The sequence below is a fragment of the Pristiophorus japonicus genome, chromosome 12, assembly GCF_044704955.1.
Source record: "Pristiophorus japonicus isolate sPriJap1 chromosome 12, sPriJap1.hap1, whole genome shotgun sequence".
Taxonomy (NCBI): Eukaryota; Metazoa; Chordata; class Chondrichthyes; family Pristiophoridae; genus Pristiophorus; species Pristiophorus japonicus.
Genome location: NC_091988.1, coordinates 69,186,008 through 69,663,548, shown reverse-complemented (window position 1 = coordinate 69,663,548; position 477,541 = coordinate 69,186,008). Strand labels below are relative to the sequence as shown.

Genomic DNA, 477,541 nt, shown 5'->3' with positions numbered 1-477,541 from the left:
AGTCAGAATCAGGGGAAGTCATAACGGGGAACAAAGAAATGGCGGACCAATTGAACAAGTACTTTGGTTCGGTATTCACTAAGGAGGACACAAACAACCATCCGGATATAAATGGGGTCAGAAGGATCTAGTAAGGAGGAGGAACCGAGGGAAATCCTTATTAGTCGGGAAATTGTGTTGGGGAAATTGATGGGATTGAAGGCCGATAAATCCCCAGGGCCTGATGGACTGCATCCCAGAGTATTTAAGGAGGTGGCCTTGGAAATAGCGGATGCATTGACAGTCATTTTCCAACATTCCATTGACTCTGGATCAGTTCCTATCGAGTGGAGGGTAGCCAATGTAACCCCACTTTTAAAAAAAGGAGGGAGAGAGAAAACAGGGAATTATAGACCGGTCAGCCTGACATCGGTAGTGGGTAAAATGATGGAATCAATTATTAAGGATGTCATAGCAGCGCATTTGGAAAGAGGTGACATGATAGGTCCAAGTCAGCATGAATTTGTGAAAGGGAAATCATGCTTGACAAATCTTCTGGAATTTTTTGAGGATGTTTCCAGTAGAGTGGACAAGGGAGAACCAGTTGATGTGGTATATTTGGACTTTCAGAAGGCTTTCGACAAGGTCCCACACAAGAGATTAATTTGCAAAGTTAAAGCACATGGGATTGGGGGTAGTGTGCTGACATGGATTGAGAACTGGTTGTCAGACAGGAAGCAAAGAGTAGGAGTAAATGGGGACTTTTCAGAATGGCAGGCAGTGACTAGTGGGGTACCGCAAGGTTCTGTGCTGGGGCCCCAGCTGTTTACACTGTACATTAATGATTTAGACGAGGGGATTAAATGTAGTATCTCCAAATTTGCGGATGACACTAAGTTGGGTGGCAGTGTGAGCTGCAAGGAGGATGCTAAGAGGCTGCAGAGCGACTTGGATAGGTTAGGTGAGTGGGCAAGTGCATGGCAGATGAAGTATAATGTGGATAAATGTGAGGTTATCCACTTTGGTGGTAAAAACAGAGAGACAGACTATTATCTGAATGGTGACAGATTAGGAAAAGGGAAGGTGCAACGAGACCTGGGTGTCATGGTACATCAGTCATTGAAGGTTGGCATGCAGGTACAGCAGGCGGTTAAGAAAGCAAATGGCATGTTGGCCTTCATAGCAAGGGGATTTGAGTACAGGGGCAGGGAGGTGTTGCTACAGTTGTTCAGGGCCTTGGTGAGGCCATACCTGGAGTATTGTGTACAGTTTTGGTCTCCTAACCTGAGGAAGGACATTCTTGCTATTGAGGGAGTGCAGCGAAGGTTCACCAGACTGATTCCTGGGATGGCGGGACTGACCTATCAAGAAAGACTGGATCAACTGGGCTTGTATTCACTGGAGTTCAGAAGAATGAGAGGGGACCTCATAGAAACGTTTAAAATTCTGATGGGTTTAGACAGGTTAGATGCAGGAAGAATGTTCCCAATGTTGGGGAAGTCCAGAACCAGGGGTCACAGTCTAAGGATAAGGGGTGAGTAATTTAGGACCGAGATGAGGAGAAACTTCTTCACCCAGAGAGTGGTGAACCTATGGAATTCTCTACCACAGAAAGTTGTTGAGGCTAATTCACTATATTTATTCAAAAAGGAGTTAGATGAAGTCCTTACTACTAGGGGGATCAAGGGGTATGGCGAGAAAGCAGGAATGGGGTACTGAAGTTGCATGTTCAGCCATGAACTCATTGAATGGCGGTGCAGGCTATAAGGGCCGAATGGCCTACTCCTGCACCTATTTTCTATGTTTCTATGTTAACCCAGGCCTCCCATCGGCTTCGGATCACCTGGCTTCGCCTTTTTCAAGACAGCCGCAACAAAGACATTATGATGAGAAAGTTTACAATTACAAGAGTGTGCGAGCAAATCCGCATCCATGGAGGAACTTCTACATTCAACTCAGTTTCCTTTGGACACCACTCGAGCAGATGTACCCCGGTTTGGTTTAAAATGACCAACACGACCGCGTAATGCACCCCCTGGAATCGAACCTTCCCGGTTGTGACTAAAGCTAAACCATTCCCTGGGCCTGGGGTAGTGGCTAGACACCTAACTTCTGTCGCCTATACCGGTGGGGCTGTGGGCAGGGGCTTCCTCTTGTGGGTGACAAGCTCCGTGGAATTTATTGTGTTGTGAGTGTCTGGAATCACGCAGGAGTCCATATCCGATCCCATCTGATTCCAACCCTAGCGCCCTGCCATTGCCTCGAAAAGGCAATTGACACACCCGCTGGGCAGATCCGCTCCAGCCTCCACATACACACGTAAATTCCCTGTTCCTCCTTCCACCACTTGTCCCAGCACACTTCCACCCCGCCCCCGTGTCCCCGTGATCTGTCAGTACGTATCGTTCCCTAGTCTCTCCCAGTCCGCTGTCTGGTTCCCTGTGTTCTGACTCAATTTCCTGAGCCACCACCACCGTCCCAGGGGAATGTGTCCCTTGCACTTCTCGCATACGCTCTTGCCCTCAGTCACCCCAAACCGTGTGGCTGTGACCTTCAGCCTGGGACACGGTATGGGAGCCTCTCCGTATGTGAAACCGGTGTGGCTGGAGTATTTCGTCGAATTCGACCCCAGACACCCTGGCCTCGTAGAAGTAGGCTGCCATTCCGTCCGTGTCCCCTGTCCTACCCTCTGTGTCACGATGTTCCCCCCAGTACAGCCGTAGAGGAAGGACAACTCGGTGTCCCCACTCCTGCTGTGCCCTGTTCCGGCCAGTATCCAAATCAGGCTCAGTCTCAGGGCTGTCTCCATTCTGTCCTCGGCTTCCTGCAAAACAAAACTAACAAGTACCTTGCTGTGAGAGGGTCTACCTCCACAGGTCTGGCTTCATTACAACTAACCAAAACACTTTAAAAGAAAACTATGTACAATATCACCCATGACGCCGGGTGGCCCCGCTAGGGCACCTCTTGCCTGGGCCTTTTACAGTTCCTGGTCAGTGTGTAAGGAGGCGTCCACGGCGCCCTTGGCTGTGGGATCTTGCTGCTCCTTCTTACAGCCCCCACCACGGGGTCCTCGCTGTCCCAAACTATGGGAGCAAGACCCGTGTCCACCATGCTGTTTACAGAGCCTTGGTGTTTCTTTCCTCTCCTTACCTTCCCCCGGGTTAAACAACTTACACTGGTTCACCTGGAACCACTTTGTGCACCTTGGAAGTTTAACCGCGTAAACCATGGGGCTTGCCTTATCCACGATACTGTAAGGTCCCATATACAGTGGCTCCAATGTCCCTACACGTAGTTTCAGACCATCACCTGGTCCCCTACCTTCCACTCGTGCGTTCTCTGGGGCTCAAGCATTAACCGATTACTCCGGTGCTGCTTCCCCATGTTACTGGCTGCCTGTCAATGAATCTGCTCCAACCTCCCGTACAGATTCTTGACAAACTTATCCCAGTTACTTCTCTCACTTGACCTTCGGTGAGAACCGGTACCAGAACATAAGTGGGCGTGCGTAATGAGCTCATGCGGGGAGTACCCTGTGCTCCTGGGGAGGCTGGCTCGGACCCCCATCAAAACTAACGGCAGGACCTCATCCCACCTTTTCGGGGACGGCCCTGTTTCCTTCCGCAGCCTTTCTTTGATGGTCTGATTAAGTTGCTGCACAACCTCCGATGACTGTGGGTTGTGAGCCATATGATATTTACCCTCTATCCCCAGAACCTTCAAGTGGCCTGCACGACTTGCACTGTGAAGTGGCCCCCTTGGTCGGACACCACGATCTGTGGCGAATACTTCCCTGACCAAAATCCTTGCCGTCGCCATGCCGTGGCTGATCAGCAAGGGAAGGTTTCCACCCACTTGGAGAACACATCTACTTGGACCAAACAGTACTTGTAACCCCCCTTTGTGGTGGGCAATGGCCCGATGTAATCGACCTGTACCGACTGCCATGGTCCCCCTACCCTTCTCGTGTGCCCCATGGGAACCTTCCGCCGTTACGGATCGAGGTTGATCGCCGTGCACACCAGACAGTCTGCACAAAAATCGCGGACTTCCTCCCTCAGTTGCGGCCACTACCCGGCCTGTTCTACCCTTTGCCAGGTAGTCTCTGGCCCTGGGTGAGCCGCTCCTGGTCCCCCGTGGGCCAACAGGAGGAATTCCCTCTGGTGCCTCTCAGGAACTATCCACCAATCCCCCTTGAAGAGCATCCCCTCCTTTACGGTGATGTCCGCTACCCTGAACGGACCTTCTACTTTCTCACTCTTAACCAGCTTCTCCAGGATGACCTTGAGGACGGGATCCTGTGCCTGGACTTGCCTCAAGTCCGGGGCCAATGCTACCCCTGCACTCCCTGGTGTCCCCCCTTTGTCCCGAATCATTGCTACTGGGCTGGACCCATATGGATCCCAAAAAACTCTATCCCTGGCTCCTTCCTTTGCTAACTCATCTGCCCTTTGGTTGCCTTCCTCTCTGGGCTCTGTCTTAGAGTGAGCCTTTACTTTGTGCATGTAATGACATCTCGGTGTCCCCGTGGCCTCTAAGACCTTTCTCAGCAACGGCGCTGTTGCTAAGGGCTTCCCGTCTGAGGATGTGAAACCGCGACGAGCCCAGATGGCCAAGTACTCAGTACATGAAATGCATGTAAACATGGAATCTGAGCAGATGGTGTATGGGGCCGGGAACTCGTCGGCATGGGTAACGATGTACACCACTGCCAACAGTTCGGCGAGCTGGGTGCTCAGGGTGCTCGGGAGTTTAATGGCCCTTGCTATCCCAGTCGTAGGGTCATAAATCCCGCACATGGTGAAACGCTCCTCATTCTAGACCCGTAGATCTCGTGGGTGTAACCCGGCCCGGAATCATACGTACATGTCCCATACCCCTTGCACCGTACACTTGTGGGCCGTCCCTGGCTAGATCATGTTGGCGGCCTGTAAAAATCATGTCTTCAGCATGTTCCTTTGTTACTGGCTGTTTCCTCAATAAGGCTCCGACAAGTCTGTGTGGTCGAAGAGCTTCCTTTGTGTCTTGAACAACGACCAATCTTGTTGATCTCTCATTGATAACATGACAAAGGGCCCCGTCCATCAACCATCTTCCTGCCATTACAGCCATTGATTCCTGCCCATCTGATGTGTATTCCTGTGGGACAAGTTTGGACCTGTCCCACACCAGGCTGCCTGCCCTTGTGCAGTAACAGCCAAATCAAAGCAATGTCCAAAACTTTGTCCAAATGTTTATGCTTTTGCTGTCGATGTTCTCGTCGAATTCTTACAACTGTCAGAGGGGCAGTACTGAGGGAGTGCTGCACTGTCGAAGGGGCAGTACTGAGGGAGCGCTGCACTGTTGGAGGGGCAGTACTGGGGGAGTGCTGCACTGTTGGAGGGGCAGTACTGAGAGAGTGCTGCACTGTTGGAGGGGCAGTACTGAGAGAGTGCTGCACTGTTGGAGGGGCTGTGCTGAGGGAGCGGCGCACTGCTGGAGGGGTAGTGCTGAGGGAGTGCTGCACTGTCGGAGGGGCTCTGCTGAGGTAGCGGCGCACTGTCGGAGGGGCAGTACTGTAAGATATCGCCCATTGACAGATGTTAGAAGTTAGAATTAAGAAGCTTATTTTACACGTCTTTAATTAATGAATAACCTTTATGTTTGTAACTTCCTTTATATGCATTGAATGTATATAAAACTCGCTTATAAATTATAGAAAATTGACAAAGGCTGAGAAGCAAAGCATCATGATAAATTGAGCCATTATTATGTTAACCATTTTTGTAACTGCTGATGCAGCTTCCTTTAGAACTAGAATGAACAAGGCCAAAGTGATTAATCAATAAGATAAAGGTATGCAGCATGTACCATTTCTCATCATAATTTTGTTAAGCCAAGCTCAGTCTAATTCTGTGTGACATGGTCTGTATAATTGTTCTCAGTGAAGTGATTCCTGCCACAGAGAGGGAGGGGCGATAGAGATAACATAGAAGGTCAAAAGCAGTGGACTCAATATGATCTATTGTAAGGCTGAAATAGCTTTCACAATATTTGAATGGGAGGAAAAGGATATAAAGTAACAGCTCTTCTAACAGGAGGGCAGTGCGAATAAAGACAAACGGAGATAAGGGGTCGGCACTGATACGTCCTTACTATACAGTATAAATGCACACGAGGCCCATGCTTGAGAGAAGGTCAGTCTGTGACCTGTCCTTTATTCCTTAGCACTCAAGTGATGAAGGTGGGTGGAGCTTCCCCTTTTGTACCTGAAGGTCCAGGTTAGGAGTGTCTCCCACCTCGTGGTCAGTGTTCTCACAGTGTACAACTTAGGTCAGATTATACATGGGTTACAATGCTGGTTGAATACATGACATCACCTCCCCCCCAAAGTCTTATTGGGATCACAGGTTGAGTCTCTCTGGTGGTTTACGATCTCTTGTAGAGCGCCTGAGTTGGGGCTCTGGTTGTTGGGCGCTGGCCTGAGTGTCTGCTGTTTGCGGTGCCTCAGGCCTATCCAGACTGCCCACAGTGACTGGGCTCTCCTCTCTTTGGTTCTGGTGTTCGGTCACCTGTGGTGGAGTGAACTCTACATCGTGTTCTTCCTCTGCTTCCTCTATGGGGTTGCTGAACCTCCTTTTTGTTTGGTCCACGTGTTTGCAGCAGATTTGTCCATTGGTAAGTTTAACTACCAGAATCCTATTTCCCTCTTTGGCAATCACAGTGCCTGCGAGCCATTTGGGCCCTGCAGCGTAGTTGAGGACAAAAACAGGATCATTTACATCAATACATCGCACCCTCGCATTCCTGTCATGGTAGTCATATTGTGGCTGGCGCCTGCTCTCGACAATTTCTTTCATGATGGGGAGTATAAGGGATAGCTGGGTTTTGAGCAACCTTTTCATTAGCAGCTCTGCGGGTGGAACCCCTGTGAGCTAGTGTGGTCGGGATCTGTAGGCCAACAGGAGGCGTGATAAGCGGGTTTGTAGGGAACCCCCTTGGATTCTGAGCATCCCCTGTTTGATTATCTGCACTGCTCATTCTGCCTGGCCGTTTGAGGCCGGCTTGAACGGTGCCGTTCTGACATGGTTAATTCCATTGTCTGCCATGAAGTCCTGGAATTCAATGCTTGTGAAGCACGGGCCATTGTCGCTGACCAAGATGTCCGGTAGACCGTGGGCGGCGAACATTGCCCGTAAACTTTCTACCGTGGCAGAGGATGTGCTTGAATTTAAAATGTCACACTCAATCCATTTGGAGTAGGCGTTTACTACAACCAAAAACATTTTTCCCATGAAAGGACCTGTGCAGTCCACATGGATGCGTGACCATGGCTTGGCAGGTCATGGCCAGGGGCTAAGGGGGGGTTCCCTGGGCGCCTTGCCCAGCTGGGCACACGTGTTGCACCTGCGAACACAAAGTTCCAGATCTGCGTCTATCCCTGGCCACCAAACGTGTGACCTGGCAATTGCCTTCATAATGACAATGCCCGGGTGCTCATTGTGAAGTTCTCTGATGAACACCTCTCTGCCCATCTGGGGCATGACTACGCGGTTTCCCCACAGTAGGCAATCGGCCTGAATCGAGAGTTCATCCCTGAGCCTGTGAAATGGTTTAAATTCCTCAGGACATGCCCTATACGTGGCTGCCCAGTCCCCATGCAGGACTCATTTCTAGACTAGAGACAATAGCGGGTCTCTATTTGTCCAGACTTTAATCTGACGGGCTGTCACGGGTGAGCCTTCACTTCTGAAAGCTTCAACAGCCATGACCATCTCAGCAGCTTGCTCGGTAGACCCCTCAGTGGTGACTAGTGGGAGCCTGCTGAGTGCATCGGCGCAGTTTTCAGTGCCCGGTCTGTACCGAATTGTATAGTCATAGGCAGCTAACGTGAGTGCCCACCTCTGTATGCGGGCCGATGCGTTTGCATTTATGGCCTTGTTGTCGGCCAAAAGGGACGTTAGGGGTTTGTGATTTGTCTCCAGCTCAAATTTCCTGCCAAACAGGTACTGGTGCATTTTCTTTACAGCATATACACATGCGAGCGCCTCCTTTTCTATATCCTGTAACCCCTTTCTGCCTGGGACAGATTCCTGGAGGCATAAGCTACCGGCTGTAACTGACCCTTGACATTGACATGCTGCAACATACACCGGACGTTAACACAAGTTTCTTACATGGGTCGTATAGTGTTAACAGAGTGTTGGAACATAACAAATTGCGTGCTCTATTAAAAGCCCTTTCCTGGCTGTCCCCTCAGACCCATGCGCGACCTTTCCGTAGGAGCATGTGTAGCGGTTCTAGCAGCGTGCTCAATTTGGGAAGAAAGTTCCCAAAGTAGTTTAGGAGCCCCAGGAACGAACGCAGCTCCGTCGTGTTACGGGGTCTGGGTGCTCTCTAGATCACTTCTGTCTTGGACGCAGTAGGGCTGATCCCGTCTGCTGCTGTCCTCATCCCCAGAAATTCTACCTCTGGAGCTAGGAAGACGCACTTCGCCTTTTTCAGTCGCAGCCCTACCCGGTCCAGTCTGCGTAGCACCTCCTCCAGATTGTGGAGGTGTTCTTCAGTATCGTAACCCGTGATGAGGATGTCGTCCTGTAAAACCACCATCCCTGGAATCAACTTGAGGAGGCTTTCCATATTTCGTTGGAAGATCGCGGCAGCCGAGCGAATCCCGAACGGACATCTGTTGTACTCAAACAACCCCTTGAGTGTCGTGATGGTGGTCAGCTTCTTCGACTCACTCACCAGGTCCTGGGTCATGTAAGCTGAGGAAAAAGTTTGCCACCGGATAGCGTCGCAAAGAGGTCCTCCGCTCTCAGTAGCGGGTACTGGTCTTGGAGTGACACCCGATTGATGGTGGCCTTGTAATCACCACATATCCTGACCGACCCATCCGCCTTGAGCACCGGCACGATTGGGCTCGCCCAGTCACTGAATTCGACTGGCGAGATGATGCCTTCCCTCAGCAGGCGGTCCAATTCGCCTTCTATCTTTTCCCGCATCACGTACGGCACCGCTCTGGCCTTGTGGTGTACTGGCCTGGTGTCCGGGTTTATCTGAATCACTACCTTGGCCCTCATGAAAGTGCCGATGCCGGGTTGAAATAATGAGTCAAATTTGTCCAGGATCTGTGAGCATGATACTCGCTGCACAGAGAAAATTGCATTGACATCGCCCCATTTCCAGTTCATGACAGCAAGCCAACTCCTCCCCAGTAGTGCGGGACCGTCCCCTGGGACAATCCAGAGTGGCAACCTGTTCTCCGAATCTTTGTGGGTCACGACTACCGTGGCGCTGCCTAGCACCGGAATGATCTCCTTTGTGTAAGTCCATAGCTGTGCGTCAATCGCCGATAATTTTGGCCTCCTGTCCTTAGATGCCCACAACTTTTCGAACTGTTTGATACCCATCAGGGACTGGCTGGCCCCCGTGTCTAGCTCCATTGATACTGGGATGCCATTGAGGAGCACTTTCATCATTATCGGTGGCGTCCTGGTGTATGAACTGTATACGTGCTCCACATGAACTCGCTGAACTTCAACTTCCAGCGATTTCCCCCAGCATTCACTTCTGCAATTTCTGCAGGTATTTTGCTCATCTCGGCAAACTCCGGCTGAGTGTGTGCCTCCACGCCTCCAACATGAGCTTTTGTTTGAAACAAAAGGTCCCTTGCCAGTCGATTGTCCCTGACTGCCCCTGTGACTGTCCTTGAATGCGCCATTAACAGGTGTTGATGGCCCCATTACTGGCCGCATTGTCCCTTGCAATGGCGTGAATCGATGTTCAGCTTGCCATTGTCTCTGTCAAACTCCCCCTCTGGGTTCGACTGCATGTTGGGGCATGCCCGATTGCCCTTGTCTGCCTGGAGAACTGTGTGCTGCTTTAACAATGTTGAATCTCTGTCCCAACCATTCCTTAACACAGTACCTCTCGTCTGTTCTGCTAGTGGCCATGCTCGCGTGGTTTAAATCCCAGTTTCTCATTGCCATTGATACGTCCTTACTATACAGTATAAATGCACACGAGGCCCATGCTTGAGAGAAGGTCAGTCTGTGACCTGTCCTTTATTCCTTAGCACTCAAGCGATGAAGGTGGGTGGAGCTTCCCCTTTTATACCTGAAGGCCCAGGTTAGGAGTGCCTCCCACCTAGTGGTCATTGTTCTCACAGTGTACAACTTAGGTCAGATTATACATGGGTTGCAATGCTGGTTGAATACATGACAGGCACCATGGTCTCTTGAGAGGACGTGATCGAGAATCAGGCTGTGACTATCATTTGCTAAGTATTACTTTTTGTAACAGAAAGTAATTTACTTGATAAATCTCTGTTGTTTTTACTCAATATACCTGTATTAAAAGCATTTGTTGTAATCTGAACAAGAGTCTCCTAGTTTGAATTAAATAAGCCCTGAGAATAGTTGAATTGCTATAAATCAGCTGCCACTATGATTGAAATTATGTTTACACGGAACCAGAGTTTGTAATTTGTCCGTATCAATTTTAAAACCAGCCGAGATTTGCCCTTCTATTTGAGCCCAGTAAGTCGCAATATTAACTTTCCTGGGACCACTTTCCCCAAAGTTTTAAACGGTCCAATATTCCACTAGCTGCATGCAACAAATTAATTACTGTCTGAAATGTCAATGGTTTCTTGCAGCTCCCAGTTTCTGCTTCAAGGTTCAAACAGAAAGAAACAGAGAGCAGACAGCCAAGTGTAAAACACTGACACTCAACTCGCTTCAAACTCCGATTTCAGGTTTTCGATGGGACTTACCAAGAAACACCCGTGTCCTTGCTCCCTGGGAGTTTGCAAACACTGCTGTCCGCCCTGTGTGCAGGTGTGTGTGTGCCCACCGAATGACTCCGCTCTCGGAAAGGGGAGAGAGACTGAGACAGAATTGTGTCTTGGGGAATCTGGAGCAGAGGATTGGTTTGGCATCGAATCAGAACCATTCCACAGGGCAAAGGGAGAGTCAGATAATGTTCAATGTCAGTGTGCCAGCTAGCCAGTGATGACAGTAACTGGATTATATTTTCATAAAAATGACCTCTCCCTGCAGTTCAGTATTGGAACTTCTGCCTTGCTGTCAAGATCATTGTTTTATAGTTTACAGAAAATTGTGGGTTTCAGTCCCACTCCAGAGACTTGAGCATAAAAACCAGGCTGACACTCCCAGTGCAGTACTGAGGGAGCGCTGCACTGTCGGAGGGGCAGTACTGAGGGAGCGCTGCGCTGTCGGAGGGGCAGTACTGAGGGAGCGCTGCACTGTCGGAGGAGCAGTACTGTGGGAGCGCTGCACTGTCGGAGGCTCAGTACTGAGGGAGCACTGCACTTTCGGAGGGGCAGTACTGAGGGAGCGGCGCATCATCGGAGGAGCAGTACTGAGGGAGTGCTGCACGTTCGGAGGGGCAGTACTGAGGGAGCGGCGCATCATCGGAGGGGCAGTACTGAGGGAGTGCTGCACTGTCGGAGGGGCAGTACTGAGGGAGCAGCGCATCATCAGAGGGGCAGTACTGAGGGAGTGCTGCACTGTCGGAGAGGCAGTACTGAGGGAGTGCTGCACTGTCGGAGGGGCAGTACTGAGGGAGCAGCGCATCATCGGAGGGGCAGTACTGAGGAAGTGCTGCACTGTCGGAGGGGCAGTACTGAGGGAGTGCTGCACTGTCGGAGGTGCCGCCTTTCCGAAGAGACATTAAACCGAGGCCCCGTCTGCTCTCGCAGGTGGGCGGAAATGATCCCATGGCACTATTTCGAAGATGAGCAGGGCAGTTCTCCCCAATGTCCTGGCCAATATTTATCCCTCAATCAACATAACAAAAAAACACATTATCCGGTCATTACCACATTGCTGTTTGTGAGAGCCTGCTGTACGCAAATTGGTTGCTGCATATCTACATTACAACAGTGACTACACTTCAAAATGTAATTCATTGGCTGTGAAGCGCTTTGAGATCGTGAAAGGCGTAATATAAATGCAAGGTTTTCTTTCTTTCTTTTCCGGGCTGGAGTCTCAATCGCCTGGAGCATGGGTTGAAGACTCGATGCTGCACTTTCTGTCCCCGACTCACGATCTCTCGATATTCCCACCCCCCATTTTAATTTTAGGGGCATTATGTTTCCTGAAACTAAACCAACAGTTATAAGAACATAAGAAATAGGAGCAGGTGTCGGCCATTTGGCCCCTCGAGCCGGCTCCGCCATTTAATAAGATCATGGCTGATCGGATCATGGACTCAGCTTCACTTCCCTACCCGCTCCCCATAACCCTTTACTCTATCTCTGCCTTAAATATATTCAATGACCCAGCCTACACAGTTCTCTGGGGCAGAGAATTCCACAGATTTACAATCCCCTGAGAGAAGAAATTCTTCCTCATCTCAGTTTTAAATGGGCGGCACCTTATTCTGAGACTATGTCCCCTAGTTTTAGTTTCCCCTATGAGTGGAAATATCTTCCCTGCGTCCACCTTGTCGAGCCCCCTAATTTTCTTCTAAGTTTCGATAAGATCACCTCTCATTCTTCTGAACTCCAATGAGTATAGGCCCAACCTACTCAACCTATCCTCATAAATCGACCCCTTCACCTCAGGAATCAACCCAGTGAACTTTCTCTGAACTGCCTCCAATGCAAGTATATCCTTCCTTAAATACGGAGACCAAAACTGTACACAGTACTCTAGGTGTGGCCTCACCAATACCCTGTACAGTTGTTGCAGGACTTCTCTGCTTTTATACTCTATCCCCCTTGCAATAAAAGGCCAACGTTCCATTTGCCTTCCTGATTACTTGCTGTACCTGCATTCTAACCTTTTGTGTTTCATGCACAAGGACCCCCAGGTCCCTCTGTACTGCAGCACTTTGCAATTTTTCTCCATTTAAATTATAATTTGCTTTTCTATTTTTTCTGCCAAAGTGGATAACCTCACATTTTCCCACATTATACTCCATCTGCCAAATTGTTGCCCACTCACTTAGTCTGTCTATATCCCTTTGCAGATTTTTTGTGTCCTCCTCACAATTTGCTTTCCCACCCATATTTGTATCAACAGCAAACTTGGCTACATTATACTCGGTCCCTTCATCCAAGTCATTAATATAGATTGTAAATAGTTGAGGCCCTAGCACCGATCCCTGCGGCATCCCACTTGTCACTGTTTGCCAACCTGAAAATGACCTATCTATCCCGACTCTCTGTTCTCTGTTAGTTAGCCAATCCTCTATCCATGCTAATATATTACCCCAACCCCATGAACTTTTATCTTCTGCAGTAACCTTTTATCCTTATCGAATGTTTTCTGAAAATCCAAATACATCACACTGTAAGAATCAGTGGAAACATCGACAGACTTCAAAACATTTTGGACTTTAAGTTTTGGATTTTGCTTTTCCATATTTTCTGTTACTGCAGAAGAACAGACAGCATGACTTGGGACAGGTCCAGACAAGTTCCACAGGAATACACATCAGGGGGATGGGGATGCATCAATGGCTGAAAGCGCAGGAAGATGGCTGGTGGGACCCTTTGTCATGTAATGGGAATCCATCAGTGAGAGATCAGGTAAACTGGTCAGTGCTCAAACCATTGAAATGACTGAGAGCCCCGGAGCGCGGGAACTCAGGACAAAGGAAGCCATTTGGCCACCCAGACTGGTTGGATCATTAATCCCCAGAAGAGCCCAGTAACACAGGCACAGGCCGAAGATGTGAGTCATTGCTTTTCAGTTGGTCTGCCTCAGGCAAAGGACTAGTTTTTGGCACGGGAAATTTAGAAGCATTTTCAGGTATACGAGAAACGGCAGTTGCAGCCATTTCTCTCTCTCTCCTCTTCTACGTTTGCTTACTTCATTCAACCCACACAAGAACCGAGCACGCCGTCTGAGACGGAGCGAAGAAACCACCATCTATGAGCAAAGAGAGCCTCGCTCGTCGGGAGAAGCAGCAAGTAAGCCAGAGGGGTAACTGGTGAGCATTATCCCAGCCCACGCATTTTTAAGACCACTGCATAGTGTGAAGGGGTGTCGTGTGTCCCAACCAAGCCTTAGGGGTTTAGTGGGGAGGTTTCTGTGCGGATCATAGATGTAGGCACAATCTGTTGGACAGACTCGGTGGTGCCCTACTGAGCCAAGCAGGGGTGTTTTAGTCATGGGTACTTAGCGATAGGGCCCTGTTCAGATGAGCCAGTGTTGTGTGTTGTACTGTGTTTGTTTGTTTTACACCACCAGGGTGTGTTTTACTGGGTGCAGGTGTGTGCTTTAACTTGAATAAAAGCAATGTGATGGTTGAGGCCGAAAGCTGTCTATAACTATGTATTTCTGTTCACCACTATAATTCCGGTGTCTAGAACTGTTGTAAGGGGGGTGATTCGAAACCAAGGCAAAACCACTTGCAGAATCTGGTGACCACGAAGGGACATCGGTATTTGAGTGAAGATCTCAAGGTCAAGAGATCGGCAATGGGGATAGGATTTCCTCGTACGTATTCGGAAAAGTTAATGTAGCACAGCAGTGGGTGTTAGACCTGTTGCGGGCTCAGAGTCCTGAGGACAAAGCCGCTGAGGGGAGTAAGGAGCACAAAAAGGCAAAAGAAAAGGCCATTTGTCTCCTGTGTCCAGCTGCTCAGAGAGCAGGTCGGTAAGCTTAAGGCAGAGCTCCAAGAGTCAGAGGAGCAGTCAGCCGCAAGGGCCTCGGTGGGGAACAGATTAGTGGATGAGTTACACGTGGAGAGGCAGGAAAGGCGCACTCAGGAGGAACCCTCCCGTAACACCGGGGAGTACCTGCAATGCCAGGTCACCGAAGCTAAGCTCAACGAGCAGGCTGTACTGGAGGAGAACGCCCGCTTAACGGGTAAAGTTGATGGGCTAGAGGGGCAACTGAGAGATATTAAGACAGCTTACAGAGTAGCTAGCAGTAGGGGGTTTGAGAGTGGGAATCATGGGCTCTGCCAAGGAAAAATCCAAAGTTTGACTCAAGCTCTAGCCAAAGCCAAAGGCATGGTTTGCTTGTTGGCCCCGGGGGAAGCTCGGGCGGACTGAGAAGAGGAAGGAGGAGATAGTGAGGATTGGGGGCAGAGTAGGGATGTCAACCACTGCTTGAAGCGCCAAAGGGACCGATGTGTCCCATTAGGCAGCAGAAGTTCAGCCCGCTCGTAGACGGCATGGGTCAGGGCGCGCAGCAAAGTGATTTTGTGGTTCCATTCACCACCCACCAGCTGCAGAATATGATCTCGGCGGTGCCCAAGTTAAAGAAAGAAGGGAACCCCTCAGTTCACTTCATCGAGGTGGACCAGGTTGGGGGTATTAACAGGTGTAGTGAGGCCGAGGCTCACTAACTGTTGCTGTTTTCCCTGAGACCAATCGGGGATAGGGGACCACGGCCTTCTTTAAGGAGGAAATTCTGAGAGCCATGGGTCACACCGAGGGTAGTCCATTCTCTAGGGTAGGGAGGACACTGCTATTGGCAGGGGAAGTACCTCAGGCATTCGCGGTCAGGCTCTGGCCCGTCTACGAAATGGCCACGGGTGGGGTGCTTGACAGAGCACAGTTGCAGGAGGGGCCGAGAACCCATTGGCTCAGGACCCTCATGGCAAACAGTTTGCCATGAATACGGGTAAAAGCAGAGGATGGTTTGACTCCGAGGACCTCGCGTGCTCCATCACATGAGCCTTGTTGTGTCCTTACATGCTCTAGTAATGACTCCACGAGGCAGTGTGTTGTACTTGAACTGTAGTGACCTTAGTCCCTGCAGTCTGGTGGTGGCGCAGTGCCCAGTGCTGGCAGTGGGAACCTGGTTGCCTGCTCTTGGGGCTGTTGCCATGGTCCCTAGTGTCGGGCCAGTTCACAGATGCCTGTGACCTCCCTGTCCTTTCTTTGTGCCCTGGGTCATTGCTGCACAGGAGACTGCTGACTCACTGGCCTGGGCGTTGTTTGGTTTGGGATCCTGGCTGGTCCCAGTCCCCTTTGGGCGAACTGTGGTGGGTGACCCTTCGTTTATGGGTATGGCCTTGGTGGTGATGGGGTCTGGGGACTGCACCTTAGCACAGTCTGCTCCTTCAGGCTCGTGGCAGTTGGTGCCATCAGGTGCCTGAGAGGTGGAGCCGATCAGAGACAGGGTATCGATACCGGTGCCGTTGCCCTGCTCGGGTCGCTTGCTCTGCAGCTCGTGTGTGTTGGCTGCTTGTGACCAACTCCATGGTGCATGACTCTGGTCCCCAGGAAGCAGGCTACAGTCTTGGGTAGCTCGCTGGACTTGTGTGCTCTGGATGGATGTCTGCCCACTGCATTGGCTGCATGCAGTTGAAATCCTGCATCGCACAACTTTTCATTACTTATGATGGGCACTCTGGGTCAGATCGCGATCGCGTGACTTTTCCTCGCTGGTTGCATGTACACAGTTCAGATTATCAGTTACACATTTTACATGATCAATTACACATTTTGTCTCTGACTTACAGTTACTATTACATTGCTTGAATGTGTGGAACTGTCCCTTTAATTGTAGTGGGTTGCAGGCCTCCTTTAAGAGAGCCTTGCTATCTTTACCCCAATCCTCTTCTCCGTTTGGTGCCACGTGTTGCTCCATCAGTGCCGCACCTCGTGGTCTGGCTGTGGCCATCTTTTTCTTCAGCGCCTCACTTCATGGTTTGGGCACCATCTTTCCTCCATCCACGATGTTGACTGCGGTGATCCTCTTCTCCCCGGGTTCTGCCTCCAAAGCTGGGAAGTCGCCTCTCGATCCAATTTTCTTCCTCCGGAGTCCCGCCACTGGAGCCTGGAAGGTGCTTTCGGGTCGTCTCAGTTGTGCTGAGTGGTCTGTGCCTCGGGTGCTGTGCTGGTCTGCTCTCCGGTGCCGGGTCCACCCTCAGATGAGGGCTTGCTTTGCTTCTGAGCACAGAGGATGTCGATCGCTGGAGGGGTGAAGTCTTCTCACTTCCAATGGATCTTCTCCATCCACCTTCTGCCGAGCAGCGTTGGTCCATCACCTGCAACAATCCACAGAGGTAACTTGTGCACCGCACCATCATGGAGTACCTTTACATTCGCGCTACCAACCATTGGGATGATTTCATTGGTGTAGGTGCGCAGCTTTGCTTGAACCGGGACCAACTGGGGTCGTTCAGCTTGATTGTCCCATAGCCTCTCAGTCTTGATTCATCACTGACTGGCTCGCCCCCGTGTCCACTTCCATGAAGACAGGAACACCATCTATCTCGACTTCCATCTTCAGCGGGGAACACCCGGTGATGCAGGTGAACATGCTGTGTACCTCCCCATGGGGCTGAGCTGCCTCTCTGCCTATCGATTTATAATCTGTGCTGAATTCCTGGCCATCTGCAAACTCTTCATTGACACAGTGAGTCATGTTTCTCTTACACATTCACTGGAGGTGGCCCTTTGTGCTGCAGCCTTTGCATACATAGTCTTTAAAACGGCACTGGTGAGCCCTGTGATTCCCTCCACAATGCCAGCATGGTGCTACTCGATTAGCCCCCCTCGGCAGACTCTGAGTTAAGGGATTCGTGGGCCTGTTCTCTCTTCCCTGAGAGGGTTCGTGTTCTACAGTCCAGCCTCTAAACAGCACAACTCTGTGCATAGTACCTGCCGGGTTTGAGTCCTGAGGGTGAGTCATCTGCCTAGAGCCGCAGGTCAAGGTCATGAATGCCTGGCTCACGGAGATGGCCTTCTGCAGTGTGACTGTGGTTTCCGCCGACAGAAGCTTATGAAGAAGGCCCTCATGGCCAATTCCAATGACAAAAATGTCCCGCAGCGCTTCGTTGAGGTGGGTGCCGAACTCGCACGGTGCCACCAGCCTCCTGAGGTCTGCAGCATACTTCACGACTTCCTGGCCTTCAGGCCATCGGTGGGTATAGAACCGGTGTCTGGCTGTGAGGATGCTCTCCTTGGGCTTGAGTTGCTCCTGGATCAGGGTTACGAGCTCCTTGTATGTCTTGGTCATTGTCTTCGCTGGTGCCAGCAAGTCCCTGACGAGGCCATAGACAGTGGGCCCACAACTGGTTAGCAAGATAGCTCTGCGTTTATCAGCCAGTGTGGCGGGTCATCTCCTGCCTGGTCGTTCGCTGTGAAAAAATGTTTGAGCCTCTCCACAAAGGCGTCCCAATCATCACCATCGGCGAATTGCTGCAATGTATCAAGGGTAGCCATTTTCGCGTGAAAGTTCGTAATCTTGTCGCCAATCGTTGTGTCTTTAGATGCTCTCGTAATGACGCCACGAGGCAGTGTGTCGTACTTGAACTGTAGTGACCTTAGTCCTTTATTTGTTAACTCCAGAGTGAGGATCACATCTGGTGGCCTGCCTTTTATAGTCGGCCAGGCACACCTGTACAGGTAACCTACAAGTCTCCCACTGCAGTGCCCTCTGGTGGCACACCTTGTGATAGTACCAACAGTAGCCATGTAGGATACATGACAAGCCTGGCTTTCAAAACCGGCTCAGAGGAGAAGGTCAAACCAAGTAAGGGCAAGGTACATGAAATGAAGGCCAGTGTGGCTAGTAAAAGGGAATGGCGTCAGGAAGGGGTTAGCGCAGGGAAGGCTAGGACGTGTTTCGGCTGTGGGAAGATGGGACACTGGAGGAGAGACAGCCCGGCCCCGAGGAGGGGGCAAGGTAAAGGGGATTCTCCAGTGCCTAAGAGGCGAAGGAACAGACCGGGGAACAATTTGATGTGCTGGTGGCCACCCTTCGGACAGTTTTTGTGCCAGAGCAGGGAAGGGTAGATGCTGCCGTGAGCAGGGAAATCTCGACCGTTCCTTGACTTGCACGCACCCAGCCTGAGTACCTGTGTTCGCTCACGTACGATGAGTGGAGTAGACCATGCGTGAGGATGGGGGTGGAGAAGGTTGCGGGGAAATACTTGGTGGACACCGGAGCTTCGAGCTCCATACGAGTAACCCGACCGATTCACCCTGGTCCAGCAAGGTTCCAAGCAGTCTCGTGGGGTTCACCGGGAAGGAGCAGGCGGGGGCGATGTCCAGGCCATTAGCCATAGATTTATGATCCCTCCACACCAGGTGGGAATGCGTCCTAATAAAGTGGAAACAGCCAGGGTCAGGAGTCCTAGGGTCGACTTTATGTTCGCCCACAGAATTATAGTGGATTTGATCAAGTGCGCTACTCAGTGCCGAGCTTGCGACCAACATCTCGCCGTAGGCAACTCGGCTCATGTAGCAGTGCCTGGTCTCCAGTCGTCTCAGGCCCCCTTGCCACTGGACCAAGACCTTGCTCAGCTAAGCCCATGTGGTGGTCGGTGTGCAACGACCACCCCACGTTAAAAGAACTCACGTACAGGCATCTTCCACTCATTTAATATGAAGTTCGGGACCTGGAACGTCAGAACCCTAATGGACAACCCCAACAGTGACAGGCCGGAGCGCCGCACCGCCATAGTTGCCCGGGCACTTAGACTCTTTGACGTCGACATCGCCGCCCTAAGTGAGACCCGGTGGGTAGGGGAAGGCCAGCTCAAGGAACATGGTGGAGGTTATACCTTTTTCTGGAAAGGAAAACCAGAGGAAGAATGCCGCCTTCATGGAGTCGGCTTCGCTGTCAAAAATGAACTGTTCGGCCGCCTCAAAGACTCCCCCTGTGGGGTTAACGAACGCCTGATGACCCTCGCCTTACCCTATCCCGGAACCAATGCGCCACAGTCTTCAGAGCGTGCGCCCCAACACTCGATGCAACGGATGAGGGTAAAGAGGGTTTTTATTCCAACCTCGAGACATCCCTGTCCCGTGTCCCCAAGGACGACAAATTGATCCTCCTAGAAGACTTTAATGCCAGGGTCGGCAAATATACAGTCCTCTGGGGAGGCATGATTGGCAGAGAGGGGGCAGGGAAATCCAACTCCAACGGCACCCTACTCCTGACAAAATGTCTAGAACACAAACTCCTCATCACAAACACACTGTTCCGCCAGAGGTACAAATACAAGGCATCACGGCAACACCCTCGCTCCAAACACTGGCACCTGCTCGACTATGTCAACGTCCGAGCCAAGGATCGCAAGGATGTGCACATCATCCGTGCCATGACGGGAGCTGATGACTGCTGGACGCACCATCGCCTAATCCGATCCATCATCAATATTAACATAGCCCCAAAGCAGAGGTGACAGCAGAAGCAGAGCTGTAAAAAAATTAATGCCGGGGCACTTAAAGACCCAGCTAAGAGAATCTATACAGCCTCACAGCCAATCTGGCGTGCCTTGATGACCCTGAGATGCTCAATGCCCACAGCGCTTGGTCTTTCCTCCAGGCCTCCATAACCAGTGCTTGTGAAAAGACACTTGGTTACTCAACTAGAAAACACCAGGACTGGTTTGATGAAAACGAGCAGGAGATCCAAGAACGAATAGATCGTAAGCACAGAGCATTTTTGAGCCTCAAGCAACGACCAAACTTGGGAGCTACAAAGCAACGTTACAGATGGCTCAAGGCTGAGGTCCAACAAAACACCCAGGACCGAAAGAACAGAGTGGACGGAGTGATACAACAACTAGCCGACAGCCATGACATACGAGGATTCTTCACTGCAGTCAAGGCCACCTACGGTCCAAACTCCCAAGACCCCACCCCACTTCTGACAAAGAACGGGGAAACACTCATCAAGGACACCGAGGCTGTCAGGGCCCGCTGGAAGGAGCACTATGAAGATCTCCTCAATCGAGACTCTGCCTTTGACTCGAATGTTCTCAACTCCATCCCGCAGCATGCAACCCGCCACCACCAACGCTGCAAGAGGTAGGCAAAGCCATCAAACGGCTCAAGAATAACAAGGTTACGGGTGCGGATGGAATTCTTGCTGAGGCGCTAAAGTATGGCGGAGAGGCGCTGCTGGCACGGATACATGACCTCATCTCTCTCATTTGGAGGGAGGAGAGCATGCCGGGAGATCTCAGAGATGGAGTGATCGTATCCATTTTTAAAAAGGGGAAAAAATACAACTGTGGCATCTAGAGAGGAATCTCCCTGCTATCAGCCACTGGGAAGGTTGTCGCTAGTGTAGTGTATGTAGGCACCTTTAGTAATGACTCCACGAGGCAGGGTATGATACATAAACTGTGTAGACCTGTAGTCCTTTATTTGCAGCTCCTGAGTGAGGACAACAAGCTGTGAGTTCTTTTTTATACTGGGTTACCTGCAGTGTGCAGGTAACCCGTAGGTCTCCAGCAGCAGCACCCTCTGGTGTACAGGTAAGGTGTGTACAGTATAAGGGTACATTCAGTGCGGCATAATAGTGTTACAGACATCACACAGTAAACAGGCATGCATACACAACAATACTCCCCCCCCTCCTCTGCTAAGCATTTTTCATATCCTTCTTGTCATGCCCAGGGGAGGTGATCAGTGGTGGGCTATGGAGGTTGTGGTGAGGGTTGTGCAGTTGCCAGGTGTGACCCCTGTGCTTGAGGCTGGCCTCGTACATTTTCCCTCCCTCACACACAAATCAAGTAGGTGTCACTGTTGTGGGGTGGTGGGCAGGGCCACAAGACTGGGTGGGCTCCTTATCCACCAATGGTGGCCAGGGGTTGTGGGGCTGGTCTGGTGTAGGTAGCCATTGGTGGTGGCTGGGCTGCCCATTGACCACTGTCCCTGTAGTGGGTCTGCTCCCGCTGCCTGTGTGTGTGTCCTGCAAGGGGCATCACATTCGTTCCAAAGGTCCAGGCTACATGGTCAGGTAACTTGCTGGACCTGGGGGTCTCCCACAGGGTGATTCCATTGGCATCAGCATGGTCCCTGTAGGACCCAATGTCCTTTGGCAGTGTCCTACCGGGATACATGACACCTTGGCTCTGATCACACATAGTCGAGCCTACATTATACATTCTAGCATTTGCATCACTTTTGGGTGTCCTGGTTTCAACAGACATGCTTACATTAGGCATTTCACATTCTCTATCATTATTGTTAAGCATAATAAACTTGTTCTTAACCTTACTGACACCTGCATTCATCTCATTAGTCACATTAGTTAAACCAGCATCACAATTCATTGTTACATTGCATACATTTTCATCCTTGCACCTTTTAATCGCATCTTTAGCTTTAAAGTCCATGTACTCAAATAGTTGAAACTTCCCCTTTAAATTTCTTTGGTTACCTTTGTTTAAGGGAGCCTTCAAATTCGATTGGTCACTCGGTGTCACGTGATCCTTCTCCATGCTCACTCGTGGCATGGCGGCGGCCATTTTGATTACAAGGTTTTCTCCTCGTGGTGCTGCAGCCATTAACTACAGGTGGGCTTTTCTTCCACAGGGCCACTTGCCTGATGTGGACCCGGTTCATCCAATTCCTGCCCAGCAGCGTGGGACCGTCGCCGGCTACAATCCACAGGGAGAGTTTGTTCAACACGCCACCCTGGGAGACCTGGACATCTACGCTGCCAACGATTTGGATTTTATTTTTGGTATAGGTGAGCAGCTTTGCCTGGAGAGGAGATAGTTTTGGTCAAGTGACAGGATTCATCCAAATTTTTTCAAAGGTCATTTGGCTCATCACAGACTGGCTCGCCCCTGTGTCGCTCTCCATAGAAACTGGGACCCCATCGATGTCTACTTTCATCGTCCACGGAGAACTTTCGGTGGAGCAAGTATGAGTTCCATACTTTTCTTCCAGGGGTTGATTAACTTCGCCTTCATCTGTGTCGGAGCCCCGGTGATCAGCCAACTCATCAGAGACGCGGTGAGTAAAGCTTTTTCTGCACATCCTTTGAAGGTGCCTTTTCTCTTTGCATGCATAGTCTTTGTAGCGGCAGTGATGGGTCCTGTGGTTTCCTCCACAGCGCCAGCACGGGGCTAGCCAGTTTGCCCCATGTGGCAGACTCAGGGTTGCGGGACTCGGGGCAGCATTTCTGCCTTTAGAAGTATCAATGCAGTGCACTGCTCGCGTCGGTTTAGAGTCCCTTAGTGCTTCATTTAGGTGGTCACCAAAGTCGCATGGTGCAGCCAGTCTCCTTAAGTGTTCCAATCTTTCTACAAAAGCATCCCAATCTTCCCCATCGGTAAATTGCTGAAAGATGCTGAGCTTCGACATGCTGAGCGTGTGGTTCGTGACCTCGTATTCCCGTCGCCAGTTGTAGTGTATGTAGGCACCTTTAGTAATGACTCCACGAGGCAGGGTATGATACTTAAACTGTGTAGACCTGTAGTCCTTTATTTGCAGCTCCTGAATGAAGACAACAAGCTGTGAGTTCCTTTTTATACTGGGTTACCTGCAGTGTGCAGGTAACCCTTAGGTCTCCAGCAGCAACACCCTCTGGTGTACAGGTAAGGTGTGTACAGTATAAGGATACATTCAGTGTGGCATAATAGTGTTGCAGACATCACACAGTAAACAGGCATGCATATACAACATCTAGAGTCCTCCTCAACTGTCTTCTCCCTGTGGCCGAAGAGCTCCTCCCGGAGTCACAGTGTGAATTTCATCCCCTACGGGGAACAATGGACATGATCTTTGCAGCTCGACAACGGCAGGAAAAATGCAGGGAGCAGCGCCAGCCCTTATACATGGTCTTTTTCGATCTTACAAAGGCCTTTGACACTGTCGACTATGAGGGCTTATGGAACATCCTCCTCCATTTTGGGTGCCCCCAAATGCTTGTTAACATCCTTGGCCTGCTCTATGATGACATGCAGGCTGTGATCCTTACCAGTGGATCCGTTACAGACCCAATCCACGTCCGAACCATGGTCAAACAGGGCTGTGTCATCGCTCCAACTCTCTTCTCAATCTTCCTCGCTGCTATGCTCCACCTCACTGTCAGCAAGCTCCCCGCCGGAGCGGAACTAAACTACAGAACAAGTAGGAAGCTGTTTAACCGACGCCGCCTCCAGGCCAGGTCCAAGATCACCCAAACCTCTTTCATTCAGCTACAGTACGCAGGCGACGCCTGCGTCTGCGCATATTCTGAGGCTGAACTCCAGGATATAGTCGATGTATTCACCAAGGCATATGAAAGCATGGGCCTTACGCTTAACATCCATAAGACAAAGGTCCTCCACCAGCCTGTCCTCGCTGCACAGCACTGCCCCCTAGTCATCAAGATTCATGGCGGGCTCTTGACAACATGGACCACTTCCCTTACCTCGGGAGACTCTTGTCAATAAAGGCAAACATTGATGTGGAGATTCAACATCGCCTCCAGTGCACCAGTGCAGTCTTCGGCCACCTGAGGAAAAGAGTGTTCGAAGACCAAGCCCTCAAACCTACCACCAAACTCATGGTCTACAGGGCTGTAGTAATTCCCGCCCTCCTGTATGGATCAGAGGCATGGACGACTTACGGAAGACACATCAAGTTGCTGGAGATATATCACCAATGATGTCTCTGCAAGATCCTACAAATCCCCTGGGAGGACAGAAGCATCAACATCAGTGTTCTCGCCCAGGCTAACATCCCCAATATTGAAGTACTAACCACATTGGATCAGCTTCGCTGGGCAGGTCACTTAATTCGCATGCCAGACACGAGACTCCCTAAGCAACTGCTATATGCGGAGCTCCTTCATGGCAAACGAGCCAAAGGTGGACAGCGGAAACGTTACAAGGCCACCATCAAAGCCTCCCTGGTGAAGTGCGACATCACCACTGACGCCTGGGAGACCCTGGCCGAAGAACGCCCTAGGTGGAGAAATTGCATCTGGGAGGGCGTTGAGCTCTTCGAATCTCAACACTGCGAGCGTGAAGAGGTCAGGCGCAGGCAGCGGAAGGAGCGTGTGGTAAATCAGTGCCACCCCCCACCTCTTCCCCCGCCGAATATCTGTCCCACCTGTGACAGGGTCTGTGGCTCTCGTGTTGGACTGTTCAGCCACCAAAGAACTCACTTTAGGAGTGGAAGCCAGTCTTCCTCGATTCCGAGGGACTACCTATGACGATGAGTGGATTTGAGGAATCACTGCCTTTGGGGAGCAGTGGGTTCCGATAAGGAGAATGATGTTGTAGTGATCCCAAGGAAAGGGGAAGGAAAAGGCAACATGTGTACCATAAAGCTGAATATGGACGATTTGCTTTTGTTATCCGATGAGGGGGAGGAGCATGGTCCGCTGCTGGCCGAGCTGCTGGAGCTACTGAAAGAGACAGGGTTAAAGGTCAATCCTAACAAAGCTCAGATCGGTCATAGAGAAGTCAAATTCCTTGGGCTGACCAATAGGGCTGGGGAAAGGGCGAAAGTCAAGGCCAAACGGAAGGCAGTACAGGAGTTCCCAGCCCCCAAGACCGTGACGGGGATGAGATCCTTCCTGGGGTTCATGAGATACTGCAGGGATCTTATTGAGGATTACACCGCCAAGGCAGCCCCTCTGCTTCGGCTCCTCCGCAAGGGAGTCATATGGGAGTGGGATGAGGACTACACAGCAGCGATTAATCGCCTCAAGGGAGACCTGCAGACGGCACCCGCATTAGTGGCTATTAATAGTGAGGAGGATTTCTTTTTGGAAGTAGCAGCTAGCGGGGACAGTTTGAGCGCGGTGCTGCTCCAGTAGCGGCACAGCAAGCTGCGACCCGTATGTACACATCAAGAGTCCTGATGGATGTTGAACGGGGATATTCCAATTGCAAGAGGCATCTTCTAGCCACGCATTGGGCCATAAAGCACTCACAGCTCTTTACGGGGTCGTCCCTGACTGTTCTACTAACCCATCATACCCCCACTCAGATGTTATTAGATAGAGGGATAAAGGATGGCACGGTGAGCAGTGCTTGTAATGCCCGCTGGACTTTATTGCTCTCTCAAATGCATCAGAGAGTGCAAGGCTTGAATGAGCTCAAGTTGGTTCCCAACATGATCTACCCAGGGACGGCCCACAAGTGTACGGTGGAAGGGGTATGGGACATGTACGTAGGATTCCAGGCCGGGTTACACCCACGAGATCTACGTCGATGGGTCTAGTTCGGTAGTGAACGGGGAGCGTTTCACCATGTGCGGGATTTATGACCCTACGGCTGGGATAGCAAGGGCCATTAAACTCCCGAGGACCCTGAGCGCCCAGCTCGCCGAACTGTTGGCAGTGGTGTACATCGTTACCCATGCCGACGAGTTCCCGGCCCCATACACCATCTGCTCGGATTCCATGTTTACATGCATTTCATATACTGAGTACTTGGCCATCTGGGCTCGTCGCGGTTTCACATCCTCAGACGGGAAGCCCTTAGCAACAGCACTGTTGCTGAGAAAGGTCTTAGAGGCCACGAGGACCTCGGGGTGTCATTACATTAACAAAGTACTCTAAGACATTGCACTCTAAGACAGAGCCCAAAGCGAAAGGCAACCAAAGGGCAGACGAGTTAGCAAAGGAGAGAGCCAGGGATAGAGTTTTTTGGGATCCATACGGATTCAGCCCAGTAGCAATGATCCGGGACAAAGGGGGCACACCAGGGAGTGCAGGGGTAGCATTGGCCCCGGACTTGAGGCAAGTGCAGGCACAGGATCCCGCCCTCAAGGTCATCCTGGCGCAGCTGTCTAAGGGTGAGAAGGTAGAAGGTCCGTTCGGGGTTGCGGGCATCACAGTAAAGGAGGGGATGGTCTTTAAGGGGGATTGGTGGATAATTCCCAAGGTGCACCAGAGGGAATTCCTCCAGTTGGCCCACTGGAGCCCAGGAGTGGGACACCCAGGGCCGGAGACTACCTGACAAAGGGTGGCCGCAACTGAGGGAGGATGTCGGCGATTTTTGCGCGGACTGTCTGGTGTGCGCGGTGAACAACACCGATCTGCAATGTAGGAAGGTTCCCATGGGGCAAACGAGAAGGGTAGAGTCACCATGGCAGTCGGTACAGGTCGATTACATCGGGCCATTGCCCACCACAAAGGGAGGTTACAAGTACTGTTTGGTCCTAGTAGACATGTTCGCCAAGTGGGTGAAACCTTCCCTTGCCGATCAGCCACGGCGTTGACGATGGCAAGGATTTTGGTAAGGGAAATATTCTCCAGGTGGGGACTGCCACAGATCGTGGTGTCCGACCAAGGGGGCCACTTCACGGGGCAGGTCATGCAGGCCGCTTGAAGGTTCTGGGGATAGAGGGTAAATATCATGTGGCTCACAACCCACAGTCATCGGAGGTTGTGGGGCAACTTAATCAGACCATCAAAGAAAGGCTGCGGAAGGAAACAGGGCCGTCCCCGAAAAGATGGGATGAGGTCCTGCCGTTAGTTTTGATGGGGGTCCGAGCCAGCCTCCCCAGGAGCACAGGGTACTCCCCGCATGAGCTCATTACGCACGCCCACTTATGTTCTGGCACCAGTTCTCACCGAAGGTCAATTGGGAGAAGTAACTGGGATAAGTTTGTCAAGAATCTGTACGGGAGGTTGAAGCAGATTCATTGACAGGCAGCCAGTAACATGGGGAAGCAGCACCGGAGTAATCGGTTAATGCTCGAGCCCCAGAGAACGCACGAGTGGAAGGTAGGGGACCAGGTGATGGTCCGAAACTACGTGTAGGGACATTGGAGCCACTGTATATGGGACCTTACAATATCGTGGATAAGGCAAGCCCCATGGTTTACGCGGTTAAACTTCCAAGGCGCACAAAGTGGTTCCAGGTGAACCAGTGTAAGTTGTTTAACCCGGGGGAAGGTAAGGAGAGGAAAGAAACACCAAGGCTCTGTAAACAGCATGGTGAACACGGGTCTTCCTCCCATAGTTTGGGACAGCGAGGACCCCGTGGTGGGGGCTGTAAGAAGGAGCAGCAAGATCCCATGGCCAAGGGCGCCGTGGACGCCTCCTTACACACTGACCAGGAACTGTAAAAGGCCCAGGCAAGAGGTGCCCTAGCGGGGCCACCCGGCGTCACGGGTGATACTGTACATAGTTTTCTTTTAAAGTGTTTTGGTTAGTTGTAATGAAGCCAGACCTGTGGAGGTAGACCCTCTCACAGCAAGGTACTTGTTAGTTTTGTTTTGCAGGAAGCCGAAGACGGAATGGAGACAGCCCTGAGACTGAGCCTGATTTGGATACTGGCCGGAACGGGGCACAGCAGGAGTGGGGACACCGAGTTATCCTTCCTCTACGGCTGTACTGGGGGGAACGGACTCATCGTGACACAGGGGGGTAGGACAGGGGACACGGACGGGATGGCAGCCTACTTCCACGAGGCCAGGGTGTCTGGGGTCGAATGCGACGAAATACTCCAGCCACACCGGGTTCACATACGGGGAGGCTCCCATACCGTGTCCCAGGCTGAAGGTCACAGCCACACGGTTTGGGGTGACTGAGGGCAAGAGCGTATGCGAGAAGTGCAAGGGACACATTCCCCTGGGACGGTGGTGGTGGCTCAGGAAATTGAGTCAGAACACAGGGAACCAGACAGCGGACTGGGGGAGACTAGGGAACGATACGTACTGACAGATCACGGGGACACGGGGGCGGGGTGGATGTGTGCTGGGACAAGTGGTGGAAGGAGGAACAGGGAATTTATGTGTGTATGTGGGAGTCGGAACGGATCTGCCCAGCGGGTGTGTCGATTGCCTTTTCGAGGCAATGGTTGGATGCTAAGGATGGGATCAAATGGGATTGGAGTATAGAAACATAGAAAGTAGGTGCAGGAGTAGACCATTCGGCCCTTCGAGCCTTCATCGCCATTCAATATGTTCATGGCTGATCATGCAACTTCTGTACCCCATTCCTGCTTTCTCTCCATACTCCTTGATCCCTTTAGCTGTAAAGGCCATATCTAACTCCCTTTTGAATATGTCTAACGAACTGGCCTCAACAACTTTCTCTGGTAGAGAATTCCACAGGTTCACAATTCTCTAAGTGAAGAAGTTTCTCCTCATCGCAGTCCTAAATGGCTTACCCCTTATCCTTAGACTGTGACCCCTGATTCTGGATTTCCCCAACATTGGGAACATTCTTCCTGCATCTAACCTGTCCAATCCCATCAGAATTTTATATGTTTCTATGAGATCCCCTCTCATTCTTCTAAATTCCAGTGAATATAAGCCTAATCGATCCAGTCTTTCTTCATATGTCAGTTGTGCCATCCCGGGAAGCAGTCTGGAGAACCTTAGCTGCACTGCCTCTATAGCAAGAATGTCCTTCCTCAGATTAAGAGACCAAAACTGCACACAATACTCGAGGTGTGGTCTCACCAAGGCCTTGTACAACTGCAATAAGACCTCCTTGCTCCTATACTCAAATCCCCTCGCTATGAAGGCCAGCATGCCATTTGCCTTCTTTACTGCCTGCTGTACCTGCATGCCTACCTTCAGTGACTGATGTACCATGACACCCAGGTCTCGTTGCACCTCCCCTTTTACTAATTTGTCACCATTCAGATAATAATCTGCCTTCCTGTTTTTGCAATCAAAGTGGATAACCTCACACTTATCCACATTATACTGCATCTGCCATGCATTTGCCCATACATCTAACCTGTCCAAGTCCCCCTGCAGCCTCCTAGCATCCTCCTCACAGCTCGCAGTGCCACCCAGCTTAGTATCATCTGCAAACTTGGAGATATTACATTCAATTCCTTCGTCTAAATCATTAATGTATATTATAAATAGCTGGGGTCCCAGCACTGAACCCTGCGGTACCTCACTAGTCACTGCCTGTCATTCTGAAAAGGATCCGTTTATTCCCACTCTTTGCTTCCGTCTGCCAACCAGTTCTGTATCTACGTCAATACATTACCCCCAATTTCATATGCCTTAATTTTGCAAACTAACCTCTTGTGTGGGACCTTGTCAAAAGCCTTTTGAAAGTCCAAATACACCACATCCACTGGTTCTCCCTTATCCACTCTATTAGTTACATCCTCAAAAAATTCTAGAAGATTTGTCAAGCATGATTTCCCTTTCATAAATCCATGCTGACTTGGACCGATCTTGTCACTGCTTTCCAAATGTGCTGCTATTTCATCTTTAATAATTGATTCCAACATTTTCCCCACTACCGACGTCAAGCTAACTGGTCTGTAATTCCCTGTTTTCTCTCTCCCTCCTTTTTTAAAACGTGGGGTTATATTAGCTACCCTCCAATCCATAGGAACTGAACCAGAGTCTATAGAATGTTGGAAAATGACTACCAATGCATCCACTATTTCTCGGGCCACTTCCTTAAGTACTCTGGGGTGCAGACTATCAGGCCCTGGGGACTTATCAGTCTTCAGTCCCTTCAATTTCCCTAACAGCATTTCCTGACTAATAAGGATTTCCCTCAGATTCCCCTTCTCACTAGACTCTCGGTCCCCTAGAATTTTCAGGAGGTTATTCATGTCTTCCTTAGTAAGACAGAACCAAAGTATTTGTTCAATTGGTCTGCCATTTCCTTGTTCCGCACTATGAATTCCCCTGATTCTGACTACAAGGGACCTACATTAGTCTTCACTAATCTTTTTCTCTTCACATATCTATAGAAGCTTTTGCAGTCAGTTTTTATGTTTCCTGCAAGCTTACTCTCATATTCTATTTTCCCCCTCCTAATTAAACCTTTAGTCTTCCTCTGCTGAATTCTAAATTTCTCCCAGTCCTCAGGTTTGCTGCTTTTTCTGGCCAATTTATATGCCTCTTCCTTGGATTTAATACTTTCCCTAATTTCCCTTGTTAGCCACGGTTGAGCCACCTTCCCTTTTGTATTCTTACGCCACACAGGGATGTACGTTGTAGTTCATCCATGTGATATTTAAATGTCTGCCATTGCCTATCCACCATCAACCCTTTAAGTATCATTCTCCAGTCTATCCTAGTCAATTCACATCTCATACCGTCAAAGTTTCCTTTCTTTAAGTTCAGGACCCTAGTCTCTGAATTAACTGTGTCACTCTCCATTTTAATGAAGAATTGTACCATATTATGGTCACTCTTCCCCAAGGGGCCCTGCATGATCAGATTGCTAATTAATCCTCTCTCATTAGAAAAGACCCAGTCTAGGATGGTCTGCTCTCTAATTGGTTCCTCGACATATTGGTCTAGAAAACCATCTTTTATGCACTTCAGGAAATCTTCCTCCATAGAATTGCTACCAGTTTGGTTAGCCCAATCAATATGCAGATTAAAGTCACCCATGATAATTGCTGTACCCTTATTGCACGCATCCCTAATTTCCTGTTTGATGCCATCACCAACCTCCCTACTACTGTTTGCTGGTCTGTACACAACCCCCACTAACGTTTTCTGCCCTTTGGTGTTTCGTAGCTCTACCCATATAGATTCTATATCATCCACGCTAATGTTCTTCCTTACTATTGCATTAATCTCTTCTTTAACCAGCAATGCTACCCCACCTCCTTTTCCTTCCTGAATATTAAATACCCCTGGATGTTCCCAGTCTTGGTTACCCTGGAGCCATGTCTCCGTAATCCAAATTACATCATATCCGTTATCAGCTATCTGCGCAGTCAATTCATCCAGCTTATTACGAATGCTCCTCGCATTGAGACTCAGTCTTCAGTATGGACTCCTGCATGATTCCAGACCCTCACAACACAATAAATTCCACGGAGCTTGTCACACACAAGAGGAAGCCCCTGCCCACAGCCCCACCGGTATAGGCGACAGAAGTTAGGTGTCCAGCCACCACCCCAGGCCCAGGGAATGGTTTCGTTTTAGTCACGACCGGGAAGGTTCTATTCCAGGGGTGCATTACGCGGTCGTGTTGGTCATTTTAAACCTAACCGTGGTACATCTGCCCGAGTGGTGTCCAAAGGAAACTGAGTTGAATGTAGAAGTTCCTCCATGGATGCGGATTTGCTCGCACACTCTTGTAATTGTAAACTTTCTCATCATAATGTCTTTGTTGCGGCTGTCTTGAAAAAGGCGAAGCCAGGTGATCCGAAGTCGATGGAGGCCTGGGTTCAAGGTTGAACCTGAATGTTTTTCTCTATAAATATGTTGTACCAATGTGTTTGTGTTGAATTTTAAGGGATGTATTTGGGGTGTTTAACAATAAAGTATATAGGTTTGGTTGGAGGCCACGATGTGTTTTCACCAGCGGACGTTTGATATTCCAGAAGGATTCTTGAAATATCAAAGGGGGGAACTGTAAGAATTCGATGAGAACATTGACAGCAAAAGCATAACTTTTGGACTTAAAGTTTTGGACATTGCTTTGATTTGGCTGTTACTGCACAGGGCAGGCAGCCTGGTGTGGGACAGGTCCAAACACATGTCCCACAGGAATACACATCAGATGGGCAGGAATCAATGGCTGTAATGGCAGGAAGATGGTTGATGGATGGGGCCCTTTGTCATGTTATCAATGAGAGATCAACAAGATTGGTCATTGTTCAAGACACAAAGGAAGCTCTTCGACCACACAGACTTGTCGGAGCCTTATCGAGGAAGCAGCCCAGTAACAAAGGAACAGGCTGAAGACATGTTTTTTTTAATTGTACTGCCTCAGGCAAAGGACAGTTGAACTTTTGCCACGAGAAGAAGCATTTTGCAGGTATAAGAGTGGCAGGTTTCGGCTGCCATCTTTCTCTCTCTTTCCCCTCTTCTACGCCTGCTTGCATCGTTCAACACACAAGGACTGAGCATTCCGTCCGGGATGGAGAGAAGAAACACCATCTACGAGCAAAGAGTGCCTCGCTATTTTGACTGGGAAGCTGACCTTGAGACTGGACTTGAATACCACAGATTGGTACAGAACCAGAAGATACGCCTCGTTGGGAGAAGCAGTGAGTAAGCCAGAGGGGTAATTAGTGAGCATTTATTCCAGCCCACGCATCTTTAAGACCACCGCATAATGTGAAGGGGAGTCGTGTGTCCCAACCAAGCCTTAGGGGAATAGTGGGGAGGTTTTTGCACAGATCGTAAGCATACACACAATTCTGTTGGACAGATTCGGTGGTGCATTTTTGAATCCGAGCAGGGGTGTTTTAGTCGTGGGCTCTTTGCGTTAGGGGCTTGTTCAGACGGGCCAGTGTTGTGTGTTGTACTGTGTCTGTTTGCTTTACACCACCAGGGTGCGTTTTACTGGGTGCATGTGTGTGCTTTAACTTGACTAAAAGCATTGTGACTGTTGAGACCGAAAGATTTGGCTATAAGTGTATTATGTTCACCACTATAATTCCGGTGTCTAGAACTGTTGTAAGGGGGTTGAGTCGAAACCACCAAGGGAAACCACTTACACAGTGCAGCGCTCCCTCAATACCACCCCCCGAAAGTGCAGCGCTCCCTCAGTACTGCCTCTCCGAAAGTTCAGCGTCCCTCAGTACTGCCGCTCCGACAGCGCAGTACTCCCTCAGTACCACCCCTCCGACAGTGCGGCGTTCCCTCAGTACTGCCCCTCCGACAGTGCGCCGCTCCCTCCGTACTGGCCCTCTGACAGTGCGGCGCTCCCTCAGTACTGCCCCTCCGACAGTGCAGCGCTCCCTCAGTACTGCCCCTCCGACAGTGTGGTGCTCCCTCAGTACTGCCCCTCCGACAGTGCGCGCTCCCTCATTACTGCCCCTCCGACAGTGCAGCGCTCTCTCAGTACCACCCCTCCAACAATGCGGCATTCCCTCAGTACCATCCCTCCTGTTATGTATTGAATAAAGAGTCAGACCAGACACTGCAAGCTCAAAGTAAGTGTGACTGTAGTCCTTTATTACAGATCTCAGAGTGCCTCTCCAGCCTGTGAGGCCTCCTTATAATCAGGTGCTCCCAAGGGATTGTGGGCTCCTCTGGGACTCCAGGGGATAAGCCCTCTGGTGGTTAGACATGGTAATTACAGGTTTACATACATAACAATACTCCCCCCCAAAGTCAAAAGTGTAACTATTTACAATGTGACTTGAACTGGAGCCTTCCTTTCCCTGGTTGATCATCTCGATGCAAATGCTGGTGTGAGTCATTTGTTGGGCCTTTGCTGGAGTGCTGCGCAGCTGGCCTTGCTGGGCTGCTGGGGGTGGTGAGTCTTTCTGGGCTGCTGCGGGTGAAGTGTTCTGCTTTGTGGTCAACCGCTGGGTCGGTTGCCACTTTGTGTGTTGGAGGGTTGAAAAAGGTAGGGTCTAATGTGGGTTGCTCTGGATAGTCCGTAAATCTGATTTTGGTTTGGTCCAAGTGTTTTCTGCAGTTGAGTCCATTTGCGAGTTTGACCACAAATTCCCTACTCCCCTCTTTGGCCAAAATAATGCCAGCATTCCACTTGGGACCTTATCCATAGTTCAACACAAATACAGGATTATTTAATTCGATTTCGCGTGACACATTTGAGTGATCAAGATATGTATTCCGTTGAAGCCGCCTGCTCTCTACCTGTTCGTGTATATCAGGGTGGACTAACGAGAGCCTTGTCTTAAGTGCCCTGTTCATTAGCAGTTCAGCGGGAGGGTTCCCCGGTTGTGTTCAACCCTCCAACACACAAAGTGGCAACCGACCCAGCGGTTGACCACGAGGCAGAACACATCACCCGCAACAGCCCAGAAAGACTCACCACCCCCAGCAACCCAGCAAGTGGGGTCTTGTGCGGTAACTGAGCAGGACTCGGGATAAGCAAGTCTGCAGTGAGCCTTCAGTTACCCTTTTCAAGCTCTGCTTGATTGTTTGATCTGCTTGTTCTGCCTGACCGTTGGACGCTGGTTTAAACGGGGCAGACGTGACATGTTTGACCCCATTGTGGGTCATGAACTTGAATTCGGCACTGGTAAAGCACGGCCCATTGTCACTTACAAGGACATCAGGCAGACCGTGCATGGTAAACATGGCCCGCAGACTTTCAATGGTGGCAGCGGACGTGCTTGCCGACATTATCACACATTCAATCCATTTGGAGTACGCATCTACAACTACTAGGAACATTTTTCCCAAGAATGGGCCTGCATAGGCGACATGAACCCTAGACCACGGTTTGGAGGGCCAGGACCATAAACTTAGTGGCGCCTCCCTGGGTGCATTGCTTAACTGGGAACATGTATTACATTTGTGCACACAAAACTCGAAGTCTGCATCGATACCGGGCCACCACACGTGGGATCTGGCTATCGCTTTCATCATTACAATGCCTGGGTGGGTGCTGTGGAGATTACTAATGAAAATGTCCCTGCCCTTTTCTGGCACAACTACTTGATTATCTGATAGGAGGCATTCTGCCTGTATAGACGTTTCATCTTTGCGCCGCTGGTACGGCTTTATTTCTTCCTGCATCTCTAATGGGACACTAGACCAACTCCCGTGGAGCATACAGATTTTTACTAAGGACAGTAAGGGTCCTGGCTCGTCCAGGTTCTAATCTGTCGGGCGGTAACAGGTGATTGCTCACTCTCGAATGCTTCCATTACCATAACTAAATCGGCGGGCTGTGCCATCTCCACCCCTGTGGTGGGCAATAGCAGCCTACTGAGAGCATCGGCACAGTTTTCTGTGCCTAGCCTGTGGCAGATGGCGTAGTTGTATGCGGACAACGTGAGCGCCTATCTCTGGATGCGGGCCGATGCATTCATATTTATCCCCTTATTTTCAGAAAAGAGGGATATAAGTTGCTTATGGTCGGTTTCCAACTCAAATTTGAGCCCGAACAGATATTGATGCATTTTCTTTACCCTGTAAACACACGCTAACGCTTCTTTTTCAATCATGCTGTAGGCCCTCTCAGCCTTAGACAGACTTCTGGATGCATAAGCATCTGGTTGCAATTTCTCAGATTCATTAGCTTGTTGCAATACACACCCGACCCCTTACGACGACGCATCACATGCTAGTACCAAACGCTTACATGGATCGTACAACACAAGCAATTTGTTTGAACATAACAGCTTCCTAGCTTTCTCAAAGGCATTTTCTTGGCTTTTACCCCATACCCATTCATCTCCTTTACGCAGTAAAGAGTGCAGGGGTTCCATCAATGTGCTAAGACCCAGAAAGAAGTTATCAAAATAGTTCAGCAGTCCTAGAAATGACCACAGCTCTGTCACATTCTGTGGTCTCGGTGCTTTCTTGATTGCCTCTGTCTTCGAATCGGTGGGCCTGGTGCCGTCTGCCATGAGTCTTCTCCCCACTTCAGGCGCCAGGAAAACACACCGAATGTTTTAGCCTGAGCCCCACATGATTAAGCCGACTAAGAATCTCCTCCAGGTTCTGCAGGTGCTCGACAGTGTCCCGACCTGTAACCAAGATATCTTCCTGGAAGACCACGGTGCGCGGGACTGACCTCAGTAAGCTTTCCATGTTCCTCTGGAATATCGCCGCGGCCGTTCGAATCCCAAACAGTCATCTGTTGTAAATGACGAGACCTTTGTGCGCGTTGATGCAGGTGAGGCCTTTCGAAGATTCCTCCAGCTTCTGCGTCATGTAGGCCGAGGTCAAGTTCAGCTTCGTGAACGTGCTCCCCCCTGCCTGCGTCGCAAATAGGTTGTCTGCCTTTGGTAGCGGGTATTGATCCTGCAGCGAGAAACGATTGATAGTTACTTTGTAATCACCACAGATTCTGATGGTGCCATCTCCCTTGAGGACTGGAACAATTGGACTGGCCCACTCGTTGAATTGATCAGCGAAATGATGCCCTCTTGTTGCAGCCTGTCCAGCTTGATCTTCACCTTCTCTCTCATCATGTACGGTACCGCTCTCGCCTTGTGATGGATGGGTCGCGCCCCCGGAATCAAATGGATCTGCACTTTTGCTCCTTGGAACTTCCTGATGCCTGGTTCGAAAAGCGAGGGGAACTTGCTTAGGATCTGGGCACATGAGGTGTCGTCGAAAGTTCCAGCTTATCTTTCCCAGCCAGCTCCTGTCGAACAGCGTGGGGCCATCACCCGGTACCACCCAGAGTGGTAAATCGTGCACCGCTCCATCGTAGGAGACCATTACGGTAGCACTGCCAATTACGGGAATCAGTTCCTTTGTGTACGTTCTAAGTTTGGTATGAAAGGGAGTCAGGACTGGCCTTGAAGCTTTATTGCACCACAAGTTATCAAGTCTTTTTGCTCATTATGGACTAGCTTGCGCCCGTGTCCAGCTCCATGGACACCGTGAGTCCATTTAATTCAACTTTCAGCATTATCGGGTGACACTTTGTGGTAAATGTGTGCACCTCGGTCTGAGGCTCTGGTTCGTCATGATCCACCCTGGATCTGTCCTCCTCTGCAACATGGTAGTTTGCAGGATTAGCAGGGCCTGCACATGCGTTGGAGATGTCCCATTGTTCCACAGCCCTTGTAAACGTATCCTTTGAAGCGGCATGAATGGAAACGATGATCACCCCCGCAGCGCCAACAAGGTGTTAATGGCCTTGTATTCACCACCTTTGATGGCGGACTCTGAGTCATCTGTGGACGTGCAGCTACAGGTGTGTAAGTCCTGCTATGTACATTTCGAATTGAAAACAATGTTACTTTGTTCACAGTATTTGCAGCAGCACTAGTGTGCTGGGAAATTTGTTTGGTATTGTCACTAGTGGAGATAAACGCCTGGGCTATCGCTATGGCTTTACTCAAGGTTGGGGTCTCTACAGTAAAACGTTTGCGAAGTATTACTTCATGGCCAATGTCAGGTACAAAGAAGTCCCTGAGCATGTGCTCCAAGTGTCCTTCAAATTCGCAATGTCCTGCAAGGCGCTTTAGCTCGGCGACGTAGATCGGCACTTCCTGGCCTTCAGACCTCTTGTACGTGTAGAACCGATACCTCGCCATCAGAACGCTTTCCTCCGGGTTTAGATGCTCCCGGACCAGTGTGCACAACTCATCGTACGACTTGTCTGTGGGTTTCTCTGGAGCGAGCACGTTTTTCATGATGCCATACATTGATACCCCGCAAACGGTGAGGAGGATCGCCCTTCGTTTGGCAGCGTTCGCTTCTCCTTCCAGCTCATTGGCCCCGAAGTATTGGTCAAGTCGCTCCACGAAGGTTTCCTAATCATCTCCCTCCGAAAGTTTCTCCAGGATGCCCACAGATCTCTGCATTGTTGCGCTGGGGTTCGTCATCTGTATCTCGTCGCCAGTTGTTATGTCTTGAATAAAGGGTCAGACTAGACACGGCAGGCTCAAAGTAAGTGTGACCGTAGTGCTTTATTACAGATATCAGAGTGCCTCTCCAGCCTGAGAGGCCTCCTTATATACAGGTGCTCCCAAGGGATTGTGGGATCCATTGGGATGCCAGGGAATAAGCCCTCTGGTGGTTAGACATGGTAATTACAGGTTTACATACATAACACCTCCGACAGTGCGGTGCTCCCTCAGTACTGCACCGGGATGTCAGCCTGGATTTTGTGCTCAAGTCTCTGGAGTGGGACTGGAACCCACAATCTTCTGTAAACTATAAACCAATGATCTTGACAGCAAGGTAGAAGTTCCAATACTGAACTGCAGGGAGAGATAATTTTTATGAAAATACAATCCAGTTACTGTCATCACTGGCTCGCTGGCACACTGACATTGAACATTATCTGACTCTCCCTTTGCCCTGATTCGATGCCAAACCAATCCTCTGCTCCTGATTCCCCAAGACCCAATCCAGCCTCATTCTCTCTCCCCTTTCCGAGAGCGGAGCCATTCGGTGGGTACACACACACTCGCACACAGGGTGGACAGCAGTGTTTGCAAACTCCCAGGGAGCAAGGACACGGGTGTTTCTTGGTAAGTCCCATCGAAAACCTGAAATCGGAGTTTGGAGCGAGTTGAGTGTCAGTGTTTTACACTTGGCTCTCTGTCTCTTTCTGTTTGAACCTTTAAGCAGAAACTGGAAGCTGCAAGAAATCATTGACATTTCGGGCAGTAATTAATATGTTGCATGCAGCTAGTGGAATATTGGACCGTTTAAAACTTTGGGGAAAGTGGTCCCGGGACAGTTAATATTGCGACTTACTGGGCTCAAACAGAAGGGCAAATCTCGGCTGGTTTTAAAGTTGATACGGACAAATTACAAACTCTGATTCCGTGTAAACATAATTTCAATCATAGTGGCAGCTGATTTAAGCCGGAGCGGCCTCTCCACCTTCTCTATATTTCGATCTGAAGCGGCCCATTTACTAAATCTAGGGACTCTTGTCCCTTGTGCCTTCCTGGAATATTGATGCAAACTTTGTGCGGGTTTCAGGAAGTGGCGGAACTTTCACTCTGACTGAGATCGATGGCCACCCCTGCCAGTGATCATGCTGAACCAGCTCACACTGACTCTCCTGGGATTGGCTCCACTTCAGGAAACTCCAGTTTGACAGAAAGTCGGGGTTTTTGCTTCTTTGGCCGTGTTACACAAACTTTGCAAAGGTTCAGTTTGTTATCAAAAGTTTTTTTTAAAGTTCATTTCACGTCTTGGTTTGAAGTCAATCCTCCCGTTCCGACCTCATTTGAAAATAATCTGTTGCTGTTTATAAATTTAAGTGAGAGTTCCAGTGACTTATCGGTGACTTTTGACCTTCCATAGACTTTATGGGGCAATCGGTCCAGGATGGGAGCAGTGCTGAATCTCACATTCGAATAGTGTTAATTGGCAACCCATCCTCCACCTTCAACATTCACTCCCTCCACCACCGGCGCACTGTGGCTGCAGTGTGTACCATCTACAAGATGCACTGCAGCAACTCGCCAAGGCTTCTTCGACAGATTTGGCAACTCCCAAACCTGCGACCTCTACCGCCTAGAAGGTCAAGGGCAGCAGGCGAATGGGAACACCACCACCTCCACGTTCCCCTCCCAAGTCACACACCATCCTGACTTGGAAATATATCGCCGTTCCTTCATTGTCGCTGGGTCAGAATCCTGGAACTCCCTCCCTAACAGCACTGTGGGAGCACCTTCACCACACGGACTGCAGCGGTTCAAGAAGGCGGCTCACCACCACCTTCTCGAGGGAAATTAGGGATGGGCAACAAAACCTGGTCTTGCCAGTGACACCCACATCCCCAGAATGAATGAAAAAAAAAATCTGCTTTTTACCCTCTCTATCGCCTCAACATCCATCTTTTAATATGGAACCTCAAACTGCACACAGTCCTCCAATACAGGGTCTTATTACTATTACACCACTTCAACTAGACTTTTATATTTTATACTTTTGTGTATGGAGAAAGAGTCAGACTGAACACTATGAGCTCAAAATAAAGTGTGACCTTAGTCTTTTTTTGCAGGTCTCCAGAGTGCCTCTCCAGCCTGTGAGGCTTCCTTAAATACCTGTGCTCCTTGGGACTCCAGGGGATGAGCCCTCTGGTGGCTATATAGAGTACATATATAACCACACCCCCCGCAAAGTCAATAGTATAACTATTTTACAATGTGAGTCGATCTGGGGCCCTTCCTGCCCTGGTTGATCATCTCAGTGTGAAAGCTGGTGTGGTTGAATCATTTGTTGGGCCCTCGCTGGGCTGCTGTGCAGCTGGCCTTGCTGGGCTGCCTGGTGTGTTGGGCCCTGCAGGGCTGCTGTAGATGGTGGGTTCTGCTTCGTGGTCAACCGTGGTGCCGGTTGCCACTGATGTGTATGTTGGGGGATCAAAAAAGGTAGGATCCAAGGTGGGTTGCTCAGGATAGTCCGTGAATCTGAGTTTGATTTGGTCCAAGTGTTTCCGGTGAATGAGTCCATTTGAAAGTTTGACCCGAAACACCCTGCTCCCCTCTTTGGCCATGACAGTGCTGGGAAGCCACTTGGGCCCTTGTCCATAATTTAATACAAATACAAGATCATTGATTTCAATCTCGCGTAACACATTTGCGCTATCATGGTATGCACTTTGTTGAAGCTGCTGCTCTCTACCTGTTCATGTAGATCAGGGTGAACTAATGAGAGCCTTGTCTTAAGTGCTCTTTTCATGAGCAGTTCAGCAGGTGGGATCCCAGTGAGTGAGTGGGGTCTCGTGCGGTAGCTAAGCAGGATTCGGGATAGGCGAGTCTGCAGTGAGCCTTTAGTTACCCTCTTCAAGCCTTGCTTGATGGTTTGCACTGCTCTCTCTGCCTGACCATTGGACGCTGGTTTAAACAGGGCAGATGTGACATGTTCGATCCCATTACGGGTCATGAATTCTTTGAACTCAGCACTGGTAAAACATGGCCTGTTGTTGCTCACCAGGACATCGGGTAGGCCGTGTGTGGCAAACATGGCCCGCAGGCTTTCAGTAGTGGAAGCGGACGTGCTAGTCGACATTATCTCACATTCAATCCACTTGGAGTAGGCGTCTACAACCACAAGGAACATTTTACCCAAGAAGCATAGTCGACGTGTACCCTAGACCACGGTTTGGAGGGCCAAGACCATAAATTTAGCAGCGCCTCCCTGGGTACATTGCTTAACTGCGAGCATTTATTACATCTGTGAACGCAGGTCTCTAAGTCCGCATTGATACCGGGCCACCACACGTGGGATCTGGCTATCACTTTCATCATTACGATGCCTGGGTGAGTACTGTGGAGGTCACTGATGAAGGTGTTTCTGCCCTTTTTGGAGACCACTACATGATTGCCCCACAGAAGGCAATCTGCCTGTATAGACATTTCATCTTTGCGCCGCTGGAACGGCTTTATTTATTCCTGCATTTCCACTGGGACACTGGACCAGCTCCCGTGAAACACACAGCTTTTGACAAGAGATAATAAGGGGTCCTGGCTTGTCCAGGTTTTGATCTGCCGGGCAGTGACGGGTGATTGCTCACTCTCAAATGCTTCCATAACCATGGCTAGATCTGTGGGCTGCGCCAATTCCATCCCCGTGGTGGGCAATGGCAGCCTACTGAGAGCATCAGCGCAGTTTTCTGTGCCTGGCCTGTGGCGGATGGCGTAGTTGTATGCGGACTACGTGAGCGCCCATCTCTGGATGCGGGCCGATGCGTTGGTATTTATCCCTATACTCTCGGCGAACTGGAATAAAAGTGGCTTATGGTCAGTTTCCAATTCAAATTTTAGCCCAAACAAGTATTGATGCATTTTCTTTACCCCATAGACACACGCTAACCCTTCTTTTTCAATCATGCTGTAGGCTCTCTCAGCCTTAGACAGACTCCTGGATGCATAAACAACCGGTTGCAGTTTCCCGAAATCATTAGCTTGTTGAAATACACACCCGACGTCATATGACGACGCATCACAAGCTGGTACCAAATGCTTACATGGATCATACAACACAAGCAATTTGTTTGAGCATAACAATTTTCTCGCTTTTACAAAGGCATTTTCTTGGCTTTTGCCCCAAACCCATTCATCCCCTTTTCGTAGTGAGACATGCAGTGGTTCTAACAGTGTACTGAGACCCGGTAAGAAGTTACCAAAGTAGTTCAGGAGTCCCAGAAACGACCGCAGCTCCGTCATGTACTGTGGCATTCTCGATTGCCTCCGTCTTCGCGTTGGTGGGCCTGATGCCGTCCGCCGCAATCCCCTTCCCAGGAACTCCACTTCAGGTGCCAAGAAAACGCACTTCGAGCGTTTTAACCTGAGCCCCATGTGGTTGAATCGACTAAGAACGTCCTCCAGGTTCTGCAGATGCTCGACTGTGTTCCAACCTGTGACCAAGACGTCGTCCTGGAAGACCATGTGTGCGGCACCGACTTCAGTAAACTTTCCATGTTTCTCTGGAATATCGCCGCCACTGATCGGATTCCAAACGGGCATTTGCTATAAATAAAAAGACCTTTGTGCGTGTTGTGCAGGTGAGGGCCTTCGATGATTCCTCCAGCTCCTGCATCATGTAGATTGAAGTCAGATCCAGCTTCGTGAACATCTTTCCACCCGCCAGCGTTGCAAAGAGGTCGTTGGCCTTTGGTAGTGGGTATTGGTCTTGCAGGGAGAAACGATTGATAGTTACTTTGTAATCGCCACAGATTCTGACAGTGCCATCTCCCTTCAGGACTGAGACGATAGGGCTGGCCCACTCGTTGAACTCGATTGGGGAAAAGATGCCCTCTTTTTGCAGCCGGTCCAGCTCGATCTCTACCCTTTCTCTCATCATGTACGGTACTGCTCTCGCCTTGTGATGGATGGGCCGCGCCCCCGGAATTAGGTAGATCCGAGGAATTTCCCAATGCCTGGTGCGAACAGTGAAGGAAATTTGTTTAAGACCTGGGCACACGATGTTGTCAGCGGGCGATAGTGCGCGGACATCGTCCCAGTTCCAGCGTATCTTTCCCAGCCAGCTCCTGCCGAGTAGCATGGGACCATCACCCGGTACCACCCAGAGTGATAGCTTGTAGAACGCTCCATCCTAGGAGACCTTTACGGTAGTACTGCCGATTACAGGAATCAGTTCTTTCGTGTAAGTTCTTAGTTTCGTGCGAACTGGAGTTAAGACTGCACCACAACCTTTCAAAAGTCTTTTTGCCCACGATGGACTGGCTTGCGCCCATGTCCAGCTCCATTGACACCGGGAGTCCATTTAGTTCAACATTCAGCATTATCGGGGGACAATTCATGGTGAATGTTTGCACCCCATGTACCTCTGCCTCCTCTATCTGAGGCTCTGGTTTGTCGTGATCCTCCGTGGATCTGTCCTCCTCTGCAACATGGTGGTTTGCAGGTTTAACAGGCTCTGCAGCTCGCCTGCACACTCATTGGAGGTGTCCCATTGTTCCACAGCCGTTGCAAACGTATCCTTTGAATCAGCATGAATGGAAACGATGATCACCCCCGCAGCGCCAACAAGGTGTTAATGGCCTTGCATTCATCACCCTTGATGGTGGACTCTGAGATATCTGCGGACGTCTAGCTACAGGTATGTGTGACCTGCCCTGTACATTACGATTCGAAAACAACATCACTTTGTTCATAGTATTTGTAGCAGCACTTGTATGCTGAGAGATTTGCTTCATATTTTCACTGGTGGCAATGAATGCCTGGGCTATCGCTATGACCTTACTCAAGGTTGGGGTCTCTACAGTCAAAAGTTTGCGACGTATGGTTTCGTAGCCAATGCCAACTACGAAAAAGTCTCTGAGCATGTGCTCCAAATGTCCTTCAAATTCGCAATGTCCTGAAAGGCATCTTAGCTCGGTGACATAACTCACCACTTCCTGGCCTTCAGACCTTTTGTAGGTGTAGAACCGGTACCTCACCATCAGAACGCTTTCCTTCGGGTTCAAATGCTCTCGGACCAGTGTGCACAAATCGTCGTATGATTTCTCTGTGGGTTTCGCTGGAGTGAGCAAATTCTTAATGAGGCCATACGTTGGTGCCCTACAGACGGTAAGGAGGATCGCCCTTTGTTTGGCAGCGCTCTCTTCCCCATCTAGCTCGTTGGCCACGAAGTATTGGTCGAGTCGCTCCACAAAACTTTCCCAATCATCTCCCTCCGAGAATTTCTCCAGGATGCCCACTGTTCTCTGCATCTTTGGGTTCGCTATCTGTATCTCATCGCCAGTTGTTGTGTATGGAGAAAGAGTCAGACTGAACACTGTGAGCTCAAAGTAAAGTGTGACCTTGGTCTTTTATTGCAGGTATCCAGAGTGCCTCTCCAACCTGTGAAGCCTCCTTAAATACCTGTGCTCCCAAGGGATTATGGGACTCCAGGGGATGAGCCCTCTGGTGGCTGGACAGAGTAACTAGAAGTATACATATGTAACATATACCTCTTGCTATGAAATGTAAAATGGGGTTTCATTTCAGCAGATTGCGAAGCTCAGCAGATTTGAAGCTTAGATGGAACAACAATATTTTGCATTTATATAGCGCCTTTAACATCGTAAAATGTCCCAAGGTGCTTCACAAGAGTGATAATCAAACAAAATTGGACACTGAGCCACATAAGATGATATTAGGACAGATGACCAAAAGCATAGCCAAAGAGGTCGGTTTGAAGGAGCATCTTAAAGGAGAAGAGAGAGGTGGAGAGGTTTACGGAGAGAGTTCTAAAGCCACTAGAATAAAAGAGGAAATAAGCAAGGAGGGAAGTAGCATAGAGATAGAGCCAGACGTTGAAGACTCGGATGAGCAATGGTTGTCTATCAGGTGAGCAGGCTTGTTCCTGAACCCTGTCCAGGACTATGAGAGAAGTTCTGCAAGAGCCTCACTGATTCAAACCTGGGATGAGCCTGGGTTTTGTGGGGTTAGGAGATGGTGTGGAGGAATGACGTGTTCCCTTGTCGTGCTGCTGTTGGAGTTTCAGATGTTTGCTTCGTGTTGGCAGGTCTGTGCTCGCTGGTGAGGCAGGATGAAGATCGCTGTGATTGGACAGAGCCTCTTCGGCCAAGAGGTGTACAAGGAACTCAAAAAGGCGGGACACGAGATTGTCGGAATATTCACAATCCCAGACAAAGACGGCAAAGAGGATCTTCTGGGTGGGTACATTCACTTGGGGGGGGTGAGGAGGTGGGTGGGTGGGGGGGGGCGGTGTGGTCTCTGGGGGAGGGGGGTGTGTCTCTGGGGGTGTGGTCTCTGGGGGGTGTGGTCTCTGGGGGTGTGTGGTCTCTGGGGATTGGGGTCTCTGGGGGCGTGGTCTCTGGGGGAGGGTGTCTCTGGGGGTGTGTGTCTCTGAGGGGGGGTGTCTCTGGGGGTGTGGTCTCTGGGGGGTGTGGTCTCTGGGGGTTGTGGTCTCTGGGGGGGGTGTGGTCTCTGGGGATTGGGATCTCTGGGGGTGTGGTCTCTGGGGGGGTGGTCTCTGGGGGTGTGTGTCTCTGGGGATTGGGGTCTCTGGGGGGGTGTCTCTGGGGATGGGGTCTCTGGGAGTGCGTGTCTCTGGGGGGGGGGTAGTCTCTGGGGGTGTGTGTCTCTGGGGGGGGTCTCTGGGGGTGTGTGTCTCTGGGGTTAGTCGTCTCTGGGGGTGTGGTCTCAGGGGGGGTCTCTGGGAGGGTGTGGTCTGTGGGGATCTCTGGGGGGGTTTGTCTTTGGGGGGGTTTCTGGGGGGTTCGTCTCTGGGGGGGGTCTCTGGGGTTAGTGGTCTCTGCGGGTGTGGTCTCTGGGGGTGTCGTCTCGGAGACGTGGTCTCTGGTGGTTGGGATCTCTGGGGGTGTGTGTGTCTCTGGAGGTGTGTGTCTCTAGGAGGGTCTCCGGGGGCGGTGTGGTCTCTGGGGGTGTGTGTCTCTAGGGGGGGTCTCTGAGGGGGGTGTGGTCTCTGGGGGTGCGTGTGATCTCTCGGGGTTGGTCTTTGGGGGTTCGGGGGGTGGTTACGGTCTCTTGCTCGGTAAGGTTTGTCTAAGGTATCATGGACATTGAACTTTAAGAAGCCAATTACCCTAACAATATATCTATGATAAGATGGTGCCAAGGTTCGAAGAGCATTAGCGAGTGCCAGGGCAGTGGGTGGTACAGGCGCTTGGCATATTGCCCTTTCTACCTGCACCTTGGTTTACGTTCAGCCAGACATGGGATGTGGGTTTCTGTTTGTGCCGGTAAGGGTTCGACATGAAATGAGTCTGTGGGAGTCTCAGTCCTGTCCTGACATGGGCTGGGCAGGTCGCCCCGTGCAATGAAAGAGGAACTTTCATTGATATCGCACTTTAAATGACCTCAGGACGTCACAAAGTGCTTCACAACCAATGAAATACTTTTTGAAGTGATGTCACTGTTGTAATGTCAGAAACGCGGCAGCCAATTTGCACACAACAAGAACCCAAGTACAGCAATGTGATAATGACCAGTTAATCTGTCTTTTAGTGATGGGAGTTGAGGGATAAATATTGACCCTGGACACCGTAAAGAACTCCCCTGCTCTTCTTCGAAATAGTGGCCGTGGGATCTTTTACGTCCGCCTGAGAGGGCAGACGTGGGCTCGGTTTAATGTCTCCTCCGAAAGACAGCATCTCCAACTTGTGTCGGCTCAGACATTCTCCTGCGTGTCTGACAGCGAGTGTCGATGGCAGTTATCCCTCTCTTAGCCCATCCATGACTTCAAACAATCAGTCTCACCACCTCTGCCACTGGGCCATATCCCACTCCCTCCACCGTGGCTGCAGTGTGTACCATCTATAAGATGCACTGCAACAACTCGCCAAGGTTTCTTTGGCAGCACCTTCCAATCCCGTTACCTCTACCACCTAGAAGGACAAGGGCAGTAGGTGTATGGGAACACCACCACCTCCACGTTCCCCTCCAAGTCACACATCATCCTGACTTGGAAATATATCGGCCATTCCTTCATCGTCATTGGGTCAAAATCCTGGGTCAAAATCCCTCCCTAACAGCACTGTGGGAGCACCTTCACCACACGGACTGCAGCGGTTCAAGAAGGCAGCTCACCACCACCTTCTCAAGGGGCAATTAGGGATGGGCAATAAATGCTGGCCTTGACATCGACGCCAACATCCTGAGAATAAATAAACACTTGAACAGGCTGGGGCTCTTTTCTCTAGGAAAGGCCAGCCTAAGGGGTGAGCTGACAGAGATCTGTAAAGTATGAAAGGGTTCGATAGGGTTGACGTAGAGAAGATGTTTCCAATTGTAGGGAGAGACCATAACTAGGGGCCATCAATATAAGATGGTCCCTAATTAATCCAATCAGGAATTCAGTGGAAACTTCTTTGCCCAGAGAATGGTGAGAATGTAGAACTCGCTGCCACAGGGAGTGGTTGAGGCGAATAGCAGAGAAACATAGAAACATAGAAAATAGGTGCAGGAGTAAGCCATTCGGCACTTCGAGCCTGCACCACCATTCAATAAGATCATGGCTGATCATTCACCTCAGTACCCCTTTCCTACTTTCTCTCCATACTCCTTGATCCCTTTAGCCGTAGGGGCCATATCTAACTCCCTCTTCAATATATCCAATGAACTGGCATCAACAACTCTCTGCGGTAGAGAATTCCACAGGTTAACAACTCTCTGAGTGAAGAAGTTTCTCCTCATCTCAGTCCTAAATGGCTTGTCCCTTATCCTTAGACTGTGACCCCTGGTTCTGGACTTCCCCAACATCAGGAACATTCTTCCTGCATCTTACCTGTCCAGTCCTGTCAGAATTGTGTATGTTTCTATGAGATCACCTCTCATCCTTCTAAACTCCAGTAAATACAGGCCCAGTCGATCCAGTCTCTCCTCATATGTCAGTCCTGCCATCCCGGGAATCAGTCTGGTGAACCTTCACTGCACTCCCTCAATAGCAAGAACGTCCTTCCTCAGATTAGGAGACCAAAACTGAACACAATATTCCAGGTGAGGCCTCACCAAGGCCCTGTACAACTGCAGTAAGACCTCCCTGCTCCTATACTCAAATCCCCTAGCTATGAAGGCTAACATGCCATTGCCTTCACCGCCTGCTGTACCTGCATGCCAACTTTCAATGACTGATGTACCATGACACCCAGGTCTTGTTGCACCTTCCCTTTTCCTAATCTGCCGCCATTCAGATAATATTCTGCCTTCGTATTTTTGCCACCAAAGTGGATAACCTCACATTTATCCACATTATTCTGCATCTGCCATGCATTTGCCCACTCACCTCACCTGTCCAAGTCACCCTGCAGCCTCTTAGCATCCTCCTCACAGCTCACACCGCCACCCAGTTTAGTGTCATCTGCAAACTTGGAGATATTACACTCAATTCCTTCATCTAAATCATTGATGTATATTGTAAATAGCTGGGTCCCAGCAATGTGCCCTGCGGCACCCCACTAGTCACTGCCTGCCATTCTGAAAAGGATCCATTTATTCCGACTCTCAGCTTCTTGTCTGCCAACCAGTTCTCTATCCACATCAGTACATTACCCCCAATACCATGAGCTTTAATTTTGCACACTCATCTCTTGTGTGGGACCTTGTCAAAAGTCTTTTGAAAGTCCAAATACACCACATCTACTGGTTCTCCCTTGTCCTCTCTACTAATTACATCCTCTAAAAATTCTAAAAGATTTGTCAAGAATGATTTCCCTTTCATAAGTCCATGCTGACTTGGACTGATCCTGTCACTGCTCTCCAAATGTGCTTTCCAATTTCATCTTTAAAAATTGATTCCAACATTTTCCCCACTACTGATGTCAGGCTAACCGGTCTATAATTCCCTGTTTTCTCTCTCCCTCCCTTTTTAAAAAATGGTGTTACATTAGCTACCCTCCAGTCCATAGGAACTGATCCAGAAAATGACCACCAATGCATCCACTATTTCTAGCGCCACTTCCTTAAGTACTCTGGGATGCATACTATCAGGCCCCGGGGATTTATCGGCCATCAATCCCATCAATTTCCCTAACAAAATTTCCCACCTAATAAGGATTTCCTTCAGTTCCTCCTACTCACTAGACCCTCGGTCACCTTGTATTTCCGAAAGGTTATTTGTGTCTTCCTTCGTGAAGACAGAACTAAAGTGTTTGTTCAACCGGTCTGCCATTTCTTTGTTTCTCATTATAAATTCACCTGATTCTGACTGCAAGGGAACTATGTTTGTCTTCACTAAACTTTTCCTCTTCACATATCTATAGAAGCTTTTGCAGTCAGTTTTTATGTTCCCAGCAAGCTTCCTCTCATACTCTATTTTCCCCTTCCTAATTAAACCCTTTGTCCTTCTCTGCTGAATTATAAATTTCTCCCAGTCCTCAGGTTTGCTGCTTTTTCTGGCCAATTTATATGCCTCTTCCTTGGATTTAACACTATCCTTAATTTCCCTTGTTAGCCACGGTTTGAGCCGCCTTCCCCGTTTTATTTTTACTCTGGACAGGGATGTACAATTGTTGAAGTTCATCCATGTGATCTTTAAATGTTTGCCATTGCCTATCCACCGTCAACCCTTTAAGTGTCATTTGCCAGTCTATTCTAGCCAATTCATGTCTCATACCATCGAAGTTACCTTTCCTTAAGTTCATAACCCTAGTCTCTGAATTAACTGTGTCATTTTCCATCTTAATAAAGAATTCTACCATATTATGGTTACTCTTCCCCAAGGGCCTGGCACAACAAGATTGTTAATTAGTCCTTTCTCATTACACATCACGCAGTCTAGGATGGCCAGCCCTCTAGTAGCAGGGATGCATTTAAGGGGAAGCTGGATAAACACATGAGTGAGAAAGGAATAGAAGGATATGTTAATTAGGTGAGATGAAGAGGGGGGAAGGAGACTCGAGTGGGGCATAAACACCGGCACGGAGCAGTTGGGCCGAATGGCCTGTTTCTGTGCTGTACGATCTATCTACCACACCAGGGGGCGGTGTTTCTCCATGTGCTCCAAGGGAGTTGCGTGCCAGGTAGAAATCGCCACAACCGGCCTGTGGCTGAGGATGAGCCCTGCCTCGAATAACCTCTGCGACATTTCCCCATCAGCTGCGGAAGGAGCGAAGGATGGCACCCGCGTGTTCAAGTACGCCCGCTGGCGCGTGAAAGGGAAGGCGATCGCGGAGGTGGTGAGCGAGTACTCGAGCCTTGGAGCGGAGCTGAACGTGATGCCTTTCTGCTCCCAGTTCATTCCGATGGAAGTGATTGACTTCCCCAAGCACGGGTCCATCGCCTACCATCCGTCGCTGCTGCCTAGGCACAGGGGAGCCTCGGCGATCAACTGGTAAGTGCAACCCGGAATATTAGGGGAGTGAACCTTTAAGGTAAACCTTTATAAATCGCTGGTTAGGCCCCAGTTGGCGTATTGTGTCCAATTCTGGGCACCGCATTGTAGGAAGGATGTGAATGTCTTCGGCAGGGTGCAGGAGATTTACGAGAATGGTCCCAGGGATGAGGGACTTCAGTTATGTAGAGAGACTGGAGAAGCTGGGGTTGTTCTCCTTAGAGCAGAGAAGGTTAAGGGGAGATTTAATCGAGGTGTTCAAAAACATGAGGGGTCTGGACAGAGTAAATAAGGAGACACTGTTTCCAGTGGCAGGAGGGTCGGTAACCAGATCACAGATTTAAGATAATTGGCAAAAGGACCAGAGGGGAGATGAGGTGATATTTATTTTACGCAGCGAGTTGTTGTGATCGGGAATGCGGTGCCTGAAAGGGCGGTGGGAGCAGATTCAATGGTAACTTTCAAAAGAGAATTGGATACATACTTAAAATCTTACAGCACAGAAGGAGGCCATTCGGCCCATCGAGCCTGTGCCGGCTCTGTGAAAGAGTGATCCAATCAGTCCCACTCCCCCCGCTCTTTCCCCACAGCCCTGTGAATTTTCCATTTCAAGTATATGAACTTCACACTTACACTCACACACACACTCTCTCACACATTCACACTCACACACCCGACACACACTCACACTCACGCACACACACACTCTCTCACACACACTCACACTCACACTCACACACACACACTCACATTCATACTCACACACACATACTCACGCACACACCCTACATACATGTTTTTCAGGCTTGATCATCGGATAGTGATCAGGACTGGGAGTTCCGGAGGATTTTATCTCTCTGGAACCCAGAGGCAAAAATACAATTGTAGTGTCCCTACTGTCACAGACAGGGGATCAGACTGGGGGACCCTCCGGATCTGTAGGATTACAACTAGTAAGCAAAAATAGTTTGTTACATTGTCTTGGTCGCCCTTTATTGCAAAGGAGTTGGAGTGTAAGAGTAAGGAAGTCTCGCTACAATTGTACATCATAGGCAGTCCCTCGGAATCGAGGAAGACTTGCTTCCACTCCTGAAGTGAGTTCTTTGGTGGCTGAACAGTCCAATACGAGAGCCACAGACTCTGTTACAGGTTGGACAGATAGTGGTTGAGGGAAGGGTTGGGTGGGACAGGTTTACTGCACGCACCTTCCGCTGCCTGCGCTTGACCTCTTCACGCTCTCGACGCTGAGTTTCGAAGAGCTCAACGCCCTCCCTGATGCACTTTCTCCACTTAGGACAGTCTTCAGCCAGGGACTCCCAGGTGTCAGTGGTGATGTCGCACTTTATCAGGGAGGCTTCGAGGGTGTCCTTGTAGCGTTTCCGCTGTCCTCCTTTGGCTCGTTTGCCGTGAAGGAGCTCCGCATAGAACACTTGCTGAGGGAGTCTCGTGTCTGGCATGCGAACTATGTGGCCTGCCCAGCGAAGCTGATCGAGTGTGGTCAGTGCTTCAATGCTGGGGATGTTAGCCTGGACGAGGACACTGATGTTTGTGCGCCTGTCCTCCCAGGGGATTTGTAGGATCTTATGGAGACATCGTTGGTGATATATCTCCAGCGACTTGAGGTGCCTTCTGTACATCATCCATGCCTCAGATCCATACAGAAGGGAAGGTATTACTACAGCCCTGTAGACCACGAGCTTGGTGGTAGATTTGAGGGCCTAGGCTTCGAAGACTCTTTTCCTCAGCTGAAGGCTGCACTAGCGCACTAGAGGTGGTGTTGAATCTCGTCGTTGATGTCTGCCCTTGTTGATAATAGGTTCCCGAGATATGGGAAGTGGTCCACGTTGTCCAGGGCCACGCCATGAATCTTGATGACTGGGAGGCAGTGCTGTGCGGCGAGGACAGGCTGGTGGAGGACCTTTGTCTTACAGATGTTAAGCGTAAGGCACATGCCCCTCAGAATCTTATATGTTCCAATGAGATCACCTCTCATTCTTCTAAACTCCAGAGAATATGGGCCCAATCTGCACAATCTCTCCTCATATGTCTGCCCTCTCATCCCAGGATCAATTTAGTGATTTGGTGAGACCACACCTGGAGTATTGTGCACAGTTTTGGTCTCCTTATCTCAGGAAGGATATACTCGCCTTGGAGGGAGTGCAACGAAGGTTCACTCGATTGATTCCTGTGATGAGAGGGCTGACCTATGAGGAGAGATTGTGTAGATTGGGCCCATATTCTCTGGAGTTTAGAAGAATGAGATGTGATCTCTTTGAAACATATAAGATTCTGAGGGGCACTGACAGGGTAGATGCTGAGAGGTTGTTTCCTCTGGCTGGAGAGTCTAGAACTAGGGGTCACAGTCTCAGTACAAGGGATCGGCCATTTAAGACAGAGATGAGGAGAGATTTCTTCACTCAGAGGGTGGTGAATCTTTGGAATTCTCTGCACCAGAGGGGTATGGATGCTGAATCGTTGAGTATATTCAAGGCTGTGATCGATAGGTTTTTGGACTCTCGAGGAATCAAGGGATATATAGATATTGGGTGGGAAAGTGGAGTTGAGGTCGATGATCAGCCGTGATCTCATTGAATGGTGGAGCAGGTTCGAGGGGCCGAATGGCCAACTCCTGCTCCTAATTCTTCTGTTCTTACATCTGATTTACTTGTTTTTCCCCAGGACTCTGATACACGGAGATAAGAAAGGAGGATTCAGTATTATCTGGGCAGACGATGGGTTGGACACAGGCCCTATTCTCATGCAGAAGGCGTGTGAAGTGCTTCCCGATGATACCATCAATACCTTGTACAAGCGCTTTCTCTTCCCGGAAGGAATAACAGGCATGGTACGGCTCATGTGAAGCCCAGAGTCACACGATGCAGCCGCGATACTCGTCGTTAGCGCAATGTTATCCGAGGGACAGAGAGAGACAGAGATACACTGAGAGAGACACACAGGCAGATTGATAGATGCACTGAGAGACAGGCAGATTGATAGGTACACTGAGAGACATACAGGCAGATTGATAGATACACTGAGAGACAGGCAGATTGATAGATACACTGAGAGACAGGCAGATTGATAGATACACTGAGAGACACATAGGCAGATTGACAGATACACTGAGAGACAGGCAGATTGATAGATACACTGAGAGACACACAGGCAGATTGATAGATACACTGAGAGACAGGCAGATTGATAGATACACTGAGAGACACACAGGCAGATTGATAGATACACTGAGAGACAGGCAGATTGATATATACACTGAGAGACAGGCAGATTGATAGATACACTGAGAGACACACAGGCAGATTGATAGATACACTGAGAGACACACAGGCAGATTGATAGATACACTGAGAGACAGGCAGATTGATCGATACACTGAGAGACAGGCAGATTGATAGATACACTGAGAGACTGAGGTCTGTTGTAATGTAAGAAACGCAGCTGCCAATTGTCACACAGCATGCTCCCACAACAGCAATGTGACGATGACAACAAAATCTGTTTTTAATGACGTTGGTTGAGGGATAATTATTGGCCCAGGACACCAGGGAGAACTCCCCTACTCTTCTTTGAAATAGTGTCATGGGATCTTTTACACCCACCTGAGAGAGCAGACGGGACCTCGGCTTAACGTCTCATCCGACCGACAGTGCATCACTCCCTCAGTACTGCCCCTCCTACAGTGCAGCACTCCCTCAGTACTGTGCCTCCAACAGTGCAGCACTCCCTCAGTACTGCCCCTCCTACAGTGCAGCACTCCCTCAGTACTGTGCCTCCAACAATGCAGCACTCCCTCAGTACTGCCCCTCCGGCAGTGTGGCTCTCCCTCAGCACTGCCCCTCCTACAGTGCAGCGCTCCCTCAGTACTGCCCCTCCTACAGTGCAGCACTCCCTCAGTACTGCCCCTCCTACAGTGCAGCGCTCCCTCAGTACTGCCCCTCCTACAGTGCAGCACTCCCTCAGTACTGCCCCTCCGACAGTGCGGCACTCCCTCAGTACTGCCCCTCCAAGAATGCACCTCTCCCTCAGTACTGCACTGGGAGTGTCAGCCTGGATTATGCTCTCAAGTCTTGTCGCGTTTGAAAGAGAGAAACACGAAACAGCTGCTAAGATTCTAGACTTGGGTAAGGCCGACTTCAACGGGATGAGGCAGAGATGGCCCACAGTAAACTGGGTAAATCTGTTCATGGGTAAATCGGCAGAAGATCAGTGGGAGATGTTCAAAAATAATTGAATGTGATACAGAGCCAGTTCATAGCCCTGAGGGGCAAGAGCTCAACTTGCTGAATAAAACAGCCATGGACAACGGAAGAGGTGAGGGACAGCATGAAACTAACACACACACACACACACGCAAAAACTAGCACCGATCCTGGCCAATGGGAGAGATGCAAGGAACAACGAAGGGGCACAAAACAGAGAGTAAGAGTTACACAATGGGAGCATGAAAAGAAACTCGCAAGGGATGTCAGAATCAGCACAAAGAAGTTTTACAGTTACATTCGGATACAGAGGGTGGTCAGGAGCGATGCTGGCCCCTTAATTACTGAAAGTAGTGATATTGTCACTGACAATGGGGAAATGGTGGACATGTTGAATAATTACTTTGCGTCGGTATTTACAGTAGACGAGGAGGAAAGCATGCCGAACATCCCAAAGAAACTAATACTGAATCAGGGACAGGGACTCGATAAAATGAACATAAGCAAATTAACAGTAATGAAGAAAGTAATGGCACTAAAGAGTGACAAATCCCCAGGACCAGATGATCTCCATTCCAGGGTTTAAAGGAAGTGGGTGAGCTTCTTCAACTTAGGCGGTCCCTCGTATTGAGGATGACTTGCTTCCACACCAAAAAGCGATGAGTTCACAGGTGTTTCAATGAGGGACCTGACACTCCATGTCCCGAACTGCATATTGAAGGGTGGAAGATGGCAGTGCGTGGATTTTTTTAATGTGTGGTGGCCGTTGCACACCAGCCACCACACGGGCTTGACAGAGCTCGGTCTTGGTCCAGTGGCAAGGATTAACCAAGACACTGGAGACTAGCCCTGCTGCACGGAGCTATTGTGTACACATTTTGAGTGTGGGCTGGCCCGTGCTGCCCCAGGCCCTCGCCTCTCCTGGGCCCCGATCACGTCAGTCTGCAATCTTTCACCACTCCTTCGCCCCGACCTCACCGCTCCTCTGCTGCTTGCTGCCTCTCCTGCTGAACCTGCCCACGCTCCAATCAGTGACCTTGATTTTGCTGACACCCAATCCAGTCCACCTTCTCCAAGTCGTTGCTCTCGTGCACCAGTTCGGTGAACACATTGCAAGTGAACATAATAACATAAGAAATAGGAGCAGGAGTAGGCCATTTGGTCCCTCGAGCCTGCTCCGCCATTTAATAAGATCATGGCTGATCTGATCATGGACTCAGCTCCACTTCCCTGCCCTCTCCCCATAACCCTTTATTCCCTTATTGCTCAAAAACCTGTCCATCTCCGCTTTAAATATATTCAATGACCCAGCCTCCACAGCTCTCTGGGCAGAGAATTCCACAGAATTACAACCCTCAGAAAGAAGAAATTCCTTCTCATCTCAGTTTTAAATGGGCAACTCCTTATTCTGAAACTATGCTCCCTAGTTCTAGACTTCCCCATGAGTAGAGACATCCTCTGCAACTACCTTGTCGAGCCCGCTCATTATCTTATATGTTTCAATAAGATTCTTCTGAACTCCAATGAGTACAGACCCAACCTACTCAACCTATCCTTATAAGTCAACCCCCTCATCTCAGGAATCAACCTAGTGAACCTTCTCTGAACAGCCTCCAATGCAAGTATATCCTTCCTTAAATACAGAGACCAAAACTGCACACAGTACTCCAGGTGTGGCCTCACCAATACCCTGTATAGTTGTAGCAGGACCTCTCTGCTTTTATACTCCATCCCCCTTGCAATAAAGGCCATGATTCCATTTGCCTTCCTGATTACTTTCTGTACCTACATACTAAGTTTTTGTGTTTCGTGCACAAAGAACCCCAGGTCTCTGTACTGCAGCATTTTGTAATTTTTCTCCATTTAAATTATAATTTGCTTTTATATGTTTTCTGCCAAAGTGGATAACCTCACACTTTCCCACATTCTACTCCATCTGCCAAATGTTTGCCCACTCACTTAGCCTGTTTGAATCCCTTTGCAGATTTTTTGTGTCCTACTCACAACTTGCTTCCCACTCATCTTTGTATCATCGGCAAACCTGACTACATTACACTCGGTCCCCTCATCCCAGTCTTTAATATAGATTGTAAATAGTTGAAGCCCCAGCACCGATCCCTGCCGTAACTATAATCTTTCAAAGTTCTCTCGATTCAGGAACCGTTCCTTTCGATGGGAATATTGCGCATGTCTCTCCACTATTTAAGAATGGTGAGAGAGGGAAACCAGGGAATTATCGACCAGTTAGCCTAACATCTATAGTGGGGACATTGCTAGAGTCTATCATTAAGGATACGGTGACTGAACACCTCGAAAATGTTCAGCTGATCAGAGAGAGCAGCAGGGATTTGTGAAAAGTCGGTCATGCCCGACAATCCTGATTGAATTTTTTAAGGAGGTGACAAAAGTAGTGGACAGGGAATATCTATGGATGTTGGACTTTCAGAAGACAATGAATAAAGTCCCTCATCAGAGCTTGTTAAAGATAGAAGTTAGAAGCCCACAGAATTGAGGGCAAATTATTGACCTTGTTATGAAATTGCCTGAGCGGCAGGAGACAGCGAGTAGGGACAATGGGCAGGTACTCACATTGGCAGGATTGGACCTAAAAAGGATAGAACGGGGTACTTTCTAAATGGTGAAAGGCTAAAAACAGTGGAGATATAAAGCGACTTGGGGGTCCGGGTACATCGATCATTAAAATGTCACGAACAGGTACAGAAAATAATCAAAAAGCTAATGGGATGCTGGCCTTTATATCCCCAGAGGATATAAAGGCCAGCTGTACAAAGCCTTGGTTAGACCACACCTTGAGCACTGTGAGCTGCTCTGGGCACCATACCTTAGGAAGGATATATTGGCCTTGGAGGGAGTGTGGCTTGGGTTTACCAGAATGATACCTGGACTCCAAGTTACGAGGAGAGATTACACAAACTAGTCTTGTAATCCCTGGAATTTAGAAGGTTAGGGGCTGATTTGATTGCAGTTTTCAGGATATTAAGGGGAACAGATAGGGTAAATAGACAGAAACTATTTCCGCTGGTTGGAGATTCTAGGACTGGGGGGCATAGTCTAAAAATTAGAGTCAGACCTTTCAGGAGTGAAGTTAGGAAACATTTCTACACACAAAGGGTAGTAGAAGTTTGGAACTCTCTTCCACAAACAGCAACTGATGTTACCTCAATTGTTAATTTTAAATCGGAGATTGCTAACTTTTTATTAACCAACGGTATTAAGGGATATGGACCAAAGGCGGGTGTATGGAGTTAGGTCGCAGATCAGCCATGATCTCATTGAATGGCGGAATAGGCTTGAGGGGCTGAATGGCCTCCTCCTGATCCTATATTCCTTTGTCCTTCTGACTCAGAGGCGAGAGTGCAACCCACTGAGCCAGGCAGACACCTAGGGTTGACCTTGGCTGTCCTGAGACAGAGGGTATCAGCAGTAGTCCGATAGTTGGCATGGACAATATGTAACCTGTGTTTGACTGGCTCACAGGTGGAATCTGTGCAGCTCATCGCCGCTGGGAAAGCCACAAGAATCACACAGCCAACAGACGGAGTCACGTACGAGGGAATTCAGAAGAAAGAAAATGCAAAGGTAATGAATCCTTTTTAGTTAGAAACTGTTAAAGTCCAATTGTGTTATTTTCCCTTGTTTTCTTTTGTGTTGGAAAAACTGCTAGCGCTGAAATCATTCGAGAAAACTGGCTGGGAAGGGTTACTGAGTGACAGTGTGAGGGAGCTGGATTAAAATCAGTAGAGATACAGTCAGTAACACAGCACGCTGGAGAGAGGGGTTACTGAGTGACAGTATGAGGGAGCTGGATTAAAATCAGTAGAGATACAGTCAGTGACAGCGCGTTGGGGGAGAGGGATTACTGAGTGACAGTATGAGGGAGCTGGATTAAAATCAGTCGAGATATATTCAGTAACACAGGGCGCTGGGGGCGAGGTGTTACTGAGTGACTGTGAGGGAGCTGGATTAACATCAGTAGAGATACAATCAGTAACACAGTGTGCTGGGGGAGAGGGGTTACTGAGTGACAGTGTGAGGGAGTTGGATTAACATCAATAGAGATACAGTCAGTAACACAGAGCGCTGGGGGAGAGGGGTTACTGAGTCACAGTGTGAGGGAACTGGATTAACATCAGTGGAGATGCAGTCAGTGACACAACAACCTGTATTTATATAGCGCCTTTAATGTAGTGAAACATGCCAAGGCGCTTCACAGGAGTGTTATGAGATAAAAATTTTGACACTGAGCCATGTTATGTATGGAGAAAGAGCCAGACTGAACCCTGTGAGCTCAAAGTAAAGTGTGACCGTAGTCTTTCATTGCAGGTCTCCAGAGTGTCTCTCCAACCTGTCAGGCTTCGTTAAATACCTATGCTCCCAAGGGATTATGGGATCCCTTGGGACTCCAAGCGATGAGCCCTCTGGTGGCTGTACAGAGTAAATGCAAGTATACATATATAACAACACTCCCCGCCAAAGTCAATAGTGTAACTATTTACAATGTGAGTCGACCTGGGGCCCTTCTTGCCCTGGTTGATCATCTAGGTGTGAAAGCTGGTATTGTTGAATCATTTGTTGGGCCCTCGCTCGGTTGCTGTGCAGCTGGCCTTGCTGGGCTGCCTGGTGTGTTGGGTCCTGCTGGGCTGCTGTGGATGATAGGTTCTGCTTCGTGGTCAACTGTGGTGCTGGTTGCTACCCTTGTGTAAGTTGGGGGATCAAAAAATGTAGGGTCCAAGGTGGGTTGCTCAGGATAGTCCATGAATCTGAGTTTGATTTGGTCCAAGTGTTTCCAGTGAATGAGTCCATTTGAAAGTTTGACCTGAAACATCCTACTCCCGCCTTTGGTCACGACAGTGCCGGGAAGCCACTTGGGCCCTTGTCCATAATTCAACACAAATACAGGATCATTGATTTCAATCTCGTGTGACACATTTGCGTTATCAGGGTATGCACTTTGTTGAAGCCACCTGCTCTCTACCTGTTCATGTAGATCAGGGTGAACTAACGAGAGCCTTGCCTTAAATGCTCTTTTCATGAGCAGTTCAGCAGGTGGGATCCCAGTGAGTGAGTGGGGTCTCGTGCGGAGCTAAGCAGGACTCGGGATAGGCGAGTCTGCAGTGAGCCTTCCGTTATTCTCTTCAAGCCTTGCTTGATGGTTTGCACTGTTCTCTCTGCCTGACCATTGGACGCTGGTTTAAATGGGACAGATGTGACATGTTTGATCCCGTTACGGGTCATGAATTCTTTGAACTAAGCACTGGTAAAACATGGCCCGTTGTCGCTCACCAGGACATCGGGTAGGCCGTGAGTGGCAAACATGGCCCGCAGGCTTTCAGTGGTAGCAGCGGACGTGCTAGCCGACATTATCTCACATTCAATCCACTTGAAGTACGCGTCTACAACCACAAGGAACATTTTACCCAAGAACGGGCCTGCATAGTCGACGTGTACCCTAGACCATGGTTTGGAGGGCCAAGACCATAAACTTAGCAGCGCCTCCCTGGGTACATTGCTTAACTGCGAGCATGTATTACATCTGTGAACGCAAGACTCTAAGTCCGCATCGATTCCGGGCCACCACACGTGGGATCTGGCTATTGCTTTCATCATTACTATAAAGTCCTGTCCCCTCAGTACAGATTCACATGAGGCATGTAGTGAAGTCAAGGTCACTCTGGATCTGCACCTTTATTTCACAGCTCTGGAATGCTGCACTTGCCTGAGACCTGTCCTTATATACCTGTCTCTTGCAAGTGCACCCCTGGTGGTAAGGTATGCTGGTGGTTACAGGTGATATCTAGTTACAGTCATGTGTCGCATGTTAGGATACAGTTATATATATAATAATGTAAGATACATGACATCACCCTCTCCCAAGATCTTATTGTCTTTATAGGTTCAGTCTCTCAGGTGGTCTATGCTCTCACGTGGAGCATCTGAGTTGTGGTTCAGTTGTTTGCCTTGGTGTCTGTTTTTCTTTGGGTGTGGTTGCTGGTATCTCGCCTGGGCTGTCTGTTTCGATTGGTGTGATTGTTGTTGACTCGCCTGGGCTATCTGTTGGGATTGCCCTTTCCTCAGGTTGTTCCCTCTGTCTGTCCACCAGGTGTGGTGCGAGTTCCACATTGTAGTCTGCCTCTGGTTCCGCAGTGTTGTTGGTATATCTGCTTTTGACTTGGTCTACATGCCTCTGGCAGGTTTGGCCATTGTCCATTTGTACTACCAGTAGCCTGTTTCCTTCCTTGCCCGTTACTGTCCCTGCAAGCCATTTGGGACCCCTGCCATAGTTTCGTACAAACACTTTGTCCCCTATCTCATTCCATCTCCCCCTCGAATTTCTGTCATGGTACTCAGTCAGCTTACGGCACTTTGCCTCAATGATTTCATGCATGTCTGGGAGGATTAATGAGAGCCTTGTTTTTAAAGTCCTTTTCATCAACAGTTGCATGGGGCGGGGGGATCCCTGTCAATGAATGCGGATGAGATCTGTATGCCAGCAGCAGTCGCGACAGGCGACCCTGCAGCATGGGACCTTGGATTTTAAGCATGTCTTGTTTAATGATTTGCACTGTTCTCTCCGCCTGGCCGTTGGAGGCCGGCTTGAACGGTGCCGTCTTGACGTGATTTATGCCGTGGTCAATTATAAAATCTTGGAATTCTGCGCTGGTGAAGCACGGACCATTGTCACTGACCAATGTGACAGGGATTCCGTGCGTTGCAAACATGGTTGCGAGGCTCTCCACAGTGGTGGAGGTTGTGCTTGAGTTTAAAATGGTGCATTCGATCCATTTTGAAAATGCATCTACAACTACGAGGAACATTTTGCCCATGAATGGGCCCGCATAGTCTACGTGCACCCGCGATCACGGTTTGGTAGGCCAGGGCCAGGGGCTCAGTGGAACCTCCCTGGCGGCATTGCTGAGTTGGGCACAAATGGTGCACCTTCGGACACAGAGCTCCAAGTCCGCGTCAATACCAGGCCACCAGACGTGGGATCTGGCTATGGCCTTCGTGAGAACGATCCCCGGGTGCTCGCGGTGGAGCTCCCGGACAAATGCCTCTCTGCCTCGCAGAGGCATGACTACTCGGCTGCCCCACATCAGGCAGTCCGCTTGTAGTGATAGCTCATGCATGCGCCTGTGAAAAGGTTTGAATTCCTCGGGGCAGCCATCGCGAGCCTCTGCCCAGTCACCAGTTAGGACACATCTTTTTACTAAGGATAACGTGGGGTCGCTGGCCGTCCAGGCTTTGATTTGGCGAGCCGTCATGGGTGAAGCTGTGGACTCAAAGGCATTGATTGCCATGACTATCTCACAGTCCTGTTCGTCAGACCCTTCTGTGGTCGCCAGGGGTAGCCTGCTGAGCGCGTCGGCACAGTTGTCTGTGCCTGGTCTGTGCCTTATGGTATAGTCGTAGGACGCCAGCATGAGTGCCCACCTTTGAATTCGTGCCGAGGCATTGCCGTTTATTGCCTTGCTCTTGGATAGGAGGGATGTGAGGGGATTGTGGTCGGTTTCTAATGCGATCTTGGCCCCGAAAAGATATTGGTGCATCTTTTTGACACCGTACACGCATGCGAGCGCCTCCTTCTCTACCATTCCGTATCCGCGCTCCGCCCGCTAAAGTGACCTGGAGGCATAAGCTATGGGTTGTAATTTGCCCGCACTATTGGCATGTTGTAAAACGCACCCGACCCCATACGCTGACGCATCGCATGTGAGAACGAGCTTTTTACCTGGGTCAAAGAAAGTCAAAACACTGTTGGAACACAGAAGGTTGCGTCCCTTATTGAAGGCGCGTTCCTGGGCATCCCCCCAAAACCAATCGCACCCCATCCTGAGTAGCACGTGGAGAGGCTCCAGCAGCATGCTTAAGTTCTGCATAAAGTTCCCAAAGTAATTGAGTAGCCCGAGAAAGGCGCGCAGATCTGAGACATTCCGGGGCCTGGGTGCCAGGCGAATTGCTTCTGTTTTGGACTCTCTTGGGCGGATTCCATCAGCGGCAATCTTTCTGCCCAAAAATTCAACCTCGGGTGCGAGAAACAGGCACTTGGATTTCTTAACTCGTAGGCCACCCGATCCAACCGCTTTAGTACTTCCTCCAAATTACGGAGATGGGAGTCGGTGTCCCTGCCCGTGATAAGTATGTCATCTTGAAATACAACCGTCCCCGGGATGGACTTGAGCAGACTCTCCATGTTGCGCTGGAATATGGCAGCTGCCGACCTGATGCCGAATGGGCATCGATTGTACATGAAAAGGCCTCGATGTGTGTTGATGGTGGTGAGTAGCTTAGATTCTTCGGTCAATTCTTGCGTCATATACGCAGATGTGAGGTCTAGTTTTGAGAAAAGTTTACCTCCAGCCAATGTGGCAAATAACTCCTCCGCTCTGGGCAGCGGGTACTGGTCCTGTAGGGAGACTCTGTTTATGGTAGATTTGTAGTCCCCACAGATTCGTACGAATCCATCAGGCTTCATGACTGGGACGATGGGACTTGCCCAGTCGCTAAATTTCACAGGTGATATAATGCCTTCCCACAGAAGCCTGTCTAGTTCGTGTTCAATCTTTTCCCTCATCACATAGGGTACAGCTCTGGCCTTGTGATGGACTGGTCTAGCATCCTGTGTGATGTAGATTTTGACTTTGGCCCCTTTGAAAGTACCCACACCTGGCTGAAAGAGATGTTCAAATCGCTTAATAACTGTTGAGCAGGAGGTCCATTCCTCTAATGACATGGCATGGACATCATCCCATTTCCAGTGCTGGGGGGGTCTCCGGGGACAATCCACAGGGGAAGTCGGTTCACTGTCCCTTTGTGTGTGATGGAGAGCATGGCGCTGCCGAGGACTGGTACGATTTCTTTGGTATAGGTCCTTAGTTTGGTGTCGACCCTTGTGAGTTTTGGTCTGTCTCTTTTATGCGGCCACAGTTGTTCAAATTGTTGAGCGCCCATGAGAGATTGACTCGCTCCCGTATCCAGCTCCATGTTGACAGGTATCCCGTTGATTAGGACTCTCATCATTATAGGAGGCATCCTGTTGTAGGAGCAGTGGCCATTGATCGTGTTGACCCGCTGAACATCAGTGTCCCGGGTACTGTCCCCACCATCTTCTGTCCGCTTTCCGACCCATCCGATTTGTATACCAGCCGAGCTGCCGTTTTTTTTGCACATGCGGGCCAAATGCCCTGTATATTTACAGTTTCTGCAAACAGCCTGCTGAAATCGATATCCCCTTGACGAGTGCCCACCCCCACACCTCCAGCACAGACCGCTTCCATTGTTCAAAGTGTTTCCAAAGAATGAGCTGATCTCTCTTGAGCTTCTCTCAGTTTGTAGTTGATTGCTCGCATTGTGGGTTGATGAGGTGTGATCGGCCGTTCATGTGGCCCTTGATGGCTTCTGGCGCCATTGCCTGTTGTGTCTGTGCCACACTTTTGTCTGTGTGTGGAGTAGCAGCTTGTTTCATGCTGTGAACTCCTTGTTCTGATATTTCATTAGTTGTCATACCTGCATTGTAAATCAACCTCGTTTCTTCTTCCCCTACCAAGAATGTCTGTGCAACCAGTGCTGTTGCCCCGAAGGTCAGGTTCTTGGTCTCTATGAGCTTTCTGAATATGCCTGTGTGGCCTATTCCTTCAATGAAAATGTTTCTCAGCATTTCTCTCCTCAGTTTATCGGAGAACTCACATAAACTAGCCAACCTCCGAAGTTCCGCCACGAAGTCGGGTATGCTCTGGCCCACACAGCGTCTGTAGTTGTAGAACCTGTGTCTGGCCATGTGTAGGCTGCTCGCTGGCTTCAGGTGGTCTCTCACCAGTGTGCTCAATTCTTCAAACGACTTGCTTGCTGGTTTCTCGGGTGCCAGCATATCCTTCATTAAAGCATATGTTTTCGAGCCACAGCTGGTCAAGAGATGGGCTCTTCTCTTGTCTGCTTTGTCGTCTCCTAACCAGTCTTTGGTTACAAAGCTTTGCTGGAGCCTTTCTATAAAGTCCTCCCAATTGTCTCCAGCATTGTACTTTTCATCTGATCCGTTGTTCGCCATTCTGTGGATTCTGTAATCCCGTAACTCGTCGCCACTGTAAAGTCCTGTCCCCTCAGTACAGATTCACACGAGGCATGTAGTGAAGTCAAGGTCACTCTGGACCTGCACCTTTATTTCCCAGCTCTGGAATGCTGCACTTGCCTGAGACCTGTCCTTATATACCAGTCTCTTGCAAGTGCACCCCTGGTGGTAAGGTATGCTGATGGTTACAAGTCATATCATATTACAGTCATGTATAGCATGTTAGGATACAGTTATATATATAATAATATAAGATACAACCGCATCGATTCCGGGCCACCACACGTGGGATCTGGCTATTGCTTTCATCATTACAATGCCTGGGTGGGTACTGTGGAGGTCATTGATGAAGGTGTCTCTGCCCTTCTTGGGGACCACTACTCGATTGCCCCACAGAAGGCAGTCTGCCTGTATAGACATTTACGTCGCTGGAATGGCATTTCCAATGGGACACTGGACCAGCTCCCGTGAAGCACACAGCTTTTGACAAGAGATAATAAGGGGTCCTGACTTGTCCAGGTTTTGATCTGCCAGGCAGTGATGGGTGATTGCTCACTCTCAAATGCTTCCATAACCATGGCTAAATCTGTGGGCTGTACCATTTCCATCCCCGTGGTGGGCAATGGCAGCCTACTGAGAGCATCTGCGCAGTTTTCTGTGCCTGGCCTGTGGCGGATGGCGTAGTTGTATGCGGACAACGTGAGCGCCTATCTCTGGATGTGGGCTGATGCGTTGATATTTATCCCTTTACTCTTGGAAAACAGGGATATAAGAGACTTATGGTCAGTTTCCAATTTGAATTTTAGCCCAAACAGGTATTGATGCATTTTCTTTACCCCATAGACACATGCTAATGCTTCTTTCTCAATCATGCTATAGGCTCTCTCAGCCTTAGACAGCATCCTGGAAGAATAAGCAACCGGTTACAGTTTCCCTAAATCGTTAGCTTGTTGCAATACACACCCGACGTCATATGACGATGCATCACATGCTCGTACCAAACTCTTACATGGATCATACAACACAAGCAATTTGTTTGAGCATAACAATTTTCTCGCTTTTACAAAGGCATTTTGCCCCAAACCCATTCGTCCCCTTTCGTAGTAAGACATGCAGTGGTTCCAACAGTGTGCTGAGACCTGGTAAAAAGTTACCAATGTCGTTCAGGAGTCCCAGAAATGACCGCAGCTCTGTCACGTTGTGTGGCCTCGATTGCCTCCATCTTCGCGTTGGTGGGCCTGATGCTGTCTGCCACAATTCTCCTTCCCAAGAATTTCACTTCAGGCACCAGGAAAACACACTTCGAGCATTTTAACCTGAGCCCCATGTGGTTGAGCCGACTAAGAACCTCCTCCAGGTTCAGCAGAGGCTCGGCTGTGTTCCGACCTGTGGCCAAGATGTCATCCTGGAAGACCACGGTGTGCGGGACCGACCTCAGTAAACTTTCCATGTTTCTCTGGAATATCGCCGCCGCTGATCGAATTCCAAACGGGCAGCTGTTATAAATAAAAAGACCTTTGTACGTGTTGATGCAGGTGAGGGCCTTCGATGATTCCTCCAGCTCCTGCGTCATGTCGGCTGAAGTCAGATCCAGCTTCGTGAATGTCTTTCCTCCCGCCAGAGTTGCAAAGAGGTCGTCGGCCTTTGGTCGTGGGTATTGGTCCTGCAGGGAGAAACGATTGATAGTTACTTTGTAATCGGCACAGATTCTGACGGTGCCGTCTCCCTTGAGGACAGGAACGATCGGATTGGCCCACTCGTTGAACTCGATCGGTGAAATGATTCCCTCTCTTTGCAGCCGGTCTTGCTCAATCTCTACCCTTTCTCTCATCATGTACGGTACTGCTCTCGCCTTGTGATGGATGAATCGCACCCCCGGAATCAGGAGGATCTGCACCTTTCCTCCTTGGAATTTCCCGATGCCTGGTTCGAACAGCGAAGGAAATTTGTTTAAGACCTAGCACACAAAGTGTCGTCAGCGGGCGATAGCATTCGGTCATCCCAGTTCCAGCGTATCTTTCCCAGCCAGCTCTTACCGAGCATCATGGGACCATCGCCCGTACTACCCAGAGTGATAGCTTGTGCACTGCTCCATCGTAGGAGACCTTTACGGTAGCAGTGCCGACTACACGAATCAGTTCTTTTGCGTAAGTTCTTAGTCTCGTGCGAACTGGAGTTAAGACTGGCCTTGAGGCCTTGTTGCACCACAATCTTTCGAAAGTCTTTTTGCCCACAATGGACTGGCTCGTGCCCATGTCCAGCTCCATTGACACTGGGAGTCCATTTAGTTCAACATTCAGCATTATCGGGGGACAATTCGTGATGAATGTGTGCACCCCAAATACCACTGCCTCCTCGGTCTGAGGCTCTGGCTCGTCATGGTGCTCCTCTCCAACGTGGTGGTTTGCAGGTTTAAAAGGCTTTGCAGCTCGCCTGTACACTCGTTGGAGGTGTCCCATTGTTCTACAGCCCTTGCAAACATACTCTTTGAATCGCCATGAATGGAAACGATGATCACCCCCACAGCGCCAACAAGGTGTTAATGGCCTTGCATCCATCACCCTTGATGGTGGACTCTGAGTCATCTGCGGACGTGCAGCTGCAGGTATGTGTGACCTGCCCTGTACGTTACGATTTGAAAACAACATCACTGTGTTCACAGTACTTGTAGCAGCACTTGTGTGCTGAGAGATTTGCTTCGTATTGTCACTGGAGGCAATGAACGCCTGAGCTATCGCTATGGCCTTACTCAAGGTTGGGGTCTCTACAGTCAAAAGTTTGCGAAGTATGGTTTTGTGACCAATGCCAAGTACGAAAAAGTCTCTGAGCATGTGCTCCAAATGTCCTTCAAATTCGCAATGTCTTGCAAGACGTCTTAGCTCGACAACATAACTCGCCACTTCCTGGCCTTCAGACCTTTTGTAGGTATAGAACCGGTATCTCGCCATCGAAGCGCTTTCCTTCGGGTTAAAATGCTCTCGGACCAGTGTGCACAAATCGTCGTACGATTTCTCCGTGAGTTTCGTTGGAGTGAGTAGATTCTTCATGAGGCCATACGTTGGTGCCCCACAGACGGTGAGGAGGATCGCCCTTCGTTTGGCAGCGCTCTCTTCCCCATCTAGCTCGTTGGCCACGAAGTATTGGTCGAGTCGCTCCACAAAAATTTCCCAATCAAATCCCTCTGAAAATTTCTCCAGGATGCCCACTGTTCTCTGCATCTTTGGGTTCGCTATCTGTATCTCGTCACCAGTTGTTGTGTATGGAAAAGAGTCAGACTGAACACTGAGCTCAAAGTAAAGTGTGACCTTGGTCTTTTATTGCAGGTCTCCAGAGTGCCTCCCCAACCTCCTTAAATACCTGTGCTCCCAAGGGATTATGAGATCCCTTGGGACTCCAGGGGATGAGTTATCTGGTGGCTGTACAGAGGAAATACAAGTTCACATATATAACAAGCCGGATAAATACAAATTAGTGCATGTGATGAGATAGGTTTTATGGTGTGTTTTGAAGGAGGAAAGAGAGGTAGAGAGGCAGAGAGGTTTAGGCAGGGAGTTCCAGAGTTTGGGGCCTCGACAACAGAAGACACGGTCATCACTGGTTGAGCAATTATGCTCAGGGCTGCTCAAGAGGGCAGAATTAGAGGAGCGCAGACATCTCGGAGGGTTGTGGGGCTGGAGGAGATTATAGAGATAGGGAGGGGCGAGGCCATGTAGAGATTTGAAAATAAAGATGGAAATTTGAAATCGAGGCATTGCTTAACCGGGAGCCAATGTAGGTCAGCGATCAGAGGGGGTGATGGGTGAGCGGGACTCGGTGCAAGTTCGGATACGGGCGGGTGATGGGTGAGTGGGACTCGGTGCAAGTTAGGACACGGGCGGGTGATGGGTGAGTGGGACTCAGTGTGAGTTGGGACACGGGGGGTGATGGGTGAGCGGGACTCAGTGCAAGTGAGGACACAGGGGGTGATTGGTGAGCGGGACTCGGTGCGAGTTGGGACACGGGTGGGTGAGGGCGATTAGCCGCCCTGCGGACAACTGACTCATTCATTGCATTGCTGTTCAGATTAACTGGGATCAACCAGCGGAGGCCATTCACAACTGGATCCGAGGCAACGATAAGGTCCCTGGAGCCTGGTCAGAGGTGAATGGACAAGTAAGTGTTGAGCAGAATAACAGCAATAGTAATAATCCAACTCATGGGTGACCGGGAGCGGGTCGGTGGGCAATGGGAGCGCTGTCCTAGGCTCCCTTGCTCTTTAAGGAGATTGTTACTTACCCATCATTTTAAGAGGGAGGGAATCAAAATGGTTGATGGAGGAAATAAAACCTCTCACTTATCCCCAGGACGTCCCTAAACACTTCACAACCAACCAATTACTTTTGAAGTGTGCTCACTTGTTTTGCCGGCAATCATGGCAGCCAATTTGCACACAGCAAGATCCCACAGGTTCATGAGATTCATCAGCAGATGATCTGCTTTGAGTGATGTTGGTTGAGGCCCCAGGACACCAGGGAGAACTCCCCTGCTCTTCTTCCAATAATGCCCGTGGGACCTTTAACGTCCACCTGGACATTTATACGGGGCCTGAATTTATATGTTTCATCTGAAGGATACAGCAACCTCTGACAGTGCTGCGCTCCCTCAGTGTTAGTCTGGGTTACAGGCTGAAGTGGGGCTTGAACCCACAACCTTCTGATTCACGGGGAGAGTGACACCAACTGACGAGGGAGGCCTGCACCAATCAGCAGTGACGGGTAGTCGGGAGGAGGGATATGCAGCAAAACATGACGTCATCTTTTCACCTTTATTTCAGAAGCTGACATTTTTTGGCTCGACGCTAACGGAGAGCCCCCCTCCCCAGGGGAAGACCCTGGACATTCCTGGTGCTCACACACCCGCCATCGTTGGCAGAAATGGCCTGGTCCTGTTTGGGAATGACGGTAAAATGGTAACAAACCTTTGATGCAAACACTGAATTCTGCGTTATCGGAAACCTCTCTGCTGCATTGTCTGATTAAGGCAAGAGGAACTATAAATGTTACACACCAGGGATAAAATTCATAAGAACATAAGAATTAGGAACAAGAGTAGACCATATGGCCCCTCGGGCCTGCTCTGCCATTCAATCAGATCATGGCTGATCTTTGACCTCAACTTCACTTTCCTGCCCGATCCCCATATCCCTCGATTCCCCTCGTGTCCAGTCTTCAACATGACTCAGCATCCACAGCCCTCTGGGGCAGAGAATTCCAAAGATTCACAACCCTCTGAGTGAAGAAGTTCCTTCTCATCTCAGTCCTAAATGGCCGACCCCTTATCCTGAGACTGTGCCCCCTGGTTCTAGACTCTCCAGTCAGAGGGTATCAACCTCTCAGCATCTACCCTGTCAATCCCCCTCAGAATCTTATGTTTCAATGAGATCACCTCTCATTCTTCTAAACTCCAGAAAGCATAGGCCCAATCTACTCAGTGGAAATCAATAATCGGGCGAGGTGTATAACGGGCGGATGAAATGATATTCCGGGTATTGTGTCCCCGCCCATGTTGCATTTCCCTCCCAATATCATATTGGGGTGATGATTCCTCAAAGCGTGTGCTTTCCTTTCAGGTTTTGGTGAAGAATGTCCAGTTTGAAGACGGCAAAATGATCCCAGCCTCCAAGTACTTCTCTTCCTCTGAAAGTTCTTCTTTGGAGTTGACCGAAGAGGAGAAGAAAGTCAAAGAGGAAGTCAGAGTAAGTGATTCAGGGCTAGAAATTTGCCTCCTTTGCGCCTCCCGTCAGTGCCTCCGGGGGGCGATGACGGGGCGCTATGGGCTCCGCGACCGGGCGCGGCGAAAGTACCGACGCCCGCGGACTTCCCGTCGAGGTTTACGGTGCCGGTAACCCCGAGCTCCCCATCCCCTGCGCCCGGAGATCGTGATGTCATTGTGCTGCACCTCGCCTCGGACCCGAGCTTGGGTTCCGCCCCCTGCAGCATCGCCGGGCGACAACACCGAGGCGTTGCTAGGGAGGCGTTGCTATGGAGGCCGGGCGCTCGGGGAGCGCTGTATAAAGGGCGTGATGGCCGCCATCGATCAGCCCTGCACTCGGCTGATCGTGGGGGCTCGCGGCTGCCGTTGCCAACGAGGGACAGCTTTTCATTGCAGAACCTGCAGCCATGGCCCTTCCCTTTACGGGAGGGAGGGAGACTCCGATCCCGGCAGCGTTGCTCGGGAAATTTTGTAACGTTGTACCGCGACCGCCCCTCCTGCCGGCTTTAGTGCTCCGAGGGAACTGGTTGCGCTTGATTTCCCGCGCGTTCATATTTAGAGTCCCTCAAATGGGGCGCTATGCAGTTTCTCCCCCTAAGTAGCATCATGTCCAACAGGGAATTCAGAGAAACCTCTTTACCCAGAGAGTGGTGAGAATGTGGAACTCGCTGCCACAGGGAGTGGCTGAGGCCAATAGCAGAGATGGATTTAAGGGGAAGCTGGATAAACACATGAGGGAGAAAGGAATAGAAGGATATGTTGATGGGGTGAGATGAAGAGGGGTGGGAGGAGGCTGGTGTGAGCATAAACACCGGCACGGAGCAGTTGGGCCCGGCACGGAGCAGTTGGGCTGACTGGCACGTTTCTTTGCTGTAGATTCTGTGTAATTCTCTGTCCTGGGTGCAACCCCAGCTCAGACTGATGGGCTGCAGCTCTCCATTCCCTGCTGGCTGTCAGGTGCCTGCATGAAATGGCTTTGGCCTCTGCTCAGAGCCTCCTGGTTTTAGGCCCACAGAACAATGTCGTGGCTGAGTCGGCCCAACATTGACAAACTCACTCTAGTGCTGTGCAATGTGGGTATTGGAGAAATGTCACGCTGTTGCAGCAGGGGTTTTCTTCACAGGTTGGTGCTGAGGGATATTGTTTGGACAGCATAGCGAGACATTTACTCTGTATCTAACCCTGTGCTGTTCCTGCCCTGGGAGTGTTTGATGGGACAGTGTAGCATCTAGGGGGTGGTGTGTGGGGTCAGGTTCACCTCCGACCTTCTGAGCGGTTCGAATCGCTCCCACTCCCTGGGTTCTCGACTCTGGATTTATTTGGGGATGTGACAAAGTGCAAGAGACAACTGGTTTGGTGCAAAAGAACTTTGATTTTATTAAAGGCAAGAAAATACAATGTCAAACTTAGAATCACTCAAGTAAAGAACAGTACATCACACATTCAAAGGGATTACAGTGAATAATACACCTCCCACTTCCCAATGCCTAACACTGACTACGTTAAACTCCAGGACAAACAGGGACTATGCTCACCAATACTTTACTGGTAGTTGGCGGTGGTTCGCGATTTCGGGGTTCACTGGATTCTGTAGGTTCTGCTTGCCGTACCCCGAACGTCGTAAAAGACTTCTTACTGCGCAATCTTCAGTTGGGTGGTGTCAGCTGATGCGGTAGGGCGCGTTTTGGATTTATGGGGTAAATACCCACTTTCTTTCGTTAGAAATAGGTTCAAAGTCTCTTTAGGTAATGTTTTCACCTGTTGGTAGTCAAACCTCGGTTGTAGAGTGGAAACTTTCGATTCTTCGGTTTCTGCTTTGCAGAGTTTTGTTTCGAAGTTGGTCAATCGCGGTGTTTTTAATGGTACCATGTTGGCTATTGTTGGTTGCTGCCGCGATGGTGATGTTCTTCCTTCCTTTTCAGTTGCAGGACGTCGAGGCTGAAGAGGCTTGTTAAAACTGCTGCGGTGGTCTCTCTCCTTTCGCCCTCTGATGCATAGCATAGCGTGCCATAGCATTGCATACGCTTTGTTAAAGCAGGGCCCAGTTATACCTGTGCAGCCGTTCTAATCTTCGTGCGAAATCAGCCTGGAGTCTTTGTTTAAAGTTGGCGGGCTTGATATTTCTTTGTCATATTTTGGCAGGCCCATTAAATGTTAACCTGTCTCGGATGTGTCGATCTTCTAAATCTGTTTTCTTGATGGAAATATTAGATTTGGTATTTGCAAAGTCTGTATGTTCTTGGGTTTTCCATGCGGACTGGATGTGCCATTGTTATTATGTACGTGTTGGAATGGTTTTCCAGGTCAGGATGATGGTTAGCTATCTCTGGGTTAATTGTTGCTATGTTAATGTCTGCTAGGGAGAAGGGTTTTCGAGTATCCACAATTCTCCAGACAATTTGCTTTAGCTTCAATACCCCAGACAGCTTCAATACTCAAAACTGGCTTCTTTGAAGGATAGTTCCTTTAGTTCTTAGCCCTGCCAACACAGACCCAATCTGCCTTGTAAAATCCCAAATTCGATTAAAGTTCATAGTTTCTTCCATAGTATCTCAAACTTTCTGGTAGATAGTTCCAAATTAAATTTCCTTTCCAATGAGTCCAAACACTGGGGGGGTGCTCCCACGAATTTTGCAATCTACAATCCCCCCTGTGACACTCTACATACTTGAGTGTCATGCTAAGTGAGCAAAATTCCTGATCTCCCGAGAGTCAACCTTCCCCTTTATTTATCTAACTAAAACTTAAACGTGCATCCCCCCACCCCCCCTTGAAAAGTAATGCAGGTTACAGGCAAATATAGTCATTTCAATTATGTTACAATGATGGAGGGGTCCATCACTCCTCCATCACTCTGTTTTCACAGTAAAGATAAAGGTATATAGTCAAACACATTTTTAAGTAACATTCTTACAACACTCGATCTCTGCGTTTTTACAGCAGGTAAAAATTAAAACAAATCAAACATGGTAATATGATGCCACCCCTCCCTGCGCGATCCCCAAGTTCGGCCAGGGAGCGTACAGCCTTTGGTGCCTGACCTGACGGCCTCTGCATTTCATTTGACAAGTGAGACACCATAAGTAAAGAATAATCGCGAGTTGGCAGATAACTAAAATGTGCGAAGCTATTCTGATCCCGGCTGGAACGTCTATATTTCTGAAAATGTCCCACCAAGGCGGAATTGTGATCTCTAGAATCTTTCTCCCTATCTCGATTGTTTTCTGTTCTAGAGTATAGAAATGTTTTTGTGAGATTACTACAGCTTCCAGCAGAGCAGTAAGATGTTCGGGTAGAGGGGGAATTTCATAGCCAAAGTGTGTAACATAATCCTACAGGTTTGTGATGTTTTCTCTCACAGTGAGGTGGACAGTGGAGTGTTCAGGAATGGGGACAATCCGTTCCTGGACCACTGGAACTGATGCCTCAGGTTTAAAGCAGAAACTGCTGTCACTCACTGGACACCAGAAGTGTCCATGCTGGTAGTGAGGCACACTGGTGGTGACACAATATGTCTCACCCCCTATGTATACTACCTGTGGAGGGACAAGGTCTTGTGTCATTATCTCCATGGTACAGTTAATAGGCTGTGCACTAGCAGCTTTAAAACCACACTGTGGTTTAGAATGGGCACTCAAGTGCTGGGGACACAGTATTATGTGTGCACCCCGGGCCCGGCACCCGGAGATGTCAGTACCTGTAATAGCATGCTCCACTTTATGACATACGCTGGGATCGCTGTGAAATCAATATGTGCACCTCCTTGAATTACCCCAATATTCTCCACCCTGTATACCGGTGCAGGTCGGGCTGTCCCACCCATGACCGGCATCCTTAGTACTATTCCCATGATGGTGTGGTTAGATCTCCAACAATCTACTGGGACAGCTGGAACAGGGTAGGCTTCAGAAGCTAGGCAGAGCTGGTACGGGCTTAGTGAATTACTATATGGGTGGAGGGCTGCGAGGTGCTTGTTACTGATCCAGGAGGGTCTAAACCTTGTTTTAAATCCTCCAGGTTGTTGCGGCCCTCACCCAACAACCATGCCCCATACAGCACGCACACCTCGTTCTGTGCAGCCTGGTCTAAAACATTCCTATCCTCCCGTATGAGTGCATTCACTGTCTGTGCATGTTTTCCCAGCTCAGCCACAATTTCCTTTAAATGGACCGTCATAGCCTGGTCCTCGTGTAGCTCTGAGCCCACTACTGTGTTTTCCTCTTTTAGGATATTTCTCAGTTGGTTCTTTAGACCATTTATCTGGGTTTGTAGTTCTATATCATCTAGGCTATTTATTACAGAGGACCCTGTATTATATGCAGTAAAAATGTCGATCAAGGTTCCCCTTCTAGATCTCCCCGTGCCCATGGTGTCCCTAGTGCGTAGGGTGTATAAATCTGCTTGTCTACATTCCCAAAGTCTTATTCGTAAAATTTCTTGAACATTTCTCTGAGTAGGGCCTGGTATAGCTGCTCTGTTTCCTTCGGGAACCACGCAGGTAAGTGCACCTCGGTGAGGTTTAAGATAACTGAAGCTACTGCGTAGTGTACCCCCTGGTATAACACCTTTTCGATCGGCACCAATACTAATGCGTTCCCCGGTCCCTTGGTGGTGGTAGGACACCTTTCTATTATTGTTCGCACTGGCGGGGTCGTGGGCTGGGGTTTCTTAATGTGTGCTCTAAGTTCGGTGGCGTTAATTGGGAGTGGGGAGTATGGGACCGCACACCCGTGTAGGCTAGAATCCCACCCCATCCCTTCCCCCTCATCTTGCCATTGCCTGGCGAAGGCGATCGATATGCCTGCAGGACAGATCTCCTCTGACCCCCACATGCAGACGTAAATTCCCTGTTCAGACTCCCACCACTTGTTCCAACACACCTTCACTTCTCCCTGTGTCCCCGTGATGGTACGGTACGTGTCATTCCCGAGTCTTTCCCAGTCAGATTCCTGGTCCCCCGTGTCCTTGCTCGGCTTCCTGAGCCACCACCATCTACCCAGGGGAATCTTTCCTTTACAAGTCAAACACACACGTTTTCCCTCCGTAACACTGACCCGCGCAGCAACGACCCGTATCCTGGGGCATGAAATGGAGGCCTCCCATAGGTAAACCCTTCCTGGCTGGAGCAGCGAGTGGAGTTAGACCCCAGCCACCCCGGCCACCTCCCTTCGTGGGTGTAAACGGCGAGCTCTTCCACACCCGGGGTGCCACCCCCGGCGATTACGATCAGTGCTCTCTCTCCTTAACCCCCCTAAGTGAGGGATTCTTCCACGTCTTCTCAGCCGCCGCTGCTCATCCTTATCAGGGCAAGCAGTAACAGGACCCTTCCTGTAGGGGTACATAAAACAGATTATCCAGCCCTGAGAAAAGCTCTCTGGCTTGACAAAAGGTGATCGAGTTCCAATTTGGACTAATTTCTTCTCGGAAAACACAATTAAGTCTTTAATCGACTAGCTATCTTATCCAGTTCCCAAGGGAACGGATGTCTGTTTTTAACTTTGTATCATCTTACTCCTATCATTCTTGCAGTGCTTCTTTCACTGCCTACAAGGTGGGGTCTTTTCCTTCCCCAGTAACTAGTACATATGTCACTATTTAGTCACCGGCTGTCGGCTGAAACTCTTACATTCTATATTCATCTAAACTTTCTTATTCTATTCTACTCATTTCACTCCTTCCATACGTGTGGTTTCTTTTCGGTCGTCGTGACCTGAAATCATTACACGCATAATCTACACTACGCTAGGTTCTTACTAAACTCATATCATGCTATTTCTGTACATCTGCCAACTGTCTCCAGGTGGCCAGGTTAATTCCTGTCTCCCTCTTTTCTTCCCTGGCCTCTGGGTTTCCAGCGGGGCCGGTTGTAAGTCGGCCTGTACCGCAGGACCCGGAGTGTCCTGATTGGAGGTGGATCTGAGTCCCACACTATTGGGGGGAACATCTCCCCTGGTGCTACAGCACACCACTCCTTTGGGGGTGGCTGCCTGGTTCACTTCGTCCCCTGGGGGTTCTGCCTGGTCGAGGGCTGCGGGCTGGGGACTCCCCATTGATGGCTGGCCCACCACTATCTCTTCCGGGGTCCCTCGTCACCCAAGACTACTGGCTGGGGGTCCCTGCTCACAGGCTGGTCCCTGATCTTAGTTACCCCTTTGCGCTGGTCCCTCTCCCGGGGCTGAACCACTTGAATTGGGGTGCTGGTGATCACGGTGTCTTTGGCGTGTCGTGCAGAGAGTGCTTCACAAGGCTCTGGCTGCTGGGGGTGCGTCCGAGTCCCAAATGATTGGGGGGATAGCTCCTCCAGTAACACAGTCCACCGCCCCTCTAGGTGCAGTTTGTGGGTCTGCCACGTCCCCTGTGGGATTTCCACAGTCAGGGGCTGCTGGCTGAGGATCCCTGCCTTTGGTATGGTTCACTGTTTCTGGCTGTCCTTTAAGCTTAGCTACTATCCCAGGGTTGAAAAGTTTGCACTGGTTTATGTGGAACCATTTTGTTCGGCGGGGCATTTTCACGACATAGACCATGGGGCTTGCCTTGTCGACAATGTGGTACGGTCCCATGTATAGTGCCTCAAAAACCCCTACTCGAGCGTAGTTCCTTACCATGACCTGGTCCCCTACCTCCCATTCGTGGTGTTTGCAGGGGTTCGAGCAGCATTCGATTGCTCCGATGCTGTTTTCCCATGTTGTTAGCAGCCTGCCAGTGAATCTGTTTAAGGTGTTCAAACAGGTTCCTGACAAAGCTGTTCCGGATCGCTTCCCGAAGCTGACCTTCCGTGAGTACTGGGGCTACTACATGGGTGGGGGTTCGCATGGCCCTGCCGGTCATGAGCTCGTATGGGGAGTACCCCGTGCTCTTTGACTGGCTGGCCCGGATCCCCATGAGGACCAGTGGTAGGACCTCTACCCACCTCTTGGGTGAGTCCCCTGTCTCTATACGCAACCTTTCTTTTATAGTGCGTTTTAACCCCCCACAGGCCCGGATGACTGCGGGTTGTGGGCGACATGCCATTTCCCTTCGATGCCGAGCACCTTAAGGGTCTCCTGCATCACCTGCCCGGTGAAGTGACTTCCTTGGTCGAACTCCACGTACTGGGGTAGTCCCCATCGGAAGAACACCTCCCTTACTGGGGGCCCAAGTTTCGGGTGGAGTTGCTCCTAGTTTTTTGGAGCAACTAGTTTAGTTTGGAGTATGTTAGAAATTATAATTCTCGGATATTAGTTTGCTCCAGTTCTACTGAGTTAGTTTAAGTTGGCTTTAGGTAAGGTAGTTTTTTTTTCAAAAGGGGATGTGTCCAGACACTCAGGCCTGTTTTGCAAGTTTCAGCAGTGAAAACTTACTACAAACTAACTTAGGCTGGAGTAAGTGCCCACTTTTGTAAGTTCAGAACAACCTTACCTAGAGGTAAGCTCAGTGCAGGCACAGCCGGAGAGGGGGTGGGTGGGAATTAAACACAAAAAGGACTGAAGCATTAAACACATCACTTAAAATGTCCAAAAACCTCTTTTGATGATATCTTGCCTTATATCTGCTGAATGAGGATAATTGCTTCTCTTTTTATAAATAAACAAGTGTAGTCTCCCGGCTGAGGCAGGCACATCAACACCTAATTATGGCTAATTTGATCCTTTGGAAATCATCATACTCCATTAGTCCAACCTATTACTGGAATGACTCACCTCATTTGTAAAACTAATTGTTTGGCATTGTGCCTCCATCAGGGACAGACTGTTCGAGTAATGTGTTGTAAGCCACCCTAACCCACCATTGTCTCCCACACCCCCAGCAGCACTCTTTCCCCCCCCCCCCCTCAACGTCCCAACCCTTCGCTCCGTGTGTCCCTCCTCACTCCTGCACTCCCAACAGCACTCTTCCCCTCCCCGCTCCACCCCCCAGCCCCCAACCCAACCCCTCGCAGCCAGCAGCAGGACCGATCTGTGTGTCTCAGATACTGTAGTGCAATTAGTCGCTGGCTTCCTCAGTCCATGGACACCCATCCCACTGCAGCAGGAGAGATCTCCGAGCCACGACACACCACACCAGCATGCCCCTCGGTCATGGCTAGGTGCGGGAGGCACGCATGACTGAAGGGATGCGGGTGTTCATTAAAGATTGTGTTTGGTATGTTAATGGACCAGGAATCAGTTGTAATGTTAAGTAATGAACTTTATTGATATGCTTACAATGTACTTTACTTTAGTGCAATAATAATAAAACCATTCTTGTCATGATTCTGTCTCAATGTACAATACATTTCATTGGAATCTTTACAATGTACTTTACTGCAATAAAATCATTGTTGTATCAAATTTGATTTGACTCTTTCCGATCACTTAACAACCCCAAACATTTATACAGTTCTAAAGTTAGAAAACGTAGTAAACAATTTCAATCTGTAAACAAAATTACTGAACAACCATAAGATAACTTTAACGCAGTAAATTTAAACAACTTACTAAGATCGCTTAAAAACTCTATGATCACTTATATACTTGTACAGTTACAAAACTTAGTACACAATTTCAATTTGTAAACATTTCCAACAGTGGCATCAAATCTACTACATCAACACCTTGGCAAAGAAAGGCTGCACCCAGCTCTCATCCACATCTCGGTGCATGTGCACTGCCTCATGGGGAGGGGGGTGTAGGGGAAGAGAAGGGGTGGTGGGGGGAAGAGAGGGTGGATAGGGGAAGAGAGAGGGTGGGGGGGGTGGTGAGAGAGGTGGGGGGGTCCCTGCTTGGATCTCTACAGAGGCTGATACTGGGATTGCAGTGGGAGGGGCATTTGATTGGTAGGGAGGTGTGCGCTTATTGCAGCAGCTAACTTTTCGATGGCCTCTGCCAGCATTTGCACTGGCCGTGCCATTCCCGCACTCAGTTCACGTGGCATAACTGCTATTTGCCCACACAGTGCTGTCAACTCATCACCAACCCCTCTGATGGTGCCCTCGAGTGAACGGGTAAGGTCATTGCCCTCCACACCCAATACAATAATGTCAAGCCCATTTGTTGATCTCAGGAGAGTCTACTCAGGTTCTCCTTACTCTCCGCCCGGCTCTGCCTCGTAGCACCCCTCCAGTGCGAGGCGCAGGGTGGGACGGTGAGGGCCTGGGTGTTCCACACTGCATTCCACCACCGCCACCACCACTGGGACCCGTTTCCTCTGACAGTGGGGCCCTGGGTGTTCCACACTGCATTCTACCTCCACCACTGTGACCCTCTACCTCTGAGAATGGGGCCCTGGGTGTTCCATGGATGTGAAACCATGGAACGTCTTACCAGAACTTGCATCACTAAGCGCGGATGGGTACGCGAGGAGACGATGACATGCTGCATCAGAACTTAAAGCACCACGGAAGGATGGGGGGGTTGGATGAAGGAGTGGAATGTTGGAGGAGAATTCATGGTATTCTCTGGGATAGTGAGGCCCTGCACTATGAACTGATCCATATTACGATCGACATTCTTCCCTGAACACATATCCATTCGCCCCTCCTCCCCGTCACCACCTTGGTCTTGATCGCATGCATCCGACTCTTCCTCTAAATCTTCTGGATTGACATCATGTTCTGCAAAATATAACCAAACAGTCAAATGGTTAGCAGCACAGGAGTGGGCAGGATGGGTGACATGGATAGTCTCACACATAGCAGGCTAGGCAGCAGGATGATTTAAAGGGTCATGATGCATTTTCAGGACTTACCCTCTCCCAAGCGTGTGGGCCCAGCTTGTGCATCACTGACTGCCTTTCTCCAGGCACGACTCATCATGGCAGCGACCCTCTGTCCAAGGGTGTCAGTTGGTGCAGATTTGGCGGGCCTCCTCCTGCCTCCTCCTGTTCGTGTTCTTTCCCTTTTGTTGTGAGCCAATTTCTTCTGCAATGATGAAAATATAACTTTTAAGAGAGGGTGCCTTTCTGCCGGGTGGGACATATACAGCTGGTCACATTTAGAATTGCAATTCCATTGAGAAAATGAAGATATTACTTACACTAACGACTTGACCAAGGTCCTGCCATTTCTTTTTACACTAGGCTCCAGATCTCCTGGTATTCACCACTGCGCAGTATTCGTCTGCAACTAGGTCCCAGCGTTTCTTGATTTCTTTGGGTGCCACCTTTGTGCGGCCTCTGTTGCTGGTGTCCAGCTCCTGCCATCTCCCCTCAATGACATGAACTGGTGTCTCGACTTTGTCATGCAAGAAGTTCTTCGTTCTCGCTGCATGTTCTTGCATTGCTGTACAGGTACTGGATTTCCACTCAGTGATTATTAAAAACACAGTCCTTTTCTTGCATGCACTTGTGCAGCACCCCTTTGCACTCCAAGAATCACTTAAGACTTTTCACTCCTTCCCTTCCTGCACCCATAAATCACACAGCTCGCTGTAACAGAGTGCCATGTTTCCCTTTAAATGTCCTTGCTTGCACCTATGTGGCACCTTTGCACAAGAAGCAATAAAATAATGTTCAATCCTTTTCCTACCTGCAACCAAAAATCCCAGCCAGCTTTAAATGCGTACCACTTTAAATGCGTTCTCGCTTTAAATGGCCGATTGCCAAGGTCGAGGCTCCATTGAGCATGCGTGCACGTTGCAACGAAGCCGGCTGTATTTAGACACGCAGGGGCTTAGCCCCGCCCACCTGCAGAGTACTATAGGCTTGCTCCGCCCCAGGAAGACAACGCTGCGCCACGCCATGGTCCAGGAGGACCGGAGAATTGCTGTAATTTATTCCGGCGCACCTTCGAGCCCAGGCAGGTCACGTAAGTCTCGGAGGTGCGCCGTATTCAACAGATGCCGAAACTTGGGCCCTAGGATCCTAGCTGTTCCCAGAGCAGTGGCTGTTCGGCATGGGAAGGCTTCCAACCATTTGGTGAACACATCCACCAACACTAGGCAGTACTTGTAGCCTCCCTGGGCAGTGGGTAGGGGCCCAATGTAATCGACCTGGATCAACTGCCAGGGTCCCTCTACCCTCTTGATATGTCCCATAGGCACCTTCCTTTTCTGGGGGTCAGCGCACACCAGACAGCTGGCGCAGAACTCGCGGATGTGTTCCCTGAGTCCCGGCCACCATCCTGCCTGCTCCACCCGTTGCCAAGTGGTCTCAGGTCCGGGCTGTCCTACTCCTGGACCCTTGTGGGCCAGCTGGAGGAATTCTCTCCGGTGTTGTTGTGGCACTACCCATTGCTCCCCCCTGAACAGCATGCCTTCTCTAATGGCAATAGCTGCAGTGCCATCCGGGCCGTCTACCCTTTCCCCTTTAGCTAGCGTGTTCAGGACAGTTTTGAGGACGAGGTCTTGGGTCTGAACCGTTTTCAGGTCCGGGGGCAATGCTACCCCTGCCCTCCCTCTCGTCCCAATCCTGCCTCTGACTGCTGCCATGGGGCCTGGGTTGTACAGATCCCAGAGCTTGCCTGTGCGGGCACCCTGCTTGGCCAACATGTCAGCCTGCTGGTTTCCCTCGCTATGGGGTTCAGTGGTGGAATGTGCCTTCACTTTATGTATATAGACTTTCCCTTCCTCCTCCATGGCTGTCATGATCTTTTCCAGTAAGGGCTTAATTGCCAGGGGTCTCCCGTCTGCAGATGTGTATCCGCGACGGGACCAGATAGCCAGGTACTCCATACACGAATTGCATGTGAACATACTGTCCGAGCAAATCGTGTATGGGGTGGGGAATTCTTCGGGGTGTGTGACTACGTATACCACCGCTGAAAGTTCAACGTGCTGGGCGCTCATAGTACTGGGGAGTTTAATCACCAGGGCAATGCCTGCCTCTGGGCCATACACTCCACAGCCTGTGAGTCGTTTGTCCACAGATACCGTGCTTGAACTGTCCACATAGATCTCTCGGCCTGTGGGGTGTAACCCGGCCCGAAAGCCTATGTTGATTTCCCATACCCCTTCTACAGAACACCGGTGGGCTGTCCCTGGATAGATCATGTTGGCTGCGAGTCTTGGCTCGCAGAGACCCTTTACCTTTAGGTCCATCTGAGAGAGGTGTAGGATTCAGCGAGCAATGTGGGCACTGCTCACCATCCCGTCCTTGATTCTCCCATCCAGGAGCATTTGGGTGGGCATATGGTGGGTAAGGAGTGTGATGGGGAGCCCCCTGTGAAGATCTTTTCACAGCCCAGTGAGTGGCTAGGAGGTGCCGCTCACAGTTGGAGTATCACTTTTCCACGTCCGTGAGTATCCTGGAGGAGTCGACCACTGGTCTAAGCCGGCCGTGCCGCTCCTGGAGCAGTACTGCGCGCAGACTGTCCCCGCTGGCTGCTACTTCCAGGAAGAACTCTACCCCCATCGATAGCCCCTAGAGCCGACGCGGTCTGCAGGTCTTTCTTGAGCTGGATAAATGCTGCCTCACAACCTTCGTCCCAATCCCACTCCACTCCCTTGTGTAGGAGTCGGAGCAGAGGGGCTGCTATGGCTGCATAACTCTCAATGAAAATCCCTGCAGTACCCGGTCAGTCCTAGAAAAGATCTTACACCTGTTACTGTGCTGGGAGCTGGTAACTTCTGCACTGCTTCCCTTCTAGCTTTGTCAATGGCCCTTTCCCCAGCGCGCACAGCCAGTCCCAAGAATTTTACTTCCTTCTGGCCAATCTGTGCCTTCTTGGGATTTACCTTAAACCCTTCTTCTTTCAGCAGCTCCAACAGTTCAGCCAGCAGTGGGTGAACAGGAGCAGGTCATCCACATACTGTACCAGCTGCTGGGGTCTGCTGAAACTCTTTAAACAGTTGGCCATACATTGGTGAAAAATGCTGGGCTGTTGTGGAAACCCTGAGGGAGGCAGTTCCAAGTGTATTGCTGTCCTTTAAAGGTAAAAGCAAACTTGTACTGATCTTCCCTTCTTAAAGGTATGGACCAGAACCCATTGGAAATATCCAGCACCGTGAAGGTGGTCGCTGAGGCTGGGATACTTCCAATGAGGTCAGCGACAGGTGGGGATGTTACGATTGAGTACTCGATAGTCCACCATGGCTCTCCAGGAGTTGTCCGGTTTCTTAACCGGCCACAATGGAGAGTTCACATGGGTAGCTATTGGTCTTATTACTGCCTGTTTAACCAGCGAACTAAGGCTGTTTCCATGTCTACCTACGCCTCCCTGGGGAAGTTATACTGTTTCTGCGGCCGGGTCATGCGGTCCCCATCTATGCCAACCTCGACCCCGTTTATTCTCCCATAGTCGTGTTTGTGAGTGTCAAAAGCTGCAAGGTATGCCCTCCACTTGGATAATCCATCGAGTGTTACTGACCAGTGATTCAAGGTCGTGACCCTCCTTTGGCTTCATGGTGCACACCGTTCCTTTTCCCCATTTTTCTGGGATAACCACCACCTCACTCTCCTGTCCCGTACATACTGACCCCCAAAGACAGTGGTTTCTTAAATCCACTAGGATCCCGTGGCCTAGAATGAAGTCAGCCCTCAGGATCCCCCTCCCTTCCTGTTCCCACTTCATCAGGACAGAAGTCCACTTGGAGTGTTCCCAAACGAATGAGCCAGCCTGCTCGGCACCTGTGAAACCCACCAAGCTGTAGGGGACCCCGCTAGACAGAGGTGAGGCAGTAGGGTTAGCTGCATAGACGAGGGTGCTTGATGCACCGGTATCCAGCAGATAAGTCCCTTTCACCTTTTCCACTTCCATCTGAACGGTCGGTCTCCCCCACGCATCATACTCGATGGAACACAGGTGAACAGGCTGTGCCTGTCCTAGTCACTGTTTTGCCTGGGATGGAACAGATGGGGTTTCAGTACCGGTGGCGGTGGCCACCCTCCCAGGGCCATCTAGCATTGTTCGGAGCGCAGTCATGAATGTGTCAAACGAGTGGGGAGGGACTGCTTTCTCGGTCTCAGTCCTTTGGGCAGGGGCTGGAGAAATCTTCCCTGCGCTACTCTTCATGGGTTTCTACAATCCTTTCTCCAGTGCCCACTCTTTCTGCACCCAAAGCAGGTACGTTTTGTATCGGAGGGGTTGCCCCCTCGTGATGCCATTCCCTCTTATCCTGACCACGTCTGATTTCATGGACCCTTCCCTTGGGTGGGTGCTCTTCCGTCCCCCTGCCGTTCCGGTAGGCTAGGGTCAGTTGCCTGACCACTCCCTGTTCGGTGGCCTGGGGATTTCTTGGGTCAAACCAGGCCTCAGCCTTTGTTCTTATTCATGGCAAACTGTTTGCCACCAGGCTACGGAGCCAGTGGGTTCTCTCGTCCCGGTTTAGGTGACTCTGGTCGAGGTCCCCTCCACAGGCGCTCTGGTACACAGGCCACAGTCTGTCTGTGAAAGCCTGTGCGGTTTCCCCTGTGAGCTGCACTGTTTTCCCTACTCTGGAGAAGGGACTCCCGTCATTACAGCCCATGGCTTCTAGAATGTCTGCCTGGATGGCGGCACATGTTCTCTGCCCCCTTTGCTCTCGGCAGAAAGGGACTGGTGCAACTTGCCGTCCAGTGAGAGGAGGAGCATCTTTGCTATCTTGGCATCATCACACCCGTTAATATCCCCTGCCTGTTCCACTTCCATAAAGTGAACCGAGGGGGTCTCCCTTTGGAGTGAGCTTTCCCAGGTGACTTATCATAGTCCTAAGCTGTTGGGTAGTGTGGGGAACCACAAACTGACTTTCCAAGGGCCCCCAACCCCAGCACCGGTGGGCGGGCCAAACTTCTGTTGCCGGACCGGGCTCATCCGCCCTGGCTCTGGCTCTTCCTGCTCTGGCTCGTCCACCCCTCCCTGCTGCCAAACCGAGCTGAACCTCGGTGCCACAGGTGGTGGTCCCCTATCCCTATCCGCCCCGCAACTCGTTCGCCCCTCCTGCTGCCGAACCGGTGTAGTCACCGGCGCCACAGGTGTTGGTTGAACAGTTTCCTCCTTCTCTTCCAGGTTTACCTGGGCTGTACCCGGATTTATTAGGCATACCATGCCTTTTGCCTTGGATAGAGCAAGGGTTAACTCTTGATTTATTGCTGGCAGGGACCGTGGTCTCCTGACTCAAACCCATTAGTGCTGGCTACTTTATAAGCTGTCTGTACGTCTCTTAACTTCTCCTCCAGCTCTTTTACTTGAAGGGTGAGGTGAGTATTTTCCTCCCGCAGTATCTTTTCATTATTCCTAATCTCGGTAACCTGACACTGAAAATAGTCCTGACTGTTCTTAAACCTCTCCATTAGCTGTGCCTTTCCATACTTCAGCTTGCGGAGTTCTCCCCATAACCTTTCCCCTCCCATAGCCCTTTCATGTGATGTCTCTGCACATTCCCATAGTTCTGCCTGCAGTGACTTGATGTTCTTATTTAAGGGTTGGGCCTATCGCTGTAGACAGACTAACCAAATTGCCTTTTCTACTGATTCGTTGTGGTCCTTGTTTACTGTCCACTGGGCCGCAGCATCTCCCGGACACTCAGCGCGCAATAGACCAAGCACCCATTCTTTAGTGACATTCACTTTCTTATTCACATAGGAGGAAATCCTCTCTTCCATCTTGGTTCTTTCTTCCAAAACAGCCCTCTCTGCATCAATCCCTGATACAAAAATCCTGCCACGGTAACCATTTCTGTAGGGGGTAGTGTGTGGGGTCAGGTTCACCTCTGACCTTCTGAGCGGTTTGAATCGCTCCCACTCCCTGGGTTCTAGACTCTGGATTTATTTGGGGGATGTGACAAAGTGCAAGAGACAACTGGTTTGGTGCAAAAGAACTTCGATTTTATTAAAGGCAAGAAAATACAATGTCAAACCTATAATCACTCAATTAAAGAACAGTACATCACACATTCAAAGGGGTTACAATGAATAATACACCTCCCACTTCCCAATGCCTAACAATGACTACGTTAAAATCCAGAACAAACAGGGACTAAGCTCACCAATCCTTTACTGGTAGTTGGCGGTGGTTCGCGATTTCGGGGTTCACTGGATTCTGTAGGTTCTGCTTGCCGAACCCCGAACATCGTAAAAGACTTCTTACTGTGCAATCTTCAGTTGGGTGGTGTCAGCTGATGCGGTAGGGCGCGTTTTGGACTTATGGGGTAAATACCCACTTTCTTTCGTTAGAAATAGGTTCAAAGTCTCTTTAGGTAATGTTTTCACCTGTTGGTAGTCAAACCTCGGTTGTAGAGTGGAAACTTTCGATTCTTCGGTTCCTTCCTTGCAGAGTTTTGTTTTGAAGTTGATCAATCACGGTGCTTTTGGTGGTACCATGTTGGATGTGGTCGGTTGCTGCCGCGATGGTGATGTTCTTCCTTCCTTTTCGGTTGCAGGACGTCGAGGCTGAAGAGGCTTGTTAAAACTGCTGTGGTGGTCTCTCTCCTTTCGCCCTCTGATGCATAGCATAGCGTGCCATAGCATTGCATACGCTTTGTTAAAGCAGGGCCCAGTTATACCTGTGCAGCTGTTCTAAGCTTCACGCCAAATCAGCCCTGAGTCTTTGTTTAATTTTGGCAGGCTTGATATTTCTTTGTCATATTTTGGCAGGCCCATTAAATGTGAACCTGTCTCGGATGTGTCGATCTTCTAAATCTGTTTTTTTGATGAAAATATTAGCTTTTGTATTTGCAATGCCTGTCTGTGCTTGGGTTTTCCATGCGGACTGGATGTGCCATTGTTATTATGTATGTGCTGGAATGGTCTTCCAGGTCAGGATGATGGTTAGCTATCACTGGGTTAATTGTTGCTATGTTAATGTCTGCTGGGGAGAAGGGTTTTCGAGTACCCACAATTCTCCAGACAATTTGCTTTAGCATCAATACCCCAGACAGCTTCAATACTCAAACTAGCTTTTTTGAAGGATAGTTCCTTTAGTTCTTAGCCCTGCCCACACAGACCCAATCTGCCTTGTAAAATCCCAAATTCGATTAAAGTTCGTAGTTTCTTCCATGTGCACTTTAGTCTCAAACTTTCTGGTAGATAGTTCCAAATTAAATTTCCTTTCCAATGTGTCCAAACACTGCGGGAGGAGTGGGGGGCTGGAGGTGGGGCACGGGGGGGGGGGGTTGGGGGGAGGGGGTTCTCCCACGAATTTTGCAACTTTACAAGAGGGAGCTTTACTCTGTATCTAACCCGTGCTGTCCCTGCCCCAGGAGTGTTTGATATGGCAGTGTTGATGGAGCTTGACTCTGTATCTAACCCCGTGCTGTAGCTGCCCTGGGTGTGTTTAATGGGACAGTGTAGAGGGAGCTTTACTTTGTAGTGGTAGGGGACAGTATCATTCTGGGGATAGATACAGTTCTCTGCAGCCGAGAGCGTGAGTCCTAAAGGCTGTGTTGCCTGCCCGGTGCCAGGGTTAAGGACATCTCCTTAGGGCTGCAGAGGAACTTGGAGTGTGAGGGGGAAGATCCAGTTGTCATGGTCTACGTGTGTACCAATGACATAGATAGGACAGACAAGAAGGTTCTGCTGAGAGAGTATGAGCAGCTAGGGGCCAAATTAAAAAGCAGAACCACAAAGGTAATAATCTCTGGATTACTACTCGAGCCACAAACAAATTTGCATAGGGTAAATAAGATCAGAGAGTTAAACATGTGGCTCAAAGACTGCTGTGGGAGAAATGGGTTTTGGTTCGTGGGACAGTGGCACCAATACTGGGGTAAGAGGGAGCTGTTCCGTTGGGACGGGCTCCACTGGGATCGTGCTGGGACTAGGGTCCTGGTGAATCAAATAACTAGGGCTGTAGGGCTCAATTTTCCCCAAAGCATTTTTTTGAAGAATTACGTCCGATTTTTTGGGGCCCAAGTACACCAAAAAAAAAGTGTTGTAAGTTTCCCCGGTGCATCTCTTCATTTTAGCGTGGCCTAACCCGAGGGGGGTGGAGTCTTGATCTGCACCAAAAAGATCGGGCTACCATGGTAACCAGGGACACAATGCGAGCTGAGGCTCTAACGTGAAACATACAGCCACCTCTCAACACATTAAAATAATTGAAAAATACATAGCACCAACTTACCTCCAACCCCACCCGAAGGCTGTTCGGGCTTCTCGGTCACCGGTTTCTCTCTCACTCTCTCTCTCTCTCTCTCCGTGAACCGGGGACCGAGAATGGGACCGGACTGTGTGTGTGAACCGGGGACCGAGAATGGGACCGGACTGTGTGTGTGAACCGGGGACTGAGAATGGGACCGGACTGTGTGTGTGAACCGGGGACTGAGAATGGGACCGGACTGTGTGTGTGAACCTGGGACTGAGAATGGGACCGGACTGTGTGTGTGAACCGGGGACTGAGAATGGGACCGGACTGTGTGTGTCAACCGGGGACTGAGAATGGGACCGGACTGTGTGTGTGAACCGGGGACCGAGAATGGGACCGGACTGTGTGTGTGAACCGGGGACCGAGAATAGGACCGGACGGTGTGTGTGAACCTAGGACTGAGAATGGGACCGGACTGTGTGTGTGAACCGGGGACTGAGAATGGGACCGGACTGTGTGTGTGAACCGGGGACTGAGAATGGGACCGGACTGTGTGTGTGAACCGGGGACCGAGAATGGGACCGGACTGTGTGTGTGAACCGGGGACCGAGAATGGGACCGGACTGTGTGTGTGAACCTGGGACTGAGAATGGGACCGGACTGTGTCCGTGAACCGGGGACCGAGAATGGGACCGGACTGTGTCCGTGAACCGGGGACTGAGAATGGGACCGGACTGTGTCCGTGAACCGGGGACTGAGAATGGGACCGGACTGTGTCCGTGAACCGGGGACTGAGAATGGGACCGGACTGTGTGTGTGAACCTGGGACTGAGAATGGGACCGGACTGTGTGTGTGAACCTGGGACTGAGAATGGGACCGGACTGTGTCCGTGAACCGGGGACTGAGAATGGGACCGGACTGTGTGTGTGAACCAGGGACTGAGAATGGGACCGGACTGTGTGTGTGAACCTGGGACTGAGAATGGGACCGGACTGTGTGTGTGAACCTAGGACTGAGAATGGGACCGGACTGTGTGTGTGAACCTGGGACTGAGAATGGGACCGGACTGTGTCCGTGAACCGGGGACTGAGAATGGGACCGGACTGTGTGTGTGAACCTGGGACCGGACAGCCTTTGGACGGGGTTGGAGGTAAATTGCTGCTCTGTGTTTTTCAATTCTTTCCGTGTGTCCAGGCATCTGCTGCGCCACTTTTCTTGCCTCCACCGATTTCCTTAACTCTAGGGAAGGTTTTTCAGGACAGGCCACATACGCTGGCCAAATCAGAACTGGAGTAACTCTCAGCTGGCCAAACTTCTCTAAATGGCCAGAAGTGGCGTAGGTGGCTGGTTACGCCCCCTTTGGCTGAAAAAAAACCGATTAAAAAAATTCAGAACTAACTGAGTTATGCTGGTGCAAATTGATTGGGGAAACGAGGGATTTTTAAGTTAGGCCAGAAAAAGCAGCCTGCTCCAAAAAAAACGGCGCAAATACTGGGGAAAATTGAGCCCATCGAGAGGGCTTTAAACTAATTAATAGGGTGAGGATTCAGCTGAGCGAAAATTTTAAAAGTCAAATGACAAGGAGAAGGCAATAGATCTGGGTAGCACTGGGGGAAATGAAAACCAAAGTGTGACAGGAAGGGACAGAGTGTATAAACATAAAGATGAATCAGGAAGTAGGCTCAAAACAGGAAAAAATGGTAAAAAAAACATATTGGAAAGCTCTTTATCTGAATGCACGTAGCATTCATAACAAAATAGGTGAGTTGACGGCACAAATAGATACAAATGGGTTTATCTGATAGCCATTACAGAGATGTGGTTGCAAGGTGGCCATGACTGGGAAGTAAATATTCAGGGGTATTTGACAATTCGGAAGCACTGTTAATAAAGGATGGGATCAGTGCATTAGTGAGAAACGATATTGGCTCAGAAGAACAAGATGTTGAATCAGTTTGAGTGGAGATAAGGAATAATAAGGGGAAAAAGTCAATGGTGGGCGTAGTCTTTCGGCCCCCTAACAGTTGCTACACTGTTGGACGGAGTATAAATCAAGAAATAATGGAGGCTTGTAATCAAAGAACGGCAATAATCATGAGCGATTTTAACCTTCATATTTAAGGAGAGATATACTTGCATTGGAGGCAGTTCAGAGAAGGTTCATGAGGTTGATTCCAGAGATTAGGGGGTTGTCTTAAAGTGAAAGGTTGAGCAGGTTGGGCTGATACATGTTGTAATTCAGAAGAATGAAAGGTGATCTTATTGAAACATATAAGATACTGAGGCTGCCCAACAGGGTCAATGCAGAGAAGGTACTTTCCCTCATGGGGAAATCTAAAACTAGGGGGCATCCATTTAAAACTGAGAGAGTTGTAAATCTGTGGAATACTCTGCCCCAGAGAGATGGGGAGGCTGGGTCATTGAATATATTTAAGGTGGACATAGACAGGAGGCTCAAGGGTTGTGGCGAGTGGACAGGGAGTTGGAGCTGAGCCCAAAATCAGATCAGCCATGATCTTATTGAATGGCAGAGCAGGCTCGAGGAGCCAAATGGCCTACTCCTGCTCCTATTTCTTGTATATTTATGCCCTGGGAGTGTTTGATGGGATAGTGTAGAGGCAGCTTTACTCTGTATCTCATTATCATAAGAGGTCCCTCGAACGAGGATGACTTACTTCCACGAGAGTTCACAAATGTTTCAATGAAGGACCTGATGTTCCAGTCCTGAACTCCAGTTGAGGGGGTGGAAGATGCCTGTGTGTCAATTTTTTTAGCGTGTGGTGACCATTGCACATCAGCCACCACACGGGCTTGACAGAGCTAGGCCTCTATCCAGTGGCAAGGATTAACCAGGACGACTGGAGACCTGCTTTGCTGCACGGACCTAGTCCGCACACACATCGAAGTGTGGACAGGTCCGTGCTGCTCCTGGGCCCTCAGCCCTTCTGGGCCCCGTACCCTCATTCGCCGCACCTTCGGCCACGATGTTCCAGGGCCCGGCGCTCCAGCTCTATTTATAGCCCGACCTGCGGTGGTGTTCTCACACAGGTCGGGGTGGCCCACCCAGTAACCTTACCCCAACCCAGTAACATTTAACCACCCAGTAACATTAGCGCAGCCTAGTAACATTACGCCAACTCTGTAACTTTAACAGAGCTGAGTAACATTAACCCAGCCCTGTAACATTAACCTAGTAAAGTTACCCCAGCCTGTAACATTACCCCTACCCAGTAACATTAAACCAGCCCAGTAACATTAACCCAGTAACATTACCCCAACCCAGTAACATTACCCAAACCTAGTAACATTAACCCAGACCAGTAACATTAATCCAGTAACATTAACCCAGAACAGTGACATTAACCCAGTAACATTACCCCAACCCAGTAACATTAACCTAGACCAGTAACATTAACCCAATAACATTACCCCAACCCAGTAACATTACCCCAGCCCAGTAACATTACCCCAACCCAGTAACATTACCCCAGCCCAGTAATATTATCCCAGTAACATTATCCCAGTAACATTACCTCAGCCCAGTAATATTAACCCAGTAACATTACACCAGCCCAGTAATATTAACCCAGTAATATTATCCCAGTAACATTACCCCAACCGAGTAACATTATCCCAGCCCAGTAACATTATCCCTTTAACATTACACCAGCCCAGCAATATTAACCCAGTAACATTATCCCAGTAACATTACCCCAGCCCAGTAATATTATCCCAGTAACATTACCCCAGCCCAGTAATATTAACCCAGTAACATTATCCCAGTAACATTACCTCAGACCAGTAATATTAACCCAGTAACATTACACCAGCCCAGTAATATTAACCCAGTAATATTATCCCAGTAACATTACCCCAACCCAGAAACATTATCCCAGCCCAGTAACATTATCCGAGTAATATTACCCCAGCCCAATAATATTAAGCCAGTATAATTATCCCAGTAACATTACCCCAGCCCAGTAATATTAACCCAGTAACATTATCCCAGGAACATTACCCCAGCACAGTAATATTAACCCAGTAATATTATCCCAGTAACATTACCCCAACCCAGTCACATTATCCCAGTAACATTACCCCAGCCCAGTAACATTATCCCAGTAACATTAACCCAGTAACATTACCGTTGCCCAGTAACATTACCCCAGTAATATTCCCCCAACCCAGTTACATTACCCAGCCCAGTAACATTACCCCAGCCCAGTAACATTAACCCAGTAACATTACGCCAACCCAGTAACATTAACGCAGTAACATTACCCTAGCCCAATAACATTACCCCAGTAGTATTCCCCCAACCCAGTTACATTACCCCAGCCCAGTAACATTACCCCAGCCCAGTAACATTAACCCAGTAACATTACCCCAACCCAGTAACATTAACCCAGTAACATTACCCCAACCCTGTAACATTACCCCAGTAACATTATCCCAGCCCAGTAACATCAACCCAGTAACATTACTCCAACCCAGTAACATTACCCCAACCCAGTAACATAACCCATACCCAGTAACATTAATCCAGTAACATTACCCAGTAACATTACCCCAACCCGGTAACATTACCCCAGTAACATTACCCCAGCCCAGTAACATTACCCCAACCCAGAAACGTTAACCCAGTAACATTACCCCAACCCAGTAACATTACCCCAACCCAGTAACATTAACCCAGTAACATTACCCCAACCCTGTAACATTATCCTAGCCCAGTAACCTTATCCCAGCCCACTAACATTAACACAGTAACATTACACCAACCCAGTAATATGACCCCAACCCAGCAATATTACCCCAACCCAGTGATAATTAACCTCGTAACATAACCTATACCCAGTAACATTAACCCAGTAACATTACCCAGTAACATTACCCCAACCCGGTAACATTACCCCAGTAACATTACCCCAGCCCAGTAACAATACTCCAACCCAGTAACATTAATCCAGTAACATTACCCCAACCCAGTAACATTACCCCAGCCCAGTAACATTAACCCAGTAACATTACCCCAGCCCAGTAACATTAACCCAGTAACATTACCGCAGCCCAGTAACATTAACCCAGTAACATTACCCCAACCCAGTAACATTACCCCAGCCCAAGTAACATTAACCCAGTAACATTATCCCAGCCCAGTAACATTAACCCATTAACATTACCCCAGATCAGTAACATTAACCCAGTAACATTACCCCAATCCTGTAACATTACCCCTACCTAGTAACATTACCCAGTAACATTACCCCAGTAACATTTCCCCAGCCCAGTAACATTAACCCAGTAACATTACCCCAATCCTGTAACATTACCCCAGTATCATGATCCCAGCCCAGTAACATTACCCCAACCCAGTAACATTACCCCAACCCAGTAACATAACCCATACCCAGTAACATTAACCCAGTAACATTACCCCAACCCAGTAACATTACCCCAACCCAGTAACATAACCCATACCCAGTAACATTAACCCAGTAACATTACCCAGTAACATTACCCCAACCCGGTAACATTACCCCAGTAACATTACCCTAGTCCAGTAACATTACCCCAGCCCAGTAACATTAACCCAGTAACATTACCCCAGCCCAGTAACATTACCCCAGCCCAGTAACATTAACCCAGTAACATTACCCTAGCCCAGTAACATTAACCCAGTAACATTACCCCAACCCAGTGATATTACCCCAACCCAGCAATATTACCCCAACCCAGTAACATTAACCCAGTAACATAATCCATACCCAGTAACATTAACCCAGTAACATTACCCCAACTCTGTAACATTATCCCAGCCCAGTAACCTTATCCCAGCCCAGTAACATTAACACAGTAACATTACACCAACCCAGTAATATGACCCCAACCCAGCAATATTACCCCAACCCAGTGATAATTAACCTCGTAACATAACCCATACCTAGTAACATTAACCCGGTAACATTACCCCAGTAACATTACCCCAACCCTGTAACATTACCCCAGTAACATTATCCCAGCCCAGTAACATCAACCCAGTAACATTACTCCAACCCAGTAACATTACCCCAACCCATTAACATAACCCATACCCAGTAACATTAATCCAGTAACATTACCCAGTAACATTACCCCAACCCGGTAACATTACCCCAGTAACATTACCCCAGCCCAGTAACATTACCCCAACCCAGAAACGTTAACCCAGTAACATTACCCCAACCCAGTAACATTACCCCAACCCAGTAACATTAACCCAGTAACATTACCCCAATCCTGTAACATTACCCCAGTATCATGATCCCAGCCCAGTAACATTACCCCAACCCAGTAACATTACCCCAACCCTGTAACATTACCCCAGTAACATTATCCCAGCCCAGTAACATCAACCCAGTAACATTACTCCAACCCAGTAACATTACCCCAACCCAGTAACATAACCCATACCCAGTAACATTAATCCAGTAACATTACCCAGTAACATTACCCCAACCCGGTAACATTACCCCAGTAACATTACCCCAGCCCAGTAACATTACCCCAACCCAGAAACGTTAACCCAGTAACATTACCCCAACCCAGTAACATTACCCCAACCCAGTAACATTAACCCAGTAACATTACCCCAACCCTGTAACATTATCCTAGCCCAGTAACCTTATCCCAGCCCACTAACATTAACACAGTAACATTACACCAACCCAGTAATATGACCCCAACCCAGCAATATTACCCCAACCCAGTGATAATTAACCTCGTAACATAACCCATACCCAGTAACATTAACCCAGTAACATTACCCAGTAACATTACCCCAACCCGGTAACATTACCCCAGTAACATTACCCCAGCCCAGTAACAATACTCCAACCCAGTAACATTAATCCAGTAACATTACCCCAACCCAGTAACATTACCCCAGCCCAGTAACATTAACCCAGTAACATTACCCCAGCCCAGTAACATTAACCCAGTAACATTACCGCAGCCCAGTAACATTAACCCAGTAACATTACCCCAACCCAGTAACATTACCCCAGCCCAAGTAACATTAACCCAGTAACATTATCCCAGCCCAGTAACATTAACCCATTAACATTACCCCAGATCAGTAACATTAACCCAGTAACATTACCCCAATCCTGTAACATTACCCCTACCTAGTAACATTACCCAGTAACATTACCCCAGTAACATTTCCCCAGCCCAGTAACATTAACCCAGTAACATTACCCCAATCCTGTAACATTACCCCAGTATCATGATCCCAGCCCAGTAACATTACCCCAACCCAGTAACATTACCCCAACCCAGTAACATAACCCATACCCAGTAACATTAACCCAGTAACATTACCCCAACCCAGTAACATTACCCCAACCCAGTAACATAACCCATACCCAGTAACATTAACCCAGTAACATTACCCAGTAACATTACCCCAACCCGGTAACATTACCCCAGTAACATTACCCTAGTCCAGTAACATTACCCCAGCCCAGTAACATTAACCCAGTAACATTACCCCAGCCCAGTAACATTACCCCAGCCCAGTAACATTAACCCAGTAACATTACCCTAGCCCAGTAACATTAACCCAGTAACATTACCCCAACCCAGTGATATTACCCCAACCCAGCAATATTACCCCAACCCAGTAACATTAACCCAGTAACATAATCCATACCCAGTAACATTAACCCAGTAACATTACCCCAACTCTGTAACATTATCCCAGCCCAGTAACCTTATCCCAGCCCAGTAACATTAACACAGTAACATTACACCAACCCAGTAATATGACCCCAACCCAGCAATATTACCCCAACCCAGTGATAATTAACCTCGTAACATAACCCATACCTAGTAACATTAACCTGGTAACATTACCCCAGTAACATTACCCCAACCCTGTAACATTACCCCAGTAACATTATCCCAGCCCAGTAACATCAACCCAGTAACATTACTCCAACCCAGTAACATTACCCCAACCCATTAACATAACCCATACCCAGTAACATTAATCCAGTAACATTACCCAGTAACATTACCCCAACCCGGTAACATTACCCCAGTAACATTACCCCAGCCCAGTAACATTACCCCAACCCAGAAACGTTAACCCAGTAACATTACCCCAACCCAGTAACATTACCCCAACCCAGTAACATTAACCCAGTAACATTACCCCAACCCTGTAACATTATCCTAGCCCAGTAACCTTATCCCAGCCCACTAACATTAACACAGTAACATTACACCAACCCAGTAATATGACCCCAACCCAGCAATATTACCCCAACCCAGTGATAATTAACCTCGTAACATAACCCATACCCAGTAACATTAACCCAGTAACATTACCCAGTAACATTACCCCAACCCGGTAACATTACCCCAGTAACATTACCCCAGCCCAGTAACAATACTCCAACCCAGTAACATTAATCCAGTGACATTACCCCAACCCAGTAACATTACCCCAGCCCAGTAACACTAACCCAGTAACATTACCCCAGCCCAGTAACATTAACCCAGTAACATTACCGCAGCCCAGTAACATTAACCCAGTAACATTACCCCAACCCAGTAACATTACCCCAGCCCAAGTAACATTAACCCAGTAACATTATCCCAGCCCAGTAACATTAACCCATTAACATTACCCCAGATCAGTAACATTAACCCAGTAACATTACCCCAATCCTGTAACATTACCGCTACCTAGTAACATTACCCAGTAACATTACCCCAGTAACATTTCCCCAGCCCAGTAACATTAACCCAGTAACATTACCCCAATCCTGTAACATTACCCCAGTATCATGATCCCAGCCCAGTAACATTACCCCAACCCAGTAACATTACCCCAACCCAGTAACATTACCCCAACCCAGTAACATAACCCATACCCAGTAACATTAACCCAGTAACATTACCCCAACCCAGTAACATTACCCCAACCCAGTAACATAACCCATACCCAGTAACATTAACCCAGTAACATTACCCAGTAACATTACCCCAACCCGGTAACATTACCCCAGTAACATTACCCTAGCCCAGTAACATTACCCCAGCCCAGTAACATTAACCCAGTAACATTACCCCAGCCCAGTAACATTAACCCAGTAACATTACCCCAACCCAGTGATATTACCCCAACCCAGCAATATTACCCCAACCCAGTAACATTAACCCAGTAACATAATCCATACCCAGTAACATTAACCCAGTAACATTACCCCAACTCTGTAACATTATCCCAGCCCAGTAACCTTATCCCAGCCCAGTAACATTAACACAGTAACATTACACCAACCCAGTAATATGACCCCAACCCAGCAATATTACCCCAACCCAGTGATAATTAACCTCGTAACATAACCCATACCTAGTAACATTAACCCAGTAACATTACCCAGTAACATTACCCCAACCCGGTAACATTACCCCAGTAACATTATCCCAGCCCAGTAACATTACTCCAACCCAGTAACATTAACCCAGTAACATTACCCCAACCCAGTAACATTACCCCAGCCCAGTAACATTAACCCAGTAACATTACCCCAGCCCAGTAACATTACCCCAGCCCAGTAACATTAACCCAGCCCAGTAACATTAACCCAGTAACATTACCCCAGCCCAGTAACATTACCCCTACCTAGTAACATTAGCCCAGTAACATTACCCCAGTAACATTTCCCCAGCCCAGTAACATTAACCCAGTAACATTACCCCAATCTTGTCACATTACCCCAGTAAAATTATCCCAGCCCAGTAACATCAACCCAGTAACATTACCCCAACCCAGTAACATTACCCCAACCCAGTAACATTACCCCAACCCAGTAACATAACCCATACCCAGTAACATTAACCCAGTAACATTACCCCAACCAGGTAACATTACCCCAACCCAGTAACATAACCCATACCCAGTAACATTAACCCAGTAACATTACCCAGTAACATTACCCCAACCCGGTAACATTACCCCAGTAACATTACCCCAGCCCAGTAACATTACCCCAACCCAGAAACGTTAACCCAGTAACATTACCCCAACCCAGTAACATTACCCCAACCCAGTAACATTAACCCAGTAACATTACCCCAACCCTGTAACATTATCCTAGCCCAGTAACCTTATCCCAGCCCACTAACATTAACACAGTAACATTACACCAACCCAGTAATATGACCCCAACCCAGCAATATTACCCCAACCCAGTGATAATTAACCTCGTAACATAACCCATACCCAGTAACATTAACCCAGTAACATTACCCAGTAACATTACCCCAACCCGGTAACATTACCCCAGTAACATTACCCCAGCCCAGTAACAATACTCCAACCCAGTAACATTAATCCAGTAACATTACCCCAACCCAGTAACATTACCCCAGCCCAGTAACACTAACCCAGTAACATTACCCCAGCCCAGTAACATTAACCCAGTAACATTACCGCAGCCCAGTAACATTAACCCAGTAACATTACCCCAACCCAGTAACATTACCCCAGCCCAAGTAACATTAACCCAGTAACATTATCCCAGCCCAGTAACATTAACCCATTAACATTACCCCAGATCAGTAACATTAACCCAGTAACATTACCCCAATCCTGTAACATTACCGCTACCTAGTAACATTACCCAGTAACATTACCCCAGTAACATTTCCCCAGCCCAGTAACATTAACCCAGTAACATTACCCCAATCCTGTAACATTACCCCAGTATCATGATCCCAGCCCAGTAACATTACCCCAACCCAGTAACATTACCCCAACCCAGTAACATTACCCCAACCCAGTAACATAACCCATACCCAGTAACATTAACCCAGTAACATTACCCCAGCCCAGTAACATTAACCCAGTAACATTACCCTAGCCCAGTAACATTAACCCAGTAACATTACCCCAACCCAGTGATATTACCCCAACCCAGCAATATTACCCCAACCCAGTAACATTAACCCAGTAACATAATCCATACCCAGTAACATTAACCCAGTAACATTACCCCAACTCTGTAACATTATCCCAGCCCAGTAACCTTATCCCAGCCCAGTAACATTAACACAGTAACATTACACCAACCCAGTAATATGACCCCAACCCAGCAATATTACCCCAACCCAGTGATAATTAACCTCGTAACATAACCCATACCTAGTAACATTAACCCGGTAACATTACCCCAGTAACATTACCCCAACCCTGTAACATTACCCCAGTAACATTATCCCAGCCCAGTAACATCAACCCAGTAACATTACTCCAACCCAGTAACATTACCCCAACCCATTAACATAACCCATACCCAGTAACATTAATCCAGTAACATTACCCAGTAACATTACCCCAACCCGGTAACATTACCCCAGTAACATTACCCCAGCCCAGTAACATTACCCCAACCCAGAAACGTTAACCCAGTAACATTACCCCAACCCAGTAACATTACCCCAACCCAGTAACATTAACCCAGTAACATTACCCCAACCCTGTAACATTATCCTAGCCCAGTAACCTTATCCCAGCCCACTAACATTAACACAGTAACATTACACCAACCCAGTAATATGACCCCAACCCAGCAATATTACCCCAACCCAGTGATAATTAACCTCGTAACATAACCCATACCCAGTAACATTAACCCAGTAACATTACCCAGTAACATTACCCCAACCCGGTAACATTACCCCAGTAACATTACCCCAGCCCAGTAACAATACTCCAACCCAGTAACATTAATCCAGTAACATTACCCCAACCCAGTAACATTACCCCAGCCCAGTAACACTAACCCAGTAACATTACCCCAGCCCAGTAACATTACCCCAGTAACATTACCGCAGCCCAGTAACATTAACCCAGTAACATTACCCCAACCCAGTAACATTACCCCAGCCCAAGTAACATTAACCCAGTAACATTATCCCAGCCCAGTAACATTAACCCATTAACATTACCCCAGATCAGTAACATTAACCCAGTAACATTACCCCAATCCTGTAACATTACCGCTACCTAGTAACATTACCCAGTAACATTACCCCAGTAACATTACCCCAGCCCAGTAACATTAACCCAGTAACATTACCCCAATCCTGTAACATTACCCCAGTATCATGATCCCAGCCCAGTAACATTACCCCAACCCAGTAACATTACCCCAACCCAGTAACATTACCCCAACCCAGTAACATAACCCATACCCAGTAACATTAACCCAGTAACATTACCCCAACCCAGTAACATTACCCCAACCCAGTAACATAACCCATACCCAGTAACATTAACCCAGTAACATTACCCAGTAACATTACCCCAACCCGGTAACATTACCCCAGTAACATTACCCTAGCCCAGTAACATTACCCCAGCCCAGTAACATTAACCCAGTAACATTACCCCAGCCCAGTAACATTAACCCAGTAACATTACCCCAACCCAGTGATATTACCCCAACCCAGCAATATTACCCCAACCCAGTAACATTAACCCAGTAACATAATCCATACCCAGTAACATTAACCCAGTAACATTACCCCAACTCTGTAACATTATCCCAGCCCAGTAACCTTATCCCAGCCCAGTAACATTAACACAGTAACATTACACCAACCCAGTAATATGACCCCAACCCAGCAATATTACCCCAACCCAGTGATAATTAACCTCGTAACATAACCCATACCTAGTAACATTAACCCAGTAACATTACCCAGTAACATTACCCCAACCCGGTAACATTACCCCAGTAACATTATCCCAGCCCAGTAACATTACTCCAACCCAGTAACATTAACCCAGTAACATTACCCCAACCCAGTAACATTACCCCAGCCCAGTAACATTAACCCAGTAACATTACCCCAGCCCAGTAACATTACCCCAGCCCAGTAACATTAACCCAGCCCAGTAACATTAACCCAGTAACATTACCCCAGCCCAGTAACATTACCCCTACCTAGTAACATTAGCCCAGTAACATTACCCCAGTAACATTTCCCCAGCCCAGTAACATTAAGCCAGTAACATTACCCCAATCTTGTCACATTACCCCAGTAAAATTATCCCAGCCCAGTAACATCAACCCAGTAACATTACCCCAACCCAGTAACATTACCCCAACCCAGTAACATTACCCCAACCCAGTAACATAACCCATACCCAGTAACATTAACCCAGTAACATTACCCCAACCAGGTAACATTACCCCAACCCAGTAACATAACCCATACCCAGTAACATTAACCCAGTAACATTACCCAGTAACATTACCCCAACCCGGTAACATTACCCCAGTAACATTACCCCAGCCCAGTAATATTAACCCAGTAACATTACCCCAGCCCAGTAACATTAACCCAGTAACATTACCCCAGCCCAGTAACATTACCCCGACCTAGTAAGATTAGCCCAGTAACATTACCCCAGTAACATTTCCCCAGCCCAGTAACATTAACCCAGTAACATTACCCCACTCCTGTAACATTACCCCAGTAACATTATCCCAGCCCAGTAACATCAACCCAGTAACATTACCCCAACCCAGTAACATTACCCCAACCCAGTAACATAACCCATACCCAGTAACATTAACCCAGTAACATTACCCCAACCCAGTAACATTACCCCAACCCAGTAACATAACCCATACCCAGTAACATTAACCCAGTAACATTACCCAGTTACATTACCCTAACCCGGTAACATTACCACAGTAACATTACCCCAGCCCAGTAACATTACCCCAGCCCAGTAACATTAACCCAGTAACATTACCCCAACCCAGTAACATTAACCCAGTAACATTACCCTAGCCCAGTAACATTAACCCAGTAATATTCCCCCAGCCCAGTTGCATTACCCCAGCCCAGTAACATTACCCCAGCCCAGTAAAATTAACCCAGTAACATTACCCCAACCCAGTTACATGAACCCAGTAACATTACCCTAGCCCAGTATCATTACCCCAGTAATATTCCCCCAGCCCAGTTGCATTACCCCAGCCCAGTAACATTACCCCAGCCCAGTAAAATTAACCCAGTAACATTACCCCAACCCAGTTACATGAACCCAGTAACATTACTCTAGCCCAGTAAAATTAACCCGGTAACATTACCCCAGCCCTGTAACATTACACCAGCCGAGTAACATTACCCCAGTAACATTACCCCAGCCCAGTAACATTAACCCAGTAACATTCCCCCAACCCAGTAACATTATCCCAGCCCAGCAACATTATCCCAGCCCAATAACATTAACACAGTAACATTACCCCAACCCAGTAACATTAACCCAGTAACATTACCCAAGCCCAGTAACGTTAACCCAGTAACATTACCCCAACCCTGTAACATTAGCCCAGCCCTGTAACAGTAACACAACCCAGTAACATTACCCCAGCCCAGTAACATTACCCCAGTAACATTACCCCAGCCCAGTAACATTAACCCAGTAACATGACCCCAACCCTGTAAAATTACCCCAGTAACATTATCCCAGCCCAGTAACATCAACCCAGTAATATTATCCCAACCCAGTAACATTAACCCAGTAACATTACACCAACCCAGTAACATAACCCATACCCAGTAACATTAACCCAGTAACATTACCCAGTAACATTACCCCAACCCGGTAACATTACCCCAGTAACATTACCCCAGCCCAGTAATATTAACCCAGTAACATTACCCCAGCCCAGTAACATTAACCCAGTAACATTACCCCAGCCCAGTAACATTACCCCGACCTAGTAAGATTAGCCCAGTAACATTACCCCAGTAACATTTCCCCAGCCCAGTAACATTAACCCAGTAACATTACCCCACTCCTGTAACATTACCCCAGTAACATTATCCCAGCCCAGTAACATCAACCCAGTAACATTACCCCAACCCAGTAACATTACCCCAACCCAGTAACATAACCCATACCCAGTAACATTAACCCAGTAACATTACCCCAACCCAGTAACATTACCCCAACCCAGTAACATAACCCATACCCAGTAACATTAACCCAGTAACATTACCCAGTTACATTACCCTAACCCGGTAACATTACCACAGTAACATTACCCCAGCCCAGTAACATTACCCCAGCCCAGTAACATTAACCCAGTAACATTACCCCAACCCAGTAACATTAACCCAGTAACATTACCCTAGCCCAGTATCATTAACCCAGTAATATTCCCCCAGCCCAGTTGCATTACCCCAGCCCAGTAACATTACCCCAGCCCAGTAAAATTAACCCAGTAACATTACCCCAACCCAGTTACATGAACCCAGTAACATTACGCTAGCCCAGTATCATTACCCCAGTAATATTCCCCCAGCCCAGTTGCATTACCCCAGCCCAGTAACATTACCCCAGCCCAGTAAAATTAACCCAGTAACATTACCCCAACCCAGTTACATGAACCCAGTAACATTACTCTAGCCCAGTAAAATTAACCCGGAAACATTACCCCAGCCCTGTAACATTACCCCAGCCGAGTAACATTACCCCAGTAACATTACCCCAGCCCAGTAACATTAACCCAGTAACATTCCCCCAACCCAGTAACATTATCCCAGCCCAGCAACATTATCCCAGCCCAATAACATTAACACAGTAACATTACCCCAACCCAGTAACATTAACCCAGTAACATTACCCAAGCCCAGTAACGTTAACCCAGTAACATTACCCCAACCCTGTAACATTAGCCCAGCCCTGTAACAGTAACACAACCCAGTAACATTACCCCAGCCCAGTAACATTACCCCAGTAACATTACCCCAGCCCAGTAACATTAACCCAGTAACATGACCCCAACCCTGTAAAATTACCCCAGTAACATTATCCCAGCCCAGTAACATCAACCCAGTAATATTATCCCAACCCAGTAACATTACCCCAGTAACATTACACCAACCCAGTAACATAACCCATACCCAGTAACATTAACCCAGTAACATTACCCCAACCCAGTAACATTACCCCAACCCAGTAACATAACCCATACCCAGTAACATTAACCCAGTAACATTACCCAGTAACATTACCCCAACCCGGTAACATTACCCCAGTAACATTACCCCAGCCCAGTAATATTAACCCAGTAACATTACCCCAGCCCAGTAACATTAACCCAGTAACATTACCCCAGCCCAGTAACATTACCCCGACCTAGTAAGATTAGCCCAGTAACATTACCCCAGTAACATTTCCCCAGCCCAGTAACATTAACCCAGTAACATTACCCCACTCCTGTAACATTACCCCAGTAACATTATCACAGCCCAGTAACATCAACCCAGTAACATTACCCCAACCCAGTAACATTACCCCAACCCAGTAACATAACCCATACCCAGTAACATTAACCCAGTAACATTACCCCAACCCAGTAACATTACCCCAACCCAGTAACATAACCCATACCCAGTAACATTAACCCAGTAACATTACCCAGTTGCATTACCCTAACCCGGTAACATTACCACAGTAACATTACCCCAGCCCAGTAACATTACCCCAGCCCAGTAACATTAACCCAGTAACATTACCCCAACCCAGTAACATTAACCCAGTAACATTACCCTAGCCCAGTATCATTAACCCAGTAACATTACCCCAATCCTGTAACATTACCCCAGTATCATGATCCCAGCCCAGTAACATTACCCCAACCCAGTAACATTACCCCAACCCAGTAACATTACCCCAACCCAGTAACATAACCCATACCCAGTAACATTAACCCAGTAACATTACCCCAACCCAGTAACATTACCCCAACCCAGTAACATAACCCATACCCAGTAACATTAACCCAGTAACATTACCCAGTTGCATTACCCTAACCCGGTAACATTACCACAGTAACATTACCCCAGCCCAGTAACATTACCCCAGCCCAGTAACATTAACCCAGTAACATTACCCCAACCCAGTAACATTAACCCAGTAACATTACCCTAGCCCAGTAACATTAACCCAGTAACATTACCCCAACCCTGTAACATTATCACAGCCCAGTAACATTACCCCAGCCCAGTAACATTAACACAGTAACATTACCCCAACCCAGTAACATTAACTCAGTAACATTACCCTAGCCCAGTATCATTACCCCAGTAATATTCCCCCAGCCCAGTTGCATTACCCCAGCCCAGTAACATTACCCCAGCCCAGTAAAATTAACCCAGTAACATTACCCCAGCCGAGTAACATTACCCCAGTAACATTACCCCAGCCCAGTAACATTACCCCAGTAACATTCCCCCAACCCAGTAACATTATCCCAGCCCAGCAACATTATCCCAGCCCAATAACATTAACACAGTAACATTACCCCAACCCAGTAACATTAACCCAGTAACATTACCCAAGCCCAGTAACGTTAACCCAGTAACATTACCCCAACCCTGTAACATTACCCCAGCCCTGTAACAGTAACCCAACCCAGTAACATTACCCCAGCCCTGTAACAGTAACCCAACCCAGTAACATTACCCCAGCCCAGTAATATTACCCCAGTAACATTACCCCAGCCCAGTAACATTAACCCAGTAACATGACCCCAACCCTGTAAAATTACCCCAGTAACATTATCCCAGCCCAGTAACATCAACCCAGTAATATTATCCCAACCCAGTAACATTACCCCAGTAACATTACACCAACCCAGTAACATAACCCATACCCAGTAACATTAACCCAGCAACATTACCCAGTAACATTAACCCAACCCGGTAACATTACCCCAGCACTGTAACATTACCCCAGCCCAGTAACATTACCCCAACTCAGTAACATTAACCCAGTAACATTACCCAACCCAGTAACATTACCCCTACAAAGTAACATTACCCCAGTAACATTACCCCAGCCCAGTAACATTAACCAGTAACATTACCCCATCCAGTAACATTAACCCAGTAACATTACCCCAGCCCAGTAACTTTACCCCTACCTAGTAACATTACCCCAGTAACATTATCCCAGTAACATTTCCCCAGCCCAGTAACATTACCCCAGCCCAGTAATATTAACATAGTAACATTATCCCACCGCAGTAACATTACCCCCTAACATTACCCCTGCCCAGTAACATTAATCCAGTAACATTACCCCAGCCCAGTAACATTAACCCAGTAACATTTCCCCAGCCCAGTAACATTAACCGAGTAACATTACATCAGGCCAGTAACATTAACCCAGTAACATTACACCAACTCAGTAACATTAACCCAGTAACATTACCCTAGCCCAGTAACAGTAACCCGATAACATTACCCCATCCCTGTAACATTACCCCAGCCCTGTAACAGTAACCCAACCCAGTAACATTATCCCAGCCCAGTAACATTACCCCAGTAACATTATCCCAGCCCAGTAACATCAACCCAGTAACATTACCCCAGTAACATTACCCAGTAACATTACCCCAATCAGGTAACATTACCCCAGTAACATTAACCCAGTAACATTACCCTAGCCCAGTAACATTAACCCGATAACATTATCCCAGCCCTGTAACATTACCCCAGCCGAGTAACATTAACCCAGTAACATTACCCCAACCCTGTAACATTACCCCAGTAACATTATCCCAGCCCAGTAACATCAACCCAGTAACATTACCCCAGTAACATTACCCAGTAACATTACCCCAACCAGGTAACATTACCCCAGTAACATTACCCCAGCCCAGTAACATTAACCCAACCCAGTAACATTAAGCCAGTAACATTACCCCAACCCAGTAACATAACCCATACCCAGTAACATTAACCCAGTAACATTACCCCAACCCAGTAACATTACCCCAACCCAGTAACATAACCCAAAACCAGTAACATTAACCCAGTAACATTACCCAGTTGCATTACCCTAACCCGGTAACATTACCACAGTAACATTACCCCAGCCCAGTAACATTACCCCAGCCCAGTAACATTAACCCAGTAACATTACCCCAACCCAGTAACATTAACCCAGTAACATTACCCTAGCCCAGTAACATTAACCCAGTAACATTACCCCAACCCTGTAACATTATCCCAGCCCAGTAACATTACCCCAGCCCAGTAACATTAACACAGTAACATTACCCCAACCCAGTAACATTACCCCAGTAACATTACCCCAGCCCAGTAACATTACCCCAGTAACATTCCCCCAACCCAGTAACATTATCCCAGCCCAGCAACATTATCCCAGCCCAATAACATTAACACAGTAACATTACCCCAACCCAGTAACATTAACCCAGTAACATTACCCAAGCCCAGTAACGTTAACCCAGTAACATTACCCCAACCCTGTAACATTACCCCAGCCCTGTAACAGTAACCCAACCCAGTAACATTACCCCAGCCCAGTAATATTACCCCAGTAACATTACCCCAGCCCAGTAACATTAACCCAGTAACATGACCCCAACCCTGTAAAATTACCCCAGTAACATTATCCCAGCCCAGTAACATCAACCCAGTAATATTATCCCAACCCAGTAACATTACCCCAGTAACATTACACCAACCCAGTAACATAACCCATACCCAGTAACATTAACCCAGCAACATTACCCAGTAACATTAACCCAACCCGGTAACATTACCCCAGCACTGTAACATTACCCCAGCCCAGTAACATTACCCCAACTCAGTAACATTAACCCAGTAACATTACCCAACCCAGTAACATTACCCCTACAAAGTAACATTACCCCAGTAACATTACCCCAGCCCAGTAACATTAACCAGTAACATTACCCCATCCAGTAACATTAACCCAGTAACATTACCCCAGCCCAGTAACTTTACCCCTACCTAGTAACATTACCCCAGTAACATTATCCCAGTAACATTTCCCCAGCCCAGTAACATTACCCCAGCCCAGTAATATTAACCCAGTAACATTATCCCACCGCAGTAACATTACCCCCTAACATTACCCCTGCCCAGTAACATTAATCCAGTAACATTACCCCAGCCCAGTAACATTAACCCAGTAACATTTCCCCAGCCCAGTAACATTAACCGAGTAACATTACATCAGGCCAGTAACATTAACCCAGTAACATTACACCAACTCAGTAACATTAACCCAGTAACATTACCCTAGCCCAGTAACAGTAACCCGATAACATTACCCCATCCCTGTAACATTACCCCAGCCCTGTAACAGTAACCCAACCCAGTAACATTATCCCAGCCCAGTAACATTACCCCAGTAACATTATCCCAGCCCAGTAACATCAACCCAGTAACATTACCCCAGTAACATTACCCAGTAACATTACCCCAATCAGGTAACATTACCCCAGTAACATTAACCCAGTAACATTACCCTAGCCCAGTAACATTAACCCGATAACATTATCCCAGCCCTGTAACATTACCCCAGCCCAGTAACATTAACCCAGTAACATTACCCCAACCCTGTAACATTACCCCAGTAACATTATCCCAGCCCAGTAACATCAACCCAGTAACATTACCCCAGTAACATTACCCAGTAACATTACCCCAACCAGGTAACATTACCCCAGTAACATTACCCCAGCCCAGTAACATTAACCCAACCCAGTAACATTAAGCCAGTAACATTACCCCAACCCAGTAACATTACCCCAGCCCAGTAACATTAACCAAGTAACATTACCCCAGCCCAGTAACATTACCCCAGCCCAGTAACATTAACCCAGTAACATTATCCCAACCCAGTAACATTATCCCAACCCAGTAACATTAACCCAGTAACATTACCCAGTAACATTACCCCAACCCGGTAACATTACCCCAGTAACATTACCCCAGCCCAGTAACATTAACCCAGTAACATTACCTCAGCCCAGTAACATTAAGCCAGGTAACATTACCCCAGCCCAGTAACATTACCCCAACCCAGTAACATTAACCCAGCCAAGTAACATTAACCCAGTAACATTATCCCAACCCAGTAACATTACCCCAGTAACATTACTCCAGCCCAGTAACATTACCCCAACCCAGTAACATTACCCCAGCCCAGTAACATTAACCCAGTAACATGACCCCAACCCTGTAAAATTACCCCAGTAACATTATCCCAGCCCAGTAACATCAACCCAGTAATATTATCCCAACCCAGTAACATTACCCCAGTAACATTACACCAACCCAGTAACATAACCCATACCCAGTAACATTAACCCAGTAACATTACCCCAACCCAGTAACATTACCCCAACCCAGTAACATAACCCATACCCAGTAACATTAACCCAGTAACATTACCCAGTAACATTACCCCAACCCGGTAACATTACCCCAGTAACATTACCCCAGCCCAGTAATATTAACCCAGTAACATTACCCCAGCCCAGTAACATTAACCCAGTAACATTACCCCAGCCCAGTAACATTACCCCGACCTAGTAAGATTAGCCCAGTAACATTACCCCAGTAACATTTCCCCAGCCCAGTAACATTAACCCAGTAACATTACCCCACTCCTGTAACATTACCCCAGTAACATTATCACAGCCCAGTAACATCAACCCAGTAACATTACCCCAACCCAGTAACATTACCCCAACCCAGTAACGTAACCCATACCCAGTAACATTAACCCAGTAACATTACCCCAACCCAGTAACATTACCCCAACCCAGTAACATAACCCATACCCAGTAACATTAACCCAGTAACATTACCCAGTTACATTACCCTAACCCGGTAACATTACCACAGTAACATTACCCCAGCCCAGTAACATTACCCCAGCCCAGTAACATTAACCCAGTAACATTACCCCAACCCAGTAACATTAACCCAGTAACATTACCCTAGCCCAGTAACATTAACCCAGTAACATTACCCCAACCCTGTAACATTATCCCAGCCCAGTAACATTACCCCAGCCCAGTAACATTAACACAGTAACATTACCCCAACCCAGTAACATTAACTCAGTAACATTACCCTAGCCCAGTATCATTACCCCAGTAATATTCCCCCAGCCCAGTTGCATTACCCCAGCCCAGTAACATTACCCCAGCCCAGTAAAATTAACCCAGTAACATTACCCCAGCCGAGTAACATTACCCCAGTAACATTACCCCAGCCCAGTAACATTACCCCAGTAACATTCCCCCAACCCAGTAACATTATCCCAGCCCAGCAACATTATCCCAGCCCAATAACATTAACACAGTAACATTACCCCAACCCAGTAACATTAACCCAGTAACATTACCCAAGCCCAGTAACGTTAACCCAGTAACATTACCCCAACCCTGTAACATTACCCCAGCCCTGTAACAGTAACCCAACCCAGTAACATTACCCCAGCCCAGTAATATTACCCCAGTAACATTACCCCAGCCCAGTAACATTAACCCAGTAACATGACCCCAACCCTGTAAAATTACCCCAGTAACATTATCCCAGCCCAGTAACATCAACCCAGTAATATTATCCCAACCCAGTAACATTACCCCAGTAACATTACACCAACCCAGTAACATAACCCATACCCAGTAACATTAACCCAGCAACATTACCCAGTAACATTAACCCAACCCGGTAACATTACCCCAGCACTGTAACATTACCCCAGCCCAGTAACATTACCCCAACTCAGTAACATTAACCCAGTAACATTACCCAACCCAGTAACATTACCCCTACAAAGTAACATTACCCCAGTAACATTACCCCAGCCCAGTAACATTAACCAGTAACATTACCCCATCCAGTAACATTAACCCAGTAACATTACCCCAGCCCAGTAACTTTACCCCTACCTAGTAACATTACCCCAGTAACATTATCCCAGTAACATTTCCCCAGCCCAGTAACATTACCCGAGCCCAGTAATATTAACCCAGTAACATTATCCCACCGCAGTAACATTACCCCCTAACATTACCCCTGCCCAGTAACATTAATCCAGTAACATTACCCCAGCCCAGTAACATTAACCCAGTAACATTTCCCCAGCCCAGTAACATTAACCGAGTAACATTACATCAGGCCAGTAACATTAACCCAGTAACATTACACCAACTCAGTAACATTAACCCAGTAACATTACCCGAGCCCAGTAACAGTAACCCGATAACATTACCCCATCCCTGTAACATTACCCCAGCCCTGTAACAGTAACCCAACCCAGTAACATTATCCCAGCCCAGTAACATTACCCCAGTAACATTATCCCAGCCCAGTAACATCAACCCAGTAACATTACCCCAGTAACATTACCCAGTAACATTACCCCAATCAGGTAACATTACCCCAGTAACATTAACCCAGTAACATTACCCTAGCCCAGTAACATTAACCCGATAACATTATCCCAGCCCTGTAACATTACCCCAGCCCAGTAACATTAACCCAGTAACATTACCCCAACCCTGTAACATTACCCCAGTAACATTATCCCAGCCCAGTAACATCAACCCAGTAACATTACCCCAGTAATATTACCCAGTAACATTACCCCAACCAGGTAACATTACCCCAGTAACATTACCCCAGCCCAGTAACATTAACCCAACCCAGTAACATTAAGCCAGTAACATTACCCCAACCCAGTAACATTACCCCAGCCCAGTAACATTAACCAAGTAACATTACCCCAGCCCAGTAACATTACCCCAGCCCAGTAACATTAACCCAGTAACATTATCCCAACCCAGTAACATTATCCCAACCCAGTAACATTAACCCAGTAACATTACCCAGTAACATTACCCCAACCCGGTAACATTACCCCAGTAACATTACCCCAGCCCAGTAACATTAACCCAGTAACATTACCTCAGCCCAGTAACATTAAGCCAGGTAACATTACCCCAGCCCAGTAACATTACCCCAACCCAGTAACATTAACCCAGCCAAGTAACATTAACCCAGTAACATTATCCCAACCCAGTAACATTACCCCAGTAACATTACTCCAGCCCAGTAACATTACCCCAACCCAGTAACATTACCCCAGCCCAGTAACATTAACCCAGTAACATGACCCCAACCCTGTAAAATTACCCCAGTAACATTATCCCAGCCCAGTAACATCAACCCAGTAATATTATCCCAACCCAGTAACATTACCCCAGTAACATTACACCAACCCAGTAACATAACCCATACCCAGTAACATTAACCCAGTAACATTACCCCAACCCAGTAACATTACCCCAACCCAGTAACATAACCCATACCCAGTAACATTAACCCAGTAACATTACCCAGTAACATTACCCCAACCCGGTAACATTACCCCAGTAACATTACCCCAGCCCAGTAATATTAACCCAGTAACATTACCCCAGCCCAGTAACATTAACCCAGTAACATTACCCCAGCCCAGTAACATTACCCCGACCTAGTAAGATTAGCCCAGTAACATTACCCCAGTAACATTTCCCCAGCCCAGTAACATTAACCCAGTAACATTACCCCACTCCTGTAACATTACCCCAGTAACATTATCACAGCCCAGTAACATCAACCCAGTAACATTACCCCAACCCAGTAACATTACCCCAACCCAGTAACGTAACCCATACCCAGTAACATTAACCCAGTAACATTACCCCAACCCAGTAACATTACCCCAACCCAGTAACATAACCCATACCCAGTAACATTAACCCAGTAACATTACCCAGTTACATTACCCTAACCCGGTAACATTACCACAGTAACATTACCCCAGCCCAGTAACATTACCCCAGCCCAGTAACATTAACCCAGTAACATTACCCCAACCCAGTAACATTAACCCAGTAACATTACCCTAGCCCAGTAACATTAACCCAGTAACATTACCCCAACCCTGTAACATTATCCCAGCCCAGTAACATTACCCCAGCCCAGTAACATTAACACAGTAACATTACCCCAACCCAGTAACATTAACTCAGTAACATTACCCTAGCCCAGTATCATTACCCCAGTAATATTCCCCCAGCCCAGTTGCATTACCCCAGCCCAGTAACATTACCCCAGCCCAGTAAAATTAACCCAGTAACATTACCCCAGCCGAGTAACATTACCCCAGTAACATTACCCCAGCCCAGTAACATTACCCCAGTAACATTCCCCCAACCCAGTAACATTATCCCAGCCCAGCAACATTATCCCAGCCCAATAACATTAACACAGTAACATTACCCCAACCCAGTAACATTAACCCAGTAACATTACCCAAGCCCAGTAACGTTAACCCAGTAACATTACCCCAACCCTGTAACATTACCCCAGCCCTGTAACAGTAACCCAACCCAGTAACATTACCCCAGCCCAGTAATATTACCCCAGTAACATTACCCCAGCCCAGTAACATTAACCCAGTAACATGACCCCAACCCTGTAAAATTACCCCAGTAACATTATCCCAGCCCAGTAACATCAACCCAGTAATATTATCCCAACCCAGTAACATTACCCCAGTAACATTACACCAACCCAGTAACATAACCCATACCCAGTAACATTAACCCAGCAACATTACCCAGTAACATTAACCCAACCCGGTAACATTACCCCAGCACTGTAACATTACCCCAGCCCAGTAACATTACCCCAACTCAGTAACATTAACCCAGTAACATTACCCAACCCAGTAACATTACCCCTACAAAGTAACATTACCCCAGTAACATTACCCCAGCCCAGTAACATTAACCAGTAACATTACCCCATCCAGTAACATTAACCCAGTAACATTACCCCAGCCCAGTAACTTTACCCCTACCTAGTAACATTACCCCAGTAACATTATCCCAGTAACATTTCCCCAGCCCAGTAACATTACCCGAGCCCAGTAATATTAACCCAGTAACATTATCCCACCGCAGTAACATTACCCCCTAACATTACCCCTGCCCAGTAACATTAATCCAGTAACATTACCCCAGCCCAGTAACATTAACCCAGTAACATTTCCCCAGCCCAGTAACATTAACCGAGTAACATTACATCAGGCCAGTAACATTAACCCAGTAACATTACACCAACTCAGTAACATTAACCCAGTAACATTACCCGAGCCCAGTAACAGTAACCCGATAACATTACCCCATCCCTGTAACATTACCCCAGCCCTGTAACAGTAACCCAACCCAGTAACATTATCCCAGCCCAGTAACATTACCCCAGTAACATTATCCCAGCCCAGTAACATCAACCCAGTAACATTACCCCAGTAACATTACCCAGTAACATTACCCCAATCAGGTAACATTACCCCAGTAACATTAACCCAGTAACATTACCCTAGCCCAGTAACATTAACCCGATAACATTATCCCAGCCCTGTAACATTACCCCAGCCCAGTAACATTAACCCAGTAACATTACCCCAACCCTGTAACATTACCCCAGTAACATTATCCCAGCCCAGTAACATCAACCCAGTAACATTACCCCAGTAATATTACCCAGTAACATTACCCCAACCAGGTAACATTACCCCAGTAACATTACCCCAGCCCAGTAACATTAACCCAACCCAGTAACATTAAGCCAGTAACATTACCCCAACCCAGTAACATTACCCCAGCCCAGTAACATTAACCAAGTAACATTACCCCAGCCCAGTAACATTACCCCAGCCCAGTAACATTAACCCAGTAACATTATCCCAACCCAGTAACATTAACCCAACCCAGTAACATTAACCCAGTAACATTACCCAGTAACATTACCCCAACCCGGTAACATTACCCCAGTAACATTACCCCAGCCCAGTAACATTAACCCAGTAACATTACCTCAGCCCAGTAACATTAAGCCAGGTAACATTACCCCAGCCCAGTAACATTACCCCAACCCAGTAACATTAACCCAGCCAAGTAACATTAACCCAGTAACATTATCCCAACCCAGTAACATTACCCCAGTAACATTACTCCAGCCCAGTAACATTACCCCAACCCAGTAACATTACCCCAGCCCAGTAACATTAACCCAGTAACATTACCCCAGCGCAGTAACATTAACCCAGCAACATTACCCCAGCCCCGTAACACTAACCCTGCAAAGTAACTTACCCCAGTAACATTACCCCAGCCCAGCAACATTAACCCAGTAACATTACCGCAGCTCAGCAACATTAACCCAGTATCATTACCCCAGCCCAGTAACATTAACCCAGTAACATTACCCCAGCCCAGTAACATTACTCCTACCTAGTAACATTACCCCAGTAACATTACCACAGTAACATTTCCCCAGCCCAGTAACATTATCCCAACCCAGTAATAATATCCCAACCCAGTTAGATTATCCCAGCCCAGTAACATTACCCCAGTAATATTCCCCCAACCCAGTAATATTAACCCAGTAACATTATCCCAATAACATTACATCAGCCCAGTAATATTAAACCAGTAACATTACACCAGCCCAGTAATAATAACCCAGTAATATTATCCCATTAACATTACCCCAACCCAGTAACATTATCCCAGCCCAGTAATATTATCCCAGTAACATTACCCCAGCCCAGTATTATTAACCCAGTAACATTATCCCAGTAACATAACCTCAGCCCAGTAATATTAACCCAGTAACATTACACAAGCCCAGTAATATTAACCCAGTAATATTATCCCAGTAATATTACCCCAGCCCAGTAATATTAACCCAGTAATATTATCCCAGTAACATTACCCCAACCCAGTAACATTATCCCAGAACTGTAACATTATCCGAGTAACATTACCCCAGCCCAGTAATATTAACCCAGTAATATTATCCCAGTTACATTACCCCCAACCCAGTCACATTATCCCAGTAACATTACCCCAGCCCAGTAACATTATCCCAGTAAGATTATCCCAGTAACATTACCCCAGCCCAGTAACATTATCCCAGTAACCTTAACCCCAACCATGTAACATTACCCCAGCCCAGTTACATTATCCCAGTAACATTATCCCAGTAACATTATCGCAGCCCAGTAACATTATCCCAGCCTAGTAACATTACCCTAGTAACATTCCCCAACCCAGTAACATTATCCCAACTCAGTAACATTACCCCAGCCCAGTAAAATTAACCCAGTAACATTACCCCAACCCAGTAACATTAAACCAGTAACATTACCCGAGCCCAGTAACATTACCCCAGCAATATTTCCCCAACCCAGTTACATTAACCCAGTAACATTACCCCAACCCAGTAACATTAACGCAGTAACATTACCTTCGCCCAGTAACATTAACGCAGTAACATTACCCCAACCCTGTAAAATTACCCCAGCCATGTAACAGAAACCCAGTAACATTACCCCAGCCCAGTAATATTCCCCCAACCCAGTTACATTACCCCAGCCCAGAAACATTACCCCAGCCCTGTAACATTAACCCAGTAACATTACCCCAACCCAGTAACATTAACCCAGTATCATTACCCTAGCCAAGTAATATTAACCCAGTAACATTACCCCAACCCTGTAACATTACCCCAGCCCAGTAACATTAACCCAGTAACATTACCCCAACCCAGTAACATTAACGCAGTAACATTACCTTCGCCCAGTAACATTAACGCAGTAACATTACCCCAACCCTGTAACATTACCCCAGCCATGTAACAGAAACCCAGTAACATTACCTCAGCCCAGTAATATTCCACCAACCCAGTTACATTACCCCAGCCCCGTAACATTAACCCAGCCCTGTAACATTAACCCAGTAACATTACCCCAACCCAGTAACATTAACCCAGTATCATTACCCTAGCCAAGTAATATTAACCCAGTAACATTACCCCAACCCTGTAACATTACCCCAGCCCAGCAACATTAACCCAGTAACATTACCCCAGCCCAGTAACATTAACCCAGTAACATTACCCCAACCCGATAACATTACCCCAGCCCAGTAACATTAACCCAGTAACATTACCCCAGCTCAGTAACATTAACCTAGTAACATTACATCAGCCCAGTAACATTAACCGAGTAACATTACCCCAACTCAGTAACATTAACCCAGTAACATTACCCTAGCCCAGTAACATTAACCCGATAACATTACACCAGCCCTGTAACATTACCCCAGCCCTGTAACAGTAACCCAACCCAGTAACATTACCCCAGCCCAGTAACATTACCCCAGTAACATTACCTCAGCCCAGTAACATTAACCCAGTAACATTACCCCAACTCTGTAACATTACCCCAGTAACATTATCCCAGCCCAGTAACATCAACCCAGTAACATTACCCCAGTAACATTACCCAGTAACATTACCCCAACCAGGTAACATTACCCCAGTAACATTACCCCAGCCCAGTAACATTAACCCAACCCAGTAACATTAACCCAGTAACATTACCCCAACCCAGTAACATTACCCCAGCCTAGTAACATTACCACAGCCCAGTAACATTACCTCAGTAATATTCCCCCAACCCAGTTACATTACCCCAGCCCAGTAACATTAACCCAGTAACATTACCCCAACCCAGTAACATTATCCCAACCCAGTAACATTATCCCAACCCAGTAACATTAACCCAGTAACATTACCCAGTAACATTACCCCAACCAGGTAACAGAAACCCAGTAACATTACCCCAGCCCAGTAATATTCCCCCAACCCAGTTACATTACCCCAGCCCAGTAACATTACCCCAGCCCTGTAACATTAACCCAGTAACATTACCCCAACCCAGTAACATTAACCCAGTATCATTACCCTAGCCAAGTAATATTAACCCAGTAACATTACCCCAACCCTGTAACATTACCCCAGCCCAGTAACATTAACCCAGTAACATTACCCCAACCCAGTAACATTAACGCAGTAACATTACCTTCGACCAGTAACATTAACGCAGTAACATTACCCCAACCCTGTAACATTACCCCAGCCATGTAACAGAAACCCAGTAACATTACCCCAGCCCAGTAATATTCCCCCAACCCAGTTACATTACCCCAGCCCCGTAACATTAACCCAGCCCTGTAACATTAACCCAGTAACATTACCCCAACCCAGTAACATTAACCCAGTATCATTACCCTAGCCAAGTAATATTAACCCAGTAACATTACCCCAACCCTGTAACATTACCCCAGCCCAGTAACATTAACCCAGTAACATTACCCCAGCCCAGTAACATTAACCCAGTAACATTACCCCAACCCGATAACATTACCCCAGCCCAGTAACATTAACCCAGTAACATTACCCCAGCTCAGTAACATTAACCTAGTAACATTACATCAGCCCAGTAACATTAACCGAGTAACATTACCCCAACTCAGTAACATTAACCCAGTAACATTACCCTAGCCCAGTAACATTAACCCAATAACATTACACCAGCCCTGTAACATTACCCCAGCCCTGTAACAGTAACCCAACCCAGTAACATTACCCCAGCCCAGTAACATTACCCCAGTAACATTACCTCAGCCCAGTAACATTAACCCAGTAACATTACCCCAACTCTGTAACATTACCCCAGTAACATTATCCCAGCCCAGTAACATTACCCAGTAACATTACCCCAACCAGGTAACATTACCCCAGTAACATTACCCCAGCCCAGTAACATTAACCCAACCCAGTAACATTAACCCAGTAACATTACCCCAACCCAGTAACATTACCCCAGCCCAGTAACATTACCCCAGCCCAGTAACATTACCTCAGTAATATTCCCCCAACCCAGTTACATTACCCCAGCCCAGTAACATTAACCCAGTAACATTACCCCAACCCAGTAACATTATCCCAACCCAGTAACATTATCCCAACCCAGTAACATTAACCCAGTAACATTACCCAGTAGCATTACCCCAACCAGGTAACATTACCCCAGTAACATTACCCCAGCCCAGTAACATTAACCCAACCCAGTAACATTAACCCAGTAACTTTACCCCAACCCAGTAACATTACCCCAGCCCAGTAACATTACCCCAGCCCAGTAACATTACCTCAGTAACATTACCCCAACCCAGTAACATTACCCCAGCCCAGTAACATTAACCCAGTAACATTACCCCAACCCAGTAACATTATCCCAACCCAGTAACATTATCCCAACCCAGTAACATTAACCCAGTAACATTACCCAATAACATTACCCCAACCTGGTAACATTACCCCAGGAACATTACCCCAGCCCAGTAACATTAACCCAGTAACATTACCCCAGCCCAGTAACATTAACCCAGTAACATTACCCCAGCCCAGTAACATTAACCCAGTAACATTACCCCAGCCCAGTAACATTAACCCAGTAACATTACCCCAGCCCAGTAACATTATCCAACCCAGTAACATTACCCCAGTAACATTACTCCAGCCCAGTAACATTACCCCAACCCAGTAACATTACCCCAGCCCAGTAACATTAACCCAGTAACATTACCCAAACCCGGTAACATTAACCCAGTAACATTACCCTAGCCAAGTAATATTAACCCAGTAACATTATCCCAACCCTGTAACATTACCCCAGCCCTGTAACAGTAACCCAACCCAGTAACATTACCCCAGCCCAGTAACATTAACCCAGTAACATTACCCCAACCCGATAACATTACCCCAGCCCAGTAACATTAACCCAGTAACATTACCCCACCGCAGTAACATTACCCCCTAACATTACCCCTGCCCAGTAACATTAATCCAGTAACATTACCCCAGCCCAGTAACATTAACCCAGTAACATTTCCCCAGCCCAGTAACATTAACCTAGTAACATTACATCAGCCCAGTAACATTAACCCAGTAACATTACTCCAACTCAGTAACATTAACCCAGTAACATTACCCTAGCCCAGTAACATTAACCCGATAACATTACCCCAGCCCTGTAACATTACCCCAGCCCTGTAACAGTAACCCAATCCAGTAACATTATCCCAACCCAGTAACATTACCCCAGTAACATTACCCCAGCCCAGTAACATTAACCCAGTAACATTACCCCAACCCTGTAACATTACCCCAGTAACATTATCCCAGCCCAGTAACAACAACCCAGTAACATTACCCCAGTAACATTACCCAGTAACATTACCCCAACCAGGTAACATTACCCCAGTAACATTACCCCAGCCCAGTAACATTAACCCAACCCAGTAACATTAAACCAGTAACATTACCCCAACCCAGTAACATTACCCCAGCCCAGTAACATTAACCAAGTAACATTACCCCAGCCCAGTAACATTACCCCAGCCCAGTAACATTAACCCAGTACCATTATCGCAACCCAGTAACATTATCCCAACCCAGTAACATTAACCCAGTAACATTACCCAGTAACATTACCCCAACCCGGTAACATTACCCCAGTAACATTACCCCAGCCCAGTAACATTAACCCAGTAACATTATCCCAACCCAGTAACATTTTCCCAACCCAGTAACATTACCCCAGCCCAGTAACATTAACCCAGTAACATTACCCCAGCGCAGTAACATTAACCGAGCAACATTACCCCAGCCCCGTAACATTAACCCTGCAAAGTAACTTACCCCAGTAACATTACCCCAGCCCAGTAACATTAACCCAGTAACATTACCCCAGCCCAGCAACATTAAACCAGTAACATTACCCCAGCCCAGTAACATTAACCCAGTAACATTACCCCAGCCCAGTAACATTACCCCTACCTAGTAACATTACCCGAGTAACATTACCACAGTAACATTTCCCCAGCCCAGTAACATTATCCCAACCCAGTAATAATATCCCAACCCAGTTACATTACCCCAGCCCAGTAACATTACCCCAGTAATATTCCCCCAACCCAGTAATATTAACCCAGTAACATTATCCCAATAACATTACCTCAGCCCAGTAATATTAAACCAGTAACATTACACCAGCCCAGTAATAATAACCCAGTAATATTATCCCATTAACATTACCCCAACCCAGTAACATTATCCCAGCCCAGTAATATTATCCCAGTAACATTACCCCAGCCCAGTAATATTAACCCAGTAACATTATCCCAGTAGCATTACCTCAGCCCAGTAACATTAACCCAGTAACATTTCCCCAGCCCAGTAACATTAACCTAGTAACATTACATCAGCCCAGTAACATTAACCCAGTAACATTACACCAACTCAGTAACATTAACCCAGTAACATTACCCTAGCCCAGTAACATTAACCCGATAACATTCCCCAGCCCTGTAACATTACCCCAGCCCTGTAACAGTAACCCAACCCAGTAACATTATCCCAGCCCAGTAACATTACCCCAGTAACATTACCCCAGCCCAGTAACATTAACCCATTAACATTACCCCAACCCTGTAACATTACCCCAGTAACATTATCCCAGCCCAGTAACATCAACCCAGTAACATTACCCCAGTAACATTATCCAGTAACATTACCCCAACCAGGTAACATTACCCCAGTAATATTACCCCAGCCCAGTAACATTAACCCAGTAACATTACCCAAACCCAGTAACATTACCCCAGCCCAGTAACATTAACCAAGTAACATTACCCCAGCCCAGTAACATTACCCCAGCCCAGTAACATTACCTCAGTAATATTCCCCCAACCCAGTTACATTACCCCAGCCCAGTAACATTAACCCAGTAACATTATCCCAACCCAGTAATATTATCCCAGTAACATTACCCCAGCCCAGTAATATTAACCCAGTAAAATTATCCCAGTAACATTACCTCAGCCCAGTAATATTAACCCAGTAACATTACACAAGCCCAGTAATATTAACCCAGTAATATTATCCCAGTAACATTACCCGAGCCCAGTAATATTAACCCAGTTATATTATCCCAGTAACATTACCCCAACCCAGTAACATTATCCCAGAACTGTAACATTATCCGAGTAACATTACCCCAGCCCAGTAATATTAACCCAGTATAATTATCCCAGTAACATTACCCCAGTCCAGTAATAATAACCCAGTAACATTATCCCAGTAACATTACCCCAGCACAGTAATATTAACCCAGTAATATTATCCCAGTTACATTACCCCCAACCCAGTCACATTATCCCAGTAACATTACCCCAGCCCAGTAACATTATCCCAGTAAGATTATCCCAGTAACATTACCCCAGCCCAGTAACATTATCCCAGTAACCTTAACCCCAACCATGTAACATTACCCCAGCCCAGTTACATTATCCCAGTAACATTATCCCAGTAACATTATCCCAACCCAGTAACATTATCCCAGCCCAGTAACATTAACCCAGTAACATTACCCCAACCCAGTAACATTAAACCAGTAACATTACCCTAGCCCAGTAACATTACCCCAGTAATATTTCCTCAACCCAGTTACATTACCCCAGTCCAGTAACATTACCCCAGCCCAGTAACATTAACCCAGTAACATTACCCCAACCCAGTAACATTAACGCAGTAACATTACCTTCGCCCAGTAACATTAACGCAGTAACATTACCCCAACCCTGTAACATTACCCCAGCCCTGTAACAGAAACCCAATAACATTACCCCAGCCCAGTAACATTACCCCAGCCCAGGAACATTACCTCAGTAATATTGCCCCAACCCATTACATTTCCCCAGCCCAGTAACATTAACCCAGTAACATTACCGCAGGCCAGTAACTTTAACCCAGTAACATTACCCCAACCCGGTAACATTACCCCAGTAACATTACTCCAGCCCAGTAACATTACACCAACCCAGTAACATTACATCCGCCCAGTAACATTAACCCAGTAACATTACACCAACTCAGTAACATTAACCCAGTAACATTACCCCAACCCAGTAACATTAACCCAGCCAAGTAACATTAACCCAGTAACATTATCCCAACCCAGTAACATTACCCCAGTAACATTACTCCAGCCCAGTAACATTACCCCAACCCAGTAACATTACCCCAGTCCAGTAACATTAACCCAGTAACATCAACGCAGCGCAGTAACATTAACCCAGCAACATTACCCCAGCCCCGTAACATTAACCCAGTAACATTACCCCAGCCCAGTAACATTAACCCAGTAACATTACCCCAGCCCAGTAACATTAACCCAGTAACATTACCCCAGCCCAGTAACATTAACCCAGTAACATTACCCCAGCCCAGTAACATTACTCCTATCTAGTAACATTACCCCAGTAACATTACCACAGTAACATTTCCCCAGCCCAGTAACATTATCCCAACCCAGTAATAATATCCCAACCCATTTAGATTATCCCAGCCCAGTAACATTACCCCAGTAATATTCCCCCAACCCAGTAATATTAACCCAGTAACATTATCCCAATAACATTACCTCAGCCCAGTAATATTAAACCAGTAACATTACACAAGCCCAGTAATAATAACCCAGTAATATTATCCCAGTAACATTACCCCAACCCAGTAACATTATCCCAGCCCAGTAATATTATCCCAGTAACATTACCCCAGCCCAGTAATATTAACCCAGTAAAATTATCCCAGTAACATTACCTCAGCCCAGTAATATTAACCCAGTAACATTACACTAGCCCAGTAATATTAACCCAGTAATATTATCCCAGTAACATTACCCCAGCCCAGTAATATTAACCCAGTAATATTATCCCAGTAACATTACCCCAACCCAGTAACATTATCCCAGAACTGTAACATTATCCGAGTAACATTACCCCAGCCCAGTAATATTAACCCAGTATAATTATCCCAGTAACATTACCCCAGCCCAGTAATATTAACCCAGTAACATTATCCCAGTAACATTACCCCAGCACAGTAATATTAACCCAGTAATATTATCCCAGTTACATTACCCCCAACCCAGTCACATTATCACAGTAACATTACCCCAGCCCATTAACATTATCCCAGTAAGATTATCCCAGTAACATTACCCCAGCCCAGTAACATTATCCCAGTAACCTTAACCCCAACCATGTAACATTACCCCAGCCCAGTTACATTATCCCAGTAACATTATCCCAGTAACATTATCCCAGCCCAGTAACATTATCCCAGCCTAGTAACATTACCCTAGTAACATTCCCCCAACCCAGTAACATTATCCCAACCCAGTTACATTACCTCAGCCCAGTAACATTACCACTGTAATATTCCCCCAACCCAGTTACATTAGCCCAGCCCAGTAACATTACCCCAGCCCAGTAACATTAACCCAGTAACATTACCCCAACCCAGTAACATTAAACCAGTAACATTACCCTAGCCCAGTAACATTACCCCAGTAATATTTCCCCAACCCAGTTACATTACCCCAGTCCAGTAACATTACCCCAACCCAGTAACATTAACCCAGTAACATTACCCCAACCCAGTAACATTAACGCAGTAACATTACCTTCGCCCAGTAACATTAACGCATTAACATTACCCCAACCCTGTAACATTACCCCAGCTCTGTAACAGAAACCCAGTAACATTACCCCAGCCCAATAACATTACCCCAGCCCAGGAACATTACCTCAGTAATATTGCCCCAACCCATTACATTTCCCCAGCCCAGTAACATTAACCCAGTAACATTACCGCAGGCCAGTAACTTTAACCCAGTAACATTACCCCAACCCGGTAACATTACCCCAGTAACATTACTCCAGCCCAGTAACATTACACCAACCCAGTAACATTACCCCAGCCCAGTAACATTAACACAGTAACATTACCCCAGCCCAACAACATTAACCCAGTAACATTACCCCAGCCCAGTAACATTAACCCAGTAACATTAACCCAGCCCAGTAACATTACACCTACCTAGTAACATTACCCCAGTAACATTAACCCAGTAACATTTCCCCAACCCGATAACATTACCCCAACCCGGTAACATTAACCCAGCAACATACCCCAGCCCCGTAACATTACTCCTACAAAGTAACATTACCCCAGTAACATTACCCCAGCCCAGTAACATTAACCCAGTAACATTACCCCAGCCCAACAACATTAACCCAGTAACATTACCCCAGCCCAGTAACATTAACCCAGTAATATTAACCCAGCCCAGTAACATTACACCTACCTAGTAACATTACCCCAGTAACATTAACCCAGTAACATTTCCCCAACCCGATAACATTACCTCAGCCCAGTAACATTAACCCAGTAACATTACCCCAGCTCAGTAACATTACCCCCTAACATTATCCCAGCCCAGTAACATTAATCCAGTAACATTACCCCAGCCCAGTAACATTAACCCAGTAACATTACCCCAGCCCAGTAACATTAACCTAGTAACATTACATCAGCCCAGTAACATTAACCCAATAACATTACCCCAACTCAGTAACATTAACCCAGTAACATTACTCCAGCCCAGTAACATTAACCCGATAACATTACCCCAGCCCTGTAACATTACCCCAGTAACATTACCCCAGCCCAGTAACATTACCCCAGCCCAGTAACATTTCCTCAGTAATATTCCCCCAACCCAGTTACATTACCCCAGCCCAGTAACATTAACCCAGTAACATTATCCCAACCCAGTAACATTACCCCAACCCAGTAACATTATCCCAGCCCAGTAATATTATCCCAGTAACATTACCCCAGCCCAGTAATATTAACCCAGTAACATTATCCCAGTAACATTACCTCAGCCCAGTAATATTAACCCAGTAACATTACACAAGCCCAGTAATATTAACCCAGTAATATTATCCCAGTAACATTACCCCAGCCCAGTAATATTAACCCAGTTATATTATCCGAGTAACATTACCCCAACCCAGTAACATTATCCCAGAACTGTAACATTATCCGAGTAACATTACCCCAGCCCAGTAATATTAACCCAGTATAATTATCCCAGTAACATTACCCCAGTCCAGTAATATTAATCCAGTAACATTATCCCAGTAACATTACCCCAGCACAGTAATATTAACCCAGTAATATTATCGCAGTTACATTACCCCCAACCCAGTCACATTATCCCAGTAACATTACCCCAGCCCAGTAACATTATCCCAGTAAGATTATCCCAGTAACATTACCCCAGCCCAGTAACATTATCCCAGTAACCTTAACCCCAACCATGTAACATTACCCCAGCCCAGTTACATTATCCCAGTAACATTATCCCAGTAACATTATCCCAGCCCAGTAACATTATCCCAGCCGAGTAACATTACCCTAGTAACATTCCCCCAACCATTAACATTATCCCAACCCAGTAACATTACCCCAGCCCAGTAACATTAACCCAGTAACATTACCCCAACCCAGTAACATTAAACCAGTAACATTACCCTAGCCCAGTAACATTAACGCAGTAACATTACCCCAAACCTGTAACATTACCCCAGCCCTGTAACAGAAACCCAGTAACATTACCCCAGCCCAGTAACATTACCCCAGCCCAGGAACATTACCTCAGTAGTATTCCCCCAACCCATTACATTTCCCCAGGCAAGTAACATTAACCCAGTAACATTAGCGCAGCCCAGTAACTTTAACCCAGTAACATTACCCCAACCCGGTAACATTACCCCAGTAACATTACTCCAGCCCAGTAACATTACACCAACCCAGTAACATTACCCCAGCCCAGTAACATTAACCCAGTAACATTACCCCACCCCGGTAACATTCACCCAGTAACATTTCCCCAGCCCAGTAACATTAACCTAGTAACATTACATCAGCCCAGTAACATTAACCCAGTAACATTACACCAACTCAGTAACATTAACCCAGTAACATTACCCTAGCCCAGTAACATTAACCTGATAACATTACCCCAGCCGTGTAACATTACCCCAGCCCTGTAACAGTAACCCAACCCAGTAACATTATCCCAGCCCAGTAACATTACCCCAGTAACATTACCCCAGCCCAGTAACATTAACCCATTAACATTACCCCAACCCTGTAACATTACCCCAGTAACATTATCCCAGCCCAGTAACATCAACCCAGTAACATTACCCCAGTAACATTACCCAGTAACATTACCCCAACCAGGTAACATTACCCCAGTAACATTACCTCAGCCCAGTAACATTAACCCAACCCAGTAACATTAACCCAGTAACATTACCCCAACCCAGTAACATTACCCCAGCCCAGTAACATTAACCAAGTAACATTACCCCAGCCCAGTAACATTACCCCAGCCCAGTAACATTACCTCAGTAATATTCCCCCAACCCAGTTACATTAGCCCAGCCCAGCAACATTAACCCAGTAACATTACCCCAGCCCAGTAACATTAACCCAGTAACATTACCCCAGCCCAGTAACATTACTCCTACCTCGTAACATTACCCCAGTAACATTACCACAGTAACATTTCCCCAGCCCAGTAACATTATCCCAACCCAGTAATAATATCCCAACCCAGTTAGATTACCCCAGCCCAGTAACATTACCCCAGTAATATTCCCCCAACCCAGTAATATTAACCCAGTAACATTATCCCAATAACATTACCTCAGCCCAGTAATATTAAACCAGTAACATTACACCAGCCCAGTAATAATAACCCAGTAATATTATCCCAGTAACATTACCCCAACCCAGTAACATTATCCCAGCCCAGTAATATTAACCCAGTAACATTACACAAGCCCAGTAATATTAACCCAGTAATATTATCCCAGTAACATTACCCCAGCCCAGTAATATTAACCCAATAATATTATCCCAGTAACATTACCCCAACCCAGTAACATTATCCCAGAACTGTAACATTATCCGAGTAACATTACCCCAGCCCAGTAATATTAACCCAGTATAATTATCCCAGTAATATTACCCCAGCCCAGTAATATTAACCCAGTAACATTATCCCAGTAACATTACCCCAGCACAGTAATATTAACCCAGTAATATTATCCCAGTTACATTACCCCCAACCCAGTCACATTATCCCAGTAACATTACCCCAGCCCAGTAACATTATCCCAGTAACCTTAACCCCAACCATGTAACATTACCCCAGCCCAGTTACATTATCCCAGTAACATTATCCCAGTAACATTATCCCAGCCCAGTAACATTATCCCAGCCTAGTAACATTACCCTAGTAACATTCCCCCAACCCAGTAACATTATCCCAACCCAGTAATATTATCCCAAACCAGTTACATTACCCCAGCCCAGTAACATTACCACAGTAATATTCCCCCAACCCAGTTACATTACCCCAGCCCAGTAACATTACCCCAGCCCAGTAACATTAACCCAGTAACATTACACCAACCCAGTAACATTAAACCAGTAACATTACCCTAGCCCAGTAACATTACCCCAGTAATATTTCCCCAACCCAGTTACATTACCCCAGTCCAGTAACATTACCCCAGCCCAGTAACATTAACCCAGTAACATTACCCCAACCCAGTAACATTAACGCAGTAACATTACCTTCGCCCAGTAACATTAACGCAGTAACATTACCCCAACCCTGTAACATTACCCCAGCTCTGTAACAGAAACCCAGTAACATTACCCCAGCCCAGTAACATTACCCCAGCCCAGGAACATTACCTCAGTAATATTCCCCCAACCCATTACATTTACCCAGCCCAGTAACATTAACCCAGTAACATTACCGCAGCCCAGTAACTTTAACCCAGTAACATTACCCCAACCCGGTAACATTACCCCAGTAACATTACTCCAGCACAGTAACATTACACCAACCCAGTAACATTACCCCAGCCCAGTAACATTAACCCAGTAACATTACCCCAGCGCGTAACATTAACCCAGCAACATACCCCAGCCCCGTAACATTACTCCTACAAAGTAACATTACCCCAGTAACATTACCCCAGCCCAGTAACATTAACCCAGTAATTTTACCCCAGCCCAACAACATTAACCCAGTAACATTACCCCAGCCCAGTAACATTAACCCAGTAACATTAACCCAGCCCAGTAACATTACCCCTACCTAGTAACATTACCCCAGTAACATTAACCCAGTAACATTTCCCCAACCCGATAACATTACCCCAGCCCAGTAACATTAACCCAGTAGCATTACCCCAGCTCAGTAACATTACCCCCTAACATTACCCCAGCCCAGTAACATTAATCCAGTAACATTACCCCAGCCCAGTAACATTAACCCAGTAACATTACCCCAGCCAGTAACATTAACCTAGTAACATTACATCAGCCCAGTAACATTAACCCAATAACATTACCCCAACTCAGTAACATTAACCCAGTAACATTACCCTAGCCCAGTAACATTAACCCGATAACATTACCCCAGCCCTGTAACATTACCCCAGCCCTGTAACAATAACCCAACCCAGGAACATTACCCCAGCCCAGTAACATTACCCCAGTAACATTACCCCAGCCCTGTAACATTAACCCAGTAACATTACCCCAACCCTGTAACATTACCCCAGTAACATTATCCCAGCCCAGTAACATCAACCCAGTAACATTACCCCGGTAACATTACCCAGGAACATTACCCCAACCAGGTAACATTACCCCAGTAACATTACCCCAGCCCAGTAACATTAACCCAACCCAGTAACATTAACCCAGTAACATTACCCCAACCCAGTAACATTACCCCAGCCCAGTAACATTAACCAAGTAACATTACCCCAGCCCAGTAACATTACCCCAGCCCAGTAACATTATCTCAGTAATATTCCCCCAACCCAGTTACATTACCCCAGCCCAGTAACATTAACCCAGTAACATTACCCCAACCCAGTAACATTACCCCAACCCAGTAACATTATCACAACCCAGTAACATTAACCCAGTAACATTACCCAGTAGCATTACCCCAACCCGATAACATTACCCCAGTAACATTACCCCAGCCCAGTAACTTTACCCCAACCCAGTAACATTAACCCAGCCCAGTAACATTAACCCAGTAACATTATCCCAACCCAGTAACATTACCCCAGTAACATTACTCCAGCCCAGTAACATTACCCCAACACAGTAACATTACCCCAGCCCAGTAACATAAACCCAGTAACATTACCCCAGCGCAGTAACATTAACCCAGCAACATTACCCCAGCCCCGTAACATTACCCCTGCAAAGTAACTTACCCCAGTAACATTACCCCAGCCCAGTAACATTAACCCAGTAACATTAACCCAGCCCAGCAACATTAACCCAGTAACATTACCCCAGCCCAGTAACATTAACCCAGTAACATTACCCCAGCCCAGTAACATTACCCCTACCTAGTAACATTACCCCAGTATCATTACCACAGTAACATTTCCCCAGCCCAGTAACATTATCCCAACCCAGTAATAATATCCCAACCCAGTTACATTACCCCAGCCCAGTAACATTACCCCAGTAATATTCCCCCAACCCAGTAATATTAACCCAGTAACATTATCCCAGTAACATTACCTCAGCCCAGTAATATTAACCCAGTAACATTACACCAGCCCAGTAATAATAACAAAGTAATATTATCCCAGTAACATTAGCCAACCCAGTAACATTATCCCAGCCCAGTAATATTATCCCAGTAACATTACCCCAGCCCAGTAATATTAACCCAGTAACATTATCCCAGTAACATTACCTCAGCCCAGTAATATTAACCCAGTAACATTACACCAGCCCAGTAATATTAACCCAGTAATATTATCCCAGTAACATTACCCCAGCCCAGTAATATTAACCCAGTAATATTATCCCAGTAACATTACCCCAACCCAGTAACATTATCCCAGCCCAGTAACATTATCCGAGTAACATTACTCCAGCCCAGTAATATTAACCCAGAATAATTATTCCAGGAACATTACCCCAGCCCAGTAATATTAACCCAGTAACATTATCCCAGTAACATTACCCCAGCACAGTAATATTAACCCAGTAATATTATCCCAGTTACATTACCCCCAACCCAGTCACATTATCCCAGTAACATTACCCCAGCCCAGTAACATTATCCCAGTAAGATTATCCCAGTAACATTACCCCAGCCCAGTAACATTATCCCAGTAACCTTAACCCCAACCATGTAACATTACCCCAGCCCAGTTACATTATCCTAGTAACATTATCCCAGTAACATTATCCCAGCCCAGTAGCATTACCCTAGTAACATTCCCCCAACCCAGTAACATTATCCCAACCCAGTAATATTATCCCAACCCAGTTACATTACCCCAGCCCAGTAACATTACCACAGTAATATTCCCCCAACCCAGTTACATTACCCCAGCCCAGTAACATTACCCCAGCCCAGTAACATTAACCCAGTAACATTACCCCAACCCAGTAACATTAACCCAGTAACATTACCCTAGCCCAGTAACATTACCCCAGTAATATTTCCACAACCCAGTTACATTACCCCAGTCCAGTAACATTACCCCAGCCCAGTAACATTAACCCAGTAACATTACCCCAGCCCAGTAACATTAACCCAGTAACATTACCCCAGCCCAGTAACATTACTCCTACCTAGTAACATTACCCCAGTAACGTTACCACAGTAACATTTCCCCAGCCCAGTAACATTATCCCAACCCAGTTAGATTACCCCAGCCCAGTAACATTATCCCAGTAATATTCCCCCAACCCAGTAATATTAACCCAGTAACATTATCCCAATAACATTACCTCAGCCCAGTAATATTAAATCAGTAACATTACACCAGCCCAGTAATAATAACCCAGTAATATTATCCCAGTAACATTACCCCAACCCAGTAACATTATCCCAGCCCAGTAATATTATCCCAGTAACATTACCCCAGCCCAGTAATATTAACCCAGTAACATTATCCCAGTAACATTACCTCAGCCCAGTAATATTAACCCAGTAACATTACACAAGCCCAGTAATATTAACCCAGTAATATTATCCCAGTAACATTACCCCAGCCCAGTAATATCAACCCAATAATATTATCCCAGTAACATTACCCCAACCCAGTAACATTATCCCAGAACTGAAACATTATCCGAGTAACATTACCCCAGCCCAGTAATATTAACCCAGTATAATTATCCCAGTAACATTAGCCCAGCCCAGTAATATTAACCCAGTAACATTATCCCAGTAACATTACCCCAGCACAGTAATATTAACCCAGTAATATTATCCCAGTTACATTACCCCCAACCCAGTCACATTATCCCAGTAACATTACCCCAGCCCAGTAACATTATCCCAGTAAGATTATCCTAGTAACATTACCCCAGCCCAGTAACATTATCCCAGTAACCTTAACCCCAACCATGTAACATTACCCCAGCCCAGTTACATTATCCCAGTAACATTATCCCAGTAACATTATCCCAGCCCAGTAACATTATCCCAGCCTAGTAACATTACCCTAGTAACATTCCCCCAACCCAGTAACATTATCCCAGCCCAGTAATATTATCCCAACCCAGTTACATTACCCCAGCCCAGTAACATTACCACAGTAATATTCCCCCAACCCAGTTACATTACCCCAGCCCAGTAACATTACCCCAGCCCAGTAACATTAACCCAGTAACATTACCCCAACCCAGTAACATTAAACCAGTAACATTACCCTAGCCCAGTAACATTACCCCAGTAATATTTCCCCAACACAGTTACATTACCCCAGTCCAGTAACATTACCCCAGCCCAGTAACATTAACCCAGTAACATTACCCCAACCCAGTAACATTAACGCAGTAACATCACCTTCGCCCAGTAACATTAACGCAGTAACATTACCCCAACCCTGTAACATTACCCCAGCTCTGTAACAGAAACCCAGTAACATTACCCCAGCCCAGTAACATTACCCCAGCCCAGGAACATTACCTCAGTAATATTCCCCCAACCCATTACATTTCCCCAGCCCAGTAACATTAACCCAGTAACATTACTGCAGCCCAGTAACTTTAACCCAGTAACATTACCCCAACCCGGTAACATTACCCCAGTAACATTACTCCAGCCCAGTAACATTACACCAACCCAGTAACATTACCCCAGCGCAGTAACATTAACCCAGCAACATACCCCAGCCCCGTAACATTACTCCTACAAAGTAACATTACCCCAGTAACATTACCCCAGCCCAGTAACATTAACCCAGTAACATTACCCCAGCCCAACAACATTAACCCAGTAACATTACCCCAGCCCAGTAACATTAACCCAGTAACATTAACCCAGCCCAGTAACATTACCCCTACCTAGTAACATTACGCCAGTAACATTAACCCAGTAACATTTCCCCAACCCGATAACATTACCCCAGCCCAGTAACATTAACCCAGTAACATTACCCCAGCTCAGTAACATGACCCCCTAACATTACACCAGCCCAGTAACATTAATCCAGTAACATTACCCCAGCCCATTAACATTAACCCAGTAACATTACCCCAGCCCAGTAACATTAACCTAGTAACATTACATCAGCCCAGTAACATTAACCCAATAACATTACCCCAACTCAGTAACATTAACCCAGTAACATTACCCTAGCCCAGTAACATTAACCCGATAACATTACCCCAGCCCTGTAACATTACCCCAGCCCTGTAACAATAACCCAACCCAGGAACATTACCCCAGCCCAGTAACATTACCGCAGTAACATTACCCCAGCCCTGTAACATTAACCCAGTAACATTACCCCAACCCTGTAACATTACCCCAGTAACATTATCCCAGCCCAGTAACATCAACCCAGTAACATTACCCCGGTAACATTACCCAGTAACATTACCCCAACCAGGTAACATTACCCCAGTAACATTACCCCAGCCCAGTAACATTAACCCAACCCAGTAACATTAACCCAGTAACATTACCCCAACCCAGTAACATTAACCCAGCCCAGTAACATTAACCAAGTAACATTACCCCAGCCCAGTAACATTACCCCAGCCCAGTAACATTATCTCAGTAATATTCCCCCAACCCAGTTACATTACCCCAGCCCAGTAACATTAACCCAGTAACATTACCCCAACGCAGTAACATTACGCCAACCCAGTAACATTATCACAACCCAGTAACATTAACCCAGTAACATTACCCAGTAGCCTTACCCCAACCCGGTAACATTACCCCAGTAACATTACCCCAGCCCAGTATCATTAACCCAGTAACATTACCCCAGCCCAGTAACATTACCCCAGTAACATTACCCCAACCCGGTAACATTACCCCGGTAACATTACCCCAGCCCAGTAACATTACCCCAACCCAGTAACATTAACCCAGCCCAGTAACATTAACCCAGTAACATTATCCCAACCCAGTAACATTACCCCAGTAACATTACTCCAGCCCAGTAACATTACCCCAACACAGTAACATTACCCCAGCCCCGTAACATTACCCCTGCAAAGTAACTTACCCCAGTAACATTACCCTAGCCCAGTAACATTAACCCAGTAACATTAACCCAGCCCAGCAACATTAACCCAGTAACATTTCCCCAGCCCAGTAACATTAACCCAGTAACATTACCCCAGCCCAGTAACATTACCCCTACCTAGTAACATTACCCCAGTATCATTACCACAGTAACATTTCCCCAGCCCAGTAACATTATCCCAACCCAGTAATAATATCCCAACCCAGTTACATTACCCCAGCCCAGTAACATTACCCCAGTATTATTCCCCCAACCCAGTAATATTAACCCAGTAACATTATCCCAGTAACATTACCTCAGCCCAGTAATATTAAACCAGTAACATTACACCAGCCCAGTAATAATAACCCAGTAATATTATCCCAGTAACATTACCCCAACCCAGTAACATTATCCCAGCCCAGTAATATTATCCCAGTAACATTACCCCAGCCCAGTAATATTAACCCAGTAACATTACCCCAGTAACATTACCTCAGCCCAGTAATATTAACCCAGTAACATTACACCAGCCCAGTAATATTAACCCAGTAATATTATCCCAGTAACATTACCCCAGCCCAGTAATATTAACCCAGTAATATTATCCCAGTAACATTACCCCAACCCAGTAACATTATCCCAGCCCAGTAACATTATCCGAGTAACATTACTCCAGCCCAGTAATATTAACCCAGAATAATTATTCCAGGAACATTACCCCAGCCCAGTAATATTAACCCAGTAACATTATCCCAGTAACATTACCCCAGCACAGTAATATTAACCCAGTAATATTATCCCAGTTACATTACCCCCAACCCAGTCACATTATCCCAGTAACATTACCCCAGCCCAGTAACATTATCCCAGTAAGATTATCCCAGTAACATTACCCCAGCCCAGTAACATTATCCCAGTAACCTTAACCCCAACCATGTAACATTACCACAGCCCAGTTACATTATCCTAGTAACATTATCCCAGTAACATTATCCCAGCCCAGTAGCATTACCCTAGTAACATTCCCCCAACCCAGTAACATTATCCCAACCCAGTAATATTATCCCAACCCAGTTACATTACCCCAGCCCAGTAACATTACCACAGTAATATTCCCCCAACCCAGTTACATTACCCCAGCCCAGTAACATTACCCCAGCCCAGTAACATTAACCCAGTAACATTACCCCAACCCAGTAACATTAACCCAGTAACATTACCCAAGCCCATTAACATTACCCCAGTAATATTTCCCCAACCCAGTTACATTACCCCAGTCCAGTAACATTACCCCAGCCCAGTAACATTAACCCAGTAACATTACCCCAACCCAGTAACATTAACGCAGTAACATTACCCTCGCCCAGTAACATTAACGGAGTAACATTACCCCAACCCTGTAACATTACCCCAGCCCTGTAACAGAAACCCAGTAACATTACCCCAGCCCAGTAACATTACCCCAGCCCAGGAACATTACCTCAGTAATATTCCCCCAACCCGTTACATTTCCCCAGCCCAGTAACGTTAACCCAGTAACATTACCCCAACCCAGTAACATTACCCCAACCCAGTAACATTACCCCAACCCAGTAACATTAACCCAGTAACATTAGCCAGTAACATTACCCCAACCCAGTAACATTACCCCAATAACATTACCCCAGCCCAGTAACATTAAACCAGGAACATTACCCCAGCCCAGTAACATTAACCCAGTAACATTACCCCAACCCCGTAACATTACCCCTAAAAAGTAACATTACCCCAGTAACATTACCCCAGCCCAGTAACATTACACCAACCCAGTAACATTAAACCAGTAACATTACCCCATTAACATTACTCCAGCCCAGTAACATTACACCAACCCAGTAACATTACCCTAGCCCAGTAACATTAACCCAGTAACGTTACCCCAGCGCAGTAACATTAACCCAGCAACATACCCCAGCCCCGTAACATTACCCCTAAAAAGTAACATTACCCCAGTAACATTACCCCAGCCCAGTAACATTAACCCAGTAACATTACCCCAGCCCAACAACATTAACCCAGTAACATTACCCCAGCCCAGTAACATTACCACAGAAACATTTCCCCAGACCAGTAACATTATCCCAACCCAGTAATAATATCCCAACCTAGTTACATTACCCCAGCCCAGTAACATTACCCCAGTAATATTCCCCCAACCCAGTAATATGAACCCAGTAATCTTTACACCAGCCCAGTAATAATAACCCAGTAATATTATCCCAGTAACATTACCCCAACCCAGTAACATTAGCCCAGCCCAGTAATATTATCCCAGTAACATTACCCCAGCCCAGTAAAATTAAACCAGTAACATTACCTCAGCCCAGTAATATTAACCCAGTAACATTACACCACCATTACACCAGCCAAGTAATATTAATTCAGTAATATTATTCCAGTAACATTACCCCAGCCCAGTAATATTAAGCAAGTAATATTATCCCAGTAACATTACCCCAGCCCAGTAACATTAACCCAGTAACATGACCCCAACCCAGTAACATTAACCCAGTAACATTACCCTAGCCCAGTAACATTACCCCAGTAATATTCCCCCAACCCAGTTACATTACCCCAGCCCAGTAACATTACCCCAGCCCAGTAACATTAACCCAGTAACATTACCACAACACAGTAACATTAACACAGTAACATTACCTAGCCCAGTACCATTAACTCAGTAACATTACCCCAACCCTGTAACATTACCCCAGCCCTGTAACATTAGCCCAGCCCAGTAACATTAACCCAGTAACATTACCCCAGCCCAGTAACATTAACCCAGTAACATTAACCCAGCCCAGTAACATTACCCCTACCTAGTAACATTACCCCAGTAACATTACCCCAGTAACATAACCCCAACCCGATAACATTACCCCAGCCCAGTAACATTAACCCAGTAACATTACCCCAGCTCAGTAACATTACCCCCTAAAATTACCCCAGCCCAGTAACATTAATCCAGTAACATTACCCCAGCCCAGTAACATTAACCCAGTAACATTACCCCAGCCCAGTAACATTAACCCGATAACATTACATCAGCCCTGTAACATTACCCCAGCCCTGTAACAGTAACCCAACCCAGGAACATTACCCCAGCCCAGTAACATTACCCCAGTAACATTACCCCAGCCCAGTAACATTAACCCAGTAACATTACCCCAACCCTGTAACATTACCCCAGTAACATTATCCCAGCCCAGTAACATCAACCCAGTAACATTACCCCAGTAACATTACCCAGTAACATTACCCCAACCAGGTAACATTACCCTAGTAACATTACCCCAGCCCAGTAACATTAACCCAACCCAGTAACATTAACCCAGTAACATTACCCCAACCCAGTAACATTACCCCAGCCCAGTAACATTAACCAAGTAACATTACCCGAGCCCAGTAACATTACCCCAGCCCAGTAACATTACCTCAGTAATATTCCCCCAACCCAGTTACATTACCCCAGCCCAGTAACATTACCCCAGTAATATTCCTCCAACCCAGTAACATTACCCCAACCCAGTAACATTATCCCAACCCAGTAACATTAACCCAGTAATATTACCCCAACCCGGTGACATTACCCCAGTAACATTACCCCAGCCCAGTAACATTAACCCAGTAACATTATCCCAGCCCAGTAACATCAACCCAGTAACATTACCCCAACCCAGTAACATTACCACAACCCAGTAACATAACCCATACCCAGTAACATTAACCCAGCAACATTACCCAGTAACATTACCCCAACCCGGTAACATTACCCCAGTAACATTACCTCAGCCCAGTAACATTACCCCAACCCAGCAACATGAACCCAGTAACATTACCCCAGCCCTGTAACATTACCCCTACAAAATAACATTACACCAGTAACATGGCCCCAGCCCAGTAACATTAACCCAGTAACATTACCCGATCCAGTAACATTAACCCAGTAACATTACCCCAGCCCAGTAATATTACCCCGACCTAGTAACATTACCCCAGTAACATTACCCCAGTAACATTTCCCCAGCCCAGTAACATTATCCCAGTAATATTCCGCCAACCCAGTTATATCACCCCAGCCCAGTAACATTACCCCAGCCCAGTAATATTAACCCAGTTACATTACCCCAACCCAGTAACATTAACCCAGTAACATTACCCTAGCCCAGTAACATTACCCCAGTAATATTCCCCCAAACCAGTTACATTATCCCAACCCAGTTACATTACCCCAGCCCAGTAACATTACCCCAGTAATATTCCCCCAAACCAGTTACATCACCCCAGCCCAGTAACATTACCCCAGCACAGTAATATTTACCCAGTAACATTACCCCAACCCTGTAACATTAACCCAGTAACATTACCCTAGCCCAGTAACATTACCCCAGTAATATTCCCCCAACCCAGTTACATCACCCCAGCCCAGTAACATTACCCCAGCCCAGTAACATTACCCCAGCCCAGTAATATTAACCCATTTACATTACCCCAACCCAGTAACATTAACCCAGTAACATTACCCTAGCCCAGTAACATTACCCCAGTAATATTCCACCAACCCAGTTACATTCCCCCAACCCAGTTACATTACCCCAGCCCAGTAACATTACCCCAGTAATATTCCCCCAACCCAGTTACATCACCCCAGCCCAGTAATATTTACCCAGTAACATTACCCCAACCCTGCAACATTAACCCAGTAACATTACCCCAGCCCAGTAACATTACCCCAGTAATATTCCCCCAACCCAGTTACATTACCCCAGCCCAGTAACATTACCCCAGCCCAGTAACATTAACCCAGTAACATTACCCCAACCCAGTAACATTAACCCAGTAACATTACCCTAGCCCAGTAACATTACCTCAGCCCTGTAACATAAACCCAACCCAGTAACATTACCCAAGCCCAGTAACATTACCCAAGCCCAGTAACATTACCCCAGCCCAGTAACATTACCCCAGCCCAGTAACATTAACCCAGTAAAATTACCCCAACCCTGTAACATTACCACAGTAACATTATCCCAGCCCAGTAACATTAACACAGTAACATTACCCCAACCCAGTAACATTACCCCAACCCAATTATATTACCCCAACCCAGTAACATTAACCGAGTAACATTACCCCAACCCAGTAACATTACCGCAGCCCAGTAACATTAACCCAGTAACATTACCGCAGCCCAGTAACATTAACCCAGTAACATTACCCCAGCCCAGTAATATTAACCCAGTAACATTATCCCAACCCGGTAACATTACCCCAGCCCAGTAACATTAACCCAGTAACATTACCCCAGCGCAGTAACATTAACCCAGCAACATTACCGCAGCCCAGTAACATTACCGCTTCCCAGTAACATTACCCCAGTAACATTACCCCAGCCCAGTAACATTAACCCAGAAACATTACCCCAGCCCAGTAACATTAACCCAGTAAAATTACCCCAACCCTGTAACATTACCACAGTAACATTATCCCAGCCCAGTAACATTAACACAGTAACATTACCCCAACCCAGTAACATTACCCCAACCCAATTATATTACCCCAACCCAGTAACATTAACCGAGTAACATTACCCCAACCCAGTAACATTACCGCAGCCCAGTAACATTAACCCAGTAACATTACCGCAGCCCAGTAACATTAACCCAGTAACATTACCCCAGCCCAGTAATATTAACCCAGTAACATTATCCCAACCCGGTAACATTACCCCAGCCCAGTAACATTAACCCAGTAACATTACCCCAGCGCAGTAACATTAACCCAGCAACATTACCGCAGCCCAGTAACATTACCGCTTCCCAGTAACATTACCCCAGTAACATTACCCCAGCCCAGTAACATTAACCCAGAAACATTACCCCAGCCCAGTAACATTAACCCAGTAACAATACCCCAACCCGGTAACATTACACCAGTAACATTACCCCAGCCCAGTAACATTACCCCAACCCAGTAACATTAACCAAGTAACGTTCCCCCAACCCAGTAACATTAACCCAGTAACATTACCCTAGCCCAGTAACATTAACCCTGTAACATTACCTTAACCCTGTTACATTACCCCAGCGCTGTAACAGTAACCCAACCCAGTAACATTACCCCAGCCCAGTAACATTACCCCAGTAACATTATCCCAACCCAGTAACATTAACGCAGTAACTTTACCCCAACCCTGTAACATTACCCCAGTAACATTATCCCAGCCCAGTAACATCAACCCAGTAACATTACCCCAACCCAGTAACTTTACCCCAAACAAGTAATATAACCCATACCCAGTAACATTAACCCAGTAACATTACCCAGTAACATTACCCCAACCCGGTAATATTACCCCAGTAACATTAACCCAGCCCAGTAACATTAACCCAGTAACATTACCCGATCCAGTAACATTAACCCAGTAACATTACCCCAGCCCAGTAACATTAACCCAGTAACATTACCCCAGCCCAGTAACATTAACCCAGTAACATTACTCCAGCCCAGTAACATTACCCCTACCTAGTAACATTACCCCAGTAACATCACCCCAGTAACATTTCCCCAGCCCAGTAACATTTACAGAGTAACATTACCACAACCCAGTAACATTAACCCAGTAACATTACACCAACTCAGTAACATTAACCCAGTAACATTACCCTAGCCCAGTAACATTACCCCAGTAACATTATCCCAGCCCAGTAACATCAACCCAGCAACATTACCCCAACCCAGTAACATTACGCCGACCCAGTAACATTACCCCAACCAAGTAACATTAACCCAGTAACATTACCCAGTAACATTTCCCCAACCGGTAACATTACCCCAGTAACATTACGCAGCCCAGTAACATTACTCCAACCCAGTAACATTAACCCAGTAACATTACCCCAACCCAGTAACATTACCCCAGCCCAGTTACATTAACCCAGTAACATTACCCCAGCCCAGTACCATTAACCCAATAACATTACCCCAGCCCAGTAACATTAACCCAGTAACAATACCCCAACCCGGTAACATTACCCCAGTAACATTACCCCAGCCCAGTAACATTACCCCAACCCAGTAACATTAACCCAACCCAGTAACATTAACCCAGTAACATTACCTCAGTAACATTACCCCAGCCCAGTAACATTAACCCAGTAACATTACCCGATCCAGTAACATTAACCCAGTAACATTACCCCAGCCCAGTAACATTACCCCGACCTAGTAACATTACCCCAGTAACATTTCCTCAGCCCAGTAACATTATCCCAACCCAGTAATAATATTCCAACCCAGTTACATTACCCCAGCCAAGTAACATTATCCCAGTAATATTCCCCCAACCCAGTTACATCACCCCAGCCCAGTAACATTAACGCTGCCCAGTAATATTAACCCAGTAACATTACCCCAACCCAGTAACATTAACACAGTAACATTACCCCACCGCAGTAACATTAACCCAGTAACATTACCCCAAACCAGTAACATTAACCCAGTAACATTACCCTAGCCCAGTAACATTAACCTGGTAACATTACCCCAGCCCTGTAACATTACCCCAGCCCTGTAACAGTAACCCAACCCAGTAAAATTACCCCAGCCCAGTAACATTACCCCAGCCCGGTAACATTACCCCAGTAACATCACCCCAGCCCAGTAACATTAACCCAGTAACATTACCCCAACCCTGTAACATTACCCCAGTAACATTATTCCAGCCCAGTAACATCAACCCAGTAACATTACCCCAACCCAGTAACATTACCACAACCCAGTAACATTACCGCAACCCAGGAACATAACCCATACCCAGTAACATTAACCCAGTAACATTACCCAGTAACATTACCCCAACCCGGTAACATTACCCCTGTAACATTACCCCAACCCAGTAACATTACCGCAGCCCAGTAACATTAACCCAATAACATTACCCCAGCGCAGTAACATTAACCCAGCAACATTACCGCAGCCCAGTAACATTAACCCAGTAACATTACCTCTACCCAGTAACATTTCCCCGGTAACATTACCCCAGCCCAATAACATTAACCCAGTAACATTACCCCAGCCCAGTAACATTACCCCTACCGAGTAACATTACCCTAGTAACATCAACCCAGTAACATTTCCCCAGCCCAGTAACATTAACCCAGTAACATTACCCCAACCCAGTAACATTAACCCAGTAACATTACACCAACTCAGTAACATTAACCCAGTAACATTACCCTAGCCCAGTAACATTAATCCGGTAACATTAACCCAGCCCTGTAACATTACCCCAGCCCTGTAACACTAACCCAACCCAGTAACATTACCCCAGCCCAGTAACATTACCCCAGCCCAGTAACATTACCCCAGTAACATTACCACAACCCAGTAACATTAACCCAGTAACATTACCCCAGACCAGTAACATTACCCCAACCCGTTAACATTACCCCAGTAACGTTACAACAGCCCAGTAACATTACCCCAACCCAGTAACATTAACCCAGTAACATTACCCCAGCCCAGTAACATTACCCCTACCGAGTAACATTACCCCTTGTAACATCACCCCAGCAACATTTCCCCAGCCCAGTAACTTTAACCCAGTAACATTACCCCAACCCAGTAACATTAATCCAGTAACATTACACCAACTCAGTAACATTAACCCAGTAACATTACCCCAGCCCTGTAACATTACCCCAGTCCTGTAACAGTAACCCAACCCAGTAACATTACCCCAGCCCAGTAACATTACCCCTGTAACATTAAACCAACCCAGTAACATTACCCCAACCCAGTAACATTAACACATACCCAGTAACATTAACCCAGTAACATTACCCAGTAACATTATCGCAACCCGGTAACATTACCCCAGTAACATTACCCCAGCCCAGTAACATTACCCCAACCCAGTAATTATATCCCAACCCAGTTACATTACCCCAGCCCAGTAACATTAACCCAGTAACACTACCCCAACTCAGTATCATTAACCCAGTAACATTACCCTAGCCCAGTAAAATTACCCCAGTAACATTCCCTCAATCCAGTTACATTACCCCAGCCCAGTAACATTACCCCAGCCCAGGAACATTAACCCAGTAACATTACCCCAACCCAGTAACGTTAACTCAGTAACATTACACCAACCCAGTAACATTACACCAACCCAGTAATATTACCCCAACCCAGTAACATAACCCATACCCAGTAACATTAACCCAGTAACATTACCCAGTATCATTACCCCAGTAACATTACCTCAGCCCAGTAACATTACCCCAACCCAGTAACATTAACCCAGTAACATTAACCCAACCGAGTAACATTACGCCAGCCCAGTAACATTAACCCAGTACCATTACCCCAGCCCAGTAACATTAACCCAGTAACATTACCCCAGCCCAGTAACATTAACCCAGTAACATTACCCTAACCCGGAAACATTTCACCAGCCCAGTAACATTAACCCAGTAACATTACCCCTACCGAGTAACATTACCCCAGTAATATCACCCCAGTAACATTTCCCCAGCCCAGTAACATTAACCCAGTAACATTACTCCAACCCAGTAACATTAACCAGTAACATTACACCAACTCAGTAACATTAACCCAGTAACATTACCCAGTAACATTACCGCAACCCGGTAACATTACCCCAGGAACATTACCCCAGCCCAGTAACATTACCCCAACCCAGTAATTATATCCCAACCCAGTTACATTACCCCAGCTCAGTAACATTAACCCAGTAACATTACCCCAACTCAGTAACATTAACCCAGTAACATTACCCTAGCCCAGTAAAATTACCCCAGTAATATTCCCCCAACCCAGTTACATTACCCCAGCCCAGTAACATTACCCCAGCCCAGGAACATTAACCCAGTAACATTACCCCAAACCAGTAACGTTAACCCAGTAACATTACCTTAGCCCAGTAACATTAACCCAGGAGCATTACACCAACCCAGTAACATTACACCAACCCAGTAATATTACCCCAACCCAGTAACATTAACCCAGTAACATAACCCATACCCAGTAACATTAACCCAGTAGCATTACCCAGTATCATTACCCCAGTAACATTACCCCAGCCCAGTAACATTACCCCAACCCAGTAACATTAACCCAGTAACATTACCCCAACCGAGTAAAATTACGCCAGCCCAGTAACATTAACCCAGTACCATTACCCCAGCCCAGTAACATTAACCCAGTAACATTACCCCTACCGAGTAACATTACCCCAGTAACATCACCCCAGTAACATTTCCCCAGCCCAGTAACATTACCCCAGTAACATTACCCCAGCCCAGTAACATTAACCCTTTAACATTACCCCAACCCTGTAACATTACCCCAGTAACATTATCCCAGCCCAGTAACATCAACCCAGCAACATTACCCCAACCCAGTAACATTACCCCAACCCAGTAACATTAACCCAGTAACATTACCCCAACCCAGTAACATTACGCCAGCCCAGTAACATTAACCCAGTACCATTACCCCAGCCCAGTAACATTAACCCAGTAACATTACCCCAGCCCAGTAACATTAACCCAGTAACATTACCCTAACCCGGTAACATTACCCCAGCCCAGTAACATTAACCCAGTAACATTACCCCAGCGCAGTAACATTAAGCCAGCAACATTACCCCAGCCCAGTAACATTCCCCCTACCCAGTAACATTACCCCAGTAACATTACACCAGCCCAGTCACATTAACCCAGTAACATTAACCCAGCCTAGTAACATTAACCCAGTAACATTTCCCCAGCCCAATAACATTAACCCAGTAACATTACCCCGACCTAGTAACATTACGCCAGTAACATTACCGCAGTAACATTTCCTCAGCCCAGTAAGATTAACCCAGTAACATTACCCTAGCCCAGTAAAATTACCCCAGTAACATTCCCTCAATCCAGTTACATTACCCCAGCCCAGTAACATTACCCCAGCCCAGGAACATTAACCCAGTAACATTACCCCAACCCAGTAACGTTAACTCAGTAACATTACACCAACCCAGTAACATTACACCAACCCAGTAATATTACCCCAACCCAGTAACATAACCCATACCCAGTAACATTAACCCAGTAACATTACCCAGTATCATTACCCCAGTAACATTACCTCAGCCCAGTAACATTACCCCAACCCAGTAACATTAACCCAGTAACATTAACCCAACCGAGTAACATTACGCCAGCCCAGTAACATTAACCCAGTACCATTACCCCAGCCCAGTAACATTAACCCAGTAACATTACCCCAGCCCAGTAACATTAACCCAGTAACATTACCCTAACCCGGAAACATTTCACCAGCCCAGTAACATTAACCCAGTAACATTACCCCTACCGAGTAACATTACCCCAGTAACATCACCCCAGTAACATTTCCCCAGCCCAGTAACATTAACCCAGTAACATTACTCCAACCCAGTAACATTAATCCAGTAACATTACACCAACTCAGTAACATTAACCCAGTAACATTACCCCAGCCCTGTAACATTACCCCAGTCCTGTAACAGTAACCCAACCCAGTAACATTACCCCAGCCAAGTAACATTACCCCAGTAACATTACCCCAGCCCTGTAACATTACCCCAGTCCTGTAACAGTAACCCAACCCAGTAACATTAACCGATACCCAGTAACATTAACCCAGTAACATTACCCAGTAACATTACCGCAACCCGGTAACATTACCCCAGGAACATTACACCAGCCCAGTAACATTACCCCAACCCAGTAATTATATCCCAACCCAGTTACATTACCCCAGCTCAGTAACATTAACCCAGTAACATTACCCCAACTCAGTAACATTAACCCAGGAACATTACCCTAGCCCAGTAAAATTACCCCAGTAATATTCCCCCAACCCAGTTACATTACCCCAGCCCAGTAACATTACCCCAGCCCAGGAACATTAACCCAGTAACATTACCCCAAACCAGTAACGTTAACCCAGTAACATTACCTTAGCCCAGTAACATTAACCCAGGAGCATTACACCAACCCAGTAACATTACACCAACCCAGTAATATTACCCCAACCCAGTAACATTAACCCAGTAACATAACCCATACCCAGTAACATTAACCCAGTAGCATTACCCAGTATCATTACCCCAGTAACATTACCCCAGCCCAGTAACATTACCCCAACCCAGTAACATTAACCCAGTAACATTACCCCAACCGAGTAAAATTACGCCAGCCCAGTAACATTATCCCAGTACCATTACCCCAGCCCAGTAACATTAACCCAGTAACATTACCCCTACCGAGTAACATTACCCCAGTAACATTATCCCAGCCCAGTAACATCAACCCAGCAACATTACCCCAACCCAGTAACATTACCCCAACCCAGTAACATTAACCCAGTAACATTACCCCAACCCAGTAACATTACGCCAGCCCAGTAACATTAACCCAGTACCATTACCCCAGCCCAGTAACATTAACCCAGTAACATTACCCCAGCCCAGTAACATTAACCCAGTAACATTACCCTAACCCGGTAACATTACCCCAGCCCAGTAACATTAACCCAGTAACATTACCCCAGCGCAGTAACATTAACCCAGCAACATTACCCCAGCCCAGTAACATTCCCCCTACCCAGTAACATTACCCCAGTAACATTACCCCAGCCCAGTCACATTAACCCAGTAACATTAACCCAGCCTAGTAACATTAACCCAGTAACATTTCCCCAGCCCAATAACATTAACCCAGTAACATTACCCCGACCTAGTAACATTACCCCAGTAACATTACCGCAGTAACATTTCCTCAGCCCAGTAACATTAACCCAGTAACATTACCCCAACTCAGTAACATTAACCCAGTAACATTACCCTAGCCCAGTAACATTAACCCAGTAACATTACCCCAACTCAGTAACATTAACCCAGGAACATTACCCTAGCCCAGTAAAATTACCCCAGTAATATTCCCCCAACCCAGTTACATTACCCCAGCCCAGTAACATTACCCCAGCCCAGGAACATTAACCCAGTAACATTACCCCAAACCAGTAACGTTAACCCAGTAACATTACCTTAGCCCAGTAACATTAACCCAGGAGCATTACACCAACCCAGTAACATTACACCAACCCAGTAATATTACCCCAACCCAGTAACATTAACCCAGTAACATAACCCATACCCAGTAACATTAACCCAGTAGCATTACCCAGTATCATTACCCCAGTAACATTACCCCAGCCCAGTAACATTACCCCAACCCAGTAACATTAACCCAGTAACATTACCCCAACCGAGTAAAATTACGCCAGCCCAGTAACATTATCCCAGTACCATTACCCCAGCCCAGTAACATTAACCCAGTAACATTACCCCTACCGAGTAACATTACCCCAGTAACATTATCCCAGCCCAGTAACATCAACCCAGCAACATTACCCCAACCCAGTAACATTACCCCAACCCAGTAACATTAACCCAGTAACATTACCCCAACCCAGTAACATTACGCCAGCCCAGTAACATTAACCCAGTACCATTACCCCAGCCCAGTAACATTAACCCAGTAACATTACCCCAGCCCAGTAACATTAACCCAGTAACATTACCCTAACCCGGTAACATTACCCCAGCCCAGTAACATTAACCCAGTAACATTACCCCAGCGCAGTAACATTAACCCAGCAACATTACCCCAGCCCAGTAACATTCCCCCTACCCAGTAACATTACCCCAGTAACATTACCCCAGCCCAGTCACATTAACCCAGTAACATTAACCCAGCCTAGTAACATTAACCCAGTAACATTTCCCCAGCCCAATAACATTAACCCAGTAACATTACCCCGACCTAGTAACATTACCCCAGTAACATTACCGCAGTAACATTTCCTCAGCCCAGTAACATTAACCCAGTAACATTACCCCAACTCAGTAACATTAACCCAGTAACATTACCCTAGCCCAGTAACATTAACCCAGTAACATTACCCCAGCCCAGTAACATTACCCCAGTAACATTATCCCAGCCCAGTAATATTAAACCAGTAACATTACCCCAACCCAGTAACATTACCCCAACCCAGTAACATTAACCCATACCCAGTAACATTAACCCAGTAACATTACCCAGTAACATTATCCCAGCCCAGTAACATTACCCCAACCCAGTAATAATATCCCAACCCAGTTACATTACCCCAGCCAAGTATCATTAACCCAGTAACATTCCCCCAACTCAGTAACATTAACCCAGTAACATTACCCTAGCCCAGTAAAATTACCCCAGCATTATTCCCCAACCAGGTTACATTACCCCAGCCCAGTAACATTACCCCAGTAACATTATCCCAGCCCAGTAATATTAACCCAGTAACATTACCCTAACCCTGTAACATTACCCCAGTAACATTACCACAGCCCTGTAACATTACCACAGCACTGTAACATTACCACAGCCCTGTAACAGTACACCAACCCAGTAATATTACCCCAACCCAGTAACATTAACCCAGTAACATAACCCATACCCAGTAATATTAACCCAGTAACATTACCCAGTATCATTACCCCAGTAACATTACCCCAGCCCAGTAACATTACTCCAACCCAGTAACTTTAACCCAGTAACATTACCCCAACCGAGTAACATTACGCCAGCCCAGTAACATTAACCCAGTACCATTACCTCAGCCCAGTAACATTAACCAGTAACATTACCCTAACCCGGTAACATTTCCCCAGCCCAGTAACATTAACCCAGTAACATTACCCCTACCGAGTAACATTACCCCAGTAACATCACCCCAGTAACATTTCCCCAGCCCAGTAACATTATCCCAGTAACATTACCCCAGCCCAGTAACATTAACCCAGTAACATTACTCCAACCCTGTAACATTACCCCAGTAACATTATCCCAGCCCAGTAACATCAACCCAGTAACATTACCCCAACCCTGTAACATTACCCTAGTAACATTATCCCAGCCCAGTAACATCAACCCAGTAACATTACCCCAACCCAGTAACATTACCCCAACCAAGGAACATTATCCCAACCCAGTAACATTAACCCAGTAACATTACACCAACCCAGTAACATTTCGCCAGCCCAGTAACATTAACCCAGTACCACTACCCCAGCCCAGTAACATTAACCCAGTAACATTACCCCAGCACAATAACATTAACCCAGCATCATTACCCCAGCCCAGTAACATTCCCCCTACCCAGTAACATTACCCCAGTAACATTACCCCAGCCCAGTAACATTAACCCAGTAACATTACCCCAGCCCAGTCACAATAACCCAGTAACATTAACCCAGCCCAGTAACATTAACCCAGTAACATTTCCCCAGCCCAGTAACATTAACCCAGTAACATTACCCCTACCTAGTAACATTACCCCAGTAACATTACCCCAGTAACATTTCCCCAGCCCAGTAACATTAACCCAGTAACATTACCCCAACTCAGTAACATTAACCCAGTAACATTGCCCTAGCCCAGTAACATTAACCCAGTAACATTATCCCAGCCCAGTAATATTAACCCAGTAACATTACCCCAACCCAGTAACATTACCCCAACCCAGTAACATTAACCCATACCCAGTAACATTAACCCAGTAACATTACCCCAGTAACATTACCCCAGCCCAGTAACATTACCCCAACCCAGTAATAATATCCCAACCCAGTTACATTACCCCAGCCCAGTAACATTAACCCAGTAACATTCCGCCAACTCAGTAACATTAACCCAGTAACATTACCCTAGCCCAGTAAAATTACCCCAGTAATATTCCCCCAACCCAATTACATTACCCAAGCCCAGTAACATTACCCCAGTAACATTATCCCAGCCCAGTAATATTAATCCAGTAACATTACCCAACCCAGTAACATTACCCCAACCCAGTCACATTAACCCATACCCAGTAACATTAACCCAGTAACATTACCCCAGTAACATTACTCCAGGCCAGTAACATTACCCCAACCCAGTAATAATATCCAAACCCAGTTACATTACCCCAGCCCAGTAACGTTAACCCAGTAACATTACCTTAGCCCAGTAACATTAACCCAGGAGCATTACACCAACCCAGTAACATTACACCAACCCAGTAATATTACCCCAACCCAGTAACATTAACCCAGTAACATAACCCATACCCAGTAACATTAACCCAGTAGCATTACCCAGTATCATTACCCCAGTAACATTACCCCAGCCCAGTAACATTACCCCAACCCAGTAACATTAACCCAGTAACATTACCCCAACCGAGTAAAATTACGCCAGCCCAGTAACATTAACCCAGTACCATTACCCCAGCCCAGTAACATTAACCCAGTAACATTACCCCTACCGAGTAACATTACCCCAGTAACATCACGCCAGTAACATTTCCCCAGCCCAGTAACATTACCCCAGTAACATTACCCCAGCCCAGTAACATTAACCCTTTAACATTACCCCAACCCTGTAACATTACCCCAGTAACATTATCCCAGCCCAGTAACATCAACCCAGCAACATTACCCCAACCCAGTAACATTACCCCAACCCAGTAACATTAACCCAGTAACATTACCCCAACCCAGTAACATTACGCCAGCCCAGTAACATTAACCCAGTACCATTACCCCAGCCCAGTAACATTAACCCAGTAACATTACCCCAGCCCAGTAACATTAACCCAGTAACATTACCCTAACCCGGTAACATTACCCCAGCCCAGTAACATTAACCCAGTAACATTACCCCAGCGCAGTAACATTAACCCAGCAACATTACCCCAGCCCAGTAACATTCCCCCTACCCAGTAACATTACCCCAGTAACATTACCCCAGCCCAGTCACATTAACCCAGTAACATTAACCCAGCCTAGTAACATTAACCCAGTAACATTTCCCCAGCCCAATAACATTAACCCAGTAACATTACCCCGACCTAGTAACATTACCCCAGTAACATTACCCCAGTAACATTATCCCAGCCCAGTAATATTAAACCAGTAACATTACCCCAACCCAGTAACATTACCCCAACCCAGTAACATTAACCCATACCCAGTAACATTAACCCAGTAACATTACCCAGTAACATTATACCAGCCCAGTAACATTACCCCAACCCAGTAATAATATCCCAACCCAGTTACATTACCCCAGCCAAGTATCATTAACCCAGTAACATTCCCCCAACTCAGTAACATTAACCCAGTAACATTACCCTAGCCCAGTAAAATTACCCCAGCAATATTCCCCCAACCAAGTTACATTACCCCAGCCCAGTAACATTACCCCAGTAACATTATCCCAGCCCAGTAATATTAACCCAGTAACATTACCCTAACCCTGTAACATTACCCCAGTAACATTACCACAGCCCTGTAACATTACCACAGCCCTGTAACATTACCACAGCCCTGTAACAGTACACCAACCCAGTAATATTACCCCAACCCAGTAACATTAACCCAGTAACATAACCCATACCCAGTAACATTAACCCAACCCAGTAACTTTAACCCAGTAACATTACCCCAACCGAGTAACATTACGCCAGCCCAGTAACATTAACCCAGTACCATTACCCCAGCCCAGTAACATTAACCAGTAACATTACCCTAACCCGGTAACATTTCCCCAGCCCAGTAACATTAACCCAGTAACATTACCCCTACCGAGTAACATTACCCCAGTAACATCACCCCAGTAACATTTCCCCAGCCCAGTAACATTATCCCAGTAACATTACCCCAACCGAGTAAAATTACGCCAGCCCAGTAACATTAACCCAGTACCATTACCCCAGCCCAGTAACATTAACCCAGTAACATTACCCCTACCGAGTAACATTACCCCAGTAACATCACCCCAGTAACATTTCCCCAGCCCAGTAACATTACCCCAGTAACATTACCCCAGCACAGTAACATTAACCCTTTAACATTACCCCAACCCTGTAACATTACCCCAGTAACATTATCCCAGCCCAGTAACATCAACCCAGCAACATTACCCCAACCCAGTAACATTACCCCAACCCAGTAACATTAACCCAGTAACATTACCCCAACCCAGTAACATTACGCCAGCCCAGTAACATTAACCCAGTACCATTACCCCAGCCCAGTAACATTAACCCAGTAACATTACCCTAACCCGGTAACATTACCCCAGCCCAGTAACATTAACCCAGTAACATTACCCCAGCGCAGTAACATTAACCCAGCAACATTACCCCAGCCCAGTAACATTCCCCCCACCCAGTAACATTACCCCAGTAACATTACCCCAGCCCAGTCACATTAACCCAGTAACATTAACCCAGCCTAGTAACATTAACCCAGTAACATTTCCCCAGCCCAATAACATTAACCCAGTAACATTACCCCGACCTAGTAACATTACCCCAGTAACATTACCGCAGTAACATTTCCTCAGCCCAGTAACATTAACCCAGTAACATTACCCCAACTCAGTAACATTAACCCAGTAACATTACCCTAGCCCAGTAACATTAACCCAGTAACATTACCCCAGCCCAGTAACATTACCCCAGTAACATTATCCCAGCCCAGTAATATTAAACCAGTAACATTACCCCAACCCAGTAACATTACCCCAACCCAGTAACATTAACCCATACCCAGTAACATTAACCCAGTAACATTACCCAGTAACATTATCCCAGCCCAGTAACATTACCCCAACCCAGTAATAATATCCCAACCCAGTTACATTACCCCAGCCAAGTATCATTAACCCAGTAACATCCCCCCAACTCAGTAACATTAACCCAGTAACATTACCCTAGCCCAGTAAAATTACCCCAGCAATATTCCCCCAACCAAGTTACATTACCCCAGCCCAGTAACATTACCCCAGTAACATTATCCCAGCCCAGTAATATTAACCCAGTAACATTACCCTAACCCTGTAACATTACCCCAGTAACATTACCACAGCCCTGTAACATTACCACAGCCCTGTAACATTACCACAGCCCTGTAACAGTACACCAACCCAGTAATATTACCCCAACCCAGTAACATTAACCCAGTAACATAACCCATACCCAGTAACATTAACCCAGTAACATTACCCAGTATCATTACCCCAGTAACATTACCCCAGCCCAGTAACATTACCCCAACCCAGTAACTTTAACCCAGTAACATTACCCCAACCGAGTAACATTACGCCAGCCCAGTAACATTAACCCAGTACCATTACCCCAGCCCAGTAACATTAACCAGTAACATTACCCTAACCCGGTAACATTTCCCCAGCCCAGTAACATTAACCCAGTAACATTACCCCTACCGAGTAACATTACCCCAGTAACATCACCCCAGTAACATTTCCCCAGCCCAGTAACATTATCCCAGTAACATTACCCCAGCCCAGTAACATTAACCCAGTAACATTACTCCAACCCTGTAACATTACCCCAGTAACATTATCCCAGCCCAGTAACATCAACCCAGTAACATTACCCCAACCCTGTAACATTACCCTAGTAACATTATCCCAGCCCAGTAACATCAACCCAGTAACATTACCCCAACCCAGTAACATTACCCCAACCCAGGAACATTATCCCAACCCAGTAACATTAACCCAGTAACATTACCCCAACCCAGTAACATTTCGCCAGCCCAGTAACATTAACCCAGTACCATTACCCCAGCCCAGTAACATTAACCCAGTAACATTACCCCAGCCCAGTAACATTAACCCAATAACATTACCCTAACCCGGTAACATTACCCCAGCCCAGTAACATTAACCCAGTAACATTACCCCAGCACAGTAACATTAACCCAGCAACATTACCCCAGCCCAGTAACATTCCCCCTACCCAGTAACATTACCCCAGTAACATTACCCCAGCCCAGTAACATTAACCCAGTAACATTACCCCAGCCCAGTCACAATAACCCAGTAACATTAACCCAGCCCAGTAACATTAACCCAGTAACATTTCCCCAGCCCAGTAACATTAACCCAGTAACATTACCCCTACCTAGTAACATTACCCCAGTAACATTACCCCAGTAACATTTCCCCAGCCCAGTAACATTAACCCAGTAACATTACCCCAACTCAGTAACATTAACCCAGTAACATTGCCCTAGCCCAGTAACATTAACCCAGTAACATTACCCCAGCCCAGTAACATTACCCCAGTAACATTATCCCAGCCCAGTAATATTAACCCAGTAACATTACCCCAACCCAGTAACATTACCCCAACCCAGTAACATTAACCCATACCCAGTAACATTAACCCAGTAACATTACCCCAGTAACATTACCCCAGCCCAGTAACATTACCCCAACCCAGTAATAATATCCCAACCCAGTTACATTACCCCAGCCCAGTAACATTAACCCAGTAACATTCCCCCAACTCAGTAACATTAACCCAGTAACATTACCGTAGCCCAGTAAAATTACCTCAGTAATATTCCCCCAACCCAATTACATTACCCCAGCCCAGTAACATTACCCCAGTAACATTATCCCAGCCCAGTAATATTAATCCAGTAACATTACCCAACCCAGTAACATTACCCCAACCCAGTCACATTAACCCATACCCAGTAACATTAACCCAGTAACATTACCCCAGTAACATTACTCCAGGCCAGTAACATTACCCCAACCCAGTAATAATATCCAAACCCAGTTACATTACCCCAGCCCAGTAACATTAACCCAGTAACATTACCCAGTATCATTACCCCAGTAACATTACCCCAGCCCAGTAACATTACCCCAACCCAGTAACTTTAACCCAGTAACATTAACCCAACCGAGTAACATTACGCCAGCCCAGTAACATTAACCCAGTACCATTACCCCAGCCCAGTAACATTAACCAGTAACATTACCCTAACCCGGTAACATTTCCCCAGCCCAGTAACATTAACCCAGTAACATTACCCCTACCGAGTAACATTACCCCAGTAACATCACCCCAGTAACTTTTCCCCAGCCCAGTAACATTATCCCAGTAACATTACCCCAGCCCAGTAACATTAACCCAGTAACATTACTCCAACCCTGTAACATTACCCCAGTAACATTATCCCAGCCCAGTAACATCAATCCAGTAACATTACCTCTACCCTGTAACATTACCCCAGTAACATTATCCCAGCCCAGTAACATCAACCCAGTAACATTACCCCAACCCAGTAACATTACCCCAACCCAGGAACATTATCCCAACCCAGTAACATTAACCCAGTAACATTACCCCAACCCAGTAACATTTCGCCAGCCCAGTAACATTAACCCAGTACCATTACCCCAGCCCAGTAACATTAACCCAGTAACATTACCCCAGCCCAGTAACATTAACCCAGTAACATTACCCTAACCCGGTAACATTACCCCAGCCCAGTAACATTAACCCAGTAACATTACCCCAGCACAGTAACATTAACCCAGCAACATTACCCCAGCCCAGTAACATTCCCCCTACCCAGTAACATTACCCCAGTAACATTACCCCAGCCCAGTAACATTAACCCAGTAACATTACCCCAGCCCAGTCACAATAACCCAGTAACATTAACCCAGCCCAGTAACATTAACCCAGTAACATTTCCCCAGCCCAGTAACATTAACCCAGTAACATTACCCCTACCTAGTAACATTACCCCAGTAACATTACCCCAGTAACATTTCCCCAGCCCAGTAACATTAACCCAGTAACATTACCCCAACTCAGTAACATTAACCCAGTAACATTACCCTAGCCCAGTAACATTAACCCAGTAACATTATCCCAGCCCAGTAACATTACCCCAGTAACATTATCCCAGCCCAGTAATATTAACCCAGTAACATTTCCCCAACCCAGTAACATTACCCCAACCCAGTAACATTAACCCATACCCAGTAACATTAACCCAGTAACATTACCCCAGCAACATTACCCCAGCCCAGTAACATTACCCCAACCCAGTAATAATATCCCAACCCAGTTACATTAATCCAGCCCAGTAACATTAACCCAGTAACATTCCCCCAACTCAGTAACATTAACCCAGTAACTTTACGCTAGCCCAGTAAAATTACCTCAGTAATATTCCCCCAACCCAGTTACATTACCCCAGCCCAGTAACGTTACCCCAGTAACATTATCCCAGCCCAGTAATATTAACCCAGTAACATTACCCCAACCCAGTAACATTACCCCAACCCAGTAACATTAACCCATACCCAGTAACATTAACCCAGTAACATTACCCCAGTAACATTACCCCAGCCCAGTAACATTACCCCAACCCAGTAATAATATCCCAACCCAGTTACATTACCCCAGCCCAGTAACATTAACCCAGTAACATTCCCCCAACTCAGTAACATTAACCCAGTAACATTACCCCAGTAACATTACCCCAGCCCAGTAACATTACCCCAACCCAGTAATAATATCCCAACCCAGTTACATTACCCCAGCCCAGTAACATTACCCCAGTAACATTATCCCAGCCCAGTAATATTAATCCAGTAACATTACCCCAACCCAGTAACATTACCCCAACCCAGTCACATTAACCCATACCCAGTAACATTAACCCAGTAACATTACCCCAGTAACATTACTCCAGCCCAGTAACATTACCCCAACCCAGTAATAATATCCCAACCCAGTTACATTACCCCAGTCCAGTAACATTAACCCAGTAACATTACCCCAGCCCAGTCACATTAACCCAGTAACATTAACCCAGCCCAGTAACATTAATCCAGTAACATTTCCCCAGCCCAGTAACATTAACCCAGTAAAATTACCCCTACCTAGTAACATTACCCCAGTAACATTACCCCAGTAACATTTCCCCAGCCCAGTAACATTAACCCAGTCACATTACCCCAACACAATAACATTAACCCAGTAACATTACCCTAGCCAAGTAACATTAACCCAGTAACATTACCCCAGCCCAGTAACATTACCCCAGTAACATTATCCCAGCCCAGTAATATTAACCCAGTAACATTACCCCAACCCAGTAACATTACCCCAACCAAGTAACATTAACCCATACCCAGTAACATTAACCCAGTAACATTACCCCAGTAACATTACCCCAGCCCAGTAACATTACCCCAACCCAGTAATAATATCCCAACCCAGTTACATTACTCCAGCCCAGTAACATTAACCCAGTAACATTCCACCAACTCAGTAATATTAACCCAGTAACTTTACCCTAGCCCAGTAAAATTACCCCAGTAATATTCCCCCAACCCAGTTACATTACCCCAGCCCAGTAACATTACCCCAGTAACATTATCCCAGCCCAGTAACATCAACCCAGCAACATTACCCCAACCCAGTAACATTACCCCAACCCAGTAACATTAACCCAGTAACATTACCCCAACCCAGTAACATTACGCCAGCCCAGTAACATTAACCCAGTACCATTACCCCAGCCCAGTAACATTAACCCAGTAACATTACCCCAGCCCAGTAACATTAACCCAGTATCATTACCCTAACCCGGTAACATTACCCCAGCCCAGTAACATTAACCCAGTAACATTACCCCAGCGCAGTAACATTAACCCAGCAACATTACCCCAGCCCAGTAACATTCCCCCTACCCAGTAACATTACCCCAGTAACATTACCCCAGCCCAGTAACATTAACCCAGTAACATTACCCCAGCCCAGTCACATTAACCCAGTAACATTAACCCAGCCTAGTAACATTAACCCAGTAACATTTCCCCAGCCCAATAACATTAACCCAGTAACATTACCCCGACCTAGTAACATTACCTCAGTAACATTACCGCAGTAACATTTCCTCAGCCCAGTAACATTAACCCAGTAAGATTACCCCAACTCAGTAACATTAACCCAGTAACATTACCCTAGCCCAGTAACATTAACCCAGTAACATTACCCCAGCCCAGTAACATTACCCCAGTAACATTATCCCAGCCCAGTAATATTAACCCAGTAACATTACCCCAACCCAGTAACATTACCCCAACCCAGTAACATTAACCCATACCCAGTAACATTAACCCAGTAACATTACCCAGTAACATTATCCCAGCCCAGTAACATTACCCCAACCCAGTAATAATATCCCAACCCAGTTACATTACCCCAGCCCAGTAACATTAAGCCAGTAACATTCCCCCAACTCAGTAACATTAACCCAGTAACATTACCCTAGCCCAGTAAAATTACCCCAGCAATATTCCCCCAACCCAGTTACATTACCCCAGCCCAATAACATTACCCCAGTAACATTATCCCAGCCCAGTAATATTAACCCAGTAACATTACTCCAACCCTGTAACATTACCCCAGTAACATTACCACAGCCCTGTAACATTACCACAGCCCTGTAACAGTACACCAACCCAGTAATATTACCCCAACCCAGTAACATTAACCCAGTAACATAACCCATACCCAGTAACATTAACCCAGGAACATTACCCTGTATCATTACCCCAGTAACATTACCCCAGTCCAGTAACATTACCCCAACCCAGTAACTTTAACCCAGTAACATTACCCCAACCGAGTAACATTACGCCAGCCCAGTAACATTAACCCAGTACCATTACCCCAGCCCAGTAACATTAACCAGTAACATTACCCTAACCCGGTAACATTTCCCCAGCCCAGTAACATTAACCCAGTAACATTACCCCTACCGAGTAACATTACCCCAGTAACATCACCCCAGTAACATTTCCCCAGCCCAGTAACATTATCCCAGTAACATTACCCCAGCCCAGTAACATTAACCCAGTAACATTACTCCAACCCTGTAACATTACCCCAGTAACATTATCCCAGCCCAGTAACATCAACCCAGTAACATTACCCCAACCCTGTAACATTACCCCAGTAACATTATCGCAGCCCAGTAACATCAACCCAGTAACATTTCCCCAGCCCAGTAACATTAACCCAGTAACATTACCCCTACCTAGTAACATTACCCCAGTAACATTACCCCAGTAACATTTCCCCAGCCCAGTAACATTAACCCAGTAACATTACCCCAACTCAGTAACATTAACCCAGTAACATTACCCTAGCCCAGTAACATTAACCCAGTAACATTACCCCAGCCCAGTAACATTACCCCAGTAACATTATCCCAGCCCAGTAATATTAACCCAGTAACATTTCCCCAACCCAGTAACATTACCCCAACCCAGTAACATTAACCCATACCCAGTAACATTAACCCAGTAACATTACCCCAGTAACATTACCCCAGCCCAGTAACATTACCCCAACCCAGTAATAATATCCCAACCCAGTTACATTAATCCAGCCCAGTAACATTAACCCAGCAAAATTCCCCCAACTCAGTAACATTAACCCAGTAACTTCTACCCTAGCCCAGTAAAATTACCTCAGTAATATTCCCCCAACCCAGTTACATTACCCCAGCCCAGTAACATTATCCCAGTAACATTATCCCAGCCCAGTAATATTAATCCAGTAACATTACCCCAACCCAGTAACATTACCCCAACCCAGTCACATTAACCCATACCCAGTAACATTAACCCAGTAACATTACCCCAGTAACATTACTCCAGCCCAGTAACATTACCCCAACCCAGTGATAATATCCCAACCCAGTTACATTACCCCAGCCCAGTAACATTAACCCAGTAACATTACCCCAGCCCAGTCACATTAACCCAGTAACACTAACCCAGCCCAGTAACATTAATCCAGTAACATTTCCCCAGCCCAGTAACATTAACCCAGTAACATTACCCCTACCTAGTAACATTACCCCAGTAACATTACCCCAGTAACATTTCCCCAGCCCAGTAACATTAACCCAGTAACATTACCCCAACTCAATAACATTAACCCAGTAACATTACCCTAGCCAAGTAACATTAACCCAGTAACATTACCCCAGCCCAGTAACATTACCCCAGTAACATTATCCCAGCCCAGTAATATTAACCCAGTAACATTACCCCAACCCAGTAACATTACCCCAACCCAGTAACATTAACCCAAACCCAGTAACATTAACCCAGTAACATTACCCCAGTAACATTACCCCAGCCCAGTAACATTACCCCAACCCAGTAATAATATCCCAACCCAGTTACATTACTCCAGCCCAGTAACATTAACCCAGTAACATTCCACCAACTCAGTAATATTAACCCAGTAACTTTACCCTAGCCCAGTAAAATTACCCCAGTAATATTCCCCCAACCCAGTTACATTACCCCAGCCCAGTAACATTAACCCAGTAACATTATCCCAGCCCAGTAACATCAACCCAGCAACATTACCCCAACCCAGTAACATTACCCCAACCCAGTAACATTAACCCAGTAACATTACCCCAACCCAGTAACATTACGCCAGCCCAGTAACATTAACCCAGTACCATTACCCCAGCCCAGTAACATTAACCCAGTAACATTTCCCCAGCCCAGTAACATTAACCCAGTAACATTACCCTAAACCGGTATCATTACCCCAGCCCAGTAACATTAACCCAGTAACATTACCCCAGCGCAGTAACATTAACCCATCAACATTACCCCAGCCCAGTAACATTCCCCCTACCCAGTAACATTACCCCAGTAACATTACCCCAGCCCAGTAACATTAACCCAGTAACATTACCCCAGCCCAGTCACATTAACCCAGTAACATTAACCCAGCCTAGTAACATTAACCCAGTAACATTTCCCCAGCCCAATAACATTAACCCAGTAACATTACCCCGACCTAGTAACATTACCCCGGTAACATTACCGCAGTAACATTTCCTCAGCCCAGTAACATTAACCCAGTAAGATTACCCCAACTCAGTAACATTAACCCAGTAACATTACCCTAGCCCAGTAACATTAACCCAGTAACATTACCCCAGCCCAGTAACATTACCCCAGTAACATTATCCCACCCCAGTAATATTAAACCAGTAACATTACCCCAACCCAGTAACATTACCCCAACCCAGTAACATTAACCCATACCCAGTAACATTAACCCAGTAACATTACCCAGTAACATTATCCCAGCCCAGTAACATTACCCCAACCCAGTAATAATATCCCAACCCAGTTACATTACCCCAGCCCAGTAACATTAACCCAGTAACATTCCCCCAACTCAGTAACATTAACCCAGTAACATTACCCTAGCCCAGTAAAATTACCCCAGCAATATTCCCCCAACCCAGTTACATTACCCCAGCCCAATAACATTACCCCAGTAACATTATCCCAGCCCAGTAATATTAACCCAGTAACATTACCCCAACCCTATAACATTACCCCAGTAACATTACCACAGCCCTGTAACATTACCACAGCCCTGTAACAGTACACCAACCCAGTAATATTACCCCAACCCAGTAACATTAACCCAGTAACATAACCCATACCCAGTAACATTAACCCAGTAACATTACCCAGTATCATTACCCCAGTAAAATTACCCCAGCCCAGTAACATTACCCCAACCCAGTAACTTTAACCCAGTAACATTACCCCAACCGAGTAACATTACGCCAGCCCAGTAACATTAACCCAGTACCATTACCCCAGCCCAGTAACATTAACCAGTAACATTACCCTAACCCGGTAACATTTCCCCAGCCCAGTAACATTAACCCAGTAACATTACCCCTACCGAGTAACATTACCCCAGTAACATCACACCAGTAACACTTCCCCAGCCCAGTAACATTATCCCAGTAACATTACCCCAGCCCAGTAACATTAACCCAGTAACATTACTCCAACCCTGTAACATTACCCCAGTAACATTATCCCAGCCCAGTAACATCAACCCAGTAACATTACCCCAACCCTGTAACATTACCCCAGTAACATTATCCCAGCCCAGTAACATCAACCCAGTAACATTACCCCAACCCAGTAACATTACCCCAACCCAGGAACATTATCCCAACCCAGTAACATTAACCCAGTAACATTACCCCAACCCAGTAACATTACGCCAGCCCAGTAACATTAACCCAGTACCATTACCCCAGCCCAGTAACATTAACCCAGTAACATTACCCTAACCCGGTAACATTACCCCAGCCCAGTAACATTAACCCAGTAACATTACCCCAACACAGTAACATTAACCCAGTACCATTACCCCAGCCCAGTAACATTAACCCAGTAACATTACCCCAGCCCAGTAACATTAACCCAGTAACATTACCCCTACCGAGTAACATTACCCCAGTAACATCACCCCAGTAACATTTCCCCAGCCCAGTAACATTACCCCAGTAACATTACCCCAGCCCAGTAACATTAACCCTTTAACATTACCCCAACCCTGTAACATTACCCCAGTAACATTATCCCAGCCCAGTAATATTAACGCAGTAACATTACCCCAACCCAGTAACATTACCCCAACCCAGTAACATTAACCCATACCCAGTAACATTAACCCAGTAACATTACCCCAGTAACATTACCCCAGCCCAGTAACATTACCCCAACCTAGTAATAATATCCCAACCCAGTTACATTACCCCAGCCCAGTAACATTAACCCAGTAACATTCCCCCAACTCAGTAACATTAACCCAGTAACATTACCCCAGCCCAGTAAAATTACCCCAGTAATATTCCCCCAACCCAGTTACATTACCCCAGCCCAGGAACATTAACCCAGTAACATTACCCCAAACCAGTAACGTTAACCCAGTAACATTACCTTAGCCCAGTAACATTAACCCAGTAACATTACACCAACCCAGTAACATTACACCAACCCAGTAATATTACCCCAACCCAGTAACATTAACCCAGTAACATAACCCATACCCAGTAACATTAACCCAGTAACATTACACTGTATCATTACCCCAGTAACATTACCCAGGCCCAGTAACATGACCCCAACCCAGTAACATTAACCCAGTAACATTACCCCAACCGAGTAACATTACGCCAGCCCAGTAACATTAACCCAGTAACATTACCTTAACCCGGTAACATTTCCCCAGCCCAGTAACATTAACCCAGTAACATTACCCCTACCGAGTAACATTACCCCAGTAACATCACCCCAGTAACATTTCCCCAGCCCAGTAACATTACCCCAGTAACATTACCCCAGCCCAGTAACATTAACCCTTTAACATTACCCCAACCCTGTAACATTACCCCAGTAACATTATCCCAGCCCAGTAACATCAACCCAGCAACATTACCCCAACCCAGTAACATTACCCCAACCCAGTAACATTAACCCAGTAACATTACCCTAGCCAAGTAACATTAACCCAGTAACATTACCCCAGCCCAGTAACATTACCCCAGTAACATTATCCCAGCCCAGCAATATTAACCCAGTAACATTACCCCAACCCAGTAACATTACCCCAACCCAGTAACATTAACCCATACCCAGTAACATTAACCCAGTAACATTACCCCAGTAACATTACCCCAGCCCAGTAACATTACCCCAACCCAGTAATAATATCCCAACCCAGTTACATTACTCCAGCCCAGTAACATTAACCCAGTAACATTCCACCAACTCAGTAATATTAACCCAGTAACTTTACCCTAGCCCAGTAACATTAACCCAGTAACATTACCCCTACCGAGTAACATTACCCCAGTAACATCACCCCAGTAACATTTCCCCAGCCCAGTAACATTACCCCAGTAACATTACCCCAAACCCAGTAACATTAACTCTTTAACATTACCCCAACCCTATAACATTATCCCAGTAACATTATCCCAGCCCAGTAACATCAACCCAGCAACATTACTCCAACCCAGTAACATTACCCCAACCCAGTAACATTAACCCAGTAACATTACCCTAGCCAAGTAACATTAACCCAGTAACATTACCCCAGCCCAGTAACATTACCCCAGTAACATTATCCCAGCCCAGTAATATTAACCCAGTAACATTACCCCAACCCAGTAACATTACCCCAACCCAGTAACATTAACCCATACCCAGTAACATTAACCCAGTAACATTACCCCAGTAACATTACCCCAGCCCAGTAACATTACCCCAACCCAGTAATAATATCCCAACCCAGTTACATTACTCCAGCCCAGTAACATTAACCCAGTAACATTCCACCAACTCAGTAATATTAACCCAGTAACTTTACCCTAGCCCAGTAAAATTACCCCAGTAATATTCCCCCAACCCAGTTACATTACCCCAGCCCAGTAACATTACCCCAGTAACATTATCCCAGCCCAGTAACATCAACCCAGCAACATTACCCCAACCCAGTAACATTACCCCAACCCAGTAACATTAACCCAGTAACATTACCCCAACCCAGTAACATTACGCCAGCCCAGTAACATTAACCCATTACCGTTACCCCAGCCCAGTAACATTAACCCAGTAACATTACCCCAGCCCAGTAACATTAACCCAGTAACATTACCCTAACCCGGTAACATTACCCCAGCCCAGTAACATTAACCCAGTAACATTACCCCAACACAGTAACATTAACCCAGCAACATTACCCCAGCCCAGTAACATTCCCCCTACCCAGTAACATTACCCCAGTAACATTACCCCAGCCCAGTAACATTAACCCAGTAACATTACCCCAGCCCAGTCACAATAACCCAGTAACATTAACCCAGCCCAGTAACATTAACCCAGTAACATTTCCCCAGCCCGGGAACATTAACCCAGTAACATTACCCCTACCTAGTAACATTATCCCAGTAACATTACCCCAGCCCAGTAACATTAACCCAGTAACATTACCCCAACTCAGTAACATTAACCCAGTAACATTACCCTAGCCCAGTAACATTAACCCAGTAACATTACCCCAGCCCAGTAACATTACCCCAGTAACATTATCCCAGCCCAGTAATATTAACCCAGTAACATTACCCCAACCCAGTAACATTACCCCAACCCAGTAACATTAACCCATACCCAGTAACATTAACCCAGTAACATTACCCCAGTAACATTACCCCAGCCCAGTAACATTACCCCAACCTAGTAATAATATCCCAACCCAGTTACATTACCCCAGCCCAGTAACATTAACCCAGTAACATTCCCCCAACTCAGTAACATTAACCCAGTAACATTAGCCTAGCCCAGTAAAATTACCCCAGTAATATTCCCCCAACCCAGTTACATTACCCCAGCCCAGTAACATTACCCCAGCCCAGGAACATTAACCCAGTAACATTACCCCAAACCAGTAACGTTAACCCAGTAACATTACCTTAGCCCAGTAACATTAACCCAGTAACATTACACCAACCCAGTAACATTACACCAACACAGTAATATTACCCCAACCCAGTAACATTAACCCAGTAACATAACCCATACCCAGTAACATTAACCCAGTAACATTACACAGTATCATTACCCCAGTAACATTACCCCAGCCCAGTAACATTACCCCAACCCAGTAACATTAACCCAGTAACATTACCCCAACCGAGTAACATTACGCCAGCCCAGTAACATTAACCCAGTACCATTACCCCAGCCCAGTAACATTAACCAGTAACATTACCCTAACCCGGTAACATTTCCCCAGCCCAGTAACATTAACCCAGTAACATTACCCCTACCGAGTAACATTACCCCAGTAACATCACCCCAGTAACATTTCCCCAGCCCAGTAACATTATCCCAGTAACATTACCCCAGCCCAGTAACATTAACCCAGTAACATTACTCCAACCCTGTAACATTACCCCAGTAACATTATCCCAGCCCAGTAACATCAACCCAGTAACATTACCCCAACCCTGTAACATTACCCCAGTAACATTATCCCAGCCCAGTAACATCAACCCAGTAACATTACCCCAACATAGTAACATTACCCCAACCCAGGAACATTATCCCAACCCAGTAACATTAACCCAGTAACATTACCCCAACCCAGTAACATTTCGCCAGCCCAGTAACATTAACCCAGTACCATTACCCCAGCCCAGTAACATTAACCCAGGAACATTACCCCAGCCCAGTAACATTAACCCAGTAACATTACCCTAACCCGGTAACATTACCCCAGCCCAGTCACATTAACCCATACCCAGTAACATTAACCCAGTAACATTACCCCAGTAACATTACTCCAGCCCAGTAACATTCCCCCTACCCAGTAACATTACCCCAGTAACATTACCCCAGCCCAGTAACATTAACCCAGTAACATTACCCCAGCCCAGTCACAATAACCCAGTAACATTAACCCAGCCCAGTAACATTAACCCAGTAACATTTCCCCAGCCCAGTAACATTAACCCAGTAACATTACCCCTACCTAGTAACATTACCCCAGTAACATTACCCCAGTAACATTTCCCCAGCCCAGTAACATTAACCCAGTAACATTACCCCAACTCAGTAACATTAACCCAGTAACATTGCCCTAGCCCAGTAACATTAACCCAGTAACATTACCCCAGCCCAGTAACATTACCCCAGTAACATTATCCCAGCCCAGTAATATTAACCCAGTAACATTACCCCAACCCAGTAACATTACCCCAACCCAGTAACATTAACCCATACCCAGTAACATTAACCCAGTAACATTACCCCAGTAACATTACCCCAGCCCAGTAACATTACCCCAACCCAGTAATAATATCCCAACCCAGTTACATTACCCCAGCCCAGTAACATTAACCCAGTAACATTCCCCCAACTCAGTAACATTAACCCAGTAACATTACCGTAGCCCAGTAAAATTACCTCAGTAATATTCCCCCAACCCAATTACATTACCCCAGCCCAGTAACATTACCCCAGTAACATTATCCCAGCCCAGTAATATTAATCCAGTAACATTACCCAACCCAGTAACATTACCCCAACCCAGTCACATTAACCCATACCCAGTAACATTAACCCAGTAACATTACCCCAGTAACATTACTCCAGGCCAGTAACATTACCCCAACCCAGTAATAATATCCAAACCCAGTTACATTACCCCAGCCCAGTAACATTAACCCAGTAACATTACCCAGTATCATTACCCCAGTAACATTACCCCAGCCCAGTAACATTACCCCAACCCAGTAACTTTAACCCAGTAACATTACCCCAACCGAGTAACATTACGCCAGCCCAGTAACATTAACCCAGTACCATTACCCCAGCCCAGTAACATTAACCAGTAACATTACCCTAACCCGGTAACATTTCCCCAGCCCAGTAACATTAACCCAGTAACATTACCCCTACCGAGTAACATTACCCCAGTAACATCACCCCAGTAACTTTTCCCCAGCCCAGTAACATTATCCCAGTAACATTACCCCAGCCCAGTAACATTAACCCAGTAACATTACTCCAACCCTGTAACATTACCCCAGTAACATTATCCCAGCCCAGTAACATCAATCCAGTAACATTACCTCTACCCTGTAACATTACCCCAGTAACATTATCCCAGCCCAGTAACATCAACCCAGTAACATTACCCCAACCCAGTAACATTACCCCAACCCAGGAACATTATCCCAACCCAGTAACATTAACCCAGTAACATTACCCCAACCCAGTAACATTTCGCCAGCCCAGTAACATTAACCCAGTACCATTACCCCAGCCCAGTAACATTAACCCAGTAACATTACCCCAGCCCAGTAACATTAACCCAGTAACATTACCCTAACCCGGTAACATTACCCCAGCCCAGTAACATTAACCCAGTAACATTAACATAGAAACATAGAAACATAGAAAATAGGTGCAGGAGTAGGCCATTCGGCCCTTCTAGCCTGCACCGCCATTCAATGAGTTCATGGCTGAACATTCAACTTCAGTACCCCATTCCTGCTTTCTCGCCATACCCCTTGATCCCCCTAGCAGTAAGGACCTCATCTAACTCCTTTTTGAATATATTTAGTGAATTGGCCTCAACAACTTTCTGTGGTAGAGAATTCCACAGGTTCACCACTCTCTGGGTGAAGAAGTTCCTCCGCATCTCGGTCCTAAATGGCTTACCCCTTATCCTTAGACTGTGACCCCTGGTTCTGGACTTCCCCAACATTGGGAACATTCTTCCTGCATCTAACCTGTCTAACCCCGTCAGAATTTTATATGTTTCTATGAGGTCCCCTCTCATTCTTCTGAACTCCAGTGAATACAAGCCCAGTTGATCCAGTCTTTCTTGATAGGTCAGTCCCGCCATCCCGGGAATCAGTCTGGTGAACCTTCGCTGCACTCCCTCAATAGCAAGAATGTCCTTCCTCAGGTTAGGAGACCAAAACTGTACACAATACTCCAGGTGTGGCCTCACCAATGCCCTGTACAACTGTAGCAACACCTCCCTGCCCCTGTACTCAAATCCCCTTGCTATGAAGGCCAACATGCCATTTGCTTTCTTAACCGCCTGCTGCACCTGCATGCCAACCTTCAATGACTGATGTACCATGACACCCAGGTCTCTTTGCACCTCCCCTTTTCCTAATCTGTCACCATTCAGATAATAGTCTGTCTCTCTGTTTTTACCACCAAAGTGGATAACCTCACATTTATCCACATTATACTTCATCTGCCATGCATTTGCCCACTCACCTAACCTATCCAAGTCTCTCTGCAGCCTCACAGCATCCTCCTCGCAGCTCACACTGCCACCCAACTTAGTGTCATCCGCAAATTTGGAGATACTACATTTAATCCCCTCATCTAAATCATTAATGTACAGTGTAAACAGCTGGGGCCCCAGCACAGAACCTTGCGGTACCCCACTAGTCACTGCCTGCCATTCTGAAAAGTACCCATTTACTCCTACTCTTTGCTTCCTGTCTGACAACCAGTTCTCAATCCATGTCAGTACACTACCCCCAATCCCATGTGCTCTAACTTTGCACATCAATCTCTTGTGTGGGACCTTGTCGAACGCCTTCTGAAAGTCCAAATATACCACATCAACTGGTTCTCCCTTATCCACTCTACTGGAAACATCCTCAAAAAATTCCAGAAGATTTGTCAAGCATGATTTCCCTTTCACAAATCCATGCTGACTTGGACCTATCATGTCACCTCTTTCCAAATGCACTGCTATGACATCCTTAATAATTGATTCCATCATTTTACCCACTACTGAAGTCAGGCTGACCGGTCTATAATTCCCTGTTTTCTCTCTCCCTCCTTTTTTACCCCAACACAGTAACATTAACCCAGCAACATTACCCCAGCCCAGTAACATTCCCCCTACCCAGTAACATTACCCCAGTAACATTACCCCAGCCCAGTAACATTAACCCAGTAACATTACCCCAGCCCAGTCACAATAACCCAGTAACATTAACCCAGCCCAGTAACATTACCACAGCCCTGTAACAGTACACCAACCCAGTAATATTACCCCAACCCAGTAACATTAACCCAGTAACATAACCCATACCCAGTAACATTAACCCAGTAACATTACCCAGTATCATTACCCCAGTAACATTACCCCAGCCCAGTAACATTACCCCAACCCAGTAACTTTAACCCAGTAACATTACCCCAACCGAGTAACATTACGCCAGCCCAGTAACATTAACCCAGTACCATTACCCCAGCCTAGTAACATTAACCCAGCAACATTACCCCAGCCCAGTAACATTCCCCCTACCCAGTAACATTACCCCAGTAACATTACCCCAGCCCAGTAACATTAACCCAGTAACATTACCCCAACCCTGTAACATTACCCCAGTAACATTACCACAGCCCTGTAACATTACCACAGCCCTGTAACAGTACACCAACCCAGTAATATTACCCCAACCCAGTAACATTAACCCAGTAACATAACCCATACCCAGTAACATTAACCCAGTAACATTACCCAGTATCATTACCCCAGTAACATTACCCCAGCCCAGTAACATTACCCCAACCCAGTAACTTTAACCCAGTAACATTACCCCAACCGAGTAACATTACGCCAGCCCAGTAACATTAACCCAGTACCATTACCCCAGCCCAGTAACATTAACCAGTAACATTACCCTAACCCGGTAACATTTCCCCAGCCCAGTAACATTAACCCAGTAACATTACCCCTACCGAGTAACATTACCCCAGTAACATCACCCCAGTAACATTTCCCCAGCCCAGTAACATTATCCCAGTAACATTACCCCAGCCCAGTAACATTAACCCAGTAACATTACTCCAACCCTGTAACATTACCCCAGTAACATTATCCCAGCCCAGTAACATCAACCCAGGAACATTACCCCAACCCTGTAACATTACCCCAGTAACATTATCCCAGCCCAGTAACATCAACCCAGTAACATTACCCCAACCCAGTAACATTACCCCAACCCAGGAACATTATCCCAACCCAGTAACATTAACCCAGTAACATTACCCCAACCCAGTAACATTTCGCCAGCCCAGTAACATTAACCCAGTACCATTACCCCAGCCCAGTAACATTAACCCAGTAACATTACCCCAGCCCAGTAACATTAACCCAGTAACATTACCCTAACCCGGTAACATTAACCCAGTAACATTACCCAGTATCATTACCCCAGTAACATTACCCCAGCCCAGTAACATTACCCCAACCCAGTAACTTTAACCCAGTAACATTACCCCAACCGAGTAACATTACGCCAGCCCAGTAACATTAACCCAGTACCATTACCCCAGCCTAGTAACATTAACCCAGCAACATTACCCCAGCCCAGTAACATTCCCCCTACCCAGTAACATTACCCCAGTAACATTACCCCAGCCCAGTAACATTAACCCAGTAACATTACCCCAACCCTGTAACATTACCCCAGTAACATTACCACAGCCCTGTAACATTACCACAGCCCTGTAACAGTACACCAACCCAGTAATATTACCCCAACCCAGTAACATTAACCCAGTAACATAACCCATACCCAGTAACATTAACCCAGTAACATTACCCAGTATCATTACCCCAGTAACATTACCCCAGCCCAGTAACATTACCCCAACCCAGTAACTTTAACCCAGTAACATTACCCCAACCGAGTAACATTACGCCAGCCCAGTAACATTAACCCAGTACCATTACCCCAGCCCAGTAACATTAACCAGTAACATTACCCTAACCCGGTAACATTTCCCCAGCCCAGTAACATTAACCCAGTAACATTACCCCTACCGAGTAAAATTACCCCAGTAACATCACCCCAGTAACATTTCCCCAGCCCAGTAACATTATCCCAGTAACATTACCCCAGCCCAGTAACATTAACCCAGTAACATTACTCCAACCCTGTAACATTACCCCAGTAACATTATCCCAGCCCAGTAACATCAACCCAGGAACATTACCCCAACCCTGTAACATTACCCCAGTAACATTATCCCAGCCCAGTAACATCAACCCAGTAACATTACCCCAACCCAGTAACATTACCCCAACCCAGGAACATTATCCCAACCCAGTAACATTAACCCAGTAACATTACCCCAACCCAGTAACATTTCGCCAGCCCAGTAACATTAACCCAGTACCATTACCCCAGCCCAGTAACATTAACCCAGTAACATTACCCCAGCCCAGTAACATTAACCCAGTAACATTACCCTAACCCGGTAACATTAACCCAGTAACATTACCCAGTATCATTACCCCAGTAACATTACCCCAGCCCAGTAACATTACCCCAACCTAGTAACTTTAACCCAGTAACATTACCCCAACCGAGTAACATTACGCCAGCCCAGTAACATTAACCCAGTACCATTACCCCAGCCTAGTAACATTAACCCAGCAACATTACCCCAGCCCAGTAACATTCCCCCTACCCAGTAACATTACCCCAGTAACATTACCCCAGCCCAGTAACATTAACCCAGTAACATTACCCCAACCCTGTAACATTACCCCAGTAACATTACCACAGCCCTGTAACATTACCACAGCCCTGTAACAGTACACCAACCCAGTAATATTACCCCAACCCAGTAACATTAACCCAGTAACATAACCCATACCCAGTAACATTAACCCAGTAACATTACCCAGTATCATTACCCCAGTAACATTACCCCAGCCCAGTAACATTACCCCAACCCAGTAACTTTAACCCAGTAACATTACCCCAACCGAGTAACATTACGCCAGCCCAGTAACATTAACCCAGTACCATTACCCCAGCCCAGTAACATTAACCAGTAACATTACCCTAACCCGGTAACATTTCCCCAGCCCAGTAACATTAACCCAGTAACATTACCCCTACCGAGTAAAATTACCCCAGTAACATCACCCCAGTAACATTTCCCCAGCCCAGTAACATTATCCCAGTAACATTACCCCAGCCCAGTAACATTAACCCAGTAACATTACTCCAACCCTGTAACATTACCCCAGTAACATTATCCCAGCCCAGTAACATCAACCCAGGAACATTACCCCAACCCTGTAACATTACCCCAGTAACATTATCCCAGCCCAGTAACATCAACCCAGTAACATTACCCCAACCCAGTAACATTACCCCAACCCAGGAACATTATCCCAACCCAGTAACATTAACCCAGTAACATTACCCCAACCCAGTAACATTTCGCCAGCCCAGTAACATTAACCCAGTACCATTACCCCAGCCCAGTAACATTAACCCAGTAACATTACCCCAGCCCAGTAACATTAACCCAGTAACATTACCCTAACCCGGTAACATTACCCCAGCCCAGTAACATTAACCCAGTAATATTACCCCAACACAGTAACATTAACCCAGCAACATTACCCCAGCCCAGTAACATTCCCCCTACCCAGCAACATTACCCCAGTAACATTACCCCAGCCCAGTAAAATTAACCCAGTAACATTACCCCAGCCCAGTCACAATAACCCAGTAACATTAACCCAGCCCAGTAACATTAACCCAGTAACATTTCCCCAGCCCGGGAACATTAACCCAGTAACATTACCCCTACCTAGTAACATTACCCCAGTAACATTACCCCAGTAACATTTCCCCAGCCCAGTAACATTAACCCAGTAACATTACCCCAACTCAGTAACATTAAACCAGTAACATTACCCTAGCCCAGTAACATTAACCCAGTAACATTACCCCAGCCCAGTAACATTACCCCAGTAACATTATCCCAGCCCAGTAATATTAACCCAGTAACATTACCCCAACCCAGTAACATTACCCCAACCCAGTAACATTAACCCATACCCAGTAACATTAACCCAGTAACATTACCCCAGTAACATTACCCCAGCCCAGTAACATTACCCCAACCTAGTAATAATATCCCAACCCAGTTACATTACCCCAGCCCAGTAACATTAACCCAGTAACATTCCCCCAACTCAGTAACATTAACCCAGTAACATTAGCCTAGCCCAGTAAAATTACCCCAGTAATATTCCCCCAACCCAGTTACATTACCCCAGCCCAGTAACATTACCCCAGCCCAGGAACATTAACCCAGTAACATTACCCCAAACCAGTAACGTTAACCCAGTAACATTACCTTAGCCCAGTAACATTAACCCAGTAACATTACACCAACCCAGTAACATTACACCAACCCAGTAATATTACCCCAACCCAGTAACATTAACCCAGTAACATAACCCATACCCAGTAACATTAACCCAGTAACATTACACAGTATCATTACCCCAGTAACATTACCCCAGCCCAGTAACATTACCCCAACCCAGTAACATTAACCCAGTAACATTACCCCAACCGAGTAACATTACGCCAGCCCAGTAACATTAACCCAGTACCATTACCCCAGCCCAGTAACATTAACCCAGTAACATTACCTTAACCCGGTAACATTTCCCCAGCCCAGTAACATTAACCCAGTAACATTACCCCTACCGAGTAACATTACCCCAGTAACATCACCCCAGTAACATTTCCCCAGCCCAGTAACATTACCCCAGTAACATTACCCCAGCCCAGTAACATTAACCCTTTAACATTACCCCAACCCTGTAACATTACCCCAGTAACATTATCCCAGCCCAGTAACATCAACCCAGCAACATTACCCCAACCCAGTAACATTACCCCAACCCAGTAACATTAACCCAGTAACATTACCCCAACCCAGTAACATTACGCCAGCCCAGTAACATTAACCCAGTACCATTACCCCAGCCCAGTAACATTAACCCAGTAACATTACCCCAGCCCAGTAACATTAACCCAGTAACATTACCCTAACCCGGTAACATTACCCCAGCCCAGTAACATTAACCCAGTAACATTACCCCAGCGCAGTAACATTAACCCAGCAACATTACCCCAGCCCAGTAACATTCCCCCTACCCAGTAACATTACCCCAGTAACATTACCCCAGCCCAGTAACATTAACCCAGTAACATTACCCCAGCCCAGTCACATTAACCCAGTAACATTAACCCAGCCTAGTAACATTAACCCAGTAACATTTCCCCAGCCCAATAACATTAACCCAGTAACATTACCGCAGTAACATTTCCTCAGCCCAGTAACATTAACCCAGTAACATTACCCCAACTCAGTAACATTAACCCAGTAACATTACCCTAGCCCAGTAACATTAACCCAGTAACATTACCCCAGCCCAGTAACATTACCCCAGTAACATTATCCCAGCCCAGTAATATTAACCCAGTAACATTACCCCAACCCAGTAACATTACCCCAACCCAGTAACATTAACCCATACCCAGTAACATTAACCCAGTAACATTACCCAGTAACATTATCCCAGCCCAGTAACATTACCCCAACCCAGTAATAATATCCCAACCCAGTTACATTACCCCAGCCCAGTATCATTAACCCAGTAACATTCCCCCAACTCAGTAACATTAACCCAGTAACATTACCCTAGCCCAGTAAAATTACCCCAGCAATATTCCCCCAACCCAGTTACATTACCCCAGCCCAGTAACATTACCCCAGTAACATTATCCCAGCCCAGTAAAATTAACCCAGTAACATTACCCTAACCCTGTAACATTACCCCAGTAACATTACCACAGCCCTGTAACATTACCACAGCCCTGTAACATTACCACAGCCCTGTAACAGTACACCAACCCAGTAATATTACCCCAACCCAGTAACATTAACCCAGTAACATAACCCATACCCAGTAACATTAACCCAGTAACATTACCCAGTATCATTACCCCAGTAACATTACCCCAGCCCAGAAACATTACCCCAACCCAGTAACTTTAACCCAGTAACATTACCCCAACCGAGTAACATTACGCCAGCCCAGTAACATTAACCCAGTACCATTACCCCAGCCCAGTAACATTAACCAGTAACATTACCCTAACCCGGTAACATTTCACCAGCCCAGTAACATTAACCCAGTAACATTACCCCTACCGAGTAACATTACCCCAGTAACATCACCCCAGTAACATTTCCCCAGCCCAGTAACATTATCCCAGTAACATTACCCCAGCCCAGTAACATTAACCCAGTAACATTACTCCAACCCTGTAACATTACCCCAGTAATATTATCCCAGCCCAGTAACATCAACCCAGTAACATTACCCCAACCCTGTAACATTATCCCAGTAACATTATCCCAGCCCAGTAACATCAACCCAGTAACATTACCCCAACCCAGTAACATTACCCCAACCCAGGAACATTATCCAAACCCAGTAACATTAACCCAGTAACATTACCCCAACCCAGTAACATTTCGCCAGCCCAGTAACATTAACCCAGTACCATTACCCCAGCCCAGTAACATTAACCCAGTAACATTACCCCAGCCCAGTAACATTAACCCAGTAACATTACCCTAACCCGGTAACATTACCCCAGCCCAGTAACATTAACCCAGTAACATTACCCCAGCACAGTAACATTAACCCAGCAACATTACCCCAGCCCAGTAACATTCCCCCTACCCAGCAACATTACCCCAGTAACATTACCCCAGCCCAGTAACATTAACCCAGTAACATTACCCCAGCCCAGTCACAATAACCCAGTAACATTAACCCAGCCCAGTAACATTAACCCAGTAACATTTCCCCAGCCCAGTAACATTAACCCAGTAACATTACCCCGACCTAGTAACATTACCCCAGTAACATTACCCCAGTAACATTTCCCCAGCCCAGTAACATTAACCCAGTAACATTACCCCAACTCAGTAACATTAACCCAGTAACATTACCCTAGCCCAGTAACATTAACCCAGTAACATTACCCCAGCCCAGTAACATTACCCCAGTAACATTATCCCAGCCCAGTAATATTAACCCAGTAACATTACCCCAACCCAGTAATATTAACCCATACCCAGTAACATTAACCCAGTAACATTACCCCAGTAACATTACCCCAGCCCAGTAACATTACCCCAACCCAGTAATAATATCCCAACCCAGTTACATTACCCCAGCCAAGTAACATTAACCCAGTAACATTCCCCCAACTCAGTAACATTAACCCAGTAACATTACCCTAGCCCAGTAAAATTACCCCAGTAATATTCCCCCAACCCAGTAACATTACCCCAACCCAGTCACATTAACCCATACCCAGTAACATTAACCCAGTAACATTACCCCAGTAACATTACTCCAGCCCAGTAACATTACCACAACCCAGTAATAATATCCAAACCCAGTTACATTACCCCAGCCCAGTAACATTAACCCAGTAACATTACCCAGTATCATTACCCCTGTAACATTACCCCAGCCCAGTAACATTACCCCAACCCAGTAACTTTAACCCAGTAACATTACCCCAACCGAGTAACATTACGCCAGCCCAGTAACATTAACCCAGTACCATTACCCCTGCCCAGTAACATTAACCAGTAACATTACCCTAACCGGTAACATTTCCCCAGCCCAGTAACATTAACCCAGTAACATTACCCCTACCGAGTAACATTACCCCAGTAACATCACCCCAGTAACATTTCCCCAGCCCAGTAACATTATCCCAGTACCATTACCCCAGCCCAGTAACATTAACCCAGTAACATTACTCCAACCCTGTAACATTACCCCAGTAACATTATCCCAGCCCAGTAACATCAACCCAGTAACATTACCCCAACCCTGTAACATTACCCCAGTAACATTATCCCAGCCCAGTAACATCAACCCAGTAACATTACCCCAACCCAGTAACATTACCCCAACCCAGGAACATTATCCCAACCCAGTAACATTAACCCAGTAACATTACCCCAACCCAGTAACATTTCGCCAGCCCAGTAACATTAACCCAGTACCATTACCCCAGCCCAGTAACATTAACCCAGAAACATTACCCCAGCCCAGTAACATTAACCCAGTAACATTACCCTAGCCCAGTAAAATTACCCCAGTAATATTCCCCCAACCCAGTTACATTACCCCAGCCCAGTAACATTACCCCAGTAACATTATCCCAGCCCAGTAATATTAATCCAGTAACATTACCCAACCCAGTAACATTACCCCAACCCAGTCACATTAACCCATACCCAGTAACATTAACCCAGTAACATTACCCCAGTAACATTACTCCAGCCCAGTAACATTACCACAACCCAGTAATAATATCCAAACCCAGTTACATTACCCCAGCCCAGTAACATTAACCCAGTAACATTACCCAGTATCATTACCCCTGTAACATTACCCCAGCCCAGTAACATTACCCCAACCCAGTAACTTTAACCCAGTAACATTACCCCTACCGAGTAACATTACGCCAGCCCAGTAACATTAACCCAGTACCATTACCCCTGCCCAGTAACATTAACCAGTAACATTACCCTAACCCGGTAACATTTCCCCAGCCCAGTAACATTAACCCAGTAACATTACCCCTACCGAGTAACATTACCCCAGTAACATCACCCCAGTAACATTTCCCCAGCCCAGTAACATTATCCCAGTACCATTACCCCAGCCCAGTAACATTAACCCAGTAACATTACTCCAACCCTGTAACATTACCCCAGTAACATTATCCCAGCCCAGTAACATCAACCCAGTAACATTACCCCAACCCTGTAACATTACCCCAGTAACATTATCCCAGCCCAGTAACATCAACCCAGTAACATTACCCCAACCCAGTAACATTACCCCAACCCAGGAACATTATCCCAACCCAGTAACATTAACCCAGTAACATTACCCCAACCCAGTAACATTTCGCCAGCCCAGTAACATTAACCCAGTACCATTACCCCAGCCCAGTAACATTAACCCAGAAACATTACCCCAGCCCAGTAACATTAACCCAGTAACATTACCCTAACCTGGTAACATTACCCCAGCCCAGTAACATTAACCCAGTAACATTACCCCAGCACAGTAACATTAACCCAGCAACATTACCCCAGCCCAGTAACATTCCCCCTACCCAGTAACATTACCCCAGTAACATTACCCCTTCCCAGTAACATTAACCCAGTAACATTACCCCAGCCCAGTCACAATAACCCAGTAACATTAACCCAGCCCAGTAACATTAACCCAGTAACATTTCCCCAGCCCAGTAACATTAACCCAGTAACATTACCCCTACCTAGTAACATTACCCCAGTAACATTACCCCAGTAACATTTCCCCAGCCCAGTAACATTAACCCAGTAACATTACCCCAACTCAGTAACATTAACCCAGTAACTTTACCCTAGCCCAGTAACATTAACCCAGTAACATTACCCCAGCCCAGTAACATTACCCCAGTAACATTATCCCAGCCCAGTAATATTAACCCAGTAACATTACCCCAACCCAGTAACATTACCCCAACCCAGTAACATTAACCCATACCCAGTAACATTAACCCAGTAACATTACCCCAGTAACATTACCCCAGCCCAGTAACATTACCCCAACCCAGTAATAATATCCCAACCCAGTTACATTAATCCAGCCCAGTAACATAAACCCAGTAACATTCCCCCAACTCAGTAACATTAACCCAGTAACTTTACCCTAGCCCAGTAAAATTACCTCAGTAATATTCCCCCAACCCAGTTACATTACCCCAGCCCAGTAACATTACCCCAGTAACATTATCCCAGCCCAGTAATATTAACCCAGTAACATTACCCCAACCCAGTAACATTACCCCAACCCAGTAACATTAACCCATACCCAGTAACATTAACCCAGTAACATTACCCCAGTAACATTACCCCAGCCCAGTAACATTACCCCAACCCAGTAATAATATCCCAACCCAGTTACATTACCCCAGCCCAGTAACATTAACCCAGTAACATTCCCCCAACTCAGTAACATTAACGCAGTAACATTACCCTAGCCCAGTAAAATTACCCCAATAATATTCCCCCAACCCAGTTACATTACCCCAGCCCAGTAACATTACCCCAGTAACATTATCCCAGCCCAGTAATATTAATCCAGTAACATTCCCCCAACCCAGTAACATTACCCAAACCCAGTCACATTAACCCATACCCAGTAACATTAACCCAGTAACATTACCCCAGTAACATTACTCCAGCCCAGTAACATTACCCCAACCCAGTAATAATATCCCAACCCAGTTACATTACCCCAGCCCAGTAACATTAACCCAGTAACATTACCCCAGCCCAGTCACATTAACCCAGTAACATTAACCCAGCCCAGTAACATTAACCCAGTAACATTTCCCCAGCCCAGTAACATTAACCCAGTAACATTACCACTACCTAGTAACATTACCCCAGTAAAATTACCCCAGTAACATTTCCCCAGCCCAGTAACATTAACCCAGTAACATTACCCCAACTCAATAACATTAACCCAGTAACATTATCCCAGCCCAGTAATATTAACCCAGTAACATTACCCCAACCCAGTAACATTACCCCAACCCAGTAACATTAACCCACCCAGTAACATTAACCCAGTAACATTACCCCAGTAACATTACCCCAGCCCAGTAACATTACCCCAACCCAGTAATAATATCCCAACCCAGTTACATTACTCCAGCCCAGTAACATTAACCCAGTAACATTCCACCAACTCAGTAACATTAACCTAGTAACTTTACCCTAGCCCAGTAAAATTACCCCAGTTATAATCCCCCAACCCAGTTACATTACACCAGCCCAGTAACATTACCCCAGTAACATTATCCCAGCCCAGTAACATCAACCCAGCAACATTACCCCAACCCAGTAACATTACCCCAACCCAGTAACATTAACCCAGTAACATTACCCCAACCCAGTAACATTACGCCAGCCCAGTAACATTAACCCAGTACCATTACGCCAGCCCAATAACATTAACCCAGTAACATTACCCCAGCCCAGTAACATTAACCCAGTAACATTACCCTAAACCGGTAACATTACCCCAGCCAAGTAACATTAACCCAGTAACATTACCCCAGCGCAGTAACATTAACCCAGCAACATTACCCCAGCCCAGTAACATTCCCCCTACCCAGTAACATTACCCCAGTAACATTACCCCAGCCCAGTAACATTAACCCAGTAACATTACCCCAGCCCAGTCACATTAACCCAGTAACATTAACCCAGCCTAGTAACATTAACCCAGTAACATTTCCCCAGCCCAATAACATTAACCCAGTAACATTACCCCGACCTAGTAACATTACCCCAGTAACATTACCGCAGTAACATTTCCTCAGCCCAGTAACATTAACCCAGTAACATTACCCCAACTCAGTAACATTAACCCAGTAACATTACCCTAGCCCAGTAACATTAACCCAGTAACATTACCCCAGCCCAGTAACATTACCCCAGTAACATTATCCCAGCCCAGTAATATTAACCCAGTAACATTACCCCAACCCAGTAACATTACCCCAACCCAGTAACATTAACCCATACCCAGTAACATTAACCCAGTAACATTACCCAGTAACATTATCCCAGCCCAGTAACATTACCCCAACCCAGTAATAATATCCCAACCCAGTTACATTACCCCAGCCCAGTAACATTAACCCAGTAACATTCCCCCAACTCAGTAACATTAAACCAGTAACATTACCCTAGCCCAGTAAAATTACCCCAGCAATATTCCCCCAACCCAGTTACATTACCCCAGCCCAGTAACATTATCCCAGTAACATTATCCCAGCCCAGTAATATTAACCCAGTAACATTACCCCAACCCTGTAACATTACCCCAGTAACATTACCACAGCCCTGTAACATTACCACAGCCCTGTAACAGTACACCGACCCAGTAACATTAACCCAGTAACATAACCCATACCCAGTAACATTAACCCAGTAACATTACCCAGTATCATTACCCCAGTAACATTACCCCAGCCCAGTAACATTACCCCAACCCAGTAACTTTAACCCAGTAACATTACCCCAACCGAGTAACATTACGCCAGCCCAGTAACATTAACCCAGTACCATTACCCCAGCCCAGTAACATTAACCAGTAACATTACCCTAACCCGGTAACATTTCCCCAGCCCAGTAACATTAACCCAGTAACATTACCCCTACCGAGTAACATTACCCCAGTAACATCACCCCAGTAACATTTCCCCAGCCCAGTAACATTATCCCAGTAACATTACCCCAGCCCAGTAACATTAACCCAGTAACATTACTCCAACCCTGTAACATTACCCCAGTAACATTATCCCAGCCCAGTAACATCAACCCAGTAACATTACCCCAACCCTGTAACATTATCCCAGTAACATTATCCCAGCCCAGTAACATCAACCCAGTAACATTACCCCAACCCAGTAACATTACCCCAACCCAGGAACATTATCCCAACCCAGTAACATTAACCCAGTAACATTACCCCAACCCAGTAACATTTCGCCAGCCCAGTAACATTAACCCAGTACCATTACCCCAGCCCAGTAACATTAACCCAGTAACATTACCCCAGCCCAGTAACATTAACCCAGTAACATTACCCTAACCCGGTAACATTACCCCAGCCCAGTAACATTAACCCAGTAACATTACCCCAGCACAGTAACATTAACCCAGCAACATTACCCCAGCCCAGTAACATTCCCCCTACCCAGTAACATTACCCCAGTAACATTACCCCAGCCCAGTAACATTAACCCAGTAACATTACCCCAGCCCAGTCACAATAACCCAGTAACATTAACCCAGCCCAGTAACATTAACCCAGTAACATTTCCCCAGCCCAGTAACATTAACACAGTAACATTACCCCAACCTAGTAACATTACCCCAGTAACATTACCCCAGTAACATTTCCCCAGCCCAGTAACATTAACCCAGTAACATTACCCCAACTCAGTAACATTAACCCAGTAACATTACTCTAGCCCAGTAACATTAACCCAGTAACATTACCCCAGCCCAGTAACATTACCCCAGTAACATTATCCCAGCCCAGTAATATTAACCCAGTAACATTACCCCAACCCAGTAACATTACCCCAACCCAGTAACATTAACCCATACCCAGTAACATTAACCCAGTAACATTACCCCAGTAACATTACCCCAGCCCAGTAACATTACCCCAACCCAGTAATAATATCCCAACCCAGTTACATTAATCCAGCCCAGTAACATAAACCCAGTAACATTCCCCCAACTCAGTAACATTAACCCAGTAACATTACCCTAGCCCAGTAAAATTACCCCAGTAATATTCCCCCAACCCAGTTACATTACCCCAGCCCAGTAACATTACCCCAGTAACATTATCCCAGCCCAGTAATATTAATCCAGTAACATTACCCCAACCCAGTAACATTACCCCAACCCAGTCACATTAACCCATACCCAGTAACATTAACCCAGTAACATTACCCCAGTAACATTACTCCAGCCCAGTAACATTACCCCAACCCAGTAATAATATCCCAACCCAGTTACATTACCCCAGCCCAGTAACATTAACCCAGTAACATTACCCAGTATCATTACCCCAGTAACATTACCCCAGCCCAGTAACATTACCCCAACCCAGTAACTTTAACCCAGTAACATTACCCCAACCGAGTAACATTACGCCAGCCCAGTAACATTAACCCAGTACCATTACCCCAGCCCAGTAACATTAACCAGTAACATTACCCGAACCCGGTAACATTTCCCCAGCCCAGTAACATTAACCCAGTAACATTACCCCTACCGAGTAACATTACCCCAGTAACATCACCCCAGTAACATTTCCCCAGCCCAGTAACATTATCCCAGTAACATTACCCCAGCCCAGTAACATTAACCCAGTAACATTACTCCAACCCTGTAACATTACCCCAGTAACATTATCCCAGTCCAGTAACATCAACCCAGTAACATTACCCCAACCCTGTAACATTACCCCAGTAACATTATCCCAGCCCAGTAACATCAACCCAGTAACATTACCCCAACCCAGTAACATTACCCCAACCCAGGAACATTATCCCAACCCAGTAACATTAACCCAGTAACATTACCCCAACCCAGTAACATTTCGCCAGCCCAGTAACATTAACCCAGTACCATTACCCCAGCCCAGTAACATTAACCCAGTAACATTACCCCAGCCCAGTAACATTAACCCAGTAACATTACCCTAACCCGGTAACATTACCCCAGCCCAGTAACATTAACCCAGTAACATTACCCCAGCACAGTAACATTAACCCAGCAACATTACCCCAGCCCAGTAACATTCCCCCTACCCAGTAACATTACCCCAGTAACATTACCCCAGCCCAGTAACATTAACCCAGTAACATTACCCCAGCCCAGTCACAATAACCCAGTAACATTAACCCAGCCCAGTAACATTAACCCAGTAACATTTCCCCAGCCCAGTAACATTAACCCAGTAACATTACCCCTACCTAGTAACATTACCCCAGTAACATTACCCCAGTAACATTTCCCCAGCCCAGTAACATTAACCCAGTAACATTACCCCAACTCAGTAACATTAACCCAGTAACATTACCCTAGCCCAGTAACATTAACCCAGTAACATTACCCCAGCCCAGTAACATTACCCCAGTAACATTATCCCAGCCCAGTAATATTAACCCAGTAACATTACCCCAACCCAGTAACATTACCCCAACCCAGTAACATTAACCCATACCCAGTAACATTAACCCAGTAACATTACCCCAGTAACATTACCCCAGCCCAGTAACATTACCCCAACCCAGTAATAATATCCCAACCCAGTTACATTACCCCAGCCCAGTAACATTAACCCAGTAACATTCCCCCAACTCAGTAACATTAACCCAGTAACATTACCCTAGCCCAGTAAAATTACCCCAGTAATATTCCCCAACCCAGTTACATTACCCCAGCCCAGTAACATTACCCCAGTAACATTATCCCAGCCCAGTAATATTAATCCAGTAACATTACCCCAACCCAGTAACATTAACCCATACCCAGTAACATTAACCCAGTAACATTACCCCAGTAACATTACTCCAGCCCAGTAACATTACCCCAACCCAGTAATAATATCCCAACCCAGTTACATTAATCCAGCCCAGTAACATTAACCCAGTAACATTACCCCTACCTAGTAACATTACCCCAGTAACATTACCCCAGTAACATTTCCCCAGCCCAGTAACATTAACCCAGTAACATTACCCCAACTCAATAACATTAACCCAGTAACATTACCCTAGCCCAGTAACATTAACCCAGTAACATTACCCCAGCCCAGTAACATTACCCCAGTAACATTATCCCAGCCCAGTAATATTAACCCAGTAACATTACCCCAACCCAGTAACATTACCCCAACCCAGTAACATTAAACCATACCCAGTAACATTAACCCAGTAACATTACCCCAGTAACATTACCCCAGCCAAGTAACATTACCCCAACCCAGTAATAATATCCCAACCCAGTTACATTAATCCAGCCCAGTAACATTAACCCAGTAACATTCCCCCAACTCAGTAACATTAACCCAGTAACTTTAACCTAGCCCAGTAAAATTACCCCAGTAATATTCCCCCAACCCAGTTACATTACCCCAGCCCAGTAACATTACCCCAGTAACATTATCCCAGCCCAGTAATATTAACCCAGTAATAATATCCCAACCCAGTTACATTACCCCAGCCCAGTAACATTAACCCAGTAACATTCCCCCAACTCTGTAACATTAACCCAGTAACATTACCCTAGCCTAGTCAAATTACCCCAGTAATATTCCCCCAACCCAGTTACATTACCCCAGCCCAGTAACATTACCCCAGTAACATTATCCCAGCCCAGTAATATGAACCCAGTAACATTACCCCAACCCTGTAACATTACCCCAGCAACATGACCACATCCCTGTAACATTACCACAGCCCTGTAACATTACCACAGCCCTGTAACAGTACCCCGACCCAGTAATATTACCCCAACCCAGTAACACTAACCCAGTAACATAACCCATACCCAGTAACTTTAGCCCAGTAACATTACCCCAGCCCAGTAACATTACGTCAACCCAGTAACATTACCCCAGCCCAATAACATTAACCCAGTAACATTACCCCAGCCCTGTAACATTAACCCAGTAACATTACCCCAGCCCAGTAACATTACCCCTACCCAGTAACATTAACCCAGTAACACAACCCATACCCAGTAACATTAACCCAGAAACATTACCCCAACCCGGTAACATTACACCAGGAACATTACCCCAGCCCAGTAACATTAACCCATTAACATTACCCCAGCCGAGTAACATTAACCCAGTAACATTACCCCAACCCGGTAACATTACCCCAGCCCAGTAACTTTAACCCAGTAACATTTTCCCAGACGAGTAACATTAACCCAGTAACATTACCCCAACACGGTAACATCACCCCAGTAACATTACCCCAACCTAGTAACATTAACCCTGCCCAGTAACATTAACCCAGTAACATTATCCCAACCCAGTAACTTTACCCCAGTAACATTACCCCAGCCCAGTAACATTATCCCAACCCAGTAACATTACCCCAGCCCAGTAACATTAACCCAGTTACATTAACCCGGTAACATTACCCCAGTGCAGCAACATTAACCCAGCAACATTACCCCAGCCCAGTAACATTACGCCTACCCAGTAACATTACCCCAGCCCAGTAACATTAACCCAGTAACATTACCCCAGCCCAGTAACATTAACCCAGTAACATTACCCCAGCCCAGTAACATTAACCCGGTAACATTACCCCAGCCCAGTAACATTACCCCAGCCCAGTAACATTAACCCAGTAACATTACCCCAGCGCAGTAACATTAACCCAGCAACATTACCGCAGCCCAGTAACATTAACCCAGTAACATTACCTCTACCCAGTAACATTTCCCCAGTAACATTACCCCAGCCCAGTAACATTAACCCAGTAACATTACCCCAGCCCAGTAACATTACCCCAACCGAGTAACATTACCCCAGTAACATCACCCCAGTAACATTTCCCCAGCCCAGTAACATTAACCCAGTAACATTACCCCAACTCAGTAACATTAACCCAGTAACATTACCCTAGCCCAGTAACATTAACCCAGTAACATTACACAGCCCAGTAGCATTACCCCAGTAACATTTTCCCAGCCCAGTAATATTAACCCAGTAACATTACCCCAACCCTGTAACATTACCCCAGCAACATTACCACAGCCCTGTAGCATTACCACAGCCCTGTAACATTACGCCAACCCAGTAATATTACCCCAACCCAGTAACATTAACCCAGTAACATAACGCATACCCAGTAACTTTAGCCAATAACATTAGCCCAGCCCAGTAACATTACCCCTACCCAGTAACATTAACCCAGTAACATAACCCATACCCAGTAACATTAACCCAGAAACATTACCCCAACCCGGTAACATTACCCCAGTAACATTACCCCAGCCCAGTAACATTAACCCAGTAACATTACCCCAGCCGAGTAACATTAACCCAGTAACATTACCCCAACCCGGTAACATTACCCCAGTAACATTACCCCAACCCGGTAACCTCACCCCAGTAACATTACCCCAACCCAGTAACATTAACCCAGAACAGTAACATTAACCCAGTAACTTTATCCCAACCCAGTAACATTACCCCAGTAACATTACCCCAGCCCAGTAACATTACCCCAACCCAGTAACATTACCCCAGCCCAGTAACATTAACCCAGTTACATTAACCCGGTAACATTACCCCAGTGCAGTAACATTAACCCAGCAACATTACCCCAGCCCAGTAACATTACCCCTACCCAGTAACATTACCCCAGCCCAGTAACATTAACCCAGTAACATTACCCCAGCCCAGTAACATTAACCCAGTAACATTACCCCAGCCCAGTAACATTACCCCGACCGAGTAACATTACCCCAGTAACATTACCCAGTAACATTACCCCAACCCAGTAACATTACCCCAGTAACATTACCCCAACCAGTAACATTAACCCAGTAACATTACCCCAACTCAGTAACATTAACCCAGTAACATTACCCTAGCCAAGTAACATTAACCCAGTAACATTACCCCAACCCGGTAACATTACCCCAGTAACATTACCCCAACCCGGTAACCTCACCCCAGTAACATTACCCCAACCCAGTAACATTAACCCAGAACAGTAACATTAACCCAGTAACATTATCCCAACCCAGTAACATTACCCCAGTAACCTTACCCCAGCCCAGTAACATTACCCCAACCCAGTAACATTACCCCAGCCCAGTAACATTAACCCAGTTACATTAACCCGGTAACATTACCCCAGTGCAGTAACATTAACCCAGCAACATTACCCCAGCCCAGTAACATTACCCCTACCCAGTAACATTACCCCAGCCCAGTAACATTAACCCAGTAACATTACCCCAGCCCAGTAACATTAACCCAGTAACATTACCCCAGCCCAGTAACATTACCCCGACCGAGTAACATTACCCCATTAACATTACCCAGTAACATTACCCCAACCCAGTAACATTACCCCAGTAACATTACCCCAACCAGTAACATTAACCCAGTAACATTACCCCAACTCAGTAACATTAACCCAGTAACATTACCCGAGCCCAGTAACATTAACCCTGTAACATTACCCCAGCCTTGTAACGTTTCCCCAGCCCAGTAACAGTAACCCAACCCAGTAACATTACCCCAGCCCAGTAACATTACCCCAGTAACATTATCCCAGCCCAGTAATATTAACCCAGTAACATTACCCCAACCCTGTAACATTACCCCAGTAATATTACCCCAACCCAGTAACATTAACCCAGTAACATAACCCATACACAGTAACTTTAACCCAGTAACATTCTCCCAACCCAGTAACATTAACCCAACCCAGTAACATTACCCCAGCCCAGTAACATTACCCCAACCCAGTAACATTACCCCAGCCCAGTAACATTACCCCAGTAACATTATCCCAGTCCAGTAATATTAACCCAGTAACATTACCCCAACCCAGTAACATTAACCCAGTAACATTACCCCAGCCCAGTAACATTAACCCGGTAACATTACCCCAGCCCAGTAACATCAACCCAGTAACATTAACCCAGCCCAGTAACATTAACCCAGTTACATTACCCTAGCCCAGTAACATTACCCCAGTAACATTACCCCAGCCCAGTAACATTAACCCAGTAACATTACCCGATCCAGTAACATTAACCCAGTAACATTACCCCACCCCAGTAATATTACCCCAACCCAGTAACATAACGCTGTAACATAACCCATACCCAGTAACATTAACCCAGTAACATTACCCAGTAACATTACCCCAACCCGGTAACATTACCCCAGTAACATTACCCCAGCCCAGGAACATTACCCCAACCCAGTAACATTAACCGAGTAACCTTACCCCAACCCAGTAACATTACCGCAGCCCAGTAACATTAACCCAGTAACATTACCCCAGCCCAGTAACATTAACCCAGTAACATTACCCCAGCGCAGTAACATTAACCCAGCAACAATACCGCAGCCCAGTAACATTACCCCAGTAACATTACCCCAGCCCAGTAACATTAACCTAGTAACATTAACCCAGTAACATTACCCCAGCCCAGTAACATTAACCCAGTAACATTACCGCAGCCCAGTAACATTAACCCAGTAACATTACCTCTACCCAGTAACATTTCCCCAGTAACATTACCCCAGCCCAGTAACATTAACCCAGTAACATTACCCCAGCCCAGTAACATTACCCCTACCGAGTAACATTACCCCAGTAACATCACCCCAGTAACATTTCCCCAGCCCAGTAACATTACCCCAGTAACATCACCCCAGTAACATTTCCCCAGCCCAGTAACATTACCCCAGTAACATTACCCCAGCCCAGTAACATTAACCCAGTAACATTACCCCAACCCTGTAACATTACCCCAGTAACATTATCCCAGCCCAGTAACATCAACCCAGTAACATTACCCCAACCCAGTAACATTACCCCAACCCAGTAACATTACCCCAACCCAGTAACATTTACCCAGTAACATTACCCCAACCCAGTAACATTAATCCAGTAACATTACCCCAACCCAGTAACATTACCCCAACCCAGTAACATTAACCCATACCCAGTAACATTAACCCAGTAACATTACCCCAGTAACATTACCCCAGCCCAGTAACATTACCCCAAGCCAGTAATAATATCCCAACCCAGTTACATTACCCCAGCCCAGTAACATTAACCCAGTTACATTACCCCAGCCCAGTAACATTACCCCAGTAACATTATCCCAGCCCAGTAATATTAACCCACAAACATTACCCCAGCCCAGTAACATTAACCCAGTTACATTACCCCAGCCCAGTAACATTAACCCAGTAACATTAACCCCAGCCCAGTAACATTAACCCAGTAACACAACCCATACCCAGTAACATTAACCCAGAAACATTACCACAACCCGGTAACATTACACCAGTAACATTACCCCAGCCGAGTAACATTAACCCAGTAACATTACCCCAACCCGGTAACATTACCCCAGTAACATTACCCCAGCCCAGTAACATTAACCCAGTAACATTACCCCAGACGAGTAACATTAACCCAGTAACATTACCCCAACCCGGTAACATCACCCCAGTAACATTACCCCAACCCAGTAACATTAACCCAGCCCAGTAACATTAACCCAGTAACATGATCCCAACCCAGTAACATTACCCCAGTAACATTACTCCAGCCCAGTAACATTACCCCAACCCAGTAACATTACCCCAGCCCAGTAACATTAACCCAGCTACATTAACCCAGCAACATTACCCCAGCCCAGTAACATTACGCCTACCCAGTAACATTACCCCAGCCCAGTAACATTAACCCAGTAACATTACCCCAACCCTGTAACATTACCCCAGTAACATTATCCCAGCCCAGTAACATCAACCCAGTAACATTACCCCAACCCAGTAACATTACCCCAACCCAGTAACATTACCCCAACCCAGTAACATTAACCCAGTAACATTACCCCAACCCAGTAACATTACGCCAGCCCAGTAACATTAACCCAGTACCATTACCCCAGCCCAGTAACATTCACCCATTAACATTACCCCAGCCCAGTAACATTAACCCAGTAACATTACCCTAACCCGGTAACATTACCCCAGCGCAGTAACATTAACCCAGCAACATTACCCCAGCCCAGTAACATTCCCCCTACCCAGCAACATTACCCCAGTAACATTACCCCAGCCCAGTAACATTAACCCAGTAACATTACCCCAGCCCAGTCACATTAACCCAGTAACATTAACCCAGCCCAGTAACATTAACCCAGTAACATTTCCCCAGCCCAGTAACATTAACCCAGTAACATTACCCCTACCTAGTAACATTACCCCAGTAACATTACCCCAGTAACATTTCCCCAGCCCAGTAACATTAATCCAGTAACATTACCCCAACTCAGTAACAGTAACCCAGTAACATTACCCTAGCCCAGTAACATTAACCCAGTAACATTACCCCAGCCCAGTAACATTACCCCAGTAACATTATCCCAGCCCAGTAATATTAACCCAGTAACATTACCCCAACCCAGTAACATTACCCCAACCCAGTAACATTAACCCATACCCAGTAACATTAACCCAGTAACATTACCCCAGTAACATTACCCCAGCCCAGTAACATTACCCCAAGCCAGTAATAATATCCCAACCCAGTTACATTACACCAGCCCAGTAACATTAACCCAGTTGCATTACCCCAGCCCAGTAACATTACCCCAGTAACATTATCCCAGCCCAGTAATATTAACCCACAAACATTACCCCAGCCCAGTAACATTAACCCAGTAACATTACCCCAGCCCAGTAACATTAACCCAGTAACATTAACCCCAGCCCAGTAACATTAACCCAGTAACACAACCCATACCCAGTAACATTAACCCAGAAACATTACCACAACCCGGTAACATTACACCAGTAACATTACCCCAGCCGAGTAACATTAACCCAGTAACATTACCCCAACCCGGTAACATTACCCCAGTAACATTACCCCAGCCCAGTAACATTAACCCAGTAACATTACCCCAGACGAGTAACATTAACCCAGTAACATTACCCCAACCCGGTAACATCACCCCAGTAACATTACCCCAACCCAGTAACATTAACCCAGCCCAGTAACATTAACCCAGTAACATGATCCCAACCCAGTAACATTACTCCAGCCCAGTAACATTACCCCAACCCAGTAACATTACCCCAGCCCAGTAACATTAACCCAGCTACATTAACCCAGCAACATTACCCCAGCCCAGTAACATTACGCCTACCCAGTAACATTACCCCAGCCCAGTAACATTAACCGAGTAACATTACCCCAGCCCAGTAACATTAACCCAGTAACATTACCCCAGCCCAGTAACATTAACCCAGTGACATTACCCCAGCCCAGTAACATTACCCCAGCCCAGTAACATTAACCCAGTAACATTACCCCAGCGCAGTAATATTAACCCAGCAACATTACCGCAGCCCAGTAACATTAACCCAGTAACATTACCTCTACCCAGTAACATTTCCCCAGTAACATTACCCCAGCCCAGTAACATTAACCCAGTAACATTACCCCAGCCCAGTAACATTACCCCTACCGAGTAACATTACCCTAGTAACATCACCCCAGTAACATTTCCCCAGCCCAGTAACATTAACCCAGTAACATTACCCCAACCCAGTAACATTAACCCAGTAACATTACACCAACTCAGTAACATTAACCCAGTAACATTACCCCAGCCCAGTAACATTAACCCGGTAACATTACCCCAGCCCTGTAACATTACTCCAGCCCTGTAACAGTAACCCAGCCCAGTAACATTACCCCAGCCCAGTACCATTTCCCCAGCCCAGTAACATTACCCCAGTAACATTACCCCAGCCCAGTAACATTACCCCTACCGAGTAACATTACCCCAGTAACATCACCCTAGTAACATTTCCCCAGCCCAGTAACATTAACCCAGTAACAGTACCCCAACCCAGTAACATTAATCCAGTAACATTACACCAACTCAGTAACATTAACCCAGTAACATTACCCCAGCCCTGTAACATTACCCCAGTCCTGTAACAGTAACCCAACCCAGTAACATTACCCCAGCCCAGTAACATTACCCCAGTAACATTACCCCAACCCTGTAACATTACCCCAGTAACTTTCTCCCAGCCCAGTAACATCAACCCAGTAACATTACCCCAACCCAGTAACATTACCCCAACCCAGTAACATTACCCCAGTAACATTACCCCAGCCCAGTAACATTACCCCAACCCAGTAATAATACCCAACCCAGTTACATTACCCCAGCCCAGTAACATTAACCCAGTAACATTACCCCAACTCAGTAACATTAACCCAGTAACATTACCCTAGCCCAGTAAAATTACCCCAGTAATATTCCCCCAACCCAGTTACATTACCCCAGCCCAGTAACATTACCCCAGCCCAGGAACATTAACCCAGTAACATTACCCCAACCCAGTAACGTTAACCCAGTAACATTACCTTAGCCCAGTAATATTAACCCAGTAACATTACACCAACCCAGTAACATTACACCAACCCAGTAATATTACCCCAACCCAGTAACACTAACCCAGTAACATAACCCATACCCAGTAACATTAACCCAGTAACATTACCCAGTATAATTACCCCAGTAACATTACCCCAGCCCAGTAACATTACCCCAACCCAGTAACATTAACCGAGTAACATTACCCCTAACCGAGTAACATTAACCCAGTAACATTACCCCAGCCCAGTCACATTAACCCAGTAACATTAACCCAGCCCAGTAACATTCCCCCTACCCAGTAACATTACCCCAGTAACATTACCCCAGCCCAGTAACATTAACCCAGTAACATTACCCCAGCCCAGTCACATTAACGCAGTAACATTAACCCAGCCCAGTAACATTAACCCAGTAACATTACCCCAGCCCAGTAACATTAACCCAGTAACATTACCCCTACCTAGTAACATTAACCCAGTAACATTACCCCAGTAACATTTCCACAGCCCAGTAACATTAACCCAGTAACATTACCCCAACTCAGTAACATTAACCCAGTAACCTTACACTAGCCCAGTAACATTAACCCAGTAACATTACCCCAGCCCAGTAACATTACCCCAGTAACATTATCCCAGCCCAGTAATATTAACCCAATAACATTAGCCCAACCCAGTAACATTACCCCAACCCAGTAACATTACCCCAACCCAGTAATAATATCCCAACCCAGTTACATTACCCCAGCCTAGTAACATTAACCCAGTAACATTCCCCCAACTCAGTAACATTAACCCAGTAACATTACCCTAGCCCAGTAAAATTACCCCAGTAATATTCCACCAACCCAGTTACATCACCCCAGCTCAGTAACATTACCCCAGCCCAGTAACATTAACCCAGTAACATAACCCATACCCAGTAACATTAACCCAGTAACATTACCCAGTAACTTTACCCCAGTAACATTACCCCAGCCCAGTAACATTACCCCAACCCAGTAACATTAACCCAGTAACATTACCCCAACCGAGTAACATTACGCCAGCCCAGTAACATTAACCCAGTAACATTACCCCAGCGCAGTAACATTAAGCCAGTAACATTACCCCAGCCCAGTAACATTAACCTAGTAACATTACCCCAACCGAGTAACATTACGCCAGCCCAGTAACATTAACCCAGTAACATTACCCCAACCCAGTAACATTACCCCAGTAACATTACCCCAGCCCAGTAACATTACCCCAACCCAGTAATAATACCCAACCCAGTTACATTACCCCAGACCAGTAACATTAACCCAGTAACATTACCCCAACTCAGTAACATTAACCCAGTAACCTTACCCTAGCCCAGTAAAATTACCCCAGTAATATTCCCCCAACCCAGTTACATTACCCCAGCCCAGTAACATTACCCCAACCCAGTAACGTTAACCCAGTAACATTACCTTAGCCCAGTAATATTAACCCAGTAACATTACACCAACCCAGTAACATTACACCAACCCAGTAATATTACCCCAACCCAGTAACACTAACCCAGTAACATAACCCATACCCAGTAACATTAACCCAGTAACATTACCCAGTATAATTACCCCAGTAACATTACCCCAGCCCAGTAACATTACCCCAACCCAGTAACATTAACCGAGTAACATTACCCCTAACCGAGTAACATTAACCCAGTAACATTACCCCAGCCCAGTCACATTAACCCAGTAACATTAACCCAGCCCAGTAACATTCCCCCTACCCAGTAACATTACCCCAGTAACATTACCCCAGCCCAGTAACATTAACCCAGTAACATTACCCCAGCCCAGTCACATTAACGCAGTAACATTACCCCAGCCCAGTAACATTACCCCAGTAACATTACCCCAGCCCAGTAACATTAACCCAGTAACATTACCCTAGCCCAGTAAAATTACCCCAGTAATATTCCACCAACCCAGTTACATTACCCCAGCTCAGTAACATTACCCCAGCCCAGTAACATTAACCCAGTAACATAACCCGTACCCAGTAACATTAACCCAGTAACATTACCCAGTAACTTTACCCCAGTAACATTACCCCAGCCCAGTAACATTACCCCAAACCAGTAACATTAACCCAGTAACATTACCCCAACCGAGTAACATTACGCCAGCCCAGTAACATTAACCCAGTAACATTACCCCAGCGCAGTAACATTAACCCAGTAACATTACCCCAGCCCAGTAACATTAACCCAGTAACATTACCCCAACCCGGTAACATTACCCCAGCCCAGTAACATTAACCCAGTAACAGTACCCCAGCGCAGTAACATTAACCCAGCAACATTACCCCAGCCCAGTAACATTCCCCCTACCCAGTAACATTACCCCAGCAACATTACCCCAGCCCAGTAACATTAAACCAGTAACATTACCCCAGCCCAGTCACATTAACCCAGTAACGTTAACCCTGCCCAGTAACATTAACCCAGTAACATTTCCCCAGCCCAGTAACATTAACCCAGTAACATTACCCCAGTAACATTACCCCAGTAACATTTCCCCAGCCCAGTAACATTAACCCAGTAACATTACCCCAACTCAGTAACATTAACCCAGTAACATTACCCAGCCCAGTAGCATTACCCCAGTAACATTATCCCAGCCCAGTAATATTAACCCAGTTACATTACCCCAGCCCAGTAACATTAACCCAGTAACATTCCCCCAACTCAGTAACATTAACCCAGTAACATTACCCCAGCCCAGTAAAATTACCCCAGTAATATTCCCCCAACCCAGTTACATTACCCCAGCCCAGGAACATTAACCCAGTAACATTACCCCAAACCAGTAACGTTAACCCAGTAACATTACCTTAGCCCAGTAACATTAACCCAGTAACATTACACCAACCCAGTAACATTACACCAACCCAGTAATATTACCCCAACCCAGTAACATTAACCCAGTAACATAACCCATACCCAGTAACATTAACCCAGTAACATTACACTGTATCATTACCCCAGTAACATTACCCAGGCCCAGTAACATGACCCCAACCCAGTAACATTAACCCAGTAACATTACCCCAACCGAGTAACATTACGCCAGCCCAGTAACATTAACCCAGTAACATTACCTTAACCCGGTAACATTTCCCCAGCCCAGTAACATTAACCCAGTAACATTACCCCTACCGAGTAACATTACCCCAGTAACATCACCCCAGTAACATTTCCCCAGCCCAGTAACATTACCCCAGTAACATTACCCCAGCCCAGTAACATTAACCCTTTAACATTACCCCAACCCTGTAACATTACCCCAGTAACATTATCCCAGCCCAGTAACATCAACCCAGCAACATTACCCCAACCCAGTAACATTACCCCAACCCAGTAACATTAACCCAGTAACATTACCCTAGCCAAGTAACATTAACCCAGTAACATTACCCCAGCCCAGTAACATTACCCCAGTAACATTATCCCAGCCCAGCAATATTAACCCAGTAACATTACCCCAACCCAGTAACATTACCCCAACCCAGTAACATTAACCCATACCCAGTAACATTAACCCAGTAACATTACCCCAGTAACATTACCCCAGCCCAGTAACATTACCCCAACCCAGTAATAATATCCCAACCCAGTTACATTACTCCAGCCCAGTAACATTAACCCAGTAACATTCCACCAACTCAGTAATATTAACCCAGTAACTTTACCCTAGCCCAGTAACATTAACCCAGTAACATTACCCCTACCGAGTAACATTACCCCAGTAACATCACCCCAGTAACATTTCCCCAGCCCAGTAACATTACCCCAGTAACATTACCCCAAACCCAGTAACATTAACTCTTTAACATTACCCCAACCCTATAACATTATCCCAGTAACATTATCCCAGCCCAGTAACATCAACCCAGCAACATTACTCCAACCCAGTAACATTACCCCAACCCAGTAACATTAACCCAGTAACATTACCCTAGCCAAGTAACATTAACCCAGTAACATTACCCCAGCCCAGTAACATTACCCCAGTAACATTATCCCAGCCCAGTAATATTAACCCAGTAACATTACCCCAACCCAGTAACATTACCCCAACCCAGTAACATTAACCCATACCCAGTAACATTAACCCAGTAACATTACCCCAGTAACATTACCCCAGCCCAGTAACATTACCCCAACCCAGTAATAATATCCCAACCCAGTTACATTACTCCAGCCCAGTAACATTAACCCAGTAACATTCCACCAACTCAGTAATATTAACCCAGTAACTTTACCCTAGCCCAGTAAAATTACCCCAGTAATATTCCCCCAACCCAGTTACATTACCCCAGCCCAGTAACATTACCCCAGTAACATTATCCCAGCCCAGTAACATCAACCCAGCAACATTACCCCAACCCAGTAACATTACCCCAACCCAGTAACATTAACCCAGTAACATTACCCCAACCCAGTAACATTACGCCAGCCCAGTAACATTAACCCATTACCGTTACCCCAGCCCAGTAACATTAACCCAGTAACATTACCCCAGCCCAGTAACATTAACCCAGTAACATTACCCTAACCCGGTAACATTACCCCAGCCCAGTAACATTAACCCAGTAACATTACCCCAACACAGTAACATTAACCCAGCAACATTACCCCAGCCCAGTAACATTCCCCCTACCCAGTAACATTACCCCAGTAACATTACCCCAGCCCAGTAACATTAACCCAGTAACATTACCCCAGCCCAGTCACAATAACCCAGTAACATTAACCCAGCCCAGTAACATTAACCCAGTAACATTTCCCCAGCCCGGGAACATTAACCCAGTAACATTACCCCTACCTAGTAACATTATCCCAGTAACATTACCCCAGCCCAGTAACATTAACCCAGTAACATTACCCCAACTCAGTAACATTAACCCAGTAACATTACCCTAGCCCAGTAACATTAACCCAGTAACATTACCCCAGCCCAGTAACATTACCCCAGTAACATTATCCCAGCCCAGTAATATTAACCCAGTAACATTACCCCAACCCAGTAACATTACCCCAACCCAGTAACATTAACCCATACCCAGTAACATTAACCCAGTAACATTACCCCAGTAACATTACCCCAGCCCAGTAACATTACCCCAACCTAGTAATAATATCCCAACCCAGTTACATTACCCCAGCCCAGTAACATTAACCCAGTAACATTCCCCCAACTCAGTAACATTAACCCAGTAACATTAGCCTAGCCCAGTAAAATTACCCCAGTAATATTCCCCCAACCCAGTTACATTACCCCAGCCCAGTAACATTACCCCAGCCCAGGAACATTAACCCAGTAACATTACCCCAAACCAGTAACGTTAACCCAGTAACATTACCTTAGCCCAGTAACATTAACCCAGTAACATTACACCAACCCAGTAACATTACACCAACACAGTAATATTACCCCAACCCAGTAACATTAACCCAGTAACATAACCCATACCCAGTAACATTAACCCAGTAACATTACACAGTATCATTACCCCAGTAACATTACCCCAGCCCAGTAACATTACCCCAACCCAGTAACATTAACCCAGTAACATTACCCCAACCGAGTAACATTACGCCAGCCCAGTAACATTAACCCAGTACCATTACCCCAGCCCAGTAACATTAACCAGTAACATTACCCTAACCCGGTAACATTTCCCCAGCCCAGTAACATTAACCCAGTAACATTACCCCTACCGAGTAACATTACCCCAGTAACATCACCCCAGTAACATTTCCCCAGCCCAGTAACATTATCCCAGTAACATTACCCCAGCCCAGTAACATTAACCCAGTAACATTACTCCAACCCTGTAACATTACCCCAGTAACATTATCCCAGCCCAGTAACATCAACCCAGTAACATTACCCCAACCCTGTAACATTACCCCAGTAACATTATCCCAGCCCAGTAACATCAACCCAGTAACATTACCCCAACATAGTAACATTACCCCAACCCAGGAACATTATCCCAACCCAGTAACATTAACCCAGTAACATTACCCCAACCCAGTAACATTTCGCCAGCCCAGTAACATTAACCCAGTACCATTACCCCAGCCCAGTAACATTAACCCAGGAACATTACCCCAGCCCAGTAACATTAACCCAGTAACATTACCCTAACCCGGTAACATTACCCCAGCCCAGTCACATTAACCCATACCCAGTAACATTAACCCAGTAACATTACCCCAGTAACATTACTCCAGCCCAGTAACATTCCCCCTACCCAGTAACATTACCCCAGTAACATTACCCCAGCCCAGTAACATTAACCCAGTAACATTACCCCAGCCCAGTCACAATAACCCAGTAACATTAACCCAGCCCAGTAACATTAACCCAGTAACATTTCCCCAGCCCAGTAACATTAACCCAGTAACATTACCCCTACCTAGTAACATTACCCCAGTAACATTACCCCAGTAACATTTCCCCAGCCCAGTAACATTAACCCAGTAACATTACCCCAACTCAGTAACATTAACCCAGTAACATTGCCCTAGCCCAGTAACATTAACCCAGTAACATTACCCCAGCCCAGTAACATTACCCCAGTAACATTATCCCAGCCCAGTAATATTAACCCAGTAACATTACCCCAACCCAGTAACATTACCCCAACCCAGTAACATTAACCCATACCCAGTAACATTAACCCAGTAACATTACCCCAGTAACATTACCCCAGCCCAGTAACATTACCCCAACCCAGTAATAATATCCCAACCCAGTTACATTACCCCAGCCCAGTAACATTAACCCAGTAACATTCCCCCAACTCAGTAACATTAACCCAGTAACATTACCGTAGCCCAGTAAAATTACCTCAGTAATATTCCCCCAACCCAATTACATTACCCCAGCCCAGTAACATTACCCCAGTAACATTATCCCAGCCCAGTAATATTAATCCAGTAACATTACCCAACCCAGTAACATTACCCCAACCCAGTCACATTAACCCATACCCAGTAACATTAACCCAGTAACATTACCCCAGTAACATTACTCCAGGCCAGTAACATTACCCCAACCCAGTAATAATATCCAAACCCAGTTACATTACCCCAGCCCAGTAACATTAACCCAGTAACATTACCCAGTATCATTACCCCAGTAACATTACCCCAGCCCAGTAACATTACCCCAACCCAGTAACTTTAACCCAGTAACATTACCCCAACCGAGTAACATTACGCCAGCCCAGTAACATTAACCCAGTACCATTACCCCAGCCCAGTAACATTAACCAGTAACATTACCCTAACCCGGTAACATTTCCCCAGCCCAGTAACATTAACCCAGTAACATTACCCCTACCGAGTAACATTACCCCAGTAACATCACCCCAGTAACTTTTCCCCAGCCCAGTAACATTATCCCAGTAACATTACCCCAGCCCAGTAACATTAACCCAGTAACATTACTCCAACCCTGTAACATTACCCCAGTAACATTATCCCAGCCCAGTAACATCAATCCAGTAACATTACCTCTACCCTGTAACATTACCCCAGTAACATTATCCCAGCCCAGTAACATCAACCCAGTAACATTACCCCAACCCAGTAACATTACCCCAACCCAGGAACATTATCCCAACCCAGTAACATTAACCCAGTAACATTACCCCAACCCAGTAACATTTCGCCAGCCCAGTAACATTAACCCAGTACCATTACCCCAGCCCAGTAACATTAACCCAGTAACATTACCCCAGCCCAGTAACATTAACCCAGTAACATTACCCTAACCCGGTAACATTACCCCAGCCCAGTAACATTAACCCAGTAACATTAACATAGAAACATAGAAACATAGAAAATAGGTGCAGGAGTAGGCCATTCGGCCCTTCTAGCCTGCACCGCCATTCAATGAGTTCATGGCTGAACATTCAACTTCAGTACCCCATTCCTGCTTTCTCGCCATACCCCTTGATCCCCCTAGCAGTAAGGACCTCATCTAACTCCTTTTTGAATATATTTAGTGAATTGGCCTCAACAACTTTCTGTGGTAGAGAATTCCACAGGTTCACCACTCTCTGGGTGAAGAAGTTCCTCCGCATCTCGGTCCTAAATGGCTTACCCCTTATCCTTAGACTGTGACCCCTGGTTCTGGACTTCCCCAACATTGGGAACATTCTTCCTGCATCTAACCTGTCTAACCCCGTCAGAATTTTATATGTTTCTATGAGGTCCCCTCTCATTCTTCTGAACTCCAGTGAATACAAGCCCAGTTGATCCAGTCTTTCTTGATAGGTCAGTCCCGCCATCCCGGGAATCAGTCTGGTGAACCTTCGCTGCACTCCCTCAATAGCAAGAATGTCCTTCCTCAGGTTAGGAGACCAAAACTGTACACAATACTCCAGGTGTGGCCTCACCAATGCCCTGTACAACTGTAGCAACACCTCCCTGCCCCTGTACTCAAATCCCCTTGCTATGAAGGCCAACATGCCATTTGCTTTCTTAACCGCCTGCTGCACCTGCATGCCAACCTTCAATGACTGATGTACCATGACACCCAGGTCTCTTTGCACCTCCCCTTTTCCTAATCTGTCACCATTCAGATAATAGTCTGTCTCTCTGTTTTTACCACCAAAGTGGATAACCTCACATTTATCCACATTATACTTCATCTGCCATGCATTTGCCCACTCACCTAACCTATCCAAGTCTCTCTGCAGCCTCACAGCATCCTCCTCGCAGCTCACACTGCCACCCAACTTAGTGTCATCCGCAAATTTGGAGATACTACATTTAATCCCCTCATCTAAATCATTAATGTACAGTGTAAACAGCTGGGGCCCCAGCACAGAACCTTGCGGTACCCCACTAGTCACTGCCTGCCATTCTGAAAAGTACCCATTTACTCCTACTCTTTGCTTCCTGTCTGACAACCAGTTCTCAATCCATGTCAGTACACTACCCCCAATCCCATGTGCTCTAACTTTGCACATCAATCTCTTGTGTGGGACCTTGTCGAACGCCTTCTGAAAGTCCAAATATACCACATCAACTGGTTCTCCCTTATCCACTCTACTGGAAACATCCTCAAAAAATTCCAGAAGATTTGTCAAGCATGATTTCCCTTTCACAAATCCATGCTGACTTGGACCTATCATGTCACCTCTTTCCAAATGCACTGCTATGACATCCTTAATAATTGATTCCATCATTTTACCCACTACTGAAGTCAGGCTGACCGGTCTATAATTCCCTGTTTTCTCTCTCCCTCCTTTTTTACCCCAACACAGTAACATTAACCCAGCAACATTACCCCAGCCCAGTAACATTCCCCCTACCCAGTAACATTACCCCAGTAACATTACCCCAGCCCAGTAACATTAACCCAGTAACATTACCCCAGCCCAGTCACAATAACCCAGTAACATTAACCCAGCCCAGTAACATTACCACAGCCCTGTAACAGTACACCAACCCAGTAATATTACCCCAACCCAGTAACATTAACCCAGTAACATAACCCATACCCAGTAACATTAACCCAGTAACATTACCCAGTATCATTACCCCAGTAACATTACCCCAGCCCAGTAACATTACCCCAACCCAGTAACTTTAACCCAGTAACATTACCCCAACCGAGTAACATTACGCCAGCCCAGTAACATTAACCCAGTACCATTACCCCAGCCTAGTAACATTAACCCAGCAACATTACCCCAGCCCAGTAACATTCCCCCTACCCAGTAACATTACCCCAGTAACATTACCCCAGCCCAGTAACATTAACCCAGTAACATTACCCCAACCCTGTAACATTACCCCAGTAACATTACCACAGCCCTGTAACATTACCACAGCCCTGTAACAGTACACCAACCCAGTAATATTACCCCAACCCAGTAACATTAACCCAGTAACATAACCCATACCCAGTAACATTAACCCAGTAACATTACCCAGTATCATTACCCCAGTAACATTACCCCAGCCCAGTAACATTACCCCAACCCAGTAACTTTAACCCAGTAACATTACCCCAACCGAGTAACATTACGCCAGCCCAGTAACATTAACCCAGTACCATTACCCCAGCCCAGTAACATTAACCAGTAACATTACCCTAACCCGGTAACATTTCCCCAGCCCAGTAACATTAACCCAGTAACATTACCCCTACCGAGTAACATTACCCCAGTAACATCACCCCAGTAACATTTCCCCAGCCCAGTAACATTATCCCAGTAACATTACCCCAGCCCAGTAACATTAACCCAGTAACATTACTCCAACCCTGTAACATTACCCCAGTAACATTATCCCAGCCCAGTAACATCAACCCAGGAACATTACCCCAACCCTGTAACATTACCCCAGTAACATTATCCCAGCCCAGTAACATCAACCCAGTAACATTACCCCAACCCAGTAACATTACCCCAACCCAGGAACATTATCCCAACCCAGTAACATTAACCCAGTAACATTACCCCAACCCAGTAACATTTCGCCAGCCCAGTAACATTAACCCAGTACCATTACCCCAGCCCAGTAACATTAACCCAGTAACATTACCCCAGCCCAGTAACATTAACCCAGTAACATTACCCTAACCCGGTAACATTAACCCAGTAACATTACCCAGTATCATTACCCCAGTAACATTACCCCAGCCCAGTAACATTACCCCAACCCAGTAACTTTAACCCAGTAACATTACCCCAACCGAGTAACATTACGCCAGCCCAGTAACATTAACCCAGTACCATTACCCCAGCCTAGTAACATTAACCCAGCAACATTACCCCAGCCCAGTAACATTCCCCCTACCCAGTAACATTACCCCAGTAACATTACCCCAGCCCAGTAACATTAACCCAGTAACATTACCCCAACCCTGTAACATTACCCCAGTAACATTACCACAGCCCTGTAACATTACCACAGCCCTGTAACAGTACACCAACCCAGTAATATTACCCCAACCCAGTAACATTAACCCAGTAACATAACCCATACCCAGTAACATTAACCCAGTAACATTACCCAGTATCATTACCCCAGTAACATTACCCCAGCCCAGTAACATTACCCCAACCCAGTAACTTTAACCCAGTAACATTACCCCAACCGAGTAACATTACGCCAGCCCAGTAACATTAACCCAGTACCATTACCCCAGCCCAGTAACATTAACCAGTAACATTACCCTAACCCGGTAACATTTCCCCAGCCCAGTAACATTAACCCAGTAACATTACCCCTACCGAGTAAAATTACCCCAGTAACATCACCCCAGTAACATTTCCCCAGCCCAGTAACATTATCCCAGTAACATTACCCCAGCCCAGTAACATTAACCCAGTAACATTACTCCAACCCTGTAACATTACCCCAGTAACATTATCCCAGCCCAGTAACATCAACCCAGGAACATTACCCCAACCCTGTAACATTACCCCAGTAACATTATCCCAGCCCAGTAACATCAACCCAGTAACATTACCCCAACCCAGTAACATTACCCCAACCCAGGAACATTATCCCAACCCAGTAACATTAACCCAGTAACATTACCCCAACCCAGTAACATTTCGCCAGCCCAGTAACATTAACCCAGTACCATTACCCCAGCCCAGTAACATTAACCCAGTAACATTACCCCAGCCCAGTAACATTAACCCAGTAACATTACCCTAACCCGGTAACATTAACCCAGTAACATTACCCAGTATCATTACCCCAGTAACATTACCCCAGCCCAGTAACATTACCCCAACCTAGTAACTTTAACCCAGTAACATTACCCCAACCGAGTAACATTACGCCAGCCCAGTAACATTAACCCAGTACCATTACCCCAGCCTAGTAACATTAACCCAGCAACATTACCCCAGCCCAGTAACATTCCCCCTACCCAGTAACATTACCCCAGTAACATTACCCCAGCCCAGTAACATTAACCCAGTAACATTACCCCAACCCTGTAACATTACCCCAGTAACATTACCACAGCCCTGTAACATTACCACAGCCCTGTAACAGTACACCAACCCAGTAATATTACCCCAACCCAGTAACATTAACCCAGTAACATAACCCATACCCAGTAACATTAACCCAGTAACATTACCCAGTATCATTACCCCAGTAACATTACCCCAGCCCAGTAACATTACCCCAACCCAGTAACTTTAACCCAGTAACATTACCCCAACCGAGTAACATTACGCCAGCCCAGTAACATTAACCCAGTACCATTACCCCAGCCCAGTAACATTAACCAGTAACATTACCCTAACCCGGTAACATTTCCCCAGCCCAGTAACATTAACCCAGTAACATTACCCCTACCGAGTAAAATTACCCCAGTAACATCACCCCAGTAACATTTCCCCAGCCCAGTAACATTATCCCAGTAACATTACCCCAGCCCAGTAACATTAACCCAGTAACATTACTCCAACCCTGTAACATTACCCCAGTAACATTATCCCAGCCCAGTAACATCAACCCAGGAACATTACCCCAACCCTGTAACATTACCCCAGTAACATTATCCCAGCCCAGTAACATCAACCCAGTAACATTACCCCAACCCAGTAACATTACCCCAACCCAGGAACATTATCCCAACCCAGTAACATTAACCCAGTAACATTACCCCAACCCAGTAACATTTCGCCAGCCCAGTAACATTAACCCAGTACCATTACCCCAGCCCAGTAACATTAACCCAGTAACATTACCCCAGCCCAGTAACATTAACCCAGTAACATTACCCTAACCCGGTAACATTACCCCAGCCCAGTAACATTAACCCAGTAATATTACCCCAACACAGTAACATTAACCCAGCAACATTACCCCAGCCCAGTAACATTCCCCCTACCCAGCAACATTACCCCAGTAACATTACCCCAGCCCAGTAAAATTAACCCAGTAACATTACCCCAGCCCAGTCACAATAACCCAGTAACATTAACCCAGCCCAGTAACATTAACCCAGTAACATTTCCCCAGCCCGGGAACATTAACCCAGTAACATTACCCCTACCTAGTAACATTACCCCAGTAACATTACCCCAGTAACATTTCCCCAGCCCAGTAACATTAACCCAGTAACATTACCCCAACTCAGTAACATTAAACCAGTAACATTACCCTAGCCCAGTAACATTAACCCAGTAACATTACCCCAGCCCAGTAACATTACCCCAGTAACATTATCCCAGCCCAGTAATATTAACCCAGTAACATTACCCCAACCCAGTAACATTACCCCAACCCAGTAACATTAACCCATACCCAGTAACATTAACCCAGTAACATTACCCCAGTAACATTACCCCAGCCCAGTAACATTACCCCAACCTAGTAATAATATCCCAACCCAGTTACATTACCCCAGCCCAGTAACATTAACCCAGTAACATTCCCCCAACTCAGTAACATTAACCCAGTAACATTAGCCTAGCCCAGTAAAATTACCCCAGTAATATTCCCCCAACCCAGTTACATTACCCCAGCCCAGTAACATTACCCCAGCCCAGGAACATTAACCCAGTAACATTACCCCAAACCAGTAACGTTAACCCAGTAACATTACCTTAGCCCAGTAACATTAACCCAGTAACATTACACCAACCCAGTAACATTACACCAACCCAGTAATATTACCCCAACCCAGTAACATTAACCCAGTAACATAACCCATACCCAGTAACATTAACCCAGTAACATTACACAGTATCATTACCCCAGTAACATTACCCCAGCCCAGTAACATTACCCCAACCCAGTAACATTAACCCAGTAACATTACCCCAACCGAGTAACATTACGCCAGCCCAGTAACATTAACCCAGTACCATTACCCCAGCCCAGTAACATTAACCCAGTAACATTACCTTAACCCGGTAACATTTCCCCAGCCCAGTAACATTAACCCAGTAACATTACCCCTACCGAGTAACATTACCCCAGTAACATCACCCCAGTAACATTTCCCCAGCCCAGTAACATTACCCCAGTAACATTACCCCAGCCCAGTAACATTAACCCTTTAACATTACCCCAACCCTGTAACATTACCCCAGTAACATTATCCCAGCCCAGTAACATCAACCCAGCAACATTACCCCAACCCAGTAACATTACCCCAACCCAGTAACATTAACCCAGTAACATTACCCCAACCCAGTAACATTACGCCAGCCCAGTAACATTAACCCAGTACCATTACCCCAGCCCAGTAACATTAACCCAGTAACATTACCCCAGCCCAGTAACATTAACCCAGTAACATTACCCTAACCCGGTAACATTACCCCAGCCCAGTAACATTAACCCAGTAACATTACCCCAGCGCAGTAACATTAACCCAGCAACATTACCCCAGCCCAGTAACATTCCCCCTACCCAGTAACATTACCCCAGTAACATTACCCCAGCCCAGTAACATTAACCCAGTAACATTACCCCAGCCCAGTCACATTAACCCAGTAACATTAACCCAGCCTAGTAACATTAACCCAGTAACATTTCCCCAGCCCAATAACATTAACCCAGTAACATTACCGCAGTAACATTTCCTCAGCCCAGTAACATTAACCCAGTAACATTACCCCAACTCAGTAACATTAACCCAGTAACATTACCCTAGCCCAGTAACATTAACCCAGTAACATTACCCCAGCCCAGTAACATTACCCCAGTAACATTATCCCAGCCCAGTAATATTAACCCAGTAACATTACCCCAACCCAGTAACATTACCCCAACCCAGTAACATTAACCCATACCCAGTAACATTAACCCAGTAACATTACCCAGTAACATTATCCCAGCCCAGTAACATTACCCCAACCCAGTAATAATATCCCAACCCAGTTACATTACCCCAGCCCAGTATCATTAACCCAGTAACATTCCCCCAACTCAGTAACATTAACCCAGTAACATTACCCTAGCCCAGTAAAATTACCCCAGCAATATTCCCCCAACCCAGTTACATTACCCCAGCCCAGTAACATTACCCCAGTAACATTATCCCAGCCCAGTAAAATTAACCCAGTAACATTACCCTAACCCTGTAACATTACCCCAGTAACATTACCACAGCCCTGTAACATTACCACAGCCCTGTAACATTACCACAGCCCTGTAACAGTACACCAACCCAGTAATATTACCCCAACCCAGTAACATTAACCCAGTAACATAACCCATACCCAGTAACATTAACCCAGTAACATTACCCAGTATCATTACCCCAGTAACATTACCCCAGCCCAGAAACATTACCCCAACCCAGTAACTTTAACCCAGTAACATTACCCCAACCGAGTAACATTACGCCAGCCCAGTAACATTAACCCAGTACCATTACCCCAGCCCAGTAACATTAACCAGTAACATTACCCTAACCCGGTAACATTTCACCAGCCCAGTAACATTAACCCAGTAACATTACCCCTACCGAGTAACATTACCCCAGTAACATCACCCCAGTAACATTTCCCCAGCCCAGTAACATTATCCCAGTAACATTACCCCAGCCCAGTAACATTAACCCAGTAACATTACTCCAACCCTGTAACATTACCCCAGTAATATTATCCCAGCCCAGTAACATCAACCCAGTAACATTACCCCAACCCTGTAACATTATCCCAGTAACATTATCCCAGCCCAGTAACATCAACCCAGTAACATTACCCCAACCCAGTAACATTACCCCAACCCAGGAACATTATCCAAACCCAGTAACATTAACCCAGTAACATTACCCCAACCCAGTAACATTTCGCCAGCCCAGTAACATTAACCCAGTACCATTACCCCAGCCCAGTAACATTAACCCAGTAACATTACCCCAGCCCAGTAACATTAACCCAGTAACATTACCCTAACCCGGTAACATTACCCCAGCCCAGTAACATTAACCCAGTAACATTACCCCAGCACAGTAACATTAACCCAGCAACATTACCCCAGCCCAGTAACATTCCCCCTACCCAGCAACATTACCCCAGTAACATTACCCCAGCCCAGTAACATTAACCCAGTAACATTACCCCAGCCCAGTCACAATAACCCAGTAACATTAACCCAGCCCAGTAACATTAACCCAGTAACATTTCCCCAGCCCAGTAACATTAACCCAGTAACATTACCCCGACCTAGTAACATTACCCCAGTAACATTACCCCAGTAACATTTCCCCAGCCCAGTAACATTAACCCAGTAACATTACCCCAACTCAGTAACATTAACCCAGTAACATTACCCTAGCCCAGTAACATTAACCCAGTAACATTACCCCAGCCCAGTAACATTACCCCAGTAACATTATCCCAGCCCAGTAATATTAACCCAGTAACATTACCCCAACCCAGTAATATTAACCCATACCCAGTAACATTAACCCAGTAACATTACCCCAGTAACATTACCCCAGCCCAGTAACATTACCCCAACCCAGTAATAATATCCCAACCCAGTTACATTACCCCAGCCAAGTAACATTAACCCAGTAACATTCCCCCAACTCAGTAACATTAACCCAGTAACATTACCCTAGCCCAGTAAAATTACCCCAGTAATATTCCCCCAACCCAGTAACATTACCCCAACCCAGTCACATTAACCCATACCCAGTAACATTAACCCAGTAACATTACCCCAGTAACATTACTCCAGCCCAGTAACATTACCACAACCCAGTAATAATATCCAAACCCAGTTACATTACCCCAGCCCAGTAACATTAACCCAGTAACATTACCCAGTATCATTACCCCTGTAACATTACCCCAGCCCAGTAACATTACCCCAACCCAGTAACTTTAACCCAGTAACATTACCCCAACCGAGTAACATTACGCCAGCCCAGTAACATTAACCCAGTACCATTACCCCTGCCCAGTAACATTAACCAGTAACATTACCCTAACCGGTAACATTTCCCCAGCCCAGTAACATTAACCCAGTAACATTACCCCTACCGAGTAACATTACCCCAGTAACATCACCCCAGTAACATTTCCCCAGCCCAGTAACATTATCCCAGTACCATTACCCCAGCCCAGTAACATTAACCCAGTAACATTACTCCAACCCTGTAACATTACCCCAGTAACATTATCCCAGCCCAGTAACATCAACCCAGTAACATTACCCCAACCCTGTAACATTACCCCAGTAACATTATCCCAGCCCAGTAACATCAACCCAGTAACATTACCCCAACCCAGTAACATTACCCCAACCCAGGAACATTATCCCAACCCAGTAACATTAACCCAGTAACATTACCCCAACCCAGTAACATTTCGCCAGCCCAGTAACATTAACCCAGTACCATTACCCCAGCCCAGTAACATTAACCCAGAAACATTACCCCAGCCCAGTAACATTAACCCAGTAACATTACCCTAGCCCAGTAAAATTACCCCAGTAATATTCCCCCAACCCAGTTACATTACCCCAGCCCAGTAACATTACCCCAGTAACATTATCCCAGCCCAGTAATATTAATCCAGTAACATTACCCAACCCAGTAACATTACCCCAACCCAGTCACATTAACCCATACCCAGTAACATTAACCCAGTAACATTACCCCAGTAACATTACTCCAGCCCAGTAACATTACCACAACCCAGTAATAATATCCAAACCCAGTTACATTACCCCAGCCCAGTAACATTAACCCAGTAACATTACCCAGTATCATTACCCCTGTAACATTACCCCAGCCCAGTAACATTACCCCAACCCAGTAACTTTAACCCAGTAACATTACCCCTACCGAGTAACATTACGCCAGCCCAGTAACATTAACCCAGTACCATTACCCCTGCCCAGTAACATTAACCAGTAACATTACCCTAACCCGGTAACATTTCCCCAGCCCAGTAACATTAACCCAGTAACATTACCCCTACCGAGTAACATTACCCCAGTAACATCACCCCAGTAACATTTCCCCAGCCCAGTAACATTATCCCAGTACCATTACCCCAGCCCAGTAACATTAACCCAGTAACATTACTCCAACCCTGTAACATTACCCCAGTAACATTATCCCAGCCCAGTAACATCAACCCAGTAACATTACCCCAACCCTGTAACATTACCCCAGTAACATTATCCCAGCCCAGTAACATCAACCCAGTAACATTACCCCAACCCAGTAACATTACCCCAACCCAGGAACATTATCCCAACCCAGTAACATTAACCCAGTAACATTACCCCAACCCAGTAACATTTCGCCAGCCCAGTAACATTAACCCAGTACCATTACCCCAGCCCAGTAACATTAACCCAGAAACATTACCCCAGCCCAGTAACATTAACCCAGTAACATTACCCTAACCTGGTAACATTACCCCAGCCCAGTAACATTAACCCAGTAACATTACCCCAGCACAGTAACATTAACCCAGCAACATTACCCCAGCCCAGTAACATTCCCCCTACCCAGTAACATTACCCCAGTAACATTACCCCTTCCCAGTAACATTAACCCAGTAACATTACCCCAGCCCAGTCACAATAACCCAGTAACATTAACCCAGCCCAGTAACATTAACCCAGTAACATTTCCCCAGCCCAGTAACATTAACCCAGTAACATTACCCCTACCTAGTAACATTACCCCAGTAACATTACCCCAGTAACATTTCCCCAGCCCAGTAACATTAACCCAGTAACATTACCCCAACTCAGTAACATTAACCCAGTAACTTTACCCTAGCCCAGTAACATTAACCCAGTAACATTACCCCAGCCCAGTAACATTACCCCAGTAACATTATCCCAGCCCAGTAATATTAACCCAGTAACATTACCCCAACCCAGTAACATTACCCCAACCCAGTAACATTAACCCATACCCAGTAACATTAACCCAGTAACATTACCCCAGTAACATTACCCCAGCCCAGTAACATTACCCCAACCCAGTAATAATATCCCAACCCAGTTACATTAATCCAGCCCAGTAACATAAACCCAGTAACATTCCCCCAACTCAGTAACATTAACCCAGTAACTTTACCCTAGCCCAGTAAAATTACCTCAGTAATATTCCCCCAACCCAGTTACATTACCCCAGCCCAGTAACATTACCCCAGTAACATTATCCCAGCCCAGTAATATTAACCCAGTAACATTACCCCAACCCAGTAACATTACCCCAACCCAGTAACATTAACCCATACCCAGTAACATTAACCCAGTAACATTACCCCAGTAACATTACCCCAGCCCAGTAACATTACCCCAACCCAGTAATAATATCCCAACCCAGTTACATTACCCCAGCCCAGTAACATTAACCCAGTAACATTCCCCCAACTCAGTAACATTAACGCAGTAACATTACCCTAGCCCAGTAAAATTACCCCAATAATATTCCCCCAACCCAGTTACATTACCCCAGCCCAGTAACATTACCCCAGTAACATTATCCCAGCCCAGTAATATTAATCCAGTAACATTCCCCCAACCCAGTAACATTACCCAAACCCAGTCACATTAACCCATACCCAGTAACATTAACCCAGTAACATTACCCCAGTAACATTACTCCAGCCCAGTAACATTACCCCAACCCAGTAATAATATCCCAACCCAGTTACATTACCCCAGCCCAGTAACATTAACCCAGTAACATTACCCCAGCCCAGTCACATTAACCCAGTAACATTAACCCAGCCCAGTAACATTAACCCAGTAACATTTCCCCAGCCCAGTAACATTAACCCAGTAACATTACCACTACCTAGTAACATTACCCCAGTAAAATTACCCCAGTAACATTTCCCCAGCCCAGTAACATTAACCCAGTAACATTACCCCAACTCAATAACATTAACCCAGTAACATTATCCCAGCCCAGTAATATTAACCCAGTAACATTACCCCAACCCAGTAACATTACCCCAACCCAGTAACATTAACCCACCCAGTAACATTAACCCAGTAACATTACCCCAGTAACATTACCCCAGCCCAGTAACATTACCCCAACCCAGTAATAATATCCCAACCCAGTTACATTACTCCAGCCCAGTAACATTAACCCAGTAACATTCCACCAACTCAGTAACATTAACCTAGTAACTTTACCCTAGCCCAGTAAAATTACCCCAGTTATAATCCCCCAACCCAGTTACATTACACCAGCCCAGTAACATTACCCCAGTAACATTATCCCAGCCCAGTAACATCAACCCAGCAACATTACCCCAACCCAGTAACATTACCCCAACCCAGTAACATTAACCCAGTAACATTACCCCAACCCAGTAACATTACGCCAGCCCAGTAACATTAACCCAGTACCATTACGCCAGCCCAATAACATTAACCCAGTAACATTACCCCAGCCCAGTAACATTAACCCAGTAACATTACCCTAAACCGGTAACATTACCCCAGCCAAGTAACATTAACCCAGTAACATTACCCCAGCGCAGTAACATTAACCCAGCAACATTACCCCAGCCCAGTAACATTCCCCCTACCCAGTAACATTACCCCAGTAACATTACCCCAGCCCAGTAACATTAACCCAGTAACATTACCCCAGCCCAGTCACATTAACCCAGTAACATTAACCCAGCCTAGTAACATTAACCCAGTAACATTTCCCCAGCCCAATAACATTAACCCAGTAACATTACCCCGACCTAGTAACATTACCCCAGTAACATTACCGCAGTAACATTTCCTCAGCCCAGTAACATTAACCCAGTAACATTACCCCAACTCAGTAACATTAACCCAGTAACATTACCCTAGCCCAGTAACATTAACCCAGTAACATTACCCCAGCCCAGTAACATTACCCCAGTAACATTATCCCAGCCCAGTAATATTAACCCAGTAACATTACCCCAACCCAGTAACATTACCCCAACCCAGTAACATTAACCCATACCCAGTAACATTAACCCAGTAACATTACCCAGTAACATTATCCCAGCCCAGTAACATTACCCCAACCCAGTAATAATATCCCAACCCAGTTACATTACCCCAGCCCAGTAACATTAACCCAGTAACATTCCCCCAACTCAGTAACATTAAACCAGTAACATTACCCTAGCCCAGTAAAATTACCCCAGCAATATTCCCCCAACCCAGTTACATTACCCCAGCCCAGTAACATTATCCCAGTAACATTATCCCAGCCCAGTAATATTAACCCAGTAACATTACCCCAACCCTGTAACATTACCCCAGTAACATTACCACAGCCCTGTAACATTACCACAGCCCTGTAACAGTACACCGACCCAGTAACATTAACCCAGTAACATAACCCATACCCAGTAACATTAACCCAGTAACATTACCCAGTATCATTACCCCAGTAACATTACCCCAGCCCAGTAACATTACCCCAACCCAGTAACTTTAACCCAGTAACATTACCCCAACCGAGTAACATTACGCCAGCCCAGTAACATTAACCCAGTACCATTACCCCAGCCCAGTAACATTAACCAGTAACATTACCCTAACCCGGTAACATTTCCCCAGCCCAGTAACATTAACCCAGTAACATTACCCCTACCGAGTAACATTACCCCAGTAACATCACCCCAGTAACATTTCCCCAGCCCAGTAACATTATCCCAGTAACATTACCCCAGCCCAGTAACATTAACCCAGTAACATTACTCCAACCCTGTAACATTACCCCAGTAACATTATCCCAGCCCAGTAACATCAACCCAGTAACATTACCCCAACCCTGTAACATTATCCCAGTAACATTATCCCAGCCCAGTAACATCAACCCAGTAACATTACCCCAACCCAGTAACATTACCCCAACCCAGGAACATTATCCCAACCCAGTAACATTAACCCAGTAACATTACCCCAACCCAGTAACATTTCGCCAGCCCAGTAACATTAACCCAGTACCATTACCCCAGCCCAGTAACATTAACCCAGTAACATTACCCCAGCCCAGTAACATTAACCCAGTAACATTACCCTAACCCGGTAACATTACCCCAGCCCAGTAACATTAACCCAGTAACATTACCCCAGCACAGTAACATTAACCCAGCAACATTACCCCAGCCCAGTAACATTCCCCCTACCCAGTAACATTACCCCAGTAACATTACCCCAGCCCAGTAACATTAACCCAGTAACATTACCCCAGCCCAGTCACAATAACCCAGTAACATTAACCCAGCCCAGTAACATTAACCCAGTAACATTTCCCCAGCCCAGTAACATTAACACAGTAACATTACCCCAACCTAGTAACATTACCCCAGTAACATTACCCCAGTAACATTTCCCCAGCCCAGTAACATTAACCCAGTAACATTACCCCAACTCAGTAACATTAACCCAGTAACATTACTCTAGCCCAGTAACATTAACCCAGTAACATTACCCCAGCCCAGTAACATTACCCCAGTAACATTATCCCAGCCCAGTAATATTAACCCAGTAACATTACCCCAACCCAGTAACATTACCCCAACCCAGTAACATTAACCCATACCCAGTAACATTAACCCAGTAACATTACCCCAGTAACATTACCCCAGCCCAGTAACATTACCCCAACCCAGTAATAATATCCCAACCCAGTTACATTAATCCAGCCCAGTAACATAAACCCAGTAACATTCCCCCAACTCAGTAACATTAACCCAGTAACATTACCCTAGCCCAGTAAAATTACCCCAGTAATATTCCCCCAACCCAGTTACATTACCCCAGCCCAGTAACATTACCCCAGTAACATTATCCCAGCCCAGTAATATTAATCCAGTAACATTACCCCAACCCAGTAACATTACCCCAACCCAGTCACATTAACCCATACCCAGTAACATTAACCCAGTAACATTACCCCAGTAACATTACTCCAGCCCAGTAACATTACCCCAACCCAGTAATAATATCCCAACCCAGTTACATTACCCCAGCCCAGTAACATTAACCCAGTAACATTACCCAGTATCATTACCCCAGTAACATTACCCCAGCCCAGTAACATTACCCCAACCCAGTAACTTTAACCCAGTAACATTACCCCAACCGAGTAACATTACGCCAGCCCAGTAACATTAACCCAGTACCATTACCCCAGCCCAGTAACATTAACCAGTAACATTACCCGAACCCGGTAACATTTCCCCAGCCCAGTAACATTAACCCAGTAACATTACCCCTACCGAGTAACATTACCCCAGTAACATCACCCCAGTAACATTTCCCCAGCCCAGTAACATTATCCCAGTAACATTACCCCAGCCCAGTAACATTAACCCAGTAACATTACTCCAACCCTGTAACATTACCCCAGTAACATTATCCCAGTCCAGTAACATCAACCCAGTAACATTACCCCAACCCTGTAACATTACCCCAGTAACATTATCCCAGCCCAGTAACATCAACCCAGTAACATTACCCCAACCCAGTAACATTACCCCAACCCAGGAACATTATCCCAACCCAGTAACATTAACCCAGTAACATTACCCCAACCCAGTAACATTTCGCCAGCCCAGTAACATTAACCCAGTACCATTACCCCAGCCCAGTAACATTAACCCAGTAACATTACCCCAGCCCAGTAACATTAACCCAGTAACATTACCCTAACCCGGTAACATTACCCCAGCCCAGTAACATTAACCCAGTAACATTACCCCAGCACAGTAACATTAACCCAGCAACATTACCCCAGCCCAGTAACATTCCCCCTACCCAGTAACATTACCCCAGTAACATTACCCCAGCCCAGTAACATTAACCCAGTAACATTACCCCAGCCCAGTCACAATAACCCAGTAACATTAACCCAGCCCAGTAACATTAACCCAGTAACATTTCCCCAGCCCAGTAACATTAACCCAGTAACATTACCCCTACCTAGTAACATTACCCCAGTAACATTACCCCAGTAACATTTCCCCAGCCCAGTAACATTAACCCAGTAACATTACCCCAACTCAGTAACATTAACCCAGTAACATTACCCTAGCCCAGTAACATTAACCCAGTAACATTACCCCAGCCCAGTAACATTACCCCAGTAACATTATCCCAGCCCAGTAATATTAACCCAGTAACATTACCCCAACCCAGTAACATTACCCCAACCCAGTAACATTAACCCATACCCAGTAACATTAACCCAGTAACATTACCCCAGTAACATTACCCCAGCCCAGTAACATTACCCCAACCCAGTAATAATATCCCAACCCAGTTACATTACCCCAGCCCAGTAACATTAACCCAGTAACATTCCCCCAACTCAGTAACATTAACCCAGTAACATTACCCTAGCCCAGTAAAATTACCCCAGTAATATTCCCCAACCCAGTTACATTACCCCAGCCCAGTAACATTACCCCAGTAACATTATCCCAGCCCAGTAATATTAATCCAGTAACATTACCCCAACCCAGTAACATTAACCCATACCCAGTAACATTAACCCAGTAACATTACCCCAGTAACATTACTCCAGCCCAGTAACATTACCCCAACCCAGTAATAATATCCCAACCCAGTTACATTAATCCAGCCCAGTAACATTAACCCAGTAACATTACCCCTACCTAGTAACATTACCCCAGTAACATTACCCCAGTAACATTTCCCCAGCCCAGTAACATTAACCCAGTAACATTACCCCAACTCAATAACATTAACCCAGTAACATTACCCTAGCCCAGTAACATTAACCCAGTAACATTACCCCAGCCCAGTAACATTACCCCAGTAACATTATCCCAGCCCAGTAATATTAACCCAGTAACATTACCCCAACCCAGTAACATTACCCCAACCCAGTAACATTAAACCATACCCAGTAACATTAACCCAGTAACATTACCCCAGTAACATTACCCCAGCCAAGTAACATTACCCCAACCCAGTAATAATATCCCAACCCAGTTACATTAATCCAGCCCAGTAACATTAACCCAGTAACATTCCCCCAACTCAGTAACATTAACCCAGTAACTTTAACCTAGCCCAGTAAAATTACCCCAGTAATATTCCCCCAACCCAGTTACATTACCCCAGCCCAGTAACATTACCCCAGTAACATTATCCCAGCCCAGTAATATTAACCCAGTAATAATATCCCAACCCAGTTACATTACCCCAGCCCAGTAACATTAACCCAGTAACATTCCCCCAACTCTGTAACATTAACCCAGTAACATTACCCTAGCCTAGTCAAATTACCCCAGTAATATTCCCCCAACCCAGTTACATTACCCCAGCCCAGTAACATTACCCCAGTAACATTATCCCAGCCCAGTAATATGAACCCAGTAACATTACCCCAACCCTGTAACATTACCCCAGCAACATGACCACATCCCTGTAACATTACCACAGCCCTGTAACATTACCACAGCCCTGTAACAGTACCCCGACCCAGTAATATTACCCCAACCCAGTAACACTAACCCAGTAACATAACCCATACCCAGTAACTTTAGCCCAGTAACATTACCCCAGCCCAGTAACATTACGTCAACCCAGTAACATTACCCCAGCCCAATAACATTAACCCAGTAACATTACCCCAGCCCTGTAACATTAACCCAGTAACATTACCCCAGCCCAGTAACATTACCCCTACCCAGTAACATTAACCCAGTAACACAACCCATACCCAGTAACATTAACCCAGAAACATTACCCCAACCCGGTAACATTACACCAGGAACATTACCCCAGCCCAGTAACATTAACCCATTAACATTACCCCAGCCGAGTAACATTAACCCAGTAACATTACCCCAACCCGGTAACATTACCCCAGCCCAGTAACTTTAACCCAGTAACATTTTCCCAGACGAGTAACATTAACCCAGTAACATTACCCCAACACGGTAACATCACCCCAGTAACATTACCCCAACCTAGTAACATTAACCCTGCCCAGTAACATTAACCCAGTAACATTATCCCAACCCAGTAACTTTACCCCAGTAACATTACCCCAGCCCAGTAACATTATCCCAACCCAGTAACATTACCCCAGCCCAGTAACATTAACCCAGTTACATTAACCCGGTAACATTACCCCAGTGCAGCAACATTAACCCAGCAACATTACCCCAGCCCAGTAACATTACGCCTACCCAGTAACATTACCCCAGCCCAGTAACATTAACCCAGTAACATTACCCCAGCCCAGTAACATTAACCCAGTAACATTACCCCAGCCCAGTAACATTAACCCGGTAACATTACCCCAGCCCAGTAACATTACCCCAGCCCAGTAACATTAACCCAGTAACATTACCCCAGCGCAGTAACATTAACCCAGCAACATTACCGCAGCCCAGTAACATTAACCCAGTAACATTACCTCTACCCAGTAACATTTCCCCAGTAACATTACCCCAGCCCAGTAACATTAACCCAGTAACATTACCCCAGCCCAGTAACATTACCCCAACCGAGTAACATTACCCCAGTAACATCACCCCAGTAACATTTCCCCAGCCCAGTAACATTAACCCAGTAACATTACCCCAACTCAGTAACATTAACCCAGTAACATTACCCTAGCCCAGTAACATTAACCCAGTAACATTACACAGCCCAGTAGCATTACCCCAGTAACATTTTCCCAGCCCAGTAATATTAACCCAGTAACATTACCCCAACCCTGTAACATTACCCCAGCAACATTACCACAGCCCTGTAGCATTACCACAGCCCTGTAACATTACGCCAACCCAGTAATATTACCCCAACCCAGTAACATTAACCCAGTAACATAACGCATACCCAGTAACTTTAGCCAATAACATTAGCCCAGCCCAGTAACATTACCCCTACCCAGTAACATTAACCCAGTAACATAACCCATACCCAGTAACATTAACCCAGAAACATTACCCCAACCCGGTAACATTACCCCAGTAACATTACCCCAGCCCAGTAACATTAACCCAGTAACATTACCCCAGCCGAGTAACATTAACCCAGTAACATTACCCCAACCCGGTAACATTACCCCAGTAACATTACCCCAACCCGGTAACCTCACCCCAGTAACATTACCCCAACCCAGTAACATTAACCCAGAACAGTAACATTAACCCAGTAACTTTATCCCAACCCAGTAACATTACCCCAGTAACATTACCCCAGCCCAGTAACATTACCCCAACCCAGTAACATTACCCCAGCCCAGTAACATTAACCCAGTTACATTAACCCGGTAACATTACCCCAGTGCAGTAACATTAACCCAGCAACATTACCCCAGCCCAGTAACATTACCCCTACCCAGTAACATTACCCCAGCCCAGTAACATTAACCCAGTAACATTACCCCAGCCCAGTAACATTAACCCAGTAACATTACCCCAGCCCAGTAACATTACCCCGACCGAGTAACATTACCCCAGTAACATTACCCAGTAACATTACCCCAACCCAGTAACATTACCCCAGTAACATTACCCCAACCAGTAACATTAACCCAGTAACATTACCCCAACTCAGTAACATTAACCCAGTAACATTACCCTAGCCAAGTAACATTAACCCAGTAACATTACCCCAACCCGGTAACATTACCCCAGTAACATTACCCCAACCCGGTAACCTCACCCCAGTAACATTACCCCAACCCAGTAACATTAACCCAGAACAGTAACATTAACCCAGTAACATTATCCCAACCCAGTAACATTACCCCAGTAACCTTACCCCAGCCCAGTAACATTACCCCAACCCAGTAACATTACCCCAGCCCAGTAACATTAACCCAGTTACATTAACCCGGTAACATTACCCCAGTGCAGTAACATTAACCCAGCAACATTACCCCAGCCCAGTAACATTACCCCTACCCAGTAACATTACCCCAGCCCAGTAACATTAACCCAGTAACATTACCCCAGCCCAGTAACATTAACCCAGTAACATTACCCCAGCCCAGTAACATTACCCCGACCGAGTAACATTACCCCATTAACATTACCCAGTAACATTACCCCAACCCAGTAACATTACCCCAGTAACATTACCCCAACCAGTAACATTAACCCAGTAACATTACCCCAACTCAGTAACATTAACCCAGTAACATTACCCGAGCCCAGTAACATTAACCCTGTAACATTACCCCAGCCTTGTAACGTTTCCCCAGCCCAGTAACAGTAACCCAACCCAGTAACATTACCCCAGCCCAGTAACATTACCCCAGTAACATTATCCCAGCCCAGTAATATTAACCCAGTAACATTACCCCAACCCTGTAACATTACCCCAGTAATATTACCCCAACCCAGTAACATTAACCCAGTAACATAACCCATACACAGTAACTTTAACCCAGTAACATTCTCCCAACCCAGTAACATTAACCCAACCCAGTAACATTACCCCAGCCCAGTAACATTACCCCAACCCAGTAACATTACCCCAGCCCAGTAACATTACCCCAGTAACATTATCCCAGTCCAGTAATATTAACCCAGTAACATTACCCCAACCCAGTAACATTAACCCAGTAACATTACCCCAGCCCAGTAACATTAACCCGGTAACATTACCCCAGCCCAGTAACATCAACCCAGTAACATTAACCCAGCCCAGTAACATTAACCCAGTTACATTACCCTAGCCCAGTAACATTACCCCAGTAACATTACCCCAGCCCAGTAACATTAACCCAGTAACATTACCCGATCCAGTAACATTAACCCAGTAACATTACCCCACCCCAGTAATATTACCCCAACCCAGTAACATAACGCTGTAACATAACCCATACCCAGTAACATTAACCCAGTAACATTACCCAGTAACATTACCCCAACCCGGTAACATTACCCCAGTAACATTACCCCAGCCCAGGAACATTACCCCAACCCAGTAACATTAACCGAGTAACCTTACCCCAACCCAGTAACATTACCGCAGCCCAGTAACATTAACCCAGTAACATTACCCCAGCCCAGTAACATTAACCCAGTAACATTACCCCAGCGCAGTAACATTAACCCAGCAACAATACCGCAGCCCAGTAACATTACCCCAGTAACATTACCCCAGCCCAGTAACATTAACCTAGTAACATTAACCCAGTAACATTACCCCAGCCCAGTAACATTAACCCAGTAACATTACCGCAGCCCAGTAACATTAACCCAGTAACATTACCTCTACCCAGTAACATTTCCCCAGTAACATTACCCCAGCCCAGTAACATTAACCCAGTAACATTACCCCAGCCCAGTAACATTACCCCTACCGAGTAACATTACCCCAGTAACATCACCCCAGTAACATTTCCCCAGCCCAGTAACATTACCCCAGTAACATCACCCCAGTAACATTTCCCCAGCCCAGTAACATTACCCCAGTAACATTACCCCAGCCCAGTAACATTAACCCAGTAACATTACCCCAACCCTGTAACATTACCCCAGTAACATTATCCCAGCCCAGTAACATCAACCCAGTAACATTACCCCAACCCAGTAACATTACCCCAACCCAGTAACATTACCCCAACCCAGTAACATTTACCCAGTAACATTACCCCAACCCAGTAACATTAATCCAGTAACATTACCCCAACCCAGTAACATTACCCCAACCCAGTAACATTAACCCATACCCAGTAACATTAACCCAGTAACATTACCCCAGTAACATTACCCCAGCCCAGTAACATTACCCCAAGCCAGTAATAATATCCCAACCCAGTTACATTACCCCAGCCCAGTAACATTAACCCAGTTACATTACCCCAGCCCAGTAACATTACCCCAGTAACATTATCCCAGCCCAGTAATATTAACCCACAAACATTACCCCAGCCCAGTAACATTAACCCAGTTACATTACCCCAGCCCAGTAACATTAACCCAGTAACATTAACCCCAGCCCAGTAACATTAACCCAGTAACACAACCCATACCCAGTAACATTAACCCAGAAACATTACCACAACCCGGTAACATTACACCAGTAACATTACCCCAGCCGAGTAACATTAACCCAGTAACATTACCCCAACCCGGTAACATTACCCCAGTAACATTACCCCAGCCCAGTAACATTAACCCAGTAACATTACCCCAGACGAGTAACATTAACCCAGTAACATTACCCCAACCCGGTAACATCACCCCAGTAACATTACCCCAACCCAGTAACATTAACCCAGCCCAGTAACATTAACCCAGTAACATGATCCCAACCCAGTAACATTACCCCAGTAACATTACTCCAGCCCAGTAACATTACCCCAACCCAGTAACATTACCCCAGCCCAGTAACATTAACCCAGCTACATTAACCCAGCAACATTACCCCAGCCCAGTAACATTACGCCTACCCAGTAACATTACCCCAGCCCAGTAACATTAACCCAGTAACATTACCCCAACCCTGTAACATTACCCCAGTAACATTATCCCAGCCCAGTAACATCAACCCAGTAACATTACCCCAACCCAGTAACATTACCCCAACCCAGTAACATTACCCCAACCCAGTAACATTAACCCAGTAACATTACCCCAACCCAGTAACATTACGCCAGCCCAGTAACATTAACCCAGTACCATTACCCCAGCCCAGTAACATTCACCCATTAACATTACCCCAGCCCAGTAACATTAACCCAGTAACATTACCCTAACCCGGTAACATTACCCCAGCGCAGTAACATTAACCCAGCAACATTACCCCAGCCCAGTAACATTCCCCCTACCCAGCAACATTACCCCAGTAACATTACCCCAGCCCAGTAACATTAACCCAGTAACATTACCCCAGCCCAGTCACATTAACCCAGTAACATTAACCCAGCCCAGTAACATTAACCCAGTAACATTTCCCCAGCCCAGTAACATTAACCCAGTAACATTACCCCTACCTAGTAACATTACCCCAGTAACATTACCCCAGTAACATTTCCCCAGCCCAGTAACATTAATCCAGTAACATTACCCCAACTCAGTAACAGTAACCCAGTAACATTACCCTAGCCCAGTAACATTAACCCAGTAACATTACCCCAGCCCAGTAACATTACCCCAGTAACATTATCCCAGCCCAGTAATATTAACCCAGTAACATTACCCCAACCCAGTAACATTACCCCAACCCAGTAACATTAACCCATACCCAGTAACATTAACCCAGTAACATTACCCCAGTAACATTACCCCAGCCCAGTAACATTACCCCAAGCCAGTAATAATATCCCAACCCAGTTACATTACACCAGCCCAGTAACATTAACCCAGTTGCATTACCCCAGCCCAGTAACATTACCCCAGTAACATTATCCCAGCCCAGTAATATTAACCCACAAACATTACCCCAGCCCAGTAACATTAACCCAGTAACATTACCCCAGCCCAGTAACATTAACCCAGTAACATTAACCCCAGCCCAGTAACATTAACCCAGTAACACAACCCATACCCAGTAACATTAACCCAGAAACATTACCACAACCCGGTAACATTACACCAGTAACATTACCCCAGCCGAGTAACATTAACCCAGTAACATTACCCCAACCCGGTAACATTACCCCAGTAACATTACCCCAGCCCAGTAACATTAACCCAGTAACATTACCCCAGACGAGTAACATTAACCCAGTAACATTACCCCAACCCGGTAACATCACCCCAGTAACATTACCCCAACCCAGTAACATTAACCCAGCCCAGTAACATTAACCCAGTAACATGATCCCAACCCAGTAACATTACTCCAGCCCAGTAACATTACCCCAACCCAGTAACATTACCCCAGCCCAGTAACATTAACCCAGCTACATTAACCCAGCAACATTACCCCAGCCCAGTAACATTACGCCTACCCAGTAACATTACCCCAGCCCAGTAACATTAACCGAGTAACATTACCCCAGCCCAGTAACATTAACCCAGTAACATTACCCCAGCCCAGTAACATTAACCCAGTGACATTACCCCAGCCCAGTAACATTACCCCAGCCCAGTAACATTAACCCAGTAACATTACCCCAGCGCAGTAATATTAACCCAGCAACATTACCGCAGCCCAGTAACATTAACCCAGTAACATTACCTCTACCCAGTAACATTTCCCCAGTAACATTACCCCAGCCCAGTAACATTAACCCAGTAACATTACCCCAGCCCAGTAACATTACCCCTACCGAGTAACATTACCCTAGTAACATCACCCCAGTAACATTTCCCCAGCCCAGTAACATTAACCCAGTAACATTACCCCAACCCAGTAACATTAACCCAGTAACATTACACCAACTCAGTAACATTAACCCAGTAACATTACCCCAGCCCAGTAACATTAACCCGGTAACATTACCCCAGCCCTGTAACATTACTCCAGCCCTGTAACAGTAACCCAGCCCAGTAACATTACCCCAGCCCAGTACCATTTCCCCAGCCCAGTAACATTACCCCAGTAACATTACCCCAGCCCAGTAACATTACCCCTACCGAGTAACATTACCCCAGTAACATCACCCTAGTAACATTTCCCCAGCCCAGTAACATTAACCCAGTAACAGTACCCCAACCCAGTAACATTAATCCAGTAACATTACACCAACTCAGTAACATTAACCCAGTAACATTACCCCAGCCCTGTAACATTACCCCAGTCCTGTAACAGTAACCCAACCCAGTAACATTACCCCAGCCCAGTAACATTACCCCAGTAACATTACCCCAACCCTGTAACATTACCCCAGTAACTTTCTCCCAGCCCAGTAACATCAACCCAGTAACATTACCCCAACCCAGTAACATTACCCCAACCCAGTAACATTACCCCAGTAACATTACCCCAGCCCAGTAACATTACCCCAACCCAGTAATAATACCCAACCCAGTTACATTACCCCAGCCCAGTAACATTAACCCAGTAACATTACCCCAACTCAGTAACATTAACCCAGTAACATTACCCTAGCCCAGTAAAATTACCCCAGTAATATTCCCCCAACCCAGTTACATTACCCCAGCCCAGTAACATTACCCCAGCCCAGGAACATTAACCCAGTAACATTACCCCAACCCAGTAACGTTAACCCAGTAACATTACCTTAGCCCAGTAATATTAACCCAGTAACATTACACCAACCCAGTAACATTACACCAACCCAGTAATATTACCCCAACCCAGTAACACTAACCCAGTAACATAACCCATACCCAGTAACATTAACCCAGTAACATTACCCAGTATAATTACCCCAGTAACATTACCCCAGCCCAGTAACATTACCCCAACCCAGTAACATTAACCGAGTAACATTACCCCTAACCGAGTAACATTAACCCAGTAACATTACCCCAGCCCAGTCACATTAACCCAGTAACATTAACCCAGCCCAGTAACATTCCCCCTACCCAGTAACATTACCCCAGTAACATTACCCCAGCCCAGTAACATTAACCCAGTAACATTACCCCAGCCCAGTCACATTAACGCAGTAACATTAACCCAGCCCAGTAACATTAACCCAGTAACATTACCCCAGCCCAGTAACATTAACCCAGTAACATTACCCCTACCTAGTAACATTAACCCAGTAACATTACCCCAGTAACATTTCCACAGCCCAGTAACATTAACCCAGTAACATTACCCCAACTCAGTAACATTAACCCAGTAACCTTACACTAGCCCAGTAACATTAACCCAGTAACATTACCCCAGCCCAGTAACATTACCCCAGTAACATTATCCCAGCCCAGTAATATTAACCCAATAACATTAGCCCAACCCAGTAACATTACCCCAACCCAGTAACATTACCCCAACCCAGTAATAATATCCCAACCCAGTTACATTACCCCAGCCTAGTAACATTAACCCAGTAACATTCCCCCAACTCAGTAACATTAACCCAGTAACATTACCCTAGCCCAGTAAAATTACCCCAGTAATATTCCACCAACCCAGTTACATCACCCCAGCTCAGTAACATTACCCCAGCCCAGTAACATTAACCCAGTAACATAACCCATACCCAGTAACATTAACCCAGTAACATTACCCAGTAACTTTACCCCAGTAACATTACCCCAGCCCAGTAACATTACCCCAACCCAGTAACATTAACCCAGTAACATTACCCCAACCGAGTAACATTACGCCAGCCCAGTAACATTAACCCAGTAACATTACCCCAGCGCAGTAACATTAAGCCAGTAACATTACCCCAGCCCAGTAACATTAACCTAGTAACATTACCCCAACCGAGTAACATTACGCCAGCCCAGTAACATTAACCCAGTAACATTACCCCAACCCAGTAACATTACCCCAGTAACATTACCCCAGCCCAGTAACATTACCCCAACCCAGTAATAATACCCAACCCAGTTACATTACCCCAGACCAGTAACATTAACCCAGTAACATTACCCCAACTCAGTAACATTAACCCAGTAACCTTACCCTAGCCCAGTAAAATTACCCCAGTAATATTCCCCCAACCCAGTTACATTACCCCAGCCCAGTAACATTACCCCAACCCAGTAACGTTAACCCAGTAACATTACCTTAGCCCAGTAATATTAACCCAGTAACATTACACCAACCCAGTAACATTACACCAACCCAGTAATATTACCCCAACCCAGTAACACTAACCCAGTAACATAACCCATACCCAGTAACATTAACCCAGTAACATTACCCAGTATAATTACCCCAGTAACATTACCCCAGCCCAGTAACATTACCCCAACCCAGTAACATTAACCGAGTAACATTACCCCTAACCGAGTAACATTAACCCAGTAACATTACCCCAGCCCAGTCACATTAACCCAGTAACATTAACCCAGCCCAGTAACATTCCCCCTACCCAGTAACATTACCCCAGTAACATTACCCCAGCCCAGTAACATTAACCCAGTAACATTACCCCAGCCCAGTCACATTAACGCAGTAACATTACCCCAGCCCAGTAACATTACCCCAGTAACATTACCCCAGCCCAGTAACATTAACCCAGTAACATTACCCTAGCCCAGTAAAATTACCCCAGTAATATTCCACCAACCCAGTTACATTACCCCAGCTCAGTAACATTACCCCAGCCCAGTAACATTAACCCAGTAACATAACCCGTACCCAGTAACATTAACCCAGTAACATTACCCAGTAACTTTACCCCAGTAACATTACCCCAGCCCAGTAACATTACCCCAAACCAGTAACATTAACCCAGTAACATTACCCCAACCGAGTAACATTACGCCAGCCCAGTAACATTAACCCAGTAACATTACCCCAGCGCAGTAACATTAACCCAGTAACATTACCCCAGCCCAGTAACATTAACCCAGTAACATTACCCCAACCCGGTAACATTACCCCAGCCCAGTAACATTAACCCAGTAACAGTACCCCAGCGCAGTAACATTAACCCAGCAACATTACCCCAGCCCAGTAACATTCCCCCTACCCAGTAACATTACCCCAGCAACATTACCCCAGCCCAGTAACATTAAACCAGTAACATTACCCCAGCCCAGTCACATTAACCCAGTAACGTTAACCCTGCCCAGTAACATTAACCCAGTAACATTTCCCCAGCCCAGTAACATTAACCCAGTAACATTACCCCAGTAACATTACCCCAGTAACATTTCCCCAGCCCAGTAACATTAACCCAGTAACATTACCCCAACTCAGTAACATTAACCCAGTAACATTACCCTAGCCCAATAACATTAACCCAGTAACATTACCCAGCCCAGTAGCATTACCCCAGTAACATTATCCCAGCCCAGTAATATTAACCCAGTAACATTACCCCAACCCTGTAACATTACCCCAGCAACATTACCACAGCCCTGTAGCATTACCACAGCCCTGTAACATTACGCCAACCCAGTAATATTACCCCAACCCAGTAACATTAACCCAGTAACATAACGCATACCCAGTAACTTTAGCCAATAACATTACCCCAGCCCAGTAATATTACCCCAACCCAGTAACATTAACCCAGTAACATAACCCATACCCAGTAACATTAACCCAGAAACATTACCCCAACCCGTTAACATTACCACAGTAACATTACCCCAGCCCAGTAACATTAACCCAGTAACATTACCCCAGCCGAGTAACATTAACCCAGTAACATTACCCCAACCCGGTAACATTACCCCAGTAACATTACCCCAACCCGGTAACCTCACCCCAGTAACATTACCCCAACCCAGTAACATTAACCCAGAACAGTAACATTCACCCAGTAACATTATCCCAACCCAGTAACATTACCCCAGTAACATTACCCTAGCCCAGTAACATTACCCCAACCCAGTAACATTACCCCAGCCCAGTAACATTAACCCAGTTACATTAACCCGGTAACATTACCCCAGTGCAGTAACATTAACCCAGCAACATTACCCCTACCCAGTAACATTACCCCTACCCAGTAACATTACCCCAGCCCAGTAACATTAACCCAGTAACATTACCCCAGCCCAGTAACATTAACCCAGTAACATTACCCCAGCCCAGTAACATTACCCCGACCGAGTAACATTACCCCAATAACATTACCCCAGTAACATTTCCCCAGCCCAGTAACATTAACCCAGTAACATTACCCAGTAACATTACCCCAACCCAGTAACATTACCCCAGTAACATTACCCCAACCAGTAACATTAACCCAGTAACATTACCCCAACTCAGTAACATTAACCCTGTAACACAACCCATACCCAGTAACATTAACCCAGAAACATTACCACAACCCGGTAACATTACACCAGTAACATTACCCCAGCTGAGTAACATTAACGCAGTAACATTACCCCAACCCGGTAACATTACCCTAGTAACATTACCCCAGCCCAGTAACATTAACCCAGTAACATTACCCCAGACGAGTAACATTAACCCAGTAACATTACCCCAACCCGGTAACATCACCCCAGTAACATTACCCCAACCCAGTAACATTAACCCAGCCCAGTAACATTAACCCAGTAACATGATCCCAACCCAGTAACATTACCCCAGTAACATTACTCCAGCCCAGTAACATTACCCCAACCCAGTAACATTACCCCAGCCCAGTAACATTAACCCAGCTACATTAACCCAGCAACATTACCCCAGCCCAGTAACATTACGCCTACCCAGTAACATTACCCCAGCCCAGTAACATTAACCCAGTAACATTACCCCAGCCCAGTAACATTAACCCAGTAACATTACCCCAGCCCAGTAACATTAACCCAGTGACATTACCCCAGCCCAGTAACATTACCCCAGCCCAGTAACATTAACCCAGTAACATTACCCCAGCGCAGTAATATTAACCCAGCAACATTACCGCAGCCCAGTAACATTAACCCAGTAACATTACCTCTACCCAGTAACATTTCCCCAGTAACATTACCCCAGCCCAGTAACATTAACCCAGTAACATTACCCCAGCCCAGTAACATTACCCCTACCGAGTAACATTACCCTAGTAACATCACCCCAGTAACATTTCCCCAGCCCAGTAACATTAACCCAGTAACATTACCCCAACCCAGTAACATTAACCCAGTAACATTACACCAACTCAGTAACATTAACCCAGTAACATTACCCCAGCCCAGTAACATTAACCCGGTAACATTACCCCAGCCCTGTAACATTACTCCAGCCCTGTAACAGTAACCCAGCCCAGTAACATTACCCCAGCCCAGTACCATTTCCCCAGCCCAGTAACATTACCCCAGTAACATTACCCCAGCCCAGTAACATTACCCCTACCGAGTAACATTACCCCAGTAACATCACCCTAGTAACATTTCCCCAGCCCAGTAACATTAACCCAGTAACAGTACCCCAACCCAGTAACATTAATCCAGTAACATTACACCAACTCAGTAACATTAACCCAGTAACATTACCCCAGCCCTGTAACATTACCTCAGTCCTGTAACAGTAACCCAACCCAGTAACATTACCCCAGCCCAGTAACATTACCCCAGTAACATTACCCCAGCCCAGTAACATTAACCCAGTAACATTACCCCAACCCTGTAACATTACCCCAGTAACTTTCTCCCAGCCCAGTAACATCAACCCAGTAACATTACCCCAACCTAGTAACATTACCCCAACCCAGTAACATTACCCCAACCCAGTAACATTACCCCAGTAACATTACCCCAGCCCAGTAACATTACCCCAACCCAGTAATAATACCCAACCCAGTTACATTACCCCAGCCCAGTAACATTAACCCAGTAACATTACCCCAACTCAGTAACATTAACCCAGTAACATTACCCTAGCCCAGTAAAATTACCCCAGTAATATTCCCCCAACCCAGTTACATTACCCCAGCCCAGTAACATTACCCCAGCCCAGGAACATTAACCCAGTAACATTATCCCAACCCAGTAACGTTAACCCAGTAACATTACCTTAGCCCAGTAATATTAACCCAGTAACATTACACCAACCCAGTAACATTACACCAACCCAGTAATATTACCCCAACCCAGTAACACTAACCCAGTAACATAACCCATACCCAGTAACATTAACCCAGTAACATTACCCAGTATAATTACCCCAGTAACATTACCCCAGCCCAGTAACATTACCCCAACCCAGTAACATTAACCGAGTAACATTACCCCTAACCGAGTAACATTAACCCAGTAACATTACCCCAGCCCAGTCACATTAACCCAGTAACATTAACCCAGCCCAGTAACATTCCCCCTACCCAGTAACATTACCCCAGTAACATTACCCCAGCCCAGTAACATTAACCCAGTAACATTACCCCAGCCCAGTCACATTAACGCAGTAACATTAACCCAGCCCAGTAACATTAACCCAGTAACATTACCCCAGCCCAGTAACATTAACCCAGTAACATTACCCCTACCTAGTAACATTACCCCAGTAACATTACCCCAGTAACATTTCCACAGCCCAGTAACATTAACCCAGTAACATTACCCCAACTCAGTAACATTAACCCAGTAACCTTACCCTAGCCCAGTAACATTAACCCAGTAACATTACCCCAGCCCAGTAACATTACCCCAGTAACATTATCCCAGCCCAGTAATATTAACCCAATAACATTAGCCCAACCCAGTAACATTACCCCAACCCAGTAACATTACCCCAACCCAGTAATAATATCCCAACCCAGTTACATTACCCCAGCCTAGTAACATTAACCCAGTAACATTCCCCCAACTCAGTAACATTAACCCAGTAACATTACCCTAGCCCAGTAAAATTACCCCAGTAATATTCCACCAACCCAGTTACATCACCCCAGCTCAGTAACATTACCCCAGCCCAGTAACATTAACCCAGTAACATAACCCGTACCCAGTAACATTAACCCAGTAACATTACCCAGTAACTTTACCCCAGTAACATTACCCCAGCCCAGTAACATTACCCCAACCCAGTAACATTAACCCAGTAACATTACCCCAACCGAGTAACATTACGCCAGCCCAGTAACATTAACCCAGTAACATTACCCCAGCGCAGTAACATTAAGCCAGTAACATTACCCCAGCCCAGTAACATTAACCTAGTAACATTACCCCAACCGAGTAACATTACGCCAGCCCAGTAACATTAACCCAGTAACATTACCCCAACCCAGTAACATTACCCCAGTAACATTACCCCAGCCCAGTAACATTACCCCAACCCAGTAATAATACCCAACCCAGTTACATTACCCCAGACCAGTAACATTAACCCAGTAACATTACCCCAACTCAGTAACATTAACCCAGTAACCTTACCCTAGCCCAGTAAAATTACCCCAGTAATATTCCCCCAACCCAGTTACATTACCCCAGCCCAGTAACATTACCCCAACCCAGTAACGTTAACCCAGTAACATTACCTTAGCCCAGTAATATTAACCCAGTAACATTACACCAACCCAGTAACATTACACCAACCCAGTAATATTACCCCAACCCAGTAACACTAACCCAGTAACATAACCCATACCCAGTAACATTAACCCAGTAACATTACCCAGTATAATTACCCCAGTAACATTACCCCAGCCCAGTAACATTACCCCAACCCAGTAACATTAACCGAGTAACATTACCCCTAACCGAGTAACATTAACCCAGTAACATTACCCCAGCCCAGTCACATTAACCCAGTAACATTAACCCAGCCCAGTAACATTCCCCCTACCCAGTAACATTACCCCAGTAACATTACCCCAGCCCAGTAACATTAACCCAGTAACATTACCCCAGCCCAGTCACATTAACGCAGTAACATTACCCCAGCCCAGTAACATTACCCCAGTAACATTACCCCAGCCCAGTAACATTAACCCAGTAACATTACCCTAGCCCAGTAAAATTACCCCAGTAATATTCCACCAACCCAGTTACATTACCCCAGCTCAGTAACATTACCCCAGCCCAGTAACATTAACCCAGTAACATAACCCGTACCCAGTAACATTAACCCAGTAACATTACCCAGTAACTTTACCCCAGTAACATTACCCCAGCCCAGTAACATTACCCCAAACCAGTAACATTAACCCAGTAACATTACCCCAACCGAGTAACATTACGCCAGCCCAGTAACATTAACCCAGTAACATTACCCCAGCGCAGTAACATTAACCCAGTAACATTACCCCAGCCCAGTAACATTAACCCAGTAACATTACCCCAACCCGGTAACATTACCCCAGCCCAGTAACATTAACCCAGTAACAGTACCCCAGCGCAGTAACATTAACCCAGCAACATTACCCCAGCCCAGTAACATTCCCCCTACCCAGTAACATTACCCCAGCAACATTACCCCAGCCCAGTAACATTAAACCAGTAACATTACCCCAGCCCAGTCACATTAACCCAGTAACGTTAACCCTGCCCAGTAACATTAACCCAGTAACATTTCCCCAGCCCAGTAACATTAACCCAGTAACATTACCCCAGTAACATTACCCCAGTAACATTTCCCCAGCCCAGTAACATTAACCCAGTAACATTACCCCAACTCAGTAACATTAATCCAGTAACATTACCCTAGCCCAATAACATTAACCCAGTAACATTACCCAGCCCAGTAGCATTACCCCAGTAACATTATCCCAGCCCAGTAATATTAACCCAGTAACATTACCCCAACCCTGTAACATTACCCCAGCAACATTACCACAGCCCTGTAGCATTACCACAGCCCTGTAACATTACGCCAACCCAGTAATATTACCCCAACCCAGTAACATTAACCCAGTAACATAACGCATACCCAGTAACTTTAGCCAATAACATTACCCCAGCCCAGTAATATTACCCCAACCCAGTAACATTAACCCAGTAACATAACCCATACCCAGTAACATTAACCCAGAAACATTACCCCAACCCGTTAACATTACCACAGTAACATTACCCCAGCCCAGTAACATTAACCCAGTAACATTACCCCAGCCGAGTAACATTAACCCAGTAACATTACCCCAACCCGGTAACATTACCCCAGTAACATTACCCCAACCCGGTAACCTCACCCCAGTAACATTACCCCAACCCAGTAACATTAACCCAGAACAGTAACATTCACCCAGTAACATTATCCCAACCCAGTAACATTACCCCAGTAACATTACCCTAGCCCAGTAACATTACCCCAACCCAGTAACATTACCCCAGCCCAGTAACATTAACCCAGTTACATTAACCCGGTAACATTACCCCAGTGCAGTAACATTAACCCAGCAACATTACCCCTACCCAGTAACATTACCCCTACCCAGTAACATTACCCCAGCCCAGTAACATTAACCCAGTAACATTACCCCAGCCCAGTAACATTAACCCAGTAACATTACCCCAGCCCAGTAACATTACCCCGACCGAGTAACATTACCCCAATAACATTACCCCAGTAACATTTCCCCAGCCCAGTAACATTAACCCAGTAACATTACCCAGTAACATTACCCCAACCCAGTAACATTACCCCAGTAACATTACCCCAACCAGTAACATTAACCCAGTAACATTACCCCAACTCAGTAACATTAACCCTGTAACATTACCCCAGCCTTGTAACATTACCCCAGCCCTGTAACAGTAACCCAACCCAGTAACATTACCCCAGCCCAGTAACATTACCCCAGTAACATTATCCCAGCCCAGTAATATTAACCCAGTAACATTACCCCAACTCTGTAACATTACCCCAGTAATATTACCCCAACCCAGTAACATTAACCCAGTAACATAACCCATACCCAGTAACTTTAACCCAGTAACATTCCCCCAACCCAGTAACATTAACCCAACCCAGTAACATTACCCCAGCCCAGTAACATTACCCCAACCCAGTAACATTACTCCAGCCCAGTAACATTAACCGAGTAAAATTACCCCAGCCCAGTAACATTAACCCAGTAACATTACTCCAGCCCAGTAACATTACCCCTACCCAGTAACATTACCCCAGTAACATTACCCCAGTAACATTACCCCAGCCCAGTAACATTAACCCAGTAACATTACCCCAGCCCAGTAACATTACCCCAACCCAGTAACATTAACCCAGTAACATTACCTGGCGTTTGTGAGGCCTATAAAGGCTCAGCGGCAGCGAGAGGCGGCAGCAGTCCGAGAGGCGGGAGTTCCTGGCGTTGGTGAGGCCTATAAAGGCCCAGCGGCAGCGAGAGGCAGCAGCAGTCCAAGAGGCGGGAGTTCCTGGCGTTGGTGAGGCCTATAAAGGCTCAGCGGCAGCGAGAGGCGGCGGCAGTCCGAGAGGCGGGAGTTCCTGGTGTTGGTGAGGCCTATAAAGGCCCAGCGGCAGCGAGAGGCGGCGGCAGTCCGAGAGGCTGGAGTTCCTGGTGTTGGTGAGGCCTATAAAGGCCCAGCGGCAGCGAGAGACATACCGGTGCAGCTGCAGCGGGGAGAGAAGGCAAAAAAGAAGTAGAAAGAAATCAAAAGGTGACGTCACAGCCAAGAGGGTAAGTGATTGGCTGGTGATTGGTGAGTAGTTTTTCTTTTTTCTCTTCTATAACAGTGAGTAAACTTTAGCATTGTTGTTGCCTATCTAAGGGTTAAGTCATGGCAGGACAGCTCGGTCACGTGTTATGCTCCTCCTGTACCATGTGGGAACTCAGGGATGCCTCCAGTGTTCCTGACGACTACGTGTGTGGGAAGTGTATCCACCTCCAGCTCCTGACAGACCGCGTTGCGGAGTTGAAGCTGAGGGTGGATTCACTCTGGAGCATCCACGATGCTGAGAATGACGTGAGTAGCACGTGTAGCGAGTTGGTCGTACCGCAGGGAAAGGGTCCACAGCCAGATAGGGAATGGAAGACCAGCAGGAAGAGCACTGCAAGGAAGGTAGTGCAGGGGTCCCCTGTGGTCATCCCCCTGCAAAACAGATACACTGTTTTGGGTACTGTTGAGAGGGATGACTCATCAGGGGAGGGCAGCAGGAACCAAGTTCATGGCACCGTGGCTGGCTCTGTTGCACAGGAGGGCAGGAGAGCGATAGTGATAGGGGATTCAATTGTAAGGGGAATAGATAGGCGTTTCTGTGGCCGCAACCGAGACTCCAGGATGGTATGTTGCCTCCCTGGTGCAAGGGTCAAGGATGTCTCGGAGCGGGTGCAGGACATTCTAAAAAGGGAGGGAGATCAGCCAGTTGTCGTGGTGCACATTGATACCAACGACATAGGTAAAAAAAGGGATGAGGTCCTACGAAACGAATTTAAGGAGCTAGGAGCTAAATTAAAAAGTAGGACCTCAAAAGTAGTAATCTCGGGATTGCTACCAGTGCCACGTGGTAGTCAGAGTAGGAATCGCAGGATAGCGCAGATGAATACGTGGCTTGAGCAGTGGTGCAGCAGGGAGGGATTCAAATTCCTGGCGCATTGGAACCGGTTCTGGGGGAGGTGGGACCAGTACAAACCGGACGGTCTGTACCTGGGCAGGACCGGAACCAATGTCCTAGGGGGAGTGTTTGCTAGTGCTGTTGGGGAGGAGTTAAACTAATATGGCAGGGGGATGGGAACCAATGCAGGGAGACAGAGGGAAACAAAAAGGAGGCAAAAGCAAAAGTCAGAAAGGAGATGAGGAAAAGTGGAGGGCAGAGAAACCCAAGGCAAAGAACAAAAAGGGCCATTGTACAGCAAAATTCTAAAATGACAAAGGGTGTTAAAAAAACAAGCCTGAAGGCTTTGTGTCTTAATGCAAGGAGTATCCGCAATAAGGTGGATGAATTAACTTTGCAAATAGGTGTTAACAAATATGATGTGATTGGGATTACGAAGACGTGGCTCCAGGATGATCAGGGCTGGGAACTCAACATCCAGGGTTATTCAACATTCAGGAAGGATAGAATAAAAGGAAAAGGAGGTGGGGAAAGGAGGAGATTAAAGCAATAGTTAGGAAGGACATTAGCTTGGATGATGTGGAATCTATATGGGTAGAGCTGCAGAACACCAAAGGGCAAAAAACTTTAGTGGGAGTTGTGTACAGACCTCCAAACAGTAGTAGTGATGTTGGGGAGGGCATCAAACAGGAAATTAGGGGTGCATGCAATAAAGGTGCAGCAGTTATAATGGGTGACTTTAATATGCATATAGATAGGGCTAACCAAACTGGAAGCAATACGGTGGAGGAGGATTTCCTGGAGTGCATAAGGGATGGTTTTTTAGACCAATATGTCGAGGAACCAACTAGGGGGAAGGCCATCTTAGACTGGGTGTTGTGTAATGAGAGAGGATTAATTAGCAATCTCGTTGTGCGAGGCCCCTTGGGGAAGAGTGACCATAATATGGTGGAATTCTGCATTAGGATGGAGAATGAAACAGTAAATTCAGAGACCATGGTCCAGAACTTAAAGAAGGCTAACTTTGAAGGCATGAGGCGTGAATTGGCTAGGATAGATTGGCGAATGATACTTAAGGGGTTGACTGTGGATGGGCAATGGCAGACATTTAGTGACCACATGGATGAACTACAACAATTGTACATTCCTGTCTGGCGTAAAAATAAAAAAGGGAAGGTGGCTCAACCGTGGCTATCAAGGGAAATCAGGATAGTATTCAAGCCAAGGAAGTGGCATACAAATTGGCCAGAAATAGCAGCGAACCCGGGGACTGGGAGAAATTTAGAACTCAGCAGAGGAGGACAAAGGGTTTGATTAGGGCAGGGAAAATGGAGTACGAAAAGAAGCTTGCAGGGAACATTAAGACGGATTGCAAAAGTTTCTATAGATATGTAAAGAGAAAAAGGTTAGGAAAGACAAACGTAGGTCCCCTGCAGTCAGAATCAGGGGAAGTCATAACGGGGAACAAAGAAATGGCGGACCAATTGAACAACTACTTTGGTTCGGTATTCACTAAGGAGGACACAAACAACCTTCCGGATATAAAAGGGGTCGGAGGGTCTAGTAAGGAGGAGGAACTGAGGGAAATCCTTATTAGTCGGGAAATTGTGTTGGGGAAATTGATGGGATTGAAGGCCGATAAATCCCCAGGGCCTGATGGACTGCATCCCAGAATACTTAAGGAGGTGGCCTTGGAAATAGTGGATGCATTGACAGTCATTTTCCAACATTCCATTGACTCTGGATCAGTTCCTATGGAGTGGAGGGTAGCCAATGTAACCCCACTTTTTAAAAAAGGAGGGAGAGAGATAACAGGGAATTATAGACCGGTCAACCTGACATCGGTAGTGGGTAAAATGATGGAATCAATTATTAAGGATGTCATAGCAGTGCATTTGGAAAGAGGTGACATGATAGGTCCAAGTCAGCATGGATTTGTGAAAGGGAAATCATGCTTGACAAATCTTCTGGAATTTTTTGAGGATGGTTCCAGTAGAGTGGACAAGGGAGAACCAGTTGATGTGGTATATTTGGACTTTCAGAAGGCTTTCGACAAGGTCCCACACAAGAGATTAATGTGCAAAGTTAAAGCACATGGGATTGGGGGTAGTGTGCTGACATGGATTGAGAACTGGTTGTCAGACAGTAAGCAAAGAGTAGGAGTAAATGGGGACTTTTCAGAATGGCAGGCAGTGACTAGTGGGGTACCGCAAGGTTCTGTGCTGGGGCCCCAGCTGTTTACACTGTACATTAATGATTTAGACGAGGGGATTAAATGTAGTATCTCCAAATTTGCGGATGACACTAAGTTGGGTGGCAGTGTGAGCTGCGAGGAGGATGCTATGAGGCTGCAGAGCGACTTGGTTAGGTGAGTGGGCAAATGGATGGCAGATGAAGTATAATGTGGATAAATGTGAGGTTATCCACTTTGGTGGTAAAAACAGAGAGACAGACTATTATCTGAATGGTGACAGATTAGGAAAAGGGGAGGTGCAAAGAGGCCTGGGTGTCATGGTACATCAGTCATTGAAGGTTGGCATGCAGGTACCGCAGGCGGTTAAGTAAGCAAATGGCATGTTGGCCTTCATAGCGAGGGGATTTGAGTACAGGGGCAGGGAACTGTTGCTACAGTTGTTCAGGGCCTTGGTGAGGCCACACCTGGAGTATTGTGCACAGTTTTGGTCTCCTAACCTGAGGAAGGACATTCTTGCTATTGAGGGAGTGCAGCGAAGGTTCACCAGACTGAATCCCGGAATGGCGGGACTGACCTATCAAGAAAGATTGGATCAACTGGGCTTGTATTCACTGGAGTTCAGAAGAATGAGAGGGGACCTCATAGAAACGTTTAAAATTCTGACGGGGTTAGACAGGTTAGATGCAGGAAGAATGTTCCCAATGTTGGGGAAGTCCAGAACCAGGGGACACAGTCTAAGGATAAGGGGTGTAAGCCATTTAGGACCGAGATGAGGAGGAACTTCTTCACCCAGAGAGTGGTGAACTTGTGAAATTCTCTACCACAGAAAGTTGTTGAGGCCAATTCACTAAATATATTCAAAAAGGAGTTAGATGAAGTCCTTACTACTAGGGGGATCAAGGGGTATGGCGAGAAAGCAGGAATGGGGTACTGAAGTTGCATGTTCAGCCATGAACTCATTGAATGGCGGTGCAGGCTAGAAGGGCCGAATGGCCGACTCCTGCACCTATTTTCTATGTTTTTATGTTTCTATTACCCCAACCCAGTAACATTACCCCAGCCCAGTAACATAAACCCAGCAAAATTACCCCAGCCCAGTAACATTACCCCAACCCAGTAACATTAACCCAGTAACATTACCCCAGCCCAGTAACATTACCCCAGTAACATTACCCCAGCCCAGTAACATTACCCCAACCCAGTAACATTACCCCAGCCCAGTAACATTACCCCAGTAACATTACCCCAGCCCAGTAATATTAACCCAGCAACATTACCCCAGCCCAGTAACATTACCCCAACCCAGTAACATTAACCCAGTAACATTACCCCAGCCCAGTAACATTAACCCAGTAACATTAATCCAGTAACATTACCCCAGCCCAGTAACATTAACCCAGTAACATTACCCCAGCCCAGTAACATTACCTCAGTAACATTACCCCTACCCAGTAACATTACCCCAGCCCAGTAATATTAACCCAGTAATATCACCCCAACCCAGTAACATTAACCCAGTAACATCACCCCAGCCCAGTAACATTAACCGAGTAACATTAATCCAGTAACATTACCCCAGCCCAGTAACATTAACCCAGTAACATTACCCCAGCCCAGTAACATTACCTCAGTAACATTACCCCTACCCAGTAACATTACCCCAGCCCAGTAATATTAACCCAGTAATATCACCCCAACCCAGTAACATTAACCCAGTAACATCACCCCAGCCCAGTAACATTAACCGAGTAACATTACTCCAGCCCAGTAACATTAACCCAATGACATTACCCCAACCCAGTCACATTACCCCAGCCCAGTAACATTACCCCAACCCAGTAACATTAACCCAGTAACATTACCCCAGCCCAGTAACATTAACCCAGTAACATTAACCCAGTAACATTACCCCAGCCCAGTAACATTAACCCAGTAACATTACCCCAGCCCAGTAACATTACCCCAGTAACATTACACCTACCCAGTAACATTACCCCAATAACATTACCCCAGCCCAGTAATATTAACCCAGTAATATCACCCCAACCCAGTAATATTAACCCAGTAACATTACCCCAGCCCAGTAACATTAACCGAGTAACATTACTCCAGCCCAGTAACATTACTCCAGCCCAGTAACATTAACCCATCCTAATAACATTAACCCAACCCAGTAACATTAACCCAATGACATTACCCCAACCCAGTAACATTACCCCAACCCAGTAACATTACCCCAGACTAGTAACATTACCCCAACCCAGTAACATTATCCCAACCCAGTAACATTACCCCAGACTAGTAACATTACCCCAACCCGGTATCATTAATAAAACCGAGTAACATTAACCTAACCCAGTAACATTAATACAACCCAGTAACATTAACCCAGCATGTTAACATTAAACCAGCCATGGCTAGAGTAGACTGGCAAATGATATTTAAAGGGTTGATGGTGGATAGGCAATGGCAGACATTTAAAGATCACATAGATGAACTGCAACAATTGTACATCCCTGTGTGGCATAAGAATAAAAAAGGGAAGGTGGCTCAACCATGGCTAACAAGGGAAATTAGGGATAGCGTTAAATCCAAGGAAGGGGCATATAAATTGGCCAGAAAAAGCAGCAAATCTGAGGACTGGAAGAAATTTAGAATTCAGCAGAGGAGGACTGAGGGTTTAATTAGGAGGGGGCAAATAGAGTATGAGAGTAAGCTTGCAGGGAACATAAAAACTGACTGCAAAAGCTTCTTTAGATATGTGAAGAGAAAAAGATTAGTGAAGACTATTGTATGTCCCTTGCAGTCAGAATCATGTGAATTCATAATGGGGAACAAGGAAATGGCACACCAATTGAACAAATACTTTGGTTCTGTCTTCACTATCGAAGATGCGAATAAGCTCCCAAAAATAATAGGGGACCGAGGGTCTAGCAAGAAGGAGGAACTGAGGGAACTGAGGGAAATCCTTATTAGTCAGGAAATGGTGTTAACAAAATTAATGGGATTGAAGGCCGATAAATCCCCAGGGCCTGATAGTCAGCATCCCAGAGTACTTAAGGAAGTGGCCCTAGAAATAGTAGATGCATTGGTGGTCATTTTCCAACATTCCTATGGATTTGAGGATAGTTAATGTAAACCAACTTTTTAAAAAATTGGGAGAGAGAAAACAGGGAATTATAGACCGGTTAGCCTGACATCAGTAATGGGAAAAATGCTGGAATCAATTATTAAAGATGTAATAGCAGCGCATTTGGAAAGCAGTGACAGGATCGGTCCAAGTCAGCATGGATTTATGAAAGGGAAATCAGGCTTGACAAATCTTCTAGAATTTTTTGAGGATGTTATTCGTAGAGTGGATAAGGGAGAACCAGTGGATGTGTTGTATTTGGACTTTCAAAAGGCTTTTGACAAGGTCTCACACAAGATTTAGTGTATAAAATTAAAGCACAAGGTATTGGTGGTAATGTACTGACGTGGATAGAGAACTGGTTGGCAGACAGGGAGCAAAGAGTGGGAATAAATGGGTCCTTTTCAGAATGGCAGTCAGTGAATAGTGGGCTACCGCAAGGTTTAGTGCTGGGACCCCAGCTATTTACAATATATATTAATGATTTAGACGAAGGAATTGAATGTAATATCTCCAAGTTTGCAGATGACACTAAGCCGGGTGGCAGTGTGAGCTGTGAGGAGGATGCTAAGAGGTTGCAGGGCGATTTGGACAGGTTAGGTGAGTGGGCAAATGCATGGCAGATGCAGTGGATAAATGTGAGGTTATCCACTCTGGTGGCAAAAGCAGGAAGGCAACTTATTATCTGAATGGTGACAGATTAGTAAAAGGGGAGGTACAACACGACCTGGGTGTCATGGTACATCAGTCATTGAAAATAGGCATGCAGGTACAGCAGGCAGCAAAGAAAGCAAATGGCATGTTGGCCTTCATAGCGAGGGGATTTGAGTATAGGAGCAGGGAGGTCTGACTGCAGTTGTACAGGGCCTTGGTGAGATAACACCTTGAGTATTGTGTTCAGTTTTGGTCTCCTAATCGGAAGAAGGACATTCTTGCTATTGAGGGAGTGCAGCGAAGGTTCACCAGACTGATGCCTGGGATGGCAGGACTGACATTTGAAGAAAGACTAGATCGACTAGGCTTATAGTCACTGGAATTTAGAAGAATGAGAAGGGATCTCATAGAAGCATATAAAATTCTGATGGGATTGGACAGGTTAGATGCAGGAAGAATGTTCCCGATGTTGGGGAAGTCCAGAACCAGGGGTCAGAGTCAAAGGATAAGGGGCAAGCCATATAGGACCGAAATGAGCAGAAACCTTTTCACCCAGAGAATTGTGAAGCTATGGAATTCTCTACCACAGTAAGTTTTTGAGTCCAGTTCGTTGGATATATTCAAAAGGGAGTTAGATGTGGCCCTTACAGCTAAAGGGATCAGGGGGTATGGAGAGGAGGCACGAGTGGGGTACTGAGGTTGCATGATCAGCCATGATCATATTGAATGGCGGTGCAGGCTCGAAGGGCCGAATGGCCAGCTCCTGCACCTATTTTCTATGTTTCTATGGTTCTACTTGTGGGGGAATCTAGAACGAGGAGGTATGGTTTCAGAAAAAGGGATCACCTAATGAATTTCTTCTCTCAGAAGGTCGTATATCTGTGGAATTCTCTGCCCCAGAGAGCTGTGGAGGCTGGGTCATTGAATATATTTAAGGTGGAGATAGACAGATTTTTGAATGATAAGGGAGTGAAGGGTTATGGGGAGTGGGCAGGGAAGTGAAGCTGAGTCCAAGATCAGATCAACCATGATCTGATTAAATCTCAGAGCAGGTTCGAGGGGCCAAATGGCCTACCCCTGCTCCTATTTCTTATGATCTTTCTTATGTTCAGGGAGCGCATTCCAGATCACAGCAACTGACTGAGTCAAACCATATTTTCCGCATCTCCCTTCTGGGTATGTTAAATCTGTGTCTTCTGGTAACCGAATCCAGAGGGCTGTGGATGCTCAGTCGTTGAGTATATTCGATAGATCGATAGAGGTCGATAGATTTTTTAGGAACTAAGGGAATCAAGGGATATGAGGATAGTGCGAGAAGGTGGAGTTGAGATAGAAGATCAGCCATGATCTTTGTTGAATGGTGGAGCAGGCTTGAAGGGCCTAATGGCCTACTCCTGCTCCATTTGTTTTGTTCTTATGTTCTTGATCTTTTGCCCATTACCATAAATTAATCATGTTAATCTACATATAGATTGGGTTAACCAAGCTGGTAGCAATGCGGTGGAGGAGGATTTCCTGGAGTGTATTAGGGATGGCTTTTCAGAACAATACGTCGAGGAACCAACTAGAGAATTGGCCATCCTAGACTGGGTGATGTGCAATGAGAGAAGGCTAATTAGCAATCTTGTTGTGCGAGGCCCCCTGGGGAAAAATGACCATAACATGGTAGAATTCTTTATTAAGATGGAGAGGGACAGTGTTAATTCAGAGACTAGGGTCCTGAACTTAAGGAAAGGTAACTTCAATGGTATGAGACATGAATTGGCTAGGATAGACTGGCAAATTATACTTAAAGGGACTTTTAGGGAAATTGATGCAATTGAAGGCCGATAAATCCCCAGGGCCTGATAGGCTGCATCCCAGAGTACTTAAGGAAGTGGCCCTAGAAATAGTGGATGCATTGGTGATCATTTTCCAACATTCTGTTGACTTTGGATCAGTTCCTATGGACTGGAGGGTAGCTAATGTAACACCACTTTTTAAAAAAGGAGGGAGGGAGAAAACAGAGAATTATAGACCGGTTAGCCTGACATCGATGGTGGGGAAAATGTTGGAATCAATTATTAAAGATGAAATAACAGTGCATTTGGAAAACAGTGACAGGATTGGTCCAAGTCAGCAATGGCAGACATTTATAGATTACATGGATGAACTTCAACAATTGTACATCCCTGTCTGGAGTAAAAATAAAATGGGGAAGGTGGCTCAACCGTGGCTATCAAGGAAAATTAGGGATAGTGTTAAATCCAAGGAAAGGCATATAAATTGGCCAGAAAAAGCAGCAAACCTGAGGACTGGGAGAAATTTAGAATTCAGCAGAGGAGGACAAAGGGTCCAATTAGGAGGGGGGAAATAGAGTATGAGAGGAAGCTTGCAGGGAACATAAAAACTGACTGCAACGCTTCTATAAATATGTGAAGAGAAAAAGATTAGTGAAGACAAATGTAGGTCCCTTGCAGTCAGAATCAGGTGAATTTATAATGGGGAACAAAGAAATGGCAGACCAATTAAACAAATACTTTGGATCTGTCTTCACTGAGGAAGACACAAATAACATTCCGGAAAAACTAGAGGTTCGAGGGTCTAGCGAGAAGGGGGAACTGAAAGAAATCCTTATTAATCAGGAAATTGTGTTAGCGAAATTGATGGGATTGAAGACTGATAAGTCCCCAGAGCCTGATAAGCTGCATCCCAGAGTACTTAAGGAAATGGCCCTAGAAATAGTGGATGCATTGGTGATCATTTTCCAACATTCTATTGACTCTGGATTAGTTCCTATGGACTGGAGGGTAGCTAATGTAACACCACTTTTTAAAAAAGGAGGGCGAGAGAAAATAAGGATTTATAGACCAGTTAGCCTGACATCAGTGGTGGGGAAAATGTTGTAATCAATTATTAAAGATGAAATAGCAGCGCATTTGGAAAGCAGTGACAGGATCGGTCCAAGTCAGCATGGATTTATGAAAGGGAAATCATGCTTGATAAATCTTCTAGAATTTTTTGAGGATGTAACTTTTAGAGTGGACAAGGGAGAACCAGTGGATGTGGTGTATTTGGACTTTCAAAAGGCTTTGACACAAAAGATTGGTGTGCAAAATTAAAGCACATGGTATTGTGGGTAATGTATTGACGTGGATAGAGAACTGGTTGGTAGACAGGAAGCAGAGAGTCGGAATAAACGGGTCCTTTTCAGAATGGCAGGCAGTGCCCAGTGGGGTGCCAAGGGTTCAGTGCTGGGACCCCAGCTATTTACAATATACATCAATGACTTAGATGAAGGAATTGAATGTAATATCTCCAAGTTTGCAGATAAACATTAAGCTGGGTGGCGGTGTGAGCTGTGAGGAGGATGCTAAGAGGCTGCAGGGTGACTTGGACAGGTTAGGTGAGTGGGCAAATGCATGGCAGATGCAGTATAATGTGGATAAATGTGAGGTTATACACTTTGGTGGCAAAAACATGAAGGCAGAATATTATCTGAATGGTGACAGATTAGGAAAAGGGGAGGTGCAACAAGACCTGGGTGTCATGGTACATCAGTCATTGAAGGTTGGCATGCAGGAACAGCAGGCGGCGAAGAAGGCAAATGGCATGTTAGCCTTCATTGCTAGAAGATTTGGGTATAGGAACAGGCAGGTCTTACTGCGGTTGTACAGGTCCTTGGTGAGGCCACACCGGGAATATTGTGTTCAGTTTTGGTCTCCTAATCTGAGGAAGGATGTTCTTGCAATTGAGGGAGTACAGCGAAGGTTCACCAGATTGATTTCCGGGATGGCAGGACTGACATATGAGGAGAGACTGGCTCAACCGGGCTTGTATCCACTGGAGTTTAGAAGATTGAGAGGGGATCTTATAGAAACATATAAAATTCTGATGGGATTGGACAGGTTAGAGGCAGAAAGAATGCTCCCGTTGCTGGGGAGCTCCCGAACCAGGGGTCACAGTCTTAGAATAAGGGGTAAGCCATTTAGGACCGAGATGAGGAGAAACTTCTTCACTCAGCGAGTGTTTTAACCTGTGGAATTCTCTACCGCAGAAAGTTGTTGAGGCCAGTTCGTTGGATATATTCAAAAGGGAGTTCAATGTGGTCCTTACGGCCAAAGGGATCAAGGGGTATGGAGGGAAAGCAGAAAAGGGCTACTGAGGTTGAATGATCAGCCATGATCATATTGGATGGTGGTGCAGCCTCGAAGGGCTGAATGGCCTGCTCCTGCACCTATTTTCTATGTTTCTATGTTTCTATAAATCTGTGTCCAACCCCGTGCTGTACCTGCCCTGGGAGTGTTTGATGGGACGGTGTAGAGGGAGCTTTACTCTGTATCTAACCCGTGCTGTACCTGCCCCGGGAGTGTTTGATGGGACAGTGTAGAGGGAGCTTTACTCTGTATCTAACCCGTGCTGTACCTGCCCCGGGAGTGTTTGATGGGACGGTGTAGAGGGAGCTTTACTCTGTATCTAACCCGTGCTGTACCTGCCCTGGGAGTGTTTGATGGGACAGTGTAGAGGGAGCTTTACTCTGTATCTAACCCGTGCTGTACCTGCCCTGGGAGTGTTTGATGGGACAGTGGAGAGGGAGCTTTACTCTGTATCTAACCCATGCTGTACCTGCCCTGGGAATGTTTGATGGGACAGTGGAGAGGGAGCTTTACTCTGTATCTAACCCGTGCTGCACCTGCCCTGGGAGTGTTTGATGGGACAGTGTAGAGGGAGCTTTACTCTGTATCTAACCAGTGCTGTACCTGCCCTGGGAGTGTTTGACGGGACAGTGTAGAGGGAGCTTTACTCTGTATCTAACCAGTGCTGTATCTGCCCTGGGAGTGTTTGATGGGACAGTGTAGAGGGAGCTTTACTCTGTATCTAACCCCGTGCTCTACCTGCCCTGGAAATGCTTGATGGGAAAGTGTAGAGGGAGCTTTACTCTGTATCTAACTCGTGCTGTACCTGCCCTGGGAGTGTTTGATGGGACAGTGCAGTGCACTGGTTACCTCTCATTCCCAACATTGAAATCCTAATGTCAACAGGCACAAAATTAAGCAAAAGAAGTAAAAATATGTTCGAAGTTCTGCTCAATCAGTGAGAAAATTCTGCTGGTTGATCACTCTGCTGCTGGTTGATGCTGCGTTCTGTATCTCCTCCCAGCCTTTAATGTGTTGTATGTTTTGATTGGACCAGGCTGTCTGGAAGAGCATCCTCTCCAACGTCGCAGAAATTGTGGAATCAACTGATTTTTTCAAGTCAGGAGCAGCTTCGATGGATGTGGTCAGGTAATATTCCTGCCCCAGAGTTACTGCAGGTGTTCGGTGACCTTTGCACTCCTCCAAGACTCAGAGTTGTGGGGAAACAATTTTACAAATGGCTCCTGGTGCAAAACTCCTTTGCCAAAACTGGTGGCCCAATACTAAAATGATACCAGCAATGAGAGGGTCTAACTATCAGGAAACACTGAACCGGCTGGGGCTCTTTTCTCTGGAAGGGAGAAGGCTCAGGGGTGACCTGATGGAGGTCTTTAAGATAATGAAAGGGTTCGATAGGATAGACGTAGAGAAGATCTTTCCACTTGTGGATGAGAGCAGAACTAGGAGCCATCAATATAAGACCATCACCAATTGAGAATTCAGGAGAAACTTCTTTACCCAGAGAGTGGTGAGAATGTGAAACTCGCTGCCACAGGGAGTGGTTGAGGTGAATGGCAGAGATGCATTTAAGGGGAAGCTGGATAAACACACGAGGGAGAAAGGAATAGAAGGACATGGTGATGGGGTGAGGTGAAGAGGGTTGGGAGGAGGCTGATGTGGAGCATAAACACCAGCACGAAACTGATGCGCCGAATGGACTGTTTCTGTGCCATACACTCGATGTAATCACAGCCACCAGCAGCAGTTGTGTTGTTAGATGTTCCTGTCCTGTTCAGTTCTGGTGCATTAAGTAATGTCACCGCGGTTGCATTGAGCAGGGCATGTCGACTTTAAACATAAAGTGCCGCAGTTTGCATTGAAACAAAGCACAGCTGTGCGAACCGGGGTGTGATATATTCACAGAGCACAAGCACACATAGCTTTCTAACATGGCAGGCAGCTCTCTCGGAAGCCTCCGGAACCTGCTGCTTCTATTTAATTCTTAACTCTGTAGTTGCAGTACACAATACGTCCAGATCCACAGTGTGGAGCTACAAACATTACAAGCTTACAGACATTACACTTCTCCCTCCTTAATGAAGAAGTTATTATAACAAACATCATACATAACGTGCATGTTTATACATAACACAGGATATAGACTTATTTTTTCCATATTTACAAATTTAACTTAACCACTTGTTTTCTGTTTCGAAGAGGATACCTTCGCTTTCGAACAGAACCTTCCAAACATGGTGTCGTATTTACACTCATTCGAGGCTCATCCTCAGGAACGTTTTCCTCCATGGAATTTCCTTGATTTTCATTTGAACTCACTCTAACTTCAGACTCTTTGTTTTCCTGACTTGGACTCAGATTTTCATTCTGATTTTCTCCTGGATTTGTTTCCAGTACATTGGATTTAGGATTTGCTACTGGTGTATCAAAACTATATGAGTCAGAAATAATTGAATCATTCCCACCTTCAACTCCTTCCATGTCTGTAGGTAAAATATGATCAATATGAACAAACCTAACGTGTCTATTATCAAACATCTTGACCAAATATGTGCGAGGACCACATATCTTCACCACTCTTCCTAGTAACCACTTTAACCATTTATGATGATGGTTCTTCACTCTCACCTTCTGGTTTAATTTCACACTTCTCTCTTTTACTCTACCTCTATCATGATTCTCTTTCTGTCTTAATTGTATCTCTTCTACGGACTGTGCCAAATTTGGTTTTAACAATGAGAATCTGGTTCATGGCTGTCGTTTTAAAAACAACTCTGCTGATGTTCTACCAATTCTGCTGGTGTTCTGCCAGTAGTTGTGTGAGGAGTATTACATTATGTAATTAGAAAATTAGCCAATTTGTGATCCAATGACAACTGTCGTTTCTTTGGATTTGGATCTAACATTTGTTTTAGGAGAGCACGTTTTACAATTTGTACAGTGCACTCTGCTGCACCATTTGAAGCAGGGTGGTATGGTGGAACTTTGGTATGTTTCACCCCATTTTTGCTCGTGAACTGTGCAACTTCTTCGGAATGAAATTGTGGTCCATTATCTGAAACAATTTCTTCTGGGAGGCCAAATGAAGAAAATAAACTTCACAAAATGTCCAATGTTTTACTTGTTGTTACTTTCTACATTGGAAACACCTCAACCCACTTCAAATGGCTATCAATCACAATGAACAATTGTTGGCCTTCTAACTCAGCCTGGGAGGCCATTTCCATGGCTGTAATGGTACTGGTGGTGGTTGCTTGCTTACCGATTGACATGTCGTACACTGACTCACGATGTACTCTATATCTTTATCAAGACCTGGCCACCATAAGTAACTGTGTGCAAAACTCTTGGCCAAGCACATTCCCAGGTGCTGGGCATGGAGGTCTCCTAATAATTTGGACTTGAATTTATTTGGTATAACCACTCTTGCACCACACATGATACAATCTTTATTGACTGATAATTCATTCCTTCGAATGTAGAATGGATGAATATCTTTGTCTGTTACATGGTTTGGCCATCCATTTGCAATATAATCATACACCTTTGACATCACTGGGTCACGTTTGGTTCCAACAGTTCCAACATTAGCTGCAGCCCGAATACAGAGATGGGCTTTGATTTTGTCAGCATATACATATGATATTGAATACAGACGATCAGCTGATCACAGTAATGCCGATGCTATGTCTACCAATCTCTTTAACTGTGACTGGCAGTTCATTAATGTATGAAAAATAAAACACCTTCTCTATCCGGTGTAACTTGTGATGGGGAAGGCAATCTAGATATTGCATCAGCATTACTGTGATCAGCTGATCGTCCATATTCAATATCATATGTATATGACAAAATCAAAGTCCATCTTTGCATTCGGGCTGCAGCTAATGTTGGAACTGGGGACTTTGGATGAAGGATTGCTGTTAGGGGCTTATGGTCCATAACGATGGTAAACTTATGGCCATACAAGTATTTGTGAAACTTCTTGACCACAAAAATGAATGCCAAAGCTTCCCTTTCGATTTGCACATAATTACTCTCACTGGCATTGAGAGTGCATGAAGCAAAAACAATTGGTCTCTCCTCCCCACTACGTGATACATGAGAGATCACTGCCCCAACTCCATATGGAGAGGCATCACATGTTAGCGTAATCTCCTTAGATATGTTATAGTGAACTAACATGGTGCTCTCTACCAATTTGCTTTTACACTCCTTGAATGCTGTATCGCATTCTTTTGACCACTTCCAATGGACCTGTTTTTTCAATCGTTCATTCAGTGGATGTAATACTGTAGCCAAACTTGGTACAAACTTCCCATAATAGTTCAAAAGACCCAAGAATGAACGAAGTTCAGTGACATTCCTGGGAGTGGGTGCATTTCTGATTGCATCCAGCTTTCCCATGGTTGGATATAAACCATCTTTGTCTACTCTGTACCCTAAGTACTCCACTGAGTTTTGAAATAACTCACACTTACGAGCAGATACTCGTACTCTGTGCTTCTCTAGCCGTTTGAGGACTTCATTCAATATGTTATTATGAATTTGCCTATTTGGTGCTGGAATTAGCATGTCATCTAAATAACATACTACCCCTTCAATACCTTGCAAAATCTGGTTCATCACTCCTTGGAATATGGCAGGGGCAGAAGACACTCCAAACGGTAGCCTATTAAATTGATATGGGCCTAGATGAGTATTTATAGTCAAGCATGACTTGGACTCCTCATCTAGTTCAAGCTGTAAGAAGGCATTCATAAGATCCAGTTTTGAGAAGATCTGACCACCTGTCAGTGTCGTAAACAAATCTTCTATATTTGGCAATGTATTGTGGACATTACCCTCTAGAACCTGGGGTTTACGGTTACCTTATAATCACCACACAATCTTACCTTACCATCGGACTTAGGTACAACAACAATGGGTGTAGCCCAATTACATCGATCTATCTTAGAAATAATGTTCTCAGTCTCTAGTCTTTTGAGTTCTTGCTCAACTTTCTCCTTGAGTGCATATGGTACAGAACGTGGCTTGTAGTAAACCGATCTAGCGTCCTTCTGTACCCTGACACTCACCTTGAATCCTTGGATCGGACTGTCTGTTTCGCAGAACAGCTTCGGATATTTCTTGATAACATCATCTGTTGATGCAAATCTTGCTTCCACACAGAAAATCTCACTCCAATCCAGCTTCCGTGATCTCAACGAATTTCTTCCTAGTAAGGCAGGCTTGTCTCCTTTCACTACTACTCGAGGCAAGTTCTGAAATTGATCCTTGTATTTTACCGGCACAGTGATACGACCTACCACAGGAATTTTCTCTCCCGAGTAGCCTCGCTATCTTGGCTTTCTCCAATGGGAAATCACGCAATTTGTCAAGGTATAGCGACTCCGGTACTACACTCATGGATGCACCCTTGTCGATTTCGATTGGTATCTTGAATCCCGCAACATCTATGTGAATTTTTATACTTTCCGAATCGCTGTCTGTTAACCTCGTGCTTCTGATGACGTGCAACTCTAACATCTCCTCATCCTGTTGTTGTTCTTCCATGCTATGTAGTCTCTGGGGATTTCTACTCACAGCTTTGAACGCTCCACGCATAACTTTGAAAGCTTATCCTTCAGTCGGCATGCCTTCACAAGATGCCCAGTCTTTCTGTAGAAGAAACGCTCTGCCTTCACATATGGACAACTTTGAGCAATGTGTTGTCCCAGGCACCTATAGCACGATTTCGATGCTCTGTTGGAATTTCCAGTTTCTGAGACTTTGGGCCCCTTTTACTTTGAATTTGCAGACCTTTTACCTCGGTTGACTGATGACCGTAATCATTATGAAATTCTCGGGAATATTGATTGGCCATGCCCATCTGTCTGACAAGCAAGCTCAAAAGTCAAGTCATCCATCATCAATAACTTTCTTCTGATCGCATTATTTTTCACCCCACAAAATGATCCCGTAATGCTCAATTTTGAAAGTTTCTGAAATTACAGTGAATAGATAGCTTTTTTAATGCTACAATGTAATCACTGATACTTACATCAGTCTTTTGATTTCGTATACCGAAACGATAGCTTTCAGCAATTTCGAACGATTTGGGGTTATAGTGCCGTTCCAGCTTTGTTAAAATTTCTTTAAACATTGTGATCTTTGGCTCGTCAGGCACAAGCAGATTTACAAGGGTTTCATACAATCCCGGTCCAGCTGCAGATAAAAGATAGCTCGCTTCCGTTCCAATATCGCCTGATTCTGGACTGCATTGTCTGGAACTTCGATTATGTTATTTTCAGTGAAATACATTTCTAGCCGATCCACATACGCTTTAAAACGTTCGCGGTCATGTCTATATTCACCCAAATGTCCCATTACACCTGCGGGTGCTGCCATTTTAATTTCTAGCTGTTCACACAGTCTGCTGTATTTTACCTCGGATTTTGTAGCTTTTTCCAAAGACAGAGAAGCTCCCAAAGTCTCTCTGTTGGCTGGCTGAATCCTTCACCAACAAAATGTCAGCTTTAAATCATCTGAAAAATGCCATCCTCATCACCAAATGTGACATATTCATAGAGCACAAGCACACACAACTTTCGAACATGGCAGGCAGCTCTCTCGGCAGCCTCCGGAACCTGTGGCTTCTGTTTAATTATTAACTCTGTAGTTGCACTACACAATACGTCCACATTCACAATGTGGAACTACAAACATTAGAAGCTTACAGACATTACATGGGGGAAATACACTCTTCAGGTTTAGGAGAGAACCTGGACCATGGGCTCACCATTGTAGGTAGAGTTTGGTTAAAGAAAGAAAGACTTTCATGGCCTCGGGCCGTCCCAAAGCGCTTTACAGCCAATGAACTACTTTTGAAGTGTAGTCACTGTTGTAACGTGGCAAATGCGGTAGACATTTAGTGCACAGCAAGCTCCCACAAACAGCAATGTGATAACGACCAAATAAGCAGTTTAGTGATGTTGATTGAGGAATAAATATTCGCCCCACTATTTCTTTGAAATAGTGGCATCAGATCTTTTACATCCATCTGAGAGAGCAGATGGGGCCTCGGTTTAACATCTCATCCAAAACACGGCACTTCCGACAGTGCAGTGCTCCATTACTACTGCCCCTCCAACAGTGCAGCGCTCCCTCAGTACTGTCCCTCCGACAGTGCAGCGCTCCCTCAGTACTGCCCCTCCGACAGTGCAGCGCTCCCTCAGTACTGCCCCTCCGACAGTGCAGTGCTCCCTCAGTACTGCCCCTCCGACAGTGCAGTGCTCCATTACTACTGCCCCTCTGACAGTGCAGTGCTCCCTCAGTACTGCCCCTCCAACAGTGCAGCGCTCCCTCAGTACTGCCCCTCCAACAGTGCTGAGCTCCCTCAGTACTGCCCCTCCAACAGTGCAGCGCTCCCTTCAGTATTGCCCCTCCGACAGTGCGGCACTCCCTCAGTACTGCCCCTCCGACAATGCAGCGCTCCCTCAGTACTGCCCCTCTGACAGTGCGGCGCTCCCTCAGTACGGCCCCTCCGACAGTGCAGCGCCCCCTCAGTACTGCACTGGGTGTGGCAGCCTAGATTTTTGTGCTGGAACTTGAACCCACGACCTTCTGACTCAGAGGTGAGGGTGCTGCTCACCTTTTTTAAACTGCCCTCTGAAGTTGCCAAGTGAGACTGTATCAAACCCGCTACCAGCGGTTGAAGAAGAAGGTCCACCCCCACCTGCTCAGGGCAACTCAGGGATGGGGAATAAATGCTGGGCTTGCCAGCAAAGCTCACCACCAAATGAATAAAGTATAATGGACCAATTATAGCTGGAATGGAGATTCCCAACATCGAGCGTGGTGAAGTACAACTCTCAGACACACGGAATCGAAAGATGCAACACTGATACAGGAGAGTTATAAACAGCAATGTTAACAGCTCCTTTACTCCTTGCTGAATCATTGATCGGAGTCTTACGTTTACTGGTTAATTATAATCTGAACCGTCAACTGCACCGTCAGTAGAGGAATGCAGTGAAACACATTCTTGGCTCGAGTGCAGTTCTGAGAGTCCTTGAACTGGTGTTCAACGCACAACAACACCCTGCATTTATATAGCGCCTTTAACATAGTAAAACATCCCAAGGCGCTTCACAGCAGCATAAACCAGGTAGAATTTGACACCGAGCCACATAAGGAGATATTAGGGCAGGTGACCAATTGCTTGGTCAAAGAGGGAGGTTTTAAGCGGCATCTTAAAGGAGGAGAGAGAGGTAGAGAGGCAGAAAGGTTTAGGGAGGGAGTTCCAGAGCTTGGGGCCTCAGCAGCTGGAGGCACGGCCACCAATGGTGGAGTGATGGAAATCGGGGACAGGCAAGAGGGCAGAATTGGAGGAGTGCCGAGATCTCGGAGGGCTGTGGGGCTGGAGGAGATTACAGAGATAGGGAGGGACAAGGCCATGGAGGGAGTTGAACACAAGCACAATAGAAAGAAGGAGCCATTGTGCATTCCTCTTGTTCCAAACCGAGACAGATAGTAAGCGTCCCCCTCCACTGCCCCCGACCCATTTTAACAACCCACTCGACGGGATTGTGACAGTTTTGAGTTGGACGCTTATTTAACGCAATAACAACAACAACTTGTATTTATATCGCACCTTTAGTGTAACCAAATGTCCCAAGGCGCTTCACAGGAGTATTATGCGATAAAAATTTGACATCGATCTGCAGAAATAGAAATTAGCGCAGGTGACCAAAAGCTTTAAGGAGCGTCTTGAAAGAGGAAAGAGAGGTAGAGAGGCGGAGAGGTTTAGGGAGGGAGTTCCAGAGCTTGGGACCAGGCAGCAGAAGGCACGGCCACCAATGGTTGAGCGATTATAATCAGGGATGCTCAGGACGGCAGAATTAGAGGAGCGCAGACATCTCTGCGGGGGCGGGGGTGGGGGGGGGGGAGGGTTGTGTGGTTGGAGGAGATTACAGAGATAGGGAGGTGCGAGGCAATGGAGGGATTTGAAAATAAGGATGAGAATTTTGAAATCGAGGTGTTGCTTAACTGGAGGCTAATGTAGGTCAGCGAGCACAGGGGGTGATGGGTGAGCGGGACTTGGTGCGAGTTAGGACACTGCCAGCCGAGTTTTGGGTCATCTCTAGTTTACACAGGGTAGAATGTGGGAGGCCAGCCAGGAGTGCGTTGGAATAGTCAAGTCTGGAGGTAACAGAGACATGGATGAGGGCTTCAGCAGCGGATGAGCTTGATTTTACTCTTCATTGACTTCAGCGAGTTGTAAAATCGGGGTGCGGGGGGAGGGGAGGGGGGCTGTAAATCGGGCGTCCGACTCCAGGCTTCAAGGTCGCCAGAAAAATGTCGGAACCTTCTGTGTTGTTGTTGCCCGCAGACTGGTGGAAGAGATCAAGCTGAAGTGTGCTGGTCTTCAGCTGCAGGATGAAGATGTCTACATGGCCACCACATTCGAGGACTTCATTCAGATGCTCGTGAGAAAACTCCGAGGGGAAGATGAGGAAGAGGAGCTGGTGATAGACTATGTATGCAGATTTTGCATTGATAATCCATACATTAAACATGAAAGATTAATCTCATTTCTAAAAGTAGAATTACCTCCAGAACATAAGAATAAAACAAGATAAGATCACTGTCTCAGCCAGTTTGTGACTCTGTCTATCCGAATCCCACTCTCCCCCTCACTCCCCGCACCCTTTAATATTCCCCAGTCTAATCCCACTCTCCCCCTCACTCCCCGCACCCTTTAATATTCCCCAGTCTAATCCCACTCTCCCCATCACTCCCCGCACCCTTTAATATTCCCCAGTCTAATCCCACTCTCCCCATCACTCCCCGCACCCTTTAATATTCCCCAGTCTAATCCCACTCTCCCCCTCACTCCCCGTACCCTTTAATATCCCACTCAGTCTGATTCCACTCTGCCCCTCACTCCCCGTACCCTTTAATATCCCACCCAGTCTAATCCCACTCTGCCCCTCACTCCCCGTACCCTTTAATATCCCACCCAGTCTAATCCCACTCTCCCCCTCACTCCCCGTACCCTTTATTATCCCACCCAGTCTAATCCCACTCTCCTGTTGGACACCCGACACATGTTTGCTATCTGTTTCCATGCTCCGGGATGATCAGCTTTGGCTGAAAATGGCTCCTGTTTTTTGAATTACATTACAGTTTGAGATGAACGTCAATAACCTGAGTCTCCGAATGCCGCACCAAGCCTTCATCAACGGGCAGTTTGTAGATGCGGAAGGAGGGAAGTGGTATAACTCCATCAACCCAACAGATGGCTCAGTGAGTTCTGCTTACGTTTGGTGCACGATCTCCAGTGAAACTGCTTCTAGTGAGAGAGCGATGTTCCCTCTCTTTTCACACTCTCATTCCCTGCGCCTTTATCTCTCTCTCACACTCACTCACTCTCTCTCTCTCTTTTTCTCTCCCTCATTCCCTGCCCCTCTCACTCTCTCTCATTCCCTGGGCCTGCCACTCTCTCTCTCACACACACACACACACACACACACACACACTCTCCCTCTCCCTCTGTCTCTCTCTCTCACTCACTCTCTCTCTCATTCCCTGGGCCTGCCTCTCTCTCTCTCTCTCTCATACACACACTCCTTCTCTCTCTCTCTGACTTTCACTGATATATCCTTACTATACAGTATAATTGAACACGAGGCCCATACTTGAGAGAAGGTCACCCTGTGACCAGTTACCTTTATTACCAAGATCTCAAGTGATGAAGGTGGGTGGAGCTTCCCCTTTTATACCAGAAAGTCCAGGTTAGGAGTGTCTCCCACAAGTTCGCCCCTTGTGGTCAATGTTCTCGAGGTGTACAACTTAGGTCAGCTTATACATGGGTTACAATGATAGTTGAATACATGACATCACCTCCCCCCAAAGTCTTGTTGGGATCACAGGTTAAATCTCTCTGGTGGTTTACGCTCCCTTGTAGAGCGCCTGAGTTGGGGCTCTGGTTGTTGGGCGCTGGCCTGAGTGTCTGCTGTTTGCGGTGCCTCAGGCCTGTCCGGACTGCCCACAGTGACTGGGCTCTCCTCCACTTGGTTCCGGTGTTCGGTCACCTGTGTGGAGTAAACTCTACATCGTGTTCTTCCTCTGCTTCTTCTATGGGGTTGCTGAACCTCCTTTTAATTTGATCCACGTGTTTGCGGCAGATTTGTCCATTGGTAAGTTTAACTACCAAAACCCTATTCCCCTCTTTGGCAATCACAGTGCCTGCGAGCCATTTGGTTCCTGCAGCATAGTTGAGGACAAAAACAGGGTCATTGACATCAATACATCGCACCCTCGCATTCCTGTCATGGTAGTCACATTGTGGCTGGCCCCTGCTCTCAATAATTTCTTTCATAGTTGGGTGTATAAGGGATAACCTGGTTTTGAGCGTCCTTTTCATTCGCAGCTCTGTGGGTGGAACCCCTGTGAGTGAGTGTGGTCGGAATCTATTGGCCAACAGGAGGCGTGATAAGCGACTTTGTAGGGAACCTCCTTGGATTCTGAGCATCCCCGGTTTGATTATCTGCACTGCTCGTTCCACCTGGCCGTTTGAGGCCGACTTGAACGGTGCCGTTCTGACATGGTTAATTCCATTGCCTGCCATGAAGTCCTGGAATTCAGTGCTTGTAAAGCACGGGCCATTGTCGCTGACCAAGACATCCGGTAGACCATGGGCGGCGAACATTGCCCGTAGACTTTCTACCATGGCAGAGGATGTGCTTGAATTTAAAATGGCACATTCAATCCATTTGGAGTAGGCGTCTACTATAACCAAAAACATTTTTCCCATGAAAGGACCTGCGTAGTCCACATGGATGTGTGAGCATGGCTTGGCGGGCCAGGACCAGGGGCTAAGGGGGGTTTCCCTGGGCGCATTGCCCAGCTGGGTACACGTGTTGCACCTGCGAACACAAAGTTCTAGGTCTGCATCTATCCCTGGCTACCAAATGTGTGACCTGGCAATTGCCTTCATCATGACAATGCCCGGGTGCTCATTGTGAAGTTCTCTGATAAACACCTCTCTGCCCATCTGGGGCATGACTACTCGGTTTCCCCACAGTAGGTAATCGGCCTGAATCGAGAGTTCATCCTTGCGCCTATGAAACGGTTTAAATTCCTCAGGGCATGCCCCGTACGAGGCTGCCCAGTCCCCATTCAGGACACATTTCTTAACTAAAGACAGTACCGGGTCTTTATTTGTCCAGACTTTATCTGACGGGCTGTCATAGGTGAGCCTTCGCTTTCGAAAGCTTCAACAGCCATGACCATCTCAGCATCATGCTCAGTTGCCCCCTCAGTGGTGGCTCGTGGGAGTCTGCTGAATGCATCGGCGCAGTTTTCAGTGCCCGGTCTGTGCCGAATAGTGTAGTCATAGGCGGCTAACGTGAGTGCCCACCTCTGTATGCGGGCCGATGCATTCGCATTTATGGCCTTGTTGTCGGCCAAAAGGGACGTTAGGGGTTTGTGATCTGTCTCCAGCTCAAATTTCCTGCCAAACAGGTACTGGTGCATTTTTTTTACTGCATATTACACATGCTAGCACTTCCTTTTCTACCATCCCGTAGCCCCTTTCTGCCTGGGACAGACTTCTGGAGGCATAAGCTACCGGCTGTAACTGACCATTGGCATTCACATGCTGCAACACACACCCGACCCCATAGGACGATACATCGCAAGTTAAAACAAGTTTCTTACACAGGTCATATAACGTTAACAGTTTGTTGGAGCATAACAAGTTGCGTGCTCTATCAAAAGCCCTTTCCTGGCTGTCCTCCTCGACCCAATCGCGACCTTTGCGTAGAAGCACGTGTAGCGGCTCTAACAGCGTGCTCAATTTGGGAAGAAAGTTACCAAAATAATTCAGGAGCCCCAGGAACGAACGCAGCTCCGTCGTGTTACGGGGTCTGGGTGCTCTCTGGATCGCTTCCATTTTGGACGCTGTGGGTCTGCTGCTACCCTCCTCTCCAGGGATTCTACCTCTGGAGCTAAGATGACGCAATTCGCCTTTTTCAGTCGCAGCCCTATCCGGTCCAATCTGCATAGCACCTCCTCCAGGTTGTGGAGGTGTTCTTCAGTATCATGACCCGTGATGAGGATGCCGTCTTGAAAAACCACTGTCCATGGAATCGACTTGAGGAGGCGTTCCATATTTTGCTGAAAGATCGCGGCGGCCGAACGAATCCCGAACGGACATCTGTTATACTCAAACAACCCCTTGTGTGTCGTGATGGTGGTCAGCTTCTTCGACTCATTCGCCAGCTCCTGGGTCATGTAAGCTGAGGTCAGGTCCAATTTTGAAGAAAGTTTGCCACCAGATAGTGTCGCAAAGAGGTCCTCCGCTCTCGGTAGCGGGTACTGGTCTTGGAGTGACACGCGATTGATGGTGGCCTTATAATCGGCACATATCCTGACCAACCCATCCGCCTTGAGCACCGGCACGATCGGGCTCGCCCAGTCACTGAATTCGACTGGCGAGATGATGCCTTCCCTCAGCAGGCGGTCCAATTCGCATTCTATCTTTTCCCGCATCATGTACGGCACTACTCTGGCCTTGTGGTGTACTGGCTTGGCGTCCGGGTTTATGTGAATCACTACCTTGGCCCCCATGAAAGTGCCAATACCGAGTTGAAATAATGAGTCAAATTTGTCCAGGACCTGTGAGCATGATATTCGCTCCACAGAAGAAATTGCATTGACATCGCCCCATTTCCAGTTCATGACAGCAAGCCAACTCCTCCCTAGTAGACCGTCCCCTGGGACAATCCAAAGTGGCAATCTGGTCTCCGAATCTTTGTGGGTCACGACTACCATGGCGCTGCCTAGCACCAGAATGATTTCCTTTGTATATGTCCGTAGCTGTGTGTCAATCGGCAATAATTTTGGCCTCCTGGCCTTGGACACCTACAACTTTTTGAACTGTTTGATACTCATCAGGGACTGGCTGGCCCCCGTGTGTAGCTGCATTAATACTGGGATGCCATTGAGGAGCACTTTCATCATTATTGGTGGTGTCCTGGTATATGAACTGTATATGTGCTCCACATGAACTCGCTGAACTTCAGCTTCCAGCGATTTCCCCAAGTATTCATTTGGCCTCGTAAGGCTAACATCGGGCCCGTCCTCCTCGTACATCAACCTAGCTGCAGGCTTCCTGCACATACGCGCTAAGTGACCGCTGATGTTGCAGTTTCTGCAGGTATATTGCTGATACCTGCAAGCTCTGGCTATGTGTTTGCCTCCACACCTCCAGCATGAGCTGGAGGCCTCGTTGTTGGAAACAAAAGGTCCATTACCAGTCAATCATTTCTGACTGTCTCTGTAACTGTCCTTAAGCGCACCATTAACAGGTGTTGATGGCCCATTACTGGCCGCATTGTCCATTGCGATGGCATGAATCGCCGTTCAGCTAGCCATTGTCTCCGTTGAATTCCCCCTTTGGGGTTCGACTACATGCTGGGGCATGTCCGATTGTCTTTGTCTGCCTAGAGAACTGTGTGCCGCGTGAACAATGTTGACTCCCTGGTCGTTTGTTGCATTTGTGCCAAGATTTTTGTCATACATCATTCTGGTCTCTTCCTCCCCTGAGATAAATGCCTGGGCTATCAGAGCCGCCGCTTCCAAGGTTAAGTCTTTGGTCTCAGTCAGTTTCCTGAAAACCCCAGCGTGCCCGATGCCCTCAATAAAAAAAGTCTCGCAGCATCTCCGCTCTGCATGCATCTGGGAACTTACATAGGCTCGCCAGTCACCGGAGGTCTGCCACGAAGTCTGGAACGCTTTGCCCTTCTCGCCGCCGGTGCATGTAAAACCGGTGTCTCGTCATGTGCATGCTGCTCGTCGGTTTAAAGTGTTCCCTGATCAACTTACTGAGCTCTTCGAATGTCTTGTCCGCCGGCTTCTCTGGCGCTAGACGGTCCTTCATCAGGGAGTACGTTCTGGATCCACAAACCGTCAGGAGATGAGCCCTGCGTTTGTCGGCTGAATCCTGTCCCAACCATTCCTTGGTGACAAAACTTTGCTGTAGTCTCTCAATAAAGTTGTCCCAATCATCACCAACACAGTCCCTCTCTTCTGTGCTGCTAGTGACCATGCTCGCGTGGTTTAAATCCCATCCTCGTCGCCAATGGCATGTCCTTACTATACAGTATAAACGAGGCCCATACTTGAGAGAAGGTCACTCTGTGACCTTTATTACCAAGACCTCAAGTAATGAAGGTGGGTGGAGCTTCCCCTTTTATACCTGAAAGTCCAGGTTAGGAGTGTCCCCCACAAGTTCACCACCTAGTGGTCAATGTTCTCAAGGTGTACAACTTAGGTCAGCTTATACAGGGGTCACAATGATAGTTGAATACATGACACTCTCTTTCTCACTGTCTTATTCCCTGGGTCTCTCTCTCTCTCTCTCTCACTCTCATTCCCTCGGCCTCTATCTCTCTCCCTCTCTCTCTCTCTCTCTCACTCTCATTCCCTGGGCCCCTATCTTTTCTCTCTCTCGCTCACTCTCTTATTAACTGGACCTCTATATCTCTATCTCTCTCTCTCACTCGCTCTATCATTCCCTGGGCCTCTATCTCACTCACTCTATCATTCCCTGGGCCTCTATCTCTCTCTCTCTTACACTCACACTCACTCTCTCTCTCACTCCCTGGTTCCCTCTCACTCGCTCTCTCTCGCTTGCTCACTCTCTCTCTCTCACTCTCTCATTCCCTGGACCTCTATCTTTCTATCTCCCTCTCTCTCACACTCTCTCTCTCATTCCCTGTTTCTCTCTCTCTCATTCCCCAGTTTCTCTCTCTCTCTCTCACTGCCTGGTTCTCTCTCTCTCTCTCTCTCTCACCCCCCACCCCCCCTCTCTCTCAGACCTGGATCTTTCTCTCTCTCTCCCCCCCTCTCTCTCTCTCACTCTCTCTCCACCCCCTCTCTCTCTTTCTCTCTCTCCACTCTCACACTCTCACTCTCTCTCTTTCCCCTCTCTCTCTCGATCTATGTCTCTCTCTCTCTATCCCCTCCTCTCTCCCCCTTTCTCTCTCCCCCCCTCTCTCTCTCTGCCCCCCTCTCTCCCTCTCCCTCTCTCTCTCTCTCTCTCTCTCTCTCTCTCCCCTCTCTCTCTCCCTGTCACTCTCTCTTCCCCTTTCTCCCTCTCTCTCCTCCTCCTCTCTCTCTCTCTCTCTCTCTCTCTCTCAGACTTGGGTCTTTCTCTCTCTCCCCCTCTCTCTCTCTCTCTCTTAGACCTGGATCTTTCTCTCTCTCTCTCTCTCCCTCTCTCTCCCCCCCATCGCTCTCTCCCCCCTCTCTATCTCACTCTCTCTCCCTCCCTCTCTCTCTCTCTCCCCCCTCTCTCTCACTCTCTCTCTCCCCTCTCTCTCTCTCTCTCTCTCTCCTCTCTCTGTCTGTATCTCTCTGTGTCCCCCCTCTCTCTCTCCCCCTCTCTCACTCTCTCTCTCTCCGCTCTCTCTCTCTGTCTCTGTCTCTCTATCTCTTCCCCCCTCTCTCCCCCTCTCTTTCACCCCCTCTCTCTCTCTCTCTCACTCTCTGTCTCTCCCCCCCTTCTCTCTCTCCCTCTCTCTCTCCCCCCCCCTCTCCCTCTCTCTCTCCCCGCCCCCCTTTCCCCCTCTCTCTCACTCCCTGGTTCCCTCTCTCCCCCTCACTCTCTCACTGTTTCCTCTCCCAGGTGATCTGCCGTGTGTCCTTGGCCCAGGTATCTGACGTGGACAGGGCTGTGGCGGCAGCGAAGGTGGCGTTTGAGACCGGGGAATGGGGGAGGATGAACCCCAGGGACCGAGGCCGACTGATCTACAGGTCAGTAATGAAGCAAGAATACATCGTCCGTTTAAAGAGACAGAATCAGCACCTCGCATCAATAATAAACACAGACAAAAACTAGAGACTGGCTTCAATCACAGCTCGAAGTACCAACAGACTGTTGCTTCCAATGGATACAGTGCGCAAGGTTCTGCAATACTATAGAAATAGGTTCAGGAATATCCCATATAGTCCCCCTGGGGAGGGATGGAAATACTGGAGAATCGAACATCAGTTAGGATCAGTCACTCCCAGAGTAAAGCTCCCTCTACACTGTCCCATCAAACACTCCCAGGGCAGGTACAGCACGGGTTAGATACAGAGTAAAGCTCCCTCTACACTGTCCCATCAAACACTCCCAGGGCAGGTGCAGCACGGGTTAGATACAGAGTAAAGCTCCCTCTACACTGTCCCATCAAACACTCCCAGGGCAGGTACAGCACGGGTTAGATACAGCGACAAAACAACAGCACCTTGCATTTATATAGCACCTTTAACATAATAAAATGGCCCAATGTGCTTCACAGGAGCGATTATCAATCAAAATTTGACACCGAGCCATTTAAGGAGATATTAAATCAGGTGACCAAAAGCTTGGTCAAAGGAGTTGGTTTTAAGAAGCGTCTTAAAGGAGGAGAGAGAGGTGGAGAGGCGGAGAAGTTTAGGGAGGGAATTCCAGAGCTTGGGACCCAGGGAACTGAAGGAACGGCCGCCAATGGAATAGTGATTAAAATCTGGGATGCTCAAGAGGGTTGTGGGGCTGGAGGAGGCTACAGAGATAGGGAGGGGCAGGTATGGTGTTGCTGGATTGAGAGCCACTGTAGGTACGCGAGCACAGGGAAGTGCAAAGACATTTATAGGGTCCAGACTCAGAATTGGAGAATGGTCCCTCGGGTCGGGCGTCCAAGAGCAGCTGTACTCCGCGGGAGAAGAGCGTGTTATGTATTTAATCCTTTGTAACCTGCATGACACCTGACCACCAGAGGGCCCACCTGTTGGAGTCCCAAGGGATCCCAGCATCTCTTGGGAGCACAGTGTATAAGAAGGCCACCCAGGAGGTACCTGAACTCTGGAATCTGATTAAAGGAGCTTAGGTCACATTTGCTCATTACACACCCTTTATTATGAGTGTAATAATTGGCGATGAGGTAACGAACAACCGCGCGAAAATGCAAAGAACAGTCGGCATGCTGGAGAAGTTCTCAGAAGGGGATGATTGGGAGGCCTTTGTGGAGAGACTTGACCAATACTTCGTGGCCAACGAGCTGGAAGGGGACGAGAACGCTACCAAATGAATGCCGATCCTCCAAACTGTCTGTGGGACAACAACCTATGGCCTCATGAAGAATCTCCTGGCCCCGGCAAAACCAACAGAGAAACCCTACGAAGAATTGTGTACGCTGGTCCGGGAGCACCTAAATCCTAAGGAAAGCGTTTTGATGGCGAGATATCAGTTCTACACGTCAACGATCGGAGGGCCAGGAAGTGGCGAGCTACATCGCTGAACTAAGACGCCTCACAGGACATTGTAAGTTTGAGGGATTCCTAAAACAAATGCTCAGAGACTCTTTTGTACTGGGCATCAGACACGAGACAATCCTTCGCAAACTGTTGACTGCAGAAACTCCGAATCTAAGTAAAGCCATAACGATAGCCCAGGCATTTATGTCCACCAGCGACAACACCAAGCAGATTTTGCAGAACAAAGAAGTTTCGGCCAGAACTGTTCATAAAGTAACGTCGGTTTTGAGCAGAAATGTACAGGGCAAAATGTACACGCAGGTTGCTGTGGCCCGACCTGAATTGACCCAGAGTCCGCCATCATCTGTTAATGCAAGGCAGTTAACACCCTGTTGGCGCTGTAGGGGTGATCATCGGCCCCATCAATGCCGCTTTAAGCACGATGCGTGCAATGGCTGCAGAACATTGGGACACCTCCAACGAATGTGCAGGCGAGCTGCAAACCCTGAAACCCTGCAAACCCCGCAAACCACCACGTTGCAGAGGAAGATTGATCTACAATGGATCAGGCTGAATTGGAGACTCGTACTGAGGAAGCAGAAGTGTACGGGGTACACACGTTCACTACGAAATGTCCACCAATAATGTTGAAAGTTGAACTGAACGGCATTCCAGTATCTATGGAGCTGGACACGGGGGCAAGTCAGTCCATAATGAGTAAAAAGGCCTTCGACAGGCTGTGGGGAAAGAAGGCACACAGGCCCATTCACACCAAACTAAGGACTTACACCAAGGAACTAATCCCTGTAATTGGCAGTGCTGAAGTCAAAGTCTCCTATGATGGAGCAGTACACGAACTCCTGCTGTGGATTGTGCCAGGGGATGGCCCAACGTTGTTTGGCAGAAGCTGGCTGGGAAAAATCCGCTGGAACTGGGACGACATCCGAGCGCTTTCGTCTGTCGACAACGCCTCATGTATCCAGGTTCTGAGCAAGTTCCCATCATTGTTCGAGCCAGGCATTGGAAGTTTCTCGGGGGTGAAAGTGCAGATCCATTTGGTTCCCGGTACGCGACCCATCCACCATAAGGCTCAGGCAGTACCGTACATGATGCGTGAAAAAGAGGAAATTGAGCTGTACAGCCTGCAACGTGAAGGCATCATCGTGCTGGTGGAATTCAACGACTGGGCCAATCCGATTGTCCCGGTACTCAAGGAGGATGCCACGGTCAGAGTTTGTGGCGACTATAAAATAATGATTAACCGTTTTTTGCTGCAGGAACAGTACCCGCTACCCAAGGCAGACGACCTATTTGCGACCCTGGATGGAGGGAAGACATTCACCAAGCTGGACCTGACTTCGGCCTACATGACGCAGGAGCTGGAGGAGTCTTCGAAAGGCCTCACCTGCATCAACACGCTCAAAGGTCTGTTTATCTACAACCGGTGCCTGTTTGGGATTCGGTCGGCCGCAGCAATCTTCCAGCGGAACACGGACAGCCTGCTAAAATCAGTTCCTTGCACAGTGATCTTCCCGGATGACTTATTGGTTACAGGTCGGGACACCATGGAGAATCTGGAGGAGGTTCTTAGTTGATTGGATCGCGTGGGGCTCAGGTTGAAACGCTCGAAGTGTGTTTTCCTGGCACAGGAGGTCGAATTCTCGGGAAGAAGAATCGCAGCAGACGGCATCAGACCCACCGACTCCAAGACATAGACCATCAAGAATACTCCGTGACCACAGTATGTGACGGAGCTGCAGTCTTTCCTGGGACTCCGTAACTATTTCGGTAATTTCCTACCTGGGTTATGCACCCTGCTAGAACTCCTACTTAAGGAAAGGTAACTTCGATGGTATGAGATGTGAATTGATTAGAATAGATTGGCAAATGATACTTAAAGGGTTGACGGTGGATAGGCAATGGCAAACATTTAAAGATCACATGGATGAACTTCAACAATTGTACATCCCTGTCTGGAGTAAAAATAAAATGGGAAAGGTGGCTCAACCGTGGCTAACAAGGGAAATTAAGGATAGTGTTAAATCCAAGGAAGAGGCATATAAATTCACCAAAAAAAGTAGCAAACCTGAGGACTGGGAGAAATTTAGAATTCAGCAGAGGAGGACAAAGGGTTTAATTAGGAGGGGGAAAATAGAGTATGAGAGGAAGCTTGCAGGGAACATAAAAACTGACTGCAAAAGCTTCTATAGATGTGTAAAGAGAAAAAGATTAGTAGTCAGATTCAGGTGTTTATAATGGGGAACAAAGAAATGGCAGACCAATTGAACAAGTACTTTAGTTCTGCCTTCACAAAGGAAGACACAAATAATCTTCCGGAAATACTAGGGGACCAAGGGTCTAGTGAGAAGGAGGAACTGAAGGAAATCCTTATTAGGCGGGAAATTGTGTTAGGGAAATTGATGGGATTGAAGGCCGATAAATCCCTGGGGCCCGATAGTCTGCATCCCAGAGTACTTAAGGAAGTGACCTGAGAAATAATGGATGCATTGGTGATCATTTTCCAACAGCCTATCGACTCTGGATCAGTTCCTATGGACTGGAGGATAGCTAATGTAACACCACATTTTAAAAAAGGAGGGAGAGAGAAAACTGGGAATTATAGACCGGTTAGCCTGACATCAGTAGTGCAGAAAATGTTGGAATCAATTATTAAAGATGAAATAGCAGCGCATTTGGAAAGCAGTGACAGGATCGGTCCAAGTCAGCATGGATTTATGAAAGGGAAATCATGCTTGACAAATCTTCTGGAATTTTTTGAGGATGTAACTAGTAGAGTGGACAAGGGAGAACCAGTGGATGTGGTGTATTTGGACTTTCAAAAGGCTTTTGACAAGGTCCCACACAAGAGATTGGCATGCAAAATTAAAGCACATGGTTTGGGGGTAATGTACTGATGTGGATAGAGAACTGGTTGGCAGACAGGAAGCAGAGAGTCGAGATAAACGGGTCCTTTTCAGAATGGCAGGCAGTGACTAGTGGGGTGCCGCAGGGCACAGTGCTGGGACCCCAGCTATTTACAATATACATCAATGATTTAGATGAAGGAATTGAGTGTAATATCTCCAAGTTTGCAGATGACACTAAGCTGGGTGGTGGTGTAAGCTGTGAGGAGGATGCAAGAGGCTGCAGGGTGACTTGGACAGGTTAGGTGAGTGGGCAAATACATGGCAGATGCAGTATAATGTAGATAAATGTGAGGTTATCCACTTTGGTGGCAAAAACAGGAAGGCGGAATATTATCTGAATGGCGGCAGATTAGGAAAAGGGGAGGTGCAACGAGACCTGGGTACATCGGTTATTGAAAGTTGGCATGCAGGTACAGCAGGCGGTGAAGAAGGCAAATGGTATGTTAGCCTTCATAGCTAGGGGATTTGAGTATAGGAGCAGGGAGGTCTTACTGCAGTTGTTCAGGGCCTTGGTGAGGCCTCACCTGGAATATTGTGTTCAGTTTTGGTCTCCTAATCTGAGGAAGCACATTCTTGCCATTGAGGGAGTGCAGCGAAGGTTCACCAGACTGATTCCCGGGATGGCAGGACTGACATATGAGGATAGACTGGATCGACTGGGCCTTTATTCTCTGGAGTTTAGAAGGATGAGAGGGGATCTCATAGAAACATATAAAATTCTGACGGGACTGGACGGGTTAGATGCAGGAAGAATGTTCCCGATGTTGAAGTAGTCCAGAACCAGGGGACACAGTCTAAGGGTAAGAGGTAAGCTATTTAGGACTGAGATGAGGAGAAACTTCTTCACTCAGAGAGTTGTTAACCTGTGGAATTCACTACCGCAGAGAGTTGTTGATGCCAGTTCGTTGGATATATTCAAAAGAGAGTTAGATATGGCCCTTACCGCTAAAGGGATCAAGGGGTATGGAGAGAAAGCAGGAAAGGGGTACTGAGGGAATGTTCAGCCATGATCTTATTGAATGGTGGTGCAGACTTGAAGGGCCAAATGGCCTACTCCTGCACCTATTTTCTATGTTTCTATGCGCTATTGCACAAAGGAGACGACTGGGTATGTGGGAATTCACAAGAGGCTGCCTTTAATTAAGCCAGAAATCAGTTGTGTTCTATCAAACTGCTTGTCCTGTATAACTCTTGTAAATGATTAGTGCTAGCTTGTGATGCATCGTCATACAGGGTTGGGTGTGTGTTACAACAGGCTAATGAATTGGGAATTTTGCAACCGGTCGCCTATGCATCCAGGAATTTTTCCAAGGCCGAAAGAGCCTACAGCATGGTTGAAAAAGAGGTTCTGGCGTGCATTTATGGGGTAAAAAAAATGCACCAGTACTTATTTGACCTCAAGTTTGAGCTTGAAACTGACCACAAGCTGATCATATCGCTATTCTCTGAGACCAAAGGGATTAATACCAATGCCTCTGCCTGCATCCAAAAATGGGCGCTCACGCTGTCGGCATCCAACTATGTAATCCGCCACAGATCAGGCACAGAGAACTGCGCAGATGCTCTCAGTCGGCTGCCATTGCAGTGGAAATGGCACAGCCAGCGGACTTGCTCATGGTCATGGAGGCATTCGAGAACGAGAAGTCTCCCGTTACGGCCCGCCAGATCAGGACCTAGACCAGCCAGGATCTTTTACTGTCCTTGGTAAAAAAAACTGTGTCCTCCATGGGAGCTGGTCCGGTGTCCCAGCGGAGATGCAGGAGGCGGTTAAGCCATTCCACAGACGCAAAAACGAGTTGTCCCTGCAGGTGGACTGTTTATTGTGGGGCAATCGCGTGGTCTTGCTCAAGAAAGGCAGAGACACGTTCATATATGAACTACATAGCACCCACCCAGGCATCATATTGATGAAAGCCATAGCCAGATCCCATGTGTGGTGGCCCGGCATCGACTCAGATTTAGAGTCATGTGTGCACCAATGCAACACTTGCTCTCAGCTGAGCAATGCACCCAGAGAGGCACCGCTAAGTTTGTGGTCATGGCCCTCCAAACCGTGGTCGAGTATCCATACGGGCCCATTTCTAGGCAAAATGTTTTGGGTTGCCGTGGACGCTTACTCAAAATGGATTGAATGTGCAATAATGTCTGTAAGCAGGTCCACGTCCACCATTGAAAGCCTACGAGCCATGTTTGTCACGCACAGCTTGCCTCATGTCCTAGTCAGCGACAATGGGCCGTGCTTGACCAGTGCTGAATTCAAGGAATTCATGACCCGCAACGGGATCAAACACGTCTCATCTGCCCCGTTCAAGTCCGCATCCCGTTCAGGTTGAACGGGCAGTTCAGACCATCAAGCAAAGCTTGAAACATGTGTCGGAGAGGCTCCCTGCAGGCCCGACTGTCCCGAGTGCTGCTCAGCTACCGCACCAGACCCCACTCACTCACCGGGGTTCCCCCAGCCGAGCTGCTCATGAAAAGGCAGCTGAAAACAAGGCTCGCTCTTGTCCACCCTGATCTCCATGATCACGTGATGGGCAAACGGCATCAACAAAGTGTGTACCGTGACCGCGCAAATTTGTCACGTGATATTGAGATCAATGATCCTGTGTTGGTGCTCAGTTATGGAAATGTTCCCAAATGGCTTGCTGGCACGGTCACAGCTGAAAAGGGAAGTAGGGTGTTTCAGGTCAAATTGGCCAATGGACAAACGCACAGAAAACATTTGGACCAAATCAAATTGCGGTTCACCAGCAGCTACGAACAACCTGAAGAGGACACCACCAACTTTGACCCTCCAATACACACACACAAGTGGCAACTGACATCATAGTTGACCACGAAACAGAACTCATCATCCCCAGCAGCCCGGCAAGGCCAGCTGCCCAGCAGCCCAGCGAAGAGCTGACCAACTCACCCACACCCTCATTTGTACTGAGACGATCGACAAGGGAGCGTAAAGCCCCAGATCGTCCCACCTTGTAAATAAGTGTACTGTTGACTTCACAGGGGAGTGTTGTTATGTATTTAACCCTTTGCTGACACCTGACCACCAGAGGGCCCACCAGTTGGAGTCCCAAGAGATCCCAGCATCCCTTGGGAGCACGGTATATAAGTAGGCCACCCACAAGGTACCTGTACTCTGGAGTCTGATTAAAGGAGCTAAGGTCACACTTACTTACTACACAAGGTACTCAGTCTCACCCTTTATTATGAGTGTAATAGAGGGAACGGGAGGAAGCTGGCGAGTGGGAAAACCCGCGTCAAGGCGGCATCGATTAGCTCGGCCCAGGTGTTTTGAGATGTAGACGCATGTTATTTCAAGCAGTGTGTTAAATCCTGCACTCTCGGATGGAGCTCGCTGCCTGAATTGAATTTAGATTGATTGTGGGATCTGAATTCTTGGGGCCTGTAGGCTGACGGACCTGATGGAGCAGCACCAGGAGGAACTGGCGACAATTGAAGCCATCGACTCGGGAGCCGTTTACACACTGGCGCTGAAAACCCACGTGGGCATGTCCATCCAGACATTCCGCTACTTCGCCGGATGGTGCGACAAGATTCAGGTTTGTGGCAGTCTTCACCGGCAGCTCCTCAACCACCTTCTGCAGACCCACGCATGGTTCACAAAACACCTGCATACACCTGTACACCTCTGTACAACCCTGTACACCTGTACACATGGACATACCTGTACACCTGCACACACCTGTACACCCCTGTACAACCCTGTACACCTGTACACATGGACATACCTGTACACCTGCACACACCTGTACACCCCTGTACAACCCTGTACACCTGTGCACATGCACACACCTGTACACATGCACACCCCTGTACACCTGCACACACCTGTACACCTCCACACACTTGTACACCTGCATACACCTGTACACTTGCGCACCTATATACCTGCACACCTGTGTACCTGCACATACCTGTACACCTCCGCAAATCTGTATACTTGTGCACATCTGTACACTTGCCCCACTATGTGAAGGGAAAGGGTTTGTTGACTCACTAATGCTGCCTATCCCTCTCTCTGTAGGGCTGCACCATCCCCATTAACCAAGCTCGGCCTAATTTCAACTTAACCTTCACTAAGAGGGAGCCGATTGGGTAAGAGTTTGACCTACACTTGAACATTGATTTTTTATTTTCATGGGGAGGAGAAATGTGCGGCCTAGTGTGTAACTTCAGCCCAGTGCCGCTGTAGCAATGGGCAGTGAAGGGGCCCAGAACACAATGCACAGTGAACAGGGGTTCACAAAAACCCGCAAACTATGCCAAACTGATTAATGCTGGCTGATCATGAAGGCAGCAAGCCCTCCCCCTTGAACTCTCCCCTCTATCAACTCTCTACCTCATTGCTACTGGTATAGTACATAAGAACATAAGTACTGGGAGCAGGGGTCGGCCATTCGGCTCTTCGAGCCTACTCCGTTCGATCCCCAGTAGCTTAGAGGTCGTGAGTTCAAATCCCACTGTAGTAAATTGTTAAAGTGAATTCAATAAATTCCTGGCCCCAGGTAAATAGCCATGAAACTGAGGCAAAACCCAACTGGTTCACTGATGTCCTTCAGGGAAGGGAACCAGCTGGCCTTACCTGGTTTGGACCTACACATAACTCCAATATAAACCCCTTGGGTTTCTAACGACAATCTGTTAATCTCACTTTTACTGATACCAGATTTTTATTGAAAGGATTCAAATTTTCAAACTGTACTTGGGATTTAAGAATTCGGAGCAGGAGTCGGCCATTCGGCCCCTCGAGCCTGCTCCGCCATTCAGTGAGATCATGGCTGATTTATGGCCTCAACTCCACTTTCCTGCACTATCCCCATATCTCTTGATTCCCTTAATATGCAAAAATCTATCGATCTCTGTCTTGAATATATTCAACGACTGAACCTCCACAGCCCTCTGGGACAGAGAATTCCAAAGATTCACCACCCTCTGAGTGAAGAAGTTTCTCCTCATCCCAGACCTAAATGGCCGACCCCTTATCCTGGGACTGTGACCCCTGGTTCTCGACTCCCCAGCCAGGGGGAAACATCCGCCCTGCATCTACCCTGTCAAGCCCTGTAAGAATTGTGTATGTTTCAATGTACGTTCTCTGAATTATAATTCTGAGCCTCTGGATCACTCACCCAGTGACAGAACCACTACACGAACATATCCCACTATATATACTGAAAGAAAGAAGAAAGTTTTGTTTTGTATCTAGCGACCTCTGGACATCCAAAAGCACTTCACAGCCAATTAAGTATTTTAGAACTTTAGTTACAGTTGTAAAGTAGGAAACGCGGCCGCAAGCTCCCACACACAGCAATGTGATAATGACCAGAGAATCTGTTTTAGTGATGTTGATTGAGCGATCAATATTGACCAGGACACCGGGGAGAACTCCCCTGCTCTTCTTCGAAATGTTGCCATGGGATCTTTTATGTCCACCTGAGAGAGCAGATGTTTAACGTCTCATCCGAAGGAAAGCCCCCCTCAAAAGAACAAGCGCTCCCTCAGTACTGCCCCTTTGACAGTGCAGCACTCCCTCAGTACTGTCCCTCTGACAGTGCGATGCTCCCTCAGTACTGCCCCTCCGACAGTGCAGCGTTCCCTCAGCACTGCTCCTCCGACAGTGCAGCGTTCCCTCAGTACTGCCCCTCCGACAGTGCAGCGTTCCCTCAGTACTGCCCCTCCGACAGTGCAGCGTTCCCTCAGTACTGCCTCTCCGACAGTGCAGCGCTCCCTCAGTACTGCTCCTCCGACAGTGCAGCGTTCCCTCAGTACTGCCTCTCCGACAGTGCAGCGTTCCCTCAGTACTGCTCCTCCGACAATGCGGCGCTCCCTCAGTACTGTCCCTCCGACAATGCGCCGCTCCCTCAGTACTGTCCCTCCGACAATGCGCCGCTCCCTCAGTACTGCTCCTCCGACAATGCGCCGCTCCCTCAGTACTGTCCCTCCGACAGTGCGGCGCTCACTCAGTACTGTCCCTCCGACAGTGCAGTGCTCCCTCAGTACTGTCCCTCCGACAGTGCAGCGCTCCCTCAGTACTGCCCCTCTGACAGTGCAGCGCTCCCTCAGTACTGCCCCTCTGACAATGCAGCACTCCCTCAGTACTGCCCCTCCGACAGTGCAGCGCTCCCTCAGCACTGTACTGGGAGTGTTGGTCTGGATTATGGGGCTCAAGTCTCTGGGGTGGGGCTTGAGCCCACGGCCTTCTGACTCCAAGGTGAGTGTGCTACCCTCTGAGGCACGGCTGACACTGCAGTTTATATTGGTTAATTGTGAGATTTGTACAATGATACAGAGCTGTGATACACTCTTGGCTTTCTATTGAAACAGGGTGTGCGGCATTGTGATCCCGTGGAACTACCCGCTGATGATGTTGGCGTGGAAGACCGCAGCCTGTCTCGCTGCTGGTAACACCGTGGTTCTGAAACCGGCACAGGCAAGTTGGCCACCTCTGTAGGGTGTTCGTTTTCAACTCTACTTTGAGTCATAGACCTCGGGAATTACAGGAAAGGACTCCACATATCGCAAAGTTTAGGTATAACCCAACTGTTAGTTTTATTGCACAAAAGCCAACTAAAAATTACAGGACATGACTTCTGAGAGAACTGACTGAAGACATACAATCACCCGTCCAGTTAGTTGCTGTTGTTGTCGATTGTAGGCTCGTGGTCGATGGTTCCTTGACCGGTTGTTCCTCTCCGATGTTTCCTCCTTCTCATCCTGATGGTCTGCTCTGTTCTTCTCGTTCCGTTGTTTTCTTCCTTCTGTCCCGTTGAGCTGCTGTTCTCAGCTCGTACATATATATCCGTTTCATGAGCTGGGTTTTCCGTTAACGCGTCTGGATCGGTCTCGATGTTTTGTGGTGATCTGTTTGGATAATCACAATTTGCACTCGGAGTCGACAGGGCAAAAGATAACTTCTTATCTTTATTGCCCCGTTATCCAAAAATGCACGCTTTGTGGGATCCTTTGTTGTCCTGGTTTCTCGTAGACTTGTAATCTCCATAGGGAACTTGTTTCCCCCTCCGGCCAATCAATCCAGGGGCTCTTCTGCTAGATTGTATCAATCCCTTTGTCTCGATATATAACCATGTCTAGCTCCTGACCGCAGAGATTGTTTTTAATCGGTGATGAGTCACCACCTGCCCCAGGCTGGCGCCCATTTTCCCACTCAGGCAGTCCCAAAAGTTTGTTTTAAACCATTTTTAGTTCATGGCCTCTTCCTGTGCCTTTTGTGAAAGTGTGTAAACCTTCCACCAGACAACTTTACAAACACACAGCAGACTTGCTGTTACTGCCCTGTAAGAACAGACAGCCAATGACCAACATGGGATATGGAATAACTGGCTTGGAAATGCCCCCAAAGGCCACAGGGTTGAATCTCTGGCACTGTGGAGACAATTGACTTCAGAACCTCCAATATATGAGTGAAAGGGTGTTGGTCCTGAGCCCAGCTCTCAGTCGCTGTGAGGTAACGGGGCCCAGTAGTTTTTTATTTAATTTATTCATGCATGGGATGTGGGCGTCACTGGCAAGGCCGGCATTTATTGCCCATCCCCTAATCCCCCTTGAGAAGATGGTGGTGAGCTGCCCTCTTGAACCGTTGCAGTCCGTGTGGTGAAGGTGCTCCCACAGTGCTGACTCTGCCATAGGTTTGCTGGGCCATTTCAGAGGGCAGTTAAGGGTCAACCACATTGCTGTGGGTCTGGAGGCACATATAGGCCCGGACCGGGTAAGGACGGCAGATTTCCTTCCCTAAAGGACACCAGTGAACCAGTTGGGTTTTTCCGACAATCCAGTTTCACCGTCACCGTTACTGACACGAGCTTTTTATTCCAGAGTAATTTAATTATTGCCCAGTTGCTGTGGTGGGATTTGAACTTGTGTCTCTGGATCATTAGTCTAGGCCTCTGGATTACTGGTCTCGTAACATAAGCTGTGCTACCGTTCCCCATAAGGATCACTGAAGTGTTCCAATTGGCCACATAGAGGCTGAAAAGTGGACACAGATTTATGACAGATTGTCCCCAAAATTCCTTCGAAGTGAGCGGGCTTAATCACAGGCGGCTTTCCTTGCTGGGGGGTCACGGTGTGCCACAGCTGGGTACACAGCTTGTCAGGGCATCTGGGTGATGTTCGCTGGCAACGTGGCTGACTGAGGATTTGGGGTGAGGGGCCCAGATTACCAGACTGGATGAGGCCCGAGGGTGAGGCCTCTGGGCAAGGTCTGGGGATAAGGTGCGGCTTTTGTCTGAAGCCAGTGGGCAGGCTGGGTGTGTAGGTGATTTGGCCCTTGGGTTGTGGCCGGTGGGTGGGGTGTGCAGGGTGTGTGAGGCACCTCAGGGATGTTTAATGACGCAGGGCTCGTCTGATTTATTCCCAAAGGTTACTCCCCTGACGGTGCTGAAAATCGCGGAGCTGACAGCCATGGCGGGATTTCCGAAGGGCGTCATGAACATCCTCCCGGGGAAAGTAGGCTGGCAGTATGGCACACAGCGTACACTCACACACTCACACACACTCTCATACACTCTCACATAGTCACACACACACTCACACACACACACTCACACACACACTCACACACTCTCACATACTCACACACACACTCACATACACACACACACACACACTCTCACATACTCACACACACTCACATACACACACACTCACACACACACACACTCTCTCATACACTCACACACATTCACACACACACACTCTCTCATATACTCACACACACACACAGACTCATACTCTCATACACTCTCACATACTCACACACACACTCTCACACACACTCACACACACACACTCTCTCATACACTCACACACACACACTCTCACACACTCTCACACACTCTCACACCCACACTCTTACACACTCTCACACATGCTCACACACACTCACACTCTAACACACTCTCTCACACACCCGCTGCCTACCCAGCACACATCCTCCCGCACACTCTCACACAGCCTCGCACAGCCTCACACTCTCTCACACTCTCTCACACACACTCGCACACACTCTCTCACACACACTCGCACACACTCTCACACAGCCTCGCACAGCCTCACACTCTCTCACACTCTCTCCCACACTCTCACACTCTCTCCCACACACTCACACCATCTCACACTTTCACACACACTCACACACTTTGACACTCTCTCACACTCTCTCACACACACAGCACACTCTCACACTCTCTCACACACTCTCACACACTCTCACACACTTTCACACACTCTCGCACACACTCACACTCTCTCACGCTCTCTCATACACTCTCAAACTCTCTCACACACTCTCACACACTCTCATACACACTCTCACACACTATCTCACACACTTTCACACACTATCTCACACACTTTCACACACTCTCACACACTCTCACACTCTCATACACACTCTCACACACTATCTCACACACTCTCACACACTCTCACACACTCTCTCACACACTCTCACACTTCCTCACACTCTCACACACTCACACACTTTCACACACTCTCACATACTCTCGCACACACTCACACTCTCTCACGCTCTCTCATACACTCTCAAACTCTCTCACACACACTCTCACACTCTCACACACACTCTCATACACACTCTCACACACTCTCATACACACTCTCACACACTATCTCACACACTTTCACACACTCTCACATACTCTCACACACCCTCTCACACTCTCACACACACTCTCATACACACTCTCACACTCTCACACACACTCTCATACACACTCTCACACACTCTCTCACACACTCTCACACTTCCTCACACTCTCACAGATTCTCACACATTATCACACACTCTCGCACGCCCTCACACACACTTACCCACTCACACAAACTCTCACACACTCTCAGACACATTCTCACATGCTTTCACACACACTCACACACTTTCACACTCTATCACACTCTCTCACACTCTCTCACACACAGCACACTCTCACACAAGCCCTCACAATCTCACACACTCTCACACAATCTCTCACACTCACGCACTCTCATGCACTCTCACACTCTCTCATACACTCTCAAACTCTCTCACACACTCTCACACACTCTCACACACACTCTCGCACGCTCTCACTCTCTCTCACACTCTCTCACGTACTCTCACACTCTCACACTTTCTCACACTTACACAAACTCTCACACAAACACTCTCACACACTGTTACACACACTTTCTTACACACACTCTCACACACTCTCACATGCTCTCACACACTCTGACACACTCACACACTAAAACAAACTCTCTCATACACACTCTCACATGCCGTTACACACACTCTCTTACACACACTTTCACACACTCTCTCACAAACTCTCTCACACACTCTCTCATACTCTCACACACTGACACACACTCTCACACATAATCTCACACCCTAACACATTCTCTTTACACACACTCTCACACACTTTCACACACTCTCACACATCCAGGACACTCTCTCACACTCGCACAGAATCTCACATACTCTCACTCACTCTCACACTCTCTCACACTCTCACAGACCCAGCATACACTCTCACACACTCTCTCACAATCTCTCACACACACTCTCACAACCACTCTCACACACTCTCACAATTCTCTCACATACTCTCTCACACGCTCACACACATTTTAACACAATCTCACACACTCTCACACAAGCCCTCACAATCTCACACACTCTCACATAATCTCTCTCACTCACACACTAACACAAACTCTCACACACACACTCTCACACTGTTACACACACTCTCTTACACACACTCTCACACACTCCCTCACACACTCTCTCACACACATTCACACACTCTCTCACACTCTCTCACACACACTGTCACGCACTTTCACACACTCTCACAACCACTCTCACACACTCTCACACACTCTCACAATTCTCTCACATACTCTCTCACACAGTCTCACACATTTTGACACACTCTGACACACTCTCTCACACTCTCTCACACATACTCACAACATCTCACACTCTCTCCCACACTCTCACACTCGCTCACACACTGACACACATTCTCACACACCCTCACACATTCTCACACACTCTCACACACTCACACACTCTCTCACACACTCACACTCGGCCTCACACACTCTCACACTCTCTCACAAACCCAGCACACACATTCTCACACACTCTCACACACACTTACACACACCCTCACACACTCTCCCACACTCTCACACACACACTCTCACAAACTCTCACACACTCTCACACACACTTACACACCCCCTCACACACTCTCATACACTCTCACACACACAGGACACACTCTCACACACTCGCACACACTTGCACACACCCAGGACACTCTCACACAATCTCACACACTCTCACACAATCTCACACATTCTCATTCACTCTCACACACCCTCACACACCCAGCACACACTCTAAAACACTCTCAGACACTCGCTTACACTCTCATAAACTCTCACGCTCTCACACACTCTCACACAACCAGCACAATCTCACACACCCTCACACACTCTCACAAACTCTCACACACTCTCACACTCTCACAAACTCTCACACGCTCTCACAAACTCTCATACACCCTCACACACACACACTCTCACACGCTATCTCACACACTCTCACATACTCTCACACGCAATCTCACACACTCTCACACACGCTCACACACTCACTTTCTCTCACATACTCTCACACACTCTCTCACACTCTCTCACACACTCTCTCACACTCTCTCACACTCACACACACTCATACATTCTCTCACACACACTCACACACACTCTCATACACTCTCACACCCATTCACACTCTCACACACCCTCTCACACACTCACACAATCTCATATACACTCACACACTCTCTCACACACTCTCACACACACACACTCTCACATACTCTCTCATGCTTCCTCACACTCTCACACATTCTCACACATTATCACACAATCTCGCACACCCTCACACACACTCACGCACTCACACATACTCTCACACACTCTCACACACATTCTCACACACTTTCACACACATTCACACACTTTGACACTCTCTCACACACTCTCACACACTCTCACACTCTCTCACACTCTCTCACACTTGCACACAATCTCACGCACTCTTGCACTCTCACACACTCTCACGCACTTTCACACACTCTCACAACCACTCTCACACACTCTCACAATTCTCTCACATACTCTCTCACACGCTATCACACACTTTGACACACTTTGTCACACTCTCTCACACACTCACACTCAAACTCACACTCACACACACTCACACACTCACACACACACTCATACATTCTCACACACTCTCACATGCTCTCACACAAGCCCTCACAATCTCACACACTCACACACTCACACACTCTCACACATTTTAACACACTCTCACACACTCTCACACACTCTCACACTCTGTCAGACACTCTCACACACTCTCATATACACAGCACACTCTCACACACTCTTGCACAAGCCCTCACAATCTCACACTCTCACACAATCACTCACACTCACACACACTCACATACTCTCAGACACTCTCACACACTCTCACTCTCTCACACTCTCACACACTCTCACGCACTCTCATGCACTCTCACACACTCTCTCACACACTCTCTCACACACTCTCTTACACACACTCTCTCACACAGTCTCTTATACACTCTCTCACACACTCTCTCACACACTCCCTCACACACTCTCACACACTTGACACACACTCTCACACATAATCTCACACACTAACATATTCTCTTACACACACTCTCACACACTTTCACACACTCTCACACACACTCATACACTCTCTCACACTCTTTTACACTCTCTCACATACACTCTCACGCACTTTCACACACTCGCACAACCACTCTCACACACACTCACACTCACACACACTCTCACACATTCTCAAACATTTTAACACACTCTCACACACTCTCACACACACAGCACACTCTCACACACTCTCACACAAGCCCTCACAAAATCTCTCTCACTCACACACTCTCAAACACTCTCACACACACATACACTCACACACACTCTCACACATTCTCACACATTTTAACACACTCTCACACTCTCTCACACTCTCTCACACACATCCATACACTCTCATACACACAGCACACTCTCACACAAACTCACACACTCTCTCACTTTCTCACGCACTATCACACACTCTCTCACACACTCTCTCACACACTCTGACACACTCACTCACACACTCACACAAACACTCACACACACACACACTCTCTGCACACACTCTCTCACACACTCTCATTCACTCTCATACACTCTCTCACACTCGCACGGAATCTCACATATTCTCACTCACTCTCACACTCTATCATGCACTCTCACATACCCGCTCACTCTCTCGCACTCTCTCACACTGTCGCACACTCTCACACACACTCACCCACTCTCACGTACTCTCACACACTCTCACACACTCTCTCAAACTCTCTCACACACTCTCACATACTCTGACACTCTCTCACACCCTCACACACTCTCACACACTCTCTCAAACTGTCACACACACTCTCACACACGTTCACACACTCTCTCACACTCTCTCACACACTCTCACATTTACTTTCACACACTAACACACTCTCACACACTCTCTCACACACTCTCTCACACACTCTCACATGCTCTCTCACACTCTCACTCACTCTCACACACTCTCTCACACACTCTCTCACACACTCTGACACACTCACTCACACATTCACACAAACTCTCACACACAAACTCTCACACACTGTTACACACACTCTCTTACACACATACTCTCACACACTCTCATATGCTCTTACACACTCTCGTACACTCACATGCTCTCCCACACTCTTACACATAATCTCACACCCTAACACACTCTCTTACACACATTCTCACGTACTTTCACACACTCCCACACACCCAGGACACTCTGTCAAACTCGCACAGAATCTCACATATTCTCACTCACTCTCACACTCTCTCACACTCTCTGACACGCTCTCACATACTCGCTCACTTTCGCACTCACTCACACTGTCGCACACCCTCACACACCATCACACACTCTCACATACTCTCACACACTCTCTCAAACTCTCTCACACACTCTCACACTCTCTCACACTCTCGCGCACCCTCACACATACTCACACACTCTCACACACTCTCGCACACTCTCACATGCTCGCACACACTCTCGTACACTCACACGCTCTCCCACACTCTCACACATAATCTCACACCCTAACACACTCTCTTACACGCACTCTCACACACTTTCACACACTCCCACACACCCAGGACACTCTGTCAAACTCGCACAGAATCTCACATATTCTCACTCACTCTCACACTCTCTCACACTCTCTCACACGCTCTCACATACTCGCTCACTTTCGCACTCACTCACACTGTCGCACACCCTCACACACAATCACACACTCTCACGTACTCTCACACACTCTCTCAAACTGTCTCACGTACTCTCACACACTCTCACGTACTCTCACATACTCTCTCAAACTGTCTCACACACTCTCACGTACTCTCACACACTCTCTCAAACTGTCTCACACACTCTCACATACTCTCACATACTCTCACACACTGTCACACACTCTCACACATCCAGCGCACCCTCACATTTTCTCACACTCACACACAACCAGCACACACTCTCTCTCACTCTCTGACACTCACACACACTGTTACACACTCTCACAAACTGTCACACACACTCTCACACACTCTCACACACTCCCTCACTCTCACACACTCTCACACACTCTCACACATACTCTCACACACTAACACACTCTCACATACTCTCTCACACACTCTCTCACACACACTCTCATACATTCTCACACACTCTCACACATACTCTCACACACTAACACACTCTCACACACTCTCACTCTCACACACTCTCGCGCACTCTCACACACTTTCACACACTCACCCACGCAGCACACTCTCCCACTAGCTCACACACTCTCACACACTCTCATACACACTGCACAGTCTCACACACTCTCGCACACGCACTCACAAATACACGCACTCTCACACAATCTCTCATACTCACACACTCTCACACACTCTCACTCTCTCACACTCTCTCACACTCTATCACACTCTCACGCACTCTCACGCACTCTCATGCACTCTCATGCACTCTCACATACTCTCACGCTCTCGCAGTCTCACACACTCTCTCAGACACTCTCACAAACTCTCTCACACACTCTCTCACACACTCTGACACACTCACTCACACACTCACACAAACACTCACACACACACACTCTCTTGCACACACTCTCTCACACACTCCCACACGCTCTCACACACTCTCATTCACTCTCACATTTACTCTCACACACTAACACACTCTCACATAATCTCTCTCACATACTCTCTCACACACTCTCACAAGCTCTCACACACTCTGACACACTCTCTCGCACATTCTCTCACGCACTCTCACATGCTCTCACACACTCTGACACACTCTCTCACACACTAACACAAACTCTCACACATACACTCTCGCACACTGTTACACACACTCTCTTACACACACTCTCACACTCTCACACACACTCACACACTCACACACACTCTCACACTCACACACACTCTCACACTCTCTCACACAATCACAACCACTCTCACACATTCTCTCACATAGTCTCTGACACACTCGGACACACACTCGGACACACACTCGGACACACACACGGACACACACTCACACACACTCTCTCACACACTCTCACACACACACACACACACTCTCACACACACACACTCTCTCACACACTCTCACACACACACACACACACTCTCACACACACTCTCACACACACTCTCTCACATACTCTCTCACATTTTAACACTCTCTCACACACTCTCACACACTCTCACACACACTATCTCACACACTCTCTCACACACTCTCTCACATTTTAACACTCTCTCACACACTCTCACACACTCTCTCACACACTCTCTCACACACTCAGACACACTCACTCACACATTCACACAAACTCTCACACACAAACTCTCACACACTGTTACGCACACTCTCTTACACACACACTCTCACACACTCTCACATGCTCTCACACACTCTCATACACTCACACGCTCTCCCACACTCTCACACATAATCTCACACCCTAACACACTCTCTTACACACACTCTCACACACGTTCACACACTCCCACACACCCAGGACACGCTGTCACACTCGCACAGAATCTCACATATTCTCACTCACTCTCACACTCTCTCACACTCTCACATACTCGCTCACCTTCGCACTCACTCACACTGTCGCACACCCTCACACACAATCACACACTCTCATGTACTCTCACACACTCTCTCAAACTCTCACTCACTCTCTCAAACTCTCTCGCACACTCGCGCACCCTCACACACACTCACACACACTCACACACTCTCACATACTCTCGCACACTCTCACATGCTCTCACACTTTTTCACACTCTCACACACTTTCACACACACTCACACACTCTCTCATACTCTCGCACTCTCTCACACTCTCGCACTCTCTCACTCTCACTCACTCTCACACACTCTCTCGCACACTCTCACACTCTCTCACACTCTCTCACACTCTCACGCACCCTCACACACACTCACACACACTCATACACTCTCACACACTTTCACACTCTCACATTCTCTCACATTCTCTCACACATCCTCGCGCACTCTCACACACTCTCAAACACTCTCACACACTAACACACTCTCACACACTCTCACTCTCACACACTCTCGCGCACTCTCACACACTTTCACACACTCACCCACGCAGCACACTCTCCCACTAGCTCACACACTCTCACACACTCTCATACACACTGCACAGTCTCACACACTCTCGCACACGCACTCACAAATACACGCACTCTCACACAATCTCTCATACTCACACACTCTCACACACTCTCACTCTCTCACACTCTCTCACACTCTATCACACTCTCACGCACTCTCACGCACTCTCATGCACTCTCATGCACTCTCACATACTCTCACGCTCTCGCAGTCTCACACACTCTCTCAGACACTCTCACAAACTCTCTCACACACTCTCTCACACACTCTGACACACTCACTCACACACTCACACAAACACTCACACACACACACTCTCTTGCACACACTCTCTCACACACTCCCACACGCTCTCACACACTCTCATTCACTCTCACATTTACTCTCACACACTAACACACTCTCACATAATCTCTCTCACATACTCTCTCACACACTCTCACAAGCTCTCACACACTCTGACACACTCTCTCGCACATTCTCTCACGCACTCTCACATGCTCTCACACACTCTGACACACTCTCTCACACACTAACACAAACTCTCACACATACACTCTCGCACACTGTTACACACACTCTCTTACACACACTCTCACACTCTCACACACACTCACACACTCACACACACTCTCACACTCACACACACTCTCACACTCTCTCACACAATCACAACCACTCTCACACATTCTCTCACATAGTCTCTGACACACTCGGACACACACTCGGACACACACTCGGACACACACACGGACACACACTCACACACACTCTCTCACACACTCTCACACACACACACACACACTCTCACACACACACACTCTCTCACACACTCTCACACACACACACACACACTCTCACACACACTCTCACACACACTCTCTCACATACTCTCTCACATTTTAACACTCTCTCACACACTCTCACACACTCTCACACACACTATCTCACACACTCTCTCACACACTCTCTCACATTTTAACACTCTCTCACACACTCTCACACACTCTCTCACACACTCTCTCACACACTCAGACACACTCACTCACACATTCACACAAACTCTCACACACAAACTCTCACACACTGTTACGCACACTCTCTTACACACACACTCTCACACACTCTCACATGCTCTCACACACTCTCATACACTCACACGCTCTCCCACACTCTCACACATAATCTCACACCCTAACACACTCTCTTACACACACTCTCACACACGTTCACACACTCCCACACACCCAGGACACGCTGTCACACTCGCACAGAATCTCACATATTCTCACTCACTCTCACACTCTCTCACACTCTCACATACTCGCTCACCTTCGCACTCACTCACACTGTCGCACACCCTCACACACAATCACACACTCTCATGTACTCTCACACACTCTCTCAAACTCTCACTCACTCTCTCAAACTCTCTCGCACACTCGCGCACCCTCACACACACTCACACACACTCACACACTCTCACATACTCTCGCACACTCTCACATGCTCTCACACTTTTTCACACTCTCACACACTTTCACACACACTCACACACTCTCTCATACTCTCGCACTCTCTCACACTCTCGCACTCTCTCACTCTCACTCACTCTCACACACTCTCTCGCACACTCTCACACTCTCTCACACTCTCTCACACTCTCACGCACCCTCACACACACTCACACACACTCATACACTCTCACACACTTTCACACTCTCACATTCTCTCACATTCTCTCACACATCCTCGCGCACTCTCACACACTCTCAAACACTCTCACACACTCTCACATACTCTCACACAATATGGCGCACTCTCACATGCTCTCTCACACACTCTCTCACACACTCTCACACACTCTCACACACTCTCACATACTCTCACACAATATGGCGCACTCTCACATGCTCTCTCACACACTCTCTCACACACTCTCACACACTCTCACACACTCTCACATACTCTCACACAATATGGCGCACTCTCACATGCTCTCTCACACACTCTCTCGCGCACTCTCACACACTTTCACACACTCACACACTCACACATGCAGCACACTCTCACACAAGCTCATACACTCTCACACACTCTCATACACACTGCACACTCTCACACACTCTCGCATAAGCCCTCACAATCTCACACACTCTCACACAATCTCTCACCCTCACACACACTCACACACTCTCATGTACTCTCACACACTCTCTCACACTCTCTCACACACTCTCTCACACTCTCTCACACTCTTTCACACACTCTCGTGAACTCTCACACACTCTCACACTCACACACTCTCACATACTCCCTCATTCTCACACACTCTCTCACACACTCTCTCACATTCTCCAACACACTCTCGTGCACTCTCACACACTCTCACACATTCTCACACTCACACACTCTCACACACTCCCTCACTCTCACACACTCTCACACACTCCCTCACTCTCACACACTCTCACACACTCTCACACTCACACACTCTCACACACTCTCACACACTCTCACACATACTCTCACATTCTCACACACTCTCACACACTCCCTCACTCTCACACACTCCCTCACTCTCACACACTCTCACACACTCCCTCACTCTCACACACTCTCACACACTCTCACACACTCTCACACATACTCTCACATACTAACACACTTTCACACACTCTCACACACTCACACACTCTCACACATTCTCACACACTCTCACACTCTCTCACACACTCTCACACATTCTCACACACTCTCACACACTCTCACACACTCTCACACACTCTCACACACAGACTTTCATACATTCTTGCACACTCACACACACACACTCTCACACATACTCTCACACACTCACACACTCACACACTCTCACACATACTCTAACACACTAACACACTCTCACACCCTCTCTCACTCTCACACACTCTCGCACACTCTCACACACTTTCATTCTCACACACTCTCACACACTCACGCTCGCACACTTTCACACATAATCTCACACCCTAACACACTCTCTTACACACACTCTCACACACTTTCACACAATCCCACACACCGAGGACACTCTCTCACACTCGCACAGAATCTCACATATTCTCACACTCTTACACACTCTCACATAGTCGCACACTCTCGCACTCACTCACACTCTCTCACACACTCTCTCTCACTCTCTGATACTCTCATGTACTCTCACACACTCTCCCAAACTCTCTCACACACTCTCACACACTCTCACACATGCTCACACTCCCTCACACACTCTCACACATATTCTCACACACTAACACACTCTCACATACTCTCTCACACACTCTCTCACACACACTCTCATACACTCTCACACACTCACACACTCTCTCACACACACTCACACACACACTCACACTCTCTCACACACACAGCACACACTCATGCACTCTCACACACTCTCACACTCTTTCATGCACTCTCACATGCTCTCACACTCTCACACACACTCACACACACACTCTCACACACACTCACACACTCTCACACACTCTCTCACACACACTCTCATACACTCTCACACACTCTCACACTCTTTCATACACTCTCACACACTAACACACTCTCACATACTCTCTCACACACTCTCTCACACACACTCTCATACACACTCAAAAACTCACACACACACTCACACACACACACTCTCTCACATATTAACACACTCTCACACACTCTCACACTCTCTCACACACCTAGCACACTCTAATGCACTCTCACACACTCTCTCACTCTTTTTCATACACTCTCACACGCTCTCACACTCTCACACATACTCACACACTCTCACACACACTCACACACTCTCACACCCTAACACACTCTCACATACTCTCTCACACACTCTCTCACACACACTCTCATACACTCTCACACACTCACACACTCTCACACACTCTCTCACACACACTCTCATACACGCTCACACACTCTCACACTCTTTCATACACTCTCACACACTAACACACTCTCACATACTCTCTCACACACTCTCTCACACACACTCTCATACACACTCAAACACTCACACACACACTCACACACACACACTCACACACACACACTCTCTCACATATTAACACACTCTGACACACTCTCACACTCTCTCACACACCCAGCACACTCTCATGCACTCTCACACACTCTCTCACTCTTTTTCATACACTCTCACACGCTCTCACACTCTCACACACACTCTCACACACACTCACACACTCTCACACCCTAACACACTCTCACATACTCTCTCACACACTCTCTCACACACACTCTCATACACTCTCACACACTCACACACTCTCACACACACACTCACACACACACACTCACACACACACACACTCACATACTCTCTCACACACTCTCTCACATTTTAACACACTCTCACACACCCTCACACTCTCTCACACACAGCACACTCTCATGCACTCTCACACACTCTCATGCACTCTCACACACTCTCACACTCTTTCATACGCTCCCACACTCTCACACACACTCACACACTCTCACACACACTCACACACTCTCACACACTCTCTCACACACTCTCTTACACACACTCTCTTACACACTTTCACACACTCTCACAGACCCAGGACACTCTCTCACACTCGCACAGAATCTCACATATTCTCACTCACTCTCACACTCGCTCACACACACTCACACATACTCTCACACTCTCTCACACTGTCGCACACCCTCAGACACACTCACACAATCTCACACTCTCTCACACTGTCGCACACCCTCAGACACACTCACACACTCTCACACTCTCTCACACTGTCGCACACCCTCACACACACTCACACACTCTCACACATTCTCACACACTCTCACATGATCTCAGTCTCTCACACTCTCGCATACTCTCACGCACTTTCACACACTCTTTCACACTCTCTCACACTCTCACACACTCCCTCACACACTCTCACACACTCTCGCGTACACTCTCACACAAGCCCTGACAATCTCTCACACTCTCACACAATCTCACACAATCTCACACACTCTCACACACTCTCAAACTCTCACACTCTCTCACACTCTCTCACACTCTCACACATGCTCACACACTCTCACACTCTCTCACATTCTCTCACACACTCTCACACACTCTCACACTCTCTCACACACTCTCTCACATTCTCTCACACACTCTCACACATGCTCACACTCTCTCACACACTCTCACACATACTCTCACACACTAACACACTCTCACACACTCTCATACATTCTCACGCTCTCACACACTCTCACACACTCTCACACTTCCTCTCACACACTAAAACACTCTCACACACCCACACACACTCTCTCACTCTTACACACCCTCACGCACTCTCACACACTTTCACACACTCACACACGCAGCACACTCTCACACAAGCTCACACACTCATACACACTGCACACTCTCACAAACTCTTGCACAAGCCCTCACAATCTCACACACTCTCACACAATCTCTCACACTCACACACTCTCACACACTCACACACTCTCTCGTATTCTCACACACTCTCACACACACTCTCACACTCTCTCACACACTCTCACACTCTCTCACACACTCTCGCACACTCTCTCTCACACACAAACTCTCACACACTGTTACATACACTCTCTTACACACACTCTTTCGCACACTCTCACACACGCATACACGCTCTCACACACTCTCATACACTCACACGCTCTCACACACTCTCACACATAATCTCACACCCTAACACATTGTCTTTCACACACTCCCACACACCCAAGACACTACCTCACACTCGCACAGTATCTCACATATTCTCACTCTCTCTCACACTCTCTAACACACTCTCACACACTCTCACACTCACTCACACTATCGCACACCCTCACACAAACTCACACACTCTCATGTACTCTCACACACTCTCTCACACACACTCTCATACACACTCACACACTCACACACACGCTCACACACACTCAGACACACACACTCACACACACACACTCTCACACACTCTCTCACATATTAACACACTCTCACACACTCTCACACTCTCTCACACACACAGCACACTCTCATGCACTCTCACACACTCTCACACTCTTTTTCATACACTCTCACACGCTCTCACACTCTCACACACACTCACACACTCTCACACACACTCACACACTCTCACACACGAACACACTCTCACATACTCTCTCACACACACACTCTCATACACTCTCTCACAGTCACACACTCTCACACACACACTCACACAGACACACTCACACACACACTCACACACACTCACACACTCTCTCACATTTTAACACACTCTCACACACTCTCACACTCTCTCACACACACAGCACACTCTCATGCATTCTCACACACTCTCACACTCTTTCATACACTCTCACACTCTCACACACACTCACACACTCTCACACACTCTCTTACACACACTCTCTTACACACTTTCACACACTCTCACAGACCCAGGACACTCTCTCACGCTCGCACAGAATCTCACATATTCTCACTCACTCTCACACACACTCACACACACTCACACAGACTCTCACACTCTCACACATTCTCACATACTCTCACACTCTCTCACACTCTCTCACATTCTCACACACTCTCACATGCTCTCACAGTCTCTCACACTCTCGCACACTCTCACGCACTTTCACGCACTCTTTCACACTCTCTCACCTCTCACACACTCCCTCACACTCCCTCACACACTCTCACACACTCTCGCGCACACTCTCACAGAAGCCCTGACAATCCCTCACACTCTCACACAATCTCACACACTCTCACACACTCTCACACACTCTCAAACTCTCACACTCTCTCACACTCTCTCACACTCTCACGCGCTCTCATGCACTCTCACACTCTCTCACAGTCTCTCACACTCTCTCACACACTATCACACTCTCACACATGCTCACACACTCTCACACTCTCTCACACTCTCTCACACACTCTCACGCACTCTCACACATGCTCACACTCTCTCACACACTCTCACACATACTCTCACACACTAACACACTCTCACATACTCTCTCACACACTCTCTCACACACTCACACACGCAGCACACTCACACAAGCTCACACACTCATACACACTGCACACTCTCACACACTCTTGCACAAGCCCTCACAATCTCACACACTCTCACACAATCTCTCACACTCACACACTCTGACACACTCACACACTCTCATGCATTCTCATACACTCTCTCACACACTCTCACACACTCTCGCACACTCTCGCACACTCTCTCTCACACACAAACTCTCACACACTGTTACATACACTCTCTTACACACACTCTTTCACACACTCTCACACACGCATACACGCTCTCACACACTCTCATACACTCACACGCTCTCACACACTCTCACACATAATCTCACACCCTAACACATTGTCTTTCACACACTCCCACACACCCAAGACACTACCTCACACTCGCACAGTATCTCACATATTCTCACTCACTCTCACACTCTCTAACACACTCTCACACACTCTCACATACTCGCACACTCTCGCACTCACTCACACTATCGCACACCCTCACACAAACTCACACACTCTCATGTACTCTCACACAAACTCTCTCACACACTCTCACACACTCTCACATACTCTCATGCTCTCTCACACTTTCACATACTTTCACACACTCTCAAGCACTCTCACATACTTTCACACTCTCTCACATTCTCTCACACTCTTTCACACACCCTCGCGCACTCTCATACACTCTCACACTCTCTCTCACACTCTCGTCCACTCTCACACACACTCACATACTCTCACACAATATGGCGCACTCTCACACACTCTCATACTCTCTCACACACTCTCACACACTCTCACACACTCTCACACACTCTCACACACTCTCACACACTCACACTCTCTCACACACTCTCACACACTCACACACTGTCACACACTCTCTCACACTCTCACACTCTATCACACACTCTCACAAACTCTCACACTCTCTCACGCACTCTCACACACTCACACACTCTCACACACTCTTTCACACACTCACACTCTCTCACACACTCTCACACTCTCTCACACACTCTCATACACTTTCTCACACACTCACACACTCTCACACTCTCTCGCACTCTCACACACTCTCATGCACTCTCACACTCTCTCACACACTCTCATGCACTCTCACAATCTCTCACACACTCTCACACACTCACACACTCTCACAAACTGTCACCCACACACTCACACGCTCTCACACGCTCCCTCACTCTCACACACTCTCACACATACTCTCACACACTAACACACTCTCACATACTCTCTCACATACTCTCTCACACAGTCATACACACTCACACACTCTCATATGCTCACACTCACACACTCACAATCACTCTCACACATTCTCTCACATAGTCTCTCACACACTCACACAAACTCTCACACAAACTCTCACACATACACTCACACATACACTCACACACTCTCACATTTTAACACACTCACACACACTCTCACACTCTTTCATACACTCTCACACGCTCTCACACACTCTCACACATAATCTCACACCCTAACACACTGTCTTACACACACTCTCACACAATTTCACACACTTTCACACACCCAGGACACTCTCTCATACTCGCACAGAATCTCATATATTCTCACTCACTCTCACACTCACACACATACACTCACACACTCTCACATACTCAAACACTCTCTGACACTGTCGCACACCCTCACACACACTCACACACTCTCACATACTCTCACACTCTCTCACACACTCTCACATGGTCTTAAACTCTCTCGCACTCTCTCACACTCTCTCACACACTCTCGCGCACACTCACACACTCTCACACACTATCACATCTCACACACTCTCACATCTCACACACTCTCACATGGTCTTAAACTCTCTCACACTCTCTCACACTCTCACACACTCTTACGCACTTTCACGCACTCTCTCACACTCTCCCACACTCGGTCACACTCCCTCACACACTCGCACACACTTTCACATACTCTCGCACTCGCTCACACTCTCTCACACACTCTCGCGCACACTCACACACTCTCACACACTCTCACATCTCACACACTCTCACATCTCACACACTCTCACGCACCTTCATGTACTCACACACTCTCACACACTCTCACACTCTCACACACTCTCACTCACTCTCACACAATCACTCACACTCTCGCATACCCTCACACTTTCTCACACTCTCTGAAACACCCAGCACACACTCTCTCTCACTCTCTGACACTCTCACACACTCTCACCCACACTCTCACACACACTCACTCACTCTCACACAGTCTCACACTCTCTCACACACTCTCACACTCACATACTCACAATCACTCTCACATATTCTCTCACATAGTCTCTCACACACTCACACAAACTCTCACACAAACTCTCACACAAACTCTCACACATACACTCAGGCACACTCTCACACACATTCTCTCACACTCTCACGCTTTCTCACACTCTATGATACACCCAGACACATTCTCTCTCACTCTCTGACACTCTCACACACACTCTCACTTTCATACACTCTTACACACACAGGACACACTCACACACACTCTCACACACACTCGCACACTTACACTCTCACAACCACTCTCACACATTCTCACACCCTCTTTCACTCTCACACTCACTCTCACTCTCACACTCACACACACACTTGCTCACATTCTCACGCAGTCTCACACACACACTCACACGCACACTCACAATCTCTCACACACACAGCACACTCTCATGCACTCTCATACGCTCTCACACTCTCACACACACACTCACTCACTCTCACACAGTCTCACACTCTCTCACACACTCTCACACTCACACACTCACACACTCACACACACTCACACACTCTCACACACTCTCACACACTCTCACACACTCTCACACACTCTCATTCACTCTGACACACTCTCACACTCTTTCATACACTCTCACACACTCTCACACTCTTTCATACACTCACACACACTCACACACTCTCACACACACTCACACACTCTCACACACTCTCACACATATTAACACACTCTCACACACTCTCACACTCTCTCACACACACAGCACACTCTCACGCACTCTCACACACTCTCACGCTCTTTTTCATACACTCTCACACGCTCTCACACTCTCACACACACTCACACACTCTCACACACACTCACACACACTCACACACTCACACACACACACACTCGCACACTCTCTCACACACTCTCTCACACACACACACTCATACATTCTCACGCTCTCACACACACTCTCACACACTCTCACACACTAACACACTAACACACTCTCACACACTCTCTCACACACTCTCTCACTCTTACGCACCCTCACGCACTCTCACACACTTTCACACACTCACACACGCAGCACACTCTCACACAAGCTCACACACTCTCACACACTCATACACGCAGCACACTCTCACACACTCTTGCACAAGCCCTCACAATCTCACACACTCACACAATCTCTCACACTCACACACTCTCACACACTCTCATACACTCTCGCACTCTCACACACTCTCTCACACACTCTCTCACACACTCTCTCACACTCTCACATACTCTCGCACACTCTCTCTCACACACAAACTCTCACACACTGTTACATACACTCTCGTACACACACTCTTTCACACACTCTCACACACGCATACACGCTCTCACACACTCTCATACACTCACACGCTCTCACACACTCTCACACATAATCTCACACCCTAACACATTGTCTTTCACACACTCCCACACACCCAAGACACTACCTCACACTCGCACAGTATCTCACATATTCTCACTCTCTCTCACACTCTCTAACACACTCTCACACACTCTCACATACTCGCACACTCTCGCACTCACTCACACTATCGCACACACTCATACACGCTCATGTACTCTCACACACTCTCTCAAACTCTCTCACACACTCTCACACACTTTCACACACTCTCAAGCACTCTCACATACTTTCACAATCTCTCACATTCTCTCACACTCTTTCACACACCCTCGTGCACTCTCACACACTCTCACACTCTCTCTCACACACACTCACACACTCTCACACAATATGGCGCACTCTCACACACTCTCACAATCTCTCACACACTCTCACACACTCTCACACACTCTCACACACTCACACACTCTCACACACTCTCACACACTCACACTCTCACACACTCACACACTCTCACACACTCACACACTCTCACACTCTCACACACTCTCACACTCTCACGCACTCTCACACATTCTCATGCACTCTCACACACTCTCACACGCTCTCACGCACTCTCATGCACTCTCACACTCTCTCACACGCTCTCACACATACTCTCACACACTAACACACTCTCACATACTCTCTCACACACTCTCTCACACACACTCATACACACTCACACACTCTCACACTCACACACTCACACATTCACAATCACTCTCACATAGTCTCTCACACACTCAAACAAACTCTCACACAAACTCTCACACATACACTCTCACACACTTTCACACTCTTTTATACACTCTCACACGCTCTCACACACTCTCACACATAATCTCACACCCTAACACACTCTCTTACACACACTCACACAATTTTACACACTTTCACACACCCAGGACACTCTCTGATACTCGCACAGAATCTCACATATTCTCACTCACTCTCACACTCACACACACACACTCACACACTCTCACATACTCAAACACTCTCTCACACGCTCACAGACACTCTCACACACTCTCACACACACACTCTCATAAATTCTCACACACTCACACACACTCACAAATACTCTAACACATACTCTCACACACTAACACTCTTTCACACACTCTCTCACTCTCACACACACTCGTGCACTCTCACACACTTTCACGCAATCTCTCACAATCACATACTCTCGCACACTCTTACACTCACACACTCTTACATACTCTCACGCACTCTCACACACTCTCACACACTCTCACACTCTCTCACATTTTCATGCACTCTCACGCAATCTCACTCTCATCCACTCTCACACACACTCTCGCTCACTCTCTCACACACTCTCACACTTTCTCACACTCTATGATACACCCAGACACACTCTCTCTCACTCTCTGACACTCTCACACACACTCTCACTTTCATACACTCTTACACACACAGGACACACTCTCACATACTCTGACACACTCTTACACACTCTCACACACATCCAGCACACTCTCACACAATCTCACACACTCTCACACAATCTCACACAATCTCGCACACTCTCACTCACTCTCACACACTCTCACACACTCACACACACTCTCACACACACTCGCACACTTACACTCTCACACCCACTCTCACACATTCTCACACCCTCTCTCACTCTCACACTCACTCTCACTCTCACACTCACACACACACTTGCTCACATTCTCACACACACACTTTCTCACACACTTTCTCACACTCTAACACACTCTCACACGCACTCATACACACTCTCACACACTCTCACACACTCTCAAACTCTCACACTCTCACACATCCAGCACACTATCACACACCCTCACACACACTCACACACACTCACAAGCTCTCACACACACACACACACTCTCTCACACACTCTCACATTCTCGCACACGTGCTCTCACACTCTCTCACACTCTCTCACACTCTCACACACTCTCACACACTCTCACACACACTCTCACTTTCATACACTCTTACACACACAGGACACACTCTCACATACTCTGACACACTCTTACACACTCTCACACACATCCAGCACACTCTCACACAATCTCACACACTCTCACACAATCTCACACAATCTCGCACACTCTCACTCACTCTCACACACTCTCACACACTCACACACACTCTCACACACACTCGCACACTTACACTCTCACACCCACTCTCACACATTCTCACACCCTCTCTCACTCTCACACTCACTCTCACTCTCACACTCACACACACACTTGCTCACATTCTCACACACACACTTTCTCACACACTTTCTCACACTCTAACACACTCTCACACGCACTCATACACACTCTCACACACTCTCACACACTCTCAAACTCTCACACTCTCACACATCCAGCACACTATCACACACGCTCACACACACTCACACACACTCACAAGCTCTCACACACACACAGACACTCTCTCACACACTCTCACATTCTCGCACACGTGCTCTCACACTCTCTCACACTCTCTCACACTCTCTCACACTCTCACACACACTCACACACACTCACACACACTCACACACTCACACACTCACACACTCTCACACACTCTCTCACACTCTCACACTCTCTCACACACTCTCATACACTCTCACACACTCTCACACACTCACACACTCTCACACTCTCTCGCACTCTCTCACACTCTCACGCACTCTCATGCACTCTCACACTCTCTCACTCTCTCACACACTCTCATGCACTCTCACACTCTCTCACACCCACATGCACTCTCACACTCTCTCACACACTCTCACACACTCACACACTCTCACAAACTGTCACCCACACTATCACACACACTCACACGCTCTCACACGCTCCCTCATTCTCGCACACTCTCACACACTCTCACACATACTCTCACACACTAACACACTCTCACATACTCTCTCACATACTCTCTCACTTTCACACTCATATCCACTCACACACTCTCACAATCTCACACTCACACACTCACAATCACTCTCACATAGTCTCTCACACACTCACACAAACTCTCACACAAACTCTCACACAAACTCTCACACATACACTCACATACACTCTCACACACACTCTCACATTTTAACACACTCACACACACTCTCACACTCTTTCATACACTCTCACACGCTCTCACACACTCTCACACATAATCTCACACCCTAACACACTCTCTTACACAGACTCTCACACAATTTCACACACTTTCACACACCCAGGACACTCTCTCATACTCGCACAGAATCTCATATATTCTCACTCACTCTCACACTCACACACATACACTCACACACTCTCACATACTCAAACACTCTCTGACATTGTCGCACACCCTCACACACACTCACACACTCTCACATACTCTCACACTCTCTCAAATTCTCACACACTCTCACATGGTCTTAAACTCTCTCACACTCTCTCACACTCTCACACACTCTTACGCACTTTCACGAACTCTCTCACACTCTCCCACACTTGGTCACACTCCCTCACACACTCACACACACTTTCACATACTCTCGCACTCGCTCACACTCTCTCACACACTCTCGCGCACACTCACACACTCTCACACACTCTCACATCTCACACACTCTCACATCTCACACACTCTCACGCACCTTCATGCACTCTCACACACTCTCACACACTCTCACACTCTCTCACACTCTCTCACTCTCACACACTCTCACTCACTCTCACACAGTCTCACATTTTCTCACACTCTCTGAAACACCCAGCACACACTCTCTCTCACTCTCTGGTACTCTCACACTCTCTTACACACTCTCACACACTCTCACCCACACTCTCACACACACTCCCTCACTCTCACACAGTCTCACATTCTCTCACACTCTCTCACACTCTCTCACGCACTCTCACACACTCACACACACTCACACACTCTCACACACACTCTCACACACTCTCTCACACACACTCTCATAAATTCTCACATACACACACACTCACAAACACTCTCACACATACTCTCACACACTAACACTCCCTCACACAATCTCTCACTCTCACACACTCTCGTGCACTCTCACACACTTTCACACAATCTCTCACACTCACACACTCTCACACACTCTTGCACTCACACACTCTTACATACTCTCATGCACTGTCACACACTCTCATACTCTCTCACACTCTCTCACACGCTCTCACACACTCACACACTCACACTCTCTCACACACTCTCACACACTCACACACTCTCACTCACTCTCTCACTCTCTCACACTCTCTCACACACTCTCATACACTCTCACACACTCTCACCCACACTCTCACACACACTCCCTCACTCTCACACAGTCTCACACTCTCTCACACTCTCTTACACTCACACACTCTCTCACACACTCTCATACTCTCTCACACACTCTCACACACTCACACACTGTCACACACTCTCTCACACTCTCACACTCTCTCACACACTCTCATACTCTCTCACACACTCTCACACACTCTCACACTCTCTCACACACTCTCACACACTCACACACTCACACACTCTCACACACTCTCTCACACTCTCACACTCTCTCACACACTCTCACACTCTCTCACACACTCTCATACACTTTCTCACACTCTCACACACTCACACACTCTCACACTCTCTCGCACTCTCACACACTCTCACACTCTCACACACTCTCACGCACTCTCACACTCTCTCACACACTCTCACAAACTTTCACCCACACACTCACACGCTCTCACACGCTCCTTCACTCTCACACACTCTCACACATACTCTCACACACTAACACACTCTCACATACTCTCTCACATACTCTCTCACACACACTCATACACACTCACACACTCTCACATGCTCACACTCACACACTCACAATCACTCTCACACATTCTCTCACATAGTCTCTCACACACTCACACAAACTCTCACACAAACTCTCACACAAACTCTCACACATACACTCACACACACTCTCACACACACTCTCACATTTTAACACACTCACACACACTCTCACACACTCTCACTCTTTCATACACTCTCACACGCTCTCACACACTCTCACACATAATCTCACACCCTAACACACTCTCTTACACAGACTCTCACACAATTTCTCACACTTTCACACTCCCAGGACACTCTCTCATACTCGCACAGAATCTCATATATTCTCACTCACTCTCACACTCTCACACACACACTCACACTCCCTCACACACTCGCACACACTTTCACATACTCTCGCACTCTCTCACACTCTCTCACACACTCTCGCGCACACTCACACACCTCACACACTCTCACATCTCACACACTCTCACGCACCTTCATGCATTCTCACACACTCTCACACACTCTCACACTCTCTCACACTCTCTCACTCTCACACACTCTCACACACTCTCACTCACTCTCACACAGTCACTCATACTCTCGCACACCCTCACACTTTCTCACACTCTCTGAAACACCCAGCACACACTCTCTCTCACTCTCTGGTACTCTCACACACTCTTACACACTCTCACACACTCTCACCCACACTCTCACACACACTCCCTCACTCTCACACAGTCTCACACTCTCTCACACTCTCTCACGCACTCTCACGCACTCTCACACACTCACACACTCTCACACACACTCTCACACACTCTCTCACACACACTCTCATAAATTCTCACACACACACACACACTCACAAACACTCTCACACATACTCTCACACACTAACACTCTCTCACACAATCTCTCACTCTCACACACTCTCGTGCACTCTCACACACTTTCACGCAATCTCTCACACTCACACACTCTCACACACTCTCACACACTCACACACACTCTCACACACACTCGCACACTTACACTCTCACAACCACTCTCACACATTCTCACACCCTCTTTCACTCTCACACTCACTCTCACTCTCACACTCACACACACACTTGCTCACATTCTCACGCAGTCTCACACACACACTCACACGCACACTCACACTCTCTCACACACACAGCACACTCTCATGCACTCTCATACGCTCTCACACTCTCACACACACACACACTCACACACTCACACACACTCTCACACTCTTTCATACACTCTCACACACTCTCACACTCTTTCATACACTCACACACACTCACACACTCTCACACACACACACTCTCACACACTCTCACACATATTAACGCACTCTCACACACTCTCACACTCTCTCACACACACAGCACACTCTCATGCACTCTCACATACTCTCACACTCTTTTTCATACACTCTCACACGCTCTCACACTCTCACACACACTCACACACTCTCACACACACTCTCACACACACTCACACACTCTCACACACACACACACTCGCACACTCACACACACTCTCACACTCTTTCATACACTCTCACACACTCTCACACTCTTTCATACACTCACACACACTCACACACTCTCACACACACACACTCTCACACACTCTCACACATATTAACGCACTCTCACACACTCTCACACTCTCTCACACACACAGCACACTCTCATGCACTCTCACATACTCTCACACTCTTTTTCATACACTCTCACACGCTCTCACACTCTCACACACACTCACACACTCTCACACACACTCTCACACACACTCACACACTCTCACACACACACACACTCGCACACTCTCTCACGCACTCTCTCACATTTTAACACACTCTCACACTCTCTCACACTCTCTCACACACACTGCACACTCTCATGCACTCTCACACACTCTCACACTCTTTCATACACTCTCACACGCTCTCACAATCTCACACACATTCATACACACTCACACACTCTCACACACACTCACACACTCTCACACACTCACACACTCTCACACACTCTCACACTCTTTCCACGCTCTCACACTCTCTCACACACTCTCACACATAATCTCACACCCTAACACACTCTCTTACACACACTCTCACACACTTTCACACACTCTCACAGACCCAGGACACTCTCTCACACTCGCACAGAATCTCACATATTCTCACTCACTCTCACACTCGCTCACACACTCTCACACGCTTTCACACTGTCGCACACCCTCAGACACACTCACACACTTTCACATACTCTCACACTGTCGCACACCCTCACACACTCACACACTCTCACATGCTCTCACAGTCTCTCACACTCTCGCATACTCTCACGTACTGTCACACACTCTTTCACACTCTTTCACACTCTCTCACACTCTCTCACACTCTCTTACACTCCCTCACACTCCCTCACACACTCACACACACTCTTGCGCACACTCACACACTCTCACACAAGCCCTGACAATCTCTCACACTCTCACACAATCTCACACACTCTCAAACTCTCACTCTCACGCGCTCTCATGCACTCTCACGCACTCTCACGCACTCCCTCACTCTCACACACTCTCACACACTCTCACACATACTCTGACATACTAACACACTCTCACATACTCTCTCACACACTCTCTCACACACACACTCATACATTCTCACGCTCTCACGCACTCTCACACACTTTCATACACTCACACACGCAGCACACTCTCACACAAGCTCACACACTCTCACACACTCTTGCACAAGCCCTCACAATCTCACACACTCACACAATCTCTCACACTCACACACTCTCACACACTCTCATACACTCTCACACTCTCTCGCACTCTCACACACTCTCTCACACACTCTCTCACACACTCTCACATACTCTCACACACTCTCACACACTCTCATACACTCTCACACTCTCTCGCACTCTCACACACTCTCTCACACACTCTCTCACACTCTCTCACACACACTGCACACTCTCATGCACTCTCACACACTCTCACACTCTTTCATACACTCTCACATGCTCTCACACTCTCACACACATTCATACACACTCACACACTCTCACACACACTCACACACTCTCACACACTCACACACTCTCACACACTCTCACACTCTTTCGCACGCTCTCACACTCTCTCACACACTCTCACACATAATCTCACACCCTAACACACTGTCTTACACACACTCTCACACACTTTCACACACTCTCACAGACCCAGGACACTCTCTCACACTCGCACAGAATCTCACATATTCTCACTCACTCTCACACTCGCTCACACACTCTCACACGCTTTCACACTGTCGCACACCCTCAGACACACTCACACACTTTCACATACTCTCACACTCTCTCACACTGTCGCACACCCTCACACACTCACACACTCTCACATGCTCTCACAGTCTCTCACACTCTCGCACACTCTCACGTACTGTCACACACTCTTTCACACTCTTTCACACTCTCTCACACTCTCTCACACTCTCTTACACTCCCTCACACTCCCTCACACACTCACACACACTCTTGCGCACACTCACACACTCTCACACAAGCCCTGACAATCTCTCACACTCTCACACAATCTCACACACTCTCAAACTCTCGCTCTCACGCGCTCTCATGCACTGTCACACTCTCTCACGCACTCTCACGCACTCTCACACACTCCCTCACTCTCACGCACTCTCACACACTCTCACACATACTCTGACATACTAACACACTCTCACATACTCTCTCACACACTCTCTCACACACACACTCATACATTCTCACGCTCTCACGCACTCTCACACACTTTCACACACTCACACACGCAGCACACTCTCACACAAGCTCACACACTCTCACACACTCATACACGCAGCACACTCTCACACACTCTTGCACAAGCCCTCACAATCTCACACACTCACACAATCTCTCACACTCACACACTCTCACACACTCTCATACACTCTCACACTCTCTCGCACTCTCACACACTCTCTCACACACTCTCTCACACACTCTCACATACTCTCACACACTCTCACACACTCTCATACACTCTCACACTCTCTCGCACTCTCACACACTCTCTCACACACTCTCTCACACACTCTCACATACTCTCACACACTCTCGCACACTCTCTCTCACACACAAACTCTCACACACTGTTACATACACTCTCTTACACACACTCTTTCACACACTCTCACACACGCATACACGCTCTCACACACTCTCATACACTCACACGCTCTCACACACTCTCACACATAATCTCACACCCTAACACATTGTCTTTCACATACTCCCATACACCCAAGACACTACCTCACACTCGCACAGTATCTCACATATTCTCACTCTCTCACACACTCTCTAACACACTCTCACACACTCTCACATACTCGCACACTCTCGCACTCACTCACACTATCGCACACACTCACACACTCTCATGTACTCTCACACACTTTCTCAAACTCTCTCACACACTCTCACACACTTTCACACACTCTCAAGCACTCTCACATACTTTCACAATCTCTCACATTCTCTCACACTCTTTCACACACCCTCGTGCACTCTCATACACTCTCACACTCTCTCTCACACACACTCACACACTCTCACACAATATGGCGCACTCTCACACACTCTCACACTCTCTCACACACTCTCACACACTCACACACTCTCACACACTCTCACACACTCTCACACTCTCACACACTCTTACACACTCTCACACACTCTCACACTCTCACACACTCTCACACATTCTCATGCACTCTCACACACTTTCACACACTCTCACACACTCTCACACATTCACACACTCTCACACTCTCACACTCACACACTCACACATTCACAATCACTCTCAAACATTCTCTCACATAGTCTCTCACACACTCACACAAACTCTCACACAAACTCTCACACATACACTCTCACACACTTTCACACTCTTTTATACACTCTCACACGCTCTCACACACTCTCACACATAATCTCACACTCTAACACACTCTCTTACACACACTCACACAATTTCACACACTTTCACACTCCCAGGACACTCTCTCATACTCGCACAGAATCTCATATATTCTCACTCACTCTCACACTCACACACACACACTCACACTCCCTCACACACTTTCACATACTCTCGCACTCTCTCACACTCTCTCACACACTCTCGCGCACACTCACACACTCTCACATCTCACACACTCTCACATCTCACACACTCTCACACACCTTCATGCACTCTCACACACTCTCACACACTCTCACACTCTCTCACACTCTCTCACTCTCACACACTCTCACACACTCTCACTCACTCTCACACAGTCACTCATACTCTCGCACACCCTCACACTTTCTCACACTCTCTGAAACACCCAGCACACACTCTCTCTCACTCTCTGGTACTCTCACACACTCTTACACACTCTCACACACTCTCACCCACACTCTCACACACACTCCCTCACTCTCACACAGTCTCACACTCTCTCACACTCTCTCACGCACTCTCACGCACTCTCACACACTCACACACTCTCACACACACTCTCACACACTCTCTCACACACACTCTCATAAATTCTCACACACACACACACACTCACAAACACTCTCACACATACTCTCACACACTAACACTCTCTCACACAATCTCTCACTCTCACACACTCTCGTGCACTCTCACACACTTTCACGCAATCTCTCACACTCACACACTCTCACACACTCTCACACACTCACACACACTCTCACACACACTCGCACACTTACACTCTCACAACCACTCTCACACATTCTCACACCCTCTTTCACTCTCACACTCACTCTCACTCTCACACTCACACACACACTTGCTCACATTCTCACGCAGTCTCACACACACACTCACACGCACACTCACACTCTCTCACACACACAGCACACTCTCATGCACTCTCATACGCTCTCACACTCTCACACACACACACACTCACACACTCACACACACTCTCACACTCTTTCATACACTCTCACACACTCTCACACTCTTTCATACACTCACACACACTCACACACTCTCACACACACACACTCTCACACACTCTCACACATATTAACGCACTCTCACACACTCTCACACTCTCTCACACACACAGCACACTCTCATGCACTCTCACATACTCTCACACTCTTTTTCATACACTCTCACACGCTCTCACACTCTCACACACACTCACACACTCTCACACACACTCTCACACACACTCACACACTCTCACACACACACACACTCGCACACTCACACACACTCTCACACTCTTTCATACACTCTCACACACTCTCACACTCTTTCATACACTCACACACACTCACACACTCTCACACACACACACTCTCACACACTCTCACACATATTAACGCACTCTCACACACTCTCACACTCTCTCACACACACAGCACACTCTCATGCACTCTCACACACTCTCACACTCTCTCACACACACAGCACACTCTCATGCACTCTCACATACTCTCACACTCTTTTTCATACACTCTCACACGCTCTCACACTCTCACACACACTCACACACTCTCACACACACTCTCACACACACTCACACACTCTCACACACACACACACTCGCACACTCTCTCACGCACTCTCTCACATTTTAACACACTCTCACACTCTCTCACACTCTCTCACACACACTGCACACTCTCATGCACTCTCACACACTCTCACACTCTTTCATACACTCTCACACGCTCTCACAATCTCACACACATTCATACACACTCACACACTCTCACACACACTCACACACTCTCACACTCTCACACACTCTCACACTCTTTCCACGCTCTCACACTCTCTCACACACTCTCACACATAATCTCACACCCTAACACACTCTCTTACACACACTCTCACACACTTTCACACACTCTCACAGACCCAGGACACTCTCTCACACTCGCACAGAATCTCACATATTCTCACTCACTCTCACACTCGCTCACACACTCTCACACGCTTTCACACTGTCGCACACCCTCAGACACACTCACACACTTTCACATACTCTCACACTCTCTCACACTGTCGCACACCCTCACACACTCACACACTCTCACATGCTCTCACAGTCTCTCACACTCTCGCATACTCTCACGTACTGTCACACACTCTTTCACACTCTTTCACACTCTCTCACACTCTCTCACACTCTCTTACACTCCCTCACACTCCCTCACACACTCACACACACTCTTGCGCACACTCACACACTCTCACACAAGCCCTGACAATCTCTCACACTCTCACACAATCTCACACACTCTCAAACTCTCACTCTCACGCGCTCTCATGCACTCTCACGCACTCTCACGCACTCCCTCACTCTCACACACTCTCACACACTCTCACACATACTCTGACATACTAACACACTCTCACATACTCTCTCACACACTCTCTCACACACACACTCATACATTCTCACGCTCTCACGCACTCTCACACACTTTCATACACTCACACACGCAGCACACTCTCACACAAGCTCACACACTCTCACACACTCATACACGCAGCACACTCTCACACACTCTTGCACAAGCCCTCACAATCTCACACACTCACACAATCTCTCACACTCACACACTCTCACACACTCTCATACACTCTCACACTCTCTCGCACTCTCACACACTCTCTCACACACTCTCTCACACACTCTCACATACTCTCACACACTCTCACACACTCTCTCTCACACACAAACTCTCACATACTGTTACATACACTCTCTTACACACACTCTTTCACACACTCTCACACACGCATACACGCTCTCACACACTCTCATACACTCACACGCTCTCACACACTCTCACACATAATCTCACACCCTAACACATTGTCTTTCACACACTCCCACACACCCAAGACACTACCTCACACTCGCACAGTATCTCACATATTCTCACTCTCTCACACACTCTCTAACACACTCTCACACACTCTCACATACTCGCACACTCTCGCACTCACTCACACTATCGCACACACTCACACACTCTCATGTACTCTCACACACTCTCTCAAACTCTCTCACACACTCTCACACACTTTCACACACTCTCAAGCACTCTCACATACTTTCACAATCTCTCACATTCTCTCACACTCTTTCACACACCCTCGTGCACTCTCATACACTCTCACACTCTCTCTCACACACACTCACACACTCTCACACAATATGGCGCACTCTCACACACTCTCACACTCTCTCACACACTCTCACACACTCACACACTCTCACACACTCTCACACACTCTCACACTCTCACACACTCTCACACACTCTTACACACTCTCATACACTCTCACACTCTCACACACTCTCACACATTCTCATGCACTCTCACACACTTTCACACACTCTCACACACTCTCACACATTCACACACTCTCACACTCTCACACTCACACACTCACACATTCACAATCACTCTCAAACATTCTCTCACATAGTCTCTCACACACTCACACAAACTCTCACACATACACTCTCACACACTTTCACACTCTTTTATACACTCTCACACACTCTCACACATAATCTCACACTCTAACACACTCTCTTACACACACTCACACAATTTCACACACTTTCACACTCCCAGGACACTCTCTCATACTCGCACAGAATCTCATATATTCTCACTCACTCTCACACTCACACACACACACTCACACTCCCTCACACACTCGCACACACTTTCACATACTCTCGCACTCTCTCACACTCTCTCACACACTCTCGCGCACACTCACACACTCTCACATCTCACACACTCTCACATATCACACACTCCCACGCACCTTCATGCACTCTCACACACTCTCACACACTCTCACACTCTCTCACACTCTCTCACTCTCACACACTCTCACACACTCTCACTCACTCTCACACAGTCACTCACACTCTCGCACACCCTCACACTTTCTCACACTCTCTGAAACACCCAGCACACACTCTCTCTCACTCTCTGGTACTCTCACACACTCTTACACACTCTCACACACTCTCACCCACACTCTCACACACACACCCTCACTCTCATACAGTCTCACACTCTCTCACACTCTCTCACACTCTCTCACGCACTCTCATACACTCACACACTCTCACACACACTCTCACACACTCTCTCACACACACTCTCATAAATTCTCACACACACACACACTCACAAACACTCTCACACATACTCTCACACACTAACACTCTCTCACACAATCTCTCACTCTCACACACTCTCGTGCACTCTCACACACTTTCACGCAATCTCTCACACTCACACACTCTCACACACACTCACACACACTCTCACACACACTCGCACACTTACACTCTCACAACCACTCTCACACATTCTCACACCTTCTTTCACTCTCACACTCACTCTCACTCTCACACTCACACACACATTTGCTCACATTCTCACGCAGTCTCACACACTCACACACACTCACACACTCTCACACACTCACACACTCTCATTCACTCTCACACACTCTCACACTCTTTCATACACTCTCACACACTCTCACACTCTTTCATACACTCACACACACTCACACACACTCTCACACACTCTCACACACTATCACACATATTAACACACTCTCACACACTCTCACATTCTCTCACAAACACAGCACACTCTCATGCACTCTCACACACTCTCACACTCTTTTTCATACACTCTCACATGCTCTCACACCCTCACACACACTCACACACTCTCACACACACTCTCACACACACTCACACACTCTCACACACACACACACTCGCACACTCTCTCACGCACTCTCTCACATTTTAACACACTCTCACACTCTCTCACACACACTGCACACTCTCATGCACTCTCACACACTCTCACACTCTTTCATACACTCTCACACGCTCTCACACTCTCACACACATTCATACACACTCACACACTCTCACACACACTCACACACTCACACACTCTCACACACTCTCACACTCTTTCGCACGCTCTCACATTCTCTCACACACTCTCACACATAATCTCACACCCTAACACACTCTCTTACACACACTCTCACACACTTTCACACACTCTCACAGACCCAGGACACTCTCTCACACTCGCACAGAATCTCACATATTCTCACTCACTCTCACACTCGCTCACACACTCTCACACGCTTTCACACTGTCGCACACCCTCAGATACACTTACACACTTTCACATACTCTCACACTCTCTCACACTGTCGCACACCCTCACACACTCTCACATGCTCTCACAGTCTCTCACACTCTCGCACACTCTCACGTACTGTCACACACTCTTTCACACTCTTTCACACTCTCTCACACTCTCTCACACTCTCTTACACACCCTCACACTCCCTCACACACTCACACACACTCTCGCGCACACTCACACACTCTCACACAAGCCCTGACAATCTCTCACACTCTCACACACTCTCAAACTCTCACACTCTCACGCGCTCTCATGCACTCTCACACTCTCTCACGCACTCTCACGCACTCTCACACACTCCCTCACTCTCACACACTCTCACACACTCTCACACATACTCTGACATACTAACACACTCTCACATACTCTCTCACACACTCTCTCACACACACACTCATACATTCTCACGCTCTCACGCACTCTCACACACTTTCACACACTCACACACGCAGCACACTCTCACACAAGCTCACACACTCTCACACACTCATACACGCAGCACACTCTCACACACTCTTGCACAAGCCCTCACAATCTCACACACTCACACAATCTCTCACACACTTTCACACACTCTCACACACTCTCACACACTCTCATACACTCTCACACTCTCTCGCACTCTCACACACTCTCACACACTCTCACACACTCTCACACACTCTCACACACTCTCATACACTCTCACACTCTCTCGCACTCTCACACACTCTCTCACACACTCTCTCACACACTCTCACACACTCTCTCACACACTCTCTCACACACTCTCACATACTCTCACACACTCTCGCACACTCTCTCTCACACACAAACTCTCACACACTGTTACATACACTCTCTTACACACACTCTTTCACACACTCTCACACACGCATACACGCTCTCACACACTCTCATACACTCACACGCTCTCACACACTCTCACACATAATCTCACACCCTAACACATTGTCTTTCACACACTCCCACACACCCAAGACACTACCTCACACTTGCACAGTATCTCACATATTCTCACTCTCTCTCACACTCTCTAACACACTCTCACACACTCTCACATACTTGCACACTCTCGCACTCACTCACACTATCGCACACACTCACACACGCTCATGTACTCTCACACACTCTCTCAAACTCTCTCACACACTCTCACACACTTTCACACACTCTCAAGCACTCTCACATACTTTCACAATCTCTCACATTCTCTCACACTCTTTCACACACCCTCGTGCACTCTCACACACTCTCACACTCTCTCTCACACACACTCACACACTCTCACACAATATGGCACACTCTCACACACTCTCACAATCTCTCACACACTCTCACACACTCTCACACACTCTCACAGACTCACACACTCTCACACACTCTCACACACTCACACACTCTCACACACTCACACACTCTCACACTCTCACACACTCTCACACTCTCACACACTCTCACACACTCTCACACACTCTCACACTCTCACGCACTCTCACACATTCTCATGCACTCTCACACACTCTCACACATACTCTCACACACGAACACACTCTCTCACACTCTCACACACTCTCACACTCTCTCACACTCTCACACTCTCACACACTCTCACACACTCTCACACTCTCACACACTCTCACACATTCTCATGCACTCTCACACACTCTCACACGCTCTCACGCACTCTCATGCACTCTCACACTCTCTCACACGCTCTCACAGGCTCCCTCACTCTCACACACTCTCACACACTCTCACACATACTCTCACACACTAACACACTCTCACATACTCTCTCACACACTCTCTCACACACACTCATACACACTCACACACTCTCACACTCACACACTCACACATTCACAATCACTCTCAAACATTCTCTCACATAGTCTCTCACACACTCACACAAACTCTCACACATACACTCTCACACACTTTCACACTCTTTTATACACTCTCACACGCTCTCACACACTCTCACACATAATCTCACACCCTAACACTCTCTTACACACACTCACACAATTTCACACACTTTCACACACCCAGGACACTCTCTGATACTCGCACAGAATCTCACATATTCTCACTCACTCTCACACTCACACACACACACTCACACACTCTCACATACTCAAACACTCTCTCACACTCTCACAGACACTCTCACACACTCTCTCACACACACTCTCATAAATTCTCACACACTCACACACACTCACAAACACTCTCACACATACTCTCACACACTAACACTCTCTCACACACTCTCTCACTCTCACACACTCTCGTGCACTCTCACACACTTTCACGCAATCTCTCACAATCACATACTCTCACACACTCTTACACTCACACACTCTTACATACTCTCACGCACTGTCACACACTCTCACACACACTCTCACACACTCTCTCACACACACTCTCATAAATTCTCACACACACACACACTCACAAACACTCTCACACATACTCTCACACACTAACAATCTCTCACTCTCACACACTCTCGTGCACTCTCACACACTTTCACGCAATCTCTCACACTCACACACTCGCACACACTCTTACACTCACACACTCTTACATACTCTCACGCACTGTCACACACTCTCACACACTCTCACACACTCTCACACACTCTCACACTCTCACGCACTCTCACGCACTCTCACTCTCATGCACTCTCACACACACTCTCGCTCACTCTCTCACACACTCTCTCACACTCTCTCACACTTTCTCACACTCTATGATACACCCAGACACATTCTCTCTCACTCTCTGACACTCTCACACACACTCTCACTTTCATACACTCTTACACACACAGGACACACTCTCACACACTCTCACACACCCAGCACACTCTCACACAATCTCACACAATCTCACACAATCTCGCACATTCTCACTCACTCTCACACACTCTCACACACTCACACTCTCACACACACTCTCACTTTCATACACTCTTACACACACAGGACACACTCTCACACACTCTGACACACTCTCACACACTCTCACACACCCAGCACACTCTCACACAATCTCACACAATCTCGCACATTCTCACTCACTCTCACACACTCTCACACACTCACACTCTCACACACACTCTCACTTTCATACACTCTTACACACACAGGACACACTCTCACACACTCTGACACACTCTCACACACTCTCACACACCCAGCACTCTCTCACACAATCTCACACAATCTCGCACACTCTCACTCACTCTCACACACTCTCACACACTCACACACTCACACACACTCTCACATACACTCGCACACTTACACTCTCACAACCACTCTCACACATTCTCACACCCTCTTTCACTCTCACACTCACTCTCACTCTCACACTCACACACACACTTGCTCACATTCTCACGCACTCTCACACCCACACTCACACGCACACTCACACTCTCTCACACACACAGCACACTCTCATGCACTCTCACACGCTCTCACACTCTCACACACACTCACACACACTCACACTCTTTCATACACTCTCACACACTCTCACACTCTTTCATACACTCTCACGCTCTCACACACACTCACACACTCTCACACATATTCACACACTCTCACACACTCTCACACATATTAACACGCTCTCACACACTCTCACACACTCTCACACTCTCTCACACAGTCACTCACACTCTCGCACACCCTCACTCTTTCTCACACTCTCTGAAACACCCAGCACACACTCTCTCTCACTCTCTGGTACTCTCACACACTCTTACACACTCTTACACACTCTCACACACTCTCACACTCTCTCACACACACAGCACACTCTCATGCACTCTCACACACTCTCACACTGTTTTTCATACACTCTCACACGCTCTCACACTCTCACACACACTCACACACACTCACACACTCTCACACACACTCACACACTCTCACACTCTCTCACACACTCTCACACATAATCTCACACCCTAACACACTCTCTTACACACATTCTCACACACTTTCACACACTCTCACAGACCCAGGACACTCTCTCACACTCGCACAGAATCTCACATATTCTCACTCACTCTCACTCTCGCTCACACACTCTCACATGCTCTCACACTGTCGCATACCCTCACACACTCACACACTCTCACATACTCTCACATACTCTCATACTCTCTCACACTCTCTCACACTCTCTCACGTACTTTCACACACTCTTTCACACTCTTTCACACTCTTTCACACTCTCTCACACTCTCTCACACTCTCTCACACTCCCTCACACACTCACACACACTCTCGCGCACACACACACACTCACACACTCTCTCGCGCACTCTCTCACATTTTAACACACTCTCACACTCTCTCACACTCTCTCACACACACAGCACACTCTAATGCACTCTCACACACTCTCACACTCTTTCATACACTCTCACACGCTCTCACACACTCACACACTCTCACGCTCTCACACACTCTCACACACTCTCACACTCTTTCGCACGCTCTCACACTCTCTCACACACTCTCACACATAATCTCACACCCTAACACACTCTCTTACACACACTCTCACACACTTTCACACACTCTCATAGACCCAGGACACTCTCTCACACTCGCACAGAATCTCACATATTCTCACACTCTCACTCTCGCTCACACACTCTCACATGCTCTCACACTGTCGCACACCCTCAGACACACTCACACACTCTCACATACTCTCACACTCTCTCACACTGTCGCACACCCTCACACACTCACACACTCTCACATACTCTCACATACTCTCACACTCTCTCACACTCTCTCACACTCTCTCACGTACTTTCACACACTCTTTCACACTCTTTCACACGCTTTCACACTCTCTCACACTCTCTCACACTCTCTTACACTCCCTCACACTCCCTCACACACTCACACACACTCTCGCGCACACTCACACACTCTCACACAAGCCCTGACAATCTCTCACACTCTCACAGAATCTCACACACTCTCACACACTTTCACACACTCACACACGCAGCACACTCATACATTCTCACGCTCTCACACACTCTCACACACTCTCACACACTTACACACTAACACACTCTCACACACTCTCTCACTCTTACACACCCTCACGCACTCTCACACACTTTCACACACTCACACACGCAGCACACTCTCACACAAGCTCACACTCTCTCACACACTCATACACGCAGCACACTCTCACACACTCTTGCACAAGCCCTCACAATCTCACACACTCACACAATCTCTCACACTCACACACTCTCACACACTCTCATACACTCTCACACTCTCTCGCACTCTCACACACTCTCTCACACACTCTCTCATACACTCTCACATACTCTCACACACTCTCGCACACTCTCTCACACACAAACTCTCACACACTCTCACACATAATCTCACACCCTAACACATTCTCTTTCACACACTCCCACACACCCAAGACACTACCTCACACTCGCACAGTATCTCACATATTCTCACTCTCTCTCACACTCTCTAACACACTCTCACATACTCGCACACTCTCGCACTCACTCACACTATCGCACACACTCACACACGCTCATGTACTCTCACACACTCTCTCAAACTCTCTCACACACTCTCACACACTTTCACACACTCTCAAGCACTCTCACATACTTTCACAATCTCTCACATTCTTTCACACTCTTTCACACACCCTCGTGCACTCTCATACACTCTCACACTCTCTCTCACACACACTCACACACTCTCACACAATATGGCGCACGCTCACACACTCTCACACTCTCTCACACACTCTCACACTCTCACACACTCTCACACACTCTCACACTCTCACACACTCTCACACACTCTCACACATTCTCATGCACTCTCACACACTCTCACACACTCTCACGCACTCTCATGCACTCTCACACTCTCTCACACGCTCTCACAGGCTCCCTCACTCTCACACACTCTCACACACTCTCACACATACTCTCACACACTAACACACTCTCACATACTCTCTCACACACTCTCTCACACACACTCATACACACTCACACACTCTCATACTCACACACTCACACATTCACAATCACTCTCACATAGTCTCTCACACACTCACACAAACTCTCACACAAACTCTCACACATACACTCTCACACACTTTCACACTCTTTTATACACTCTCACACGCTCTCACACACGCTCACACATAATCTCACACCCTAACACACTCTCTTACACACACTCACACAATTTCACACACTTTCACACACCCAGGACACTCTCTGATACTCGCACAGAATCTCACATATTCTCACTCACTCTCACACTCACACACACACACTCACACACTCTCACATACTCAAACACTCTCTCACACTCTCACAGACACTCTCACACACTCTCTCACACACACTCTCATAAATTCTCACACACTCACACACACTCACAAACACTCTCACACATACTCTCACACACTAACACTCTCTCACACACTAACACTCTCTCACACACTCCCTCACTCTCACACACTCTCGTGCACTCTCACACACTTTCACGCAATCTCTCACAATCACATACTCTCACACACTCTTACACTCACACACTCTTACATACTCTCATGCACTTTCACACACTCACACACACTCTCGCTCACTCTCACACACTCTCACACACTCACACACACTCTCACACACACTCGCACACTTACACTCTCACACCCACTCTCACACATTCTCACACCCTCTCTCACTCTCACACTCACTCTCACTCTCACACTCACACACACACTTGCTCACATTCTCACACACACACTTTCTCACACTCTAACACACTTTCACACGCACTCTCACACACTCTCACACACTCTCACACACTCTCAAACTCTCACACTCTCACACATCCAGCATACTATCACACACCCTCACACACACTCACACACACTCACAAGCTCTCACACACACACACACACACACACACACTCTCTCACACACTCTCACATTCTTGCACACGTGCTCTCACACTCTCTCACACTCTCACACTCTCTCACACACTCTCACACACTCTCACACACTCTCACACACTCATACACTCTCACGCACTCTCTCACACTCTCACACTCTCTCACACACTCTCACACACTCACACACTCTCACACTCTCACACACTCTCACACACTCACACACTCTCTCGCACTCTCTCACACTCTCATGCACTCTCATGCACTCTCACACTCTCTCACTCTCTCACACACTCTCATGCACTCTCACACTCTCTCACATCCACATGCACTCCCACACTCTCTCACACACTCTCACACACTCACACACTCTCACAAACTGTCACCCACATTCTCACACACACTCATACGCTCTCACACACTCCCTCACTCTCGCACACCCTCACACACTCTCACACATACTCTCACACACTAACACACTCTCACATACTCTCTCACATACTCTCTCACTTTCACACTCATATACACTCACACACTCTCACAATCTCACACTCACACACTCACAATCACTCTCACACATTCTCTCACATAGTCTCTCACACACTCACACAAACTCTCACACAAACTCTCACACAAACTCTCACACATACACTCACACACACTCTCACACACACTCTCACATTTTAACACACTCACACACACTCTCACACTCTTTCATACACTCTCACACGCTCTCACACACTCTCACACATAATCTCACACCCTAACACACTCTCTTACACAGACTCTCACACAATTTCACACACTTTCACACACCCAGGACACTCTCTCATACTCGCACAGAATCTCATATATTCTCACTCACTCTCACTCTCACACACACACACTCACACACTCTCACATACTCAAACACTCTCTGACACTGTCGCACACCCTCACACAAACTCACACACTCTCACATACTCTCACACTCTCTCACATTCTCACACACTCTCACATGGTCTTAAACTCTCTCACACTCTCTCACACTCTCACACACTCTTACGCACTTTCACGCACTCTCTCACACTCTCCCACACTCGGTCACACTCCCTCACACACTCGCACACACTTTCACATACTCTCGCACTCGCTCACACTCTCTCACACACTCTCGCGCACACTCACACACTCTCACACACTCTCACATCTCACACACTCTCACATCTCACACACTCTCACGCACCTTCATGTACTCTCACACACTCTCACACACTCTCACACTCTCTCACACTCTCTCACACACTCTCACTCACTCTCACACAGTCACTCACACTCTCGCACACCCTCACACTTTCTCACACTCTCTGAAACACCCAGCACACAGTCTCTCTCACTCTCTGGTACTCTCACACACTCTTACACACTCTCACACACTCTCACCCACACTCTCACACACACTCCCTCACTCTCACACAGTCTCACACTCTCTCACACTCTCTCACACTCTCTCACACACTCACACACTCTCACACACACTCTCACACACTCTCTCACACACACTCTCATAGATTCTCACATACACACACACTCACAAACACTCTCACACATACTCTCACACACTAACACTCTCTCACACAATCTCTCACTCTCACACACTCTCGTGCACTCTCACACACTTTCACGCAATCTCTCACACTCACACACTCGCACACACTCTTACACTCACACACTTTTACATACTCTCATGCACTGTCACACACTCTCACACACTCTCACACACTCTCACACTCTCTCACACTCTCACGCACTCTCACGCACTCTCACTCTCATGCACTCTCACACACACTCTCGCTCACTCTCTCACACACTCTCTCACACTCTCTCACACTTTCTCACACTCTATGATACACCCAGACACATTCTCTCTCACTCTCTGACACTCTCACACACACTCTCACTTTCATACACTCTTACACACACAGGACACACTCTCACACACTCTGACACACTCTCACACACTCTCACACACCCAGCACACTCTCACACAATCTCACACAATCTCGCACACTCTCACTCACTCTCACACACTCTCACACACTCACACACTCACACACACTCTCACATACACTCGCACACTTACACTCTCACAACCACTCTCACACATTCTCACACCCTCTTTCACTCTCACACTCACTCTCACTCTCACACTCACACACACACTTGCTCACATTCTCACGCACTCTCACACCCACACTCACACGCACACTCACACTCTCTCACACACACAGCACACTCTCATGCACTCTCACACGCTCTCACACTCTCACACACACTCACACACACTCACACACTCTCACACACTCACACACTCTCATTCACTCTCACACACTCTCACACTCTTTCATACACTCTCACACACTCTCACACTCTTTCATACACTCTCACGCTCTCACACACACTCACACACTCTCACACACATTCACACACTCTCACACACTCTCACACATATTAACACGCTCTCACACACTCTCACACTCTCTCACACTCTCTCACTCTCACACACTCTCACACACTCTCACTCACTCTCACACAGTCACTCACACTCTCGCACACCCTCACACTTTCTCACACTCTCTGAAACACCCAGCACACACTCTCTCTCACTCTCTGGTACTCTCACACACTCTTACACACTCTCACACACTCTCACCCACACTCTCACACACACTCCCTCACTCTCACACAGTCTCACATTCTCTCACACTCTCTCACATTCTCTCACGCACTCTCACAAACTCACACACTCTCACACACACTCTCACACACTCTCTCACACACACTCTCATAAATTCTCACACACACACACACTCACAAACACTCTCACACATACTCTCATACACTAACACTCTCTCACACAATCTCTCACTCTCACACACTCTCGTGCACTCTCACACACTTTCATGCAATCTCTCACACTCACAACTCGCACACACTCTTACACTCACACACTCTTACATACTCTCATGCACTCTCACACACTCACACTCTCTCACACACTCTCACATACTCTCACACTCTCACGCACTCTCACGCACTCTCACTCTCATGCACTCTCACACACACTCTCGCTCACTCTCTCACACACTCTCTCACACTCTCTCACACTTTCTCACACTCTATGATACACCCAGACACATTCTCTCTCACTCTCTGACACTCTCACACACACTCTCACTTTCATACACTCTTACACACACAGGACACACTCTCACACACTCTGACACACTCTCACACACTCTCACACACCCAGCACACTCTCACACAATCTCACACAATCTTGCACACTCTCACTCACTCTCACACACTCTCACACACTCACACACTCACACACACTCTCACATACACTCGCACACTTACACTCTCACAACCACTCTCACACATTCTCACACCCTCTTTCACTCTCACACTCACTCTCACTCTCACACTCACACACACACTTGCTCACATTCTCACGCACTCTCACACCCACACTCACACGCACACTCACACTCTCTCACACACACAGCACACTCTCATGCACTCTCACACGCTCTCACACTCTCTCACGTACTTTCACACACTCTTTCACACTCTTTCACACTCTTTCACACTCTCATTCACTCTCACACACTCTCACACTCTTTCATATACTCTCACACACTCTCACACTCTTTCATACACTCTCACGCTCTCACACACACTCACAAATACTCTCACACACACTCTCACACTCTCACACACTCTCACACACTCTCACACTCTCACACACTCTCATACACTCTCACACACTCTCGCACTCTCACACACTCTCACACACTCTCGCACTCTCACATACTCTCACACACTCTTACACTCACACACTCTTACATACTCTCACGCACTCTCACACTCTCTCACACACTCTCACACATAATCTCACACCCTAACACACTCTCTTACACACATTCTCACACACTTTCACACACTCTCACAGACCCAGGACACTCTCTCACACTCGCACAGAATCTCACATATTCTCACTCACTCTCACTCACACACTCTCACATGCTCTCACACTGTCGCACACCCTCAGACACACTCACACACTCTCACATACTCTCACACTCTCTCACACTGTCGCACACCCTCACACACTCACACACTCTCACATACTCTCATACTCTCTCACACTCTCTCACACTCTCACACACTCTCTCACGCACTCTCTCACATTTTAACACACTCTCACACTCTCTGACACTCTCTCACACACACAGCACACTCTCATGCACTCTCACACACTCACACACTCTCACGTACTTTCACACACTCTTTCACACTCTTTCACACTCTTTCACACTCTCTCACACTCTCTCACACTCTCTCACACTCTCTTACACTCCCTCACACTCCCTCACACACTCACACACACTCTCTCAAACTCTCTCACACACTCTCACACACTTTCACACACTCTCAAGCACTCTCACATACTTTCACAATCTCTCACATTCTCTCACACTCTTTCACACACCCTCGTGCACTCTCATACACTCTCACACTCTCTCTCATACACACTCACACACTCTCACACAATATGGCGCACTCACACACTCTCACACTCTCTCACACACTCTCACACACTCACACACTCTCACACACTCTCACACTCTCACACACTCTCACACACTCTCACACACTCTCACACTCTCGCACTCTCACACACTCTCACACTCTCACACACTCTCACACACTCTCACACACTCTCACACACTTTCACACACTCACACACGCAGCACACTCTCACACAAGCTCACACACTCTCATACACTCTCACACTCTCACACACTCTCACACACTCTCGCACTCTCTCACATTTTAACACACTCTCACACTCTCTGACACTCTCTCACACACACAGCACACTCTCATGCACTCTCACACACTCTCACACTCTTTCATACACTCTCACACGCTCTCACACTCTCACACACACTCACACACACTCTCACACTCTCACACACACTCACACACTCTCACGTACTTTCACACACTCTTTCACACTCTTTCACACTCTTTCACACTCTCTCACACTCTCTCACACTCTCTTACACTCCCTCACACTCCCTCACACACTCACACACACTCTCTCAAACTCTCTCACACACTCTCACACACTTTCACACACTCTCAAGCACTCTCACATACTTTCACAATCTCTCACATTCTCTCACACTCTTTCACACACCCTCGTGCACTCTCATACACTCTCACACTCTCTCTCATACACACTCACACACTCTCACACAATATGGCGCACTCTCACACACTCTCACACTCTCTCACACACTCTCACACACTCACACACTCTCACACACTCTCACACACTCTCACACTCTCACACACTCTCACACACTCTCGCACTCTCACACACTCTCACACTCTCACACACTCTCACACACTCTCACACACTCTCACACACTTTCACACACTCACACACGCAGCACACTCTCACACAAGCTCACACACTCTCATACACTCTCACACTCTCACACACTCTCACACACTCTCGCACTCTCACACACTCTCACACACTCTCACACTCTCACACACTCTCACACATTCTCATGCACTCTCACACACTCTCACACGCTCTCACGCACTCTCATGCACTCTCACACTCTCACACACTCTCTCACACTCTCACACACTCTCTCACACACACTCTCATAAATTCTCACACACTCACACACACTCACAAATACTCTCACACATACTCTCACACACTAACACTCTCTCACACACTCTCTCACTCTCACACACTCTCGTGCACTCTCACACACTTTCACGCAATCTCTCACAATCACATACTCTCACACACTTACACTCACACACTCTTACATACTCTCACGCACTCTCACACTCTCTCACACACTCTCACACTCTCTCACATTTTCATGCACTCTCACGCAATCTCACTCTCTGACACTCTCACACACACTCTCACTTTCATACACTCTTACACACACAGGACACACTCTCACACACTCTCACACACTCTTACACACTCTCACACACAGTCAGCACACTCTCACACAATCTCACACACTCACATACACTCTCACACACACTCGCACACTTACACTCTCACACCCACTCTCACACATTCTCACACCCTCTCTCACTCTCACACTCACTCTCACTCTCACACTCACACACACACTTGCTCACACACTTTCTCACACACTTTCTCACACTCTAACACACTCTCACACGCACTCATACACACTCTCACACACTCTCACACACTCTCAAACTCTCACACTCTCACACATCCAGCACACTATCACACACCCTCACACACACTCACACACACTCACAAGCTCTCACACACACACACACACACACACGCTCTCACACACTCTCACATTCTCGCACACGTGCTCTCACACTCTCTCACACTCTCACACTCTCTCACACACTCTCACACACTCACACACACTCACACACTCTCACACACTCTCACACTCTCTCACACTCCCTCATACTCCCTCACACACTCTCGCACACACACACACACTCACACACTCTCTCACGCATTCTCTCACATTTTAACACACTCTCACACTCTCTGACACTCTCTCACACACACAGCACACTCTCATGCACTCTCACACACTCTCACACTCTTTCATACACTCTCACACGCTCTCACACTCTCACACACACTCACACACACTCACACACTCTCACACACACTCACACACTCACACACACTCACACACTCTCACACACACTCACACACTCTCACGCTCTCACACACTCTCACACACTCTCACACTCTTTCGCACGCTCTCACACTCTCTCACACACTCTCACACATAATCTCACACCCTAACACACTCTCTTACACACACTCTCACATACTTTCACACACTCTCACAGACCCAGGACACTCTCTCACACTCGCACAGAATCTCACATATTCTCACTCACTCTCACTCTCGCTCACACACTCTCACATGCTCTCACACTGTCGCACACCCTCAGACACACTCACACACTCTCACATACTCTCACATACTCTCACACTCTCTCACACTCTCACACTCTCTCACGTACTTTCACACACTCTTTCACACTCTCTCACACTCTCTCACACTCTCTTACACTCCCTCACACTCCCTCACACACTCACACACACTCTCGCGCACACTCACACACTCTCACACAAGCCCTGACAATCTCTCACACTCTCACACAATCTCACACACTCTCAAACTCTCACACTCTCATGCGCTCTCATGCACTCTCACACTCTCTCACCCTCTCTCACGCACTCTCACACACTCTCACACACTCCCTCACTCTCACACACTCTCACACATACTCTCACACACTAACACACTCTCACATACTCTCTCACACACTCTCTCACACACACACACTCATACATTCTCACGCTCTCACACACTCTCACACACTAACACACTAACACACTCTCACACACTCTCTCACACTCTCTCACTCTTACACACCCTCACCCACTCTCACACACTTTCACACACTCACACATGCAGCACACTCTCACACAAGCTCACACACTCTCACACACTCATACACGCAGCACACTCTCACACACTCTTGCACAAGCCCTCACAATCTCACACACTCACACAATCTCTCACACTCACACACTCTCACACACTCTCATACACTCTCACACTCTTTCGCACTCTCACACACTCTCTCACACACTCTCACATACTCTCACACACTCTCGCACACTCTCTCTCACACACAAACTCACACACTGTTACATACACTCTCTTACACACACTCTTTCACACACTCTCACACACGCATATACGCTCTCACACACTCTCATACACTCACACGCTCTCACACACTCTCACACATAATCTCACACCCTAACACATTGTCTTTCACACACTTTCACACACCCAAGACACTACCTCACACTCGCACAGTATCTCACATATTCTCACTCTCTCTCACACTCTCTAACACACTCTCACATACTCGCACACTCTCGCACTCACTCACACTATCGCACACACTCACACACGCTCATGTACTCTCACAAACTCTCTCAAACTCTCTCACACACTCTCACACACTTTCACACACTCTCAAGCACTCTCACATACTTTCACAATCTCTCACATTCTCTCACAGTCTTTCACACACCCTCGTGCACTCTCATACACTCTCACACTCTCTCTCACACACACTCACACACTCTCACACAATATGGCGCACTCTCACACACTCACACACTCTCTCACACACTCTCACACACTCACACACTCTCACACACTCTCACACACTCTCACACTCTCACACACTCTCACACTCTCACACACTCTCACACACTCTCACACTCTCACACACTCTCACACTCTCACACATTCTCATGCACTCTCACACACTCTCACACGCTCTCACGCACTCTCATGCACTCTCACACTCTCTCACACGCTCTCACAGGCTCCCTCACTCTCACACACTCTCACACACTCTCACACATACTCTCACACACTAACACACTCGCACATACTCTCTCACACACTCTCTCACACACACTCATACACACTCACACACTCTCACACTCACACACTCACGCATTCACAATCACTCTCAAACATTCTCTCACATAGTCTCTCACACACTCACACAAACTCTCACACATACACTCTCACACACTTTCACACTCTTTTATACACTCTCACACGCTCTCACACACTCTCACACATAATCTCACACCCTAACACACTCTCTTACACACACTCACACAATTTCACACGCTTTCACACACCCAGGACACTCTCTGATACTCGCACAGAATCTCACATATTCTCACTCACTCTCACACTCACACACACACACTCACACACTCTCACATACTCAAACACTCTCTCACACTCTCACGGACACTCTCACACACTCTCTCACACACACTCTCATAAATTCTCACACACTGTTACACACACTCACAAACACTCTCACACATACTCTCACACACTAACACTCTCTCACACACTCTCTCACTCTCACACACTCTCGTGCACTCTCACACACTTTCACGCAATCTCTCACAATCACATACTCTCACACACTCTTACACTCACACACTCTTACATACTCTCACGCACTCTCACACACTCTCACACACTCTCACACTCTCTCACATTTTCATGCACTCTCACGCAATCTCACTCTCATCCACTCTCACACACACTCTCGCTCACTCTCTCACACACTCTCACACTTTCTCACACTCTATGATACACCCAGACACACTCTCTCTCACTCTCTGACACTCTCACACACACTCTCACTTTCATACACTCTTACACACACAGGACACACTCTCACACATTCTGACACACTCTTACACACTCTCACACACATCCAGCACACTCTCACACAATCTCACTCACTCTCACACAATCTCACACAATCTCGCACACTCTCACTCACTCTCACTCACTCTCACACACTCTCACACACTCACACACACTCTCACACACACTCGCACACTTACACTCTCACACCCACTCTCACACATTCTCACACCCTCTCTCACTCTCACACTCACTCTCACTCTCACACTCACACACACACTTGCTCACATTCTCACACACACACTTTCTCACACACTTTCTCACACTCTAACACACTCTCACACGCACTCACACGCACTCATACACACTCTCACACACTCTCACACACTCTCAAACTCTCACACTCTCACACATCCAGCACACTATCACACACCCTCACACACACTCACACAAACTCACAAGCTCTCACACACACACACTCTCTCACACACTCTCACATTCTCGCACACGTGCTCTCACACTCTCACACTCTCTCACACACTCTCACACACTCACACACTCTCACACACTCTCACACACTCTCACACTCTCTCACACACTCTCACACACTCTCACACACTCACACACTCTCACACACTCTCTCACACTTTCACACTCTCTCACACACTCTCATACACTCTCACACACTCTCACACACTCACACACTCTCACACTCTCTCGCACTCTCTCACACTCACACACACTCTCACACACTCTCACACACTCACACACTCTCTCGCACTCTCTCACAATCTCACACACTCTCATGCACTCTCACACTCTCTCACTCTCTCACACACTCTCATGCACTCTCACACTCTCTCACACCCACATGCACTCTCACACTCTCTCACACACTCTCACACACTCACACACTCTCACAAACTGTCACCCACACTCTCACACACACTCACACGCTCTCACACGCTCCCTCACTCTCACACACTCTCACACACTCTCACACATACACTCACACACTAACACACTCTCACATACTCTCTCACATACTCTTTCACTCTCACACTCATATACACTCACACACTCTCACAATCTCACACTCACACACTCACACACTCACAATCACACATTCTCTCACACACTCACACAAACTCTCACACAAACTCTCACACATACACTCACACACACTCTCACACACACTCTCACATTTTAACACACTCTCACACTCTTTCATACACTCTCACACGCTCTCACACACTCTCACACATAATCTTACACCCTAACACACTCTCTTACACAGACTCTCACACAATTTCACACACTTTCACACACCCAGGACATCTCTCATACTTGCACAGAATCTCATATATTCTCACTCACTCTCACACTCACACACACACACTCACACACTCTCACATACTCAAACACTCTCTGACACTGTCGCACACCCTCCCACACACTCACACACTCTCACATACTCTCACACTCTCTCTCACACTCTCTCTCACACACAAACTCTCACACACTGTTACATACACTCTCTTACACACACTCTTTCACACACTCTCACACACGCATACATGCTCTCACACACTCTCATACACTCACACGCTCTCACACACTCTCACACATAATCTCACACCCTAAGACATTGTCTTTCACATACTCCCACACACCCAAGACACTACCTCACACTCGCACAGTATCTCACATATTCTCACTCTCTCTCACACTCTCTAACACACTCTCACACACTCTCACATACTAGCACACTCTCGCACTCACTCACACTATCGCACACACTCACACACTCTCATGTACTCTCTCACACTCTCTCAAACTCTCTCACACACTCTCACACACTTTCACACACTCTCAAGCACTCTCACATGCTTTCACACTCTCTCACACACACTCACACGCTCTCACGCACTCTCATGCACTCTCACACACTTTCACACACTCTCACATACTCGCACACTCTCGCACTCACTCACACTATCGCACACACTCACACACTCGCATCTACTCTCACACATTCTCTCAAACTCTCTCACACACTCTCACACACTTTCACACACTCTCAAGCACTCTCACATACTTTCACACTCTCTCACACACTCTCACACGCTCTCCCGCACTCTCACGCACTCTCACACACTCTCACACACTCTCACGCACTCTCATGCACTCTCACACACACTCACATGCTCTCACGCACTCTCATGCACTCTCACACACTCTCACACTCTCACACACTCTCACACACTCTCACACTCTCACACATTCTCATGCACTCTCACACACTCTCACACACTCTTACGCACTCTCATGCACTCTCATGCACTCTCACACTCTCTCACACGCTCTCACAGGCTCCCTCACTCTCACACACTAACACACTCTCACATACTCTCTCACACACTCTCTCACACACTCTCACACATACTCTCACACACTAACACACTCTCACATACTCTCTCACACACTCTCTCACACACACTCATACACACTCACACACTCTCACACTCACACACTCACACATTCACAATCACTCTCAAACATTCTCTCACAGTCTCTCACACACTCACACAAACTCTCACACAAACTCTCACACATACACTCTCACACACTCTCACACTCTTTCATACACTCTCACACCCTCTCACACACTCTCACACATAATCTCACACATAATCTCACACCCTAACACACTCTCTTACACACACTCTCACACAATTTCACACACTTTCACACACCCAGGACACTCTCTGATACTCGCACAGAATCTCACATATTCTCACTCACTCTCACACTCACACACACACACTCACACACTCTCACATACTCAAACACTCTCTCACACTCTCACAGACACTCTCACACACTCTCTCACACACACTCTCATAAATTCTCACACACTCACACACACTCACAAACACTCTCACACATACTCTCACACAATAACACGCTCTCACACACTCTCTCACTCTCACACACTCTCGTGCACTCTCACACACTTTCACGCAATCTCTCACAATCACATACTCTCACACACTCTTACACTCACACACTCTTACATACTCTCACGCACTCTCACACACTCTCACACACTCTCACACTCTCTCACATTCTCATGCACTCTCACGCAATCTCACTCTCATCCACTCTCACACACACTCTCGCTCACTCTCTCACACACTCTCACACTCTCTCACACTTTCTCACACTCTATGATACACCCAGACACACTCTCTCTCACTCTCTGACACTCTCACACACACTCTCACTTTCATACACTCTTACACACACAGGACACACTCTCACACACTCTCACACACTCTTACACACTCTCACACACATCCAGCACACTCTCACACAATCTCACACACTCTCACACAATCTCACACAATCTTGCACACTCTCACTCACTCTCACACGCTCTCACACCCTCACACACACTCTCACACACACTCACACACTTACACTCTCACACCCACTCTCACACATTCTCACACCCTCTCTCACTCTCACACTCACTCTCACTCTCACACTCACACACACACTTGCTCACATTCTCACGCACTCTCACACACACACTCACTCTCTCACACACTTTCTCACACTCTAACACACTCTCACACGCACTCATACACACTCTCACACACTCTCAAACTCTCACACTCTCACACATCCAGCACACTATCACACACCCTCACACACACTCACAAGCTCACACACACACACACACACTCACAAGCTCTCACACACACACACACACACACACACTCTCTCACACACTCTCACATTCTCGCACACCCTCACATACACTCACACATCTCACACACTCTCATACACTCGTACACACTTGCACACACTCACACACTCTCACATTCTCTCACACGTGCTCTCACACTCTCTCACACTCTCACACTCTCTCACATTCTCACACACTCTCTCACACACTCACCCATCCACTCTCACCCACTCTCTCACACTCACAAACTCTCGCACACTCTTACACACAATCTCACACACTCTCTCTTACACACTCTCACATACTCTCACACACTCACTCTCTCTCACATAGGCTCACACACACTTTCACACTCTCTCACACTTTCTCACACTCTATGGTACACCCAGACACACACTCTCTCACTCTCTGACACTCTCACACACACTCTCACTTTCATACACTCTTACACACACAGGACACACTCTCACACAATCTGACACACTCTCACACACTCTGACACACCCAGCACACTCTCACACAATCTCACACAATCTCACACACTCTCATACAATCTCGCACAATCTCGCACACTCTCACACACTCTCACACACTCACATACACTCGCACACTTACACTCTCACACCCACTCTCACACATTCTCACACCCTCTCTCACTCTCACACTCACTCTCACACTCACTCTCACTCTCACACTCACACACACACTTGATCACATTCTCACGCACTCTCACACACACACTCACTCTCTCACACACTTTCTCACACTCTAACGCACTCTCACACGCACTCATACACACTCTCGCACACTCTCACACACTCTCACACATTCTCAAACTCTCACGCTCTCACACATCCAGCACACTATCACACACCCTCACACACACTCACAAGCTCTCTCACACACACACACACTCTCTCACACACTCTGACATTCTCGCACACCCTCACATACACTCACACATCTCACACACTCTCATACACTCATACACTCATGCACACACTTGCATACACTCACACACTCTCACATTCTCTCACACATGCTCTCACACTCTCTCACATTCTCACACTCTCTCACATTCTCACACACTCTCTCACACAATCACCCATCCACTCTCACCCACTCTCACACACTCACTCTCTCTCACATAGGCTCACACACACTTTCACACTCTCACACACTCTCTCACATACTCACACACTCTCACACACTCACACTTTCTCACACTCTCACATATTCTCTCACACACTCACACACTCTCTCACACACTCAAACACACTCTCACACACTCACTCACTCTCACACACTTTGACACTCTCTCACACACCATCGCGCACACTCACACTGTCACATACTCTCACATACTCTCACATACTCTCACACACTCTCTCACATTCTCACACACTCTCTCACACACTCACCCATCCACTCTCACCCAATCTCACACACTCACTCTCTCTCACATAGGCTCACACACACTTTCACACTCTCACACACTCTCTTACATACTCACACACTCTCACACACTCACACTTTCTCACACTCTCACACATTCTCTCACACACTCACACACTCTCTCACACACTCAAACACACTCTCACACACTCACGCACTCTCACACACTTTAACACTCTCTCACACACCATCGCGCACACTCACACTGTCACATACTCTCACATACTCTCACATACTCTCACACACTCTCTCACAGACTCTCACACACTCTCTCACATACTCTCACATACTCTCGCACACTCTCTCACACTCTCTCACACATCCTCACATTCTCTCACACATTCTCACACACTCGCACTCTCGCACACCCTCACACACACTCACATACTCTCACACACTCTCACACACATTCTCACACACTCTCATACACTTTCACACACACTGACACACTCTCACACACTCTCACACACACTCATGCACACAGCACTCTGTCACACACTCTTACACAAGCCCTCACAATCTCACACACTCTCACAAAACCTCTTACACTCACACACTCTCACACACTCTCACACACTCTCACACTCTCTCATACACTCTCAAACTCTCTCACACACGCTCACACACGCTCACACACGCTCACACACTCTCTCACACACTCTCAAATGCTCTCACACGCTCTCACACACTCTCACACGCTCTCACACACTCTCACACCCTCTCACACACTCTCACACCCGCTAACACACTCTCACACACTCTCTCATACACTCTCAAACGCTCTCACACGCTCTCACACACTCTCACACCCTCTCACACACTCTCACACTCTCTCACACACTCTCTCACACTCTCTCACACTCGCACACACCCAGCGCACCATCACACTTTCTCACACTCTCTGACACACCCAGCACACACTCTCTATCACTCTCTGACACTCTCACACTCTCTTACACACTCTCACAAACTGTCACACACACTCCCTCACTCTCACACACTCACACATACTCACACTCTCTCAGACACTCTCACACCCTCTCTCGCTCTCACACTGTCGCACACACACTCGCTCACACTCTCACGCACTCTCACACACTTTCTCACACTCTCTCATACTCTCACACTCTCTCGCACTCTCACACTTTCTCACATTCTATGACACACCCAGCACCCACTCTCTCTCACTCTCTGACACTCTCACACACTCTTACACACTCTCACATTCTCTCACACGCACTCTCGCACTCTCTCACACTCTCTCACATTCTCACACATTCTCTCTCACCCACTCTCTCCCACTCTCAAACTCTCACACACTCTCTCATACACACACTCTCTCACAACTCTCACACACTCGCACACACTCACACTCTCTCAGATACGCCCACACACTCTCTTTCACTCTCACACACTCTCATACACACTCTCACACACCCTCGCGCACACTCACACACTGTCACATACTCTCACATACTCTCACACACTCTCTCACAGACTCTCACACCATCTCACGCACTCTCACACACTTTCACACAGTTTCACACACTCTCACATACTCTCACACACTCTCACACACACTCTCACAGACTCTCACACACTCTCACACCCTCTCACGCACTCTCACACACTCTCTCACACGCTCTCACACAATCTCTCACACTCACACACTCTCACACTCTCAGACACTCTCACACTCTCACACACTTTCTCACACTCACACACTCTCACGCACTCTCATGCACACTCTCACACCCTCTCACACACTTTCTCACTCTCACACTCTCACACACTCTCACACACTCTCTCATACACTCTCAAACGCTCTCACACGCTCTCACACCCTCTCACACCCTCTCACACACTCTCACACACTCTCTCACACTCTCACACACCCAGCGCACCTTCACACTTTCTCACACTCTCTGACACACCCAGCACACACTCTCTATCACTCTCTGACACTCTCACACTCTCTTACACACTCTCACAAACTGTCACACACACTCACACACACTCCCTCACTCTCATACACTCACACATGCTCACACGCACTCTCACACACTTTCTCACACTCTCACACTCTCTCGCACTCTCACACTTTCTCACACTCTGACACACCCAGCACACTATCTCTCTCACTCTCTGACACTCACACACTCTCTTACACACTCTCACAAACTACTCGCACACATTCTCACACGTTCTTACACACCCAGCACACTCTCACACATACTCCCTCACTCTCACACACGCTCCCTCACTCTCACACATGCTCACACTCTCTCACACACTCTGACACAAACTCTCTCACATACTCTCTCACACACTCTCTCACATACTCTCCCACACACTCACACACTCACACACTCTCACACACACCCAACTCACACTCTCTCACACATACTCTCACACACTCACACACTCTCACACACACTCAACTCACACTCTCTCACACATACTCTCACACACTAACACACTCTCTCACACACTCTCACACAATCTCTCACACTCACACACTCTCTCACACTCACGCACTCTCTCATACACTCACGCACTCTCACACAATCTCACACTTTCACACACTCTCACACACTCACTCACACTTACACTCTCACACCCACGCTCACACACTCTCACACACACTCGCTCACACTCTCACGCACTCTCACACACTTTCTCACACTCACACACTTTCTCACACTCTCTCACACTCTCACACTTTCTCACACTCTGTGACACACCCAGCACACACTCTCACACAATCTCACACACTCTCACACATTCTCAGTCACTCTTACACACCCTCACACACCCAGCACACATTCTCACACACCCAGCATACACTCTCACAAGCTCTCACACACTCTCACACTCTCACAAACTCTCACACACTCTCATAAACTCTCGCACACCCTCACATACACACACACACACACAGCTCACACACTCTCTCAGACGCGCAAACACTCGTACACTCACGCATGCTCACACACTCTCACATTCTCACACATTCTCTCTCACCCACTCTCACCCACTCTCACCCACTCTCTCACACTCACAAACTCTCACACACTCTCACACACACACTCTCTCTCACACACTCTCTCACACACTCTCACACACTCATGCACTCTCACACACTTTCACACTCTCTCACACACCCTCGCGCACACTCACACACTGTCACATACTCTCACACTCTCACACACTCTCTCACACACGTTCACACTCTCTCACACACTCTCACACCCTCTCATGCACTCTCACCCACTCTCTCACACACTCTCACATAATCTCTCACACTCACACACTCTCACACTTTCTCACACTCACACACTCTCACACACTCTCATGCACTCTCACACACTCTCACAAACTCTCTCACACACTCTCATGCACATTCTCACACACTCTCACACACTCTGACACACTCTCACACATTCTCTCACATGCTCTCTCACACTCTGACACACTCTCTCACGCACTCACACGTACTCACACATACACACTCACGTAGACACTCTCACACATTTAAAACACTCTCGCACACTCTCACACTCTCTCACACACTCACACTTTCTCACGCTCTATGACAGACCCAGCACACACTCTCTCTCACTCGCTGACACTCTCACACACTCTCACACACCCTCACACACTCTCACACACTCTCACACACACACTCTCTCTCACACACTCTCTCACACACTCTCTCACACACTCTCACACACTCATGCACTCTCACACACTTTCACACTCTCTCACACACCCTCGCGCACACTCACACACTGTCACATACTCTCACACTCTCACACACTCTCGCACACACTCTCTCACACACTTTCACACTCTCTCACACACTCTCACACACTCTCACACCCTCTCATGCACTCTCACCCACTCTCTCACACACTCTCACATAATCTCTCACACACACACACTCTCACACTTTCTCACACTCACACACTCTCACACACTCTCACACACTCTCACAAACTCTCTCACACACTCTCATGCACATTCTCACACACTCCCACACACTCTGACACACTCTCACACATTCTCTCACATGCTCTCTCACACTCTGACACACTCTCTCACGCACTCACACATACTCACACATACACACTCACGTAGACACTCTCACACATTTAAAACACTCTCGCACACTCTCACACTCTCTCACACACTCACTTTCTCACGCTCTATGACACACCTAGCACACACTCTCTCTCACTCTCTGACACTCTCACACACTCTCACACACCCTCACACACTCTCACACACCCAGCACACTCTCACACAATCTCACAAACTCTCTCACCCACTCTCACCCACTCTCTCACACTCACAAACTCTCACACACTCTCTCACACACAGTCTCTCATACACTCTCACACACTCTCTCACACCCTCACACACACAGTCTCTCACACACTCTCTCACATACACTCACACACTCTCTCATACTCTCTCACACTCACGCTCTCTCACACACTTCCACACACTCTCACACACTCACACTTTCTCACACTCGCTGACACTCCCGCACACTCACGCACTCTCACACACTTTCACACTCTCTTATACACCCTCGCCCACATTCACACACTCTCACACATTTTCTCTCACTCTCACACACTTTCGCACACTCTCTCACACTCTCTCACACGTTCTCACACTCTATGACACACCCAGCACACACTCTATCTCACTCTCTGACATTCTCACACACTCTTACGCACTATCACACACTCTCACACACACTCTCACATACTCTCACACACTCCCTCACTCTCACACACTCTCTCACACACTCTCACACACTCCCTCACTCTCACACACGCTCATACTCTCTCACACATTCTCTCAAACACTATCTCACACACGCTCACAATCTCTCACACACACTCTCACACATGCACACACTCTCAAACGCTCTCACTGTCTCTCACACACTCTCACACATTCTCTCACACTCTCACATACTCTCTCACACACACTCACACACACAGCACACTCTCACACTTTCTCACACTCTCTGACACACCCAGCACACACACTCCCTCACTCTCTGACACTCTCACACACTCTCACACACTCACACACATTCTCACACACTCTTACACATACTCTCACACACTAACACACATACTCTCACACACTAACACACACTCTCACACACTCTCACACATATGCTCACACACTAACACACTCCCACATACCCTCTCACACACTCTCTGACACATTCTCTCACACTCTCGCACACTCTCTCACTCAGTCTTTCACCCACTCTCACACTCACACACTCTCACACACTCTCTCACACTCACACACTGTCACACACTGTCACACACTCTCACACACTCTCACACACTCCCACACACTCCCACACACACTCACTCACACTCACTTACACTCACTCACACTCACACACTCTCATACTCTCACACACTCACAAACTCTCTTACACATTCTCATATACTCTCTCACATACCCTCACACAGGCAGCATACTCTCACACAAGCTCACACTCTCTCGCACTCTCTCTGACACACTCACACTCTCTCACACTCTCTCACACTCTCACACACTCTCATACATTCAGAACACGCACACATACTCTCACACACTAACACACTCTCACACACACCCTCTCACGCTCTGTCACACACTCTCACGCACTCTCTCACACACCCTCTCATACTCTCTCACATACTTTCACACACTCTCACACAGGCAGCACACTCTCACACAAGCTCACACACTCTCTGACACACTCTCACACACTCTCACACACTCTCACACACTCGCACACACTCTCACACATACTCTCACACATACTCTCACACACTCACACTCACATGCTCTCTCGCACTCTCACGCACTCTCACGCACTCTCACACCCTGTCACACTCTCATACACTCTCACACTCTCTCACGCAGTATCACACACTCTCAAACACTCTCACGCAGTATCACACACTCTCAAACACACTAACACACACACTCTCACACTCACACTCTCTCACACACTCACACACACTCACACACTCTCACACATACTCTCACACACTAATACACTCTCACACACTAATACAATCTCGCACACTCTCTCTCACACTCACACACTCTCACACTCTCTCACACTCTCACACTCTCTCATACACTCGCATACACTCTCACACACTCTCACACTCTCACACACACATACTCTCTCATATACTCTCACTCACTCTCACACACTCACACACTCTCTCACACACAATCTCTCACACACTCTTACACTCTCACACACACTCTCACATACTCTCTCATACACTCTCACACTCACACACTCTCCCACACACTCTCACACTCCCCCACACACTCTCACACACACTCTCACATACTCTCTCATACACTCTCACACACTCACACACTCTCCCACACACTCTCACACTCCCCCACACACTCTCACACACACTCTCACATACTCTCTCACACACTCTCTCACACACTCTCACTGTCACACACTCTCACACACGCAGAACACTCTCACAGAAGCTCACACTCACTGACACTCTCTCACACTCTCTGACACACTCTCACACACTCACACACTCTCACACACACTCTCACACATACTCTAACACATGAACACACTTACTCTCACACACGAACGCACTCTCACACACTCAGACACTCTCACACACTCTTTCACACACTCTCATACACTCTCACACTCTCTCACACACTCTCACACACTCTCAATGACTCTCAGACACACTCTCACACTCTGTCACATAATCTCACACACTCTTACACACTGTCACACTCTCACACACTCTCTCACACACTCTCACACACTCCCTCACTCTCACACACGCTCATATTCTCTCACACATTCTCTCAAACACTATCTCACACACGCTCACAATCTCTCTCACACACTCTCACACATTCCCTCACACACACTCACACACTCTCACACACTCTCACACACTCACACACACTCTCTCACGCACTTTCTCACACACTCTCACACTCTCTCACTCACACTCTCACACTCTCACACTCACAGATTCTCTCACAGACTCTCACACACTCTCACACTCCGGCACTCACACACTCTCACACACTCACACACACTCTCTCACGCACTTTCTCACACACTCTCACACTCTCACACTCTCTCACTCACACTCTCACACTCACAGATTCTCTCACAGACTCTCACACACTCTCACACTCCGGCACTCACACACTCACACACTCTCTCACACACTCTCTCACACACTGTCACACACTCTCATACACTCTCACATACGCACTCTCACACACTTTCACACATACGCACTCTCACACACACTCTCTCACACACTCTCACACACACTCTCACACATGCACACACTCTCAAACGCTCTCACTGTCTCTCACACACTCTCACACATTCTCTCACACTCTCACATACTCTCTCACACACTCTCACACACTCACACACATTCTCACACACTCTCACACATACTCTCACACACTAACACACATACTCTCACACACTAACACACACTCTCACACACTGTCACACATATGCTCACACACTAACACACTCCCACATACCCTCTCACACACTCTCTGACACACTCTCTCACACTCTCGCACACTCTCACTCAGTCTTTCACCCACTCTCACACTCACACACTCTCACACACTCTCTCACACTCACACACTGTCACACACTCTCTCACACTCCCACACACTCTCACACACTCTCACACACTCACACACACTCTCAAACACTCTCAAACACTCTCACACATGCTCTCACACACTAACACACTCCCCCATACTCTCTCATACACTCTCGGACACACTCTCTCATATGCTGTCTGACACACTGCCACACACTCTCACACACACTCTCACACAGTCTCTCACGCACTCTCACCCACTCACTCACACTCACACACTCTCTCACACACTCTCACACACTCACACACTCTCTCACACACACTCACTCTCACACTCTCTCACACTCTCACACACTCTCACACACACTCTCACATACCCTCTCATACACTCTCACACACTCACACACTCTCCCACACACTTTCACACTCCCCCACACACACTCACACACACACTCTCGCGCACTCTCTCACTCTGTCACACACTCTCAGAACACTCTCACACAAGCTCACACTCACTGACACACTCTCTCACGCTCTCTGACACACTCTCACACACTCACACACTCACACACACTCTCACACATACTCTAACACATGAACGCACATACTGTCACACACGAACACACTCTCACACACTCAGACACTCTCACACACTTTTTCACACGCTTTCATACACTCTCACACTCTCTCACACACTCTCAATGACTCTCAGACACACTCTCACACGCTCTCACACTCTGTCACACACTCTCACACACACCCAGCACGCTCTCCCACTTTCTCACACTCTCTGACACACCCAGCACACACACTCTCTCACTCTCTGACACTCTCACACACTCTTACACACTCTCACACACTCCCGCACACTCTCACACACTCACACACACTCTCAAACACTCTCACACATACTCTCACACACTAACACACTCCCCCATACTCTCTCACACACTCACACACACTCACACACTCTCTCACACACTCTCACACACTCACATACACACACTCTCACACACTCTCACACATACACACACTCTCACACACTCTCACACTCTCACACACTCTCACACACTCTCACACACTCTCACACACTCTCACACACTCTCTCACACTCTCTCACTTTCTCACACTCTCTGACACACCCAGCACACACACTCTCTCACTCTCTGACACTCTCACACACTCTTACACACTCTCACACACTCCCGCACACTCTCACACACTCACACACACTCTCAAACACTCTCACACATACTCTCACACACTAACACACTCCCCCATACTCTCTCACGTACTCTCAGACACACTCTCTCATATGCTGTCTGACACACTGCCACACACTCTCACACACACACTCACACTCTCACACACTCTCACACACACAGTCACACACCCTCACACACTCTCACACACTCTCGCACACTCTCACGCACACTCTCACATACTCACTCACACACTCTCTCACACACTCACACACACCCTCAAACGCCCTCACGCATTCTCACTCACACTCACACACTTTCACACACACACTCTCACACACACACTCTCACACACACATTCGTATACACATTCTCACACATTCTCACACACTCTCTCACACACTCTCACACACTCTCACACACTCTCTCACACTCTCTCACACTCTCACACACTCACACGCACTCTCTCACACACATACTCACACACACTCTCTCACTCACACTCCCTCACGGACTCTCTCACACACTCTCACAGTCAAACACTCGCACACATTCACTCACACACACTCTCTCACACACACTCTCGCACTCTCACATACACACACTCTCACACACTCTCACACATACACACACTCTCACACACTCTCACACTCTCACACACTCTCTCACACACTCACACACTCTCTCACACACTCTCACACACTCACATACACACACTCTCACACACTCTCACACATACACACACTCTCACACACTCTCACACACTCACACACTCTCACACACTCTCACACTCTCACACACTCTCACACACTCTCACACACTCTCACACACTCACACACTCTCACACACTCACACTCTCTCACACTCTCTCACACACTCACACTCTCTCACACACTCTCTCACACACTCTCACTGTCTCACACACACTCACACACTCTCACACACACTCACACACACTCTCACTGTCTCACACACACTCACACACACTCATACATCCAGCTCACGCTCTCACACACAGACAGCCACCCAATCCATGAGAAGTAGCTTGACAAACGACGGGAGCCTCACAACAGAGATATGTGGAGCTGGTCAGCTGCTCAAAACAGTTAAAAATAAACCGAGCTTGAATCCAATGTGAAGCCCCCTGGGCCAGTGACCAGTTCTGACCCTGGTGCCTGGTGTCGCTGTCGCGATGTGGTGGGATTTGGTTCTGCTTTGGGCTTGGACTGAGAGATTATTGTTGTGTGGCAGGTTCACTGATTGGACAGAGAATAGCTGACCATCCGGATGTGAGAAAGCTTGGCTTCACCGGATCAACTCCAGTCGGCAAACACATCATGAAAAGGTGAAGTAACAGATTGTGACCAACAAATCATCTTTACTTCATTAACGACAGAAAGACTTTCATTTCGATAGCACCTTTCCCCATCTCCAGAAATCCCAAAGCACCTCACAGCCAGTGAAGTCGGTTTGTGGTGTCGTGGTTCTGTTACTGGACCACAGTTCCCTTTAGGATGCAAGCTTGCCCATCCGCGCAGTGCTCCCAGAGCTCCGGCCCTGCCCCGGTCAATATAAGGAAAGGTGTAGTGAATAAGTACATCAGGACACAAGAATTAGGAGCAGGAGTCGGCCATTCGGCCCCTCGAGCCTGCTCCGCCATTCAATAAAATCATGGCTGATCTTTGACCTCAACTCCACTTTCCCGCCTGATCCCCATATCCCTCGATTTACCTAGAGTTCAAAAATCTATCGATCTCAGCCTTGAATATACTCATCGACTGAGCATCCACAGCCGTCTGTGGGCAGAGAATCCCAAAGATTCACCATCCTCTGAGTGAAGACATTTCTCCTCATCTCAGTCCTAAATCGCCGACCCCTAATCCTGAGACTGTGCCCCCTGGTTCTAGATTCCCCCACCAGAGGGAAATAACCTCTCAGCATCGACCGTCAATCCCCCTCAGAACCTGGGAGAGTGGGGCAAGGGTATCAACGCCACATGATTCCGGTGGGGAAGTGGGTCACATTTTATATATACCCCACAGATTGTGCGTGTGGAGAGAGGGGTCGGTGTTCACGAGCCCAGTCCCGGTACATCCCCAGACATCTGTGGTTCAGTGTGAGCTGAGTTTCAGGGTGCCCCAGAATACTGACCCACTCTCCCCTAATAGGCCCAACAGATCATACACCTGCTGAGAACAGGCCAGGCTGCCCAGAGATCCCAAGGAAATAAATGGACTCCAGAAAGTTGTCTCTCTGTTCCCGATTGCCTCTCAGAGGTGAGAGAGAGAGTGTGAGGCCCAGCAATCCACGACTGACCATCATGGCTTCTGACGGCCATGACCAGGGCCTCCTCGGTCACGTCTTTGCTCGCAGTGTTCAATGTTGTGACTGTTTTCTGTTCCACGTCCATTTCCTGAAGCAGCCGCAGGTCGGTGGTTGATATACAGGTTGGCTTTTCCATTAGCCAGAGAGTCCACAGTCCATGCAATGACCGAAACAATCCGATGGCTATCACCCCCGCAACCGCCCCCCCACCCCCCCCAGAACCCCAGACTCGGGTCGCTCCCCCACCCCCTCCGCCTATCACCCCCTCCGCCCATCACCCCCTCCCTTCCTTCGCCCCCTCCCTCCTCCGTTTCCGCCCCCCCTCCGTCCATCACCCCCTCCGTCCATCGCCCCCGATACCCGCTCCTCCCGGCCTGACAGGCCAGGCTCTCACCACCACGGGAGAGCGGAGAGTTTCAGCTTGGTGCCCAGAGGCCTGTGCTAGCGTGGATTCCCTGGCTGCTTCGCAGGAGCATTCCTGACATCAGGCCCGAATCGAAAGTCCTCTCTCCCCCCAACCTCACCCCCCCCCACCCCACGCCCCACCTCCGCATTCCATAATGTAGGAGTCCAACAATTTGAGAGGGGTTAGGAGGAATAGAATCTTTGAAATTCACAGCAAGGAAGGAGGCCATTCGGCCCATCGTGTCCGTGCCGGCCCACCAAGAGCTATCCAGCCTAATCCCACTTTCCAGCTCTCGGTCCATAGCTCTGTAGGTTACGGCACTTTAAATGCACATCCAAGTACTTTTTAAATGTGGTGAGGGTTTCTGCCTCTACCACCGTTTCAGGCAGTGAGTTCCAGACCCTCTGGGTGAAGACATTTCCCCTCAAATCCCCTCTAAACCTTCTACCAATTACTTTAAATCTACTCCACCTGGTTGTAGACCCTTCTGCTAAAAGGGGGGTTGATAAAAGTTCCTTCTTATCCACACGATCTAGGTCCCTCATCATTTTATACGCCTCAATAAGGTCCCCTCAGCTTCCTCTGTTCCAAAATAAACAAACCCACCCTATCCAATCTTTCCTCATAGCTAAAATTCTCCAATCCCGGCAACATCCTCGTAAATCTCCTCTGTACCCTCTCCAGTGTAATCACATCCTTCCTGTAATGTGGTGACCAGAACTGTACGATAGCATCCATGACCGGGCCATCAGGCATTGGCTCTGGATAATGTGGGGTCGATGGGCTCAGTGGCATCTTCTTACGCTGATTGAAAAGCTTCTGAAAAGCCTTTGTCACCTCCCAACCCGACTATCCCAGCGCTCTCCTGGCCGGCCTCCCACCCTCCGTGAACTTCAGCTCATCCAAAGCTGTGCTGCCCCAGAGACATGGCGGAGCGATGAGAATCAGGGATGCTCCAGAGGCCAGAATTGGAGGAGCGCAGAGATGTCGGGGTGGGGGGGGTTGTGGGACTGGAGGAGGTTACAGAGATATGGGGTTGGGGGTTGCAGGGCTGGAGGAGGTTATAGAGAGGTCGGGGGGGGTGTTGTGGGGCTGGAGGAGGTTACAGAGAGGTCGGGGGGGGTGTTGTGGGGCTGGAGGAGGTTACAGAGAGGTCGGGGGGGTTGCAGGGCTGGAGGAAGTTACAGAGAGGTCGGGGGGGGGGGGTTGTGGGGCTGGAGGAGGTTACAGAGGTCGGGGGGGTGGTGTTGTGGGGCTGGAGGAGGTTACAGAGATGTGGGGTTGGGGGTGTGGGGCTGGAGGAGGTTACAGAGATAGGGAGGGTTTGCAGGGCTGGAGGAGGTTCCAGAGAGGTCGGGGGGGTTGCAGGGCTGGAGGAGATTACAGAGAGGTCGGGGGGGGTGTTGTGGGGCTGGAGGAGGTTACAGAGAGGTCGGGGGGGTTGCAGGGCTGGAGGAAGTTACAGAGAGGTCGGGGGGGGGGGGTTGTGGGGCTGGAGGAGGTTACAGAGGTCGGGGGGGTGGTGTTGTGGGGCTGGAGGAGGTTACAGAGATGTGGGGTTGGGGGTGTGGGGCTGGAGGAGGTTACAGAGATAGGGAGGGTTTGCAGGGCTGGAGGAGGTTCCAGAGAGGTCGGGGGGGTTGCAGGGCTGGAGGAGATTACAGAGAGGTCGGGGGGGGTTGTGGGGCTGGAGGAGGTTACAGAGATAGGGAGGGTTTGCAGGGCTGGAGGAGGTTCCAGAGATGTGGGGTTGGGGGTTGCAGGGCTGGAGGAGGTTATAGAGAGGTCGGGGGGGGGGGGTGTTGTGGGGCTGGAGGAGGTTACAGAGATGTGGGGTTGGGGGTTGCAGGGCTGGAGGAGGTTACAGAGAGGTCGGGGGGTTTGCAGGGCTGGAGGAGGTTACAGAGAGGTCGGGGGGTGTTGTGGGGCTGGAGGAGGTTACAGAGATGTGGGGTTGGGGGTTGCAGGGCTGGAGGAGATTACAGAGAGGTCGGGGGGGGTTGTGGGGCTGGAGGAGGTTACAGAGATAGGGAGGGTTTGCAGGGCTGGAGGAGGTTCCAGAGATGTGGGGTTGGGGGTTGCAGGGCTGGAGGAGGTTATAGAGAGGTCGGGGGGGGGGGTGTTGTGGGGCTGGAGGAGGTTACAGAGATAGGGAGGGTTTGCAGGGCTGGAGGAGGTTCCAGAGAGGTCGGGGGGGTTGCAGGGCTGGAGGAGATTACAGAGAGGTCGGGGGGGGTTGTGGGGCTGGAGGAGGTTACAGAGATAGGGAGGGTTTGCAGGGCTGGAGGAGGTTCCAGAGATGTGGGGTTGGGGGTTGCAGGGCTGGAGGAGGTTACAGAGAGGTCGGGGGGTTTGCAGGGCTGGAGGAGGTTACAGAGAGGTCGGGGGGTGTTGTGGGGCTGGAGGAGGTTACAGAGATGTGGGGTTGGGGGTTGCAGAGCTGGAGGAGGTTACAGAGAGGTCGGGGGGGGTTGTGGGACTGGAGGAGGTTACAGAGATGTGGGGTTTGGGGTTGCAGGGCTGGAGGAGGTTACAGAGAGGTCGGGGGGGGTTGTGGGACTGGAGGAGGTTACAGAGATGTGGGGTTGGGGGTTGCAGAGCTGGAGGAGGTTACAGAGAGGTCGGGGGGGGTTGTGGGGCTGGAGGAGGTTACAGAGAGGTCGGGGGGGTTGCAGGGCTGGAGGAAGTTACAGAGAGGTCGGGGGGGGCGGGTTGTGGGGCTGGAGGAGGTTACAGAGATGTGGGGTTGGGGGTTGCAAGGCTGGAGGAGGTTACAGAGGTCGGGGGGGTGGTGTTGTGGGGCTGGAGGAGGTTACAGAGAGGTCGGGGGGGGGTGTTGTGGGGCTGGAGGAGGTTACAGAGAGGTCGGGGGGGGGTGTTGTGGGGCTGGAGGAGGTTACAGAGAGGTCGGGGGGGTTGCAGGGCTGGAGGAGATTACAGAGAGGTCGGGGGGGTTGTGGGGCTGGAGGAGGTTACAGAGATAGGGAGGGTTTGCAGGGCTGGAGAAGGTTCCAGAGATGTGGGGTTGGGGGTTGCAAGGCTGGAGGAGGTTACAGAGGTCGGGGGGGTGGTGTTGTGGGGCTGGAGGAGGTTACAGAGAGGTCGGGGGTGGGTTGTGGGGCTGGAGGAGGTTACAGAGAGGTCGAAGGTGGGTTGTGGAGCTGGAGGAGGTTACAGAGATAGGGAGGGGTGCGGAGGGATTTGAACACGAGGATGAGAATTTTAACATTGACGTGGGCTGGCCCTGTATTGTAAATTGTGCACTTGTTTCCCTGTAGCTGTGCGGTGGTGAACGTGAAGAAAGTGTCTCTGGAGCTGGGAGGGAAATCGCCGCTGATTATCTTCAGCGACTGCGACCTAGACAAGGCAGTGCGCATGGTGAGGAGGAACGCCCAGAATCTGTGCTCTGAAGCGTTGGAAACAATTGGATGTCATTGTAACCCAACCTGCCCCCATCAGGAAGCCACGGGACGGGGTGCAACGCTGGTTTTACACCCTGTCCGACCGTACTCTGTATTGAAGTCACTGGGGAGGGATGTTGGTTAAGTACCTGAAAGAAAACAATTTTGCAGGGCTACAGGGAAAGGGCGGGGCAGTGGGACTGGCTGAGGTGCTCGACGGGCCGAATGGCCTCCTGTGCTGTAACCATTCTGTGATTGTACCTGTGTCGGCTCGGTGAAAGAGCTCTCCAATCAGTTCCATTCCCCGGCCCGATTCCCCATAGACCGACAAATCTTTCCCTTCAACTATTTATCCAAATCCCTTTTCAAAGTTATTATTGAATCTGCTCCCACCGCCCTTTCAGGCAGCGCGTTTCAGATCACAACAACTCGCTGCTAAACAAATTCTCCTCCACTCCCCCTCTGGTTCTTTTGTGATTACCTTCACTCTGTGCCCTCTGGTTACCGACCCTCCTGACACTGCAAACAATGTCTCCTTATTTACTCTATCAAAACCCTGCATCATTTTGAACACCTCTATTAAATCTCCCCTTAACCTTCTCTGCTCCAACCCCAGCTTCTCCAGTCTCTCCAGTAACTGAAGCCCCTCATCCCTGGGACCATTCTCGTAAATCTTCTCTGCACCGTCTCCAACGCATGAACAACCTTCCTAAAGTGTGGTGCCCAGATTTGGACACAATACTCCAGCTGAAAGATGGAGGAATCTGGGCCTATACTCTCTGAAGTTTAGAAGAATGAGAGGTGATCTCATTGACATACACAAGATTCTGAGGGGGATTGGCAGGGCAGATGCTGAGAGGTTGTTTCCCCCGGCTGGAGAATCGAGAACCAGGGGGCACAGTCTCAGGATAAGGGGTGGCCATTTAGGACTGAGATGAGGAGAATTTCTTCACTCAGAGGGTTGTGAATCTTTGGAATTCTCTGCCCCAGAGGGCTGTGGATGCTGAATCGTTGAGTATATTCAAGGCTGTCGGGATCAAGGGATATGGGGATCAGGCGGGAAAGCTGAGTTGAGGTCGAAGATCTTAATAAATGGTGGAGCAGGCTCGAGGGGCCATATGGCCGACTCCTGCTCCTATTTCTTATGTTCTTATGAATTCTAACCAGTGTTTTATAAAGGTTTAGCATAACTTCCTTGCTGTTGTACGCTGTTCCTCTATTAATAAAGTTCAGGATCCTATATACTTTCTAACAGCCGAATCAAGCTGTCCTGCAACCCCCTTAAAATTATACCCTTCAGTGTATACTGCCTCTCCTCATTCTTTCTACCAAAATATATCACTTCAAACTTATTGTGTTAAATGACATCGGCCACATGTCGGCCTAATTCACCAGTCTGTCTGTGTCCTCATGAACTCTGTTACTGTCATCCTCACTGTTTCCTACATTTCTGATGTAAATTTTGTATGTATGTAAACTTCTGATGCATCATCTGCAAACTTTGAAATGATGCCCTGTATACCCAAGACCAGGTCACTCATATATATCAACCAGAGCAGTGGTCCCAACACCGACCCTGGGGAACACCAAGTACACGCAGAATATTTATCCATCTCCTTTGATGACGCACCGCTCATTGCCTTTGCTGGGAGTCTCGTCAGACACCCACTGCTCGAGGGGACAGGGAGAGAGGAGGGGGGAGAGGAGGGGGGCAGGGGGAGAGGAGGGGGACAGGGAGAGAGGAGGGAGCCAGGGGGAGAGGAGGGGGACAGGGGGAGAGGAGGGGGACAGGGGGAGAGGAGGGGGACGGGGGAGAGGAGGGGGAGAAGACGGGGACAGGGGGAGAGGAGGGGTTGCAGGGGAGAGGAGGGGTTGCAGGGGAGAGGAGGGGGCAGGGGGAGAGGAGGGGGACAGGGGGGGAGGAGGGGGACAGGGGGAGAGGAGAGGAGGGGGACGGGGGAGAGGAGGGGGAGAGGACGGGGACAGGGGGAGAGGAGGGGTTGCAGGGGAGAGGAGGGGTTGCAGGGGAGAGGAGGGGGCAGGGGGAGAGGAGGGGGAGAGGAGGGGACAGGGGGAGAGGAGGGGGAGAGGTGGGGGACAGGGGGAGAGGAGGGGACAGGGGGAGAGGAGGGGGAGAGGTGGGGGACAGGGGGAGAGGAGGGGGAGAGGTGGGGGACAGGGGGAGAGGAGGGGACAGGGGGAGAGGAGGGGGAGAGGTGGGGGACAGGGGGAGAGGAGGGGGGCAGGGGGAGAGGAGGGGGAGAGGAGGGGGAGAGGAGGGGACAGGGGGAGAGGAGGGGGAGAGGTGGGGGACAGGGGGAGAGGAGGGGTCAGGGGGAGAGGAGGGGACAGGGGGAGAGGAGGGGGAGAGGTGGGGGACAGGGGGAGAGGAGGGGACAGGGGGAGAGGAGGGGGAGAGGAGGGAGACAGGGGGAGAGGAGGGGGCGAGGAGGGGACAGGGGGAGAGGAGGGGAGAGAGGAGGGAGACAGGGGGAGAGGAGGGGACAGGGGGAGAGGAGGGAGAGAGGAGGGAGACAGGGGGAGAGGAGGGAGACAGGGGGAGAGGAGGGAGACAGGGGGAGAGGAGGGAGACAGGGGGAGAGGAGGGGACAGGGGGAGAGGAGGGAGACAGGGGGAGAGGATGGAGACAGGGGGAGAGGAGGGAGACAGGGGGAGAGGAGGGGACAGGGGGAGAGGAGGGAGACAGGGGGAGAGGAGGGAGACAGGGGGAGAGGAGGGGACAGGGGGAGAGGAGGAGACAGGGGGGGAGGAGGGAGACAGGGGGAGAGGAGGGATACACGGGGAGAGGAGGGAGACAGGGGGAGAGGAGGGAGACAGGGGGAGAGGAGGGGAGAGGAGGGGACAGGGGGAGAGGATCTGAGGTCGAATGGCAGTTGGACAGATTATGAAATGGAACTCAATAAATCTGGAAATGAAAATCTGGGGTCAGTAACAGTGACCATGAAGCTGTTCACTGATGTCCCTTTGGGGAAGGATACCTGCCGTCCTTACCCGGTCTGGGCCTATAGGTGACTCCAGTCCCACACTATGTGGTCGGCACTTAATGTCCTCGGGGCAGCTGGGGCTGAGCAATGAATGCCGTCTGCACCCCGAGAACCAATAATGTTACGTACATTTAACCCTTGCTTTGTCTTCCCAGGGGATGGGGGCTGTGTTCTTCAACAAGGGAGAGAACTGCATTGCTGCAGGACGGCTGTTTGTCGAAGAATCTATCCACGATCAGTTTCTCCACAAAGTGGTGAGTCTGGCAGTACGTGTCTGAAGGACATTCAGCATCAGATACATGTGCACGTATGGCAGTGCGGAGGCAGACTGACCCGTGCAGCCTATCAAACCCAACTCCTTGTCAGCCTTGGCTCAGTGGGTAACACTCTCGCCTCTGAGCCAGGCGCTTTTGCATTCTAAAGCCCCACTCCAGAGACTTGAGCCCAGATTCCAGGCCGACACTCGCAGTGCAGTACTGAGGGAGTGCCGCACTGTCGGAGGGGCAGTACTGAGGGAGCGTCGCACTGTCGGAGGGGCAGTACTGAGGGAGTGCCGCAGTGTCATGGAAACATAGAAACATAGAAAATAAGTGCAGGAGTAGGCCACTCGGCCCTTCGGGCCTGCACCACCATTCAATAAGATCATGGCTGATCATTCCCTTAGTGCACTTTTCCTGCTTTCTCTCCATACCCCTTGATTTCTTTAGCCATAAGGGCCATATTTAACTCCCTCTTGAATATATCCAATGAACTGGCATCAACAACTCTCTGCGGCAGGGAATTCCACAGGTTAACAACTCTCTGAGTGAAGAAGTTTCTCCTCATTTCAGTCCTAAATGGCCTACCCCTTATCCTAAGACTATTTCCCCTGGTTCCAGACTTCCCCAACATCGGGAACATTCTTCCCGCATCTAATCCAGTCCCGTCAGAATCTTATACGTTTCTATGAGATCCTCTCTCATCCTTCTAAACTCCAGTGAATAAAAGCCTAGTTGATCCAGTCTCTCCTCATATGTCAGTCCTGCCATTCCTGGAATCAGTCTGGTGAACCTTCGCTGCACTCCCTCAATAGCAAGAATGTCCTTCCTCAGATTAGGGGACCAAAACTGAACACAATATTCCAGGTGAGGCCTCACCATGGCCCTGTACAACTGCAGTAAGACCTCCCTGCTCCTATACTCAAATCCCCTAGCTATGAAGGCCAACATACCATTTGCCTTCTTCACTGCCTGCTGTACCTGCATGCCAACTTTCACTGACTGATGTACCATGACACCCAGGTCTCGTTGCACCTCCCCTTTTCCTAATCTGCTGCCATTCAGATAATATACTGCCTTCGTGTTTTTGCCCCCAAAATGGATAACCTCACATTTATCCACATGATACTGCTTCTGCCATGCATTTGCCCACTCACCTAACTTGTCCAAGTCACTCTGCAGCCTCTTAGCATCCTCCTCACAGCTCACAGTGCCACCCTGTTTAGTGTCATCTGCAAACTTGGAGATATTACACTCAATTCCTTCATTTAAATCGTTAATATATATTGTAAATAGCTGGGGTCCCAGCACTGAGCCCTGTGGCACTCCACTAGTCACTGACTACCATTCTGAAAAGGACCCGTTTATCCCGACTCTCTGCTTCCTGTCTGCCAACCAGTTCTCTATCCACGTCAGTACATTACCCCCAATACCATGTGCTTTGATTTTGCACACCAATCTCTTGTGTGGGACCTTGTCAAAAGCCTTTTGAAAGTCCAAATACACCACATCCATTGGTTCTCCCTTGTCCACTCTACTAGTTACAGCCTCAAACAAATTCCAGAAGATTTGTCAAGCATGATTTCCTTTTCATAAATCCATGCTGACTTGGACCGATCCTGTCGCTGCTTTCCAAATGCGCTGCTATTTCATCCTTAATGATTGATTCCAACATTTTCCCCATTACTGATGTCAGGCTAACCAGTCTATAATTACCCGTTTTCTCTCGCCCTCCTTTTTTTTAAAGTGGTGTTACATTAGCTACCCTCCACTCCATAGGAACTGATCCAGAGTCGATAGACTGTTGCAAAATGATCACCAATGCATCCACTATTTCTAGGGCCACTTCCTTAAGTACTCTGGGATGCAGACTATCAGGCCCTGTGGATTTATCAGACTTCAATCCCATCAATTTCTCTAACACAATTTCTAGCCTAATAAGGATTTCCTTCAGTTCCTCATTCTCACGAGACCCACTGTCCCCTAGTACATCCGGAAGGTTATTTGTGTCTTCCTTCATGAAGACAGAATGGAAGTATTTGTTCAAATTGGTCTGCCAATTCTTTGTTCCCCATTATAAATTCACCTGAATCCGAATGCAAGGGACCTACGATTGTCTTCACTCATCTTTTTCTCTTCACATATTTATAGAAGCTTTTGCAGTCAGTTTTTATGTTCCCTGCAAACTTCCTCTCATACTCTATTTTCCCCCTCTTAATTAAACCCTCAGTCCTCCTCTGTTGAATTCTAAATTTCTCCCAGTCCTCAGGTTTGTTGCATTTTCTAGCCAATTTATATGCCTCTTCCTTGGATTTAACACTGTCCTTAATTTCCCTTGTTAGCCACGGTTGAGCCACCTTCCCCATTTTATTTTTACTCCAGACAGGGATGTACAATTGCTGAAGTTCATCCATGTGATCTTTAAATATTTGCCATTGCTTATCCACCGTCAACCCTTTAAGTATCATTTGCCAGTCTCTTCTAGCCAATTCACACCTCATACCATAAAAGTTACATTTCCTTAAGTTCAGGACCCTAGTTTCTGAATTATCTGTGTCACTCTCCATCTTAATAAAGAATTCTACCATATTATGGTCACTCTTCCCCAAGGGGCCTCACACAACAAGATTGCTAATTAGTCCCTTCTCATTCAATAAGGTGCCACACAAAAGGTTACTGCAGAAGATAAAGGTACGCGGAGTCAGAGGAAATGTATTAGCATGGATAGAGAATTGGCTGGCTAACAGAAAGCAGAGAGTCGGGATAAATGGGTCCTTTTCGGGTTGGAAATCGGTAGTTAGTGGTGTGCCACAGGGATCGGTGGTTAGTGGTGTGCCACAGGGATCGGTGCTGGGACCACAACTGTTTACAATTTACATAGATGACCTGGAAGAGGGGACAGAGTGTAGTGTAACAAAATTTGCAGATGACACAAAGATTAGTGGGAAAGCGGGTTGTGTAGAGGACACAGAGAGGCTGCAAAGAGATTTAGATAGGTTAAGCGAATGGGCTAAGGTTTGGCAGATGGAATACAATGTTGGAAAATGTGAGGTCATCCACCTTGGAAAAAACAGTAAAAGGGAATATTATTTGAATGGGGAGAAATTACAACATGCTGCGGTGCAGAGGGACCTGGGGGTCCTTGTGCATGAATCCCAAAAAGTTAGTTTGCAGGTGCAGCAGGTAATCAGGAAGACGAATGGAATGTTGGCCTTCATTGCGAGAGGGATGGAGTACAAAAGCAGGGAGGTCCTGCTGCAACTGTACAGGGTATTGGTGAGGCCGCAGCTGGAGTACTGCGTGCAGTTTTGGTCACCTTACTTAAGTATATACTCACTTTGGAGGGGGTACAGAGACGATTCACTAGGCTGATTCCGGAGATGAGGGGGTTATCTTATGATGAAAGATTGAATAGACTGCGTCTTTACTCGTTGGAGTTCAGAAGGATGAGGGGTGATCTTCTAGAAACATTTAAAATAATGAAAGGGATAGACAAGATAGAGGCAGAGAGGTTGTTTCCACTGGTCAGGGAGACTAGAACGAGGGGGCACAGCCTCAAAATACGGGGGAGACAATTTAAAACCGAGTCGAGAAGGAATTTCTTCTCCCAGAGGGTTGTGAATCTGTGGAATTCTCTGCCCAAGGAAGCAGTTGAGGCTAGCTCATTGAATGTATTCAAATCACAGATAGATAGATTTTTAACCAATAAGGGAATTAAGGGTTATGGGGAGCGGGCGGGTAAGTGGAACTGAGTCCACGGCCAGATCAGCCATGGTCTCGTTGAATGGCGGAGCAGGCTCGAGGGGCTAGATGGCCTACTCCTGTTTCTAATTCTTATGTTCTTATGTTCTTATGTTATGTTCATTACACATCACCCAGTCTAGGATGGCCAGCTCTCTAGTTGGTTCCTCGACATATTGGTCTAGAAAACCATCCCAAATATACTCCAGGAAATCCTCCTCCACCGCATTGCTACCAGTTTGGTTAGCCCAAATAATATGTCGATTAAAGTCACCCATGATAACTGCTGTACCTTTATTGCACACATCCCTTATTTCTTGTTTGATGCTGTCCCCAACCTCCCTACTACTGTTTGGTGGTCTGTACACAACTCCCACTAGCGTTTTCTGCCCTTTGGTATTCCGCAGCTCCACCCAAACCGATTCCACATCATCCAGGCTAATGTCCTTTCTTACTATTGCATTAATTTCCTCTTTAACCAGCAATGCCACCCCGCCTCCTTTTTCTCTCTGCCTATCCTTCCTAAATGTTGAATACCCCTGGATGTTGAGTTCCCAGCCTTGGTCACCCTGGAGCCATGTCTCCGTGATGCCAATTACATCATATCCGTTAACTGCTATCTGCGCAGTTAATTCGTACACCTTATTCCGAATACTCCTCGCATTGAGGCACAGAGCCTTAAGGCTTGTCTTTTTAACACATTTTGCCCCTTTAGAATTTTGCTGTAATGTGGCCCTTTTTGTTTTTTGCCTTGGGTTTCTCTGCCCTCCACTTTTACTATTCTCCTTTCTATCTTTTGCTTCTGCCTCCCTTTTATTTCCCTCTGTCTCCCTGCATTGGTTCCCATCCCCCTGCCATGTTAGTTTAACCGCTCCCCAACAGCACTAGCAAACACTCCCCCGAGGACATTGGTTCTGGTCCTGCCCAGGTGCAGACCGTCCGGTTTGTACTGGTCCCACCTCCCCCAGAACCAGTTCCAATGTCCCAGGAATTTGAATCCCTCCCTGCTGCACCACTGCTCAAGCCACGTATTAATCTGAGCTATCCTGCGATTCCTGCTCTGACTAGCACATGGCACTGGAAGCAATCCTGAGATTACTACTTTTGAATTTAGCTCCTAGCTCCCTAATTTCATCTTGTAGGATCTCATCCCGTTTTTTACCTATATCGTTGGTACCTATATGCACCACGACAACTGGCTGTTCACCCTCCCTTTTCAGAATGTCCTGCACCGTTCCGAGACATCCTTGACCCTTGCACCAGGGAGGCAACATACCATCCTGGAGTCTCGGTTGCGGCCGCAGAAATGCCTATCTATTCCCCTTACAATTGAATCCCCTATCACTATCGCTCTCCCACTCTTTTTCCTGCCCTCCTGTACAGCAGAGCCACCCACGGTCCATGAATTTGGCTGCTGCTGCTCTCCCCTGATAAGTCATCCCCCCCAACACTACCCAAAGCGGTGTATCTGTTTTGCAGGGGGATGACCGCAGGGGACCCCTGCACTACCTTCCTTGCACTGCTCTTCCTGTTGGTCACCCATCCCCTATCTGGCTGTGTACCCTTTACCTGCGGTAAGACCAACTCGCTCAACGTGTTATTCACGTCATTCTCAGCATCATGGATGCTCCAGAGTAAATCCACCTGCAGCTCCAGTGCCGCAATGCGGTCCATCAGGAGCTGGAGGCGGATACATTTCCCGCACACGTAGTTATCAGGGACACCGGAAGCGTCCCTGACTTCCCACATAATACAGGAGGAGCATAACACGTGTCCGAGCTCTCCTGCCATGTCTTAATCCTTAGATAAACTTAATTTGGCAACAACAGTACTAAAGGTTACTGACTGATAAAGAAAAGAAAAAAGAAAAGCTACTCACCAATCACCAGCCAATCACTTACCCCCTTGGCTGTGACGTCACCTTTCGATTTCTTTCTCATTCTTTTTTGCCTCACTGCTGCAGCTGCACCGGCTGACCTCTCCGATGGCTCCTCGAGCTCCCGCTGGTGCCTCCCGACTGATGGGCCTTTTGTAGGCCTCCCGACTCTGCTGCTCTGCCTCTCCGACGCTTCCTCGACCTCACAATGTTCACATTGTGAACATTCTTCCTGCATCTAACCTATCCAGTCCCATCAGAATTTTATATGTTTCTATGAGATCCCCTCTCATCCTTCTAAACTCCAGTGAATACAGGCCCAGTTGATCCAGTCTCTCCTCATATGTCAGTCCAGCCATCCCAGGAATCAGTCTGGTGAACCTTCGCTGCACTCCCTCAATAGCATAAACGTCCTTCCTCAGATTAGGAGACCAAAACTGTACATAATATTCCAGGTGGGGCCTCACCAAGGCCCTGTACAACTGCAGTAAGACCTCCCCGCTCCTATACTCAATTCCCCTAGCTATGAAGGCCAACATTCCATTTGCCTTCTTCACCGCCTGCTGTACCTGCATGCCAACTTTCAATGACTGATGTAGCATGACACCCAGGTCTCGTTGCACCTCCCCTTTTCCTAATCTGCTGCCATTCACGTAATATTCTGCCTTCATGTTTTTGCCACCAAAGTGGATAACCTCACATTTATCCACATTATACTGCATCTGCCATGCATTTGCCCACTCACCTAACCTGTCCAAGTCACCCTGCAGCCTTTTAGCATCCTCCTCACAGCTCACACCGCCACCCAGTTTAGTGTAATCTGCAAACTTGGAGATATTACACTCAATTCCTTCATCTAAATCATTAATGTATATTGTAAATAGCTGGGGTCCCAGCACTGAGCCCTGCGGCACTCCACTCGTCACTGCCTGCCATTTTGAAAAGGACCCGATAATCCCGACTCTCTGCTTCTTGTCTGCCAACCAGTTCTCTATCCACGTCAATACATTACCCCCAATACCATGTGCTTTAATTTTGCACACCAATCTCTTGTGTGGGACCTTGTCAAAAGCCTTTTGAAAGTCCAAATGCACCACATCCACTGGTTCTCCCTTGTCCACTCTACTAGTAACATCCTCAACAAATTCCAGAAGATTTGTCAAGCATGATTTCCCTTTCATAAATCCATGCTGACTTGGATCGATCCTGTCACTGCTTTCCAAATGCGCTGCTATTTCATCTTTAATAATTGATTCCAACATTTTCCCCACTACCAATGTCAGGCTAACCGGTCTATAATTCCCCATTTTCTCTCTCCCTCCTTTTTTAATAAGTGGTGTTAATTTAGCTACCCTCCAGTCCATAGGAACTGATCCAGAGTCGATAGACTGTTGGAAAATGATCACCAATGTATCCACTATTTCTAGGGCCACTTCCTTAAGTACTCTGGGATGCAAATTTATTGGCCCTGGAGATTTATCGGCCTTCAATCCCATCAATTTCACTCACACAATTTCCTGACTAATAAGGATTTCCTTCAGTTCCTCCTTCTCGCTAGACCCTCGGCCCCCTCGTATTTTCGGAAGGTTATTTGTATCTTCTTCGTGAAGACAGAACCAAAGTATTTGTTCAATTGGTCAGCCATTTCTTTGTTCCCCATTATAAATTCACCTGATTCTGACTGCAAGGGACCTATGTTTGTCTTCACTAATCTTTTTCTCTTCACATATCTAGAGAAGCTTTTGCAGTCAGTTTTTATGTTCCCAGCAAGCTTCCTCTCATACTCTATTTCCCCCCTTCTTATTAAACCCTTTTTCCTCCTCTGTTGAATTCTAAATTTCTCCCAGTCCTCAGGTTTGCTGCTTTTTCTGGTCAATTTACATGCCTCTTCCTTGGATTTAACACTATCCCTAATTTCCCTTGTTAGCCACGGTTGAGCCACCTTACCCATTTTATTTTTACTCCAGACAGGGATGTACAATTATTGAAATTCATCCATGTGATCTTTAAATGTTTGCCATTGCCTATTCACCATCAACTCTTTAAGTATCAGAGGGGCAGTACTGAGAGAGCCCCGCACTGTCGGAGGGGCAATACTGACGGAGCGCCGCACTGTCGGAGGGGCAGTACTGAGGGAGCGCCGCACTGTCGATGTGGCAGTACTGAGGGAGTGCTGCACTGTCGGAGGTGCAGTGCTGAGGGAATGTTGCACTGTCGGAGGGGCAGTACTGAGGGAGCACTGCACTGTTGGTGGGGCCATCTTTCGGATGAGATGTTAAACTCAACCCCGTATGCTCTCTAAGATGCTATATAAATGCAATTCATTTCTCTCTTTCTTGTTTTCATTTCCTCACAGATAGAAGAGGTGAAGAAAATGAAGATTGGTGACCCCTTGGACAGGTCTATGGACCATGGGCCCCAGAATCATAAGGCCCACCTGGACAAGCTAATTGAGTATTGTGCTACAGGGGTGAAGGAAGGGGCCACTCTGGCCTATGGAGGGAAGCAGGTTCCCAGGCCTGGTAGGTGATCCCAGCCCTGAGTTCACACGGACACCAATCTCAGTATCCCAGGCCCTCGTAGTCTGATTGAGTGTTGAGTGAGAAAGAAAAAGATGAACTTGCATTTATGTAGTGCCTTTCACAACCACAGCTATGATTTCCCCAGACTGTGAGATTAACAAGGAGAGAGTTGAGTTTCAGTAATGTAAAAATTTAACCTGAGAGTCGTTGTGAATTGAATATCTCAATTTCAGCTCTGGGGATTTGGTTCGCTTTCCATTTCGCACATCTCCGGCAATTACACATCAAGTTCCCTCTACACTGTCCCATCAAACACTCCCGGGGCAGGTACAGCACAGGGTTAGATACAGAGTAAAGCTCCCTCGACACTGTCCCATCAAACACTCCCGGGGCAGATACAGCACAGGGTTAGATACAGAGTAAAGCTCCCTCGACACTGTCCCATCAAACACTCCCGGGGCAGATACAGCACAGGGTTAGATACAGAGTAAAGCTCCCTCTACACTGTCCCATCAAACACTCCCGGGGCAGGTACAGCACGGGTTAGATACAGAGTAAAGCTCCCTCGACACTGTCCCATCAAACACTCCCGGGGCAGATACAGCATGGGTTAGATATAGAGTAAAGCTCCCTCTACACTGTCCCATCAAACACTCCCGGGGCAGGTACAGCACGGGTTAGATACAGAGTAAAGCTCCCTCTACACTGTCCCATCAAACACTCCCAGGACAGGTACAGCACAGGGTTAGATACAGAGTAAAGCTCCCTCTACACTGTCCCATCAAACACTCCCAGGACAGGTACAGCACAGGGTTAGATACAGAGTAAAGCTCCCTCTACACTGTCCCATCAAACACTCCCAGGACAGGTACAGCACAGGGTTAGATACAGAGTAAAGCTCCCTCTACACTGTCCCATCAAACACTCCCGGGGCAGATACAGCATGGGTTAGATACAGAGTAAAGCTCCCTCTACACTGTCCCATCAAACACTCCCAGGGCAGGTACAGCACGGGTTAGATACAGAGTAAAGCTCCCTCTACACTGTCCCATCAAACACTCCCGGGGCAGATACAGCACGGGTTAGATACAGAGTAAAGCTCCCTCTACACTGTCCCATCAAACACTCCCGGGGCAGGTACAGCATGGGTTAGATACAGAGTAAAGCTCCCTATACACTGTCCCATCAAACACTCCCGGGGCAGGTACAGCACGGGTTAGATACAGAGTAAAGCTTCCTCTGCACTGTCCCATCAAACACTCCCGGGGCAGGTACTGCACGGGGTTAGATACAGAGTAAAGCTCCCTCTACACTGTCCCATCAAACACTCCCAGAGCAGGTACAGCACGGGTTAGATACAGAGTAAAGCTCCCTCTACACTGTCCCATCACACACTCCCGGGGCAGGTACAGTATATTTCACGTACCGTTGCCCTGTCACGTGCTGTTTCCATTGCAGGGTTTTTCTTTGAGCTGACCGTGTTTATCGATGTCCAGGACGAGATGTTCATTGCGAAGGAGGAATCCTTTGGGCCCATCATGATCATCTCCAAGTTCCAAAACGGGTAGGTTCCCTCAAACACCCGCTACCGTTGCAGTTAATGAGACTCCGGATCGTTGCAAAAAGTTCAGGGCAGGATGGAGAATGAAGTTCTGTGTAAATAACCACGGCCATTAAACCTGTTCAGGTACAGCTTACTGTCCCGGGGCAAGTCAGCCACTTAGTGTGTGATTGGGGTCACGGGTCATTGCGTCTCGGGATCCCTTGCTTGAGGTAGGTTAGCATAGAAACATAAAAATATAGAAAATAGGTGCAGGAATAGGCCATTTGGCCCTTCGAGCCTGCACCACCATTCAATAAGATCATGGCTGATCATTCACCTCAGTACCCCTTTCCTGCTTTCTTTCCATACCCCTTGATCTCTTTAGCCGTAAGGGCCATATCCAACTCCCTCTTGAATATATTCAATGAACTGGCATCAACAACTCTCTGCGGCAGGGAATTCCACAGGTTAACAACTCTCTGAGGGAAGACATTTCTCCTCATCTCAGTCCTAAATCGCTTAGCCCTTATCCCCTGGTTCTGGACTTCCCCAACATCAGGAACATTCTTCCTGCATCTAACCTGTCCAGCCCCGTCAGAATTTTATATGTTTCTATGAAATTCCCTCTCATCCTTCTAAACTCCAGTGAATAAAGGCCCAGTTGATCCAGTCACTCCTCATATGACAGTCCAGCCACCCCGGGAATCAGCATGGTGAACCTTCGCTGAACTCCCTCAATAGCAAGAACATCCTTCCTCAGATTAGGAGACCAAAACTGAGCACAATATTCCAGGTGAGGCCTCACCAAGGCCCTGTACAACTGCAGTAAGACCTCCCTGCTCCTATACTCAAAACCCCTAGCTATGAAGGCCAACATACCATTTGCCTTCTTCACCGTCTGCTGTCCTGCATGCCAACTGCCAACAAAATGCGGGTGAACTTGCATTTCTATAGCACCTTTCACAACCTCAGGATGTCCCTAAGTGCTTTACAGCCAATGAAGTACTTTTTCAAGTTTAGTCACTGTTGTAATGTGGGAAACACGGCAGCTAATTTACGCACAGCAAGCTCTCATACACAGCAATGTGATAATGACCAGATAATCTGTTTTAGTGATGTTGATTGAGGGATAAATATCGGCTAGGACACAGAGGAGAACTCCCCTGCTCTTCTTCAAAATAGTGCCATGGGATCTTTTACATCCACCTGAGAGAGCAGACCGGGCCTCGGTTTAACATCTCATCCAAAAGAGGGCCCCTCCGACAGTGCGGCGCTCCCGCAGTACTGCCCCTCCGACAGTGCAGCACTCCCTCAGTACTCCCCCTCCAACAGTGCAGCATTCCCTCAGTACTGCCCCTCCGACAGTGCGGCACTCCCTCAGTACTGCCCCTCCGCCAGTGCAGCACTTCCTCAGTACTGCCCCTCCGACAGTGCAGCACTCCCTCAGTACTGCCCCTCCGACAGTGCAGCGCTCCCCCAGTACTGCCCCTCCGACAGTGCAGCGCTCCCTCAGTACTGCCCCTCCAACAGTGCAGCACTCCCTCAGTACTGCCCCTCCGACAGTGCAGCGCTTCCCCAGTACTGCCCCTCCGACAGTGCAGCGCTCCCTCAGTACTGCCCCTCCGACAGTGCAGCACTCCCTCAGTACTGCCCCTCCGACAGTGCAGCACTCCCCCAGGAGATTCAAGAACTAATAAATCGCAAGCGCAGGGCATTTCTGAAGCTAAAACAACAACCCAACTCAGGAGCAGCAAAGCAGCTCAGCTTTACAGATGGCTTAAGGCCGAGGTCCAACAAAAAGTCCACGACTTAAAGAATAGATGGTGGATGGAGAAAGCACAGGAGATTCAGCTGACAGCCATGATGTGTGAGGATTCTTCACCGCAGTCAAGTCCACCTATGGCCCAAGCACTCAAGGCCTCACCCCACTGCTAGCCAAGAACGGGCAGACACTCATCAAGGACACCGAGGCAGTCAGGACCCGCTGGAAGGAGCACTTCGAAGATCTCCTTAATCGAGATTCTGCCTTTGACTCGAGTGTCTTCGACTCCATCCCGCAGCATGCGACCCGCCACCATCTCAGCAAAACCCCAGCCCTGCACGAGGTAGAAAAGGCCATCCGCCAGCTCATGAACAACAAGGTAACGGGAGCGGGTGGAATCCCCGCTGAGGCACTAAAGTATGGTGGAGAGGCACTATTGGCGCGAATGCATGACCTCATCTCTCTCATCTGGAAGGAGGAGAGCATGCCGGGAGATCTCAGAGATGCAGTAATTTGACCATCTTTAAAAAAAGGGGATAAGTCCGACTGCAGCAACTACAGAGGAATCTCCCGGTTATCAGCCACTGGGAAAGTTGTCGCTAGAGTCCTCCTCAACCGTCTTCTCCCTGTGGCTGAGGAGCTCCTCCCGGAGTCACAGTGTGGATTTCGTCCCCTATGGGGTACAACGGACATGATCTTAACAGCGCAACAGATACAAGAGAAATGCAGGGAACAGCACCAACCCTTGTACATGGCCTTCTTTGACCTTACAAAGGCCTTTGACACTGTTAACCGCGAGGGACTATGGAGCGTCCTCCTCCGTTTCAGCTGCTCCATCCTCCGCCTGCTCCACACGACATGCAGGCCACGATCCTGACCAATGGATCCATCACAGACCCAATCCACGTCCGGACCGGAGTCAAACAGGGCTGCGTCAATGTGCCAATACTCTTCTCGATCTTCCTCACTGCTATGCTCCATCTCACACTCAACAAGCTCCCCGCTTGAGTGGAACTAAACTACAGAACCAGTGGGAACCTGTTCAACCTTCGTCGTCTCCAGTTCACTGTCGACGAACTACAGTACGCGGACAACGCTTGCGTCTGCTCACATTCAGAGACTGAACTCCAAGTCATAGTCAACATCTTCACTGAGGCGTACGAAAGCATGGGCCTTACACTAAACATCCGTAAGACAAAGATCTTCCACCAACCTGACCCCACCACACAGCACTGCCCCCCAGTCATCAAGATCCACAGCGTGGCCCTGGACAACATGGACCACTTTCCATACCTCGGGAGCCTATTATCAGCAAGAGCAGTCATCAACGACAAGGTTCAGCACCGCCTCCAGTGCATCAGTGCAGCCTTTGGCCGCCTAAGGCAAAGCGTGTTCAAAGACCAGCCCCTCAAATTTGCCACCAAGCTCATGGTCTACAGGGTTGCAGTGATACCCGCCCTCCTGTATGGCTCAGAGACATGGACCGTATACAATAGACAAAGCGCTGGAAAAGAACCACCAACGATGTCTCCGCCAGATCCTGCAAATCCCCTGGGAGGAAAGACGCACCAACGTTACCGTCCTCGATAAGGCCAACATCCCTAGCATCGAAGCACTGACCACACTCGACCAGCTCCGTTGGGCGGGCCACATTATCCGCATGCCTGACATAAGACTCCCAAAGCAAGCACTCTACTCAGAACTCCGACACGGCAAGCGAGCCCAAGGTGGGCAGAGGAAACATTTCAAGGACACCCTCAAAGCCTCCTTGATAAAATGCAACACCCCCACCGACACCTGGGAGTCCCTGGCCAAAGACTGCCCTAAGTGAAGGAAGTGCATCCGGGAGAGAGCTGAGCACCTCTAGTCTTGTCACCGCGAGCATGCAGAAAACAAGCACATGCACCGGAAGGAACACGTGGCAAACCAGTCCCACCCACCCTTTCCTTTAATGACTGTCTGTCGCATCTGTGACAGAGACTGTAATTCCCATATTGGACTGTTCAGTCACCTAAGAATTCACTTTTAGAGTGGAAGCAAGTCTTCCTCGATTTCGAGGGACTGCCTATGATGATGATTCCCTCAGTACTGCCCCTCCAACAGTGCAGCGCTCCCTCAGTACTGCCCCTCCGACAGTGCAGCACTCCCTCAGTACTGCCCCTCCGACAGTGCAGCGCTCCCTCAGTACTGCTCCTCTGACAGTGCAGCGCTCCCTCAGTACTGCCCCTCCGACAGTGCAGCACTCCCTCAGTACTGCCCCTCCGACAGTGCAGCACTCCCTCAGTACTGCCCCTCCGACACTGCAGCACTCCCAAAACGTCTCCTTCTATAAAACCATCCTTAAAATCTGGGATTTAGTGATGTCCCAAAGTGCTTTACAGCCAATGAAGTCCGTCTTGAAGTGTAGTCACTGTTGTAATGTGAGAAACATGGCAGCCAATTTATGCACAGCAAGCTCCCACACACAGCAATGTGATAATGACTGGATAATTTGTTTTTGTGATGTTGATTGAGGGATAAATATCGGCTAGAACACCGGGGATAACTCCCCTGCTCTCCTTCGAAATAGTGCCGTGGGATGTTTTACATCCACCTGAGAGAGCAGAAGGGGCTTCGGTTTAACATCTCAGCAGATGGGTCAGTGAGATTGGGAGATATCATAAAATCACACAGCACAGAGGGATGCCATTCAGCCCATCGAGCCTGTGCCGGCTTTGTGACAGAGCAATCCAATCAGCCCCACTCCCCCCGCTCTTTCCCCACAGCCCAGTAATTTTCCCTCCTTCAAGTATTTATCCAATTCCCTTTTGAAAGTTACTATTGAATCTGCTCCCACCGCGTTCCCGATCACAACAACTCGCTGCGTTAAAAATGTTCCTTCAACTCCCCTCTGGTTCATAAATTACCTTCAATCTGTGTCCTCTGGTTACTGACCCTCCTGCTACTGGAAACAGTGTCTCCTTATTTACTCTATCAAAACCCCTCCTGATTTTGAACACCTCTATTAAATCTCCCCTTAACCTTCTCTGCTCTAAGGAGAATAACCCCAGCTTCTCCAGTCTCTCCACATCACTGAAGTCCCTCAGCCCTGGGACCATTCTCGTAAATCTCCTCCGCACCCTCCCCAAGGCCTTCACATCCTTCCTACAGAGCGGTGCCCAGAATTGGCCACAGTACTCCAGCTGGGGCCTAAGCAGGTGTTTATAAAGGTTTACCATAACCTCCTTGTGTGTCTGGGTGGCTCTGAGCCCCGGGGGCAGTACAGTTACTCACCGAGCCAGGAGACACCTTTCACTCTCCCGTGCAGACCTTTAGTGATGTGAAGATTCTTCCACTTGTGGGAGAAACCAGAACTCGGGGCCAACAATATAAGATCGTCACCAATAAATCCAACTGGGAATTCAGGAGAAACATCCTTACCCAGAGAGTGGTGAGGATGTGGAACCCACTGCCACAGGGAGTGGTTGAGGCGAATAGCAGAGATGCATTTAAGGGGAAGCTGGATAAACACATGTGGGAGAAAGGAATAGGAGGATATGGTGATGGGGTGAGATGAAGAGGGGTGGGAGGAGGCTGGAGTGGAACATAAACCCCAGCACGGACCGGATGGGCCGAATGGCCTGTTTCTGTGCTGTACACTCGATGTAATTTTCTGTAATGATCCGACTGTTGAAGAACGGTATTGACCGTGTGTTTTTTGCACAGGGATCTCGATGGCGTGCTGAAACGGGCCAACGACACGGAGTTTGGGCTGGCCTCGGGCGTGTTCACCCGCGATATCGGCAAAGCCCTGTACGTCAGCGAGAAACTTCAGGCCGGCACCGTCTTCATCAACACATACAACAAGACCGACGTGGCAGCGCCGTTCGGGGGCTTCAAGCAATCCGGCTTCGGCAAGGACTTAGGTAGGTCATCGGCGCGGGAGACTGCCAGGCCCCGCTCCTGGCTCGCTGGGTCACAGTGCTTCCCCCCAGGGCTCCCGGCCCAACACACCATGGCCGGTCTCAGCTTCCATCCTCGCTTTGTCTCAACTCAGCGGAGCTCGGCCCAGGGAAAGAACAACGAGGTGCATTTATATAGCGCCTTTCACAGAGTAAAACGTCCCAAGGTGCTTTACAGCAACATCTATCAAACGAAATTTGACACCTGAGCCACAAAAGGAGATATTAGGGCAGGCAACCTAAAGCTCGGTCAAACAGGGAGGTTTTAAGGAGTGTCTTTCATGAGGAGAGAGAGGGGTAGAGGTTAGGGAGGGAGTTCCAGAGCTTGGGACCCACACACGGCCGCCGATGGTGGAGAGGGGGAGAGGGTTAGGGAGGGAGTTCCAGAGCCTGGGGCCCAGGCACGGCCGCCGATGGTGGAGAGGGGGAGAGGGTTAGGGAGGGAGTTCCAGAGCCTGGGGCCCAGGCACGGCCACCGATGGTGGAGCGATGGAAATCAAGGTGCACAAGTGAGCAAAATTGGAGGAGCGCAGAGATCTCGGAGGGTTGTGAGGCTGGAGGAGGTTTCAGAAATAGGGAGGGGCGAGGCCGTGGAGGGATTTGAGCTGCGGTAGGTATAACGCAACCTGTTTAAATATTTGTTATCGGGATGTGGGCGTCGCTGACAAGGCTCAGCATTTATTGCCCATCCCTAATTGCCCCTTGAGAAGGTGGTTCTTTAACCGCTGCAGTCCGTGTGGTGAAGGTGCTCCCACAGTGCTGTTAGGGAGGGAGTTCCAGGATTTTGACCCAGTGACGATGAAGGAACGGCCGATATATTTCCAAGTGCGGCTGGTGTGTGACTTGGAGGGGAACATGGAGGTGGTGGTGTTCCCATGCACCTGCTGCCCTTGTCCTTGGTGGTGGAGTTCATGGATTTGGGAGGTGCTGTCTGAGATCGCCTGGCCAAGGGGATAGTTTAACCAGTGACTCCGGTTGTGTGTGGGCGGCCGGCAAGAACAAGCTCAAATTCCACTGTGATGCCACACACAATCGAATAGCTTGGAGACACTCAGGCAATGAGTTGTAGTATATGCAAGCACTCTCATAATGACGCCACGAGGTAAGGGTATAGTACTTGAACTGCAGTGACCTTAGTCTGTTTATTACAGCTCCTTGAGTGAGGACACCAAGAGGTGAGCTCCCTTTTATACTGGGTTACCTGCAGTGTGCAGGTGACCCTTAGGTCTCCACCAGTAGCACCCTCTGGTGGTACAGATATGGTGCATACAGTGTGAAGGTACATTCAGTGGTCTAGTGTTACAGTACATACATTAACATACATAACAACAATATTTGTTATCGGGATGTGGGCATTGCTGACAAGACCAGCATTTATTGCCCATCACTAATTGCCCCTTGAGAAGGTGGTGGTGAGCCGCCTTCTTTAACCGCTGCAGTCCGTGTGGTGAAGGTACTCCCACAGTGCTGTTAGGGAGGGAGTTCCAGGATTTTGACCCAGTGACGATGAAGGAACGGCCGATATATTTCCAAGTGCGGCTGGTGTGTGACTTGGAGGGGAACGTGGAGGTGGTGGTGTTCCCATGCGCCTGCTGCCCTTGTCCAAGGTGGTAGAGTTCATGGATTTGGGAGGTGCTGTCCGAGATCGCCTGGCCGAGGGGATAGTTTAACCAGTGACTCCAGCTGGGTTGTGTGGGCGGCCGGCAAGAACAAGCTCAAATTCCACTGTGATGCCACACACAATCGAGTAGCCTGGAGACACTCAGGCGGTGAATCTCCATGAGGGGTAGGGGATGGAATCGTCCCACGGAACGTCGGTGGAAAATCTCGGGAAGCCCTGCAAGAATTGACATTTCCCGGGGTTTCTGCAGCTCTTCCATTGAAGTTACGGGGCGGTTGGAGGTCGTGGGGAGGGGGCTGAGAAGCTGCGGCGAGGCAGAGTATAGGTTGGGGGGCTGAGGGAGGCGATTGGAGGTGCGTCGCTGAGTCGGGAGCAGCGTCAAGGAGGTGCGTGGAGAGGCGTGAGTTCCGGGGTCGGCGAGAGGCCTACAAAAGGCCCAACGCAGCGGCAGTCAGGAGCAGCGTGAGGAGCTGCGTCGCTGAGTCGGGAGCAGCGTGAGGAGCTGCGTCGCTGAGTCGGGAGCAGCGTGTGGAGCTGCGTCGCTGAGTCGGGAGCAGCGTGTGGAGCTGCGTCGCTGAGTCGGGAGCAGCGTGAGGAGCTGCGTCGCTGAGTCGGGAGCAGCGTGAGGAGGTGCGTCGCTGAGTCAGGAGCAGCGTGAGGAGGTGCGTGGAGAGGCGGGAGCAGCGTGAGGAGGTGCGTCGCTGAGTCGGGAGCAGCGTGTGGAGGTTTGTCGCTGAGTCGGGAGCAGCGTGAGGAGGTGCGTCGCTGAGTCGGGAGCAGCGTGAGGAGGTGCGTCGCTGAGTCGGGAGCAGCGTGAGGAGCTGCGTCGCTGAGTCGGGAGCAGTGTGAGGAGCTGCGTCGCTGAGTCGGGAGCAGTGTGAGGAGCTGCGTCGCTGAGTCGGGAGCAGTGTGAGGAGCTGCGTCGCTGAGTCGGGAGCAGCGTGAGGAGGTGCGTCGCTGAGTCGGGAGCAGCGTGAGGAGGTGCGTCGCTGAGTCGGGAGCAGCGTGAGGAGGTGCGTCGCTGAGTCGGGAGCAGCGTGAGGAGGTGTGTCGCTGAGTCGGGAGCAGCGTGAGGAGCTACGTCGCTGAGTCGGGAGCAGCGTGAGGAGCTGCGTCGCTGAGTCGGGAGCAGCGTGAGGAGGTGTGTCGCTGAGTCGGGAGCAGCGTGAGGAGCTGCGTCGCTGAGTCGGGAGCAGCGTGAGGAGGTGCGTGGAGAGTCGGGAGCAGCGTGAGGAGGTGCGTCGCTGAGTCGGGAGCAGCGTGAGGAGGTTTGTCGCTGAGTCGGGAGCAGCGTGTGGAGGTTTGTCGCTGAGTCGGGAGCAGCGTGTGGAGGTTTGTCGCTGAGTCGGGAGCAGCGTGTGGAGCTGCGTCGCTGAGTCGGGAGCAGCGTGAGGAGCTGCGTCGCTGAGTCGGGAGCAGCGTGAGGAGCTGCGTCGCTGAGTCGGGAGCAGCGTGAGGAGGTGCGTCGCTGAGTCGGGAGCAGCGTGAGGAGCTGCGTCGCTGAGTCGGGAGCAGCGTGAGGAGGTGCGTCGCTGGGTCGGGAGCAGCGTGAGGAGGTGCGTCGCTGAGTCGGGAGCAGCGTGTGGAGCTGCGTCGCTGAGTCGGGAGCAGCGTGAGGAGGTGCGTCGCTGAGTCGGGAGCAGCGTGAGGAGGTTTGTCGCTGAGTCGGGAGCAGCGTGAGGAGGTTTGTCGCTGAGTCGGGAGCAGCGTGTGGAGCTGCGTCGCTGAGTCGGGAGCAGCGTGTGGAGCTGCGTCGCTGAGTCGGGAGCAGCGTGAGGAGCTGCGTCGCTGAGTCGGGAGCAGCGTGTGGAGCTGCGTCGCTGAGTCGGGAGCAGCGTGAGGAGCTGCGTCGCTGAGTCGGGAGCAGCGTGAGGAGGTGCGTGGAGAGTCGGGAGCAGCGTGAGGAGGTGCGTCGCTGAGTCGGGAGCAGCGTGAGGAGCTGCGTCGCTGAGTCGGGAGCAGCGTGAGGAGCTGCGTCGCTGAGTCGGGAGCAGCGTGAGGAGCTGCGTCGCTGAGTCGGGAGCAGCGTGAGGAGGTTTGTCGCTGAGTCGGGAGCAGCGTGAGGAGCTGCGTCGCTGAGTCGGGAGCAGCGTGAGGAGGTGCGTCGCTGAGTCGGGAGCAGCGTGTGGAGCTGCGTCGCTGAGTCGGGAGCAGCGTGAGGAGCTGCGTCGCTGAGGCGGGAGCAGAGTGAGGAGGTGCGTCGCTGAGTCGGGAGCAGCGTGAGGAGGTGCGTGGAGAGTCGGGAGCAGCGTGAGGAGGTGCGTGGAGAGTCGGGAGCAGCGTGAGGAGCTGCGTCGCTGAGTCGGGAGCAGCGTGTGGAGCTGCGTCGCTGAGTCGGGAGCAGCGTGAGGAGCTGCGTCGCTGAGTCGGGAGCAGCGTGAGGAGCTGCGTCGCTGAGTCGGGAGCAGCGTGAGGAGGTGCGTCGCTGAGTCGGGAGCAGCGTGAGGAGGTGCGTGGAGAGTCGGGAGCAGCGTGAGGAGGTGCGTCGCTGAGTCGGGAGCAGCGTGAGGAGGTGCGTGGAGAGTCGGGAGCAGCGTGAGGAGGTGCGTGGAGAGTCGGGAGCAGCGTGAGGAGCTGCGTCGCTGAGTCGGGAGCAGCGTGAGGAGGTGCGTGGAGAGTCGGGAGCAGCGTGAGGAGGTGCGTGGAGAGTCGGGAGCAGCGTGAGGAGCTGCGTCGCTGAGTCGGGAGCAGCGTGAGGAGGTTTGTCGCTGAGTCGGGAGCAGCGTGAGGAGGTGCGTCGCTGAGTCGGGAGCAGCGTGAGGAGGTTTGTCGCTGAGTCGGGAGCAGCGTGTGGAGCTGCGTCGCTGAGTCGGGAGCAGCGTGAGGAGGTGCGTCGCTGAGTCGGGAGCAGCGTGTGGAGCTGCGTCGCTGAGTCGGGAGCAGCGTGAGGAGGTGCGTCGCTGAGTCGGGAGCAGCGTGAGGAGCTGCGTCGCTGAGTCGGGAGCAGCGTGAGGAGGTTTGTCGCTGAGTCGGGAGCAGCGTGTGGAGCTGCGTCGCTGAGTCGGGAGCAGCGTGAGGAGGTGCGTCGCTGAGTCGGGAGCAGCGTGTGGAGCTGCGTCGCTGAGTCGGGAGCAGCGTGAGGAGGTGCGTCGCTGAGTCGGGAGCAGCGTGAGGAGGTTTGTCGCTGAGTCGGGAGCAGCGTGAGGAGGTGTGTCGCTGAGTCGGGAGCAGCGTGAGGAGGTGCGTCGCTGAGTCAGGAGCAGCGTGAGGAGGTTTGTCGCTGAGTCGGGAGCAGTGTGAGGAGGTGCGTCGCTGAGTCGGGAGCAGCGTGAGGAGGTTTGTCGCTGAGTCGGGAGCAGCGTGAGGAGGTGCGTCGCTGAGTCAGGAGCAGCGTGAGGAGGTTTGTCGCTGAGTCGGGAGCAGTGTGAGGAGGTGCGTCGCTGAGTCGGGAGCAGCGTGAGGAGGTTTGTCGCTGAGTCGGGAGCCGCGTGAGGAGCTGCGTCGCTGAGTCGGGAGCAGCGTGAGGAGCTGCGTCACTGAGGCGGGAGCAGAGTGAGGAGGTGCGTCGCTGAGTCGGGAGCAGCGTGAGGAGCTGCGTCGCTGAGTCGGGAGCCACGTGAGGAGCTGCGTCGCTGAGTCGGGAGCAGCGTGTGGAGCTGCGTCGCTGAGTCGGGAGCAGTGTGAGGAGGTTTGTCGCTGAGTCGGGAGCAGCGTGAGGAGGTTTGTCGCTGAGTCGGGAGCAGCATGAGGAGCTGCGTCGCTGAGTCGGGAGCAGCGTGAGGAGGTTTGTCGCTGAGTCGGGAGCAGCGTGAGGAGCTGCGTCGCTGAGTCGGGAGCAGCGTGTGGAGCTGCGTCGCTGAGTCGGGAGCAGCGTGTGGAGCTGCGTCGCTGAGTCGGGAGCAGCGTGAGGAGGTTTGTCGCTGAGTCGGGAGCAGCGTGAGGAGGTGCGTCGCTGAGTCGGGAGCAGCGTGAGGAGGTTTGTCGCTGAGTCGGGAGCAGCGTGAGGAGGTGCGTCGCTGAGTCGGGAGCAGCGTGAGGAGGTGTGTCGCTGAGTCGGGAGCAGCGTGAGGAGCTGCGTCGCTGAGTCGGGAGCAGCGTGAGGAGGTGTGTCGCTGAGTCGGGAGCAGCGTGAGGAGCTGCGTCGCTGAGTCGGGAGCAGCGTGAGGAGGTGCGTCGCTGAGTCGGGAGCAGCGTGAGGAGCTGCGTCGCTGAGTCGGGAGCAGCGTGAGGAGGTGCGTCGCTGAGTCGGGAGCAGCGTGAGGAGGTGTGTCGCTGAGTCGGGAGCAGCGTGAGGAGCTGCGTCGCTGAGTCAGGAGCAGCGTGAGGAGGTGTGTCGCTGAGTCGGGAGCAGCGTGAGGAGCTGCGTCGCTGAGTCAGGAGCAGCGTGAGGAGGTTTGTCGCTGAGTCGGGAGCAGCGTGAGGAGGTGTGTCGCTGAGTCGGGAGCAGCGTGAGGAGCTGCGTCGCTGAGTCGGGAGCAGCGTGAGGAGGTTTGTCGCTGAGTCGGGAGCAGCGTGAGGAGGTTTGTCGCTGAGTCGGGAGCAGCGTGAGGAGCTGCGTCGCTGAGTCGGGAGCAGCGTGTGGAGCTGCGTCGCTGAGTCGGGAGCAGCGTGAGGAGCTGCGTCGCTGAGGCGGCAGCAGAGTGAGGAGGTGCGTCGCTGAGTCGGGAGCAGCGTGAGGAGGTGCGTCGCTGAGTCGGGAGCAGCGTGTGGAGCTGCGTCGCTGAGTCGGGAGCAGCGTGAGGAGCTGCGTCGCTGAGTCGGGAGCCGCGTGAGGAGCTGCGTCGCTGAGTCGGGAGCAGCGTGAGGAGCTGCGTCGCTGAGTCGGGAGCAGCGTGAGGAGGTGCGTCGCTGAGTCGGGAGCAGCGTGAGGAGGTGCGTCGCTGAGTCGGGAGCAGCGTGAGGAGGTGCGTCGCTGAGTCGGGAGCAGCGTGAGGAGGTGCGTCGCTGAGTCAGGAGCAGCGTGAGGAGGTGCGTGGAGACGCGGCTTGTGCAGCTACAGGGAGAAGGCAAAAAAGAAGTAGAAAGAAACAGAAAGGTGACGTCACAGCCAAGGGGGTAAGTGATTGGCTGGTGATTGGTGAGTAGTTTTTCTTTTCTCTCTTCTATAACAGTGAGTAAACTTTAGCATTGTTGTTGCCTATCTAAGGGTTAAGTCATGGCAGGAGAGCTCGGTCACGTGTTATGCTCCTCCTGTATTATGTGGGAACTCGGGGACGCTTCCAGTGTCCCTGACGACTACGTGTGCAGGAAGCGTATCCACCTCCAGCTCCTGACAGACCGCGTTGCGGAGTTGGAGCTGAGGGTGGATTCACTCTGGAGCATCCACGATGCTGAGAATGACGTCAATAGCACGTTTAGTGAGTTGGTCATACCGCAGGTGAAGGGTCCACAGCCAGCTAGGGAATGGAAGACCAACAGGAAGAGCAGTGCAAGGAAGGTAGTGCAGGGGTCCCCTGCGGTCATCCCCCTGCAAAACAGATACACCGTTTTGAGTACTGTTGAGGGGGCTGACTCATCAGGGGAGGGCAGCAGCAGCCAAGTTCATGGCACCGTGGCTGGCTCTGCTGCACAGGAGGGCAGCAAAAAGAGTGGGAGAGCGATAGTGATAGGGGATTCGATTGTAAGGGGAATAGATAGGTGTTTCTGCGGCATCAAACGAGACTCCAGGATGGTATGTTGCCTCCCTGGTGCAAGGGTCAAGGATGTCTCGGAGCGTGTGCAGGACATTCTGAAAAGGGAGGGTGAACAGCCAGTTGTCGTGGTGCACATTGGTACCAACGATATAGGTAAAAAAAGGGATGAGGTCCTACGAGATGAATTTAAGGAGCTAGGAGCTAAATTAAAACGTAGGACCTCAAAAGTAGTAATCTCGGGATTGCTACCAGTGCCACGTGATAGTCAGAGTAGGAATCGCAGGATAGCTCAGATGAATACGTGGCTTGAGCAGTGGTGCAGCAGGGAGGGATTCAAATTCCTGGGGCATTGGAACCGGTTCTGGGGGAGGTGGGACCAGTACAAACTGGACGGTCTGCACCTGGGCAGGACCGGAACCAATGTCCTAGGGGGAGTGGTTGCTAGTGCTGTTGGGGAGGAGTTAAACTAATGTGGCAGGGGGATGGGAACCAATGCAGGGAGACAGAGGGAAACAAAAAGGAGACAAAAGCAAAAGACAGAAAGGAGATGAGTAAAAGTGGAGGGCAGAGAAACCCAAGGCAAAAAACAAACAGGGCCACTGAATGTAAAGGGGCTGCAGGAGGGGTCAAAACTAAAAATCATGGTTTAAAAACTAGTATTAAAACACTACCTAAACGCACGCAGCATTCGAAATAAAGTAAATGAGTTGACAGCACAAATCATTACAAATGGGTATGATTTGGTGGCCATTACAGAAACGTGGTTGCAGGGTGGCCAAGACTGGGAATTAAACATACAGGGGTATCTGACAATTCGAAAGATAGGCAAGAAGGGAAAGGAGGTGGGGTAGCTCTATTAATAAAGGATGATATCAGGGCAGTTGTGAGAGACGATATTGGCTCTAATGAACAAAATGTTGAATCATTGTGGGTGGAGATTAGAGATAGTAAGGGAAAAAAGTCACTGGTGGGCGTAGTTTATAGGCCCCCAAATAATAACTTCATGGTGGGGCGGGCAATAATCAAGGAAATAATGGAGGCATGTGAAAAAGGAACGGCAGTAATCATGGAGGATTTTAACCGACATATCGATTGGTCAAATCAAATCGCACGGGGTAGCCTGGAGGAGGAATTCATAGAATGCATACGGGATTGTTTCTTAGAACAGTATGTTACAGAACCTACAAGGGAGCAAGCTATCTTAGATCTGGTCCTCTGTAATGAGACAGGAATAATAAACGATCTCCTAGTAAAAGATCCTCTCAGAATGAGTGATCACAGTATGGTTGAATTTGTAATACAGATTGAGGGTGAGGAAGTAGTGTCTCAAACGAGCATACTATGCTTAAACAAAGGGGACTACAGTGGGATGAGGGCAGAGTTGGCTAAAGTAGACTGGAAACAAAGACTAAATGGTGGCACAATTGAGGAACAGTGGAGGACTTTTAAGGAGCTCTTTCATAGTGCTCAACAAAAATATATTGCAATGAAAAAGAAGGGCGGTAAGAGAAGGGATAACCAGCCGTGGATAACTAGGGAAATTAAGGAGAGTATCAAATTAAAAACCAATGCGTATAAGGTGGCCAAGGTTAGTGGGAAAATAGAAGATTGGGAAAATTTTAAACGACAGCAAAGAATGACTAAGAAAGCAATAAAGAAAGGAAAGATAGATTACGAAAGTAAACTTGCGCAAAAAAAAAAACGGATAGTAAAAGCTTTTACATATATATAAAACGGAAAAGAGTGACTAAAGTAAATGTTGGTCCCTTAGAAGATGAGAAGGGGGATTTAATAATGGGAAATGTAGAAATGGCTGAGACCCTAAACAATTATTTTGCTTCGGTCTTCACAGTGGAAGACACAGAAACCATGCCAGAAATTGCAAGTCACAGGAATGTGGGAAGGGAGGACCTGGAGACAATCATTATCACAAGGGGGTTATTGCTGGACAGGCTAATGGGACTCAAGGTAGAAAAGTCCCCTGGTCCTGATGAAATGCATCCCAAGTTATTAAAAGAGATGGCGGAAGTTATAGCAGATGCATTCGTTATAATCTACCAAAATTCTCTGGACTCTGGGGAGGTACCAGCGGATTGGAAAGCAGCTAATGTAATGCCTCTGTTTAAAAAAGGGGGCAGACAAAAGGCAGTTAACTATAGGCCGGTTAGTTTAACATCTGTAGTGTGGAAAATGCTTGAAACTATCATTAAGGAAGAAATAGCGGGACATCTAGATAGAAATAGTGCAATCAAGCAGACGCAGCATGGATTCATGAAGGGGAAATCATGTTTAACTAATTTACTGGAATTCTTTGAGGATATAACGAGCATGGTGGATAGAGGTGTACCGATGGATGTGGTGTATTTGGACTTTCAAAAGGCATTCGATAAGGTGCCACACAAAAGGTTACTGCAGAAGATAAAGGTACGCGGGGTCAGTGGAAATGTATTAGCATGGATAGAGAATCGGCTGGCTAACAGAAAGCAGAGAGTCGGGATAAATGGGTCCTTTTCGGGTTGGAAATCGGTGGTTAGTGGTGTGCCACAGGGATCAGTGCTGGGACCACAACTGTTTACAATATAAATAGATGACCTGGAAGAGGGGACAGAGTGTAGTGTAACAAAATTTGCAGATGACACAAAGATTAGTGGGAAAGCAGGTTGTGTAGAGGACACAGAGAGGCTGAAAAGAGATTTGGATAGGTTAAGCGAATGGGCTAAGGTTTGGCAGATGGAATACAATGTCGGAAAGTGTGAGGTCATCCACCTTGGGAAAAAAAACAAAAAAAGGGAATACTATTTGAATGGGGAGAAATTACAACATGCTGCGGTGCAGAGGGACCTGGGGGTCCTTGTGCATGAATCCCAAAAAATTAGTTTTCAGGTGCAGCAGGTAATCAGGAAGGCGAATGGAATGTTGGCCTTCATTGCGAGAGGGATGGAGTACAAAAGCAGGGAGGTCCTGCTGCAACTGTACAGGGTATTGGTGAGGCCGTACCTGGAGTACTGCGTGCAGTTTTGATCACCTTACTTAAGAAAGGATATACTGGCTTTGGAGCGGATACAGAGACGATTCACTAGGTTGATTCCGGAGATGAGGGGGTTACCTTATGATGATAGATTGAGTAGACTGCGTCTTTACTCGTTGGAGTTCAGAAGGATGAGGGGTGATCTTATAGAAACATTTAAAATAATGAAAGGGATAGACAAGATAGAGGCAGAGAGATTGTTTCCACTGGTCGGGGAGACTAGAACTAGGGGGCACAGCCTCAAAATACGGGGGAGCCAATTTAAAACCGAGTTGAGAAGGAATTTCTTCTCCCAGAGGGTTGTGAATCTGTGGAATTCTCTGCCCAAGGAAGCAGTTGAGACTAGCTCATTGAATGTATTGAAGTCACAGATAGATAGATTTTTAACTAATAAGGGAATTAAGAGTTATGGGGAGTGGGTGGGTAAGTGGAGCTGAGTCCACGGCCAGATCAGCCATGATTTTGTTGAATGGCGGAGCAGGCTCGAGGGGCTAGATGGCCTACTCCTATTCCTAATTCTTATGTTCTTATGTTCTTATGATTGAGAGCAACCTCAGGGATATTTACCCCTTCATTGTCTCAAAATGACTGGCTACTTGGATGGTTGTACCCAGCCCCCTCCCCCTCCCTGTAGCTAGATCCACCTCCCACCCACAGTGATTGAGGGGGGAAGAGGGTCTTACGGGTTACGGAACCAAGGCGGGTGGATGGAGTTAAGACACAGATCATTCATGATCTAATTGAATGGTGGAACAGGCTCGAAGGGCTGAATAACCTCCTCCAATTGGTGGTGGAAGGGGGTTAGGATGAGGGGCATCGCTCTTGCCCACACACCAGCCGCTGGTTACAGTGCACTAACTGCTGCTCCCTTACCCCACAGGGCAGGAAGCTTTGAACGAGTATCTGAGGACCAAAACAGTGACCATGGAGTATTAGCAGAGGAGCGCGAGCAGAAAGGAAGCCAAGATCGTTTGCCCTGGAGACTCACCGACCATGAGGTTTTCTCGAATGTAACAAATAATCAGGTGGACATTTGCCAATAATCAACAAATGATCTTTCGCCACACTTCTGCTCCCATTCCCCAGGCGTTCGCCCACCGAGCTACAATCACAGACAGAACGGGCGAGTGGGACTGACGGGGTTGCTCTTCGAAAGAGCCGGTGCAGGCTCGATGGGCCGAATGGCCTCCTTCTGTGCTTTACCATTCTATGAAAGACACGACTGTTGTAATCATTGCTTCTGATCTGGAACAAGAAACTCTCAACTTAAATCATTTGCATTTTACAATCGATGAGAATTAATCATCACTTCAACACATCACACAAGAGGAGGCCGTTCAGCCCCTGGAGCCTGCTCCACCATTCTATCAGATCGTGGCTGATCTGCACCTCAACCCCATTGACCCACCTTTGCTCTGTGTCCCTCGATACCCTGACCCAACAAAAACCCATCGATCTCGGGCTTGAAAGCTCCAAATGTCCCCCAGACTCATCAGCTTCTTAGGGGAGAAAGTCCCAGATTCCCAGCACCTTGTGTGAAGAAGTGCTTCCTGACATCACCCCTAAACTCATTTTATGGTTCTGCCTTCTTGTTCTGGACTCGCCCCCCTCTCCCACCTGCCCCCACGAGAGGAAATAGTTTATCTCTATCTACCCAATCAAATCCTTTTCAACACCTCGATTAGAACATCCCTTAACCTTCGAAACACAATTTCCTTCTCCCTCTCTCCCTCTCTCACTCTCTCTCTCCCTTATCTTTCTTTAAGTTCAGGACCCTAGTCTCTGAATTAACTGTGTCACTCTCCATTAATTGTACCATATTATGGTCACTCTTCCCCAAGGGGCCCCGCACGACCAGATTGCTAATTAATCCTCTCTCGTTACACAAGACCCAGTCTAGGATGGCCTGCTCTCTAGCTGGTTCCTTGACATATTGGTCTAGAAAGCCATCCCTTATACACTCCAGGAAATCCTCCTCCACCGTATTGCTACCGGTTTGGTTAGCCCAATCAATATGTAGGTTAAAGTCGCCCATGATAACTGCTGTACCCTTATTGCACGCATCCCTAATTTCCTGTTTGATGCCATCCCCAACCTCCCTACTACTGTTTGGTGGTCTGTACACAACTCCCACTAATGTTTTCTGCCCTTTGGTGTTTCGTAGCTCTACCCATATAGACTCCACATCATCCAAGCTAATGTCCTTCCTTACTTTTGCGTTAACCTCCTCTTTAATCATTAACGCTACCCCACCTCCTTTTCCTTCCTGTCTATCCTTCTTGAATATTGAATACCCCTGGATGTTGAGTTCCCAGCCTTGGTTACCTTGGAGCCATGTCTCCGTAATCCCAATTACATCATACCCGTTAACAGCTATCTGCGCAGTTAATTCGTCCACCTTATTACGAATGCTCCTTGCATTGAGACTCAGAGCCTTCAGGCTTGTTTTTTTAATACTCTTTGTCCTTTTAAAATTATGCTGTAATGTGGCCCTTTTTGATTTTTGCCCTTGATTTCTCTGTCCTCCACTCTTGCTTTTCTCCTTCCTACCTTTTGCTTCTGTCCCCTTTTTACTTCCCTCTGCCTCCCTGCATAGGTTCCCATCCCCCTGCCATTTTAGTTTAACTCCTCCCCAACAGCACTAGCAAACACTCCACCTCGGACATCGGTTCCGGTCCTGCCCAGGTGCAGACTGTTTGGTTTGTACTGGTCCCACCTCCCCCAGAACCGGTTCCAATGTCCCAGGAATTTGAATCCCTCCTCTTTGCACCATTTCTCAAGTCACGTATTCATCTGAACTATCAGGGGATTGTGAGCCTGTTGGATGAACTGGTAATGTGTAGTGTGATTGTTAAACCATTGCTAATAAACTAACTAGTTCTTAATAGCTATGTGTTGCTATGAATTCTTAAGCAATGAACCCATGAAGGAAATACATTACACTCGGTATCAGAGGATTTACAAAACTCTTTCTCCTCTCCTGCTTTTGCATTGGAGGGTATGGGTCATGTGTAGAAATGTATTTATATTTCGATGATCTCAGCCCCTCGCCACGATCCATCTTTTGCACTTTGCAGTCGTGATTGGCAAATAATGATATGTGACTGATGTTTAATATATGCTGAATAAATTCTATTTAATCAGAAATGATGTACATTTAATTTATTAAAGGTTAGAAATGCTTGGAATTATCTCAACTGTTCCCTCCAATCTCGCTCTCTCGTGCTCAATTTCCCTTGCTTGTTTCTCTTAAATTTACAAAATCCCGTCATCCAACCTCTCCCTCCATCCTCACTGTATTCAAATCAAGATTCCTCGTACCCTCTCCCAATCTCATTCAATCTTTCCTAAAGTGCACCTTGCCCTGGGAATGTTTGATGGGACAGTGTAGAGGGAGCTTTACTCTATATCTAACCCGTGCTGTACCTGCCCTGGGAGTGTTTGATGGGACAGTGTAGAGGGAGCTTTACTCTATATCTAACCCGTGCTGTACCTGCCCTGGGAGTGTTTGATGGGACAGTGTAGAGGGAGCTTTACTCTATATCTAATCCGTGCTGTACCTGCCCTGAGAGTGTTTGATGGGACAGTGTAGAGGGAGCTTTACTTTGTATCTGACCCTGTGCTGTACCTGCCCTGGGAGTGTTTGATGGGACAGTGTAGAAGGAAGACATTCACCAAGCTGGGCCTGACCTCGGCCTACATGACGCAGGAGCTGAAGGAATCTTCGAACGGCCTCACCTGCATCAACTCACACAAAGGTCTGTTCATCTATAACAGATGCCCGTTTGGGATTCGGCCGCGGCAATCTTCCAACGGAACATGAAGAGCCTGCTAAAGTCGGTTCCTCGTACCATGGTTTTCCAGGACGACATACTGGTTACAGGTCGGGACACCATCGAACACTTGCAGAACCTGGAAGAGGTTCTTAGTCGGTTGGATCGCGTGGGGCTCAGGCTGAAACGCTCAAAGTGTGTTTTCCTGGGGCAGGAGGTCGAGTTCTTGGGAAGAAGAATTGTAGCAGACGGCATCAAGACAGAGGCCATCAAGAACGCGCCGAGACCACAGAATGTGGCAGAGCTGCAATCGTTCCGGGGACTCCTCAACTATTTCGGTCATTTCCTACCTGGGTTAAGCACCCTACATGCGCTACTGCAAGAAAGCCAGAAATCTGTTGTGTTCAAACAAACTGTTCGTCCTGTATAACCCTTGTAAAAGATTAGTGCTGGCTTGAGATGCAGCGTCATACGGGGTCGGGTGTGTGTTACAACAGGCTAACGAATCGGGGATTTTGCAAACGATCGCTTATGCATCCAGGAGTTTGTCCAAGGCCGAAAGGGCCTACAGCATGATTGAAAAAGAGGCTCTGGTGTGCGTTTACGGAGTAAGAACAATGCACCAGTACTTATTTGCCCTCAAGTTCGACCACAAGCCGCTCATATCGCTGTTCTCTGAGTGCAAAAGGATTAACACCAATGCCTCTGCCCGCATCCAAAGATGGGCACTCACGCTGTTGGCAACTATGCAATCCGCCACAGACTGAGCACAGAGAACTGTGCTGATGCTCTCAGTCGGCTGCCATTGCCCAACACCGGGGTGGAAATGGCACAGCCAGCGGACTTGCTCATGGTAATGGATGCATTCGAGAACAGGAAGTCCCTTGTCACGGCCCGCCAGATCAGGACCTGGTAAAAAACTGTGTCCCCCATGGGAGCTGGTCCAGTGTCCCAGCGGAGATGCAGGAAGCAATTAAGCCGTTCCACAGGCGCAAAGAAGAAATGTCCCTGCAAGCAGACTGTTTATTGTGGGGCAATCGCATGGTCTTGCCCAAGAAAGGCAGAGATATGTTCATATGTGACCTACACAGCACCCACCCAGGCATTGTAATGATAAAAGCCATAGCCAGATCTCATGTGTGGTGGCCCAGCATCGACTTAGATTTAGAGTCATGTGTGCACCAATGCAACACTTGCTCTCAGCTGAGCAATGCACCCAGAGAGGCACCGCTAAGTTTGTGGTCATGGCCCTCCAAACCATGGTCGAGGATCCACGTTGGACTATGCAGGGCCATTTCTAGGCAAAATATTCTTGGTTGTCATGGACGCTTACTCAAAATGGATTGAATGTGCGATAATGTCTGTAAGCACGTCCACGGCCACTATTGAAAGCCTACGAGCCATGTTTGTCATGCACGGCTTGCCTGATGTCCTGGTCAGTGACAATGGGCCATGCTTCACCAGTGCTGAATTCAAGGAATTCATGACCCGCAATGGGATCAGGCACGTCACATCTGCCCCGTTCAAGCCCGCATCCAATGGCCAGGCTGAACGAGAAGTTCAGACCATCAAGCAAAGCTTGAAACGTGTGTCGGAAGGCTCCCTGCAGACCCGGCTGTCCCGAGTGCTGCTCAGCTACCGCACCTGACCCCACTCACTCACCGGGGCTCCCCCAGCCGAGCTGCTCATGCAAAGGGTGCTCAAAACAAGGCTCTCTCTTGTCCACCCTGATCTCCATGATCACGTGGAGGGCAGGCGGCATCAACAGAGTGTGTACCATGACCACGCAAATTTGTCACGCAATAGTGAGATCAATGATCCTGTGTTTGTACTCAATTATAGACATGGTCCCATATGGCTCGCTGGCACAGTCACAGCTGAAGAGGGGAGTAGGGTGTTTCAGGTCAAATTTGCCAAATTTGCCAAACGTACAGAAAACATTTGGACCAAATGAAATTGCGGTTCACCAACAGCTACGAACAAACCGAAGAAGACACCACCAAATTTGACCCTCCAACACACACACGTGGCAACCGACATCACGGTTGACCACGAAGCCGAACTCACCATCCCCAGCAGCCCGGCAAGGCCAGCTGCCCAGTGAAGAACCAACCAACCCACCCACACCAGCATTTGTACCGAGACGATCGACAAGGGAGCGAAAAGCCCCAAATCATCTCACCTTTTAAATAAGTGTACTATTAACTTCACAGGGGAATGATGTTATGTATTTAACCCCTTGCAACCTGTGTTACACTACCACCAGAGGGCCTACCTGTTGGAGTCCAAAGGGATCCCAGCATCCCTTGGGAGCACGGTATATAAGCAGGCCTCCCACACTGTACCAGTATTCTGGAGTCTCATTAAAGGAGCTAAGGTCACACTTGCTCATTGTGCACAGTACTCACTTTCATCCTTTGTTATGAGCTTATCAGGTTCCACGCACCGTTGTATTTCAGGATGACATCCTAATCACTTGTTGTGACACCACCGAACACCTGCACAACCCGCAAGAGGTTTTAAGTCAACTAAACAGAGTCGGACTCCGGCTGAAACAATCCAAGTGTGTCTTTCTGGCACCAGAGGTAACATTCCTGGGGAGGAAGATTGTGGCAGACGGCATCAGGCCCATGGATTTGAAGACAGAGGCCATCAAGAATGCACCCAAGCCACGAAATGTAACGGAGCTGCGCTCGTTCGTGGAACTCCTCAACTATTTTGGTAACTTTCTTCCAGGGTTGAGCACCTTGCTCGAACCGTTGCACAAGTTGCTACGCAAGGGAGACGACTGGGTTTGGGGTCAAAATCAAGAGGCCGCCTTCAAAAAGGCCAGAAACTTGTTGTGTTCGAACAAGTTGCTTGTATTGTATGACCCAGGTAAACGGTTAGATTTAGTATGTGACGCATCGTCGTACGTTGTCGGGTGTGGTTTACAGCAAGCAAATGTAGCGGGCAAACTCCAACTGGTTGCATATGTGTCTAGAAGTCTAGCCAAGGCCGAAAGAGCCGACAGTATAGTCGAGAAGGAGGCTTTGGCCTGTGTCTATGGGGTAAGAAAAATGCACCAGAATTTGTTTGGACTCAGATTCGACTTAGAAATCGACCACAAGCCCCTAATCTCACTGTTTTCGGAAAGCAAAGGCATAAACACCAATGCTTGGTCGCAAATCTAAAGATGAGCACTAACACTGTCGGCCAACGATTATACGATATGTCACAGGCCAGGCACTGAGAACTGCACCGATGCCCTCAGCCGGCTACCGTTGCCCACCACCTGTGCCTGGTCATGGACGTCTTTGAAAGCAAAGGGTCACCTGTAACGACACGCCAGAGCAGGACCTGGACCAACCAGACCCCACGTTATCTCTTGTGAAAAGTTGCATCCTCAATGGGGGCTGGTCAGCGGTGCCAAGAGAAATGCAAAACGAGATAAAGCCGTTTCACCGTCGTAAAGACGAAATGTCCATCCAATCGGATTGCCTCTTATGGGGCAACCGTGTCGTTCTGCCAAAAAAAGGCAGGGCAACCTACACAGTGCCCACCCAGGCATAGTCATGATGAAGGCTATCGCCAGGTCCCACATGTGATGGCCCGGCATTGACTCGGACTTGGAGTTGTGCGTGTAACACTTGCTCATAATTGAGCAATGCCCCCAGGGAGGCTCCACTTAGGCTGTGGTCCTGGCCCTCAAAACCATGGTCCACGTAGATTATGCGGGCCCCTTTCCAGGAAAAATGTTCTTCGTTGTCGTGGACGCCTACTCTAAGTGCATTGAATGTGTAATAATGGCGTCCAGCACGTCCACCGCCACCATTGAAAGCCTCAGGGCCATGTTCGCCACCCATGGCTTACCCGACATTCAGGTCAGCGACAATGGTCCGTGTTTTACCAGCTCGGAATTCAATGAATTCATGACCCGCAATGGCATCAAGCATGTCAGATCTGCCCCGTTCAAACCCGCATCCAACGGCCAAGCGGAGTGGGCAGTCCAAACCATAAAGCAAAGCTTGAAACACGTCATGGAAGGCTCCTTGCAAACCCGCCTATCCCGGGTGCTGATCAATTACAGGACACAGCCCCTCTCGCTTACCGGGGTCCCCCCTGTGGAGTTACTAATGAAACGTGCACTCAAAACCAGGCTCTTCTTAGTCTACCCTGACTGTGGAAATGTATTTTTATCTAAGCTGATACCATACGGTATTTGTGTGCCCTTTGCAATATATATATATCAAAATGGAGTCCTGGCCCTTCCAGAACTTTCTGCATTTTAGCAGTCAGCTTGCATAAACAGCTAAACCTGGTTTGAGATGGCTGATGGCCATCAGACAGCTAGGAGACAAGTCATGCTGAGACAAGTACCCCCCCATAGTGCTCTCCTATTGTCTACACTACAGGAGTTCCATGTCACTCCACCCTTATCTTTTAGCCATTATCTCTTGCAGAGACCTCATCCATTTGATGCAAACAGATAAACTGACCAGGAAATTGAACTATCCTGACACAATACAAAACAGGTGATAGCCCATTACCTATGACTCATGGAGTAATGGCCGGCTGGCCAACTGATAACCCTGACAAAAGGAAATATCTGGATACCATGTCAGGACCAGGATATAGTAATTAACTCTTTATCTGTATTCACTGACTGTGAGACAGAGCAATACACAGGGAGAGGCCATAACTTGGGTTTTACTGTATAAATATCTTGTGAAGCTGTAACATTTCGGAGGTGTTCACTTAGCCTTTGACTGAGTGTAACCTGCCCCTTGCTAGCAAGCGAATTAAAGAAACTTCTACCGGAGCTGAAAGTGTCGGAGTCATTCTTTCCGGAGGTCGAGATTTCGACAGTTACTTCTTGGAGATTCCACCGAGATGCATACTCTCTGTCCTGTGAGTAAAACGGATACAGGCATAGTGCCTCTCCAGTGAAAGGCTTCAGTGGCCAAACAAGGTGAGCCTTTTGCTCACAAGAGGTTTCTTCACTGTTGAATCACATATGTAATCTGTTGTCCACAGGGGAGGTACTGCAATCTACAAGACTCGGCATTTAAAAGCTAAAGGTATTTTTTATAACCATTTCTTTCTCAGCTCGCCAGCAGAAGAGAACAGGTTCTGGAAAAATCTCGAAACAGCCCGGGGAAGGTTTCAATAGGTAAGGGAGCGCTAGTCGATCGAAAAGGGTTCCAGGTTCTTATGTGATAAGATTTTTATTGTTTTTAATTCGGAAGGAGTTCTTATGTAATAAGAGTAGAAAAAAAAAAGAAAGCGCTAATCGATCGAAGGTTCTTATGTGATAAGATTTTTATTGTTTTTAATTCGGAAGGGGTTCTTATGTGATAAGAGTACAGGAAAAAAAAGAAAGCGCAATCGATCAAAGAGTTTGGGTACGGAACCTTAAGTTTTATCAGTTTTTTATTAGGATAAGTTAAGGACTCGGTCTGTAGTGGCGTACAACGCAGACTGAGAATTTGTTTAGATAAGGTGTAAGGTTATGATTTGTGTACTCGCGGGAACATTGTTTGTTGTCCTTGTATTACTGTTGTGTGCAATACCTTTGCCATTAGAGAAACGGGAAGAGTCACTCGGGAAAATTGTGATTCGGAAAAAAAAACACAAGGATTGATTAAGAAAAGAAACAGTAACTGATTGATCAACTACGGTTGGTTCGTGCCAACATATCTCACACACCCAGACTGAGCCCGAATTAAGAGCCTTTTCAGGCCACGTAACGGCCAGGAGAAGTGGGCGTAGAGAACTCGGTTGGCCGAAAGGATTGTGAGATCAGAAACTGTGGAAAATCTTAATCATCCAGAATGGGTACCGGAGCAAGTTAAAATACCACAAAAGGCACACCAGCCTATGTCATGCTCCAGAATTGTGGTCAGTCTTCAATTGACCAAAGAAACAAAAACCGGTAAAGTGGACTAAGGGTGAAAACAGGCCATTTCCATCCGATGGTTCATTTAATTTAGAGAGAACAACATGTCTCGAGGAGCGTCTTATAAACAGAGATCCAGGTAGAAGAAAAAAAAAGGAAAGTAATAGAAAAGGCCTGGGTTCCAATTCTTCAAGCCCATGTAAAATTAACAGAGGAAGTAAATCAAATGTAAAAAAAAGAGAACCTGATAGTGACTTATGGATTCAAAAAAAAAATAAAGCTAGCCAAAAAAAAAAAGCTTTATTGAATGGAGAGAGACTTTTGTGAATGTCTTGTCTTTGAATGAGAGTGCTTCTGTGTTTTTTCCTTGTGTCTGGAAACCTGTTTGGAAAGGTTGTGGAGCTGCCTGTTTGTTTTAGCTCCACCCACTTTTTCAAACAAAGTGAAGTTTTTTAACCCTTCATAGTGTTGTCCTGTATGTGGGAAGTTTAAGACATTTTAAGTTAGAAGCGCAGGTGTGGATTTATTCGGATGAGAAGTTACGGAGCTAGGAAATGCACAAAGGATAGGTTTGTTGAGACATGGTCCCGGTGGTTAAAAGTTGTAATTACTTTTTTTTTTAAAAGCCTTTGTGGGTCTCTCGAGGTGCAGGCTGGGGGAGTACACTCTCATTGTCCTTGGTGTAAAATCTTGGTACAAAAGCTTCTAGCTCAGTAAGAGGATTTTTTTTGGATAAAGAATGGCAGTACAATATTTGAATTGGGATTTTGAGATATTTCAGGTGATCTCCTTGATCAACATTTTGGGTGTATTGGAAAAATCTTGGGTTTGGAAGCCTTTTAATAAGATTAGAAAACAAGTACTTTACATTCTGTGATCTGGGAATCACTATAAGCATAAATGATAAGTCCATGTAACACACCGATTCTTCCGGTACAGAAGCCCAATAGTGACAAATGGAGGTTTGTCAATGACCTACGAGCTGTGAATGAATCTACTATATTCTCACAATGCTTAAAGAAGGATTTGGAATGAAGTATCCCAGAATGCTTTCCAGAGTCTTAAGCAGCCCCTTACTTCAGCACCAGCCTTGGGATTACCAGATTACACTAAGCTATTCAACTTATTTGTGCATCACAAGTCGGGTTTTGCACAATCTGTTTTGACTCAGTTACATGGGGACAGGCAGCGACCGGTAGCATATTTCAGTACCCAACTAGACCCAGTGGCACGCGGACTACCAGGATGTCTTCCTTCATTGGCATCAGCTTATTATGCTATGCAACAGGCTCAGACAATAACTCTAAATCATCAGACCATTTTGTATATCCCACACTCTGTCGAAATTTTACTTACTAAGTGTGCTACCCAACACCTAACCTCCGCAAGAACCACTAAATACGAGGTCGAACTGTTATCAAATCTGAACCTTATCATCAAAAGATGCACTACCTTAAATCCAGCCACTCTACTCCCCACGGAAGACGACGGCGAACCCCATTCATGTGAAATGGTAACCGAATTAGTGACTAAACCACGTATCAATCTAACAGATGTACCAATGTGTAACTCTGATCTAGTGTACTATGTTGACGGATCAGCCCTACGAAATGATAGGGGCCAACCTAGAGCGGCTTATGCAATTGTAACTCAGTTTAATGTTGTCGAAACAGCCTCTCTTCCAGACTCCTTTTCAGCCCAACAAGCCAAATTGTTTGCGTTAACTCGAGCCTGTATTCTGGCTGAAGGACACACAGTTAATATCTACACTGACTCCAGGTATGCTTTTGGGGTATCACATGACTATGGACAAATTTGGAAGATTCGCGGGTACCTGACTTCTTCAGGAACCCCTATCAAAAATGCAGAACAAGTGGAAAATCTTCTGCGAGCCATTCAATGCCCCTTGAAACTTGCCATTATCAAATGCCAAGCACATACAGGACAGTTGAATGAGGTAGAACTTGGGAATGCCAGAGCTGATAATGCAGCTAAGTCAGCAGCTCTGTCAAAAGGGGGGATGCAGGTGTCATTGTTCCCACTAAGGAAAAATAATTGCTCAGACCCGCCACCCACTATTAATGACGTGCTGGCCTTTCAGACACAGGCCGGTACGGAGGAGGAGACAGACCCACCACCCACTATTAATGACGTGCTGGCCTTTCAGACACAGGCCAGTACGGAGGAGGTGGTGACCTGGACGAAGGATCAATGTTATAAAAATCCAGAAGGAATATGGGTTTACCACGACGGCCGCGTGATGGCCCCCAGATCCTTACTTCCATGGATTGCCCGATGTGTTCATACATTCACACATGCGGGCAAAGGGGGATTGGCAGATTATATTTTGGCAACTTGGTATGCATCAGGTATTTCGGCAATTGCAAAACAAATCTGTGAAAATTGTGTTACCTGTCAGACAATGAATCCGGGTAAGACGGAAAAAGTAGAATCTGCCTCCCACCCAAATCCAGTCGGGCCTTTTGTACATTTACAAATGGATTTTATTGAATTACCTATGTGTATGGGATTCAAGTATGTATTAGTTATTGTAGATGTGTTCTCTAGATGGATTGAAGCCTTTCCATGTAAAAAGGCCGATGCCACTACTGTTGCTAAATGTTTGTTAAAAGAAATTGTACCGCGCTTCGGAATCCCTGCTAAGCTTTCTAGTGATAACGGGTCACATTTCACGGGAACTGTTATAAGAGAAATGTGTAAAGCTTTGCAGATTAATCAACGTTTTCATTGCAGTTATCATCCACAATCAGCTGGACTTGTTGAAAGATATAATGGAATGCTTAAAAATAAGCTGGCAAAACTATGCAATGACACTGGACTGAAATGGACAGAACTGCTGCCCTTAGCTTTGATGGTAATGCGATCTGCAACCAACAGAACAACAGGCCTGTCACCGCATGAGATAGTTATGGGACGTCCCCAACGACTACCTTTTACAGCACCATTTACTGCAAAACAGATGGACATCCACAAAATGGAGGAAAATATGTTGAATTATTGTATTGCACTAACCAAATGTATTTCCAGCTTTCATTCACAGGTAAAGGAAGCCCAAGTCAAGCCAGCGGAAGGGAAGTGTCATAACCTGGAGCCAGGGGACTTCGTTTACATCAAGATTTATAAAAGAAAAAGCAGTCTACAGCCAAGATTCGAAGGACCATACCAGGTCTTGCTGGCGACCAATACTGCAATCAAGGTAAAGGAAAGACCAACATGGATCCACGCATCCCATTGCAAACGGGCACCCGACCAGGAGGAAGGGAAGAAGGAACCAGAGGAACAGAAAAAGGAAGACTGAATAAGGAACTGTATGGACTATGGGGACTGATGGTGCTGGGCTTGACAGGGTTTTACTTCACATTATTGATTACACCAGAGGTACAGACCCGCCACCGAAGGGAATTGCACGTAAACGTATTTATGGCACTGAGTCATAAGTATGCTTAAGAAAGAAACTTGTCGAGTTGTTGGATATGTTCCCATGTACCTGTCCACTCCATGGGGAGTATTCCCCTGAGATCTGTCCCCTTTAACGAATCAGAAATGGTAGAATGGTTGACAGTGCAAAATAGGACAAAACTAACTAAGGGGCCAGAAACGAAGGAGCAAACAGAATGGAGGTCGGCAGGGTATAAACTCACAGCCTTCCAGGGATAGTACCAGCCCAATTATGATAATAACCATCAGCCTCCCTTCCTAAGCATTACTCCCAGAATAGGAAATCCTGAAGGTATAATATGCCTAGTGAGTAATGAGACTAAAGGACCAGAAATGGGACGCAGCAAGTGTTCCCAAATGATTAAATGGCAAGCCACAACTAATCCCACTGAGAGAAAGATAGCAACCGTTGGCTGGACAACGGTCCATAACAAAGCCCCAGGTGAAGGGTGGGAAGGTGAGACCACTCGAGTAGGGATAGTGCAAAAGGACCAGGAGCTGACGCCCTATAATTGCACCTACTTTATTTGTGGCCATAAAGCCTACCCATGGTTACCAGCCAACTGGACAGGGTCCTGTTACTTAGGATATGTGGTACCCCTTATCAGATCAGTAAGGACTCTAAGGGAGGCCTATGGAAGTCACAGATTTAAACGGGATTTGACGTGGCTAAACGGAATATTCAAGGTAATGGTGCCACCCTATGGAATAGCATCGACAGAATGGCAGTTACGGGAACTGGCTAACTTTGTCGAATCAGTCGCCAACGCAACTTCCCAAGCCTTTGAAGGGATAAATGACGAAATGCTAGCTATTCGAACAGTGGCTCTCCAAAATCGTATGGCCTTAGATTATCTCCTAGCCAAGGAGGGAGGGACATGTGCATTAATAGGTGAAGAATGCTGTACATATATCCCAGATAAATCAGAAGATATCGGCAGTCTAGCTGAAAACATCAGGGAAAAGGTAATAGAGTATAAACAGACAGTTGGCCAGGACGGTATCACCTTGTGGGGTTGGGCATCAGGATGGTTGGGAGCCCTAGGGAAATCTGTGGTACAGGGTTTGATCATATTCCTGCTGATAGCCTTCGCCCTGTATCTATTATTTGTCGTCATTAAGTGTTGCTGTGCCAGGGTGGGAGAAACTATGTTACCTACCAAGACCACGGCTAGAGTGATGGTAGCAACAACTGCTGAAGGCTCTTGTGTGGAAATGGAAATGGAGAGAATGTACAAAATCGGAATGGATTAAGTTGTCCTTGTGAAGGACAAAATGGGGGAATGTGGAAATGTATTTTTATCTAAGCTGATACCATACGGTATTTGTGTGCCCTTTGCAATATATATATATCAAAATGGAGTCCTGGCCCTTCCAGAACTTTCTGCATTTTAGCAGTCAGCTTGCATAAACAGCTAAACCTGGTTTGAGATGGCTGATGGCCATCAGACAGCTAGGAGACAAGTCATGATGAGACAAGTACCCCGCCATGGTGCTCTCCTATTGTCGACACTACAGGAGTTCCATGTCACCCCACCCTTATCTTCTAGCCATTATCTCTTGCAGAGACCTCATCCATTTGATGCAAACAGATAAACTGACCAGGAAATTGAACTATCCTGACACAATACAAGACAGGTGATAGCCCATTACCTATGACTCATGGAGTAATGGCCGGCTGGCCAACTGATAACCCTGACAAAAGGAAATATCTGGATATCATGTCAGGACCAGGATATAGTAATTAACTCTTTATCTGTATTCACTGACTGTGAGACAGAGCAATACACAGGGAGAGGCCATAACTTGGGTTTTACTGTATAAATATCTTGTGAAGCTGTAACATTTCGGAGGTGTTCACTTAGCCCTTGACTGAGTGTAACCTGCCCCTTGCTAGCAAGCGAATTAAAGAAACTTCTACCGGAGCTGAAAGTGTCGGAGTCATTCTTTCCAGAGGTCGAGATTTCGACATGACCTCAACGATCAGGTGGAAACCAGGCGTTATCGGCAAAACATGTACCATGATCGCGCGGCTGTATCACGACATCACTGTAAACGACCTGGTATTTGTGCTGAATCACGATCATGGCCCCAAATGGGTCGCTGACATTGTTTTAGCCAAGGAGGGGAATAGAGTGTTTGTTGTCAAACTGCTTAACGGAAAAACGTGCAGAAAGCATTTGGACCAGATCAAATTGTGATTTACAGGTAACCAGGAACTACCAGGTGAGGACCTTACCTTCAGCGATCCACCTACACACATCCAATCAGCAACAGACCTAGCTGCCAACCACAAGGATGATCCCACCATCTTGGACAGCCCAGTCAGACCAACAGCGCTGCGAGTGGCCCGACCAACTCACCCGTGCCAGAAGTGACACTCAGACGATCAGCCAGGGAGCGCAGAGTTCCGGATCGCCTCAACCTGTAATTAACTCGCATCAAAGACTGTGGGGGGAATGTTGTCATATATGTATACTCTGTATATATACTATGTTGGTACCACTAGAGGGTGTAACTGTGGGAGGCCCAGGCAGGAGCTGTAGAAAAGGCTGGTCACCACGCGGTGAGGCACTCTGCAGAATAAAGAGACTAAGGTCACAGCAGTTCAAGCACAGCACTAGGCCTCGTGGAGTTATTCTATTCCACAGATAAGTAGAGACATATTACATTCAGAAACTGAGCTCCAAGCCATCGTCAACATCTTCACCGAGGCGTACGAAAGCATGGGCCTTACACTAAACATCCGTAAGACAAAGGTCCTCCACCAACCTTACCCCACCACACAGCACTGCCCCCTGTCATCAAAATTGATGGCACGGCCTTGGACAACGTGGACCTCTTTTCATACCCTGGGAGCCTATTATCAGCAAGGGCAGACATCGATGACAATTCCAAAACCACCTCCAGTGCACCAGCACGGCCTTCGGTCACCTGAGGAAAAGAGTGTTTGAAGACCAGCCCCTCAAATCTGGCATTAAGTTTATGGTCTACAGGGCTGTAGTGATACCTGCCCTTCTGTATGGCTCAGAGACGTGGACCATGTACAGCAGACACCTCAAATCGCTGGAGAAATACCACCAACGAAATCTCCGCAAGATCCTGCAAATCCACTGGGAGGACAGACGCACCAACATCAGTGTTCTTGACCAGGCCAACATCCCCAGCCTTGAAGCACTGAGCACACTCGACCAGCTCCGATGGGCGGGCCACATTGTTCACATGCCCGACTCAAGTCTCCCAAAGGAAGTGCTCTACTCGGAACTCCTACACGGCAAGTGAGCCCCAGGTGGGCAGAGGAAACGTTTCAAGGACATCCTCAAAGCCTCCTGGAGGGTGCAACTGTGGGAGTCCCAGGCAGGAGCTGTAGAAAAGGCTGGTCACCACGCGGTGAGGCACTCCGCAGAATAAAGTGCAACATTCCCACCGACACCTGGGGGTCCCTGGCCCAAGACCGCCCTAAATGGAGGAAGAGCATCTGGGAGCACCTCGAGTCTCGTCGCCGAGAGCATGCAGAAAACAAGCGCAGGCAGCGGAAGGAGCGTGCGGCAAACCAGTCCCACCCTCCCTTTCCTTCAACCACTGTCTGTCCCACCTGTGACAGAGACTGTCATTCCCGTATTGGACTGTACAGTCACCTGAGAACTCACTTTTAGAGTGGAAGCAAGTCTTCCTGGATTTCGAGGAACTGCCTATGATGACATTCAAGTCTGAGATCGATAGATTTTTGGATATTAAGGGAATCGAGGGATATGGGAATACTGCAGGGAAGTGGAGTTGAGGTCGATGATCAGCCATGATTTTATTGAATGGTGGAGCAGGCTCGAGGGGCCGAATGGCCGACTCCTGCTCCTAATTCTTATGCTCTATGTTCCCTTGCTGCGACCTTATGAACTCGCACTGTCAGCCACTCGCCAGGCAAACCTTTTAAAAAGCTAAATGTGCAAGGGCAGGTCTAACTAACGGCAGACGCGGTTAGCTTCACTCCTACCGCGAATCATGCCTGACATTCTGCGGCAGTGCCTCAGGGATTCGATGTACCTCACACACAGCTCACGCCTGCCACCTGGTGCTGGAGCCGTGGTATTACAACACACCGAAACCACAGGCTTCAAGACCACAAACTCCCCGACGTGCAAAAATCTCATCATTCTTTCGACGGTTTCATGAAGAAAGTCAGAATCTGTCAGCTGGGACCACAGGAAAGGAGGAGGCCATTCAGCTCCTCGAGCTGTTCCGCCATTCATTGAGATCACGGCTCATCTGTATCTTAACTCCATTCACCCGCCTTGGCTCCGTGCCCCTCGATACCCTGATCCAACAAAAACCCAGCGATCTCAGTCTTGAAAGCTCCAGTTGACCCCCAGCACCCACAGCCTCTGGGGGAGAGAGTCCCAGATTCCCAGCACCCTTTGTGTGAAGAAGTGCTTCCTGACATCACCCCTGAACGGTCTGGCTCTAATTTTAAGGTTCTGCCCCTTGTTCTGGACTCCCCCCACCAGAGGAAATAGTTTCTCTCTATCTACCCTATCAAATCCTTTAATCATCTTAAACACCTCGATTAGATCACCCCTTAATCGTTTATACTCGAGGGAACACAAGCCCAGTCTGTGCAACCTGTCCTCGTAATTTAACCCTTTCAGCCCCAGTATCATTCTGGTGAATCTGTTCCCCCTCCGAGGCTGATAGATTCTATTCCATTCACCTTTTTAATTATTTTTGTCCCTGTCCACTAGCTTTTGGTGATTGCTGTACTTGGGCCCCTAAATCTCTCGGCTCCCCCACAGTCCCCAGCGTCTCAACATTTAGAAAATACTCTGATCGATCTTTCTTGAGTTCAAAGTGGCTGAGCTCACACTTCCCCCGCACTGAACTCCATCTGCCACAGGTTTGCCTACTCGCTGAATCTATCAATGTCCCTTTGCAACTTTCTGCTGCTATCTACACTGCTTACAGTGCCGCCTAACTTAGTATCATCAGCAAACTTGGATATACGGCTCGCTATTCCTTCCTCTAAGTCAGTTACAAATACGGTGTAAAGCTGAGGTCCCAGCACAGATCCCTGAGGAACACCACTAGTCACATCCTGCCAATTGGAGTACCTGCCCTTAATCCCCACTCTCTGTCTTGTACCTCCCAACCAACTCTCTACACACAGCTGTAACTGCTGTGAGAGACGGTGAACACTGCGTCCTGTGTGGGGACGGGAGAAATGCTTGAGGCGTACAATCGGCAAGAGGCAGCAGAACAATGAGCTGGTCTTTGATTCACCGCTCACTCCCTCCCCATCCAGCGGCAGTGATTGCTGCAAGTGTTGGCCAAGCTCGGGAAATCTAATCAGGAACACAATGGTTCCTGCCCCACAGCGATCAAAGCAATCCCAGCAGTGCACAGCAAGCTGCCACGGTTTGGGTGTCGATGTGAGATTGGACAGATCAGCCTGAAATATTACACAACCGTTTAATGAATGGGTTGTGGTCCATGGGAAGGGGCTGCCTCATGGGGCAAGAGCCGATCCTTGTTTGTTGTCTTCTTTTGTCTTCACCGTAGACGCTGCCTGGGCCCGAAGCTCCGGAATTCGCTCCCTAAACCTCTCCGCCTCTCCACCTCTCTCTCAGAGGATCATAGACTTGTTAGCAAAATTGAAGACCCTGGGATTAAAGGGGCAGTGGCTGTGTGGATACAAAATTGGCCGAGGGACAGAAAGCGAGAGTGGTGGTGGACTGTTGTTTTTCAGACCAGAGGGAAGTATACAGTGGAGTTCCCCCGGGATCAGTGTTGGGACAGTATCTGTTTGATACATAGTAATGACCTGGTCTTGGGTACACAGGGCATCATTTCAAAGTTTGCAGATGATACTAAACTCGCAATTGTTGGAAACAGAGGAGCACAGTTACAGGCAAATATAACTCTGCTGCACTAATTAAAGGGCTGCTTCAGCTTAAAGGGGCAGTCCTTATCGTAAATGAGCTGAAACATTCATCCACTGGAACCCTTTCCAAATCATGTAGGTCTTACAATCGTACGTAGGATCAGATGGGGAATCAGATCAGCCAATGAAGTACTTATTAAATTGCAGGGTCAGTGTTGTAATGTGGGAATCACGTCAGTCAATTTGCGCACAACAGGTTCCCACAAACAGCGATGTGATAATGACCGGATAATCTGTTTTAGTGATGTTGACTGAGGGATAAATTTAGGCCCAAGACACCCGGGAGAACTCCCCTGCTCTTCTTCGAAATATTACCATGGGATCTTTTATGTCCACCTGAGTGTGCAGTCGGGGCCCTTGGTTTAACACCTTATCCAAAAGACGGCATCTCCGACAGTGCAGCGCTCCCTCAATACTGCCCCTCCGATAGTGCAGCACTCCCTCAGTACTGTCCCTCCGACAGTGCAGCGCTCCCTCAGTACTGCCCCTCCGACAGTGCAGCACTCCCTCAATACTGCCCCTCCGACAGTGCAGCACTCCCTCAGTACTGCCCCTCCGACAGTGCAGCACTCCCTCAGTACTGTCCCTCCGACAGTGCAGCACTCCCTCAGTACTGTCCCTCCGACAGTGCAGCGCTCCCTCAGTACTGCCCCTCTGACAGTGCAGCACTCCCTCAATACTGCCCCTCCAACAGTGCAGCGCTCCCTCAATACTGCCCCTCCGATAGTGCAGCGCTCCCTCAGCACTGTCCCTCTGACAGTGCAGCGCTCCCTCAGTACTGCCCCTCCGACAGTGCGGCACTCCCTCAGTACTGCCCCTCTGACAGTGCAGCACTTTCTCTGCACTACCCCTCTGACAGTGCAGCGTTCCCTCAGTACTGCTCTGGAGTGTCAGCCTAGATTATAAGCTCAGCTCTTTAGAGTGGGACTTGAACCCACAACCTTCTAACTGAGAGGCGAGAGTGCTGCCCACTGGATCACACGAGACTGTGAGAACAATCTATAACCCCTTCATCCCCGTCCAATCCCAACACTGGGCTGTGCCTGTACTCACCAGCAGGGGTCAGAGGGAGTCACTCCAAGTCAAGCAATAATAGTTCCCAAGGCAACGTTTGACGACAATCAGCGGCATTTAATCTGTTTGTGATCGGCTGGTGTCGAGCTGGAGGTTACCTTGGGCCAAGAGCAGTGGGAAGCAGTGACCTTGTGTGAGAGGCAGAACATGTTGTACATTAACCGCAGTGATTGCCGTGTTGGAGTCAGTCCAACCACCAAACCCATTCACAGGCCTCAGCTGGCAATTTTCCTCCCCATCTCCTGCCCTCTTCCCCTGAAGGTGCCAACTCCTGCTGGGCCCAACTCCTTCCCCTAGTCACCCCACCAGAGCTGCTTGACCATGGTGTGATCACGGTCACTCCTGAGCAAACCCTCTCCCAAAACACCAAGTGCACACATGAGCTTCCCAGCGATCAGGGGGTGGGTTTACTGGTCGGCAACCCAGGGGCACTGAAGGCAAGTAGAATAATGCCACTGGGCCAGCCCGGCGACGGACCGATTCACTTCTCTAACATCCTAGGGTCTGAAAAGAAGTGGCTGCAGAGATAGTGGATACATTGGTTGTAATCTACCAAAATTCCCTGGATTCTGGGGCGGTTCCAGCGGATTGGAAAACCGCAAATGTAATGCCCCTATTTAAAAAAGGAGACAGACAAAAAGCAGGAAACTATAGACCAGTTAACCTAACATCTGTAATTGGGAAAATGCTTGAGTCTATTGTTAAGGAAGCAGTAGCGGGACATTTGGAAAAGCATGATTCAATCAAGCAGAGTCAGCATGGTTTTATGAAAGGGAAATCATGTTTGACAAATTTGCTGGAATTCTTTGAGGATGTAACAAACAGGGTGGATAAGGGGGAACCAGTGGATGTTGTAAGTAGTTTTGCCCTTGGTGATTTCGAATCAGCCCCCCTTACAACAGTTCTAGACACCAGAATTATAGTGGTGAACAGAAATACACAGTTATAGACAAATCTTTTGGCCTCAACCATCACATTGCTTTTATTCAAGTTAAAGCACACACCTGCACCCAGTAAAACACACCCTGGTGGTGTAAAACAAACAAACACAGTACAACACACAACACTGGCCCGTCTGAACAGGGCCCTATTGCAAAGTACCCATGACTAAAACACCCCTGCTTGGCTCAATAGGGTAACACCGAGTCTGTCCAACAGATTGTGCGTACACCTATGATCCGCACAGAAACCTCCCCACTAAACCCCTAAGGCTTGGTTGGGACACACGACACCCCTTCACACTATGCGATGGTCTTAAGGAATGCGTGGGCTGGGATAATGCTCACTAGTTACCCCTCTGGCTTACTCGCTGCTTCTCCCAATGAGGGAGGCTCTCTTTGCTCGTAGATGGTGTTTCTTCTCTCCGTCCCAGACGGCGTGCTCGGTCCTTGTATGTGTTGAATGAAGTAAGCAAACGTCGAAGAGGAGAGAGATCCAGAAATGGCTGTAACTGCCATTTCTCGTATACCTGAAAATGCTTCTAAATTCTTCGTGGCAAATACCAGTCCTGAGGCAGACCAACTGAAAAGCAATGACTCACATCTTCGGCCTGTGCCTGTGTTACTGGGCTCTTCTGGGGATAAAGGCTCCAACCAGTCTGGTGGTCAAATGGCTTCCTTTGTCCTGAGTTCCAGCGCTCCGGGGCTCTCAGTCATTTCAATGGTTTGAGCACTGACCAGTTTACCTGATCTCTCACTGATGGGTTCCCATTACATGACAAAGGGTCCCACCAGCCATCTTCCTGCGCTTTCAGCCATTGACCCATCCCCATCCCCCTGATGTGTATTCCTGTGGAACATGTCTGGACCTGTCCCAAGTCATGCTGTCTGTTCTTCTGCAGTAACAGAAAATATGGAAAAGCAAAATCCAAAACTTAAAGTCCAAAATGTTTTGAAGTCTGTTGATGTTTCCACCGATTCTTACAGTGCCCCCTTTGATAGTTCAAGAATCCTAGTGAAATATCAAATGTGTGCTAATGAAAAAACATCATGGTCTCCAACCAACCCAAAATTTTACTTTTAAACACCCTGAATACATCCCTTAAAATACAACAGGATTCACATTCGTACAACATATTTACAGAGAAATACATTCAGGTTCAACCTTTAACCCAGGCCTCCCACTGACTTTGGAGCACCGTGCTTCACCTTTTGCAAGACAGTCGCAACAAATGCATTACAATGAGAAACTGTATAATTACAAGAGTGTGCGAGCAAATCCGCATCCACAGAGGAACTTCTACATTCAAACCAATGTCCCACCAGGGTGGGGAATTTATCCCTTTAATTTCCTCCCCTGTGTTCTGGTTTGTCTGTTCCAATGTAAAATAATTTTTCTACGAGAACTCGACAGTTTTTATTAATGTTATTATATATGGAAACTTGTATATACTTTGTACAGCCACCAGAGGGCTCAACCCCTGGATTCCCAAGGGATCCCATAATCCCTTGGAAGCACAGGTACTTAAAGAGGCCTCACAGGTTGGAGAGGCACTCTGGAGACCTGCAATAAAAGACTAAGGTCACACTTTACTTTGAGTTCACAGCATCCCGTCAGACTCTTTCTTCATACATAACAACTGGCGATGAGATACAGATAACGAACACAACAATGCAGAGAACAGTGGGCATCCTGGAGAAATTCTCAGAGGGAGATGATTGGGAAACCTTTGTGGAGCCACTCGACCAATACTTCATGGCCAACGAGCTGGAAGGAGAAGCGAACGCTGCCAAATGAAGAGCGATTCTCCTCACCCTCTACGGGGCACCAATGTAAGGCCTGCTCCAGCGAAACTCACAGTGAGATCATACGACGATTTGTGCACACTGGTCCAGGAGCACTTGAACCCGAAGGAAAGCGTTCTGATGGCGAGGTACTCGTTCTACACCTACAGAAGGTCTGAAGGCCAGGAAGTAGCGAGTTATGTCGCCGAGCTAAGACGCCTTGCAGAACATTGCAAATTTGAAGGACATTTGGAGCACATGCTCAGAGACTTTTTCGTGCTTGGCATTGGCCATGAAATGATACTTCGCAAACTTTTGACTGCAGAGACCCCAACCTTGAGTAAGGCCATAGCGATAGCCCAGGTGTTCATTGCCACCAGTGACAATACTAAGCAAATCTCTCAGCACACGAGTGCTGCTACAAATACTGTGAACAAAGTGATGTTGTTTTCAAATTGCAACGTACAGGGCAGGCCCCACATGCCTGCAGCTGCACGTCCACAGATGTCTCAGAGTCCACTATTAAGGGTGGTGAATGCAAGGCCATTAACACTTTGTTGGCGCTGTGGGGGCTGATCATCATTTCCATTCATGCCGCTTCAAAGGGTACGTTTGAAAGGGCTGTGGAACAATGGGATACCTCCAACATATGTGCAGGAGTGCTACAAATCCTGTTAATCCTGAAAACCACCATGTTGCAGAGGAGGACAGATCCACGGCGGATCATGATGAACCAGAGCCTCAGACTGAGGAGGCAGAGGTATATGGGGTGCACACATTTACCACAAAGTGTCCCCCAATAATGCTGAAGGTTGAACTAAATGGACTCCCGGTGTCAATGGAGCTGGACACGGTTGCGAGCCAGTCCATCATGGGCAAAAAGACTTCCGAGAAATTGTGGTGCAGCAAGGCCTCAAGGCCAGTCTTGACTCCAATTCGCACAAAACTGAGAACTTACACAAAGAAACTGATTCCCGTAATCAGCAGTACTACTGAAAAAGTCACCTATGATGGAGTGGTGCACAAGGTACCACTCTGGGTGGTACCGGGCGATGGTCCCACGCTGCTCGGCAGGAGCTGGCTGGGAAAGGTATACTGCAACTGGGACGACGTCCGAGCGCTCTCGTCCGCTGACAACACTTCGTGTGACCAGGTCTTAAACAAGTTCCCTTCGCTGTTCGCACCAGACATCGGGAAGTTCAAAGGAGCAAAAGTGCAAATCCACCTAATTCCGTGGGCGCGACCCATCCATCACAAGGCGAGAGCAGTTCTGTACATGATGAGAGAAAGGGTAGAGATCAAGCTAGACCGGTTGCAAAGAAAGGGCATCATTTCACCGATCGAATTCAACGAGTGGACCTGTCCAATCGTTCCTGTCCTCAAGGGAGACGGCACCGTCAGAATCTGTGGTGATTTACAAAGTAACTATCAATCGTTTCTCTCTGCAGGATCAATACCCACTATCAAAGACAGACATCCTTTTTGCTATGCTGGCGGGAGGAAAGACGATCACGAAGCTAGACTTGACCTCAGCCTACATGATGCAGGAGCTGGAGAAGGCCCTCACCTGCATCAACACACACAAAGGTCTCTTCGTTTATAACAGATGCCCGTTCGGAATTCGATCAGCGGCGGCGATATTCCAGAGAAACATGGAAAGCTTACTGAAGTCGGTCCCGTGCACGGTGGTCTTCCAGGACGACATCTTGGTTACAAGTCGGGACACAAGTGAGCATCTGCAGAATCTGAAGGAGGTTCATAGTCGACTCAACCACGTGGGGCTCAGATTAAAACGCTCAAAGTGCATTTTCCTGGTGTCTGAAGGGAAGAAGAATCGCGGCGGACGGCATCAGGCCCACCAATGCAATCAAGAACGCACCGAGGCCACAGAACATGATGGAGCTGCGGTCATTTCTAGGACTACTGACCTATTTTCGTACCTTCTTACCGGGTCTCAGCACATTGTTAGAACCACTGCACGAATAGGTTTGGGGCAAAAGCCAAGAAAATGCCTTTGTAAAAGCTAGAAAATTGTTATGCTCAAACAAATTGCTTGTGTTGTATGATCCATGTTAGTGTTTGGTGCTAGCATGTGATGCGTCATCATATGGCATCGGGTGTGTATTGCAACAAGCTAATGATTTTGGAAAATTGCAACCGGTTGCTTATGCATCCAGGAGTCTGTCTAAGGCTGAGAGAGCCTACAGCATGACTGAAAAAGAAGCGTTATCATTTGTCTATGGGGTAAAGAAAATGCATCAATATCTGATGGGCTAAAATTTTAATTGGAAACTGACCATAAGCCACTAATATCCCTGTTTTACGAGAGTAAGGGGATAAATACCAATGCATCGGTCCGTATCCAGAGATGGGCGCTCATGTTGTCTGCATACAACTAATTCATCCGCCACAGGCCAGGCACAGAAAACTGCGCTGATGCTCTCAGTAGGCTGTCATTGCCCACCACGGGGGTGGAAATGGCGCAGCCCGCAGATTTGGTCATGGTTATGGAAGCATTTGAGAGTGAGCAATCACCCGTCACAGCCCGACAGATTAGAACCTGGACGAGCCAGGACCCCTTACTGTCCCTAGTTAAAAACTGTGTGCTTCATGGGAGCTGGTCCAGTGTCCCAGTGGAAATGCAGGAAGAGATAAAGCCGTACCAGCGGCGCATAGATGAAATGTCTATACAGGCAGACTGCCTTCTGTGGGGAAATCGGGTAGTGGTTCCCAAGAAGGGCAGAGACACCTTCATCAGTGACCTCCACAGTACCCACCCTGGCATCGTAATGATGAAGGCTATCGTCAGGTCACACGTCTGGTGGCCCGGCATCGACTCCGAATTGGAGTCATGCGTACAGTAATGCGACACTTGCTCACAGCTGAGCAACGCACCCAGGGAGGCCCCACTGAGTCTGTGGTCATGACCCTCCAAACCATGGTCCAGGGTCCACATAGGCTTCGCTGGCCTCTTTCTAGGGAAGATGTTTCTAGTAGCAGTGGACGCTTACTCAAAATAGATTGAATGTATAATAATGTCATCATGTACGTCCACTGCCACCATTGAAAGCCTCAGTTACATGTTCGCCACCCATGGTTTGCCCAACGTCCTTGTCAGTGACAATGGACCATGTTTCACCAGCTCGGAATTTAACGAGTTCATGACCCACAATGGCATTAAGCATGTCAGGTCTGCCCCATTTAAGCCCACATCCAACGGCCAAGCGGAATGGGCAGTCCAAACCATCAAGCAAACTTTGAAACATGTAATGGACGGTTCCCTGCAGACCCGGTTATCCAGGGTCCTGCTCAGCTATCGGACGCACCCCCACTCGCTCACCGGGGTTCACCCCTACAGAATTGTTAATGAAGAGAGCACTCAAAACCAGGCTCTCCTTAGTCCACCTGGATCTCAATGATCACGTAGAAACCCGGCGGCACAGGTATAATGTGTACCACGATCGCGCGGCGGCCTCGCGTGACATTGAGGTTAATGATCCGGTGTTTGTTCTAAATAACGGTCACGGTCCCAAGTGGATTGCTGGCACTGTCTGAGCAAAGGAGGGTAGAGAGTGTTTGTTGTAAAATTGTTGAATGGGCAAACGTGCAGAAAGCACCTGGATCAGACCAAGCTGCGATTCACAGACGACCAAGAACAGTGTGAAAAAGACCCCACCCTCTATGATCCACCAACACACACCCAACCGGCAAGTGACCTCGCTGTCAACCACGAGAATGAACCCACCTTGCCCGACAGTCCGACCAGACCAGCCGAGCTGCCGTGCAGCGATGACCCGACCAACTCACCCATGCCAGGTTGTCAACTCAGGCGATCGACCAGGGAACGCAGACCGCCAGATCACCTCAACCTGTAAATAACTTGTACTCAAGACTTTGGGGGGAAGTGATGTTATGTATGTGAACCTCACCTGTGTGTAAGACTTGCCACTAGAGGTAAACACTTTACCAGGTGTTTACCCTGGTGCAAGCAGGTATAAAAGGCAGGCTACCACATTGCTGCCTCACTTTGGAGTTATATTAAACAGACCAGGGTCACAATGGTTTAAGCTTACAACACAGCCTCATGGAGTTATTCTAAACATAACAGGTCACACCCAGGGTAGTCCATTCTCTAGGGAAAGAGGACATTGCAACTGGCAGGGAAAGCACCTCAGGCATTCGCGGACAGGCTCTGGCCCATCTACGAAATGGCCACGGGTGGGGTGCTCGACAGAGCACAATTGCAGGGGGTGTTGAGAAACCATTGGCTCAGGACCCTCACGGCAAAGAGCTTGCCACGAATAAGGGTAAAAGCGGAGGCCTGGTTTGACTCCGAGTGCCTCGCGAATATGGAGGCCGGAGTGCTCCGTCACCTGAGCCTGGCTTTCAAAACCGACTCAGAGGAGGAGGTCAAACCGAGTAAGGGCAAGGTACATGAAATGAAGGCCAATGAGGCTAGTAAAAGAGAATGGCGTCAGGAAGGGGCTAGCGCAGGAAAGGCTAGGACGTGTTTCGGGTGTGGGAAGATGGGACACTGGAGGAGAGACTGCCCGGCCCCGAGGAGGGGGCAAGACAAAAAGGATCCTCCAGTGCATAAGACGAAACCTGTCGCGGTGAAGGGACCGACCGCGGAACATTTTGATGTTCTGGTGGTCGCCATTCAGACAGTTTTTGTGCCAGAGCAGGGGAGGGTAGATGCTGCCGTGAGCAGGGAAATCCCCACCGCTCCGGTAATCCCACCACCCTGACTAGCACACACCCAGCCTGAGTACCTGTGTTTGCTCACGTACGATGAGTGGAGTAGACCATGCGTGAGGATGGGGGTGGAGAAGGTAGAGGGGAAGTACTTGGTGGACACTGGGACTTCGAGCTCCATACGAGTAACCCGCCCAATTCACCCTGGTCCAGCAAGGTTCCATTCAGTCTCGTGGGGTTCACCGGGAACGAACAGGCGGGGGCGATGTCCAGGCCGTTAGCCATAGATTTATGATCCCTCCACACCAGCTGGGAATGAGTCCTAATAAAGTGGGAACAGCCAGGGTCAGGAGTCCTAGGGGCCGACTTTATGTTAGCCCACAAGATTATAGTGGATTGGAGGAATCACTGCCTTTAGGGAGCAGTGGGATCCGATAAGGAGAGAGAAGTTGTGGTGATCCTAAGGAAAAGGGGAAGGAAAAAGCAACATGTGTACCATGAAGCCGAAGGGGAGTTACGACCTGGAGCAATTGATCAATACTACCCCGGCCGAGTACATATGAACATAAGAACGTTAAAAAAAAGGAGCAGGAGTAGGCCTTCGAGCCTGCTCCGCTATTTAATACGATCATGGCTGATCCGATCATGGACTCAGGTCCACTTCCCTGCCCGTTCCCCATAACCCCTTATCCCCTTATAGTTTAAGAAACTGTCTATTTCTGTCTTAAATTTATTCAATTTTCCAGCTGTGGTCGGTTGCTGCCGCGATGGTGATGCTCTTCCCTCCCTTTTGATTTCAGGATGTCGAGGCTGGAGAAGTTAGTTACAACTGCTGCGGTGGTCTCGCTCCCTTCTTGATCCTCTGTGATACTATGCTGCTGTGTGCATACCTTCTGTTAAGCATGGTATGTCCTTTGTTAAAGCAGTGCCCAGTTATACCTTTGGAGTTGTTCTAATCTTCACGCCAAATCAGCCCGGGGTCTTTGTTTAATTCTTGGTGGGCTTGATTTTTCTTTGTCATATTTTGGTGGGCCCATTAAATGTTAACCTGTCTCGGGTGTGTCATCTTTCAAATCTGTTTCTTGATAGAAATATTAGCTTGGTATTTGCAATGTCTGTCTGTGCTTGGGTTTTTTCACGCAGGCTGGATGGGCCTTTGTTGTTATGCATATGCTGGATGATATCTCTGGGTTAATTGTTGCTATGTTAATGTCTCTTGTGGAGAAGGGTTTTCGAGTATCCATAATTTCTCCAGACAATTTACTTTAGTTTCAATACCCCAGACAGCTTCAATACTCAAACTGGTTTCTTTGTAGGATAGTCTTCCTTTTTAGTTCTCTAGCCCTGCCTACACAGACTAAATTTGTCTCATAAAATCTCAAATTCGATTAAAGTTCATACTTTAGGATTTCAAACTTTCTAGTAGATAGTTCCAAATTAAATTTCCTTTCCAATGAGTCCAAACACTGAGGGGGTTTCCCACGAATTTTGCACCCTTCAGTCCCCCCTGTGACACTCTACACTTGAGTGTCATGCTAGGTGAGCAAAATTCCTGATCTCCCAAGAGTCAACCTTCCCTGTATTTACCTAACTAAAACTTTAACGTGCATCCCCCTTTGAAATGCAATGTAGTTTACAGGCAAATACAGTCATCACAATTCAGTTACAGCATAGAGGAGGTCCAACACCCCTCCATCACTCCGTTTTCACAGTAAAATAGCGATATATAGTCAAACACAATTTTAGGTACAGTAAAATATAGATACCGAGTCAAACACATTTTTAAGTAACATTCTTACAACACTCGATGTCTGCATTTTTACAGCAGGTAAAAGTTAAAATGAATCAAACATGGTAATATGATGCCACCCCTCCCTGTGCGATCCCCAAGTTTGGCCAGGGAGCGTACAGCACCCTTTGGTGCCTGACCTGACAGTCTCTGCGTTTCACTTGGCAAGTGAGACACCATAAGTAAAGAATAATCGCGAGTTGGCAGATAACTAAAACGTGGCAAGCTATTCTGATCCCGGCTGGAACGTCTATATTTCTGAAAATGTCCCACCAAGGCGGAATGTGATCTCTAGAATCTTTCTCCCTATCTCGATTGTTTTCTGTTCTAGAGTATAGAAATGTTTTTGTGAGATTACTACAGCTTCCAGCAGAGCAGTAAGATGTTCGGGTAGAGGGGGAATTTCATAGCCAAAGTGTGTAACATAATCCTGCAGGTTTGTGATGTTTTCTCTCACAGTGAGGTGAACAGTGGAGTGTTCAGGAATGGGGACATTCCGTTCCTGGACCACTGGAACTGATGCCTCAGGTTTAAAGCAGAAACTGCTGTCACTCACTGGACACCAGAAGTGTCCATGCTGGTAGTGGGGCACACTGGTGGTGACACAATATGTCTCACCCCCGATGTATACTACCTGTGGAGGGACAAGGTCTTGTGTCATTATCTCCATGGTACAGTTGATAGGCTGTGCACCAGCAGCTTTAAACCCGCACTGTGGTTTAGAATGGGCACTCAAGTGCTGGGGACACAGTATTATGTGTGCACCCCGGGCCCGGCACCCGGAGAGGTCAGTACCTGTAATAGCGTGCTCCACTTTATGACATACGGTGGGACCACTGTGAAACGAATGTGTGCACCGCCTTGAATGACCCCAATGTTCTCCACCCTGTATACCGGTGCAGGTCGGGCTGTCCCACCCATGACCGGCATCCTTAGTACTATCCCCATGATGGTGTGGTTAGATCTCCAACAATCTACTGGGACAGCTGGAACAGGGTAGGCTTCAGAAGCTAGGCAGAGCTGGTACGGGCTTAGTGAATTACTATACGGGCGGAGGGCTGCGAGGTGCTTGTTACTGATCCAGGAGGGGACTAAACCTTGTTTTAAATCCTCACCCTCACCCAACAACCATGCCCCATACAGCACGCACACCTCGTTCTGTGCAGCCTGGTCTGAAACATTCCTATCCTCCCGTATGAGTGCATTCACTGTCTGTGTATGTTTTTCTAGCTCAGCCACAATTTCCTTTAAATGGACCGTCATAGCCTGGTCCTCGTGTAGCTCTGAGCCTACTACTATGTTTTCCTCTTTTAGGATATTTCTCAGTTGGTTCTTTAGACCATTTATCTGGGTTTGAAGTTCTATATCGTCTAGGCTATTTATTACAGAGGACCCTGTATTATATGCAGTAAAAATGTCGTTCAAGGTTTCCTTTCTAGGTCTCCCTGTGCCCATGGTGTCCCTAGCGTATAAAGTGTATAGATCTGCTTTGTCTACATTCCCAAAGTCTAACTCATAAAATTTCTTGAACATTTCTCTGAGTAGGGCCTGGTATAGCTGCCCTGTTTCCTTCGGGAACCACGCAGGTAAGTGCACCTTGGTGAGGTTTAAGATAACTGAAGCTACTGCGTAGTGTACCCCCTGGTATAACATCTTTTCGATCGGCACCAATACTAATGCGTTCCCCGGTCCCTTGGTGGTGGTAGGACACCTTTCTATTATTGTTCGCACTGGCGGGGTCGTGGGCAGGGGTTTCTTAATGTGTGCTCTAAGTTCGGTGGCGTTAATTGGGAGTGGGGAGTATGGGACCGCACACCCGTGTAGGCTAGAATCCCACCCCATCCCTTCCCCCTCATCTTGCCATTGTCTGGCGAAGGCGATCAATATGCCTGCAAGACAGATCTCCTCTGACCCCCACATGCAGACGTAAATTCCCTGTTCAGACTCCCACCACTTGTTCCAACACACCTTCACTTCTCCCTGTGTCCCCGTGATGGTACGGTACGTGTCATTCCCGAGTCTTTCCCAGTCAGATTCCTGGTCCCCCGTGTCCTTGCTCGGCTTCCTGAGCCACCACCATCTACCCAGGGGAATCTTTCCTTTACAAGTCAAACACACACGTTTTCCCTCCGTAACACTGACCCGCGCAGCAACGACCTGTATCCTGGGGCATGAAATGGAGGCCTCCCATAGGTAAACCCTTCCTGGCTGGAGTAGCGAGTGGAGTTAGACCCCAGCCACCCCGGCCACCTCCCTTCGTGGGTGTAAACGGCGAGCTCTTCCACACCCGGGGTGAGCAGGAACAGGACCCTTCTCATGTTGTTCTCCTTCTTATAGGGGCACATAAAACAGATTGTCCAGCCCTGAGAAAAGCTCTCTGGCTTGACAAAAGGTGATCGAGTTCCAATTTGGGCTAATTTCTTCTCGGAGAACACATTTAAGTCTTTAATCGACTGGTTGTCTTTTCCAGTTCCTGTGGGAATGGATGTCTGTTTTCAACTTCAATCCCATAGCCATTTTACACTTATCGTTCTTGCAGTGCTTCTTTTCCTACAAGGTGGGGTCTTTTCCTTTCCTTTCCCCAAGAATTGTTACATATCTGGCCTCTGGGTTTCCAGCGGGGCCGGTAGTAAGTCGGCCTGTACCGCAGGACCCGGAGTGTCCTGACCGGAGGTGGGTCTGAGTCCCACACTATCGGGGGAATGTTCCCTCCAGTGCTACAGCACATCACTCCTTTGGGGGTGGCCGCATGGTTCCTTTCATCACCTGAGGGTTCTGCCTGGTCGAGGGCTGCGGGCTGGGGACTCCCCATTGGTGGCTGGTCCACCACTATCTCTTCCGGGGGTCCCTCATCGCCCAAGCCTACTGGCTGGGGGTCCCTGCTCTCAGGCTGGTCCTGATCTTAGGTACCCCTTTGCAGCTGGTCCCTCTCCCGGGGCTGAACCACTTAAATTGGGGCGCTGGTGACCACGGTGTCTTTGGCCGTGGTGTGCGAGAGTCCTTCTCAAGGCTCTGGCCACTGGGGGTGCATCTGAGTCCCAAATGATTGGGGGGACAGTTACACAGTTCACCGCCCCTCTGGGTGCAGTCTGTGGGTCTGTCACGTCCCCTGTGGGATTTCCACAGTCGGGGGCTGTTGGCTGAGGATCCCTGCATTTAGTACGGTTCACTGTTTTTGGCTGTCCCTTATGTTTAGCTGCTGCCCCAGGTTGAAAAGTTTGCATTGGTTTATCTGGAACTACTTTGTTCGGCGGGGCATTTTCACGCTATGGACCATGGGGCTTGCCTTGTCGACAATGTGGTACGGTCCCATGTACAGCGCCTCAAAAACCCCTACTCGAGCGTAGTTCCTTACCATGACCCGGTCCCCTACCTCCCTTTCGTGGTGTTTGCGAGGGTTCTAGCAGCATTCGTTTGCTCCGATGCTGTTTTCCCAGTGAATCTGTTTAAGGTGTTCAAACAGATTCCTGACAAAGCTGTTCCGGATCGCTTCCCTAAGCTGACCTTCCGTGAGGACCGGGGCTAAGACATGGGTGGGGGTTCTCATGGCTCTGCCAGTCATGAGCTCGTACAGGGAGTACCCCGTGCTCTTTGACTGGCTGGCCCGGATCCCCGTGAGGACCAGTGGTAGGACCTCTACCCACCCTTTGAGTGAGTCCCCTGTCTCTTTGAGCAGCCTTTCTTTGATGGTGCAGTTTAAACGCTCCACAGGCCCGGATGACTGCGGGTTGTGGGCGACATGCCATTTCCCTTTGATGCCGAGCACCTTAAGGGTCTCCTGCATCACCTGCCCAGTGAAGTAACTCCCCTGGTCGGACTCCACGTACTGGGGTAGTCCCCATCGGGAGAACACTTCCCTGATCAGGATCCTAGTTATTCCCAGAGCAGTGGCTGTTCGGCATGGGATGGCTTCCACCCATTTGGTGAATACATCCACCAACACTAGGCAGTACTTGTAGCCTCCCTGGGCAGTGGGTAGGGGCCCAATGTAATCGACCTAGATCAACTGCCAGGGTCCCTCTACCCTCCTGATATGTCACATAGGCACCTTCACTGGAGTTCAGAAGAATGAGAGGGGACCTCATGGAAACGTTTAAAATTCTGACGGGTTTAGACAGGTTAGATGCAGGAAGAATGTTCCCAATGTTGGGGAAGTCCAGAACCAGGGGTCACAGTCTGAGGATAAGGGGTAAGCCATTTAGGACCGAGATGAGGAGAAACTTCTTCACCCAGAGAGTGGTGAACCTGTGGAATTCTCTACCACAGAAAGTAGTTGAGGCCAATTCACTAAATATATTCAAAAGGGAGTTAGATGAAGTCCTTACTACTCGGGAGATCAAGGGTTATGGCGAGAAAGCAGGAAGGGGGTACTGAAGTTTCATGTTCAGCCATGAACTCATTGAATGGTGGTGCAGGCTAGAAGGGCTGAATGGCCTGCTCCTGCACCTATTTTCTATGGTTCTATGTTTCTATGTTTCTACAGAACACCGGTAGGCTGTCCCTGAATAGATCATGTTGGCTGCGAGCCTTGGCTCGCAGAGACCCTTTACCCTTAGGTCCATCTGAGAGAGTTGGGGTCCAGGGAGCAATGCGGGCACTGCTCACCGTCCCGTCCTTGATTCTCCCATCCAGGAGCATTTGGGTGGGCATATGGTGGGTAAGGAGTGTGATAGGGGACCCCCCTGTGAAGATCAGTGATCTTTCACAGCCCAGTGAGTGGCTAGGAGGTGCCGCCCACAGTTGGAGTATCTCTTCTCCACGTCCGTGAGTATCCTGGAGGAGTAGACCACTGGTCTCAGCCGGCCGTGCCGCTCCTGGAGCAGTACTGCGCTCAGACTGTCCCCGCTGGCTGCTACTTCCAGGAAGAACTCATTACCCCCATCAATAGCCCCTAGAACTGGCTTGGTCTGCAGATCTTTCTTGAGTTGGATAAATGTTGCCTCGCAACCTTTGTCCCATTCCCAGTTCACTCTCTTGTGTAGAAGTCGGAGCAGAGGGGCTGCTGTGGCTGCATAATCATCAATGAAAATCCCTGCAGTACCCGGTCAATCCTAGAAAAGATCTTACTCCTGTTACTGTGTTGGGGGCGGGTAACTTCTGCACTGCTTCCCTTCTAGCTTTGTCAATGGCCCTTTCCCCAGCGTGCACAGCCAGTCCCAGGAATTTTACTTCCTTCTGGCCGATCTGTGCCTTCTTGTAATTCACTTTAAACCCTTCTTCTTTCAGCAGCTCCAGCAGTTCAGCCAGCAGTGGGCCATGCTCCTCCCCCTCATCGGTGAACAGGAACAGGCCATCTACATACTGTACTAGCTGCTGGGGTCTGCTCAAACTCTTTAAACAGTTGGCCATACACTAATGGAAAATACTGGGGTTGTTGTGGAAGCCCTGAGGGAGACAGTTCCAAGTGTATTGCTGTCCTTTAAATGTAAAAGCAAACTTCCCTTCTTAAAGGTATGGACCAGAACCCGTTGGAAATATCCAGCAACGTGAAGGTGGTCACGGAGGCTGCGATACTTCCAATGAGGTCAGCGACGGCAGCAACAGTGGGTGCACAGGCGGGGATGTTACGGTTGAGTACTCGATAGTCCACTGTGGCTCTCCAGGAGTTGTCCGGTTTCTTAACTAGCCACAACGGAGAGTTCACATGGGTAGTTATTGGTCTCAATACCCCCTGTTTAACCAGCAAACCCAAGGCTGTTTCCATGTCTGCCTCTGCCTCCCTGGGGAAGTTATACTGTTTCTGTGGTCGGGTCATGGGGTCTCCATCTATGCCAACCTCGACCCCGTTTACCCTTCCACAGTCGTGTTTTTGAGTGTCAAAAGCTGCAAGGTTTGCCCACACATACACTTGGTACTCCATCGAGTGTTACTGACCAGTGATTCAAGGTCTTAACCCTCCTTTGGCTTCATGGTGCACACCGTCCCTTTTCCCCATTTTTCTGGGATAACCACCACCTCACTCTCCTGCCCCGTACATACTGACCCCCAAAGACAGTGGTTTCTTAAATCCACTAGGATCCCGTGGCCTAGGATGAAGTCAGCCCCCAGGATCCCCCTCCCTTCCTGTTCCCACTTCATCAGGACACAAGTCCTCTTGGTGTGGAGTGTTCCCAAACGAACAGAGAGCGGAACGGAGAATGAGCCAGCCTGCTCGGCGCCTGTGAAACCCACCAAGCTGTAGGGGACCCCGCTAGACAGAGGTGAGGCGGTAGGGTTAGCTGCATAGACGAGGGTGCTTGATGCACCGGTATCCAGCAGATAAGTCCCTTTCACCTTTTCCACTTCCATCTGAACGGTCGGTCTCTCCCACGCATCATACTCGATGGAACACAGGTGAACAGGCTGTGCCTGTCCTAGTCACTGTTTTGCCTGGGATGGAACAGATGGGGTTTCAGTACCAGTGGCGGTGGCCACCCTCCCAGGGCCATCTAGCATTGTTCGGAGCGCAGTCATGAATGTGTCAAACGAGTGGGGAGGGACTGCTTTCTCGGTCTCAGTCCTTTGGGCAGGGGCTGGAGAAATCTTCCCTGCGCTACTCTTCATGGGTTTCTACAATCCTTTCTCCAGTGCCCACTCTTTCCGCACCCGAAGCAGGTACGTTTTGTATTGGAGGGGTTGCCCTCCTCGTGGCACCATTCCCTCTTATCCTGACCACGTCTGATTTCATGGACCCTTCCCTTGGGTGGGTGCTCTTCCGTCTCCCTGCCGTTCCGGTAGGCTAGGGTCAGTTGCCTGACCACTCCCTGTTCGGTTGCCTGGGGATCTCTTGGGTCAAACCAGGCCTCAGCCTTTGTTCTTATTCGTGGCAAACTGTTTGCCACCAGGCTACGGAGCCAGTGGGTTCTCTCGTCCCGGTTTAGGTGACTCTGGTCGAGGTCCCCTCCACAGGCGCTCTGGTACACAGGCCACAGTCTGTCTGTGAAAGCCTGTGGGGTTTCCTCTGTGAGCTGCACTGTTTTCCCTACTCTGGAGAAGGGACTCCCGTCATTACAGCCCATGGCTTCTAGAATGTCTGCCTGGATGGCGGCACATGTTCTCTGCCCCCTTTTGCTCTCGGCAGAGAGGGACTGGTACAGCTTGCCATCCAGTGATAGGAGGAGCATTTTTGCTATCTCAGCATCATCACACCCGTTAATATCCCCTGCCTGTTCCACTTCCATAAAGTGAACCGAGGGGGTCTCCCTTTGGAGTGAGCTTTCCCAGGTGACTTATCATAGTCCTAAGCTGTTGGGTAGTGTGGGGAACCACAAACTGACTTTCCAAGGACCCCTAACCCCAGCACCGGTGGGTGGGCCAAACTTCTGTTGCCGGACCGGGCTCATCGGCCCTGGCTCTGGCTCTTCCTGCTCTGGCTCGTCCACCTCTCCCTGCTGCCAAACCGAGCTGAACCTCGGTGCCACAGGTGGTGGTCCCCTATCCCTATCCGCCCCGCAACTCGTTCGCCCCTCCTGCTGCCGAACCGGTGTAGTCACCGGCGCCACAGGTGTTGGTTGAACAGTTTCCTCCTTCTCTTCCAGGTTTACCTGGGCCGTACCCGGATTTATTAGGCATACCATGCCTTTTGCCTTGGATAGAGCAAGGGTTAAACTTTTGATTTGTTGCTGGCAGGGACCGTGATCTCCTGACTCAAACCCATTAGTGCTGGCTACTTTATAAGCTGTCTGTACATCTCTTAACTTCTCCTCCAGCTCTTTTACTTGAAGGGTGAGGCGAGTATTTTCCTCCCGCAGTATCTTTTCATTATTCCTAACCTCGGTGACCTGACACTGAAAATAGTCATGACTGTTCTTGAACCTCTCCATTAGCTGTGCCTTTCCATACTTCAGCTTGCGGAGTTCTCCCCATAACCTTTCCCCTCCCATAGCCCTTTCATGTGATGTCTCTGCACATTCCCATAGTTCTGCCTGCAGTGACTTGATGTTCTTATTTAAGGATTGGGCCTATCGCTGTAGACAGACTAACCAAATTGCCTTTTCTACTGATTCGTTGTGGTCCTTGCTTACTGTCCACTGGGCCGCAGCATCTCCCGGACACTCAGCGCGCAATAGACCAAGCACCCATTCTTTAGTGACATTCACTTTCTTATACACATAGGAAGAAATCCCCTCTTCCATCTTGGTTTTTCCTTCCAAACCAGCACTCTCTGCATCACATCCCTTGTACCAGAGTCCTGCCGTGGTCACCATTTTGTAAGGGGTGGTCCCAGGGGTCAGGTTCACCTCTGACCTTCTGAGCGGTTCGAATCACTTCCACTCCCTGGGTTCTTGACTCTGGATTTATTTGGGGGATGTGATAAAATGCAAGAGACAACTGGTTTGGTGCAAAAGAACTTTGATTTTATTACAGGCAAGAAAATACAATGTCAAACTTATAATCACTCAATTAAAGAACAGTACATCACACATTCAAAGGGGTTACAGTGAATAATACATCTCCCACCTCCCAATACCGAACACTGACTCGATTAGACTCCTGGGGCAGACAGGGACTATGCTCACCAATCCTTTATGGTCAGTTAGCGGTGGTTCACGATTTCGGGGTTTGCTGGATTCTGTATGTTCTGCTTGCTGTACCCCGAACGTCGGAGAAGACTTCTTACTGTGCAATCTTCAGTTGGGTGGTGTCTGCTGATGCAGTCGGGCACGTTTTGGATTTATGGGGTAAGTACCCATTTTCTTTCGTTAGAAATAGGGTTTCAAAGTCTTTTTAGATAATGTTTTCACCTGTTGGTAGTCAGGCCTAGGTTGTAGAGTGGAAACTTTCGATTCTTCGGTTTCTTCCTTGTGGAGTTTTGTTTTGAAGTTGGTCGATCGCGGTGCTTTTGGTGGTACCACGTTGACTGTTGTTGGTTGCTGCCGCGATGGTGATGCTCTTCCTTTCCTTTTGATTTCAGGATGTTGAGGCTGGAGAAGTTAGTTACAACTGCTGCGGTGGTCTCTCTTCCTTCTTGATGCTCTATGATGCTATGCTGCTGTGTGCATACCTTCTGTTAAGCATGGTATGTCCTTTGTTAAAGCAGGGCCCAGTTATACCTTTGGAGCTGTTCTAATCTTTGCGCCAAATCAGCCCGGATTCTTTGTTTAATTTTTGGTGGCCTTGATTTTTCTTTGTCATATTTTGGCGGGCTCATTAAAATGTTAACCTGTCTCGGGTATGTTGATCTTTTAAATCTGTTTCTTGATGATAATATTAGCTTGGTATTTGCAATGTCTGTCTGTGCTTGGGTTTTTTCACACGAGCTGGATGGGCCTTTGTTGTTATGCATATGCTGGATGATGGTTAACTATCTCTGGGTTAATTGTTGCTATGTTAATGTCTTTTGCGGAGAAGGGTTTTCGAGTATCCATAATTTCTCCAGACAATTTACTTTAGTTTCAATACCCCAGACAGCTTCAATACTCAAACTGGTTTCTTTGTAGGATAGTCATCCTTTTGAGTTCTCTAGCCCTGCCCACACAGATTAAATTTGTCTCGTAAAATCCAAAATTCGAAATAAGTTTATAGTTTCTTTCATGTGTACTTTAGGATTTCAAACTTTCTGGTCGATAGTTCCAAATTAAATTTCCTTTCCAATGAGTCCAAACACTGAGGGGGTTTCCCATCGAATTTTGCACCCTTCAGTTGTAAATGAAGAGACCTTTGTGCATGTTGATGTAGGTGAGGCCCTTCGATGATTCCTCCAGCTCCTGCGTCATGTAGGCCGAGGTCAAGTCCAGCTTCGTGAACGTTTTTCCTCCCGCCAGTGTCGCAAAAAGGTCGCCTGCCTTTGGTAGTGGGTCTTGATCCTGCAGGGAGAAACGATTGATAGTTACTTTGTAATCACCACAGATTCTGACGATGCCGTCTCCCTTGAGGATTGGAACAATCGGACTGGCCCACTCATTGAATTCGATCGGTGAACTGATGCCTTCTCGGTGCAGCCGGTCCAGCTCGATCTCCACCCTCTCCCTCACCATGTACAGTCTGCTCTCGCCTTGTGATGGATGGGTCGCGCCCCCGGAATTAGGTGGATCTGCACTTTTGTTCCTTGGAACTTTCCGATGCCTGGTTCGAACAGCGAGGGGAACTTATTTAGGACCTGGGCACACGAAGTGTCGTCGACGGGTGAGACTGCTCGGATGTCGTCCCAGTTCCAGCGTATCTTCCCCAGCTAGTTCCTGCCGAGCAGCGTGGGGCCATCGCCCGATACCACCCAGAGTGGTAACTTGTGCACCGCTCCATCATAGGAGACCTTTACAGTAGCACTGCCGATTACGGGAATCAGTTCCTTTGTGTAAGTTCTCAGTTTAGTGCGAATGGGAGTCAGAACTGGCCTTGAGGCCTTGCTGCACCACAATTTATCGAAAGTCTTTTTGCTCATAATGGACTGGCCTGCTCCCGTGTCCAGCTCCATTGACACCGGGAGTCCGTTTAATTCAACCTTCAGCATTATCGGGGGACACTTTGTGGTAAATGTGTTCACCCCATATACCTCTGCCTCCTCGGTCTGAGGCTCTGGTTCGTCGTGATCCGCCGGGGATCTGTCCTCCTTTGCAACATGGTGGTTTACAGGATTAGCAGGGTTTGCAGCTCGCCTGCACATACGTTGGAGGTGTCCCATTGTTCCACAGCCCTTGCAAACATATCCCTTGAAGCGGCATGAATGGAAATGATGATCACCCCCGCAGCGCCAACAAGGTGTTAGTGGCCTTACATTCATCACCCTTGATGGTGGACTCAGACATCTGCGGATATACAGCTGAGGCCTGCCCTGTACGTTGTGATTCGAAAACAACATTACTTTGTTCACAGTACTTGTAGCAGCACTCGTGTGCTGAGAGATTTGCTTGGTATTGTCACTGGTGGCGATGAACGCCTGGGCTATCGCTATGGCTTTACTCAAGGTTGGGGTTTCTACAGTCAAAAGTTTGCAAAGTATTACTTCATGGCCAATGCCAAGTACAAAGAAGTCCCTGAGCATGTGCTCCAAGTGTCCTTCAAATTCGCAATGTCCTGCAAGGCGTCTCAGCTCGGCAACATAACTCGCTACTTCCTGGCCTTCAGCCCTCTTGCACGTGTAGAACCGGTACCTCGCCATCAGAACGCTTTCCTTCAGATTAAGATGCTCCTGGACCAGTGTGCACAAATCATCATACGATTTCTCTGTGGGTTTCGCTGGAGTAAGCAGATTTTTCATGAGACCATACGTTGGTGCCCCCCAAACGGTGAGGAGAATCACCCTTCGTTTGGCAGCGTTCGCTTCTCCTTCCAGCTCGTTGTCCACGAAGTATTGGTTGAGTCGCTCCACGAAGGTTTCCTAATCATCTCCCTCCGAAAATTTCTCCAGGATGCCCACTGTTCTCTGCATCGTTGCGGTGGAGTTCGTCGTCTGTATCTCATCGCCAGTTGTAGTGTATGAATAAAGAGTCTGACCAGATACTGTGAGATCAAAGTAAAGTGTGACCGTAGTCTTTTATTGCAGGTCTCCAGAGTGCCTCTCCAGCCTGTGAGGCCTCCTTAAGTACAGGTGCTCCCAAGGGATTGTGGGATCCCTTGGGACTCCAGGAGATGAGCCCTCCAGTGGTTAAACATGGTATTTACAGGTTTGCACAAATAACAAATAGGATCTTACAGCACAGAAAGAGGCCATTCGACCCATCGTGCCTGTGCCGGCTCTGTGAAAGAAAGAAAGACTTGCATTTCGAAAGCGCCTTTCACAACCACCAGATATCTCAAAGTATTTACAGACATTAAAGTACTCTTGGCATGTAGTCACTGTTGTAATGTGGGAAACGCGGCAGTCAACTTGCACACAGCAAGCTCCCACAATCAGCAATGTGATAATGACCGGGTAATCTGTTTTTGTTAAGTTGATTGAGGGATAAATATTGAGGGATAATTCCCCTGTTTTTCTTTGAAATAGTTTCGTGGGATCTTTTACATCCACCTGAGAGAGCAGACAGGACCTCGGTTTAATGTCTCTTCAGAAAGACAGCACCGCTGACAGTGTGGCCCTCCCTCAGTACTGCCCCTCTGACAGTGCGGCACTCCCTCAGTACTGTCTCTCCAACAGGGCGGCACTGCCTCAGTACTGTCCCTCCAACAGTGCAGTGCTCCCTCAGTACTGCCCCTCCGACAGTGCAGCACTCCCTCAGTACTGCCCTTCCAATAATACAGCACACCCTCAGTACTGCCCCTCTGACAGTGCAGCCCTCCCTCAGTATTGCCCCTCCGACAGTGCAGCTCTCCCTCAGTACTGCCCCTCCGACAGTGCAGCGCTCTCTCAGCACTACACTGGAATATCAGCCTGGATTTTTGTGTTCAAGTTCCTGGAGTGGGACTTGAACCCACAACCTTCTGACTCAGAGGCAAGTGTGCTGCCCACTGAGCCATGGCTGAGACACCTATCCAATGAAAGTCCCACTCCCCCTGCTCTTTCCCCACAGCCCGGCAAATTTCCCCTTCAAGTATTTATCCAATTCCCTTTTGAAAGTTACTATTGAATCTGCTCCCACCGCCCTTTCAGGCAGCGCCTTCCCGATCACAACAACTCACTGCGTAAAAAAGTTTTTTTTCATCTCTCCCTCTGGTCCTTTTGCCAATCACCTTCAATCTGTGTCCTCTGGTTACCGACCCTCCTGCCAATGGAAACAGTGTCGCCTTATTTACTCCATCCAAAACCTTCATGATTTTGAACACCTCTATTAAATCTCCCCTTAACCTTCTCTTCTCTAAGGAGAACAACCCCAGCTTCTCCAGTCTCTCCACATCACTGAAGTCCCTCATCCCTGGGGCCATTCCGGTAAATCCCCTCTGCACCCTCTCCAACGCCTTCACATCCTTCCTACAGTGTAGGCCAGAATTGGAATCCAGCTGGGCCTACCAGTGATTTATAAATGTTTATCATAACTTCCATGCTTTTGTACTCTATGCCTCTATTTATGAAGCCCAGGATCCCGTATACTATTTTAACAGCTGTCTCAACCTGCCCTGCCACCTTCACTGATTTGTGTATGTACACCCCCAGTCTCTCTCTTCCTGAAATTGCAACATTTACTTTATATTGCCTCTCCTCGTTCTTCCTACCGAAATGAATCACTTCACACTTCTCTATATTAAATTCCATCTGCCATGTGCCTGCCTATGTCACCAGTCTACGTCCTCCTGAAGCCTGTAACTGTGCTCCACTGTTTCCAACAATTGCGAGTTTAGTATCATCTGCAAACTTTGAAATGATGCCCTGTGTACCCAAGACCAGGTCATTACTATGTATCAAACAGATACTGTCCCAACACTGATCCCGGGGGAACTCCACTGTATACTTCCCTCTGGTCTGAAAAACAACAGTCCACCACCACTCTCGCTTTCTGTCCCTCGGCCAATTTTGTATCCACACAGCCACTGCCCCTTTAATCCCAGGGGCTTCAATTTTGCTAACAAGTCTATGATCCTCTGAGAGAGAGGTGGAGAGGCGGAGAGGTTTAGGGAGCGAATTCCGGAGCTTCGGGCCCAGGCAGTGTCTACGGTGAAGACAAAAGAAGACAACAAACAAGGATCAGCTCTTGCCCCATGAGGCAGCCCCTTCCCATGGACCACAACCCATTCATTAAACGGTTGTGTAATATTTCAGGCTGATCTGTCCAATCTCACATCGACACCCAAACCGTGGCAGCTTGCTGTGCACCGCCGGGATTGCTTTGATCGCTGTGGGGCAGGAACCATTGTGTTCCTGATTAGATTTCCCGAGCTTGGCCAACACTTGCAGCAATCACTGCTGCTGGATGGGGAGGGAGTGAGCGGTGAATCAAAGACCAGCTCATTGTTCTGCTGCCTCTTGCCGATTGTACGCCTCAAGCATTTCTCCCGTCCCCACACAGGACGCAGTGTTCACCGTCTCTCACAGCAGTTACAGCTGTGTGTAGAGAGTTGGTTGGGAAGTACAAGACAGAGAGTGGGGATTAAGGGCAGGTACTCCAATTGGCAGGATGTGACGAGTGGTGTTCCTCAGGGATCTGTGCTGGGACCTCAGCTTTACACCGTATTTGTAACTGACTTAGAGGAAGGAATAGAGAGCCGTATATCCAAGTTTGCTGATGACACATGGGGCCCAAGTTTCAGCTCGAGTTGCTCCTATTTTTTTGGAGCAACTAGTTTAGTATGGAGTATCTTAGAAATCGCAATTCTCGGCATTTAGTTTGCTCCAGTTCTAGTTAGTTGGAATAGTTTCGTTTTAGTACAGTTTGTTTTCCAAAGGGGGCGTTACAAGCCACTTACGCCTGTTTTGCAAGTTTAGGCAGTGAAAAGTTACTCCAAACCAACTTAGAACGGAGTAAGTGTCGATTTTTGTATGCTCAGAAAAACCTTGCCTTCACTCTATAAATTAGGCGCAGGTAGCGAGATGCGGGGGGGAAGGGAAGTTAGAGGGAAGTTAGGGGATTTTACAAAGCATTAAACATTTCACTTTTACCAATAAAGAGCCATCATCAATAATAAATGATAAATAAATCAATAAATCAACCAATCAAAAATAAATTAAAAATTAAAAAATAAAAAATAAAAAATCAAGCAATAGAAACATAGAAACATAGAAAATAGGTGCAGGAGTAGGCCATTCGGCCCTTCGAGCCTGCACCACCATTCAATAAGATCATGACTGATCATTCACCTCAGTACCCCTTTCCTGCTTTCACTCCATACCCCTTGATCCCTTTAGCCATAAGGGCCAAATCCAACTCCCTCTTGAATATATCCAATGAACTGGCCTCAACAACTCTCTGCGGTCGGGAATTCCACAGGTTAACAACTCTCCGAGTGAAGAGCTTTCTCCTCAACTCAGTCCCAAATGGCCTACCCTTCATCCTTAGACTGTGTCCCCTGGTTCTGGACTTCCCCAGCATCGGGAACATTCTTCCCACATCTAACCTGTCCATGTCCCGTCAGAATCTTATATGTTTCTATGAGATCCGCTCTCATCCTTCTGAACTCCAGTGAATACAGGCCCAGTCGATTCAAAATAAAAAATTTAAAGTTTCTACCCACCTACTGCAGCACCGGGAGCCCTCCAACAGCCTGCCGAAGAGCTGGTCGGGCGGGTCCCACCACTGAGGAGGTGCTGGTCAGGCGGGTCCCACCGCTGAGGAGGTGCTGGTCAGGCGGGTCCCACCATCGAAGAGGTGCTGGTCGGGCGGGTCCCACCGCTGAGGAGGTGCTGGTCGGGCGGGTCCCACCGCTGAGGAGGTGCTGGTCGGGCAGGTCCCACCACTGAGGAGGTGCTGGTCGGGCAGGTCCCACCACTGAGGAGGTGCTGGTCGGGCAGGTCCCACCATCGAAGAGGTGCTGGTCGGGCGGGTCCCACCGCTGAGGAGGTGCTGGTCAGGCGGGTCCCACCGCTGAGGAGGTGCTGGTCAGGCGGGTCCCACCGCTGAGGAGGTGCTGGTCAGGCGGGTCCCACCACTGAGGAGGTGCTGGTCGGGCGGGTCCCACCGCTGAGGAGGTGCTGGTCGGGTGGGTCCCACCACTGAGGAGGTGCTGGTCGGGTGGGTCCCACCACTGAGGAGGTGCTGGTCGGGCGGAGCCCACCATCGAAGAGGTGCTGGTCGGGCGGGTCCCACCGCTGAGGAGGTGCTGGTCGGGTGGGTCCCACCACTGAGGAGGTGCTGGTCGGGCGGAGCCCACCATCGAAGAGGTGCTGGTCGGGCGGGTCCCACCACTGAGGAGGTGCTGGTCGGGAGGGTCCCACCACTGAGGAGGTGCTGGTCGGGCGGGTCCCACCATCGACGAGGTGCTGGTCGGGCAGGTCCCACCATCGAAGAGGTGCTGGTCGGGCGGGTCCCACCATCGACGAGGTGCTGGTCGGGCAGGTCCCACCATCGAAGAGGTGCTGGTCGGGCGGGTCCCACCATCGACGAGGTGCTGGTCGGGCGGGTCCCACCATCGACGAGGTGCTGGTCGGGCGGGTCCCACCGCTGAGGAGGTGCTGGTCGGGCGGAGCCCACCGCTGAGGAGGTGCTGGTCGGGCGGAGCCCACCATCGACGAGGTGCTGGTCGGGCAGGTCCCACCATCGAAGAGGTGCTGGTCGGGCGGGTCCCACCACTGAGGAGGTGCTGGTCGGGAGGGTCCCACCACTGAGGAGGTGCTGGTCGGGCGGGTCCCACCACTGAGGAGGTGCTGGTCGGGCGGGTCCCACCATCGAAGAGGTGCTGGTCGGGAGGGTCCCACCACTGAGGAGGTGCTGGTCGGGCGGAGCCCACCATCGAAGAGGTGCTGGTCAGGAGGGTCCCACCACTGAGGAGGTGCTGGTCGGGCGGGTCCCACCACTGAGGAGGTGCTGGTCGGGCGGGTCCCACCACTGAGGAGGTGCTGGTCGGGCGGGTCCCACCACTGAGGAGGTGCTGGTCGGGCGGGTCCCACCATCGAAGAGGTGCTGGTCGGGAGGGTCCCACCACTGAGGAGGTGCTGGTCGGGCGGGTCCCACCATCGAAGAGGTGCTGGTCGGGTGGGTCCCACCACTGAGGAGGTGCTGGTCGGGCGGGTCCCACCACTGAGGAGGTGCTGGTCGGGTGGGTCCCACCACTGAGGAGGTGCTGGTCGGGCGGGTCCCACCACTGAGGAGGTGCTGGTCAGGCGGAGTCCACCATCGAAGAGGTGCTGGTCGGACGGGCCCAGCCGCCGAAGAGGTAAGAGCAGGCAGGCCACTCGGCCCAGGATAGGGGTGACGTCCCTTCGGCCAGGGATAGGGTCGCCCGGAGACAGGACGCGCTGGGAGCGCCAAGAGCTAATGCGCACGCGTGCATCTGCAGGCACTCTTTTTGGCGCAGGGCTGCAGCACAAGCAGCTGGGGGCGGAGCTACAGCCGTGCGTTGACCGTGAAACAGGCCTGCTGGACTCGGAGAATCGCGAGGTAAGTTTTAGGCGCTTTTTTTATTCTAAAAAATAGGCAGGCAGCTCGGAGTGCGCCGTTCTGGGAGGACATCCGAAACTTGTGTCCTAAGTTAGGCGGCACTGTAAGCAGTGTAGATAGCAGCAGAAAGTTGCAAAGGGACATTGATAGATTCAGCGAGTGGGCAAACCTGTGGCAGATGGAGTTCAGTGTGGGGGAAGTGTGAGCTCAGCCACTTTGGACTCAAGAAAGATCGATCAGAGTATTTTCTAAATGTTGAGACGCTGGGGACTGTGGGGGAGCCGAGAGATTTAGGGGCCCAAGTAGAGCCAGGCCGTTCAGGGGTGATGTCAGGAAGCACTTCTTCACACAAAGGGTGCTGGGAATCTGGGACTCTCTCCCCCAGAGGCTGTGGGTGCTGGGGGTCAACTGGAGCTTTCAAGACTGAGATCGCTGGGTTTTTGTTGGATCAGGGTATCGAGGGGCATGGAGCCAAGGCGGGTGAATGGAGTTAAGATACAGATGAGCCGTGATCTCAATGAATGGCGGAACAGCTCGAGGAGCTGAATGGCCTCCTCCTTTCCTGTGGTCCTAGCTGACAGATTCTGACTTTCTTCATGAAACCGTCGAAAGAATGATGAGATTTTTGCACGTCGGGGAGTTTGTGGTCTTGAAGCCTGTGGTTTCGGTGTGTTGTAATACCACGGCTCCAGCACCAGGTGGCAGGCGTGAGCTGTGTGTGAGGTACATCGAATCCCTGAGGCACTGCCGCAGAATGTCAGGCATGATTCGCGGTAGGAGTGAAGCTAACCGCGTCTGCCGTTAGTTAGACCTGCCCTTGCACATTTAGCTTTTTAAAAGGTTTGCCTGGCGAGTGGCTGACTGTGCGAGTTCATAAGGTCGCAGCAAGGGAACATAGAGCATAAGAATTAGGAGCAGGAGTCGGCCATTCGGCCCCTCGAGCCTGCTCCACCATTCAATAAAATCATGGCTGATCATCGACCTCAACTCCACTTCCCTGCAGTATTCCCATATCCCTCGATTCCCTTAATATCCAAAAATCTATCTGTGATATATGTATACTTGTATTTACTCTCAACAGCCACCAGAGGGCTCATCCCGTGGAGTCCCAAGGGATCCCATAATCCCTTGGGAGCACAGATATTTAAGGAGGTCTCACAGGTTGGAGAAGCACTCTGGAGACCTGCAATAAAAGACTAAGGTCACACTTTACTTTGAGCTCACAGTGTTCAGTCTGACTCTTTCTCCATACATAACAACTGGCGATGAGATACAGATAGATAACCCAAAAATCAGAGAACAGTGGGCATCCTGGAGAAGTTCTCGGAGGGAGATGATTGGGAAACTTTTGTGGAGTGACTCGACCAATACTTCATGGCCAACGAGCTAGATGGGGAAGAGAGCGCTGCCAAATGTAGGGCGATCCTCCTCACCGTCCGTGGGGCACCAACGTATGGCCTGATGAAGAATCTGCTCACTCCACCGAAACCCACGGAGAAATCGTACGATGATTTGTGCACACTGGTCCGAGAGCATTTGAACCTGAAGGAAAGCATTCTGATGGCGAGGTACCGGTTCTACACCTACAAAAGGTCTGAAGGCCAGGAAATGGTAAGTTATGTCGCCGAGCGAAGATGCCTTGCAGGACATTGCGAATTTAAAAGACATTTGGAGCACATGCACGTACTTGCCATTGGCCACGAAACCATACTTCGCAAACTTTTGAATGTAGAGACTCCAATCTTGAGTAAGTGATAGTGATAGCCCAGGCGTTCATTGCCACCAGTGACAATACGAAGCAAATCTCTCAGCACACAATTGCTGCTACAAGTACTGTGAACAAAGTGATGTTGTTTTTGAATCGCAACGTACAGGGCAGGTCACACATACCTGCAGCTACAAGGGCTGTGGAACAATGGGACACCGCCAACGTATGTGCAAGCGAGCTGCTAATCCTGTTAAACCTGCAAACCACCATGTTGCAGAGGAGGACACAACCACGGAGGATCACGACGAACCAGAGTCTCAGACCGAGGAGGCAGAGATACATGGGGTACACACATTCACCACGAATTGTCCCCCAATAATGCTGAATGTTGAACTAAATGGACTCCCGGTGTCAATGGAGCTGGACACGGACGTGAGCCAGTCCACCATGGGCAAAAAGACTTTCGAAAGATTGTGGTGCAACAAGGCCTCAAGGCCAGTCTTAACTCCAATTCGTACGAAACTAAGAACTTACACAAAAGAACTGCTTCCCGTAATTGGCAGTGCTACCATAAAGGTCTCCTATGATGGAGTGGTGCACATGCTACCACTCTGGGTGGTACCAGGCAATGGTCCCATGCTGCTCGGCAGGAGCTGGCTGGGAAAGATACAATGGAACTGGGATGACGTCCGAGCGCTATCGCCCGCTGACGACACTTCGTGTGCCCAGGTCTTAAATAAGTTCCCTTTGCTGTTCGAACCAGACATCAGGAAATTCCCAGGAGCAAAAGTGAAGATCCACCTAATTCCAGGGGCGCGACCTATCCATCACAAGGCGAGAGCAGTACCGTACATGATGAGAGAAAGGGTAGAGATTGAGCTAGACCAGCTGCAAAGAGAGGGCATCATTTCACCGATGGAGTTCAACGAGTGGACCAGCCCGATCATTCCTGTCCTCAAGGGAGACGGCACCATCAGAATCTGTGGCAATTACAAAGTAACTATCAATCGTTTCTCCCTGCAGGACCAATATCCATTACCAAAGGCCGACGACCTCTTTGCAACGCTGGCGGGAGGAAAGACATTCACGAGCTGGAGTTGACTTCAGCCTACATGACGCAGGAACTGGAGGAATCGTCGAAGGGCCTCACCTGCATCAATATGCCCAAAGGTCTTTTCATTTATAACAGGTGCCCATTTGGAATTCGATCAGTGGCGGCGATATTCCAGAGAAACATGGAAAGTTTACTGAAATCAGTACTGCGCACCATGGTTTTCCAGGACGGCATCTTGGTCACAGGTCGGAACACAGCCGAGCATCTGCAAAACCTGAAGGAGGTTCTTAGTCGACTCAACCATGTGGGGCTCAGGTTAAAACGCTCGAAGTGCGCTTTCCTGCCACCTGAAGTGGAGTTCTTGGGGAGGAGGATTGCGGCGGACGGCATCAGGCCCACCAACGCGAAGACGGAGGCAATCGTGAACGCACCGAGGCCACAGAACGTGACGGAGCTGCGGTTGTTTCTGGGACTCCAAAACTGCTTTGGTAATTTCTTACCGGGTCTCAGCACACTGTTAGAACCACTGCATGTCGTACTATGAAAAGGGGATGAATGGGTTTGGGGCAAAGCCAAGAAAATGCCTTTGTAAAAGCAAGAAAATTGTTATGCTTAAACAAATTGCTTGTGTTGTATGATCCATGTTAGAGTTTGGTACTAGCATGTGATGCGTCGTCATATGGCATTGGGTGTGTATTGCAACAAGCTAATGATTTCAGGAAACTGCAACCGGTTGCTTATGCATCCAGGAGTCTGCCTAAGACTGAGAGAGCCTACAGCATGATTGAGAAAGAAGCGTTAGCATTTGTCTATGGGGTAACGAAAATGCATCAGTACCTGTTTGGGCTAAAATTCAAATTGGAAACTGACCATAAGCCACTCATATCCCTGTTTTCCGAGAGTAAAGGGATAAATATCAACGCATTGGCCTGCAACCAGAGATGGGCACTCACGTTGTCTGCATATAACTACGCCATCCGCCACAGGCCAAGCACAGAAAACTGCGGCGATGCTCTCAGTAGGCAGCCATTGCCCACCACAGGGGTGGAAATGGCGCAGCCCGCAGATTTAGCCATGGTTATGGAAGCATTTCAGAGTGAGCAATCACCCGTCACTGCCCGGCAGATCAAAACCTGGACAAGCCAGGACCCCATATTGTCTCTAGTCAAAAACTGTGTGCTTCATGGGAGCTGGTCCAGTGTCCCAGTGGAAATGCAGGAAGAGATAAAGCCGTTCCAGCGGCGCAAAGATGAAATGTCTATACAGGCAGACTGCCTTTTGTGGAGCAATCGAGTAGTGGTTCCGAAGAAGGGCAGAGACACCTTCATCAATGATCTCCACAGTACCCACCCAGGCATCGTAATGATGAAAGCGATAGCCAGATCCCACGTGTGTTGGCCCGGTATCGATGCGGACTTAGAGTCCTGCGTTCAAGATGTAATACATGCTCGCAGTTAAGCAATGTACCCAGGGAGGCACCGCTAAGTTTATGGTCTTGGCCCTCAACCCGTGGTCTAGGCTACACGTTGACTATGCAGGCTCGGTCTTGGGTAAAATGTTCCTTGTGGTTGTAGATGCGTACTCCAAATGGATTGAATGTGAGATAATGTCGGCTAGCATGTCCGCTGCCACTACTGAAAGCCTGCGGGCCATGTTTGCCACACACGGCCTACCCGATGTCCTGGTGAGCGATAATGGACCATGTTTTACTAGTGCTGAGTTCAAAGAATTCATGACCCGAAACATAGAAACATAGAAACATAAAAAATAGGTGCAGGAGTAGGCCGTTCGAGCCTGCACCACCATTCAATAAGATCATGGTTGAACATTCCCTCAGTACACCTTTCCTGCTTTCTCTCCATACCTCTTGATCCCTTTAGCCGTAAGGGCCATATCTAACACCCTCTTGAATATATCCAATCAACTGGCATCAACAACTCTCTTCGGCAGGGAATTCCACAGGTTAACAACTCTCTGAGTGAAGAAGTTTCTCCTCATCTCAGTCCTAAATGGCCTACCACTTATCCTAAGACTGTGTCTCCTGGTTCTGGACTTCCCCATCATCAGGAACATTCTTCCCGCATCTAACCTGTCCAGTCCCTTCAGAATCTTGTAAGTTTCTATGAGATCCCCTCTCATCCTTCTAAACTCCAGTGAATAAAGGCCCAGTTGATCCAGTCACTCCTCATATGATAGTCCTGCCATCCCGGGAATCAGTCTGGTGAACCTTCGCTGCACTCCCTCAATAGCAAGAACATCCTTCCTCAGATTAGGAGACCAAAACTGAACACAATATTCCAGGTGAGGCCTCACCAAGGCCCTGTACAACTGCAGTAAGACCTCCTTGCTCCTATACTCAAAAAATCCCCTAGCTATGAAGGTCAACATACCATTTGCCTTCTTCACCGCCTGCTGTACCTGTATGCCAACTTTCAATGACTGATGAACCATGACAACCAGGTCTCGTTGCACCTCCCCTTTTCCTAATCTGCCGCCATTCAGATAATATTCTGTCTTCGCGTTTTTGCCCCCAAAGTGGATAACCTCACATTTATCCACATTATACTGCATCTGCCATGCATTTGCCCACTCATCGAATCTGTCCAAGTCACCCTGCAGCCTCTTAGCGTCCTCCTCACAGCTCACACCGCCACCCAGTTTAGTGTCATCTGCAAACTTGGAGATATTACACTCAATTCCTTCATCCAAATCATTGATGTATATTGTAAATAGCTGGGGTCCCATTACTGAACCCTGCGGCACTCCACTAGTCACTGCCTGCCATTCTGAAAAGGACCCGTTTATTCCGACTCTCTGCTTCCTGTCTGCCAACCAGTTCTCTATCCACGTCAATACATTACCCCCAATACCATGTGTTTTGATTTTGCACACCAATCTCTTTTGTGGGACCTTGTCAAAAGCCTTTTGAAAGTCCAAATACACCACATCCACTGGTTCTCCCTTGTCCACTCTACTAGTTACATCCTCAAAAAATTCCAGAGGATTTGTCAAGCATAATTTCCCCTTCATAAATCCTTGCTGACTTGGATCGATCCTGTCACTGCTTTCCAAATGCGCTGCTATTTCATCCTTAATAATTGATTCCAACATTTTCCCCACCACTGATGTCAGGCTAACCCATATATATTTATCTGCTTTCTCTCTCCCTCCCTTTTTAAAAAGTGGTATTACATTAGCTACCCTCCAGTCCATGGGAACTGATCCAGAGTTGATAGACTGTTGGAAAATGATCACCAATGCATTCACTATTTCTAGGGCCACTTCCTTAAGTACTCTGGGATGCAGACTATCAGGCCCTGGGGATTTATCGGCCTTCAATCCCATCAATTTCCCTAACACATTTCCCACCTAATAAGGATATCCTTCAGTTCCTCCTTCTCACTAGACCCTCGGTCCCCTAGTTCTTCCGGAAGGTTATTTGTATCATCCTTTGTGAAGACAGAACCGAAGTATTTGTTGAATTGGTCTGCCATTTCTTTGTTCCCCATTATAAATTCACCTGAATCTGACTGCAAGGGACCTACGTTTGTCTTCACTAATCTTTTTCTCTTCACATATCTGTAGAAGATTTTGCAGTCAGTTTATATGTTCCCGGCAAGCTTCCTCTCATACTCTATTTTCCCCCTCTTAATTAAACCATTTGTCCTCCTCTGCTGAATTCTAAATTTCTCCCAGTCCTCAGGTTTGTTGCTTTTTCTGGCCAATTTATATGCATCTTCCTTGGATTTAACACTATAGTTAATTTCCCTTGTTAGCCACGGTTGAGCCACCTTCCCCGTTACAATTGCTGACATTCATCCATGTGATCTTTAAATGTTTGCCATTGCCTATCCACCGTCAACCCTTAAGTATCATTTGCCAGTCTATTCTAGCCAATTCACGCCTCAAACCATGAAGTTACCTTTCCTTAAGTTCAGGACCCTAGTCTCTGAATTAACTGTGTCACTCTCCAGCTTTATGAAGAATTCTACCATGTTATGGTCCCTCTTCCCCAAGAGGCCTCGCATGACAAGCTTGCTAATTAGACCTTTTTCATTACACATCATCCAGTCTAGGATGTCCAGCTCCCTAGTTGGTTCCTCGACATACTGGTCTAGAAAACCATCCCTAATACACTCCAGGAAATCCTCCTCCACTGCATTGCTACCAGTTTGGTTAGCCCAATCAATATGTAGATTAAAGTCACCCATGATAACTGCTGTACCCTTATTGCATGCATCCCTAATTTCTTGTTTGATGCTGTCCACAACCTTACTACTACTGTTTGATGGTCTGTACTGTAAGGGGGGTGGTTTCTATGAGGGGGTCAGGTTCCCTTCTGACCAACTTGAGCGGTTTCGAATCGCTCCCACTCCCTTGGGTTCTGTACTCTGGATTTATTTGGGGGGTGTGACAAAAGTGCAAAGGAAACTGGTTTGATGCAAAGAACTTTGCTTTTATTACAGTCAAGGTAATACAGGCTTATTATTCTAGTAAGAAAATACAAGACCAAACTTACAATCACTCTAATAAAGGACAATACATGGAAAGGTACAAGGTCAAACTCATAATCACTCTAATAAAGTACCATACACTACACATTCAAAGGGGGTTGCAGTAAAATTATACCTCCCACCTCCCAATACCTAATTCTAGCTAGGTTAGACTCCAGGGCAGGCGAGGACTATGCTTACCAAACCTTTTGATAGTTAATGGTAGATCGGGGTTGTTTTTCCCTTGATACCACGTTGACTGTGGCCGGTCGCTGCTGTGATGGTGATATTCCTCCTTCCTTCAGGACTTCAGGACTTTGAGGCTGGAGAAGTTAGTTTACAACTGTCGCGTTGGTTCCTCTCCTTGTCTCGATGAGGTAATGACAGCCTTGTAGCTACCTAGCAACTATCTCTCACCTCTGTTGAAAACAGTGGCCAGTTATACGATTTCAGTGGTTCTAATCTTAGCGCCAAATCTCTTCAAATCCTTTGTATAATTTTGGCGGGCTTGGTTCTTCTTTGTAATATTTTGGTGGGCTCGTTCAAAGTTGACATGTCTTGGGTGGGTTGATGCTCGAAAACTGTTTCCTGATGGAAATATTAGTTTGGTAATTGCAATGTTCTTTTGTGCTTAGTCTTTCGCATACAGGCTGGATTGGGCCTCTTTGTGATGTATATGCTGAAATGGTTGTCCAGACCTATGTTGATGGGTAGCTACCTCTGGGTGATTTTGTGATGTTAATGTCTCTTGTGGGGGAAGGATTTTCGAATACTCATTCTTCCAGACAGGTTAACTCAGTTCTCACACCCAGGTAGCTTTACTTAATTAGACTGTCTCTTGCTAGTTTCATAGGTCCGCCCATAGCCTTGAGTTTGTCTTTTAAAATCCAAAATTCTATTAAAGTTCTTAGTTTCTTCCATGAGCACTTTAGAGTTCCAAACTTTTCAGTAGATAGTCCCAAATTAAATTTCCTTTCGAATGAGCCCAAACACAGAGGGGGGGGGGGTTTCTTGTGAATTTTGCATTCCTTCAGTACACAACTCCCACCAACGATTTCTGCCCCTTGGTATTCCGTAGCTCCACCCATACCGATTCCACATCATCTAAGCTCATGTCCTTTCTTACTATTGCATTAATTTCCTCTTTAACCAACAATGCCACCCCTTCTCCTTTTCCTTTCTGTCTATCCTTCCTAAATGTTGAATACTCCTGGATGTTGAGTTCCCAGCTTTGGTCACCCTGGAGCCATGTCTCCGTGATGCCAATTACATCATACCCGTTAACTGCTATCTGCGCAGTTAATTCGTCCGCCTTATTCCAAATACTCCTCGCATTGAGGCACAGAGCTTTCAGGCTTGTCTTTCTAACACACTTTGCCCCTTTAGAATTTTGCTGTAATGTGGTCCTTTTGCTTTTTGCCTTAGGTTTCTCTGCCCTCCACTTTTACTTTTCTTCTTTCTATCTTTTGCTTCTGCCCCATTCTGCTTCCCTCTGTCTCCCTGCATAGGTTCCCATCCCCCTGCCATATTAGTTTAACTCCTCCCCAACAGCACTAGCAAACACTCTCCCTAGGACATTGGTTCCGGTCCTGCCCAGGTGCAGACCGTCCGGTTTGTACTGGTCCCACTTCCCCCAGAACCGGTTCCAATGTCCCAGGAATTTGAATTCCTCCCTTCTGCACAACTCCTCAAGCCACGTATTCATCTGAGCTATCCTGCGTTTCCTACTCTGACTAGCACGTGGCACTGGTAGCAATCCTGAGATTACTACTTTTGAGGTCCTACTTTTTAATTTAGCTCCTAGCTCCCTAAATTTGTCTTGTAGGACCTCATCCCGTTTTTTACCTATATCAAACATGTCACATCTGCCCCGATAAAACCAGCGTCCAATGGTCAGGAAGAGAGAGCAGTGCAAACCATCAAGCAAGGCTTGAAGAAGGTAACTGAAGGCTCACTACAGACTCGCCTATCCCGAGTCCTGCTTAGCTACCGCACAAGACCCCACTCGCTCATTGGGATCCCACCTGCTGAACTGCTCATGAAAAGAGCACTTAAGAAAAGGCTCTCGTTAGTTCACCCTGATCTACATGAACAGGTAGAGAGCAGGCAGCTTCAACAAAGTACATACCATGATAGCGCAAATGTGTCACGCGAGATTGAAATCAATGATCCTGTATTTGTATTGAATTATGGACAAGGTCCCAAGTGGCTTCCTGGCATTGTTGTGGCCAAAGAGGGGAGCAGGGTGTTTCGGGTCAAACTTTCAAATGGACTCATTCACCAGAAACACTTGGACCAAATCAAATTCAGATTCACAGACTACCCTGAGAAACCCTCTTTGAACCCTACCTTTTTTGATCCCCCAACACACACACCAGTGGCAACCGACACCACGGTTGACCACGAAGCATCATCCACAGCAGCCCAGCAGGGCCCAACACACCAGGCAGCCCAGCAAGGTCAGCTGCACAGCAGCCCAGCGAGGGCCCAACAAATGATTCAACAACACCAGCTTTCACACCGAGACGATCAACCAGGGCAAGAAGGGCCCCAAATCAACTCACATTGTAAATAGTTACACTATTGACTTTGAGGAGGAGTGTTGTTATATATGTATACTTGTATTTACTCAGTGCAGCTGTAAATGTAGATTCTTTTCTCTCAATCTGGTTCAGTAAAATTACTGAGTCGAATACCTCTTGTGCTTTGAACATAGCAGTCTTTATTTTACCGGCCGGCAAGACTTATCAGACAGAAGATATACTTTCTCGATCGAGCGTACACACTCCCTACGGATAAGTGACGTTACATTGTCAAGGCACGATGGTTATACATTTTCGGCAAAAGATAACAATATAGGGCTAGATTGACATCCCAGCTCAGCCCATCTCTTTTGATCCCTCCTTCCCTTCGTCCACTCATAAGTCGACCCAAGCATGGTCCGATTTTAAACAAAGACCTTCTGTCAATGTTTCAGGTTAATAACATGATTTAATAAGACCTTGAGGTTTTTCTGCAAGCTGTGGGTTTTGTTTCAATATGTGTTAGTGTTGTCACATTTCGCAGTCTCGAGTCTGAGATGTCATGGCTATTCCTCCATGAATTGTTTGTTAGCTTATACTGTCCCTATACAATTCCCACGTTCTCAACTTCAATGTCTCTATACATTTTTAAACATTCACATTCCCCCCTTTTATCATTCCATGATAACACTTAGGATCATTCTAGGAGTAAAATGTATCGGGAATGTGAACACACCCAACATCTAGAAAAGTTCCCATTTTGCGCATAAACATAAGACATGTAGCTCTCGTCTCTGTCTCCCCTCCCATGCACCGAAACTGTCATATATTAACACTATTATACAGACTGTGGCATACAGACAGTTTCATCTTATGGCTCAGGATTCAGATAAATAGTCCAATTATTTTGCTGATTAAAAGAGTTCAGTTTTCCCGTCTCTCTTCTCAGGTCACCGTCGGTGTAGCTGGCTGTCTATCACTACGGGTAAAAGTTCAAACTGGTCCACGTTCCAATTGGGATGCCAACGGCCTTGTTCAGCTATGGAGAAGAGGAAGTCTGGAACAGAAACAGGAGTTAGAATAACCAGTAAAATAGGTTCGTTAGAGGGTGGTGAGCTTGCAGTGGTGCAGGTGAACCCAAGCACTTTTCCCCTCAACCTTGGCTGCAGTGGGGGTAGTGAGTAACACCTGAAAAGGCCCCTCCCATTGTGGCTCTAATCCCTTCCGAATCCATACTTCCCTGGTGCCACGAGGGACAATTCGGGTAAAACTGGGAGGTCGAGGTGAGCATCTTTAACCTGGTTGTGAGCTAGTCACAGAGCCTGAGTCAGAGAAAGAACATAGGTGGTCATCAGTCGAGCTGAGATCTATGAACAACAGTTTGAGCCTTATTGTCCAGGGTAGGGTAGGCTTCAATCCATCTGCTAAACACATCTACTATTACTAACACATATTTGTAACACTGAACTTTTTGCAACTCAATGTAGTCCAACTGAAATGTCTCAAAGGGACCTTCGGGTAGGGGCGTTTTACCCCAATCACAGGGGACTCCCTTCCCTGAATTATGTTGCTGGCAAACCAGGCAACGACGACTGATGTTCTGAGTGAGCGCCTGGAGTCTAGGGTGCCACCAAGTAGCCAAAAGTGTGTCACTCGTGGTCCTTGCTCCACAATGAGTAGCAAAATGCATACATTCAATAACCCATAGAGCCAACTTGTCAGACATGCAAGTCTGTTCCGCGGGAGTGGTCCAGAGTTTAGAAACATTGTCATAAGTACATGCATAATATTTCCACAACAGTTTATCTTTTTCAGGAGCGTCCTCCTGTGCTTTTATAACATCTTGGATGGTTGGCATTGGTTTTTCCGAGGCTAACTTATCCTTCGCAGGATTTTTAGTCTGACTCATAATTTTGGGCACTACCATCTGTTGGTCATGAGAGGCCTGTTTGGTCTCTTGGTCAGCACAACGATTCCCTATATCAACCAGAGAATTTCCGGCAGTGTGGGTGGTACATTTGACAATGGCAATGCGTTTGGGGAACATGAGGGCTTGCAATGAATCAGACACTAGCTGTTTATGAGATATCTCATTCCCCTGTGAGGTTAGGAATCCCCTATTTTTCCATAATTATCCGAAATCATGGGCCACCCCAAAGGCATACCTAGAGTCGGTATAGATATTGACTTTGAGATCTTTGGCCAAGATACAGGCTCGGGTGAGGGCGAATAGTTCAGCTTGTTGAGCAGAATAGGCGGTTTCAAAAGCGGCAGATTCCAAGACCTGATTCTTCTGGTTTACTATGGCGTATCCTGAGATTCGTGTACCTTCTGGATTAATTCCGTCAACATACATAATACAGTCTGGATCTTCAATTGGTACATCAACAAAATCTTCCCTGACTGATGTGGCCTCTTAAATTAAAGATAAACAATCATGACTGGGTTCTTCCTCATCTTGGGGTGGCTCAATAAGAAAACAGGCCGGATTAATTGCAGTACAGTGCCGAAAGGTCAGCTTAGGATTGTTTAGTAAGTAGATCTCATATCTGCTTTGCCTGGCCATGGTAAGGTGTTGAGTCTGCAGTTGGCCCAGGAGGGCAGCTACGGAGTGAGATGTGTTAAGACAACGGTAGCAGTCTTTCAGAATTGTAGCTGCCTTACTTATTTGTATACGGGGTGAGGTGCTTAGTCATCAGGGCAACATTAGGGATCCAGGATCTGCAGTAATTGATCATCCCCAAACACTGTCGCATTTGTTTAGCCGTGCTAGGGACTGGAAACTGGCAAATTGGTTCGACTCGGCTAGCCTCCAAAGCTCGGTGGATACTCGGTATTGCCTGTGATAATCCACTTGGGAGGGGCCCACACATGAGGATCCACATAGTCAGGTATGTCAGAGCCAGTATGATGCTGCAGAGTCGTTAAGACCTTCTCGGGGTCCCCGTGGAATTTGCACATCCCGGCTGGTAGGGTCAGCCTCGTCTATAGCCTGGCGCACCATAACTCCCAAATCTTTAGCGTGGTGGAGAGGTAATACTTCACGAGTAATATGTGGTGCCACCGTTGGGGCTGTCCATTTCCACAAAATCTGCCTTCCCTTCCGGTCCAGTCACTCTAGCCCTTAATAGAATTTCCTTCACTTCCCCTTCGTGATCCTGATAAAAGTTCTGCAGGTCCTGATTCTTTCCACTGGGATCGTATGCTAGGGTCACGTGATAGGGTGCCTGCGGCAGGTCCAGAGACCACCACTGAGGGGTTCTAGTGGTATAATATTGCCGCTTAAGGGTTCCCTGTTTTACAATAATCCCATCATCTCCACACTCCAAATGCAACTGGAATTTGCAGAGGAGGTCTCTAGCCATCAAGTTACAGTCCAGATTGGTTGTGATAACAACTCGATGTTCCACCGATTCTTCCTGGTAACCCATTTTAACCGGTTCTGACACTGGGAATGTCGAGATTTGTCCCAGGAATCCTGAAAGTTCCTGTGTTTCAGTAGAGGCAGGGAGTTTAAGCTTTGATTGTACAGAAGACATGAAGGCTCCTGTATCTATCAAAAAGGGTTGCCACTCATTCAGAATTTTTAACAATATCATTGGTTCGTCGTCCGGGGAGGATCCCTGCACAATCAAGCTGCGTAGTCAATCGGGGGACAATTGACCAAAGGGGTTGTTCTGGGAGAAGTTAGTGTAAGATCCTCCTCTCCCCCCTTGCCCCCCTCCTCTTCCTCCTCTTCCTTTTCCATGCTGACGGTAGGGGCAATTTTTATTCCAATGTCCTTCCTGCCCACAATTAAAACAGTCAATTCCTCTTACCCAGTCCCGGCCTCTTCCCATACCATGCCGGGGACAATAGGGAGGTTTATTAGCAGGGCTCGGGCCGTTTGGTTGTTTAGTATAACCGTATCCTTGCTTATCCATCCAATCCTGTATGCAACACTGCGGTTCTATTGATCCTTCCTCCCGAGATGGCTCTTCTTTTCTAGTCACGTATTCAGTCTTGACCCGGGTTGGGGGCGCACCTCCCCCCTCCCCTTTCTTTTCCTGCCAATAATATCTAACCGCCCTTTCCATTTGTCCGGATAGCGTGAGCAATCAAATAGTTGTTCGAAGATCACATAGACATCTATAGTGGGGTGGTCTGCAGCTTGTTGTGCATCAGGGTTTGGCATTGGTCTGACAGGGAATTGGTGTCAGGATTTTGGGATCTTGGAAATCATTCCTAGGTTGGAGGATGTTTCGGAGCTGTCTGACTGCTTGACAGTTCTGTGTCTCGATCGGCGGGGGTGTTTGCTATGTCTTTCACAACTTGGACTGGTAGATTGACTAGAAGATATACGGGACTGTCTGTGATATCGAGATATAGTTCTGCCCTTTCGAGTGTGAGATCTGGTCCTTTCGGCTATATTGCTTGTGAACTGGGGATCCGAATCGCTATCAGAGGATGAGGAGTCAGTTTGGGTTTGTTGCTTTGGTGGTATGGAGTTATTTTTAACTCCTCTCGCCGGAGTGTAAGGTGGAGGGTGTTGGGAAGAGGACTGGAGCAAGGGGCCAGGGGGTGCGGGAGGCGCCGTTGGGCGCTGAGTCAGTGACCACTCATCAATTTCATCATCAGCCTCGGTTAACACAAAGCCAGCCATTTTACTACGTAGTCGGTCAATACCTTTCTCAGAGGTCCCGGAGGATCTCTTAATAAGTTTCTCATGCGCACATTCTTTTTTTTTAAGACGTCTACAGTTTTAACATGTGTTCCCTCTGTCAATGAGAATCCCAATTTAATAGCATTTATTTGCCAACTTGACAGAAGTGATGCATCTTTTAATTTTTGACAATCCCTGTGCTTTTTTGCTACCTCTACGCTTCTAGTGCCACCTAGAGGCCACTGGTCATCTCCTAATAATTTGTTCAGGGCTCCTGATAATTTTCTAAAGTCTTCAGCTCTTTCAGGGAATTCCTCACGTAACTTTTGTAGCGGACTATCCGCATCCGTTGTTTTATCCAATTGATTACCCATTTTCATGCTGTCCCTCGTATTACCGTGTCGTTACGCGTTCACGTCGTCGTGCGATTTGAACAAACTTAAAACAAACAGACTTTACTAAAACTAACACAAAGCCGCGTCGCCCCACGGCTCACGTCGTCATGCGATTCAAAACACTTGATGTAAACAGACTTAACAAACTTACTAAACTAACACAAAGCCGCGTCGCCCCGCGGCTCGCGTTGCCGCGCGATTCAAAGTTGAACAGACTTAACAAACTTACTAAACTAACACAAAGCTGCGTCGCCTCGTGGCTCGCGTCACTGCGCGATTCAATATAACAGACTTAACAAACTTACAATAAACGGACTTACAAAAATCAGCACTGACTTGATATTATTTCGTGGTTCACGTCGCTGCGTGTTCGCGTCGGCCCATGTTCACTCGGGGGGGGCGCTCGCGCCGCCGCACGTCTCGCGTCACCACGTGTTAGCACCGCTGCGCATCTGCGTCAGCCCTCCTCCACTCGGCTGCACACTCGCGCCGCTGCACGTCTCGCGTCACCACGCGTTAGCGCCGCTGCGCGTCTGCATCAGCCCTCCTCCACTCGGCCGCACGCTCGCGCCGCTGCACGTCTCGCGTCACCACGCGTTAGCACCGCTGCGCGTCTGCATTAGCCCTCCTCCACTCGGCCGCACGCTCGCGCCGCTGCATGTCTCGCGTCGCTGCGCGTTCGCGCCGCTGCGCGTTCGCGTCGGCCCTACCTTCCGAGTTGCTGCGTGATTTAAATTCAATCAGTGCCTAGCTGGGCCAAGTGATATACAAGGTCGACGTCCCACCTGACTTGAACACCTATCCTCTATTTAATTCCCTGTGAGCCCAATTTTCTAAATTTGATTTTCTAAATTTGATTTCTTATGAGCCTTATTTAATTTCTTTTAGTCTCCAAATTTCCCTATCCTTTCGCGTCACAGCGCAGTTTAAATCCAATCAGTCAATGAAAGCCCTAATTTAATGGAGTTTTTCTGCCAACTGGACAGGAGTGATTTATTTTTTTTTTAGACTGCAGTGTAATTTTTCTCATAATTTAAAATCTCAGAACATTTTTTTCCAGCACCTATTTAGTACGTTTTTTTTTTGTCTTTTCCATAACTAGAGAGAAGTCTGGCACGTAGGCTGTGGACTGCTTTTCGTTATCTCAATTGTTCCAGCCTCAAGGTCGTGTTATTTAATATGATATATATTTTTTTGAATCCTTTTGAATCCATCTCAGTTGTTTTGCTGTGCCTTCTCTGAATGTTTTCTTTCGACAAGTAAGTGAGCATGTTAAATCCTTTTTTTTAACCACCGGGACCATGTAATTTTTTCCTTTTTTTTTACTCAACAAACCTATCCTTTGTGCATTTCCTGGCTCCGTAACTTATCATCCGAATATATGTAATTCAATAAGGTTCACACTCTTAAACTTCCCACATACAGGACAACACTACGAAGGGTTAAAAAAAACTTTCATTCTGTTTGAGATAAAACAAACCACAACTCCCCGGCTTTTTTTTTTAGAGTAAAAATCACAGAAGCATTTCTCATTTAAACAGACGTTCACAAGAGTCTCTTTTCTTTCCTATTAATTTTTGGATCCATGATTGATCATCTATCCCTATCTAGCTCTAACTATAACCTATCTTTCCAAGTCGCCGCTTGGTTTGCGTCATCGCGCAATTTCCCTATCTCTATCCCTATTCTAAGTTTGAAAGGTATTCACCAGATTGTCCTGGATCTCGTTTAGACACTACCTGAGAACCAGCGAGTGGCTAAACTTTCCTCAGACTTTTGAAACCGGGGGAAACTGGAGCAGTATTGAAATCATACTCACTCCAGTGGCCACTTTCCCCTCGTCTCGTCCAAGGCTAGTCTGGCTCTTAATTCGCAAGTTTTCGGCAGTCGTCCGTTGAGATCCCACTTCTGACACCAAATGTAAATGTAGATTCTTTTCTCTCAATCTGGTTCAGTAAAATTACTGAGTCGAATACCTCTTGTGCTTTGAACAAAGCAGTCTTTATTTTACCGGCCGGCAAGACTTATCAGACAGAAGATATACTTTCTCGATCGAGCGTACACACTCCCTACGGATAAGTGACGTTACATTGTCAAGGCACAATGCTTATACATTTTCGGCAAAAGATAACAAGATAGGGCTAGAGTGACATCCCAGCTCAGCCCATCTCTTTTGATCCCTCCTTCCCTTCGTCCACTCATAAGCCGACCCAAGCATGGTCCGATTTTAAACAAAGACCCTCTGTCAATGTTTCAGGTTAATAACATGATTTAATAAGACCTTGAGGTTTTTCTGCAAGCTGTGGGTTTTGTTTCAATATGTGTTAGTATTGTAACATTTCGCAGTCTCGAGTCTGAGATGTCATGGCTATTCCTCCATGAATTGTTTGTTAGCTTATACTGTCCCTATACAATTCCCACGTTCTCAACTTCAATGTCTCTATACATTTTTAAACATTCACACAGCAACCATAGGGCTCATCCCCTGGAGTCCCAAAGGATCTCATAATCCCTTGAGAGCACAGGTATTTAAGGAGGCCTCACAGGTTGGAGAGGCACTCTGGAGACCTGAAATAAAAGACTAAGGTAACACTTTACTTTGAGCTCACAGTGTTCAGTCTGACACTTTCTCTATCCATAACACTATCTATCTCAGACTTCAATATCATCATAGCCAGTCCCTCGAAATCGAGGAACACTTGCTTCCACTCTAAGAGTGAGTTCTCAGGTAACTGTACAGTCCAATACAGGAATTACAGTCTCTGTCACAGGTGGGACAGACAGTGATTGGAGGAAAGGGTGGGTAGAGAGTCTGATTTGCCGCATGCTCCTTCCGCTGCCTGCGCTTATTTTCTGCATGCTCTCGGCGACGAGACTCGAGGTGCTCAGCGCCCTCCCGTATGCTCTTCCTCCACTTAGGGCGGTCTTGGGCCAGGGACTCTCAGGTGTCGGTGGGGATGTTGCACTTTATCAAGGAGGCTTTGAGGGTGTCCTTGAAACATTTCCTCTGCCCACCTGGGGCTCGCTTGTTATTTAGGAGTTCCGAGTAGAGCGCTTGCTTTGGGAGTCTTGTGTTGTGCCCGTGAACAATGTGGCCTGCCCAACAGAGCTGGTCGAGTGCATTCAATGCTTCGTGGCTCGTGGTGTTGGCCTGATCGAGAACACTGACGATGGTGCGTCTATCCTCCCAGGGGATTTGCAGAATCTTACGGAGACATCGTTGGTGGTATTTCTCCAGCGATTTGAGGTGTCTGCTGTATATGGTCCACGTCGCTGAGCCATACAGGAGGGCAGGTATCACTACAGCCCTGTAGACCATAAGCTTGATGCCAGATTTGAGGGTTTTCAAACACTCTCTTCCTCAGGCGACCGAAGGCTGCGCTGGCACACTGGAGGTGGTGTTGGACCTTGTCATCAATGTCTGCCCTTGCTGATAATAGGCTCCTGAGGTATGGAAAGTGGTCCACATTATCCAGGGCCACGCCGTCGATTTTGATGACAGGGGGCAGTTCTGTGTGGCGGGGTCAGGTTGCTGGAGGACCTCTGTCTTACGGATGTTTAGTGTAAGGCCCATGCTTTCGTACGCCTCGGTGAAGATGTTGACGATGGCTTGGAGTTCAGTCTCTGAATGTACGCAGATGCAAACGTACTGTAGCAGAGGATGGGACGGTCTTGGATCTGGCCTGGAGATGACGAAGGTTGAACAGGTCCCACTGCACCTGCCCTGTCAAGCCCGCCATTGAATGAAATCATGGCTGGTCTTTTACTTCAACTCCACTTTCCTGCCCAATCACCATATCCCTTGATTCCCTTAATATTCAAAAATCTAGCAATGTCTGCCTTGAATATACTCAATGACTGAGCCTCCACAGCCCTCTGGGGTAGAGAATTCTAAAGATTCACCACCCGCTGAATGAAGCAATTTCTCCTCATCTCAGTCCTAAATGGCCGACCCCTTATTCTGAAACTATGACCCCCGGTTCTAGACTCCCAGCCTGAGGAAACATCCTCTCTGCATCTACCCTGTCAAGCCGTGTAAGAATTTTGTATGTTTCAATGAGATAACCTCTCATTCTTCTAAACTCTGAGAATATAGACATAGTCTAAGGAAAAGAGTGTTTGAAGACCAGGCCCTCAAATCTGCCACCAAACTCATGGTCTACAGGGCTGTAGTAATACCCGCCCTCCTGTTTGGCTCAGAAACATGGACCATGTGCAGTAGACACCTCAAGTCACTGGAGAAATACCACCAACGATGTCTCCGCAAGACCCTACAAATCCCCTGGGAGGACAGATGCACCAATGTTAACATGCTCATCCAGGCCAACATCCCCAGCATTGAAGCACTGACCACACTTGATCAGCTCCACTGGGCAGGCACATAGTTCGCATGCCAGACATTGAGACTCCCAAAGCAAGCGCTCTGCTCGGAACTCTTCCACGGCAAACGAACCAAAGGTGGGCAGCGGAAATGTTACAAGGACACCCTCAAAGCCTCCCTGATAAAGTGCAACATTCCCACTGACCTGGGAGTCCCTGGCCAAAGACTGCCCTAAGTGGAGGAAGTGCATCTGGGAGGGCGCTGAGCACCTCGAGTCTCATCGCCGAGAGCATGCAGAAACGCAGGCAGCGGAAAGAGCGTGCGGCAAACTAGTCCCACCCACCCCTTCCCTCAATGACTATCTGTCCCACCTGTGAGGTTCTCGTATTGGACTGTACAGCCACCTAAGAACTCATGTTACGAATGGAAGCAAATCTTCCTCGATTCCAAGGGACTGCCTATGATGATACTCAATCTCTCCTCATAGGACAATCTTCCCAACCCAGGAATCAGTCTGGTGAACCTTCGTTGCACTCCCTCAAAGGCAAGTATATCCTTCCTTAGGTAAGGAGACCAAAACTGTACACAATGCTCCAGGTGTGGTCTCACCAGGTCCTTATACAATTACAGTAAGATGTCTTTATTCTTATACTCAAATCCTCTTGTAATAAAGACCAACATATCATTTGCTTTTTTAATAATTACTGTACCTGAATGTGGATGTGGTGTATTTGGATTTTCAGAAGGCGTTCAATAAGGTGCCACATAAAAGGTTACTGCACAAGATAAAATTTCACTGGGTTGGGGGTAATATATTAGCATGGATAGAGGATTGGCTAACTAACAGAAAACAGAGAGTCGGGATAAGTGGGTAATTTTCCAATTGGCAAACAGTGAGTGGGAAAAAATTTGGCAGATGGAGTATAATGCGGGAAGATGTGGGGTTATTCACTTTGGCATAAAAAATAGAAAAGCAAATTATAATTTAAATGGAGAAAAATTGCAGTGTTGCAGTACAGAGGGACCTGGGGGTCCTTGTGCATGAAACACAAAAAGCAAGTAATCAGAAAGGCAAATGGAATGTTGGCCTTTATTTCAAGGGGGATAGAACATAAGTACATAAGAAATAGGAGCAGGAGTAGGCCATACGTTCCTTCGAGCCTGCTCCGCCACTCAATAAGATCATGGTTAATCTGATCATGGATTCAGCTCCACTTCCCCGCCCACTCCCCATAACCCCTTATACCCTTATCGTTTAAGAAACTGTCTATTTCTGTCTTAAATTTATTCAATGTCCCAGCTTCCACAGCTCCCTGAGGCAGCGATTTCCATAGATTTACAACCCTCTGAGAGAAGAAATTTCTCCTCATCTCTGTTTTAAATGGGTGGCCCCTTATTCTAAGATCGTGCCCTCTAGTTCTAGTCTCCCCCATCAGTGGAAACATCCTCTCCGCATCCACCTTGTCAAGCCCCCTCATAATCTTATACGTTTCGATAAGATCATCTCTCATTCTTCTGAATTCCAATGAGTAGAGGCCCAACCTACTCAACCTTTCCTCATAAGTCAACCCCCTCATCCCTGGAATCACCTAGTGAACCTTCTCTGAACTGCCTCCAAAGCAAGTATATTCTTTCGTAAATATGGAAACCAAAACTGTACGCAGTATTCCAGGTGTGGCCTCACCGATACCTTATATGGCTATAGTAGACTTCCCTGCTTTTATGTTCCATCCCCTTTGCAATAAAGGCCAAGATACACTTGCTGTACCTGCATACTTTTGAGTTTCATGCACAAGTAACCCCAGGTCCCCTTGATCGATTATAAAAGCAGAGCAGTCCTGCTACAACTGTACAAGATATTGGTGAGGCCACACCTGGAGTACTGCGTGCAGTTTTGATCTCTGTATTTAAGGAAGGATATACTTGCATTGGAGGCTGTTCAGAGAAGGTTCACTAGGTTGATTCCGGAGATGAGGGGGTTGACTTATGAAGATAGGTTGAGTAGGTTGGACCTGTACGCATTGGAGTTCAGAAGAATGAAAGATGATCTTATCGAAACAGATAAGTTATACAATATACATCAATGATTTAGATGAAGGAATTAAGTGTAATATCTCCAAGTTTGCAGATGACACTAAACTGGGTGGCAGTGTGAGCTGTGAGGGGGACGCTAAGAGGCTGCAGGGTTACTTGGACAGGTTAGGTGAGTGGGCAAATGCATGGCAGATGCAGTATAATGTGGATAAATGTGAGGTTATCCACTTTGGGGGTAAAAACGCAACGACAGAATATTATCTGAATGGCGGCAGATTAGGAAAAGGGGAGGTGCAATGAGACCTGGATGTCATGGTTCATCAGTCATTGAAAGTTGGCATACAGGTACAGCAGGCGGTGAAGAAGGCAAATGGTATGTTGGCTTTCACAGCTAGGGGATTTGAGTATAGGAGCAGGGTCGGCTTACTGCAGTTGTACAGGGCCTTGGTGAGGCCTCACCTGGAATATTGTGTTCAGTTTTGGTCTCCTAATCTGAGGAAGGACGTTCTTGCTATTGAGGGAGTGCAGCGAAGATTCACCAGACTTATTCCAGGGATGGCTGGACTGACAAATGAGGAGAGACTGGATCAACTGGGCCTTTATTCACTGGAGTTTAGAAGGATGAGAGGGGATCTCATAGAAACATATAAGATTCTGACAGGAAGGGACAGGTTAGATGCGGGTAGAATGTTCCCGATGTTGGGGAAGTCCAGAACTAGGGGACACAGTCTAAGGATAAGGGGTAGGCCATTTAGGACTGAGATGAGGAGAAACTTCTTCACTCAGAGAGTTGGAATTCCCTGCCGCAGAGAGTTGTTGATGCCAGTTCATTGGATATATTCAAGAGGGAGTTAGATATGGCCCTTACGGCTAAGGGGATCAAGGGGTATGGAGAGAAAGCAGGAAAGAGGTACTGAGGGAATGATCAGCCATGATCTTATTGAATGGCGGTGCAGGCTCGAAGAGCCGAATGGCCTACTCCTGCAACTATTTTCTATATTTCTATGTTTCTATAATGAGGGGGTTTGACAAGATGAATGCAGAAAGGATATTTCCTCTCATAAGGGAAACTAAAACTAGGGGACATAGTCTCAGAATAAGGGGCTGCCCATTTAAAACTGAGATGAGGAGGAATTTCTTCTCTCAGAGGGTTGTAAATCTATGGAATTCTCTGCCCCTTGAGAGCTGTGGAGGCTGGGTCATTGAATATATTTAAGGCGGAGATAGACAGATTTTTGAGCGATAAGGGAGTAAAGGGTTATGGGGAAGTGGAGCTGAATCCATGATCAGATCAGCCATGATCTTATTAAATGGCAGAGCAGGCTCAATGGGCCAAATGGCCTAATCCTGCTCCTATTGCCTATGTTCTCATGTTAACTTTCAGTGATCCATGTACAAGGACACCCAGGTCCCTCTGAACACCAACACTTAGTAATCTATCACCATTTAAAAAATACTTTGCTTTTCTATTTTTCCTATCAAAGTGGATAACCTCACATTTCTCCACATTATATTCCATTTGCCACGTTCTTGCCCACTCACTAGCCTGTCTGTATCCCTGTGAAGCCTCTTTGCTTCCTCCCGGAAGCCGAGCATCCGGGAGCTGAGAGAAGGGGGAAACCAGCAGGGAATGTCCAGAATCAGTCTCTGATGGTGAGGAGTGCCAGGACTGAGGAGGAAGTGTCAGTTAGAGTGGATTCAATGTCCAATCAGGTACAGCGAGAGAAACAAAGGGAGGGAAAGGAAGAATGGAGTGAGAGAGAAGAGGCAGAGAAGAAATTCGGAGTGATGATTCGAACCGCTTTTATTGTCTCTCTCAGCGCAAGCGCAGTCGATCCAGTCATGCTCGGGCTGTACCCAACGGTGCGGGACAAATCGCCATGCTCCCCTTGGCTCTGTGCAGGAAAGGGCAGGGGATCGATGGCTGGGCAGGGGGAGGGGATCAAAGGAGGGAGGAAGAAAGACTTGCAGTTCAATAGCGCCTTTCATGACCACAGGACGTCCCAAAGCACTTTACAGCCAATGAAGTACTTTTTGGAGTGTAGTCACTGTTGTAATGTAGGAAACGCGACAGCCAACTTGCATACAGCAAGCTCCCACAAACAGCAATGTGATAATGACCCGATAATCTGTTTTTTTAGTGATGTTGATTGAGGGATAAATATTGGCCAGGACACTTGGGATAACCCCCCTGCTCTTCTTTGAAATAGTGCCATGGGATCTTTTATGTCCACCTGAGAGAGCAGAGAGAGCTTGGTTTAATGTCTCATCCAAAAGATGACAGTGCAGCACTCCCTCAGTACTGAACTGGAGTGTCAGCCTCAACTTTTATGCTCAAGCCACACTCACTCACCAGTAAGGACAGACTTGCATTTCGATAGCGCCTTTAGCACCCTCAGGACGCCCCAAAGTGCTTTACAGGCAATTAAGAACTTTTGAAGTGTAGACACAGTTGTAATGTGGGAAATGCAGCAGCCAATTTGCGCACAGCAAGCTCCCACAAACAGCAATGTGATAATGACCAGATCATCTGTTTTAGTGATGTTGGTTGAGGGATAAATATTGGCCCCAGGACACCGGGGATAACTCCCTGCTCTTCTTTGAAATAGTGCCATGGGATCTTTTACAACCACCTGAGAGGGCAGAAGTCAGTTTAACGTCTCAACCAAAAGACGGCACTTCCCTCAGTACTGCCCCTCCGACAGTGCAGCACTCCCTCAGTACTGCCCATCCGACAGTGCAGCGCTCCCTCAGTACTGCCCCTCCAACAGTACAGCACTCCCTCAGTACTGTCCCTCCGACAGTGCGGTGCTCCCTCAGTACTGCCCCTCCGACAGTGCAGCACTCCCTCAGTACTGTCCCTCCGACAGTGCGGCGCTCCCTCAGTACTGCCCCTCCCACAGTGCAGCACTCCCTCAGTACTGCCCCTCCTACAATGTGGTGCTCTCTCAGTGCTGCCCCTCCAACATTGCAGCACTCCCTCAGTACTGTCCCTCCGACAGTACGGCGCTCCCTCAGTACTGTCCCCCCGACAGTGCAGCACTCCCTCAGTACTGTCCCTCCGACAGTGCGGCGCTCCCTCAGTACTACCCCTCCAACAGTGCAATGTTCCCTCAGTACTGCCCCTCCGACAGTGCGGCGCTCCCTCAATACTGCCCTCCGACAGTGCAATGTTCCCTCAGTACTGCCCCTCCGACAGTGCAGTGCTCCCTCAGTACTGCATTGGAGTGTCCGCTTAGATTTTTGTGCTCAACTCCCTGGAGTGGGACTTGAACCTAGAACCTTCTGACTCAGAGGCGAGAGAGGGAGTGCTGCCAACTGAGCCACAGCTGACACTGTGGGGGAGAGGGGATCGAAGCAGGAGGAAGGAGCAGTGACGGGTGTGGTCGAGAGGAACACTGTTGTGGAGATGTCACATTCCAGAGCCCCGGGTCACATTCCCAACGTGACGTAACACGCAAACCTCCGACAATCCATTCACACACATCCACTCGCCAGTTCATCCGCTCAACCAGTTACCCCGATCGTTAAACTTTCACTCGCTCACCTACTGACAGGGGCCTCGGCAAGATCGCAATCAGAAACTCAACATCCTGCATTCCTGTTTCCAAGGAAATTTATTTTGTTTACATTTTTCTCTGCTTTTGTGAGGAATTCTGTTCCTCCCGTTCACCCTAACCTGCGATTCCCACAATGTTTGTGTTGAGGGAACGTTGACCAACAGACAGATCTTCTTCACTCATTTCGGTGTATAAAATTATGAAGGGCCTCGATACAGACCTTGACCTGTTTTCCTTGGCAGAGCGGTCAATAACCAGGGGACATAGATTTAAAGTAATTGGTAGGAGGTTTAGAGGGGATTTGAGGGGAAATTTCTTCACCCAGAGGGTGGTGGGGGTCTGGAACTCACTGCCTGAAAGGGTGATAGAGGCAGAAACCCTCACCACATTTAAAAAATACTTGGATGTGCACTTGAAGTGCCGTAACCTACAGGGCTACGGACCAAGAGCTGGAAAGTGGGATTAGACTGGATAGCTCTTTGTCGGCCGGCACAGACATGATGGACTGAATGGCCTCCTTCTTTGCTAGAAATTTCTATGATTCATTCTCAAGATGTGGGCGTCGCTGGCAAGGCCAGCATTTATTGCCCATCCCTAACTGCCCCTGAGAAGGTGGTGGTGAGCCACCTTCTTGAAAGAATCCTGCTGGGCCACTTCAGAGGGCAGTTAGTAGTCATAGCAGGTAATGTTGGTGTGGGACTGGAGTCACCTATAGGCCCAGACCGGGTAAGGACGGCAGGTTTCCTTCCCAAAAGGGACATCAGTGACTCAGTTGGGTTTTTATGACAATCTGATAGATTCGTGGTCACTTTTACTGACACCCGCTTTTTTATTTCCGCGTTTTCCTTTTAACCGAATTCACATTCTCAAACTGCCCGTGGTGGGATTTGAACTCACATTCTCTGGATTGTTAGTCCAGGCTGTGATATATTCTTATGACATCACTAATAAACACACGCTGCACAAGGTGGCTCTTAACACAGAAACCTGTCATCATGTGACCTTGCCAATTGACCCTTTATTATTTACATCAGTAGTTGCTGTATATCAACAGGCCACTGGGGGAGTTCTATTACACAGGCTAGTATTAGTATCTGATAGTGGAACCAGCGAGATCTGCTGCACCCCAGCTCCGTACTTTAACTCCATCCACCTGTCTGGGCTCCATATGGGTTTACACCCTTGGCGAGCAAATATCTACCGATCTCAGATTTAAAATGATTAATTGAGCTGGCAGCTCCTGCTCTCTGTGGGAGAGAGTTGAGCATTTCTACCACCCTTTGTGAAGAAGTGTTTCCTAACTTCTCTCCTGGATCTGATTTGCAGGTTATGTCCCGTTGTCCAAGACTCCCCCACCAGCAGAAAACGTTCCTCTCTATCTACCCTATCAGTTCCATTCAAAATCCTAAAAACCTCAATCAAATCATCCCCTAACCATCTATATTCCAGGGAATACAAGCCAAGTCTCTGTAATCTCTCCTCACAATCGAACCTTGGAGTCCCCATAACATTCTGGTGAATCTGCGCTGCTCTCCTTTCTCAGGAGTGGTGCCCAGAACTGCCGACAGTGTTCCAGATGTGGTCTAACCAGAGCTTTGTATAGCTGCAGCATCATTTCCTCCCCTTTATATTCTAGCCCTCGTTATAAAGACTAACATTCCATCAGCCTTTTTGATTATTTTTTTAATACCTGTCTACTAAATTTCAGTGATTCGTGTACACGGACCCATAAATCTCCCTGGACCACCACTGCTCCTAGCTTTTCACCATTTCAATAATACTCGGATCTATCCATTATTGGTCCAAAATGGATGAACTCACATTTACCTGCGCTGAAATCCACCTGCCGCAGTTTTGTCCACTCACTGAATCTATCAACGTCACTTTGCAATTTTATGTTCCCGTCTACAATACTTCCTATAGCACCAATCTTTGTGTCATCAGCAAACTTTATATATGTCATGTATCTCACATTACTGTATATAACTGTATCTTACCATGCTATACATGACTGTAACTGGATATGACCTGTAACAATAAGCATACCTTACCACCAGGGGTGCACTTGCAGGAGACACTCCATACCTGTCCCACTGTGGTACATAAAGGGAGATCTCAGGCAAGTGCAGCACTGGAGAGCTGGAATTAAAGGTGCAGGTCCTGAGTGACCTTGACTTCAGCATGTGTCTCGTGTAAGTCAGTACATTAGAGTCAGGACTTAACAATATATGTCTCTCTTTGATGAAGTTACGGAGAGGATTGATGCGGGTAGTGCAGTTGATGTCTATAGGGACTTACGAAAGACATTTGATAAATTATCTCATAATAGCAAAACTAAAGCCCATGCGATTAAAGGGACAGTGGCAGCGTAGATATGAAATTGGCTGCAGGTTATCAGAGAGTAGTGGTGGATGGTTGTTTTTCAGGCTGGAGTGAAGTGTACAGTGTGTTCCCCAGGGGCTGGTATTGGGACCACTGCTTTTTCTGAAATATAATAATGACCTGGCCTTGGGTACACAGGGCATAATTTCAAAGTTTGCAGATGTTACGAAACTCGGAAATGTAGTGAACAGTGAGGAGAATAGGAGGACAGGTGGAATGGGCAGACACATGGCAGATGTAATTTAACACAGAGATGTGTGAAGTGATACATTTTAGTAGGAAGAATGAGGAGAGGCAATATAAAGTAAAGGGTACAATTTTAAATGGGGTTCAGGAACAGAGAGACCTGGGGGTGCACGTACACAAGTCTTTGAAGGTGGCAGGACATGTTGAGAAAGCTGTTAAAAAAGCATAAGTGATCCTTGGCTTTATACATAGAGGCACAGAGTACAACAGCAAAGGAAGTTATGGTAAACTTTTATAAAACACTAGTTAGGCCTCAGCTGGAGTATTAGCTGGCACTACACTTTTGGCAGGATGTCAAAGCCTTCGAGAGAGTGCAGAGGAGATTTACTAGAATAGTATTAGGGATGAGGGAATTAAGGAGGATGCCATTCTGCTCCTCGAGCCTGTTCAGCCATTCTATTAGATTGTGGCTGATCTCCATATCAACTCCACAAATACTGTGGCAACAAGAGCAGATCAGAGGTTGGGTATTCTGCAGCGAGTGTCTCACCTGCTGACTCCCCATAGCCTGTCAACCATCTACAAGGCACAAGTCAGGAGTGTGATGGAATACTCTCCACTTACCTGGATGAGTGCAGCTCCAACAACACTCAAGAAGCTCGACACCATCCAGGACAAAGCAGCCCACTTGATTGGCACCTCATCCACCACCTTCAACATTCACTCCCTCCACCACCGGCGCACTGTGGCTGCAGTGTGTACCATCTACAAGATGCACTGCAGCAACTCGCCAAGGCTTCTTCGACAGCACCTCCAAAACCCGCGACTTCTAACACCTAGAAGGACAAGGGCAGCAGATGCATGGGAACACCACTACCTCCACGTTCCCCTCCAAGTCACACACCAACCTAACTTTCAAATATATCGCCGTTCCTTCATCGTTGTTGGGTCAAAATCCTGGAACTCCCTCCCTAACAGCACTATGGGAGCACCTTCACCACACGGACTGCAGCGGTTCAAGAAAGCAGCTCACCACCACCTTCTCAAGGGCAACTAGGGATGGGCAATAAATAAATGCCCACATCTCAGGAATAAATGTAATTTTTTTTTTTTTACACGCCTTTGTTCCGTAACCCTTGATACCCTGAGCTCCGTTATGAAAGCTCCAATTGGCCCCCAGCATCCACAGATTTTTTTGGGGGGAGAGTTCCAGATTTCCAGCACCCTTTGTGTGAAGAAGTGCTTCCTGACATCACCCCTTAACGGCCTGGCTCGAAGTTTAAGGTTCTGCCCCCTTGTTTTGGACTCTACACTATTGAATCACCTCACCATTATGAAGGAAAGATGCTTCTTGCGGATAAACACAAGGGTTGTTCAACATTGTTGAATCCTTGCCACTGACTAAACCATCCGGTGATGATTACTCTCCAAAATGACGGAAATTTTACACCGAATCTGTGTACAACAGTGACAACAACTTGTATTTATATAGCACCTTTAATGTAGTAAAACATCCCAAGGCGCTTCACAGGAGCGTTATCAGAAAAAAATTGACACCGAGATATTAGGGCAGATGACCAAAAGCTCGGTCAAAGAGTTAGGTTTTAAGGATCCATCAGGACCACTCGGCTCTAGATCTCATTACAGCCTTGGTCCAAACATGGACAAAGAGCTGAATTCCAGAGGTGAGGTGAGAGAGACTGCTCTTGACATCAATGGATCATTTGACCGAGTGTGGCATCAAGGAGCTCTAGTAAAACTGAAGTCAATGGGAATCCGGGGGAAAACTCTCCACTGGCTGGAGTCATACCTAGCACAAAGGAAGATGGTTGTGGTGGTTGGAGGTCAATCATCTCAGCCCCAGGACATTGCTGCAGGAGTTCCTCAGGGCAGTGTCCTAGGCCCAAATATCTTCAGCTGCTTCATCAATGACCTTCCCTCCATCATAAGGTCAGAAGTGGGGATGTTCGCTGATGACTGCACAGTGTTCAGTGCCATTCGTAACTCCTCAGACAATGGAGCAGTCCATGGCCACGTGCAACAAGAATTGTTCGACATTCAGGCTTGGGCTGATAAGTGGCAAGTAACATTCGCGCCACACAGGTGCCAGGCAATGGCTATCTCCAACAAGCGAGAGTCTAACCATCGTCCTTTGACATTCAACAGCATTACCATCGCCGAATCCCCCACCATCAACATCCTGGGGATCACCACTGACCAGAAACTTAACTGGACCAGCCACATAAATACTGTGGCAACAAGAGCAGGTCAGAGGCTGGGTATACTGTGACGAGTGTCTCACCTCCTGACTCCCCAAAGTCTTTCCACCATCGACAAGGCACAAGTCAGGAGTGATGGAATACTCTCTACTTGCCTGGATGGTTGCAGCTCCAACAACATTCAAGAAGCTCGACACCATCCAGGACAAAGCAGCCCGCTTGATTGGCACCCCATCCACCACCTTCAACATTCACTCCCTCCATCACCGGTGCACCGTGGCTGCAGTGTGTACCATCTACAAGATGCACTGCAACAACTCACCAAGGCTTCTTCAGCAGCACCTCCCAAACCTGCAACCTCTACCACCTAGAAGGACAAGGGCAGCAGGTGCATGGGAACACCACCACCTCCACGTTCCTCTCCAAGTCACACACCATCCCCACTTGGAAATATATCGCCGTTCCTTCATCATCGCTGGGTCGAAATCCTAGAACTCCCTCCCTAACAGCACTGTGGGGGCACCTTCATCACACGGACTGCAGCGGTTCAAGAAGGCAGCTCACTACCACCTTCTCAAGGGCAATTAGGGAAGGTCATTGATGAAGCAGCTGAAGATATTTGGGCCTGGGACACGAATGAATAAACAAGTAAAATGTCCCAGGGCGCTTCACAGGAACATTATCAGACACAATTTGACATCAAGCCACATGAGGAGGTGTTAGAGCAGGTGACCAAAAGCTTGATCAAAGAGGTTGGGTTTAAGGATCATTTTAAAGCAGGAGAGAGAGGCGGAGAGGTATAGGGGGGGAATTCCAGAGATTTGGGACCAGGAAGATGAAAGCACGGCCACCAATGGTGGAATGATGGAAATTGGGGATGCTCAAAAGGACAGAATTTGAGGAGCGCAGAATTCTCAGAGCGTTGTCGGGTTGGATGAGGTTACAGAGATCGGGAGGGACGAGGCCATGGAGGGACTTGAATACAAGGGTGAGAATGTTAACTTTGAGGTGTTGCCGGACTGGGAGCCAATGCAAGTTGAGCCTGCACAAGAGCAGTCTGACCTTCTATTGCACGACTCAGGCATTGGGTGGCTTCTATTCGTGCAGCAATGCAAGCTGAGTCTTCGGCCATTAGATGCTGCAGTATGGTTGCGTCTACAAATGCATTCATGGAACTGCCCAGCCCTTCCATGTTGGACAGGATGGGCTCCAAGTTCTGAGCAAACCCTGGTGCCAGAGTCCTCCACGCTCCTTGACATCGCACTCAGGCTCTCTGGCAGCCCTGCCAATGCACCGAGCATTTCATTGTGCATACCCATCAGCATTCTACTGTAGGCCACCCCATTGAAGTCCTCACCTGAGTCCTGTGCAGCAGAACTCATGTGCGATCTCGCTCTCTGGGGAGCTGGCACCTGTGCTATACTTTCCCGCTGCCCTGGCTGCTGCCCACTTGTGTTCAGTGACTCACCATGTGCAGATTCCGCCTCTAAGCTACCCTCTAAAGTCCACGCAGTGCCAGTGTCTGAGCTGGTGGCTGTGAGTGTCAGATCGAGTGAAAATGTCTCCTCTTCTTCATCAGGCTCCTCTTCCTCTTGCACCACTGCTCGGCCAGGTTGGATTTCTTGGGGCTCTGAAATGAGAAAGGCACAAGGGCAGTGTACTGTGCACCTGGGAGTTTGCTCACAGGTTTGTTGAGCTGTTGAGTTGTTCACAAGACTCAACATAAAACCCTAGCCAGTTGGGTTCGGGGGATCCACGATGAGGCAGGTGGTTGTGAGCCTGGTGGATGAACTGATAATGTGTAGTGTGATTGTTAAACCTTTTGCTAATAAACCAACGAGTTCTTCATAGCAATGTGTTGCTATGAATTCTTAAGCAAAGAACCCATGAAGCAAATGCATTACAGACGGGGTTGTAGTGAGGGGTGGGCTGGGGGGAAAGCTAAAGCTGCAAGCTCACACCATGTTTAACTGGTAAGTCAGAAGAGATTGTGGGATGAAGGGGAAGTGGGATGTGAGAAGGAGAATTAGGTATGAGCATACCGTCATCTTCGATGGTTTCAGCCCCGCTGTTGGCCACACGGCCACTCCAAATACTGCGAGCACCGTCTCCTCAAGCAGGGTCAGAATATGGAGGGGCGCCTGTCCCCCTCTGGTTAGTTGCAGCTGCCTAAGGTTGTGAGCCACCTTGTTCTGCAAGAGAGAGGAAAGTGCGTCAGTGAGTGTGGTTCAATGTGTTGGGTTGATGTGCCTCTCATGGTTGAGTAGCTGGTGGTGTGTGCAAGCTGTGAGATATGGGTGTGAGGCTTGCAGCAGTGGTAAGTATGTGAGAGTGAGATGGAACTATAAATATGAGGCATGAGTCACGATTGTTCGAGATTGTTGGCAGGTGAGTAATGAGGTTATGGTGCATTAAGCAGTGTGTGAGGTTAGTGGTGCAGTTTGTGGGATATTGTATTTTAAGATGAATTCACTGACCTTGACCACTCGTGTAAGGTCATTAATCTTCCCTCCTGCACTGCCTCCAATTCCTCTAGGCTACACAGCTGGCATTGACAGCGATGGCTATCTGTTCCCATCCCCTTCTCAGCGTGTGTCTGGAAGGCCTCCTGAACCCCCATGGATAAGGATATCTCTCTTCCTGTCCACCTCCTGTACCAGGGCCTCGAGAGCTGCATCCGAAAATCTGGGAGCCTCCTCTCTCTGCCATGTTGCACCATCCTCACTCTTTCTGTTGGTCACACACTCTTCTAAACAGCTTCCAGTACCTGCTGCAGCCAGAATGCACTTCTCCTCTAAGCGGTGCAGGCTGGCTTTAAGAACTGGAGCCTAGCTTTAATTGTACATAAACTTGGGGCACCCTCTGCTGAGCGTACAGCCGCGCAGTTAGTGCTGGGCAGCACGCCACTAACATTATAATTAGCAGGCAGCACGAATCCCTGTGCCCATTTTCAGGGCTATCAAACTTTTAGTCCATGGAGTCTCACAGCACAACAGGAGGCCATTCAGCCCATTGTGTTTGTCGTCAGCCAAAAAAGAGCTACCCAGCCTAACCCCACTTTCCAGCTCTTGGTCCGCAGTCCTGTACAGCATTTCAAGTGCACATCCAAATATTTTTTAAATGCAATGAGGGTTGCTGCTTCTCCAAAGTATCAGCTGTGGCTCAGTGGGTAGCACACTCACCTCTGAGTCAGAAGGTTGTAGGTTCAAGTCCATTCCAAGAACTTGGGCATATAAATCTAGGCTGATACTCCCAGTGCAGTACTGAGGGGCATAAGAACATAAGAAATATGGAACCATTTGGCCTACTCTGCCATTCAATAAGATCATGGGAGTTGTGCATTGTTGGAGGTGCTGTCTTTCAGATGAGCTGTTAAACCATGGCCCTGTCTACTCTCTCAGGTGGATGGAAAAGATCCCATTTCACTATTTTGAAGAACAGGAGGGGAGTTCGCCCTGGTGTCCTGGCCAATATTTATCCCTCAATCAACATAACACAAACAGATTAGCCAGTCATTATCACATTTCTGTGTGTTGGAGCTTGCTGTGCGCAAGTTGGCTGCCGCGTTTCCCACATTACAACAGTGACTACACTCCAATTTAATTGGCTGTAAAGTGCTTTGGGATGTTTGGTGGTTGTGAAAGGTGCTTTATAAACTTTCTTTCTCTACCACCCTTTCAGGCAGTGAGTTCCAGATCCCCTCCACCCTCTGGGTGAAAAAAAGTTCTCCTCAATTCCCCTCTCTTTTGTCCCACTCCCCCTACACTGTCCCCATAGCCCTACAAATATTTTCTTTTCAAATATTTATCTAATTTCCTTTAGAAAGCTTCTCTTGAATCTGCCCCCACCATCCTTTCAGGCAGCGCATTCCAGATCGCAACAACTCGCTGCGTAGCATGTCGCCTCTGGTTCTTTTGCCAATCACCTTAAATCTGTGCCCTCTGGTTACCGATCCTCTTGCCAATGGAAACAGTGTCTCCTTATTTACTCTATCAAAAAACCCCATGATTTTGAACACCTCTATCAAATCTCCCCTTAACCTTCTCTGCTGTAAGGAGAACAACCCCAGCTTCTCCAGTCTCTCCACATCACTGAAGTCCCTCATCCCTGGGACCATTCGAGTCAAAGTCGTGAGATTCTTTTGTACATTTTGCAATGTGAAGTTCTGGCACCCCCGGGCAAAGTTAACCTGCCAGATACAATTCACAGAGTCTGAAAATAGAAAGCCTTTTGCTTGCAGACGAGGAAGAGTCAGTTCAATGCGTTTGAGTGAAGGGGAGAGAGAGACAGAATAGACTGCAACATTCCAGTGTCTAAGCAACAGGACTTGCTTTCACAAGGAGAGCGGACCAATTTACATTCTGATTGTTCTGTCGCACCCGTTTGAAAAAAATAACTCGGCTTCTGGGATTGGCCATTCGAGTCTGTTTTTGTTCCAGGGTTTATATCAAGTTAGTTCCCCTGGACTCACACACCAATTCTCCCAGGAGTTGAGAAACAGGCTGGCCCCTTACCTGCTGCAGGGAACCCACGTGAGTAGATCAGAATCTAGTGCTACTTTAAGGGAAATATTTGTTTATCTGTAACTGTACAATCTGCTTTTCATACTTCCCACTCCTTTCATTTTTTAACAGCTGCTCTATTGTCTTGTTGCAGCTTTAAGTTCAATGTTTGATGCCTCCCCATGTTTCCCCCTCCACTTTCTGCACATTCACTCTGTCCATTCTTATCCAGGTTTGATCCGAAAACTTCCCACCCTCACTGCCCTTTGTCAGTTGCCTCCGATTCCTCTCCAGCTCTTTGTGAGTTGCAGATCGCTCTCCCCTCACCTGTTTCAATTGGTCCACTCGTTGTGGGCGGGGCCGAAGCGCCGGCTATTCGGCAGCGGAAGGCCTCGCGGCCGGGGACGGGTGATGTCCTCTCCCCGCCCTACACACCGCAGGAGTTTCGCCATCGCCTTCAGGAGTGACAGCCCTGGCTGGTTCTCTCTCCCTCTCTTTCTGTGCCCCAATCCAAGGGTGCTGGGAGGAATTGCAACACCTTTACCTGGCTGGCCTCTGGTGCCTGAGCCCAGAGGGTAGAGGAGGGGTGGGGCGCAGTCAGGCGTCAGCCGGTCAATCTGCCCCCTTTTTACTGGATGTTGCCGACTGTGTGGGACGGATCCGAGTGGGAGTGAGGTGCCCAGTCAGCCTCGGGACTGCCTCACCTGCCTGAGCTTACCTGCCGCTCCCAATGTCCTTCCCTCGCCCAGCACTGATCTTTGATCAGCAGGACCTGAGCTTTCTGTGCGTGTGACAGAGAGAAACTGCTGAAGATTGCTGTGCCAGGCACCGATTGATTCATCCCGACCGACTCGTTCTGTTCTTTGGATCTCAAAGAGGTGGGTTAATCAAGAGCATGTTTGAAAAACATTAAGACCTTCAGAAAGTTCAGGTAAATGTCCTCTTTATCCGCGTACTGTTCATATTGTTTTTAAGTGTTTTGTGATCCTAGCGCCGTGTTTTGTAGCTAATGCAGGATTTAAAGGGGAAGGGGAAGATTAAAGGCTTGCATTCTGAGAGGTGCAGAGCCAGTTTCGGTTCCAGATCTACCCCCCACCCCCCCGCCTCTGCGTTGTGGGGGAACTAAACGGGGCAAAAAGTTTGCCGAAAACTTTGTTTCGAAAACTCCCTTTTAATATTAACTCATTCTCTGCAAGTCGCTTCGATCATACTCGTGTCAAAAACATAACTGGCCTGTTCAGGAGAGGAAGAGGGAGCTGTCACTTCCTAGCTAGTCTTCACTGTGTGCCCACCATTTCTATTGAATCGGGAGGGTGTGTTTGGGTTTGTGTGTCAGACAGCTGCAGTGAGGAAGGGCCCTGTGGCCACCAGGCTGTCCCTTGGAGTTTGTTTGCTGTCGGATTAGTTCCTCACCATTTGTCATATTAGAAAAATATAATTACTGACGATTGTGCAGTGTTCAGTTCCATTCGCAACTCCTCAGATAATGCCAAATGCAGCAACACCTGAACGACATTCAGGCTTGGGCTGATAAGTGGCAAGTAACATTCGCGCCACACAAGTGCCAGGCAGTGACTGTCTATCTCCAACAAGCGAGAGTCTAACCACCGCCCCTTGACATTACCATCACCAAATCCCCCACCATCCACATCCTGGGGGTCACCATTGACCAGAAACTCAACTGTGCACAAATTGGCTGCCGTGTTTCCTACATTACAACAGAGACTATACTCCGAAAGTACTTCATTGGCTAAGTTATTTCCTTCCTTCCTCCCTCTCATTCTTCCTTTCACTCGTCACATCGTCTCCACCTCAAACCCGAGCAGGGCTGTGTAATTCGCTCACTTGTCATGGCAAATTGGTTTCACTGATGTTTTGACGGCCAGACAGAATTTAGAATACTTGTGTGACCCGGAATCGGATTGCTGCGTTAGTGCGGCAAGGCACAGTGACCCTGGCCCAGTCTTAATCTGCATCTCCCACCTTTTATTATTTAAATCTTCGCCTAATGCATCGTAAGAGTAAGCACCCTAAACTCTCACGGCTATGCCCCCGACTGTGCCCGCTGGTGCCCTCCGCCTCTGACACCCGCAGAGACAGCGGGGGGCAGGGGGCTACCATTCTGGGAGGTTCCCGCGGCACTATCGGCACGTGCCGACCTCACTGCTGGGCAGTTCAACACCTGTCGTGACCCAAAGAGGCTAACGGATCATTGGCCGTTATCTCGAGGAGGTTGGAGTATTAAAGTGAGGAAGTGATGCTTCAGCCGTACAGAGCTCTGCTCAGAGCCCACCTGCAGTAACTGGGTTCAGTTCTGGGCCCCGCCCCTCAGGGAGGATATATCGGCCTCGGAGGGGGAGCAGATTCACCAGAATGATACCGGGGATAAAAGGGTTAAATTATGAGGATAGGTTGCACAGACTAGGCTTTTATTCCCTCGAGTATAGAAGGTTGAGGGGTGATCTAATCGAGGTGTTTAAGATGATTAAAGGATTCGATTGGGTGGATCGAGAGAAACTATTTTCTCTGGTGGGGGGAGTCCAGAACAAGGGGGCAGAACCTTAAAATTAGAGCCAAGCCATTCAGGGGTGATGTCAGGAAGCACTTCCCACAAAGGGTGCTGGGAATCTGGGACTCTCTCCCCCAAAAAGCTGTTGAATCTGGGGGTCAATTGGAGCTTTCAAGCCCGAGATCGATGGGTTTTTGTTGGGTCAGGGTATCGAGGCACACGGAGCAAAGGTGGGTCAATGGGGTTGAGGTGCAGATCAGCCACGATCTGATAGAATGGTGGAGCAGGCTCCAGGGGCTGAACGGCCTCCTCCTGTTCCTATGATGCGGCAGTTGGGAGCCTCGGAGGGTCAGACAGAGAAGCAAACAGAGTACTTGGGAATAGAAACAGAAAATGCTGGAAATACAGGAGAATGAGAGGTGATCTTATTGAAACTTATAAGATAATGAGGGGGCTTGACAAGGTGGATGCAGTGAGGATATTTCCACTCATCGGAGAAACTAAAACTAGGGGACATAGTCTTAGAATTTAAAACTGTGATGAGGAGGAATTTCTTCTCTGAGGGTTGTAAATCTGTGGAATTCTCTGCCCCAGAGAGCTGTGGAGGCTGAGTCATTGAATATATTTAAGGTGGAGAAAGACAGATTTTTGAGCGATAAGGGAGTATAAAAGTTATGGGGAGCGTGCAGGGAAGTGGAGTTGAGTCCATGATCAGATCAGCCATGTTCTTATTGAAAGGCGGAGCAGGCTCGAGGGGCCAAATGGCCGATTCCTGCTCCTATTTCTTATGTTCTTAGATCGGTCAGTATCTGTGGGGAGAAAGGACATGGATGCCTTTACAGGGTGTGTACTCTTGGTCGGTACCGATGAGGATCTTATCGTCCTCTACCCAAACAGGGTTTGCCTCGCTCTTTGCCACGACAGTTCCTGGCGATCCCAGTTAGTCAGAGTCGCTTACTGCTGCCAATCAGGTGGATGCACCGTCAGATAAAACAAACGCGTGCTTGGTTTTGAAAACTGAGAAGTCAATCAAGGTTCTTAGACGATGAGCATCAACCTCTGCCGTCTCAGTCTGACCTCCAGCTGTAACCTTGTACCGAGGTACATCCCCTCATCTCTTACCTGTCATAAACCCCCAAGTTACAAATTCTCCACGCAGCTTTGTACCTGTCTCCCTTTTAATGACAGGATCCCCAGTTTCTCTCCTTGTAACAAAAGCCTCCCAACCCTGGTTTCAGCCCAGCAGCCTCTCTATGACCTTGACATCTTTCCTTATGTAAGACGCGCAATCTGAGCCCAACATTCTGCCTGTGGTTTAACTAACGATCTGCACGGATTTAGGGATACCACTTTGCTTTTGCTTCTGCCCCTGTTTATAAAATGTAGGATCCCAGATGGTTTTGCTTTAACATTATCAAGCTCCACTTTTAAACCTTCCTGTATCCTAACCTCTCGGGCTCTCAGTTCCTCAACTCCTTTTAAAGTTTAACCCTTTAGTGTATCATAGAACCAGAGAAATTTACAGCACAGAAAGAGGCCATTTCGGCCCATCGTGTCCTCGTCGGCCGACCAAGAGCTATCCAGCCTAATCCCACTTTCCAGCTCTTGGTTCATAGCCCTGTAGGTTACGGCACTTTAAGTGCACATCCAAGTACTTTTTAAATGTGGTGAGGGTTTCTGCCTCTACCACCCTTTCAGGCAGTGAGTTCCAGACCCCCACCACCCTCTAGGTGAAGAAATTTCCCCTCAAATCCCCTCTAAATCTCCTACCAATTACTTTAAATCTATCCCCCCTGGTTGTTGACCCCTCTGCCAAGGGAAACAGGTCCTTCCTATCCACTCTATCCAGGCCATTCATAATTTTATACATCTCAGTCAGGTCTCGCCTCAGCCTCCTCTGTTCCAAAGAAAGCAGACCCAGCCTATCTAATCTTTCCTCATAGCCAAAATAGCCAAAGTATGTTTCATCTCCTTACTCTTCCCCAAAAAATTGATCACACTGCATTTATCTGCATTTAAATTCCAGTCGTATTCTATATGCCCAATCTACTAACCTGTCTCTGTCTTCCTGAAGTTATCCACAAGCTTTTTAACAGCTAACTACATTCATGATGTTTGTGGAATGGGCAAAGTGTATGCCTGTTTCCTGTCCTATACCCAGCTTTCTATCCCTGCTACCAGACTCCCTGTCATACTGTGTGCCAAATTTTATCAACAAGCTTTCCCAGTGCTGCCTTATCAAAGACCTTTCAAAATCCATATACACAACATCCACTGCATTTCCTTTATCAGTACACTCATTTCCTCAATTTGTCAGACACGACTTGCCTTTACAAACCCATGCTGGCTGACCTTGCGAGCATGTCTTTCGAAGTGAATATTAATTTTATACCATATTATGGTCTCTTGAAGATTATACAGTACTGTTGTTGAGTTGATTGATTGATAGTTGAGAAAGAAAACTAAGACTTGCATTTCTATAGCGCCTTTCACGATGTCAGGACGCCCCAAAGCATTTTACAACATGTGGTTACTTCTGAGGTGTAGTCACTGTTGTCATGTAGGAAACGTGGCAGCCAAATGCACACAGCAAGATTCCACAAACATCAATGAGTTAAAGGACCAGATAATCTGTTTTCTTAGTCATGTTTACTGAGGGATAAGTGTTGACAGTACACTCTCTGCTCTTTGTCGAAATATTGCCGTGGGATCTTTTATGTCCACCTGAGAGCAGAAAGGGCTTTGGTTCAACATCTCATCCGAAAGACAGCACCTCCGACAGTGCAGTGCTCCCTCAGTACTGCCCCTCCGACAGTGCAGCGTTCCCTCGGTACTGCCGCTCCAACAGTGCAGTGCTTCCTCGGTACTGCCCCTCCGACAGTGCAGCGCACCCTCGGTACTGCCCCTCCAACAGTGCAGCGCGCCCTCAGTACTGCCCCTCCAACAGTGCAGTGTTCCCTCAGTATTGCCCCTCCGACAGTGCAGCGCTACCTCGGTACTGCCCCTCCGACTGTGTAGCGCACCCTCGGTACTGCCTCTCCGACAGTGTGGTGCTCCCTCGGTACTGCCCCTCCGACAACGCAGTGTTCCCTCAGTACGGCCCCTCCAACAGTACAACCCTCCCTCGGTACTGCCCCTTCGACAGTGCAGTGCTCCCTCGGTACTGCCCCTCCGACAGTGCAGCGCACCCTCGGTACTGCCCCTCCAACAGTGCAGCGCGCCCTCAGTACTGCCCCTCCAACAGTGCAGCGCTCCCTCAGTACTGCCCCTCCAACAGTGCAGTGTTCCCTCAGTACTGCCCCTTCGACAGTGCAGCGTGCCCTCGGTACTGCCCCTCCAACAGTACAACACTCCCTCAGTACTGCCCCTCCGACAGTGCAGTGCTCCCTCGGTACTGCCCCTCCGACAGTGCAGCACTCCCTCAGTACTGCCCCTCCGACAGTGCGGCGCTCCCTCGGTACTGCCCCTCCGACAGTGCGGCGCTCCCTCAGTACTGCACTTAGAGTGTCAGCCTAAATCTTGTGCTTAAGCCTTTGCAATAGGACTTGAACCCATGACCTTCTGACAAGCAATGAGAGTGTGACCCACTGAGTCAGGGCTGACACCTTTATTGCCAGGTTTATCCATTTCTCAACAGAAGAGTTGCATTGGCAACTCTTCAGCCCTCAGGTACATCTTTCATACCGAAGGATATTTCAAAGATTGTGGGCCGAGCCTCTGCTCTTTCCTCTCTGACGTCCCTCATTGTTTGAGCTAAAATGTCTTTTCAGCGTTCAATTCCACCAATTATTTTGCAGTATCGTGGGTCTCCTACCTGCCCCTTGCCTCGGGACTATATAATCAGTACTGAGACTTTATTAATGAATATAGCGGGGGTTATTCTAATTTTTGTGTGATAGTATAATACGGGTGCTAGCGAATCAGCAGCCTGTTTTACAATCCTACCGATTTTAATTTGCATTTACTATTGGACAAGATCAAGATTACACCCAGTGTGTGTATTTATTTTATATTGAATTACATCGAATGTGCAGCACATAAACTGGCCATTTGGCCCATCAGGTCCGTGCCGGTGTTTATGCTCCACACCAGCCTCCTTCCACCCCTCTTCATCTCCCCCCATCACCATATCCTTCTATTCCTTTCCCCCTCGTGTGTTTATCCAGCCTCCCCTTAAATGTATCTCTGCTATTGGCCTCAACCACTCCCTGTGGCAGCGAGTTCCACATTCTCACCACTCTCTGGGTAAAGAAGTTTCTCCTGAATTCCCCATTGGATTTATTAGTGACCAGAAGAAAATTTCTCTCGATCTATTGTGACTTGTGCGGTTCTGCAGCCGTCATTCAGATTACGTATCCCGCATACCGGCACATTTCACACTGTCCAGCATTTTACACCCCACAATCCTGTCCAGATTTAACATTCCATTTTACCGATATATAAAACGGAAAAGAGTAACTAAAGTAAATGTTGGTCCCTTAGAAGATGAGAAGGGGGATTTAATAATGGGACATGTGGAAATGGCTGAGACCTTAAACAATTATTTTGCTTCAGTCTTCACAGTGGAAGACACAAAGACCATGCCAAAAATTGCTGGTCACGGGAATGTGGGAAGGGAGGATCTTGAGACAATCACTATCACTAGGGGGGTAGTGCTGGACAGGTGAATGGGACTCAAGGTAGACAAGTCCCCTGGTCCTGATGAAATGCATCCCAGGGTATTAAAAGAGATGGCGGAAGTTATAGCAGATGCATTCGTTATAATCTACCAAAATTCTCTGGAATCTGGGGAGGTACCAGCGGATTGGAAAGCAGCTAATGTAACGCCCCTGTTTAAAAAAGGGGGCAGACAAAAGACAGGTAACTATAGGCCGGTTAGTTTAACATCTGTAGTGGGGAAAATGCTTGAAGCTATCATTAAGGAAGAAATAGCGGGACATCTAGATAGGAATAGTGCAATCAAGCAGACGCAACATGGATTCATGAAGGGGAAATCATGTTTAACTAATTTACTGGAATTCCTTGAGGATATAACGAGCATGGTGGATAGAGGTGTACCGATGGATGTGGTGTATTTGGATTTCCAAAAGGCATTCGATAAGGTGTCACACAAAAGGTTACTGCAGAAGATAAAGGTACGCGGAGTCAGAGGAAATGTATTAACATGGATAGAGAATTGGCTGGCTAACAGAAAGCAGAGAGTCGGGATAAATGGGTTCTTTTCGGGTTGGAAATCGGTGGTTAGTGGTGTGCCACAGGGATCGGTGCTGGGACCACAACTGTTTACAATATACATAGATGACCTGGAAGAGGGGACAGAGTGTAGTGTAACAAATTTTGCAGATGACACAAAGACACAGAGAGGCTACAAAGAGATTTAGATAGGTTAAGCGAATGGGCTAAGGTTTGGCAGATGGAATACAATGTCGGAAAATGTTCGGTCATCCACCTTGGAAAAAAAAACAGTAAAAGGGAATATTATTTGAATGGGGAGAAATTACAACATGCTGCGGTGCAGAGGGACCTGGGGGTCCTTGTGCATGAATCCCAAAAAGTTAGTTTGCAGGTGTAGCAGGAAATCAGGAAGGCGAATGGAATGTTGGCCTTCATTGCGAGAGGGATGGAGTACAAAAGCAGGGAGGTCCTGCTGCAACTGTACAGGTGAGGCCACACCTGGAGTACTGCGTGCAGTTTTGGTCACCTTACTTAAGGAAGGATATACTAGCTTTGGAGGGGGTACAGAGACGATTCACTAGGCTGATTCCGGAGATGAGGGGGTTACCTTATGATGATAGATTGAGTAAACTGGGTCTTTACTCATTGGAGTTCAGAAGGATGAGGGGTAATCTTATAGAAACATTTAAAATAATGAAAGGGATAGACAAGATAGAGGCAGAGAGGTTGTTTCCACTGGTCGGGGAGACTAGAACTAGGGGGCACAGCCTCAAAATATGGGGGAGACAATTTAAAACCGAGTTGAGAAGGAATTTCTTCTCCCAGAGGTTGTGAATCTGTGGAATTCTCTGCCCAAGGAAGCAGTTGAGGCTAGCTCATTGAACGTATTCAAATCACAGATAGATAGATTTTTAACCAATAAGGGAATTAAGGGTTACGGGGAGCGGGCGGGTAAGTGGAGCTGAGTCCACGGCCAGAGCAGCCATGATCTTGTTGAGTGGCGGAGCAGGCTCGAGGGGCTAGATGGCCTATTCCTATTCCTAATTCTTATGTTCTTATGTTCCATTTACATCAGTCTCTCCTAACATGTCGCTTTAAGTGTTTAGTCACCCCGATGATTACAAACCTTTCCCAAGGCATCTTGCTTATTCTTTGCTTCATACCTGTACAGATACGTTGCCTGATTCCACATAACCTGCCGATTGTTGCTATTGTCTCTCCCGGAGAGAGTATTGGCTGCGACTGGTCGGAATGGAAGTACTGATTGCTGTGTTTGTGCTCGGTAAGTGTCTGCAGTGCTAATGCACCTCGCTCTCTCTGTCTCTCTCTCTCTCTCTGTCGCTCTCTGTCTGTCTCTCTGTCTCTCTCTCTGTCTCTTTCTCTCGCTCTCTCTGTCGCTCTCTCTCTCTCTCTCTCTATCTCTCACTGTCTCTCTCGCTCTCCCTCTTTCACTCGCTCTCGCTCTCTCTCACTCTCACTCTCACACTCTCGCTCCCTCTCTCTCTCTCCCTCTCTCTCTGTCTCTTGCCCTCTCTCTCCTCACATATGAGAATATGACCAACAGGAAATCAATCCCAGCACACCCCAGTATGAACTTGCAACCACAGGGCACCAGTGGCTGATATTGAATCATAGGAACAGGAGGAGGCCATTCAGACACTTGAGCTTGTTCCGCCATTCCGTTAGATCACAGCTGTTCTGAATCTTAACTCCATCTACCCGCCTTGGTTCTGTAACCATCGATATCCTTACCCAACAAAAAACTATCAATTTTTAACATTTTCAATTGACCCCCAGCCTCAACAGCTTTTTTGGGGAGAGAGTCCCAGATTCCCAGCACCCTTTGTGTGAAGAAGTGCTTCCTGACATCACCCCTGAACGGCCTGGCTCTAATTTTAAGGTTCTGCCCCCTTGTTCTGGACTCACCCCACCAGAGGAAATAGTTTCTCTCTATCCACCCGATCGAATCCTTTAATCATCTTAAACACCTCGATTAGATCGCCCCTTAATCTTCTACATTCAAGGGAATACAAACAGTCTGTGCAACCTATCCTCATAATTTAATCCTTTTATCCCCGCGTACCATTCTGGTGAATGTGCGCTGTTTCAGTCCCGGGGAGCCAGTAATGCCCCCTGTGCTGTTTTGAATGGTGCCGAGTGCCTTGAATATTCCTAAGGCTGCACCGATCCAAGTGAGTTGAGAATAATTTGGCACACTCCAGAGTTGTGAATGTTGTATTCACACCCCATCAGTCACCTCATGAAAGCAGCAGTTACTAGAGTGATTTTATACCATCTGCGTATAACACGCTGCCAACTTTGATTTATTCCCTCCCTCAGTCGCCATGTTTCACTTCGTGGCCTCTTAATCCTTCTATAAAAGGACGTGTATAACCTACTTTTAAACAATGAGGTCCTGCCGAAGGAGCCATTGCATGTTTACCACTTCCGGAAACAGTGACAACATTGTGTAAGTGCCCAGTCTTGGCAATGGATCACCTCTAAGGCATCAGCAGTGGCTCAGTAGGCAGCACTCTCTCCCTTGTTTCCAAGTCAGAAGGTTGAGGGTTCAAGCCCCACACCAGAGACTTGAGCACCAAATCCAGGCTGGCACTCCCAGTGTAGTGCTGAAGGTGTGCCGTGCTATCTTTCAGATGAGATGTTTTTTTTATTCATGGGATGATGGCGTCGCCAGCATTTATTGCCCATCCAGAGGGCAGTTACGAGTCAACCACATTGCTGTGGGTCTGGAGTCACAAATAGGCCAGACCGGGTAAGGACGGCAGATTTCCTTCCCTCGGACATTCGTGACCCAGATGGGTTTTGACGATAATTTGGTAGGTTCATGATCAACATTATGATACTAGATTTATTTAGTTGAATTTAAATTCCTTAACTACCGTGGTGGGATTTAAACTCATGTTCCCATATCATTAGTCTAGGCCTCTGGATTACTAGTGCTGTAACATAACCACTACACTACCCTTCCCTTAATGATGTTAAACTGAGGTGAATGTAAAAGATCCCACGGCACTAAGCCACATATAAGATTCTGAGGGGGATTGACAGGGTAGATGCAGGGTAGGTTGGAAAGTCTAGAACTAGGAGGCACAGTCCCAGGATAAGGGCTCAGCCTTTTAAGACAGAGATGAGGAGGAATTTCTTCACTCAGAGAGTGGTGAATTTTTGGAATTCTCTGCCTCAGAGGGCTGTGGAGGCTCAGTCTTTGAGTATATTCAAGGCTGAGATCGATAGACTTTTGGATATTAAGGGAATCGAGGGATATGGGGACAGTGCAGGAATGTGGAGTCGCGGTCAAAGATCAGCCACGATCTCATTGAATGGCGGAGCAGGCTCGAGGGGCCATGTGGCTGACTCCTGCTCCTATTTCTTATGTTCTTATTTCGAAGAAGAGCACTGGAGCTCTCGCCAATAGTTATCCCTCAACCAACATCACTATAAACAGACTATGTGGTAATTATCGCATTGCTGTTTGTGGGAACTTGCTGTGCACAGATTGTCGGCTGCATTTCCCTACATTACAACAGTGACCACACTTCTAAAGCATTTCATTGGTGGTGAATATGCTTTGGGACGTCCTGAAGCGCTATAGAAATGAAAGATCTCTCTTTAATTCTTTTCTCTTTCTAATGGTCTGGGCTTAAGATTGCAGTCGAGTCGTGATGATCATCGGAAGCCCATCTGCGTTTTTACAAAAGGAGCCGCCGAATTCTGGTGCGTGTCCTTGGTGTCTGTGATTTAAAGTTGCGGTGGGTGGGAGCGGGCAAGCCGGCATTGTAACTGCCCCCCTCTCGGCATGGTTTCCATCGGGCAGGGTGGAGCGAGAAGCTGAATATCTCCCCCAGTGGCTGGAGCGGCCTCCTCTTGTCTCTCTCCATCCCTCTGTGGGTACGGAGCCCTGGGTTGGGTTAATGCCTCAAACCCACGGGTCTGGGGCTGGAGAAATCTCACCACATTTAGCGCCCAGCTTGCGTGTCATCATTTCCAGTCGCTCCAGACTGAAATAGCGACCAACACAATCATCGGGCCGTTTACAGGCTGGAATATCAGGGCATGAGTTTTGTAAAGATACAACAGAAAGTAAAGCGAATTCTTGCAAGGTTCCTGCCTGGTTGAACATGTTTAATGAAAATGCTGAAAGTGTTTTGTTATTTGCCAATTCGGCTCAGGAGGGATGGATGGGGCCAAGAGAGAGATCGTGTGTGAAAGTAATCAGCAAATGTGTAATTGTTCTCAATTGGTTGCTTAGCAACTGGTACAAAAGGTTTACAGCAGGGCATGCAGAGTTCAGCATACAAAGATCCACGGCATTGTAAGGTGGGAAACTGGGAGAGAGCTAACCTTGGGACATCCTGACTCGGATTGTGTTCATAATCAAGGCTGACACTCTGTCCAAGCGCTGCATTATTCAATCCCGACTTTTAGAGGAGATGTAAAACCAAGGCCCTGCTCGGGTGGGTGTTAAAGATCCCAGGGCACAGGAAGAGCAGAGGGAATTCCCTCCTGGTGATTACCGGCACTCGAAGGTCAATGTTCACTTGTACACTGACCATACCGACCCTGTACTCCTCCACCACATGGACTTTCACTAAACACTGATCGGCCAGAGGCCAACTTGTCAACCGTGGCTCAGTGGGCAGCACTCCCTCTCTCTCGTCTCTGAGTCAGAAGGTTGTGGGTTCAAGTCCCACTCCAGAGACTTGAGCACAAAAATCTGGGCTGACACTCCAGTGCAGTACTGAGGGAGCCCTGCACTGTCGGAGGGGCAGTACTGAGGGAGTGTTGCGCTGTCGGAGGGGTAGTAGTGAAGGAGCGCTGCACTGTCGGAGAGGCAGTACTGAGGGAACGCTGCACTGTCAGGGGTGCCGTCTTTCGGATGAGATGTTAAACCAAGGCACCTTCTGCTCTCTCAGGTGGATGTAAAAGATTCCATTATTTTGAAGAAGAGCAGGGGAGTTCTCCCTGGTGTCCTGGCCAATATTTATCCCTCAATCAACATCACTAAAACAGATTACCCGGTCATTATCACATTGTTCTTTGTGGGAGCTTGCTGTGCGCAAATTGGCTGTTGCGTTTTCCACATTACAACAGTGTCGACACTTCGAAAGTACTTAATAGGCTGTAAAGCATTTTGGGGCGTCCAGTGGTTGTGAAAGGCACTATATAAATGCAAGTTTTCTTTTTCTATCATCTCCTGCCGAAAGCTCCAGCTCAGACCCCTGACTGTGTCGCCCTTCCCTCACCACTGACTCAGGCTGGGCCCAGCAGCTGCACTCAGTGTCTGCTCCACGCTGAGCTCAGCTTCAGTCTCCACATTGAAGCACCATCGACACCTCCTGTTCCCATCTCCACAACACGGGCTTCCACTCCCAGTCTCCTCTCACCGAAACCCGTCACCTCCATGGTCATTGACTCCCACTCTCGCTCCTCATTCCCCAACGTTTCTCCCCAACACCAACTGCAGATTGTCCAAATCGCCACTCCCCCCTCTCTCCCTCTCCCCCACTCTACCTCCCTCCCCCTCCCCCTCCCCCACCCCCATTCTCCCCCTCCCCATCACCCCTCTCCCCCCCCCACTCTCCCCCTCCCGCACTCTCCCCCTCCCCCTCTCTCCCCCCCCACTCTCCCCCTCCCCCCACTCTTCCCCTCCCCCTTCTCTACCTCTCTCTCCCCTCCTCCCCCTCTCCACCTCTACTTCTCCCTCCCTCTCCCCCTCGCCGCTCTCCCCCTCGCTCTCCCCCTCCCCTCGCTCTCCCCCTCGCGGCTTAAGGGGGCTGTTGGTGGAGGGGTGGGGTGGTGAGAAATTGGAGGGGGTGATAAAGGGGGTTTAAAATATCGGTTGTCAGCTATTGCCTGCCTATCAGTGAGCTGACGCAGAGCTGGGGGTGAATAGACTGTAAATAACCCGTCCTGGAAGGATTGGTTGAATCTTACGCGGTGTGAGCGAATCGTTCCATGGACTAGAATGTGTCTGGAATACGTGTGATTTGTACTTTGCACTGATTTTTCATGAGCCTGCTCTCTTATTAATCATTGACTGGTCACAAACACTCCGGTAACTGTACGCTCATCCAAAAGACGGCACCTCCTATAGTGTGGCGCTCCCTCAGTGCTGACTCTCCGACAGGTCTTAGATGCCAGTTGCTTGCCCCCACTCACTCTTCCATTCCACTCTCACCTCTGAGTCAGCAGAGCCCCACTCCGGAGATATAATCCAGGCTGACACTCCAGGGTAGTACTGAGGGAGTGCTGCACTGTCGGAGGGGCAGTACTGAGGGAGCGCTGCACTGTCGGAGGGGCAGTACTGAGGGAGCGCTGCACTGTCGGAGAGGCAGTACTGAGGGAGCGCTGCACTGTCGGAGGGTCGGTACTGAGGGAGCGCTGCACTGTCGGAGGGGCAGTACTGAGGGGGCGCTGCATTGTTGGAGAGGCAGTACTGAGGGAGGGCCGCCCTGTCGGAGAGGCAGTACTGAGGGAGGGCCGCCCTGTCGGAGAGGCAGTACTGAGGGAGCGCTGCACTGTCGGAGGGGCAGTACTGAGGGAGCACAGCACTGCCGGAGGGGCCATACTACGGGAGCACAGCACTGTCGGAGAGTCAGTACTGAGGGAGCGCCACACTATAGGAGGTGCCGTCTTTTGGATGAGACATTAAATCGAGGCTCTGTTTGCCCCTTCAAGTGCACGTAAAAGATCAGAAAGACACTGTTTCGAATAAGAGCAGAGAGGTGTTCTCCGGTGTCCCGGCCAATATTTATCCCTCAACCAACATCACTAAAAAACAGATTATCTGGCCATTTATCGCATTGCTTTAGTGGGATCTTGTACAAATTGGTTGCTGCGTTTCCTACGTTACAAAGGCACCAGGAGCACACTGCGATTCATTCCAACACTCCTGGATTAACGGGGTAACCCACCAGCCCCTGGTCCTGATCCTGGTGTTTACATGATGCTTCCTGCTGGAAGGACAGACAATAGGATGCTTCCCCCCGTGCTCAGATAGCTAGCAGAGGTGCACAGGAATAATGAATATTTGCGTGAGGTATTTGTGGGGGCCCATAGAGCCTTATCGCCATGGTAACTATGAGCTGTAGCCCTTCATTCAATTTCTCAATTCACAAGCCATGTTTTCCATAGGAACGGAAAGGAGGTTATTCAGTCCCTCAAGCTTGTTCCACCATTCAGTTAAGATTGTGGCTGATCTGTATCTTAACTCCATCTGCCTGCCTTTGCTCCGTATCCATCAATACCATGACCCAGAAAAAGTCTCTCAATCTCAGTCTTGGAAGCTCCAATTGACCCCCGGCACCCACAGCCTCTGGGAGAGAGAGTCCCAGATTCCCATCACCCTTTGTGTGAAGAAGTGCTTCCTGACATCACCCCTGAACGGCCTGGCTCTAATTTTAAGGATCTGCCCCCTTGTTCTGGACTCCCCCCGCCTGAGGAGACAGTTTCGCTCCATCCACCCGATCAAATCCTTTAATCATCTTAAACACCTTGATTAGATCCCCCCCCTCAACCCTCTAAACTCAAGGGGATGCATGCCGAGTCTATACAACCTGTCCCTGTAATGTAGCCCTCCTTAAACTTCACATCACCGTAAGTTGGCATCAAACAAAGACCTCTCACCGGCTGGTAGCTTGTTCCCGACAGTCAGGGATTGCCTCCTTTGGCACAATACACGTTCTCCCTCACACTCAACCTGTAACTTGTTTGCGTTGCTCGCCTGCTACCACTTGCAGGAGTTAATCGTTAGAACCCAGAGTGTGCAGGAATCCGAGTGGGGATGCGAGAAGCTTGTGTCCCTAGGTGTGTGTGTGTGTGTGTGTGTGTGTGTGCGCCCGGGATCGCTAATGGGAATGTTTGGAATAGTTTGGATGCTTCCATGCTGAACTTTACTTTCTGAATGCTTTCATTTTGCTTCATAGTTGGGGAGCTCGGGTCAGTCACCTCCCCCAAGGGGAAACAGCTGTCTCGAGCCCACTGAACAGGTAGGGGGACTGCAGACCTGCTTTTCTAGGTTCTGCAGGAACAAAGTCAATACAAAGGTTAGAAACCCACGAGCCTTGACCAGCAGCAGAGTATGTTGGAAATCCCGGTGCGTCCACCCATGGATTCCTTTCAGATGAGACGTTAAACCTCTGACAGTCCTGGGTTCAAGTCCCACTCCAGAGACTCGAGCACATAATCCAGGCCGACACTCCCAGTTCATTGAGGGAATGTTGCACTGTCGGAGGGGCAGTACTGAGGGAGTGCTGCACTGTCGGAGGGGCAGTACTGAGGGAGTGCCGCACTGTCGGAGGGGCAGTACTGAGGGAGTGCCGCACTGTCAAGGGTAGTACTGAGGGAGTGCTGCACTGCCGGAGGGGTAGTACTGAGCGAGTGCCGCACTGTCAAGGGTAGTACTGAGGGAGTGCTGCACTGTCGGAGGGGCAGTACTGAGAGAGTGCCGCACTGTCAAGGGTAGTACTGAGGGAGTGCTGCACTGTCGGAGGGGCAGTACTGAGCGAGTGCCGCACTGTCAAGGGTAGTACTGAGGGAGTGCTGCACTGTCGGAGGGGCAGTACTGAGGGAGTGCCGCACTGTCAAGGGTAGTACTGAGGGAGTGCTGCACTGCCGGAGGGGTAGTACTGAGCGAGTGCCGCACTGTCGGAGGGGCAGTACTGGGGGAGTGCCGCACTGTCGGAGGGGCAGTACTGGGGGAGTGCTGCACTGTCGGAGGGACAGTACTGAGGGAGTGCCGCACTGTCAGAGAGGTAGTACTGAGGGAGTGCCGCACTGTCGGAGGGGCAGTACTGAGGGAGTGCCGCACTGTCAGAGGGGTAGTACTGAGGGAGTGCCGCACTGTCGGAGGGGTAGTACTGAGGGAGTGCCGCACTGTCGGAGGGGCAGTACTGAGGGAGCACCTCACTGACGGGGGCAGTACTGAGGGAGCGCTGCACTGTCGGAGGTGCTGTCTTTCAGATGAGACGTTAAACCGAAGCCCCACCTGTTCTCTCAGGTGGACATGAAAGATCCCACGGCCACTATTGGAAGAGTAGAGGAGTTCTCCCAGGTGTCCTGGACGAATATTTATCCCTCAACCAGCATCATTAAAACAGATGATCTGGTCATTATCACATTATTGTTACGGGTGCTTGCTGTGCACAAATTGGCTACCGGGTTTCCTACATTACAACAGTGACTACACTTCAATACGTATTTAATTGGCTTAAAAGTGCTTTGAGATGTCCTGAGGTTGTGAAAGGCGTTATACAAATGCCAGTATTTCATTCTTTCTGATTTGTGCTTTTGGTGGATGAGATGCTTTGCCTGATTGCCTTGAACTGTATAAAACATTAGTTAGGCCACAGCTGGAGTACTGCGTGCAGTTCTGGTCACCACATTACAGGAACGATGTGATTGCACTAGAGAGGGTACAGAGGAGATTTACAAGGATGTTGCCTGGACTGGAGAATTTTGGCTATGAGGAAAGATTGGATAGGCTGGGGTTGTTTTCTTTGGAACAGAGGAGGCTGAGAGGAGACCTCATCGAGGTGTATAAAATTATGAGGGGCCTGGATAGAGTGGATAGGAAGGACCTGTTTCCCTTAGCAGAGCGGTCAACAACCAGGGGGCATAGATTTAAAGTAACTGATCGGAGGTTTAGAGGGGATTTGAGGGGAAATTTATTCATCCAGAGGGTGATGGGAGTCTGGAACTCACTGCCTGAAAGTGTGGTAGAGGCAGAAACCCTCACGACATATAAAAAGTACTTGGATGTGCACTTAAAGTGCCGTAACCTATAGGGCTATGGACCGAGAACTGAAAAGTGGGATTAGGCCGGATAGCTCTTTGTCGGCCGACGTGGACACGTTGGGCCGAAATGGCCTCCTTCCGTGCTGTAAATTTCTATGATTCTTTGATTCTATTGTGGATTTTCTCGGTACAACCAGTACGTGTAGAACCCCGGTGATAACCGTGGGGGTGACGGTGAGATTTGTTATGCAGTGAACACTTTCAATGCCCAAACTCACCAGCCATGTATCATTCGCTAGTTGACTCCTTTGATGTCTTGCAGGCTCTGAATCTTGCTGAGATAGAATGCCACAGGTAGCAGGTTAACCCTAACCCTAATGCTAGCCCTCTGTTGCCTTGTTTGTTCCGGGGATGTGGGCGTCACTGGCAAGACCAGGTTTTGTTGCCCATCCCGAATTGCTCTTGAGAAGGTGGTGGTGGTGAGCTGCCTTCTTGAACCACTGCAGTCCGTGTGGTGAAGGTGCTCCCACAGTGCTGTTAGGGAGGGAGTTCCAGAGTTTTGACCCAGCGATGTTGAAGGAACGGCGATATATTTCCAAGTCAGGATGGTGTGTGACGCAGAGGGGAACGTGGAGGTGGTGGTGTTCCTATCCACCTGCTGCCCTCGTCCTTCTAGGTGGTAGAGATCGCGGGTTTGGGAGGTGCTGCCGAAGAAGCCTTGGCGAGTTGCTGCAGTGCATCCTGTAGATGGTGCACACTGCAGCCATGACGTGGTGGAGGGAGTGAACGTTGAAGCTGGAGGATGGGGTGCCAATCAAGCGCCCAAGTAGCCATTGTGCATGGGTGCGCCTGGACAGTGAGTGTCAGTGGGCATTTCAACCATGGTGGGAAGCATCACAGCTGAACTCTTCCCCACTCCCAACCCCCGCTCCCCATGATCGTACAGGATTTTAAATAGGATTGTGTTTGATCAGGATCTGCACCCTTGCTTTCCCTCCTTTCACAAAGATCAAAATCATCTTTTCCTTCTTGTCAGATTCATATTTCTATGTTTATTGAGGTGAGTAATGTTCGAACTCTGAAAATTGAATACTTCCCACATCAGGCATCCAGGGCAGGTGCAGCACGGGTTAGATACAGAGTAAAGCTCCCTCTACACTGTCCCATCAAACACTCCCAGGGCAGGTGCAGCACAGGTTAGATACAGAGTAAAGCTCCCTCTATACTGTCCCATCAAATACTCCCAGGGCAGGTACAGCACGGGTTAGATACAGAGTAAAGCTCCCTCTACACTGTCCCATCAAACACTCCCAGGGCAGGTACAGCACAGGGTTAGATACAGAGTAAAGCTCCCTCTACACTGTCCCATCAAACATTCCCAGGGCAGGTACAGCACCGGTTAGATACAGAGTAAAGCTCCCTCTACACTGTCCCATCAAACACTCCCAGGGCAGGTACAGCACGGGGTTAGATACAGAGTAAAGCTCCCTCTACACTGTCCCATCAAACACTCCCAGGGCAGGTACAGCACGGGGTTAGATACAGAGTAAAGCTCCCTCTCCACTGTCCCATCAAACACTCCCAGGGCAGGTAAAGCACAGGGTTAGATACAGAGTAAAGCTCCCTCTATACTGTCCCATCAAACACTCCCAGGGCAGGTACAGCATGAGTTAGATACAGAGTAAAGCTCCCTCTACACTGTCCCATCAAACACTTCCAGGGCAGTTACAGCACGGGGTTAGATACAGAGTAAAGCTCCCTCTACACTGTCCCATCAAACACTTCCAGAGCAGGTACAGCACAGGGTTAGATACAGAGTAAAGCTCCCTCTACACTGTCCCATCAAACACTCCCAGGGCAGGTACAGCACCGGTTAGATACAGAGTAAAGCTCCCTCTACACTGTCCCATCAAACACTCCCAGGGCAGGTACAGCACGGGGTTAGATACAGAGTAAAGCTCCCTCTACACTGTCCCATCAAACACTCCCAGGGCAGGTACAGCACGGGGTTAGATACAGAGTAAAGCTCCCTCTACACTGTCCCATCAAACACTCCCAGGGCAGGTACAGCACGGGGTTAGATACAGAGTAAAGCTCCCTCTACACTGTCCCATCAAACACTCCCAGGGCAGGTACAGCACGGGTTAGATACAGAGTAAGGCTCCCTCTACACTGTCCCATCAAACACTCCCAGGGCAGGTACAGCACGGGGTTAGATACAGAGTAAAGCTCCCTCTACACTGTCCCATCAAACACTCCCAGGGCAGGTACAGCACGGGTTAGATACAGAGTAAGGCTCCCTCTACACTGTCCCATCAAACACTCCCAGGGCAGGTACAGCACGGGTTAGATACAGAGTAAGGCTCCC

At 47.8% G+C, this 477,541-nt stretch overlaps 2 protein-coding genes across 4 annotated transcripts in view; both read left to right on the top strand.

Annotated features, from left to right (window-relative positions):
* Positions 1-38,387: 38,387 nt before the first annotated feature.
* LOC139276778 (cytosolic 10-formyltetrahydrofolate dehydrogenase-like) lies at positions 38,388-378,448 on the top strand. Its single transcript, XM_070894781.1, has 23 exons — positions 38,388-38,460; positions 44,921-45,071; positions 49,975-50,209; positions 52,889-53,054; positions 57,925-58,026; positions 68,573-68,662; positions 69,324-69,458; positions 70,119-70,244; positions 248,788-248,879; positions 257,122-257,269; positions 257,919-258,038; positions 264,427-264,554; positions 272,358-272,508; positions 272,994-273,064; positions 275,291-275,396; positions 277,346-277,436; positions 343,763-343,856; positions 348,521-348,620; positions 351,804-351,902; positions 359,879-360,044; positions 361,503-361,608; positions 367,055-367,254; positions 378,393-378,448. Exons 2-23 carry the CDS (start codon positions 44,945-44,947, stop codon positions 378,446-378,448), a joined length of 2,709 nt encoding a protein of 902 aa, XP_070750882.1. The 5' UTR covers positions 38,388-38,460; positions 44,921-44,944.
* Positions 378,449-457,683: 79,235 nt separating this feature from the next.
* Positions 457,684-477,541, top strand: part of lamb2l (laminin, beta 2-like) — a 324,539-nt gene continuing 304,681 nt past the window's right edge. The window contains exons 1-2 of one of the 3 annotated variants that reach the window (XM_070895627.1): positions 457,684-457,763; positions 466,589-466,699. In XM_070895627.1, coding sequence (XP_070751728.1) covers positions 466,669-466,699 — 31 coding nt within the window. In that variant the 5' untranslated portion in view covers positions 457,684-457,763; positions 466,589-466,668. Of the gene's footprint in view, positions 457,764-458,221; positions 458,665-466,588; positions 466,700-477,541 lie in introns of those variants that run through there. The other 2 variants (XM_070895626.1, XM_070895625.1) reach the window with 2 other exon arrangements.

Bases quoted from the DNA above. Each gene is read 5' to 3' on its own strand.
- LOC139276778 (XM_070894781.1), top strand. From the start codon at position 44,945: ATGAAGATCGCTGTGATTGGACAGAGCCTCTTCGGCCAAGAGGTGTAC. The intron at 248,880-257,121 runs GTAATATTCCTG...TGTTGCCCGCAG, and splicing joins GCTTCGATGGATGTGGTCAG to ACTGGTGGAAGAGATCAAGC. The intron at 277,437-343,762 runs GCTGGCAGTATG...GTTGTGTGGCAG, and splicing joins CATCCTCCCGGGGAAAGTAG to GTTCACTGATTGGACAGAGA.